Source organism: Prinia subflava, chromosome 5, assembly GCF_021018805.1.
Source record: "Prinia subflava isolate CZ2003 ecotype Zambia chromosome 5, Cam_Psub_1.2, whole genome shotgun sequence".
Taxonomy (NCBI): domain Eukaryota; kingdom Metazoa; phylum Chordata; class Aves; order Passeriformes; family Cisticolidae; genus Prinia; species Prinia subflava.
Genome location: NC_086251.1, coordinates 15,837,868 through 16,393,009, shown reverse-complemented (window position 1 = coordinate 16,393,009; position 555,142 = coordinate 15,837,868). Strand labels below are relative to the sequence as shown.

The 555,142-nt window shown below is 42.3% G+C and overlaps 6 protein-coding genes across 12 annotated transcripts; 4 read left to right on the top strand and 2 right to left on the bottom strand.

Moving 5' to 3' along the window:
• Nucleotides 1-54,827: 54,827 nt before the first annotated feature.
• ASCL2 (achaete-scute family bHLH transcription factor 2) lies at nucleotides 54,828-56,055 on the bottom strand. The gene is made up of 2 exons (XM_063397321.1): nucleotides 55,239-56,055; nucleotides 54,828-55,139 (listed from the first exon to the last, which is right to left on the bottom strand). Exon 1 carries the CDS (start codon nucleotides 55,766-55,768, stop codon nucleotides 55,250-55,252), a length of 519 nt encoding a protein of 172 aa, XP_063253391.1. The 5' UTR covers nucleotides 55,769-56,055; the 3' UTR covers nucleotides 54,828-55,139; nucleotides 55,239-55,249.
• Nucleotides 56,056-63,333: 7,278 nt separating this feature from the next.
• TSPAN32 (tetraspanin 32) lies at nucleotides 63,334-94,975 on the top strand. The gene is made up of 8 exons (XM_063398169.1): nucleotides 63,334-63,530; nucleotides 65,515-65,629; nucleotides 66,898-66,995; nucleotides 73,489-73,563; nucleotides 86,047-86,148; nucleotides 87,639-87,731; nucleotides 90,473-90,556; nucleotides 92,687-94,975. The coding sequence occupies exons 1-8, from the start codon at nucleotides 63,465-63,467 to the stop codon at nucleotides 92,780-92,782; spliced, it is 729 nt and encodes a 242-aa protein (XP_063254239.1). The 5' UTR covers nucleotides 63,334-63,464; the 3' UTR covers nucleotides 92,783-94,975.
• An 8,380-nt stretch (nucleotides 94,976-103,355) lies between these two features.
• On the top strand, nucleotides 103,356-136,540 carry CD81 (CD81 molecule). Its single transcript, XM_063398168.1, has 8 exons — nucleotides 103,356-103,515; nucleotides 113,618-113,732; nucleotides 125,666-125,763; nucleotides 128,601-128,675; nucleotides 131,291-131,398; nucleotides 131,975-132,070; nucleotides 132,403-132,492; nucleotides 133,185-136,540. The coding sequence occupies exons 1-8, from the start codon at nucleotides 103,450-103,452 to the stop codon at nucleotides 133,245-133,247; spliced, it is 711 nt and encodes a 236-aa protein (XP_063254238.1). The 5' UTR covers nucleotides 103,356-103,449; the 3' UTR covers nucleotides 133,248-136,540.
• A 5,689-nt stretch (nucleotides 136,541-142,229) lies between these two features.
• Nucleotides 142,230-147,434, top strand: TSSC4 (tumor suppressing subtransferable candidate 4). Of its 4 annotated transcripts, none has more exons than XM_063398167.1 (4): nucleotides 142,230-143,140; nucleotides 143,515-143,644; nucleotides 144,485-144,557; nucleotides 145,581-145,795. In XM_063398167.1, exons 1-4 carry the CDS (start codon nucleotides 142,489-142,491, stop codon nucleotides 145,656-145,658), a joined length of 933 nt encoding a protein of 310 aa, XP_063254237.1. In that variant the 5' UTR covers nucleotides 142,230-142,488; the 3' UTR covers nucleotides 145,659-145,795. The 4 variants fall into 4 exon arrangements, with proteins under 4 accessions (XP_063254237.1, XP_063254236.1, XP_063254234.1 ...); XM_063398166.1 differs by having other exon boundaries at nucleotides 142,374-143,164; XM_063398164.1 differs by lacking the exon at nucleotides 144,485-144,557 and having other exon boundaries at nucleotides 143,017-143,140; nucleotides 145,581-147,434.
• A 671-nt stretch (nucleotides 147,435-148,105) lies between these two features.
• Nucleotides 148,106-184,987, bottom strand: TRPM5 (transient receptor potential cation channel subfamily M member 5). Its single transcript, XM_063398163.1, has 24 exons — nucleotides 184,871-184,987; nucleotides 183,719-183,899; nucleotides 182,324-182,490; nucleotides 179,459-179,639; nucleotides 176,915-176,979; nucleotides 174,890-175,081; nucleotides 173,479-173,581; nucleotides 172,498-172,616; nucleotides 171,529-171,879; nucleotides 169,383-169,514; nucleotides 168,020-168,143; nucleotides 166,421-166,566; nucleotides 165,589-165,701; nucleotides 164,060-164,155; nucleotides 161,507-161,765; nucleotides 160,281-160,399; nucleotides 159,744-159,876; nucleotides 157,162-157,336; nucleotides 155,022-155,190; nucleotides 154,158-154,336; nucleotides 153,598-153,730; nucleotides 151,759-151,831; nucleotides 150,834-150,924; nucleotides 148,106-149,791 (listed from the first exon to the last, which is right to left on the bottom strand). Exons 1-24 carry the CDS (start codon nucleotides 184,985-184,987, stop codon nucleotides 149,691-149,693), a joined length of 3,519 nt encoding a protein of 1,172 aa, XP_063254233.1. The 3' UTR covers nucleotides 148,106-149,690.
• A 20,699-nt stretch (nucleotides 184,988-205,686) lies between these two features.
• KCNQ1 (potassium voltage-gated channel subfamily Q member 1) lies at nucleotides 205,687-538,710 on the top strand. 4 transcript variants are annotated; one of them, XM_063398160.1, is made up of 18 exons: nucleotides 205,687-206,297; nucleotides 246,424-246,514; nucleotides 284,548-284,674; nucleotides 286,390-286,468; nucleotides 287,375-287,471; nucleotides 288,021-288,161; nucleotides 294,972-295,082; nucleotides 297,562-297,657; nucleotides 299,917-300,033; nucleotides 301,046-301,187; nucleotides 302,496-302,522; nucleotides 304,889-304,954; nucleotides 307,293-307,413; nucleotides 428,387-428,462; nucleotides 435,433-435,527; nucleotides 436,200-436,246; nucleotides 437,059-437,120; nucleotides 536,630-538,710. In XM_063398160.1, exons 1-18 carry the CDS (start codon nucleotides 205,702-205,704, stop codon nucleotides 536,831-536,833), a joined length of 2,295 nt encoding a protein of 764 aa, XP_063254230.1. In that variant the 5' UTR covers nucleotides 205,687-205,701; the 3' UTR covers nucleotides 536,834-538,710. The 4 variants fall into 4 exon arrangements, with proteins under 4 accessions (XP_063254230.1, XP_063254229.1, XP_063254231.1 ...); XM_063398159.1 differs by having other exon boundaries at nucleotides 299,917-300,039; XM_063398161.1 differs by lacking the exon at nucleotides 302,496-302,522 and having other exon boundaries at nucleotides 299,917-300,039.
• The last annotated feature ends 16,432 nt before the right edge of the window (nucleotides 538,711-555,142 follow it).

The following is a 555,142-nucleotide window of genomic DNA, read 5'->3' as shown; positions in this document are numbered from 1 at the left end:
GGCAGCGTGACCAACACTCCAGCCCCACCAAGGCGGCTTGGGAAGCTCACTGGTAGCAGCTGAAGCTGAAGTAGGCAGGTGGCAGCAGCTAAAGATTGGTGCAGTATTGAGACAAAATTGATTTTAAGTCATGTGGAGTATCTTCTCTTATTGCAGGTGCTGAGGGCACTTGGCTGTTTAGCACAGTAAAAACCAGAGGAAGGAGTTAAGCAGCCATCGTGGCTCATCTATCCCCAGCCTCTGTGTCCTCCTGTGTGGTATCACCTCACACACTGAGAGCAGCCCTTGCCTTTGCTTTAATTTCATCCCTAATCCCCTCTGAGTCTCCCAAACTGTCTATTTGCTCTCTGCTAAACCCTGGATGCTCAAAACACAAATAAAACCCCACCAAATGGACCGAGGGGATTGCTGCCTGGTGTTGCAAGATTTTCTCAGAAAACGTTTTGGGAGCAGGTTCCAAGGCACTCCCCTGCCCAGAAGGCAGTCAAGGAGCAGCACTGCAGGCTCAGTCCCCTCCTGTCTGCCAGGGTGGCTTTGGGGACACTCCTACTGGGGGATACAAATTAGCACAATGCTATGGTTGATTTACTTTTGTGTTGCTGGCTGAGGTGAACCCTGGTTTCTGGACAGGCTGGGATGCTGGGAACAAGGCTCTGAAGACTATAAGGAAAAAAGAACCTGCTCCAAAAGAGGCCACAAAAATAACACTCATGTCTTTCGTGGTAGGGTGTTGCAGTGGGGATTCTGTAACACCATCAGTGTCAGTAAAGTTGGCATATAAAGAGGGCAAAGGACAGGGCTCTTCCTCACAATCTAGGATGAAGCTGCAAGGGGATTAAGGATGAAAAGCCATAGTTACGCTAGGTACTCCAGAAATATTTAGTTAAAACTATTCAGAGACTTTGCTAGTGAAATACCCTATTAGAAAGAAGCATTGTCAATTAAGGGCCTTGCCAAGATAGGACCAGCTTCACTGGGGTTTCATTTGGAAAATAAAAAAAGACCTGGGTAGGAGGATGATTACAAGGATTGCATTTGAATATATTTACCAAATCAAGTTTTAACTATGGATTAATTATTCTGACTTGCACTACCTTTTAAAACAGCATGTAGAAAATGGAATTACAACATTCTTCCTTTGAGGTTTTCAGTTCAATTTAAGAACAAAGACAAAATTGAAATTAATTGATAAATTTAGTCCATTTTTATTCATGCTGTTTTCTTACCTTAAAGTCAGAAAAAGAAATCTTTTTGCTAGACCTCTTATTTTTTGCAAACTGACTTAGTTTAAAGGTCTATTTAAAGAAGTATTTGCCAGTGATGATAAACCTAAAATCAGCCATCACAGCAGGTTCCAGTTATCCAAATCTGTAATAAATTTGCTAAGAGGATAGGTTGAAAATGTCAGTTCATATAAAGAATTGAGAAAATTGTCAAAATAATAAATAAGGGAACAGAATGAGCCACTCAGCCTTCCTGCAGGCTGTAACCTATTCAGAGATCACATATGAAAACTCTTCTGACAAGCAGAGGCTTTAAAATGTGCCTCATAACATCAGACAAGTTTTCAAGATTATTGTATGACTAGACGCAATTTCTCTGAATATATTTTCTGTTTTCCTTTTGTCTCGTTACATGATGTTACTTCCCTTGTGAAATTCAATACTTTATTCAAGATCATCAGTCCTTCTACTTAATTATCTCATCCCAAAGTCCTTGATTTTTAATCCCTTGTCTTCCTACTGTTGGCAAATTAGGCATATAAATCTCTTCTTCTTTAAGAAGAAATCTAATCTGCTAATCTGCCTGCCCTATCCCTGTCTGGTGATGAGTCCTGCATTGTATGGAAATGCTGTCCAGCATGGAGCCAAAGTTCTGCTTTCCATGCAGCCAAGGGCAAAACATCCAGATTGCCATGAGGGAATTGCCATGGTAAGAATTTCACTCTCTGATAAGAGTGGAAAATCAGGTTTGTTCTCCTGTCCTGGAGGAGCTGACAGAGGAGGGAAGCTGGGAGAAACCCTGTGGCAGCAGGTCCTCCTTTTGGGCAGCAAGGTGGGTGGATGTCCTTCAGAGCAATTATCAGCACAGCTGCAAAAGGACAGGCATTACTTTTTCCCAGATTGTCTGGGAAAAATCTATGTTTCCAGACACATATTTTCCACCTGTGTCCTTTGCAGGCAAATTCCCATCTTTTTGGAAGCCAGCCTCATCTTAGAATTTTTCATCACTTCATGTGTCTGCATCTCTATAAACCACCTCCCTGGGTCCATGTGTAAGTTCTGCTGATATCAGACATGACTTTTGGAGGGTGTAAGCCTATTTGGTTAAACCAAGACAGGTTTGTCCTGGCTTTTGTCATGTTTGACTAATTACCAGCTTTGCTAATAGGGAAGAGGAGCCTTTGGGAAGCTTTACAAAGGAAGCATGACAGATGGATGGGTCTTCATCACCGCTTTGTTTTTTATACTCCAGCCACATGACTGCCCTGGGATGTGTGTGGGTGCTGTGTGTATCCAGCTGTGTGTTTCAAGGGATCAATCTGACATAAAGCAGCCACGGCAAACACGGTTGGACACTGTTCCACTGCACTAGTCCCCGGACAGAAAAGTCCATAAACTGTGATGCTCTGACTGTGCTTCCTTCAAGGGTGAAGCAGACCCAAAACCAATCCAGGAATGGCACTAAGGTGCAAAGTACTGCTGGTCCTATGGAGGCTCGTTTCACCTGCCACTGGATGTGGGACTGGTGGTGCAGAGACAGAAACAAGATATTGATGTCTGTGGCTGGATCCCTGCAGTCAGTTTGTGCATCCTCAAGCATTGCTTGCTATCACCATACAATAATCACAGTTTCTGAGCACCTTGTGTATGGGGACCAAGGGGAAACCCCACCTGGCAAACACCCACTGCTCACGGAGGGGAGCTGGAGAGATCTCCACGAGCCAACTCTGCAAGTCCCAGGGTGAACCAGCGGCAAAGGCACTGGGCAAGGGTGGGGGTCTCTCTGCTGGGCCAGGGAGCTGCAGGGACAGGGTTTGTGCTGTGACAGTCCCCCAGCAGGGCCCAAAGAAGGGGACAGTGTGATGTGAGGGTGAGCTGCCATCTCCCATCACAACCAAGGCAAGCCTGGTAGCCACAAGGGGTACCCAGGCCCCCTCGCTGCTCTTTCTTCCACTCACCCTCTCTCTCTGCCTCTTCCCCTCCACAGCAGGAATAATTACAGTCTGCCATAATTTTGAAGCAATTATAGGGGGGTGAACCAGCTCCATCAAGAGATGTTTTTTCCTCTTCTCCCTTCACGGCTCCATTCAACATCCCCATGTGCCACAAAGGAGTTTAATAACCCATAATGACACCTCAGGCCTTCACATCATTGCATCCTCCCTAAGCCTGGGCCAACATTGGGAGGAAAAGAAAATAAAAGAGGTAATTAAAATCCTCACCTTCCTCTTAACTTTGCAGCCTCCTATTATCTAGCAAGCATGGACTTTTGTGCTCACGCTGTCTCACGAGAGATGAGCCCTGGGGAAGGGGGGCTGCAAGCAGCAGAGATGTGCTAACTCTCCAGCAGGGCAGCGAGATGCTTTGTGCCACCCTGGGAGAAAAGCTCTGCCATTCCCTCCACTGCAGAGGCAGCCTCTGGGACAGGATGTGTCTCCGTGCAGGGGTGGTCCTTCCATGGCAAAATCAAAACAGACAGCTATGTTAAAAAAACAGCAATGAAAGGCAAAACATGCACTTTTCTGGAGATGATGGAGTAGGGCTATGCAACCTCCTCCAGCGACATTTTGCCTCAGTGTGTGCCAGTACATTTTCACAGCATAGTGTACAGGAGAGATCTGCTCCACAGATGCCAACCGATGGCTTAAGGACCAAGGCCAACACCCTCAGCAGCTGAATGCAAACATCCATGCCAGAGAGTCCGCATTTCAGAAGGCCAGATTAGCCTTTAGCTAAACCTGAGAATATTCCTGCAACCCACAAAAAATGTCCTTCTGTCCCTATTTTGAAGCATGGGGCTGGCTGGTTTCATAACTCTGTTTTCATCTCCACATTCAGACACAAAATTCTGTACTCATGTTGTTCAAATCTTGCCTCAAAACCTATTGAATCTCCACTCATTGGAAAACAGTGAAAATAGAATTCCAGGGAGTTTTTGCAGCAATCCACTTTTCAGAGGAAAAGAACCTGATTTCCAGGAAAACAGTGAATTGTTTGGGGAAAGTTTTCAAAGGGACTGGAGGCTGCCTGGATAGAGGGGGAAAGCAGCCTCTTCCCAGGAACTGAGAATTTAGCCCCGAGTTTTCAGAAGCAAACCCAGCTGTCTCTTTCGACAAAAGGACCTGGAGCAGCCAAGTGAAAATTCAGAAATATTGTATTGATGATTCACCTGCCACTGCAGAATCCAAAACAACCATCTTGTCTCAGATCAATGGGGAAGCACTTAGGAGCAATTTTCTCTTTGGAAATGTGGCCAGCAAGCAGAGAGTCAGGAGCAGGTGGCGGAATACAATGCACACCTCTTGGAACATGTCATTTAGTGGTCTTGTAAAATTAATTGATGACACCTCTGGCCAACTGTATTTCAACTTGTGGACAATTTCTTTAACAAGATCATCAGGGAATGTCATATTTGTGCAGAAAGGTAATTTATGTGTATTGCAATGAATTTCCTGCACCACCAGTACTCCTGATTTTATATAAGTCTGTGATAGCAAATATTTTACTCCCAGTTCCTGGAGTTTACTTTCTTAAAAAAAAAAATTAAATGCAGCCCTTTTGAGAAGTGAGGAAAATCTTAAGAGAGTTCCATGAGCTCCCAGAGAGATGGAAAAACCTTCAAGAAACAGTAATTATCAAATGGAGGTCTGGCACAGAATTTTTGAACATTGAGTTTGACAGGGAATTTGCTTTTTTGGGAGGAAAAAAAAAAAAAGATTGTGCAGCTAAACAGCAGTCAGAAAACATCCAAAACATTATGACAAGAAGAATCAAATGTCCACAGCTAATTCTATTGCCAACCACAAACACAGAAAACAGGGACTGCCTTTCTGATAGCTCAGCTCATGGCCGTGGGCAAGTCATTTGACTCACTGCTTCGTTTCCTGCCTTCTGCCACCAGGCTGGTAATTGCTGTGACCTTCAGCTGTAAAGAACCAGTAAATGGTGGGCAAGAGATGCAGAAATCAGTAGAATTTGGCTCTCACCTCCTTTCATTCCTCTCACCTGATGTCTGATAGTCCATCACATCTTTGCATTGCTGAATACACATGGAAAAGGGACTCCTGCTACTGCTTATTTTTCTCCAGACCCTTGGAAGTCCCAGCACTAAGAGGTTTGCAGTGACCTCAATTTTTCAACTCTTCCTGTAGATGAAAAAAGAAAGTTAAGGACATGTCCCCATTTTATTGCCAAGTTCATTAAGTCCTGCTGTATTCTTTCCTGAAAGCCGGTTTTGGGGAATTTAGTCTCTTCATGGCTGGTGGTGTCTGGCATGTTTAACCCTCTTGCTTATTCACCCATGTCATGGAGATAGAATTTATGTATCTCAGAGCAGCATCAGAAAGGAGAAAGATGAGCCTTGGTGAGGTACCACAGCAAGCTCCCACCGCCCTTCGAGAAGAAAACCGTCACTGTGTGTTGGACTGGTCTGAGTGTGGCCAAAGCTGATGACATGGGGCCTGAAGAGACTGCAGCCCATGGTCACCTGTGACTTAGAACTGACTGCAAGGCTGTACAGTGTGGCTAGGATGGGTCTTGGCCCCGTATCTGCTCTTGGTCCCTTCCCCTGAGTGTTGTTTTCCCCTCAGTTTCCTGGCCTCCCATCCCTGCTGCTTCAGCTGTGGAAGCAAATGATGCTAGAAGAGGACAAGGGTTTTCCATCAGCACTTTGTCAGTGTTTGCCCAACACACTCCATCTTCATGAACATGTAAGTTCTTTGACATAGATACATCTTCCTCCCCCTCCTCTTACCCCTTTTCTCATCTTCTGTAATGACAGCTCAGGTCACCAAGGTGGACCAGCAAAATGCAGCTTGGTGCTACTTCCATGTGAACAGCAAATTGTCCACTTCTTACCCAGTCAGTTCCCTCTTTCCTCAGGCACTGGAAGATAAAAACCATCCACCTGTCAAACAAAAGGTCTGATGTGATTTTAGCATTATGTGTCACACAAAGGGTCTCAGACCTACGAAAATGTCACCATATTGACTTCATACAAACGTTTATTCATCGTTCTGTTTACACACAGAAAGATGTTTTGCATTCAGCATAGAACAGTGAGATTTATTACAAAGACACAACCAGTTCTCTACTGGAAATTATCACCGTCATTTCACAGTGAAGTCAGTGCTTTCCTACTGATTCACATCTGCTTGGGTCCTCATCTGTTATTCCTAACAGGTAGTCATTGAGTAAATAAATAGGTGAAAAAGAGCATGAGAAAATATTTTCCTCTCCTTTTCAGAGGATGAATGTAAATGCATCATCCATGGCAAGGTTCATTCCACCCAGCAGGCTTAAGGGGATGACTCATCAAAGCCCTGTGCTTCTCTTCTGGATCTTCAAGGTGTATCAACAATGTTTTATTGATTCACAGTCATGGAAAGTAAAGAAAGAAAAGAGTCTGGGATCTCTACTGGAACAATATGCCCAACTTCAGTACTTCTGCCACTAAGCTGCTGGGATGACGCCATGGAAAAGCATTTATGAGATTATTTTTCCTCTCCTCCCAAATGGTGACGCTGTTGGTTACACACATGGATCCCTACGGATCTTTAGATTCATACAGGTCTTAGTGGAGAAGAGAACAAAAAGATCAATAGTTGAAAGTTAGGCAAAGAAGAAAAGTTCAAGTCAGCAGTAGGACAGCAGTTATTAATAGTGTTGGCAAGCAAGCTAAATGGGCTTTGGGAATGCCGTGTTCCCCTTTGCCAGAGCTCTCCTAGCCAGAACAGGTACCTCACCTGAAGGTTTTGTCCAAGACAGGACAGGGTAGGGCTAATGGGAGTGGACAGCCTGCGTGCTGTGCAGGAGGAGATCCTCCTGAGATGAGCCACAAGGCACAAATCTGAGATGGGGGTCCCTACTGCCCCCAGCCAGGAAGCCCCAGGAAGGCAAGGTAGACCCCTCCCAGGACCACTAGCACTGCATGGCTGAGGTCTTTCCACCTTGCACCTGGCCAAGACTGGTCTCAGAAACCTCGTATTTTTCCTGAGAAAAGACAGGTGAGGCTACAACACCCCTGCAGAGGAAGCCTTTGGCCTTTTCCTATGTACCAGCTAGGAAAATTAATATCTCTGCATCACTTAATGTGGTAGGAATTACGTGGTTTGAGTGTTCATCCTTTCCCCTTTCCCTTTGGTGCTGTCAGTGCCTGCATCAGGAGGTTTAATAGTACTGTCACTTATTTAATTTACATCAGGGACGTGCTGGACGGCAATGAGGTGGGATGGTCCAGGAGGAAAAGCACTACAGAGAAGAGGCTAAAAACTCCCCAGATCTTCATTGTTCTGTCTCCCTTCTCATTCCTACTTCCGAAACCTCACCAAAAGCAAATAAATACCTTTATAAGAGGAGGCAGGATGTGATTTTCTCCTCTTTCTCATATTGCTTCCCTGCCTCTCCTGTGGGTTTGCTTTCCCCCACCTCCCCGTTCCCTTCCTCCCTACATCTGACCTGAACAGCAGCAGAAGCCTGAGCATAGCCTGAAGGGATTTGCCTTGTGCCTTTAGTGGGATGGAGTTTGGTTTTCCTTATCTGTCCCCGGTAGGGCCATGTGTTTTTGCTCTGCTCCCCCTCCCTGCAGATGCGTGTTGAGGGCAACAAGAGACAAGGGGTCCTTGTAAGTGCCTTATGATAATTGCAGAGCAACGACTGCTCTGAAAATCTAAATTCCTCCCTGACATTTCCAGTCTAAAGCTCCCACTGACTCAGCTGCTGCTTGTGATATTTAAACAAGGATTATCTCCCTTTTTATTCTTTTCTTTTTTGATAATGGGATGGCAGAAGGTTAGTTTAACACTTTCCTAAGGTTGGTTTGGCTGTTACAGATCCCATATTCTTCAGGACTGTAAGCAAACCTCTGCTTCCCAAGTCACTCATGTGGCATAAATAGGAGGATCAAAGGCTCCTGTCCTAAAAAACAAGGCTCTCTCTACAGATTGACATATTTTCCAATTTTTTCTCCAGAGTGAGCTTTAGCATACCTGAAAATTTACATCTTTGGGTGTAAAAGGACTTATCCCATTGGCTTCAGCACAACTGCACCTAACATCCCTCCAGGTCCCCAAGCATTCCATCTTATAGCAGTTTTCTGTCCACTAGAATAGATTTCGTTTCACAGGGATGCTGAGAAGCATCTCCACAAAAGAACCTCACAGAAAGTGCAGGGCACTTTCTGACCCCTTTGACCACTTTTGAGGCACAAGTGCAGCATCACTAGGAGAGAAAATGCACTAATGAGAGCTCTCCATCAGTTCAGGAATCACCTGGCAGGGAAGAGACAGCAAGTAAGCAATACCTCATCCAGCCCCCCATTTCCATGCTTTAAAATGGTATCCAAAATGCAGAAAGTTGGTCCCCTTCATGACAGCACAAAACACACACCCAGCCCCAACTCTTCCAAGAGTCTTCATCATCCCAAGAAAGCTCTGCATGTCCTAAAGGATGCTCTGGGGTACACAGGCTCCAGAAGGCTGTCATGGGGATCATTCTCCTGGAGCTGCAGGAGAGCTGCAGCCTTGTCTCCAGCACTCAGAAATGGGAGCAGGTTCAATATGGCTGATAACCTGTTATTAAGGCATGCATTGAATCAGTCCCCTGCCGCTAGCCAGAGGTTTATCTTGAAATTGGCAGAGAAACTGGTGAGGATGAGGTGAGGAGGAGCCAAAGGGAGCTCAGAGGGGGTCTAGACCAGGATGCAATCCCAGCACCACATGCAGGACCCTCCCTCCCCTTGTACTGGGGTTTTGCAAATAACTGAGCAAAAGAAAAGCGGTCCTTTCTGCTTTTCAAAGAGATTAAGGGGTTAGGTGGTGGGATGGGGCATCTCCATACCCCACTGTGGAGGCTAGGGTGGGCTGGACTGGACAAATTTAAGCAGTGCAGATGTGCTTGAAAGCATGGAAGAGGTGGGCACATGTCCATGGGCTGGAGAGTGAGGCTGAGAGTGAGGCTCTGCCTTTGCACACGCTGTCCACAGCAGTGGCAGGGCCGTGGGGAGTGGCAGGGCCCTGAGGTCTCTCTCACCATCTTTCCTATTGCACTGCTGCAGCCAGGCAGAGCAAATATCCCTAAATGGAGCTGTTCCCACCGTGCCAGCGATAAGCACTGCGGGCCAGGAGCAGGGACAGCCGCCTGCTTTTCCCCATGTTTCATGACCTAGGGCTGCTCTTCTGCCCTGGCAGCTTCTGGAGAAGGCCTCTTAAGCCCCTGCTTGATCAGGACCAGCACTATTGGGAATGCCTCCCTGCTGAGGGAGGATGACAGCTTGGGGCATCTTAAATGAGCAAACGGTGCAGAGCTGGTGTGGCTCCACTGTCTGTTTTGGGTCACCCCTGTCACCTCCCTCCCAAGTGCCAGACCTGTGACACGTGGACTCAGGGACATCATCCAGGGCAGGAGCAATACAGGCTGAGCCACACCTCGGGGGGCGGGGTGCAGAACACCTGGTCTCCTTCTCCTCATCTTAAGCACCTGTTTGCACTCACAGGGTGTCTCCACGGCAATTTGCAGCCGCCAGGCAATGGAGATCATGGCTGACACAAAATGCTGCTCCCTGGTTTACTCCTTGAGGATAAAATTCCAGAGAAGGAGTGCTCTTTTCTTCCAGCACAGCCTGGGAACGCAGCAGTGGGGTATAGCTGTGCACTGGCTGTGCACAAGACCTCCTCTCCTGGCACTGTTCTCTCACCTAGAGAGCAGCAAGCAGCCACCAAACCACTGTCAAAGAAGTGAAGCTTAGGCACAGAGAGATAATGGGGGCCTGAGTGCAAGGGTGAGACTGGTTATCCTTAGATTATCCTTCCTAGTTTCTTGTTTTCACAAATTAACCTCTCCATCTAGTACAGATCTGTTTTAAAGGTCTTTTGTGCAAGCAGCTCTTAGAGTGTGTTCAGGGCTAGTCAGGTGAGAAGGTGTTTAGAACTTGTCTGTCAGAGAAATCCATGCTCCAAGATGGAAAACACATTGTGGGTAGTTCCCACTGGTCTCTTTTTGGTCACCTCTATAGAGCCAAAAAGGACCTGAGGGACTCCTCATTCCCAAGAAGGGCTTAAAAACTGGAACTGAAATGAGGCTGTCCTCCGTTCCCCAGGTGACGTGTGACACACTGGATGGCCAGATGGCCATGGTGCCCTTCCAAAGGTCCTCTGCAGGCTGAAGAAGTCGTCAGCCCAGCAAGTGACACTGCAAAGCCCTGCCCCTGCAGGGGAATAATCCCCTGCCCCAGCACATACTGGGAGCCAAGGAAAGCAACTTTGCACAAAAGGCCCTAGGGGCACTGGTGGGCCCAGCTGAACCCAGCCCCACGCAGCTGCTCTGCCTAAGCAGCCAATGGAACTGGGCAATCTCGAGATCCCTTCCAACTTCAACCACTCTGCCATTCTGGGATCATCAATGGAGAGAATACAAAAGAAAAAGAATATAGCACTGCTTGAAAAAAATCCTCTTCAAAAGCCCACCTGAAACAATCCCTCCCCCAAAAATTTAAAAAACCCAGAAGCAAGCAAAATAAAAAAATGAAAAAAGAAAGTCTCCTTCCCTCCAGCTGGTCAACACACCTTTCAGTTTGCTGGGAAAATTTTTATCTAAGGACCACTTAGTGCACTTGTTAATAATATGACACCCCACCACCTTCTTCTGATTGCCACGACACATGGCAGCTACTTCCAGACCAGCCACGGGCTCTGTACTCAGCCCCATTGGGTCCCTGATGCCCACAGGGCAGTCCTGTGCTGTGGAGATGGACTCTTGGCAGGCCCAAGCAACCATGGAACAGGTGACTGGCTGCTGATTGTGACGTGCCTGCTGGCCTGTCATCCCCACTGGCACAGAGTGACTCAGTGCTCCAGGCTGGCCCTGCGCTGAGTCACAGCCAGGGAACCTTCCACCACATCTCCAGCCGTCGGAAGCACAGGTGGACCAGGACAAATGGTGGCTCACATGATGCTTCAGAAGGTGGCTGTTGTTTGTCCACCACTGTAAGGGCTTTGGAGTTCCTAGAACACGAAGATGTTGCCTTTCTGTTCAATAGTAGCATGAAAAGTCATATTCATGTCCTTTCTAAGGCTCTTCTGTAATCATGACAACCACAAACTGCTCCCTCCCCTGTCTCCCATAATGGTTGTTCTATGTGGCCTCCAACACAGGGTGAGAGAAACAGGCTGAGTTTCCCCGTGGTGCCTCAGCTCTCATGGTCCCTCTGTCATTCTCCTGTCTCACTGTAGGTGGTAGGATTGACCATGAGTAGATCAGTCCCTGGCCTTCTAATCTTGCTGGCAAGGCCTGAAAAGCAGACCAGCTTCTCCCAGAGTCCACTGCTGTGCAGGACATAAACTTCTGCTCACACCCCCATGTGCATGGCTGAAAGAAACTCATTCTTGTGTTTCTTGAGAACTGGTGGCCTGGAGAAGTCTGCAAGATGGTCCTTAACTTAGAATCTCCTTCTGAGGGCAAATTTGCCTTAAAATAGGAGGTAAAGCTGATGCAGAAACCTTCTGTGTTTGTTTTGTATGAAAATCAGATATAAAGTCCCATGGCCATCTCCACCTTGCCTTTTGGTCAGTGCTATCAAAATTCTGTTAGGTCTCAAGAAGATGTAATCAGAGACACACCCGGGAGGAATTGAAATCCAAACCATCCTCTCAGCATCCCTGACTCACCATCCACAAAAGGAATTGGTCAAAAGTGTTCCTGATGCTGCAAGTTTCTCCTCCTCACCCTTTCTCTGAAGCCTCCCTTCTGCCCCAGGTTGCTGGTGGTCAGCCAGGGGCTGAACCAGGAGGCAGAAGGTTGGAGCTGCTCCCGGGGGCCCTCATGCCAGGCAAGCTCTGCCTTGATGGGAGAGACACATCAAAGGAAGATTGCAAAACTTTGGCAGCACTCAGGCGTGCTCCTGTCCTCCTTTACACTGACAGATGCTTCTTATGAACTCAGGAGGTGTTTCTAAAGATGTGGTTTCCTGAAACAAGAGGGACTTGGAACAGCTTTCTGCCTTTCAGTAAACATTCATTTGTTTAATGGGTGGAGATGGGCATGAGGGAGCCTGAAATCTCATTCCCCTCTTGAATTTCCAGGAAGCCAAGCATACTGAGCCCAGCTGGATGCACAGCCCCAACCCACAGAAACCTCCTGTCTTCTCATGACAGTATGTTTGCTCACCCTCTTTCACCCTCATTTTCACACTTCCAGTGGGGTCCTGCTTCACCTCAGGGTGACTGTCCATAATCTCTGGGAATCTTCTCCTTCCCCATCAGCCCTACCTGCAGCCCGGGGATATATCCTGACAGCAGACAGGGAACAGCTCCAAAGATGAGCATATCTCATGGCAGAGCAGGGCTCGCCACTTCCCCTCTTCCCTTCTCCACACGCAAAACCCATGCCACCCAAAAAGGTTTCAGTTCAGACCCCTGTATTGAAGCAACTGTTCTGGGGCCAGTTTTTTGAAAAGCTGGACACTTAGGTAACCTTTGAAAGATTATCTGTCTGCTGTGAAAAATAGAGCCACAGGCTTCATCTGAAACTTTCTAAAATGCCTTACATCCCCTGTTCATTGTAATGTATTTTTTAAACCTGCCTTTTCCTTCTTTTCTCTGTTGTTACTGCTTTCCTTGTAAGTGGAGGCATGGGTCAGTTTTGCCTCGCTGCATTTCTTTTCAGCATTAAGTAGTGACCTGCTGAAGTGGCTCAGGGATGTGCTGGCATTTTTCAGCCTTTTATTAGGCAGCAGTCCACCTGCAGGTGCTGAAGAGGGCCTAACCACTGTGGCTGTCAGGAGGCAGGGAGAGGCGAGGAAGGCTAATTGAGGGTTTAGACAGCGCTTGGCTCTGTGAGACGCCTACCATCAAACCCAGGCAGGGCTATTGATCGGCCCCTCAAGTGGTCTGTCTCTCCTATTAGCACTGTCCTCAGCAAGGCACAGGTTTGAAGAAGTATAGATTTTTGGTTGTGCTCCATAGTGACACCAGAGGCAGGTGGAATTGGAGGCACGAGGAAATAGCAGGGCATGATCTCTCTATGGGGAAAAAGGCAGGGTTGTTGCCCCAATGCAAAGACAGGTCTTGGTGGCATCATCACCTTGGGGTAGCAGTGCATCCAAGCTGGTCTGGGACAGTGCCATGGTAAATCCCTCTCAAACAATGCAGTCTTAATTGAAAGCACCCCAAATTACAGACTGCAAGTTTTTCTGTTTAGGGACATGAGCAGTTAAAATGCATAGATGAGTTAGTTGTGCAGTTAAAAACCATGGAAAAATATCCCTGAAGAAAGCACCCTTGGTAAAAGAGAGGACAGCATCCTTTCTGCCCAAGGCAGCTTGATATCTTAACCACAGGTCTGAAAGAAAATGGTGGTGGATGAAAAACTTTACAGATAGGAACGACCTGGAGGTGCAGTGAATGCAGACAAATCTGTATTTTTCTGTGTAGTGTTTTAAGGTGAAAAATAGATGAAATAATTACCTGTGCAAGACAAGGATGGTCTGTGCATGTCTGAGGCGATCAGGGTAGCGTGGGCTGTGATGAACTTCCTTGCAGGGTGCAGGGTGCTGCTGCACTATGAAGGCTGCGAGGTGCGGGAGGAGGGGCCGGGATTGGAAGGTGCCATCCCAGCAGTGAGGAGACCCCCAATAAACAGTGTTTCTCCTGTGAACTGCTTCCCTGAGCGGGTATCCCCAGGCTGGTATGCGGACAAGGAGGCTGTGCAAGTAGTCCGTGATCTGCTCTGGGGCCCACCAGCACCTCACACGCTTTGCCCAGGTGATGCTGGACTAAATCAGGGGCACAGACAAAATCAGTGACAGGGCACGGCGGGAGCTGTGCCTCAATGGCAAGGAGGGCCGTGCTGCTGTGCTGCTGTGCTGCTGTGCTGCTGTGCTGCTGTTTCACCCCGGGCAAGGCGAAGGAGGGGCCGGATTTCGGGAGGTGCGGTCCCGGCAGGTGCGGGTGCGCGGCGGGGCCGGGCCGGGCCGGGCCGTGCGGGGCGGGAGCAGCAGCGCAGTGCGGCGGGAGCGCACCGGGCGGCGCTGCGGGTCCGCCGGCAGCCAGGGCGGCCTGCCCTCGCACGGCTCCCTGCTCCCCGGCATCCTGCCCTCGCACGGCTCCCTGCTCCCCGGCATCCTGCCCTCGCACGGCTCCCTGCTCCCCGGTATCCTGCCCTCGCACGGCTCCCTGCTCCCCGCCATCCCGCCTTCGCACCGCTCCCCGCTCCCCGCCATCCCGCCTTCGCACCGCTCCCCGCTCCCCAGCATCCTGCCTTCGCATTCCTCCCTGCTCCCCAGCATCCCGCCCTAGCACTGCTCCCTGCTCCCCGACATCCCGCCTTGGCACCCCTCCCTGCTCCCCAGCATCCCGCCCTCACATCCCTCCCTGCTCCCCGGCTTTGGGTCTGAGGCAGCCGCGCTGCTACCCCCGCACCCGGGCACCACGGAACGCGAGCCCCTGTGCCAAAAACGCGAGCCCCTGTGCCAAAAGAGCGGCGCAGGGGCCACGTCTGGGCCTCCCCGTGTCGGGGCTGTCGCTGTTCTCGTGTCCGTGGGAGGGCACGGCCCCAGAGCCCCTCTCCAGGCCCACAGCAGCCCGCACCAGAAGCGTTTCATGGTTTACTGCAAGATGTAAGACCTGGCCTTTGTCCTTTGAATGTGCGTGCTGCGAACGGGCAGAGAAGGTGATCGGAGGGCCGGAGTGCCTCTCAGTGGGGACAGGCTGAGAGAGCTGGGGCTGTTCAGCCGGGAGAAGGGGAAGCTCCAGGGAAACCCTAGAGCAGCCCCCAGTCCCCAAAGCAGCCTACAAGAAGGCTGGAGAGGGAGTTTTTACAAGGGCATGTAGTGAGAGGACAAGGGGGGAAATGGCTTTAGACTGAAAGAGCAGGTTTAGATTAGTAATTATTAGGAAAAAATTCCTTACTGTGAGGGTGGTGAGGCACTGGCACAGGTTGCCCAGAGAAGTTGTGGACTCCCCATCCCTGGTAGTGTTCAAGGCCAGGTTGGATGGGGCTTTAAGCTACCTCATCCAGTGGGGGTGTCCTTGCCCACGGCAGAGGGGTTGGAACTAGTTGATCTTTAGGACCCCTTCCAACCCAAACTATTCTATGATTCTGTGAAATGCCCTAGGACACGGTTTGCACTTGCAGTATTATTTTTGCAGGTAAAATAACCCAAGGAATGAGCTTCTTCCTTGAGGAGTGACAGACTTCTAAAATATAATGAAAGCTTTGGTAATCCTATGGCAGACTCCTGCTGTTGAAGTGATCTTCATTTTGTGACAATCTGCCTGAAAATCTCTGAGGAATTTTAATCTGAATTAATTTTAACCAAAATTTTGACAAAATTTAGTTTTTTTTCTTTTTGCTCCAGATCCAGCCTGCCCAGACATCTCATGCAATTGCTGAACTCTGATAGTTTCTGATCCTTGGAGACCAGCAGAGATGTGGGAGCATACAGATGACAAGATGTTCCAAAAGACCTTTGGGCAATGATTTGCAGCAGTCCTTTCCCTGGATACTTGGTGACCCCTCCATCCGCCTAGAGATAGAAGATGGGATTTTTTGCAGTCAACAGATGTCATTGCTCCCTCCTCTCTCCTGGGGCAGATGGGTTTGAGGGATTGAGCCATGACATCCAGCAGTTCAGGCCTTTAGGAGGTGGGGACCCACGGACACACCTCAGACATCCCTCACACCCCAGTAAAGCTGCTGCTGCTGCTGTTTTGCCACTGGTTGAGCACTGCCCTGAGGAGGGCCTCGTCTTTGGCTGGCCACAGGAGGGCATTCCTGACCAGGCACATCCCCAAAGGACATGTTAGTGATAGTGATGAGCCATGCCCAAGCTACCTTTCTCCTCTCTTGATGCTTCCAGCCCTTTGCAACACACCCTTCCACCCTCTGAATCCCAAGAAAAAGAAGCCTTTTCCTGGCACATGGATATTCATGGTTTCCACTCTCTTTGTGACTTTGTGGCTGCAGGAGTTCCCTTTGCCATCACCGAGGAACTGTGTGGTGCTTTCTAAACATGCTGAGCAGATGCACCTGCCCAAGAGGACACCTTGACTGCCACGATGCTGGCTTCAAAAATATTGGGGTTTTTAAAGGCATTTAAAAGTTCTCAAGGCTGTCTTAAGGGTTTGGACTTCAACCCCAGCAGTCAGACGTAGCCATGTACCCAGTCTGTCCCACACCATTGTTACCACCGCAGGATTAGAACCTTTCTCACTCACTGATGCATTTCTCAGCCCCCGTTACTGTGCTGTGCACTCCTGTTCCTTGCTGGTTGCACGGTATTCCAGTTTCAGTGCTTGAAAGACTGTAGGAATCTCACCAGGCTGTGGCAGGCGCAGGCTGCTTCTCTGTCTCTTTGCATTTCTGCTGCTGAGCTATGGGAGGAATGCAGCCCCTCTCCCGAGAAGTGACTTGCAGGTAGGTGAGGTGAGAAGGTGAAGGAAGGAGGGGAATTGAGAAAGGAAAAACCAAGTCAAGTTTGCCGCAAATGAGAAGCTGTCACAGTCTTTTTTTGGGTGTGGGTCCCTTGTCATGCAGCTGGGAGAGGGGATGAATGTTTCCCCCTTGGCATCAGCTCCAGCTGATGAATATGCATCAGTGGATGGCTGAGAGTCTCCACCACACCATCACGCCCCACTCCTTTCTTTTAGCTCTTCTGTGAGGAGCGAAGAGCTCCGGCACTGAAAAAGAAGAGGCTGAGGTCTAAAGACAGTCGTTGCCCTTGCTCTGCTCCTGTTGCATGGGTTTGCACATAGAGTGTCTCCATCCCAGCAGCACTTTCCTGGGATGACCAGGAAGAGATCAGAGTAAACAGGTTTGGAAACTGTCAGGCAAGCACTGACAAGGTCATCTTATCTGTGATTTGTGACATTCAGTGAAGTGGGAATCAGAATCTGAAAAGAGGAACACACTGTGTTCAGCAACTGTGTTACCAACCTGGCACCTGTAATCAATCAGAAGTGCAACTGGCACATCTCCGAGTCAGGGAGGATGCACGCCACTGGCTATCAAGCCTGTAGGGCAGGGCCTGTCCAATCCCACATAAGTAGCCATCATCTCCTTTAATACATCCCTCAAAGGCAGATTATTGGTAGCCTTTAATAATAGGAATAGCACTGATTATGAAAATGAGGAATAAACCGTTCACTTCAGAGTTGTAGGGCCAGGCAGAGTTTACAGGTTCACAGAGAAGATGTGGGGTACAACTCAGAGAAACTGAAAGGCAGCAGAGGCTTCAGCAGAGGCCTCAGTGATGCTCCATGGCAGGGGACTGTGACAGTGAGGGGGTCCAGGCATTTGCCCCAGCCCTGCTGCTGGCCCCAGCATGGATGAGATCCAGCTACATTTTACACAGCCAGATACATGTGCATCTTGGAGACCTAGAGGCTGAGATCTGCCACGGGGCAAATTCTTGTCTCATGAGGGAGAACATTATTAATCTAACTACCAGCCTTGCAAACCCATCCTGGATCTCACAGGAGTTCTTACAGGCAATTGCTTGTAGCAGCTCTCCCTCAGCAGCTGCACACAACCTTTCCTATCACCTCTTGCTGCTGTTTATACCTGAGTGACATGCTCGTCCTCACCATCTGTCCCTGCTTCTGGCAGTGTAAGCCCACTGCTCCATCCATGTGGTGGACTGAATCTCAAAGGTGTTGTCTTTGCAAGGCTGGGGAGCATTAAATGTCACTGCTGCCACAGCAGTGAAGGGGACTTTGACAGCCAGGTGCAGCAAGACCTCTTGTTTCAGAGGAGCCCTTTGGCAGAGACTGCTCAGCAGAGGGAAGCCACAGCTGAAAGAAGGGCAGGGTCAGAGTGGGGAGGGAGGCACAGATCCCACCAAAAGCCTCCCAGGCACTGCAGCAGCTCCCCTGGAGTCCCTGCGAGCCCTCTTTCTGCAGCACATAAATGGTGACCACAGGCATCACGGGTGTGGGAAGCTCTGCTTCCCAACAGCTCCAGATGAGCTTCTCCTGCTTCCAATCAGTCACAAGTGTCCCTGTGGATATAAAAGCAGTGGGTTCAGAGATCCTCTGATGCCTTGCCAGCCACTTACTTGCACAAAAGATGAGGGCAGCAGGGCCACCTCCTTACCTGCTTTCCATCTGTAAAGAGGCAATTCTTCCATCATTTAAAAATATCTCTTTGGTGGATTTTCCCTGGCACTTGCAAAGTTGCCGGGGCAGCTGAGTGCCACTTCTGCAGATTGCTCAAGCAGATGCTGTGTGTAAAAGTGTCTTCTACATTAGAATAGCATCCTGCTTCCTTGCCTCCAGGCTTGTTGGGAAGGGTTCAGGCTTCCAGGTGATCTGGCAGACATTTGGGCTTCAAGAATTCCTGCTGGTAATGTACAGGGTAATGTACAGCTTGCAGCAGAGCAAACCCAGCCAGAGGAGCACAGGGGTACCTGGGTTTGGGTACCTCTTCTCAGGGCTCCTGGTGAGTGCTGCCTGCCAAACAGAAAATTGCATTACTGAACCCACAGTAGCATTTTCTTCCACACCAACTTTTCAGCCCTTTGGTCCCCTTCTGAGAATAGCAAATGATTGAGAGTATTTAGTTTTTACTTCCCTTGGACCTAGATCTGAGCTGAACCAGGAGTCACAAAGGGGTTTCCTTGAGGGCTGCCATCCTTTTCTTCTCCAAGTGCTCTCCCTTCTCCTTCACGGTGTCTTACTGCAACAAAAACCCCAAAACTGTGACTGGAGCACCAGCTCCAGCAGCTGCTGAAAGGAATGTGAAAGGGGGGTTGGATTCCTCCTCCAGAAAAGAGAAAAACATCTCTGCATGTCTTTCAGGCTGTAAATGGTTAAGTGTTGGGAGAGATAGGAAGCAGCTCGGAGACTTGCCTAGAGAGCAGCACAGGCACAAAATACGATTAAAAGAGCAAAATGACAGCTTGTCACTGCAGGGCTTCAGAAGCTAGAATAAATGATTTTTCTTTTTTTTTTTTTTAATATAGTATATGGATCCATGAGGAAGTTCCCACAATGGCTTGGAGTGAAACCCTGACCCTCTGGCAGAAGGGGGGGTTCCCAACTGTTTTCATCTGCATTCCACTGCCCCCCCTTTTCCTCCCTCCTGCTGGATGCAGCGACTGCAGTGGGTGCCCTGCAAAGCACCACAGGGGACAGAGAGCTCGGCTATGCTGAGAAATGACACTCAGAAGGAGGAGGGGAAATGTCAGGGTGTCACTCTCCCAGGGTCTGGGGACCCATCAGCCATGGGGGGAGCACATGCAATGGGGGGGTTCAAGCAGCCTGGAGCCTTCCCTCTGCTTGCCCTTCCCACTGCAGTGGTGGAGGAGCAGCTGGGATGCTCAGCCACTGCTCCCTGACTCAAGGATGGCCGGGCTGAGCCAAGGGACACGCACACACAGCACCTCCTTCTCTGCCACACCATCTCTTGGTTAGGAAAGAGCATAGCAGGGGATTTCAGGGAGTTGTGCTGGAACTGGAAGGGAGCCCAGCCAATGGTCAACTTCTGGAGCTCCTGTTATGAGTCCCTGGGGGTTTTACCCCTCAGGTCCCCATGCCCTGAGCACCAAACAGCCCTGGGACAGGCACATCAGTTCCTCTCCTGATGCCACTCACCTTTGCACTGCGAGTGGGTGGACACATCTTGTTTTCCTGTAAAATGGGGTATTAAATCCTATGGCAGGGCTCCTAGCAGTTTTAAGGAAATGAAGGACAGCATGGATGCTGCTGGAGTACAACAAATATTTCTTGAGTATGCTTAGTGGTTTCTCCTGTGCCAAAAAGGTGTTTTTTCTCCTTCTCCCTCACAGGCATCATAGGCAGTTCCTGAGCCCCAGAACCTGTGCTAACACCAGCTGGCTGCTTGGACACCACTGTTCCTGGGGTGACCCTTAGAGTGTTTTGGACCCCAAAGAGGTCCTTCCCACTACAGTAACTTCAAGGTATGTTGCCCAACCTGCAGTTCAGTTAACAGCTCACAAGCAAATTTTCTAAGTCCCTCAAGGCTTTTCTCACCTTTGACAAAGTGCTTGCTTCTTTTGCAGAGTGCTCTGGGGTTGCTGGGGCAGGCACAGAGAGGGACCCTGCACTGAGGTGCTTTGACAGCCAGTTTCTGCTTGCTGACCCCACCAGGGCAGCTCTGTACGGTGATGGTGGGTGCCACAGCCTAATTTTAGGGCTTCAGCACCCACAGTGAGGAGGCAAGGGCACAACACAGGGGCTCCCCAGGCCATGGGGCAGCCAAAAAGGAGTTTTTCTTCCTTTTACCCTCCATAAAGTGCTGGTTGTGCAAGGAACTCAGGGCACGGCAGGGAAGAGATCCTATGCCCAGGGACAAGAGCTTTCCTCCCTTTCACAACAGCGCAAGTTTTCCCCTTGATCCTGTTAAAATCCCACATCTCACAGGCCTGTGGGTTGCCCACAGCATTCCCATGCCAACATGCCAGTTACAGTAATAAGCCCAAGACCCACGTGTGTCTTTTCTTCCGCCCTCACTTCCAGCATGGTGATGGGAATGGGACAGAGACCTCACCAGCAGCACCTCTGCAGGCTCGGGGTTGGAGGCTGCTGATCTTCGGGTATGGCTGGGCTGCTTCGGATTGGTGTTCAGACAGGGGAGAGCAGTTTTCCCCCTCAGCTGGTTGGCAACTGGATGCTCAGGAGTTCCACAGCCAGAGCAGGGATCCTGGCCCTGGGCTGCTCTGATCAGGGTGAGATACAGCCTTGCCTGGGGCAGTGTGTTTTTGAGCCTGCCGAGGTACAGGCTTCACAGAGCTGCTGGAGGGGAGAGTGGGAGGGGAGAGTGAGTTTGGTTTTCTTCTGAGCCAGCTCCAGTTTTGGAAAAGTTGTGTCTGCATTTCAAGCTTGCAAGCATCCCCTCCCCTTCTCCAGGGGCCTCGAGTGCCCCTGCATTAACCTCTCCCGTGGCCCCCCTAGGACTTGAAACTTTAATGTCATAACCTGTTTGTCCTGTTTAAAGCACAGGGTAGGGCTGGGGAGCTGACAGACCCTGAGCAAGCTATGCCTCCAGCTATTCTGCATCCTCGTGGCTCTGCAGGAGAGAAAGAGGGGAAGATAACCCTTAGAGCCTCCACATTTTGCTGTCTCAGGATAGGTTCTTCCCCTTCAAAAAAGCACCAATATGGCATTTGGATGGAGGTCTTGGCTTTGAGAGGGCTCAGTGGTGTACTCAGCACCCTGTTAAGCTGAGGGCTTTGCCCCCAGACCTCAGCCCAAGTGTGAAGGCTGCTTACAGGCATCCCTGAGATGAAAGGGCTCCTTCCCTGTCTCCAGAATAAGGCTGGCATCTCATGCTGACCTGTGTCAGCAACCTGTGCCCACAAAGCTGTGGGGTTGGGAGTGCTCTGGCATAGCTGCAGCCCAGCTGCCTGGCACCAGCACACCTGACTGGGCACAGGCACCGGCCAGCAGCCAGGGCTGGCTGTAGAAAATGCCCTGCCTGCTTCATTGTCTGTCTCTGCATGCCCCTGCCACTGCTCACCCTCAGACAGACCCCAATGCAGACCTTACAGCAGACAGCCACCGATGGCAGCACAGCAGGGGCACACACATTGTTGGTGAGCATTGCTGTTCATCCAAACATGCCCTGGAAACACTCTCTGTTTCCATAAACACCGTATCCACACTTTGATGCAGTCGTGGCATGGCTAACGAGGGAGGTGGGCTATGATGCTCTTGGCATCCAAAAGATTAGCAGTCAAAAGAGAGATAAACGACATTTTTCATGGCATCAGTGCTGTGTCCAGCACATCTTTTCTGGGATTTCTTTCGCTCAGGATCTCTGAGATTTTTGATGCCATTGTCACTTGAAAAAATGTTAGGGCTTCAAGACTTTCTTAATAGAGCAGAATTTTTATCTTGACATAGTCAAGACTACATTCAAATGTCCTGTATGGTTTGTAATACATTTGTAGGTCCTGTATGTTTGTAATACATTTGTAGAAATAGGGGATTTATGTTTTGTTCCATTCTTTAATGATGCAGACGGCAACTGTGTATTGTTTTGTGCCTGAATGTGATAAAGCCTGTGCCAGGCTCCAAGATTAATGCAGTGGGGAGCAGGCCAGCACTGAACCCCTGGACAGTGTCCAGGCACCCAGGCTGCAGGATTTGTTAAGGTCACAGGTAAGGTCAGGTGTAAATTCTCTGCCTGTTTGCTGGTCAAGACCCGACCCAAACCTGGTATGAGTAAGATGTCTGAGCAGCTGGCCAGACTTTAAAACCCACTTGAAATGGCAGTGGGCAGTTACCTGTTACCACACCTTGTTTTCTTCAGTGAGACCCTGTGACTCCTTTTGGAAATGTGTTTTTAGCCCAAGAACAGATATGAAAGTCCTTTGGCACAGACGCAGGCACGTAGAGACGTGAAGCCCTTGGACCTGGCACCTCCTGGGGAGGCAGCCTGTATGGCTTGGTGGCTCACCACGTGCTCCCAGTGCTGCCAAGCACCTTTGCCTTTTGGAAGCGACAAACAGAGAGCCAAGCACCGCCGCCACCTGACAGGAAACATCTGCAATCAGTGAATCATAAAGCAAGCCGGTCGTGTTTTTATCTTTTTCTTTCTTTCTTTTTAATGACAAAAACAAAGTTATAAGTTCACTTTGAAACTCCTTCTTGACTTTAGTGCCTAGGAACTTAAAACAAAGTGCTTTGTGCCCCCCCCCCCCCCCCGCCCCTCCACTCTGATATCTCTGCTTGCAGGTGGCAGAGGCAGGCTCAGCCTGATAAGATTACTGATAGGGGGGCAATGGTACAGAGCAAATGTGCTCATTAAGCAGGAATCTTAAGAAGCCAGGGATATTTGCCTAATGCCCTCCTCCCCATTGTCTCAGGGGTCCAGGCAGTAGCTGGTCGAACAGGAGGGGGAGCAGAGGGGCTGGAGGCAGAGCCAGGCTGCCCAGGCACGGCCAAAACTCAAGCAGGCACAAAGGGTAGCAGGACTCAGGCAGTCCCTTGCCATGGGGATTGCAGCCCAGGCTGGATGTGGGTCCCCAGAGGTACTCAGGGCTGCCTGGTGAGCCTAAGCTGACCAGCCACACCAGACTGGCTTTGGCACAGCACCTCTGAAGGCACCACTGCAGAGTGCCCCTGGATTTGGTGTCATCGTTTATGCAGTGCAATAACCTGCCCTGGTTTAGCACGTGATAAACGTCTTAGTCATGGGGAGCAAAGATAGGGAACAGGCCTGCAACAAGTACAGCTCTGTTCCACCTTTATTTGAAGACCAATTGTTAAGCAACCCGTTTTTGTTGGCCTTTTTAGTGGTTTAGCGGTTACACCAGACATGTTTCACTCTTGCCTTTTTCTTTTCAGGAGGGGATAAAACTGTCACAGAGAAAGGAAGTAAGTTCCTCAAACTGATTTCTCTGTTTTCTGCTTTTTTGGCCAAGCATTTCCATATGCCTGATTTCAGAACTTCCTTCTTCCTTATTTATTGTTAATTAAAATAAAAGCAACAGCTGTTTGCCATGATGGAAATAAGAGGGAGAGGCAGAAAATGATGCCCATCATGGATGGGGTGTCCTCTCCCTCCCTGCTCTGCTTCTTCCCTCCCCTGATGGAGCAGTTGAGACAGCCAGGGACACCAGGGCTCAGGGGCTGCTCCACCGTGTTCAATTTGAAGGTTTACATGTCATTGGAGAGATAAAGCCCTGTAGAGTCTAAATGTGGAGTGTTTCAGCCAAACTGAAGGCTAAAAGGATCACAGAGAGAACATATTTGAGAAACTCAGAGTCCTTCATAAAAGAGGATTTCTCACATTTCCATGAGTTTATTTGCTATCCAGCAGCAGTAACAACTCTAAGAAAGAAATACATGGAAACTCAAAGTGGGACTGCTATAGTTGGGTATATTTATAATTTGGTTTGATTGCATTTCTCAGCTAGACTCTAAACTTCCTTTGGGAATTTACCAAAAGGTAAGGATAGGTCCCAATCTCCATGGCCTCACCCCTCTCCATGCAGCGTGTCCTCTCTCTGGCACAGCCTTCTCTCCCCACATCTCATCTGTCAGCTCTATGGCAATTACTTAGGGCAAAAGATAACATGCAAACACCTAATTAGTATTCCAAGTGCCCTGCAATATCAGCTCGTGTAACCACTATATAACAAAGCACAGAGACCACAGATCACAGCCCATTGCCCAGCCCTGTGACTTGCCCAGGGAAGCGATACCAGATGTAAACATGAAAGCTGCACGCTCTCTTTTGCATGTTAACCGAGCAGGCTGGGCAATCACGGACACAGGAACACTGCCTTGGCTTCACTGAGCCTCCTGATTTGCTCCTGTGACCCATACTTGGAGATGTTTCACCTCTGACTCCTCCCGGCTTATCTTTATAGTGGTTCGGGTTCTTCTTCACCCGCACAATCAAAACCACCGAGGCTTTCCCATCCCTGATCCCTCACTGAAATGCATCGCTTGGTGCTCTGCTTTGCAAAAAATCCACCTCAGCAGCAAGACACGGCCTGGGTGGACAGGAGGGAGATTTCACAAACCTCTTACCAAAAAAGAGTGACACCTCTCTATCTGCCATGCTGAGGACTGCACAGCTGGGTTGCAAGGTGAAAAGGAAAGATGTCATCTAACACGATAAAGCACAACCCTGCAAAGGTATGAAGCAAACAGGGAGGGATGCATGGAAACCGAGAGCACAAGTGAAGGATGGGAAAAGGGGTTGGTGTGGCCCGGAGAGAGAAGGACAGGACTGAAGTGGGCAGGGAAGCACAGGGATGAGTGGGACAGACCGACTCCTTCCCTTGTTAGAACCTTGATTTCTGTGTTCACACACCGGGCTGGGGAGGGAAGAGTCTCCTGCAGCAGCACAGGTGTGGCAAAGAGCCCTGCAGAAGCAGACCCTTTTAGCTTTAAAGAGCCTTGTGTGCTGGCCATGAACAGGGTATCAGTCTGGCCCTTCTGGAAAACAAACAAAAAACCACCCCAAGTGAAACTCACTGACATTCCAGAAATAACAAATCTGCATCCCCCAGTGTCTAAATCGCACGGGCGGGAGCTCAAGCTGGAACACGCTGGCTGGTTTCTGCCCTGTGCCGCATTTTAGCCCACTCTCCAAAGCAAACCGAAAGCCTCGGCTCCTCCTCCCGGGGAGCTGAACAGCCAGCAATAAAGCAAGACACCCTAAATTACTGCCAGCAGAAGAAGTCTTGCTCAAGGCTGTGCGGTGCCTCAGCGGGGATCCGTGTAAAGCAGCCGGCGTGAGAGGACGTGACACGACCTGCCGCAGGAATTGTACTGAAACTCGGAGCATGTCAGAGCAGGAGAGCATCGGGGCAATGACTGATGAAGATTAGCCCAGATAGCGAGGAGGAATGGTATGTCAGAGAAGGAGGGGGGAAACGATATGGCTACAGGGAAGGGAAGGCAGGGTGGAGCCAGCGATTCGGGCTGGTGCCCTGCCAAGGTACATATATGTTAATTGAGCAATCCTGTTCCTCCGCTTCCCTGGCAGGCAACAAAAGGCATGCACACCTCTGTGGAAAGGGTGCACGGGAAGGCTCCACCGGCAGCACGGAGCTGGTCCCCAGCAAAGCCCTCACAGACAGGTACCCCCCGCCCTAGGGTGGGCCAGGGTTCACTGCAAGGACTGCCAAACCACACGGGAGCTACCTGGGATAAAATAAAATAAAATAAAATAAAATAAAATAAAATAAAATAAAATAAAATAAAATAAAATAAAATAAAATAAAATAAAATAAAATAAAATAAAATAAAAAAATAAAATAAAGAGCCTCTAAGGCAATGGTAGATGTGCAGGAGAAGGATTGTTAGCCACTTATGGCAGGACAAAGGTGGAAGGGCCCACAGGGGTTTCAGGGTTGCTGGGGGTCAAGAAGATGGCCAAAACCTCCTGCTGCAGCAAGGAGAAGCTGGCTGCTGCCTCAGCAAGGGCCACTGCTTCACCCAGACACCTTTACACCCAGGAAGAGCTGTGTGGCCGCTGTCCCCATCACCACTGTGCAGTAGAGCCCTGCCATCCTCTCCCTGGTGGCCTTCAGCCCATGGGCTGCTGCCTCTGCTTGTTAGTTTTGGCTCTCCAGTCTGATGTCTGCATCAAGCAATGGGAATAACTGGGATTTCCTGGCACAGAAGAGGAACCTGGGAACCTGCCCTCTCTAAAGAGCTGTGCTCTGGTGCACCAGCAGGCATAAGGAATATTGCCACTCCATTGCAGCTGAACTCACCAGCTGAGTTAACACTTGCAGTGCTCCTCTTTTGAACCCTTCTCTCTAGGTTTGCTGCTGATATGTGGAGGAAAGCAAAGGGAAGGGGAAGGTGATGGGGAAAGGGAAGGGAAGGGAAGGGAAGGGAAGGGAAGGGAAGGGAAGGGAAGGGAAGGGAAGGGAAGGGAAGGGAAGGGAAGGGAAGGGAAGGGAAGGGAAGGGAAGGGAAGGGAAGGGAAGGGAAGGGAAGGGAAGGGAAGGGAAGGGAAGGGAAGGGAAGGGAAGGGAAGGGAAGGGAAGGGAAGGGAAGGGAAGGGAAGGGAAGGGAAGGGAAGGGGGTGAGGAAGAACTTTACTGTGCAGGTGATTGCACACTGGAACAGATTACCCAGAGAATTTGTGGAGTCTTCCTCAGTGGAGATATTCAAGAACCATCTGGACACAATCCTGTGCCACGAGCTCTAGGATGGCCCTGCTTGAACAGGGAGGTCGGACCGGATGACTCCCTGTGGTCCCTTCAACCTGACCCATTCTGGGATTCTGTGAAAGCCTAGGCAAGGACAGAGACTCATGGTCTAAAATTGGGGTTTTATGAAGGCCAGCAGAAGCCACTGCAATCACTGATGCTCCCCCACTACCAATCATCTTGACAGCCACCCAGACTCATAAGTCAGCACATAAAAGACAGTGAAGGAAGCCTTCATAACTTCTGTGTTGTTCCTCAACTCTTTCTTTGAAAGTATTTTTTCCTAACTGTCATGGCTTGAGCAGGTCTTCCCATGGCCACTAAGGGTGCTGAGTGCCTGGGAGGAGAGCTTCAGAGCAGCCCAGCACCTCTCTGTCACAAAGCTGCAGTGCTGGTGCCCTTTGGTACCCAGCCTATCCTTCCAGAAGGCGGACCAGGAATGTCCCCAGAGATGGTTGGGGTCCAGGGCTGTCCTTGAGAGCTGTCATAACGCATGAACCTCGTTGTCGAGTCTCCTTTACATATGCCCTGGCTTTTGTTGCTGTTGGTATTATTAGTTTTGTTTTCTTATAGCAAATCCTGATGGCACAATTTGGATGGCAGGAAACTCTCCCTCCTCTGAGCCAGTGAAGAAAAGGGTATTAATTTTCTGTGTTGCCTGCCTGCAGCCCACGCATCACAGATGATCCTTTCTGATGGAAACCCAGGACTGGGGGCCATGGAGCAACCTGGGGCAAGACCTTCTGTTGAGAAGCACTGCTGCCTGCAGGAGGAGTGGGGCTGGGGCCAGCCAGTGGGTTGGTTAGCACAGGAATAACCCCTGGGGCCACTGCTGCTCCATCAGGGAAACATGCTGCGAAGCACGAATTAATCCCAAGTAGAAGGGGTTCGGGTGGCAGCTCCCTTTCCATCCTCCCAGGGATTTCTGCTGGTGTCTGCAAGCTGTAAACAGCTCTTAAGAGCACTTACAGAATAGGAAGCACTTGTACCTCTCCACACAAGTATATATTCCAGACAAGAGGTGCGCAGGAGTCCTGCTGCATTTCCGTGCTGCTGGGAAGGACTGGGACAGATTTCAAGGAGAGAGGCTGCACCAGACTCATTTCCAGCTCTGTTGTTTGCCCTTGCCTAAGGAGGGTAAAAATACAAATAGGGCACCCAGAAATAAGGCATCTGTAGGTTCACACTCCTCCATTCCTAGAAACCAGTGCCAGTGTTTGCTGCTGCCTGGCACTGGGAGGGTGGAATGCATAACACATGGCAGCAGAGCTGACTGAGATAAAGGGTATCCTGAGCTGGAAGCCCTCTGACTGCAGTGAAAGTGGTGGGTGTCCAGCCCTGTCTCTCTAGCTGGACAACACATGACCAAACAGTGACATTGCTGGTACCAGGCACAGGCTGCACAGGGCCTCTGGCATCTTCTCAGCCAGTCCAGGTCCACCAGAGCAATGCCAGCCATGAGCCACATGCAGGACTCCCCTGTCCTTTCCTCAAAGCACTGACATCTGTGATATCCAGGCAACCCAAAGGACACCTTGTGTGCATGCATTGCAATTTTTGGGGATGTCAGCAGGTCATCTGTTGGTCACAACACCCAGTCACAGTGATGTTTCAGTGAACACCACTACCTCGTCCTTCTCTGAAACAGCCACCATTAGACATTGCTGACACCCAGCATTTGCATGGATTTGATTATGTGGCAGAGTAGACTGGAGCCTTTCTGTTAAGAAGCCAGGGGCAGGACATCTCATTTGCCTCTCCTCTCGCTCACTTCCTGCCTATGTGCAAACTAAATTTGAGCGATGGTGCAGCAAAAGGCACCCTTGGCAAAGCACAGCCCAGGAGGGGCACAAAGCAGGGGAAATCTCAGGTTTACCATTTCTTCCCCCCAGTGTGCTGTCTTCAGGCTCCTTGGGGGTGTGCAAAGCACCAGGCAGGCCAGGTTCACAGGATCTCTGCCCAGCCACCAGCTTTTCTATACCCTCCTGCCCCAAAAGCAAAATAGTAGTGATGACTTGCCAAGAAATAATTGCATGAATTTTCATGAGCCCGGTTTTCTTTCCACTCTCGCCTATGTCCACTGTTTGACCCTTGGGGAAAAGGCATAAATGAAGATCCCTCAGACAGTTCTGTCACACTGATGGATCTATTTTGCCATTTGAATGCACAAGGGAATTGATGCTTTCACATTAATGGGGCGAAATATGCTCTGTTCCTTGAAGTCTGAGCGAGAGCAGAGCCTCTGAGCTTTCTCTTTTCAATAGCCACAAAATGCCAAGAGAAAGTGGAACTGACCCTCAATGCAAATTATGTGATACTGGCAAAAGAGGAACACTTCAACCAGAAAGGTTTTAGCTTTAAGCAGCACAGAGGCTTGTTTGCTGTGAGAAAAGCATAAATATGAGAAATCAGGTGTAGTGCTTGGGCTCCCCTAAGGTCATGCTGTGGTTTGACAGCAGCTCTGCTCTCACTGAACCTCTCATTTCACACACACACACGTCTTTTCTTGCTCTTTGGCTTTCAGCTGACATGAACAACAGCAAATGGTCTTAAACCAGCAAGATAGCAAGGGAGAAAGAGAGAGGACAGGCACACTCCTGGTGGTGAAACAGTGTTAAAAGATTTCCACCTTTCTTCATGTTACCACATGAGGGAAGGTGCAAAAGGCACCACCGCAAACCTGATAGGAGGGAACTCACATGCTGGGACCTGTTCAGGCTTAGGGAGTTGTTTGTAGCATCTGTGTCATTATTACCCCACGTGCCCCACAAACTCAGAAAGAGCATGGAGCAGAATCCTAGCAGGTCACCACTGCAGGGTGGGAGGGAACACAGCAGGACAAGTGACAATCATCTTCACGCAGGGACCAAACACACAAGTCATCCACACAGCAAGTGCAGCAAAGACACACATCAGTGAGCGAGCCATTGGATTTCTCAGTAAAATAACCTCATCAGAACTATACAAAGCTGGACTTCAAAGGATAACTTTAAGTGGTGCCAGACTTTGGGCAGTTGAAACATGTACTGTTCAAGAAACATGGGTAGTGTGTGCACAGGGCTCAGTGCTCACTGCACAGGCCTCCTTAAGGATGTGCATGTTTTGGGCCCACATTTGAGGCACCTGTTTCTGAAGACATAGCCCCAGGGCTTAATTTTATAGCTACCTTCAGTGATAACCAGTACATCCAAGCAGTCAAAGAATGCAGTTACACACGTGCCCAGCTGCAAGCAGAGCTCATGAAACCTTTCATACTTTGCAAACAGAGACCAACCTTATCATCTCTGTTGGTATATAAAAAAAAGCCAAGGCAGGGCAAGGTGGACTGAAGTTCCACAGGCTGTGCAGAAAGCAGTGGTGTGCAGTGGCACCTTGGCCGCAGCCTCTGGGTAACACCAGTAACCTGTGCACAAAAGAGGTCTCAGGAGCCACCCAGAGGACTGGATTTTTCCCTGGGCACCTGTTGTGGTTTAACCTCAGCTGGGATATCAGCACTACAGAGCTGTTCACTTACTCCCCCAGCCAGTGGGATGGGAGGAAGAGAACTGGAAGGGTAAAGTGAGAAAGCTCATGGGTTAGAATAAAAGCGGCTTAATAATTGAACCAAAATATAATTGTAATTGAATTGTAATAAAATGAAAATAGTAATAATAGAGAGAAATAAGTCAAGCATTGATGGGTACCTAAAGACACAAACAAGTCAGTTTCTAGAATTGCAGACTATAATCTGGAGTACTTCTAAAAACCTCAGTAGGTGCTTAGGTGCCTCATGGGGCTGAATCATCTACAAACCCCAGCCCTCAGCCAGCATTACTAATACAGTCTTGGCCAATATGACATGTCTGGAGAAACAGTTTAATGCATGTCACATTCAGTAAAATGTTACAGCATCAGTATAGCTCCTTTGAAGAGATCATTTAAGGACACAGGTAGCAAGGGAAGCAGAAAACATATGTGCTGTTGTAGGAAAGGGTATTGCAGAAGAAAAAAATGACAGATTATTGTTACCAGTCCTCTGCTGTGACAATGAACTGCACTTGAGGGTGAAAATTTTCTCTTTTCCTGGGTCACATTTGGCAAGATCTCAAATCAGAGAAACTAAACCACAGCCGATGGTGAGCTTCCTCCTGCTTCTTTGATTTGCTTCACTCACATGACCTTTCACAATCAAAACTTCAACTTCTGCTCAGCAATGCTCCGAAGAGGTGGGCTGGGAGAGCTGTGTGCTCTGCTTTCAAGTGTTTCTTGTGACAAAGCTTTATCACTCTGACAGTGGGGTGGAAATCATGCTTATTCTGGTCTTGTTGTAGTTTAAACTGAATAACAATTTCCCAAAGCAGCTATTAGGACAAATTTGTAAATGCAGTGAACAGAGGTGCTTTGAATGAGTAGATTATGGTATGTGTGCTGTCAATAGGGTTTTCCTCTTCCATTTCCAAAGAAAGCTCTAAAAATAGGTCCAGGTCTGGGCATTCTGGGGATTCAGCCTTTGTCTCTACTTGCAGAGGTTGGCACCAGGCTTGCACCAAGCAACATCTGTTGGCAAATGATAAACACCTTTCCTGACAATTGGTGGGACCACGGTGGCCCAGCATGACTCCAGCAGGACAAGGCTGAAGGAAGGAAGACCACTGGGATGGCAGGATAGGGTTTAGCCTTCCCACTGTGAATTGGAGCCCGTTATATGGCTCAGGGGGGACAAGTGGCACATCCCCAAGGGACAGCTTCCACTACCACATGCCAACATTGCAAACCATCCACAGGAGGAAATTCAGGGGAGCAGTGAGAGACATGGGCACACCAAAGGCCACTCCCCCTTTGCCTGGGCAGAGAGGATGGCTGGTCGGTGGGAGGGCCAGTCCAATAGGCTAAATCCACACGTGCTCTCTCCAGTCTGACTCTTGTTTCCTGGAAGAAGTTTTATTGCCACTGAAATGCTTCATGCTCTGTGAAGCCCTTGCCAGCTGGAATCGTCTCTTTGCACCTGTCTTTTTGTTTACACAAATCCCTTCTCTAATAGAGCTAATCAGTCCGCTTTGATAAATCTGCCAGGCCCCCGATACGAGCTCCCCCCATGCTAAACAAACAGACCATTGTCTCGGCAGGGCCAGCCAGCCTGTTAATGGTTAAACTGGGAGAGGGCAGCATGGGGGGAAAGAGGCAGTACCCATTGACAGCCTCTTTCTTTTTCTCCCCCCAAACCTGCAGGTTTCTCCATCTGTTCTGGGGGCTCAAAACTCTGCCTGGGTCCCTGATGTCAGCTGGGGATACCAAGCATGGTCTGACTGCTTGGGGATGTGCAATTCACTGGGAAGCATCCAGGATCTAAGGTGGGATGGCCATCCCCAAAAGAGGAGTGATGGGGCAGAGAGAGGTACTGCTAAGATGTACTGAAGAGGACATTAGGCAGGACAGAAAAAAGTTATGTCAGCCTGAGGCTGGAACAGTGAGGTTTAAGAGTGTTCCAAGTAAGGACTATCGAGAGAAGAAAGCTGGAGACAGAAAAATGAAAGCTTGGGCATCAAATAATAACACGTAGGTAAAAGCAAGGAACAGGAGATATTTGACTTCACCGGTGCTTTTCTCCAGCAGATCTCCTCCAGATTGGAGACCTGGTCAATGCCAAAACCTCGGAGTAATGCAGCACCAATGGAACACCACATTGTTCCCAGTGCTCTGCTGCACCCACATAACTCTCATTTAAAGTGGGTGATGCTATGACAAACACAATTTTGTTGCAGATTTCTCTCCCTTGAAGGAGGCACAATATGAACTGCCTCCCATCACAGAGCCTTGGCTGGACATTTTCCAGCTTGTGCTGCTGAACTGGAGTCACCTCTGGTGACACTGCTATCCAGACTCTTCTGCATGCATAAGGTGAGCAAATGCAGAAGTTTTGACATTCTGTTTCATGGCAGTTGAGCAATGCCTGCAAAATTTGGTCGTGCCATCTAGCTCCAAGGCACAGCAGCAAACAAACATTAGCAGACAGCCCTTTGCTGATATTAGCTGTATTTGTAGGAAGATGTTTGAATGCAACACCCAGGAAAGCTCTTTAGCAAGTTGTAATCAGCCTTGGGTGTTCAGATGAAACCCGTATACCCTTTACACCAGCTAACAAATCCATCAGCACCGGCGGATGATTTCTGGATTGCTTTGCTTGGGCCTGCTGTGTGCCTCAGGCAAGCATTATTTGTTTAAGCAGGGAGACAGGAGGTGCCCCGGAGGCAGCTCTGGCAGCCTCAGTTACAATCCAAGCACCAAACAAGGATTCAGCCTTGTGTCCCATCTGCATTTGCATCGTGTCCAGCCCACCCACATCCCCACCACCATCGAATAACCCTGTGTGCCTTAATGTCCTTCATGGCTATAAGGGAAGAAGCAGCTCTCAGGTCATTGCTGTTTGGAGATGCCGTGCATAATGGGTACCCTTAAGATCCCAGCCTAAAATGTGTGTACTGGTTTGTCAGCGCTTTAGGTCCTTGGAGCTGTGCTCACGAGAGGCAGAGAGCTCTTCAGCTGAGGCTGGCACAGGTTGCAGGCTGGAAAGGGGTAGAGGGAATTGGCACCAAAGCTGCCACAGCAGGATCCTGCCCTGAGCCCCTGCAAACACTGACGCTGCTTTGCGGGAGGTGCCACACACTGGAGACCCGGGGATTAACTCCCTGCTGGGAGGGGTGAGGTGGCTTACCGTGAGATTGCCAAACTGTGTGATTAGGGACTTGTTCGTGCACGGTCTAATCCTTCTCCGCTGCTTGTGTGGGTGCAGGAGCCTTCCAGCTCCTCTATACCCACCCCCAGAACAGGACAAAACTTGCGCCTGAGGAACTCGGCGGTGCAGGGGAGCTGCGAGGTCAGGAGCCTGGCAGCGCCCGGCAAGGGATTACACACGGTACAGGGAGAGAAAACAATAGCAGGAACCAAGGGTGATATAAGACACTAAGAGGTTTGAACCACCGGCAGCTTTAGCACGCCTTCGGATGCTCAGCGTCCCTCGGAATGAGGCGGCAGAGGAGGGCAGAACCGATGGGGTTTGGGTTGAGAGCCAGCTCTACTGCAGCACCCACCGCTGCCAGGCATCGCCCCCACCAGCGGGCAGCTCCACAGCGAGCACACGGGCGGCGAGAGGAGGGCTGTGCTCCCTTCTTCCCGAACTATTCATGTCAATGCGGAGAGGCAGGTGCTCCTGGCGCCCTGCCCTCCGCTCTGTTTACAGAACACTCCTTGAAGATTATTTGTCTGGAAATCTTTCAGCTTTTCTCTCTCTCCGTGTTTTTCTTTTTTTCTTTTTTCTCTTTTCCCCTCCCGCACCCTGCCCGCATTCTCCCAGCCCGTTTCGGTGCCCCGCGGGCCCGGCCCGCTGCCCCGGCGGTGGCGGCGGCAGGGCCGGCGCTCGCCCTGCCCGGGCCGGGGGAGCGGAGCGGGCTCCCGGCAGCGCCCTCCGCCTCTTTGTGCCCGCGGGGAGCGCAGCGAAGGGGCCACTGTCCGGGGGCTGCTGCTGACCCCGCCATTTCCATCTGAAAAGCCGCTGTCAAGGGAAAGGGGCAGCTCCCGTGCCCCCGCCTCGCCGCGAACCCCTCCTGCCACCTCTCCCCCTCGCTCAGGCTCAGGCTGCCCGCCCCTCCTCGCACCTCCTCTCCTTCCTCCTCTCCTCTTCTTCCTGCGCCCCCTCGCTCTGTGCCCAGCATCCTCATTCCCTCCCCTTCTCCTCCAGCGCGGGGAGCGCCCGTGCAGGCTGTCCCGGGTGAAAGAGAGGGGAAGGAGGTGCGAACAATTGCGGCAGCTCCAGCCAAAGCCCTCGGTGGGATGCAAGATGCTCGTCTCTCCTTGGAGCATGAAAAATCCCAGCTGTGGCTCTGCAGAGCCTTTTGTTACCCATCTCAGCCATAGAAATCCCTCAGCCATGTTTATAAAGAGACAGCACGGGGTCAATGGAATAAGCACGGCCTCCTTTCTTCCAGCCCTCTTGAAAGCATGCCCATTTAATGGTAAAATGCATGAAAAATTAGATGGCTGGGTGTATCACCTTCCTGAGGGATAGGTACAGCAAACCCGGGGATTTACAAACAAAGAATCACACAAGTTCCTGCATTAAACAGCTTTATTGCCTTTCAAATCCACTCACTTGGGTGCACATTTGTACCCATCAACCCTGCAAGGCTCGAGGCAGATGGAGGTGAGGCTTCAGGGGCACCCCACACTCCCATCCAGCCCTGGCTGGTCCTCACTCCAAATCCCACCCAGGGACCACAGAGCTGTGTGGCATTTTGGAGTGAGTCACCCCGTGAGACAGACAGTCCATAGGGAGCTTTATGGTCGTCTTCTCACCATTTCAAAACAGAAAGTGGCTGAAACAGGCTTGAGGCAGTGTTTGAAGGTTGCAAAAGATTGAGACAAAAGACAACAGTGCACTCATTTTTTAAATGTTTGTTTTGGTTTTTGTTTTTGTTTTTGTTTTTTTTAATGAAAACTGACACGGAAATCTGTCATAAAAATTTCCATTGATTTCATCCCCACCAAAATTTTGCTCCACATGCTGGGGATGGCTCTGCTCAGCAGCAGGCTGTGATCCTCCCTGCAGGAGTGAGGGGGGCTCCCAGCAGCTCCCCATCTGAAGGAGTCCATCACTAAATGCTGAGTGAGCATCCCCAACATACACTCAGAGGAAGAAGGTGACCTTGCATGGCATCTGCATCCACTCAGCACCTCCTCTGGGCTCCCCAGCAGCAGCGGTCAGGCTGAACTCTTGTTCTACCCAGTCACTGAGTTTTGGTAAACAATGATGAATGCTCTGGTTAAACTGTTGCAGCGATATAGCTCGGCCAAATATTTCTCTGCCTGTAAAATCAGCAAACAACCAACAGTTTAAGTTGATTTGTGGCAGGAAAAAAATGGCATATTGCAGAATAAATTCCCGAGGCATTAAGAAACCATGTGGAGAAACTGTCCAGCACAAAATGAGACATGCAAGCTTTAATGCTTTGCAGTGTACAGCCAACATGTGAATGGGACAGCTGAGTGCAGGGGCAGCAGATAAGAGATTTAACACAGACTGGTGTAGTATTTCTAGCTGGTTCTTTAGTAAGAGAGATGTTTAAATCTTCGTCTTGAAAGGACAGGCCAAATGACTTCCTGTCACTTCATTATCGTCATGTTGTTTGCTGCTGCTGGTCCTCACACAGCAGTCAGCATTTCTGCTGACAAAAATAAGTCCAGCTGTGTCGATTTTGATAGTTCTTTGTCCCATTCATCCTACTGAACTGGGATCTACATCTCTGGCAGATTTGTCATGGCAGAGATGTTCCGAGCAGCCAGGCAGTGAGGACAAATGCCCCATGAGCCCCTGGGCAGCTGCCCAGCAGCCAATGCAGCCACTAAAGAGCTGCCCAGGAAACTGCAAAGCACTCCTCTGCTTGGCTGAGGCTCTCAGCTGGGCTTGCAGGCAGTGAGGGAGCTCCAAAGCCACCATCAGGTTACTGGAGCTGCAGTTCTTCCCTGCCAACAGCACCTGCATGTGCAATTTCACGGATCAGATTATTTTCTTTATTTTTAGCTTTGTTTCATTTCCTACCCACCCTGGAGCACTGCAGGCTGTGCCTTTGTGGGGGATTGCTGCACAGCTGAGATGCTCCAAGTCACCCCAAAGGTCCCCATGGCACAGCCAAGTCCCCAGCAGCAGCACGCTGCTTGTCAGGTCGTGTTGCTCACACAAAGCACCCAGAGCTTGTCCCCTCTGCCCCCACATTTCCCCTGGCAGGAAGAGCATCGCTCCAACGCACCATGCACAGGCACAGCATCCATCCCTGTGCCAGAGCCAGGGTTGTCCACACACACACAGAGGAACACGAGACTTGGCCTCCTCCATGCCCTATGTGACAGTGCAACAGCAGCAGGGACCCTGCCCATAACATGGGATCTGCCATCCTGCATCTTCTTCAGGCACCTCCATGCCAGTGTCAGGATGGGGCAAGAGAGGTGCCCACGATGCTGTCCAAGGCAAGGCAAGCAACTGAAGTGTTCCCCAAGCGGCTTCCTTTTGAAAGCAGAATAAAAGCCAGCCAGCAGTTTCAGCTAATCCTTTCCTCATTGTGTATGTTGCTTGTGTACACGGCTGGTTGGCTCTCCACGTGTGCACAGGGCAATGTTAAACCCCCCAAAAAAGAAGAAAGCAGGTCAGAAAACCAATCCCCCAAGGAGCACTGGAAATCAGTGAATGGGGTTTAGCTGTGCATTTTGTTACCCAAGAAAGGCGGCTTTGCAAAAGGACTTTTTAGCTCATCGTCTGGGCCCAAGACTTCCTTGTAAAAGGCTGTTGGGCTTGTTGCAACATATTCCAGGTGTGTAAGTGATGCCCTGCCTTGTGCCTTTCACAGTGCAGAGCCTGGGGCCTTGAAGTGAGCAGGGAGGAGAAGGGAGGGAGAGGTGCGTGTGTTCAAATTAAATGAAGCAGAAAGAGAAAGCTGGAACCCACAGTGCCTGGGGCACCACTAATTGAACAGGTTGAACCTGATAGAAGTGCAAAGGAGGCAGCAGGAGGGATCCTCGAGCTCCTGGCTGGGGATATAGAACCAGAGCCAGCCATGGTTCAGGAAGCCATGCTTGAAAAGCTTAGGTGGTGGGAGCGGGGGGACAAGGTGATGAGGCAGCTTATTTGGGGCTGGAGGAGGAAGACTTCAAAAGAAAAAACTAATTCTTCATAAGCATGAATAAAGGGGGGCAAATGAAAGCAAGGACAGGCATACTCTTACTCTTACTCTGCTCGTTCCCGGGGTCCCCAGCTGCAGATCTCAGTGGGTGCTCCTCTCTGGGGTCAGCTCTGTCTCACAGGGGCACACGGGGACACAGAGATGTGCAATGAATGAGCACAGAGCTGCTCAGCAGCCCTGTGCCCAGGGAACCTGGGGGCTCCTCCCTGACCTCCTCCTCTGGAGATCCCAGACAACAATGCATGTTGTATCCATGCAGTCTCCATTCCATCCTCAGCAGTGCCCCAGTTGCAGGGATGATTCCAAAAGCCAGGGCACAGGGACAGCTGTATTCTCCTTCCTAATCTCAGAAGAAACAAAAAGCATCCTACTCTGCAAGGGACCCACATCACCACTTTCTTACCTGCGAGGTTCTCCTTGGTGCTCTGTCCTGCGTGGGAGGCAGTGGTGATGGGGCACTGCAGAGAGCCATGCTCACACTGCTGGGATGCCTTCACATCCATTCTCACCTTCTGCTCCTGTCTTGGCCCTGTTTGGAAAGAGAAGAGGACCCCTTGACTCCCAGACTATGCAATGATTTTAGGGCCTAGAAGATCATGCCTCTGATTTTTTTCTTTTTCTTTCTTTTTTCCTTTCTTTTTTACCTTCTTTCCTGTCTGTGGCCCCTGCATCCCAGAACAATGAAAAATAGCCTGAAGGGAGAAAACATTGCACTGTGGAGACCCTTGTTACTGACTGTAACAAAAACAGATAATTTGGCAACCCAGTGTCCTTTCTGGACCTGGTTGCCAGCCACCCTGTGAGCTCTGCAGGTCTCCCCCCACCCTGAGTTTCCCACATGGTAGATGTGGTCCAGCGTGGTCCTCAGGACACACCTCTGATCCCTGCTGCTTGAAACAGCACCGTTCAGGTGCACCTCAAGGAGAAAAGGACAGTTTTGTTGGGATGAAAATCTAGCTTGAAGTCCTGCTGTTTGTGCAGGTAAGCTTTCAGAGCCTGGCCTATGCCCACCTGGATGCTTGCTCTCTGGACAGTAGTGACTCCAGGCTCCTAATTCAGACCTGAAGTCATTACTGCAATATAAACTGCAAATAATAAGTCATAATAATAATTAATAAGCATGCTGAAACAAAAACATTCTCTATTTAATTAACATCAGTCTTCAGCAGCTTTATCTTGGGGTGAGTGGCTACTTTGTTGGCACTCTGCCTTCACACTGTGCCTTACCCTCTGTGGCTAGGGCAGGCAAGTCTTCACTGTGCAAATGGGAAATTTTCTTTTTTGCTCAAGGTCCTACCAAATGACTTTGAACCAGCATCTTGCAGACTGCCTCTCACCTGAAAATAAGGCTACAGCCAAAGAAAAAGCAGCCAGAGAAGTCCAGTAGCTATTTTTACCTCGCTGTGGAGAGTCTGAGTACATCCAGGGACAAACATTACAGCCAAAGGAAAACAAGAAGTGGAAAGGTTTTGAGTGGTCAGGCTCATAAAATAATTCATGTCTTGAAGTAAGGAGCAGGTAGCACCCTGGGACAAGGGACAATGTGGCCTGAAGGAGCACAGCACTACAAGTTCAGGAGCAGGGGGTTACCTGCAGGCTGCAAAGCCTCCTCAGCATAAACCAGACACTGGCTGTGGACATCCAAAAGACCTCAGGTACAGCTGGGGAGCCACAAGCAATAGGAGCCCCAGGTGACAGCCAGGTTTCAGATGGGTGCTGAGCAGCATCGGGGTAAAGTCTCTGCAGCAGGAGCTCTGTGACTCAGCCACCTCATCTGTTTCATCTTCTACAGCCATCCCATCTCTCCTCATCCCACATGTTTTCTCAGCCAGGGACATGGCACCAGCCACACCAAAAGCCAAGCTGAGGCAGCTGCAAGCTGGCAGTGAGCTCCAGCCTTGCTCGTGGCTCCCTCCCACCCCACTTATCATGGGGGCTGAAGGCCCAGCCCTTGACCCCTCACAGGCAGATGAGGAGGAAAGGCATCCCCACGGGCGATGTCCCTGGTGGAGCAGGGTGGGCGTTCGCCTGTCCCATGCTCCGCTCTCTGCTGCTTTGAAGAAGCACGTCTCTAATCTTTATGAGGCCTTGGAGATAGGAGCATTCCATGTGCATGTTAAACCACACTGGCCATCTGCTGCCCTCTCCCTCTGCTTTATTCCAGATCCTCCCCAGTGAACCTGCTCTGAGCTGCAACCATCATTGTCTCAGTGAAGATTTATAGGGGTGTCCCTGTCAAGAGTGAGCCAGGTAAATTCAAGGTCCTGGCCTCTGTGCCTAAGGCATTGGGAAGGAGGTAAAGGAAGGGGAGAACAGTGGAGGGATGCCTGTGCTGGGGAGCCTGGGCAGCATCAGCAGCCAAAAGTATGGCAGGACAAACAGATGAGCAAGGCTGGCACTTGGATGTCTCTTGCTTGGCTTCAGTCTGCCACCATCCTAATGCTTTGTGCCTCCAAGAAATGCCCTGCTCTGCTGCAGGGATTTTGGGGAAGTGTGAACCAGAGAGGCCATCAGAGCTGGTGCCAGGATCCAGGTGAGTGTGGAACTTCAGGGCTCTTGTTGCTGCCAGTTCTGAAATGGATGTTAAACACACAGAGCACACATCACGGAGGGCAAAACAGGGAGTACTAGGGAAAACTGAGGATCTTGACATCTGAGCTGCCTGGCCTAACTGGGCTCTTGGTCCAGGCTGGACACTGGTGGCTGCAGAGTCATGTTCCAGCAGAACTCAACCTGGGCAGCACAAACGGTTTGGGCTTGCCAAAACAGGGCCGGGACAGGGCTGCTCTGGCTGCCTGGTGTGGGCAGGCTCCACTGTGGGCCAGCCATGCCCTCTCCCTCCACTGAGATGCAGGAGATAGGGCTGGTGCCGCCTATGCACACCAGGGGTGAAGAACTACATGCAGGCTCTTGCAGGATCAGGCTTCCTGATGGGGATCTGCTGTCCTCCTGGCTTTTTAATGAGCACTCCTTGTAATCAGCCCTGTAAAACTCAGGGTGGGGAGCTGTTACTGATTAATGTCCGTGTTCTCCAGGGAAAGCGGATCTGCTGGTGAAATCAGCTTCAAAGGAGCTGCAGCACAGCACAGTGTGGCAGAGGTAAGCCCCCCACACGTGTGTGTACCTACACACCTCCTCTGGCTGGCTGGTGCGAGGAGCCATCACCAACCCACCCCTGCCACCCCGTCCTTTGGTCTCTGCGGGTTCTCAAAGCTCTTTGCAGCCGCCTGCAAAGCCAGAACGATAGCAGAGGTGCAGAAGTCCTTTCTGGTGATTAATACATCATGTGTACAAAGATGGTCTGTGGTGAACGGAGGCTGGAGCCGGGATTAATTGCATACCTTGAAGTGGAGAGATTTATGTAAGGAAACAGACTTGGCGGGCTGCCCTGCTCTGGGCTGTGTTTACCTGCCTGTGCCTCCCCACACCTGTTGTGCTGCAGCAGCAAAACATTATTTAATAACATTTGAAGGGAGATCTGAATAGTCATGTGTCCTGCCTGCCTGGTCCCACCTCCCCGAGTGCTGTGGCGAAGCTCGGCCGTGCTTTGTCAGGCTCCTGGGCAGCAGTCTGTCCACTCCCCACCGGAGCTCTCCTGCAAGGGACAGCCCCGTGGCATCCTTCAAGCACCCACAGCCTGCGATGAGGAGAGATGGGATGGCTGCAGAAGAACATGGAACAGGCTAATGCTGAAGGCCAGCCCCTGAATTGATGGCAACCTGAGTACTTCCCCACCAAATCCATGAGCAAACCAAGGTTTCTTCCTCCTGGGCTTGAAAACATTGCCTGGACATGCAAACATTTGCATGCATGCAGGACTGCATGTATATGTGTGGGTATATAAATGTATGAACAACAGAGTTCAAAATGTTCATAATGACCATTCAAATAAGAGACAAATAATGGGTAAAACCCTGTTCAGAAATGCTTGACTGAGGCTGTTTCTTTAAAGGGATTTGGCTATTAATTGAAGTTCGTTTGTTAATTTGCATCCTTATCTACAAGGGACAAGACTAAAAAGGGCCCCATGGGCCTCTAAATGGGAGCATGTGAAGCTTTATTTCTTACCAACAAAGCCTCTTGGTGATTATAAGCAAATGAGGGAGCATTAAGGACTTTTGGAGGAGCAACAGCAGAAATGTATCCCACCTGCTGGAGAATGACCTCACTCACCAGAGCTTCCCTCCTGGAATTACAAGCCCTAGACTGATCTCTAGTTGCCTCTACTTAAGGTGCTGGCTGTTCCACCTCCTCCCCTGCTGTCACAACGGGTGTGTGACCCACTGGAGGATCACCCCGAGCTGACAGCACTGCCTGCCTGAGAAATGCCAGCCCCAGCAATGAGCCGCCACCACGAGCAAACCCTCACACCCAGAGACATAAACTTTGCCCTCGAACACCTCCAAATCAAAACCAGGCAGCACACCATGGCAGTGTGTTAAGTGCAGGTGTAGTTCGGATGGTGTAGTTGGCTTTTCCTCCTCAGCCTGCTGCAATGTGCCAAACCGCAGCACGAGGTGCGCCCTGCTGCTTTGGGGAGGCCCCACTGGGGTTTGCAAGGATGTCAGTCTGCTCCAGCCAAGCCATCCCAAATATGAGCACTTGGCTGAAGCAGAAATGGGAACACCTTCCCTTTCCACTCTCCTCCAGTCCAGGGATGAATAATCCGAATCCAAGTTGAAGCCATGAAAAGGCATTACAAGAAACTAAGAAATCATTGCTGTCACTTCTTGAAAGCAAGGACTCTATTCTGTCCTGTGTTGGTACAGCACTAGCAAAGCCAGGGTTTGCCACACAGACAGGAGAGAAAACAGAGGGAGGTCAAGTGAAACCTGTGTGTTACCTGTGTGTAACCACGCCATGGTTTTACACTTTCTCTTCTCCCACAAGGCAGGCGAACCAACTCCTTTTGGCACCACTCTTGTCACTAACCCTGACTGTCCCAATCCTGATTCCCCCCTGCATTATTGAAGGAAAGCACTACTGTTTGGGTTTCTTTTTACCCTTTCGAGCAGAGTTCAAAGGAGCGGTTGAGAGCTCTCCATTTCAATTTGAAAAGAGCAGGGGGGCGGTTTTCCCGGGCCCGGCCCCCGGTACAAACTCATCCCGCCTCATTTCACCCGATAATCTCAGTGGGGGGCTCTGGAGGGGGATGGCCGGGGACAGGGGGACAAGGTTCTCCAAGGTTAATCGCAAACTGCTGCCGCATTCATCGCAGCCGTGCCTGATTGATGGGCACCATTAATCACTGCCCGGAGAGGCTGGAGTACGGCAGGAGCGGGGGAGGAGGCGGTGGCGGGCTGTGGGGACAGGGAAACGGTGCCAGGACAGGAGCGGTGACACCAGACCGACACGGGGTGGGAGACAGAGTGACCACATCTGTTCACCTCCAGAAAACACACGTGGCAGGGCTTCTTTCGGGGAGCAGAAGTGTATCTGCCCCCTTGCTTGCCGTGTCATATATAGGCGCCCTCCTGCAAAGCAAGGGGCAGGAGTGGTGGCAGAGAGGAGAAGATCCCTCCAGCCTCTTAAAAGTGCCCCTGGCTTTCAGTGGGGAGTAGGGACTGGGGATTCTGGCAAGGAGGAGGGCTCACAGCAAGGCAGGGGTGGGCTTGTCTTTCAGCCATGAGGCAATTAATAGATTTTCCGTCTTCTTTATGGACTGAAATGCCTCTGAGTTTTTTACAGAAACAATGAAGGCAGTAAAAGCCAGCCAAGTGAGGTCAGATGAGGAGCTTGTGTGGGCAAGGGACTCCATTTAGAGACAAGATAGTGGCATATGCGTTTTCTGTCGTTCCTGACAATTTAATATACTCTTTCTTTCATACTGACCCAAGCTGTTGCTCACATTTCTAGGCAGGCTGAGGGCCTGCCTGTGGTAATGTGGTGTGTAGCAGTGTTACCTACCTGGCTGCAAATGATAGCTGGGACTGGCAGCAGGGCTTGACACACTGCAGTGGGACCTGTTGCACTGCAGAAGCTTCTTTGCTTTGCACTGCAGATCTATGAGCCTGGCTTGGGCAGCTGTGCCAGGAGGCTTGGGATGATTTTCTTGTCCTGCTGCAATTGCTGCTGACATGGAACAATTATGGAACAATTCATATTACTAAATAATGTGACATTTCTCAGCTGTCTTCTTCATCCCACCTTCTGCAGCCTCTTGCTTTGGATGCAGGAGTCAGTGCCTTGAGCACATGTACACACACCAGCCCTTCTCCTAAACCTCTTGTCCAAAGCAACAAGAAGAAAAGTGTGGTTTCTAATAGGAATATCCTGCAAGTATACTTTTAATTGTTTCCCTTTAAAAGCTGGCGTGACATTTTCAGTTCTGCTCTTGCAATGTCAAAGGCAGTGTAACATTTAAAACTCCTAAGACTTCTAAGACATGAGAAATATATTGCCCAGATTTTGTTGGATGCATTTAGTGTCATTTCAAGATGTTTCAAGATGAAGGGTTGATGCCTGTGGGCTTTTTCAGTGTCCCACGCTGATCAGGTGTGGTGACCACCAGCAGGGAACTGAGGCCTGTTTCTGATACTGCCTCAGAGGGTGCAGATGTGATGCAAAGGCCACTGGCAGCTGCTGCAGCCTGGATTTCAGTGAACTTTGGGGTGCATTGATGTTATTTCCGAGATGACTTCTGGGATGGTGGGCAGTCCTTCAGCCTCCACGAGCACCCAGGTATATAGGGCAAGAGGCAACTCCTCTACCCGTGACCACCTAAAGCTGGCCACCACTGACGCATCTCCTCACCACAAACCCACTCATGGATGTTGGGAGGGCCAGGCAGCACCAGGGGCGGCTGATCCCACGTCAAGCAGTCATCCTAGGGCAAGCACAAAGAATTGCTCTCAGAAAATGCCTCTGTCTTCGTGGGCTGCTAAAGCAGATGAGTAGTCAAATGACTAACTTAAATAGACACCGCACTCCTAGATGGCCGAGGGGAGGTATTTGGGCTGGATTTTTATCCTCTCCCATTACACCCAAGAGCATCTCTTTCACCAGAGGCTGCTGACTTCCAAACAGAATTTCTGCAACATCCACCAACAAATAAGAAGAAATCATCAGAAAATGTGGTTTTATTCAATTGTACATTATTCTTTCCATAACTAAGGCTGTCAGGCTTGTGGACAGGGTCATTTTTTTAAAGTATGGCCACCTCTGATCCTTCAGCAGGGCTCTGTAAATCTGGGATTATGCTGAATTAATTTACTCTCTGACAGCTATCTCTTCCCAGCAGCACATCTTCCTTCTCTGCTTCTGGCCATGACTGCATTTAGTTCTTTCACAAAGAGCAACTCTTGGCATGAGAGTTTCCCCTCAGAGTTAATCACCAATAGCTACATTACTTTAAACGTTTATTATAATCTGAAATACATTCTCTTTGTTGACCAGCATTATAAGAGATGTAAATCCCAGCTTAAGTAAGAGCCAGCATTTCTCAGTTGCAGTGATTCTGGGCACTTCCAGCAGGGTCCACAGCTCTTGGGGACCTATGGAAAAATACAGCTCCATCAGGAACCTGAGCTTAGGTAGCCTGAGTGAACACATATACTTTGTCATCTTTACCCAGCTTTTACTTCGGGATCTTACTATTGCCTAATGAAACCTGCCTGTTGGTCTGCATAAACAGGGATGAGGGTGTGCCGGGCATCTTGGAGCGGGCGGCTTCTTTGTGTGAAAGGAGGCATGGTCCTTGGGTCTGGAAACATCTCTAAGTTGTTTTGCCATCCTTGGTGCATGTTCCAACGGCAACATTACTGTAAAACATCTTTGTGTTTACTTTGTGTACAGAAAAGATAAAATCAGCATTTATATGCAAACATGAACCAACAAGGAATTTCAAAATCCTGCCATTTCACTCTTCTGAGAAGAAGAGCCAGAGTTATTGTGTAACCAGAAACATCTGAAACCTGGGGATTTTCTGGGTCTAAATTCAATTTAGATTATAAGGGACTAATTTAAGATCTGACTGAATCACCTTGGGCAGCCAAAATAGGATCTGAAATACATGGAGACTAGTGCGTTGGGGTGGAGAGTTCTCCGTTTCGGACAACCTGGGGCACTGTGTGGATCTGAGCTTTTCCCTTTTCAAATAAAGCTGGTGAAGTAACACAAGCCAGATGCTCAGCTAGGGTGAGCCACCTGAGCCCACTCTGATATCTTTGTCTGCCCTAGGGAACAGGGGGTGTTCAGGTGTCCATCCTAGACCTGCCTTTCCAGTGTGCACAGCTGGAGCACAGGCACATCTGCTTGTATGTCAAGGCCTGCAAGCATCAGACATGCAGAATAAAGGCTTTTGCTGGGATTTCAGAGCTGGAGCACTGTATCGAGCCACAGTGCGTTTATGATTGCTCCAGAACGTGTGCCAAGCTGGGGGCACTGGAAAATACAGCAGGCAGCAGAGGGGAAGCCCCTGCTGGACCAGAGACCTGGCAGGTAACTGAGCTCTGCCAAAGCGAGCAGGGACTAATAAAGATGGATAAACCAGCAGGAACTGAAGGGAAACACGCAGAGGGGAGAAAAGCCAGGAGAGAAGTGAGGAGCCCCCAGGCACAACAGGATGGGCTGTGAGTAGGCTCGTGCTGCACAGAGCCCAGCAAATGTTTTTCTTCTCCCATATGAACATGCCCAGTGCAGGCTGTGGCTGGACATTTGCTCTTCAACGTCCCGTGTGTCCACATGCAAGTGCCCTTGGCTACCCCAACTCAAGCCTGGCTCTGCCCCTCCTATGGGACTGGCTGACATGGGCATTTAAATGAAGTGAAAATAGGGATGCACTCTCTTTTGGGGTGAAATTCACATCTCCACCTCACTGTGGGATGCTGGGCAGGCTGATCGTCCCCAGTGCTCAAGCCGCTTCCTAAAAACTCTCTCATGCTCGTTCCCCTGGTGCTAGCGGGGCTGAAAAAGGAAGCACCTGCCCCAGGACCAGCACTCTCCTCTACCCACCCCTCGCCTCGGGGTTTATTTACCCGGAGGCGCAGGGATAAATGGGGATAAGGAGGTAGGAAAGGTCATCTGGGTGGTGGCCACAAAGGGAGACATTGTGCCTCCGGGGAGGGGGTGGAAACGCCCGAGGAGTCGGAGACACGGGGGCACTTTGATGCAGTCTGGATGAAAGAGGGAAGGGATGGAAAGGGAAGAGAGGACGGGGAGCAAAACAGGGGGAGGAGACGACACCAAAACCCAAAAGGCAACAAAACCTCTCCCAGCTGGGACACAAGTCAGGAAGGTCCCTTTATTTAGATGGATAGAGCCAAGCACAATGTGGGGCAGCCGGGGGCCAGCCTGCCCCTATCCCTCACCAGCCCTTTCAACCCCTTCCTCCTCGCTCCTCCCCTCCCTCCTCAGCCTCTCACTTTCTTCCATATTTTCCGTTTTCTTTTTTTTCCCTTTGCGCCCTGTGCTCCACCTCCCACTTCCAGGTTTCTCCCATGGTGAAAGCACTGAGAAAGAAAGTGGGTTGACGTCTGATGCAAAGTTAATTTTTAGTAGACATGGGGAGGAGCGGACCAAAGGCAGTGGAGAAAAATGGGTCTGGGGAGGACCCTGTGAGGAGAATCTCTCCCTATACATAAGCCATGATGTCTGTGTCTCAGCAGAGTCTTCTGGTTCCCAAGCTGTGTGCTGCAAATCCTATGGCAGGGCTGAATCTTGGGCAGAGAGCAGTCAGGGCTGTTAATGCCCCATGGACTCTGCCTTCTGAGATGTTTTAGGAGCATATTTTGAACATCAGGGCTACCCCCATGGATGGAGGTATTTGGGGACAAGCTGTCACACACACCTGTACCTCTGCTTTTTCCAACCTGCTGTTTTTCAGCTGACCACCTGACTTTTTCTCATGCTGACTTGCTATCACTTTGTTAAGGAGAAGCAGAGCCCAGAATTTTTCTGGTAGCTCCAATGTCATCACTGCACTTTGATGTATCTGTAATCCAGAGGTACCTTAAAATGAAAATTTAAACTAATTTGACCCAGAGTGAAGTCTTTTCTTCAGCAAATGGTCTGCTGTACATTTTGACCATTCAGAAATTTGGCAATATCAATAAAATATTCAACATTTTGGAATGAAAAATCATTGCATTCAACAGCTCCCAGAATGGACCATTTTCTAATGCAAATGCTTCACTTCTGAAATCCTTCTTATTCACTGCATCTGCTTTTTTATAAAGAATGGTCCCGAATCCTGTCTTCCCAAACACAGCAGAAGAAAACCTCTTGTGGGCAGGCTGCGTGGCCTCCTGCCCCAGTCTGAGTCCCCAGAAGCCCTCTTCCTCTGCACCCTCTCCAGCTTTCTGCTCCTTCCATGATTTCTGCCATGTGCACACTGAATGCAGCCTTGTGTCCTCCACCCCAGATTCCACCAAGGAACATGACACTGCCCTTGCTTTCTCCAGCAGGTTTTACTGCACAGAGTAGGTTGGTTATGATTTCTGCTAGGCCTGAAGAAGTGCCCAGAGGTCCCTTTAACAAGTTGTGTGTTTTTCCTTAACAGCAAGGCTTGCCTGCTGGCAACCATTAGCACTCTTCAGCATCATAAACAGTCAAATTCAGCTTACAGCACTCAGAACTTGGCTTAGGCACTAGTTTTTCTGCCAGTACATCACTGTTTTGAACTCCAGTCAGCACTGTTTTGAAGTTATTACTGTCTGGTGGCTGGGGTTTTTTTGGTGATGTATGCATCCTAAACGAGCTTTGTGGTCTCCCCACTTCAAAAGCTTCTCTGCTCTCACCTCGCTTTACTGGCTGTCCTCTAGCAAGGCCAAAGACCAAAGGGTATAAACTATCTCAGCAGCACTGGGTCTATGCAGGGATGCAGCCTGTGGGACACTCCTGCTGCAGAGAGGGTTCAGGGAATCAGGCAAGGAGATGCCGCAGAGCTGTGCTGGTTCACCCAGACCGGCTCCCCATCCTTGCCTCCATTCAAATCAGGCCCAAATACAGTGTGTGCTGCAAACTTCAAGCTGCTTGAAGCACATCTACCCTCTCCATTGCCCAGTTTCCTCTGGTGTCTCCTGGGCGAGGAGAAGAAGACACAGAAGGACCCTCGGCACTGAATCACATGCAGGTGCTTCACTGAGGGGACCAGTGACACCAACTGGCTTTCCTTTGATGAAAACAAGCCCATGATGAAGTCAGGCTGCTGCCAGGAAAATGGGAGTCAGCAGCCTCTGCAGAGGGCTTTGCAGGTACTCTGCTGGTAAGGGGATGATAGTATTTACTAAGATTTCTAAGCTGGGCTTTTATTTACCCAGTGGGTTTCACCTGCTTTTTCTGTGGATGGTTCTGCTAAAGTGACTGTGGCTCCTTTGTGGAGCCTTCAAGGAATTGTACATGGGAAACAGAGTGAAAGAGAAAACGTGTTGTAGTATTGCAACACTTCCTATTAGTATTTAACATCTTGACAAAATTCATCTTTTCTCCAAAAAAAAAAAAAATCTTGAAGCGCTTCATTCAAGGGAAAGATATTTGCTGTGTTATAAAAGTGTCAACATTTCACTTACAAATTGGTCATTCTTTTGGCAGTGACTTTAACAGAAAATTCCCCTTGGGGCTATCATGCCTCTTTGTTGCTTTCTCTTCCTTAAAAAAAAAAAAAAAAAAAAAAAAAAAAAAAAAGGCCAAACCAAACAACTTAAAAAGCAAGCACAATTTACTGTGTCTGGTGACTGGATAACTGTTGTACTGCAGGCTGTAAGTGCTGGGGCTGAGGCCAGGAGATGAAAGGAAAGAACTGAGGCTTCTCCAGCAGCAAAGTGGATGCTCACAGGTCAAAGCCTGAAGCACTGCCCTGTTCCCTGCAGCCTTTCCACAAGTTTCTCCTTTTCTGATGTTTATGCTTCTGCTGTTATTAACATCTACCCATAAACAAAAGCATTTACGGAAGGGAGGGGAAAGGGTGTCACAGACAATAGTTGAAATCATTTCTCTGTGCTTCTTGCTCTGATTTAATGCACTGTGCTCTCCACTGCCGACCACTTTCTTACACTTGCTTCTCCTTTCCATTTCTGTTCCTCTGCATGACTGTTTATTCCTCCTCTCTTGTACAACAACGCTGATGGCTTTGGCAGATAACAAATGCCTGTCTAGTCCTGGGGTTTTCCTGCTCACCATGATGTGTGGATGCTGGTGTTGGAGCCTACCATCTGGCTGGGGTTTCTCTGAGGATCTCTCACCTGCCTCACCTGTAGCACAGCCATGATAGGAATTGTGAGGGTCACTTCATGTATTCTTTTGCCACCTTGTTGTGAGGTGACAGCAGGAGGAAGGGGGCAGGCTGTGACCTGCAGAAAACGAGAATTTAGTCATCCTGATCTGAACAGTGATCTCTGTCTGATTGTAGGCTCTCAAGAACTGGAGAGACTCTCAATTTAATTTACAGCAGAAATCTCAGTCTCTGATGTTTTTGCAAGACTTTCCCTAAGCTAAGGATGTTGATGTTCCCCTTCAATTTTCCCTTCTTGAAGATGGTGACAGCAGAGGCACAAACCAGCCCCTCTTACTGGGAAGGGCCTTAACCATGCTACCTCTCTCTCTTTTTGTACCAGCTTTACCATTATTCTGAGTAGATCTTTATTATGGGAAAATAATGGGTGGAAGAAAGTACTCAAATATCATAAAAAGACTGAGAATCTGTAAGTGTAAAACCCCTCCATGTTCTCAGATTCAGCCAAAGGAGCATCCACTCACTTCTCCAAAGAGCGAGCCCCAGGGACTGGCTTGAGAAGAGCTGCAGGGAGTCCCAGGGCTGCTCTGAAAGCACCTCTGTGAGCAGAGCTCCTTTGTTCCTGTGTGCCAGAGTGTGCACAGAGCTCCAAAGGAGCTGGGTGTTGATGGTGTCCCCGGAATTCTAAGTAATTTGTTATACTGCCCCATAGCCTCCTCAGGGTGTGACATTAACCTGTGATTACACCTGGTGCTGCTCTCATATTGTTAGTGCCATTGTTCCCAGGTAAGCCTTTGGCTAGTGCTTTGTTGATGGCAGTTTCTGGGAAGCAAATCGAGCCCTCCTTGGCCAAAGCCCAAGCTGGGCAAAGCCAGGCCAGCTCTGCCTGCCGTCAGCTGTGCAAGGGGCTGCCTCTCACTCCTGGCTCTGTACCCTCCCAGGCTGCTGGCCCGGATCCAATCCAGATAAGAAATGACTGAAAATTGTTGCTGTTAGCCAGCTATTCTGTGACCTGCATGAAAAGAGTGAATGACCTCGGGACTAGTCTCGGCACACAGCCGTCTGCCCACAGACCGTGGCAGCCCAGGAGCCTTGGTGCACACACCAGAGGCTGGCAGGACAAGAACTGTCTTGTCGCAGGAGCTCGCCTGGCTGCCTGCTGTCCAGTAACAAGATCTTTATGAGGTGTTAATGTACATGTGAGTTGTTTTACATTGAAACCGATCGTGGGCTGTTTTATACACGATGATCTGTGGCGAAGAGGGTATTTACTGGTGATATGTTGTGGTGGTAGGAACAGGAGAGAGCCCCTTTCCCCTGGATTCTTATCTCCTGATGTTCTTCTTTTCTGTGGTGCTGGGCTCTGCTGAGGCCACTCCCCCTGCAAGGGGGACCAGCAATGCCATTCTGCCATGGGGATGCTGCAGGGCATCCTCCTGCCTGCTCCCTCGGTCTTCCTGTGGTGTGCAAGCCTTTAAGCAGACTGCACAGGCCCTTCCTTCAAAATTATTTTTAGTAGCATGTGAAGAAATTTGGAAGGAGTGTAGCCATGGAGCCGAAGCTGAGGTTGCCCATGAGGGACAACATCACCATTTAAACACTACCAGGCAATAATGTTGGGACTATTTTTACCATGTACCAGGCTTTAAGTGCTTTGGGTAACAAGGAAACCTTTAGTCCAAGTAACAAAAAAATGCCAAGGAGGGGACCGTGGTTGAAAACTGAAGGGTTCTTTCAGCCTGGGGATAGAGGCAGCTAATCTCAACACCATTCTGCGACTTGTTTCTGCTTTATTAGCCACGTCTGTGGCCTGTGAAATGCAGCTTGGGAAAATGGGAACCCATCGATGGATGGAGATGTGAGAGGTTTACAGAAGTGTGCTTTTGCTTTGTATCTGCACATTGACAGGCGTGTGCCCCTTGGAGTCCCCAGCCTTTTAGCCTTTTTTTTTTTTTTTTTTCTTTCTCCTTAATTCTCAGAATTCCTTATCATATTTTCTTCTGCCTGAATCTATCTGACTTCCCTGCAGCCCTGTACCTTAGGGCTAGGTTTGTGTCTTGCTGGAAGCTAGGGTTCCCATTTTAGGCACTGAGTTTCTAGTTGTACATCTAAAGAGAAATGGTGTTCTCATCAGAGGCATTCCCAATTTCCATGTAGGAGTTTGGGCAGGCACCCAGGCTTCCTGGAATCCCTCAGGGCAGCTCTAGGTTGATGGCAGCTAACCCAGACACTAAGGGTCCCATCATCAAGTGTAGCTGGCTCCCCCAAGCAGGGGAAGTACCTGGATGAGACAGATCTGCTACTACTATTGTTGCTGACAGGTGACCTTCATGGTCAGAGGGCTTTCATCTCCAAGTCTTTGAACTGGCATATATTTTGCATAATGGAGCAGAGTTCTAGGTGTGAGTTTTTAGGGTCAGAAGTCTTCTCAAAGGAGTCCAAGCAGTGGTGGTGCTGAAGAAGAGTGAGCTGGGCTGGCTGAAGGTTCCTGCTGCAGCTGCCACAGAACCTACCTTGCATCCTCCCTGATGCTTCCTGTAAAGGGCAGAATGATTCAGTACCCTTCTCTCCGGTGTGGCAGAGCTCTCTTCAGCAGGTTGATCTGAGAATCTGCTAATGACTTGTCACCATGACCATGGCTGGGGAAACGAGTTCCTCTGTCCATTTTGTGTTTCTAAAACACACATACATCCTTTTTGCTGCACCTTCTTCCCCCGCAACTGTTTGGAAGACTCACGACACTGTGAGGTTTTTAAAGAAAATTGTACCTTCCTGATTTCCCTCTAGTTTTGACTGAAGCACTGACTGACAGCATTAAGGTAACTTGTGATGCTGACTAAGCTCTTTCCCCCCCCAATATTAGTATTGCTTAAGTGAAAATTGCTTACAGCTAATTTCTTGCCAATAGAGTTAAGTTGATATTGCTTCAAAGTTGCTGCAATGGTATCTTGGGTGATCAGATGAACGTGGTAACAGCGCTGGGAGTTTCTTGACTGAGAGCCAAACACTGCTTTTGGAAATACTAAAATGATCAGTGCACCTAAGGAAGGAAAACTAACACCCTGCCAAGCAGTAGCAACATGCTTCAAACAAATGCATTCTGCAATAATGGGTCATTTGTACAGACCAATGCAGCAGTCCCGATTTCTAAACTGCTGGAGAAGATGACATGATGTTGGTTTAGGCTGAGAATAAATATGTGGGAGTCCCTATAAGTTTATGTTTGGCTAATGTTTTGGAGGTCATCTGTGAGGATAAAGCCCTTAAACTCTCCCTGAGGAAAGGTACCACATTACTCCCCTATTCCACCAGCCCTCCCTGCTGCTGCCAAGCACAGCCCAGGTCAGCTCATAGCTCTTGCTCCTACCTGGGGTACTGTTGAAGAACCATAAAGGGTATAAAACTTCTGCAAGACATTTATTAAACAGTTGAATTCCACGTGCCTTTCAAAGGGACTGTTTATTAGAGCAACTTTTATTAGGCAATGAACTTGAAGCACAATAACTATTGCTCTTGATAGCAGGCTCCTAAATGCTGTGTGCTCTTAGAGCCTTCATTTTCCCATGGCTTGTTTTGGAGGATTTTTTATCCTCTTCAAATGGAATCATGTATGTGGAATACTTTTACAGATCTTGATTATAGAGTATCCAATGCAATTAGTGAATCTGGAATTGCTGAGTGACACTCCTGAAAAATGTTACCTTCCCAGTACTAAGGCGGCAGAGATTATACAGAGTCCCTGTAAAGTAGGTCAATTTTAATAACCATTTCTGCTTTCTGTTCATTCAGCGTATTCTACAGGCCAACCCGTTTTGCTCCACTCAACTCCTAACATTCACTAGAGCTCTTTAAGGGAATGAACAGTCTCTGCCATAGTTTTTCATGCCATCACCCCTGTGTTTTGTTTCACAGCATTCTTACCTTAAAGACACATAGTTTTTACCTCTGGCTCACCTTCCCTGAAGCAGGTCTTCAGCATGAGCCCAAAAGTAATGGGCAGAGCTTATGAGTCTGACTGTAGTTTCCAAGGAGCAATTCACATTTGCTTATTGCCTTTAGATGAAGACTCTGTACACGCAGCTCAAGTTAGAGTAGGACAAGGTGGGACACTGTGGGTTACATGTGGTTTTTAAAAGATAACACTGTTCTCAGAGGTGCTGCTCCCCTGAATAAAGGCACCCCAACCTACCTCCTGAGAGCTGCTGCCAGGACAGACTTCAGATACCCACTTCCTCTTTGCCTTCCCACAACTCTCCCACTATCCCAGGCAGGGGCAACACAGCTCCTGCAGTTTCCATGTTCAGGACAGGGGTTACCAGCACCGAGCCTGCCTTGTCTCCTATGCACATCTGCAGCTCTCCACACACCTCCCCTGCAGGACCTGCTCCAAAAGCTGAATTTATAAAACTCGAATGGGAGAAAAAAAGTAAGCCTGGAGATTATGCTATGCTGCTCCTTATTCCCTTCTGCACATGAAACCTGGTCCAGGGAGAACTGCCTCTCTGCTGTGTTGCTCGTTACTCCCCTCTCCCACCCCTTCAGGCCATAGTTAAGTCACCTTGGGCAATTCTGGCCAACACACATCTTACAGCCCTGAAGCCATTTATAAATAGATTTTTATTTATAAAGTCAATTTACATAAAATATGATACTCTCTTAAAAACTGCATATGTACAACTTGAAAAATCCTAGCAAGTGCATACAAAAATGCCTTCAATCTTTTTTTGTTTTAAAAACTTCAGTTTTCAGAGAAGTGGACCTTCACACCAGGCAAACTCAGACACCACGTTAAAACACAACATGACTTTATAGTCTTTTACCAAAGTGTTTGGAGAGAATAATTAAAAAAGACCCAAACGAACACCTTTTCATCTATACCGTGTATGTTCCCAAAACATTCCAGCTGGTAGTGTTCAAGAACGAGTGGATAGGATCTGCTAAAATAGAACCATCTCATCCCTTTTCTCTAAGGTTTCTTGTAGAAAAATAAGTCTTCATACACCAGTGTCCCTATAGGCAGTTCAAGTTACATATAAAATAGACTCTGACATGATAAAAAATTCCCTCCCCCTCCAGAAACAAGGAAGCATCAAGTGTTTCTAATTTTTTTTTCTTTTTTTTTTTTCCACCCCTCCAAAGCAACATAAGACAGCGGCGGCGGGGGGAAGCAGGTTCGCTCGGACATCCTCTCCGGCAGCTCCCGGCGGGCAGGCAGAGCCGCTGCCTCCGTGGAGCAGCGGGACCCCGCAGTCAGAGACCCCATTGCACTTCCCACAGCCACAAGACGACGCCTGAACCAGGCGAGAAAAGCAGCCAGCGGGGCCCCGCCGGGGTGCAGGTCGGTACTTTGGAGGGGATGCTGCTGCCGCCGAGACCGCGGGTGCCGACGTGCTGCGGGCTGAGCGCGGCTGCGGAGAGACGTGAGGAGAGCCCCGGTGGGTTCGTGCCCCGCTCCCCCGAGCGCTGGGGGAGGAAGCGGTGCCCGCTGCCCTCCGGCTGCCCCTCACCTCCCGCCGTGTCAGTAGCTCCCCAGCCAGCTGGTGAAGTCCAGCAGCTCCCGCTCCTCGGGGCTGAGCGCCGCGTCGTAGCCGCTCTCCTCGGAGGAGCAGGGCGAGCCGGGCGCCGAGGAGGCGAAGGAGGGGGAAGCTGAGGAGTAGCCGCCGCCGCCGCCAACTTCCCCGACGGCCACCCGCCCGCGGCCGTCGGGGAAAGAGGCGGCGGCGTCGTGCTCGTCGAGGAGCCGCTGCAGGGCGCGGATGTACTCGACGGCGGAGCGGAGGGTCTCCACCTTGCTCATCTTCTTGCTAGCGGCGCCGTGGGGGACGTGCTGGCGGAGGGCGGCGAAGCCCAGGTTGACGAGCCGCACTCGGTTGCGCTCCCGCTCGTTCCGACGGGCCACGGCGGCCGCGGCCGCCCCGGTGCCCGGCAGGGCGGCGAAGGCCAGGCGGCGCTTGCAGCGCAGCAGCTCGGGGGAGGCGGGCCGCCGGCGGCCGCGGGGTGCGGCGGGAGGCAGCGGCGGCAGAGCCCCGCCGTTCATCGCCGGGCGGCCACGGTGGCGGCGGGCGGAAAAAAAAAAAAAAAAGGAAACAACCCAAACTTTTAAAATAATAATAAAAAAAATCAAAACTAAATTTAAAGCGAGACAAAGGCGGCGGGGGTGGGCAGCGCGGGGCAGTTCACCCCCATGCCCGTGCTCTCCCGCCGCCGCTCCGCGCCTCTGCGGCGAGCCCCGCTGCCGGCCGGCCCCTTATCAACGCGCCGCCGCCGCCGCTCGCGGGCCCCGCCGGCCGCACGCGCCGCGCGCGCCGCGCCACGCGCGCCCGCCGCCGCCGCGCCCCCGCCCGCGCCCTCCCCCGCGCGCGCCCCCGCCCCCGCGCGCGCCCGGCGCGTGGCGCCGCCGGCACCCGCAGCCGCCCCCCCCCCCCCCCCACACACCTCACACACCTCACACCCCCTCACACACCTCACACACACACAGCGCCGGCCGCGTCCCTGCCCCCCCGCTGCAACCCTCCCCTCAAATCACTGCCTCTGCCCTGGCAGTTTTTAACATTTTATTTTAATTTAGTTCTTATTGTTGCTCGGGGGTGGGGCCCCGCTCTCGCCCCGCCTCCCCGCACCTCACAGCGGGCACTCCGGAGCAGCCGGCAGTCCCTGGATGGGGTGGAGGTCGCGGGCCCCGTCCCTTGGGATGTGTCCCCAGCCGCCCCCTCCCCAGAGCCTGGCTGGCCCGGCGGCAGCGCCGCTGCTCCCTGCGGAGCGGGCAGTGCCAGCGCTTGCCTGAGAGAGACGGGACACTCCGGGGCTCTGCTTTGTTACATCCAGCAAAAATGTATAGTAACAAGGAATTATAAGTAATGGCGTGGATCGTCTTACCAACGCCCTCTTCCACAAACTGGCTTCTTGGGCTTCAATGGAAGTTTCAAGGATAAAGGGATGGAGGCAAGAAGGATAACGCAAAGCTTTTGTAGCTCAGGGGGTTGCAGCCTGGCTTCCCTCTGCCATGCCAAGCAATCCTCCTTGTCTCTCCATCAAGCCTTTCTTCCAGCTCCGGTGGGAAGAGCAGCAGGATAAGGTACATTCAGGTAGCTGGACTGAATGGGGAGGACAAAGGAACTTCCTCTTGGAGTCCAGGGAACTTGTGGAAGAAATAACATGCATGGTATTTTGCTAAATAGACAGGATGGATGGAGGGGGAGCTACATGAACCTAGTGCCCTGGGGCTGTGTCCACTCTTGGCTTCAGCACAGCTTCAGGGTGTGCTGTCCTTGGGGCTTTGCTCCTACCCAGCCTTTAAAAAAAAAACAACAAAACAAACCAACTCCGACGGTGTGAGGCAGTTCAGTCACAGGGCTTGACTTTTTGAGGTGGAACACAACCCCATCTCAGGAAAATGCTCCAAGTTGGTGCCAACTTGGTGGCAGGGAAGTGTCATCACATTGACAGGTGCCAGCAAGGCTGTGCAGCATGATTTGGATATCAAAGGGTCTGTATTCCCGTGTTTGCCCTGAACCACTTTGCTGCTCGGCCTCAGGTGTATCTAAGCCTAAAATGATAGTTCAAAGAGCTATCCATTATTCCGTGATGTGACACAGAGGGGTTTTTTTTTAGTACCTGTATGGGGTATTTAGGGAGCAGCAAGGTTTCATTATGTTGAAAGAAAACATATTTTCTCTGGAGATCGGTTGCAATGGCAGTAGCCCCACTGCAGTGTCACAGGCAGCCGAGCTGAAATTCCTGACAGTAAGGAGCCTGTGAACACTTTGATTTACTGGTAGTCAATCATGCCGGAGCCTTAGCACCCGAATTCAGCAGCTCCTGAGACATCCTTGGCCGTGCTGTAGGCTTGGGGGTAAAGCAATGAGCAGCCTACAGCTCCTCTGAAGGACTTGACCCAAGAGGAGCAGCTCATGGCATGCAGTGCAGGTGGGACTGTCTTTCCTGGTGGATTCCCAGCAGCGCAGGGGAGCTGCTTGTGCCTTATTGGGAGTGCACTGCTTGCTCAGCTCAGCCCATGTCATGCACTTGTCTCCAGCATCTGCAAAACTGCCCCTGGCTGGAGCAGGGGGCTTCCCTTGTGCTCACTGTCAGACATAGTCAGTAGGGGCATTACTGCACTGGAGTAATACTGATGTTCTTTTATTACCTCGTCTTTAATTTCTGCTGAAAACCTTTCTCACAGGAAAGGGGAAGCTGCTGCCCTTGAAACTTTTCAAGAGAAAGCCTTCTGTATCAAAGTGCCATGCTCAAGAGTAATAACTGGATTTTTATCATATAAAAATAGCTACAGGGATTTTTTTCATTAATAACACATATCAGTAAACCCAGTCTCAAGGGAGAGCATGCAGCCTCCAGCCACAGAGATTCCATGCTCAGCTCAGGGATGAACTTGTCCAAATTGGTTTCGGGGCTGCTGATCATGTTTGTTTCCAGCCAGATGTGGCCATTGGGTCTGGGCCTGGGCACAACACGCAGCAAGTGCTTACACTTTCCTAGCAGTGCAGCTGGCTTCCCAACAGGCTGCAGGAAGGTAGGTAGGTACATCTTGTACTCAGAGAAATGCTATCTCCTTTGAAATCTCTTTATAAAGTTAATGACTATGTCAGGATCCAGTAGAACAAGACATCATTAAACACTGTCTGTGTTCACAATCAACTTCCTGATCATAATCTGGGGAGAGAGAGCATCCAGAAATGTGCTACCCATCCCCAGAGTGGGGAGAAGAAATTCCTCCTGGAGCAGGTAAGGCAAAAATGATTACTTCATGGTTGGTGTGGACACCTTGCAGCTCCATGTGGCTTCAGCCAGTGTGCTGCAAGCTGGCCAAACGATGCTCAGGGAGAAGGGAAGAGGGCCTCTGGAAAGGGCCTCTCACTACATTTTAGTTCTTGTACCTGCCAAAGGTGAGAGCAAAGCGCAGCCCCTGACTTTGCACACGTGTCAGCAGGAAGGCTGCACGTGGGGTGCTGGGTCAGCCCCTGCATTACAGCCAGCTGACAGGAGCTTTTAGGGTATTTTACCAAAACTTTCTGGACTTCAGTGGAAGCAATAGAGGTCTGGTAGCAGTAAAGCCTGAGAGGATGAATACCAGAAATAAAGGGTGATGGGCAGTTGAGCAGCCCTGTCTCGGTGAGCCCGTTTACCAGGCTGGGCTGTGCTCACGCTGGTTTTGTCAGGAGCAGGGCAGGGCTCACATTGTGTCTTCAGGGTCTATCATCTGCACAGCTGGCTCCTGAGCAGTTATGGTTTGCAATTAGATAGTCTGTGAAAAAGAAAAAATAATTTCATTTGAGTAGAGCAGTGTGCTTTAAAGCTATGAGTATGGTTCTTTCACTTTCAGAGGAGAAAGTTCATTTCACAGGGAACTCCCTGTCTTCAGCTCATGCTCTTTTCTCATGTAATGTTTCTCTGGCTTGATTAACTATTTTTAATAACTCTTCTGACATTTTATTTACTCACCTATAATAATTTCAAATTGTCTGGGAATCACTAGAGTATTTCTGAGACACACTTTGAAAATAATAAGTAAAGATGTGCTTTGGAAATGTTATGATTTCTCTCTAGTTTTGTGTCTTCCAAGACAGCCTCCAGCCAGCCTTGTTTCTATTCACAGTGGAGTTGTGTGGTGCATCTGAAGCTTGGCAAAGCCCAGGACCTCCCCATTTTCTCCTCTCTTTCCTTTCTTGAAAAGAGATGGCCCCGGGTTTAAAAGTTGATTTTTAGCTTTGATTGTGTGCATGTGCTATATGAATGCTAAGCAGCCTTTACAATGCATCCTTGTGATGCACCCGGCAAGGCAGACACAGGCTGTGAGCTCTCCCTGGCCTCCCAACATCCCTATGGCTGCCGGGTGGTTTCATATGGACATGTTTTATTTACGAGTGAGCTTTAGGGTGAATCCAGCCATGTTACGGGCAGTGGCTGAGGGATCAAATGGGGTGAGCCACTGACACTTGTAAATCTGACACTTTTGGAGCTGCTTTCTGCTTTTCTGCTGTGGAGGGGAGGTATTTTCCCCAATGGTGCTGTGGGCTGGAAAAGGAGGAGACTCCTGAGAGGCAGCAGGGACCTGGTACAGGTGTGCCCTGCCTGGATGATGGGTGTAGTTTTTGCTCCTGGGTGACATTCTGCTTCTTGCCTCCAGCCCATGCTTTCTCAGGAGTGTGAGTAGCAGTGCCCCAAAAGCAAGGGGGAAGGTTCCTGCATCGACAGCTGCATCGACAGTTCGAACAGCTGGGGGCGGGGGAGCGGGGTGTGCTGCTGTTCCATCACTGGTGGCTGAACTGATGGAGCGAGAGCCAGAAAAGTGGATATCAAGAAAACACCAGCATGAATTCATCTTCTCCTCCATTTGTGTTTAGTGTCCCAAGTTCACCCCTGCATCATTAACACATCAAATCCCCCAGCTCTTTCAGAACATGCCTCTGACAGAGTAGGCATTGTTTCCCTCCAGCTCAGAAGAGGGTTGGGAGTTTATAGCTTTGCAAAAAATACGATATGGCTTTGTTTCCTTTTTCAAATCGATCCTTCCCTTCTGGATTAGGTGGCACATCCTTCTGAGACCTGTGCAGCTGGGGATGCTGGTGTATATTTTCATAACAGAAATCTGCAAGCTGCCACAAGGCTAGAAAGAGAGCACCTGTGCTCTCTGGAGTATTTTCAGACTCACTACCATCTTCCCGTGCTCCAACTGTTAACCAGAGGCAGGAAGTCACAGAGGGGAGCTGTGGACCTGTGGGTTTTGCACTGCTTTTGGGAGTGATAAGTTGTGCTCTTGCAAAGGGGATGAGTTGATGAAACTTTCCAGGGTGGGCAAGAGGCCGAGTCTTGCTGGAAAAGTCATGTTGCCATCCAGCCCACATGCTGGCTGTAAGAGTGGTTCCCTGGCATGCCACCAGTCCTGCCTCTCTTCCCACTGGGATGAGGTTGAGGGGACACCCTGCTTCTCACCAGTGCTTTCTGGGTAGAGAGGTGGGTGCTTGCCTGCTGAGGCAGGTGTGTGCCAACAACAGGCCAGAGGAAGTTTAATCCCAGAGAAGATGAAGCGTTGCACAGATTGATGGGCACAGGTAGGACCAGCACACAGAGTCCCCTGTTCCCCTTCAGCAGTGCCCTCCCATGTGCCAAATGTGCCTGCCTTAGTCACAGCCCAGCATCTTCTTATCCCAGCTATACTGATGCTCCTGCTTTCTTTTGGGTGAGGGAGTGACTTTGGCTTTTTTGAGTGTGAGGCAGCAACTCCTTTTCCTCTTGTTATTTTTGTGATGTTAGAAATCCACATATGCTGTGACCCAAACAAGAAACTTTCAAGGCATACCTATATGGGATAGAGAGTAAGACAGAGGAAAGAGAAACAGCAGAAAACCCCTCCACTCCTGAGCCCAGCAGGCAGAGCTGTTAGTGAAGGGAGAGAGCACAAAGGCAGGGCCCCAAGCACTGCAAGTGGGGGAAGCATCAGAGGACGTCATCAAGCTAACTCAGGAATAATAATTTTCAGCCAAAATAGAGGAAGGAGCTGTTTAAACACAGCTCTTTGAAGCTACAGCTACAGCTCTGCTTTCAGAGCTCTGTGAGTCAGTGAAGGTACCCGTTTTTACAGCTGGAGACAACAGCAGGTAGGACATATTTTGTGGGAAGACTAGCAGCTCTTACAAGGTGTGGAGATGACGATTTGGGGACCTCTCAGGTGGACCTGAAGTGAGATGCGAGGCTTCTGCAGGAACTGAGGAGACTTTTATGGAACTGGGGAGGGAAATGCCCTTCAGAAAGCCCACGTCGATCATCCCGCCCTTCGGGAAAGGCTTCTGCTGGCCTGTGGGGACCTCTAGTGTGAGACTTGGCTTCGCACAGGTCTCTGCGGTGGCAGGTGTTAAGGACTGGGGAAGGAAGTGGGATCTAGGAGGAAACAGAGGTGGGTTCCATGTTTTTTTCCCTGTCCGCCGCTGTGAAACAGGCTCCGGGTGTGCTCGTGGGGCAGGTGACACGGCTGGGTGATTGTCGCTCGTGGCTGGGCTGACGTGGCTTGGTGTTACACAGAGAGCTGTGTAATACTTTCTTGCAGCCGTTCCAGATTTAACCTGTAACTCCACCAGTGGACCAGCTCTGTTGTCTTTGTACCAGGGATCCTTCCCCTTGAAAATGCAGGTGACAAGACCCCTCGTTTGTCCTCTAGTACCAGAAGAAGTGATGGGTGCCCACAGTTCTGAATTCCGATGCAATCCTAACTCTGACAGTGTTTTATAAGGCATTTTCCCTACCGGGTCTGTTCCCAGGGGTCCTGCTCCTGAACGTGGGTGGCTTGGCATCAGCTGTCTCACCACCTGTTGTCCTCTCCCCACTGCCCTCCTGCCCTGCTCTCTATCCACTGGTTTTCTTCAGATGGTCTCCAGCTGGTGGCTATAAGAGGAAGGTCTGTGTCTGCACATGACTGCCTCAGTGCTTCCTCCTGGCCATGAAGGCAGGGACCCGTGAGCCATGGAGACAGCTGTTTCAGGCACTGGCTGTGGCAGCTCTCACTGGAGTCTTGGGAGGCTGCAACCAAGATGATCTGCAGGAAAGTTTTGCAAGAAAGCCAGTGATGTAGTCAGAAAATCATGACATGCTTCTCCCCATGCTCATGGTTTTGTGGAACTCGCTATCTCTTCTCTTTGCTTTGCAAAATGCATCTTCCTTCCTTTTTTCCTTCCTCTCCTCCTCCTTCTTTGTCATCTTCCTGTTACTACAGTTACTCTTGTGGCATGGTTTTACTTTTTTACTCCCTTTGTTTGACATCTGGGGGGAGTGCAATTATTTTTCGTTAGTCTGTTTCACCTGTTTTCCACCAGTCCGGTTCCAAAAGCAAGGAGGATTAAAGCACTCAGTCATTCAGGCTCACTGTGGCCAGATCATTCTTGAGGCTTCTTTGCGATTTACTTTTAAGAAATATGTGTTCAGGAGACAGCTGGTTTTGAAGTCAGAAGTCAACTGAGTCTTCTGCAGTGATGGGTCCATGGAGTCTTCAGTGCTAAGAGAGGGGAAAGGAGGAGTTACACAATGTCCATGGACAGTGAGGGTCTCCTGAGCACGGGGTTATATGTCTATATAGCCATTTTCCTGAATAAAGTACTACCAAATGTGGTTTTTCCCCTTATCTGCAAATGCAAGTTCTAATAGAGGCTCAGCCAGAGGTTATTGCCATGTGGTGGTTTTACATGGGGAGAGAAGACTCTTACACAGATCTGTCTGGGGGGGGAGTTTAATCTCTTCTTTAAACAACAGGTTATTTTTTTTTTTTTCCTTTTTAAATATTTTTTTCCTAGACATTTTCCCAAAATATTGTTTACATAAATTATTAAAAAAAATGTTACTGACAGTGTTCATTAAGCAAAACTGCATCCCAGTGAAAGTCAAAATCAGGATATTTTTACACTGATTCTTGACTGAACAAGTTTGGGGTTTTTTGTTTTTTGGAGTTTTTTTTTAAGGAGCTTTTTTCCAAACTCCATGAAAGATTGTTTTTCTCTTCTTTCCCCCCTGGCTGTGTGGGAGCTGACAGCAGCTCACTGAGAGCCTGTACAGAAGATGACTGCCCTAAAGAGGATTTAATAATCAGGCAGGAGGAGGTGCATCAGCACGTGGTGGGGACTCCACTTCCTGAGAGGCCCCGCTGTGGCCATGCCTCTCTTTGGTGGAAACCCAGGCTTTATCAAGAGCTGGAGGGACCAACTGCCAGCTCTCTCTGGGGACAAGCTGCCATGGGACTGAGGTGCAGGATGAGGAGCACCAAGTGCCAGCTGCTGGTGACCAGCCTCTGTGTCATGGTGAGCAGGCAGGTTTGGGGGGATCTCTGCAGAACCGAGGTGAGCTGCTGCCTTTCCCATCCCCACGCTGAGAGGAGATGGTTTTCCCACGTTCTGTTTTTGGCGGGTGGAGGGCAAGCACAGCCAACTGCCTGAGTTATCATTGCACCATGGGCGGTTATCGCTGGCCACCAGCATCACCCCCCCTCTGATAGACTTCTGGTTTCTCAGGGCTGTCACACCACTGCAGCTCTTTCACAACTCAGCAGCTGCCTCCAAGGAGAAAGAAAAGGTCGCTGCTGGCAGAATGGGTGCTTTTCAGCAAAAAGATATTTGCTCCTGTCTCCTTGGAGCAAAAGAGAGAGGATGGACCTGCTGCAGTCACGCTTGCTGCTGGGAGGGTGGTCGACTGCAGGTGGGATCAGTGAGGATATGAAACCACAAGGCTTTGGTGGAAGTGTGTGTGTGAGAAACCTGTGGATCTGCACTGCAAAGCAAAAGCGATTCCAGGGACTCTTTTTATCAGCTTTTGAAGCAAATTCAAAGGGAGTTTCTGGACATCTGCTGTTAGAGCTGATGGGAATTGGTGGAAACTAGACAACACTTCTTGTGGATGCTTTGACTTGTATATTCTTGTTGCCTTTTCACTTCATCAAAACTTGCCAGCTTAATAATAATAACAACAAAAATAACGATAATCTATGTTTAGTTCAGAGAGGTTGGTGGCTTGTTAAGAGTGTAATTAAAAGGTAATACCTTATTTTTGGCCACAAATGAAGTTTCTAGTTTTTCTAAATTTCAACATTCCAAGACTGCAGTGGCTGTAAGGTGGTTCTCTCTTCCAAATGACAGAATATGGCACTTGGAGGAAATGAAAGGAGGATTGGTATCATGTTTAGAGGAGACATTAAGGCACAGCCGCTGCAGGTGGTTAGAATCATAATCTTGCTGTTGGTTGGATTTTACACTGGTGTTTCTCAGAAATCTGAGCTAACTGATGTTGCACTTAATATTTTGCTGGGTGTGGGTCAAGAAATGCAGTGATACACAGTCTGAAGGATCAGAAAGTGCCACAAATTAGATTAGACAAAATGGTATGGTTTGGATGGATTTAGTCTCTGAGACTGTAAGCCTCCAGCAAAAGCTCTTAGAAAATGTCACACAGCGGGGATTATGTTGAGAATGCACTGTCACGTTTGACACAGGTATAGCTGCCTCGTGTTTCCGTATTGTAAAGGCACAAAATTATGAAGCCTTATCTTCGGAGCTAGGGGTAGCCTTACATTTTGTATTTTCCAGGCTCATTAGACTAGATTTGGAGCTGGTTTTGCTGCTGGTACCTTTGTCCCAGCTCTGCCACCTGTCATGCTGCAAGGAGCCCAGCTCTAGTGCCATCAGAAATGTTGGTGACGTGCAAGTAGTTACCCCATGCCTTGGGCATAGTGGTACTCTCAGGGATGGGACAGAAGCAGACAGACCAGCAACACCTTGCAGAGACAGAAAACACCACAGACAGCTTAGAGCAGCACAGGACTCAGATCTTTGCGTTCTACCATTGGAAACAGAGCCAACAGCAGGCTCTGTTGACTGGTATAGCAAAGAGCAAAGCAGAGAACCTCACCCCTGCTCAAAATCCCTCTTCAAGCTGGAAGCCCTTACAGCCACTCATGCACAATTTAACAGCGTGGTGGCACTGCACAGGTGTGCTGAAAGAGCATCAATCCTTTCAGTTTTCTACATGAGATGGAAATTTAATCCATAGGCACTGGCCAAGAGACTGTGGGCTGCACAGTCTCACATGCACTCATTATGCAAGAAGAAAAACAGCTTTAGTATTTTTAAGTGTCTGAGGTTTGTCCTTTTATGTATTTTGGGGTACATGTGACGGACTAGGATGTCTGCATTTGCATGGGACTCAGGAATATCCTGATATACCTCAAACCTTTGTGTGCACCCAGCAAGAGCTGCTGCCTTGTAAATCCTTTCTGAAACCCTTCTTTTCCAGCTGCTGGGCCTCTCCATTGCCACGCTGAGCACAGTCACCCACTACGGGCTCCATTTCACCCTCATCAGCAACGTTTCCCTGGACAGCAACGCCTACAGGGTCATCCACCACACAGGTACGTTGTGGTCACATCCCAAAGTGAGACCTTTGGTGATACCCAGAGCTGCAAAATTCCTTAAAGCAATAGAAGAAAATTCAGGAGTATCTCAAGAGGAGGAAGGAGCTGGGTTTTGGAGGCTGCATTAGGACCAACACAGTCCCACAAGCACTCTCTTTCCCTGTATCAGATCTGCATGCCTGTAACCAAAGGATGCTGTGGGTGCACGGGGTGCTCAGGTGCTTCTGTGTTTGCACCTGTTCCTCTATTCGCTGGCCCCTGTGCTGTGGAAAGAGCTCAGGAGGAGCACTGGGGCTGGCAGGAGACTGGAAGCACAGAGAGAGGAACTAGGAAGAACAGGAAGCTGGAGCAGAACATGAAAAATTGAGGCTAGGAGGAGAAATGCTTGGCAGCACCTCTAGCTTTTCTGAGGAAATGTGCGGTATTTTCGCTTCCACAAGGGAGAAGTATAAACTGAGTCTCAGGTACAAGGCGGGAGCAAAGATAGCCCAGATACTAAAATACCCTGCTCACCACTGCTGCACTTGCATTTGCTGCTTCTCCTGAGCTGCACTCTGGGCTTAAACACACTCAGATCTTCTTGAGATCCTGGTTCTCAATTTCAGTTTAACAAGGCAGGTGTAAAAACTATGTTAGTCCAAGGCTAAGGTACATTCCTTCCCTGTTCCTACACATATATATTGGCATTGACTGCAGCCTTGCAGGCTCTTCCACCCCAGCCACCCATCTCCAGCAATGCTTCCACTTGCCTTGTTTGCAAGCATTACCTCTGCGTGGTTAGGCTAGCAAAGCCCTTTGCAGCGCTGTGGTCTCTGAGCCCTGCCCCTGGGTACTGGCTGTGATCCTGCCTGAGCCACAAGGAAACCAGAGGGCGAGTGTTGCACCAGATTAGCCATGCCCAGAGTCCTGATAGAGGCTGTGGGACAGCTGCTGCATGCCAGCACCCCCCGTTCGGGGGGATCCTTATCAGAATGCCGAAGTAATTGTCAGCTTCTGGTCTGTTGGGTGGACCAACACCGTTTTAGGCTGCTTCATTCTGCTGGAGCTGTGGGAACCGCTCAGAAGCTTACAGCCCTGCCAGACATACACAGCAAAGCATACAGAGACAGGGGGTATTGGATAAATTATAGAAAAATATCAGTTCTGCAACATGGTCATTTGGGTGGAGCCAGCTCCCCAAAATTTACTTTTTGGCCCCTCTCTGGGTGAAGCATCAGACTAGGCCTTTGGCACCTGACCACAATTCCCCTGTGTCTTCCTTCCAGCTTTCTACTTTGGGATCTGCCTGAGCATGACCCTGATCCTGGCAGCCCTGCTGAGCTCTGCTGCTACGGTGCGGGAATCGCAGTGCCTCACTGCCATGGTGCGTATCCATACCTGCAGGGAATGCCTGGGGGGAGCTTTCTGTCCCCTGGGCTGGCCCCCATAACGTGCAGTGCTGGGGGCTGCGTTGCCTTGTGCCTGGGAGAATGCTCACCTGGGGAAGGAGGTCCTGTTGTCCCACTTCGTGCTGCAAGAGGACATTTTTGAAAAAGCATGACCTTGCAGAGCTTTTCAGGCTGAGGATTGCATCATTCTGTGTCTAGTTTCTTTTGCCAAGGTCCTGCGTATGCAGCTTTCAGAGGGAAAGTGTTTATCTGCCAAGCAACTACGGTGATGACAATTCCCAGGGTATTTTTTTTCTCCTCATCAAGTCAACACATGGTTTGTGTGGGGAAGCCTTAGCAGTGTGATTTTGAGTCTCACATGCTTCCCCTGACTTGTGACAGCAAAATTAGCCCCTCTTTTTCGCACCTCTCTGCAAACATCCATACAAAGCGTGGCAGCAGGCATGAGGGATTTGTGCAGGACCCAGAATTTCAGCCTACAAGGAGAGGGTGGAGAAGTAGCATAGGAGTTGAAATCCACCCTTTCTCCTCTGCATCAGCCTGTTTGGGCCTGGGCCATGTTGACAGTAGTAAACTGCACTGTGAGCTAAGCCCCATTTCAAAACAGAGCCTGCATGTGGGGCTTAGCCTGCACAGAGCCTTGGAGCTGGAGGGATAAGTGGTAAAGTGCTGCTCACTTCATGTTTTCCCATGTGAAGGGCAGGAGTTAACAGGTAGGTTGTTGAGCATGAAATCTCGCTTAATATAAAATAATTGCATTGCTGTCATACACTAACTTTAAAGAGATTTATCTAATCTATGTAATTGGGGGAAATTATACTGATGGCAGAAATTAGAATCTGACACCTGAAAATTCAATGCAAAGCAGCCACTGAAATGAATGTTTTCACCTTCTTAATACACCATCTTCCTTTCTCTGAGATGCCCAAAGGGGCCTGAGATCCCATGAATTAAGCAGAACATGTGTAACTCCCTTCTCTTTTGCTGAAGTGTCTTTAATGTGTGCCTGCAATTACCACATCTAAACCAACAGATGGGTATGTACAGATCCATGGAGAATGTCATGGCTGCCTGAAGAGACAGTCAAACTTCTCTATAATGTTTATTTGTTGCCTCCCTCTCTGGTATAGTTTGGGGCATTCCTCTCCATAGGACAGGCTGTTGAAATAATCGCCATTTCTTGAAGCGATTGTTAAAGAGCACCAGAATACGCTGAGTATGAGTGTATGCTGCTGTCCAGAGCTGCTGTCAAAGAGCACTGTCCAAGGGCCACAGGGTGCTGCTCTCCCTTCCTGCCGTAACGTGGATCATCCTTTCCTCCAGCCCCCCATCATCTCCCCCAGCCCGGCTGCTTTGGGGTGTCACAGCCAAGCTTTGCTCTCCTCTGGCTGGCAGAACCCTCAGACTGGCTATTTACTTCTGTGTCTCCTAGCGCATCCTGTTGGCTTGTTTTTAGCTTCCACAGTTTGGGTCCTCTGGGGGATGTGGCTGTCCGCATGCCCTGGTGGCTCGTTAGTAGGGAAGTCACGGTATCGCTGCCACGCGAGGAGCAGAGGAGGGGTGCGAGGTGCCCTCCCCGCAGCTGTGGCTGAGGCTTCACCCCGCGCTGCTCTCGTCACGGCTGCCTCTCGGCTGCCTCTCGGCTGTCTCGGAGCTCCGTTCCCGCCGTGCCGGGCCGAGCCGTGGGGCGGAGGCGGGCGGGCCGCTGGCAGCCGCGCGGGGCCGCTCCAGCGCCGCGCTCCGGGACCCGCCGCGGAACGCGAGCAGCTCCTGACCCCTGCCGGGTGGTGGCACGTCCCCAGCCCTCGGGAATTAGCGGGAACCCCGGGAGACGCCCAAGAGTTGGCCATTAGCAAGGGGATTCTCGGCCCCAAATCGTTCAAGGAGCTCATCGGCGTCTTAAGTCACACGGGGGGGGGCTTTGCCTATTCCTATAAATCGCCCCCTCCCCTCCCAACCGTGTATTTCACCTAGGGCCAGGTCGCCGCTTGTTTTGCCCCCAGTTCCTATTGCCAAGGCACACATTTAAACTGATCTGCCGGCAAGAAGCGAGAGCAGGGAGAGCCAGCCCTGACTGCTGCAGCGAGGTGTAATCTCAGGCAGGAGTGGGGTTTGGCCCTGTGAGGCTCCAAAACTGGTCAGTGTGCTGTCCAGCCCTGCTGATCCTTGCTGTGCTGTCGCTCACAGAAACGATCAGCCCTGCTGCTTGGAGCATTTTTCCTCCTTCTGCATTAGAGAGTCTTTAATCTTTCCCCGCTATTGATTTTAAAGGACTTTTCCTCCCTGCACAGAGTGTGTCTTATTTAGAAGACCATTTAATTCACCCTTTAATCAAAGAGGGAAGACACCAGACTATTTGCCTGACTTCTGTGGCTGTCCAGGAAACCAAGCCACGGTTGGGGGATGTCTGCATCGACCACAGTGCCACTTGGTAAACCAGCCACCCTGGGGGAAAGCTGACAAGGATGCAGACTGGGTTTACAGGAGCATTTTTTTTGTCTGTTTGGATTATATATCGTCATGCTGCCTGGGTGTCTGGAGGTTTGTGTGCCTACAGAGGAGAAGTCTCTGGTCTTCGCAGGCCTTCCTGGTGCTGCTCTAATAACAGTAATGGGTGCACAGTGGTTAGAAATCAGGACAGGTCAAACTGGTTTGAGCACACATGTCTCAGGAGATTGTCTTCTAGCTGCATTAGCACATCATGAGACCAGACAGATGCTACTGTGCATCCAGTGCTGCTTGTGAGGAAGCTGGTTCCAAGAAAGTAATTGAGAACTTTAGGATAAAAAATTATGTCCTAAAATCCAGGAATATTACACCTAAACCTCCTCTTAAACAGAAAGAATAGCAACAGGCTTATTGACTGTCCTCCAGCTCAGGCAAACTCTGCTTTCCAGTGATCTATGGCCCATCATGCAGTCAATCCTGAATGTAAATATCCTGCAGCTCTCACAGCCCCTGGAGGCCACGTTGCTATTGAAGGGGAGGAAAAGGAAGGAAAACAACAGTTTTCCTAGTGCTGTTTGCACAAAGAAAAGACTCTAGTACCGGTGAGGTTTACAGCATCATGTGTTGTTACCTGGTCAGACAGAGAAAGGGAAAGAAAAGAAAAATCAGGCATCAACATGCCAACCACAATATCCCAGCTGAAATTCTCACATCTGAACTTTACAGTCTAAAACCCACTAGTATAGAGGAAAATTTGTGTTCAGGATGGAACAGATGTTCCAAAAATATTCAGTGGAAAAAACCTCAGTGAATGCCCAATATAACCCAGTTTTTCATCAAGATTGATGAGCTAATAGGGCCAGCACACAGCACTGTTTGCTTTATTATACCCAGGTGTAGGCCAGTGTGTAGAGGGTCCTTAATATCACTGCAGCACACTTCAGCATCTTCCTTTCTAATTTAATCTGCCTCTTGTGCTCTCCCTCATGGTGCAACACTTCTGAGTGAGGCATCTGTGTGCCAGTGCCAGGGACAGATTCCTCTTTCAGACTGATGTCACTGACTCGTGTTTGCTCTGTGGAAGGGCAAAATCACTGCGTGCTCGTAGATGAACTGGGTCAGGCAGGGAGGGACACAACCTGATGGATGCCATCTGAAGTTTGCCCCCCCTTTCCCTGCCCCTGAGCTCTGCAGTGGGGCAGGGAGTTGGCCTTTGCAATGACCACAGCAGCACCAAAAAGCAGCTGGAGCAGAGCAGGGCAGAGGTCAGCTCCTTCCCTGGAAGTGTAGGAGTTTACCAGAACACAGCTACAGAGCACAATATGAGCTAAAGGATCCCTCCCTCATCCAGAGCAGGCCTCCTTCACCAAAGGAGAAGTATCAGAAAGGTGAATTAAACACCAGCCAACAGGCAGGGTGCTGTTCCTGCCGATTCTGCTAAGTCTGTCAAAGAGAAATTTTTCCTTGCAGCAAGAATGGAAGCGAGGGCATTCATAAAAGAGTAATTGATGTCTGCCTGGTGACAGCCCCCTCCACGGGGCTGGTGTGGCTGTCTTGCAAAGGGAGCAGGCAGCAGCCTGTGGCTGGCTCCGAGGAGCTCCAAGGGTGTGGAAGATGGTGAACCAGCCTCAACCCTTCCACATTTTGTATGCAAACTGCACGTTGCCTTTTTCTTTTTTCCTCCAAGTGTCTTCTAATGTAATTAGAAAGTTGCTCTTCCAAAAGTCTCTTGGCTGGGAAGGGAAAAAGCAGGCTATAATTCATTTATAAGATGTTCTCGGAGACGTGTAATTGCTGTGCACAGCTGGATGGAGGGGGAGTTTCCCAAAGGGCTGCGTCTTGGTATCCCCAGAGAAGCCCAGAAGAAATAAAGGGAGAGCTGATGCTGAAGGACTGAGATGTGGGGTGGAGCTGAGGAAGGGAAGAAGAGAAGGAGGATTTTTATCTGATGGGGGTTCTGGCCCCAGAGAGATGTAAGTGCTGGAGCTGGTGGGGAAAGGAATGGAGAGCACAGAAAGCTGGGTTGTCACTGGCATCCTGTTGTTCATGGTCTCCAGGTTCATGGTGGGTCACCTGAATTATAACTTTAATGGAATGATATGCAGAAGAGTGATCACATTGCTATCATTGCTGGTTTTTCCATCTAATTTTCTTTTTTTTAAATGTTCTTGTCTTTGAACTTGAATTTGGTGAAAATGCTGTTTGTTTGGTGGGGAAGTTGTTGGAAGCAGTGCAAAATGCAGGGTGTGATCCTATTGAGGGGCAACCTGACGTGCCTGTGTAACCTCACCTCCTCTCTCCAGTTTGTGCTGTACCTGCAGGGTTGAGCCCCACACTCCAGCTGGGTTTTGGTTGAGATATCTTGCCCTGCAAGCTCTTCCACATCTTCATGACTTGTAACCACCTTGTCATATCAGTGTTTGATCAGACTTTTCCTCTCATCTTCTTTAGGATCTTGGGTAATCTCATTTTAGCTCCTAGCAAGGCAACGAGTGATCTCATCAGCTATATGGCCAGGCAGCTGCCAAAAAAATAAATGAAAGGAGAGACTGGACATACATAATTTAAGATTTTTCATAAGAGCTGTACCAAGGTTTTCCCCAGTGTCTGATGCAGAGCCTGAAACAAGGCAGCCCCCCAAAAATTGGTGAATACCAGTGGCAATCTTGTTCCAGGAGCAAAGTCCCCAGGCAGGGCAGAGAAACGCAGCAGATGGACAAGAGCCAGCAAAAGGATTTTACTGGCACATTCACTTTCATTTCCAGGATTTGAAGTAACACATTTTTCTTTCTTGTTGTTTATGCATGAGTTTGGAGCTTTTTTTTTTAACTATATCTTTTAAGCAATGTTCTTCTTCCTCTCTTAAGCTTGAATTTGGTAAAATATCATGAAAGATTTAAACTTTTTCAAGTTATTTCAACTGTATCATACAATGAAAACAGTCATAGAAAAAAATTAGAAATCAAAATAAGGTGCAGTCAGCTGGGTAAGTTTCCCACATAATGTTGTGTTGAAAGAGGCACAGCTTCATGGAAAAACTTGTATGGGCATTAATTTTCAACGAATGCTTATTCATCCTCTTTTGTTTTTCCAAGACTGAGCTGTGGATTCATATTGGATGAGTCCATTTAGCCTTCAAATGCTTTACAGGCACTTTTTTTTTTTTTTTTTTTTTTTTTTTTTTTTTTTTTTTTTTAAATGTGAACGACATCCTTTGGTCCAGCTGTCCCAGCAGGCTAGTGCCTTTTATATCAGGGTGTTTGGGTTTTTTGGTCCAGATTTGTTCAAATAAAAACACAAATAAAACCACATGTAACTTCCAGCTCTGCAAGCCTAGGGAGGAAGACAAAAGTCAAGTCATGTCCTGCATCGCTGCTGTTATTGTTTAGACACTTCAGGGGCAGTTTCTGGCCTTGATTATATTTCTGTCATCCTTTTGTCTAACTAGGATGGCTAAGGAGGGCAGCTTGGCCATGCAGCTGCCACCTTGCTCACAGATTAAGTCCAGCTCCTCTTCCAGAGCAGGTTAATTTCTATCTCTGTTCCAGTTATTTGCTTCTTTATGCACTATTCATGTGGGTTTTCTCCTCTTTGAAGCCAATAGCCAAGTTTTAAATGCATGGGATTGAATCCCGTGAGGAAAGAGATGCTATTCTGGAGCACAGTCCTGCAGCAGAAGGGAAGCATACTGTAAATATAATGTTTTATGCCTCCTTTTCTTTGTCCAGGAGGAATTTGGGCAGAGTAGATTAACTGCACTGCAGAAAGCTGCCTGTTTTTTTGGTCAAACTCTTCAATTGGCCACAGTGTAATTAGAGGGTTCCTGATGGGGAACCACATTATTGTCCATCTAATTTCTTTTAAGTAACTGACATTATGAGGGATATTAAAAGAAGGTGATGTCTAAACTTTAATGAAACTTGCTCAAACAAGCATATTAAATATGTCCTGATTATGTTTGCAAATGGATAATTTTCTCCCCAGGCTGTAACTGTTGGTATTTTTCCTCTTTATCCTCAGGGATTTTTCTGTTTTGCTCTGGCCTTTTGTGGATTGATCCCAGCTGCCTGCTGGAGATACACACACGGCGCAGAGGTAAGTGTTGGCTGCTAGGAAATACCACCAGCATCTCATCAGAGATTTTCTTTTGTAGCAACTACTTCTCCCATAGAAGGGACATCTGGTGTTAATTAAGCCATCCATATTGAGGTCTGTCAGATCCATGCTCTGTTGCATCTGTCCTTTGGAAGAACAGGGTCACCTTCATCAGCTGCCTCTTCAGTGGGATCATCTGAAGGGAGAAGCTCCTGGAAAACCTCATGCAGAGTGAATGCTTTGTTCTGAAGGCAAAACAAAATGCAAGTCTCCTTAGCTTTGGGATTTTTTTTTCCGGGTGTGTTTGCTTTGTTTTGTTTTAAATTAGATGCTTGACTTTTGAAAAGTAATTTCCAGCTGGTTCTAATTCCTGCTAACATCAATTGGGAGCCTCTATTTGAAGGCAGTGGCAGGTTGTTCTCCTGGCAGTGGCCAGGAGTGACAGCCAGGAGATGTGTTTATTGACATGCAGCAGTGGTACATGAGAAACTCAAGAGTGAAAAATGGTGTTTTGGGTCACTATTGTGCTGGACCAGAAAGAGAATATAGGAGGCTGGATTTGGAAGAAAGTTGGGTTTTGAATTGTTAACCCAGAGCTTGCTGGTGCTGTGGTAGATGGATAATGTGGGAGATCCAAGGTGCTGGGTTAGTTGGTTTTAATTCCCCTTTTTTTGCATCCCTGCACTCAAAAAATACAAAATTTGAGAGACTTGGGAGTGTAAAAAAATCATGACATCTCTCTTTTGAAAGCACAACACTGGTATTTTTGGCAAGTACCCAAATAATTCAGAGAAATGCTTGGAACTTTGATAGGTGTTTCATGCAGTAGCTCAGTCCTCGTCGCTATTTTGGTTCTCCCCAGCCCCGGGCACATGCCATAATCTGCAATGTTCTGGGCACCACTGAGGATGTAACATGAAAACATCATCCCCATGCATTAGGGATTGATGCTGCCAGCTCATCTTTTTAGGGTTACATATATTGGAGGTAATCAAAGACCAGTCTGAAGTGTCAGAAGGCTGGCCTTGAGATTTCCTTGGAGGGAATTTCCTTGGATGGAAGAGCACAACTCCATCAAAATCCTGGAGACTCCGTCCATACAAGGACTGTGGCCATTGCTTTTGCAGGCACAAGGAGCCCTGTCCTGTAATGGTTCAGTGTCCTGTGGATAAATTCAGTCCTTCTGAAAGTGGAAGTCAAGGTTAAGGTGAGGGATAAGGTTCTGCTTTTCTAGAAAATTCTCCCAGAGCTGGCCAGTGCCTACAGGAGTCGAAAATCCTGTGAAATGTGCAGGTGGCTACACTGGACCAGGCTAAAGTTGTTACCCAAGGTAGGGGCTGTTGGCCAAGGAGATTTTTGGCTGACCTGCTGTTAGCCAAGGTAGCAGCATAAAAACCCAGCAAGCACATAGCAATGGTTTTTCAGATGCCAGCAGCTTGTGGCCCAGGTCTCTGCTGGTGGCACCTGCTGGTGCCTTTGCTTTTAATGTTCTCCCTGGGTTTTTCCTCTGTGAATTTGTCCAACTGCTTTGGAAAAGTTAGGGTCAGTGCTGACGGCACAGCAGCATCTTTTATCTGTACACTTAACTGTCTGAAGTGGATTCAATCAGAGCTGAGACATCCATGAAAAAATGTCTTTCTACAGACTCTTTATTTTTTTTCTTATTGTTTCAGGCAAAACTACCAACATTTATTACATTCCCTCAAACAGTTTAATATGGAAATAATTGGGTTTTCTTGACCAACACAGAAGGGAGCACACTTTCCTCCTTCTTCTGTAGATGCTAAATTGTCGAGTGAAGCAAAGGCCGTGTCAGTAAAGAAGAAATTGCACCAGAAACTGTCTGGTTGGCATTGTGAAATTGTGTTTTCTAACTAGACTATTTAGTTTTACTGTTAATCCACATATTTAGTGTAGGACATTAAAAGACTGCAAGAAAAGGGTCGTATGTTGGGTTATGTAATACAGGGATGTGCCATGCAAAAAATATTTTGCTGAAAATATTTAGAGGAGTATTGCTTTGTATATCTCTATCACTACATCTGTTTTTACTTCAAATTATTTTCATGGGAGTTTTTTTGCTGTGAATGCCCTGCCCACAAATGAACCCATGGTTATGGTTAGCTTTGGAAATCGGTTGGGTTTCTGTAAGCAAAACAGCTTCCATGAGGCAAAATTAGGGGGTTTTGTAAAAGGTTGACTTTCTGGACAAAGAAAACCAGCAGTGTTTCTGACAACAGAAAAAAATACCATTAAAGACCATCTTGTATTTCTCTGCTTTCTAAAATCTAAGGAAAAGCAGGGAATATAAATGAGGAAGATTTAATTAGGAGTGTCACTTACAGAACATTGTAAATTTAGTTTCGACTGAAAAGTAGCCCATCTCACTAGAGAAACATGCAGATGTGAGAGAAAAATACAGATGATGGAAAGAAATGCAGACGTGCCTGCCCCTCCAGGACAGGAGCACAGTGATATAGAAAACTGAATGAAGTAAGGAGAAGACTTCTGAAGTCTCATTATAGAGCTGTTTGTTTGCTTGTCTTTCTCAGAATAAAGAACCAAATTCAAGCAGGTGTCCTCTGCTGCCTACTGCATGTCAGTACTTTCAACAATAGTTAATTGTGGTAATCTGTGGGGGCGAAATCAAACCCAGCCAAGTGGGTGGGTGTCTTGTAAGCCTGATGGGATGTACACAGCTATCGAGAAAGGAACGGAGTTGAGGATGTAAAACAGAATATGGATGGATATGGCCATTACATGTGCCTGAATCACTAAGAGCACCGAGTGGTACTGCCCCCACGTTCATGGCTAGAACAAAACTTTCAGTTTTTCCCATGAAAAGTACATTGACTTTCCAGTGGAATGCCAGACAGAAAATTAGGCTGTTCATTTTGGAAATGCCAGCTGGGAGCTGGTGTCAGTAGTCCCTGTCCTCTCCCTCCCTGCTGGCAAGGGGCCAAACACAGGCAGCTCTGAAAACAGAGTCCTCCCCTCCCTTTGCAAGCCGGGGATGGGAGGTCTCCCCTGCACTAATCCATGGCAGTTGCTCCAGTGGTTTACTCCTGTTGGTAAAAAAAAAAAAGATTAAAAAAAAATTCTACATTTTCTTCATAAAGCAGACCCCTCTTACAGAAACAGTAAAACCCAATACTCAGTTGAAAAATTGTTTCCATGGTTATTATCAAGAGACAATAGGTAGAAATGTTGTTTGAACATGATGAAAATGAGATGTCCATTTTGCCTGTGTGGCTCTTTCAGGGCCTTTTTTATAGTACTTCCTACAGAGAAGCTGGGCAGGGAGGAAAGGAAGAGTTATTTGTAAATGTTTGATACTCTCAGACCTGGGCACTGTAAACAAAATGAATCTTCTCATTTCCCATTTTTTTTCTGCTTTCATGACCTTCTGTAACTTCTGGATGAATTCTTTCAGACAGATGTTGAATGTTTTAGTTTCAAGTGATCCACATTCCAGATGGACTTGATGTCACCATAGTCTGTTCTCATAAAGTGATGTACGCCAGACATGCAGCAGTCATGAACCTCAGATTTATCACGCTTCATCCTAAAAGGCTGCATCCCAATAGTTCCTCTTCTTGGTGGGAGACGTGGTCTTGGTAGGGAAGTGTTGCAAACCTGTCTGAGGAAGGACAGTGGCGCAATCAAAGCGAACCAGACACCAACGTGCATGGGAGGGCAGAGGGGATGGGATGACCTCTACACAAGGTCTTTGCTGGAACTGCTGTGGTAACCACAGAAATCATGAGGTTTTCGGATGGTTTTCAGACACATTAGGAAGTCCTGGTTCCTGAAGCTGAAGAGATGAGTCTTGTTTTCCAAAGTTATTTTTATGGCAGTTCCTTTCCCACAAACTGCTGTCTGTTTAAGTGAGGTCCCTCTGTCATTCACAGCATGGCCAAAAAGAGCAGGGATGTGGAATGCAGAGAGGGATGTAGGAGAGACATGCCACATCTAGCACAGCTGGTGGGGAGGGCTGCTGCTTCCTCCTCCTGCTCCCCAGCTTCCTTTCTCTCCTCACCCATTAACTGCTGCTTTACAAACCTGTCTGCATAGGCTGGAGCAAAGCTGTAATTGCAGCTGCCATAGAGAAGGTTTGGTACTCTTACTAACCAACACAAAAACAGAATCATTAAGGTTGGAAAAGACTTTCAAGATCATTGAGTCCAACTTTTGACTGTCAACTAGACCAGAGCACTTAGTGCCATGTCCAGTTATTTCTTGAATACCTCCAGGGATGGTGTTCCACCACCTCCCTGGGCAGCTCATTCCAATGCCTGACCACCCCTTCAGTGAAGAAATTCTTCCTGATGTCCAACCTGAACCTGGAATAACTTGAGGCTCTTATGCTGTCACTTGTGCCCAAGAGATGAGACAAACCCCCACCATGCTACAAGCTCCTTTCAGGTAATTGCAGAGAGCAATAAGGTCCCCCCTGAGCCTTCTTTTCTCCAGGCTAAACACCCCCAGCTCCGTCTCACTGCATTTCCTCTCCAGACCCTTCCCCAGCTCTGTTGCCCTTCTCTGGACATGCTCCAGCACCTCAATGACTTTCTTGCAGTGAGGGGCCCAGAACTGGACACAGGACTCAAGGTGCAGCCTCAACAGCACCCAGTACAGAGGGACAGTCACTGCCCTAGCCCTGCTGGCCACACTATTTTTGATACAGGCCAGGATGGCCTTGGCCTTCTTGGCCACCTGGGCCCATGCTGGCTCATTGTCAGCTCTTACCCAGCACCCCCAGGTCCTTTTCCACCGGGCCCATTTCCAGGCACTGTTATCTAAGTTTGTAGTGCTGCATGAGGCTGTTGACCTAACTTGATCAAAGTGCAGGACCCAGCATTTCGCCTCCCTGAACCTGAGATTTGGGGTTATGTTCTGGGCCCTGCTGTGAAAGAGGCCAGAGGAGTTTCTATTCCACATCACCTTCTGCTGTTCCCTTTCTCTGCAGCAGCTGAGCCAGTTCTTCCAGTAACCCTGCAGCCCTGGCCCCATAAACCAGGATGGTAGGGTGGGTCTGTGACACTAGAATTGCTGCAACATAAAAGGAGTTTTGCAACAGAATGAGCATTTTAATTACAGAGATTTATTCACAGGTAAAAGCATAAAACAGATTAAATTACCATTTTCCAACACAGGAATTTGAAACTGGTGCAAGTAGTTGTCCATATTTCTGTACAGTCCTGATTCTCCATGTCCTCTGAATAAAGAGGTTGCTTGGATTTGCGCTAGCTGCAATGATATGGTGATCTCTTGATTATCAAAGGGTTTCTCAGGTTGCTGGGTATTTTCAACACAAGTTTCACCTGTGGCTTTTGGCTCCACGTGACTAGAAAGGCATTAGCCCTTCTGTGCTGCACTGCTTGTACTTCAAGAATAAACACAAGGATTTAGCTTTTTATGGGCAGGGAATGAATACAAGCCATTCCTTTATATCCTGATTCTCCTGCGGCCTTGCTCTGCTTCCTTCAGAGGAACTTGTCTGCTCTCCGCTCCTCACGCTGGGAAGTGGAAATGGAGTGTTCCATGCCTTGTTGGCAAGCAAGGTGGTGCCTTTTGAGATGGTGATTTTCTAACCTGTTAGAAAGCCTGGGGTACACGGCTGGAGTTAACAGTTGCAGCTGTTAAATAAGAAACATTGCCACACCCGGGTCTTGTTAAACAAAGCGGTTTCCCTTCTCCCTTCTCTGCATATGGAACCAGCGCTGGTCTTCTGTCTGTGGTCTCCCTCCCAAGGAGCACCTTTGCAAAGCCAGAGGCAGCATTGCCTGGGTCTGCAGGAGGGAAATCATCTTTTACTGTGCATAAAACCAGCACACGCATCTTGTTTCTGCAGGTATGTAAGGAACAGCCCATCACTGCCCAGTGAACCTCTTAAGTGGGACTGTAGAGATCCTTCCTCTGTGGATTTCCTGGGGTGTGTTTGTGTCTGCCACTGCTGCCTCTGGTGTGTGTGGGGGCAAAGTCTTGCAAGGACTGAAATGCTTAAATGCAGACTGAAATCCTAGAGATTTTAATGGGACTTAAACACAAGCTGGAGATGTGCTCAGGTGTTTTCTGAAACCAGACCTGAAGCATACAGGTAGGTTCCTTTTGGGCTTTGATTGAGGGGGGCTGGATCAGGATTGTAGCCCCTCACAGGGGTCTTCTAAGAGCATTTACAAAAATCACTGATGTTGCTGTGAAAATGCTGTGAACTATCGAAAATGCTCCTTGCTCTTGCTGTTAATCTAGGAGGCACAATTGCTTTAAAAGCACCAAGCTCTTCCCAGTCTCTGAACTCCATGGGAAAAACAAAAATGGGGGAAACCCCTCCCTCTTCCTTAACATTTTTAAATACTGTGCCTCTTTCCCAGTGTTTATGTTCTCACCACCCAGCGACAGCCCACTCCCCCCAGTGAGACACTGCTCTCCTTTGTCTGAGGCTCCACACAGGCATTTGCACTCCCGCCTTCTATAATTTATGGCTGCCCCGGCGCTGAACCCTCGCGGCCCCGTTCCTGCCGCTTTCTGTGGCAGAGCTCCCGTCTCCAGCAGCGTCAGCCCTGGCACCTGAGGCCACTCCGGTCGCTGCAGCACATCCAACTTTTATGCACCTGTAGGATGCTTAGCACAGCCACCACCCGCTCAGCGGTGACACGGCTGCCCTGGGACTGGCTCTATTGCTGGTACCACTGGCTTATAAGCTAAAACTGTTTGCAGTGTTTCACCACTGGTTTATAGGCTAAAACTGTTTGCAGTGTTGTTCAGTGCTTTCTGCTGGGAAGCAGTCTTGCCTGGTAGCGTTTTCGAGTGCTACAGGTGAAAGTAAGGGGATGGCTGAGATTATTTGACCCCAGTTTTGGGGAGGGGGTGTTCACAAATTTCTGGGTTGTGGGTTTTTTAAAGACAGGGACACAAAGGGTCAGTGTGGGCCCTTGGGAGCCTGTTGGCTTTGCAGTTCTGTTATAAAATGGACTGAATTTTTTTTTTTTAAACAAACAAAACAAAGAGCAAACATAAAAAAGCTAATCCAAAAAAACTCCAAGAGGACCTTGATATACTGGTGACATTCACAGGTCTGCAGGCACAGATCTGGAGGATTTAGAGGGGAAAAAAATCCTTGTTGATATTGATTAACTGCCTGCCTGGGTTTTCTGCACTTCCTGATAAAGCATCTGGTGCTCTGTCACAGGCACAGGACAATGCTGCATCTGAGTGCCACAGAGGTGGCCTCTGGGTTTTATGGCTTTACTGAGCATAAGGCTCTGATGTTAGCCTGCCCATGGGCTAAGGGATATATAGGACCCACACAGCTAGAACCTGCTGTTCTTTCGGGCATGTGGAGATAGGAAATGAGGAGGTGCAACAGCTCAGAACTTTCTCATGTTTTAAGTGTTTTGTGCAAGAATGGGATGGAAGTGCTGAGGCTGGAGAGAAAGAGTTTTTGCTTTTTCTGAATTTTTTTTCCGCAGCAGTTTTTAGTCTCTTTTCTTCTGTGTATAGAGCAGAAAGTAGAGGGAATTCCATATGATTTGGCTTGGGGTTTTTTAATGTGTGTATGTATAGATAGATACAATTTTGCTGATTGGCAGCACGGGCTGGATTTCTGCATCTGGGAATGACTGGCTTGAGGAATGCACTAAAGGAGAGGAGCTGATGTGCCACGAAGGAAATAAAAATGTTCAGCAAGATGTAATGACAGTGTTAGATGGGGCTTGGTCAAGCATGGATGGGGGAAGCTCCTCTTGCAGTGTGTTCTATCCGTGTGGTGGGAGCTGCTCTGCAGCCTGGCTAATGCCCCAGAGTGGCTTTCTCTCCTCTGTTTCACTGCAGTGGCATCATTGCATCGCTCCAACCCGAGCTGTTGCATCTGCCCCCACCCCTGTTTCCGACAGGCTGTGAATGCATGAGTTTCTGCACACTGGGGAGGAAAGGGGAGACGGAGACAGCAAAATGCAGAAGTGTTTTTCTTCCTGGAACAAGGAAGAGTTTTGACTGTGTTCACTGCTTTATTCCAGTTTCACTTCTTAACTGAATATCTTGCGGTTCATTGCTGAGTGTGGGAGTCTGCAGTAGCCACCTCTAGAGAGACATTTCTGAGTGAGGGTGGTGAGCACATCCTCTGTGGTGATGCTGAAAGAACACGAAGTGCTGAGGTTGAGATTTCTTCTGAGCCTGCACTGCATCTGCTCAGTTTGATTCCTCAAAGACACAAAGACCCACAGGGGAGGAGGATGCTCCTCCTGCTTCCCATGCTTGTCTTCCTCCTCTGCCGTGTCAAGAGTGTTCCTGTCTATGGGGAACGAGGAAGGTGGGTTTGTCTTTGAGACAATCCTGACATCTCCTTTCACTATAGTCTCCTTAAGCTTTCCAGAGGGATTTTTACCCAACAGCAGTGGCAAAGGTGGTTCACAACGACTCAGACCATTGTTCTTGGTACAAGTCTACATTGGTTTCCACCTAAGAGACACTTCCAGGTTGCCTAGACACACGCATTCACTGGCAGGAGGATTGGGATTCATTGGCACCTTTGGCTTGCAAAAGCATCAGGAACTGAAGGCAGACCTTGTCTCATCTTTCTGTTCCAAATCCAGTTACAGGTAAAAATTATCCTGATAAATAATAATAATAACCTAAGTCATAATGTCAGTTTTCCTCTTGAAGGAGATAAGGTGGAAATTTGCTTTAGTTTTAATAGCCAAGGGCAAGAACTCTAATAGCTTACAGTATATGGCTTCCTGCAGTCATACATTCTGCTTCTTGGGGGATAAAGGATTTAGAGGATAATAACCAATCTCAAAATTCCTTTTTTCTTTTACTTAAGGTGAAAAATGGTACTTACTGAATCAGTTGGAGTCAGCTGCATCAATTTCAGTGGTGATTTTCCATTTGTTATATCCAGCAACCCATCAATATCATTTGTAAATGAATATTCCATTAAGGAATGCAGACAGAAGTAGGAGGCAGCAATCATTTACCTGTTTTAGAACTGGAACATGTCACCCAGCTTCTTCCAGGGACAGAATTACTGTAAGGTGTGACCTCCGTATCACTCAAGCTGGAGATTTTTCTTAACCAAAGCCCAGCTGATGCTTTGTCTTCAGCTCTTGGGGTTTGTTACTGATGAGCACTGCAGGCTCAGTCTCCCTCCAAGGGAAAGCTTTGTCCAGCAGAACTCCTCCAGCAGTGGAACACAGCGTGTCACTAGGCACAGGAAAATCCACTTGACTATTATGATGCTTATGTGTGGGAGGAGTGAAAGGCCTTTCAGAAAACAGATGGACTTTCTCTTCTCCAGCTGTACCTGCCTATTGCATGCTAAGCACTGTTTAAGGGATGGGGCACAGCTCTTTATCTTAAAGCACATTATTGACAATATCAGTGTAAGCACTCAAATTCATCCACTCAGACTGGTAAGCAGTTACACTTGAGTGTACACTTGAGTACAAGCTTACACTTGAGTGTAAGCACTCAAACTGGATGACTCAAAGTCATCCAGTTGCTTAAACATGAGAGAAAGCACCCTGATTATTTTAAATATGTTTTTCCCAACAACCAGTAAGATACAGAAAAAGGAAATTGTCTTGAGACAATGGACTCAAAGTTGCCCATCAGGGGAATGTGTGATGGGAATCTGTTGAGGATGGCAATTGAGGACAAAGCAGTGCTGCAGTCTAGATCTTCACGTGTTAGGAGCTGGATCAATGGCAAATCTGGGGATGAACTTCTGCTGGATGTAGCAACATTGCAAATAAGTCCTGAAACCACCTGATGACTGCCTCACACCTTCAGGTTTTAATTTTTACATCATCAGGCATGCATGAGCAAGCACAATATTTTGGGCTGGATAGATGCTGCCGTGCATGACCCATGCTTCAGAGCTTGGCTGCAGCTCTGAGCATAAACATAACCCCATCCCAGGCAGCTTTGTGTGATGTTTTGCTCTCCTATGTCTTCTCTTATTAAACCTGACTTGTTTTATGCTCTGTGGCACAGTCTTCTGCACAGAAGGAAACAGCCAGTGATAAATACTGAGATTTCCTATTATCTACCTACCTCTGAAGTATTTAAATGAGAAAGCTGTCTGCAATAGTCTTTGAAAACAGACCACTATGTTGTATGAAAACAGCAGTTTTCCCCTCCTAAATCAAATGATCCTAGCAAAAATCAGAAAGATGATGTGGCAGAACTACAAGCAATTCACTCTTTAAAAAATAGTTTGATATTCCCTTACTGGGATCTGAATAGCCTATTCAGATAATGTCTGGCTATAAATGCTAGATATAATTGCTAGATATAAATGCTGAGAATGACTAATCAACAAATTGTACTCTTAGGCTTGCCCAGACACACATTCTAAAAGGAAATTATTGCTATTAAACATTTTCCATTTAATGACTTGTGTTTTCAGCTCTTGGAGGCTGCTTGACAAAATGAGAATAAAAAAATCAGTAGGTAACTGAGAAGTCAGCTCACAAGCAAGCTCAGAAATGGTGCAGTTGAAATCTTTAGTAATCGTTATGTACCTGGAGATTACCACCATCATTTCCATGGCTGTAGCTGAGCTGGCTGTGAAATGATGACTGCTTGTGGTTTCTTCAATTATTGTTTCCAAAAGCTGAAATAATTTTCAGCCACTGTTTTGTTATGGGCAGCTTGTTCCTTCAGTTCTTTCCAATCCACTCTTATCCTTCAAACAGCTCCCTCTCCCAGTATTTACTAGCCCAGACTTCAAGAGACCTTTAGAATGTAGTTAAACTTCTGGATTGCTTTCACCCCTTGAACCCTTGCTTGAACAGCCACTTGCTTGACTTTTTTTTCTTTCTTTCTTTTTAAGTCATCCAAATTTAGGCCTTTTGGAAGAAAGCTCATCATCCTGGCCCTCTTGGTAAATATGAAAAGACAAATATTGCACATGCAGCACTGTCTCCCTTACCAAAATACATATGTATGTTGTCATGGCACAAAATAGTTTTTATTCCTACATCTTAGACTGGGATCAGGATATTCAAAAGGTAATCATCTCTTACATTAAGAAACCTGCTGCTCTGTTGTTCCTTCCTCCACAAGAGGAGCTCAATAGATTATTCTTTTTTCATTATTCTTAATCCAATTCTTTGGTGGAAATGGACGTTCTTTTTATTGAATCGATTTATTTAATTGCTGCTTCTGGAAAGCTATTTCATGGCCCACAAGAAGTTAGAAAAACTTGGATGTTTTCCTTTTTATTGGGTTATAAGGTTTGCTGTGGGAAAGGCTGGTGCAGAAGTCGTCTAAAATCTGGTCTTACTGTTGCACCCACCCCACGTTATGCACTCTGATACACCAGGAGGACAAAAGGAGCATCCTCCTTCCTCACCTGTGGGAGACAGCTCAGTGTCACACATTTTGCTATGGAGTATTTGTTTCTTGGCCCATAATATCTGAGCTCTGTCTGTCACTGGACACTCTTATGCCATGTTGATAGCGAGAAAATCTTTCTATGTGTGCCTTCAGACTCTGTTCCTGGAGGCACAGAGCCAATATGGATACAAATAATTTTCTCAATCTCCCCCTCCCTGGTTATCACCCTCTGTTTGTTGCTTGTGTTTTGGACAGCTGGGCAGGACAGAGCAATATTCCAGTAATGGATGTAACCACCTTGACTGATCCTGGTTTCACCCCTGAGCAGAGACTGCTGGGGTTTTATCCCTTAGAGTAATTTCCAGGTGTGAACCCTTAGACTGAGCTGCAAAGCCTCGCTGAGAGATGGCTCTGATCCCAGAGACTTCCCTGTGTGGCCACCCACTCTGCCTGTCTCTCCCATCGATTTTCCCTTCTGAAGGACAAGCACTGACTGCTGGCCCACTTGGACCAGTGTGGCTGAGAAAGCAAGGGAAAATGAAAGGAAGAAATAAGGCTTTGACTCCAGGCACTGAAGGCAACTGTCATGTTTTTTTTCCTCTGACACCCGAGTAGGAGTTGGCTGGGATCTGTCAGGCTTCAGGTTCTCAGGGATTTGGTAAATATTTAGGGTCTGACTCACCACTGAATCGCTCCCATTATTTTTTTGACTCCGGTCAGAGAAATGGCTCTGCCACTTAGATAGCACCAACTCTCTGAGGTCCTCTCATCTTTGTATTTTAGCATCTCATGGTCAGATGTGCCTGTCCCCCCAGTACAGCCTTCAGGATGGGGAGATGACATCAGCCCTGGCTGGCAGAGGGACTCAGAGGCACACTGGTCACAGGCACCCAAGTTCTTCTCTGACACGAAATCCAAAACTGGCCAAAAGCTCCAGCCATCAGCTGGTGAGACCCCTGCTCCTTAGTGCATGGTGGGTCACACACCAGCTCCTGCTGCTGCCTGGGGGTCATTTCGTAGCTGCACTGCTAGTATTGCTATACCAGGGAGAGCTTCTGTGGAAATCAAGAAGACTGCAATTCCCCCCAGAGACGACTGTGATGAGTGTTTTGTGTGTACAGACCTCTGCTTTCATTGCAGGTGGAAGACAGCATGATGGATGTGTATGATTTCGTGTACGAGGAGGTGAGGAGGAACACCTCCAGCTTCAGGAGGCATGAGCTGACTGCCATCCATGAAGCAGTAAGTTGACTTTCACCTGCAGGAGAAAACCTTGCCCCAGGGTATTTTCCTGAGGGTTTTGGCAGGCTGGAGCTGGCACCTGTGCTCTGTCTCGTGAATGCCACAATGCCCTTTTTCCTCCAGAACTGAGTCCTCCATCCTGCTGTGGAGTCTGCTCCTCCCTTCCTATTCTTCCTTTATCAGCTCTGACCAACCAGATTATCAACAGGAAGAAAGGGTCACCTCTCTCAGCATCACAAAGATAGTGCAAGATCTACAAAGCTTCTGTCCTGCAGCTGCCATAGTATTTTCTGCCTCAGCAGCCCCTGTGACTTGCTCCCTATCTGAGGTACAAGAGTGTGGATATGCATCTGGTCAAATAGAGAGGAGGGGGCAGGAACAGTGCAGCAGTAGTATTTGCACATGGTTATTCCTACTTACCCTCAAGTTTGTGTCTGAGGAGTACTGGAGGCTATGCAGTCTCTTACAGAGCTGGAGACTGCTATCAGGCTCCCAAAAACCACTACTCAGGATGCACTTGGCACAGAGGACTTCTCTGTAGCTCAGCAGGCAGGCAGGGGTGGTTATCCAGAGCACAGGGAGGACACTTGCCCCCAAAGCCATAGGAGATGAGCAAGGATGTCCCCCACAGTGAGAAACTCCCGAGTCCCTGCTGAGTAAGGGAGATGCCATTCCCTCGCACAGCAGGGCTTGTTTGAGGAGTGAGTTCATGGCACACAGCAAGGCTGGATGGAGAGGTCAGCTCTGCTCAGCTGTTTCCAGACGCCTCCCACACAACTCCCTGTATCCTTCCATGTGTTCTTAAATCATCATAACAAGTGCTTTTCAAAGCTGTTTCTATCTGTGCTTCTCAAAACACAGAAGAGGGCAAATGTTCCTCTTTGCAGTGGAGGTGGCCCTCAGAGCCGTGTCCAGGCGTGGAAGTGCTTGCTCTCAGGGTTGTGGAGCAGCATTCCCAGGGTCCCGTTCAACAAGGAGAAACAGGCACAATGCCTTGCTTCACCAGCTGTTTATTTTAGTTGCCACTTGAATTGATGGAGAAGCAGCCTTTCTACTCCTGTTGGTTTTTTTTTTCTTTCTGCCAGAGCTCCAAACAGTCCAGTGCACCACAGCTAAAGGAAACCAGTTCCATGGTGGGTGTTGCTGGGGATTCCCTTAGCCTGTAACAATCACTGGAAACATGAGTCTGTGCCTCCCTGGGCTTTCTGGAGCAGCCACTGTGTGTGACCACAAAGGGAGGGCTTGGCCCCAGTCCCAGGCAGCAGTCCTGGAGGAGCAGGAGCAAGTTTAAAGACAGATCCATCCACCTCCCCTGAATTTATCCTGGATCGCTAGAGCTGTTGATTCCTACCTGCTTTGCTCCTTGCCACCGTGGTTGGGCAGCCCTGCCTGTGGCAGCAGGGGCCCATTGCTAGAATCTCCTGCTTCAGCAGCTAGTAGCAAGGGGAGAGCCTTGGCAAGCAGCTGGCAAATTTCTCCCTCTCTTCCAGTTCCTGTGCTGTGGGAAGCACTCTCCTTTTGGGGACACAACTGATGTTGAGAACAAGACGTGCCCACCGGGCCAAGTGCACGATGGAGGACAGGTAAGGGAAAGGCTTCTCCCACACCATAGTGGGGTTGTGCCTCTGCTTTCTAGCTGTCAAAACCTCACTGGTGCTAAAGTATTAATGAGAATTGTGCATTTTCATAGTTTGGTGTTGAAATGGGTTGGGATTTGTTTTGTTGGAGTTTTGTTGTTTCAATAACACGGGACACAGTATGGGAGTAATGCATTCAGCTCTGGGATCCGGTACAGGAAGGACACTGGAGGAGCAAGTCCAGAGGAGGCCACCAATATGATCATAGGGCTGGTGCATCTCTCCTATGAGGAATGGCTGAAAGCATTGCTTTTGTTCAGCCTGGAAAAGAGATGTCATGGAGGTGACCTAATTGTGTCCTTCTGGAAAAGGAGAAAGATGCAAGAAAGATGGAGAGGGACTTTTTGCAGAAGGGTGTAATGGCAGGACAAGGGGGAATGTTTTGAAACCGACAGTAGTTTTAGATTAAGTATTTGGAAAAAATCTTTACTGTGAGGATGGTGAGGCACTGGCCCAGATTGCCCAGAGAATTTATGAACTCCCATCCCTGGCAGTGTTTAAGGCCAGGCAGGATGGAGCTGTGAGCAACCTGGTCCAGGGAAAGGTGTCTCTGCCCATGGCTGGGGGTTTGGAACTGGATGGGATCTTTAAAGGTCCTTCCAACCCAAATCACTCTATGTTTCTGTGAATTAGGAGGAAGAGCCCTGGCATATCAGCAGGTCTCAGACCCACAGTGCAGTTTCCTTCACTGCTCTAGAAAGCTTTCAAAATGCTTGTGTTTGCAGCCTTTCATTTCCCTCCAGCTTCCTGCTCGTCTCCTGTGCTTGTAGAAAGTGTGAGATATCACAGGCATGTATCAGAGCACAAAAAAACTTGTTTGACTTTTCCACAGGACACTAATTTCTGACACTTAAAGTGCTTTCCCGTAACAGCAAATGTGGAATTTGGTGTAATTCCTTTTTTCCTGCGGCATTAAATAGGTATTAAAATGAGAAACTCATGAAGCAGGGTGTTGATGATGTCCAGCAGTAGCTTCATTCCAACTCTTTGAAGTGTCTCAGTGAGGCTGCTGGAGAAGCCACCAGTATTGGACCATTGCGCACTGAAGCTACAACTCCATACTCTGAGCAAAGCTATTGCAGGATTATTTTTCTCCCACCAGAGTAGCTATAGCCACCAGCACCACACATATGTGGTGTTTCTAGGAAAAGCGAAAGCACGCTGCTGCAGCGACACAAACACATTGTCAGATGAAGCAGCCAGGTGCTAACAGCACCCGCGATACACAGGCGCGGTCAGCCCGCAGGGGCGGCGTTTCAAAGCACAGCCTCCAGTGTGATAAATAACGTGCAATAATTCATGTTGTAGTGTGTATATATATTTTTGGTATAAGATATGTCTGTAAGAATAAATGAAGCAAGCAAGTCCGGGCTTGTAGCGAATGCACTGTAGGACAAACAGAAGCCGCTGCCAGAAATCCAAGGTGGAGCTGGAAATGCAAGAAACACCGACTTTAACAACAGAAAAGAGGGTGGACTAGCCCTTCTGGGCGATGGGACTGTGAAGTGCCCAGCCATCAAGAATGATATTGGTCTAGCAGGATATCAGGGAAGACGCCCCTCTATTCACCATTCCATTTCCCTATTCAGGCTTTTTGAGAAACTAAATTATTATTCATCTTTCCCTTGGAAAGCCCCATTCAGCAGGCAGGACAGCAGAAAGCAACTCATAAGGAAAAGAAAGAAGACAGAGAACTATGGGGGCCTTAGGCAAAATAAACTGTATATAAGGGGACCCCAGAAAGGGCTGAATTTGTGAACAGGGGGCACTACAGTGTGATAGACGCCGTAGTTAAGGTTCACCCAGTGCCGATCCCAGGACATTACACTGAACTTCCAATTGCTGGCTTGTCCAAAATTTCTATTTGTTGATTCTTTAATTAATAAAAGTTATTTTATTAATTGGGAATTAGCTGAGTATTTATAACACCAGGAATGTCACATCCCAGGGCAGAGTCGAACTCGGCTCAAAGAGCAGGAAGGGAGAGCAGAACAAAGCTGAGCATCGTATGGGCGACTCATTCCTCCCACTCAGTGGTCTGTGTTTCCCTCACTTGGGAGCCAGGGAAGCGAGTGGGAGGATGTGCTTTGTGTAACACAGGAAACCGCAGTTTGGTGGCCACACTACACTCACTCCTGGCTTTGAGCACTCTTTCCTCATTCTGCAAATCCCTTCATCAAGGGTGTGCTCTTGCATTTCTGAAATGGCTGTCTTGCCTAACACCTCAGGGATTTCTGAGGGGCCACTGGCATGCTTAAAGCTAATGTATGGTAATGCTTGCAGCACCTCGCAAAATTGAGCTGTTCATTAGTAACCTGGGGGAATGCATTTGGCATCACAGTGTGCTCTGCTTTTCTATCTTTCCATTTCCTTCTTTCTGTTTTTCAGTGGGTGAAAAGAAAAAAGCTTTTGCATGACCGCACTTAAGCACACATCCCCCACAGTCCACAATGCATCGCACCAATAAAACCGTAGGCGTGTTGTAGTAACAGAAAAGATACCACAGAGGTTTGTCTTCCCAAGCTGCAGCAGCAGCAGAAAAAGGGGAACTGCCCAGCTGTACTGCCCAGAACTGCACCCCTTTCTTGCCTCCTTTTCTCTCAGGCTGTGCAAGTGCTGCTTTGGGGATAAAGCCCCCCACCGAGCTGCTGCTGTGCTCCAAGGGGTATTTGTTTCTCTCTTCCCAGGACTGCCTGCAAGAGATCCAGGACCTTGTGAAGAAGCACATGGACTTTGTCTTCTCGTTCCTGGGCATCACCATTGGCTTCACGGTAACAGTGTTTGTCCTTTCACATTTTGGTCCTGAAAGGCAGAATCCAGTGAGGAAAAAATATCCTAAATTGGCCCCCAGAAGCTAGGATTTTGGGTGATTTGGGATGCTGGCAGCAGAGAAGCAAACAGTGGTGGACTCCACTATGGAAATTGGGAAAGGGTCAGGAATCCAACCATGCTGATGGGTGGAGGGGTTTTCCTGCAGGAATAAGCTCACTGTATGGTTCTTGTGCCCTAACGAGGCATGGCATGTGGGAGTGGGGAGCAGGATGCAGCAGCAGTTGCATTTCATTCACTCAGGCTTGCCTGCATGACGAGAGGCCATGTCACCTCGCTGGGGGCTTGTGGATTATGTAGGAAACCAGCAGCAATGTTAGAAAAGGAGATGCAGTAAAGCCCCCATATTTTAGAAAACTTGCTTTCTCCTAGATCAGCCTGGGAAGTTGCTTGTGCAGCTAGAGCTGGAAGGTCTTGAAGGCTACTGAGCACCAGCAGTGGAGCTGGAGAGCTGTGCAGATGAGGAAGGTCTCATCCTAATAACGACCACTAATGAACCTGGTGAGGTTCATCTTGGGCAGTGCATGAGTAAATCACAGGCTCATAAGGAGCTGCCTGCAAACAAGAGGGGAAGAGTGTGTTTTCTGGGCTCCCCTGATTCTGTCTTTGAAGGCATAACATGCAGAGGAGGGGTAAAATCATCTTCAGATGATGGCTCATGTAGAAAGGCTCTGCAGTTAATTTGGGGGAGAACAAAAGACAGAATGAAATGCTGCAAGAGGAGCCTGTCTTTCAGTGGTGAGGGGACTCAGAGGCTGCACAGGGATGGTCTCTTTGGAGCTGGAGAGGACCACTAATTAAAACCAGCCTTTTTGTTTGCCCACCCACTGCTTGGCAGAGGTGAATCACTGTAGTTACCAGTACACAAGGATTCTGAATGTGTGGTGATGCACACCAGAAAAGAGCATGTGCCAGGAGACTCCTTTCTCCACCATGAAGGCGGGTTTGATCTGCTATGATATCTCCATGCTGCTCCCCAGCCAGGATGACCTGTCTTGACTGAAAGTGTATTTGGAGATTGTTTTATGCCTTGTGTCCACCTTGGCACAATTATGGATTCGAAGATTGTTCTCCATCTAAATAAAACCGAGGAACAAATGATTTGTATTTTATACAGTAAATTAGGAAAACCATCAGGCATTGCTATGGAGCTGTAATTGTAGAGTCACGTGTGAATATTTGGTGTCACTTTCCAATTTTTCTCAAGTATAGGGAGAATTTCACTGCAGCTATATTCAGATAAAAGCAGGAGCACTGTTATAATAGATATACTTTTTTCTCAGCTTGATGCTATAGCCAGATAAGGCAGCTGTCTTTGAAGCCTGTGCTAGAGGAAATCTTACTGCAGGTTCACTATTGTGATGGCAGGATGCAAGGGAAGCGTGTAAAGAGGGCTATAGCTGCTCTGATGTCACTGTCCCTCGGCCAACAATGCACACACATCCCCAGATTAAGCTGAAAGCAAAGGCATTAGCACATTAGGGCATACTTGAGGAAGAAGCACATTGTTACAGCCCTCATCATCCTTCCCACAACAGCCTTACCTTGGATGTGTTGCCTGTGTTAATCCTGATGTGTGATACACCAGGCAGAGTATCACAATAGAGAGGAAGTACACTGTCCTCTGCATTCATAACTGTTTGGAGTTGGTTTAGGGATTTGTCTGTTTGTTTGTTTTGTTGGGTTTTTTTACTTCAAAGAAGAAATGAATATTGTGCTTTTTTCTCCCTATGGTATCTTTACAAAAGGCTACTATTATGAGAGAGATCTGTTTGTTTGCATAGAGGAGTGTTCTGTGGATAGAAGTCTGAATTTCCTGGTTTCATCTTATTTCTTGGTATTTTTAGAGCCAGGTTTGAGCTGTGCTATGCTAATTCCAATCAGATGTTTTAACCATGTGTTGCTTTTTTTTATCTCCCATATCAGAAATGGTGCTCACCACTTCACTGAAAACCAGCTCTCTTCAGAAAAGCGTGACAACAGGCAATGTTTATGACTGCTTATTTGCACAGATGGAGCATCATAATGAGTTACACACTTAATTTATGCCTGTCTCATTTATTTCCTTTTAGGTTTATGGGATGATCCTAACTTCATTCCTCTGGTTCTCCATCCACTTCAGCAGCAACCTGTGCCGGAAAGGCAAATACATCCTGCGGGAAAGGTAGAAACCTGACATCCCTACCAGGCAGAGCCAGCTCTTGGCACAGGAAGATGTCTGAAGTCCCCCACAAAATGCCCTGGGAAGGGATTGCGTGGGGTCAGGTGGTGGGATGTGTGTCACACGTTTCCCTTTCCTGCACTACTGCTGGGCTCACAGATGCAGATTCCCTCCATGGGAGGTGTACGGGCTGTGGTTCCACAAGAAGGACACAAAGAGTTCTCTACAACCAAATGGAGAGAAAAGCCCAGCAAAAATCACAGCAGTAAACCAAACTTCTGCCATGCTGTCATCTGAGCAGTTCCCTGTGACCCCCAGAGATGCAATGTTTCTAGGAAGATGTCTCTGGATTGCTGCCCAGGATCAGTGTTGCGCTATGAGTAAATAAATGACAGGAAATATGTCACCACTGATGGGAAATGCGCTCTCCCAGCCTGGACACTTGCAATGATTAACTTTGGGCATGTTTCTGATCATGCCAGGGCACATAGGCATCCAGTGACTGTCAGCTAGTTTTCCCATTTTCAAACATTGCAAGACTTATAGAGCTTTAGGTAGAGATCAGGACAAAAAGTCAGAAAGTAGTAAATGAGCTTTGAAACAACTGACCAACAGAAGGATGTATTTGTTCTTCCTCCTTGCTATTGCAATACAACTTTTTTTTTTTAATTCTTAGGATTTAGTCAGCCTCCTGAATCTTGATGCCACACTGATTTCACAGGGGCTTGTTAAGCCTCACCTTGAATGCTGTGTCTAATTCTGGGCCCCTCAGTTTAGGAAGGGTGTTGAGATGCTCAAACATGTCCCGAGAAGAGCCAGAAGGCTGGTGAGGGGTCTAGAACGCAAACCCTGCAAAGAGTGGCTGAGGGAGCTGGGGTTATTTAATCTGGAGAAAAGGAATCTCAGGGTGACCTTATCACTCTCTGCAGCTGTCTGAAAGGAGAGTGTAACCAGGTGGTGGTCGGTCTTTTCTCCTAGGCAACCGGTGACAGGATGAGAGGGCACAGTCTTAAGCTGTGCCAGGGGAAGTTTAGGCTAGACATTAGAGAAAAATTCTTCACAGAAAAAGTAATTGGGCATTGGAATGGGCTGCCCAGGAAGGTGGAGTCACCATCTCTAGAGGTCTTTAAAAAAAGACTGGACGTGGCACTCAGTGGCATGGCTTAGTTGATAAGGTGGTGTTAGGTCATAGGTTGTGCTTGGTGATCTCCAAGGTCTTTAACAACCTGGCTGATTCTGTGATTCTGTAACTTCTGGCTCCAGCTGTATATTTATGAGGCTTTACCAAGCCACTGTGCTCCTGTGGTAAAAGGACTTTGATATTACACACACAAACAGAAGTTTAAATCTATGAGAGAACAGGACTGATCTCCAGCCAGGTCAAACAATACAATGTCCAACTCCACATCCTTTTTACATCACCTTATCAATAATAAACAGAATTTGTAAAAGGCTGTCAGTCTAGCTGAAACAACAGCTCCCTGGCATGCTTTGCCCTCATGTCAAGGAGGCAGAGTCCCTTCTGAGCTGAAACCCATCGTTGCAATATATGTAGCACCTGCTGTAAATTATATGGCTGCGTGAATGTCTGTTGAACCAGCAACAGCTTTCACTCCTCTCATACGTAGTGGCTTTTAAGCACGAAAAATGGTGAGTAGCAATTGTTTACTGCGATAAACATGGATAACCCTGTGCTGATGTTCAGGACAATCCTGGTCCTCATGCAGGGGCTGTTGCATGTACAAGAACAGCAGTACAGCCTACAGCACCTGGCTGGCATTTTAACCTGGGCTGCAAATACCTTGCATTGGAAAGAGTTGTTGTGGAGGGCTGAGGGAGGGCTGTCACTTCTCATTCCATGCCCTTGGAACCAGCAGAGCTTCACTGTTGACTTCACTGGAAGCAGGATGAAGTTCAAACTATTCAGTGTAATATCCGAGCTACCTCCTGGCAGTCACCAACACACCTCAGTCTGGCAGGGCATTGGGTGTGATATGCACTTCCAAGCATATGTACTTTCTAGTGGGGAAGTATTCACTTACACGTGTATATGTAACATCACATATACTGTTCTCTGGAAAGAGACAATCGCTCCTGTGAGCTCCAGCTGCTACTGTCAGGCCACTGCTATTGTTACTCCTCAGGCCAGCTGGCAGCTCATGCGACTCATGGTTGCTTCAATAAAGATGAATTTCTTGCAAAAGGCTATCATTCCTCCTCTTTTTTGTGCCATGCATGAAGCTGCCTGCATTGCTTGGAGATTTACGTCATGGGGGGAACTCAGTAATTCTTTCAGTGCTGGGAAGAGATATTCCCCAGGCAGCCTGTCCCAGCAGTGTGCTGGAGGGAGAGGATGGCGCTGGTCCTTTGGGGGAAAAGGAGCAGCTCACCAGCCTCATTCCACCCTCAGCCAGCTGATGGGACAGCAGACAGGTACCTCTCAGGGAGTAATGCAAGCAGAGGCAGGAAAAATGCTTAAGGATGTGTGTAAGCTGAATGACCAGAGTATTTATATGGAAGAAATGTCTATGGTTTCACTTTTTTGAGGATTAGGTAGTCAGATCTTGTACACCACTCTGCATTGTCTGGTTAATTGCTGATATTCTACCATATCAAAAACATTGGTGAGGTGATGTCATTGGTGTGGGTTACCTCCTCAAGCCTCATCAAAGAGTACAGAACACCTCTGTTAAAAAAACACCACCAAGACTGCTGAAGCTTTAGGAGCTCCACCTTCCCAGGTCAGTTTTTAATGTAAAGGCATAGGGGTAGCATATACATGAGGAAGGTATCTGCTTCTGTGCTCCTGAAAATTACAGGGGGATGTCATCACAGGGCAGCAGGAGATAAAAAGAGAAGAATGTGTCCAGCCATTGGCTATCTCATGAGCTTTATTCCCATTTCACAGGCTACTGGAGTTCTGCTACAAGGAGCAGCACCTTCAACAAGGAGGTGACAGAGCCATGCCTGGTTGGACGTGCTCTTCTCCCAGAGTTTGTGTTGTGTGTAACAGCAGGGGCTCCTGCCACCCTGTGATGGCATCCTGCTGTGATTTCCAGAAGCAGGAAAGCAGATACCTTCAGCTCCTTGATTTTTAGAAACTCGCTACAGAAATGTGCAGTGTTAACATCTTGTTCACAGTTGTAGAAGTGGCAGCACCGAGGGATGGCTGGATGGAGCTCTGGAGTGGATGGGTGTTAAACAGTGTTTTTACACCTCTGCCAACAAAAAATCCCTGTCCTACAATGCATGTTTTTGCTCTTACTAGTCCCTAATTTTCTGCCAGCTAGGGACAAATTACAGCTCTTGTGCGACCAGAGCAAAACCCCAGGAACTTACTGATGTGTGGTGCCAAGATTTACACAGTGTTGAGAAGAGCATGGAGCTGAGCATTGGGGATGCCAGCCGGCAGCCAGACTAGGAAACACCTGCAGAGCAGTGAGCCTTCCTGGGGTTTGCTCTAGAGGAAGCTGTTTGTTATAAGCATGTCAACACTCACACTCTGCTAGGAAAGAAATCCTATTTATGTAGGCATATATGGGAGGAAAAAAAATTAGAATTTTCAGACCAAAGGTGCAAAGTTAAATATTTAGTTGTGAATTGGCTCCAGCCACTTGTCAATGAAGTTGCAGCAATTATCAGTTATTTCCACTAAGGTCATCTGGGCACTCGGAGTCTGCCTCTCTCTGAGCATGCCCTACCTTCTGCTCATGAGTTACCTTTTCCTTTTACTTTAGACAACCCCCAGCTCCATGTGAGGACATGGGAAGAGGGACCAGCAGAAGGCCAGGTTGCTCTGGCCTGTGTGGCCACCTTTGGGGCTACCTATAAGCCTGCAGGGCTGGGGAACATCAGATGCCCGTGGCAGCAGCGAGCACCTTTTGTGCTGCTCCTCACTGCCCACGCACTGCTCAGGCACTGCTCTGCCAGCAGGACCATTAAATTCCATAGACACCCTACAGGGGGCTCACCATATGCTCGTGGCTGGACTGTCCACAGCTTGCTTACGAGCCAGAGGAGCTTTCCCAGTGCCTGCTCTGATGGCAGTGGATGATGCTTAGAGCACTTGTGGAAAGCACAGGCTAAATAATACAGTAACTCTCTACAGGGGTTTGGTGGTGAGGAGAGTGAGACTTTTTCAGCCTTGTGGTGTGCTGTCTTGACTCCAAACTGGTTTGCTATTTCCTGCCCTTTTGACTGAGTGTTTGTGAGTTCCTACTGTCCTTGAAATACAACTTCCTTGTGCAACAACCCCTTCACTGTGCAGCTTGGACTGATGCCTGCAGTGTGCTCCTAGAGAAGACACTGCTGGGTGAGTCCTCGCAAAGCCTTAGAAGCTGGCAGATCTGGGTGGACCCTTGCAGTGCTGGAGTGTAAGGAAACCAACTCCTGCCAAGGAGTTATAAACATAACTGTGTTTATAAGCTGCAGTTTATAAACACAAAGCTGTGTTTATAAGCTGCAGACACACAAAATATTTTTGGAAGTAATAGTTGATAGGCACATGTTTTTCTAACCAGGTGCAGAAGTAATGCATTTGGAAAAGCAGCGGGCTGTAATTCTCCTCTAGAACTGCAGCCAGAGGCAGAAGATGCCCCCCACAGATCTCGGCCAGCACAGCTGAAAGCAGGTGAGGTCAGAAGCTGCTGTGAATACACAGTTAGATCACACACATCCTGCAACTTTCACATGAAGTGTCATCTCTCTGTTAGTGAAATGCAGGTGGGGCAAAAAGTGATATATTTCTTAACTGTGTAGTTCCTCTTCTGGGAAAATGAGCAACTGGCAGCAAGAGTCAAACCTGTCCACTGAGAGATGTAACAATGTTTGGGACGGCAGGGAAGAGCCTGGGAGCAAAGAGGGAGAGCTCTGGAGAGGTCTCAGAGGCTGTTTTGGAAAAACACAGGCTGTATGTGTTTTGCAGCTTTTGGCTGGAGCTGTCAAAGCCGTGACTGACTGCAGGCCTGCTGGTGAACCCACTCCACTGCCCACCATGCCATCCCTCTCACGCCCAGCACAAAGCTACTGCCACTTTCATCACCTGGCACTTGGGGATCCACCAAACAGATTTATACCTGGAGGCAAACTGCATATCCACCTCTGCTAGGAGGGTCAAGGGGAAAAAAACCCACTTCTTTATCTGGAAGAGATACATGTGGTTGTTGTTCAGCTTGCCAGGAAGTGTCACATCTTGGGAGAAATAAGTTCAGACAAGACTGGAGGTGCCCACCAACAGCCAAAGCCCTGGGTCTTCTAGTTGCCATTCCCTTAGACTCCAGCAAGCAAAAAAAGGTCCTTCCCAGCATTTCTTGGCAGGAAGATACATGTATCCCTGCATTGCTCACCCCGGAGTCACTGGCAGTCAGCTAGCTGGGTTGTTTATATTACCCCGACACAGAATCCCCCGTCTCCTCTCAGCGTCTCTAAGTGCTATTGTTTAACCCCTGCGTACAGCAGCTTGCTCACAGACGTGCTTGGTTTCTTTTTAGCCCTGTTACATCAGCAATAAGCTATTCCAGGCTTTATTCACCTACTAATGAATTATACATTGATTATACAACAAGAGTTCTCTGCATCGATGGGCTGGGCTCTTGCTCTCCCGCATGGCACCTCCCAAAGCACAGCTCAGCCCAGCTGTGGCTCAGCCTTCTCTGACGCCCTGAGAAAAACTTATGTTCACTTTCTGAGCTCATGAGCTCAGAAGAGAGAGTGTCTGCTTGGATAGGAAACCCACTCGGGTTTTTTCTTTCCCTCGGCTGGAGCTCCAGCAAGAACTGATGTTGTCCTTCCCCCGACTTATATAACCTGACCTATCACCATAGATACATTGATATAAATATTTAAGGATGACAGAGAGACAGGCCAGGCAGATGGGAACCATTTGTTGAGTTTATTAGAAACAGAAACTTCAGGCTCAGCTACAGGTCTGTGCTTGCTGCATCCCTCTCCCCTGAGGCTGCAGGGCAAGTGCAACCCCCCACACTGTCACCGTGCTTTGACTCAGCTTGCAGAGATGGGCATGGGGATTTTTGGATAAGCAGGCACCATCCACTCCTGCTGGGGCACAGAAAAGGTATTCTGAAAATGTCCCCTTAGACATGGGGGTTACATTCCTCATACTGATAGTTTTTCTATCCAAAATGAAGGTGTTGGCTGCTCCCCAGGGATGTAGATGGATCTCCTCTGGTGGAGCTCCATAGGCCATAGGCTATACACTGCAGTGTGCCCTTGCTCAAGTCTCCTCCTTGAAAAGCAGCATTATGGGGTGCTGGCTGCCAAGGAAGTTACCCCTATGTGCTCTGGGACTATTAGCCTCCCACAGAATGAATTTCTGAGTTTCTTATCATGCATCTCCCAAATGTCCTATTTAAAGATCTTTGGTGATGCTGCTTTTGTTTGATTTTTTTTTACCACTAGAGGTAAATTGGAAATTCAGGCTATTTCTGTTGCATTTTGCAATAAAAATGTGAAGTAGTGCTTAAAAGCTAACTAGGACCTCACCAGCCAGATGATGTGCATTTTATTCCCATGGTTTATCCACCAGTTTTGAGCTTGCTGAGGAGGGCAGGGGGATTGCCGTGCAAGCCCAAAGCATGCAGTCAGAGTATCACATCAGCAGGCATCCTGTGGTCCCCAGTGGATGAGGGATTCCCATCTCCTCTCCCGAATCTCCTGCAGACCCCTGTCAGTAGGTGTTTAGATTCTGCCTTGATGGTAATCAATTCACATCCCGGTTGCCAGCCCTTCAGGCCTGTGTAAGAGCTGGGGAGGATGTGTGTCTGTCGTCCCCTCATCCCCCTCCCTCACTTTTTATAAAACAAAGGGAGTTTAAGGGGGAGCTGCTGGAAGGCAGGTGGGCATCTCTGTGGGATAAAGAGCTCAAAGCCCCAGGGGCTGGGTGTGATGAGTCCTGCTGGTGAGAGATGTTCTGCTACACTCGAGCTGGCAGGCAGCATCTGCTCTAACCGACCTGGTGAGTCATACCCAGAGGGGCCAGAACCCACAGGCATGACACTGGTTTTATAAACAGGTTCACAAAAAACCCCAGCACCCAAGCCAAACAGAAACACTGCAAGCATCTCCGCTCTCAGCTGCTTCACTCTGCCTACAAACCCAATTGCAGAAGCACTTCAAACAGCCACTTGGGGATGGGTTTGTTTTTTGTAATTTGGGGTTTGGGGGCTTTTTTAAAAAACATTGTTAGAGGTTTTTGGTGGGTTTTTTTGGGATGAAAGGCTTGGAGGAGGTAGGTAGCTTCCTGCCAGCCCTGCCTGCAGCTGGCTGCTCTGTGAACGACTGCACACCCTGAGCACTTGAACCAGCTTTTCCTCCTGAAGAGGGAAGTCATCAGCCCTATTCATAGCACTCACACTCAATGCTGGCATGTGACACCCAGACACGAACTGAATTTTTGCAAATTAGCTTTACTTATTTATAAAGAGTGATAAAGTCACTGAGAGCCTTGGGAAGGTAGTTGTGGTACTTTATGGGCTGTACAGCAAATAATGCAGTGTGAGAAATGAGTACGAAACATGAGAAATGAGTACGAAACATGAGAAATGAGTATGCAACACCTGAAATCACACACAGTCCTGGGAAACAGTATCTTGTCACTGTGCTATGGTGATGGGATTTTTCTCCCTGTACCTAAAGGCCAAAGTTTTCAAATGTACCCAGCTGAGCTGCTTGAAATAACAACATGATGAAAAGACAAAGCTTGAAATACTTTTTCACTTCCAACCTTTGGAAAAGACTTTGTTGGCATGGCCATTTTAAACCCAGTAGGTTTTAGGCTGTACCTGAGTGCTTCTTGTTGTAGGAGATGTGCCCCTGCTGTCCTGCCAGGGCCACAGCTGTCCCTGAGTGACATGTGCTCCAACAGAACCTGAAGGAAGGTCCAAGAAACAGAACTCTGTTGGCTCCAAATTGTTGGCTATTACAAGTTTTGGAGGATACAAAAAGGTTTATTTCTTGTTTTCCATTTTCCTTCACTCCTCATCATAGGAGAAAAAAAGGGCAGCAAGCAAGAAAAGAAAAGCCACAGTGAGGGAGATAAAAAGAACATAAATCAAAAGCAATCCTAGGCTCCCTGGAAGCAGTTTCAACACCAGCCTTGTGGCAGTGATTGCAGCTAGGGTTGCCTGCTCTCCAGTGCACAAAAGTTGATTTGAGTCATTTTCCCCCATGAGTGGTGGAGCTGCTGCTGCTGAAGACCTTGCTGCTGCTGGTTCCTTCCTCTCCCACTCAGACTCTCCAAGCAGCATCTCTGAAAGTTTTTCTGGGAACAGCTGCCTAAGTGCACAAGAGGCTGCTTGGTTCATAAAAGTCTCCTGTTTTGAACATCTACATATTTTCCTTTTTTTCTCTTGGGCTGGGGGATTGTACTATTTATAGCTGCAAAGAACAGAGGTGCAGAAAAGAAGACATTGTGGGGCGCTGTGGTGTGGCGAGTGAGCAGCTTTGGGATCCTGCCGTTGCCACTTGGGTTGACGAGCAGGAGCCACACAGGATTACAGCTATTGCCGTAACCAGATGGGTCATGCTGATAATTCGGGACAGCAGTTACATGCATAAGTAGCCTGGTGAGCCCCTGGCTTTGTTGGTAAGTCTGGATGAGTGAATGTGGCTTAGAGACAAAGGGGTTATGAATCCATGGCAAGCCCACAATCGGGGACATACTCAGCATAAGTAATTAGGGAACAGGGCCAATTTCTATTCATTCCTGGTCCCTGCTGCCATGGAGTGCACGGGCTGTTACTGAGGGGCACAGAAAGTTTTGATGAACATGACAAAGCCCTGAACCAACTCATCCCTGAGGGCAATGGGATGATTTTGGAAGAAGCTGACTTGATTTCAACATGCGTATGTAGGAAATGTGTGATAGCCAAAGCTCATTCCTGACTATGGGATGCATGGCTGGGAAGACTCTATCAGAGTGTGAAAATTCCTGGCTCAGGAGCTGCTCCCTGAAACCCTTCACTGGAGGGAAGTGCCCATGCAGGAAGAGGGCAGGTTTCCACAAACGACGCTGCGGGCAGGTGCCAGGTTCATATTTAGCTCGGTGAGGTGCTGACCTTGGCTGGAGCTGCTCACTGATGCCTTTTCCAGGCATCCTCCTATGCTCTGGTTGTGTGACTTAGTACCCTGTCCTGGAGAAGTGAATGAGCTTCCTGGAAGCTCAACACGGGGTGAGAACAATTTCTATTTCTAAGGATGAGCGAGTGAGCCAAAGTGGGTCTCAGCCGAAAGCTTGGGAAATTTCACTGTGCTTCTGCTGTGTAGCTTTGAGAGGGGAGGGAGTTAACTAAAATTCTCAAGCCTGTTGATATGTGTGACCCTTTTTGTTTGTTTGTTTTTCTTAGGAAAAAGGGGTAAAAACAGGAAAGAGGAGTTAGGGGGAAAAAAGGAAATGGGAAAAGTGAGGAAGGAAAATTAAAAAAAAAAAGAAAAAAAGAAGAAAAAAGGGGAGGAATCTCCTTGGTGGGCAGTCCTGAAGCCCCCCTGATGCTCTTGTTACCCAGTAACCAAGGAAAAACATCCTGAGTGTTTCTACTGAACTTGATGCAACTGCTTGCAGTACCAAAGCCACAAGCCTAGACAAAACCCGTTCAGCAGAGCAGATTTAGCAATAAAATTAGAAGGGGAAATGAAGAAACGCTTCTGAGTGTCAAACTGATAGTGTTAACTTAAAAGTCGTTTGCTCTTTTTTTTTTTGAGGGAGAGGGGGAATCCCCTCATGAATTCACCCTCAAACTTTTCTGTATAGAAATACAAAACCCTCCTGCAATCTATTCACAGAGGTTTCTCCCTGCACCCCGGGCTGGTGATGTTTAGGAGATGGCAGTGAGTTTTAAGGGATGGTGGTCAGGTTTGGGAAGGAGTGTTCCTACAGCCCTCCAACACCTGCCCCCGTGGCTCCTACCTGTGGATAGGAAACTTTGTTGTGAGCTGCCCCCGGGGGGCAAGAAGAAGGGGAAAACAAATAAATGAGAGCACATATAAAAAAGGAAAAAAAAAGAAAAGGGGGGGAAGAGATGAGGAAAAAAAAATGAGTGAAGATGAAAGAAAGAAGAGAAAAAAGAAAAAGGGAGGAAAGAAAAAAAGGAAGATGGGAAGGGAAGGGAAGGGAAGGGAAGGGAAGGGAAGGGAAGGGAAGGGAAGGGAAGGGAAGGGAAGGGAAGGGAAGGGAAGGGAAGGGAAGGGAAGGGAAGGGAAGGGAAGGGAAGGGAAGAATTAAATAAGGGGGAAAGAAGGGAAGAGAAAATTAAAAGGAAGAAGAAAAAAGAAAATCAAGAGGGATAATAGAAAAAGGGGGGGAAGCAAAAAGGAAAAGAGGAGTTAGGAAAAATTAGGAAATGGGAAAAGTGGGGTAAAAAAGGAAAAAAAAAAAGAAAAAAGAAGAATAAAAGGAGGGAACAGCAGGCGGCCCCCCAGTTTTGGAAGGCGAGGGGGGCGGCTGTGGAGCCCCCGCTCCCGGGGCGTGTCCGGGGCGTGTCCGGGGCGTGTCCGGGGCGTGTCCGGGGCGTGTCCGGGGCGTGTCCGGGGCGTGTCCGGGGCGTGTCCGGGGCGTGTCCGGGGCGTGTCCGGGAGGCGTTTCCGGGGCGGGGGCGGGGCGGGGTTTGCGCGCCCGCCGCCCGCTCAGCCAGGCAGCACAGATTTGGGAGAGCCGTCGCCATGGGAGTGGAAGGCTGCACCAAGTGCATCAAATACCTGCTTTTCGTCTTCAACTTCATCTTCTGGGTGAGCACAGGGGCGGCGGGGAGCGGGGGATGAGCCCCCCCAGCCTTTAAATTAGGGGGCTGCAATATGGCTCGTCCGCCTGCGCCTGGGTTTAGCCTCCTTCTTGCCCCCCAGCATTGAGACTTGCTGTCTGGGATGTGCCTTAGAGGCTGCTTCTTTTTCAATTTTTTTTTTTTTGGAGGGCGGAGGGGCTGGTTATCCTTTGCTTTTTTTATTTTAATGCACGCGTGTGTGTGTAATTGTACATGCATATCTATTTATGTCTGTTTTTTAAATAGATGCGCAGAGGGGGAGGTAGAATCGTAGGCCGGTTTGAGGTTGGAGAGACCTTTCAGATGCTCGCATCCAGCCGCCGGAGATGTTCCCGGGCGGGAAGGCGGCGGGCAGGGCCGGGGCGGCTCCGCAGCCCCTCTCGCCGTGGGTCTGCGCTGGGGAAAGCGGCGCTCGCAGGCAGGGAGGGAGGAGGGAGGGATGCAGGATGCTGCCAGGCGGAGGGAGGGGCGGGGAGGCGCCGGCCCCGCCGCAGAGGAGGGGGCGTTCGGCACACACGGGCGATCGGGGCCCCCCGCCCGCAGCCGGGCCCGCCGCGCTGGCCCCGCGCCGGGCCCGCGGCCCCGCCGCCCGGGAAGTTATTTTAGGATGCACATTCTATCCAGGCTGGAGAGGCTGCCTTTCCTGAGAAAGTTTCTCGTGAGATAATCCATCCAGACGTGCGGCTAATTTACCCCGTTTCCCTGCAAACCGGGTTTGTCCCGGTTAGAAAGCGCCTCCGGCAGCGCGGGGTTGGCTGGCAGCAGCCCCGCCGTGCCTGCTCCTGCGCCCGGGGGCAGCGAGATGTGCCCGAGCAGGCTGCCGCTCTCGTGTTTTAGGTACTCTGGTTTCCATGCCACGGAATGCTCTTTTTGTCTTGGAACTGAGTCCAGCCCCACCCTGCCAGGCAAGGCACCGCTTGCATGCCCCTTGCCCGATGCCCTGTGCCCCTTGTCTGACATCCCGCTCTGTTGTCGAGGATTTGGGATTTTTTTTTTCCTCAGTGCTTGCTTACAGCAGCGAACGTAGCAAGGGAGGCTGGAGAAGTGGGAAGGGGCCGGTGGCTTCCAGAGCAAACCCCGCTTTGGCAGCTGGAGTGGCGCTGCCTGGCTGGAGCTCTGCCTGCTGGCTCCTCCCTGGGGGTGCTGGGGAAGCTCTTTGCGGGGTCCCCATCCTTGGGAGGTGCAGGGCTGGACCAAGTGGGTGCTCCCTTCAGGCCTGTTCGCCTTGTTTCTGGCTGTAACGCCGACCGAGGGGGAGATGACAAGCTCTGATAACAGCGGCGTTAATTGATACCCGATGTGTTGCCAGCTGCGTGAACGAGGGACAGTTCTGGGTTGTTTTTTTTTAACCTTTTCCTCCACCCTTAAAATGGCCGGATGGAGGCGGGTACGGTTGTCTGTGAAGTGTTGTTCCTTCCGAGTTACCGTGCTTATCCCAGGGGTTTTTCTTGCCTTCTGCTCCCGATTTCCTGCCATTCTTGTCGAAGAAGCTGCCGGCCGTGCTTGCGAGGGAGGAAGGGTCTCCTGGGTGGCAGGAAGGATGCTGGGGGCTCTGCACAGCCACCACTTCTCAGCAAGATCAGTTGTTCACCTCAAAGTCTTGCAAAAGAACCTATCTTTTATAAACGGGCATTTTTCTTCCACTAGGAATGGCCAATCTGGATAATTTCCCTGTTATGATTTCTGGTGCCTTTCCCTACCCTTTTGGAGGTGCTCCCTGTGAGGGGGGTAGATTCTTCAGTTCCTCCCCAGGAGGGGTGCCTGTGGGCTGGGACCCATTGGCTCCCCAAAACAGCTCCCAGTGCTGGCCTTGCTGGTGCCCTTGCACTGTCTTGTGTACAGACTGGGAGCCTGGACTTTATTAGAATCAACGATCCTTTCTGTGAGCTGGCCAGCTGAATGGTGGTTGAACACCAGATCTTGGAGTTTTCAAGCCCTTTTGTGTTGTTTTCTAAACTAGTAGTCGAGGGAAATTTTAGGTTTACCACAAGGGCAGGTTATCTGCCAGCCTGGCACCCACAGCCGAGGAGGGATTGTGTGGCTAACAGCAAAGTGCTGCGGTCCTTTTCATGGAGTGGCATTTAAGGACAGAATGTGGTGCTTACCACCCTTGCTGCAGGTTGGCTGTGTTGGGAAACCACCTCTAACCACGGGGAGGTGTGAGACGGCACCTGCAGCCCTTCAGTCCTGCCAGCTGGTTACTGTGCAGGGCTGAAGAGCTCCCCGTGCCTATTTGCTTATGATTTGCCTTGTGTGCAGCTGACGCTGGGTGCTGTTGATGAAAACAAGCCAGAGGCAGAGCTCAGAGTTTCGCAGGCACCATGCTGAGCTGAACAGGAGCTTGTTCTAGTGCCCAAGAGGAAGAAGGAAGCAATTCTCGGCTGTAGTTACTCTGATAACTTTTTTATGTAGCCCTGCTATCCTGCTGGAGTGTAAATAAACTGACACCCCTCTGGCTTCCTCCCCCTGGCAGTGCAGGGGGAATTTCGCAAAGCTGCTGTGTTGAAAAAGGAAAAGGTGACCCTGCTGCCAGCTCCTCGTTCATTGTACCTGAGGTGTTTCAGTTTTATTTGATGTTTTGGGATTGCTTTTCCTTTGTGCATGCATTCTTGGGAAGAAGATGCTAAGATTGTGCTTGGCCCAAGGTGGCTCTGGAGGGAGCAGTGGCTGCTGCATGGCCCACATGTACAAACGAGTGCCTGTCCCAGGAGAGAGGGTCCCCACGTGTTTCACAGTGGCACCCACCTGCTGAAGTGGTGGAGGAGGCTGTGGTCAGCACCTGGGGGCTTCACCTGGTTAGCAGAACATGGGGCTGGAAAGACAGAAGTTTTTCTGTGCTGCCAAGTTGTCCTGAACCCTTAGGGTGTCTGGGTGGCGAGTGGGCACTTTGCCCTGTGAGAGGCAGCAGTAGCTGCTGCTGGGCAGTTTGGCTGGTGTAATGGGCAGCCTGAGCAGGGCTGGGCATCTGGCAGGTGGAGCTGCTTCTCCATCCCATCCCTAGAAGATGGCTGGACTTAGCTCTCCTGAATTATCCAAACCCAACAGCAGAGCTCAGTACATGGGGCTGGACTGACCACCGCTGCAAAGAGTCCCTGGGGAGGCTGAAGGAAGCCAGCGAGCTATTTTAAAATATAATTAAACATAACCGAGGAGGAATTGACTTGCTTGGAGAAGGATCGCTCAGGCTTATTAGCTAATACAGCCCATGGCAGCTTTCCAGGTCGAGAGCACCGCTGGCTGCCCTAGCAGAGAGGTGTCTAATTAAAAGGAAGAGCTTGTTCCTAATGCCATTTTCCAGGCACTGTCTAACTCTTCTGTGTGTTGAGGGGATGTCGTACAGTCTGGTGCAAAGGGAAGGAAGGGCAAGAACAGGGGAAGGTGGAAGTGAGAGTCTGTCTCGACGGGTGATTGAGAGGGAAGAGGCAGAGGAGCTGCATATTTTCTTGTGCAACACCAGAATATGTGTTAACTGTACCCTGGAGTCTGCAAAGCCTGCACAGAGACACTTGGTGCTGGTGATGAGAGGTGGCAGTGTGGGGAGGTGGCAGCTCTCTCTCTGTGGCTGTTATCCCGTGGTGACACTTCTGCTGAGCGCACATGACCCTCCCATTGTGGTGAGGAGGGTGGCTGTGCACCGCTGCTCACAGCTTTAAATGAAGAATGGAAGATCTCATGGTTCCTGTAGCTCTGAAACACAGGTTTGAAATAGCCTGGCTGGCTGGGCTGCAGGTCTCCCTGGGAATTGCAGAGAGCCTGGCAAGCTGCAAATGGACCTCATGCTGGCCCAGCCTCTTCTTCCACAGATTTTGTTTGGTATCCTGGGCCAATGTACAGGCAAGCATATTTCTGTGTGTGTTTGACCCTGCTGCTACTTAATGCCTGCCTTTGAAGGGCAAGGGAGAGGTTTCCTTAGCAGGCTCAGTAGCTACACTCAAGTTTTGTTGCTGATGTCTCTCTGGGATGTTTTAGGACACTCTGTCGAGTTACCACAGCCCTTCCATCCCCTACAAAACCTCTTCTGAAGTCTCTGCGTGCAGAAGGTTTTTAAAGAGACGGGTGCCCCCTGCCCTGTGGGGTACCCAGTTTCACTCAGTGGCTGGGCTGCGGCTGCAAGGAGGGAGCGCTGCTGGCTGGAATGGGCATTGCTCTGTTTTCCTCACCTTATTCTCCTGTCAGCCACTTTAATACTTAGCTTCTGCAAGAGCATTAACAGGGAGAAACACTTTGATCCTGCACTGTGGAAATGCCTTTCACTGCACTATTAAGAAGGAAAAGCAGTTGTATCACCATTGTAGTTAAATGCTTATGTATGGGACCAAATTAATTTTAAAGCAATATCTGAAATTGTTTTCCTCTCTGCTGAGGGCAGTTAAACCCTGGGAAGTGCTACTTCTGTCTGCAGAAGGGATCAGGCTGGGAGCAGCCTGTGGGCACGGTGCTCCCTAGAGTAGGATCCTGCTCCTGGATTTTGTGCTGGATTCCCATTCCCCTCCCATCCATCAAGCTTTATTTGGCCTCTGGCATGCTGCTCCTCCGGGAGTGTTCCTCTGGAGCTTGTTTTGAAAAGCTCTGCAGTGTTGTAGGGCTGGTAACTATAGGCACCAGTGGAGAATTTGCTCTGGCTGGCAGCTCTATTAATAGCCCCTGCTGGAAGGTGTGCTGCTGGGAGCAGAGCAGGGCTGCAGGCTGCTCTCCTCCTCCTGCCTGCAGGGCACGGTGCTCTTCCCAAGTGCCTTTCCTGCAATTCCTGGGCAGGCCTTGCCTGCAGACTTTCAGCCTGACCTTTAGTGGCTGTGGAAGGCAGCAGAAAGACCTCGCCTGTGCTGTCACAGAGTCCTATCTGCCGCTCCTGCCTGTGAGTGCCTGTGCCAAGATAACCTTCTGCATTGTGTGCCTGTCAAACTGCAACTCTGTGTCTCAGTGAAGTCCGTTCCCCTGCTTACGCCCTCCGGAGGGGCCCCAGGGCGTCCCTCAGTCCACCCCAACGTGCGGCACAGCAGCGAGCTCCAGCACATCTCACCCTGAAATTTCAAGTGACTTTTTGGTGTGAAGACCTGACATTGTGACATGGAGATGGTCTCAGCACTGAACCCAAGTCCCAGGTTCCTGGGCCACCATTCAGCTGTCAGCCCTTTGCTGCACCCCACGCCCCTTCAGCAGTTCCATGGGGTGCAGCTGTTGCAGTAGAAAAGAAATTAATCTTCTGCTTTCCAGGAGGGGAGGTGCAGGCTGTGGGAAGGTGTGGGGCTACCTGGGCACATTCCATGTGTCCCTCTGCTGCCTGCCTCAGTCCTCAGGCTGCTAGTGCAGGAGCTGGAACGTGGTAGCACGGATCTTGGAAGGGCTTGTACTGCCCTTCCAAAGGTAGTTTCCATCAAGTTACGAGTCTCTGTCTCCTTGCTTTTTCTCTACTCATGCTGGTTCACCTAGAGACCCACAAATTACCTGGGACCAAAGCATTCAACCCCAAATTAGCAGTTTGTTCCTGGCCATATGAGGGAGCCTCTTGCTTGGGAAGATATATCAGCCTTGGCAAGCCGCTTTGCTTTTCTGCATCCTGGTTCCCCACAGTGAAAGGAGGAGGATTCACTGTTACTCCATCTCAGCTGCTTTGCAGGTTGTGTTGGAGAGGATTTTCTGCATCCTGGTTCCCCACAGTGAAAGGAGGAGGATTCACTGTTACTCCATCTCAGCTGCTTTGCAGGTTGTGTTGGAGAGGAGCCATGGGGAGCCCTGCTTGGGCTTCTCGGGTCAGGTCTGGGTGCTGCCTCACCAAGGGCTCTGCTTCCCGCTGGTGTGAGGGAAATGGCAAACCTCTGCAGCATGAGAACCTGTTAAAAATCTCCAGTCATCTACTGTAATCATAAACCAGCTAAAGTTCATTAAGCTTTCTTGGCAGCATCCTGCTTGTTGTTAGTAGCTGTGGTATTTCCCAAGCATCGTGGCGGGAGCTCTGCCGGCAGCGTTTTTCCAGCAGGGCGGGAGCCTCTCCGGCCCTAGGGCTCTCACAGGTTGGGAAGCACCACCTGGGGGCAGGAGCAGCTATGGCTGCATGGCTGTGGGAGCTGGCACTGCTCAAATACAGCATCGTGACACTGCTGGCACCTCCACTTCCCTCCCTCTCTGAGGTGAGACACAGGATGTCTGTCTGCTGTGCTTTGGCGTGCCCAGCAAGCTGCCCTATAGCCAGAACTTCCTTCTTCTCCTCCTCCCTTCCAGGAAATCTGTTTTACAGAAGGGTGGAGGGAAGGGAGCAGGAGGAAAAAGGCTGGGGGCAGCGGAAGGGACCAGGGAGGTGATGCACATCCTGGCATATGTGAGTTTTAGGGAGCAAAAGGTTAAGGTGGGGGCAGCTCAGAAGGGGGGGTACACCACATTAAAAGCAGAATGGGGTCATTCCTTGCACCCCTAATTCATAAGAATTTCTTGTGGAGAGGAGTGTGAAAAGCTGTGAAAAATGGGCTTGTTCCCTTGCCCTACAGCTGGATCTGGAAATTTTAGGGTGAACAGCATCTCCATTGGTGAGGCTCAGTCCAGGAAGGAGCCCCACTACATGGGGCTGCACCATGGTTTGGGCAGCAAACCAGGACTGCACACCTACTTCCATCATGGTGCTCATCTGGTGATACCTCCTCACATGGGATACCAGCCCATCTTGGGGATACAGGGCCTGCCTTTTCCCACCCCTAGGCAGCATTCAGTGGAGACTTTCCCCCACTGTGTCTACTAGGAACAGCATTCCTGAAAAAGCAAGTTTTGGGCAGGCAGGATCCAGCTGGAAAAGTCTAGCTGTCTGTGGAAGACGCAGTAAATCTCTGGAAGCTGGAAAAAAGCAGTAAAGAGGAAATTTCAGAGTCTGCAACACCACCTCTGCTGTGCCGGGAAGCTGCTCAGGGTGTGAGCTCTGGGGCCAGCCCCATCCTGGGGAGCACCACTGCTGTGCCTTCCAGCAGTGCCATGGTGCTGGCAGCAGAGCAGCAGGCTGGGGAGGTCGGCTTTTGGAGAGCGGGTCAAAGTCCGACACTGCTGCCATGGCTGAAGTTGCAGCTTTTAGATCTTTGCAGTCCCCAAAAATTTAAAGGGAGAGCTGTGCTGAGCACTTGGAGTGTCTCACAAGTGATGGCCCCAGCCTCTGCAACACTCCTGACAAGCTGGGAACACAAAGATCAGTGGGATAACCTGTGTGAGATTGCAGATACCCACGGCAGGAACAGCCAGTGATAAGTATGAGGATTGCAGCCTAGAGACGAGGGTGACACTGCTGGCAGTGACTGGAGCTCCTCAGGCTCTCGTGTTGGCAAACAGCAGTTGTGGGATGGAAGGGGGAGAAAATACCAAACTTTTATCTGGAACAAGTTGTTCTATTAAAAATGAGATTATCCCAAGCAAGGTACAGAGCAAGGCAGAGTTACTGTGGCAAGCTGACAATGTTTTCTCCCTCTTGTTTTCTTTGCTTTGGGAAGAAAGAGCCTTAATTCCGTTTTGGGCTTCTCGGTGGTGGGAGGATGTATGGTTTTCATGGAAAAAGTTACTCATCGTAGCTCAAACCCTGTTTTCATTAGTAAGTGAATGTCATTCTCTCTTAAGAAATCCAGCTGCTATTGGATTAAAGCTTCCATTCAGAGGTCTTCCATGCTCTGTTAGAAATGCAGATGGAGTCAGGCGGTGCGGGAGGGCTGTGTGACGTTCCGGGGTGCATTCAGGATGAAACCAGGAACAGCTGGAGTTGGTTCAGCTGTCTTAGGCAGACCTCACTGCTGGGGAGGCTTTGATGCATTCGAAGAGGCTCCATCCCTCTAGTTGATGTTCCCAAATGATTAAAAAATATCTTGAGGACCGCTTGCAGCTTTCAGTGCTCTCGGGCATTTTAAGGCAAATTTGTCTGGAATGGAGCTGCTGCTGTCACCCCAACCTCGCCGTAGGTGGCAGGGTGACCTGGGGTGGCACTGCTGAGAGTGGAGGGCAGCATGTCAGGGCAGAGCAATGTGTCCTTGAAGGGAGAAAATCAAAACAAAGAGGACTGCAGCCTTTTTTCTTTACCTCTTCCAACCAGCACAGAAATCCAAACCTTCCTCAGGATCTCTTCTCTCCTAGCAGCTACCAAGAGAGCTTTATTTTGAGTGGCATGGATTAATTTGGGGACACATTCTTTCCTCTGAGAGTAAAAACACACACTTTGTTATGCCCTCAGACAATGAACAAGCCACACCAGGCTGGATTTGGGTAACTTTGTGCGAAGCCACAAGCTGCCTTATTTGGAGCTGGACTTGAGCACGGGCCGGCTTTCGTGACTTTTCTCCATAGCCAGTGTTTGGAGAACCCCAGGCTGGCCCCAGTGCAGGAGGCACGAGGAGCTGTGCCAGCAGGGAAGTTGCATTGGTTCTTGTGGGAGAAGTGTTAAAAGCAGATTACTTTGGTGGCAGGCTGGGGAAAAGCAAAGATTTCCCTTCCTCTCTAGGAGCTGGGGAGGATTTTTTCGCTCTGATAGTGGAAATGCCCTGAGAGTGGTTTGTCCTGTGAGTTTGGAAATGATGTGGGTTTGCCCCAGCTTCAGCGGCGCTCACAGTGACACACTCTGGAAAAATCTTGTGGCTGGGATTTGTAGAGATGAGCAAGGAGGAAACCACCAGCTGAGCTCCCAAGGGGCAAAGCCAGGCTCCCATCGACAGCCTGTCCTGCAGATCCCTGTCCTCCTGTGTTCCTGTTGGGTTTGCACAACTGGAGACTTTGCACCTTTACTGAAAAAGCCCTGCACTTTTTTTCCGTTTTTTTTTTTTTTTTTTTTTTTTTTTTTTTTTTTATGTGACTTTCATGATGCCTATCATGCCTGTAGCTGACCTGATTCAGACTCTTTTAGGAAAACCATGTTTCCGCTTCTATATTCTTTGGTAGTTTTCTTCTCTTTTTTAAGATGAATGGCTTCAAGGATCTACAGCAGTCAAAATTAAATTGGCATTTGAACAGGTGATTTCAATATTTCACAGCAGTGAGACTGAAATTCTAAGGGTTTGGGGTTCTTCCCCAGATGTTTATATTATTTTTTCCTCTCTCTTATGCTTTTAAATGAAAGGGGTATGTCACAGAGGACAGGGTGAGTCCTGCTGGAAAAGCTCTACCTTGATTCTCTCTCAGTGACACCTTCCCTGCTATATTGCCCCATATCTGCTTCCATCTTCTGTGGCCATTCCCAACCCCTCCCTGAAAGGGAAAACAGTGAGGAAGCCAGTCACAGAACTTCCCATTGTTTGTACATAAATATCCCAGTGGCAGAGGTGATGTCCCATGTGTGGGACGTCTCCTCCCACATCTGGAGTGTGTCTCTGTCCTTGCCCTGGCCAGTCCTGCGTGTCAGGCTGCACACGTGGGTGAGGGTGTGCTGCCCTTCTGCTGTTTGACAGCATGGGGAAGGCAGCAGGCTCGGCATGGAGACCCCCAAAAGTGCTGTGGGGGTGCTTTGGCCTCACCCCAGGCCTTGCTCCACGTCAGTTCCTGTATTGGGACATTAAGGAAACTCTGTGTGCCTGAGGAACACCAGGTGTGTTCGACTGGAAGCCCGACCCTGGATGGGAAGTAGTGTGCATGCAAGACTTGGGGGCAGAGGGGAGAAATGGACAGTTTCCCCCCTTTCTGTTTGTACCTCACAGAGAAATGTAATGGGATGTCAACAGCCCACTGGGAAAAGGAAGTAACGGGCTGATTCTAACTTTTGTTGAAAAGCTCTCCTAAAAACCTTAGTGGCACATCTCCTGCTTGGGTAATGCAGAGCCTTCCACTGAAAATAATGATAAAGCATAATAAAATACCTCTAGGAAAAGAAATCTCCTGCAAGAACTGGAAAGGGCTTTGCACATCCCCAGAATGAGGAGTCTTCTCATAAAGCAGGGAAGATCACACAGCTCATGACCTGTGGGGCACAAAGCATGTTACAGGGGTGATGTCAGAAAGGACGTTCTTGTATATTGGTGGGAAGATGAAAAGCAAGTCTTCTGCTCCTGGCTGGAAACAGCCAGTGTGGCCCTGCTGTGGCTGCAGCAGTGGGTAACCCTTGCTTCCCTCTGTTTTCTCCCCAGCTGGCCGGGGGCATCATCCTGGGAGTGGCCCTGTGGCTCCGCCATGACTCGCAGACAACGAATATCCTGTACCTGCAGCTGGGGGAGAAGCCGGCCCCCAACACCTTCTACGTGGGTGAGTAGCTGTGGGGGAGCTGCTGGGTGCTGTGCCCCGGGGTGGGCAGCAGCGTGCCCAAAAGCAGGGCAGAAAGCCCCAGGTGAGCAACAAGGAGATAAAAATACCTCCTGCTGCCATTGTACGCTCCAAAATATCCCCCGCTGTGCCAGCCAGAGCCTTTGATAAATGCTGGCTGTGGCCCAAGCACAGAGTCCAAATCCACATCGGCTAAAAATTCAGAAAGACGTGTTGCGGTGTAGTGGGTTTTCTCCAGAGCACATTTGGGAAGAGGGGGGACTTCTTGGAAGCGAGTGTTGTTTCCTGTCCAAAGGGAGGTAAAAGTAGCCTGGCAGCAGAGAGCGAGGCTTGGTGAGCTGTGACTCATGTTCTCCAGGAGTGGCAGGTGGAGCCTCTGTGCACTACAGTTAAGCTTAGCATGATTTTTGTTAATTTGACAGCGTGCTGGAAGCTGAAAGCCCCTGTTCTTCCCGTTTCTCCAATATCCCTCCCAGACGAGGGGGAGAGGCTTGCAGGAGGGGCTGGCTGCCAGTCAGGAGCTGGCTTGGAGCACAAGCTGACGGGGCTGGGAACATCGTCTGATCTGATGTCCTGTTCTCACCTGTAGCTAAAATTACTTTCTGGAAAGGGTTTTCCTTTGCATTTCCCTGCTTGCCCATGAAACAGCATGCCTGGGCCCTCTCCCTGGCTGCCCCTGGTTGCAGAAGATGCTCCTGCTGTAAATAGCTGAGGGTTTTTCTCTCTTGGTGTCTGTCTTCTCCTGCCTTGCACCCAGAGCTCTACTTGCAGCATTTCCCCTTTGCAGATCACATTTTTAAAAACAGAAAAGGGAGCTCACAAGAAGTTAAACTGTCTCCTCTCCCGGAACCAATCCAAACCTCCCCTTCTTTTGAGCGGCTAACAACTGATACCTCCCTAATTAACACTTTCTCCCCAAACCTGGGGGACCTGGAGCATGTGGCAGAGTCCCTCCCTCGTGCCTGCTGAGCATCTTTTACTCTTCCACCCTCATTTTGTCTTTGTCCTCAGCCTTTGCTGTTTAGAAGGCACTGGGGAAGGTCCCACCACTGCATTGACTTTCCAACACCCGTGAGCAGCCCATGATTTGAGGCTGACTGTCTTTTTAAAGTTATATTCAGCAACAGATTGGCCTGGATTCCTTCTGGCAGCTGTAATTTCCATGCAGTAATAACAGCAGAGCATTTCTTTCAGTTGTTGCCTCTCCCAGCCAGACCTCTGGAGTCTTAAGGCTGGGATTTCTTTTTGCTTCCCCCCCACCCTTGCTCCCCCCCATTTTTCCTCTCTCCTACAACTGATACTCCCTCCTTTTTCTTCTCTGGCATGCAATATACACATGCACACAATGTTCCTGCTTTTGGGAACGGGAACCTCTTTGGGCTTGGCCTCCAGAGCTCTGTTGTTTTTTTTCTTTTCCTTTGCAAACCACTTTTTGGTGTCTGGCACAGGGCGCTGCTCCCGGGATTTGTCAGGAGGCTTTTAAAGGCCAGCCAGGCTTTGCTGCGGCGCTGCAGGACAGGGGGAAGCAATAAACACTGTCCAGGGAGGAAAACTTCCATCACAGGGTGTGTACTGAGCGAGGAGGGGAAGGAGGAAAGCAGGGATTTGCTGTCTCCTGGTTTCTTTCTGTGTCCTTTCCCCTACCCCAAAACTGGAGCTGTTTGTTAAAGGCCACTTTTCCAGGCTCTCTCTGTGTTATGGGAGAGGAAAAATAATGGATTAGAGGGCAATGAGAGAGTGGAAGAAAGAAGCTGTGGGGAGCAGTGAAGCTACAGAGTCCCAGGCATGATACTTCAGGCTGCAGCAGGAGCAGGAGGAGAGGAGCAGTCCTTGCCCTCAGCTCCCAGACCCGACCATCACAGCAGTGCCCAGGGCACAGGCAGCTGTTCCCCTGCTCCTTTTCCAGCCCCAGGGAAGGGGCACCTGTGGGCTGGGGTTTCCCACAAATGCTTCCCGTCCTCCCCGGCACTTTGGCACTGCATGCCCAAATTGTCTTGTGGGCTGGTTATTAAATAGGCCCTTGTTCGTGGACTTTTCCTGGGCTTTTCCTCAGCACGGCGTGCAAACCATCTGATCCCCTAACCACTTGTTGCAGTCCTGGCTTTTGACACTTCCATTTTGGCTCTGGATCCAGTGCTCCAGCAAATGCTTTAACTGCTTCAGTGCTGTAAAGACCAACCAGTACCAGGGATGGGGATAGCTGGAGCACCTGAGTTCCTTGCTTTCATAACTGTAAAGGAAAATACTTGTTCTTCATCTGAGCTTGGCTTGTGGTTTGATATGCATTTATTTGAAGTTCAGAAACCAAAATCCTTCTTTCTCTTGGATGACGCTGTGTCTGGAATGCTTTGTCTGTCTGGAGGCTGGGAAGATGTTGGTCACAAGGCCAAAAAGATCCTTCAGGATAGCTAGAAGTATTGATAAGTTGCTAACCTGGCTAACCACTTCTCAGATATTTACTGATGATACACATAAAGTACCATTGAAAAAAACCCAAACAACAGAACTATGATTCAGGGTGCTAGGAGAGCTTGTAGAAGGCTCAGCTTGTCCCTCTCTGCAGATACCAGTACAAATTGAAACAGTTCTGATCTCTCCACAATAAATTAGGCTGTGGTGTCACTGGTTTTTAAGAGCACCTGGGGATCTTGAAGAGGCAAGTGACCCTGGGCTTACTACATTTGCCCTTTTTTGTGGGATGACAGTGGGAGGAAACAGCCAGGTTCCCCATCCCTCAAAGATTTTGTTTTGTGATGCCTGGAGATGGCTGTTGTGGAGGCTTTGAGGAGGGCAGGAACAAAAACCTCAGCTCTTCTTTGCCTTAAACCTCCAGGATTTCCCACTTTCCCCCCTGCTGGGCTGCCTGTGTGCTGGGAGCATCGCTGGGTGCTGGGCCCTGCTGCTGCCCTTCCTGTGCTTCCCTCGAGCTGCCCGGCAAGGAACGGAGCACAGCAGCCGGATGGCCTCAGCCTCACACTCTCCTGCCAGATCCAAAATAGGAAATCTGCCTCCAGCTGCTCGCAGCGAGTGACAGGGCAACACGACCTGTGGCTCCAATTAGCTCGGCCCTGGGAGCAGGGCCAGCCACGATCAGGAGTGCAAAAGCACCCTGAGCTGGGGTGTGATTTTCCACAAAGCTTTTGGGGTGAGGAAGGGCTTGGCTTTGCCTCTGTCTAGGTTTTGTGTGTTTTGTTAGTAAATCCTGTGCTGGGCAGTGTCTCCTCCCTAGAGCATGGTGGCACAGGGGAGGAGTGTGAGGTTTTGGACAGGCGTGCAGTGGTGGTGGGGGGGTAAACTTGGCCACCAAGGGTGCTGCCACCGCTGCCTCTCCCTGTCATCCTGCTGGGTGTCACTGTCCCAAAGGAAAAGCAAAAGGGTTTTTGGTGGGGGAGTTCCCTAGGTAATGTTTATCCATCTCCCAAGCCAGTCAGGCAGCAAAGCCTGAGGGAGGCAGGTGGGGACAGCTGCGGGCAGCAATGGGACTGAGGTGGTGAATGTGCCTGCGAGCGCTGCTGAGGCATGGAAGGAAGGGACATGGGCTGATGGGAACACAGGCTTCCTGAGGAGGTGAATCAGACTGTCTTCACCATCCTCCTCAGAACAAATACAATCCAGGATAATGATTTCTGCCCTGGAAACAAGTTCAAGCTGCTTTTCACGCAGACTGGTCTGGAATAAATGGGCCAGAAAGCACAAGGAGGCTTTGAAGTCTTTCTTACAAATGAGTACATGTCTGAGTTGAACTGCAGCTGCTCACAAGATTTCATGGGTGTCTTCAGGATTTTGGAAGTCCTGTCATGAGGTTTTGCTGGGCTCAGGGAAATCTGATCCTTGCAGAGAGGAGGGACTGCTAAGTGGCAGTATAGGGCAGGGACATCTCTCTGAGCTTCCCCCAGGTTTGCCCGTTGTCCTTACAGCACATGGGGATGCCTTGGCCATGGCCATACTCTTGCCATGGGTCCCAGATGGGACCAGCAGTGCTGGGCACCCAGCCTATCACCCAGACAGACTCGTGTTGGCTGAGTGGTTGTGGAGGAACTGTTCCATCTATCCATAACTTAATTAGCCTTTTTAGCTAATTTAGCCTTATTAGGCTTTTCAGGACTGCCTTGGATGGATGAAAAGCAGTGGTTTCTGGGAGGTTTTCATTGCAGAGGGAGCTCGGTGGAGCTCCCATGTGTTGCAAAGGCTCTAGAGGTCAGCAGTGCTGCAATGGCTGTGGACCTGCCGTGAGCAAGGAGAAGGTCTTAGTTCTGTTCCCACTCCCATCCTTGTGCCCATCCCTCTGAAAATGTTAGGCATCTTCTAGAGATGGTGCCAACTTCCATACATTGTAGGGTTAGACTCAACAGCACGTCTTTTGCTAGACTTGTTGTGAAAGGGCTAGAGAAGAGCCTGAGGCTCCTGGTCTGTAGGTTCTGTAGTAAACACCAGTCTAAAAACCACCTTCAGCCTTGGCATGAGGTGCTGCAGGGATCTCTGTGAATGCACACAGCTGGTGCAGCACTGGTTTCTTCTCTCACGCATTTGTGCTCCACTTTGTCAAGGTTCCCTGTGTCGGAGATTTTCCACCAGACACATGAGCTGTGGCCAGGCTTGCGTGCTTGGCAGTGGAAACCAAGGTTTGCATTTGGCTTGAACCACACTCAGCAAAATGGATTATTTAAAAAACAATATATGTGGATTTTTAAAAATAGAAGTACAGGCATTTTTCTGCCTTGGAAATAAACTTACAGTTAAGGACAATTTCATTATTTTGTCCCTTAAAGGAAAAAAACACAAAAGCTGAGTTTTACTTGGTCTAGATTTTCCTCTAATCACTGTCAGATCAACTCCTTCAACAATACTGGAATTATTTTTAAAATAGTAGTTTAAAGGCAAACCACTTTTTTAGTACTTCCCTTTCTGGCTTACACCATGTATCTGACAGTATAGGGGTTTTTTTGTATTCTTCTTATCACAAAAATCCATTTCTATTAAGAAAGCAACATGTAATTTCATTGCATTTCCATTTAATTTCCATTTAATTGTAGTTCATTCTACCTTGGTCATGGCGAACTCCTGTGCTTCATTTACTCTGCACACTAAAACTGGTTATGTGTTTAAAAGTACATCAGTACCATCAGGTTATTTTGGGTTCAGATCTATCCAACTACAACTAATGTAGTTGTTTTTTTCTTTTGTCCTGTCCCATTGGCTTTGCTGCCCTGGACCTGTCCATGAGGTGGCTCCTTGCTCTCCAGAGCTGTTTAAACCTGTAGCTTTGACAGTTTTCCTTAGAAAACCTGTGCCATGTTTGAAGCATGCAAAACCTACAAGGAATGCCCCATGGGATTTGTGCTCTTTTCGTGGGTGGGATCCCAGGGCACACAGAAGGGCCCAGAGGTGCTGTAGGCTGGGGTGGCGTAGGATGGGCCAGCATATTCCAGCCTGGCTCTCCTGTGCTGTGTCACCACTGTCCATCCCACTCCTGGAGATGTGCCCTAGACTTCTAGGAGCTTTTGCAGGTGTGCTGAATTTACAAAACTCGAGTCTCCTTCCAGTGTTTCCTGAGTAGGCAGAGGAGAAGAAACCTGACTGGCATCTGTGTGGAGTGGATTTGGGTACAAGTGTGTGCACACGAGGACATTCTTTGGGGCTTTCCCTCCACCCCTTTGCTCTTCTGACAGAGGGGTGCTCCTGGCTTCTTCTTGCCTTGCTCTTGCAGATGAGGGCAGCATGTCCAGCCTTTCATCTCCTCGTGAGAGCTCTCCATGCTTTGTGACCCTGTTGCTCCATCTGGAAGTCATTAGCAGCTACAGAGCAGCAATGTTTTCCTTGGGAAAGGGATTGGAGAGGAATGGAGGGGCTTCCCACTTGTCATCTTCCAGAAAACCCTCTTTTTTTCCAGCTCCCCCCCTCACCGCACTTTGAAGAAAGGACTGCCAGCTCTGCTGGGCCAATTCCACCAGGCAACTGGACAAAAATGTCTGGGAGACCCTGCTTTGCTGGCTGGCTCACACAGCTATCTTTTTTCTGCCTCAACCCTGTCCTGAAGGGACTTTCCACTCTCTGCCTGTATCTTGCCCCCAAGTTGCCAGGAAGAACATCACGGTCATTTCTTTAGCTACTGGGAAGGGTGTTCTTCCACAATGGGTGCTGTGGGGTAGGAGGGAGTCTCCTGCCATTGTCGAGTGGTCCCACCCTCCCCTGCAGCAGCAGGGGTGATGAGCCCAGTGAAGTTCAGCATCTCCAGGCCAGGAGCAACAGCAGGGTGGCACTGAAGCCTCCCTCCTTTCCTCAGAGGCTTGCAAAACTCTTGGATGTGCAGAATCTCCCGCAGGAGCCTGCTGGGAGAACAAACATCTCTCTTTTGTTTGTTCTCAGCCCCTTTTTAAAGCCCATCCCATGGGGAGGGCAGGCACAGCTTGGAGAGCTGCCTGGCCTTCCCAGGAAGCATGGTGTCGTGCTGGGGGAGATTTCTTACTTGATTTCTTTTTTGTCTTTTGGAAATATTGCCGTGGTGGCCTGAGGGCAGTGACTGGCTTCCATTTAGCCTGATGAGTTAAGGATTCTGGGAGAAGATTGAAATGAGGGGAGAAGTAGGGTGCTGTCCAGGAATGCCCATGCCTGGAGCTGCACAGCATCTGCTGGGCACAGTGGGGCATGGGAGAAGAGCTAGCCAGGGCTGGCCTGCTCCCTGCTTGTTTTAGAGGGACGCTCCTGTGCTTGTTCCTTCTTTTATTTGTTTTTTCATCGTGTCCTTTTTTTAAGACTGTTTATTTCTTCTTGATTTCTTTATTTCTCAGCAGGGACAGGACATGGGTTTTACAACCCTGCAGGCACCAGCTATGCTGCTTTAATGCCAAATCAAGTACTGACACTGAATACTGCTGCCTTTTTTGCTCCCTTCCCTACTCCCAGAACTGAGCAAACTGCTTCCTACCTGGCCTGCAGCTAAAGGGCCCTCCATGGAGGCATCATCTGCTTGAGCTGGGAGCTAAGCTGGCCTCTTGGATGCTTTTTTTTCCTCTTTCCCACCTAGCATCAAACCAAGAGAAGTGCTCAACTGCTGTCAGTTCCCTGGCTCTGATGTTTGGGGGCTTTCCTAAAGCTTTACAAGATCCCTGCAGCCCAAAGCAGCACATGCCCTGGTTGTACTAGGGAGAGAGGGATGGTGTTTGGTCCACTGCTGCTCCTGCTTTTTTTTTTGTCATTATGTGCTGATGATCATCATGTCCTGATCATCCTCAAGAGGGAGGAGATCATATCATGGTTCCTGTGCTCCTGCTCTGAATTCAGATGAGGAGGTGAAGCTAGGAGTAGCTGGTCTCTCTCCTAAAGCTTTCTGCTCTAACACTCCATCACAAAAGGCACAAAAGGAGACAGAGGACTCCAGGCAGTATTGGCACCACTCCTCTGCCTTCTCCCACTCCAAGATACAGGTCCTGAGGCTCAAGATTGCTTGGGTGTGTGGCTGGTTATGTCTGGCCGTTGTAGCAATCTTTCCTGCTGCTGCCTTATCAGAGAACCATGCCATAGGGTTAGAAATCACACTGTGGTGCTGCTTGGGGATGTGGAGGTGCCTTGGTGCCATGAATGCCTGTACATGAGTTGCTCACTGTACCTGCTGCTGCAGCTCCAGCTGTTCTCTTAAGTACTGCTGCTGTGTGAGGGGGCAGCATGGCTTGCAGTTTATTCCTCTCTCATTTTACTCTTTGTTTACAGCAAACAGCGCTGCTTGTTGTAAAACCCCAGAGAAAGCTGCAATAAAAATGAGCTGGTAAGTGGCATGTGAAAGGCAGATGGAGCCTTGCTCATGCCAAATTGTGCCAGTTCAGGTGGAGCCCTGAAGGAGCAAATACTATTTTAGCCAAGAGCTCCTCACCCAGGAGAGTATTTTAGGGGTTAACCAGTCTCTGGTGCTTACACAGAGGAGGGGGAGGCTTGTGAGGAGTCTCCTCTGACTTTGAGAAGGATAGTGTGCCATTCAGGAGGGGGGTGACAGGTGCCTTGCTCACAGACACGGAGCCCGAAACCACACTGGGCGTCATCGTCCCTGTGAGCCAGGAATGAAAGCTAAGATGTGTCAGGCTGCTTTCTGGGAAAAGGGCTTGGTCGTTCCAGTCTGCACCACGATTGCTGTGAAATAGTCCCCCAGCTGCCTGGCACCCAGTCTGAAAGCAGAGACTGCCCCACCAGCCCCATTCCTTGGGGGGAAGGATGGGTGTGGGAAAACAAACACCATTCAAAGCATGCGGTTGAGCACTTGGATTGCCTTCCTTTGCTTTCCCAGTCTTCAGCATGGCATTTCTGTGGAGAAACACCGCTGGCATTCCTCATACAAGATGCTATTGTTGCAGTAAATATTTTGTGCCTGTTTTTAAATAAACTCCGGTGCAGAGTCCTGCTCTGCTGCCTCCCGGGAGAGGCTGTCGTGCTCTGGCCCTCGGTAACAAAAGGCGACTCCATAACAGCCGCTTGTTTGTGCCTGGGAATGAAGCTGGCCTTTATTCCAAAACCCTTCCAGGGTTTTTTTGTGGTTTGCCAAGCTCAGGCCAGCGATCACTGCCCTCTCCCCTGCCTGGCTGAGCATTCCTGCTGCTCCCTGTGCACCGGCCGCATCCGCTGCGCTCCGCTCAGGAAGCTGCACGTGGTGCACACCTTCTTCCCTCCCCTCCTTCCCTTCTCGCTGTTTCCTCGCTCAATAGCGGTGCTGGCTCTGATCAGGGGCTGCTGAAGTGACAGCAGGGAGAGGAGCGGGAAGCCAGGACCTCGCTTGACAGTCCAAGGTCTGCACAGCCTGCCTGGGGTGGGAGTTCAGCAGGTCAGCATTGGTTTTGGTTTTTTTTGAAGCTGCCAGAAATCCCAGCAAGAAGCAAGTACAGAGGTCACTGGAAAACCTCTCTGAAACAGCAAATGTCTGTGTTTCCTCTTAGTCTCCTCCATCAGTTGAGGGTCTCACTGGGCTTTAATTTCCTAGTTTTCAGAGCAAAACTTTCCTAGCCACCAGTGGGTCCTTTGTTTTCCTGATGATCTCAATATCAGAAAACATCTTTTACAGTGAGAGCAGTCATTCACTGGAAAAACCTCCCCAGGGACACAATAGAGTCCCTGTCACTGGAGGTTTTCTAGATATAATTGAGTAGAGTTCTGCATAGTCTCTCCTAAGGTTCTCAGTCTCATGAAAGGTTCGACCAGGTGATCGTTTGAGGTCCCTTCAACCTGGGCTGCCCTATGATTGCAATCTCCTGGCAGTATTTGTTCAGCCCAGAAGGTGCCTTCAATGTTTATTTTAAAATAATTGAGAACAAAACCTTCTGTCTGTGGTGACCTGGTTGTTGGGGTCCCAGCATCATGCTGCTTGGTCTTCAAATGGGCTGCATCTGCTTGTTGCCCATATACTGGGTGGTTAGCATGAACAGTGACAGATGGGGAAATGGCTTGCCCCTAGCACAGCTTTGTCTTCTCTCTGCTGTTCTAATGGAAAAAGAAATCAGGAACTGCTGCACTCAGGGATGAGACAAGTTGATTTTCTGACTTGTGATGAAGACTTGTCATTTGAACTACCCAGCGCTTAAAAGAGAAAAATCTGCCTTGGTCTGGGTTGCAAAGCTGAGCCAGGAGTTTCACTGGTACAAGCTGGAGTGGCGAGGGCTGGTGCTTGGGCATTAGCAGGTTCTGGTGACAGTGAGCAGATCGTTTTTTGGGACATCACTGCTGGCATGTTGTTCTTCGTGAGACAGCAGTTATGCAGCGTCTGACAGTCTCCGTCAGTCTCTCTGGGGTTTGGCAGCTGTCCAGCAGACAGCCTTCATTGCACAGGGTTTATTAATGCCTTCCACCACCTCCAAGCCCTTTGGGGCCCCTCTGTCCTGCACACAGCCCAGCCCACTGTTTGCCATGCTATCTCCCTGCCCAGCTGCTCCATCTCATTTTATCTCCAGCCATTGGGACAAAACTACCTCCTTCCACTTCAGGCAGCCTACAAAACTTAATCTGCTGGCCTGTCTTTTCCAAGAAGCTCTCCTGGGAGGTTTCTTCTGCGTGTTTTTCCTTTCTTTGCACACCTTCACCTAAGGAGGTGTCTCATGCCCGCTTGGGGAGCTTTGTGCCTGTTGGGTTTCCGTGGCTCCTGGGCGCTGCTGAAACCCTTCAGCACACATCAGGAACCCCCGGCCCCCATTGCTGACGGTGCCGCCGCAAGGATGTTGGTGTCTGCAGCCACGGCTCCCCCCAGGTTTTGTGAAGAGGGGCTTCCTGCGGGGTCAGCGTGCTCCATTGTGGCACTTCCCCTGCAGCTGGCTTCCTCCCTCCTGCAGTGCCTAAAAATAGAGTGAGCACGGTGCTGCTGAGAAACACCGGAGGGTCCCAGCGCCGGAGCCGCTGGGGCGGCGTTTCCGCCGCCGCCGCTCGCCAAGTCAGCCCTTGCATCGGCGCTTGTGCCTTTGGCATGCTGGTGGGTTTTGTTTCAAAGAGGGAAAGGGCTGGAGCCAAAGTCCAGCCTTTCCCAAGTCTGAAGAATCTGTAAGGGAATGTTTAAAAAGTGGAGATCATTATTGTGTGTCTAGTGTTTTTAGAGAAGGGTTTACTTGACTTCACTCTGCTCTCAGTGCGTGGCCTTTAGACTTTGCACTTTAATTATCAGGAGATTGTTTAAAAACTGCGGAGATAGGAAAAACCCTAAACATCACAAGCATGTACAAACAGTTTTAATCTTGAGCCCTGTTTATATGTTAAGGCTGTTCCTGAAGGAGAGATGACAGTCTGATTAATAACTATAAAACATTTTCACTCATAGCAGTAGAAAATATTTCATTGAAGGGATGTGTCTCCCAAACACTAGCAACATTCACTGTGTTGCTGTTACCTTTGGGATACCCCATGTTCTTTTATCCTCATTGTGATTCTTTTCTTTTTTCTTCACTGTCCATTAGAAATAGTGGCTGCAATTTTACCTGATTTGTAATTTTTTTGCATGTATCAAATTGCTTTTCAATGGGAAATAAGATTCACTTAGAGAGCAGCAGAACCACAATACTTGAGAATATTAGTTAACCAAAAATGCACTAAATATAAGGGATACACCAGCAGAAAGCTGTGTCAAATTTAACTGAGCTGGTAGTGTTTGGCTGAGTAATCACTATGGCTTCACCAGTCTCGTGGTCGGTGAGACCATGGTGATTACTCACGGCAGCAGACTTGAGCCTTCAGCTAAGCTCTTGTTTCCTGAATGAATAAACTTTTATTCCTCTGTTTTCTGAGCCACTCCCGGTGCCTCATTTCAAGCTTTGAACTAGTTACGGTGCAAGTTGTGTGTGCAAATTCAATAAGTTAAAGTAAAAAATGTTGTACTCTCTGTGGAAGAACCTGTAATAAAAAAAGCACCAGATTTTAAGTGACATGCTTAAGCAGCACTTTCCCCTTGGTTTTGTGGTTCATTTGCCTTTAAAATGTTAGCCAGATAAATATTTGTATGATGTTTAATATAAATAAACCATGTGCCTTACTGTTTATTTTACAAGATATGCTAACTAATAATTTTCATCTCTGCTTAAATATTTAAAACAGCATGCCAGGAGAACTCCACGCTACAGCTCCGAGGATGCTGTAGAGCCCTTGTCTTGCCTCCTCCATCCTCTGCCTAGTGCTACTCTCAGTGTTTCCTCTCATTTTGGAGGTGATGGAGTTATTAAAGCTCTAGTGTTGGCAGCTTCAAACACTTTGAGACCCAAGTCATGTAGGCTGTATTCTATTATGTCTGCTGCCACCTCTCCTCACACCTCCTCAGCCTTAATTCTGCACACCATAGTGTCTGCCCCAGGAGCCAGAGTGTCCGGCCAGGCACGAGGGTGCTGCCTTGGTGTCTCTGCTTGGTTGGTTACTGCTGGACAAAGCTGTGCACTAACGCGTCTGCCTGGGGCTCTGCCTTGCAGGAATCTACATCCTGATTGCAGTGGGAGCTGTCATGATGTTCGTGGGATTCCTGGGATGCTACGGGGCCATTCAGGAGTCTCAGTGTCTGCTGGGGACGGTAAGGAACGCGAAGCTTTGGAAATCACTTGGCTCCCTGATTTCCCTGCTGGATGGCTGTGCTTCCCTTGCGGGGGTCTTTTCCAGCAGGCGGGCGGGGGGATGTGTGAGCCCGGAGGTGGGAACTAGGTGAGCTCTGCAAGGAGCAAGGCAGTGCTGTGTGGCTGAGGGCATCTCTGTGCGGCCTGTGGAGCTCTGGCTGAGCTGCAGTGTCCTGCCTGTGCCTGGCTGCAGGGCAGCAGTGACATCAGCAGGATTCTTAAAGACTCTTTCTCTGTTATATGTGAATCCCCACCTTGCTTTTATCCCCCCATGGTCTGGCTGTTTTGCCAAGCACCCACTAAACTCTCTTTCTTACCTGTTGTTCCCTACAGTATCCCCTCTCCTCTATTTCAAGACTGCCTGTAACAATTCTAGTTCTTTTAAGGAATCATCTACTATTTTTATCTGTTTGGACAAGAAAACAGCAAAGACTTTCCATAATTTCTTAGTGAGAACATCTAGGTACATCCTGGAAAATCCATTACTGAAGTGCTACAGGCGTCCTTGATGTGAGGCAGTAGCTCAGGATTCCTGGCACAGGATGAGTTTAATTGGATAAACTGTAGCCACACCAAAAGCCTTTACCTTGGGAGCAAGGGAGACCCATGTATTTAAAACAAGTTCTCACATGTGGTTCAGTTTAAACTTGATGTATAAAAAATAAAACTGTAAGGGTAAAACTTTTTTTTTTTTTTTAATTCGAATGACTTTCCAGCACTTGGCTTCATTGAGCTGGAGGGGATTCTTGGTGGCAGTGTAGCAACGCATGGGTGTGGGCTCAGCTGGGACAGAGGGAAATGGAGCTGCTTTCTCTCACCCTTGCAGATGACTTCATCTCTGGTTGCTGCTGATTCCCAATAATATGGGGAGGCTTTTCCCCAGAGTTGATAAAATGCTTCTGAACGTAGTGGATGGGACCTCCAGTAGGAGTTTGTAGGTATTATCCTGGCTGCTGGGAATACAAGGAGCCTGCACGCAAATCTGACAGGGCTTGTTGAAGCAGTTAGGCAGCTTTGGATTTTTATTTTGTTTTTTAATGCAAGTGATTACAGACCCTGAACTACCCCTCACTCCCTCCTGAAGTTAGAGGATTAGAAGGGCAGATGGTACAACGTACCCGAGGTCCAACAGGGAAACAGGCTGCTCTGGCTGAAATTAGCAACTCTAGCTGCTGTGCACTGCCTGTTTGCTCACACCTTGGCTTGCCAAGAAAAGTCTGGAGATGCCCCATGATGACGCTTTCCACTGGCCAAGGCTCCCACTGTGTTCCAAGGACATTTCCAGGCAGCATCCTCAGGGTGTTTTAGGGAAGCAGCCACACTCCCCTCTCCTCCACCTAGCTGAGGGAGTGACTCTGGGCTTCCTGGAAAAGGGAAAAGTACCAGGAAGCTCCATGCTATTAAAATCCTGTGCCAAAGGTGGCATGGAAGCTGAGCAGCAAGACCTAAGGAAGACAGGAGGGAGTCACTTTGCATGGAGCAGGCTCTGCTCCCTGCAAAGGGGCTGGGACACAGCCACCTGCCTGGCCTGGAACACCACTATGTTCCCATAGCATCAAGCTGCATCTCCTGGTGTTCTGCAGCCAACTTACAGAAGAACTGAATCTGCAGGAAGTTGTCCCTCCAAATCTGAGATAAATGAACCATCCTTCCCTGAAGGGTAACCACTGCAAGAGTGAGCCCTGGTGCTTAACCGGACTTACACTGGCATTGCACCCACAGTTCAGGGTGATGTGAGCCCTGGGGGGGTGTGGGACCTAGTCCTTCAAAGATGTTCCTACAAAATCAGGGATAGACAGGTGTTCACATAGGAGTTGATTGTTCAGGAACTGGGCAAGTTGGGAGTCCTTTCCTGCTGTCGGATTAACAGTCTTGTTTCTGTTTTGCTGATAACCCTTTACTTTTGCATGTGGGAGTCAGCTTGTGGCATCATTCTGGAAACTCCTGTTTCCTCTGTTGTTGGAGAAAATGTCCTGAATATGTTTTGAACAGAGACTGCTCAGGAGCCAGGGGCTGTTTTCCCACCCTGTACTGTAATTTTGTCTTTCCTTGACTGCATTCACCTCTTTTGCTTCTTGACTTCCATGGCAACTTTTCTCACTTTGGGGCTTTTCCCAGGAAGAAGTCACTGAGTGATGTTGTCACAGAGGTGATGTTGGCTGCATATGGAGCATTCCTCTCTGTGCCTTCTCATGTGACCCTGATGTATGAGTTTAGAGCTTCAATCTCCCAGTCCAGCTGACCAGCCATCACAACGTGTTCCCGTGATCTGAACAAAAAGGGGGAATGGCAGGGAGGACTGCTGGAACTGCACAAACAGGGTGGGACTGTGGGAAAACGCCAGTGTTAGTATTTATGCAAAAAACTGCAGTAGCCTTGCAGGGCTGTGGATGCCAGAGAGCTGGCCATAAATCACACCCTGACACCCCCAGCTCCTCAGCAGCTGAAATGCTTTTAACCCTGCACTGGCAATTCCAGTCCTCAGAGCATTTGTGACAGAGCAGAAACCATGTCTGGATGGTCCTGCAGGTGCATGAAGCGGAGCAATGTATCTTGTGGTACACAGGGCATCTTCATCCCTGCCAGTCCCTTTGTGGGAAAGGCTCAACAATCTGGGCATGGGGTGGTGTATGAGTTACAGGAAAATCTGTTTGGGTTCAGTGCATGTATGGGAGAGAAAATGGTTTGAAGTCAGATGACACCTTGCTGATTTGTCAGTGGGAGTGCCCCTCCACACCTCTCCCCACCTAGATACTGCAAATCTGTTAAGGATGCCTCTCTTGATTTGTCTTTGCAGTTCTTCACTTGCCTGGTGATCCTGTTTGCCTGCGAAGTTGCGGCTGGAATTTGGGGTTTTGTCAACAAAGACCAAGTAAGACTCTAAAGCCTGTGTTTGTGGGACTGGGAGGCTGGGGCAGAAGCACAGCACATTCCAGCATGTGAGCTGTTTTGCTCCCAGACTGCTTCCAGACTGAGTAACGGGGACTTGGATTAGAGTGTGACCTGGGCAGGCCACCCCACTCCTCTTGGCCGGGCTGATGAACTTTAAATGCGAGCACTTGACGGCAGCAGCTGCCCCTTAGGGTATGGAGTGCAAAAATAGCCTGTCTCACTCGGGTCTCCTGGGTGCTGCCAGGCTGTCAGTCACTGAGGGGGCCGATTCCTGCACGAAGCTGTGAAGGAAAGCCATCTGCACGTCCTCGGTGCCAGGGAACAAAGAGCGGCCCCAGCCGCGGGCGCCGAAGGGCGGGAATGCCGTGCAGGGAGGGCCCGCGGTCACGGGACGGCTTGGTGCTTCCTGCTCTTCTCCACTGTCTCATAACCTGCTTCAGGCCGTTTGTCTGCCAGCACTGGGCTTGCTGTGATCCATATGCTGTGCACACATGTGGGCTGCAAGTCCTGTGTCTGTCCCAGGCACCCTGCTAGGGACTGCTTGGATAAGGTTTCCTGGCTGGAGGAGGTGGACTGAAGGGTAGAACTGAAATCGCAGCTTTTCACTTTCTGTTTCTGCTCACCTTCCCTTCACTGTGGTCACGTGCTCACACACACACAGGTTTGGTCTCGAAATGCTAAAGTGCCCTGTATGGGAACTACAGCTGTGCTGCAGCGAGCAGCGGGCTGGGTGTTATCACTGGGCCTCAGGGGTTTGCAGGAGAGAAGGGGACTGCTTGTGCTCAAAGCCAAGGTTAAACTCTCTGGCAGAGTAGGAAATGTGTTGGCTTTCCTAGGAGACGTAAGCCAGCTGTGTCAGTAGGTGCTGGCCTGCTCAGCGTTCTCATGCATGTGGGCAGTGGCTCACAGGCTCGGCCTGAATGTGAACACCCTTGTAGTCATTCAGCAGAGAGCACAACTTCACTGGAATAAACTCTTCTGTGGCTCAGCATAATAATATGCAGGCAGGGTGCTGTTTCCTAGCAACTTTAAGGAACTAATTAACCTTCGCAGAGGGGCTGTGCCTCCTGCAGATGTTAGTTTGTGAATCCTGAAGAGTCCAAGATGTGCAACTGCAACCAACAGCAAAAAAAAGTGAAGGCTGAGTAAGGAGGGACCCCACGGCTGTTGTGTCCCATCCTGGGGAGAAAGCACTTGGCCACTAGAGCATAAAGCTGAGAAATGCAGGATTTTGCAATACAGAAGTGATGACCTCAGCCCCTAAAATGAATTTTGCAGTTTAAAATGAAGGGTGGCAGTCTGTTGGCATCAGCTAGTTTTGCAGCCTGGATGATGAATGGGTTATTTTGAAGTCCCTCCCAACCAAGGCAGACTTGCTTCTCTCTGCCTTGGTTGAGAGGGAAGCACTGAATGATCTCAGCCACCTAGAGAGGCTTTCAAAAGGGACACTTTTTCACAAAGCTGAAGGCAGTCTCTCCCTCAGCCTGCCTTCTCGCAGATGCTGTAGATTCAGAATGAGGAGGCAATAAATAGTATTTTTTAAAACTTTTTATGTACCAGAATGAAGTGGTTTGGTTGGAGAATATCATCCTCCAAAGCAAACTTTTTTGAGTAGTGATGAAGGAGTTTTGCAATAATGGATTGAAATCATGCATCATCTTGCTGCAGTTTCTTTTTTGGTATGCTAATCCAGCCTGTGCTGCCAAGAGCAGATGTTCTAGAAAGCATTTTCCCTTTCTTGCTTTAATGTTTTTCTTTTGCTTCTCTTGCATGGCCTTCTTTCATCTCTCTCTCTCAAATTATTGAAGGGTGTTAGAGGAGAAGCGAAAAGGCCAGTTCCCCTAAAAGTCAGGAGATTTTTGCACTGTGGAGCAGGCCCTCATGGGTGGCTGCAGTTCACCAGCCAGGTGGCAGGGTTAGAGTATGGATAAGGTGTCTCACATAGTCACTTACAGGACAGCAGTGTCCACAGGGACCCAGCTGGTGTTTTAAATCTATCTAAATGCACCTAAGCTTCCTGACCCAAATGAGCTGTGTCTCGGGGCTTTAGTGTGCAATCTCTCCCAAATTCTTGCCATCCCCTCTGATCCATTCAGTCAGCTGAGGTGCCTGTATTTACAGACAGCCTTGCCTGTGCACCCCACCTCCTCCTGACTTTTCCAGCGTGTCCAGCCTCTGCAGCCTGAGTGGGAAATGTGCTTTGTCTATGTGTGGTTCACAATGAGCCGTGTCTGCATTCCAGAGCCCAGCAGCACATCCACATGGGCTGAAGGCTGTCTCAACTTGTGGCTCACCCTCCAGGCCTTGGCTGTCCTTTATCTCCTAGACAGAGCCTGTGGAGCCCTCAGATAGTGTTGGCTGGAATCTGCTGGCTGGTGGATGGGGTTCTTAATATTTGTGACAGCTGGAAGGGCTGGAGCCCTATGAAGGACAGGCCATTCTTCATGTGCAAACAAATGAAGTCCAAATCTATTCAAAGACTGCTCATCTTACTCCAAGTCCTATTAGAGGGAACCTGTCCTTCAGGCACATCTGCTGGATAGGTTTCCTCCTCGTCCTGTGACTGAAAGGGAGTTTTTCCTGTGTCTTTCCTAGATAGCCAAAGACGTGAAGCAGTTCTATGATCAAGCGCTTCAACAGGCGCTCATGGGAGAATCGGATGCAAACAATGCCAAAACTGTAGTGAAGAGCTTCCATGAAACGGTAAGGATGGTGGTGGTTGTTGGAGAAATAATAATGGAGGTCAGGAAAAGGGATGGGAAAAGCAGAGTCTAAAGCAAATGATGCTAAGTGCAGATATTTGCCTATCAAGTTTGCTGTTCCTACATGTTAAACAGCAGAATTGTGCTCTCTTCAGTATTCTCTCCATCACACAGTGCTGGAAAGTCTGGACCAAACTCTGATTAAGTTGCCTTTAATTTACCTCAGTACCCGTGATTTAAGTAAAATTCAATGGAAGAAGAATGTAGCTCTGAGGAATTAATCCTGATATTTGGTCCATTCAGCAGGAAAAAAAAATCTCTGGAGAGAGTTGGGTTCACTCTCTTCCAGCATATCTATGGCAGATCTGTCTGGGACTATTGTAGGAAGCAGCTGCATTGCATGGAAAGAAAAAAGTTCGTTTGGTGACTTATTCCCCACCCTTGTTTCCCACTCCAAGATGCCTCCTCAATCTTGGGTGGCTTCAAGAATGTGCAAAGGTGGGGAAAGCATTGCATAAGTGTTTGCTGTCTGCTAATGTTGGCTTTCCATTGTTTCCTTTTTCCTCTCTCCATGTAGCTGGACTGCTGTGGTTCCGACATTGTAACAGCGACTTTCACTCCTGTGTGGAGGGAAGACCTCTGCCGAAAGGACTCCCTGAAAAGCTTCTTTGAGGTAGGCACAGCTGCTCTTCAGTCAGCACAGCTGCTTCAGGAAACCTTGGCTGCCAAGGAAATTTGGGGATTTATTGGGAAATAGCTAAAGGATAGAGATTTCATTTATTTGGGGATGGTGTAGAAGGATGTTAAAGGTTCCCATTTGGTTCTTCCTTTGCTGTTCCTGCTTGAGGGGACTGACAGGTGCAGAGGGGTAAAGTCTGGTTGGAAGCCCTGGGGCCAGGACCTGGGGGCATAAGTGGGACCAGGGGGAAGCTGAGCTGCCTTTCTCAGTGCTGGGGTGGGTGAGGGGAAAGCAGGCTGTCTGACTGGTGTGCTTCTCTGCCTCAGAACACAAGCTGCCACAAAAAAATTGATGAGCTCTTCTCCGGGAAACTCTACCTGATCGGTATCGCTGCCGTCGTGGTTGCTGTGATCATGGTAAGTGTGACAGCCTGGTGGGACAGGGAAAAGCCACCTCAGGGCACCCTGGTCCTCTTCCAGCTGGGCTGCATCTATCCCTCTCCTCTGGATGCCCCTGCAACTCTCCATGCAGCAGCAGCCCTATGCACCACAGAGCTCTGGAACATGATGAGACCAAGGGCTTCATCATCCCTCTGGGGAGTCAGGATGTTAGGGGAGGGACCTGGCAAGCTCAGTAGAGCAGGAGCACCTGGAATCCCAGCTGAAAGGGCAGAGCATCACTGAAACCTCCTCCAAAATGACTCCTTGTACGGGCTGCCATGTTTTGTTGCTGGGGTCTGTGGTGGGAAGGGATTTGCTTGCTTTGCCACACTGGGTTTGCTCCCTAATGAGGGCTGGGTGTTGTGGAGGCGTAGCATGGCATCTGTGCAAAGGCTGGGCTGTAGTACTGGAGGGATCTTGAGGCATTTGCTGTGTAGTTGGCAGCCAAAATGCTTGTCAGGTACCAGCATTGCTTCCAGTGAGAGACAGGAGGACAGCGCCTTATCTCAAAGTGGCCAGCTCCATATGAAAACAGCTACAAAGACGTAGCATCCCTGCCCTTACCTCTGGCATGAGAGTGTTAATGTGGAGTGGGGGACCTTGGGATGGGGGGAGCTCCTGCATCGCACTGGTTGTTGCCTCACTGGTGGCCCTGTGTCTCTCCACAGATCTTTGAGATGATCCTGAGCATGGTGCTGTGCTGTGGCATAAGGAACAGCTCCGTCTACTGAGCCGTGAGAGCTGGGCAGGGGAAGGGGGGAGCAGAGGGGACCCCAAGTGCCACCGAGTGACCAGGAGACATTTCAACAACAGACAAAGAAAATTATGTATATAAATGCTTCCAATATTACCATACAGTACTTATCATTTTTATTTTGAAGTACTTTTTTTTTTTTAATAAATAAAACTTTCCCGTATCTTTGTGGCTGAGTTAGTTACACATCAGTTTTGTGTGATGGGAAAGCTGCTGTAGTAGGAGATCACGTCCTTCCTCCCCCTTCCCCACCCCCAGTAACTCAGAAGTAACATTGGTGGAAGATGTGTGGAGGAGAAGCGTGCAGCCTGGTCTCAGAAAACTTTGCCTTGGTTTTACCAACTTTTTTAATTGGATGCTGAAGCAGAATCGAGTATTTTTGTTAATTTCTACTCATCTTTTCCAACCATCAGCCCAGCTCCCTGGTGTTTCCAGGCTGTCAGTGGGGAAGCCTGGCTGACTGTCCAAATCCTGGGAGAGAGGAGGGGAAAGGATACATTTCCCTTGCAATGTATCCCAGGGGAAACACAGGCACTGTTCCTCTCCAGCCTGCTCCCATTGGTAGGTCAGTCCTTAACAGAAGTCATGCTGGAACTTTTTCACTCTTTAATAAGTAAAAATGTTTTTTAGTTTTGTGATTTTTTTTTTACTTGAGGCTATAACTTTATAAATTGGCTCAGTTCCATTGATTCATTGCATTAAAAGGTCAGCGGCTGGGGGTGAATTTTAGTCCCAGTTTTTCAAATATAACAAACTGATAATTACATTACTTTTTTATGTCCTTCAGTGTTTCATTATATGTTTCAAGGAGAATCTAGTTCTATATCAAGTTTCCACTGTTAAGCTAATGCCTACATAGAAATGATATTGGAAAAAGAAGAAAACACACAAAAAAAGTCCTTGACTTTAGAAATCCTGCTTTTATGTACTGCAGGATGATGCTTGGGTGTTCCCAACCATATGCGTACATGCTTAAAATTTCATCTTTGCATGACTCTCTTGTTCAGTGAAATTATTCTTAATTATAGCATATTGTCACACACTGTAATATTGCTGAGAAATTGTCACAATCTGATTATAGAAAAAAAGAAGGTTCTTTTTAAGACCTTCCAGTTATATTAACAGCAGATCAGCTTATAAAATCAAGGTAATTTAGCATGTTAGGTCGCACCAGTTGAAACACATTCTTGTGATCTGGTAACTTTGGTTATCACTTTGATGTCTGTGGCTTCTTTTATATGCCACTCTGTCACCATGTAGATAGAGGAGGAGAGTGACCCAGGAGCTATGTAATAAATTCAGAATGTCACTAAAAAGATGATCTATATGTATAGTTCTATAGATATATATTTTTAAGCAAAGCCTTTTCCTTAGCCGTATAGGCACTTGAGCTGGAAATTATAGTATCTCTCAGCTCTTTTGCCACCTTGAAGCAGGTGAGGGGAGGAGTTTAAATTGGCGATCACTTTCCCCATTTCAGGAGTATTTCTGTTGCTTAAAGTATTTCACTCTCCCCCTTTGTCACAACAAAGAGCTTCAGATCTGATAGGGAGGGAGACCTGTGATCATCAATCATTTTAAACTAGTACCTTGTCCACTGCACGTGGCTGTCATGGCTGTTGCCACCACAGGATAGAAGATTCCTGCACTGGGGCAAATTGATCCATTCAGAAGTTTTTCTTCCCTTCTACTCCCCCCTTTCCTGTTCCTGCCTTTTAGTATATAGGGCCTTTAAAAAGTATATAGATAAATATATATAGATATATATATATATATCAAGTTGTGCTGGGTGAAGAGGAGGAAGTGCTTCAACAGATCTTCATATTGAGGGCTTGGACAAGAAAAGATTCAGCCTTAGAAATAGCCTTAAAGCAACACTGCCCTGAATGTCCATGTTGTGCACATTGAGAATGAGACGAGGATTTGCAGTAGGCAACCCCTTCCCCTGCTCCCCAGCGTAGCTCCTTCAGGTCATCTACTCTGCTATGTGGCCATGTGTATATGCATCATCCAAGCATGTGTGTTTACATCTGTGTGCATCAGGATTGTCAGCATACAGAATGGATGTGTAACCTGCCACCTTTTTTGTTGACTGTTGGTAAATGTGTATAGATATGCCATTAAGCATTTCAATTCTGTTTTCTTTTCCTTATACCGTATTTTTGATATTGTTCAGTATTCAGTTGATGCTGTGTACATAGCTGGAGCTCTGTTTGAAGACAGACTGAGTCTCAGTGCAGGTCAGGTGTGTCCTCAGACATTGTACTTAAGGGTTTGGGTTGTCCCAGGCAGGAGCAATTGGGAGAAAGTGGTACTTGGAGAGGGAATTTGAGGGCTGTGAGAGGAGGAGGAGCAGGAAGTTTGCTCAGACTGTGTCCCACGGGGATTGCAGTTCACCCTCTAGCTCATTCCAGAGGTGGCTTGCCACTGTGAAGAATTCCAGAGGCAGCTTCCTGGGCCATCTCCCGTTTCTGTAGCACCTTCTGCAGGAAAGGGGAAGAGAAGGGTTGTGGGACCAGGGACAGAAGGATGTTTGCAGAGAGGGCAATGCTTTCTTTAGTTACCAGCTGAGTCCCCACACGTGATGGAATGGTCCTCAGCTGGAGGAGTCAGCCCTGGGAGAACAGGGACAGTGAGGAACTGTCATGCTTGAGAGCAATGAAGTAGTTGAGAAACCCTCTCTGAAAAAAACTTTGGTCTCCTGTGAAGCTGGACCTGAATTAACACAAACTAGAAAGGGAGCTGTGAAGGGCTGAGGGGACTCGCCCCATTGCAAGCCCTCAGGATCCAAAAGCCACAAACAGGGCTCTTCTGCCAATTGGTCAGTCCTAAAGCTGGCTAAGGTGAAGGGGGAAAACCAACTAGGCAGGATCCCTGCTCTGGCCCAGCGCCTCTCCTGCATACCTGCACCTTTGTGTGTGCAACATGGCACCTGTACTGCTCTTCTCCACACCCCAGGGAAGAAAAGGATGGAATTACAAGCTGTAAATACAAAGCCCTCCCTCTCCATGGAAGCATCCCTCCTGGAGCTAGTGGCAGCTGAGAAAATGGCTGTGAGCTGAGGTGGGGATGAGGAGTATCAACTGTCCAGGTCTGAGTTCAAAGACCGCATGGGAAGGTCAAACAGAGCCTCTGACAGCTTAACTGAATACTTGGAATTTTTTCATACTGTGGAGCATGCCACAAAGCAGTGTGTTTAACTTCTTTCTGCCTTTTTTTTTTTAAAGAAATGAAACAAAAATCAATTTAATAAACATTTCTCATAGTGTGCATAGTGTGATGAACTGCTGCAATTTTACAACCAGTTAACCTTAACGCCAGGATGCTTTGTGAACCAGGCTTCAACAGCATGGGTTTTACAGCCTCTGGGAGGGGGGCCTGCAGGCAGGTTGAGTATGCATCCGGACTGGTGCTGAGGGAAGGCAAAAAGGTTGCTTGCCAGAAGTGGTGGCTGCTGCAGTTGTGCCCCCTCTCAAGGGCAGAGGGGCACAGCTGTAGAGAAGCTAATGTGGATTGCAAAAAACAGTGACTATGCTGAAATTCGGTGGGGGGGAAGGGGTGTGTGGTGGCAGTCCTGTCACAGTCAAGCGGCTCCTCCTAAAGTGACCAAAAATGGCCCAAAATGCCCTGTGCTGCCATCAAGGCCTGGGCTGGTCTGCTGTCTGTGGATGCTCTGGTAATGCCACCGTTGCTGTCCCGCCTGCCCTGCGCACCATCGGGGGAAAGCCTGGCTGGGAGCGAGGTGGGAGGCCAGGTGCCGTGGTCCTCATCTGCCTGCCTGCTGCCGCCACGGCTTGGACTTTGCACTGTGTTTGAAGCAGGAATGTCCTGCTGGCTGCCACGCCGTGCTGGTGCAGAGAGGGAGGGGGTGGGGGCTGAGGGACAGCAAGGAGGGAACACAGCGTTGAGCTGCTGTAAAGAGAGGCAAGCCCTGCTCCCAGCGGCTGTGCCTGTGCTGCGAGATCATGCCCATCTGTTGTTCTTTCACTTGTTTACCTGAATGTTAATGGAGTCGGACATAATGACTTCTGGAAAGAAAAAAAAAAGTGGTATTTAAAAACAATAAACAAAAAAAGAAACAAAGCAATTCCCCCTTGTTAGTGGATTTTTAATGATGTGTTGTCAGATCTTGTTTCCTTCCATCGCGTACTGATTTCTGCCACATCTTCCAAGGGATCAGGCTTGTCTCATTCTTGTATTAAAGCAAAATTTGGGCTGCAGGGAAGACTGTCCTCAGCTGACCCTCTAGGTGGTTTCCCATGAATGTGATGCTCTTTGCTTCATGTCTTAAAATGTTTGGATTGTGACACTGCATCGTTGCTCCAGATGGGGATAAAATTATTCCAGCCTCTGGAGCTAGGATTAAGCTGATATGAGTCACTGTCAAAGCCAGGCTGGTGTTCGAGGGGGAGAAACAATAGTGGAGACTAACTGGCAAAGCACAGCATGTATTTGGCATCCATGGTGTGTGCCTTGGGACCTCAGACTGGAATTGTAGCTGGGCTCTTAAACCTTCCCCAGCTAAATGCAGTCCCCTTTGTTTCCATGTCAGGTCTGAGTATGAGCATTGATGTGCTTGAAACGGAGGAGCTGAATATGCTACTGGGAGAGGACTGAGTAAAACAGGCCCCTTTAAGGTTGTGTGGAGATATGGGTTATCCTTGGAACACAGCAGTCCTGCCCTGTCGGAGCATGTGAGGCCATGTGGATAACCGACTGTGAGGGGAAGGGTGGATGGAGTGCTTGCAGCTTGTTTGTGCTCTGACAACCCTGGCTTATGCTCCTCTTTAACATTTTTCTCCAGAGGTCAGAAGGACCTGGAAAGTCACTGGAGACCTTACTGTGGAATTCCGCTGCCTAGGAATGTGACTGTGGAATCTCTTTTTTTTTTTTTTTTTTTTTTTTTTTTTTTTTTTTTTTTTCCTTGTGAAACAAGATTTTTCAGGAATTAAAAATACAAGCGTGTATTTTTCTAAACTAGACCATGCCAGGATTTTTTCCAGTGGAAATTCTTTTCCTCCTGCCTTCCCAAACTGGTTTATTTTTTCTTTTAAAATCCTCCTAGAGTTTTGGAGGTATTTTTTTGCTTTGGCAAGCTCTGTTTCGTAAGGTTCTTCTGGGCTGTTTGTTTTCTAAGTGGCAATGAGCCTAATTGTCTTGTACTAAGATAGCTGTGATTAACATGCATAAATTGCTTATGCCATTCCCTAATCAGAGGTTTCGAAGCTGCAACCAAGAGTTGCAGTATTCTCACAGGAGGGAGTACATCCAGCCAGCTCTCCCATGCCACAGCTGTCTGTGGCGGAGGTTTCTGCAAAGCGCCCTCGCTGCTGGATGTGGCCGCACCCTCCTCTGCCTGCCAGCTCCGCTTGCCGGGCTCAGGGATGAAGGATGTGTCAGTGCTCACATTCCTGCTCTGAACCACTGTTTCCTTTGCTGGGCATGACAGCACAGCCCTTCCAGTTAGGGCAGGAAAAAAGGTGACTATTTTAACAATCTCATTCTCCATCGGGGCTGTGGTAGGGCTGGGGAGCTGCACCAGGGCGTCGGCAACAGTGGAATTACAACCCTGGGAGAGGATACATCTGCCACCATGGGTGCTGAAGGGGAGAGGGAAGCAATTACCTCCCTGACCAGCTCTTAAATATGTAGTTGACACAGGCTAGGAACGCCAAGTCCCGTAAATACCTGAACATGCTGTGCACCTGAACTGGATATAGGCTGCAATTTTTTCCAGACCACTCCTCAGTTTCAGCCTGGGGAGCATCACATTGCCGTGTACAGGGCACAAGCGAAGCAATGGGACGCAGAAGTGCGGTTCAGTGCAGCCCCTTCAGCTGACCTCTGGCGGTCTGATGGTTCACTTCAGTGCTCAGGGACCCGGAGCAAACAGAAAACACCTCCCAGGTGCTAAAACTGCTGCAAACTGAAACCCACATTGTTTTCACACTTGCAGACGCATTAGAGCGTATATAAACTTTCAATTACTGCGGACTGCCTGGTGTTTCTCACTGGATTTAGATGACCCAGCTCAAGTGCCAGTGGCTGCAAGTAACACTTCTAATTACAGTCTAATCACACTTTTTTTTTTCCTTTTTTTTTTTTTTTCCTGGAAAAAGTGTTTCTTGGCCCTGCATTGCTAGGGCATTCCCTCCCGCCAGAACACAGCTTTGCCGAGTACTGAGAGGTGTTGGTGTTGGGCCAGGCGAGGTGGCATGCACACAACACCCTGCCTGCTGGCTGCAAGCAAACTGCTGAGATTTCCTCCAGGAAGGATTCATGCTCTTAATGCAAGGCTCAGTGTTGGCTGATGGAGCTCCCACAGGTCTTGTTGGAACAAGAGGTGTGGGGAGTTTTAGGGTTCTGTGGGGTTTTTTTGTTAATGTTAACTTCAAGGCCCCTCAGCTGGTTCCAGTGACCCTTTTCAGCCCTTCATTACACATTAGTATCGCGCACTTTGGGGCAGGGATAGGAAAAAGGAAAAAGCAGAAAGATTGGGAGAGGTGTTTTCTTAGTGCAAATATTCTGTAGTTAAATCAAAATGAACAGACACCCCCAACTGTTTTTGTTTCTTTTAAAAAATTGGAGTAATTGCAGAGAGTACTAATTTTGCTCATAAAGGACTTCAGTTCCCTCCCACACATGCAATGTGTCTAACAAAAAAGGGGTTGGGGTGTCTCCCTGCAGGTCCTCTATAGGCTGGCAATAACATTGTTATTGTGAAGAATAGAGTTGATGAAGACCTTCATAGCCTGCCTGTATTAAAACTCACTCCACAGGAACTAATTTTATGTAGTTACCTTAGGGGAAAATAGCACCAACATGGGTAAACAGCACTGGAATAAATCTAATCCACTTGCAGGACCAAATGAAAGTACAAAGTAAAAGGTAAGCAAAGCTCAGTGTAGAAGCGCAGTAGTTTTCCCTGCAAACCCACCCCACAGGGGATTTCAAGGCCATTTGTAGGATTTCATTCTGGCAAATAAGAGATGATAACCCATTTATTTCCTTCAGGCTGTATCATCTGGCTTGGTGTGACTGCCTTCTCCCAGCAGAAGAGGTTGTGGTGGTCATGACTCCACTTTTCCTTTTTGCCTGCAGGAAAACATTGCTTTCCCATCCCACCTCCCTTCAAGAGCTCCAGCATCAGCCGCATGTGGCCACATCTGAGTAACTCCCACACTCCTTGCAGGAGTGCATGTTAAAATGTGCATCTTATTGCACCATCTGGCTTGCAGGATCTGGGTGGCTGCTGGGGAATGGCCTGCTGTTTTCCTAGAGCTGTGAGGGGAGGGACCAGCTGTCCCTGCCCCAGGCACCCACCCCAGGCTCCGAGGGCAGGAGCAGCAGCAGGAGACTGCCAGGGAGCAGCAGAAACACTTACTGGATGGGGCCAGAGGACAGATTTATTTGCAGGAAAGGAGCATGAGGCGCCTGTGCATTTTCACATGTCACCCCCACACACAGGGACGTGCTGCCTTCCTGCAGACACACGGAGCCATCCCTACAAACGAGCGGCCCCTCGGAGCCTGCACGCTGGATACAGCCCGCTCATTTGGACGATGGCCTGTGCTGCAGCTCAGTTCCACCTTCCAGCCCCCTCTTCAAGCCACCTTAGTTCAGGCCAAGGGGAAAACACTTTACCATCTGTCGGTCTTCAGACTCTGACTCATTATTTTTATTTCAGCTGTCACCAAGCAATAGCGAAAGTCCCAACACACCAGCATTTCCACTGCTGCAAGCTGCCTTGTCCTCAGCCACCAGAGGATGAGCAGCTCAGCCTCAGTTCTCTGCTGCGTGAGATACTAAATATCACAGATTCTATCACAGAATAGGCTGAGTTGGAAGGGATCCACAAGGATCATCAAGTCCAACTATTAAGTAGGGATCCACAAGGATCATCATGTCCAACTCTTAAGTAAATGGCCTGTAGAGTGAGCAAACCCACAGCCTTAGGTTTTATTAGCACCATGCTCTAAACAGCTGAGCTAATTTCATGAATAAATAAAACAGGAAAGAGGAAAAGAGTACATTCAGGTTCCTTTTTCATCAATGCACACAGCATCCAGGCAAAAAGTGAGGACTTGTAGCATCTAGAAATGGAGACATGGCCTTGCCCCTGAAGGCACCCACATCCACAGGTGACAGAGACACTGGAGGTGGTGTTGCACTCTCCTACCTACCCTCTCCTACCCTCTCCTCTCCTACCCCTTTAAGCCCCTAACAAAGAACCAAGGTTCAAAACATTGGCTGCACCAGTCTGTTGCCCTGCCTGATATAGGGTTAAACAGACTATAGTTTGCTGTGTCACTGCCTGTCTCCACTCTTACAGAAATGGGACATGCCACTCCACATCCTTTTTAATGCCTGCTCCCTATTAAGCTCAGAGACTCTCTCCTGCTGTCTCCCCAACACCCTAGACCGTGTTACACAGCACTGGCAGCCTTTACTCAGGTTTACTCTTCCTTTTGTTTGCCTGTTTACTGCTCTCCTCCTTTCCATTCCTGCTCACCTGCTACAAGATCCATGTTCTCCTTTCCTCCCTCTGTCTGGATACCCATTTGAATGCCTGTGACTGTACTACCATATGCATATACATAAAAAAATAATAGGATCACCAAGTGGGAAAACACCTTTAGAGCTGTTCTAAAACTACAGCACGACTCCAGCTAGATGGAAGACATTTTGCAATAACCTCATCACTGCTGCCAAGTGCATTCCAAACACAGACCTTGTGTCATAAATTACCGTAATTAGCAACACTCCAGCAAGCAAAAGTATGTCTTTAAAAACTGAGGATGCATACGAAGTGGCTGCAGTTTATATTACGGATGAGTCACGGTGAGGCCCAGCTTGAAGGGAGACGGTGAAGCCTCTGCAGCCACAACATTGCTTGGCACAACCCCCCGGCACGACAAACCCTTTTTCCTAAACAGAGGGAAAACAAGCTGAATAGTGGAGCCTCTTGGGAAATGTATTTGCAGTGAAATTTTGAACTTTTTGCTGAAATAAGGGGAAAAACAAAAATCAAGCCTCTTTGGCCACTGCCAATAAAACATTTTCAGACAGAGCTCCACTTCTTGACACACGCACCAAAAATGTTCTTCTAGGCCAGAGAATGGAAACTTTTTTTTTTTTGGATGGACAGTAGTTTTAATGCCTCAAGTGACTTGGGGTTTTCTGGTTTAAGAATAAACACGTAAGAGAGAAAAAAAATAATGAAAATAAATAAAACAAAACAAAAAACTTCGGATGTGTTCGTGGTGGCCAAGCCCTGCTTTTCGATGAGAACAAAAGCTGTGACACGGGGCTTTTTTCCAGACTGCGACTGCGGAAGGCGGCGGCGGTGCCGTGCCTGCCCCTCAGGGCGCCGGGCAGCGCCGGGGCGGCACCGCGGCTCTCCGGAGTGCACGGGCGAGCCCCGCACCGGGCCCAGCCCCGAGCACGGCCCCGCACCGAGCCCCGCACCGAGCCCCGAGCATGGCCCGCACCGAGCCCCGCACCGAGCCCCGCACCGAGCCCCGAGCACGGCCCCGCACAGGCTGCGAAATGTCGGCGCTGCGGTGCGCCCTGGGAGCTGTAGTCCCTCCGCTCAGCACCGCTTGGCCCCGCTCCCCGGCTCGCAAAATGTCCCCCGCCGAGGGAAGGCGGCCGCCTACAACTCCCAGGAGGCCCGAGAGAGGCGGAGCGGGAAGGGGAGGGAAGCTCCGGCCCCTTCCGTGCCTCTGTCCCCGCCGGGAGTTGTGGTCCTGGCGCCGTCGTGGCCGCTCCGTGGAGCCTGGCAGGGACTCGGTGTCCCGGCGCGCCGCGGGCCGTGGGCGGAGGGGCAGAGGCGGGCAAGGCGGGCAAGGCGGGCGGCTGCTGTGGAAGGTGTTGGGGCCGTGCGGTGTCGGGGTACGGGGCCTCCCCATTCCATGTTCTCCCCTCCGTTCCCCGGCGGTTCGCGCTGTGTGCCCGGCGGGTGGCGGTGCCCGGGGTGCAGGGCCGGCGAGGGCCGCGTGTGGTGCGGGCGGTTCGCACCCAGCAGCTTCCCGGGCCGCGAAGGGCGCCGGGGCCGGGGCAGCACAGCCGGGGTGGCACCGTGACCCTCCCCTCCGCGGGGCGAGTGTTCCTTTCCCTGTTCCTCTTCCCTGTTCCCTGGCGTGGGGCCCGAGGGGCTGTGTGGGCGCTGGTGCGGTGCTCTGCGCTGTGAGAGCAGGCCCGTGCCCGGGTTTGCGGTGACTGAGGTCTCCGTCCCCCCGCAGGAGGCAGCAGGAGGACGCACAGAGCCTGTCTGAGCAGCACCAGCATGGAGCAGCCCACTGGGAACCTTCCCGTGCAGAGAGAAGTCATCCTTGCCCAGTCGTGCTATGGTCATGACACCATAACAAACCTGTGAGTGAGTCCGGTGTGCTGTAAGGGCCAGCATGTTTGGCCACTACCTTTGTTAAGGCTAAAATGTCTCCGTAGGAGCAGAATTTCTCCTGTGTAAGTGCCCTCAGACAAGAGATGCCCATGATGAACGCTTCTATTGCCGTCTGAAAACAGCTATTTTATTTAATTATGCACTTCAAGGCCTTCTCTGAGTTGTAGTCGTTTCTTTTCATTTCATTTAGTTTCTGTTCTGAAACTAAGCAGAACTCTATCATTTTAAGAAGATTACTTCCTGCTAGGGGTTACATGGAGGGCAGTGTTTTCAAAAGCAGCCGTCAGATCCTTTCTGTCAAAGACAGCCAGCCTTGACATGGCACACAGCACTGCTCTGAAGGTTCTCTGTGGTTTTTCTTCATGAAAATCTGGCCTTAACTTTGAATATGACGTTTCTTTGAAAACAGAAGTTTGTGTTACCCGTGGTCTTAATACTTAGCAGCACTTAATGTTTACAATGTATAACTATTATTTTTGTGACTTCTTAGCTGCATTTAATAGTGTTTATTTAGTACTGGGTTTCCACATGTGCAAATTACAGCTTGAATTTTTTTAAAACCTCTCTGCCGTTCTACAGGATAAAGTTGGCAGTGTGAATGTGGAGACTAGGTAAATATAGTGGTGCCTGCCTTACTAGGCTGTGTACTGTTCTTCTGCCAAAAATTCAATAATATCTGCAGATATTTATACCACCATGAGTTTGTGTCAGATTTAGAACCCAGTTCTGCAGCTTTGGATGATTCAGGGGGACGGAATTATTTTTAAAACTACATTTCCAGTATCATGATGGAAATGTTTGTTTTCTAGGCTGGAAGTGCTGAGATCTTTGGTGGCTTTAACTGACCCTCAGGAGGGGAAGCTGACTCAGTCTCAAGAGAAAGTGAGTGACTGACAGACTTTCCATGTCTGTTTACTGCATCGGTTCAGAAGAGCCCATAATTAGGTAGTCAAGCTTATTCTAAGAATATGTTAGAACTGTTTCCATAATTCACGTGAGCTGAACCAAAATGTGTGTCTGCACCAGCTCTATTTCTAATTGCCCAGCAAGGGGTAGCTTGATCATTGACCACCTGAATTCAGCGAGTTTCCCTTCAAGCAGGTGGCACTGTCAGGTATCCAGCTGCTCCTGAAAGTCAGGCTTTAAGTCACGCTGTCATTTACTGACTGAAGGGCCAGCTCTTGCAGGCCTGAGGTTGCCACCTCTCCTAGTTTCCATGTGTGATTAGTTTTCTTGATCCAGTGGGGTTGATTTCTTGACCTGGCTTGTTTTCTGATTCCTGGAATCTAGTAATGACTTGAGACCTTAAAGCCAAAGGAGTGGAGCTTTGACTTTATGCCACGTTAAAGCAGACTTGAAACAGTGGCCCTGATATTTTTGTGGGTTTTCTGTCACTGATGGGGATCAGTGATAGTGACCTTTGTAATAGGCAATTGGGACAGCAGGTTCAGTGCTAATGCAATGAGGATTGTACTGGCCAATTCAAAGTGAGAAATCGGATGTGTTTTTGTGGATTTTTACAGTGTGAATAAACACGTGGTATAATATGCAGAAATCATTGCTGTCTCTTGGAAGATGTATAAAGACAGCTTCGGGGGATTCAGATTAACTCAAGAGCTTTGTGTTCATCTTTTAGTAATTGGACCTGATGTAACCTGTAATGAAATTTGGTAGCATTACTTTTACTTACTTCATATTCTTGTATTCAATCTTGTGTAAATCTTCAATTTTAATGTGCATTCATTCCTTAAATAATGTTTTCATTTGAAGCAAAATTGCTTAGGAATCCCTAAAGCACAGCTAACTGTTATATTGCAGTTATAATTACTTTGCATGACACAGAGTGATGGTCTCATTCTTGGTTCTCATTTCACAGTTAAGTTTTTATGCTCTTTTGTATTCTAGGCACTAAACTCGCTGGGCATTTGGAAAACTGTATTTAGAGTTGTTCCTGGGCCTACATCAAAGACCTCAGTGGAGTAGCAGCTCAAAGATGGGAGACCAGGAGGCAGGTGAACCTTTTCTGGGGATAGTGGCCGATGGTGCCCGGGACTACGAAGGAGCTCTGCCCTCAGACACGGTGTCGCTCAGCGATTCTGACTCTGATGACCTGGGGCTGGCGGGTGAAGCAGAAGTTGATACAATATCTCCCGAGGAGCCATCTGTAGATGAGGGGGATTTCACATCAGGAGAGACACCCGACTCTTCAAACAGCGGTCACAGGTCTCCTGTCCAGCCGTTCCATCTGAAGGGCATGAGTTCTACCTTCTCTCTCCGTAGCCAGAGCATTTTTGATTGCCTGGAAGAGGCAGCCAAGCTGTCTGTGCCCTCCATGCCTGAAGATAATGTTGTTGACGGGAGGTTTAAGCGTCCATTGCCTCCAACCACAGTTTCAGGTAGCGTGGTCCCAGAAAACATGGGAAGGCAAGCCAGACCCGTGCAGGCTCCCAAAACCTCTCCTGCAGTGCCTGACTATGTGGCACACCCAGAGCGCTGGACCAAGTACAGCCTAGAGGGAGTTTCAGAGTCCAGTGACAGGACTAACAGGGCCGTGGCCATGGAATTTCTGTGTGGCTTGAAGAAAAGAGGGGAGCAACAGAGCTCGGCTACCCAAGATAGCTACACCCAGTCCTTCAACCAGGACCCTTCCAGCTGTGGAGCTGGGAGGATTGTCTTCACCAAACCGACTAAAAGAGGTGTTGATGGACTGGAAAAGAAAACATCATCAGGGGAGGATGATAAGAAACAGATGAAGACAGATCTGAAAGGAAAATCTCTTAAGAAGACTGATGACGTGAGGGAAGAAGATAAGGTTGAGCTGGGGCACTTAGAGAGTGGCAGTGGAAAGGCAGCAGAGGAGGAGGAGTCTATGATGGAGGGGGACCAGAACACAGAATATAAACCTGATGCAAGGCTTAGTGATGCAGGTGAAGAGCCATCGCTGGGACCAGTTGGATTCCACTGCAGTAAGAAGAAGAGCAGGAAAAATTTCCGACCTAAAGTGGAGGATGAAGGGGAGGAGGAAGAATCCTGAAGGATGAAGCACATTGGAGACATCCCAGGACTTGTCTTGTTCATTTTTTTCTCTTTTTTTTTTTTTTTTTTCTGGTCTGAAAACCACGTGATAGCTTTTTGTCCAACAATTTGCATCATAGCTACCAAGAATGTTTTATATTGTTAGGAATTAAGCTACCTGAAATAAACTCCAGACTTTTTGCTTATGAGAAGTCCATGGGCACAGGGTAATTGCATCCTGGCAGGAGAGAATCAAGTGTGCTTTGTTTGCTCAGACAGCTCCCTGGTCTTGCTCTGGAGCTGAAGTATCCAAAGAAACAGAAGTGTTAGCTAAAAGGCTGCAGGACTTCCTAGTATCTCCCAGTTTTGGAATAGTTCCCAAATCCTGTGGAATCCTGGAGAAAAGGTGATAAGCTCATTATGTAGAGATTTTTAAACAATGAAAATAAAACCTAGTCTTCCGCTGGATGTGATTTCTTCTGGCCCTGTCCCAGGAAGGAAAACCCTTTAACTTCCTTGTTTAAAAACATCCATCTCTCATTGCTGTTAAGGGTGAAAGCAGAACAGTGGTTTCATAGTTATATGATGTGATGGTCTGCACCTTTGCATGTCCTTTCCAGGAAGTGCTACTTCCATATTGATTCTGTATGTGGATTGGGGTATTTGTGGGAATGAGGTATTTATACCACAGCTGGACATTTTTTTTGTTCTATGTGATACAATAAACTTTTGGTTGTAACTTGATTTCATCTCCAAACCATGCTGAGTAATGCAGCTGTAGGAGTTTTACTAAACATTTTATTTGATTTCAAAACTGTCTTGAAAACTTTTTAAAGTGTTACTCTAACTTTGCCATCTTGTTAACTTCTTCAAGTCTTATAGATGCTAAACCTCACATTTTTAATGTTTTCAATCATTTCACAATGTATAATCCCCTCATGGGATGAGTCATCTCATACAATGAATCACATTGTAAGGAATGTCAAATATAGTGGGTTTTTCCACAGTGTTAGCAAATTTAATAAATAAGGTTGAAAGATTAAATTCTTTGAAATGTTACGTGATTTGAAACTCAAATTAGTTCAGGTCAGTTTGAACTGACTTTTTTTTTGTCAGTATTCTAAATGAACCAATCCTAAGGGTAGTATTTATAACTGTGTAGTGAAAGATTAATTCTTAAGAGTTTGTGATATTTCTTGGTATATTGTGCTTGCTCAGACTCTGAAGGGTGTTTGAGGGGTGACTTCCTCCGGGGAGGAGTCCATCTTAACAATAATTAACTGTGAGGCCCAGATCACTTGGGCTTTGTGTTTAAACAGAGGCATCATTTGGCAGAAGCAGCAGAAAACAGTGTAAAAGGAGCAGTTGTGCTCTGTTTTTCTATACTCACCTTTTAGCTTTCAGAGCAGAATGTATTTTCTCATGAGTGTGCAGTTGGATGCACATTATTTAGTGGGTCGTTGGGAAATACATTGCTTGTTCCAATGAACACACAGTAAGTCCAAATGGGTAGATTTTGGGTTCCAGTGGATAATTTGTGTGCTGGTCACAATGAAAACAGTAGCCATTTCAAAGTGGAAGCTGCTGCCAAGAGCAGCGAACGCTGGTTGGGAGATACCTATTATTTCTTAACAAAAAATGCAGCTCAGTAGTAAAAACCTACTGGGTTTATGAGTTCTGCTTGCCCAGGGTGAGGAACAGGTAGGACTATCAAAATTCTATGGCTGCTAATGGAGTCACGAGCCTGGGGCACAGCTGAATAAACTGGACAAATGCCTGTTTCATGAAGCCATCATAACAAGATTAGTATCTGTTAATAAAAGACTCATTTTTGTCAGAGCTGAGATTTATTGGTTTTTTCCTACCTCTGGTAACAGAAAGCTTTTGTGCAATCTACAATTACATTGCATAGAGACAATATTATATGTGTGAGGAAATGCAGTTGAAGCTTATCAGAGTCAGACACAGCCCAATACTTCCCCCTTCTGATGCTGTTTATATTATTCCAAAGAAATTTCCCCTTAGAGGATGGTATTGATATTTTAGTGGTATATCTTGCAAAATCCTAATAAAGCCAGTGAGCATTTGTATGCTAAAAATGTACAAGCCAGTTTAAGTAATGGAAAAAGCCACAAACAGCCTAAATTCCTAGGCTGCAGGATAATTCTTGGTACCCAGTCTTGTTTTAAAGTCTCTTAAGTGGTTTCTTTTTTCCCCCTGACCCTTGAGAAAGAAAAGTAAACTGAAATCAGATGCTTAGATGTAGAGGAGGCATTCCATGTGGTGTGATAGGTGGAGGCAAAGGCTCCTTTCCAGCAGGAAACTGGCAGCAGCTGTGGTGGGACATGGGCACAACAAAAGCCAGGTGATGCTGGCCTCTGAGTTGTGAGGAGCCCCTCAGAAGGAATACCAGCAAAGGAACACCTCACAGGAGCCAGCGTGGGAAGAGAAGCTGGTGAGTGCAAGTGTTTGAGAGCTGTAGGAAATCCAGGAACCGTGGGGATTGTAATGCTTCAGTGTTCGGGCCCTTTCCTTGGAAACTATTTCGTGATTTCCTTTTCTAAGCGGCTCAGGAGTACGAGCTTGATTTCTTGGCCAAGGAAGGAGCTTGTTTTTAAGTGCGTAAATGATTGTCCTTCCAAAGGGAGGCTCCCTTGAACAGAGAAGTGTGGAATTTGGCAGCGATGATGGTGGATTGAGGGTGTGGTACCTAGAGAACAAATGGTATTTAGAAAATAAGGTGGTAGAGTCACCCTGGAGGAGAAAGCTTTAGCGCTGTTTGTGGCATGGTTTTGGAGGAAGGGCCCAGTGCTATGGGAGCAGCAGGAAAGCAAGCCCACGAACTTGAAGCAGAAAGGCCCAAGAAATCCTCAGTAATGTCAAGCACTGATAGTGCTTAGCACAGAGAGCTTGTTGCCCTTAGGCCTGCAAGAGATGATGATTTGACTTCTAGAGTAGTTCAGTAGGACAAAAGTTTAATGTGGAGAAATAGAATAAAACTTAATTATCAATGTATTCGATGTCAGTCTCAAACTGATCTGCACGCTCTTCTCTTTCACTTCTTTGCAGCAAAGGCACTTCTGTGTTGGCACTCTTCACACCTAATAGGATTGGAAAAGTCATGTGCTCGTTTAAAAGCCTTAGGACAAGGGGCACATAGTAGTGATTGCTTAAGAAACTTTAAAATATTGAAAAAATGATGCTGTAGATTGAATTACTTTGCATTTGCTCAGTAAATGATAAACACAGGCTTATTTTTCAGCTATTTAAATTTCTGATTTTTATGCAGTTACAGTATTAAAGTGTCTGGGAAGCCTGCTATGGGTTGGAGTTTTTTATTGGAATACTGATAATGAAGCAACTCACATAAGTATTTTATAAACTTCTGACAGAATTAAGTAGAGCTTGAGGTTAGCTCAAATCTGAGTGACTTGAGATCTTGTCATGACTTTGTTGAGTTTACCAGCTACTTCTTTTTTCCAGATAGTATATGCTCAGTTTATGGATTTTGGAAGCTATTTTGTGTAATAGATAGCAATAGGTAGGTATTGAAATAGATCATTAAGAAGGATATCCAAAATCTTTATTGAGTTGGCTATCCTGCAGTGGCTGAGAAACAGTTCTTGTCTCTAATAATTTAAGCTCCATACAGTGAGGAGCCCTGGGACACAGGACATGATTCTTAACTGACAGAAATAGGTACAGCTCTAAAGGCAAATGAATTCTGAATTAAAAAAAAAAAAGCTAGGAGACTTGCTCAGTTTTTATTTTTAATTATTATTGTTATGCATTTATTGAAGTATTACTGTTGTAATACTTCAGAAGGATTATCTTGAACTGAAGAAACTCCCATGGCAATCCTCTGTTGCAAATAGATGTTTGTTTCTGTGCTTGAACTGGATGAGAATTATTCTAACTCACCCAAAGTGACAGTACTTGCCCCAGAGCTTTTAAATGTATTTTACAAAAGGTAATTTTTTTAATTCTGAAGTAAGAATATTCTATTCCCTGTTTATATTCCCATTGCCTCTAGGAATCTCCTTATGGGGTTATTTTACAATAATTTTTTCCCACCTTGAATTTTTAAAATTATGTTGTTCAGCTGTATTAATTAGCTTTTCTGTGATTGTTTTCAGTACTTACATGTGTAGTTTGGAGCTGGTTGAGTGCACAAGAGGTTGGTTTTGTTTAAAGACTCTGCCATGGAGGAGATAACAGTTGTACAGTAGCAAACCTACAAAATAGGTAGTGATTAAATACCTGCCCTTTTCTGTGAGTATATTGCCTTACCTCAAGCTGGCCCAAACTTACTAAAGCATTCCTTGTGTGTTTCTGTTGGACCTGGATAGCCTGATATTTTTCAGGAAGCCATAAAAGGGATAAGAAGGGAGCAGGAAACTGTAGCAGCAGTATTAAGATAAAGAACTTTCAGTGAGGCCAAAATTATACAGGAGAGCCATAGAGATAAAGAAAACAATAAGAGTTGTGCTACATAGCAGGTGGTTTAACATTTTCAGACTGGGTAAGAAATGTTGTTTGTTTATATTGCAAGGGTTTGTCATCAAAAGCGCAGGACAGAATTTCCTGTGATTATTTGGATTTCATAATTGTATGCTGGACACTTCCCTTTTGAGGTGTTGGTACCTGGTATCTTAAGAAAATTAGAAAAACCGATGTACAAGAAGATTAGGTCAGATCAGACAGAAGGTGTGTATTTTCCAAGCTGACATTAAAAAAGAAAAAAAGAAAAGATTAGAAGAAAGACAAGAATGGAGGGGGGGAAGATGAAGTGCTCTATTCCAGAAGCATCCTTAACAAAGGAAATAAACACGCTCAAGTAAACTACCAAAGAGAGCAAGAAATGTTGTATTCCCTTTTCTCCTTTTCACAGGAGGAGTTTTTCTTTACATATATTTATCACCAGAAAGCAATAAGGAAAGTGAAACCATAATACAGATCCTTTTTACCATCTCTTTATCCCTAAGTAGGGTCTGCCAGACCACTATTAAATGAGAGAAAGATGGTGAAATCCTAAAGCTGATAGAAATGCCTAGAAAATATTACTTACCTGGGCTTCCAGAGCTTTAAATCGTTTTTCTTGTTCTTTCAACCCACTAAAATACTTAGACAAATTATCCACCCTGTGGAAACAAAGCAAACACCTTCAGCAAAAAGGACACAAACCACGTGTAAGTTTACTGCACCCATGGCCCTTCTGTGCTGCTTAGACATCCCACAGCCCCCTAAAAGTTTTGTCCTTTTGAGGTGTTCACAGAAGTATTTTCTGGGCAGAGCAGCATCTCTGGAACACTCTCATGCACCTGTTGTCCAGGGACTCACAAATGACAGATCCAATTCCAGTGGAAACTAATCCTGGTGTGACAACTGAGGCTACAACAGAAATAAGCCACTTAAAATTTATGCAAGCATTCATTTCTGGAAACTGGCTTGACAGTCAAATGCCTTTTTTCATGCAGTCCAAAGGGATTGCTTAAGGAACTTCCATATAGTGCCTCCAAATAAATCACTGACTTATCCCCATGCCTTCTGCATCTTTCACCTGTTCTCCCATCAGTTCCTTATTCTTAGCATCTGATTCCTCATAGGCTTGGCAAATCCCTCTCTGGTTTCTTCTAGCTACTCTTTCAAGGTTTCCCTCTCACAGGCTATGTTCTAATCCCATCTGTGTGAAAAAACCTGCTGCTGGGTGGGTCTAAAGCTTTTTGAGATTGGTTCAGTGCAAGCAAAGTTCAAAGAATCACTTCCTGAGGCTTTCCTAAGATTTCAAAATCACACTGCTGCCAGGTAAGAGGAGAAAAAAAAAAAAAAAAAAGAAAAACCAAGGGGGTAGTGGTGTTCATTTGAATCTCTTCCAGTTTTTCTCTGGCTCTGCTATACCTGAAATATTGTGAAGCCAGGTGGAGTCTCACTTTTCCCCTCCAGTAACTTCACCTACAATGTACCATCTTAGTTATTTATTACATAAAGGACTCTTTATTTGGAAGCAATTGTACATATATTTATTGCATTATCTCAGCAATTAAGCTCTCACTCCTAGGGTTTGTCATTGATCTGCTTAAGAGAATAAAATTTAAACCTATATAATCATTCTAAATTATTATGAATTAAGGGTCCATGTGAATTAGAGGCAGAGGAGTATTTTCCAAGAACATAAGTATGCTGTTGTGGTCTCCAGCTGTTCTGTGAGTTGGAGAGATGGAGGTTTATTTTGAAAGAAAGCAGACAGCACAGGAACACTTCCATGGAACTTTCTTATTATGGTAACTATCACACCCATTGCACCTCTATTTGAAGTCTGTTTTATTGTAAGAGAAAACAGCTGAAATAGGTGTTAAAAACCTTTTTTAAGGAGTGCTTTTGAGTTTTAGATGTTTCTGTTCTCCCTGCATATAACTACTTTGTGTCTCACTTAAAGGTTTAAACATCTGAAAAATAATTTAAGACTTCTATTTTATCAGACTAAACCAATTCCAGTGATATTCCTAGTGGGGAAATATAGAGAAGTACATAAATGGAGACTCAGTCGCATGCCATAAAGGCATAAGTATTTGTTCTTCTGCATCTGTGGCTAATTCAAGTTATCTTCCATTCAAAAGTCTAGCACACAAACTGGTTTTCCATAATTTTCTTCATGAATAAGATTTTTTATTGAGCTTGGCCACAGATTTGGCTGGAACTTGCAGGTCTATAATTGCACATACTTCAGGAGTGACAAACACTCTAACATTGTAGTGATGCTGGCCTCTCACATGTTTGCATGGACTGTGTATTTCCTAACTGCATTCCAGCTGGACCCTTTATAGAAGCTTCACATGAACTTCAATGCTGAGCTCATTGAAAGCTGAAGGCTTGCAAGTTACTCTCACTGTGAGTCAGAACAACTTACTTATTAGCTGTGGCCTTCAGCCTTTCCTCATTGCTTGCTTTCTTTTCTTGCTCAAGGTTTACAAGATAATGTTCTTTTTGCACCAGCTCCCATGTTATGATTTTTTGATCGAGGCCCACTGGAAGATCTCTTTCTGTAGGAAAAATAAGAATTATATTTTACCCCTTTTTCTCTGATACTAGTAGTAAAAAGTTGATATGCTAAAAGAAGGTTGTTTTTAGGGTTCATAATTGCTAAAACTCAGAAGCAAATGAAGTAACTATTCCTTAAACCTGTCAATTGTTAAATCTTCAGAAATCATATACTTATAACCCACTTTATATTGCTACCTTTGTTGTAATAACTATATTGCATCAAGAAATGCGCTGTGGGAAACTGTTTATAGTTTAAATTATAATGAATTTAATTTTTTTTTGTACTCTCCTGGCACTCTTTATTAAAAATAAAGTGTGACTCTTGGCTTGAGGAAATCCAGCTTGCTCTGCTGTTTTGTGTGTGCACCATGTCCTTGGAGAGAGCTGGGCTCTACAGTTGCTTGATCCCATTTGTTAACAACTCACCCAGGTGTTTTTTCTTGCGTTCCATTTTGTTGAAGAGTCTTCTGAGAACCAGAGTAACGTGGTTGATGATGATAAATGGTGGTGCTAAGGCAGGCCGGCCGTGGTATTCCACGATCAGGTTGTAGCGCTGCACTTTCCAGAAGATGTCTGTATTGCCCTGGACAACTTGAAAAGTGTAACTGTAATTTGAGGGGAGGGAAAAAAAAGCATGTAACTTTTCACCACAACAAGCTGAAGATGAATATAACAAAATTTAGTCCTGTATTTACTTTAAAAAAGGAACAGCAAAGTCAGCAAGTAGTGTTAACTCATCTAAAGTTTGTGCAAATTCTTAGATACTACAATAATTGCAGTTGCAGTCTTCAAATGTTAAAAGATACATTTGTTTTATTTGGCTTGTTGTTGTTGTTGTTGTTTTTTAAGAAAGATAACCCTGCTTTGCTCAGGAAAGATCAGTAAACATGCCACATCAGTTCTGCAGCCAAATGAATCATTATTAGCTGTGTTGACAACAAGCATTTCCCTGATGTGCAAATCATCCACTGTAAAGTCTGCCAAGTTTATGGCTGCTGTGCACCTGCAGATTTGATTCCACACAGCCAAGGACTCAGACCCTTCTGTGCATGTTTAATTGAATTTTTAGCAGTAAAAGAGGCAGGCTTCTTTTCACCTTGTCTCCAAAGTGGCTAGAGTAAGGATGATGAGAACTTAAGAGCTATCTGATCACAGGATTCTGCCAAGTAATATTCATGAGGAAAATGACAAGTGTATTCCAAAAGGAATAGCCAGCAGTGGGGTAGTAAATGTGGGCATCACTTAAAGCTTTGCAGCCTCTGTCCTGACACTTGGTGAAATCCCTCTTGCCTGAACATAGCAATCAGGAGGTTCATGAGGAGGACGTTTGTGACGAGTAGGAAGATGACCAGCAGGAGGATGACGAGCCAGTTGGCGTAGCTGTTAGGGCAGGATGGTGTGTTCTCCTGCAGAACCTGCAGGGGGTTAAACGTGCAGTTCCTGGGATATGTTCGTGATGCTGCAAAGGAAGATGGAGAAAAAAAATAGCTATGACAAATCCTAATGCCATGTTTCTTTCTTTGATTTTGTGGAAGTATAATCATGTTGTGTACATGAAAAGGCATTGCATTGTTGTGCAAGACATTTGCAGCCCTAGGACACTGCAGACCTCCACAACTTGGCTGCTCATTTAGTCTGTCACAGCTGGCTTTGTAGTAGTGTTCATCAAAAAGGGATTGTATTGAAAGGCCTGTATCCTTTTTAGACTAGTTTTGAGTTTCCAAGTCAAACCACCTCTGAGTTTGTGTTCTCCCACATTGTTGTATCCTCATGCCTGGCACGTGGGTAAGAGGAAAAAACTCAGTAAAAGCTGTGAATGGGGTTCCTCATTCTAAATTTAAAGTGCTTTGTGTATCTGAGCTTGCAGTAGAGGTTAGGAAGAAAGTCTGAATTCTACTGCATTGGACCAGAGGTCTAGTGCTGCATTTTGTCTCTAGCTATGACTTAAACCCACAAGTTTAGAGTTGCATAATGATATTTACTTTTCCCCCCTCTATTTCTTTTTCTAGTAATCCTTTTCCCTGGTGCCACAGATAACCCCCTGGTTGCATTCATTAGAGCACGTGGTTATATCAAAGCTCACCAAGCTGGGATTTCTTTCACCAAGGGCACTACCTTATACTTATCTACACTGAATTTTATTTGATGATTCAGCACCCGTGAGGCTCCTCTGCCTCTCTTAGGTGTCCGTTTTTGTCTTTGCTACCCAGTGATGTATTTTTGTCAGCAGATTTTGTCCTCCTCATTACCCCTCTCCCTTTCCATATATTTCATAAAGATATTAAACAGAATAAGACCCAGTGGGCCCTAGGACAAATTAATCCCTTCTGGAAGTTGCCCATGTAATTAGTTCTTTTTTTCTCTGTTACTCTTAACCAATTATTTACCCAGATAGAGACACCCACTGGAATTTCAGTGGAGAGAAACACACCTTTCTAGGCAGTGCTACATCTGACTTTTTGGTACATGAGTTGAATTATATTCCAGAAATTTGTTTCTTTCCAATTACTTTTATGGAAATAAGGATGACTGATTGTGCTGTGCCTGCTTACACCATAGGTATTTGAAATGGGCATGAATCACAATCCTCTCTTGTGTCATTCAGGTTTTTTAGCTTTTCTAAGACATGCTTTTTCTTACTAAGCAGAGGGAACATGAGTGCATGTTTACTGATTTGCTTCTGTCTGTGGCCCTTTTTTTTGTTGTTTTACATTACTCCAAGTTTGAATCCCACTTCATTATCGCCAGTGACACTTAGCACTGGCTAAATGCTGTGATGTTAACTGCAGACTTCTTTGGAAGGTGACCTATTCCGTATTTTACCTGTTTACCTATCAGAAATGTTGCCTTTGAACTTTTATGTCTAATTATTTCAGCCTCTTATGATTACTTTTATGTTGTTTTGTTCACAATGCTGCACATAAGCAATTACTAGCCTTATTTGATTTGGGCAGCTTTATCTCCAGAGTAAATAAACGCTCTAGAGTAATTTTATTCAAAAGCATGTGTTTGCTTATGGGCAGGGCAGTACTGCTTATGCACTGTTACATTAAACTACTGCCAAAATGTGTAGAGGTGCTGTTATTTATTATTTGAGTTTACACAGGGTTATCTGGGTCTAGGTTAAACTGAAAGGAAATGGATTGAAGTGAAAGCAGGTATGCCAGCCTTTAAAACTGCAAATCCTTGTGTATTTCTGAGAGCTTATCTAAATAGGGCCAGCCCTTATGCTCTAATGTAACTCCACAATGGCCATTATCTCTTTGCAAATACACTATTTGTGTGACAGCCATGTGTAAGCTTTGGCCCCTAGGACAAAGATTCAAGAAAGCAAAATTAAAAAAGGGCAGTACTTGGAAGGAATTCCATGCTCTAATCCAGAAGTGTGCATTCAAAAATGGCCAGGTTAGGGGGAAAGAAATTTCCTCACTGTCTATTTCATCCAGTGGAATCTGGCCAAATATCTGCAGGTAGGGCCGATAAAGAACCCTTCTGAATATCCATTCCACTCGGCTGTCATCGGGATGGAGCAGAGCTTGAGTTGTCACACCATAGGCAATGAGCCACACGCTCAGGAAAAACAGAAAGAAGAAAACGTCCTTCATCTACAAAAGAGAGGGGGAGGGGAGAAAAGGAGGGGCAGTGACTGTGATAGCGTAGTCAAGGAACAGTGGTCTTTCTGTATGGATGTGGCTCAAATGATTCTGTTTCTTTACAAGCTTGTTCAGGTTAAAGGAGGTGGAATAGGATACAGTTCCATGCATGGAATTCCTCATCTGACCTTGCTATTGCCATATTGTCCTTGGCCTCTGGTAAGCATTCCACTTTGATAGCTCATTTAGATAAAGGCACATTTAAAATTAAAATCTTGCTTTCCAATCCTCAAACACTTAAAAATGAAACACATTTTATCTTTTACGTTACTGTCACATTTTATCTTTTAAGTGCATATTTTCTGTGAGATATCTCAGTGCTGTGGACTGCTTTGCTGTGAATTACAAGAGTTCTGCTGCAGCAGAGACTCCTGATAGCAGTCAGTGCTCATTGATGAATATTGAGCCTGATACAGCAGGCACTGAAGGCTGCAAGGATCAGGTTCCTTCTGTCTTCAGTTTTCAAGCTAAGTGATGCATCCAAAAGATTCTTTTCAGGGCTTCCTGCTTTTAAACATTGTGTTTCTCTACAGAAGTAGAAGTAATTGAATCCTAAAACACTTACTTTAAAAAAAAAAATCTAATATACATTTCAAGTGCAGTAATTTTTCCCTGGTGGAAGAGGAACACTTCATCCTCTCCCCATCTGATCTGACAGAGTTCATTAGGGACTGTAGATTCATTTCAATGAGATTATTGGATTGTACAGTTACCCAAAAGCATAGGCATTTCAGAGCTCCAGGATATTACCTGGAGTTCTGTTTAGAAACATCTTCTCTAAGCCTGGCAAGACAGAGTTGGTGTGTGACTTCCATCAATCTGTTTTGTTTTCTGGATGGTCTAAAATTTAGGAATGCTGCAGGGCTGTAATGGCATCATGGAGGTGGGGGAGCAGTGACAAGTCTGGAACTAATTTTTTCCAATCTGAAGTCTCTCTGGAAATGAGCATTGTTCTGGAATGAGCATTGTTCTGGCGTTTTAGCAATAACCAGACCTGTTTCAGCAAATCTATATGTATACAAGGAGAAAGACAGAGAGAGAGACCATCTGGGATTGCCTCTCTCTTAAGTAAGGGAGATGGTCTTGCTTGAACCCCCTCGAACCCTTCAAGCAGGTTTCATTTTCTGAAATGTTTCTTCCTTTGATGTACGGTTCAACACTGAAATACCAAAGCTGAGGCATCATGCTGGCTTGGGTGGGGTGAAGATGAAAGGTCCCTGTTGAGGTTTTGGCTAGGCTGCTGGTTTTGTTCTTGTTTGTATCTTCCCAGTCCCAGTGTTACCTTGCAGGACTTCAGGTGCCAGCAGAGTAGACACAGGCAGGACTTGTTCCAGGCCCTGGTTTAGCTTGGCAGGCAGCAAAAGAAGGGTTAGGAGCTGTACATCTGACTTGTTCTCTTACAATAGAGGTCTGCTAATGCCACAAGCTAGATAACTAACAAGAACAAATATTTATTTGCCATTTACCCTTTTGCTAGTCCAACCAAATGTCATGTTAGAGTTCCAGTTATTGCATTTGTACACAAATCCAAATAGCTTGGTAGTTATGTTTATTCAATGTATAGGCTTGTTTAGACTGTAGAGCTTTTACTGAGTTCTGCTGTGAGTCACGAATCAAATATTTGTAGATTCTGTAATGGTACTTACAATTGTATGAACACTATTAATCAGTTAGCATGAGCTAATTGACCTGGAGGATTAACATACCTAAATAAAAAGCTATTTCAACATACCAATGCATACCCAAGCACAGTAACTGTAATCCCAATGTCTCATTTCCTGCAGGACAGGGGTAATACATAGAAATAGTTTATCAACACCTTCCAACATCTGCTCACAAATTACTAATATGTTTTCATTGTAATGAGGAGCTAAAAAGTACAAGTAAGAGTAACTCACATAGGAAACTTGTAACTATCCTTTTTCAATGCTTTTTTTCCTGCACTTGCTGCAAAAAACATATAATTTGCTTCCCCAAGTCATTCCCTAGAAGCCCTGCCCTTCTGCACATGGCCTGTCATCTGCCTGAGGCCTCTGCCCTGGATGCACACAGCTTAGGCTGTAGGAGGAATAGCAGTAAGGCAAAGACTGCTCTTTGTTTGCCAGGTCTGAGGATAAATGTACTTCATGAGGTGAGGTACAAGGATTAGTAAATTGGGACCAGCTTACTGCACTACAGAGCTCTTTGAAAGGATCTGTTTCAAACATTGCATCTTGCAATAAAATACCTGCAAAATGACAGGCCTTGAAGATGTAAAAATAAAGACATTATAAAGTTATTTCTTTCCTAAAGACAAGATTTCCTACTCTCCATTTCTTAGAAGGCACAAGAATTTATCTGAGACAGACTGCACACTTACCATCCTTTCCACAATTATGATCTTTGGTCCAAGTTGCTTGTGAATTGCAAAAATATGGATAAGTCTGAGTGTAAACACCATAAAATCAATGGCGAGTATCGTACGGCCAGCTTGAAAAGTTGAGTTCAGCATCCTGCAGAACACACAGAGTGAAATGTCAGCTCTCAGCAAGTACTGCTGATGTCTGTACAGTGATGAGAAATAACCAAAGCATGGAGGAACACTCTTTTCTCTCTCTTGGCTTCAATGAGATTTATTAACAAATCAAAAAAGGTACCTTGAGTAAAGCGGATTTTCAAAAACAAACAAAAGCTGAGCTTTTCGGTACATTTGTTTGAATATACCAATATATCTTTTTGTTATCTCTGGAGAAACTTCCATGCTTTCCACAGAATTTTAGAGGCACCTACTGTGGAAACGTGTCTCAAAGCTTATAAAAATGAGTGTTAGAGCCTGTCCTCTCATGCATAGGAGAGTCAGCTGATGTACATAGCCCTTGTACTGATGCTTGCCACCTCACGTGGAGCAAATACATACCTGCAGGTTACCCCAATTATGAAGAGAAAGATGGTCACCATGTCACATTTATTCCAGTTATCCTCCACATACAGTTTAAATTTTTTCATTAAATTTGTGTCTTCATCTGTATAGAAACTCTGAAAAGGAGAAATAAGTGTTGGTATCAATCTCTTTCCAGTTTCACTATTTCCTTTTGAGTTTTAACATAATTGCCTTTTTCTTTCATTGCAAAGAGCAAAACCAAATTCCGAGTGTAATAAGAAAAAAAAAAAAAAAGCTGTTAAACAATGCAGCTTCCAGTCAGAGTTCAGTTTCTAGGCATTGCTGTCTAAACAGCATGAACAGATTTGGCATTTGTGTACTGGAATTGTCAGTAAAGGCACATTTGATTATCTAGGCGAGGAGTTGGCTTTCTTAATTGGGTTTTAGCCTGGCAGGCTTCATGTTTTACAGGTTTATAATGAAATGTTCTTTGATCCAGATATTTTCCATGTCCTCCTCTGGTTATAGCCTTGCTGCATAATTTCAAATAAATTGTGACAAACTTTTCTGTCTCTTTTGCTTAAATAATGAATACCTATTGGTTCTTCCAGAGTAAATGATTGTAACTGGGGTTTTTTGTGTGTGTCTAAAGAGAAGAGCTTTATGCACCCACAGTTAGCAACACACTTGCATCTCTATTGTTATTTCAGTTTTTAAACTGAGGACATTCCAAAACCAGTAATAGGAGACTAATGGAGAAGGGCTTTTGGTTTTGTTTTGTTTTTAAGAAAATCAAGCCCAAAAGAGATCTGCTAATATTTTGAGTTGAAAAATATTTGAGGAAAAGCCACAAATAATCTGAATTCATTTACTTGTGATTTTTTTAAACAGTCCCAGGCAGGGAAGAATCTCCTAAAAGGATGTAGAGCTGTCTACCGTGTTTCCAGCTGTAGAATATAACTTCCAACTTATGTTATTTGTGGTGAGAGGACCTAGTTCTGGGGAGTGAAATCAGAGAGGGACCTGACAAAGCGAAGAATACCTGAATGCTGGCAGCCTGCTTGGCTTGGCTAAGGCTGGAGTAGGATGGAAAAACAGCTAGAGCTGTCTGTTTATATGGTGGAGGAAGAGCTTGTTCTGGCAGAGAGAGGTGAGATGTTTAGGATGAGGTAAGTTCTGTACAGTCATACAGACTGTAAATCTGCTGGAAATGCTGCTGCAGGTTTTACTGTGTTGTTGCTAAGGTGATGCAGGTTACTCACCTGTCGGATCTCTTCCAAGACAAGGGTAAACACCCAGAAGTAGAGTACAATTTCTTTAACAGATGGACCCTGAGGTGGGGGTGGCTTAAAGTCCAGTAAAAGGACATAAGTAAATAGAAAGAGAAAAGCAAAGTACATTATAACATTCCCCATAAACACAGTTACAGGGGCACTCCAGAATTTTCTCCACTGGGTAAACACGAATGTCGCCCATGCTGTGTTTGCAGAAGGGTTCTGTTTTTCCAGTGTGTCATTTCCTCTGCAAACCAAAAAGAATACATGCTTGGTGACAATCTCCTAAAATTAGTTCATGGGAATAGGCTCAATACTAGTCTATATAAAGCTTCTTGTAAGATAGTAACAGGCAGATGCTGGGGCTGGCCAAGGGGGAAGGCTGTAGGAGTCAGAGCAATCTCATTACCATAGCAGAAATATTTGAAATCCAAAAGAAGGTTTTGAAAAACAAAGTCACATCAGAAGTATGTGCACATTTTTGTTATTTCAGTTTAGCTGTATTATTTTTATTTGTTAACTTCCTTGTGTTCCTGCATGGAGTGCAAATGCACAAGGAGAGGGGGAAGAGCAATTGCTCTTTATAAACCTAAATAACAGGAAAGAAAAGAAAATGGCCAATGAATTTTTGTGAGTCAGCTCTTAATTATTTTGGCTCTAGAATTTTCTTGTATTTTTTGCCTGCAGAAGTTCTTGTTGTTGCTGTGACTTTAAACTTCTGACGCAGTCTCTAAGTGCTGGATCATACTAAGCCCGTGTTTCTTGCCTATCCTTGCTGGAATCTCATAGACCTACTGAAGAATGCCTTGCCCCTTTGCAGAACTGGCATCTTGCCCTTTGTGATTAAATTAGAGTAAGTTGCAAAAAAAAAAAAGTGATATAGAAGACTTTTAGCAAAAAGAGTTTGCCTCATAAATTATGTATTAAGGTTGTCTTTGAGTGTGGTGGAATGACGCAAGTATTTTGGTAACTGAAGGGAAATTTGACCTGTACATCTCCAGCTGTTTTGCTGTGTTTTGGAACATGAAGTGGTATCTATTGGCAATGGAAATTATCCTGCGCAGAAAATGCAAGTTTGATAGCAATTTGATCTTTGTGTGAGGATTTGTTTCCACATAAAATGCTCTCCTGTGTAAGCTAGGAATGTTATTGGACCTTTAATTTTGTGATTCTTACTCTGAGAAGTTTGATCTCCAACAAAGGATGTGCACACTAGGGTATGTTTTCAATTTCACCTCACAGAAAATAAACAATGACTCTTCACTGGTTTTTAATTTCCTCTGACGATCTTGCTAATTATTAAATACATTTGTTACAAGCAAAAAGTTCTCTTTGTGGCCAATCTGTTCTATATACCTGATTCTGTACTACCTCTCAATTTATGACATCATGAGATAAATTCCCATGGTAACAGGCTAATATCATAAACAGATAATTGCAGCTTTACTGTAAGATGCTGAAATAGATCTGGGAGGGAGAGAGCCTCTTTGTTAAAATAAATTGCTAGGATAATAGCAATTGGAATGTGGAATGTAATGACCAAACCATGCTGCACTCAGGATATGGAAGTGCTTTATGATATTGTTTGCAAATAGCTCCCAAGAGGCAGATGTTTTTACACCTATTTTATAGGTTAGGGAGGGAGAGAGAAGAACTAATGATTTTCTCCAATATACCAGCAGTTAAATGCCAGAGGTAAAAATAGAGCCTAATAACTCTGACTCGGTCCAGGACTTCATACTGCAGCTGATGCTTCCTCTCTACCACTGTTCACATATTTCTGGAGTTCTCTTCAAATCATGGAAAAACTAAGTGGCAATTTAGCACTATGTAGCTGGTAAGAGGACTTTGTGCTAATCAAGTGTCTTTATCTTGACTTATTCTGACTTAAGTCCTCGTGGTCTCCCAGGTTTTGGTGATGAGTGTGTGGTAGAGGTGTAGGGGGGGATTCTGTTCTGAATCAAAGATTTATGACTGACCACAAGCAACTGACAAAACCTTTCTGCTCAGTTACCCACTCGTGTGATGCTCCCTCTAACTCATAAGGTTCCTCAGGGCTCATCTGTTAAAATATAAATTAAGATCATGAGAAGCTGACTCAAAGTCAAATTCCCTGGTACTGAGGGGTGCAAGGACACCTTTGTAAGAAAGTACGCAGTGATGTAAGGTTTTGCTGAGTACCTTCTTTCTGCTCAGCTCAGTAATCTGGTAACTTCCTAAAATGCATTGTGTATTGCTCACCATGAGCTGATGGGACTGTCAGGAAATGCAAGTAAATTCCTTGTTCTGTAGAAATTAGCCACTCAGAACAGGTAAACTGGTGTCTCCTTAAAGCACTGCTACATCCCTGTTTATTTTCTGAATTCCTTTTAGAGAGCACCAACAGCAGTAATCAAAGGGCACAGCACTTCCTGAGGAGTAATGACTTTCTTGGCCCTTCAGCTGCTCCTTAGATCATTAACTGGTCACTAATCCACAAGAATTGTCTTGTTCTTTGACTGGTGTCATAGAAGTTATATTAGCTGAAGGTTTTACACTTACCTATTTTCTTCCTTGGAGAAAAACGGAGTCCTCTCTGAATCCAAACTGTCCAGCTCTCTAAATGGCTCTGGCTCATCCTTTGATTGTTTTTCCTCGCTGTAAGGAAATAAACTCATTAATTAAAAGATGAAGCTTAGCCATTTTTCACTCCTGAATTGGCATTGATACAGAACTGCTACCACGGACTTACCTTGGATCTGCTCTGCTGGGGAGCTATTAAATAGGGCATAAACCTCATCTTTACAAATTCTGTTTATTTTTATGGAGGAGGCCTGAAGCCACCCACGAGATTCAGAGAAGTGATAATTGGTGTGCTTCACAAAAATGGAACAGGATGCTCAATTTCCTCAAACTAGTTATGATTTGAGCAGAAATAAACCCCTCAGTCAGTCTTGGAAGAGAATTGCTCACTGCTCCATTCCTAGTTACCCTTGGTAGCAATTAAGAAGGGAAATGCCAGAAGCAGTAGGGGACATGTGACAGTTTTTGCTATTCCAGGGAAAGGAGGCAAAAAAAAATGGAAATTTGGAAAGGATTGCTTTGATTACACATAATTTTTTAAACCTTCCAATGAAAATTTTGCCAAAATATCACATTAAATGAATTTGTGAATCTGGCAGCCAGGAGATCATCTTTAGTGACACTGGCAGAAGGCAAATCTTACATCAGCATTGCCAAACAAGTTTTCTTCTTGCTTTTTATGTAGTTTAAGAGTTAAGAAACATGTATTTCATAACAGCATGTCATTTCATATTGCCAGTTCTTTTGATTTGTGCATAATTCTCTGGATGTTATGAGGTTTTCTTTAAGTTTCAGATCCCAGTTTTTATGACCATATGAGCAGTTTGGCTGCTCTTTTTTTTTTTTTTTTTTTTTTTTTTTTTTTTTTTTTTTTTTTTTTCCCCCTCCTTTTTTTGTTTATTTTACTTTATTTAGCTGGCTGGTTTTTGTGGTGTGGGGTTTTTTGTTTTGCTTTGTTGGGGTTTATAGTGCACGGACTTTTTTTCAAGAAAACATAAGATTGTAAGGCACTGAATTTGGAAATCTTAATTGATTTTGATTGACTGAAAATTTAATGTCAGTCCTGTGTTTTTAAGCTTGAATTATGGTTATCAAGGCTTGTGGCTGATAACATTGCTTTGTGATGGCTGTTTTCCTTGGATAAGATATTGAGGTTTGAGCCAGGCATCTCCAAATCTATAAACAAATGGGGTTACAGCTGCAGATATTCTACACATTGCTGTGTAGAACCTGGAGCTGACGGAATTCCAACAGGCTTTCCTGTGGGCTGTGCAAAATAGAGTGATCTCTGTGAAACCGTGGCATTGGTCTGTTAAGTATGGCAACAGGCACTAGCACAGGACACACAAATCACTCAGCCCTTTAGAAAACTGATTTGGTTAGGTGATACTAGGTGATGTTACTCTTTTAATCACTTCAGGGAGAAATTTTGAGTCTGGATATTTTTTATGGCTTATTTTTCATCACTTACTTATTTATCTCCTGCACCCAAATAGTTAAGTTTGTACCTGAATGATATTAAATTTGTGTAGATTAGGAAAGGACACCAGAATGCACAGATTAACTTGAGGATCTGTGTGCTTGTAGACATGTCTCCCCACCATATTTTTGTCAGGAAGGCCTGGAAGTCAAGAAGAGAAGAGATGGCTTTAATATCAGATTGCAGATGAAGTGCATCTATGTTCAGTGTCTCCTAAGACAGTGAGGGCTCTGAAAACCTCACAGCTTCAGAGCAAACAGGTTCTCTGTGTGTCCTTCTGCAGATGTTGAGTATGCAAAGAGTTATTTGGAGACCAGTGGAAAGAACAGCAAGCCAAATGGAATTAAGCATCTGTAGTACTAAGGAAACCCAAGTCAGGCACTGGGAGATAAAAGCAGCATCACTCTTAATTCAGCTTTGTGTATGCAGAGAGGAGTCAGGTCGAGAGAGCAAAGCTGAACAGTAATTCAATTTAACTTTTATCAGTGAGCTCTCTCTTGAATCTGAACAAGGAGTTACCTCACATCTTGGAGCAGCTTCATTATGCCCCAGGCAGATTTACAGCGCTTTTCTGATGCTCCTCTGTGAGCAAGGAAGGAATAAAAAGCACACGATGGATTAAGGGCTAAAGCTTCTCCTCAGCACACTGGTCTGTGTGCCAGCTGGATGAGAGGGTGGGGAAAGGGGGAATTTTGCGTTTTGGCAAGGACATGCTATAATGTCCTCTCTGTCTGTTGCTAGGGGGGCAGAAGAGTCCTTTCTCCGAAGAATGGTTCATAGGGGAATACATTGGGGTTATTCAGTTCCTGTGCTATCCTCTCCTGTGTCCAACTCAAGGCCCTGGAGCACATAAAACTTACCTGGACACCGTCATGTGCAAAGAAAGACTTTGCATCTGCTTCTGTGGCCAGCTGAAGGCATGTGGTTTTGCTCCAGTACTGGTTTTTCCTCACCAACAGAGCAAACGCTCTCTCCTCACTGTTGTGGTAGCATTCACTAAACAGTTCTGCCATGTGAGGGAAACACAGACAAAAAATGTATCTCTTGGGTGATCCTCTTACACTTTGAAGGATGAGTTGTCATGCTGCCCTCATTCTCCTGAACAGACTAAAGAAGACAAGCAGCTCAGCTTTGTCTTGTAGACAACAGATCCTTCATTTTAAGACAGAGCTACTCGACATAAAGTAATATTAGGCTTGGTGGGATGTTATGGCATAGTTGTTTCCAGAGAAACTGGTCCTGGAGCTTAGAAACCAGGATAAATTTAAACAGTCCAAAAAAAAAAAAAAAAATCAAGATCATCTTATTAGAAAAGATCTGACTTCTTGTGTCTGTTCCATTTTACTGACTAACTTGATTATCTCATTACCTTTCCTAAGCCACCCTACACCTTGTTACACTGTGAGGCTGGGCAAAAAGATCAAGGGCACTTATTATGATATACAGACATCTTTTCTAGTTGATGTGGTATTTATCATTCTTAAAGAAAGTTTGCTTTGCATAATCCAGGCCAGAAATGAAAACTGAGGATCTGATTTAATACTTAGCAAAGCCAAGAAGCAGAAGTTCTGTGTACTGGATTAGGCCCCATAATTTCATGACTAAACTACTGGAGCCCTGTGATTATACAAGAACTTGATTTTTAATTTTTGTAAGTAACAATGGCCCTGTGAGAAGATGGAAAATGTGATCTGTGTGCCAATAACGTAGCAATGCCTGCGTGAGCCTTCAGCTGCTTGATGAACTATCTCAAAGGGAGAGGAGCCTCTGTGTTGTTTCCATGTGGGATGTATTTTAAAGCCCTCTCCTCACCGCAGCGAAGGTGTGGATTGGACTGAAGTCAGATCAGCAGAGAAGCTTGTGTGCACACATCTGTTTCTGAAGCAAGCAAAGGGGAGAGGGCTCAGCATTCCAGCATTGCGGATTCCTGGATCCGACTGCTGTAGGGAGGGGCATCTTGTCTGCTGCGAAACCAGCCTGAGCCTCACTGCAGTGTGCAGTGCACTTGGCCCTCTTCTGGGTGAGGTAATCTTAAATTATTTTTAGCTGCAATGACAAAACTTAAAACTTGTTGCTCTAGTGGCCCTTACAGAGCAAGCTTGATATTGCAGGAAGAGCAGACTGCTGTGAGCCTGGAAGTGTTTTGGTTATTCTGCCTTCCACATCACTCTAACAGACCTTGTACTAAGATCAGACAATTAAAATACCAACAAGCAGCAGGAGAGTATCCGTGCATCCCAGGGGGCCTGTCTTGGAACAGAGATTTTTCCAAAATGAGTGGGTTTTAAGTCTTTCCTCTGTATCTGAATGTTTGGGACTGCCTGTGCTGCAAGGCTGTTAAATTATTCATGACAGTTGACCTTTTACAACTGAAACAGTATATTTTTTTCACTTGCTTGCCTTCCAGTGGCAGTTCCCTCTTAAATTTCCAATGCCATTCAGCAAGTGCCATTACTTACCGACAGCGAGCTGCTCGTACTTGGCCTCTTTCATTGTGCAGGCTGCTTTGGTCTCTGTCTCCAGGCGGGACATCTCTTTAAGGATCTTGCAGGCTGCCAGAGCTGAGGCTACGCCCTCCTGGCCCTGTGGAATTGAAAGGGGTGCTGCTGTCACCCTCCAGCCGAGGGCATTTCTGGACGGGGAAGAGTCCACTGTGCTACACATCGAACAGCAACAGCAACAAGTTCGTGCCTTTCTAGAAAAATCTTCCCTCCAATACAGATTTGAAAGTGGAAAATGCTGACCGAAATGAGAGTTTTGATGATATTTGAGCATTAAAACCACATATTGCGGATGCCCCATCCCTGGCAGTGTTCGAGGCCAGGCTGGATGGGGGCATTGAGCAAACCTGTCCTAGTGGAAGGTGTCCCTGCCCTTTGCTGCGGGGTTGGAGGTGCATGATCTTTAAGGTCACTTCCAACCCAAACTATTCCACGGTACTTTATTGGTATTTTCTTTCTTTTATCGTTATTTCTTCTTGTGCCTTGTAAGGCTGGAGACTTCTGGCTCTAAGCTCTTAGAGGGACCTGATTTTTGCGATAGCAATCAAAGACTGAAAGGCGAACAATGTGCTCTGCAAATGGAGCACCACATTCCCACTGTGTGGAGCTCCCTCCGGCAGGGCTGTGCTGCGGCAGAGCTGGAGGAGAAAGGAGGGAGCCCCGCTGGCGGCGGCACCAGTCCGGGGCGCTGGCACACAGCCCCGGAGCCAGATGCGCTCCCATGGCAGCGGTGGAGCCTCAGCGCTCCCCCTCTGCCTCCGTGCGGGCAGGGAGGCTCCCAGATGCGGGGACAGGGCTGCCTTGTCAAACAGGAGCCGATTATGCCGGCTCGAAGCTCAGCCTCGGAGAGCGCAGCGCTGCTCCCTAGGCATGGAGCACGTACGCTGAAGCTGCCTCGTTGCTCCGTGTGCCCTCCCGTCACGATGGGAGCCGAACAATCGCCGATTGTCGGAGGCGCCAGTCCTGCCTGGGAGCGGGGGGGAGCCCTCGGGAGCGGGGGAGAGCCCTCGGGAGCGGGGGAGAGCCCTCGGGAGCGGGGGGAGCCCTCGGGAGCCCGGGGGAGCCCTCGGGAGCGGGGGGAGAGCCCTCGGGAGCGGGGGAGAGCCCTCGGGAGCGGAGCTGCACCAGCGCCGATTTCCACCTGCTCCCCTCTCCCCGCGGGCAGGAGCCACGCAGAGATGAAAGGCCCTATAAATGCCGCCTCTGGTGTTTTGGAAACAAACCTATCTGTCATCTGAGCTGCGAGGCTGAGCAAAAAAACATCTCGTAAACTTGAAATATGCCAGTGCTTCACCTGAAGCGGCCACAGCTCGGTGCTTACCATAGCCCAGAAGTAGTTTGCCATCTTGTGCCGGTTTTGAAGTACTGCCCATACAAACAAATCCCTCCAAGGATTTTCGCTTTTCTGGTTCATATCCAAGGGCCCAGGTAATCGCTTTGTGTTCGTTTTGTCCTGAAATAGGGTTCGCAGAATTTGAAAGCTGATTTGCACCCCATGCAAACGACACGATCTAAGATGCTCTCAGCCTCGCTGGCCACTTTATATTTCTTTGACTTTTCAGTAGGACTAAAAGCTCATTCTGCACTGAGTTAAAGGATCCTTCTGTCTGCAGTATAACCCAATATGTGTGAGAACATTCTAGATGAAATGGTGACTCTTTTGAAGCCAATGCTGAAGTTTTCATTGACTTTATTAAGGCTGGGGTTTCACCACTGGTGTGTAATATCAGACAAGACAAACCTGTGATTAACTAATCTGAGCTTCTTGCCTTCAATTATATCAGACTCTGCTCGGCTGCCTCAGAGGACACAGCTTCAGAGAAAAGGGAACAAAAGGCATTTTATTTCATCAGAAATAAATCTTGCCAAGGCCCTGTATTGGACAAGAATAGAGTACATCAATACCCCTTTTTAGTCCTTCCTTTGAGAAATCTTTCCCTCATGCAGAGAGCAGTTTAAGTAGAACACTGCTTATTCCTTTAGCACTTGATAAAAAAATTGTCTAGAGGAAGTGCAGCCACTTAGGTCAAGTTGTGAGTTTTATGTATATTTAAAAACTACCTTTTTATCTATTGTGTTGGTTAGAAGCAGACAGGGTGTATTTATGTTTAATTAAACTGGGTTTTGTGAGAATACATTTTTTAATAATTTAAATTATGGGATTCTGTTCAAATTAATTTTAATGGCACTTTTGGGGGATGTTTCTTCAGTTTGTAGTGAGCTATTGAAACAACTAAATTGCACTGAAAGCTTTGCAAGAGACAAAGATGTCCTAAAAGTCTCACCTGCCTTTGTGACCACTAGTTCCTGACTTGAAAAAAGACAGAAAATTTGGCAGCAGTGACGCTGGCATCCCAGCACTGCAATGCTCCTTCTATTGCCCATGAAAATGGGACTCAGCCATGGGAAGAAGGTTTAAAAGGGAAAAAGTAGGAGGCAGCAGGAGCTGATCTCTGACTTGGGCCTTATCTACAGCACTGGGCTTTAGCTCACTTGCTGCCAAATGCCAGAAAGGTTAAGAGGTTTTGGGGGCAACTTTGAAAGTCCGGAGTATGCTTAGTGACTTCAGAGGAATTGTCTCAAGTTGTTCATCCTTGGGAATGAAGACACCCTGAGCAGATTCAAACTTAACTTTTCATACTACTAATTAATTAAGCTAAGCTTTATCAAAGGAAAAGTGAATTAAGGTCTCAAGTAAGATTTTTTTAAAATAGTTTCTAGTTTTAACTATTTTTTAGGTGTAATTAGAACTTGGCAAATACCAAAAGGCTTATTTACTTTGTCTGAAATAGAACCCTAATGAAATTTCTTTATACATCTTTGTTTTGAAACCTTGCACCCAAACTTATTTTCAAAGCTTTTGCAAGCACTTTGGTACTTAGGCATTTTAATGTTAAATACACTGTTGAAATGCAAAAATGATGATGTATGTATTGCACCACTGTGGATTATAGACATTCCCCATCACATATTATCCTTGTGATATGTTGGCCAGCACGCTTCCCAGGGCCACATCACAGAGTTGTTCCTATTTCTTGCTCTGTGTTCTGGCACTCTATAAAAAGACTAAAATGATCTAAAGGCAAATACCAAATACTGGATATCACTGAACATCAATATCTGAGTATGGTCTATTCGTACTGAGTATAAATCTAAAAATAGTTTCAGGTACAAAGATGACAATTTTCAGACATGGGATTGAAAATCTCCATTGACTGTTTTTCTTTCTTCTAGAAAAAAAAAAAAAAAAAAGCCTTTCCAGTACTACTTCTTGAAGTTCTGTATGAGAAAAGCAGGCCACTATTTTTATGTCTAATTGCTCCTTAGTAAATGCAAATCTTATTTGTGTTCCCCATACCTCTTTAACTAAATCTGTTCCCTGCTCCCCCCACAGGCTAGACCTAGTTAAAATACTACAAATACTGAATTGGAGGGGAGCAGAACTACGATGCAAAGCTGTGACTCACAGATTTCTTCTTGCCTCCATGTCTGAGGTCTTGATAGAAACCTTTGCATGCATCATGCAGAAAATCCTTGAGCACTCTGGAGACCTCACTGAGGGTGAAGAGGGGGCAGATCTCCTTCTGCTCGTTTTGCTGCTGCCCAGTGAGCCCTGCCAAGGTCAGTTTGCTTTCTTCGTGTTTCTTCAGGAGAAGTTCATAGAGGAGACATTTGCGAGAAATGGAGCAGTAGAGTCTCTGCAGACGACTGTAGGTCAGGAATTCATAGATGTTAGCCCCATTGTCAATAAATAACTTCACGAATTCTGGTTTGTTGTTCACCAGAGCATCCATCATCACTTCCTCCAAGTCACAGGACTAGATTGATGAAAAGGAAACAAAAACAAACCAAAAAAAGAAATGTTGGGGGGTAATCATGGATGGATGATGAGAGAGGTAAGATTTAACATGAGGACATGCACATTTTGTCTTCCATCAGTCAACAGTGAGTACAGTGAGAAAGAGATGGGCACTCTCTTCATTTTTCTCTGACAAAATATCTGTGCCAGCATTAATATTAAAACATCAACATAAATTGCATGCTGTAGGACTCAGTGTGAGGTACCCACCACACTGGGTATTTACACAGCAGTTGAAAACAGTGACATTCTTCATGCCACCTTCTAACAGTAATATCTGCCTGCTTCTTATGCTGTGTAAACTTTGGTTTGTTTGCTTTAAAGGCCTATACAGAAGGGGAGAATGATTGTTAGTCTCAAATAGCTCAAGAAAGAGATGATGACCACTGAGTTATTTCTGTCTTTAGCCATTATCATGTAGGGAGGCAGAAAGACAAACAGACTCGGGAAGCATTATACCCCTACCCAGTCTCTCAGTAGAGTGTGCAGATAGTGTTAAAAACTGAAGCCATCTTCTGAGATGTTCCAGTACCCTCTAAGTGGACTGAGTGTCCTCTAAGGCAAAAAATCCTGGTACCTTCCACTCCACGTCACCATTGAATATTTCACTTTTAGCAATGTCGACCCTACTCCAGGCCACTGCCAGTTTCAGTTCATCCAGATATTCCTTAGCCTCCTGACTCTGACTTTTACAGGCTGGAAAAAAATAGGAAATGCAAATACAGTCAGTACTTTACAGTTATGTTTAATTTACTACAATATTGGTACTTTGATTAGCAATGCAAGTTTGCCTTCAGCTATCACAGATTTATGGGTTGCTTAACCAGAAACCCTTCACAGCAATGTTTTCCTAAATTAAGAAACATTAATATTAAAAAATGGTGTTTTTTCCTAAATTAACTCTCTATTAAAACCATTAAGTTTAAATGCCTGTTGGATAGGCAGGGACATTGGCCTGCAGAAAGCTGGGGACAGCACTGGCTGTTGGTTTTGCCTCGTGTCAATTAGCACATCAGGAACAGAATGTCTTTTTTTTCTCCCATGCTAAGTTTAATCTAACACAACCCATAAAGTTAACAGAAACTGAAACAGATGGCAGCAGAAGTAATGTCTTCTTTCAGAAGATATAGTGGAGGTTTCTTATAGGAGAAATTGATTATTTCTGAAACAAAGGCAATTTTGGTCTACTTGTGGGTTTTGGTTTTGTTTTCATGGAGTTTTTTTAAATTGTTTAATTGGAATAATATACTGCTCTACTATATTTTAGTTCTTTTACAGCCTCTGTTATAAAGAGAAGCAAATAATGAAATAAAGGAGTGACTAAAATAGTACCATACAATAGCATGAGATTGAAAAGCAAACACTAGCTTAAAGGAGGCTTACAAGAGCTACAGTAACTGCCACAGTTAATTTGTCAATAAACAAACAAAGGAACAGTGCATCAAAAATGAAATCTGATCCAACAGTCAACTGAACTTGCACTGGGAAAAGAGGAAATATATTTATGGCATGGAAGTCAAATAAGACAAAATTATGATGTTCATTTGTTGTATCTTACCTTTTACTAAAGCTTTTAAAATGACTGTGTCTAGTTCTTCTGAACCATCTTGTTCGAAATTGTGCAGAGTTAGAAGATGCTGGTGTGAAATAATGTTCTGAATCTATTTGGAGTCAAAACAAAAGTAAATTTACACATTGTCCTTTGGATGTACATTGGTGCCCAAATGCCCAGTGGAGACCATCCATACAGTAATTCCCAAAAACTTATGTTCTAATTGTAAAGCTGAGATTTGACAAGAAGGCCAATATTATTAGTTTCCCAGATATAAATAAGTCCTAAGGCAAAGAGAGAGCTACTGCCTTTTCCAAGTGACCTACCAGGACAGGAGAAACAGAACTTGGATACCCTGAGAAGCAGAGAAGTGCTTTAATTAAAAGATCCTGCCTTAACTTACATTCTTATTTGAGTCAAAGTCACGTTCTAGCCAGGACACCGCTAGTTTCATTTTACCTCATCCTGCTTTGACATTTAAGTTCTGCTCTCTGAGTTGTTTATTTAAAAGCATAGTCTCTAACTCTTCTCTGAGTAAAAGTCCTCAAATATTGATATATGTACCACACTTCTTCCTTCTGCTTCTCTATTTATTGAGTTTTGTTTCTTGCAGTGCAGCTGCACTGAGACTTTGTGAGCCTCTGGCAATATTACTTCTCGATGCCTTTCATCCCCTTTTGTAAGTGATCTGGTAAAGTTCTTCCTAGTGGAATTAGTATGTGGAACTTTTAAAGCTGAGGATTACGGTGTGGAATGCAAAGAATAAGTAGTGGGCCAGGTCAGATGGACTTGGTTTATCTCAGAGGCACCCAGTGCTCTTCAGTGTTCACACAAGGACAAGCTCAAAGTGGGTATTTGTTTCTAAAAGGCAAGTGTTCCCCAAGACAAAGAGTAAAGATCTCTGAATCTGTTTTGTCTTTCTGTTTTAAGAACAATAATACTTAAAGAACAAGTATTTGACAATAGGATAATTTCTAAACATGTTTCGTTCTACTTAATTTATTCATGCTTATCCACAACTGGGTTTCCATTTAACAGCTGTAGATCATGAATTAGGTCTCTTCTGTCACAGCTGCACAGGCTCTGCAGCTGTGGATATAAATAATGCTTCGTGTCCTACAGAAGGACTGTGGGGTTCCTGGGTGCTGGTGTTACTTGAGGATGTAATTGAGGAAGGACAGAGCCCTAAGTGTTCAGCTGAATTACTGGGGCAACAAAGTAGTTTGCATGATCAAATGACCACTTGATTTTTAATGCTAGAGAGGCATTCTATGACACCAGTGTCAAAGCACTGCAGTTCCCAAAACTTCTGAGCAGCTTCTTGCCATACCTATACTGAAGGGGCTGCCAAAGCTACAAGTGCCAGGAGACAGCTTTGTGAAAGCTGTGTCACAACTTATCAAACACATGAACTCACTGTCACTGTCCACTGGAGAACGTCCTTCCACGAGAAGCTCTCTGCAGGGAATTTCTCCTTAAATTGCTTTTCAACAGCTTCTGGCAGGATAAGCTGTGGGTCATTCATGAATGCAGCTAAGATGTCAGCTGTACCTCCAGACCCTGCTAAGATAAGCCAGGGAGCAGAATTTTCCAGCCCGCTGCAAATTCTCTGTAGTGTAAAATAGGACATTTTTAGAATTCATAAGTGGAAAGAAAATGTTATTCAAAGGAAGGACTTCTAGCAGACCAGGAATAAATGTGTACCTAAGTCAGATTCACTATGGAATCAGTCCAGGCTCCTCTAAGCTATTAGGATGTTTTTAAATTCTGTAGCAGGTCATCCATGTGTAGGCCTCTGACTATGCTTCTTTTCATGACACATCTGCTGAGTAGCTAAGCAACTTGATTTAGACAAACAATGCATAAAATTTCTTTGACCCTGACATTTTTTTCCCTGAAGTCTCTGTTTTAGCATAGTCAAGTGCAAGAGTAACACAGTACAGAAATTATCAGCAGGCTTTTTTGTATAGGCTTTTTTTTCCCTGTCTGCTAAACATGGGAATATGTTCTGAAAATCAGGGATTTGCCTGTGGGAATACAACATTGGGCTACAGGAAAAAAAACCACTGAATCATAGCAACTACAAAAGTTAAAGGCTACTAATTCTATTACTTGTGCAATTAGAATGAGTCAGGCAGGTTGTTGAGAGGGGAAAGCAGAGGCCATGGCATCATAATTACAAAATGTCTATTTGCTGCCAGTCTGTTTCTCCCTCTGGAGTTATACAAGACCACATTGATTCAGCTGTGGTGCAGGGTTTGTTGTTTTTTTTTCTTTAGTTTATGTATTGAGGTTTTTGAAACTGTTCATAGTCTCTGGTGTGTATTATCCATTTTAAGAAGTCCATTTAAGAAATTGATATTCTGAAAAAGTGTGGCCAGTTATCCATTCCAAGTACATGTCAGTTTAGAGCAACTTCAGCCAGTCACTTTTTGTCTTCCAGTCACACTGTTCTGCAAACTTTGAAATGAGGATTTACATGTCATAACATGAGATTTTTCTGAACCAGAGATATAGGAAACACTGCAATATTTAGCTTCTCATGAAAGAAAGCAAGTGAGCTCATGAGGTGGCATAATCTTTGTTTAAACAGTGAGATTTCTGATAGAAGTGTGTGTTTTAGTCCAGGTGACAAAAGTTATGACAAGATACAAGAAACTGAAACTGGAAAACATCCCCAGAAAGGAGTCATTATTCTGGAAAGAGGTTACCAGCTCGCATGTCAGTCTCAGCACTCAGAAACTTTAAACTGTAGTTAAATTCTGTCTCTCTAAAGGTTTTCTAGACAGAGAGTATTATGAAAAAGAAAAGTAAAATAGTATAAAAATCAAAGACTATCTCCTTGTTAACAGGTTCTTTAAGTTGTAGAACCACTCAGGGAAAAAAAAAAAAATCAAATCTGATCCTTTGCTGAAGAAGATTGGGGGTTATTATCAGACAACACTCCAGCCTTCAATCCTACAATGTGCTTTCACTCAGTAGAACCAGGACACTCCCATTTTAAATGGCATTTTAGCAGCAAACCTGGTCCTGTGCTTCCTCTGAGCTCTGGGACAGGCAACTGTCGTTGTTGCTGAACAGCACTGAAAGATTCCTCTCCTTTTTTTGTGTATGTTCTCAAGTAATAACACAATATTTCTGTTTCCCCAGATCTGGAGCTGGTTTCTGTGAGTTGGTTTTGGGTTTGGATTCTTTCTTCCCACTGGATAAGCTGGCAGTGGAAGTTTTAATAATCAGTTGGTGCCTAATTAAAAGTAAATATTTCTCCCAAACAAATACTGTCAAATTTAGTATTAACAGAACTCAGTTGTTAATGGTGTATAGATGTGAAATTTGACTTTATGTGAAGTGCCAATAAATGTGTTTGTCGTACAGCCAAATTTTCCATTAATTATTTGGCACCAGTTAATTTATTTTTCTACAGCTGAAAACAGGTTCTTACCTCAAGTGTGCCTGGTCCTCCATGTACCAGTAAGCAAAGCACAGGGATCTCGATGCTACCCGTTCCTGTGAAATAGATGATGTAATTTTAAAAAGAAACAGCTTTCACAAACCTATTGCTGTTTTGCTGACCCCTTGAAAATATTTCTCCTCTCATGTGCTGTTTTGGTCCCTACATGAACCTGCAGAAGGCAGGCAATTGCAGAAGGATGTGGCAAAGGAAGGGAATAACACCAACCTAACACAGGTGTCCTGGGCTAGGATTCAGGACAACGGCACCTTTGCCCTGGAAATTTTGAGTGACCCCAGGCAAGCAGTCCAGGCTGTTCTGACCTCAGCTGCAAAATCTGGATGTTGGCCCCTCTGTGTGTCATGCCACTGCTGGCTTTTAAAGTTATTTATTATAGTATATATAATATATTTAATTTATATATTTAATATATTATATATTATATTTAAGTTATTATTAAGTTATTTTCAGGGCTGTCAGGTTGGGGAACAATGCTGCATTAGGGTGCAGCGCGAGGTTGGTGGGTTTGCAGAGAGGCATCCTCCAGTGTTTATAGTAAGACACATCTGGAGATGGAAAGCTCTCAGTTTGTCCTGGGTGTTATGCATGTGCCCAGTGTGTGCTGGAAGGGGGACTGGAGTCCAGGACAAAAGCCTTGTGAAAGGAGGATTGAAGAATATGAAGAGGCTGACTGGGTAGACTGGGTAGGATGAGATGTGTCACATACAAGTTGATAGGAACCATATATTTATTACTCTGCTTAAAGTTTAATTCAGCACAGCCTGGTGTGGTGATTAATAATAGCACAGTCTGATACTTTTAAAAGAAATGCTAATGAAATATTTAACATGTCATGGTACTGGAGGAAGAAATGAGGTCTGGATCCCTGTCCTAAGCCATCCTCCCACAGGGACCCACAGAGTTTTGGATGGTTTTTACTGTAAATGCTGAACTCTGTAATGCAAAGGTGACTATAGATTGGCCTGAAGGGCACAGTCAAAACAGTAATATCATGAGATGAATGCCTCTTTCAGCTGGAAGATAAAAGGCATTTGGTTCAAACAATTTTTTGATGTTTCCCTTTGTACATGTCCCAAAACTCAGTACAGATCTCTCCTTGCAATTTGTTGTCTGTCTTTTGGGATGACTACAGAGATAAGGCTGGACTGAGCTGTAGCCAGGATACAGTTGGCAAGAAACTTAATTTGCTTTAGTGAATGGTGTAGTGTTGTCACACTCTCTAATGTGGTGCTCTTTGAAGAGTGACCTCTGTGACTGCAGGTTCCTCAAGGTATGATTAATGCTACAAATATTCTTCATTTACCATAGATTTAGGTAAAATTTAGCCAGAGGAGGGTCAGGTGCATTCTGACTTTACGCTGCGAATCTGGAAAGTCCTCAGTTGCAAAGAATATTCAATATTTTAAAAATTTCCTCTAAAAGACTTTTAGGTGTTTTTTTAAAAAACTGGGAAATTCCGCATGACCTTATTAAAGTGTTTCACTTCAGTAAAGCCACATAGCTTTGCTAAGCTTGTTTATAAATGATCTTAAATGAATTACAATAGCTTTGTTTATAGAAGATAACACTGAATTCAGTATGCTCCAGCAAAATATTTGTCATATGAATCAGCATTCTTTGTCAGAATTATGTTCCCCTGAGATTTGTTCAATCAGATTTGGTTTGTGAGCAGAGAGAGGCTGCTCTGTAATGCTCAGCACTGCAGCCTCAGGCCACCCTTACAGCCTGCCTGTGGTCCCCTGTCTGAGTCACCAGGGCAGGATTCCTCAGGTGCATTTGTGCTCTCAGGTACCTCTGTGCTACCTCCCTGTGGGCTGTGTAAGTGGATATCTCACTGATGCACAGCTGTGAGCAAGTGAGCTCTGCCTCCTGTTTCAGCTGTGCTAGCCCTGCATGCATGGCACAAACACAGCAAAGGCAAAAGTAACTGTATTATCTTGACAGCTGAGCTCTTCCCACAATTAGCAGTAGGAGACCTGCCCAATAGTTAGTTCTCATTATTAAAAAAGGTCCCAGAGGTTCAGATAGACATTATATACTACGGTGTTTACCCAGGATAAGATTTTAACCCGAAACAAATAGGGCTTAAAATGTTTCAGAGGGCTTTGGAACAAGTCCTTTCTTCCAGTGTGGGAGCAATTCAAGACCCTGTGTGTGAGAGGGGATAAAAGTATACAACAGTGACTATCAATCTCTTAGAACCACTGGTAAAGGCACTTGAAGCTGGATTTATTTTCCATATGTTGTCTTTTAAGGCAATTTGAGCTGCGCTTTGAAGATGAGCTTTGAGCTACATTTAAGGAGATGCAATAAAAGCCCAGATCCTTGGTTCAAAGAGCAGCTTTCTCAGCTTCAGCAGCCACCATCCTCCTGCCTCTCACGCCATGACAACTGTGTTGACTTGGTCTTGCCCACGAGGCCACTGTTGGATTTGAGACTGGAGTTTCCCTTGGTGAGGCCAGGGCCCGCAGTGCTGGCAGGATTGTTGGTGTTGCTGCTCTCAGATCTGCTTACCCCCGTATCCCGTGCGCTGCTCCGAGATGTACTTCTCCAGGGCGAGGCGGAGCGTGGTGGTTCCATCCAGCTCCTCTGGAGTGGCGTGCTCCACCAGAATAAAATGGGAATGGTTGTGATCCAAGGAATATGGTGGGCCTTGGATATTGTCGTCTGAATGGTAGTGTACAAGACTTTCACCCTAGAGAGAGGAAGGGAGATGTCAGAGCTCTCTGCAAAGCCCAGCCCGTGTTTTAATATCCTTCATTTCTGTGCTGTGTGTGCCCTGATACTGCTCACCACCTGTGAGACACTTGGATGGACTCTTAAAAAAGGGCAAAGAGGGAAAATCTGTTCCTTCTAGAAGCTGCCAGGTTTGGCAGGACAGAGAGCTGGAGTTTCCCTCTTGGCCTTTGAAAAACACAGTGAGATCAACCATCATCTCTGGAATGCAGGTTTTGGAATTGATTATTGGACAAATGGAAAGGGGCCACGAGGCCTGATAATTGTATATGGAGATGTGAAGCCTCAGCTGGTGTAAAGAGGGGTAAACGATTCATCTCAGTAGTGTTTTGTCCATGTGGATGAGTGAGCCTGTTCCATGGTCCTGTCAATTTATATACAGCTTTACTTAATTGACAGGGTTATATGAAATCTGATGGTTATTCTCAGTTTGGAAATTGCATTCTAAAAGCCAGACTGGCAGATTTTAGAAAGGGGAATCCTCTTTTATTTTGGGTGAGTGGTGTTATACCTTGAAATTATTTATTAATGTGGGTTTTTGGGTTTCTTTTTTGCATAAACTCATCTTCTAGGTAAAACAGAACCCCTGCTACAGTCTTTTGTTCTAAATATTGCACTACGCATAGGCTTCTATATGTACACTTTTTCAAACTCCCCTTTCTTTCTTAATGCATCTTTCTTTCTCTCTGTTGCCCATCTACTTTGATACATCATTCCAGGCTGTAAATGTCTGATTATTCTTTTTCATTTTCGTAATCATTGTCCTCTTGCAAGCAAGTAGATTAACACAACTGTTTAAAAATCTGTATTTCCTTCTATCATGCCTCTTTTCCAATTCCTGCAGTGTTGCTGGGCTAAACTCAGACTGTCAGCTTGGCAGTTGTCACTGTGTATTGCATTTTCCTCACACTAAAAAGCAATAAATTTGCATGTTTCTTATGAACAGCGAGTGCCACAAATTTCTTTCACTTTCTTCTCTCTGTCTCTCATTCCTTGGGGAAAGCTTCTTGACATAGTTGATTTCCTTCAGATTTTGCTTTGACAGAGGGCGTTCCTCTATTCTGCTGCCATGTAACATTAGGCCTCCTCACCAGAGATCTGGCCTTTGATTAGGACCCAGAGGCACAACAACCAGTTGAAAAAGGCCTTTGGGGATTTTCCTCTTTTTTTCTCTGAAAATGTGGAAGTGATCTTTCAATGATGTTTAAAGCATACTATTAACACAGAAGGGATGGGAGGGATCCATTGATTTCAGGGCTTGTTTTTCTCCTTGCTAGTGTGGGTTGTTAGCTCCATTTTACACAACAAGCTGCTTGTGTTAGTGCCAAGTATAAAGAGAGTTGGGATTAGATCAGCATCCCTGTCTGTAGTTCCTTTATCTTAAAGTTACTGACTAAAATCCAAAATATCTCTGGGGGGAACCTGCACCAGAAGTCACAGGGTCAGGACCCCTCTTTGCAAAATATCCCTTGATAAAGAATTTGGGCTTTAGTTGAGGTGGAGAAAATAAAAAGAGCGCACTTGCTTTGTAGCTGCTGATGGGGAAAGATCCAGATGCATTTTGATCACTTAGCCTAGAAGGGAGGTGAAATAGTTTGCATTTGCAAACTTTCCTGGGCAAAATTCAAAATACAATGAACCAAATTCTTTCCCTTGAGGCTCTTTTGGCCCACTTGCAACACAAAGAGTTAAAGTCTTCCAGCTGGTAGAACACACAGGTGACTGTCATTGGCAAAAAAGGAAAAAAAGAAAAAAAAGGAAAGACCAATGACAATAAATTGCTGGTATGGTCTGGCAGCCTTTCAGCTTCTAGATGCTACTTCCAGGCTTGTGTGAGAGAACAACTAGGTGTAAATTCAAAAGGCTGTCTTTGTCATTTATTTCTTGGCTTCCTCAGGGAAGTAAAATATTACAGGGAAACTGTCATTCATTGTCACTAAACACCTGTTTTATTGTTATAATATTCCACTTAGGACAGACTGTATATCCAGGGACAGGAAGGGAATGCTATTTTTTTTTTCTCATGCCACTTCTATGTCTATTCAGCAGCAACACTATCAGCAACACTTTCGTTGGGTGAGGTTTTTTATTTGCTGCTGTATTGTTTTTGTCGTCTTCCCAAGAACTTTAATTCCCTTGACACAATTTGAGAATTCCATAGAGCTCCCCACAACTAGGTGAAATCCTGCACGGCTGGTATTTTTGACCTGTGGTTTTGAGCAAGTTTTTGTGTATTAAATACCAATTCAGTGGCTACCTAAAGCAAAATTTGTCCTGGAATATATATGTCTGGTGTCCCATAATATGAAATACTCTTTTTGCAGTGTTTAAGTGATAGCTAGGAGTAAGTGTTTTTGCAGTGAGTGGGCAAGGGAGGAATCCATGAGAAGTCCCCTTTTGCGGGGTGTTTTCTTGGCGTTCCACGCTGTGCTGATGCCTGATGCTGCCACCCGCTGGGCGCAGAGGGCACAGAATCATCCAACAGCCCTTGACCCCTGCTCCCTCCCAAAACACAGCTTAAACCCCATTCAGTTTCTTTGTTTGTTTGTTTGTTTAAAGTTGTATCAGAGCTGTTCTGCCAACTGCTTACAAATTTTCTAAGGGTGCGGCTTATATCCGAACAATAGACTAAGAGAAAAATACCTTTGTGTTATCCAGCATTTCCCTGTGCTGGATTTTCCTGAGTGAAGTTATTCCTATGGCAATCACGCTTCGTGTGGATGAGGTACTGGCCAGGGCAAGATCTCGCACTGCTTGCACCAAGTGTCTTGTTACTCCTGCACGCAAGGCACTGGTGAAAATCCAGGCACCTGGAATTGTTTTCAAAAGCAGCTAGGTCATTTCTTTGTACTGCAATGTGTTTGTGTGTCAAGTAGTATTACTTACAGTACTGGATTTAAGGGGTTTTTTTAAAATAAATAAAGTGAAGACAGGTCTTGATGGACTATAACTTTTAGAATTAAAATACATGCCAGGAACATAAGACTTTAATAAGGAAAGCAAGAAGAAATTATGAGCTCAAGCAAGCGTTCTTCACATATCACAGGATGCAACATTGCCATTGTACTCTGATGTTAATATGCTCATCCAGAATGCTGTGTCCACTCTGGAGTTACTCTACATATGAGCAGAAACATCCCTGCACGTGGCAGGTGTGAGTATTTCACAGGGAAGAGGAAAGGGACACAGGCAGGGAAGTTGTTGACTTGAACAGAGGCCCAAACAGTCCCGTGCAATCACTTCTCTGCAGAAGAGCTCAGGTACAACCTGCCTAATCTGGAGTTCTTTCTCCTGTTCTTCTGGGGGTGTGGAGAGTGAATTCTTCAGGATAACAGAATTTACAGCAGTGTTGTTACAGTGACAAGGAATTTGGAGAACCCTAGCTAAACAGCAAGCTGGCCTTTTTCAAATATGTACCATAAAGAAACTGGTATCTTGATACTGCTCACTCTGAAGTGCAGAAGGCAGATGGAGAATATCTGTTTGGCACAAAAGTACCAAAACCAGCTCTGGTACTGGGCTGTCTCATTACAAAAAGCAAAACTTTTTGCTTTTTGTAATCTTGTCTGGAACAGTGAAGCTAAACCAAGAGCTTGCTGTGAAATGCTTGCAGATATTTTCATGTTATTTTGCAGGTGGGAATGCAGAAATTCTTATTTTTAACCTAAATTCACTCTTGTTGGAGTCAAACTGCTCTGCTCTCTGCAGAATTATTTTGTTATGGCACAAAAGAGGGGCATTGTATTTGGTCTCATTTTGATGCTTTCCAGTGTCACCTCTGAAGGAGTAATATCAGGTAATTTCATACTTCAGAAATGGTTACCTAGAGTAATTTACTTTGAAAGAACTTCCTTTTGCTACTATAATGCAATCTCGTGTATTCTCAAAAGTATTTACATGTAGGTTACATTCAGCAAAGTCTTGAATTTTCAAAAATAATCGTGTGAGCCGGCCCACTGTCATTACCAGATCACTGGGGGCTAGGTGTGAGACTCCACCAGGAATACAAATTCCTTCTTTAAAGCCTAAAGCACTCACCTGTGCTTTCAGCTGCCTTTATCAATCCTTTCTTTAAGGTGTCCCTTAGCCAAGGCTTCATCTGAAAATTTTCTTCTCCCCCCACTAAAGAGATAACCAAATTGGGAGCAGGTAGCTTCCATTTGTTGAGCATAACTTCAAATATAATTCCAGGGTGAATGGTGCTCCGGACCTTCATAAACTTCAACAAACACAAGAAAAGCACAATGAATAACAACAGGGCAGAAAGATACAGTGAAGAGTCTGTTCATGGAAAGTGCAGAGGGAAATTATCATCAACTTGGATATTTAAGAAAAAAATTGTTTGAGCAAGGTTTGACAGAGAACTCAATACTCATTAATTTATCAGACTTCTGTAAATTGCCATCTCACTAACTGGGTCAGTTCCGTGGGTTAGTTCTGTGTTGCAGACTGACAAATCACACTCTTCCTTAGAGCTTTCTCTTGAACTTCAGTTTCATGGTAGCCTAGAAAGGCAACAAATTTTGTAGGTGTTTTTTGTTTCTGCAAAAGCTGAAATATTTGCCTGATTTCATATCTGTTTTTTGAGGATATATTACATGAATCTATTGCTTCTTCCAGTTTTGTATATATTTTGGTTTTCTGCTTAAGACTTTATGATGAAACAAAACCTTGAAGCAGATTTCAGGAATTCCTAGGAATTCCTTCTGCTCTAGTACTAACTTGTGCATGGGACTAGTGAGGAGATGGGTTAGTGCATATACATCCCTCTCTGCATATCAGCAGAACAGAGAGTGAACTTTAGGGAAAACCGTGAAACAGCTCAAAAGTATGTTTAAAATGTAAAAATCCATAATGATTTATTTTTGGTGGGTTAAACCAGGGAAAGGATACAAAATGAAGGAAGCAGGGCACACAACTGACTTTTCTTTTAAAGGGAAAAGTGATCACCTGTACTTGTATCATGTAATTGTGAATCAAGTGATTGAATTCTGAATATTAAATGTTTTAGGCCACATTCATGTTCAGGAAGGCATGGTTCCTGCGTGGGGTATAATGTGGTGCCTTGCTCTGGCACATTGACCCTCACTGCTGCAGATTCTGTGTTTACTGCTAAGAAACAGCTGAACAGAAGTAACAGCTGAACAACAGCAATACTGTAAAAGGGTTAAAACCCCTCAGTGCCCATACCTTTCCATGTTTCTTCCCAGAAGCTGTGAAGTCTATTTCTCCGGTGCAGTACGGTAATTCTCTTTTGAAAGCTTCCTCTTTGTCGCTGCTGCAGAGCTTGGTTTCCATTTCCTCCATTGAATCTGGAAGGTGACTGGGCACCAGTGGACCAAGATGTTCACTGGCATGACAGAAAGTTGGCAAATAAGAAGCCATTTAAACTGGAGAGGCCACAGAAACCATTAAAATATATCTAGATGAGCTTTTAGTCGAACGTTTTGCTTTTTTTACTATGATGCGTGTAATGTTTAGCTAAAACTGGAGGTCTTTGTACCACATGTCAGATGTATACAGAAGGCAGATTCCACACCAACACTGTGTAACCTAAGGTATAAAAAGGCATGAAGAAATAAGGCTTCCTGAACTCTCGTTCAGCAGTCAGAAAGCTGAGTTGCAAAGTGCAAGATCCTGCAATCTCAGAGCCCAAAGGTGACCCTGATTCTACAAAAGAGGAATCTCAGCCACCAACTCTTTCAAGCAAGAGTGGAGCAGTGTCAGTGAGTGTCTGAGTCATGGTTTCCTGCTGTCACTGTGCCTCGTGCTGCTCCGACCTCTCTTACCTGACTAAAGAATGCCAAATAACCAAGTGGTGATGCTGTGTTTGTCTGGAGATGCTTTAGGAGAGGTTTACTCTCAGCTTCCTGCAGGAGTAGGCTATTTATCTGTGAGCCCAAGTATTTAAGGCCAGGCTGTCCTAGAGCAAAGGTCATGCAGCAAGAGTTGCTCTTCTGCATTACACGAGACACTGGAAAGGTCTGCCTGCTTTTCCTGTGTTCCAGTTTGTCTGAACTGACAGAATTGTGATCTGAAAAATCCAGATTTGAACTTGTGTGCCTTATTTTGATTCTCTTCAAAACAAAAGCAATAAAATACCTCTCTCCCCTCTGCTTTCACCTGCATGTTGAACTACATATTCTTTAAAAAAAATCCTCACGACACTAAGCCAGCAAGGGTAATCAACACTGCATTAGTTTTTATTTCCTAGTCTGAGAGCTTTGCTGTGGGATTGAGAGCCGGTCAAACCAGCAAGTCTCCTGTGGGTCTATTAGGATGCTCCAGTAGAGGGAGCAACCCCTCCAGGCGTTCCCTTGGGCTGGGAAGTCTTTTGGGAGCGGTATCCCGGCTGCTTCACCACACCTGCCTCGGTATTTTCTTCTCTTCTTTCCTGTTTGCTGTGAAAACGTTGTTTTTTCCTACGAGTTGCCTTTTTCCCTATGATCTGCCTCTGAAGAGTGGCTGTGGACCCTCCCATGATTTGCTTCCCTTTCAGCTATGTCACAGTTCTGTAGCCACCCCAAACTCCTGTCAGAGATCACTGCTTTAAAGATTCTTGTTCTCATTCCCCCTGCCTGCATGCTGCTCCCTTCTGGAGAGAACAGAGTGATTACTGTGAACACCGAGATGACAGAATAGTCTGTAAGAGTCTTACCTAAGAGAACTTGGATCTTCAGTGGTGGCAGTCACAGCAAAGCCCACCTTTTTGTCTGTGTCCAGTTTCCCACAGGAGAACAAGCTTTATCTGATAAGAGCACTGAAAAGAATACTCTGGGAAAAATAGTTAATATAGAGTAATAACAACACATTATTTATTGGTTATTATTATTTACAAAGAAATCACTTTCTGGAACTTCATGACAGAATAAAGGATTTGATTAGAAAAAAAACATTCAGGACTGAATTTTCATAGTACTGTAGTCACTGTGCATCCCTGTCCTAGATAGTACACATTTATTTATAGCTACACACAAGCAATGAACTTGAAATAGACAGCAATTTACAGAATAATCCAACGGTTAATTTGTCCTCAAGTGGTTCATTTTAAGTCCAGTTATCCGTGACTTCTCTTTTGGAATAAAGATGCCAGGCTGCTGAGATTTATAGGGAACATTCTTGCATTTGGGGTGTTGGGTTTTTTTTGTTTTGTTTTGTCTTTTTTTATGTATGTATGTTGTTTTGTTTTGGGGTTTTTTGTTTGCTTGTTTTGGGTTTTGTTGTTGTTTGGTTGGGTTTTTTCCCTGAAATAGGACATTATTTTATTTTCAGTTTAGGAAATCTGGTTCTCAATGGTGATGAAAAACAGTGTAGGAGGCCAGAATGGGTAAGATGCAGAAACAGAAGCTTTGTTCACAAGCTTTTATAAGACTGGAAAGTGAGGAAGACACCTGTTAACTGGCAGTTACATGAGGAAGAACAACTTTACTGTGCAGGTGACCGAGCACTGGACAGACTGTCCAGAGAGGGTGTGGAGCCTCCCTCACAGGAGATATTCCAGAACCATCTGGACACCCTCCTGTGCCCTGTGCTCTGGGATGGCCCTGCTGGAGCAGGGAGGTTGGACCAGTTGTCCCACCGTGCTCCCTTCCAACCTGTTCTGTGATTCTGTTTTGTTCTGAACCCTGCAGAATCACCAGAAGAATCCTGGTGCATCAGGTGTGTGCATGTGGTTCTAAAGCACAGACTGACCACACCTGGGGTCAGTCCTCCCTCCCTCCATGAGCTGTCTCAGCTGCTGCAGTGTAGCCCCTCCCTGTTAGGGGCAGGATCACCAAACACTGCATGGATCTGCTCAGGGGCTGCTCCTCCCTGGCCACCGCTGGGCCCTGCAGTGCAGCGTCACTGCACACCCATCAGGCAGCACAGGGATTGCGTGATGGCCCTGATGTGTGCTCCCAGCAGGGTATAATCAGCCCCGTCATTTCCTCCGGGACTGTCAACACTCCTGTTCTTAAAAAGCATGTGGGTATCTCACCCAAAGTCCCCTAGCAGGCAAGGAAGCGAGTATCAACAAACTATGTGATATAACTATGGGTTTTCAGAACACCTTATTTGGCTTGTTTTCTTTCAGCTTTCACATGCGTGTCTGGTGGTTTCAGGGTCCATTGCTCTGAGACTTGGGACTGTACTAGATTGCAAGTGTGTCAGGTCACAGTAATTGGGTCGAATCTCTGTGCTGAGGCCATGACACACTCTGCAGCCAGCTCAGCTGTGGCCAGCTCGTGTCACTGTCACGTCACAGAGTGTGGTTTAATTGCAGGGGTCTGAGACAAGCCTTGGGAAAGGATCGACAGGCTGCCAGAAAGAGGAAGAGATCCAAGCACTTTTAGGATGAAAACCAATGGGGAATGATATTTCATCATTTTCTCCCTTTGTGTATACTATTTTGGCTAAACATTTTAGAAATTTCTGACATTTCTTTTGTCCTATTATTTAAAGGTTTTCTGGTGCGTTATCTAAGAGACTGTCTTTGCATTAAACTTAATGAAAATACTATTTAAAGGTAAGAATTCTGAAAAACTTCAGGAGTAAGGGGAAAAAACCCACAAAAATCTTGTCTGCCACAACATGTGCATTCATATTTTAAATTATGTGTATATATCAAGAAATTTTTCTTTAGTTCTGGTTCAGACTTAAGTACATATATTTCTATCTAGGTTGCTGCTACTTATCTAAGTTTGTAGGTCAAATTCTGTCCTAGATGTTCCATCGACTACAAATACAAACATCTATGGAAAGAATGTACCTCTGATGATTACCAGATTTGAAATATAACCTAGAAAACTATTTCTAACTAGCAAAGCAAGTTAAGACAGTTGAGGAAAAGACAACTGGCAGTTCCACCTACATCTGGAAATGTGAGTCACTGTCATTTACATTAGGGATGGCCTGGTTAAATCAGTCCAGGTGTCAGCCAGTCTTATGAATCATTATTTCTTTAACCTCATGAATAGGAGTTGTAAGAGTTGCACCATTGTATAAACCAGTGGTGGTGGAGCTTGCAGGTCCTAATGCTCTTTATTCCTTCCTTTTGGATGGTCCTAACTTCTGATTTCAGCACTCAAGATTTTTGGAATGTAGGAAATTGTTAGGGAGCAATCACTTCAGGAGGCAGTTGTGATTGCTCTAGGGAAGCTCCACAAGGAGAATCCTCGCAGAGACTCCTTTCTGAAGAATTTATTCAGAAAAAGTGTTAGATCAGAACCACAGGGAAACATTTTGACTCCTGTGTTCCCTCTTTGCGGGAGTTTTCTCCCTCCTGTCTCTGCTTTCTGTCCCCTCCCCACCCCATGCCTTTTATCCCACAGCTTCTCTGGCTGTGTCCCCCAGCTTTCCACTGTCTCTTTCCACCCATTGTCACTGCCACCTAGTCCACTGTGGATGTGCATCTCTGCTTCCTTGTGTGGTAACACAGGACAGATTGCTCACCTCCAGAGGGGTGAGAGGAATGTGGGTCTGCTTCACCCTTCCTTTAGATTTGGACCGGTATTAGGCTGTGTCCATGGAAGGGAGGTCAGATTTGAGGCTTTCAAACATGTCATTTGAAAACGTCCCAGCCAAAGGGTGGTTTGACCTCAGCTGTTGTCTTTAAGGGCAATGGTTCCATTAAGAGAGTAGGCGTGTGGCAGTCACCAGCTCTCATGACTTAGGAGTAGTAAGAATTCTGCTTCATGCTTGGCCGCTGATCAGCAGGCTGGGACACACCCTGACTCTGAATCACGTCAGATTCCTTCACCCACTCAAGGTGTACATTTGAATCTATAGGTGAAATGATTAAATATAGTAAGGCAGTATTGTTGATGTTAAACCAGTCACAAAATCCCCCCTCCCTTCAGCTTCAGTGGCAGATGAGGCAAACCTATTGATTTATAAACTTTCAAGTGTGCTTTCATGTGGAGCAAAAGAGAACTACACCATTCCCATGTCCTTACTGGTGCAGGGTGAGCTAGCAATCCTAGCAAAAAAGAAGCCTCAAATATTGGTCAGAAAAAAAGAGGGCTCACACTAATTGAAGTGAATGGTAAGGGGGAAAACTCAGAGCAGACGTGAGTAATGCTTTGCTGTTCTTACAAAAGAGAAATGACACCTAGGACAGCATAAACAGCCTGTTGTGAAGTCACTCAGCTGTTCATCAGAACAGCTTTAGCTGCAGTATCATGTTTGGATTTGGGTGCCAGGCTTCAGGGGAATTACAGACCAGCTGGACAAGGTTCGAGCTGCAGCAACAAAAACAACAGAGACCTTGTGCTGAAAGAGAAGGAAAGCTTGGACAAATTAGAATTGTGCTACCAAAAGCAGGGAAAAAGGCAGAGAGGAAAAAAGATAATTTAATAGTCTACCAGTGCAAAAGGATGATAGGAAAGATTTGTTTGTATTTGTGGTTAGGACAGCAAGGAACAGGCTCAAGGCAAGAATGGTGTCAGGGCTGTGCAGGGGTACAGTGGTGACCACACTCTGAGAAAGACTTCCCTGGAAAGATGAAACCTGTTGTCTGCTGGGTGGGGAACAAGGAAAGCAACCAGACAGCAGCTCTTGATTGCAATGGCATCTCGATGGTGTGACCCAAAGGACTTGACCTTAAACCCTAAGAGCTGGGTATGCAACTGCAGCTCTGATCTTTGAGATACACATACCCTTATGTAACTTTTCCAGTGGGAACGCTCCTGCTGACTTTAGTGCAAGTACTCACTCCAGGAAAACTGCATCAGTGAGTTTACTGGGCCAGTGCCAGCAACAGTGTAATGGAATTATTTGCTTCCAACAGTAGCAGCATTTTCATTGCTGATTTGAATTCAAACCTGCTAAATATGAAGAACAAAGCTGATGCAGAGGATCAGAATAAAGAATACGAGTGAAATGAAGGACAGAGTAAGGACTGCAAATTTCATATTCAGTTTCAGCATGTGCTTGAAAAGTGAATTGGATGGACTTTAACTGGTGTGCACATTTAAGGGTGAAGAAACAAAACCAGTACTTAAATCAGGATTAAATGCAGTGCAGAAAGGGAGGTATAGGAAGGCATTAACTAGAATCCAGGAAGGGAAAAATATCTAATTGTTGTGGGAATATAAAAATATAATGTGAAACAAAAAAACGTATTTGCTATGGAAAATAAATGCATTTATATCTGTGTGAAAAACATATGTGCATCTGTGTGCAATTACAAATATTGTCTTACTTATATTTATGTTGCAGCTTTCGAAAATGTTTGTCATAAATTAGCACATTCAAATTCTGGTAAGAATGCACAAAACATTTCTGCATCACAGCCTAATGACAAAGCAGAATCATCTGCCATGATTGCCAAGGAATTGCTGAATAAAGCATAAAGACCTAGGGGTGGTGAAACACACCAGCAGAAATCATGGCCAGCTGTCCTGCACATGGCTTTGTCATGCCTGTAGCAAATCAGTCTCTGAGAATGGCATAAATGGAAAAAGGGAACGACAGAAAAACTACCGTCAAGACAAGTCCAGCTTGAATTATGCTGTGCTACACTTCTCTCACGTGCAGACAGGAGGGCTAAGGAAAGCCATTAACTGCCAGAGATGAGACCTGGAGGGATGCAAAAATAACCTGTGGGAAGGTCTCCAGAGTTTGGCTAGGACAGAGACAGAGGCTAGTTCAGGTTGATAACCTTGGGAGTGTGTAGAGTAACCAGAGGTTTTGCAGACACAGGGCCAGACTGGAAATCAGGAACTTGAATGAAAATCGTGGGGAGAAGTGAAGCATAGAAGTGTCCTAGTAAAATAGAAGGGGGTTAGGTTTCCAGGTATATTTATGGGAATTGGCCCCACTAGAAGCTTTTAAAAGCATCAGGGTTGACAGTTTCCCTTCTAGAACAGCAATTGCTAAAGAACATTCTATCAAGCAATTCCTCTTTACTGTGTCTGGCATAGTCAAAAATCAGAACAACTGAATGAAGAAGGGAAAAATTATTTCAAAATTCTCATCAACAAAAACAAGCTATAAATGATGTGTGGGAAGAGAGTCTTGTTACTGAGCTTCTGTAGGCTTTGTTTGAACATTTCGAGGTTATAGGTCTGGAGCTGGATCCTTCCTGCAATTGCCAGGACTCGAGGATTCGAAGCAAACCCACTGTTCAAAGGAGACTTCCCACTGTTTTCTAGGAGAATGGGTAGTGCTTTGGTTTTGGGTTAGCATCGAGTCTTTAACAAATGAACAGTGCAAAACGCTAATGCAAATATAGGTACTTGGGGTTTTTTGTTCCTGTCTTCATTTGCTTAACAAAGTAAAGAGGACCAGAGGCTATTCGAATAATGTACTTTTAGTGAATCTGCAGAAATTTGCATATGGATGTCAGCCAGAGTTTCGCAGGAGTGGATTTATTCTGGGGAGAAAACCTGAGAAGGTGGAGAGGTGATAAAAGGGAAACGTAGAGTTGGGGGAAGTAAACGATGCAAGGAGCAGATGGATCTGATGAGAGACAACACACAGCAAGGCTGTTGGATGAAAATAAAGGAATTGGCAGGGCTTGCATAGCATGTTGTGTATGGGGTATGGGGGAAGGTTGACACCTGCTTCAAATCCTCCTGGACCTTCCCTGCTCTGCTCTGCTCCCACAGCGTGGCACGTTACTCTGAGGCTGTGCCAGCACAGCTCCTTGTGTGACCTCACAGTGAATCAGGCTGAGCTCACATAAAAAGAGCTCGTTTTTGCCAGGTCATTTTTCAGCAAAATCAGTTCACTGAGGTGGTGTGCAGGATGCTACACAACTCTCTGGAAATCGTGTGTTGAGAAACCACAGCCATAGTCCATACTGAAAGAAAATACAAGAAATTTGGGGTAGTTCCAATTCAAAACAAGTGCTTTAGGAAGGGCAGTGTACAGACAAGGCTGACAAAAACGTAACTGAAAACTTTAGTTGAAACTAGATTGTGCGTGGACAGGGGCAAATAAGTACTGTTAAAAGCAAAAGACACAAAAATACAACCAAAAGCCAAAATGTTAGAAAATAAAAGGGACTGCCACTTGGGAAATGGAAAGACTTGAAATAATTTAGAGTTATTCCCAGATCAGCTTGTTAGGATCTTAATACATCATACTTGTAGAATCTGCAAAAGTTCACAAATGTTTCTCTTTGTGCCAACAGCTGACTTCACAAAATTAACTCCTAGCATTAAGCTCAAGCCAATGTTTACAAGCTATGCTAAAAATAAGCTTTACTTCTTTTCCCATTTGTCATCTGTCCAATTTTTTTTTCAATTTCATGCCTATAGACATGCATTCCTTTATGGAAAAGAGCAGTTTTTACAGTGGAAAAAAAGCCTTTTCTGTGTTTCCTTGTGTGGCTACTTTGAAGGTCTCATGTTTACAATAGCTTGCTCAGCGCTTCAGGCAAATTCTGTGAGCTCGAAGAGGAAGTATATTCAAAACCAAGAACCTCTTTTGCATAAGCCATATACAAAATATACTTTGAAAATTCAAAACCTTAGGAAAATAACTTACTTTGCTTTTTCTCTTAAATGTAACAAAACTGCAGACACAGTTCTGAACTCAGTGCATTGTGCAAAAATGGTATTGGCAAAATGGTTCATCAACAGTTCTAGGTTTTTCCTTTATTAGACACAAATCTCTCTCTGTCTTTTCTGTTAACTGCAGAACTGAAGTTGCATTTGGATGTGTCTGGACTTGCAGGAAACCTTGAGCCTAAGCACCTGAGTTCACTGGGCTGTGCTACACCTTTAGAAATCAGACCCACTGAATGCCCTATGATGTATTTTTTTGGTCTTTTTTTCCCCCAGAAATTTGGGGTTCCTCCATATTGCAAGCCTGCCAACCTTAGATTTTAAGTGTATGCCTGTTGCCCAGTACAAGGAAGCCTGCTCTTTCTTTTTTCTTCAGGATAGTACTGATGTTTAACCCAGCGCTGCAGCGAATCACAGTGAATTTGCTCTTTGGCTGTCTGTTAAAAAGAAAAAAAGGAGCAAAATCCACAAGGATGAACATGTAGCTTCTAGCTAAGGACAGAATGCAAGACAAGAAAAAATTAACAAGTCACTTTCTCACTTGCCACACCTCTCATAAAACAACTAAAAACTACAACTCTGTGGAATTATGCAAAGTTAATGCCAATTAATACAAGGTGAAAATGTAGCTATAGAAATGTGTCATTTCTACTATGGCTGTCAATATCCTGCTTCCTATTCCACACTGACTATTATTCTAATATTGATGAAACTAAAACAGATGTAGCTGCATAATAGTAAATATAAAACTGAAATAGGTTACATACTCATCTGGGATGGTACTAATTGCCAGATATTGTTTACTTTTATGAAGATCTCAAAAAACCTATTTTTAGGCTTTTAGACAATAGACTTAGTACTCTGAGAATGCATATACCTAATTCTACTGAGGAGAATTCCAGCAGTTCCCTTTCAGCTGCCCCTTAGAACCAAAAACAAAAAGCAAAGTTGCAGGATGATTGTCACCTTTATCATTTATTGACTTTATTTTTCAAAATTCACTGGGAGAAGAGGCTTCCCCGGATGAAGGTGAAGAGTTAATGAAGAATTAATTTAGCCAAACTCTGGTTTATTAGCATTTCTGGCTGTGTTCCCTGTGATCCCTCTCTGAATATAGAATCTTTACAGACTGCCTTTTATCAGAAACCATCAAATAAAGGAGGCTTTTTCTACCTTAATTCTCTCATCCAGCAGTTGGATAATCTGCTGTTCTGAATGCAATCTTGAAAAATAAAAGCTGCTAGAAAAATTTAGAAAAACAAATATTAGAACAGACACTAAACTGCAGGCCCAAATAGCATGCAAGGATCAGCTAAATACCTGAGTCTATGAAGATTATTCCTTGTGCAAGCTAAAAAGTTGTCTAAACAGTGGAGAGTGCACTAGTGGAATGCTGCTGATGTCTGATTGAAGAGCAGGGCAAATGCAGTAAGTCCTACAATTTATCTAAGGAAACCAACTTTCTGAAAAGAAAAAAAACACTGCTGAACGTGAATGTGGACAAAGGATAGCAACAACTAACTTGTGAAATTACTGACAGGAATTCTTAAAGTTTTATATATACTTCATTGTTCAGGGGGAAGAGAGAGTGACAATGATTTCTGCATCCTGCTGATGATTGCTGAAAAATGATAAAGAAGAAAGAAAATGCGGACTAAGCAATGACCCCTTCTTGGGTGAATCACAAGCATCTCTTAACATCCATAGAATATCCTGTGATCCTACCTGCTGGCTGTCCTCTGCAGCAAGCGTGGCCATCCATCTGCAGGGCTGGAGGGGCACCGAGGTGGCTTTTATTTGCTGCTGTTCCCTTTTCCTGCTTGGGAAGGTGAAGATGTTGCCCTTTACTTGTCACACTGGTCCCTATGACAATGAAAGTAAACATTGCTGGTGTAGAATGGGATCAACAGCTCTTGGGGATGGAAATAAGCTCTGTGAAATGGATGGAGATGCAAATAACCAGCTGTTCTCTCCAGCAGTAGAGGAGCACAGAGGTATTAGGAGCAAACAAGCAGGAGTGGACTTAACTGTGAATGTATTTTCTGAATTACCTTCCCAGATTTTTGCAGCAACTTGGATGTTGAGTAAATGCATCAGTAACTAATCCTTCATCCCCTTTGAGAAGAGTCATGTGCTTTCCTGAGCTACAGAAATCTTTAACAAATTTCCCAAAGCACAGGTTTGTAGTCAAGGTGCTCTCTTAATGATTTAGGTTTCCAAAGCCACTGTCCGCTTGTCCTCACTGATAACTTCAAATTTTGGTGCACAGCATCTCAGCCTTAAAAGTGAATTTGTTTAAGGATTAAGTTCCGAATTTAGAGTACAAAACTGCATCACAATGCTTCCTTAGGTAACTTGCTTGTGGGCCTTTCTTGAGATGTAACAGACAACATTTGGTATAAATTATTGCAGCTCAGTTGACTGCTGTGAATAAAAGCTACTTTGAAGAAATCAAAGATATGCCCAACTCTTTCATGATTACAGTAATGTGTTTCTTCAAATACTTTTGTCCTTTACTATTAAAATGAGCAGTATGAGTCCTATATGTTTGTACTGGGGCTTTGGGTTTTTTTACATGAGCTGATATATCCCATAAATATTCTTTCCTTAAAACAGATTTTGCTATTTTCATAGGCTTTAAATTCACCTTTCTTCTGTGAGTGTGCATTCCTTTGTGCTTTCATTTCTAAAACATTTAGAAAATGTATTTCTGATGCATCCCTTTGATTAGATTATAAAATGACATAAACCAGTCAGATATCCAAATTCTACCTATTCAAGAGAGCAGCGGATTTTGGTTCTCTCAGAATGAGCCATGTAATAAGTCTGAATTGCTTAAAAAAATCCTTCATACACCTATATGTCAGTATTTTTTAACTATCCATGTTTCTGTTAATGCTTATATTTCTAGGAATGTAATTGTGTTCAATTCCATAACATCACAGTCATAAAAATTCTTTGATCTTTGTTACAGCAGTGACAGTTGCTTGAAGTCTAAAACCCTGAAATGAAGCAGGACTTTAACCAAGAAATGTTCTTTGAAAGTGTTGAGGTTAGTGGCTATTTTTGTCCAGGCTTGAGCAAAGGTTTGTCAGAAAGCAGTAGGTGCTGGCACTGTGAAAGTCACAGCCCAAGCAGAAGTTTCCCTCCAATTCAGATGTGTGTGGTTTGCTTTGTTTAATCTACAATTAATGAGCAATACTGGGTCTGAGGCTAAACTTTACCAGATCCTGATTAAGACCATCTCAGTCCCTCCTGGTCTATTACTCTGCAAGTGTCTCTGTTGAAATCCTACATGATTTTATCTTTCTAAGTATTATTTAAACATCAGGATTCTGTCAGTTTAGCTTTTATTTGCATGTTCTCCCTTCTGCTCAAAACAGGTGTGTTTATTATTAACCCATTCCCTAGACAGTTCCATTAACTTTTCTGGAGAATCCTAGTGAGGCTTGCTGCCCACCCTGGCCCACCATCACACCTGTACATCTATCTCCCTTCCTGCTAGCCTTCCAGACTTAATGCCAATCTGCTAAGAGGGAAATAATTCTTGAGTATGATGATTCATAATTGATTACTGTCTTACAGGTGCTTGAGAGTAAAAATTTTGTAAGCTGCAAAATACACCTGCAAATTCACAACACTGTTTATTCACCTCTTTCCATTGCCGTGCTCACCCTGCCAGTGTATGTGCAATGAATTATTACTAACATTCCTTTATCTTATAGGGTGGGACTTTCATTGGAATGTTCATTGCATTAAACTGTGTCTTCTACCGTAAAATTTGAGGGTTTGCATCCTCAGTAGATTCCCATTTCTCCCCCTCTGATTATTAAAACCAGCCACTTATGTGGTGATGGGCTGTTTGGAGGGGGGGTATGTGCAATGGCTGGCCTCTAACTTAAAAAATCAGGGATAACAGTGACACTGAAGTGTTTTGCTGTGTAACTGATAAGCCAGGTAATGTCCCTTTCCAAGCCTGTCCATGTGGTGAAGTTTCACCCAGAGCAAAAGCAAGAAAGGATCTCTGTATGACATCTAGCAACAGTTAAAGCGTTCATTCAAGTTTGTGTTTCCATTCCAAATGCAATGTCTCGATTAAGAATTCCCATGTAGCTCTATCTGCACACCAGAATGTTGTGCAGTGTTCCAAAGCATCCCTACCTTTACAGTGGCTATTCCTGCTTCTCTTCTTCCCCAGCAAATCCGAGTGCTTAACCTGCAACCACATTCATCATCACACCACTACAAAGGAGGACAGTGCTATTATCCCATCCACAAACTGACAACCCGAGGCACAAATACGGCACAGTGACACACCACAGGTCACACAGGAAGTCTGTGGGAGGCCTGGGTGCTGAACTCTGGTCATTCAAGTCCGAGGTTAGAGACTGGGACTTTCCTCTTTGATGGGGGACTGAAAATACTTTCTCAAATTCAATGTATTTACAGGAATTTGATCCTCTCTTTGCCAGCTTCCTATTATTCAGATATGGATAATGTATCAAGTTAGTTCAATTAGTCTCCATTTTTTTTGTAATGTGAAAAATATTTTTATTTAATTTGACATTTATTTAGTAGGAGCAATTATAGATGTTACTAAAATCTTTATGTCTATTATGAGAAATATCTACCCAAGAAAATGTGGCAAAACATCTGAAGCCTTTTAAGCCAGACCAGATAAACTTGACACTGTAGCCACTAGAGGGACCTCCAGGAACAGAATATATAAAAAGAGACGACACAAAAACATTTGAAGTATTAGGTGCCTTTAAAGAAAAACCAAAAAGCTTTGCGGACGGAAGCGTTTGCTTATAGTGAGGTCTGGAATAACAGCAAACATGAATTAACTGATTATCTTTTAAATTTTGTCAAGAAAAAGCAACTTTTCTGCTGGTAGGATATGACTTTGGTGGGTTGTTTCCTCTTCACTGACTTAATGAGGTGAGCACATCTGCTTTGAAGAGGCCTCTAATTTACCTCTAATTTACCAGTAAGGTTATGGATCGTTCTTTTGAGCAGTACAAAGCAAATGCAGTCATTCATTTTCCAGAGTTTCTGAGGAGAATGTGATTTGGATGTGGTGCAGACAGTCTAAAATCAGTAACTTCATTTTCCCACTGAGTGGTACTTTAGCAGAGCCCTCAAGTGGTGTCACCTTTTAACAGCAGTTTAATTGCCCAATTAACAAATGTTATGCCTTGCTATGCACACAAATGGTCTCTAAAAAGTAGTTATGCTACGGCCTGGGTCACTGGGTTTGTAATTGGCCATCAATCAGGGTGATGATGAGGGTGCTGTAATGTTCCCTTTTTCACTTCCACAGAAGGATGGAGCCGTGGTGTTCTTCACACACGAAATTTTGGGGCTCAGCTTCAGCTTTAGCATTCGCACTGTACAACACAAAATGTTGTGGGGTAATTGTGCTTTTGAGACACTGGAGATGAGGACACTGAGATAAGAATTGCAATTAACCCAATTAGAAAAAGGTCAGGCATGTATCTGGAATTTGGCATTAAATCACAATTATGAAACAGGTTAAAAGAATTTTTGCAAGACTTTAAGTTACATTGCGTTGTTTAGCTTTACCTGTTAGGATGGTCCTAGCGAAGTGAAAACCCTTATTTTGTGAGGTGAAAGCAACCTGAAATTCCAGTTTGGCAGAGCTGATTGTTGCACAGGTCTCCTGCGGTCTATCCACTGGGTTTTACAGTTCCAAATTTGTTTGCCTTGAGAGGTTACTCTTTTAAGAAAAGGTGTAGTGGGAGGGGAGGAGACATTGCTAGTAATTTTTCTATTACTCTTGATTGTGTGGTTGGGTTTTTTTAGGCATTAGAAAGCTTTTTGATGGATGATTGTTTGAAAAACCTTTGATTCTCCCACAGAGTTAGCATTAAATTCTTTGCATTGCCCATGTATAACCTCCCACTGAAGTTTGCCCGTGAACTACCTGCAATTAAAAGATATTTAACATCAGGCTTAACTGTCAGACTGATGATGCTTGACACCAAAAGTGGGTTGCCAAGTGGGTCCTGCTGAAGAGGAATGATTATCTGTCCCATGCCATTCCTTACACGTGAAGTAGGATATTAAATGTTACAGATTAACGTGGTCACCGGCAGGAAGTGTTCCTGGACCAGGAAGAGATTTGGCGATAGCTAGTGATTTCTTTCTCAGCTGCTAAGAGTGAAACCCTTCCTGAAATACCAGGACATCCTTTCATTAAGAGTAGTCCTCTCCATAAGCAACCATGGGGCAAAAATCTGGGGGGTATTTCAGGATTTCAGCTAATTTATTTGGAGCTTACTCAGCGGTGTTATTTGGTACTGATTTCAGCCTAGCAAAGAGAAGGTTTGTGACTGATGTGAGGAGGAGAGTTTGGTTTTGATGCAAGAAAATGATGTAACAATCTCTTCATTTGGAGAATGCTGTTAGTCACTCTGCCCTCAGACGTGCTGGCCTGTGTAAGAACGTGAACTCTGAATCCTGTGTGGCATTGTGTGAGCAAGAAAATTCCTGCCGAGTCTCACATGCTCCTGAGATTGAAATACACAACATCTGCCATAATGATGAAAATGAATGTTGCAGGATGTTGTCAGCCTCTTTAGTTTTCTCTTTTGGAGTAATACCTAAAAGAATCCTTTTCAGTTACCAAAATTGCTGAAAAATTAACTACAATAAAGAACTCAGGAGGACAGGACACCACGGGCAGCTGCTGAAACAGACTGGAGAGCTTACCCATGCACAGGTCTACAAGTGTGTGTGGAGCAACATCTCCTAAAGGTATCGCCTCTTAGTTTTGTAAGGCTTTCACAAGCTCTAGATTTTTATTTTTCCTACTGCCACTTTGTTGAAGATTGCAAATAGGTTGGCAACAGGAAGAAAACGTTGAGAGGGACATTTACAAGGTGTGATGCACCAAAGCAGTTCACTTACAATTCTAGCACTTTCTTTCTTTTTTTTTCTTAATGCCTGTGAGCCCTTCAAGGGCTCTGCCCTGAAGTCCTGTTCCTAAACAAGTAAACATTTAGGGCCTGAATTGTTCAGACTCACACATGGAAGATTTTGGTCACCCAGAGAGCAAATAGAAGAAATGTTAGTTTTCTAACATTGTAGAAAAAATTTTGATCTTTACTGACAGAAACCAAAATTCCAGTTGGCTGGTACTAGTCTTTTGTATAAATTAATTTTCCTTAACAAGAAAAATGAAGAGTCTACCAAAATTTTTGCCTCAATCTTTAATCCAGCCTCAGTTCTCTCAGCTCTTGAGTGGATAGACAGCAGGATGGGGACTGGGGGAGCAAAGTCACTGTAATAAAGATCAGGTTCATGACCACCTGAGGAGCCTGAATGTACAGAAACCCATGGGACCCTATGAGATGCATCCCAGTAGTCCTGAGAGAATTGTCTGACACAGTTGCTAAGCCACTTTCTGTGACACTCAAATAGTCCTGGCTGCCAGGTGAATGTCTTGTGGCTGGGGAAAGGGAAATATTGCACCCATCTTTAAAAAGAGTAGAAAGAAGGACCCTGGGAGGGCCTGTTCTCCTCACCTTTGTGCTTGGGAAGATCTGGAACAGTCCTCATAAAAGCTCTGCTAAGGCACATGGAGAAGAGGGAGGTGATTTGAGGCAGCCAGCACGGCTTCACCCAGGGCTGATCCTGCCTCATGGGCCTCTGTGAGGGAGTGCCTGGTCAGCAGACCAGGCAGGGGATACAGGGATGTCATTGGACATGAAGGAATGCCATTTCTCTGGATTTCTGTAAAGCCTTTGGCACGGTCCCCCCCAACATCCTTCTCCCAATTGGAGACTGATTCAGTGGGTAGACTGTGAGGTGAATAAGGAATTGTCTGGATAGCTGCATCTGGAGAATAGAGATCAATGGCTCAGAGTCCCCAAAGTGTTTGAAAACAAAACAGAAAAACTGTTTGTGAGGCATAAGCCTAAATATATTCGCAGAATTTTTATTTTTCCTTTCTTTGCCTTAGGACTTCAAACCTGAGCCTTGTTGGACAGTAACATTCTTTCCCAGAGAGCACCAACATGCTTTAAAATCCTGTGAGACAATGCAAACCCATAATATAAATGTAGCCATGAGCAGCACTCAGATAGCACTCAAGCAGATAATGCTAATCAGGGATGTCAGCAGGACTGCAGGGCCTCCCCGCCCAGCTGTCGGTGCGTGCCACTCGCTATCTTCTGCAGGGCTGCTTCTCTCTGCTGCCCAGATTCCTCAGCACACTGCACCCACTGTTAAAAATAACCCCACAGCAAAGAAGGGAGCGAATTAAAGGACATTTCAAACTTTCTGAATAGAATGCTGTCTGCTGTTTTCTGTCTGCTCCATTTGTCTTGAGAGTGACCGACAGAAAAGCGGGCTGCATAAACACCTGTGGAAAGTGTGTCTTTTTGACAGTGATTACTAAGGAAGTGATTAATTAATTAATGTGACCTCTGACTTATGAAAAGTTGATGGTCAGTACTTTGGGACGTACTGCAGTTTTAAACACCTCTCTGTATCTGGAGTGTCTGCTGGTGTGCCAAGCTGTTTGACTAGCAATGCCTGGCAACAGGGAAAACCTGCTGGATTTACACTTGGGATGCATGGATGTATTCAGGAGCCTGTAGCAAGGGTTGTGCTTAAATTTAAAACCTGCAGTTAATTTGCATAAAAGCACACAAGTTGTACATTAATATATTTCGATTAATTAAAATAATGGTAAATGAGATTATCAAGGTGTCCAATGGAAAATGTCTACACAGAAAACTGTTCTTAATTGAAATTTGATGAATGAATGAAAATCAACATATATTTCCCCATCTCCCTACTGCATTGGCTAAGCTGTAGTCTTCCCAGGATTTAGAAAGCAAAGCAAACCCTTGTGTCTTTCCCCTTGCTTTTGTTTTGGATCTTAAGGTTGAGGTCTATTTGTCTAATATGTTATTGTTGTGTTTTCAAACTGTTCTTTTTGTCTGAGGTCTAAGTACTTAGTTGTTTTGTAGCTTTTATAGGAATGTTTTTAAAGTAATGACAAGTCTGTGAGAAGAATTTTTTAATTAATAGAGAATATTTCAAAAGTTTTTGTCATACCTTGCTATATGATTATATAATAACAATCTAGGGCTTCATTCTTAGTTCAGTACTGAATAACATTTACCTTCCTCATTGACTGTGTTTCTATAATGATCTACTCACTCAATTCAAATGTGGATTCTCCAGGAAACAGAACACAACAAAATATTTACTCTAAATCCAAGAGAAAGAGTTCAAAAATTGAGACAACACAACTCTCGCTTTCTTCTCCTTGAAAACTGTTATTCAACATGTCCCCTACTGTAACTGGGCAGAAATGGAAATGGCATTCAAAAAAAAAACCCCAAACCTAATTCAAACAAAAACCATCCCACAAAGTAATCTAACAGCAAACAAGAGGATTTCCATGCCAGAGGAGAACTGGTGCAACCTGTAATTGCAACGTGTTAAAGTGTTAAAGGCTTTCAGAAGACAGAGAACATTCAGATACAAACTGTTTGTTTGAGTCTTAGCTTCCACAGGGAAGTCATCAGGGAAAAGATCAAGGTGTCTTCCTGCCTGTAAACATGCATCAGTGATTCAGCAGTATGATCTTGCTTTGGCAGGCACAAAGTGAAAATACAGCATGTCGTGAGCGTATCTGATGCTGCAGGCATAATACTGATCATAACTCGGTACAGGATCACAGAAACACAGGCCCAGGACGGTACAAACAATTTTGATTTACTGTAGCTCAAAAAAGCCTTTAACTAATAATTTACTAGTCTTGTTCCAAATAAATTTCTAGAATTGGGAGTTTTGCCATCAGCTTCATTGTATTATCATCATACTACAGTGACTTATGATAGCTCATGTTTAGAATCATAGTCCTCTTGAAGACATAAAGATTTAAAACAATTCTTGCAAACTGTGAATTAAAATATACTGGGTGTTACTTATTTTGCTGCAGTTCTGTAAATACTCAGATTATTATTATTCTAAGAAATAATTCAGCATAGTAGTTCCACCTTAATATTTAAAACCCACGTCCTCTTAATTCAACCTATCTTCCTACCCTCTTCACTATCAAAGCCTGGATACCCAGCTCCATAAATATATTTGAACACTCATCTCCCTTCTCCTCCCATTTTTAACTCTTTCATGTATACACCACATTATCGGTTTTCTTTTCTCTTCTACCACCTATGTAATCCTGTTGTTTTGTAAAATAAACATGATTAAGATCAAGATATGGCTACTTAAGAAGGGAAAAAAATGGGAATTTCCATAGTCATGTTAGAATATGCATATTGAAAATGCTGCAAAATAATATACAATTTTGGTAACTTAATATACATTAAAAATAATTATATGTGGGGTTCTCATCACTAAGTAGTCATTTATTTGACACTTTTATTTAAGTATTTTCTTGCTCTCACTTGTGCCAGACATGTTTTACCATTCAATACCTTGAAATAGCTGGCAATCATCTAACACTATGACTTTTGTTACATTAAAGAAATGTTATCATTTATCAGTAACACTCTTAAAATGTAGATTTTGATTAATTCCTTGACTCTGGGAAAAGGTCTTTAGATATTACCTAAATACTAATTTTAAATGCATTAAAATTTCTTAATTTGTGATGATTCTTTGAAAGATTTATCCAACATTGAAATTCCAACCTAAAACCTTATGAAACTATTTCTGTCCTGAAAAACAACTTAATATATTAAGGCTGTGGAATATATTTGAGACTTTTTTTTGTTTTGCAGTAAAAAAACTATTGAAACCAACTTTGGTTATTTGGAACAGTTTCTCACTAAACACTGAAGATCAAATTCAGATCTTACCAATTTTTTTCCCTGTTTAGCCATTAAGTATGTCATACCCCCAATCTTTTCTTTTGCAAGGAGGCTGCATAAGTAACACAGAAATTCCATTTTCCTAAGTTCAGATAGAGTGAAGTTTCTGTTCTCTGTTTGGTTAATCGATGGAGAAATAACAACATCATGCCACAATATGTTTTAAAGGTTTTGAAAAGTTTTATGGAGAACAACATCGTTTACTTATGAACATACAGCCTCTTGTTTGGCTGAACTCTGTATGTTTTGCAGCTGGCTCCAGGATAAGGCTCTGTTATAACCCAGACAATGTTATGTTGGTCTATAAAGCAAAGTGGAACACTTACATAAAGAAACACATTTGTTAACTTTAATATCAAGACTTTATCAGGCTGGCCCTCAAACAGTGAGTGTTCAAGGGTAGCGATGACATTCTTTCTTCCACTTGCCATTTTTCTTCCAGGCTTGTTTCAAGAAAGAACAGTTTCTCAAAATAGAGAAACCAGGCTCTATTTTGACCTCATACAGGAAAATTTCCTTTGAAATGCTGTTTTTAGTAAGCTGGTTTGTTCTTCATGCTCCACTGGAGGGGGAAAATCCTAGTTAGGATGTTGTTGGTTTAGAAACAAGATTTGTGAAGTCTCATTTTAACACTTCTGTTTTTGTATTCCTAAGATGGAGCTAGATCCTTCACAGGTGTAAATCAGTACAAGAGCCCACCTGTCTTTCTTGTTTACACTGGCAGAGGATCTTGCCGGGTTCCCCTACAATTCGTGCAGCCTGACATTTGAATGGGACTGCAATTAGCAGGGTTGTTTTCGTTTAACTTTATTTAGCACCTTATCTCCCTGTAACATTCTTGTCCGGGTACCAGTATCAACCATGAACTCACTCTTACTAGTGCTGTTCTATTTTGAGCTGGAAGAAAAAACCCATCAGGCCAGATCAAAGAGCACCTTCCCCTTCACTCTGGGAACAGAAATTGTTAACGAACTAATTGGTGCAAAAAGCCTTGACAAATCGATTCACACCAGTTACTGAAGTCATAGCTAACTCCACCACACGGGAAAGTTATCCAGGCCCTCAAAATGACCAGTTCTCAATGGCCAAACATGTGCAACTTTCCACAAGAACCAAAATGCTGCTGCTGAGGGACCCAACTTGCAGAGGATGCAGTTCTGCAGGACTGTGTTTGCTGTGTTCTACAGTTTTCCCAGTTCTTCAGCTATTCACTCCCTTTGGTTACAAAAACACAAAGGACTGCAAGACCCGTTGTTTGGGCTTATGGTTCTTGTTACTCATTTTAAAAAGAGCCTTCTGGAGGGTTCCAACTCTGGCAGAGGTCTGCTGCTCCCAGGTGCTGAAATCCTGCAAAAGGAGTGGAGCAGCAGGTCCAGCAGCCTTTGGAGGTCCGAAATCGGAAGTAAGAGGTTGTACCGCAGAATCTCAAGACACCCAGTGCCACAGTTCTGGGAAACACCGGAGTGGCTGAGAAGGCAGGGAAGTCTGCTGGGCTTCAGGGCTGCTGGAAGGCTGCTCCCTCCTCTCTGCCCCGGCAGCTCCTCACAGAGGTGAGAGGCCACCTCCACGCAGCCATAGCGGTGCCGAGGGCACAGGTGACACAGGCGAAGGCCGGCAGTGAGGACAGCGGCATTGTGAGCGCGGCACGGAGATGCTCCGGGCTCCCGCCGGCGCCGGGCAGGGGCAGCGCCTCCCGCCGGGCGCCTCCGGGACTGCGGCCGGGCGCGCCCCGCCTGCCCGCACCTTTCCCGGCCGGGGCCGCCCCGCGGGGGCCGGGCCAGCGGTATCGGCGGCGGGACGGGGCGCCCGGCGCTGCCCGCAGCTCCCGGGCACCGCCGGCCGCCCAGCCATGTCCTCCAGCTCCCCGCCGGGCGAGCCCAAGAGCCGCAGCCTGGGTCGGCTGTCGCTGCCCAGGAGAGGCAGCATGACGCCCGGCAAGAAGGCGGCGGCGCTGGAGCTGGCCGAGAGCGCCCCGAACGCCCACTACGCCCCGCTGGCGGCCGCGCAGGGCGGGCAGGCGCCCGCGGGCTGCGGCCCCGCGCCGGAGCGGGAGCGGGCGCCGCGGCTGCGGAGCGAGGTGGTGGTGGTGAGCGCCGACTGCCCGCGGCCCCCCGTCAGCCTGGACCCCCGCGTCTCCATCTACAGCCTCCGCAAGCCCCTCCTGAGCCGCAGCAGCGTCCAGGGCAGGGTCTACAACTTCTTGGAGCGGCCCACGGGATGGAAGTGCTTCGTGTACCACTTCACCGTGTGAGTACCGCCCCGCCACCCGGGCACCTGCTCCGCGCTCCCGTTACCGGGGCCGGGGCTCCGGGCCGCCCTCATCCGCACCCTCGGGGCCGCTGCTGCCAGCGCCCTCCCCGGAGGCTCCTCAGGCACGGAGCCTTCCAGACCAGCCCGGTGCTCCGGGCTTGAGCATCGTGCAGATACGGTCCTTTAGGCTGTGGGTGATTTGGGATTTTTTTTGTGTGTTTTTCCCACCGCAGGTGTGAAGTGAAACAGAAGTCACCCTCCGGGGGAAAGCTTGCCTTTTTAGTTTAGAGAAATGCCCTGTCTCAGTTCAGGAGCGTTTAGGTGTGGCTACCAGATAGTGCAGGCGCTGATTTCAGGCAGTTTTCTCCATTAGGCTACCCAGAGAGTTGGAATAAATTGTTCATACTGAAATTAGGTAGGTAGCAGTGTCACCCATTCTTTGTTAAGTTTTGCCGCATGGCTCCTGATTTCCAGCGGTGACACCTGCGTGATACCGATGCTCCCTGCATAGCAGCAGTTTCTAATTGAACAGGTGCTATCGGTTATCAGTGCTGCAGTCTTGTCAGGGGAGGATGAGAAACAGGTGATGCTTCCTTGCCTCTTTTATTGCCCCTGGCTCTAACTCCTCGTGCTATCCATTAGGACAGGAAGGAGGTGGTGTTTGGAGGGTGTTGTTTAACTGCAGGCAGGTCAAAAATTGCTTTGTCTAGAGGACTGTTTGAAGAGCACAGTGTCAAACCCAAGCCGGCAAGTGGTAGGTGTGTGGTGTATCCCAGCAGGTGCCTCCGTAAGGAGTCAGTGCTTCTCTGTTGCGGTGTTGCTGAAGGCTTCTGTGACCCTTGGGCAATTGGCATGTGTTAAATGTAGGTAAGAAGGTCAGATGGGAATGTGGTGCGTGTTTATTGTATTCATGAACGAACATGTGTGTATAGATATCTGTTACACGTATACATGCTTATTCCAACAGCTAGAGGGAAGCGTGTTTTCTAGTCAAAATCCTAAGACAAAAAACACCAAAGTCAGTTTTTATGACATTGTTATTGTATTCTGATTTAAAGTTCTAAGTAACTGTTATCTAAAGTTAGTTCAGGATTTTGTGCTTCTGTTCCACACTTGAGGATTCTGGAGTGTTTAGGTCAACAGGTTAAGTGGTACCAACTTTATTTTAGTGGAGGGGAAGCAGCTGTCATCTGAGTGTATGTAATTGGGAGATGACTGGGTACAACTGCTGAGATAATTGTGGGCTGCATTCTCTTTAGCATTATGATAATGCCATGAGATGAGAAAATGAGTAATGGCCGTAATTATGAAGTGCCTAACAGTTGTGGTTGAACAATGTAAAACACTTTTGGGAATTGGAGCTCCTTTTTTTGTGTGTTTGTTGGTTTGTTTGTTTTGCTTTTTCCCTAAAAATGAATTTTAAGTAGCCCTCTTTTATGGGTTCTGACCTTTCAGGTGTCTCAAATTAGGCTTAGATGGTGCAGTAAACTGTGTTCAATATCTTAACTAATCTTTTCAAAATGTTAACAGCCTGGGAAAACTCTGAAAAACAAAAACCAAGGTTACATTCCTTTGTCTACCTAAGGTTCTAGCCCGAAATTTCACTTACTTTTCTTTTTTTTTTTTTTTTCCTTTTGCAAGTATTAGCAGCGTGGATTAATCCTGTCTGTGCAAGAATTAGGATTCTGTAGTATGTGTAAGTCATTACCTGTCTCCCCCTGCAGCACACACCCATGGTGTAAACATTAGCCCCGGCATTTCCCCTCTTTCCAGAACTCTTCTGATGCAATGACGAATGACAGTGACAGTAAATATTCTCAAGCCTCTTACCAAGCCTTCTTCAAATTCCTTCGGGCACTGAAGAGACAGAAGAGGGTACCGGCACCCTTGTCTGTTTCTCGCAAGGCAATCTGCAAGTACCATTTGGGCAGCCTCGCTGATTCCCACCAGCAGAGGGAATTGAGGCTTTACTGTTCTCAGCGCATCTCAGCTCCCAAAGCAGCTGTGCCAAGGAATGCCCTGTTTGGAGTGCTATCCCTGCCAGCCAGGTGCTGCTGCAGAGCAGAAGTGTCTTGCTAAAGTTCACTGCCGAGGCAGATCTGTCGATTCAGAGAAGCTGCTGTGTCCCAGCGTCTCCTCGGGAGGAGGCACAGGACCTGCTTTGTGCAGACAGGTGGATACAGGGGATGAGGTGCAGAGCTGGAAAAGGCTCGGTGTCATCACACACACACACAGAGGCGTGCATGTGCTCCTTTCCCAGTGGAGGAAGTACTTGATTGTTCTATTGTCAGCGTAAAAAGAGTCATTCACAGAATGCTGAGCTGGGTTTTACCTTGGGATGTACAAGGACCCTGGTGTTTGTCTCTCCTGCACAGACGAGTTTAAGAAACTGAACTCATTTGGCCTGTTGTCTTTTTGACTCCCTCTGCAGTCTGCCTCCTGCCACATTCTGGGGGCTTTCACCTGCCTGGGAGCTCTTGGTCACTGTCCTAAGTGTTTAGAGGGGAAGGAAAGGAAACAGGAGTGGTGTTAAATCAGGGCATAAAGCTAAGCAGCTAAGCTGAGTAGAGAGCCCTGGCCAAGATCTAGCCCAGTGATGGGAGCAACAAGCACTGGAGGCTTAATTTTCTGTCTTCTGCATGGTGTGGAGTGTGTGGCTGTGTTCTTAATTATATACTGTAGTTATTACAGTTAGAAACAACTCCTGGAACAGTGCATGTAACTTGCTCTGGACCTGTATCTCTGGCTGGTTGTTAAAACACTGTTTATCGAGCGATAAGAGCTACGTCTACTGATTGCCTGTCACACCCTTTTCCTGCTCAGGAATCTTAGTCAGTGGTATGTAGAATACTAATAGCTAAGAACTGATACTCAGGATTGATTTCCCTCGGTTTTATATTATATTGTTTAGAAAAAGGAAGTTGAACACCAAGCTTTAATCCACAGATTCTAGGTTGGTATGTTTGTGTCATATTGTTTTGATTGATGCATGTTCTGGTGAGCAGCAAAGGCCCCCGGGTACCCTTGACTTAAAGAATGGAATCTGGCTGTCTTGCACAGGACAGGCCAATGACCTGTTTTGTTCTGAATTATTTATTTCATAAGGTGTCTGAAATACCTGTTTTTCAATATGCAAAATGTATGTTCTCTCTTGCTGATGTTTTCAGCCTCCAGGGTAATTTGTCACCCCAGTCTATGATTAAATCAATTTAATTCTAGTCTTTTCTAAGAGTTTTTTTCTTATTTGCTTAGACCAAAGAGGAGAAACATCTCAAGTGAGCAGAACAGGGAATGAATTATCGTGCCTCATTTATACTCGATTTTTGAAGGCTGAGGAAATAGTCTCTGTGGGAAGAAGGACTGGCTATTCAGCTATTAATTTAGCACTCAAAAATCCTGCTTAAAATCCTGCTTAGTGGAGATGATAGAATCTTTTAGTTCAGGTACTTGACTTGGTTTGATTTTGTAATAAATTTCATTTAAATAGATGAAGCATACTGTATATGTACACCTAGTTTTACCAGGACTAGTAAATTGTGCTCGATGTGCTTGAAGATTTACATGCATGGCTTCTGCAAGCACAGTTGGTGGTTGCTTGGAGACTCAGACTTTGCAAGCAGGAGCTTGCCCTGTGGCCACCAAATCTGCCTTGGCTGTGACTGAGCGCCACTGTTCCCAGTGACCTTCCAGGCTAGGGCATCTTATCACACTTATCACAGCAGAGCACCTTGAGAGAGCAGCTTTGAGAGCTGGAATGTTCTGCAGCCTGAACAAACCAAGTTTTCAGCCCCTGTGAGGAGAGGTGGAAAAAGAAACTCTGCCCTCATAGTTGCCAGCTGAAACCCTTGGGTTGGAAACCCGTGGGCTGTCCCATGGTTGGAATGGACTGTACAGAATAAATGAAGTTGCCAGATAATATATTATCTATTATAGATTTAAGTGCTCAAGGGAAGAGGTTCTTCTCACCCTCTTAATTTTAAAATAAACATCCTAAGAAACTGAAGTTATGAACTGATTTCTCTTGTTCTTGGTGTGGCAAATAATGATTTCTGGCAGTGTTGACTCCCTGTGTTCTTTGAAGCCTTGGCTGTAACCAGAGGGAGCAATTTGGAAACTGATGGACCCTTGGTTTGTTCTACTGTGGCAGCTCTCCTTTGTTGCCATGTAAGATAATCAGCTTCTGTCTTATCTTTGCATACCTGTACCTGGTTCAATTTGCTTTGCCTTTGTATAAGCTTGGTTTAATCAGCAATGGTTGTCATTGAGTTTGTTCGAATCCCAAGTTGTTTACATAAGCTTGGAGTGGCCAGTGGCTGGGATTTGGAAAACTGCTCTCTGGAAACAGGCAAACTCTTAGAAGCATGGCTGCATGCGTGTGCACACAGAGATAGGAAGTGAGGGTACGTAGAATATTCCAGTTGCCTGAATCAGGACTCACAGTAATCAGTTATTAAAGACAATGCAGTGTTTACACCATGCTCTTTACATACGTTAGATTGTGAGGAAAAAGCATAACTCCAACTTAAAATCCCATTTTTGCCATGTCTCCAAACATTGTTCCAAACCCACTGGTTCATACTTATGTGAAATGCTGAGGAAAAAAGATACATAAAACAATTGTTGTGTGCACCTGCTCACACATGACTTTTCCTCCTGACTGAGAAATGTTGCAAACTGGAGTGCTGTGGTTTTGACGTGAGCATTTGTATGTTAAGAGATTTTTGTGGCTTGCAGTCAGACTCCCAGATTATCACTTCCATTTTTTTTAAAAAAGGAGACATCAATTCTCCAAAGTAAGCACAGCTTTTCCAAGTGTAAAGAAAGAAATATGACTGGATCATGGTCATGTTCTTTTTTCTGCTGTCAATATCAGGAGGACCCAGGTTTAGCTTTTTTTGTCTCATCAAGACTCTGAAGCAGTTTAGTTGAGACCAAGTTGTAGCAGAGCAACATAACTCTATCAGTGAGCTTGGTAGCAGTTTTGTCAGAGAGGAGAAGGGCTTGGAAAGCTGACTTCAGGTATTCCTGGGGAGGAGGGAAGGCCATTTGCCTGCCTCAAGGCAGTGTGCTTGTGTTTAGCAGTTGCTGCTGCAGGGGCACCCTTGTTTGCTGATCAGCCAGATATGGATGCTTGGGCTCTTGGCAGACTTTTGGATGCAGGGGAGACTGAGAAGTGGCTTAAGGGTTTTGTTGTTCCTTCCTTATTGCATGCATACTTGCCGTGCAGCCCCTTAGCTACTGTATTGCACGAAGGTGCTTCTTTGGGACCATGTAATTGAAATAGTAATTTTTGGGTTGGCCAGTACAGAGCTTCACACTCTTGCCCTGTTTCCCAATGTGTAACTTGTCAGAAGTTTCATTTTTGCTGTGGGCTGTCTTGTCTTGTGGCTGAGACCAATCCAAGTTTGTGCCATGAAGAGCTCAAGTGTCAGTTGAGTTACACATCAGAAGGAGTCCCCATTTCTCTCTCGCAGTGGGACAGTAGAAGTTCTTAGGTTAAGAAATACAGATACTGTGTAATTGACTACAAAAATAATATTTAAAAGAATCCATGTTTACTTAGTAATTTACTGTCATCGGAAAGAAAAGCAATATGAGAAACCAGATCCTCTCAATCCCAACACTAATAGGGAACACCCTGAAGCCACTTTGATGAAACCACCATCTTTGCATTATTTGTTGTGTTCAGTGATTACTGCCTGAAAATTGTTGTGGAAATATATTTTGATTGTTGAAGGGGAAGGAAGGTGAAAAGCTAGGTATCTTCAGTTAAAATGCCTTTTGAAGACACCTCTAGCAATAACTGGGAAAATCCAATTTCTCTTCTGAAATGCATAGTCAGATATGGTTGGCTACTTGAAAAAAAATTAATTGGGTCAAGGAAGTTTTGTGGGGAGGAAAAAAAGACTTTATAATTGTACTGATGTTTAGGTTTTCTAAAAACCAATGGAAGAAGAAGACTGTAAACTGGCAAACACTAATGCTCAGTGAAGACAGGTTGTGTACAGTGGGGAAATAAAGAACTGTGAAATGCAGAGATAGAAGTTACGCATTTTTCAGTTTGGGCAGGGTTTCCTGGGATTTGCCTTCTCTCTTTTCCCATCATCCTTCCAGAATGACATTTCAAGTCCTTCTCTCATGTTTGCTTTCCTCCAGGAAAAGAATTATCCTACCTTTGAAAGTTGCACATGAATGATCTTAAAAAAACAGTAAGTGCAGTATTCACATTGCTGTGTCTCTGTCAAATGGTTGGTTGGGCAATTCTGGCACACTTCCTTGCCCTGGCTCCTCAAGTGCCAGGGGAAAAAATGTGCAAGGCTGTGTAGATAGGCCTCTTTCAAAACTTCCATTGCAGCTGAATCAAGGCTAGAGTTGAGATTCAATTGCAGTGAACTAATTAGGCTGGGCTCCAAATGCCTGAGCGCTGGATGTGTTACAGACAAGGGTGCCAACATATGCTGCAGGGAGCTCTGCGCAGGCACGGCGCTTAGCTGCCTTTAAACTTGGCACTACCTCATTAATTTGGCGTGTTAATAGATTGTTTAATGTGCATTAGCGGCTGAGCACAAAAGCTGTGAACGCTTGCTCATTCAGTTCCAGATGGAAAACAGTGTCTTGTTGGGGGCAAGGTGTTTTCTGCCTGCCAACAAGAGGTCCAACACGTTTCAAATGTCTTGGAGAGCTGCCAGATGCAAATAAACCTGGTGGGAAGGCTGAGTTACAGCAGAATGCCAGACTGGGGAGTTTTCAGGTGGGGTACTAAGCTTTCTCCTGCAGTCACGCTTCATCTGGCACAATGGCCTGGGAGAACCATTATAATACCAGGCACAGTAATGGGAGAGAACAGGCATTTGCAAGACTCTGCTACAGGAGTAGGGGATGTATTTCTACCTCCTACCAGGAAGAGATGTACGCGAGAGTATATTTATCTTGCTTATTATACATCTAATAAGTAGGAGTATTCAATCCTTTAGTGATCAAATTTAATATTAATTTTACTGTTTGTTTTTAGACAGTGGTTTGTTTTGATTTTTTTAAAATTTTTTTTAAATAGAAAATCCTAAAGCTGCTCTAAATGAAGAGTTTTCTTGGCTTCCAGGCTATGCTCACCTGGAGAACTGGAGAGGTGCTTGGTGTGAGCTTTTCCCTTGTCTGACGTGACCAATTTTTGAGGCTATATGGACTTTCTTCTTCTTTTTTTCCCTACTTACAGAGTAATAAAATAACAGCTCTTTTCTATGTTCAAGGAGCTGTAAGAAATTGCACGCAGTGCAAAGCAGGGCCTGAGTAAGTGTGTAACTATAGTGTAAGTAGTTTAAAATAACAAAAAACCAAAGCCAAAACCCAATCAAAACCCCCAAAACAAGAACAAAACTCTACAAAACCCCAAAATACTGTCCCACATTTCCTCAATGGTAGTTTCCTTCCTTAGCAACCACATTTTGCAACAGAAAATATGAGACTTGGAAACATTACAAGAAAATATAGACAGAGGAGAAGCCAGTGTTTTATTAAAGCTACCATGACAAAAGCCAGGTTTTTTTCTCTGAACTGCTTTAGTGTCAGAACTTCCAGTTCTGTGAGATAATGAACACAGATTTGCTCAAAACTGAATAAATCCTTTTTGAGTTTAAGAAAAAAAATGTCTGGTACCTTTTGCAAGGAATACATCAAGCACCAAGTCTGTAGCCTTGGAATTTTATCATTTCAAAAGTGATAAACTGCCAGAAATAGGAAATTATACTGCAGGTTTTTAAGTGGCCTTTACATATTCCTAGCAAAGTGCCCAGTGTAAGTATTCTTTTATCTCATATGTTCTTCCCAATCACTGTGATGATTTAATATCTTACAAAAAATGTTCACCAAAGTCAAAATAAACCTAGGACAGGGCCTCTGGATCCTTTTAAGTTTCTTCTGTTTCTGCAAATATTGATGTGGATCTTTGAATTTTATATTAAAGCTCTCATCAGGAACATACATCTCACATATGTTTTGCTAATGCCAGTGGACTTATGAGACCTCATTTGACAACACAGTTTTGTCCCATTTGTAATAGAAAATGGAATTTTTTACTCTTAACTATAAAATCCCTCTCTGTGTTCTGCTGAGGTTATTTAAAAAGTAAATGCTTTGTTACATAACTACACTAGTATTTACTTCAAATGAGAAATATACTGTTTTTAGTGAACTAAGATCGTGGAATAGTAGAAAATATTTTTGTTTATCCTAACAAATTGTGCTCTTGATCATAATCTATTAATTTTACTCCTACCCCAAAAATAGAGCATGCATTTTCTTTTACAACCATAGGAAATAGAATACATTTGTTGGAGTAATATTTGGTTTGATTCTTAAAAAGTTATCATCATGTGTTTAACTTAAGTATTTGAACAGCTATTTGCTTCCTAGTGGGAGCAATTAGTAAAGGTAAAAGGTAAGTACCAACTAGTAAGGAGAAAAACTTGCATATACTCATCTCCAAAATTAGGGCAATTAAAACTCCTTGCTAGGCATTGTGCACTACATGTGTCGAAATAATTTGAAATTATTTTATTTATAATAAGGCTTTTTTTTTTTTTAAGACTAAGCATCTTACGGTGCTAATTCTGTATGAACTTTTGTCCAGGTGACTGTTGTCTCTTGTCTGTAGTAAATATGTTAAATGCATTTGTATGCAGGTTTTTTACCACCTCACCAGTAGTTTTGTTGTAGATTTCTAACAATTAGTGCTCTTCCCTCTGTCCCTCCCTATGTGTTTTAGACTGGGCAAGAACATGAGCTTATCCCCTCTGTTTAGACCAGAATGTGGCCACTCTTGCAATAAGCTGCTCACTGTCAGCTGGAACTGACACACGGAGTCTGGGCAGGCTTGGATGTGTGGGAATTCAGTGCTCAGAAGTTGTTGGTTTCCTCCATAAACCTACATTGAATTCTTGAAACCTGAGGGATGCTTTTAAATTATTTTGGGTTTTTACAGTATTTTCTCATTGCAGTGCTAATATTGCATACTTTTCTATATATGAGTTGGATAGTACAGAAAAATATGGGTCATGGTTTGTGGACAGAAGTAAATCTGTCCAGGTAACTTCTTGGATTCTCTCTGAAGACACCAGTTTAATAGCAAAGGCAAGGATTACAGAGCTCTTGCTCGTTCATGTCCTTGTACAACGAAGGCTGAGGTCCTTGTAGTGAATGTATTTTCTTTCTGCAGAGTAAGGAATTGCTTTCAAAGAGTGTTTGTTTCCTGCAGCAGCTGTCCCCTCCCCTGTGTCATCTAAGAATGAGCTGGAATTGTCTAGAGTCTTCTTTTTCACAGTAAGCTGCAGGGCACCACAGCTGAAGTAAAGGTGCCTCGTCTCTTGTACGGATGTTGACAAGTAGAGCAAAGGAGAATGGATGCAGGAAATGGTTGCTGCTGCTAATCTCATTCTTACACCCTTCCAATGCCTTTGCCCAATTATTTGTGCAGGGCAGTGGAGACAGGGGAAGAGACAAGAGCAAAGATCTTCCATCCCGTGGCTTTAAGAAGTAGAGAATGTCCTGTGCTGACCCTGTTAAGAATCAGTAGTGTTTGTGTTCTGTACAATGGCTTTATCTGATCTTTACAAACTTCAGCAAATAAGGCCCTATTTTTTTCCCCTAATATTCATCCTACATAGATGTAGTAGAGGCTGTTTGTTTTTCAGCCCTGCCTTGGAAGACACTAAAATGTGGTCAAACCTGACAATGAGTAAATAACTAAACATGTGTTGCTTTAGTGTAGTGTGTGTAAACTTCATGTGATTGTGTGCTGTTATCTTAGCCGTGACCCAGAACATATTGGTACTTGGTTATCTCAGCACTTCACACAAAATAAACCTGCTCACTTACCCCGTGTGTCAGCAGGTCATCCAGCACCCTAAAGCTGTCTGAGCATCCTGTTTCAACAGCATGTAAAGTATGACAGGCACAGGTACCTAAGTGTTACCCAGTCATGTCGGTTGTGTGCCTTTGTAGATCTTATTTAATTTTATGACATGATCTTGCTTGGTCAGCTACATGTTTGAACCACAGAACTGAGAAAAAAGCTACAAGAGTGAGGGAGAAAACAGACCTTTGAAGTCCTGCAGGTTTTACAGTGCGTGCAAGGCTGTATGTGTACTGTGTTAATGCTGACCCTTCTTGGGTGTCTGAATTGCTTATTGAGCTCTGGTTTTCAAGCACTGAGGTTATCTCTTGATGACTTCTGTGGCATTCTTTTGTTGTGTGGCTTTAACAGGAAACGTTATGCATCCCTCAAGCCTCACTGTGAAGTGAAATAGAGAAATTGAATTGACTGTGAAAGTGTGATGTACTGTGAGAAGAGCCTAATCTCTAGAAATTTTCAGTGGACTGGATCTGCAGGAGTAAAGGGCCATGTGCTTATACCTCTTACATGAAAGAGTGGAAATAACATTCAAGTAGGCTTTGACAGCAGCTGTTAGCCTCTGCTGAGATTGTCTGCTTTTTCTGAGGGAAGTTTTCTGTCAGGTGCCTTTCTCTTGAAAGAAACAGAGCTTGTTTCAGGAAACCTGTATATGGTCTGTTTGTTGTTACTGAAATAATATATTCAAAATGCCATGAGATTCTTTTCTTGAGGAATTCTGCTGGAAATGACTTGGTTAGTAATCAAACTGTCTCTAAGTGCTTTGAGGAAATCAGTGTGTTTATACAGTGTGTGCTAGCAGTCAGTGTGAACTGGTCAAACCCCACAGCCATGTGTATCTTTAGTTTCCTCCTCCTCCCTGTAACAAATGCAATCTGATGATGCTTCTGTCTGATTGCTAAAGTGAAGTGCTGTGTTTTCATTAGAATTGCAGCCTCTCGCCATCCCCTTCAAACACCACATCTGTTAATTTGAGGCAGACTTCATTGTCACTCTTTTTTTCATAAGGTCTCTTTTGCCTGCTCCCCACCCTCACTGTCTCAGGCATTTTGATGTGTAGAAGAGACTGTGTTCTGTTGAATTTTAGTGGCTGTGAAATGCCACAGCCATGGGAAACTTGTGCAAGTTTCAGACAGGAACTGAAGGCAGAAATCAACTCAGTTGGGGTGAAGCGTCCCTTAGGCAGTAATTGATTAACCAGAATAAAATTTGGATTCACCACTGAGATTAGCACCTACCTTGGTAAAATAAAACTGGTATTACAGAGCATGTCTTTAAAAGGTATTTAGAAGTTGAACTCTGGTTTGAGTAAGTGGTTTTCCTGTATAGTTGGGATGTGGCGTGGCAATGAAAGTATTTTCTTCACTTTTCCATATCTTGTGATAAATGTAGGGAAGAATGAAATGGTTTTTAGAGGATAGCTGTAGGAGCAACACTGCTATTGCAAAGCTAGGGAGATAAATAGTCATGGGAAAGCCAGGCAATGTGCATTTTCTTTCTCAGAGTGTAAAGTGACTGCTTTACAGTAATGAGCTGAAATAAGTTTAAATTCATGGAATGAAATGGAGGAAAAAGCCTGGACAGTAAGGAAGAAGGACCACTGTACATTTACTTTTTCCTCACAACTCCTCCAGATCAGTGTTCCTGGCTGCCTTGTATCATTTTATAGAGAAGAGTGGACCAGACTAGCTCCATCAACATCCCATGGACCCGAATGAAGCCCTGAGATTTACTGGCTGTGACCTTCTCTGCACTTCGTATCTCTACTAGATTTGATTCCAATCCAGATAGTTTTTAAGGATGGGTCTCCACTGCTCTCCTAGGCCTAGATGTGGAGTACATACACATAGCATGGTCTTCCTGGAGCAGGGATCCTCATGCCTTGAGTGTCCTTGCATCATCCAGTGCTCTGGGAGTATTTATGGCCTCTAGGATGAAGTGACAATACACACAGGTAGCCAGTCTGTGCTTCTGAGTTTACTCCTGGTCCTGCTCCGGTGCCTCAGAGCGCTCTGCTTGCAGCACCCTTGCATGTGTGTGAGTGCAGTGGCATCAGGGACTGGCTGACAGCTCTATCATCCAGAAGGTTTTTAGCCTTCTTACCCCCTGAGTCACAAGTTCAGTGGAATTGGAGGCTGTTTGTTCTAGACGTGGTAAGTAACACAATCTGACTGCTTCTCCTCTGGCACTTGTCTAAAGCTGTTATCAGCAGTTGCTGTGGCATGTTTGATTTAGGGGCAAATTGGCACCTCTCTGACGAGTGCTGGAATGTCCCAGGCTGTCCTTGGGGTGTTGTTGGCATCTTTCTCACCAGTAAATCCCAACAACAGTCGTGATCGTGGGCAAACACCAGCCAAGTGCACAAAAGCACTTATCAGCTGCTGGGCTGTGCGTTCATAAAAAGCAAAGCCATAAAACCCTCCAGTGGCTGGCAATCCCCAGCTTTCTGTTAGACATGAAAAGAAGTCCTGAAGAACACAGGCTTCTTATCAGTTTTAATTGCTGGGCAGTGGAGGGTTGGTTAACGTCATTTGGTGTTAGCAACTCTGACACTGTTGCAGAGATGTTTCTGGCCAGCAGCATTCTGCTGAGTGCAAATTTGGATTCAGCAGAAGTCCTTTGTGTTCAGGAAGAACTCAGGTTGAACAACTGAGTCCCACAGGTAAAGAAATGCAAAATGGAATGTTGACAACAGATTGACTGGAGATGCATAGGGCAATGTGAAGATGTTAAAGTTTATAAAGTTGAGGTTTAAAAGGATAGGTGCTGCTATATTGTGATTGCTTTTCATTGCTGTTGAAACTATGTTCTGTGTTACCTAATCCTTTGAGATTGCCTTTTTAAATGTTGCAGTGGTGCTTATGCGTTTATACTGAAAATAGAAAAACTTCAGGGTTAATGTTCACTGAAGGGCCCTGTATTCCTGGCACACACTATTAGCCAAAGTTCATGCCACCTTTAGGGAACTGGGCCAGACACAAAATCACTTTGAACAGTTGCATCAACGCTTGTATATGGCTTTGCCTGTGAGATTTTGGTTTTGAAGTTTTCTTGCTGGATTTGAGCAGTTGTCAGATTCCATGAGGGCCTACACCTGGATCAGTAGAAACTGGTAGATGTGCAGGTTTTGGAAATGCTAAGCAAGCATTTTAAATGTGATTAAAAGTGCATCTGAAACACTGAACCATTTAAACAAAAGAGCAGTAAGAAAACTCCTTGAAAATCACTTGAAAACCACAACTTTAAACCAAGAAGCTGATATGAAAAAAAAGTGTATTTCATGGCAGCTGACATGGAGCAGATTGACAGCAGTTAGTTAATCTGGAGCAGCTGCAATGCAAAATGCTTCTCTGACCACAGGTCTGCTCCTTAAGTAGCAGATGTATCCCATCTATCTCTGCTGTGTTTTTCACACGTGGCTATGGAAGATACATTGGAATGTCCCTAGCTGACTTGGAATGAGACCTGATTTCACTTGCTTCCTGTAGCAACTTTCAAAGTCTTTAAATGAGACTTGACCAGAAATAACCAATTCTAGGATTGTGACTGCGGCTGTTTGCATTTAATGCTTCATCCTTTTGTTGAGATGGTCAAAGGAGCCCTTTGTTTTGATGAGTAGTTTGTTGGCAGCTGTCTATTCCCAAAGAAATTGGGAAGGGGAACAAAAATAATAGTAGAACAGTCCTGATGACTGATAATGAGGACATCCTTATTTTGGTGCCCCCCAAGAACAGGTAGAGAACAGATACCATTGCCTCTCCTACAAACTCCTGTACTTCTGGTTGGTGAAGTAGCAAAGAAATAACAGTGTCTTAACTTTTGTTATTGTTGGATATGTATCTGTCTTTATTTCAAATTCTTCTCTTTCCTTCAGCATTTTTGTTTCTCTTTTTTTGGGAGGTGTGTATGTTTCTGAACTTCTTTGGACTCTTGGGAGAGCAGTTGTGTATTAGATTAGGAAAAGAAGCAATGAGAAGCTGGAGCAGTTGTTTACTTTCTGTGTTAAAGTCTGTCCACACTTGAAGTGGAAGGAAACTGCTTTTCCTTCTTGCCAGTTGCCAGGATTTGTGTTGGTTTTGATTTTTTTTTTCATTTTTTTTCTTCTTCCTCTTGCATGAGGAATTCCACAGTTGAAACTGCTTTGGCTTATGAAATGCTGAGCTATTGATGTGTCTGTAGTTGATTTATGGAGAGGAACACTCCTGCTGGAGTAGTGCATAGCCAAGCTATTACTGGCTGGCTGCTTCTGTGTGATGAAACAGAAGCAATAGCTGAAATCAGCTGGTTTTTCAAGTGGTCACCAGTTGAAGTCTTTTAATTCAGAGTGTCCTGGCAGTGTTACTGTGCTGCTGCCTTTTGCTTAGATGGATGGGAGGTGTGGATTTTTCACTTCTCACCTTGATGTATCTTGATGCTTCCTCATAATTGTTAGCTTTGATTTTTCTCATGAAATAGGAAATGTTTACCTTTCAAGAAAGAATTCTTTCTAAGCATTCACACTTCCAGCCAGGGAATGGATTTGCAGTTTTGTCTGTAGCAAGCAGTTCCTGTTACTCATTAAATGGGAGTGGCTTTTTAATAAAGGCTCCGGATCTCAGCTACGCAATTACCATAAAATAACCAATGCAGTAATTCTGTATTGTGAGCAGCTTGACAACCAAAATGCTTTTTCAATTGCTTGTAAGCTCTGGTGAGGAAATAAATTAGTTTGCAATAAAGAGCAAACTTTAGTGCTTAACGCATGCCCTGTTTCTAGACTGGAAAATCTCCTTAACCCAGTGTGTAATACAAATGCATCTCCATACTCAGCCTTGTTAGCCAGGAGACTTGTTGGGAGTTACAAGAGATGGGAACTCTGCAGAAGGTATGGTGCACATAGCTGTGAATACCTGTTTTGGATAATTGGGTGGATGTTGGCACCTATTGAGAGGCACTGGCTCTTTCAGGCCTGCAGTGATATTAAATGTTCTGGAATCTGCTTTGAGCACAGCTGACCTTTTAAACAGTTTTACTGTCAGGTTGCCTTTTTGTGTGCGTGTGTGTGGTGCTTAACCAAAGGACCCACACTGCTACGTGGTGGAGGTTGCTAGGTACTGGGGCTATGCAAACAGTAAATAAGAGGGATCGTGCTGGAGTCTTCTCATGAAGTGTAACATGAGACAGCCTCCACAGTAATTGCTCTTTTTTTGCTAGCCTCAAGCAGAACTATCTTCAAGGCTGGGACACATCCTTTTAAAATAGAAGGCAGTGCCTGCAATGAAAGGTGTTGTAAGTAGCTAAAAGACATTGGTGGTGGATGGTCATGAAAGGACCTTTGTTGGGAGCCAGCCCAGTGAGTTGCAGCCTGTGTCCTGGGGAATGTGGAGCCCTGCAGCCCAGCCACCAGGATGCAGCTTCTGAGAAACCCAGTTTCTGAGCTCTTCCAGGGAGTTATGCTCCTGTTTTGCTTTTAGAGGTTTTTTTTTTTCTTTTTGAGTAAATTTGTATTTTGGTTTCAATTCTTCTCTGTAGGTGGAAATCTTGCCGATTTTAGTGTAATACAGTATTTGAAATGCTGCGTATTTAAGAAAAGAGTAATAAAAAACTTGCTAAGTGTTCATTCAGAGAGTACTCAAGCGTACTTTATTCTCCGATGAGATGCACTCTCATTTGTTTTTCGTCATCTTGACCTGTGAGTCAAGGGCCTGCCAAGTGCATGTTTGCTTTGATTGTTAGAAAAAACAGGAGGAGATAGAAAGCTGAGGAGAAATACAGAGTGAAGAAGGGGCAGAGGTTTATGTAGTACCAGCTAAAGCAGTGAAGTTAAACAGATAAGTCATCAGTGTGGTGGTGAAATTAACCCCGCAGGTAGGTTGTTAATGAAGAGCACTCCAAGCTCTCAGAACACTGTTGGCCAGATAACTGCAGTAACACACGGGGAAGCACTGGTTGATCATTCTTCCTGTACCATCCATGTACATGTTTCCACAGCATGAAATGTCTCCAGCGTGTGGTCAGAGGCTGAGACAGGGGTGTAAAAGCTTGGAAAGCCTCCTCAGTGTTTGCTGAATGGGGCTACCAGACCTAAAGACTGCTCTCTGCATTCTTTTATAATCCTTTGGCTCCTGAGCCATTTAAAAGCTGTGATTTCAGGTGTGTGAAGAAGGCTTTTATGAATCTATTGCTATGCAGTTTTCAGGCACCTGGCAGGAACTATCTCTCTGGTAAGCCTAAAGTTTCAGTAAATAAGAGGCCCCAAAAATCAAACTAACTCCTCCTCCCAGAAAAACAGTCTGCCAAGGTTGACCTTAAAGAAGCTCAGAACCCATCATTAATTTTTGCCTGTACATTTTCTCACATCTCTTTAAAACATCCCTGCCCCTATTTATTTGCTGGTGACTGGGTCCTGTGTGTGGCCTGGGTGCTCAGAATGGCACTTGGCTAACTTTTTACCAGCTGGCAGAGGGTTTTCTTAACTCAGCTTGAATTCAGTGCTGTAAATTTCTGTGCTACTCAGCAGATAGATTTGCATATGCATGAAATTGCAGTGAAACTCTTAATTATGTGGATCATCACCTCCCATTACAGAAAGCATCCAGAGCTGAAGTTTGCTGTCTGCATCACTGTGCCTTAGCTCCTCCTGTCTGTAGACATTGAGTCCCTGTGTGAACCTGTTCTTTGCTTTGCTTGAAAGAAAGGGCCCAGAAAGAGAGGAAAGCAATGCTTTTTATTGGTTTGGAACCCAATGTATATGTGAAGTACTATTAAATCAGGGATATTTTCCAATTTTTTTACTTGAGAATACATCAGCTGAGGCAAAGATCAAATCCTTTGTGGTGCCTCAAAGAATGGCCAGGGGTTTGCTTTTTGGTGAGCTTTTGGGTCAGCAAAGCTTCAGGTGGTGATAATTAATTTAAAGTAGTAATTAGATTTTTGTATCTAGACTATAGACTATAGACTTTGTGTGTACTGGAGAGGTTTTCTAATTGATTTTTATGAACTGTGGGTGACATTTTCTTTGCTGCTTAGACAACGCAGTTCTGCTAGCAATTAAAGATACCCGTGCACTTAGGAGTCTGGGAAAAAACCCCATCCTGAACAACCTGAAGCCAAAATATTAAAGAAGAAAAAAAAAAAAGGCATGAAACAAGTCAAACCCCTAAATTCCTCACCTTAGTATTCACTGCTCAGCATTAAAGCTAATGCAGGAAAGTAACTAAATGTTTTAATTTTTAATGGTTTCTCTAGTGCATAGACTAAATATCTAGAAGGTCCTAATTTTGCTGCAGTGATTTTTCTTAACAAGCTGCACTGAGAATGAAATCATTAATGTTGCTGACTTAAATCTTGACAGTTAAAACATTGAAGGTTACCTGTCACTGCATAATCTTCAGGTATAATTTATTTTTCCCATTTGTTTGGGATGATGAGAAACACTTAAGTTTAAATCTAGTTTCAGGGTGTACAGTAGCTCAGGTGACCAAGTTGGAGGGAGGAAAAAACCCCTTATATTAAAATAACCTAGGCTAAGTGGATCTGGTTTGGTATTCCTCAGGGATTTAGAACCAGAACACCCTATTGAGGCTCTTGTAAAGACAGTCTTGCTGATGCTGGAAACAGACTCAAAATTTTATATTTTTAAAAATTATTTTTCCAGAATAACATAAAGCCACAGCCGGAAAAACGAAATCCTGTTTTGCCTACCTTTTAAAATCTATTTTCAGCATCTGTTTTTCCTTTAGGGGAGGGTACATTGGAAGAGAAAAGGAAAAGCGAGGAGAAATTCTAGCAGCCTTCATGTCGTGATGAGACCCTCTAGAACAATCTGTTCCATTTAAGCAGTTGGTAATTGAAATCATCCTTAGGTAGCTTGTACATACTTGTGTTCATTGAAGAGTTTTGGGTATGCATTCAAGTTCAACCTTTGTATCTTTCAGATCATGAACAACAACAAAAAATAAACCAACAAAGTCTATTCCTCAAGAAGGACAAAAAACTATAGGAAGACTTTTTCTAGTTTTTTAAAAAATATATTTGGAACGTTTTTGAGGGGAGGTCACAGATAATAAATTCTTCTTGAGATGAGTGGGATGTTAAATGTTTTCTTCCCAAGGCTGTCTTAGTGTTCAAGTTCTTTGTTATGTATTTTTGCTCTGTGATGCCTGAAAGATGACCTGATGACACATAGAAATCCCACCAATACCCAGCAAATGATACGGTCTTGCTTTGCAATCCCCTGTCTCCTTCTCTTTTGTGGTTGTTTCTTTTCTTAGGCTCCTGCGTTCCTCAAAGGAGAGCATGTCTTTGCCATAATAATTTATCATAATTTGTGTCTCTTCAAATGACAGCAACAATGAGAAGGTGTTTTGGGAAAACAGCTGCATGAGAAATGGGTGAACCGTGCTTCAGAGATGCTCTGCTTTTCTCTGCTTGGTTTGGCACACCTGTTGTTCAGAATACCCTCTTGGTAACACCTTTTGTTTAACAAGTGTTAGGCAGAAATGACAACAAAGAGTAGCCTTCATTATGCATCTGTTGTTGGGTTAAACAAACTATTCCAGGAATGAGTAAAGAATACAGGTAGCAGTCACACACTGAAAATAATTGCAGATGTCTTTTTTTTCTGCGTTTTGCTGTGGTGGCTTCTAGGAACACTGATTGCACCCCTGGAGCACTTAAAAAGCCCACCAAAAAGCAAAGCAAAACTACCAAAGATAAACAAAAAGAGGCAAAAGGTGTTTAGGAACACTGAGAGCTAGCTGCCGTTTGTGGCAAAGCATTAATGAGCTTGGCACTCATCATTTTATGGGTGTATTTTATTGTTTCTACATGTGCATTTGATTACCCAGAAGACCTCTAGCTTCCTGCCCTCGCAAGGTGGAAAACTACAACAGTTATAACCATCAGTGTAATCGGACATACAAACAGTGACCTTGAATGTGTTGGACTTGCTTCCTTGCTTAATTTGGGAGCCGCTGGTAAAAAGCCATTCAAATAAAACTCAAGTCTGAGAGCGCTGTGGGGATCTGGGGGAAGCAGCATTACGAGCTGCACTTCAGTTATTTACAGTTAATGAGTTAATATTGCAAGTGCTGTGACGAAGGAACGAAGGCTGTTTGCGTCAAGAGCTCCCATGTTGTGTGTTTAAAGCCAGTGGGGAAGAAGCCCCGTGTGTGAACAACAGCACGTGGAGATGGGACAGGCTGTTCTCATGGTGTGTGCTCATCAGACTGCATTGTTACTGAGTGCTGTCAACACACCTGGGAGGAAAAGATGGGTGCCATTCTGCAAATGGACATGCTCCTGTCAGCTTGGAGGGAGTTCTTTTATATCTTTTGCTCCTTGAAAGTGCACTGAGCCCTTAGCTCTGTGCCCTTTCATCTGCAAACCTCAGAGCCCACTGCACCCGCCAGTGTGCTGTGGTGATCCGTGGATGCTGTCTTTGCCCGTTTGTGACCATGGTGGGCCTGTGGGTACCTGAGCCCACCCTTTGAGCCACTGTGTGCACAGTGTCTTTGCAGCTGATAAATTGTGGGGAAGAGGAACTCACTGAGCCAAGGGGGTCTTTGATCTTGAGTCCAAAACTGCAATGAAGAGAGCTTGAGAGACTGAATAAACAACAGTGCATCAAAGAGACAAAACGAGACGGATTATTTTTGATTGCCCAAAAGTTGCATTAATTCCCCAGATATACTGGATATTGTTTCCAGAGATACCAAACGATGATCATTTGTGGGCACCACCTTAGACTTTGTCTGCATTTATTTAACACTTATTGAAGACTACCTAACTCTAAAATATTCTGTTAGAGAGCAAATTAAAATTCAAGACAGACTGAAAACCTCCAAATATCCCCCTGTTGAATATTCTCTTCTTGAAAAATTCTGCTTCTCTCTTACTATTTTTTTTTTTAAATTTTCATGGGCCACAAAAAATATTTTGAATTGGACATATTTACACATTCCCTTGATCCTTTTGCAACAATAACACATCAGGAGGAAAAAGAGGAAAAAAGTGAGTTTAGAAGACTAGAAAACAGGTGAGGGAGAAAAGAACATTATCACCAACCTTTTCCCCCTAAAGTCATGGCAGAGAGAGAATTTAAATTCCACATCTTTTTGGGGAAAGCTGCAAGTCTCTTGGGTAGGATTTGATCACAGTGTGTGGTGGAATATCTCAAAACATGACAGAGGCAGTCCCTGGAAGCCTGGAAACTGAGCTACTCTTCAAGACCTTTAGGTAGCATCTGCTGCCAAAGGAGTGTGTGTTGGAATGTTTGTGACCTGACAGTAACCAGGCTGATCTTCTCTGGAGGAATAACTTGTAATTAGGAAATTCTTGATGCAATTTTTTTAACCCCTGCAAGTTACCTGACAAGTCTGTCTGTTTACTCGCAGGCACTTAGTGAGGCCTGTTGGTTAAAGCACATTCTTGACTCTCTTTTCTTTAGTCTAAAGTAAGGTCTTGTTTTTAAGTGTGGTTTTTCTTTTTTTACTTCCCTCCCCCTTTAAACTTCAGTGTAGCGGCTATTTGTGATGGGTTATCAACAAATGATGTCTTTCTTAAGAAAAAAAGCCCTTTAAGGCATATTTTTTTCTTTTCTAGTCCCTATGAGGACTGGCAAAGTCTGTTTCACACAGGAAGGACAAGGGACTGTCACTTCCACACTATGTTTTTGTTGGGTTTGTGGACAGAAATAAAAAAGAACAGTGACTTTTTTCTCATACTATATCTAATGGACTCATTCATGCAGAGATTTCTTTCCTGGTGGAAATAAATTTCCTTTACCAATTCCCAAAATCTGTGGGGAAAAAACTGTTAGGATTCTGTGGGACTTGACTGACGTCATCAGTCTGGTATCCTGAATCTTCCACATCTTTCATGATAAAAAATTCCCATCAGAAATTGCAAAATGCCAACAGGGCTCTTTCAGGCAGGCAGCTTTCTGAATTGCGTGGTGACTGATAAGTCACTCACAGGATTCCTCCAAATGTGTCATTTGAAGAGAGCAGCTGTTGTATCTTCCTCCCTGAGTTTTGGATGCATAAATTCTGTACAATTAGGATGGACTATTCTGTACCATGTCACCCCAAAGATACAAGACAACAGGATTTCATTCTTTTAGAAATGAGAAGTTTAAGTGGGACTAGTTGGAAAAGGATGAGGAAGGGGCTGTCTGTCTTAGCATGGAAAATTTTTACCTCTCACTTAAATCTTCCTCTGAACTATATAGAACCAGATAAGGATGTTCGAGTCTATTCTGGGTCAAAGCCCAGGAAACTTGTGAATCTTTTTTGCTTGCATTTCTTTAGAAAGTGTGCTGTGAACTTTATATCCTGAAGAGTCAATTTCCAGATGGTTTCAGACAGATGAATTTTGTGATGCAAGGGATTTCCTTTTTCCTGATTGCTCCATTGTTGGCTTCTTGCCCTCATGTCTGTGGCTTGGTGGATGTAGATTTTGCGGGTGAACTTCCAGTGAAGCTGAATGAGCGCAGTCTGTGGCAGTCTTAACTACAGCAGGATACTGGAAATAGGGATGTAGACTGTGACTTTTTCAGCTGTAGCATAGAGAAATGTCTCTGCTCTATTCTTTTGTTTTGGCAATTTTGAAGATGGATTGTCTTGTTCAGCTGTCAGGGGGACCATTTACCTGAGTGACGATTCAGTCACATAGACCATATAGACCATCTCTCTCAGGACCCTCAGACACAGAATGTCTGGTCCCATGGCCTGGTGTAGGAGGAGTTCTCTCAAGTCATACCTAACTCAATCTGGTTTTCCTCCTGGTAGTGTATCTCCTCCCTGAACCTTGCATCCAAGCACAGAAGTCAGGGAAACGCTGCTGGTGGAGCCTGAGGCAAAGAGGGTGTTGGGTGCATTGGCTTCTCTGTCTCTATGCCATCAAATACCCCACTCCACTAAGCAATAAGCCTGTGTTTCCCTTTTTTAGTCTTTTGCTGCGTACGTAGCAGCAGCAGGGGTGCCCTTGGCATTGCATCCAGGTGCCAGCTGTATTCCAGCTTTGGGAGCCTGTGGCCCCTGGTGTTCACAAGCTGTCTCCCGTCCCAACTGTAACCAGCCCGACCCTGTCGAGTTGCCAAGACTGCTGATGTCTAGGATTCTGTGGGACTTGACTGACATCATCAGTCTTGCATCCTGAATCTTCCATATCTTTCACGATAAAAAAAACCCATCAGAAACTGCAAAACGCCAACAGGTGGAGTCATGAGGTGGATAATGGACCACAAGAGGTAAGACTGGAAGAATGTTACGTGATTTCAGAGAATAAAGCAATCCCACAGCTTCTAAAGGAAGTGTGTGCCTGCATGTAGCTGTGCTGTGGTTTCCCATTCAGGCTCTGTGCAGTTCCACAAAGCAAAGTGTCTTTCATCTTCTAAGACCAGAGGTGTGTAGCTGAGAAAAGATAAATTTTGACTTGGGACACTGATCTGTAAGTTTTAACATAAATTTAGAGGTACACAATAATTTCATATAGAGCTTAATCTTTGATGGAACAAATGGTATGGATAAAGTTTGTAATTCTGCTTTTCTTCTGTCCTTAAACATGTAACAAATTTCGCTTTAAACTTCATTCTGAGTGATGAGAAGGCAGTGGATAATTGTTCTGTATTGGTGCTATGTGATATGGTAACAACTTAGCATGCTGTTTTATCTTACCTTGAAGTCACTCCTCTTTCTCTTTGTATGGTGTGCAGTAATACCTGTGAATCTGTATTTGTACTGCTTTGGGTTAAAGATTGTTTTGTTGCTGATTTGGGTAAAATACCTGCACTGGAGTCACAGCTTTAGATTTTCTCCTTTGTTCCCCTTCTCCCAGTATAAAATTGGAAACCCTAATCTTCCTGTCCTTTACTAGAAGTAAGACCTTTGATATTTCACGCTCACACTTGATTTCTTGTGTACCTGATACAGCTTTGAAGGTCTTGGCACTCTGGATGTTTTTGGGCCTGATCACTGCTTGAATGCTCATTTCCTCATTGCCGAGTTCCACAACTTGTTCAGTGTTAACAGGGCCAGAAAGAAATACTGATTTGCCCATCATAACATTTGAAAGGTCACACAGGTTTATAAGAAGCAAATGAAGCCTCAGCAGAGGTTAGCTGCCTTATAATAAATAAGAATTAATTTACCTCAGTCCAGAGTGCTCCTGTGAGGACGTGCCTTGCTGCAGAGGCTGAGTGGTGCAAAGGGATCAGTGTCTCTGCCCACTGCAGTGGTGTGAGTCCTCCTCTGGGTGTAAGCAGAGATCTCTGCTTACACAAAATCCTGATTCAAACAATGGGCTTGTGTGCAAAACCGTGGCATAATTAATACATCCTTGGTATTTGGGAAGTGAATGGAGTAGAAACAGCTTCTTCAAAGAACAGTGCATTTCAACCCTTTGTTAGCTAAATCTGCATTTATAAAGGAAAAAAAAAATCACCTGGCAACAGTGCTACACACTTGTCTCTGATAGGAAATGCTATCTTCCCTAATGCTCTAGATTGTTACACGGGGTTTTATCTTGCATCTTACAAGATGCAAGGAGCGGTAGAGGATTTGGGTCCCTTTTGGCACGTAAAACTTAGACAAATTATTGCCATCTTGTATTTGAATTACTACTTTGTTTTATCTTTGATAAATGCAGCCTTGCTCTGCTTGTAAACGTACACCTACTGCTGCAAAGCACTTTTTTCCTTGTTTTGTTGGTTTTTGGGGTTTTTGTTTGGTTGTTTGTTGTTTGTTTTTTGTTGTTGTGTTTTTTTTTTTTAAATTGGCTGATTTTACCCTTTTTCTATTCTGTTACCATTACCAGTGGTCTCCCCCTTTCAGCTGGTCTCAGGTATAAACTAGATGACTTCAGTTTTTAAGGCCTTCAGCTTACCCACTCTGTATACAATTTTCTCAATGTCATAAGGCCAACTTTAAGGGACTCTTACCAACTTCTGCTTTTTGCTTTCACTCCTTTGAATGAAATTATCAACCAAATACGTTCTCCCCATGCTTAGAAGTGACTCTTCTGTAAGCCTTCTCAAGATGCAAATTTCTTACTATTTAAGCTGCTGCATAGCTTGTCATGACAGGAAATGTGGATGTCAAAAATGAGGGTGAGAACCTTTGGCATGGCAGTCTCAGTGTTTGTCCCACATCCTCCATGCCCCTGCCCCTCAGGTGCGGGGACACACAGGGGTTGCTCTCCCCACATGGAGCCCTTCCTCAGAAGACAAGAGAGCACCAGGGATGCCTGTGGATTGGGTCAGGGTCTTTCTTGAGTGTCGCTGTTGGACACTTAATAAAACACTTGACTGCAGTTAGCAGGTAGAATAAAATCAGAAGGCTTTATTTACAATTCATCATGCCTTTTTATAACATGCTGTGCTAAAAAGGCACATTATTGGTCCATAGGATGGACCCCTCTCTCCATTGGTTAAGTAACGCAAACATCACCTGGGAGGGAGGTTGTTATGGGAGAAGAATATTGTTTACTTAGAAGTGGTATGGGAAGAATAGTTATTTCCACAAAGCTGCTTGGGAAATGAGAAACTGCTGTAAAGTTTCTCTTGGGAAAGCTAGCAACCCTCAGGCTTCAGAAAATAGGGCCCACACTTGAGGGTGCTCTTCCTTCCCCCTTGAGCTGGCTGACCAGCAGGGTGCTCAGCATTGGGCACCAGGGAAGGTGGGCAGCAAGCTGGTGGGTGTGCTGGATGTGTTGGGATGCAGCAGCTTGGTCCCTTCTGCTCTGACATCATCTGCAGTGTCTATCCTGAGGCTTGGTAGTGGCTTTACTGGAACTGGGAGCTGGCTCAGAGGTGCTGATGTCTGTCTTTGCCCAGTGTGACTTACATGAGGCTGCCCTGCCCTTGCTTGCTGGCTTCTTCAGTGCAAAGGACTGGCCCAGCTGTGGGAAATTCACTCTTGGAAGCCAGTTCCTTTGGGATCTATCTTCAGCTCTGTATCACATGTGCTACATGACCTTGTACAAGTCACTTAATCTCCCCGCTGTTCAATTTTCTTTGCTGGCAAATGAAGGTGGTAATTGCTCCATGGGTCACTGCAGTGGAAATCTGCATGCACTTAGGAGGTAGAGAGGAGCTGGCATCCACTTCCTTTTTTCTTTTTCAGTGTTAACCTGACCAAAGCGTGTGCTCTGTGCCTGCAGACTGGCAGAACATAGCATGCAGTATGCTTTCAGTAAAGGTCAGCCTGGAATAGCAAGGGGGCTGTGTGAGATCAGAAGGAATATTGGGGTAGAAGTTATGCAGAACTTTAATGTCTTGGTTCGTAAGGTAGTTTTGAAGTCTCATACTTTATGCATGACAAGGTCATAGTGGGCGAATAAGAAGGTGGTGGAATTTAAGGAAAAAGCAGATTAAGAGAACTAGATACTACTGGATTTCTTTAAAACCTGTTCCCAGAGAAGTTATGGATGTCCCATCCCTGGGACATCAAGGTCAGGTTAGATGGGGCTCTGAGCAACCTGGTCTAGTGGAAGTTCTCCCTGCCTATGGCAGGGGTTTGGAAGTGGTTGATCTTTAAGGGATCAAACCAACCCAAACCACTCTATGCTTCTGTGATCTGATACTCTTTATCCCGTTGTTTCACTTAAAAAAAATTAAAATTGAAAAGTTAGAATCTTATTTCTTTTTTATCTCTTTATTAAGTTGGACAGCAAGTTCATTTCTCAGCACACCTCCTTGGGTCCAAGCATACCTTCCTGCCTATGAAGGACAGTTTGGTGGCTCAGCTGTGAGCAGTGAAACATTTTGTGAAGGGATGGGTTTAAGGCAGACACTCACATGTGAGGCCTGAAAGTGCCATTTCAGAATGCAGTGATGTTGAACCAGAATGCATTGCTTTTTGAGCAGCATGTGCTTTTTAAATGGCCTTGTATGGGAAACCATACCTATGTTTCTTGAAAGGGCTTTGACACAACTAACTTTGGAAGTGAGTAATGACATGGAATGAAATATGTGCTCTACCCTAATTCTATCCTTCTATTAATGGGAAATGTCTTCCTAAAATACACTGGAAATGTCTGCCTAAAACACGTTCTACAATGATTTGAAGGTTTTTTTAATCACAATGGAAGAAGCTTTTGGAAAGCACAGTCACAGAGTGTAACTCTGTAACCATGAAAATTAGAAATACTGTCTTGGAAAAAATTTAACTTTAGAAAGTAAATGTCTGTTTAAGTGATCACACCTTTTGACCAGATTTAGCATTGTGTGTTGGTTTATGTTCTTAACTAACTGACAAAATTAAGTAAAGCTTTTACTCACTTTAATAAAACAACTGTGCATTTTTAAATGCTTCGGTCCCAGCAGACCTCAGTGGAGCTGGGGTTGTGTTTGCCTTTGCTGGGTGTACAGAAAGCTGCTGGGAATGGCACTTGCTGCATGAGCTGTGCTGAGCCTTGCTGCTGCTTTGGGGCCATCTGCTGGAGTCTTCCTCAGGAGCCTCCGTTCTCCCACATCTGTGTTTCTCCAGGGAATCTTTTTTTTTTTTTTCTCCCCTGACTCTTCTGAATGCTTGACTCGAGGCAGTTTCCATCCCCAGATTGTTCCTGGGTTCCTGACTCTTAACCGTGGTAGGGAGCAGCAGCAATTTATCTGACAATTTACTGGTAGGAGTCAGTCCTTTACCTTTAGGTAAAGGAGTCAGTCTCAGAAAAAAAACCTCTCAAAAAACCAACAAAACCTTTCAAACAGGGGGTTTTAATTGGTTAAAAGGGAGCCTGTTTCTGGAACTGTCTACTGTGGGTATGATAAAACAACTTATGCTTAAGTGGCTGGGGTGAGTGAGAAACATCTCTGCCACCTTGAGCAAAGAACAAAAGCTCCATAGATCACTTCTAAAAGTGAAGGGATTATTGTTTCAGATAAAGAAGCTTCTCACTGTTCAAACAATTGTGGGAATTTTTTTTTTGTTTGGTTTCTTTTGGTTTTGATTTTTGTGTTGAAGTCTATATTGTGAGGGAGTTCAGTGCTCAAATACAAACATTGTTTTTGGTGGTGTGACCCACTTTTTATAGTTCTGCAGTTCTAGGTTTTTCAGAGCTAAAATGTAGGTCTGCAGCCACAGTCATACTAAAAATAAGAATTAGTTTTATTACAAATACTGTTCTCCCAGAATTCTGTGTCAGAGATGGATGATGTGAAACTGATCCTTCTTCCCAATTAGTAATTGATTAGGATATCTCAGAGTAGCATGACTTTATTTTTGTATTTGTTGAGCAGTGAGAAACAATATATAAAAGGAAATATGGAAAACATTAGGTTTATAAATTAGTTGTCCTTAGATCCATTTTTAAAATTTTATTTGAGACCAGTAGTGCTAACTACCTTTTCAAAAACTGATTGTTTATGGGAAAGACACCTTGATGATTCTTTTTTTTCCCTTTTTTTTTTTTTTTTTTTTTTTTTTTTTTTTTTGTAGTTGTGGCCTTTTGAGCAGCAGACAGTCAAAATGTGTGTCACCATCTACTGTATTTATCTAAGAAACATTAAAAAATATAAACAATATCTAAGAAACATAAAAGCAAGAGGATTTCACTGGTTCTGGGTTTCTGACATTCAGGGTTGTTTCAGGTGAAAGTCAGACGCAGACTGCTTGGAGCAGGAGTCTGCCCAGCAATTCCTTGGAGAAGGAAAAAGGGAGTACACAGATTAAGAAAGCTCCCTTCCACACTTTTTTCCCCCCCTTTAATTAAGCATATCCTGTCAGCTGCTCAAGAAATTAATTTGCTCCATCAGATTATGAAACAAATGTTATGTGCTGTGCACATCAGAGATACTTTGTTATTTTCCCCATTCTGCTGCCAAAGACTTTCCAAGCAGAACAATGCTTTTGTTTGTACTGACGAAGGTGGAACTGCGGAGAGAGGCGTTCTCCAGTGGCACAGGTGCCCTTTCAGGAGTGGCTGTAATCAAACTGTGCCCTTCAGGCTTGCACTGCACTGCTGGCTCTGGTGCTCCTCAGCCTCCTGCAGCTTTTGGAGTGCTCTGCATCTTTAAAAACAATGTTGGTCATTTTAATTTAAAAATGAAATGTTGGTCATTGCAGATCTGGTTTTAACATTGATAAACAGAGTGACCCCTCTGACCCCCTCTGTCTCTAGTTAGTCCTGAGGACTACAAGGAAATCAAGCTTTTTTTTAAATAAAAAGTCTTAATGTTAGGCCTGAAATTCTGAACTCCAGAGAACATAGGCTGTTCTGAAAAAAACACTTTGAATAAAAATGATGTTGTGTTTTATTCTGTGCAAGCCTGTTTCTAGAATAATTTGGAAATAAGAAGTAAACATTTCTTTAAAGCTGCAGTTTCAAATGGGAGATAAACTACTTTTATCTCTTGTAATTTTCTTTCTTTTGTCCTGTGACTTGCAGGGTGGCTAGTACATCCTCCATATCATAATTCTTGCCTGTTTTTAGTTATTGTGGAATTTGTCAGTTAACATAGAATAAGGATCCTGAATCTTCCACTTGACTAACTTTGTAGTTTATAGATTCACTAGGGATTGATTGGTCAGAAACAATTAGTATCTGTAACTTGAACTACATGTTCAAGAGGGATCAATGCTTAAGTTAAAAATTTATTCAGAAGAATAATGGCTGTGTTCCTGGATGAAGAACACACCTGCAAATCGGTTCCTTACATTGAAGGATTTTATGGATGATTTGATGCATGGGAAGTGTAATGATTTAATTATGATGCACTGTCAGAAGTGCCTTCAAAATTTTAGGCAACTTTTAATAGCTTTAGTTATAACTGTAGAAATCCTTGTTTTTCAAAAAGCAAAGCAGGAAGTTCAGTGTTCTTGATGGGTGATTCTGTGGTGTTTCTCTCCGCATCTTTCAGATCTGCCTTTTCTCCCTCTCTGTCTGGTGCCACCAGAATCTACAGGATTCTAAACAATAAACTCCCACGACTGAAAAGTCAGCTGGTGGAATGAGCAGACCCCAAGGAACAGCTGCCTGCCAGGGAGTTTCCCATTGCACGTCATGGTTGGCAGCCAGCTGTGTGTGCAGTGTCCCACATCAGTGCAGTGTCCCACATCAGTGCAGTGTCCCACATCAGTGCAGTGTCCCACATCAGTGCAGTGTCCCACATCAGTGCAGTGTCACACATCAGTGCAGTGTCACACATCAGTGCAGTGTCCCACATCAGTGCAGTGCCACGGCGGTGGCTGAGATTGACCCTGTGGCTCCCCAAGGGTTTTGGATGCCTCTGGAGTGCTGTTGATACTCCTTGAACATGACTGGTGCTTCAGGGCCAAGAGCAGTATCTTGGGGCATAATTTTGCCATGAGGTCATGTGTTACAGGAATGGATGTTGTTAACATGTTGGCAGATCATATCAATACGTTTTAGGCACGTTCTGAACATACACTTGAAATGGCAGCTTAATCTCACGGGCACTGAACTTCAACAAAAACTCAGAGTTTGATATTTCCTGGTACTTAGCCATGAAATGATGACTTCCAGAAGAGACCCCTTCCAGGTCTGCTTCTCATCAAGTCTTGCCCCCTTGTACTTAGCTTTATATGTTCCAAATTTGTGTTTATTAATATTCATTGTAGAGCATCACATATAAAACTAAATACAAACATAGAAATATTGGCATTTTGGAAAGGGATATGCAGAAAATATATGTATTATGGCTTAATGCCCTATTTTTTTCTGCTGTTTATAAAGCCTAAAGGAGGTAGGATTCTGGAATTCTTTTGAGTTCTAAATTTGTGTAATTTAAGATTTTTGATATCTCAATATGTTGTAGATGTACTGCATGCTTTCATCCATGCAATTGACACTATTTAATATTCAGGCTTTTACATATAATATTGGTCCTTGCAGTGTTAACAATTAACTGGAATTTCATTTATTACTCCAGTCAATGTGCGAAACAATTGTTTTGTCTCTTTCTGACTTCCGTTACTGTTTTCAGAAATGTATTGCATGCTGATAGCAAGCCCTTGCTATGGATAGTTTGAATGCCCCAGTAAGAGCTGTAGGATAAATAATTTTATATCTGTAGTAACACTGGGATAGCCACTGGACTTCGGCTTCCTCATGCTGTCCTACAATGATATATCAGAATTATGGTGCTGTGGTAACTTTCCCCTCCCAAGGCTGTGGCTTTTAGATGTGCCACAAAAGGCTACCATCCCTCAAGTCTTTTTCACCAGTGAATTTTGATAAGTCCTTGTTCTGGAAGTTACCTGACAGAATCTGAGATTTCACTATAAGATAAATAGGGTTTGTTTTTCCTGCAGCATCAAAATACTATTCTCAGAAATGTTTTAATGCCTCATGACTTTTAGAATTGGAAGCAAGTGGACAGGTGAAAAGTAAAGCACATGTCTGGAAGCTGGGGGCTGTTACCCACAGCAGGGTTGGTTGTCCAGTTAATAGTTGATTTAATTTTTTTTTTAATGTTACATAGAGCCACTGTATTCCTGATTAGGAGCCCTTCCTGTAAGGTTTGGTGTATGAAGCATCTAACATCTTCTATTACTTCATCTTAACTTCTCTTACAAGGACCCTCTTTACTCGTTGAGTGTTCAAGTTTGAAGTCCCATTTTGAAACACGAGTGTTTTGGACACTAAACCACTTTGAAATGCCTCTTGGATGCAGGCCTCAGAATTGATTACAACTTTCTTGAACCATTTTCTCTTAATGTTACCTTGTTTAATTCTGGGCAGGTGAGTTCAGATGATACAGCAGAACTTTTATCCTTGTGATAGACAGTTAGAATTTCCACTAACAGCCAAATCAACAGGTGGAAAAATAGAAAGAATTATCCTCATAACTTTCAGCCTGTATCAACTCTATTGTGGGTGAGGGGACAAAGCTAAAGCTCTTTAGGAAATTTAATCTGTATAGACTTTCTTGAGGAAATGGAGTATTGAGCATTCCTGTATTTCAAGGCATGTATTTGTAGAGATTTTTGTATTTACAGAAAGACTCTCTCGCCATAAAATTAAAAGCTGCCTGTGGCTTTCTAGACTCTCTTAATTCTTTTCTTCCAGGGGCACTTGAACTTTCCACCATGCTTAAGGCAAACTGAGAAGTCAAGTTGCTGTAGCTTTCAAGCATCACATCTTTGCCTCAGCAAATACTTTCCCTCCCCTGGAAATGGAAATACTTGCTGAATTCAGTCTGCTTCTGAATTCCTCTCCTTTCACCTCAGGCACGTTAACCTGTCGTGTAGTTTGTCTTGTTTCTAAGCTATGGCACATGAAGAGTTTCTCCCCCCGGTGCCCCTAGAAAAGTGCAGCTGAGAGCTGAATGTGGAACAGCTCAAAAGACGATGACAAGACTGATTTCTGTGAAAGCATCTGTCAACTATACCTTCAGATAATTAAGGCCGAGGGTCATAATGGAAACCCTGGAGAGAGCACTTATCCCAGCTTCAGATCTTTCTCACGGTCTTCATCTCACTTGGCAGCACTGATGAAAGTGCCTTTCAGACACTCTGATTTGAGCAGAAGGGAGCTCTAAGAGTCATTTGGGGGGATCAGGTGAGGAGGTAGGCCAGTTGCTCAGGTCTGGTGTCACTTTTGTGGCATTTGCAATACATCACATTAAGTATCTGTCCAGGTCAGTAGCTCAAGGTACGATTGGGTCTTCCCCATTTGTATATTTATCTGTCTGTTGGATTTTAGTCCCTTTCACTGTTTCACTCTACTCACAACTGAGAACAAAGGATGCTGTAAAAAATACCAATATTGCTTCCCTGTCATGGAGAGGTTTTTAGAGAGCTTGAAACATGGATATTCCTTAATGGAACATTTAGAACCATAGCCCTGATTGGTCCTGCTGTACAATTAGCCTTCAACTGTTTGTGCACTAGTACATCAGCTGTACAAGACTGGGGCATAGTGCCTTTCTCCTTTGGTGTGGAGGCACTGTTTCCTTTCTTCTGCCTTGTTTTGTTTCTTTGGGGTGGGATACTTACTTAGCTACCTGCAGTATCCAGAAGCTGCTCCCTAAGCAAGAAGCCTGTGAGTGAAAAGTCGACCAAGTCCAGTTTTCTGCATCATTATAAGATGCTCTAGAAGGTGTGAGACAGTGTTCTCTGATCTTTAATGGGGGAGGCAAATGATCTGTAGCAGTGCTGCTGAGAAAAAAGTAAATAAAAGGGGACAAAAAAAACCCCCAAACCAAAAAAGCAGGTAATTCGTAGAGCTCTTGAATTGCTTTGTCACATGAAGCTACAAAATAGTGTTCAGCCAGCCCAAACGAGAGAAACCACTGGAAGTAAATATTGTTACTTGTTGAAAGAAATATAGTGTATTAAGGGAAAGTAATTATTAAAAGTATTTTTAAAAAGAGTATTTTATTTAGAAATATTTATTTAATTTAGGTTTGATAACAGTGAAGCAGCGGAATAGTCTAGTCTTGGCAATTTTTCAGAAGCTCGTTTTATAGTCTGAGAACATTTAGTAATTTTCTTTTAATGTTTAGATACTAAATAATTTAAACTCTGCTGTCTTAAGTCTGCTATTACAAGAAAAGTGGGATAGTGGTGTACTCAGGCAATTGTATAAAAATCCAACTACAAACCAAGTTTTACTTGTATTGGGGCACTCAGTTTCTAGAACGTTTTTCTTCTCCCCTGTTGAAAGAACACAGGGAAGAAGAACTCCCAGAACTGGCTGATAAAAAATTACATGTTTTCACCAAATTAAGCCTGATGTAAAGGAAACTGAAAAAATTCTCTTGATTTCTAGTGTTAGGTGATGACCTTACTGTACATGTGGAGTCATCCCTTCCATGGCTCTCTTGTGGCTGTGCTGGGGTTTCACGTTAATGATGAGGCACACTGAAAGCTTGTTGTGAACCAGCTGGGGAGGGCTGATAAATTTTCTGCAGTCCAGTGGTTCACACCTTTTGGTCATGAACTTGTTTTAAAAGCAGATATTCCCTTTCCACTTATTTACTCAGTACCTGTCATCTTTTCAAAGGAGTCAATACCTCATTGGAAGATGCAATAGCATTGCTTTTTGTGAGTAGTTAACCTTTCCTCTTGAAGCATCTTGACGTCTGGTTTGCACTTGTACTGCAATCATAACCTTTGCCAAGACCTTACAGGCCTTTCCTGCAATAATTCTGGTGCTGTATCCTAAATGACTTTTGATTCATTGTGTGCTTTGTGCTTTGGTACACTGCCCGTAATTTAAATCATTTTTACAGACTTTAACTCCCAGAAGAGCCAGGTAAGTGTGATAGAAGCCTTGCTGTTTCGCTGTATAGTTAACCTGTTTTTCATAGTGTCAGACTACCCTGCAGTGTATGTGATCTTCCTCATGCAATAAATCTGCTTTCCTGCACAGGAGCCAGAAAACAGCATTTCTTTGACAAGGAGTCATGGAGCTGGTTAAAAATTATGCCATTGTTTCCTTCAGGAAGCACCAACTCTACTTTGCCTTAGGAGTTGGAACAAATACGTCTTAACAGGAAGCTCCATCTGATAGAGCTAAGCTAAGACAAACAGAGCATTTGCACTTTGTCTGTTGGAGGGCTTGTGATGGTAAATGACAGCTGAGAGCAGTGAGCTGTCTGCAGGCCTGCCCTGTGTTGGACATGACGGAGAGGAAGCATGTGTTGGACAGGAAAGTAGTGTAGCCAGCTCCTGGAGGGAGTCATGCTTCTCTGCAGGAATGCCAGTGTACTTCTCCTTCTGCTGGGCATCCTCCTGCCACAGAGAAGCTGGGAGATGGGGAGGGGCTGTACCCCTCCTTCCTTCCCCTGCCTCAGAAACAAAGCAGAAGAAGAGATGACAAATTCTTAGACGAAAACGTGCAAAGAACCTGCATGGTCAGAGACTTAAACACCCCTCCCTCCCACCCTTTTTTTTTTTTTAATTGGCACTAAAGTACTTCTCTATGTATTTATTATTTTTTAGACTTGTTTCATATTCAGGTATGGTTTGTGTAGGTTGCTGGTTTTAACTCCTTGCTACAGTGATTTTTTTCTTTTTCAATGCTAATGTGTGAACAGCTACTGTAGTTAATAAAATGAATGCATTATTAGGAGTGTTAAAGTTGGCTTAAGGTAAAGTTGGCAAAGAGGAACTGAGTACAGGGCTCCTTCTTTCTAACCATGTACCATCACCAGACTATTCTATTACAAACAAACTTTTTTATTTTTAATGGAGTAAGTGATGGAGAACCTCTGGGGTCCACCAGCTGGATAATTAAATGCTTATTTAGCTCTCTGTCAGTAGCCTGGCACTGTGTTCTGGTATTCCATAGTCATGACAGTGTTCTTTAAGCATTTAGTTCAGACTTGCTAAAGGGTTCAGCATAAGACCTACACATCCAGGGTGTTTACTTGTGTGAATTTCATTAGGGATGAAAGTTTTCTCTGCCTTGTGAAATCCTGCTTCTTTTTTAAAAATAACCCCGAGTTTCTCATCTTCAGAAGCACTGGTTGGTATTTGTATTTGACACTATGCCTTGATGATCCCATAAAATAAATTGCCATCCTGTATTAGATTCCTAGCAATGCTGTTTATGTTCATAGATTTCCTTCTTCTCTTATTATTATCTGTCCTTTATTTTACAAGTTCTACCTGTTTCTGTTCTTTTACCTTTTCTTAGTTTTGCAGTCCCAAAATAATGTTGAGTGAAAGAACAAGAACCTGGTGCCTGGCTGCAGTAAGAAATTACTTGATATGGGTTAGTTCTGAATGTTTTCTTTCTTGTGTTGTGGAAATACTTGTTTGTCATGTGGTACTGTGTGAGTTGGTCAGGGATTTATGTTGACTTGCAGTAGTAAAATCCTGTTGAAGGTTTTCATGAGGATTTTCCTGATGTAAATTAAGTAAGGAGTTACTTTGCTGGCATGGAATGCGCAGAATGCATGATAAAATGAAAGAGGTTTCAGTGTGTCTCTTACCTGAAGCTGTCTAAATCCTCATTGCAATACCATTATTTGTTACAGGAAATACAAATATTCGTGTTATTTGTAACCTGGAAAGCTGCATGAAAATGTCCTTTTCTGACACTGCTGACCTTTGAGTTCACAGTCTGAAAAGTGTCAGCAAGTATAAGCCATGGGGATGAAAGATGAACTAATGATGCTGTCATATGTTTTAATGAACCAATGTGAACTGGATATGCAGCAGCATTATAGTTTGCAAATTATGATGATCGAGATAAGAATCTGCCCCAGTTTAATCTGCACACTCGTGTTGTTCATTCTCAATGTCATCCTTCCAGTTCTTGTAAAGTTCTGTACTTAAAGGAAGTTAAATGACTTTGTTTGCTTAAGAAACCTGTCACAGTTAGAAGGGCACCAGTAGTTGGATATTTCCGAGACTGATAGCTGTTATGAATAAAAATGGTTAGAAAAACCAGACTTAAGGCAGCTTGCAACATTGAACAAGGAAAAACTGTCTGTCTTCCTGCATGGTTAGAGCTCAAGTTGATATAAATTGAGCTGAACTTTGCATGTCCCTTCTCATCTATTAAATGTATTTAAGGTCTCAGCTCAGTTTGTAGCCTAGTGGCAACCTTTTCCTGGTTTATAGGACTCCCACTGGGAGTGTGTAAGAAACACTGCAAGAAGGAATGAAATCTACCCCCACTGTAGCACTGGTTTTGATGATAACAGCTGCATGTGCATGAGACTGCATTGATCTGGTGAGTAAGTACTTCCACCATGTCTCGTGCACTGTTTTTTTAAATGTTCCTGGTCATATCTCTGGACATATTTTACAAACCTTTATCAGTTCTCCTACCTGTGACATTCACTAAATGAGCATTGTTATCTCTCAGTAAGTGGTTTATTGTTCCTTTGATCATTCCACATATTGTTTCAAGCCACAAAAAAGACATGCTAACGTTCAAAAATCATAGTTAAATATAGAAAAAACCTCAGCAGCTCAGGGCTGAAGGCTGCACAGTACTGATAGCTACCTATAGTGTGTTAAGTTCCTGCAGCTGACACTGAGGTCAGGGAAAAAGCCATAGGTCTGTCTGTAAGTCAAAATATATCCTGAAATAGTCAGAAAACATTAAATCTACTTTTAGCTCTTAATATATTTCCTATCTGTTGCTAAATACAGCACATATGCTGGCTGGCCATATTCCCTTTGTTGAATCATTCTTTTGTGGCAATGCTCTAGCTCCTCAAACCTGTTCAAGACGAAAAATTACCTAAATTGTCTGACGCAATGAAGCAAGACAAAATGTATTATTTATTAAATGTTGGCCCACACACACACCTGTGCAGACACTGCCTCATGTAATTCTCTATATAGCAGTGTCTGTGCTCGTGCTTTTCCTTTTGTTGGGTGTGTAGCACAGACACACATCCGAGCCCAGCTGCAGGCTGGGAATGTGTGTGAGCTCAGAGTGGGGCTGGGGTGCTGCTCCCTGGTGCCACCGAGAGCTCCACTGCTGGGGCTGGCTCCACCAGGTGTGCACTGCCTGGGAAAGCTGGGTGGAAAGGACAGCCAGAGAAACTGGCTTCGAGTAAAATAGTGCTGGCTGAGGGGACACAGGTCTCCTTGTACCAGTCTACCAAAAACTGAGCCCATGAAAGAAAACGCTTTGTAATGTCCACGCTGCTTTAACAGTGGTGTTGTGGTTTCACATCAAGAAGCACAGAGATGATCAGCCACTTGCAAAATTCTTGGTTTAAAAGAACACGTAACACTTGTAAGATATGACTTAACCACAAAGCTAGGTATTTTTGAATGCATCTGCTGATGGAGTAGATGTGACATCTACATGGAAGCAGATGCTACTTTGTAACCTGGGAGAGACAGCATGAAAAACTTCACAGGCTATCTCTTCATCTCTAACGCTTGCTTGGCCCCACAATCATAGAGTGAGATCAGAGCTGACAAGAGCCTGAACTCATCACTCTGCTTCCTTTCTTGAAGATGGTCACATTGTGCATAGAGAGTGAACAGGCAATGGGTTTCAGGAGATAAAAGACTTGTGGCTTGCAAGAGATGAAGCTCTGACTGCTAAGAGTTTAGGAAATCCATCAGTGTTTGCTGACTATCTCTCCTTTAGAGGAAAAATGTATATTAAAAAAATTATACCAGAGTGGAGTCAGTTGCCTATTAGTTTGTCTGATATTTACTGTTTGGATTAAGAGTGTACATGCTTAGCATCTATATCAAGACAAGTTTTTGCTTTGTTTGGGGTTGGGTGTTTTTTTGGGGGGGTTGGTTGGGTTTTGTTTTGTTTTGTTTTTTTAATCTAGTAATAGCAATCACAGTAAAGTGTTAGTAAGTGTGATAAGGTTATTTGTGAAAATTGTAATGTTTGCTTTTCTGAGGCAGGCCAGTTAAATTGCCCCAGGATGATTTTTGCATAAGCAAATTCAAGCTTGAGGCAGAGTTTGTGCCTGCAGCTGTTGTTTGTAATGCACTCCTGTGGACTTGTCTGCTGCTTAGGCAGTAACTGAGAATCTGTGTTCCACTTCTGGCTGAAGAAGGAGGAGATAACTGTCAAAAAGAAAAAGGGGAGGAAAAAAATATGCCAGACTTCCTGTTTTCTATTTTACTGGTGCCTCAGTCCCTTCTTACACTTTGAAGGTGGAGAAGGGAGCCACTGCACTAATAACAAAATGAAAACAAAGAGTTTTTGGAAGACAACGAAGAGTAGGCTCGTGCCAGAGGATGATGGCACCATTTGTATTTATTTACTGTCTTAATTTTGCACCTTCTGCTCCTTATGTGCAGTTAATCTAAGCGAAAGAGCAGTGCCACTGTAACAGGGGGAGTAGCTCAGCTGCGGTGCTGCACTGGCACCTTGTGGGTGTCAAACCTCTCATGCCAAGGAAACACACGTGAAGCAGCACTGCCTGACCAAACATCTTTGTTTTGCATGGTATAATGTGTATTTTTGGTTATGAACGTGTCTCATACATCAGCCTGGAAAGAGCACAACAGTGAATTGTAAGAGCTTTTCTAGGGGTGAAAAAAAAATAGTAAGACTGAAATGGGTCCATGTGCATGAAAACCCATAAAAGTAGGTAGGGAGTGGGGCGACTGGCACTTGAGGCAGTTCTTACCTCAGCCATCAATTTTTCTAATAGGAACAAGCAAAGAGATTTGGCAAAGGACTGACCCTAAATTAATGTTTTTGGCACTTCGGCACATGAACTTTCAACTTCCATGCTTACTAGGTTTTTGTGTTTGTTTAGGAAAAGGACAGAAACGGGATCGTCTTTGCTTTGCTGCCCCCTTGTGGTTCCATGTGTTGGCCGAGTTAAACATCCCAGTGTCTCCTGCCAGTAAGGGATGCAGTAAATTTGAACTGGTGCTGCTCATCCCGTGCAGCTCATTGTTTGCTTTGAACTGGTAACCTTATCTGTGTTGGACTCTGAATCCAGAAACCTCGGCTGTCTCTGTGCTACTGACCCCATTTCTGTTCACACTGTCGTGTGTATTGTTCTTATGCTGTGGTGAGAATACTGCAGACAGAAGGGCTGGATGCTTATGGGACATTTATGTTGTGTTTCAAATATCTGGCTCACCTTTGCATTCTCCTGCCTTGTCTGCACGACTCACTTCTGCTTAGGAATGCCCAAAGTAGAGGTACAGGGTAAAATGAGAAGACTTTAGAGGGGAATCAAACTCCCACATACTTATATTTTGCTTAGGTAAAGTATATTTTTATATGGGTACTTGTGTTGATATATGGTAATCTCTCTCCTATTAATTTCATTATCTATTCGATTTTTGTGCCTATTTACCTACAAACGTTCTCTCCGCTGTTTGGTAGCACACTCTCAAAGGCTGCACTCGATAATCTCAAAGCTCAGACTTGGTCTGAGAGGTCTTTTCTACCCTTAATGATTCCATCATTCTGGCATCATTTTTCTCTGTGTGCTTTGGACTTGCCTACGCTGTATCTTGAAGCAATTGTTGAGGAGTGTAGCTTATGTCAACCTTAACACAGTTTTGTTTTCTTGGTCTTTCAAAAGATTTACCCAAAGCAGTGCTCACTTCCATGAATAAAAGTAGAGGCTGTGATTGACTTCAGCTGAGCCATGCCACTCCAATGTCCTGGTTTAATACTTTTCTTGAGTTCAGTTTTATTCACTGTGTCGATTCTTTTTTATTGTGTTTTGGGTTTTTTTTTAAGTTAAAAAAATGGTTAACTGTTTTAGAGATGTGTAATAGGATGGGTGATTTAGTTAGTGGATTTTGCACCAAGTTTCAGTTGAGTACAAAGGATTGGTGTTGCCTGTTTCAGCAGAATTGTGAGAAATAGCCCTAACAACTAATTTGGTGTTTAAGAAGTGGATGTTTTCATTTTTGCTGATTGTGTATGTTGTGTTTTTAAAAGAAACATGCAGTTCTTTGGGCAGTGGAAGCTGCCTGTGGCTAGTGTGTGGTGGATAGCATCCACTTTGGGTGTTGAATGGTTCTCTTCCCAAATGTGTTACGTTCCCTCAGGGGAAGCAGCATCCTGTGGGATGGTGAGCAGAGCTGCTCAGGGAAGGGGTCTGAAGGCAGAGGCTGCAGGGCTGCAGGGCTGCCTTGCTCCCCAGGTGGGGGAAGAGGATTTCTGGGAGGTTACAGTCAGCTGGGCTGGCTCCCTGGCTGTCCCAAATCTTATGTTGGAAACCAGGACCCCTTCCCTAAGGACAGATGTGTCAGCCCCATCCATGGAAGTGTTCCAGGCCAGGCTGGGTGGGGCTCCAATCAATCTGTTTCGGGGATAGGTGACTCTGCCCATGGCAGGGGTTAGGAACTAGGTGGAATCACACCTAGGCTGTGTTTCAAATGCCAAATGTCAGACCTTTTTTATTTGGGGCCTTTTAGGGATACATTATAAAAGACAGTACAGTACAGCCTATTAAACTTTGGCTTAGCTGTGATTTTTTTTTTTTTCAATTTATTGGGCTTTGGATCAGCAAAAAGACAAATATTTGAAACAAGTTTGAGGGTTGTGTGGTGATTCAGCCAAAGTAGTCCTTAAAATGGGAAAGAGCAAGGAATGCTCTTTTCATGAAAGGCCAGAAAACAGCAAATCTTAGAGGTAGGCTGAAGCTAGTGTTACCATATGGCTTCATTTGATAATGTCCAACCCAAAACCTCAGTGTCTGAAGAGAAATAAACTATCCAAAAGGAAGCAGGATCATGCAGAATTTCCCAGCTGTGTTTTAGGATAGTACAAACCAATGACATTTCAGTGTAAACAGATGATTTGCGATTGCATAATTACCTGTTCTTCCCTAAAAGTTTATTTTATTTTTTTTTTCAGCTTCCTTATTGTGCTGATATGCCTTATCTTCAGTGTGCTTTCTACAATTGAGCAGTATGCAGCTCTTGCTACAGGGACATTATTTTGGATGGTATGTATGTGGACATTAATGTGATTGATGTGTGTTTGTTTCTAATGTGCAATTTCTGATCCCCTGAGCTAACACCATATCGAAAAAAATGTTCCTTATGGTTTGATATACAAGAGAGTTTTCTGCTTTTCCCTATCGAGTCTGTAAAGCTACAGAAATTACAGAAGTCATGGTAATGCAAAAATGAAGTGGTACCCTCTGTGGCCTATACTGAGGACATCTGTGGTGTGTCCAACACATGCAGTTATTCTAATTCAGCTTGAATCCCTCCTATTGCTTGGGTCAATACTTTTTTCAGCTGTACTGAAGACCAGACACCTGGCCATAGCAGGGGAAAAAAGTAAGTGTAAGTCGTTTCATGTAGTTGATGTCATATCCAGCTTTGTTTCAGAAGTGGAAAGCTCATGTCCATTGCCATTAATTCAACTTGTTCTACCTGTCTCATGCTCTTTCCCTCCGGCAGAGAAAACACAGTCACCGTGTTTATAGTACACCCCTGCTGCAGCACAAATGTGCCAACCAATGCTGCAGGAGTATTTGTGTCCTGCCTGCCTAGATTTCATCAAACAGCCTTCGTTTTGAGGTTGGAGAGGCATGATTTTAAACATCCAAGCTTTTATTTGTTGTACCTCACTAGTGGGATACCCCCTGCTAAATCATTAATTTGTTTGTATTTATAAATAAATTACCATTATTTAACTTGTGGAGACACTGTCACTGTATTGAGAAAATGCTAACTAGCAATTTAAATATTCGTTCAAAACAGGTATTGTAGCAATGCTTCAGTAATATCATTAGGTGTATTACCACTATTCACATGAAAAAGTTCACTTTAAGACCCCCATCAATTCTAATAAATTTTGGCTATTTATCTCTGAAATATGCTGAGGTTCTATACCCAATATGTACGCTGTAAGAATAAGAATATAGTGTATTAAATTTAATGTCAATCATACTATTTCTGTATGAAGTACCTTCATTCCTGTATAGTACTTTTAACTAACGTGTAAGATGTTTGAACTCCTAGGTGTAACATAATTAGTTACATCTAAGAGCATCCATGCATTTGTGTATGCTTTTGGTGGTTTGGTTTTTTTGGTTGTGTTTGAGGTTTGTTGTTGTTTGTGGGGGGGTTTTTTTGTTTGTTTTGTTTTTGGTCTTGGGTTTTTTTTGTTGTTGGTTTTGGTTTGGTTTTCTTTTTGTGTGTTGTGTGTGTTATTTGACATTTCCTTTTTGTACAGATGTAATTTGTTTTGGGTATTTTACTCCATAACTGGTGGGGTTTTTATTCATAATTTCTGCCAGTGTCTGTGATGACTCTAACTCCTGGTAATGTCTCACTCATCTTTGCAATATGTCATAGTATTTTACATGTGTGTTGTCTTGGTGAAACAAGTTCCAGTGACAACATAACTCGAAAGGTTTCCCTGCCTGCCCCCACCCTGAGAAATCATGGAGCTTGTGTTTGGTTTGTTCATGCTGTGTGCAGCGTGTGTATCTGGGCAATGCAGGCAGTGTAAGGGCGTGCAAAGCACTCAGGATTACACACAGTGCGTGTAAGATCCAGTATGGGTTGTGGATTTCTACTATTCTGTATTATCTTCCTCTCTAAGCAGTGAGGGAACCGGTGAAGGATGTGTCAGTGTTCCTGTTCTACCTAGTGAGAAAAACTGTGGTTAATTCTAAAACTGAAATCCTCCTGTCATGGGTTTTATGGGAAATAAGCAGTTGTCTGTCTGTTCAGTATTGGCACAGTCTGATATTGTTTTCTTAAAGGATTAACTGTGGTAATTTTGATGAAACCTGTGGGGATTATGGGGAGCCATCCATCCAAAGCAGTAGATGGGCCAACCTGTTCTCTGCTCTATTCAGTTTCAGTGGGACTTTCCAAGGAGTTGTGGCATCTTGGAACACAAACATAAATGTCAGAATCTCACTCCTGTTGGCATCTACCCAGTGGCATTTCTTCTTCTCTTATTTCTTAAGAGATTTTTCTTTGACTTTAAGGTAACATTACAAGTCGTCAAAAAATAGATGTAATTCTCCCCTGAATTCTGAGGGAGAGATTTAACCACAGAGGGCTGGTTGAAGAGAGACTGCAAAATGGAAAGAAGGAAGTAAAATAAAGTGTAATAGCAAGCAGGGATTATGGCACAAAACAGGAAAAGACAGAGTGCAAACCTCAAAATCAAATGGTGCTGTAAGGAGAAATGAAAGCTTAGGAGAGCACTCTTTCTACGGCTCTGCAGTAGGAGTTAATATCTTTTTTTGTTTCTATAGAAGGATTTTTAATTATTTGACTGTAATGATTTTTATTTGGAGCCAGAAAATTCAAGTAGGTAACATTCTCATTGTAGGTGAGCAAAGGAGGGCAAGCAATTTGATTGACAAATTAATACTAAATGAGAGAGTGCTCAAAGGAGCAGCAGGGTACCAGCGACCTATAGGAGTATGAGAATCCTGAAGATGGCTTTTGCCTGGGCTTAACTGGGCAGGGCAGTGAGAATGGAGGAACTTTGGCCACGCAGAGTTTGTGGTTTCAGACCTCAAGTAATCGCATGAAACTTGATTTAAATGGCACTGAAGATATGCATTGGGAGAAGAACAAAATCTGTTCCTCCTGGAAAACTAATTAAACATGGCCATTAAAAGCACTTACAATTAATAGCCATACTGCTTTATTTTCTCCAAATAGCCAAAGTATTTGGCTCTGACTCTGTAAAAGATCTGAGCACCTGCATAAATTCAGCAGGTAGTCTTTTTGAAAGCAGGGAGCCTGGTCACATTGAAATTACAGATAAAAGCTGAGTCTGCCCTTTTTCATAAAAAAAGAATTTCACACTCATTACTAATATAGTCATACAAGATACTACAGTAACATGAAAATAAAAGCTAAAAAAGTTGTTGAGATTATATGTATATTTTATTTTGATTTTATTCTGGAGCTGCTTGTCCTAAAATATCACCTCCCACTTGCACAGCATGAAACAGAAGATGTTACGCTATCAGTAATTTTAAAGCATTAAAAACCGCTTCTATTTCTCATAAAAGCAAGAAAAACACAAGCTTAGCATTGGAGAGATAAACAGGGGCAAGTTTTATATGTGTTCCAAGTGGTGTTCCAGATTCAGACAAAAAGCCTACAATTAGCTGCTGAATCTTTCTCTACTTGTCACCACACTTCACGAGGCAAAGAGCCCCGATGAAAGCTATACCTAAACGCAGTTGTAATGGGAGATTAGGGGAGAATTGGCCTTTTGTTCGTTTCTCGAATGCAGTGAAAACTGTTTAAATTTGCATGTGTTTATTTTCTCTTTTTTTTTCACTAGATGGTGCTGTCGTAGGGGGTTTGACTCCGGTTGCTCGTTGGCACTTGCCCAGCGTGAGCTGGAGCCTGAGCCAAGGCTGTGAAAGCATCATCATCTTCTGAAGAGCCCTGTGAAATAGTGGGGCCATGACTCATACAGAGAACGTGGTATAGCAGAGTAAAAATTGATTTTGAGGCTGCAGTGTCCAAACTGTGGAAAAAAGTAGTGCAGAGACGTATGTTCCCAGAGAGGCCATATTTTTCTTTTATTTTCATAAGCAAGGATTTTATGATGCCAGAACACAGCAGAATGCTGTTATCTCAGCATGATCTAAGAAAATCCAAGTGCCTGATCCAAGGGGATTAAATATTCTGCTGAACCAAGGGATATTTGGTGTGCCTGAAAAAGCTATTTTCTGGTAGGAATCTCATTTCAATATTGATTCCCGCCAAATAAAAAATAAAGAAGAAAAAGGCTGGTTTTATGACGAAAGTATAAACTCGTTCCAGTTTTCTGTTTTAAGTTCCTTTTCTACTTTAGCATACTTCTTACTGAAGAGATTAAACAATACTTAAACTTTAAAAAATACAAATTAAGATTGAAAGGCAATAGTTGTTGTTTATTAACATTTACTTTATTAGCATTGAAATTATTCCTGCAATTATGAGAAACTGGCACTGAGTCTAGGCCCATAGGAAATCTAGTTTATATTGCTTTTTTAATATAATGTTTTGAGTATAAACCTTGGCTTTTGTTTGCTGGAGTGTTTTGTGTGTCTTTTGGGAAAGAGGAAAACACCTACAGCTTTTGCTTCTGAAGGTGGTCTTCACAGAGAATACTCATTTCAAAGGGGTTCCAGCAGTTTTCTTTCCTGATAATGTTCCTTGCTTAAGAAGGCCCAAAATGCAGAATCACCATCTGCATTGGTGCATTTTCATCCTTTTGCAAAAGTAAATGAATTTAATATCTGTAAAAGATGCCTGGTGACAGCTCTGCAGATTAATCTAGTTTACAGACTCTGAAGAACAACTGTAGCTGAGAAAGTGAAAAATCTGTTTTTGCAGCCTCAACAGTGTCCCCTGGGCTGACCCAAGGTGAGGTAGAAGATGTGTCCAGTGCATTAATGGTCTCTAATCTTTTTCCTTTGTTGGACCTGCAGACAGACCTGTCCAGGGAGTCACTCTCTGCAGCCTTTCCTTTCTGTCACTCCACTGACAGCTGAAGGGGAGAATCCCAGCTTTCAGTCAAAGTTGGCTTCTTTGCATTCTAGTTTTCAGGAACAATGCCAGCTGTGAGAGATTTGAAGGCTCAGAAAACATGATTAGAAATTAAAATTGCCCTCCCTCCTTTTAACGAGGTAACAGTGTGAGAAGTAGCTGGCACAGGGATCTTCCCCTGATCTGCACCCAGGTGTTTCTGGCTGTATTTTAGCCCTGCTTGTGATGTTTATGGCTGAGCTGTGCTGGCAGATAACGTGAGTGCTTCTGATCCGCCTCCCTGCGAAATCAGCTGCCTTGGTTTGAAGTGTTGCTGGTAGTAAGATCTTAACTTGTTCCAGCTGTTCTCAAAGCAATCCCTTGTCAACTGCCCCGGCCTGCAGAAGAGAGTTATGTGTTTCATGTAAATGTGATGTTAAAAGGATTTAATTCATTTGGTTCAGAAGGCTGCATGGACATGCTTAAATTCTGCCTTATGTCCATTCTGAGAAGGTCAAAGGGAGCCAAATCAGATGGTTCCAAAGTGGAAGTAAGGCTGTCTGTTAGGGACAGCTGAACCAATCTCATGAAATAAGTGCATTTTTATTACAAAAAAAGTATTTAAAAATAATTTTAAAAAATTACAGACGAGCCTCTTGCTCTGGTTTTATGTAGATAAAATCTGAGTTTAGGAGGAATGAAGAGGTGATACGGAATGAAAGCATGCTAAGACCAGTAAGGCAGAGATGAGCTAGTTTTGTTTTGACATGTGCTAAAAATCAAAGCCTTGTAGAAGGGCGCGGGAGTTTCCTTTAAAATCTGCAGAGGGCAGCATTGGACCGCGCTGTGTTCTCCAGGGGTGGCGGCTTCTGACCTTGGATGGTGTCCTGAACTAGATAAAAATATATTTTGGAAGAAGTGAACTCTTAATAAAGAAATGTTTTTCCACATGGGCTTGGGGAATTTTATATGAGTAATTAGCAATCATAATTTGTGGAGAGAGAGATGGGAGAAAAGGGCAGTGTGAACATTGGTGCCAGAGAAAACTCTGGCAACTTTGTGGTGGAGCCAGAAAATTCATGCCATTTGGTCTACTTTATTGCTCATCGTGTGGATGGCTTTAAAAAAAAAAAAAAAAAAAAAAAAAAAAAAAAAAAAAAGAAGAACAATTAATGCTTTCTGTGAAATGAATTGGGCAAGTGTTTGCATGGAGGAGAAAGAAAAAAAAAATTAAACTTGTTAAAACACAGAAAGACTTCCAATATGTTATGCCCTGCCAGGTACACTCATGGTATTATTAGATGTTTCCTATTCTGTTGGGATAAAAGAAAGGTTTATTTTTCTAAATTTCTCTAAAATTACCACCCAGAATGGCCTTTAGATGTCAATGATAAGAACAAGCAGCAGTTTTTATAGAAAAAGCCCACACCTCTTTTTACATATATCCACACATTTTATCTAGAGTGTCCAAAAATTGTGGGTTTGAATTTTTATTTTAGTCTGCTACAATGGAAAGGCTTGGATGTAGAAAATGGATTACTCCTTTTCTATGAACTTTGGAAAGAAAAATCCCTTCTCTGGGATTTCTGTGCCTGGAGTTGTGTGGTGGCATAACTGAACACTGTCATTCAAAATAAAATCTGCAACTACATCGCTGTGCAAGAAGGAATCAGAATTTGGCATTTCTCCCCTTTGGGATGAGGTGGCTGTGAAGCACCAGGCAATTTTTGGGATTCATCTGGAGACTAGGACTGTGGCAGGAGCGACCTTCCTGGGGCTGAGGGTGGGGCTGGTGACAGATTGTGGGCCAGCACACGCCTCTGGTGATGGATTGGTGCCGTCTGCTGCTGCTTGGTGGCCCCCATGATCTGACACGGTGATCCCCCGCCCTGGCAGCACGGGGGCCTGTGCCACACCAAAATGAGCAGGGTGCCACCTTGTCCTTGTGCGCACAGCGAGCATCCCATATATGAGCTGCAGGAAGGTGAAAGCTTTCAGGAAACACTGCTTCTAAATTGTATGCAGGGTTTTGATAGATAGGGGATACATTCTGTGGAATTACTAGTTTTTCACCTGTTCCCAAGAGCTCGTGTTTGCCTTCCTAAGTCACACAGTAGACCAGTGTCTTTTTTCTTCATGTTTAAGAATGGTACGTTCCAATAAATTGTGTTCAAAGGTGCAGCTAAGAAAATGCCATCACTGAAAATGGCATGTTTCATTCACAGTTACATTTATTATTCACTTTGTCAAGCTTCCTACTTACAAGTTAAAGTTTGACTAAACTTTTCTGGGGTGTAAATCCATGTCAAACTTGGAACGTTCACTTGCAAAACTCCAAAAAAACCATAGTAAACATATTTTCTTTGAAATTATACATATTTTTCACTATTTATTATTTTAGTAAACAAGCAGAGTAATACAAATTTCCATCTTAGGAAAAAAAATTTAAAACTGTGGAATACTGGTGCATGCTGTAACCAAGCAGTGAAAAGAAAGATTTTTAAATTTAGGGTTTATCTGGATTAGTGCGTAATGTTTGCAGTGACAGGTGTTTCCTTTATGCTTTGCCCAAATGTCTGGAAAGTAGTCTGTCATTAAGTGCTACATTCAGTGTGTATCTCAATTTCGGTGTAACTGGAGGGTCTCTGGCTTTGTTAGGTCCTTGTTTTCACATCTGACCTCAGCCAGCTGGAGTCTATTGTTTTAAGCGTAATGTAACAGCTGACATAACATAACGGATATCACGCCGAGGGAGGGCAAAGGGAGAGCCTGGAGGAGAGGCAGGGGCAAAACTAGCTTCATGATTCAGAGTGCAAGCTTGCTGGCTTGTTTTCCCAGGGGGAATTAGCTAGGAAATAATGGGATGAGTCTGTTGAAGTTCTATTTGCAATTGATTACATATGATAGACTACTGAGACAGGTTTGAATTTGCCAGCTGTCACTAGCTGGTGGCTCTTGAATGGCTTTAAGTGGCCCTTGGTAGGCAAAACTGGAATCAACTCTGCAGGTGTACTGTAACTACAGTGCAGAAAACAGCAAGTGCCAGTGCCTAAGAAGAAAGGAGGTTCCAGAAGTTAGCAGAGAGAAAATAACTTAAATTGAATATATCAAGAACTTTATTTTGCAATGTTGGGTTAAGTGGGTTCAATTAACTGGCTAAAAACCCAAAATCAACTGGACTTCTTGGTGGCTTTCTTTTTCTTTTCAGTTTCTAAAGTAAACTTGTATGAGTTTGTTTTCCGAAAAGCTTCGTTATTTTGTTTCTTGACTTCTGTGTTTGACAGGAGCAGAGTGCATCTCAGCACTGAGAGCTGACTGCTCTTGGAAGGGGGCTGAATAAGTGTTAGCAGTTTGCCAGGCCATGAAAAAAGTGACAGATATCTGACTTTGTGCACAGATAGAGAACAACAACATGGGAGAATACTCCTATTTCCTCATATGTTTTTATGTATATGCTTCTTTACATATGCATTTATGTATAGAATGTTTATTTCTTCGTTAATAACTCAAAGAAAGATGTACTTATAGCTGAATTTAATTTGTATTGAGTAGAACCTCTGGCAGTTCTGCCCTATTGAGAGTTTATTCCATGGCTTTAGACGAGGGGGGTAAAAAAGGCAAGACTGTATGCTGGTTGTTTTTTTCTCAAATGTCTATGTGCAGAGGCAACTAAATAACATTCTACATTTATAAGTGAAGTTTTTATGGCATGAGGCTTGCAATTGTGCAGTGTGTTTAACTTTGTGTGTATGAGTCGTCATCATGACTTCAGTGGAGCTTCCTGTGTGCATAAATATTAACAGGATCAGGATGTAGTAGGAAAGATTTCTTCAACAGAGTCTGCTTGTACTTAGGGGCAACCTAGGAAGCATGAGTTTGATTTATGTAACTGCAAACTGTATTTATCTCACATTTAGTGTTTTAAATGTATTTTTATCTAATTTACTTTTATTTTGGTAGTATAAAAAATGTCGTGACTGAAGCGTGCTTTGTGTTAAACTTGTCTTGCACAAAGAGTTTCTAGGATCGCTCCTGTTGTACTATGAGGCCCAATTCTACCTTATCTCAGTAATCAAAAAGGCCTTGTGGAAGTTTATGAGAGCTGTTGGTTCAGTGGCTAGCAGTATTTAGCATGGGCATTTACGCTTTATCTCAGCTTATAAAATAAATGAATTTAATTGTGGAGCTCAGAACATGGTGTTTGTACTGAGCTGCTGGAGAGGTCTTGGTAGCCCGGAGAGCTGCCACGTACTGCCTTTTCTTTTCCGTGTTGGTGGCGTGCCCTGTGCCTTGGGAGCAAACAAGGATGGGCGCCCCTGTGCCCTGGTAGCCACAGCAGTCAGAGGCTCTGCAGCAGAGAAAGTTCTGTTGGCTTCTCAGTTCTCTCTGGGGACCAAATTCTGGGATAAATGTCCCAAAACCTCTGTACTGCTCAGCTATCCCCACTGATTGCTGATTTCAGGGACCTGTACCCTAGTGCTTACATCAGGTATTTCCTCCTGACCCATTGACCAGGAGCATACTTTAAGGATGTTGGGGAACCAAGAGCAGTTATTGGTGCTCAGAAACAGCCGGACTTTGAAGTACTAACAAAATAACCAAAATGCCTGTTTTCACACCCAGACTGTGAAAGCCAGCTATGTGCTGCCTCACTTTGATGGTTTCCCCTATGCTAATGACACTGAGGCTGGCCTCTTTTTTCCTCCAGCATGTTGTTAACATCCTTATTAAGGTACCTTTCAGAAACTCTCCTTTTCGTTGTTGTTTCTGTCAGCTCGACGGGATGTGTTTACACGTGGAATGCATGCAAAAGTTGATTTCCTTGTCCTTTATTCCTCTGCAGCTGTTCCCCAGGCCAAGGTGAGAAAGGGTGTCTGCTGTAGAGGTGATTTGTCTGTCTATGGCTCCCTGCAGCACGTGTGGGTACAATGCATTTAGATGCTGTTTTGGCTGCAGCATTGCAGTCCAGTTTTAAATGGGATTGTGTGTGTCTGATGAGTGACCTCCCTCAGGCCCACAGGCAGGGAGCTCGGAATGAGCTACCTTCTAGGAGCTGCTCCAAGGCATTGATTTAGTACAGGGAGCTTGGAATGAGCTGTACTTAGTGGCCAAGGCTGGGGGAAAGGGAGGAGAGAAAATTAAATATTTACTAATCTTACTTCTGTCATGCCTTACAAACATGAGTGTGCTTAACCTCCCAGCATTCTTGAGAGGTGAATATTAGCAGTTTTATGTGTAAAATCGGGTGATCCATAGCTTTTTCACTCTAAGTTGGCTTTGTGAGATAAATCCTTCAGAGAACCCAGGCTGCACTTTCAAGAGAGGGTTTCAGCCTACATAAACTGGCACTGCCACCTGAAGGAATGATCCTGCTGCTCCATTCCTTCTGCCAACACAAGCATTTATACAGCTCTGTTGTCAATTGCGTTGGAGAACCCAGATGGGTTCAAATTAACCTTTTTTTTGGCCAGATGAGATTGCTTCTTTTGGCAACCGTTCTGGCTTAAACTGTTTGTGGAACTGTAGAGTAAGACTTGTTAGCTTTTGATAGTTAAAAGTGTGATGGAAACTTTATCTGCAACACAATTTACAAGCAGACTCATGTGTTATTCTTCTGAGAAAGGACATTATTGTTGTTTCCATTACAGCCCTGCCTGTATGATCGAGTACAACACCTAGCAGAGTGTGGAGCCGTGCTCTAAAAGATAGCTCCTACCCCCATAGGCCTCGCAGACTAAACAAACAAAGTGGTTGAAAAGGTAAGGGGAAGGAAGTTCTGAGTGGGCTCTTGCACAGTGAGGCACTGAGGCAGAGAAAACACGACTTCCAGAAGTCCCATCTTTGGCCTGCTCCAAGCATTCTGGTTCAGTGATGGGCCTCAGCAGTCAAAACACTGAGAAGGAAAATGTATTTAATTTCTTGTCTCCTTTCTTAACTTAGACCTGTGAAGGTTTGGGGTTTGGTTTCTTTTTTTTGCCTGAGATTTTGGCCCTTATTTTACACACTGAAGCTTGTGCCTCTCATGTATTGATTTGACTGAATAATGAATTAAGTAGCATTTTATGTTTACTTTTCATCTGTTTTGCTGCAGGACAGCAGGATTGCAGCCTGACAGCTGATTGAGGCCAGCTTGGCTGAGATTAAGTTTATCCTGCAGGTCTAGGCCAGCCTACCATAATCCAGAGCTGGTTATTGAACCCGAGTTGGCAGCTAGGCCATCTCTACAAACAAAAGCTGTATTGTTGAAACTCAGCTAGGACAGGCAGGGTGTAGGTAGGTTTGCAGGAGCATGACTCTCTGGAAATCTTAAGGAGCAGTCATCTGCTGGCTCTCTGCTGCAGCTCGTCCATGGGATTTACCACTGCCCGGAATTGCGTTGTGCCATGTTCACTTTCACAGTCTGCTGCATGGCCCAGCTGCCCAGAAAGCCTCTTTTAGTTTTGCCACCAAAGATGGTTAAACCTAATGTGGTTGTAAGAAAGAGGGCAAAGAGCACTTCCACAGCAGGTTACCGCTGTTCAGCTTTGTGGGTGGTAATCTCCAAGTGCAGGAATGAGGAGCAGGGTGGGGCAGTATCTTCCATCTCCCTCTGTCTTTGAAGTGATCGTGGGCACGTGGATGCACATGTCAGTGTAGCCCAGTCCCACGGGGTATAATTGTACTGTTAAGTCATCGTCATTATTAATACAATAGCAGGCACATTTGGGGTGAATTACTGCAATTGTTTTGATAAAAAGGGAAAAGAAACCCCCACACAACCAAGCCTCAACTCCTGTGTAGAATAGTCTCGAAACGGCAATTTATCTTATAGATTCCCAATGTGTGCTTCTGTATGTATTTATATATACAAAAATTTTAAAAAGCTCCTTGGATATGGTGCAATGCAGGATTTTTAGATGCAATGACACGTGTTTGCATACTCACATGTTAGGATTCAGCTCATTAGTGAAACAGTTAAATATTTAACCACCATGAGTCATACACCTTTTTAAAACAAACAGAGTTTAAAAGGATGTAAAGAAATAATTCTTCCTTTACCCCTAATTCTGAACTAGCTTTGGGAGTTGCTGTCTCACCCACAAGGAAAAAAAATACAAGAAAATTAGGGGCAGTGTTCTGACCGTACAAGTCAACTTTATGATGGTATGTGCTTACAAATACATTTGTGATACAGTGAGTGAGGTGGAGGGAATTGATCTGGGATCTTGTAGGCCTTTCGAGCAGCAGAAGTTTGCAGCAGTAATTGAAATTAATAACTTTGTAAGCAGAGACCTGTATTTCTATTTTGGCAACAGAACTGGGGAACTCCATACTACAATGCAGAAAAAGTGCTTTCAAGTAGTATAGCAATAATGTGAAATTTCCTTTCCTCTTCTTAATTGATTATGTCAGTTAATGGCCGATGAGAGTCAGAGGTGAGAAGCTCAGCCATGCATCAAGTCACATAAAAATGCACACTGTGTCCATTCTGTTGAACAATTCCCAAAACAAACACGCAGTCTGTCAATCTTTACTTTGTCAAGGTCAACAAACCATGGTACTGAAATGCTAGTGAAGACATTAAGAGAAATTCTGATTAAGAGAATCTCCTGTTTCGTGACTTGATTTGACTTTTGGAAAGCGGCTGAACTCTGGTTTCTAAGTGTTCAGACACAAGGGACTGTTAGCTTTCAAGTCCCAGGCAGTTTCATTTATTTTGTAGCTTACGTGCAGGGGTGTTTCTGTCTTTAAACCAAGTCATATCTCCATGGATATGTAATGAGCACTCGCAGCCCAGAAGGCCAGCTGTGCTCTGGGCTGCATCCAGGGCAGCCTGGGCAGCAGGTCGAGGGATGGATTCTACCCCTCTGCTCTGCTCTGGTGGGAGCTCACCTGCAGTGCTGCACCCAGCTCTGGGGTCCAGCACAGGAAGGACATGGAGCTGTTGGAAGGAGTCCAAGAAGATGATCAGAGGGATGAGCACCTTCCCTGTAAGGAAAAGCTGAGAATTAGCTTTTTTCAGCCCTAAAGAGAAGGCTTTGGGGTGACCTAATTGTGGCCTTCCAGTTACCTGAAGGAGCCCACAGGAAGGATGGAGAGAGACTTTCCACAAGTGCATGTAGTGACTAGACAGTGGGGAATGGCCTCAAACTGAAAAAGAGGGCAGGTTTAGATTGGATATTAGGAGGAAATTCTTCACTGTGAGGGTGGTGAGGCCCTGGCACAGGTTGCCCAGAGAAGCTGTGGATGCCCTATCCCTGGCAGTGTTCAAAGCCAGGCTGGATGGGGCTCTGAGCAGCCTGGTCTAGTGAAAGGTCTCCCTGCCCATGGCAGGCAGGTTGGAAAAAGATGATCCTTAAGGCCCATCCAACCCAAACCACTCTGTGATTTATGATCTGTGCCCTAACTGCTGATTTCTGATTTTGTGTCTAATTAGCTTTCACTTGCAAAGAAGAGACTAGTGTTTGTAAATGTAGAGGGTAAGAAGTTTCTTTCAGTCATTTTCTCCCTGTAGCGTTGCTGCTGCTTTTTGTTAGGAACAGGGAATCAATGATTATCCAGAAAAATATCCTCTGGCACTTCCAATCTCTATTAAATAGAGTCAGGTAGCAGGGTCTCTTTAATGTAACAACTCCTCAGCTCTGTAGTTCCTCTAGATTTCCCACAAATGTGTGGATTATTGCTACTCGCATCTGGTAGGGTGAACATCTGGAAAACAGCATGTGAGAAGTGGGATATTCTGCTGCCATGCTTCTTGGAACATAAAAGAGAATAAAAGTGCAGGAGGGCATCACAAATAGTCTTGGTGTTAGGTGACTGTTCATTATGGGGAAAGCAAGGAGGCAAGCAGGGAAGCATCTTTGTGATGACAGTTACCTGCAGAACCTGAGGTTTCTGTTCCTTGAAACAGCTGTTTCTTGCTCCTTGTTCCCTAATTTGGTCAGGCATTGACAAAGTTGCTAGCAGGTATTTAATTCTTCCTACTATTTAGGGGAGACGTTGAGTTAGAGCTTTTTCACTTAGCAGAACTATCTGCTTTAAAGAGTTGGTGGAAGGTGGTGGATGTGTCAGTGAAACCTTTTATGAGAAGGTGTAAGAAGTGGAGGAAGAAATGTCAGGTGGCTTGGACGAGGGAGGAAATGTCACTTCTGTTTATCCACTATCTCCTGGAATAGAGACTTCTCGGGTATTAGAATTTCTTAATGAATCACAAATTCCATCCTGGAACTGCATCTTCTGTCATTCTTTCCCTAGCTTGAACTTAAAAATTGTTACTGACTGAAGCAGTCTACAAGGCATGGAGAAGTCAAATATGCAGAAAGCCAGTATCAATTAAAATTTGAAGGAGCTTTTATTGCCTTTCTGAATGTGAATCTAGGGTCTCATGCACAGTAAAACTTAGCTAGCCTGTTAGCTTTTAAAAATTAAAATGTCTTTTATTCACTTCTATATAAATATTAATCCCAACTCTTATCTTAAAAGGCTCCAGGACCCAAGGTATTATGAACATTTTTAAACAAAAATGGAAATTGAACCAGTATGGGGATCTCTTTAGAACTATAACTGTTCTCCTTACTTATTATTAGTCCTGGATATAAGGCTGAAAACCATCAGCCTTATAAATCCTGGTAAATATTTTTGTTTTGTATCTCTTAATTTGTTTTATTTCCTAGTAAGATACTCTTCATGTGCTGTAGGAGCAGGAGGACAAACAATGGCATCTGACTGACCAGCAAAATGGAAGTGATACACAGAACAAAGAAGGCTTCTTATTTGTAATCTCTTAGGTCTTTATTCATCTCAATTCATAACAGAGGAAATCAATAATATTCAGTTGCTTTGGTAAAGTAGTATTAGGTCAAAATCAAGCAGTTCTTTTAACAAATGAGCTTACTGTAATGTTCCTGGCTGTAAGGCTAAAGTTTCAAAGCAGTGTGCTTTTTACTTTGATTTATTTATTGTCAGTAGCTTATCAGGCCTTTGTTTGAATTAGGAGCCATTGTGGGCAGGCAGAAATGGAACTTTATGTAACATAATCTATCTGTCACTTAGTATCAGTTCCCTAACAGTGATGCTAACACATTCAGACTTTAGCATCTGGACCTCGCACTTGAGTTTTCAGCCACGAGGTAGGGTCTGATGTCTCAGTGCTTCCATGTAGTCCCTTCCTGGCTATTTCCCATCTGTGTGTGACTGTCCCACTTCCCCAGGGGTCAGTCACTAGTGCAGCCAATGTCACCAGACAAGCCTTTTCCCAAGAGAAATTTTGTTTAAACTGTGCCACATGTTAAACTGTGCCAGACTACTGGATTCATTGTCTTCGCCTCAAAACTCAGGAAAATGATAATACAGCAGAAAGTTGTGGGATTGTGCTTGAGCATATCTCTAAGATGAATATATAGCTTTTTATTTCATGGGCCAATTCCAAAAAAAGCAGTTCTCCAGTCTCCTTTAATGATTTAAAGAAGAAAGGCCAAAGTATGGAAAGATAAGATGTGTTGCAGGAAAGACAAAAAACAAGCATTAAGAGTCTACAGCTGGGTTCTCACCCTCCCTGACAAAGTCAGTTCTTGAGAGAAAAGTCTGTAATAGTTAATGTACTAAGTGTTATTAAAAGTTGCAGTCTGCCTTCTACCTCCTGTAGAGCCTTTATGGTTCTCAGGCCTTTCTGGGAAAGTGCCTGTACTTATTTCATGCTTTCCCAGCTGGAGAAGACCTTGGAAGAAAGCAGGCAAGCCTGTCCTTGAGCAAGAGAAAAATTCACACATCTCCGCCCTGGGCTTCCTGTGAGCTTCCAGGATCGTGCTGCTGTGATTGCTGCACCTATTTCATGTGCTCCTGGGGGTGCTGGGAGCTGCCTGTAAGTGAGGGCCCCTTTGTGCTTTGGGCACAAACACAACGTGGACACTTCAGCACTGGAGGATAAAAGCAGTAGGTGGCTGGGCTGACTGAAGGACACCTCCCCAGACCTGTGCTCACTTTGTACATCACAAATTACCTGTTGGCACTAATGACAGAAGTCCAAACCATCAAATAAACAGGATATCTCTTCTTATACACCCTGCCTCTGTTTTCTTCTGTGAATTGGCTTCTTAGTTTAGGTATTAGTTCAGAAGGTGGAAAGCTCAGCTCGAGCCAATGAGCGGGAAGCTTAGCCTGGAGCAATACCTCCTCTGTCTCTTGAGCAAGTAGCAGCGAGGGAATGAAGCTTCCCTCAAAACATCTGGCAGGGCTGAGCTGTGCCAGTACACCCTTCCTGCCCCAGGGAAGATGACTGACTCCTAAGGAGGGGCAGATCAAAAGGAAGGTGCAGGGAAACGGAAACAGGGGTGAAAAGGGATGCCAGGATGTTTAAAACATAGCTGCTGCATCTGTCTAGTGGTCTAGCTCCTGTTGGTGGAATAAATTTCATGAAAGATGCACTTATTTATGTTAGCCTGTGATATCTAGGTCTAGACCAACTGGCATGTTTTAAGAGTTTGGGAAAGAAAAGGAGACCAAGGTATTTTGCTTGCACTTTTTGCTTTAAGGTAATTTAGTCTGAAAATCTTTGAAGTAAAATAAACATTGTGTTTTAAGTAGCCAAAGGCATTTACTATGTTTGCAAAGACCTTTGCTCTTTGCAGTCTGGTTTGAGGAGATTTTTTTTTTGTCTAGAAGACACAAAAATATTTGTGAGCTTGCTTTTGACTCCTGGACTGCCACTTCTGTGTGTGAGGTGGAATTGTACAAAACTTCATTTTAATATTACTCCAAAGGAGAGATACACTGCTAGTGAAGGGGTCTGGAAAAGCTACATGAAACTCTTTCTTTCAGGATTTGCTTTGAAGAATGGTGGGTTGTTTGGATTTCCCTCCCTGCAGTACCACTGCTTGGGTTGGCACTAAGAGTGGGCTTGATGCAGGTTTAGAGAGGTGGCCCTCGTGAGCCTAACAGGTGACTGCCTCTGTGGGTCCAGAACTGTCCCTGAAAGTCTCATATGTGATGTGATGGTGACCACCTGCATTTGGAGCACCTTTCAGACCTCCGAAACATTCAGTGGTCCTGCAGGGACAAGTCTGTGTTCATCTTGTTCATGGTGTAATTAACTCTGCTGGCAGGGACAGATTTGTTATTGGCAATGGAAACCCCGTGATGTTGGGAAGGATGAAGTAGAGAGGCCTTGTAAATATGATGGTTTAGATTCTGGGAGTACGAGATCAACAAGTGAGATGGAAATGAGGGCAGGGTGTGGGGTACCAAGCCATCAGCTAGTGAACAATAGTGTGCCTAGCTGAGGGCTATCTCCCTTGATTAAACAATACCCTCCTGCTTGCCAAAGGTAATGGGACAGTTCTATTGGCTGTATGTAAATGTTGTGAGATTGGAATCTTGTATTAGACTGGTTGGTCCAACTCATACTATTCAACTTGGAAATGTCAACAAGACATTTATTGTACGGTATTCAGAACCTCAGTCTCTTTTCCCCCCTTTTTCCCCCCCTTTTTCCCCCCCCCCCTTTTTCCCCCCCCCTTTTTCCCCCCCCCTTTTTCCCCCCCCCTTTTTCCCCCCCCCTTTTTCCCTCCCCCTTTTCCCCCCCCCTTCCCCCCCCCCTTTTTTCCCCCCCTTTTTCCCTCCCTTATCCTCGACCCATGAGCTTTTTATTTTTTCTCCCCTGACCAGCTGAGGAAGGGAGTGATAGAGTGGCTTTGGTGGGCACCTGGTGTCCAGCCAGGTCAAATCATCCCTATAGGTTATGTAATAAAGTCAGAAAACACCTTGAAGTGTGAGAATGTGATTCTGGTAAACAGATAAACACACCAGATTAAACACCAAACCAACCCCTCTTAAAAGACTAGGCCTCAAGTAAACAAGCCACACAGAAGCCAGCAAAACCTACACTGATGTGAAACGCTTAATTTTCTGGTAATAAAATAGTAAAGTAAAAATTTAAAATGCATTCAAGTAGCTTTTGCCAAATAGCAACAACCATGCATGAGTTTTTCTACTGTCTTCTGAATTATTTATAAGGGAAAATACTTAGATCCTGGTTTTGCCACCACATCCTTCAAAAAAGAAAAAAAAAAGTCACACAGGAAAGGTTTGTGTACATGAGAGAATTTTGCTTGCTTATGTTGTTAGAGCTTGATTTTGCTCTTTGAATGTAAGGTTATGTTTAAAAGCTACATTCTGGCATCTACTGAGGTTATGTTCCTCAGAACTCTTTATATGGGCTAAAATAAGCAGTAGTAGTTAAACAAATATGGCACAGTCAAAGCAAATGCTTTGATCAAGTATTGTTGACAAATGTACTGTTACAGAAAGCTTTAAATAGCATGTTTTATTTCTGTCTTGGTGTAGTGCATGGCATTAGATGAATCAAAACAGGTGGATTTTAAGATATATGCTTGTTTTAGAAACTGGTGATTAATCAAGAATCATAGTAGTGAGATGTGTATGTCTTTTAGTAAGTGCATTTAAAAACACATTTGGCAATAAATATATCATTTAGGTCCATAACCAAACACTCAGATTAAGGAAAAGTTCAAGAGAAATGATGACGTTGCCTAACTTTTTATAAGTATCTTGTACCTGGCTACTTATTCCTGTTTGGACGGGGATTTCAGCTTTGGGTGGTGTTTCTGGTGTCTGCACCACCTGTGCACTGCAACCCTCTGCAGGGGAAGAGTAAAGACTTCAGCTACGAGAGCCTCAGACTGCAGGCTGTCCTGCTAATGTTTGTGAGATACTGTCATGTTCTTGTCACTTCCACTGCAGTTGTAAGGTCTGCAGTGATTGTTATTCAAAACAGGGTGCCTTTTGGACAGAGAAAGACATAACTGTTGATTTTAAACATTAAAGACCTTTGCTGTCATATAAATACGTTAAGGAGCTTTCCTGTGCCAAAAACTTTGAGCTATGATCTGCTAGATACAAAGTACTTTAAGAATTGGCTCAAAAAGTGACAAGTTAGTAGTAGCAGCTTTTAAATATGTGTTGCACCACAAAACATAATGCCTAAAAATGAAGAATCTCTCAGAATTTTTGGGGTGTTTGAGATCTGAGCTGTATAAATGTGAGAAGGGATTGTAAGGTGCTGATTTGCACTGTGGGTTGTTTTTTTTTCTGCAAAAGAAACTGTTGAACCAGAATCTGTGAGATGTTTCTGTGGAATATCAGTGAATTCACGTGCTCACCCCCTGGTTTGTTCCCATAGGAGATGGGAGACAGTCACCTGCAGTACCTCCTTGGCTTCTGCAGCTGTTCACAGTCTGAACCTTTGGCTTGAACATTTGTTGGGCTCAGATGAACTTCATGCAGTAGAATGAGAATTCTGTGGCCTGTGAAGTGTTGGCATACACTCTTTTCTTTTATCTCTGCTGTTGGACCTGGCAGAAATCAGTGCATTTACCTCACAGTAGTATGGCAAAACTCTTTCTTGGGGTGACTTGTTTTTCTTTTCATGTTTGCACTTCATAGCTTTCAGGAACCTGAGAGCTGCTTTTTCTTGGAGCTCAAGTATGAGCACACGTCATCCAACCTGAGGCTGAGGTGTCAAAGGTGGGGCCTCAGTGTGTTTTTTGCAGATGCCCCTCTCCTGCACAGATTTATGGATGGAGCCATGGGGGTTCCAGCTGAGAGGAGAAGGTGAAGTGGAACAAATGCAGGCCCTAATTGTATTTCTGAAATGAAACACAAGCTTCTAAAATCTCTAAAAAGCATGGGTGAATCTTTCTGATGTATGTCAGTTGACATATGTCTTGCCACTGCCATCTCTCAGTTTATGCTTAAAAGAATCCAGCTTTTTTCACAGGTGTGTAAATTCTGCTCATAGTGCCTATCAGTTTGGAAGATAGGATAAGACTTCGTAAATCCCTGAAATATTTCAAAGTGGAGACTTTTTCTCAGAAAAAAAGGCTTATTTATAGCTGTTGTGTAATTATATCAGTAAAATACTAATAAAAAATGTAGAGCCTTGTTTTGCACCCCCTGATTTCAGGGTCCTAAACGTCTTAAGGAGATGAAATTGCTTGTTTTTCTGATTTAAATGAACTATGGTGCTTTCAAAGCATGATGAAGCATGACACCCCATTCTCCTTCATTGGATGCAGATGTATTTTATTAAATATACACAGTTCTGTACTGCCACTGCAGTATAATGTCTGTGTTGTACACTTTGAAAGCAGGATAGGCATGGTTATGATGTAGTGACTGAATATCATTTCAACATGTGATTTTTCTAGCTTGGAAATAGAACAAAAAAAGATATCCCTTTGCTTCTGTAGAATATAAGTGCCGTGATCGTCTCTGAAAAGATGAGCCTTTGGAGTTTAAGGGAAAACCCCTCCCAAAAAGGGAAGCCAGCTTCAAGGTTTAGTGGCAGCAGTGGTGTGCTCAGGGGTTCATTGAAAGCCTTTTTTAGTGTCATGCAGACTGACTGCTTTCCCTTCTTTATTGCTTTATGTTTAGTCAGAGCTTAAGTGATCTTTAGTCTCAAGCATCCGTAATCCTTTGCTATGGCAGGGCTGTGGGGGCAGCTACCTGAATGTAATGAACAAACTCACCATGACGTGGAAATTGCTGTGTAGATAAGGTCTGGGGAAATGGGGTTTAAATGAAGAAGGCAATAAGATGTAATCTCCCAGGAGATCGGAAAGGAAATCTGATTGCACCACCTGATTTAGGGAGGAAACACTGATTTTTCCTGATGTAGTTTTTCTCCTTTTACTTATCCTACGTGTCACCATGCAGTCATTGTGTCTGGAACTGCAGCACTAAGGAAAAAAGATGTGTAAATGGTTTTTGTTGATAAAGCCCCACATGTAAGTCCCTATGTGCCTTCAAGTTCTTCCCTACAGCCCTGTCCCTCAGCACAAGACACAGGGTTGCTTGTTACACTGATGGGTTAAACTTCTGAAATGTTCTTCTTGGAGTGCCCAGCACTACGAACTGGCCACAGCAAAAAGGAGAGACACTTTCCTCACTTGTAATTTAAAATAGGAAACATGTCCAGCCCTGTTCTTCAGTGGAATGCAAAGGAAAATGTTGGTAGGGATCTTGTGGGTAGCCTGAGATTTTGGAGGTTTTTTTTCTAATCTTGGAGGACCAGGAATGGCTGCCCCCTCATCTGTAATTTCTTTCTTATCCTAACTCTTTGCTTAACCTTTAAGGCAGGTTAATGCCTTTCAGCTTCACCCTTGTGTGATACCTGAGTTGGGGACACAAAAAGCCCTCTGCAGAATGTACCTGGTGATGCTGTCTGGCAGGGCTGCTGTGACAGCAGGGCGAGGAGGAGGCTGGCTGCTCTCCCTGTCCTGCTGTAGGCTGAGCATGCCCTTATTGTTATTTCTGGACGTGCTGATTCAGCATGGCAGTGTAATGTATACAAAATATGAGTGGCTACATATGTCAGATTGAAAAGTAAACGGGTCAGAGTGCGTCCTCTGATGTGTATTTTTAGCACACTGACATCAGCAGGAGCTGTGTACATCTGAAGGCAGATTCAGCCCGTGCAGCAAGTGGAGAGAAGTGTGCCTCAAGCCAAGGCAGCAGAGGCTGCATATCGAATGTTTCAGTGGATATCCCTTCTTACTGTCCTTGTGTATGCCCTCCTTACGCTGTGTATCCAGCCTCAGCGATTAGCGCCCGTGAGGCAGAAATGTGGTGACAAGCTGTACCTTTCTGGAGTTGCTTAAGAGTTACAAATAGGCATGACTGAGTGGTTGAAGGACATTGAATTAAACATGCTTGAATTAATGGGGTAATGATTGGTGCTGCTCAGAGCTATAAAATAAACACTAGCTGGAGCCCTGTGCTATGTGGCAACCGGATCGAGCCATGGGGTTGCTGAAGTATTCTGAAATGACTCAACTTTGTTAAGTGAGAGAGATAATCCTAAGAAAGCTCTCTGGTAGGCTCCCTGCACAGTTAACGTTTTAAACCCCCCTTTGGCTTGTTGTTATGACTTCAAAGATACTCTAAAGCCTTTGTTAAATTGATCATTAACTCTGCAATGTTATAATTAGACATTTGAACTTGGCTGCATTCAAAAAGAAAACGCAAGAATGAAAATCCTGACCAGCGTTGTTTCTCTGCAGCTCATCAGCATGGTCAGAGAAGGATTAAAGTTCCACAGGAGTTAAAAAGCAATGGGGATTGAAGGCATTAGCCAGCCTTGCAGGATGGATAGGGAGCCATTAATCCACAAAGTTTTTCTTTGAAAGTATGGAGCGAGAATAATGTCAGGAACCCGAAATGGGTTTTCTGCTGGAGATTTAAGTTTAAGCTCATAAACCATTCTGATGGGAATGTGGGGCTGGGAGCGTGTGTTGGGGAATCCCTAAGTCTGCAGCCCAGCAATTGAGCTCGCTGCAGCCCTCGGCTGTGGCTGCCGCTGGCCCACGGCAGGGCTGCCGGGCCAGCAGAGGAGCCCCGGGGCGGCTCTGAACCATGGCAACCAGCCCAGGCAGGGCTGGGAAGAGCGAGGGTGGCTGCAGGCTGCGGTTAAAGTTTATGAGGGCTGGGGTGGGAGAAGCTCAGCCCTACGGCTCCCACTTTCTTCCGTCAGTCTCTCCTGATGGAGTACAAGTCGAGACAACAGCTGGTAGCTACTATGAGCCCGGCTGCAGAGTGGATGGGAAAACCTGTCTCCATAGAAACAGAGCAGGCATCGCATGTGCTGCTCCTGCGAGATCTGCGGAGTAGCTGGCTACAGACATCTGGTCAGTGTAGGCAATTCTCTGGGGAAATTAGCTCATTTCATCTGATAGTAACCACAGAAACTTCTGACTTGGTTTAATAGTATGATGCTGAACATGAGATAGAACCAACTGGTTCAGCAGTTTTGAAAGTCAAAGATTATCTAACTACTTTAACATAAATATTTTGGTAAGGCTGTTGCTTGTGCTCATTACCCTACCTCCTGCTCTACCCTGTGGTGATGCTTCTGTCTAATATGAGGTGATTATTCAGTGTGGGGTGGGTTTTATGAATTCAAAGATAGTTTTCTCTTTCTAAATATTTATTTCTTCTGCTTACAAGAGCTCTTTTTATTATACAGTGAGCCCTCTGAGCCTTTCATCTTAGGGAAGCTCTATATAGTGTGAGATAATGTCTGTGTTAACATACTATGGCCTGTACTCTAAAAAAAGTTCACTCCCCACCCACAAAATTTTGGGTCAATTAACTCTTACATATTTTCAAAAGGAATATTCTGAACAGTTATGAAACTACAAATAAACCTCAAAATAACCGTTAAATATGTGTCAAAGTCTTGAACTATTTAGCATCAATTAAACCAATTACACATCATAATCTTGCGTACACAACAGGAAAATCCCCAATTGATTTTTGTGGAACAAATTCTGCATCCAATAGGCAGAGACTAAACTGAGGATATGGTGGTTGGATATGTTGGCTGTTGTTTTTTTCATGTTTACCATAAAATTCATCAGTTCACACTATCTCTGTAACACTCAGAAATTTGGAGGAAATTGAAGAATGGAAACTTTTTTTCCATTTGCACGTTAGAACATCATTGCAAATTCTTCATAGGCCAATAAATTATTGTAGTGGATGATAGCTTTTCTGAAAGAATAATGCATGCAGCAAAGTCTCTTTCAAGTGGCTCAAGAGGAACATCCTAACTGTATGGGGCACAAAGAAATGCTTGATCTTCCACCACCCATACCCACTACTGACACCTACCCCTGGTTACAAATATTTGAGCTCAGTGGGTTGTTGTGACCATCATGATCTGGAAAATGAAAGTGTGTGGACAGGCACGAGCCCAAACCGTATGTCTGTGTTCGTGAAAGACCAGCAGAGCTGTCAGTCTTTGAGAAGCCCTGCCCGTGATTTCTGTTTGAGCATGTGGGGTTGAATGAAAGAAGTGTGTTCAGCTCTGCTGGGCAACAGCAATAAATGATTTTATAGAGAATAAGAGCTGCTAGTTGCCATAGTTCTTAAGAAAGATCTAAAGGCCTTAATAGAAATCTGGGAAATGAATATTATAGAGGAAGGGGCCTGAGCTTCTCTAATCAGACAAGTGCAGCAGATGTTCAAGGGCCCCAGGTGGGTTATATAGATGTTAATAAACCAGATGAGCTGGAATCAGTTAATGAAAGAAGTTTAATCCATCTGAGTTGATTCAAGAGGTGACCTGACTACCTGATGAATGCACATCCCTTACTGAATGAAGATTGTTTGGTTTTCTTTGTCTGTTCAGCTTATGCTCTGATGAACCAAGAGTTACATCTCTCTGTGGAGTTAAACTGTTGTAAGTGGGTGTCAGATTTTTTTTTTTTCTCTAAATGCTTTTATTTCCTACCTGGAAACAGCCATGTAACAATGTGAAGTAGCATGTGAGTGAGTGGTGCTAAAGATGGCATGAAGAAGCCTTTCTTTTTCCACTTCATACTGAGTTTCATGGCAAATGAACTGTCCTTGAAACTGAGAAACAAACCTCTTGGTTTAATAGTTTTAAATTTCTGGCTACAGGAATCAATAAGAAAAAAATCTACTTAATCAGAGAAATATTATGATATTATTATTGAAAGACTTAAGGTGTGAGGGTGCTTTGAGGGTCTTGAGGTCGGTGGTTGTTTGCTTTTCTGCATTTTGTTTGCTTGTTCTTATGAAGCCAAATGGCTTTGGTTGAAACTTGCAGTAAGTCTTCCTGAAGCTGGATGTTGGTAAAAATTAGCAAATTACAGTCAGTGCAGTTATTAACGTGAATTCTTTCCTCTCAGGGTATAGAGAGGGTATTTCTTTTCCACTGGGCTCCTTATTTTCACAACATTTTCAGGAAGTTTAAATATCCTCTGACATGCCTAGTCTTCTGATCTGACTAGATCAAGTCATGGATTTGGGAGTTTTGAGAGGGAAACCGGAGGTAGACGAGGTAATCACGTGGACTTCTCTAGGGAGACCAGCCCAAAAATAGAGACCCCACACAAACATCTCTCTCAAGCCAGAACTGATAGTAAATTTCCTCAGTAAATTTCCTCTGCTTTTTATGTTGTTGCTCCAAGCTGAGTTCAAAGCCGTTCTTCTAGGATGGCTGGGCTTTTTTGCAGCTTTTAGCTATTAGTTATGTTAGGTAGTAAAAGACAGTCATATATGCTGTCCCTTCATAGAAAAGGGCAGGTACTCCTGAAATCAGAGCTGCTTACATCTCAATGTGCCTAGGGCGCTTGACATGGATTTCCCTTTCTATCTCCCTGTTTCTCTCCCTCAGCTGGAGAAAAAGGCATGCATTTTTACCTTGTTCAAGTACTTGGAGTTTGCAGTCCCCCTAGGGTCACTTTCTAGCCTGGCAGCTAATGCTAATTTAGTTAATCACTATAAATATTAATGTTGCTTGTATAATTGTTTTGTAGTTATGAACATGCTTGAAAACACATCCCATGTGGTTGCAGAGGTTTTTAAGAGTTTAGCTGGTAGTTGGAATATGGTACAACTGCATTTCTGATGCCTGGCTACATGCTGGCGGTTTATTCTGTGTTTTTTCCTTTCAGGAAGCACAATTATGGATTATAGTCCACAATGTGGACTATGTGGCTCAGTACTCAGATGTAAGTGGTGTAAGGGTGTAATCTTCCCTTTCCAACAGATAGGTTCAACTGTGCTTGTCTGTTATGGAATGCAGCTTGCTTCCCTGGTCATCCTGTTGGCTTGGATGGGGATATTCAAGAATAAATAGTTACAGAGTGAAGAGGTGTCAGAAATCAGATCTGTGTATGTACCATGGGCAGCTTAGTGTTAAAGCCTCAAGACTGAAGTCTAATCCCAAAACAAAATGCCAGAAGTATTCTTCCTGCCAAAACCTGAATGGCTTCTTTTATCATTGGGTCCTATGATTGTGTTGGCTGACAGGCAGAGTTGCACAATGTGCTGAGCAGCAGTAAAGAGGTACAACCTAGCAAAAGAAGAGCTTCTCAGCTCCCCAGGGGGAATAAATACTTCAGTGGGGTTCCTTTGAGCTGGAGTTCTGACTGGATTATCTTTGTATTTATTTTAACAGTAAAACAAGTTGAAGGTTGAAAAAAACACCTTGCTTTAAAGAGTAGAAAGAAGCACAGAACATGAAGTTAAAAGAAACTCCTTGAATGTTGTTAAGGATTTCAGAAGTACTCTTTAATTGCTGCCAAAGCTAATGTGGCTGGAATTTCTGTGGAAAACATCAATGCAGTAGCCAGTTAGTACACAAATACCTCCAGTTTGCAATAGATTCCCCCTCCCCAAGCTTATTCACCCTGTTCTCTGTGTTAAAAAAATACGGACCCATGTTTAATGTTACTCCTAACATTGAAACAGTCAAAGATGGTTTCTCATAGCAGTGCTTGGAATTGTACAGTGGTAACTGCTTGGTGTTGCTCTGAGAACTGATTGCTCATTCTACCACCACCATTGTTTGCTGTCATTTTAAAGCTAAAAAGTAATTGAATTCAATTCCATGAGCCTGCAATTAATTCACAAAGTGTCTAAATAGAGGGCTTTCTTATTGTTTTTCAGAGTGATTTAGCACCCAAGATGAACACAGTCCATGTCTTCATAGCATGAAATACCCATTACTATTACTCAAAGGGTGTGAAACCACATAAAGGATTACCAGAGAGTTTCTACCGCATTTAGAGCACCATAAAGATTGATGTTTAAATAGGCACAATATTTCTGACTTTATCAGTGTGCCATTTGGGACAAATAATGTGGTATGTGATAGGAGAATTCTCTGATAGATCATGCTAACTGCAGATTTCTAATGAGGAACGCATTATTGTTGGGCTTGCCAAAAACAGGCACTCATGCCATCAGCTTTGCTATCCCAAGTGCAATAGCTTATAAATGTTCAAATACCCAGTTATGGGACACAGCTGTAAAGTACTTTACATATCTAGTAGGTTTCCTTTGGCCAGGCAGCTGATGAGGAAATGCACATTGTACAGAAGGCAGTCTCTTTCTAGTGTAATCTAATTATTATGAATTAAACCCTGAACAAGTACTAGCAATTGACAAAGTTAAACGTGAGTGTGCTATGTGTTAGGGAGAGGGGAAACACGAGGTTGTCATTAAAGTCATTTTTAGCAGAGCTGTTTTAGCTTTACGTGCACTGTTCGTGTGTCAGTGTTTGGTGGCTGTGCATCAGGACGCCCACTCTTTTTCCTCTCACTTCGTCTTAGAAAATAGCTTTGCCTGTAATTATTTATTTTGCATACTGAGAAAATATTGCTATAAAAGAATTTTTTACGGTGGAAAAAACATTATCACCTCTCAGTAATGGTGTGATGTGAAGAATGTCACGTGTTTCAGTTACCACTCACTCAGAGGGGTGGTTTGCATCGTGAGTTAGTAAATATTGAGGCTGGGTGTGATTAAAGCAAAGACTCACCTTTCTTTAGTATAACCTCTTGCTTCACTTCTGTAAGACAACTGCCACAAGTGTGAGTTTTCAGTAGCTCCATTGTTGCTGAACATATATTTTTGTGAGAGATGGGCATTTTTGTTCCAGTGGGTAATCTTGGCTCCCTGATTTGTCAGTAAGGCCTTTGGTGTCCGGATTAGATTTAAAGTTTATTTTGTTGATATCACATCTGACATTTGATGGGATTGATGCCTTAAGTTTTAGCTTTCATACTTTCAGATTCTGTGCTGCCTAGGGGTGCCCTCACATTAAGTGCTAGTGAGCTCTCCACCGAGTAGGGAGACAAGACAAAGCCTTTTCCTGCTGAAGACCAAGGACAACTTACAGCCCAAAAGCACAAACAACATTGGGCTGGAGGAAGAAACAAGGATGAGACCTCACAACCTGAAACTGTAATTGGACAATTAAACCCCAATATGCAAATGGACCAAAACTTACAAAAGTGTAAGACCTTGTGACTGGTGGTCCATTTTTTGTGGCCATTTTTAGTCCACCTTGGGTGTAGCCCTGGTCAGGCCCTGTCCTGCCCAAGGTGTGTCCTAGAGGCCTTTCAATCAATACCTACTTTATTCTCTAGCTCTGCCCAGTCTCTGTTTCAGGTCAGCCCTCCAAGGCATCAGGATCTTGAGAGGCTTAAGCAGGAAAAACATACGAGAAGCAGCTTTTTCAAAGAGTAAGCATTGAAAACTGCAGCAAAGATGTAAAGCATAGGCTAAAACATTGGATGATCTTTTGACATTAAAGGAAATGCTAACCACAGAACAAGAAAGGTTTTATAATTATTGACAGAATTCATCCAGCTATGGAGTAAGACTGACATGTCCTTTATCACTTACTTGGGAAAAATTCTTTGGAAAATGTGGATTTACAGAGATATGTTTATTTTAATTACTAATTTAAGCAACAGTAGATCTCAGATCAAGGAGAAGGGCCAAGAAAATTCTGCTATTCCTCAAAAAAATCCTTCAGTGAATCACCTGGAAGTATAGTTCACATGAAGAGCAGCTATACTTCAAGCTTTAGAAAAATGAATGCAGTAATATGAAGTTCTGTTCTACTGCCACCAGTTGGACGTTCTGATATGTTAATGCCTTTATAGTGCATAACCAACGCTTTGGTTCTTCTGACAATGTGTATTTTAAAGTGTGCTCTAAGTCTGACCTTCATTGCCCAACATTCCAGCACCGAAGAGGCTCCTCTGTCTCAAACCGTGCTCCTTGTGCCAGTTACTTCAAGTTGCAATTGTTTTAAACTCTTCAACTACTGCTCTGCAGAGGGGATTCTTTTCCTCAGGTGACTTTTGCTTGGTATTGTGCAGAGTCTTGAGTTTATTCTTGGCATGTCCAAGGCATTGCTTTTACAAGGTCTCTCCTTTTTCAAAGAGCTTTGGAGTACAGTGTTGCTGAATGCTACCAAATGCCAGCTTGATGGTTTGTTTGTTTTGGTTTTTTGTTTTGTTTTTTTTTTTTTTTTTTTAATTCATTCCATGTAATGCCCATTAGTTTCCTGAGGTATTTGATGTCTTGAAGCTCAGACCAGCTGCTACTGAGAAGGCCGTGGCTTTTTAAAGAATTTTTTTCTTCCAGCAATGAATAGTGCACTTGTCCTTTATTTGTAAAGGGAGCAGAGGAAAGGTGATAGTGAGTGAAGGGAGTTTCACAGAGCTGCAGTTCTCCTTTGGTAACTTTGAATTCTGCAAAGAGCTGCCTCTGCACCATTTATTTATGTTGGACCCAAAACTGATAGAAACATGAATTCATGTAAAAATATAAGTCTTTGCACATAACGGTAGCTTGGTTAATGGGGTATGTGACTTCAGAGGGGTCTGGCTTATATCTTCATTTTGCAAATGTAAGTTTAGTTTGGTGTCTTTGGAAGGCTATCAAAGCTTTGGAGAGGGTTTGCACAGCGCTGGTCATGTGCTTTGGTTGGTGTGAATGAGGCTCCCATTTCGGGACGCTCTGATCCTGATGGGCTGAATGACAGCCACAACTGTGCAGCGCTCGCTGGCTGCAGCGCGCGCAGGAAATGGGCACCCGCAGGAAGATACTCGCCTTCCGTGCGTGAAACCTGTTTGCCACTTCGCTGAAAATGCTGACTTTGTTGCCTTCAGTTACGTTTATTTTGCATGTCAAATAACTCTCCTCTCGTCCTTCACAAATTTTAGAGGCAACTGTAAAATGCTGACTGGATGGGCTGTGTACATATGGCATCTGGGAGGGTTTTTATTAGCTTAAACTAGCACGTGTGTTTTCATGTGAGGAGTATTAAGTGCCTGGACTGCAGGTTTAGTGTGTGCCTGTTTTTGCAGCTGTGTGGAAGAGCATGATGTGTATTCCCTGGAGCAGGCCTGGGAGAGAGCTCAAATACATTGAGGCAAAAGCAGGTTGTGTTTATGGGAATGTCAAACAGAAATATGGCACTTGAACCCTTATCGGTGCTGAGCCTGACACTGGTAACTGAGTGATGGTCGCCCAGGTGTGCAAAAGGATTCTGTTTCAGAACCTGATGTCTTTATACTGGAACTTTGTCCTGCCAGACCAGACAAAAATAATTAAGTTTTCTTTTTTTTCTGGGGTTTTTTTTGGGTTTTGGTTTTCTTGGTTTTTTGGGGTTTTTTTTTTGGGTTTTGTTGGTTTTTTTGTTTTTTGGGGTTTTTTTGGGGGCGGGGTTGGTGTTTTTTTGGGTTTGGTTTTGGTTTTGTTTGTTTGTGTTTTGGGTTTTTTTTCATTTTATTTTTGGTTTTTTGTTTGGTTTTTTGGGTTTTTTTTTTTTTTCTGGAAGAAGTTGAAACCGGTGTTAGTCACTTAAAATATAATTTCTTTTTAAACTCTATTTGAAGAGCATGTTCACTGCTCAAGCCAGAAATCCTAGTTTTGGAGGATGAATTCTGAAAATATGCTGCTTCTAGAAGAAGAGGATATCATGAGTAAATATAGAATTAATGTCCTGCATTTGGTGACATCTCACTCTTCTTATTTGTGGAAATTACATCACATCCCAGAAAACCAAAAACCACATGGAGGAGAGCGGCAAGGCCAGAGCTGAGAATCGTGAAGCAAGGCTAGCACACAGGACCATTCCATAACTCACTTCTTGGAGGGAGGGCTGGGCCCTGGGGAGATGTTTCTGCTCAAGAGAGGTTAGAACTTAGAACTTCAGAAAGAGCTGCTCTTCAGCATACTCTGTATCTGCTTTTGCAGGCACAAGTTGTTGCAATAGGCCATAAATAAATAGCTCATGGGATCTAGATGTGGGAGCCTCATGATGTCTCTGTGCATATCCAGATGTACCTCCATCCACAGTGCTTCTTGTCTTGAAGCATCGTGTGAGTGGCGAGTAGTGGGTTTTCAAAATATTTTTTATTAATGCTCCTTCTAATTTCTGGTTGAAAATGTATTGGTGCTTCCTGGATGCTATTACAATACAGCCTTAAACAACAAAAACAGTACATTTCAAGATGTACCCCACTAGATTTCAAGTGTTGCTGTTATCAAATTTTATAGCAGGTGACCAGAACTTGACCAGTATGTCTTAAAAATGCCATCTGCCCTTATATTCCCTTTTAACTGTACCAAGTGGAGCTACTGCAAGTTAAGCCAGGCAGATCATGGCCAAATTCTTCCTTTTGTATGACTTTGCTTACAGATAAAAGATGCTGTGCAATATTTATTTTCTGATAGAATGGAATAGTATTCTTAAGTGATAGTCTTAAGGCTATAAAGGAAATATGCTTTGCTGGGAGACACAGTGGCTTTTATTGCCCTGTCATTTGTAGCTTGAAAACAACAGGGATACAGTCTCTTCCTGAGGTCCCTCAAAAAATTCCATGTTGACTTTGGAGCAAAGGCAAGACTTACAAGCTGCTTGGTGTAGGGCATGGTGGGTATGAAGTAGCTTTTTTAAAAAGGAGTGAGAAAGGTTGTTTAATAAAAAGCATGCAACAAGATACTTGACGGGATGAAAATACTCAGATCAAAGAAAGTAGCCGCTGTGTAAGTAGTGTTATTATGACAGTTCTCTGTGACACAGAAATACAGAACTGCTTGGCTTACACTGTTGGGGTTTTTTTCAGTAGTCTGTAGCAGTTCCTTCTGCTCGTATCAGCATATTGGATGTACTAATGAATGAGCTTGCGTATTTGTGAACTCTGTGTGTGTGTGCTTCATCTGAAGTGTAGGTGAATAGTTCCTTTGAATTCAGTAAGATATAAAATTAAGTATATGCTGCACTGGGTAGAAGCCAGAGCATTTTTCACTTTGATAGAGAGGGTCCTGAATGAATTCCTTCTAGAGACTTTTATGAAGCCCTGTGTAAGAGGTTCATGAAATAAACAGAAGGGAGTGGGGATTTTTAATCATTTTTGCGTCAGGGCTAGCATGTTGACACTTTCTCTCTCTTGCCAAGCACTTTGGGTTTGAAGTCTACTTCTTGAGCATACTTTGTGATGGGGGAGAGCTCCAGATTAAAACGAGTGCCATAAAATAAATGTGCAAGCCCAGCTTAATTCGCGTCTGCAAATTCCTGGTGGATATCATCAGCAGCCACGTTCAAAAGCTAAAGACAACTGCATTATGAAGAGACTTGTGAGGGGTGACGGTGTGGAAAGCTGTTGTAAGGCTGCCGTGCTCCCAGACCGTGCCTTCACGTGCAGAGTCACACCACTGACATCTGAGGCCTTTGGGGTGGAAAAATTCCAGCTGCCTGCGTTTGGGTTTGGCTGAAACCTCTAGTGAGGAGAGGGCGAAGGAAATCAGCGAAAGGCTTTTTAAATACACCTAAAGGAGTTAGGTGCCTGACTCCTATTGAAATTCAATAGGATTTAGTTGCTTGGAGCCTTTGGAAAAAATTCAACCCAAAACTGCAGGCCTGAAGTATTCTTTAATGGTCCCAGTGCTGTTGTTCTGTGCTCTCAGCACCGATTAAGGGAAAATAAAAAAGCTTTGTCACAATCAACTGTTCTAGCTCTGTCTTCTAGTAAGCATCCTTTTTTTCAGAACATGAACACTAATGGAAACATTATTTCATCTTAATTCAAAACATTAATAAGGGAGCTTTAATGATGTCCAGTAACTTGGGATTAATTATGGGCCTCTGAAGGTAGAAATCTAATCCTGATATAGTGTTTTTGTTTTTCTGTAGCCACTTTAATCATTTGGTGCCCAATTTGCTAAATAAAGAATTTTAGCAAAGGAAACCAGTCTTTTGGAAGAAAGGAACACACAAGCACATTGGCTTTAACCATTTTTTAAAAACATAGCATTATTTGTTTTCCTCTGAAAAGATGTAATTTTCAAGCTCTTTGGAAGTGAGGAGGTTAAGTAGCGGGGGGGAAAACATCTCCAGTCCTAAATAGTGTTTTTGAGACTTTTTGTTGCTCAGTAAGTGTTTATATATATCTGAGAAACCATTTGTCTTTCTATTTTTGCTCTTTGTACTTCATCAAGTTGGGATTTTTACTTTACTGAGTTTTTGTGTGCTTGCCTAGGCCATCTGATTTTGTTCTATGTATCTTAGAAAGCACAGTACAGCTTTCAGGAAAAAATCCTGCCTTTCTCAATAGAACAAAGAGGGGCCTCTCTATACAAAGTGGGCGAGATTAGAAGAAACAGTTGCCTTTGCTGCTGCTAATTTGCATGCCCTGCTTGGGCTGTACAGAAGTGCTGTCTGAAGCATGGTTCTGCAAGCCCTGATGTGTCAGGTGAACAGTGTGCTGAGAAGTGGACTCCAGCCCCTCTGAATTAGCACGTAGCCTGTGGTGTTTGGGGTTTGTGTGCTGCCCTTCTGTCAGTGTAAATGCAACCTATTGCCACAAAGATGGTCAGAGGGGGGGAGCACCTCTCCTGTGAAGGCAGGACTGAGAGCTGGGACTGTTCAGCCTGGAGAAGAGAAAGCTCTGGGAAGACCTTACAGCACCTTCCAGTATGTAAGGGAGGCTACAAGATAGCTGGAGAGGACTTTCTACAAGAGGACAGGAAAAGGGGGAATGGCTTCAAACTGAAAGGCACAGGTTTACATCAGATATTAGGAATAAATTCTTTACTGTGAGGGTGGTGAGGCACTGGAACGGTTTGCCCAGAGTTGCGTGTTCCCCATTCCTGGAAGTGTCCAATGCCAGGTTAGATGGGGCTTTGAGCAATCTGATCTAGTGGAAAGTTCCCTGCCCATGGCAGGGGGTTGGAGCTAGGTGATCTTTAAGGTTCATTCCACCTCACACTCTTCTAAAGAGTCTGTGATGGCTCTATATGAGAAACATGCTCCTGCTTTTTTTTCACCTCTGACGAGTAGAGAGATGCTGTATCTCTGCTTGTTGAGATGCTTAGCCTGTTTGTTGTCCAATCCAGCTACACAGCCCTTGACTGATGGCAAGTGTCCCCTTTGTCACGTTACTTTAACCTCAGCAGATCTGTTGTCCTCTCTCTTGCCTCCTTCAGAGACCTGCTTGTCATGATTCTGAAAAAGCTTGTGGCAGTGTCCTCGCTCCACTACTGCTGCCTGAGACTCTGAGGAGGTTCCACCTTACTGCTCTGTAGCAGCAATATCCCATTGCCTTGGCTAAAAAATAGATTTCAGTGCAAGTAGTACCACAGGAATCTTACAGCTGAGGTAATCGTTGTTGGCATTCAATCCCTCTATAAGCTACATGAGGGATTGTTTCATTGTTTAAAGAAATTCATGGGAACTTTATCATCCTTGAAGCCAGATTTGATAGAACTGTGGGAATAATGTGATTTATGTCTCCTATGAGGGTAATGTAATAGAACCTGTGATACAGCAGACGTGGGTAAAAATTGTTCTCCCAGTGAAATGTTAACATGGGAGGAAATTCTTCAGTACAAGAAATGTGTGTACTAATGAGTCTTAAGCTGTCCCCCTCACCAATGCCTCTTGTCTCCCTGTGCCTGTCGTCTCTCCTTCCTCTTAGGGCAGACACCTCTATGGGAGATGCAATAAGCTGTATGTAGTCTTCAGTTTTGGGTATTCTGTAGCCAGTCAGAAGAACATAATGGTATGCTTTACCTCCTTCCTCCTAAAACATGTGCTTTACCTCTCTTACATTTATGAAGTGTATTGAAAAAAGCCTAGAGTCCAAGTAAAGTCATTTTTGTTCATAATAGATTTCAGATGACCTATTTAGCCCTCCCACATCAAATGGTTGCCTGAATGTCTGTGATGCTTCATGACCAGTTACAGTTTTGAGGTCTACAGGCAGAGTCTCAGGCAATATATTCTCTATACAGATGCATTCTTAGCCTCCAGAGACAATTTCTGTATCTGTTAAATAGCTGTTGTTTTGGTGTCATGATCCACTTTTTGTCAGTTTTTTGTGAGTTTTTCCCCCAAGTTATTAATCTAATAGTTTAAAAACATCTCTTTCAGTTAAGTTTTAGGACCCTGTCATTCCTTTTGGAGTTACTACTGTAATGTATTTCACAATGCAGGTATTGGATGCCTCCCAGCAGAGGACTGTACTCTTTCAGTCCAGTAGGGATCAAGAAGTAAAGGAAGGGCTTTTCAAGATGCATTTATTAGTAAAATACCTGGGATCTCTGGGGGTATGGACTGTACTAGCAGATAGTATGGGTATATTTGTCAGGCAACTATGTTTTTATTGATCCTGCCTAAGCTGCTTCATTGGATTGTGAGAGCTGTACTGTAACCAGATGATTAAATATGCCATATTTTACTTGGCTGTGGTGGGATTATATGGCTGAGAAGGCATGAAAATAGCACAATCCATACACCTGGGCCGAAAGGAAGGATGGCAGAAGTGAGGGTACTGTGTAGAAATCAACAATTAAAAGGGAAAAAGTATTTTTTCTTGAGACAGCCCCTGTGTGCCTGTAGTGTGAATGTACGTGACTGTCACATCTTAGAGGGCTCTTTATGCCATGTAAGTTTTTAACCTCAATGCTGTATTTCTGTTTTCACCTTGTAGAAAGGAAATTGCTATTAAGTTACATTGGGTTGAATGGGTCCTTGCACAGTGTAGTTCTTGTGTGTATGTAATTTTAACTAAGAAAACTCCTCGACTGAGCTTTAATTCCCATGCTCACTCGTGATTTTCAGGCAGTTATTTTCTTCTGGTGCATGTAAATTTCATGTTAAGCTGTTAATCAGAAAAATACAGGGAATGTTTTAGTAGTCCAGGAGAACACAATTTTCTAATGTACTTTTTTTTTTATTGTCTGCAAACTTCTGGCCACTAATATAAGAGCACACAGACAGAAATTCATCAGCCTCCCCCACCCCCAGGAGGCTACTTATTAGATTTATGCAACACAAGATATTAAAAACACTTTTGTCTGTCACACAGCCACGGGCAGGGGAGGGGGAATTTGCCAGTTGCTAATGGATACCTGGCGTTTTTGTGTATGACCATGAAGAACAGCTTGTGCACTTTCACCCCCGATGTTCCCTGAATAACTTGGGTCTCATTTAGGTCAATAAGCCTTTATCCAAACGTCAGGAGTGAAAAATGTGTCTTGGTGTAAGCCGACTGGTCGTTCCCTGCAGTCAGCGGAGTCTATAGGGCAGTCAGTGTTCTCGGGGCTTGTCTGCGTGTCAGGCAAGGAGCTGGGTGACAGTAACCATTGAGTGCGTGTCTGTCGCATTGTCCTGGGATATTGCATTTGCATCCAGCCCGGTGTGCCTGTGAGCCAGTGAACCGTGGAGGGCTTGGGCAGCGAGCGCGCACGGCTCCCATGCAGATCCCCTGCGTGGGCAGCGCTCGCTCCTTGGCGCACAGTCCGCGCTTTCTCTTCCTGCCTTCCTCCTGGAGAACAAGAGCTGTCATCCTGGCAGGGCCAAGGCGCCTGGTCACGGTGCTGTTCGTGGTGCCATGCTGCTAAAACAGTAACTTTTCCCCTGGGTTTTTCTTACTCACCGAAGTAACTTTTTTTCCTTCTTTTGCTTTTAGTAATTGCTTTTGGGCATGTCTGAACAGTACTGTCTGTGCTAGCACGCAGGATGGGAAGCCATATATCCCTTCCTCAGATGAGCTATTTTCAGTGAAGTACAGGTTCTGCTCCCTGTGTGGTTGGAATTGCCTTTTGTAAAGGGAATTTCCTCCATGGTACTAGTGATGGGAGATGTGCTAGTCCTCTGCATAAGGAATAACACTTGGATATTAGGGTTTATTGACTGTGTCTGTGAAAGGAATAAAGTCACCTGATCAGAGAAGATCTCCTCTGGTGCTCTATTTTATGTGACAATTCCACAGCACCTCGTGTCAAGCAGAGCTCATGATTTTCCCATTCAGTTTTGGTTCACAAGTGACATTAGGCAGGACAAAGTTAAAGTTTCATTGCATTTGAAGCTTCTGTCATAAGATATAGGCTTTCCTTTAAGCATCTGGTGCAGATGCTGTTTCTTTCAATTTATGATGTTCATTATGTCTTTAATTTATTGGAAATATTTAATAATAGTTCAGTTTAAAAGAAGAAGAAATGGTGGAGAGTTCTGGTGGATCCTTTCAGGAGAAGCTCTAGAAGAGATTGTTGGCTGGGTCTGAGCTTTATGTTTATTACAACCAATGCTCCGGATAGTTCTATTATATCTTAAAAATCTACCTTGAATACAGGTGACTCTAAGCAATTGTGATAGCTGTTCTACTGAATCTGGCATCTTGTATAGGTTAAGAGAAGTCAAAATTAAGGGAAAGGGTCCCGGCTCATGTTCCACCAGCTTTGCTAGAAATGTCACAAAGTTGAACTTGAACACTTTCTTATCCTGAGATAAACAGGTTTCTTATGCCATCAAGATGTTTCAGAGCCACACAAATATTATAGCAAACTCAACTGGTGCCTAACCCTTTCCCATTATTTTACTGTATACAGCCATATTATTTTGCTCCATATTCAGGGCAGTGTCCCATGCGTTTTTGAAGGTGATAATGATTCCCATTCATCTTGACTAAACTAGGTCTGTGTCTTGGCTATTTCAGTTAACTAAGAAAATAATCATAGGTACCATCTTGAGTCCCACTTGCCAGTTTGTTATGCAGAACAGCAGTGAACCCTGCAGACTTGACAGGGCTGGATAGAATGTTCAACAGTATGTTGTGTTCTCTGCAGTTGCTCTTTATGTGAAATCACACTTTGAAATAAGGAGCTCATTCTCTTTATCTGCACTAACCTGTGTAACCCTGGCATCTTGGGACTGGTTTCTCAGCTTCACTCTTACTTTATGCTGTGTGTTGTGTTTTCAATGACAAGCCACCCTTACCATTTCAATAAGTAGATTTTGTTGATGGCTCTGATGGAGAATGTGGCCATTTATTAATTGAGTTGGCCAATAAGGAAGGATTGCAGCACCCTGATACTCAAGAAAACCATGCTGGGTATGCCATGCTTATCTAGTCTGTAGAAAACCAAGGTTTATCTGCACATAGATGCTGTTACAAATAGGACCTAGCTGTACCTCTGTTCAATCAGCAAGAATTTCAGGTGTCTTTGACATCTGTCACCTTGGAGACGTTTCCAAAGTCATGCCTTAGTACAGATGAGTAGCTCATAAGGAGCTTGGTACCAGCAGTGCAGCAGGACTGGATCTCTGTTTCTGCCAAAGTCCCTAAATGCTGACAAGAGGATGGGAAAGGTGTGTTAGGGAGTTCAGTTTGTCTTCAGTGTACCTGGAGATTGACATGTTGGTGATGGATACTAGAAGCATTTTTTCAATCCGTGTCAGCTTAAAGGGAAGACTGGAAGAGTATAAATAAGGGGGAAGTTAAGCTGATCTGGTAAATGGTACATGAAGCACACCTCTTCCTGAAATGAAATAAGCTAGCAAAATGCTCATCTTCTAAATACAGACTCTGCTTGTTTTCTTTGGCTCAGTCAAGAAACTGACTGAAAATTCTAGCACTTTGTTTGAATTAGACCAAGTGAATTGCCCAGAATGGTTTTCAGTTTTCGTACGTAGACAAGCCAAACTGCATGCAATCAAAGTATTTCAATTTTCTCCTAATATTTTCTTTCTTTACTCTTACAGGTTTTTCTGTTTTACTTCAGATCATTTTTGATACAGTTGATATATTTGTCACCTTCCTAATTTTGCATTTTATTTATCGCTTTCTAATCCATTCTGAAAGATGACATACGTATACAGTGTGGAGAGCTAACCCAGTTCCCCGTGTGTTTCTTTTAGGAAATTGTACTAGTGGTCTTCTTTGGAACAGAGTATGTGGTTCGGCTGTGGTCGGCAGGGTGCCGCAGTAAATACGTTGGAATATGGGGAAGGCTGCGCTTTGCTAGGAAGCCCATTTCAATCATTGGTGAGTATGCAAAGCTTGCAAAGTTGATGTAAGCAATGAGTAACACTTACCCTAAAGGTTTTTAGAAGTTGAATTTCTACAGTAGTTGCAGCCAAGTTAGAGCGAGAGCTCTTGTCATTACTGTGAATGTAGATTTGAATTTCCTTTCAGGAATTCACGGCACTGTCACTTGAGAACAAATGTAGCTTGGTTTGTTTTTCCAGAAGAGCAGAGTGTTTTCTTTTCAGAAGTGATCTTAAGCCTTGCCAGGAATAAGTCTTGGCTGTAGTGCTGTCTCCTGTGACCTGAGGATCCCAGACACTCTACAAGAGCTACAATTATATTTTTTCAAAGATACTGAAGAGCCTTTTTTTCTCCCCTCAGCAGCCATTTGAGTAGTTCAGTATGAGTTTGTTTTGCACTCTAATTGAGCTGTGTGTTGCATGGTAGAGCACAATAGATACACTGTGATTGCTTTGTGTATCAATTGAATTAAAATATGGTTTTCAGTGATGCATTTGGAGCTGGACACCTCAATTCCCTTGGGATTCCATTTGCTTCCTAGAATGACTCAAAGGTTCTTGAAAATTACGTCCAAATATTCCATATATGTCACTATTGTTTTTTTAGAATGCTTGTCATTAACAGTTTCACCAAAAGAAACTTAATACAAAATCAATCTGTGTTTTGTTAGCCAGCATTGAAAGAACTGTGTAATGACCCTTGCCCTGTACTTAAATACTTGGAATATAAATGGACGAAATAAATCAGACATTGGAAGAGGAGTATTGTTATGGAAGAATAGTAATTCTTGTTCTGTGACATATATTTTTCCACTACTCAGAAACATTATATGTTGTTGAGTACAAGACATCAGTTTCCATAAACTAGTTTTGCTGAATGTAAATGCCAAAAATTTGTACCTGAGTATTTTACAATTATAAAAGAGTTTGATGTAGCTCCTTTGTGCTATATATCTATATCTATATCTATATACACATATATGTAAAAATAGCAACTGCATTTCAGGTATGACTGCAGCTATAAAAAGACTTTGACTGCATCTTTATACTCTATCTTTATCCACTTCTCTTGAGTGCTAGAACACTAAGCATTCTGAAACATCATCCAAATTAATTCAGTTTGGAAAGCAAAATGCAGTTCTGCTCTCCCAGATATGGATCAAGAACTACTTAGTACTCCAAAGTACAGAGTTCCTTTCCAAAATTTACTAGGCCTGAGGCACATAGATTTAGAGTACACTACTGACTGACTTAAACTAAATTAGACTCATACCCTAATTTCAATTTTCTGTGCCTTTTAGACCTGGACAGATGAAATGATAGCAAGGCAGTTTTCTTATACATGAAATAAACCTCAAAATCTCTGTCAATTAAAATCCTGTCTAAGCGCAGAAGAGAAAATAAGAATTGGAGAAGAGAGAATAGATGGAATCTGCTGAAATTCCTCCTGGGTTAAAGCTAATAAGGATTCTAGGATATTTGAGAGTAACTCCTCATTCATCTAGACTGTGGCCAGCTTGGACCCGTTTCAGTATAACCTGATGAATTTTTTTTACATGCCACAATTGAGATCTCTTGTTGTAGAAACAAAAATAATGATTAGGAGTGACTGTTCAACTTGTTAAAGTAATATGGTTTTTGGTTCTAGTTGTCTTGCCAAAGTATTGTAAGATGCTGTTAATTAATTTTCTTCAATATACTTTTATTTTCCAGATTTAATTGTAGTTGTTGCCTCCATGATAGTTCTTTGTGTGGGCTCTAAAGGTCAAGTCTTTGCAACCTCTGCTATCAGGTAATTATATGCAGTTAAAAAAAACGTAGTGCTATCTGAGCAAGGTGGCATTTCTTCTTTAAATTTACCTCCTGTTTCAATTCTTGTAGGAGAAAATGAGTCACTGTCCAGTGTCGTCTAATAGAGCAGATCACTGATCATGTATTGGTGATCCCATAAAGTCATAATGCTTTTATAGCTAGTGGGGATAGAGAAGCTCATTCTCCTTCCTGCTTTCCACAGCTAGGTGGGTTCTACCCAAATCCTGGTTTAGTTTCTTAGCTCAGTTTTATAGCAACTCTTTGATGCTTCATACCTTGACATCTTCAAGCTGCCTGTTCATAAAATGTCTGTGGTTGTGAATTCCTGATGGACTGAATGCACCTTGTGCTCAGGAAGGTCACAACACTTGGTTTTCCTGGATGCATGGGTGACCGTGTGCTTTGCTATTCACACTAAGCTGCAGCCATGCTCCAGCATTGCAGTGACTCCCATAAGAAGAATATTTTAAAATATTATTGGACTGTCTGGTTCAAATTGCCTATGAAATTCCTCAAAGATAAGGAAATCAGATCTTCAGCAAACCAGTTCTATATTTTTTTTCCCATCCTGGTGAGCAGGTCAAATATGAGTTGATGAATTTTAGAGCATTTGCAGTTTGTGCCCAAAATTCCTGAATCCTTGAGTTATCCCTACTAGCCATGTGTACAAAGGTAATTTCTTCCCTTGGACAAGCACCTCAGACTGTCTTCATAACAAACAAGGAGAAAGATGGGTTAGTGGAGTGAAAAGACAAACACTGCTAGGTCTAACATAAAATACGCTGTGTCTCTTAAACAGTGCTTTAGGAGGCAGAATTCCCATTTCCACCTCTGTTTCTTCTCTTGTGTGTTTGGTCTCTTCACTGATTTGACAATGGTGTTCCAGGGGCATCCGTTTCCTGCAGATTTTGCGGATGCTGCACGTTGACCGTCAGGGCGGTACCTGGAGGCTGCTGGGCTCCGTGGTGTTCATACACAGACAGGTAAGCCTGGGCAGCCTGAGGAGTGGCACAGCTGATGCCAAAGCCTTTATTGTCAGAGCAGCATGCAGTCAGCCCTGCTGTTGATATCACTTACATTGGGTGTGGAAGCAGGCAGTCATCTGTTTAATCCAAGTGTGGTTGTTCTGCCTTATATTCACTGCCACTTTGGCAAATTTTGACTTGCAGTTGGACTCAACAACAAGAAATTTTCAACAACAGAAAATGAGACTTTTGAAAACTAGTCCAAATATTTGCTAAAATGTGTATCTAAATTCCAGAGTTGAGTCTGGCACTGTTTGAAAAAGTTACCCAACTACTTTTTGGTGGCCAGGTGGTTAATGAAGCCTGTGATGAGGTTGTTTTGACTCAGTGTTCTCTGTGGAGCTCAGTGGATTTTTGTTAGTTTGCACAGCCAACAGTCAATGTCAGTATTTTTTAATTTCTGAAATTGCATCCTTCTCTTCCAGTTATCCTTTATAACCCGTCAGTGTTAGGAAATTTACGTGTCTCAATGAGATCATAATGCCATTGTTTTGATTCTCTTTGCAGGAACTGATAACTACACTCTACATTGGATTTCTGGGGTTGATTTTTTCCTCTTATTTTGTGTACCTGGCTGAGAAAGATGCTGTAAATGATTCTGGAGAAACAGAGTTTGGCAGCTATGCAGATGCCCTGTGGTGGGGAGTAGTAAGTACAGCAATTTCACATGTTAGCACTGTCCAATGTGGAGTAAAATTCAAGCAATGGAGTAAGAAAGCACTTTGAAACAGCTTCTTACTGCTTCGATTCACTTTCTGGTTTTGTAATTCTGTGACACTATAAAAATACTATACATAATCAGTAATATTATTTGGTGTTTACAGTCTTATGTGATCTAAAATGATCACATTATATAAATGTAGAAACACATGTTCTGTTTCTCTATCCTGTCTTCCCTACTGGTGCAGTGATTATTTCTTGCTACCTTTGTCATTGTTCAGCTGTCTGAGATGGTAAGATTCCTGCTAAATCAGGGCTGGTTTTTTTGAGAAGGGGTGGTGTCTAGGTTTTCTTTGTCCATCTTTTTGTCAGGTTGGAGTTTTTTCCTTAAAATAGTTACCTGTGTTTTGCAATTTGACTTGTGACTGTAATTCCCAGTTTATTCAGAATGGACTCATTCTGGAGCAAGAAGCATCTCAGATAGACAGAAAATCCAGGCACAGGACTCTTGAAAGGTGGTTATATTGCTTGGAGAGCCCCTTAGTGTCTTTACATAGCATTTGTCTGTGCTATATTGTAACCATCTTCTTTAGAGATTTTTCAGCTTTTTTTTGAGGTACTACAGCTTTGGTGTAGGTGTATCTTTAGTTCTGGTAGTAAAGTTCTCCTTTATTGGTATTACAAGTGACAGTTGTCTCTTTGTTTATTATATGCACTTACTAGTGTGGCAGCTCTAGTCTGGGATTACATTTTCATAAACATTTTAATTTTGTTGCTTCTGCTAGTAACTATTCCCTCTTTCGTTCTCACGTGGTACAAATACTAGATTGGCAGTTTTATTCTGGGATTTCCCATCTGTAATTGTTCTCATTTCTGTTTCTTGTTGCAGTTCAAAGAAAGGTATTTTTGGAAGCTATTTTTCCTTGTCATTAGCACTCAAGCAGCGGCTTTTTTATCTCCTTTAATTCTATTAGCTTAATCAAACTAACTGTCATCAGATCTTTGAAATGCATAGACATCACTGATGACATACTTGCACTTTCAAAATGTGCTGATCTGCTAGAGCTTTCTCTTTGCCGCTTTAAATCAAAAGGCATTGCTTTTTTTTTTTTTTTGGTTAAAATAATACTAACTAGTAAGTCTTCTGTATAGCAGTGATAGGACTAACACCTACATTTCCCTAATAAAATGTATTTAAGAATATATATAAAAAAAATATTTTTAATGAACCTGTGCTTGTGTGTGCCTATATATCTTCTCTTTACAAACTATCACTTGCTGCTTCAGGAAGGAAGGATCTATTGATAAGCAAATCCACTGCAGGTCTGCTGGTGCCCAAATGCATATGTAGCCCTTTTTGAATACAACAGGTTTTGGTTTGTTGTATTGTTTTGGTACTATGATCTGCCATAGACTTCTTTCTTCTTGCTGTCTGCCATGGTTAAATACAGGCTTTCTTAGGACCAGAAGACTTACTGTGTAGCACAAGAAAGTGGCTTTCTGTCAAATAGCTTTTTTTCAATGCATTCATGTCATTATGGCATTTTTATTTTCCACTACAGTGGTCAGATGACTCAGTAATTAACAGTGGCAGATGTAGCTGCATTTAAAAACACATGCTGTCATTGGCGTTGCCATTAAAAACTGAGTTTGTGGCAGAGCAGATTGGCTTACTGAAAATACAGTAAAGCCTCCCGTAGCAGCAACACGATCTGTCAGGATATTGAAATATTCTCCTTTCAGGGAATTATTGTTCAGTTAATAGGCGTGCCAGTTATTTTGTCTTCCTAATTACAATAAACTTACTTAATCAATACATTTAATTATGATAATATTTTTTGTCTGTTATAGCTTCTATTGTGATGCAGCATGCAACATGAAGTGTGAGACTGCATTCAACAAACACATAATAATGTAATTCCTTTAATAGTAAAGGTAGAATTAGGTGTCCTTGTTCACCTCTAACACACTTCCACTAACTGCTAAAAAGATTTGACAGAACAAAAATGGGATGGATTCAGGCCCATTAATTTCTGATTTCTTGATAGTGTAACATTCTTCATTCTTTCTGCTAGGAAAAAGCCCCATAAAGTTAGGACAGAGGAGTTAGCCCAGAGAAGCTGTGGGTGCCCCATCCCTGGCAGTGTTCAAGGCCAGGTTGGTTGGGGCTCTGAGCAGCCTGGGATAGTGGAAGGTGTCCCTGCCCATGGCACGGGGGTTGGAACTGGGTGGTCTTTTAAGGTTTCTTCCAACCCAAACCATTCTATGATTCTATGTCACAAGGATTATCTTCATAAAGGTCTCAAACCCATACAAAAACCTTCCCAAGTGTTAGATCTTGAAAGATTTGGTTATATTTAGCCAGAATTTTCTGAATCGGTTAAACACCACAAATTCTGGTCAGTGAAAACCTGTTTTGAGCTGAACCTGCAGAAGAGGATAATTCACAGGTCCTGTCTCAGATAGCACCATAAATAAGTTCTCTCTCTTCTCTGAAAGTGCACTTACCTGACACAGTAGAGAGTGCTTCAAAAAGTCCTTGACAGTGTTTTCCCACCCCTTTTCTCACTCTCCAGCACTGTGCTTTTTCGTTAGCTCAGTCTATGTGTACACTGCTAAGCAAGTTCTTTGGGCAGCAGTAACAGAATATGTAATACAGCTGAAGTAAACCTTATAAAGGTCTGTGTTACCACAACTGAACTGCATCTGGAGTTGGGAACTTTCATATTGCTGTGCTTTGCTGACTATAGGCACACCCCTAGGGTGCATAACTTCTAATTAGATGTTCTTCATTGTCATTGTTGTTATTTATAAGTCTGTATTGCTTTTCCATTTTCATCTGTAAATTGGCCTCCTGGGCTTTATTTGAATTTCCTTGAGTACTCTAGACTGTAGCTATTTGCTATGTCATTTATGGGCTTCTTGAAGAAACCTAAAATTACCTTATGGCATAAAGAGTTGTCTGTTTTTGAATGCAGTGCAAGCTGTGTAAGTTCTGCCAGTGGCAAGATATCTGCATGTCTTTCAAAAACAGGTTTAGTGTTAGCAAGTAAAATAAATGTAATGTGGTTCATCTTTCAGTTCCTCAGTTCCAGTATTCAAAATTTGTCTTCTTTTATTGTCTGTCGTGTCCAGACTGACAGTTTTAAAGACCTAATATAGATTCAAGACCAAGGAAATCAGGAAAATATTAAAAATAAATTTTAAAAAAACCAGATGCTTAAAAAAATAAGATAAATGTTCTCATTGAATCTGTCAGAGATTACCACCTTCAGAAAGAGTTACGTGCTCACTGTCTCTGAGGGTTTTGAAGGTTTTAGTGTTTGCTTGTGGGTTTTTGTTTTGTTGTTGTTTTTTTCTCCCCCTCCCTCTTTCCTTCAGCATTCATTTCAATCCCATCTCAGAGAGCAGCTGGGAGGAGCTCTTCTTTTGATACCCACTGAATTAATACACAGTTTCCAGCCTTCACTGGAACAAACATGCCTCAGAAAAACTGTGCTAACAGTCTCTTTGATCATGAACACTATTTTCAAAAGCAATTATTGAATATACCTATGCATGGATATTTCTCTGTGCCTTTTGCTTTGAATTGAAGCAAGCAGTTTTCTGCAAATAACAGGTCTACTTGAGGATTTCTTGTTCCTTTAATTATTACAGCTTAGAAGACAGGCTTTTTCACTAAGGACAAAATTCAGCAAAACATTTACAAATTTGCTTACTCCTAAGCATACACAAGACAATGTCCTGTTTAGCAAAACCCATCAGAATGTGCTAAATGTAAATTGAGTTGGGGGAAAGCTTTGCTGAAAAATTACAGGAAATTCCACTCAAAACTGCATATGCATTAAACTTTTTCTAAATTAAAAGTAATCTCACTTAATTTATAAAATTAAGTTGCACATAAATTTTTAAAAACAGCTTCATGAAGAGTGCTCTTGTGGATCTTATTCAGAACCATTTCCCCCCCCTCTTCTCAATTAAAAAAAGCTGATGAGAACTGTACCACGGACTTCAATGTTTGACAGAAGGGGACATGTCATTTTTAGTTTCTATGTGGTTTACAAGTCAAGTGTACCAACTATACACCTGTGACATCCTTTCATTAAAAGAATTCTGATTTTGGGGATCATGTTTGGACTTCTTGTGGGTGAGTTGTTTAGTGTAGGAGTGGTTGGAGCAGGGTTGAAAGAAGAAGATATTTTTAAATGCATTTTGTAGGCATCTCTTCTTTTTGCAGCTGCCTGAGCTTTTTCTCCACTCTGAGCTTTGACCCCATGAGAGGTTCCAACTACATTTTGTTCTCATGCAATGAGCTCTCATGGAGTAGATGTGCATAAACCTTTTAAAATGGTTACTTGCAAAGTACAGATGTAGATATTGTTTCATCTAGAGGTTCTAGTGTTTTGCAGCTGTTTATCCAAATTTTCCCAGGTACACACCAGGGATTTCAGAGACAGAAGATCCTTACTTACCTGATTAGTTTCCTGTGCTGTGCTGACTTTAGTCTGATATAACCTAAAATAAAATCCTTTCCCTACTCAGTGCTGATGAACATTACTATTTCTTCTTTCTGGGTGGGGTTTTGCTTCATATTTGCTTCATAGTCCTTCAGACTTTTGATGCATATTTAGTAGGAACAACATTAGTCTTAATGCCTAAATCTGTGGTGATGTGCATCAAAGTTCTAAAATAGGGGTGGATATGGATGAATATGATTTTGTTCCTAATTAAAGCAATTGTTTTACAGGCTGCTTTTCAATGGAATTCAATGTGTGAGCTCTTGTATCAATTTAATTTCATTATGCCAACATGTTTACTATGCTAGAGTAGAAGCTGAGTCAGTATTTCCATTATAATATCCTCTTTTACAACTGTAAAATTAGTATTGTGCTCTTTAGGGAGTTTTAATCCAGCTGTAAAGAATTACTTAGGGCAGAAACTTGGCATAAAAGCTTTCAACAGCATATATTTTGGGGAAAAAAGAAAATGTAATTTCGGAATACAATGCATTTGTAGATGGTTTAGAGTTATGAGGGCAGAGGAAAAAGTTAACTGCACGCTTTGATTTGCAACCCAATTTCCAAAATGTTTTTTTTAAAATACCCTCCCAGACAGCCATCACAGGAAATACTTTTTTTGTGTTACTGATGATTCATATAAGCCAATTCAGAAGGAAGGAGCAGGGACGTGGTGGGAAAGGGGAGACAAATACTTAGATGTATATGAATTCTTCTTCAGTTGTATTTTGGTTAGCTGAGAAGCACCTTTTTCTTTTCATATTTTTAGTTAATGTGTATATTTCAACATTCATTTACAAGGATTTATAATTTTTTCAGAAACTGAAGCATAAACCTTTTTTTTTCTCATAATCTTTTTAAGAAGGCATTGGAGACCATAACTTTCCCCATAATTGTATTTTCTTTTTTATTCCATATTTTTGAAAGTGAAATTGTAATTAGGCTTTAGGATTTTTTTCAAGTCACCCTCCTATGTAGGTAAGGAGATAACGTTACTCTTCCGTCCCTCATCAGGTCCTGAATTAAGGTGGAATTTTAATAATAATTTCAGGAATACAGGCAAAGGTGTTTGGGTAGTTAACCCTTACAATGCTTCTGTGAGGTGGGAAACAGTTTTGGAAAAAGGCCACATTTTAGAAACTTGCATTAAAAATGAAAAACTAATACTTGAATGTTTTGACTGTTGCAAGAAACTTGCAGCAAACATCACCACCTGAAGCTGCCCCTCTTTTTTTTTGTGTTTGACTGGCACACCATGACTTTGCTTAGAGGGTGGACAAGGTGGGGATGGCCTTGTGTGGGACCAACCTGTGTGTCCTGGGCAGCTGAAGCCCACAGGGTCAGAAGAGAGCCTGGCCAGCCAACAACTGAGCTGTGCCTCAGCTGCTTCAGGGCTCCGCGTGGTTTCCCACGCTCTGGTTAGCCTTCCTCGAAGTCACAGATAAAAATCTCTCTAATTTACAAATACAGAAATAGCTGGTGACATAGGTGAATTTAAATTGCTCTCAGATGCTGAATGTATCCTTCTGCTTCAAACAAATACATTCTTTCCTTGAGCTCATGCAAATAATGGCTTATTAAGCCTTGTTATGCTACATCACTGTGGTGGTAATCTTGATTTCAGTGTTCTGAAAGGCAAACTCAACAGATGTTTCCTGCATGTGTGCTTTAAATTATCTGTTCCTGCTCTTAGTGTTTTATATGAGTTGGTGATTCATTAGACCGGTTTCAGGGTCTTTACTTCATGGAAAAATTTCAGCTTCTCTTGCTGTTTATGCCAGTGTTATCTGCAGGACCCCTCATGCCTGGCTGCACTCGCAGTGCCTGGGTACAGTGTGTGTGTGCTCCTTCCACGCTGCAGCCCTGCAGCCTTCTCAGCAAACATCTCCTGCCCATAAACCAAATCACCAGTGCAGAACTGTTGGCAGCCTTTCCCTAAGGAAAGTGTGTGACATGGACAGGCAATCCCTATCCCAGTAACTTCACGTGCTCTACAGTTGGCTCAGTCACGAAGACTTAAATTAATGGATTTACTTTGCGAGATTTTAAATGCATATTTTGTTGTAATTCAGTGTCCTGTATGTTTTTCCATTCATTATTCGGTGGGGAAGCAAACCTGGAAGGAAGAGTTAACCTTCATTAGTGTCACACAGGCTGATAGTGGGAGAGTTAGGAATGCAGCTCATGCTTCTTTGAAATAAATTAAAAAGGAAGAGAGAGAAACAAGCCCAAAGTGCCATGTTAATACTTGCTGTAATGCCCTCCTTATTTCTCTTTGCAGGTGACTGTTACAACTATTGGCTATGGAGATAAAGTGCCACAGACCTGGATAGGAAAGACAATTGCATCTTGTTTTTCAGTATTTGCAATCTCATTTTTTGCACTGCCTGCGGTAGGTGATCTTGTATTTTTACGACAATTCGATTCATTAGTTATCAGAGGGAAATTTAAGTTATTGATTCTTTTACTTTTCATTTAACCTGGTGTTCTGTAAGCTTTGTATTAAGCTTCTATATTGTGGCTGAAATGTATGTAGCTTGTAGAAACAAAAGAGCTTCTAGAACTAGCTAAATAAATATGCAGTGGTTTTTGTATGAAACACTAGATTTGAGAAGGATTTGTATTTGAGAGAGATGTTTAATTCCAAGTAATTTTCCTAGCCTATCTCAGAAGTGTAAAGGAAATTATTTCAAATTACTTCTTGTGATGAGTTAGTGATGTTTTCGTTTTTTTAAGACATAAAAATCCCGTAGTTTACTCAACTGATTAGGTCCAAGGTGAAGTGGAGAATTCTCACATACATCATTCTTGTAAAAAAACTTCCAAAAATATGTCACTGGCAGAAGGACAGCAATCAGCAGCCAGAGACACTCATGCAGTTCTTCACAAAATTAATATCTGTCCCTGGCCAAAGTCCTGTTTTCAAAGGTGACCTGGAGCTGACATCTTAAAGCTGTTATGGCACTTTGTTTGCACTGAAAACAGGTTCCTGAGTGCTTTCAAACAAGAAGCAAGGCACTTGAGTACCAAGGGTAAATCCAAAATCAGCGAGACTTGGACTGCGGCTTGAAAACCCAAATATTCAGTGCCAGGGTAGTTAAGGGTTTGTTTTCCACAAATTTGGCAATGCTCTTGAATTGTGCTGTTAAAATGTTTGTGCCACCTGAAGGGTTCTGTTTACATGTTTATTTTTTCAGTTCAGGGACACAGGCAGTTTTGTTAGCAGATGTTTGTGTAGTTCTAATGAAGAAGTGGTGGGGATGATACAGAATAGATCAGAATACTTTTATGCCAGTACCATCACAGAAGTTCTTCACAGCATGAAATAGTAGCTGCTAAAACTCCAGTGACCTTCTAAAATTAGTTGCCTACTTTAAATCTTTTACAGGCGAGGATAATCAGGTTTTTTAAATTCTCCAGCGTCAGTTTGCCTTTAAAGCACATGTTTCTCCCCTTCCTCATTCTGATTTCTCCCACTTTTATTTTAGAAGAGAAATCAGATAAGTGAAACAATTGGTATGGAAAATGCCCAAACCTACTTTTTTGATTGGAGAGTGTTGGTGATGGGGTGTTTGTGTAGATTTTGCTTTGTTGGCTGGTTTTTTAAAATCAGTCTAAAATGCCACAAAAATGTTTTGTAAATGATTGTGTAGCAGCAGTGCCTTCACAGCCATGTTTTATGTTTACCTGTTGGGTTTCCCTAATCTTTGTTGAAGTAGAAAAACACCAATCACCCCTTTATTAGTGGGATTTTCCTTGCTGAGTGAAGTAGTTCCCGTGAGTTGGCCCAAGGGGGAATTTGGGGTTTGAAGCTCTATTGCAGGCTTTCTTGTTGGTGTTTTAAGTAGGAGGATCTGGCTGAGATCACAGTCAAAAGTGTTTGTAGTGGCTAAATGCAACTGGTGTGAGTCTTGGATCGGGCAATGATCCCTCATTTCCCAAATATGTGGTGTTTGAGCAGCATCATCTCTTTGATCTTTACTAATGAACATAATAGGAAGGGCATTTTGCGTTCCTTTCAAAATATTTCATGATTAATAGAGTTCTTAGAGGCTGAGCCAAGATCCCTGGCTGCTCTGATGCCTTCTAGTTTGTATGGAAAAAGAATTGTGCTTTCTTTGAGTAGGTGTGATCATGTAAGCAGATTTATAAAAGATTTCATTTTCACCTGTTACTAAAACTTGTGATAAATATGCCTATACCTGTGCAAATGACCACATAAATGGCTTGCTCTTGACTTAAATTTGGACTTCATATCTCTACAATATTTAGAGCCTAGTTCCAGTTTCACACCATCCAGTGCTATTAGTTCATGTCCCTTGTCCTGAGAGTGAATTAGATGGCTTTGTGTTCAACTCAGTTGACCATTTTGAAATATGTCTTTTTCTCTTCTTTGTCCTCTTTCCTCACTCTGACCATGGATTAACATATGGAAATAGAAATTACCATACCACAGTTAAAAGTTCTAGTGGCTTACATCATGCCCTGCCACAGCTTTATTTCTCATAAAAATTTATTAAAGTCCATGGGGTTGATTTTTCCCCCCTATTCTGTCATTCCCCTGCACAAGCCTCTGTGAGACTTTTAGAGGGTATGAAATGTAATTTCTATTTCCTTTTTCAGGTCTGAGTCCCGCAGGCTTTACATCAGGGCAGGATAGCATTCACAGTTTGCTTCAGCGAGTAATAATAATTAAGACTAAAAAATTCACTGTATTAAGTCATTTCCTCTAAACAATTAGTTGGGGTTTATGATGCTGAATAGAAGTTTATTAACACAACATAATTTGGCAATTGTATGTGTGATTCTTTCCCTACACTCTTACCGAAAAAAGAAAAAAGAAAAAAAAAGGTATTGTTTTCTTTCCACAGGGAATTCTTGGTTCAGGCTTTGCCCTCAAGGTACAACAGAAACAAAGACAGAAGCATTTCAACCGTCAGATTCCAGCTGCTGCCTCACTCATACAGGTACTGAGTTCTTGCATATTGCATACTGTAATTTCTTTCCATTTATAGTAGGTTGTTTGTATGGTGTTTTGGGTTTTTTGTTTGGTTTTTTGTTGTGGTGGGGTTTTTTGGGTTTTTCTTTGTGTGTGGGTGGGGGTGGTGGTGTTTCCCCCCAAGCTGTTGGCAGTTTTCCCCACCCTGATTCCCATTAAAAACTGTACAGGAGTTACAGATCCAAAATTTGGAAATCCAATCTGTAACATAAACTAATGAGTAGAAAAGTACACTCCTAAATCGGTGTAAACTGTTTAATTCAGCTGGTTAAAATCAAATCTAAAAGTTATCCTGTAATTATTAAGCAGTTTACCTGGGGAAAATGTTATGAAATGTTATGCTTGTAGTAATGAAAAATGTAGGTGGCTTCATGTAGAGTTGTGCTTTTTAAAAAATACTTGCTTAAAAAAATTGTTGCTTGTAAACACTAATCTCAAATATACTTAAGTTAGGACAACTAAATTCTTAAAGATCTCAAATTTAGGAAAAATAAGTCAGAATCTTAAATATGAAAATGTTGTTTTGCCTTTTCAGCTCCAGAATAGGTGGCTGGGAACCAGTGGGATTCTGTGAAATCAGTCTTTCCGTGTAGGATAACTGACAGACAGGAAAATATTGATCCCCTCGTTAAAAATGCAGTTCAGTATTGGTTAAGGAGATTTTATCCTTTACTTCACTGGAGCCAGCATTGCACCCTGGAGAAGTATTAATATGGTTTCATTCTAGGTTTTCCCAGCTTTTCTTCCCTCTACTCAGTACCTGCTCATAGCTTTAGAAGCACAGAATTTGAAAGGGAACTTGATGTACACCGTATCATTTTTTTCATTCTCATATGACTTATTTCTCTAGCTTCATGAGTGAATGTGGGTTTCCAGGTCAGAATCTTTATGGAAACAGTAGCTAACTGTAAAGTTTATGCTTGAAACTAAACAGTCCCAGAGTTAATGTGAAAAAGACCCTGGTTATAGCCAGAGATTAGCTAAAAATCTTGAGATTTGTATGGTACGGTTTTGTAAGAATGGATTTTTTCAATGTTCCCACTGATTCTTTTGGGAAATGAACACCAAATTATTGGGCAGCCTGAGACTGCATGTCTAGAATGTTGTACTTGGCTCCATCAGAATTGTTAAGGAGGAGTTGAGACTAGACAATGAGTTTCTGAGTACCTAATAGTTGTAATTATGATTTACTAATAGGCTCAGACTTCTGAAAGCCCAATTCAGTAAGTGCTCTACAAATTACTTATAAAAAATTGTTCTTAAACCAAGATGTTTACAAAATAGGTACAAGACAAGAGAACAGCCCAGATGAGTAATTCTCTTTCTTTACATTCCTTCCTGGTTTCTTCTAGAGGTAATTTGTTTCTTTCACTGTTCTATTAATCATGGAGGGATTTATATGATGATTGTCTTTTCCTTTACTTTCCAACCACTGTCTGTTTCCTCTCTCATTCTACCTTACTTTGTTTCTTTCATCTAGGGTATTCTTGCCTTCTTGTAGTAAGTGAGGATCTGCCTTTATAATTCAGAGACTAATTTTTAATTAATTATTTTATATATTTATATATTTAATTAATCAATTTATTAACACAGTTAAGAGAGAATGGAGTAGTGTTTTCTTGTTGGTCTTGTTTCCTAGTCCTGCTTTTCCTCCCTTTTGCCTTAGAACATGAGACTTTATTCATTGGTGGTTGGTAAGAGGGAGGACTGGGTTTGGGTTTTGGTTCCTGGTTAACCACTGGTACTGTTCTGTCGTGCCCTCAGTTTCATTTCTTTGTATGAATATGGGCCTACTGACCACATCACAATTCCATTTTTTTTTTCCTGGTGATATTTCTGTGAGGCATGAAAGAACAATTTTTGTCTTTTTCTGAGTAGGGGCCTGTAGGCAAATGCCTAAAGTCAGGTAGGAAATTCGAGCATAACATGAAATTTCAACCTTCTTTTGAGTCCAGTCTGGAGTTCTCTCTCATTATTTGTTTGTTCCCACTGAGAATAAAAGTTGCACTTGAAAGGATTGATGTTTCTGTATGGTTTCCCCAGTTCTAACTATGTGGTTTCTATTTACTAAGTAAGGGTTCTAAACCATGCTGAGTTTGTTTCCAGAGGGCAAATTCAAGACTACCTTTAAAGAGTGACTGACATGCTGCTTGGAAGTTACTGTGTTGTACAGTGAGCCACTAATCTGATTGATTAATTATTCTGTTGCTTAAAATATTTGTTCCAGACTGCATGGAGATGCTATGCTGCAGAAAACCCAGACTCTTCTACATGGAAAATATACATTCGAAGACCTGCCAGGAATTATCATTTGCTGTCTCCCAGCCCAAAACCAAAGAAATCGGTGATGGTATCAATAAGTAACGTTTTGCATTAGAGTAATTTAAGAATTTTAAATTAGATTGAGTTTTTGTACTCTCTAGATGTTATTTGTTCGCTTGTTTTACAGATTATTACTTGGTTTCAAATTTTGATTTACATTTCAGTTTTGATTGTTCCAGTAATAAACATTACAAACTAGAAGTTGATTTGCTGAATTTCCCCAAGCTTGACAATTTTGGTGGATCTAAGGATTTGGAAAAGAGTAATAATGACCTCAGGCACATCAGTCAGTTACCATTGCTGTTTAGAAAACTACAAGGAAAGGTGAAAAAAAAAAGAAAATTGCCTTTTCCAAAATAGTAATTTTAATTGATTAAAACAAACAAACAAACAAAAGCCAACAAAACTTCTGTTTCTCTCAGCTGTTGATTTTAGGATTTTCTAAGCTTTCATGCTCAAGACTTCTTGTACCTACATACAATAATATTGTCATATCAACAGATTCCATAAGTTCCATTTTTTTTTTGTTTTAAATAGAGCAATGAAAATCCTTTGAGAGACTCTTTAGATTATGTAGTACACCATCCTCTGTACTGTGAGAGTATTGCACAACAGTCTCAAACTAGAAGGAGAGGATGTTGTGCAAAAATCTTTTTTATCTCTGAGGTTCATCTGAGTTCAGTAGCAATATATCCATTGGCTTTGTGCTGAGGTGTGATTTATTGCATCCATGATAAAGATATTCCAGAATAGTTTGATTTATATAAGCTGCTGCATTATTAGCAGATTTTCTTGTTTTACGGCAGGCAAGGGATTTGGAAATGACAATGTGCAGAAATCTAGTGATTAGCCAGTTTTGGCAGGATGAGGGGGCAACATAATGAGAAACACAGTGCAGGATCATGAAAATGTAATTCAAGCACTCTTTTAATTGGTTATAGCTCATTGGGGACTGCATTGTTATTGAAGAAGTCATTGAAGAGACAACTCCATGTGACTTGGTTTGAGTAATTTAATTTATGCGGGTTTTCCAGGTTAAAAAGAAGAAATTTAAGTTAGACAAGGACAATGGCCCTTCTTCTCCAGACAGGATGTTGGCTATACCACACATCACTTACGACCATGTGGCGGAGGACAGGAAACCTGATTTCAGTTTTGAACCATTTGAAAATTCTGGTAAGAAGCTCCATTATGAAATACCAGTAACTGTGATGAGTTCTGTGCTTAGATTTGCATACAGTTCCTTTTTAGTATCTGTAGTAAAGAAAGAAAGAACAAGCTCTTGTCATTCTATCATGAGAATACTTTTCTTTTTTGCCTTTGGTTGCTGGCTTGTCTGGGTGAGATCTAACCATTGCTTTAATGAGCATGCTCCACTGCAGACAAATCATTTCTCATTTCTGCCTTGTGGAAGACCTAGTGACTCTTAGGCTGGTGCATACATTCCCCAGTTCTGCAACTGATTGAAATTACAGGGATTAGCTGTCAGCTTTTCCATGTGAAATTTACTCAGGATGTGTTACTATTGTGCTTGTACCTGAACCAAAAAGGATCGGTGTGCCTTGGCTGCACCAAACATCGTCTGCTACATGAAAAACCATCGTGTGCTCTTGACATCTGCTCACTGCAATAGGCTGTGAATCAAGTTTTGAAAGCAGAAGTACTTAAGATAAATGTGGGTCCATCTGTATTAAATGTCACTGCACAAAATGGTACAGTATGAGGAAAAAGAAGACAGTACATTGATAATCACCTTATGATTAATAGCTTATTTATATTTGCTTTTGCTGTACTGAACTCCTAAAATAACTCTGAATTTACAATGTGGCATTTTTACAAATGTACTTTTATTGGAAGTGTTTAATGTATTGCTCAAATTTTGGCAACAAGAGCAAGGTTTAATTTTTAAGGTGTGCTTTATTGATTATAGATACCTTAAGTACTTGTGTTTTTTCTCCTCAAAAATTTGGCTGACATGAATAAATTTAATGGGCTTTAAAATAAGACAGCAACGTGGACTGGCACGGGGCATATTTTGATTCAAGCAGAAAGTCTTGCCTTTCGTGTACTTCTTTGGTGTGCTTGTGTTGTGTTGTTCTGCATCATCCATGCTTTCCCACTCTTTCTTGGCCACTTCTAGGAATGGTTGCAAATTGCATCTGGTGGTAGAAATGACATAGCTGCTAAAAGGTGGACAAGTACTGAGCTATATGTGTGTGTCTCAAAATTTGAGTGTAGACACCTTTCTTCAAAACAATCAAAAATGACAGAACCTTACAAATGCTTAGCGCTGTCAAGTCCAACCTTTTACCACTAAATTTCTGAGTTGATTAAGGACAATACAATTTGGTGGTAGCGTACTACTGCCATTTCAAAAATCAGCTCTATAGCTTTCAGTAAAAGGTTTTTCTCTAATTTCTTCTGACACTTATCTTTTTTCTTTTTTATCTGTGTTCTCCTCTATAAACTGTTACAAGTATACAGGACAAACAGGAATGTTAAAATTGCTTGGTAAGTTGAGGAAAATAATTCTATTTATGGCATGCCAGCTTATGACAGTGTAATGTTTGCAGTGCTTTTCATGTGTGTCTAGTGCCGTATAATTTCTAAGAAATATTTGGCAGCCAAGGAGATCTAGACAGACAAAAAAATGTACATTCTCACACTTGTAATCACAACTGCACCCAGTCTCATTACAAAGAGAAAAGTGAGCTCTCATTTGTATAAGGAGATGACCTCTAATGGTTTTTTATACCATTATTGAGAAAAATTGCTCATGTATATAACCAGTAGAAAAAGATAATTGTCTAATAAATAAAATACAATTCATATAGTAGTTATGTAAGCATATGATGTGAATTACTTTCTAAATAACTATATTAGGATGGGAGAAAATTTTCAGATTTGACCCCCCAGTCTGCAGTGCATGCATCTGTTCCTGTAAAAATGTGCTGTAGATATTTATGAACAGATGGGGACCCATGAATTAAATAATTTATTTTACTGTTTGTCTGGATTCTGTGATCACTTAAGCAGCCATGTAGTCTTGTGATGTTTCTAATGTGCTTGCTTAGGCACTTTTCTTCACAATTGAGTGTTCCCCAAAGACAGTAGGATTAGAGCTAGGTCGGGGCAAAAGACTTTTGTGATTTAGTGAGAGTGCTGTGAGCCACTTTCAAGTTTTCTGCTCTGAAACTACTCTAGACAACAGAGGCTTCCTTCCAGTGATCGAGTGTGAGGATGCTCAGGCTTGGATTAAATTGACTGAAATGGCAAGGTTCAGTTTGACCCCTGAACCCACATGGGACACAGGTGAAATTGAGGTGTTAAAACAGCAAAACCAAGCTGAATCTTCTTGACTCCTCTGATCAATCCTTGATTTTTCCAGTTTCCACCATTCCAAGAGCTGCATCTCTGTTAGGGATGGACATGGTGGAACAAGTTCAGGAGGGCCATGAGAGCCACCGAACAAATCACCTGTTTTATATGAACAGGAAATTCCTTCATCTTGGGGAAATATCAGAGGAGCTTTACCAGCTGTCATAGGTTCACTTTCTATGTCCCAGGCAGGCAGCCAGAGCTCAGTGGACCTGGGGTTATCTAACACTGTTCTCACAGCAGCTCAAAGAAAGAGGAGAGAACTGTGAAAAAGATTACCTACACAGAAAACTGGAGCTGCCAAGTCGAAAGCTCAGAAGGAAGAAACTAGAGAGTACAAGGATAAAGGATACTCATCCAGCTTTAATTTGCTCTTCAGAAAGGCTCTAGTAACATATCCATATGCTGCTTTCTCACATTCAGTAAATTTTTTGGGCTGCCCACTTACACTTCAGTCTTCACACTCCTGGATCCCTCATCTGGCTTCCGTGCAACCAGATTTTGTGCAACCAGAGATTTCCAGCTTTTTCTCCCTCCTTTCTTTCTCCTGGCATCATCAGTTCAGCAAAAACCAAAGGAGCCATGGCCCATCCTGGCTACTGCAAAAATTAACCCTGTCCTGGCAGGAACCAGGACATGTGCAGTGTACTGAGACAACACTTGCAAATGAGGGATTTTTTTCTGATTTTTCTTTTACTCCAATACATTTTTTATTTTAAGAGTTTTTCTCATTGCATAAGAGTAAGGCACCATTCCTGAAAAATATCAGTCTGTCCAAGTGAATTCAGAGGCAGTTCTTCATGAAATAGTTATGAATAGCATAATGCTATTCAAAACAACTAAACGTAATGTAAAGATTGTGTTTTGCTGAGACTCTTTCTCATCACTGACTCCTCTTGCTGGCCTGAAATATTTCCCCAAGAGATTCAGCTTGAGGCAGGAACTTGGTTTATGTGATTGAAGTGGACAGCTTCAAAAACATTTTATGGAATGTGTTTGGAAGCTTCAAATGTGGGTGTCCAAACTGCCCTGTTCACCTGGCAGCACTGAAATCTGGCCAGGAGAGAGCTGCTCTGTGAACAGTGTGAACCAGAGCAGGAGGGGTCTGACCCATGGGAGCTTGGACACTTAGGAAAGGGAGAGGCTTGAGAGACTCTGAAGTCTGGAGGGCAAACAGAGACTGGCCTGTAGGAAGGAATATCTTGCAGCAGTTGACACTGCCATGAAAAATGGGCTTGGAGAAGCAATGATGCCTCCACAGTGGCAACTGACCATTCTGCCAACGTGTAATGCACTCTTGCACAGTTCATACACTGTTTTACACAGTATTTTTAATTTTGTGTCAGGTAAAACATAAGAAATTTTAGGTATGTCTGCATCTCCTCAGCTGTCTGTCTGCAGCTTCTTTCTTTTTTTTTTTTTTTTTTTTTGTTTTTCTTTTGTGTTTTTTTTTTCTCCTCTCCTGTCTCTGTTTCATGTACATCTTCACTCTGACTCAGATTGTCAGCGCTCCTGGCCATCCTTTTCCACAGACCAGCAGTCTTCCAGCGCTCCTTCCTCTCCAGGTAAAGCTCATAATATTTCATTGTTCCATCATGTTTCATCACCTCTGTTAATTACTACATCTTTGCAATGCTCTGTCTGGAGCTCTCTGCTGTGGCAGAAAAAATTATAGGGCTGGTTTCTAAAAAGAGATGTTCTAGTAGAATTTTGAGTTTGGAGATTGTTCAGGTTGTAAATTACAAATGTTTGAATTCACCCATTATTATCCACTGAAAACTAGTGTCTAAAGTGTCATTTTTTTGTTCTCTATAACCTTCATACTTGGAAATTGTGTCTTTTTTTAGTATTTTTTTAACACTGCTTTCTAAGAAAGACTTATCCAAAGTTCAATGACTATGAATTTTTTTTTATAAGAAAAAAGTGAGCTGCCTGGTGTTCTGCTTGAGCCCTGTTTCAAGGCACTTTGAGGCAGAGAAACTCTCATTAAGGCCATGCTTTTTTCTTAGTAATGATAATCTCAGAAATTTTTAAAACAGAGGGAAGGAGATACACGTTTGTCTCATATTAATCAGCTCTTGCTCTCTGTGTGCTCACACAAGAAATCTTTCAAATAGGCTGAGGCCCAGTCTTGACTTCTGGTTCCTTTTCATTGTGCCAGTCCTTTCCCCCCCATGAAACTGAAAAGCCACAGCTGTGACTGATCCAAGAATCCCTGTTCCTGCAGATCCCCCTGGGTGTGGAGCGTGCTGTGTCTCTCATGAGCACAGTCCAGAGAGTGTTCAGCAAACCCTTCACATGGCTTTAGCTGCAGCAGTTTTTGTCACTTAGCATCAGGAAAACAAAAATATTTGTGAGTCCTTATTTGCTAGAAACTAGGAAAGCTTCATTTATGTCTCGTAGAAATGAAAACAGTGAAAATTAATTTAGTGAAAGTCTGCTTGAAAGACATTTCACTGCACATCTTTATCTGGAATTATTTTGCTGGTTTCACAGCCTTTTTTTTTTTTTTTTTTTTAATGGGCTACAGCAAAGTGATTAAACAGTATGCTGGTATAATATTAATATGATACTAAAAGCAAAAATGGAAATTATTGGTTGCTAAAACTTACTACAGAATTTTCATTTTTAATTGCTACAAGGGCCTCCTGTTTTTAATGAATGTATCTCCTAGCAGTTGTCTTATTTATTTATTTATTTGTTTGTTTTAAACTGTGTGAGAGTCGGGGCCCGAGGGTCCCTGGTTTTGGTGATTTCAGTGGTCATCCTTTCCTATTACAACTTCTGGAGTATGGAGACCTTCCTTTTGTAGTTTTGGACAGCCATGTTCTTAATGATGAAATAATACTTTCTGTTTGTTTTGTGGTTTGTTTTTTTTTTTAATTCAAATCTATTTCTGTCATATGAAAATACCCAATTACCTGAATAAAATGGTTGCATTAAAAGAAAATCATTGTTTCCTGATATTGCACTTCTATTCTCAGAAAATATCAGCTACATTTAGTTTATCTATTTCTGTTGTATTCCCTTAGGTTTAGTGTGGGTTTTTGGCAGGGCATTATTTACTGCTATATTATAAAATATATCATAAAAATAGTAGTGTTTTTATAAATGACTATATTATAATTGTTTCATTGAATATTCCAGCCAGTTGAACAGACAGAGGTTTCTGTGGACTTGTAACAATTACCTATGATTTATATGGAATGTTACCAAATTTTATTTTCTGTAAATTCATTTACAATCATGTAAACCACACCAGTGGTTTTATTTATATGCAAATGTTGTGGCTTCTCTAACAAATGCTAGGGCCATGTTGGAAAAAGCACTTGGTGTTCTTAATGTTAGTATGTGTTGGAATTTCAGAGCCTGAGTTTAAAAATGAAAGCTGTAACACTCTCCTTGATTCCTTGGATCGGTGAAAGTGATGATCTGCAAGTAACTCTACCAGTAAAATTGTCAGTATCCGAAATTTCGTGAATCAACCCTCTCATTAAGAACCTCATCCGGGATGAACTGGAGATCTTGCCATCTGTCCTGATTTTGATCCCTAGGATGATGTGGCCTTGTGCCTTAGTGTGAGAGGGAACCAGCAAATTGTCTCTTAATAATGCATGAAGCCCTCCGTTACACAGATTCTGAACACTCTGGTGTATCAGGAGTATGAGCAAAAGAAAAAAAAAAAAAGGAATAAAATAATAATTTTAATCTTCACCAGAAGTTCAAGTGCTTTGGGCAGAGAAAGAGTTAAAATTTTGCTTTTTGTGAACTCTGCAGTACGCGCAATTTTGGTAGCAGCTTTTGTTTTCAATATTCTTTTAAAATGTACAGTATTTCAGAGGTCCACATGAGCAGCAGTCAAATGGTGTTGCTTGAACTGCTGTCTACATGTTTTTTCCACAGTGAAAAAGAGCCCGGCGTTTCTAGATGTGAGCACAGGACCCTTCATCAGGACCAGCAGCTTTGCCGATGAGCTTGACCTGGAGGGCGAGACTCTGCTGACCCCAATAACTCACATCTCACAGTAAGTCCAGGCTGTTGAGCTGTGCATGGGCTGACTTGGACAAGAGAGGCAGTTCAGGTGGGAGGAGCTGATAGGGCTCAAATATCTCAGATATTTGCGTCAAACACTTCTCACCTTGACGTCGGTGCATCCTGTTCTGAGCGCCAGTAAATCTTCATGCTGACCTTAAGATGAGTTCACTTGGCTGTGACACAAGGCTTTAGATTTTAGGTAATGTCTCTGGGCAGCTGGTGGCTGCTAGCCTCAGGATTTTTACATGGAGACAATATGTGGGAGTGCTTGCCTGGTAAAGGTCATCTTACTCCCTCCACCATTTTCCAGAGAAATAGTTGTAAAGTACAAATTTTAAATACTACTTACATGAAATACAAGTCTCTCCATTTCAGCAGCACTTTCTCTAATGGTCAAGTTATGTTCAACACTGGAAGAAAAGCTCTGTTTGATAATTGTTATTGCTTTGCTGTATATGGTAAAAAAAGATCTGAAATAGGCCTGTAGATTGGGTGTGGGTGTAGGAGTTTGGTATTTTCCCTTTTGGAAGAAGATTTTCCACTTGTCTTTTATGTTAGAATGTTACCTTCAAGTTCTCAGATTATTCTAAAAAAAAAAAAGGATGTTGCAGGAGATTTTCTTCTAATGCCTTTAGAAATAAATCTTCTGTCATTTAATTCAAAATCCTGAAAAATGTTTATTGTTTGCAATAGTAGATGTCTGGCAGTATATCCTCTAGCAGAGGAGTGAAACAAATTTTTCCCCTCTGGAAATCTGAGGATTTATGCAGTGAAACCACAGATGAAAATTCTTGGCATGCTTGTATTTCTGTGGTACAAAACCTGCGAAATGCTTGCTGCCAATTTCCAGGCCTTCTTCCTATAATATATTATAATTAGCAGGGAAGCACAGACATGCTTTTCAGAGCCATTTTGGAAGGGCATGTATTAAAGAAAAAGAAAATGTTTGGGTGGAGCCTTCCTTGTCCCCAAACAGAGGTATTTGCATTTTCATCTGATTCTCCCAAGTGTACATCTGTTTGAAGGCAGGGGATTCAGAAGACTTGTATTCTGGATGATTTCTTAGTGGTACAACCAGGAGGAGGAAGTAATTAATTTCCTCAAGCCTTAGACAAGAACAATGAGCAACAAAACCAGATCTAGATGTTTTCTCTGTGTAGCTTTTTTAATACTTTATCTTGCCTCCACATTGCAGGCTTTTTGCTTTTTTAATATGTATGGGTGCTAAGAGTTTCCATGGCCCTTTCTGGGTTTGGGAATTATTTAGTTATTTCTTATTAATGCATTTCAAATAATAAGGCACTCCATCATCTTTAACTCCAACCTGTGTAGCGGCTGAGAGGGTTTTTTTCTATTAGTTACTTTTGGCAAACTTTAGAATATTGGCAGTGTGTTTCAGATGGAAAACCTCACCAAATGAGCACCCTAGACTTTCAGTAACTTACATAGTTCTCTTTTACTCCCTTAATTTTTTGGTTGTAACCTTTGAAGGTGGTTGAAGGTGGGATACACATTTGCACTTGTGACTGGATTGCTCTAAGTAACGAGTGAAAATGTGTACCCCACAGATGGAACTGAGTCTCTGTTAGGATGGAAGAAAATAGAATTAATTGGTTATTTTAAGACTTTTGGTTTAGATTCAAAACTGAATAAATTGGATGAAATGTAAAACTGGATAAAATACTAATTTAAACATGTCTCTTTGAAACATGAGTGCCCAAATCTAGATCCTGAGAACTGTTCCGTTGGAAGTTCATGTACTTTGAGGTTAATTAAAAGGCCTTAAACAGTGCCAGACCAGCACTGTTTGATATGAGGGTTAGTCAAAAAGTTAGTGAAAACCCTGTGTTTTTTAATGCAAACCCAAGTACTTAACAAAATTATACCACCAGCTATAGTATAGACAAGTCAAATTAGGTGTGAATATATTTAGTTTCAGGTCTTAAAAGCAACACAGACTCTGTCGGAGAAATAGAAATACAAAGACATTTTCAGAATTGGAAGCATAATGTAAAACACTTGACCTGAGAATCCATGGATTTGGGATTCATGGAATTATTTCCTGGCCAATTATATATTTATGTGCATTAACTTACCCATTAATCACAGAAAGGTGACTCCAGAATTGACATTAATTTTTGAAACTCATTAATACATGAGTAAATTTTACATAGTTAATTTGAGACACACAACTAGAAAGTGACTTTTGGCTGACAGTATGGAAAATATTTCCTTTTGATAGGTATCATAAATATGTCAGAAGAGCGGGGCACCTGCTGTGGTACTGAAAAGCAAACACTTGGCATCCTTGTGGTTTAGAAACCAATGAGGCCGTGTTTTTTTCCCCTCACTTGTCCAGGAAAGTAAATGCCAACTTTCAACCCTTGTGATAAAGGGCTTAAGGCTTCTAGGCCTAAAGTATCCTTTAAGTTAAATTTCAGAGCCCTGCTTGTTTATGCAAAAAGTGTTCTCTTTTGGTAAATGTAGGTACATATTCTCACTGAATATAATATGACTGGTTCCGCGTCCAATAATAAAAGTCCAGTTATAGGGTTGTTTTTTTTTTTTTGCAGGACATATGTCTGACTCTATTTTAAATCTATCTTGAAATAAATGTTGTATTTAATGTATCCCTGCTTCTGCGGAATTGCTGATGGGAAATCTTTCTTTAAGAAGATTACTGTAGTGTTAACCACTATCAGTACTCCTCTGGGAAACAAAAATAATAACTAAAGGACATTGAGGCCTATGTTCAAACAGGACAACATATAAATGATCTGTAACAGCTTAAAAAATTCAGTACATGGTGTGTTGTTTGAGGTAGAACTTGGCCCTTCAGTTAATTCTTGCTGTGGTCTGTTGTGTTGTAAAAGTGAAGTAGAAAACTGGACTGCAGCAATACCACCCCTCCCCTCTGGACTTCCCACTGGTTTATTTCTCCCAGTGTTCCCAGAGTGTCTCGTGCTCTGTTTCACTGTTTTGGCTCTTTTGTTTTATTTACATTTTAAAGCAGTGGAAAACCAATGCTACTTGTAGCTGAGCCTCAGTTACCAAGAGGCTCTTGCCCTGTGTTTGTATAATTGCTTAATTTCAGCATTAGTGTGGATCCAGCTGGCTGTGTGTATTTCTGGCTGTAAACATTAGCTAACATGGCATATTTGTGATCCTGTTACACTCTGTATCAAAATAACAATAATTCTTGATGTTTTAATGACTCTTCCCCAGATGTTTCATGTACCTCATAACTGGGGTGATGAAAATGCATTTAATTACTTAAGCATTTGATTTGTCTATTTACATACAGAATAATTTTTTTCCTGCAGTGACATACTGATGTGATCTTAGATTTTATACAGTGGGTTTACTCTTAAAGGAAAGCTTTACATTAAAAACAAGAAGCACTTAATTTTTGTTATTAAGTGTATTTCCATCCTGAAAATATTCTGTGTCATGACAGTTTAAAGATAAACTCTTCCTTGTTGCATTTGGCAGCGTAAGAGATGTAATAATTAAGCAAACAGATTTGGGGATTTTTAATAATTTCCAGATTGAAAGGACATGATAACAGATTGATGTTTCTGAATGATTGAAATGGATGTTTTTGATCCATTTGAAATATTTGAGATAAAGTGTGCTAGTAAACACTAGGTGCAGTGTCCATGCTGCTGCAGTTACCACTGGCTTTTGTTGGAAATAATGATTTCTTTCTCTTTTCTTTTATATTTTTATGAAGTGGTCTATGTTTTGATTGCCAGTATATAGGTTGTTGGCAAGAGATGCAACCACATTGCCTAGAACAAACAGTGATGTATTTGTCTTATTATTGTCTCTTTTCTTTTGGGTTATCAGTGAGTGGAATCCCTATTTGCTTTGATTTGCTAGGTCATATTGTAAAAGATTCCTGCTTTTATCTTCTTCTTCTATACCAAAATGAACCTCTGAAGCCTGAGCAAATATTTCAGTTTCCCTCTCAAATGGGCCAGATGGAAGAGCTGACTTCTGCTGTCACAAAATTCCCTCTGGAATGCTGTTAACAACATTTAAACCATGACTTCCATGGAGTCCATTTTATCATTAATGACAGGGCACGTTAGAAGAGCAGCAGTGATATCAGCTATGTAAGAACATCCTTGAGTTAGGACCAGAGCTAAATGTTCACTCATCGCTGGTTACTGTCACGTGCCATTATTCCAGTCATTTACTTGACTTGCACTGGGCAGCACCCTTTTTCATTCTGCATGTTTCAGTGTGTCATCAAGCTCCCTTAGGAATTCTGGTTACAATCTGCTGATTTAATAGTTTACTGAAAAGGGAAGGACTGTTTCCCTCAGTTATTCCTTTTGGTATGGAATAGCATTATTATATCCTGTATTTCTTGTTATAAGTTTACAATAAGCTTGGCAACAGAAATTAACCGTAGAACTCTGGATGTATCAGGAATCTGACACTTGAGGATATAAAGTGTCCCTAAATCTGCTTTAACAAGAAGTCTTCTTTTTTCTTCTTCAAAAGAAAAGGTTCCTTTTTCAGCCAAAGACTCCAGGATCACTGTAAATCAAGCCGCTCTAATGATTTTGGTGTCATCATCCCATTCTGATTCCTTGTTGCTGCTTGTATAGGAGAGCAAAAGAGCTGTGGCAGTCCAGTCCTAAAATGGCTAATTTCTTATATGAGCAGTGTTCAATGCTGTGTAGTTATCAGAGAGGGCTCAAAGAATCTCTGATCCAAGAAATTATTAGTTTGCTGTTAGCCCCAGATGTAGGGGGCTGCAGAGCTTGTCTGCAGCTCAAGAGCTGGGTGGCTATAGCAGAGCAGAACATCAGCAAACTTCTCTCTTAAATGTTGAAAGTCAGATGGATATTTTAGTATGTTTGTCATGGTTTGTAAGAGCTTTATTTCTGGCTTGTGAGTATTGATACCAGCTAGGGGCACTGCCAAAATAGCTACAGCACACTCACTGTAGCAACGAGCTAATAGTCTGGACGTGGTGCATTTCTGTGTGCACCTACCCAGATTAAACTTTTCCCTGCTCCTGGAAAGTACCCTAGCTGTGCTGAGACAAATGTGGCATCAGCAGGTGCTGTTGCATCTGGAAGTATTTATTTGGCCACCCTAAGCCTCGCCCGGCAGCCCTTTGAGCTGGGGCCTGTTCTGTGTTTGTACGATATTGAATAGGGGGATCCCAGTACACAAACTGTTCCCGTGTTCTGGATCCGAGGTCTGCAGCAAAGTTGGCTGAAGTTGATTGACTGTGTCTTTGTAGGACAGGCAGTTATTTACAGTATTAATTCTTGTATGTGGATTAACCTGCAATGTGCTGAAGACTCGGGCAGTTCCTCATGGTGTCTTATTTCACCCTTGACACTGCAGCAACTGAGCAGCTTCTGACAGTGCAAGGGGTGCTGTGGTGAACATCTGCCCCATGGGGGGGGGTTTGCCTCTTTTATCTTTAGGGAGAAGTTCTTGTGGACTGTGGTGGGTGGTTGCTTTTTTCATAGATTAGATAGAGTGTGCAGTTTATGTCTATAGCTCTGAAGACCAGAAGAGATAATCAGGTCCCCTTTGATCCTGAAAAAGGCTGTAGCACTCTGTCAAGCTGCAGCATTACTGTGCTTAATACTGTGCTTACTGTTCTTAATATGAGCATAATCACATAGAAGACTTGTATCAAAGCCTTAACAAGATGAAAAAAAAATCAGGCAGGAACCAAAAGTTTTCAATTTCACGTCCCCTCTTTTTTATTATGTTAACTTTCTATCTATTTGTTATTGGAAATAGGACTGCTGTCATACACTGGTGCTACTATTTGTCAGAAGTCAGTACTGGACAAACATTTTCTGTGTTAGATGTTGCAAACCTGTGTGAAATAAGACTCTCGTGGTCTTTCCTCCCTTAGTGCAAATTGTCACTGGTGCATTCAAGTGCAGTGCAAAATTACTGTTCGGCTATTTTATGTTACTGACATGGTATAAAAGTAATGTGTTGACTTTTTCTAGTGTACAAACCGTGTAGGCAGAAGCTAAGATAGCTTAGCTATTTCTTTTGTGTTGCAGATGAATGTTGCATTCCTTGGTCTCCAAGAGCTGGTTTACATTTTCAGTGATGTTGAGTAATTAAACCAGACTGCAGCTGCTTAATGATTCAGAAGTACAGGGCTCCTATGCTGTAAAAACAACAAGCAACTCCTCACTTACTTTTTTCATAGTTTACTTTGGGCATCATGCAGAATGATAAGTGCAAAACCTTTTTTTTTCTTTTAATTTTTATTGGATGGGGGAGGCAATAAAAATATCTCACTTTTATCTAACATAAAAAAGAATAATTTTTTAATCATTGTCTTGAGTTAATTCCAGAATTAAAATTCAAGACAGCAATAAAGTTTTTCTGTTTTGAGGATGGAGAATGGCCTTACTTGTTGTTTAGATTTGTTGGATATACCAAAAGAAGGTAAAAACTTGATTAATTTATAATGTGTGCACTTTCAATGGGAGTTATTTTATCCAATAAAAAGGATATGTTAATTATGTTTAGTATTTTATTAATGATACAAAAAGTAATAGTTTTTTACCAATGCGGTAACAAAGTTATGAGGTTGCAAAATTTAGTACTTGTAAGCAGCACTTAGGTTGGAATACTCTAAAATCTATGGACAACATTGTGCCCATGGATGCTGCATAGACTGTGCTAAATCTGTGCAGTATTTTTTGTACTGGATCTAACATCACAGCTTTCCAGCAGGAAAACCTGGTGTCAGTATGAGGTTGTAGGAATGCCTGTCAAGGTCGGTGTGTGCCAGCCAAGAGACATAGTTGACCACTGAGATTTGTTCCATGTGCAGATGCAAACGAGTAAATGAGCATTTTTAGCAAAATTTTTATTCTCATATTGGTCAAAATGGTATTGTTTGTAAAAATAAAAAATGCTTTAGTGAGACGATGGCTGTGGATGTGAGTGTAGTCACAGATATCTGTGTCTGTGCTTGGGGCAGAGTTGGAAACCAACCCTGCCTAAGAAGGAAATAGTTCATCTGATGTATTTTTGACCTAGTCATCTAGTTCCAGGCTCAGCTATCAAGTCCAGGTATGGAACACTATGGTATTTAAAACCAATAGCACATGTGACCTTTGTGCTTTAATACTTGGATCACTTTAATAAGGTCTTGTTAGAGCATCTTTTGTCATAAAGTACACTTGACTGGAAAAACATCAACAGCTGGTTTAAATATTGCTGAATAGTGCACCAGAACAGCAATGCTAAAGGAAAATACCTTTCTGTAAATTGTTAATGCACAGGGAAACAATTCCAAGAGGTGTAAATGGGTTAGTTTACCTGGCGTAATACTGTAATTGTACAGGAAATTGCATGATGTATATTCTGTGAGTAAAAGTGACCTGAAAATTGCTTGAATATATTATCAATCCATTTTTCTTATTAACTTCATTCACAGTATTTTACCAAGAAATTGTTGCAGGTTTTTTTCATAAACAAATGCTGCTCCCACTATGACCAGTACCCAATTCAGACTAAATGTGGCATTTTCCTCTTGCTTTACTTCTCTGGACATTCAATTACAACATTGACACATTAAACACTTTCTTCTACAGCTGCTCTTTCTGATCACTATTGATGATTTTTTTTTCCAAAGTTAAAAACATGGCCAAGTGTGATTAACACCCTCCTGGTGTAGCAAGGCTTACTGCAGTGGAAAGTTTTGGTTTAAACGTTTGCCAAATCCATAGCAGAGCTGTAAAGTGAGGAACTCTCTTCATCACCTTGGATGCTGGATGTGTGAAGTGCAGCATGCGTGGCCTTGGCACTTGCTCTGGGTAAAAAGCTCGTAAGAGATCATGGAACTCTTGATTGAAATTTGGTGTTGTGTGACTGCAAGGACTGAATATAGTTGTGGTTGCACTCAGGGTCTGGAGGACTTTGTCATCCCCATGTGTAGAACTGTATGTTTTGTTTTACTTTCAGCAGGAAGTTCAGCTGGGAAAAGCTAAAGTGTTTTCACTGTCATGCAAACAAAATACCTTAAATATCTTACACTACTTGTCAGTCTGTTAGCAAACTAAAGCTGAGCATTTGCCTGTGGTTGTGTTTCAGTCTAGGTTTTTCTCAGGTTACTGTATCCCACTCAGTTCTGTGGTTATTGAGAGTTTTTTGGGATAAAAATAAATAGAGGCTTGCTATTGCTACGTCCAGTTACTCCTTCATGTCTGTCTTTCCCAAGGAAAATTGATGTGTTTGTGTTCATTTTTTCCCTTTTTTCATCCTGTGTAAAATGCAGAGTATGATGTCAAAAGGGAAATAGATCAAAAAGTGGTAACTGGTGGTGGTGGTGGTCTGTCCCCATGTCCTTTTGATCAGGGCCTGCCCAAGAGCCAGGCCCCATCTCCTGTGCAGCCAAGTGTTATTGCTACAGAAATGTGACTGCTCCTGAAAAGGGGACTCGTTGAGTGGTGTGGCTCCCAGGGACTTGATCTTTCAGGAATTTTGGGCCCCTAAAAATGACAGCCCTGCAAACAAAGGCAGAGAATGTTCAGCATGACACAACATCCTGCAGAGAGCTGGTGAAATGAGCAGAGCACAGCAGAGACCTGACACTCATTACATCTTGGCTAATGAGAGGTTGTGAGGAGGATGCGTTTTGTAGGTGCAGTGGTTTTCTTGGAGGGATGGCACTTTCAAGGAGGCCAATTCCATAATCCAGACTGTGCATGATTGGAAAACACCAGGTGATGCCAGAAAGGTTTTGTGGTCATTACAGAACAAATATGAAGGGCAGTGAACAGAAAACTGGATTACTTGAAATTACTTATTTGTCTGCATCTTACAGTAAGTTCACTTTGTTGAAATCTTTAACATGTAGGCAGTGAAATATACTTGAACTATCCTCATGACTTGATCTTTTTTCCATATAGTTCAGCTTAATTGAAAAAGCAGTTGAGCCCTTGTATCTACTTTTTTTTCCCTAATCAATACCTACGTAGGCACTGTTTATAACTTGACAACAGCTCGTAGATATCAGTCATACCAGGGCTGCTGAAAATTTGACACCAGTATGTATGTAATTTGATTTTTTTTAATAAAAGCAAACAAAAAAATCATGAACTAGCAACTTAATTTTTTCAAGGGTATGATTTTTACAGAAATATCAAGTATTTAAAAAAATATTTCCCGTTTTTATTTGATGATAGAACTCCAAAATGTCACAACATAGTGTAAAAGAAAAAGTATTTATTGTCTCTTTCCACCCTATACTCTTTGTTGTTTTTAAAACTGGGCAACATTGAATGGTTCTTGTTGTTACCCATCCCATAAAATAAATGGAAAATGCAGCAGGAATGGGAAGTCAGGTACCTAATTAAACAGATGTTAAAAAATTCATCTGTGTCCTAACTGTGATAAATACACCAAAAAGTTGACATGCCACTCGTTATTCTTGTTTTTTAATTTCTTAGAACATCAAAAATTTTAGGCTTTGTGAGAATTGTCTTTATCTTGAAGGAAAGGTAAAGATTTGCACTGTGCTTTGTCTTAGAGGATTTTCACTGTGGTTGGTGTATATGGAGCCTGTGCCAAGAACCAGAAGGTAGTAGACCAGAAATAGCTGTGTTTGAGTCCTAAATTGGCTGCTGGATAATAAATAATGGGGGTAGATGCAACCATAGTATTTATTCTTCAGTGAATTTAGAAAGTGTTCTCAGTCCATCTGCTTTTTATTTCAGAAATGTAACCCAGTTTTGCCTATGTAAAAATTTCAGATGCTATTTTTGAATTTTGTGGGGGGTTTGGGGGTGGTTAGTTTTCTGGTTTGTTTTGTTTTTTTTTTTTAGACCACCCACATTGGGGCACCTGCCAGATTTTCTGGGGTACTTCCTTTACTCTGTAGAACTCTGAGGTTTTCTGTGAGTGTATGTGCTGGGTCTCATCCATTCATCATTATTACATCTTAATGTAGGTTTCAGGTTTGCTAAATTATGTTAAATCACTTCCATATTGAAACACATGAATAATTTTAAATGACTGCAAACAGCAGGATCAGATTATTAGAGCTCTTAATTGTTTCTGTCTTTTTGTCTGAAAGCTTGAAAGGTTTCAGACTTCTGCTGTGAGTTATGAACTGACAAATAATGTATACTATAGACCTTACAGTATTTCCACCAACAGCACATCTGAGACATGGTACAACTAGGAACCCTTTTTTTGAAGGAAGCACAGTTTAAAAGTATGAACCTTTCACAAAACCAGTTCAATATAAATCATACCTAGTGGAGTTGTAGTCAGTATAGTTTGCAGATCAACTGATAAAGAGTGTATTATTAAAAATATTTGAATGGCAGGAGTCTCTTGTTTGTTAATAACTTTTTATGCATACAAGATGTCCCTATGTCAAAAAGATCTAAAGATAAACAAAACAAAACAAAAAAAAGGGAGGAAAGGATAAAAACAAACCAGGAGTCCAAAGCCTGAGAATATTCACATCTGACTTGCAAGTTTTGTGTCCAGTTCCTACCTGATTAGGCAAGGCATTTCTGTAGACTGCAGAACATATAAAACATGCAGTAGAGAAGGATTGATTGCTCTGCTTTGATGGAGAAAACATTCAAAGTGCACATGAGAATAGTAACAGGTCTAGTACGGAGACTGAAAAAAGAGAAGGAGAGAGTTTGGGTAGTAGGAAAACAAAATGAGTCAGAAAGCTATACCTTAGTTCCTGGGTTACCCTTGTCCAATCTGTGCTCCCTTTGGTCAGCTCACTGAAAGGCTGGAATGAATTGGGTTTGGGGAGGGTTAGAGAGGAAGGGGCCAAGTCTTGGGAATGCTGGGGAGAAGCAGATGGGTTGTAGGAGAATGAGAGAGGAGGAAAGAGAGTAATTGAAGGATGTAAGCTTCGGTGAACAGGAATAGCCATATCAGCAGTGACAGAAGGAGGAAATGAGCTGAGGATATGAGAGGAAAGTCAGCTGATCTTGGTGATACCACTGGATGTGTTTATGTTTGGAATGTGGTGCCTGTAATTCTGTTGGTAAATTGGTGCTTCAGACTCAAATCATTACAGTTGGCTTAATGGCTGCTTCTTTTTCTAGTATTAAATTGGTGATGCTGCAATCTAGACACCTTGGTTCTCCTCTAGGAACTATGTGGCTGTATATTCAGAAGTAGTAACTCCCAGGAAATTAACTTGGCCGTTTCTTAGCTCCTAGGTTTCCATCCAAATAATTTGAAAGTGAGTGTTCATCGTGTATAAGTCTACGTGCCCACTGGGACCGCCGAGGTCCTTTGGGAATTTTCCCTTGGCAGTACCGTCTGTTTCACCTGTTGAACCCGGGCTTCTGTGTTCAGAGCTGCCAGCGAGTCACACTGAGTGTGTGACCCAGCGAGCTCAGCTCACAGTCCTGCTGCTTGACTTCACTGAATTCATTCCATAACTGAACTACTGGGCCACAAAGGTGATTAGAGGGGTGGAGCACCTCTCCCACGAGGAAAGGCTGACAGAATTTGAATTATTCACCCTGGAAAGCAAAAGGCTTTGGGGTGACCTAATTGCAGCCCTCCAGTACCTGAAGGGAGCCTGCAGGAAAGATGGAGAGAGACTCTTTACAAGGATATATAATGACAGGACTCAGGAGAATGGCTTCAAACTGGAAGAGGACAGGTTTAGATCAGATATTAGGAAAGAATTCTTTACTGTGAGGGTGGTGATACACTGACACAGGCTACTCAGAGAAGCTGTGGATGCCCCATCTCTGGAAGCGTTCAAGGCCAGATTGGATGGGGATCTGAGCAACCCAGTTCAGTGAAAGGTGTCCCTGCCCACGGCAAGGTGGAACTAGATGACTTTTAAAATCTCTTCAACCCAAGTCATTCTGTGAACAAAGAGACTGTAAAAAAACCCCAGCCTTTGAGATGGAAAAAGCTGTTTTCTTTGTTACTTTTTTTTCTCTTGTATTGTAAGTAAACCTGACAGTGATTTAAGATCCGATCACTTTGGAATTGTGCAATGCTGTTTTCCAATTGCTTTCTATCATCCCTACCTTACATTTTGTTTTGTCACAGTTTTAAGAACTGTATAGCCCTAGTTTCATACTTAAGAAACTAGCTTAATTATTTGTTTTAGTGGGATTTTTTCGTATTAAGACACGAGAAATAAGCTAGAGATGTGAGAAATCACACTTCTAATGGAAGAGGATCTAATTCGGCACAAGGGGGCAGTCATGCTATATATGAAATTTTCCCTACTTTGGAGTTATTCAACTATGGGTTAATAGGCATTTAGGTGACTAAAAGTAGCATTGTAGGGTGGCATGAGTGCAATCTTACACTTCAACAGGTTTCACTGATGCTCCAAGTAGTGTTTGCTAGAATTTTAGGAAAGATTTATTTGTAATCCTTATTTTGAAGGGTAAAAAAAATCTGAGTGTGTATGATAAATTGTTTCAGTCTTAAAGGTTAAAAATACATGCATATGTATGTGTATGATAATGTAAGTGTTAGATGAGTTGACTACGGTACTTTCCACACTTGTCACTTACAGACTTAAGGGTTAATATCACCTCAGGATTGTGAAGTAAGAGGAAATCTAAACATAATACATCTTTTAAAAACTCTAGATACAAAGGATTTTAGTTGGAAAGTGTACTTGGTTTAAAAGACAGATTGAGTAGGAGATCTCTCCAAATTTGTTTTGGACATGAGATAGGACAGTGCTCAGGAAGCCTTATTTCCATCCTTCTGGGGCCTGCTCCTTGCATTCCTAAAGACCAGCTGGGTGATGTTCAATGCAATCACTGAAGACTCAGTGCAATTACTGTGATCAGGGCTTGTTGGGAAGCATTAAAACCTAAAGTTGGCCAGATAACTGACAGTATTTTCCCTCAGTCATTCTGCTTTCTGTTTGAATGATCCAGCTACTCCTAATACGAATTTGAAACTGTTTGGTTGCCTTGCAGGTGAAGTTGCATGAGCACAGGGTTCCAGAACTATACTTTTAAAGTAAGGTGATTTTATTCTTAATGGGTCACGACACATCATGAAAAAGTCCTGCAGCATAGGTCATGAGCACAGCTTTGCACACAAGTTTCGAACACAGGTCCATGGTGAGAATAGGCCTCAGAAGAGAATGCAGGGTGGAAAAGAAGTTAATAACTTAACATGTTATCTAACTCTAAGTTTGGAATCTGTTTCCTGTTGAGAGAACACGTATTTAAAATCTGCTAGACCTTTAGTATTCTGCTGCTGAACAAGATTACCTATAGCATTCTGTCACTTTAGCATGTCAGAATCTTCCTGGTTTCTGGAAACTATTAAAAGAAAAAGGAAAAACCCTTGAAAGATGAGACAAAATGTTATAAATTGTGCTGGAACCACTGAGTCTTCAACTGGATATAGACAGGGTGTTAGTGACTCAGAGGGGTGATAATCTTGAAGTTTATGTTGCCATCTCCTAGTGTGTCTCACTCGAGGTCATTATTGTAGAAAGTGGCTTTTTCTCTGGAAAATGATGATACTTGGGAAGTTGCACTTTTTAAATGTTTCCTTACGTGGCTGACAGCATTTTGCTGTGTTTATTATTGGGGGCTGAATAATAGTTTCATCAGATACAGCATACTTTGCTGTCATGAAAGAATAAAAAGATTCAGATGATTTATCTGTCATGACTTCCCTTGTTTTAACCCCCTTAGCCAGGTTGGATCAACAAGAAAAAATTGGGCAGATGTGCACACACTGCTGCATAGGGTTATGTGATACTGTTATCTTCATGTCACTCATCCCCAGATGAGTTTTGAACTTCTTGTCTGGCCTTACGTTAATTTCATAGGAGTTAAGTCTAAATGATATTCCATTTCATTAACTAAGCAGTTGTGTAGGATAGGAGAGAAGAGGGAAAGCTCACAGGTGGTGCTTCCACTGAAGTTAAAATTTTTCAACCCACAAAGGGAGCTAAACAACCAGGTTTTGTAAATTCTCCTGTGCATAAAACTATTTCTTTTATTAGAGAGAGGATGAGATGTTACCAAAGTTGAGAGCTGGGAAATGCCTATAATGTGAAGTGAAGGCCTACATAAGTAAAGATACAGGTAAACTCCACATGAGCAATGAAACTGTGAGGGAGATGGCCGTGACAGGCTTGTTTGCACTTCTTGTAGTAAGCCAGTATCTTACAGCCATTGAATGACTAACACTAGGAGACAACCCCTGTCCTCCTGATAATTTTTCTCTTCTTCTTGACTGGTAGGTTCAGATTGATTTAATGTGACTGTTTGATGGATGTTTCAGTTCAGGGAATGAGTATTTCACTCTCACTCATGGCCCAGCTAGTGAGATTACTCTAATCTTGAACTAGGCATTTCCTCTTCCAGCATCTGTCTGCTGCCAATGTGAAATTTTGTATTTTCTACTCCAGGTTATAGAGGGAAAAAGTAGATACAGCAGCTCTGTTTGGGACAGATGGGGAGAAAGGTACTGCAGCAGTTCTTTGACAATGTAAGGTTTAGAGTATTGACCAAAGTAATAATTTTTTTTCTGACAGCAGTCAGTATATTTTACTTATCTCTATTAAAGGACAAAACAAATGAGGTATACAAGAGGCCTGAGCAATTTTTTTTAAATTGAAATTACATCTTATAATAATTTTCTAGGAATCCATCATTGACTCTTCTCCAATACTTGTTCCTCTAAGCTGTTGTATCTGAACTGGTTTTGGTGCATTCATGAGAGGGAAAGTGCTGCTGCCTTATGGGCAGGGTAGTAAGCTGCTGAGTTGCTAATTAGTCTTGGTTTATTGAAGATAGTTGATATGTTGTTCGGAGCCTTCCTCTAAGGTTGTTAAACTACATTTTCCATTAAATGGAAATAGTTAAAGGATTTTTCATCGTCTTGTCATGAGGCTTGGCAAGTCCTTGAATAAATTGGTGGCTGGATTCCTTTATCCCTTTGGTCTCTTCTTTTCACCAGAAAGACAAAGTATATAATTTCATCATCTGTTTTGTATTTTTAAAAATAATTTACATATACCTTTTTCGCTTGTGAATCTTTGCTATAGGATAAAAGTTGTCAAAGTCTGAAAGGTGAAATTCAAAGTGGTAGCATGTATGTTTTCAGAAGTTCAGTTTTAACTTTGGGCAGAGGCTCATTTATAATCCCCATTGGACAATGCGTTTGTTCTCTTCGACAGTTGAATAAGGGGAAAAGACATCTTGAAAAATGTGTTCCTGTCCTCTTTTTCTGTGTGCTTTTCTCTGCATCTGTGCTTAGCAGAATCCCTCAGGGTATCCTGGATTGTATTTACCAGGAAGAAAGAATACCTGATTAGACTAGCATTACTCCTCCTGATTATGGTGTCATCAATTAACTTATATGACTCAAAAGTGAAGCTTGCCAGTCATTTTAAAGCTCTGGATAATGAAACTCAGGAAGTTTGTTCCTACGGCACATTTCTTCAACCTTTGTTTAAAATAGTATAAAATAACTTCCTTTAATTGGGGAAATATACTGTTGGCAAAAGGCAAGGGCAAACTCTTTAAACATTAGAAAACATGAGTCCATCATATCTGACAAGTTAGAACTGGTTTCTCCGCACATCCAATAGTAGAAAAATGGCATCAGTGTAATAATTAAAGCTTTATCCATGTAGTCATAAGCTATTATAAGTAATTGAGACTATTGCAGCCTATGAGTTCTGCTTTTCTTATCTTTCCGAGTGGGTTTTTTTTTTTGCCCTTCTTAAAGGAGGGGAAATGCCTCAGTGCTTTTGAAGGGCTGGTAGGACAGCTTGACAGTTATGTAAGCAGCTGTCTGCAGAAATTCATTAAATGTCTGATTGTACATAGCCATGTCTGACCCTCGGTGTGCTCATGCTGAGCATTCCCCCCCTGCCAGCTACCTTCTCATCTCTGGCTCATATTGTGGATATTCATTTCCAGGGCTGCAGACTTCACTGGTCCTCCTCATAGCAAAGTATGCCATGATCCCTTTAACTTTATGGGCAGAGGTTCACATTTTTCTGTGAAATTCAAAAGGAATTTGGTGTCTAAATGGTGTGGCCTCACGGAAGAATGAATATGGTCCCATACACATATTTGCTGCTTGCTACTTTTCTGTTTAAGGCTCTTCCATTTTCTTAGGTGGTGTTCTAAGAGATCCAGAAAGTAGGGGCTTTTTAATGTCCAACTTTACCTGATTCTGTGTTTGGAAGTACTGAAGTTTACCTGGCAATTCTAACACAAAGGAAAGCTGCAGATTTTTGGTATTGCAAGGGGTATTCAACAACTCATATACTTGGAACTGGTGACTTCACATCTTGTGCATATTCTATTCTATGTTATATCCCTCTGTCCATTCTCTGTATTCAGATTTTTTGTGTTTCCACATCATTGTTCCATTTAGTTTTCTTCTTTAAATGAAATTTCATCAAGACTTCTGAAGTAGATCTCACAGCTCATGTGTTTCTTTACCTGTGTGATGATGCCATTTATAGCCAGAAGAGTCTTAAGAACAATGTGAGGTTCCTTCTGGCTTCTGTTAATGTTTTTAACAGTTTGTTTTCATGGTTTGTTTTGGGTTTCTTTCTCAAAAAAAAAAAAATCCCCACACTTGTTTTAGCTGAGAGGGTACAGGACTAAATCATGCAAAGACTGGAGACACCAGACTTAACAGGGTTTGTCAGTAATCTAAAGATACAACTGAAAGTTTTGGGAAACATTTTCTGAGACAAGGTATGGTGGAGCCAAAAGAGGTTTTCTACAGTTTCGGAAAGCTGCCTGGCTGTACTTTCTGCTTCTTCTGCCCTTATAGCTGCACTGGTAGTTCTGTTTATTGCTTCAACTGAATATTGTCTCATGCATTTTACTGGACAGTAATTCTGGTCTTAACCATCCCATGCTTCCCACAAAACAGCAGACACTCTCAGCTGAGTAGCCAATTAAGCCAAAGGAAGAATACACCACTTTTGGGAGTAGCTGTCTTCTGAACATGTAGCCCCCAGTTTAGGTAATTGGTTAAATTGCACTTTGAGTGCTGAGTGTTAATAGCTTCAGTGGAGGTAAGGTTTTGTTTAACATACAGCATGTGCCTGCATGTGTTGCTGAATCAGATCCAGCTGAATCCCTGTAAATGATCAGGGATTAGAACCGAGATTCTCCAATTCTCTTGTTTGGACTATGTCTGCCAACTATGAGCCAGGTTGAGTAATCATAGCATTGCCAGCCTCGAAAAGGTCATAAATTGTGAGTTAGGCCCTGCTGAATCACAAGACTTCAGGACGTATCAGCATCTCCGTTTAACCATTTGCTTTCTTAGCCCTTTGACTACACATAGTTTTAAGCCCTTCTGTAAAGGCAGAAGTACACTTAAAATTTTGAAGGTGTTCTCATAAATCCATTAAGTTTCAATCCTTCAAGTTTTTTCTTGAATCCTTTGTCTTGATCTGTATGTAATCTCTCTCACACACACACAGCCCATATCTTTGTTTACTTCTGTCACTCGGAGAGAAAATACCAGATCAGGTGATGGCTTTGGAGAGGGAGAAGAGTTCTGGTATCCTGGGGTGTTCTCATCTGTGCAGGAAACATTTATCATTTCACCATTTAAAACCACTTTTACTATAATTTTGTGTCTGCTTTGGCTGGTACATATCTCGAATTTTAAATCTATAATGTCTGTGAGGTTATGTCATTAGAAATGTGTCAAGAATCAACAGTGGTTGTTTTATTGCCTGGGAAATTCAGGCAAAAACCTTCCATTTCTGCAGTGGTGTAGCAGGAAGTATGCAGCAGAAGTCAAGGGGAAAACCATCAGCTTGGCCCTTTGCATTGGGGTATAAACTGGAGGACATCCGAGCCCAGGGTCAATCAGACCCCTCAGCCTGGTCTGTGTCCACTCAGGACGCTTTACCCTGACGTCGTGGAAGGCTGTGGGTGTGTGTATGGATAAATGTGTGTGTATGTTAATTTACAAACTCATTAATTCAAGTGAGCACTTCCCTTTTTCTACACCATTTATGCGTCTCTGCTTTTAAGCTGATTTGTGCTCCTTAATTGCTCTTGTACTTTTGGCAGCTGAGGTGCCTTTTGTGCAGGGAAACCTGATTCTATTTTCTATCTAATCTATGATTTGGTTTGTTGAATTGAATTGAATTGTTGATATTATGAAGAAATTTTTTGCAGTGACCTATGATGACCTCCTCCCCCCAGAATTTTATATCTTTGAAATTTTATGCCAATATCTATTTTATTTAATCTGGAAAAAGTGTGTCTCTTAGGTTTGTCCTTCCTTTCTACTTGGCTGCAACAGGAGGTGTGTATTTTGTACTGCTGTCATAAATTGTGGTTCATTTACTGATAACTTCTACTTAAAACCTCTCTGCCTTGCGTGCATGCTCTCAAACACGCTCACTTATTTCCCACTGGGAAGTATAAAAAGCATTTCTGAAAGCCAGAGCAGAAGTGTTTGTGGACTCAGCCCAAAGATAGGCAGCGGGCAGCTCGTTTCCCGCCCAAATCCCGAGGTTTGCTCTGCATTCCAGTGCTGTGCCGTGTGTTTGTCGTCCGAGTGCAGACACATGTTCAGTCTAGCAGCTCCTCTTTCAGCCAGTGTTTGAGCAGCGGTTAAAAGAAGATGCACTCATGTGGAAAATCCTGGCAGCAGGCACCCTGGATTGTGTTACAGCAGCTGTCCTCAATGGGAAGGCATTGATGTTTACAGTGTGTGTTTTTCCATGGAATTTTGTTTGTCTGCCGTATATATACAACACAGGCTATTCTTCTCTGTGATGTGTTTTTCAGTGCTTTATACACAGTGGTAATATTTATATATTAAAGGGGAATGCAGATGTAAGGCAGACATGAGCTTGAAAACAGTCACAATTAAAACGTCTGATATGTAGTAACTTAGATTAATCACCATCTTTGAAACAGACAGAAGTAAAAAGCCTTACTGATCTGAAACAGGCAGTCTTCAGCATAATATTGAAAAATCTTCGTAAAAATAGTAACTTTTTTTTTTAAGAATCTACTAGCCAACAAATTAATTAGTAAATTCTTTTTAATCAATAAGAGATTATTTTTTTGGCATGGAGCCTCAAGGTGGTGGTGTAATCAGAATTGCAAATGGTTTAACTGACAGTAACAATGTTAGGTGTCTTGATACAGGATGAAAAACCCTCTTTGCATTCTTTTTAAAAAAATACAAATGTAATGTGGTATCACTTTTTCATAGATATTTTTAGTGGATTTGTCATTTCAGCACCTAGGCCATAACTGGCACAAGTATAAGATGATGTCACTTCTGCTTCTGTCATACTTCTATTTATTTTTAGGGGAGAAAATATTTTCTGGATCTTTTTCACATATTGAGGTCATGGAATCCTTAAGGTTGGAAAAGATGTCCAAGATCATTAAGCCCAACCTTAGACCAATAATCACCATGCCAACTAAACCACAGCACTAAGTGCCATGTCCAGTTGTTTCTTGAACACCTCCAGGGACGGTGACTCCCCCACTTCCCTGGGCAGCCCCTTCCACTGCTTAACCCCCTTTCAGTGAAGAAATTGTTGCTGGTGGCCAACCTGAACCTCCCCTGGCACAGCTTGAGGCCATGTCCTCTCTCCCGGTCATCTGGTACCTGGGAGAAAAGGCCAACCCCCACCTAGTTACACTCTCCTTTCAGACAGTTGTGGAGAGTGATAAGGTCCTGCCTCAGCCTCCTTTTTTCCAGGCTAAATATCCCCATCTCCCTCTACCGCTCTTGCAGGATGTCTTCTAAACTCTTCCCCAGCTCCCATTTCCCTTCTCTGGACTCGCTCCAGCCCCTCAATGTCTTTCTTGCAGTGAGGGGCCCAAAGCTGGACACAGCACTCACGACGTGGCCTCACCAGTACGGGTGGACAATCACGGCCGGCCCTGCTGGCCACACCATTGCTGATCCCGGCCAGGATGCCCCTGGCCCTCTTGGCCACCTGGGCACGCTCTTGTCTGGTGTTCATCTGCTGTTAAAGAGCAGCCCCAGGTCCTTTCCACTTGCCCTGTGCCCCAGCCTGTGGCACTGTCTGGGGTTGTTGTGACCCAAGGACAGCCCTGGCCCTTGGCCTGGCTGACCCTCACACAAGCGGCCTCAGCCATCGATCCGGCCTGTCCAGATCCCTCTGCAGAGCCTTCCTGCCCTCCAGGGATCAGCACTGCCCCCCAGCCTGGAGTGTCTGCAAAGTGACTGAGGGTGCCCTCGATCCCCCATCCAGAGCCCTGATAAAGGGATTAAACAGGACTGGGCCCGGCTCCGAGCCCTGGGGAACACTGCTGGTACCAGCTGGATTTAACTCCATTTCACAACCACTCTCTGGGCCTGATCATCCAGCCAGTTTTTAATTCAGCAAAGAGTGCACCTGTCCAAGCCATGGGATCCCAGCTTCTCCAGGAGAATGCCATGGGAGATGTACCAAAGGCCTTCCTGAAATCCAGGTAGACAAGATTCACAGTGGGCCTTGCATTGTTTTCCAAAGCCATGGTTCAGCAAAATGTTTTGATGTGCTTGCTTGAAGTTAGGCAGCTGTTTGCTTGCATAGGATTTAAGCACTAGCTTAATTCGGATTTAGAGTATTGAATGATGTGTAGCTTATGGACAAGAGAACACTATTTTTTTTCCTCTGGGCTCACACCCATAACAAGTTGGACGTGATTTAAGTTGAAAGCCATTTCCACATCTGTTTGACACCCTTGGATCATTCCAAGACCTAACAGCACCATTGTGCAATGCAGTGAGTGAGGTGTGTAAAAGGAAGAGCACCTCAAGACAGTCAGACCCTAATCATTTTGGATACTTCAATAAAAAGGACCAGCGTAAGGCTTGTATGAAATTGAATAGGCACCATGAACACCATGTAGTTTGTCTGAAATACATTTCTCTAAACTGAAGAAACATCTGCCTCTGGGTTGCATCACTTGCTGTTTTGCTGTTGTGATAGGACATAGATAGAAATCTGAAGTCAAGTACTCTAGGTGCTCTTTGGCAATAGATGCTCTGAAAAAATTGCACAACGGTATTTTAAGTAGCATTTGGAGAACCATGTTCAGTACTAGATGTACAATTGTCTTAGCTTGACAGAAAGAAATAATGTCTTTGTGTACAGGTCAGCCAGCCTCCAGAGTCTTGCCAGAGACAAAATCACACCCAGAGGCTTGCAGTCTGGCATAATTAATGAACATCATAAAAAAATCCCATGCAAATGAAACACAGATTTCGCTTTAGCTTTTTATAAGAAGTCAGTATTCAGTACTTGGACCTTAGTCCAGATGCTGAGGTGGTTCATCTGAACAAATGACTGTGTTCCACAGTGAGATGGTCTCTACCTGTACTTCAAGGAGCTTGAGTTTCAATCACTCCCTAGCTTTCTGCTGTAAAAAAAAAAAAAAAAAAAAAAAAAAAAGCCTCAAATTTTAGTTGAACAAAACCTATATTTTCAAGTAAAAGACCATGCAAGTGTAGCCAAACCTTCACATCTATTCCAAGCATTTATCAAAGACATGTATTGTCAGCAGGAGACTCTTACTGCACTTTGGCTGTAACAGAGCCCAAAGAAGTGGAAGGTGTACAGGGCTGAAGTTCAGACAGTCTTCCTTAGGCATAAAAAATAATTTATTTTTACTAGTACCTCACACAGTCAAGCAGTCATAGTTAGTTTCAGCCGAGTCTTCCTTCTCTTTGATCCCTGTGCTGCCTGCTATTATAAGATACTGAATTATCACCACCTCCCTCAGGCTCTCAGAAGTTTACAGATGCAAACTTTCAAATCAGTTTATGTTCAGCTGGTTTCCCCTTACTCCCTAACATGGCAAACCAGCCAAAGCAGAGCTCAAAAAAGAGAAAAATAGTAGTGCAAAACACTTAATATATAATCACCCATTTCTTTTTAAAATCTTTCCCAAAGAAATATTGTTTACCCTTTCATACTAAACTATGATGAAAGCAAAGTCCCTTTGCAGCTTGCATTTATGGTAGGACATTTATATATAGGCACTGCTAACAGTGATGGTAGTTTCTAAAGTGTTCAAGGTAATTGATTCGTGTGTTTGTTTTTGTTTGTGTAGCTGTACCTTGTGCCATCAGCTTTGGCTGAAGCACTAGCTCAGCAAGAGGAGCAATGTGTGGAAAATCAAACCTGTGTGGAATTGCATGTTGACATTTTCACCAAATTGCTTCCCCCCCTTTTTTTTTTCTTTCTTTCACTAGAATTATTAAAGATGTAACCACAGAACCTCTTTTACAAAGTGCAGATCTATACTGCTGTCAGTTTTCATTGCATTTCTCATATGTGTTGTGGCCTTGAAAGTAATTGGACTATAAATAATGCAACTTAACCAAACTCCGCTTAGGGAGTTTGGTTAAAAAAAGAGAAGTAAGAATCTGTAATTTTATTTTCAGAGAGAAAAGTTGCTGCCTTTTCCATTCCTTACTCTGAGATTTGAAACAAACTAAAGAAATAGCTCAAAAGCTTTTCAATTTCCCGAATGTGTCTTTCATTACCAAGGACACTTCTAAATTCTGTTGCTAAATCTTTAAGGTTCTGTGAGTGTAGGCAACTGTGAGGGAAGCTGCATAATTCAGTGGTGAAGTCATGCCTGATTCGTTGATCATTATTTATTATACAATAATTTCTGTAGTTCCTAAAGATGATAATCCTAGCAATAAGCACTGATGGGAAGTCAGCAATATTGGACCAGCAATATCAGCATTACATGCCAGAGTAAAATCTGGTAGAAGATATTCCATTGAGAAATACGGTATTTAACACAGACTGCTTTTTTAAGAAATAGGCCTAAAAACCTTTTAGAACTTATTTTTACCAAGTCATTCTAAAAAAAAAAGTTAAAAATGGTAATTAATTTTTCTTTCTTTACTATTGGTAGGTATGTTTTTTTGACAGTCTTCTCTTTTTTTCCTCCCTGCTTTCCTCACCTTTTCTTATTTTGGTTCATTAATGTAATTTAACTAAAACATGCTCCGGAAATTCCAAGTGTGGTGCAGGTGGCTGATACAGGCTTCCCATACTCAGCTTTTCTGTATCTCAGTAGTGTAACCTGTGTATTCCTGTCCTTCAACTCGTCTTAGCTGGAAATCTTTGGCTCCAAGTAGTGACAACCTGTATTGTGTCGTGGAGAAGATGACAAACGGCAGCTGGAGACTGGTTTGGGAACAACTGCATTTATTTTCATTCGAAACATAATCTGTGCCTCCTCCCCCTCTCCTTTCCCCCTGTGTTTTGAATAGAGCACTCAGGGAAGGGAAGGAGAAAAGAAAAGTTTGGCTGACACTTGTTTGCCTTGGGTTTAGTTCAGCAGCATCTGTGGCCTCAGCAGCCCTGGGAGTTGGTAGCTCGCTGCTGCGAAGCAGTGAGGTGTGTTTTGTGTGCTGCAGTGCAGGCAACATTTAAATCCATATTCAGTGGTAGCATTCCTTTGTTCTGAGAGAGGAGGTGGGTAGTTCCTGACTTCATGGAAGTCAGAGGGAGTTTTGCCAGAAGTTTGAGAAGGCCTTAGATTTTATGCAGAGTTTTCAGCATTGTTTTGTTTCCAGGGTTTGTCCTGAGCTGTAACCTTGTGCCAGCACTGTTTTTAGTTGCTGTTTTGCTGTGTGTGTGATGGCATGGTTAGAACCTGGTGCTTGAGTGGAAATGGTTCTAGTCTAAACAGGATCTGTGTGCTTGGGATTATGTGTTTGGAACTGACCTGAAAGCAGTGCGCTGTGAATTCCTTCAGTACCAAAGCTGGGATTGAAATTGAACGTGCCAGAAAACAACCCAACAGCTGTCACTAGATAATAAATGGTGCTGCAGGAAGGGGGGGTTGGTTGGTGGGCTAGAAGGGCAGGTACTCATGATGGGTGCCCTTCTTGGAAAACCAGCCTGCAGCAAGCTGGATATAAAGACAGAGACCAAAATAAAAAGCTTCATATACCCTCCTTAGGGACATGAGAAACATCTGACACATCCCGTTTTCTGAGTCAGGACTTGGCATGGTGTACTTCCATGCAAGGCAGGCACATGCTTTGGAGTGCTTAGAAGCCTCAGAACAGGGCAGTTCAAAGATATGTCTCTATTCAACAGAGCATCAATAAAGTAAGGACTTGATGCTAAATTAGGAACATATATGATCTAAGTAAGGGTTTTAGTAACTCTTCCAGTACCAGTTTGCCACAACGTAAAATTTACAGCAACTACAGTTTCATTTGTTCTCATGATACCTAAATGGTATTCTAAGCTAACAATAATTTTAAATTTGCACATTTTAAAAAAAATTAAAAATCTTCTTGATTGAATTGAGATACTTGGTAAATTATACATGCCAGTAAACACGAAGCTACATGAAAAGTTTGCAATGCAGTACTGACCATGTGCAGAGTGTTCATTCCAGTTGCTTAGCAGTGCAGAGATTTCTAGCACTTGCAAATAAAGATATAAAATTAAACTTGGATTGAAAAAATTTAATATAACCATTCATTTGAAATGTGAAAAAAATTATCTAGATAATGATGAAAAGGAGCTTGTTTTTAACCTTTTAGTCCAAATCTTAATTTAGCAAATATAAAGTAAGCTTTTAAACAAAATTTGATTGAAATTTTCCTTAAAAAACTGTAGAAAGAAAGTCTCAGGATAGGAAGTTGTGAATTATTGTTTAATTTTAAGGAGATTATCTGTTTTTACTAAACTGTTACATTCTGCTAGTGGAAAACTATTGTAGAGGTTATCAAAATACATTAAACCCTGAGAAAGAGTTGACAGCAATGCCAAAAACTGTCCTGGACTACTTTACTGTGCATTTTGATGAACAATGATGTTTACAGTTTGTTTTGTAGTAGAATTGTATATTGTGGCCTCAGGCAGAGAACTGTACCTGAGCTATTTTACTGCTTCTCACTCTTTCCTCTATTAGAGAATTGTTGAGTCACCTGTGCCTGCTCCAGTGCTTGAACCTTTTCAGCACATGCAAGAGCTTTTCAAAACAGCATCCTAAAGTAGGAATGGATTTTATTTTGAAAATCTTATTTCCACGATTTTTTCTCTGTGGCACTTTTACATACTTTTTGCTAGTATTTACCTCCATCATTCTTTCTGGGTTAATTTCTGAAGTAGTATGTACATTTTGTAGGGTATATAGCTCTATGCTTAAGATTAAGCACATTACAAATCACATCATTACTGAGCAAACAACCTACGCATCTCCTTAAATCTAATTAAAGTTAATGGGATTGTTGACCTGCTTAGAATTAAATTCATTCTTGAATATTTTTCTGAACTGAGACTACTGCTTTGACCTAGTATTTTAGTCAGTTCTGGAAGCAGAATGGAATAAATAATTAGCTGCTGTAAGTGGCTCGTAATTGTGGTTAACTCTTCCCCTTGAAGGAGACAGTGTGATGTACAGTATGTACCTAGTTTAGTAGAGATTAAGAATGCTTTTATTGCAAAGGAGAAACCAAGTTTGTTGGGTTTTTGCTTTCTTGTTGTTTTAAAAAGATGAAAATTCAGGTTTAACGAAAATGCTGACTTAAAACCAATCAAAAAACATCTGTGATGTTTACAAAATAATTAACTTTTGCAAGTTATTCTGAACTAGAGCTCTGCTAGTTCACAGTCTGAGCAGTTCAGAACTGGTGCACTGACCGTTGAATTGAAGACAAGCAAATCAAAGCTGCTTTTCCTGTCACACATACTTGTGTTAATCCTACTACAAGAGACCAAGCAGAGACACAGTAGGTGTTAAGAATTGCTGAAAAGTTCAAAGTGTGCGTTCCCGGTAGGATGCAGTGACTCCAGGGTGCACTGCCTTTCAAAGGGTGACGTCGCAGCCTCGCTGAAAGGCTCTGCCCCACTCGGGCTGCTTAAAAGGTATTCTTATATTTGGTAGGAAGAAGGCTGTGGAAAGCTGAAAGGGAACAACTAATAGCCACTGTGGCTACTGTGGCTCCTGAATATTTTATTCTAACATATTCCACTGCAGTCACGTTATGAGCAGGTCACACTTAACCGAAACCAAAGAAGGAAAAAAACTCCTTAGATCATCTTGGTTGATACTCTTGCCAATGCAGGATTGTGTCCTACTGTGTCCATTTTCATCTGACTCCAGTGATAATTCTTTCCCTAAGAGACCGATTCACAGTCTAGTTTTTTTTACCATTAGGAAATTTTCTGATGCTCTGTAAACTAAATTTAACTTTGCTTAAATTCAAACTATTACTGTGAGACAAATCTCTAGGAACTTAAGCTAAGTAATTCCTATTGCTGTCCTTGGTAGTTTACACAATTCAGGTACCTGTAAGTGTTATAATTGTGCTATTAAAGAAACAGTGTTACTGCATACATTTTTTTCACAAAAAAACCCCAAACAATGCATCAACAGATAGACAAAAAAAACCAAAACAAAACCAAAACAAAAAAACACCCCAAAAAACAAAACAAAACAAACCCCCAAAAAACCACAAAACCATTCCACAAACAACAAAAAAAACCCCTTCCAAAACCAATTGAGTGTACATCAATCTGGAGTTTTTCCATTGTAACTGTGTAAAAGTTTGTGGTGAAATCCAACCCTATGTTTATAACAGCTTCTGGCTCAGCTATGTAGCCTGTGCTGTTTATTTATTTTAAAGGTAACGGTGTACACTGAAATACAGAAGACACATGAAGCTGCAGGCGGGGGTGGTTTGATTTGTGGTGGTTTTGTTCTTCGGGGTTTTTTTGAATCACACATTGGACTGTTTAGTTTTGTTCCAGATGTTAGAAGGGATTGCAGACACTTTACTATAGCGTGGTAACTCTAAAGAGCTGTAAAACTGACTGGCACATTCCCAGTTTTTGGAGATTTACATAGACTCTGCAGCTTCTCTGACCTGAGGTATGGAAGAATTGAAGAAAGAAGGGGTAAAACAAACATTTGTTGACACTGCTATTAACTCAGTGGGAATCCAGCAGATACCCTCAAACCATCAGCCATGCCATCTCACTGTGTCTAGGACACAGGGATACAGGGACAAAGAGACCCAAGTGCAGTTACAAAACTGTGTTATGTTCAACCCCCAGCTGCAGGAGAATGCAACGTGGGAGATGATTCTGTGTAGTCTGATAGATCTCTAACACAGATCTAAAGTAACAGACACAGGCACAGGATTCACAGTGCTTGCCTTAGCCCCCATGGATGCCTCTTGCCTGTGCAAATTGCGTGGATGCACGGCTGGCCCTGGTCTGGCAGCTCAGCCTTTGGAGGTACCCTTTTGCATCCTGTGGCGTGGCTGTGAATAGATAAAGATGTGTGCAGTTGTATTTTGTAGCTGCTTTATAGGAGAACTCCTTTAAAATACTCTTGAAACCACAGTTCTGGCTTCCTTAGGCTGTGATTGGTCTTTGTAAAATACACACCAGGACAACACCTCTGTGCCTAATACAGACCCAGCATTGTGTTTCTTTGATAGATAAGGAGTTAGGAAGGGAGAATTGTGGAGTCCTAAGAGAGAATGAGGGGCTGATAAGAGCCCTGGAGTTGGAAGGCTGATGTGGATAGTGTGTCCCTGCTGCCTCTCCTCCAATTACTGGCTGAAATGGCTCATCTTAATTAGAAACTTCCTGGCAGCTGTGGATAACCTTCAAGGTTGTAGTGCCTCATTTTTATTACCTTTGTCTCTCTAGTCTGCTATTAACAATGTGTCTCATTACAAAATGAAAAGCTTTGTCTTCCAAAGTTAGACTTATACAAAGTGTTACACTCCATATTCTGAAATATCTTTGAATAAACCTTTCCCTTTCCTTTTTGTTGCTATGTGTTTATCCAGTACATCTAGTGGAATCATTGTGCTTAATTTAGATAGCTGGCTTTACAAGAGCACATTTATACCCATGTATGTTTTACATACATTATCTTTTTGTGGAAAAAGCTTGGTACAGAAAGCTTCTTGCAGCTGCTGTGTAAGTAGAACATTGCAGAATTGCTGGAATGTGTTCTGAGATGCCAGAGCTGATAGCCCTGATATCTTTGGGAAGATAAATGTTGAATCAGCATTGCAATTAAACGCAGTGAATGGACTGTGGGCCTTGTCTTTTCAAGGTAGCATTTGTTTCAGGAGTCTCTGAAAGCGCTGTTGGAGTTAAGCATCTGTAAGTACTTTTATTATAAACCCGTATTTTTATAGCCTTATGGCTTGACCATAGAAATTTGCCCTTGGCAAGAATTTGGCACACACAGGCCGCTGTCACCACAGGAGTCAAAGTTATATATTTAATATTGTCTCCTTCTTAAATCTAATTCATTTTAATTAGAGATGGGCTTGTGCTGCAGAATTTGGATCCAAATCTTAAAGTCTTCTTTCCCAGGCTGCGAGGATGTATAGAGTTGACACTTATTTTTGGGCCCTTCTTTTGCTTAAATTCAGTTGCCAACAGTTAGGCTGTGAGTTAGTGTTATTTTTACTATTCTCTTTCAAAGAACAACCTTCTTCTTGTCAGTGTGCTTTCTTCCATTTAGAATGATGTCTTCAGAAATTTTTGATTTCTTTTTTAGTATTGTATTTTGCAAAAAATCAAATGGCTTCTAGCTTTTGTTTTGTTTGGAAGAGAATGAAAAGTTAGAAGACTGATGTTGCAACTTTGATTTGACTTTCTGGGTAAAGACTAGTGTGTACAGTTCATATGAATAGCTCTGTAACTCCTGGGTCTGGGTAATGACTTTTAGCTGTTGCTATCTCTGGAAGTGAGGTCAGGCTTCTCAGGAGTGTTACAGAGCTGTGGTTTGTCTATGCAGGGAGAAGACACCAAGGACCAGAGTTCAATTACAATAGAAACTGGCCAGTGCTGTTTCAGATAACAGGAAAGGCTTTTTGAAATACATTAATAGCAGGGGAGGCATAAAGAAAACGTTAGGCTGATCCTTGTTGAAGATGGTCACCTGCCTAATAGTGATGAAGAAAAAGCAGAGGCGTTCCATGTGTATTTTGCCTCTGTTTTTGGTGGTACTGACAGACTTTGGTGTGCCCGACCCCCAGAGCTGGAGGCCCCTGAGTGCTGGGACAGTGGCTTTCCCCTTGTGGACACTGAAAGTGTGAGGGACCACCTGAATCAGCTGAATGTTCACAAGTCCATGGGGCTGTTGGGATTCACCCCTGAGTACAGAAGGATCTCACTGGTGTTACAGCAGGACCCCTCTCCATCAGCTACCAAAGGCCTTGGGAGCCCGGGGAGGTCTCTGACAGCCATGCTTACTCCTTTTTGCCAGGAGGGTGGGAGGAAAGACCCAGGATCCTGCAGGCCTGTTAGATCAAGCTCAGTTCCTGGAAAAACTATGGAGAAGATTGCACTGAGTACTGTTGAAAGGTGTTTAAAGAACAGTGCAGTCATCAGGTGCCATTGACACGGGTCACAAGGGCAAGTCCCATTTAAATAATTCTGTCTTTCTATGGAAAGGTAACTCACCTGCTGGGGAAGGGAAGGTGGTGAGTGTAGTTTTTCTGCATTTTAGTGAGATTTTTGGTACTGTCCCTCACAGCATCCTTCTGGACAAGTTGTCTAGCTGTGGGATGAGGGGTTCACGGTGTGCTGGGTGAGGAGCTTGCTGCAGGGCAGGGCTCCCAGGGCAGGGTTCTGGTGAGTAGTGGAGTTGTGTCTGGGTGGTGAGCAGTCACCAGTGCTGTCCTCAGGGCTCAATCCTAGGGCTGCTCAACAGGTATCAAAGGTATGGATGCAGAAGTTGAATGCATTAACATAAACCATTAACAAGTTTGATGGTGACAAGAAACTGGAAGGTGCTGTTGACTGTCTTGAGGGACAGGAAGCCTTGCAGAGGGATCTAGATAGATTGGAGCATTTTGCAACAATTAATTACATAGTGATTTTGCAGTAATTAATGGGATGAAATTCCACAAATCAAATGCCATGTTTTGCACCTGGTATGGGGTACCACTGAGCGTAAGTATCAGTTGGGAAAGGGGTAGCTGGGGAGTAGCTGTGCAGAAAGGGATCTGGTGGTACTCTGTAGTAGTCAGCAGTGTGTGCCTTCGTAGCCAAGAGGGGAAAGCCCCTCCTAGGGTGCATGGAATATAGTAGAACATAAAAATCCCCTGCAAATATTAACCTGGGGACAGAGATACTTGCTCATAAAGTGTGACAAAGAGGATCTTGCATTTGGAACAGCTGATTAGTCATTCTCAGATATCCAATTGCTAGATCCTTTGTTTTGCCTTTGACATTTTAAAAATAAAAAGTATTTCAGAAAATATAAAAAGAATCCCTTTTGTGTATATTTTTCAAATATTGGAAAAAAACCCAGTGCATCATCAGTGGCATTATTACTTTTCCTATGTAACTTGTTTCAGCTGCTCAAAAAGTGTCTTGTTTATCTTAGTACTTTAAGTTACAGGAGGATTAAAACCCCTGTTTAAGCTATGGCAAGTAGCCTGTATATTGCAGCACTTCACCTACTGCCTCCATCAAGGTTCATTTTGTTTGCTTGCCTTGCCCATGCTCTAGAGCTCCACAAAGCTCACTGCTCATCAAGGCATTCATTATCCCCTTCCTTCCCTGTGCATTGACCATACTGAGTTTAGATGGTGTAGTATTAGAAGACTTTAATTGCAGTTGGTACCACAGAGGGGTTTCTTTTGCCTGCTAAGCAATTCTAGAAGTACTTTGTCCATGGAATATTTCAGTGCTGTTCTTATCCAGGAGGCTGAAAACAGTGGTTTAAATCCTGGCATAAATCAGCTGTGTGCTTCTTCAATACTCTCTCACTGACTTCTGATCCTGTGCTTTTCCGATTATGCATTCATGTGTCATCATTTTATAGTTTTCATTCTGTGCACTAAGTCTCCATCCTTATTTCACATTAATTAGCAACTGGAGATAAGGAAATAAATTTTCACTTAGATAATCCTGGTGATAAAGTCTGTGTTTGTTCTCTTGTTCCTGCCTTTTTTTCCTGTTGGTGCAAATTCTGTTAGGACTTTGTACAAAACAAAAGCAGACAAAAATTACTAATATTCTATGTATTGAATAGGTCTTACATCTTTAATTACTGTGTAATTTCTTAATTGCTGTATAAAGGACAGTCTTCTATAAATGTACTGGCCTGTTTTCAGGTTGTGGCAGTTGGTTGCTGTGGTTATGTGACTGGGATGTTGTACAACAATGGGTTCTGGTGTGGCCAAGCATTTCAGAGTAGAGAAATCTGAAGAAATTAAGAGATCGCTTTCCCCCCATGATTCATGTTAAAGAAGAAAAGATTACAAGCGCATACAGAGCCAAGCATCTCCTAAATACTTTGGGCTTGTGTTATCGGGTTTTTTTGCTGAAGGGGGTTAGATTAATATTGCAGAATTATCACTTTGATATGAGTGGTTACTCTCAAAGTCACATTCCAAACCTGTTTACTCATGCATAGTACAAGCATAGGGTTTTTTCTGTTGAACATTCTCTTCAATACATACTCGGTCCAATGGGACAAAAAAATGAATCTGACCCTTTGTGTATAGGCATAGAGCAGCAGAACCACTAATACTGTGCTTGCAACATACACTTAAAATAATCAATTGTGAAATGTGTTATTTTTGGGACATAAGGTAGATGAAAACAGGTAATGTGTTATTATTATTATAGCTCTTGTTTCTCTTGCTTCAAGAATACCATCAAAGGGGTAATAACATTCTCTTTGTGCAGTACTGTACTCATGTCCATAGTTAATATGTATTTTCATGAACACTACAAGCAGCTTTTCTGCTGGGGCTGTAAGTCATGTTGTTTCATTGATGGTTTGGATGTCAATAGCTGAGAGGCATAAAAAAACTTACCCCCTGTTTGTTCATTGCTTTGACTTTTGTTCATGTATCCATTGACCCACCAGGTACGTTTGAGTGGTGTCTAGCTGAGGTTACAGAAGGGAACAAGAATTTCCTAAACACTGATCAATAGGCAGGTAGTGTTGGTTGGTGAAAGAGCAAAAAAGATTTGCCAAGAGTTATATTGGCTCCTGAGTTACAGGGATGTGCTCTGTCAACTTCTCCTTTTCAGGTGCTCTGCTTGGGTTAGTAAGTACCTGGTTTCACCTGGTGGTGAAGTGAGCTTCTGCCTACTGGCTTTTCTGGTGTACTGCTTCTGTTTTGCACACAGATCAAGCTTATCGTAATGTAACGGGAATAGTCTTCCTGCAATCAATAGCTGAGTAAATTTAGATTAAGGTCTGGATCACACTTTCATGTCAAACCAGCACCTTCTCCTTCTGTACTGAGCACTTTCATAGGGCTGTGGAATTCCCGTTGTATGTCTAAGTGTAGAGCTTAAAAAAATAAATAACCCTATCCTATCAAGTGTAGAAAAATGAGTAACTAAAAGAAAAAACAGCTAACTTAGAAAAAGTGCAAATTTGAGTCGGTATTTCACACGTTACTGTCGCATGGAAGAATTGGATCGTTCTTGGAGGAGATTAGACAAGAGGTAAATAGTTCCAATGATCAGCAAGGAGAGCTATCCTTATGACAACCCATATGAAGAGTTTTTCCCAGGTTTAGTAACAGGTGCCAGTTTTGACATGCTCACAATATCACCATGCTGCATAAAGTGTCTGTATATTTGAACTTGATAGGTTTCTGCAATAGTGACAGTTGAGTCAAACTGTGTAAACCAAATACTGCAACCAATGTGTGTGTGATCAAAGATGACTGGTCTTGAATAATGTAGCACTGGGTTAATGCTGAGTTGTTTTGTGGTACTGTTCTTGTCATTTTCTCTTCTAAGAGAATGAATGTTGCTCTTCTATATATTCCTCGCTACCCTGATGGTAATATGTAATATTTTTATCTCTGGTTTCAAAATGCAATGTCAAGTGCACTTTGACTTGAATACCTTACACATATTTCCTAGTTGAATTAAGTCTTCCTGTGCATGAAGAATCAACATTTTTGCATTTGTAGGGACAGTCCAAAAGCCTGAAACTGTAGGTAAAGCTAGTCAAAAAAGAAGCACATGGAGCTGTGGTGCACAAAGTAGTCCAAAACACAAAAACCACTCTACAGTATTTTCTTTAGCTGAACAACAGAGACCAGTTTGTAGGTGGTGTTCAGTGTCTTAACAGCTAATTGTGCTTGAATCTCACTGGATAGCAACAGCTTACATTAAAATACTTCTTTTCCTTTTAAAGGCCAATCTTTCTTCTCCTCCAAGCAGGGAAGTAATAGAGTTCCTTACGGTGAATGTTGCCTTAAAACAATGTGTACTAAAACATCTATTACCAGGCTAAATTTGGTAATCAAAACGTTATTAATAAATATTGTTCTAAGAACTTCAGTTTAAAGCATCATCGTTCCCAAAATATTTGTGCTTTTCTCAGAGTGAGCTGTTTACCAGCTAACTCTCCGTCTTTTTCATGTTGCCTAACATTGAGTGAAAGTTGACTTCAAATATTATAGAGAAAAGCAAAAAGCCACACTGGAGACTTGCAATTTTGTTTCAAGTGCAACTTCACCATCAAGGACAGCCTCTTCTTAGGCTGTACTTTTCATGGGAGATCTCTGAAATGCTGACAAAGATGTTTAGGGAGTTTTAAAGCCATTGTGAGCCTGAGTGAGCAGTACAGGGCCTTCATTTTACAGAAAGGAACGTAAAATAAATCTGTATTGCATGTTGAGTTTACCTCCTCCAGATTGTAACTAGATGTGATCCGTGCTGGTGTTACTTTTCAGTCAGCTGATCTTGATGTACAGCCAAAGAGCACAATCTCATGTTCATTACCAGCTGGACAGAGAGGGGACAACGTACACAGAGCAATGTTTGCTTCACATGCACAGAGCCATGACATTTTTGACAGTACCTTGTTCTACTGTACTTGAATGTTGCAAAGATTCTTTTATCTGTTGTTATACTGAGGAGATTACTTACTCCCTGGGGACACGAGTTTATGATGGTGGCTAGAAAAGCAGACTTAAATGCAGTGCATTTTGGGTTTGTTGCGAGGTTCCTCTGTGCTTTAGTGACTTTTGCATAGCCTCTCTTCCCCATTTGAGTGAAAACTGCTAAATTATATATGGAAATGAAATAGCAATGGTGAACCATTTACCTATGTCCTATCAAGGCAATTTTCCTTCCTCTTCATTAGCACTGCATGCACATTTAAAATCCTGGAAAATAAAAAACGCAGATCTGCTTTTCAGAAGAACAAATTAAATGACACAATTTTCTTCAGATTTTCCCAGTGAAGGACCATAAAATTAATTAAAATTTATTTTCATTCTAATAGTCATGAATTTGCATTCAAATAAACGGAAATGACCCTCTGTGCTGTGCTTTTCATTTTGCATAAAAGAGATGCCAACTAGACGCTACTGGGAATATTTTTATCCCCAAGGTCTATGTTAATCCCTTCTTGCTAAAAGACACATTTCTAAAATATTTATCATAAACCTGCCATGCTGTTGTCACATTGTTCCTTTCGTGGTGTGAGCAGTTCTGGGACTTCTGCCAGCATTGTTCCTTCCATTCAAATAGGAAATTTGCTACAAAGTGTCTGGTTCTCAGATGAACAACACGGTGCTTGTTCATCAACCTGACTCTGGTGATTCATAACCTAAATGTGTGATGCCATGCAAAGTAGGAGTAGCCAGTATATGGCCTGTCAGGTTTACTGACATTATATTTGCAAGTATAATTTTAATTGTATGTGCACTTGGAGAGGGGGGAAGGGTTGATAATTTTAAGCAGAAATTATTTCTTTGAAATACTAAGTTTGTGTTGCAAAATCACTTTTACAAATAATAATGGAAAAAACTGCATGAGACTGACACTTTGATTTATGTTTTTCTTTTTTTATCAGAAAGTGTTACAGCATTAGTTCTGCTGTCCTTGTTTTTGGGACTGCACAAGTGAAAAATATTTGTACATACTGAGAGAGGGTCTTGAATCTCTTGAACTTGCAGTGTGTTCAAAATACATTGGAACTCCTCCCTTAGAAGAGCCTCATTCTTGGAAGTTTCATTTATGAAATATTTGTTTCAATTGGTAAGCTAAAAATAGTGTTCCTTCAAACATTTCATTTGTGTGCGGCAGTTTTCAGATTTTTAGTTTCTTACATGCTTTGTAATTTTAATTAGATTTTTTTTTTATATAAAAATGGTTTGAATACACTACTCATGACTCTGGTTGTATTTAAAATGGAGTTCTATTTTAGCTCTGAGCATTCTGAGAATAGCAAGAATAATTTGATAATGCCATTTTCTTATGAAATCATTTAAACTAGAAGAAGTGTTTACATTTCAGGATTGTGGAGTACTGTCTGGTTAAACTAGATGTTGCACTTGAATGCATAATTAATAAAATTCTTGAACCAAACTTTGACAGCTATTCTAAAATTATGACAAATTTGGGATTATTTTTTAATGTGTGCTAGAATCTACCTGCAGCATAAGTGCACACTCCTTAAGAAATGATTGTGTAGCATTTGTAAAATTAAATTGTTTCAAATCATTGAAGGAGGCAAGTTCAAATTACATAAATAAGGATATTTCTAATAGTGACTAAATCTTATATACATCAACATGAAGTTCAGCACAACTCACAGAGAAAATTAGAATCCTTTTAACTTTCAGTCCATGGAGCAATTGAAGTTTTTGTGGTCAAGGTGCAGTTGTTTGTTTACAGACCTAGGATACATCTGCATCAGGCCACCATATTCCCTAATTCAAAGCAGGACACAAAATCTATGTGTTGGGAGAGGCAGCACTTTTGTTTGGGCAGTAGCTCAAACCTCCCTTAATCTAAACCTCCTTCCACTGCAGAGCTCCTGTCCTCCTGTGTGTTGTCCTAAAGAATCTACAAGCCTCAAACTGTACTCTTTCATCTGTCTTGCTACAAATTTAGTTATTGTCTCATTTCTCACGAAATCATTCTGGCACCTCTGGTCAGCCTCAAATCCCTGGAGTTCTCCTGTCTCTCTGCCCCATGCTTCTTATGATAGAATTGGTTGCTGTTAATGCCACTCCTGTGCTGTCCCCATAGCACTGATTTGTACAGGACCTCTTAAAAAATATTTCCCCTTCATTTGTCTGTTTCTCATTTGCTATTAATATGATAACAGAAAATACTTATGGGCCGTTTTTTTAAAGTGACTGATATAAATAAAAATTATGTAAAGGGCATCACCACCTGTTGTAAGTTTTGATTTCTAAACTGTATACTGTCAGTAGGCATACTGTCAATATTGTAGGCCTATGTAGTTGTTTCTTTTACTCCTGTGTTGTTGTTGGTGATAAATAAGAAATAACCAGGATGTGATATTAATACAAAAATAAAGTTCCAGATGGCCTACAATAGCATGGCTCGGAGTTATGCTAAATAAAACCTATCATGGTGTAATTACTACTACAAGCTTGTATTTACCAAGTTACAGTGTTGGCAGTGGATCTTTAACATCATCTTAAGGAATGTAACAGTATGGCCCCATTGTAACTCTTCTCTGTGTGTTGCTTTAGGAGTCAGTCTTTTGTTCTTGGTTTGGAACAGCTTTCCTCAAAATTCCTTACTTAGTGGGTATCACCTCCTGGTAATGCTATAGGAAAAGCTCAGGTCATACTTAGGCCATTGCTAGAACTGAGCTAGTGTTTTCCAAGAAAAACACTGTAAGCTGTATTTTAAAGGGGAAATGTTATTAGATACAGTTAATTAAATCGGATTAGGTATGCATCAGCTCTTCAGTCAGAGAGATTCACTTTCCTATATGTCTTCTGGATAGAGAGAAACCAGTGTTTGATTCCAGTCTTAGCTGGACTGATATATTTTTATATCAACAGCAGCAAGGTACAACATTGCATCTGAGCATGGTGATCCTGATTTTGGTAGTCTTGGTTGCATTTCACTTCAGAGGTGAATGGTTGCATTCCACTTCCTTTCACCAGAAATTGTTAAGTTTGTGATGTTGCTGGAAGTATAACTGCAATCAGTTATCTACTGCCATTAGGGTTACACTTAGGGTAGCTGCTTAACTCTGGTGTGTGTTCACAGAGATTGAAAATACCCTGCTGGATGTACCAGCAGCTCTAGTTCAGTAAAGCTTAAAAATCTTCTTAAACAATGGTGAAGGAGCTACTGTATCACTGAAATGAAGCGCAAGCTTAAATACTTTGCTGAATGAGCAAGGGTCTCAGAAACATATGTGGTAGGTCAGCTACTGCAGGATGTTACAGGATGCTCTCGGGTACAAGACTTTTGTTTCAAGCATGTTCAAGGTGTCCTCATAAACTAGGAGTTATGCCATTGACTAAACAATAAATCATTTTTGAGAGCCAGTAGATGGCATGGAACACATTGGTTATATCATAAGAACAAAATATAATGTGGTAAGATTTGTGCTTAAAAGTATTTAGATACCGGAAAGAAAATTCTTGACACACAAATCATTTGCTGTTCTCTTAAGTGTTTGTTTCACTTTATAACTTAGGATAACCAATTTCCATGTTAGATATTATGTTTTAGTATTAATTTTTTTAATTGTTCTATGAATTAAAGTCACTTTTAATATTCACTTAAGGTAGACAGCTTGGTCTCTTCATTATGCAGCCAGCCATATTTTCAGATCAGTATTTTGATCATTTAGTGAAATCATTTGTATGAAAACAATTGGAGGGTTCCAGAGTTTAACACTCTAGCAGATTCCTGTGAAATTAACCAAAATTAAAACACATTTTTCTGACACGCTGCATTATCCGCCTATTCAGAAAGAAGAAATTATCAGAGTAAATACCTAAAGCTAAAATGGTTTAGCCTTTATTTCCCAGCTTCTTGCTTTCAAGAGGAAAAAAAAGGTCTTATTTCTATCTTTAAATTTGCTGGAGTTGTCATTCTATTTAGAGTCAGACAAGCCTGAGGTCTAAAGTTACATGAATTTGGTCAAAGTGACCCTGAATTCTTGACTGTAAACACCATAAATCTTCCCTGCAATAATTAGTTTCACATTGTAAAGGCCATGCTGTGAAGGGTAATCCCTCATGCAACAAGTTAAGTTTCTAATTTGTTTTCCATAGCACAATGAATTCCAAAAGCTTTCACCATGTTTCTAGCGAGTCATTTATCAGCTTCATAATAAAGCTTAGAAGGGACATCACAGATCATCTGCAGCAGAAACCAAGTTGTGTATTTCCCTATAGCAAGAGTAGGTAAGAGTGCCCTAGGGCTACAGTGTTTAATATTACTTATTTTTTGCTTTCAGGATTTGCTTTGTTTTATAAAATTTTAAACTTAAAAAGCTTTCTGAAAAGTAATCAAAATCTATAAGCTGAACCCAGAGATTCAGTTTCCCAAATTTGCATACAGGAATTATATCAAACAGGCTTTATTAATATGCCATACATACTTCTGTATTGAATTATGACTTCACACTGTTGCAAAAGGCTTTCCCAACACAGGGAAACACCAACACCCATGACCCAGCTAACACACAAGTACAGAGGATGCTGTCTTTGTTCTATCATGGATTTTTCAGAAATGGTCTGTTACAGTTTTTCCTATTTCAGAGCACAGAGTTTTTCCTATTTCAGAGTAAAGAATTTTGCATATTGATGCTTTATAGAGTAATAAAATACTTAGCATAAGTGCTCTCCAAGCAGGTTTTTAGTAATTGCTTTGACAGCAGTAGCATATATCCCTAGAGTAGGCATTTGAAGTGCAGCTTTTAAAACACTGCTAAACTCAGTAATATTTTCATCCCGTCTTGATTCCAGTGAGACCCTTTTATAGTTTTTTTCAGGTTCATTTGGGTTGTAGATTTTTTTGGGGTGGTGTTTGTGGAATATTTTTTTTTTAATAAGTGTTGATGTTTTTAAGAACATTGGTTTTGGAGAAAGTGTACCAGGTACTTTTGACTTCATTAAGTGTCCCTTTAAACATCATATTGCTTCTGTAGTGAAGCAAAATTCATTCAGCCAAGTAATTAAAAAAAGTCATCAAATTCCAGCATTCATTATGATGTACCTTTTTAAAGGACAGTTTGGTTAGGTAAAAAAATATCTACCTGTTACCCTGAGAGTTTAGCTTAGCATACAAAAGCATGTCAAAAATGTTTATAGGCAATCCCGTTGAATGCCAGCCAGGCCACACAACCACATGGATCATCTCTGCAGTGAATGGTGACTTGTTCTCTTCCAAATTTCATTCAGGCACAAAGACCATCTCTTAAACATGTGCCTCTGTTCCAGATGCTCTGCTAAAAAAATACACTGTCCTGAGGTAACTCATGTTGGGGATTATTAAACCCATAAAATAAATGGGTTATTAAGGGTTATGCTTCAGCTGGTTCCTTCTTTCCCTGCACTTTTCAAAGAAAAGGTGCAACTAAACCTGTACCATGAAACTGTAATGTTAGACAAGGCAAAGTACCCAAAGACAGTATACTTGAGAAATGCTTTGTAGGTTTTTGCAAGGGTTCTGTGAGCAGGCTGTTCCCTAGAGTAACAGGCCTTTCTCTGGTGGCATTCTAGCTCAAGAGGTTTTTTTTATTGCTCAGGTGATTTGGTTGAGAAAAGAAAATATGTTCTGCCTAACAGTTACCCACTGTCAGTGACCATTATTTTCTTACCAGTTGTATTTTCAAAACAGATGCAAATGTGTAGAAATGGTGCTGCCTGGTGTGGCACTGTTGAGGAAGGTGTTGGCTCATGACCTGGAGCTGAACAGGCAGAAATCTTTGTGACACCCAAAGGGTGTTGTATTTTCTGTGGCTGTGTAGGGGCAGATGGAAGAGCTGGAGTTGGGTGCAAAAGCCCCTCTAAGGCTGAGCACCGATGATGAGAAATTTGATGCACACTGCTTTTGATTTTAGTGCTTTTGAGAATCAGGACTTCATTAGGAGGGACAGCTGCTTAATGTTGGTTATCAAGAGCATTTCAGTGAACACTGAATCCAGAGCACATACCCTCATTCTGTGTTGTAGGCCTTGTCACTCTCTATGTATTACCAGTTTTATCTCCATTAATATTGTCACCCCAGCAGGAAGAAATAACAAAGTGCATCAGAAATAACAGTATTTCAGAAATAACAAAGTGTATCAAACAAATGCAGACTTTATTTTCAAGATCTTTTAAAGTCCACTTCCCCTAAGTTACACTTTCTTACTGCAAGAGTTAAACACTTAGAAGTCCTGCTGGCTTCCACTTGGAGGTCTGTAGTAGATCCCAGGTGTCTCAGTTTGTGCAGCCACAATTTAAGGCTGTAACCCAAAAATTGTATCAAAACGTTTTGCTCAGTGTTGTGGAGATAAAGAGGAAATTGAGTTTTCTCGGATAAATATATACCCTTGCCTCAAAGGTATATATTCTGATGAATGTAATTAGACTTTCCCTTCTGTAATTGTCTGCCTCGTTCAGTAGATAACAAGTAATTACCAAATAATGGTCACTGAAGTCTGGTGAGTTCCTGCATGGTCAAGGGTGTTCATCCCTGCTGCAAGGGTTTTGTTGGATGGGCCAGTATAACTGCTACCTGTTGAACCCCTAATCCCTGAGATAATATGAGTCAAAATATTCTTCTTAGCTCACAGTAAGCAGTGCTGTACACTTATCTACTTGTACAGGGACTTTCTTTCTAGTGAGGTTATTTAGCTTATTATGCGTATAGGCCCTGCTGAATATTGGGCTGTTGCTTTCAAGCTTATCTAATGTCCCTACATTTTTCATAACAGCATCAGATGGGTTTTTAGCTTAGGTGCAGAATAGTTGCTCTCATCCTCTTATGATCTAAAACACCAACTTGTTATCTCCTGTTCTTCCTTGTGTTCCATGAGGACTGCTCTCAACTCGGGTCTCATCCTGCACCCTCAGCTTCCTTCCTCAGTAGTGTGAAAGCCTAGAGATGTTATCCCTTAGCACGTGTGTGTGTGTTCTTCAGAAGCTTTCCAATTTGGGGATGGATTGTTTGAAACACTACCTGAATAATTTTAAATCATACATTGCATGTTGAAAAAGTCCCAACAAAGACAATCCCATCAACTTCATTTGAGGTCTAGACTTCTAAGTACAAAGGTCTCATAAGAAACTTGGTCAGGACTTTCCAGGAAAGAACATGTCTTTTCCTCCTGGCAATGATGATAATCCCCTACTGCTCACAGAATGTCATTTAAATTACTCAGAGGCTTTTGGCTTGCTTGTGGATGCCTCTTGATGAAGATTAGCTCCAGCTATAGATTTGGGGAAATTTTCACAGGAAAGTTCAATCATTAGACTAGTCAGCAATTTGTTGTGAATTTCTGAGGGGAGAGCTGTCACAAAAGAAACTGGCTCTTCTTCAAAAAAGCTTTTACAACACAGTCTGTTTTGATCTATGGCTGCACTAAAAAAAAAGTGAGGAAAAAAAGATCTGAGTTAGTTAAAAAGTCCCTGTTGAGATGATTTTTTTTTTTTTTAATAAAGAGACCTTTCATGTTCAGGCAACACTTTGTAATGAAGTACAAGCAAACCTGTCTTGGAATTTTCAAACCAGCTTTTAAAGTGCTTTGATTGACCAAAACTGGAGCTTTGTTACATTTTTATTTGAAAATCTTCTTTTGATTCTTTTTCCTCCCCCAACTCCCTCTTCTGGGATGGGAATGATTTCTGAAATCATATATGTTTTCACAGAACAAAAAGATTATCTTTCACTCAGCTCTTGAATCTTTTCACTAGCTGAAGATCTGCCCCGTGCACTTCCACGAGCCCCTTGAAGTGTGAACCTGATATTCTGTTGAAGTGTGGGTTAGCTATATCACTTTCAAAGACAGCAGAGATCTGGGGTCACTTTCTGCTGTCCGTGCTCACGCTCAAATAGTGCCTTGTGCTGCCCGAAAAAATTCACAAAAACTATTCATGGAAGAAAGTCTTCTTCAGTGTAAATAGACACTGAGATTTTTTTTAAAACCTTGCATACAAATGATACTCACCATGAGTTTGGACGCAATGCAGAAGTCACTGATACTATGCTGCTTTATTTTAAGGATCAAAAGCTGCAGAAAATGCAGTCTTTCTCTACCTGCTCAGCCATACATGCTTGTTTATTTCATGTTATTAGTTTGGTAAGAGAACATTAGAAAGGTAGATTTCAGATGGAGTTTAACATCATATTGACTGTCAAATCATATTGCAAAATGGAGCTTACTGTCTCTTGGCTTCAGTGGCAAAAGTATGTGTTCTGACACCTTAGAGAATGTTTTCAAAAGAGCTTTGGAGCTGCAGTGGATCTGTTTCAGGAGTGCTTTTCCCAAAGGCTGGTCCTTTAGGGAGCAGTCCTCTTCGGAGGAGAGGACAGTGAGCAAAGTAGAGCCTTACCTCTGGTACTTCTGTGTATGTGTCACAAATCTTGCTGGGCACGTAATTTAAAGAAAGCTGGTGTAACTGAACTTGCTTTGGAAATCTTGTGATTAACTTTTTGCATATTGAGCTTTTTTTATGCAATGGTATATTTTGGTTTCTTAAAATCAGCTGGTCTTTGATTTGCTAAAATTGCACACAAAGCCTGTGTTTATAGTATGACTTAAATCAACCTATGCTATGAATGTAGTATTTTTTTTGGAAGTATGGCTGGAAAAATTGAATATACTGTTGTATGTCAGCTGTTTATAATCAAAGAAATATGTTTAAAAGAGTTCTAGGACTTTTATAAACTATGCATGCAAATTACTTTTGGAATTGCTTTATTACATTCAGTTGTGACTGCCATTGCTTTGGGTAACTATTCAAATCCATTGTTATAAATTAATTACAACCATAATATACCCTTTTCATACATTTAACTTCACTTACATCAGCTAATCAAAGGTGCATGCATGTTATGGTGCCACAGAACATGGCATAATTAATTTTTAATGTTTTGTTTATTTCTCTAGTGTGTATTATTTTTCTAAAAATAGAAACCAGACTTAAAAAACTGAAGATATTTGATTGGACATTAAATACACGTGTGCCCTTTGCAACAAGAACATCTAGTGAAATATTTAAAATAAATTGGCAAGGAATTGAACTTCTGGTCCATGTAGTTTAACTCCCTCGGGAGTGTGCTGTTCGTTTGTTAATACAGACAACACATTGTTTGTGTGGGAGATGCCAATTCCTGCTGTGTTTCTCTATTTTTCTTTCATATGCATGCAAACATGCAACACTTGGGTTCTACAAATTTAACCACTGTGATCCATGGGCAAATTTGCTACATTTGCATGCATGAATATGTAGGATTTCTAACAGGAAAAATCGTATAAAAATATACTTGTATGTACACCCATATCTACTCATTTAATGTAAATATGTACATTAAAAAGAAAAAAGCCAGTGTGAACATAACGTGCATTTCTTACATACCTATTGCTTATCCCTGATGTGTGTACTCTGTGGCTAAACAGGGATGGAAAACTGGTTTGAAACAGACTCAAACATTCTGCTGCTGCTATTTTTATCCAAACATCTATCACATTTTTTGGGGGGCTGTTTTTCTAACAGAGCAGTAATCAGTCCCCTGTGATTTATACAGTGAACTGAACTGTACACATCTCTTGCCTGATTTTTCAGCCAGAAACAGAAGAGGTGTTTTTAGGACTTCAACCTGAAAAACATGTCAAAAATATCAACCAATAGCTGTGTCCTGTTAATAATAGGTAGGCAAAGCAACCAAAAGCTAAGAGGCTTGTAGAGGGAACTGCTAGCAAAAACTCAAATGGGTGTCAGCTAGCCACAAATTATTGAGGCTGGAAAGGGGGGGGCGGGAATCTAACCACAAGAAAGTGAGGTTCTGGAGCTGCCTTCCAATGGGAATTTGAGCAGCAGGAACCAGACTAATACTTGCATAACTCTTGAGGCAGTTGATGGGATGGTTGTGTGTTGTGGTTGCTGAAATCCCTAGAAATGCAGGTGGTCCTTCAACCTGGGGTGGGCTTTATCAGATTCAGGGACACTGTGCTATGTGTATCACCTGTGCTTCCCCAAAAGCTTCAGCTGGGAGCAGAAATCAAGACGAGCTCTCCTGTTGGTAACGTGTTGTGGGATTAGGACTGCTTAAATCAAAGTGGCAAGATGGGAAAAAAAGGGTTTAAATGAATAATTTTTGTTCCTTTTAAATGTATGCATCCTCCTTACATAAGGCTTACTATCCTCTCACAGAATTGCAGGGTTAATTCCAGCCACCACAGCAGAAAGCTACAAGTCTGCTCCTATCCAATTTTGCTCTGTCCTCACCTTCCTTACCTCACAGTTCTTTTTAAAATGGCAATCATTGCTTTCTTTTTGAATGCAAAATATACCAAAATCCAGAGCCATATCAGGTTATTACTGTTAGTCCCATTGTATGGTTATTAATCCTGACATTAAGGTTGACATAGACTAATAAAAATGACTGCAGAATGGCTCCAGGTCTACCCTCTCAGTATCTTTAAAAATCTAGAAAAGTATTAAGCAAATAGATAAAAACCTAGTAGTTTTAGTGTGAGTCCACCAATTTAAGCTTTTATAGCAGAGTATTATTTTAAAGGCATGAAAACTCTTTTAAAAAAAATAATTTCAACATTTTTTAGAGTATTTAGAATTTTTCTATTCTAGAACACTTCATGGTGAGGTTTTTTTTTTTGGCTAACCTTTATGTGTTTACATTCCTACCCCAATATTGCTATCAGGTTATGAAAATGTGATATTTCTTTGTCCTTAGCTGCTTATCCTAATTATCAATCTACTTTCTCAGCTATACAACCAGTTTACATGATGCATATAACAAAGTTGGTCAGTTGAAACTATAAAAGGAAAAAGAAAATATCTGAAAGCAAAATACATTTCCCTTCCACAGTCTCTCAGTGAATGCTGGTGTACCACCCAGGCTTCAAGAGCTGCCTTGCTTATGAAAGCAAAGGCAACACAGAATCAAACAATGGTTCAATTTCATGCCTCATTTCAGACTTCATTAAACATATTTGGTTTCACCTCATCTTCATCAAGGTTCCAAAAAGAGATAGGAGCCAATGTACAATGATTAATGTACATTGCAGGAAAAGAGAAAGAAAGGACACTTCATAAATCTTTTTAAAATCTGATTTCTTTGCTTCTTTGCCTGCTGTTGTGCAGCTTTTTATTCCTTAATATTTTTTTGAGATTTTTCTTTCCTCATGTTTAAAGCTCTCATTGCTGCAGAAGACACAGCACAGTTATTAAACCCCTGGCAAAAATCAGCTTGCCCTTGCAAAACTGCCCATGGTTGTTTCTTCTACCAGTTACTGTTCTCAGGAGAATTTCTGAACTGCTTGGCCAACAGCTTGGCACTATTCCTCTTTGCTTTGTTTTACAAAAGCGTCAAAGACCCCAAACAGGGTAACTGTTTAATTTTGTTTACTTTATTCTCCAGGATAGAAGAAAATAGTAGCACCCTGCTTTATGAGTTCATTTTATTGTTCTTCCCTTGTACGTGTTTACAGCCAGCAGCCAAGGATATGAAAACCTTTTTACACTACTCTGGCACTATTGAACTCATGGGGAAATGTCTGCTGGCCATGATGGAGAGAGAATTTCCACTCTGTAGGTATTAAATGTGAGAAAGCCAGAATCCCGATTTTTCCTATTACCCTTTGTTCAAGAAAGCTGAATTCTGCTGGATTCGTTTCTGCTTCAGGACCTGCCATGTTCAAGAGATCTTGTTGTCCATTGAAACCTCATTCATATACACTTTAAATGAAATTTTGGAAGTCTGTGGTGCTGGCACACAGAACAATGGAATACTAACCTAGATGAAGTTTTGACCTTTCTTATTTAAAGGAGATACAACAAATTCAGTATCATGTGTACCTGTGTTTTTTTCCAATACAATGTTTTTATGTGGAGCTTTTTTGACTGCTGAATTTTGAAACTTTTGGAGGAGCTTTAATTTTAATCTGGTCACATGACAGCAAGCTATTGAACTGAACTTAGCTTTTGTTTATGGAAAATCCAGAGGAATGAGAGAGACAAGGACTTCTCTAGGGGACATTGTATCAAGTATCAAAAACATAAGCTAACCTTGATGATTTACATAAATGCTACAATATGTGATTTAACTGAAAGTTAGGATTTCATATTTTAAGTGCAACCTCTTGCCTCTATCATGTGGAGATTTGAAGCAAGTCTTGCAAAAATTCCTCAGCTCAGCAAGCTTGCTCTTAAGCTAACAGCTAATACAGTGCAGAGATCAAAAGGGTTGGTTCAGTTTTTTTTGGAACCTGCACATTGTGATAAGATCTACATGAGACCAAGCTGAATATTTTTCATGTTACATCTGTGGTTTACCAGAAGTGACAGTATCATATAATTAGTGATGTAACGTTTGAAACATTTAGTAAAGTTGCATGTGGATCTAATCTTTATGCCTAGTGGAGTTATTATATATTTGTGTAGACTGTAACTTCTTTCTGTAATGTCTTTATAGCTGATTGCTATAGCTCATAGTTGATTGGAATGATGTCTATTATAATAATTCTGTGCCTAAGGGTAAAACTTATGGGACATCAATGAACTAATATCTCTTGAATTCTGGTTGATTTTACAGCAATAAAAAACCTTTGTGACCTGCTAAATCTCCAACATACCTAATTCAAGTAGTCAATTTCTTATTCACTTAATATTTAAATAGCAATATGTGGGGTTTTATTTGTAATAATAGTTATGAGACATAATAACTATCATTAGGATAATTAACTAGCAAAAAGCTGGAGAGTCATGAAGAGCGGAATTTAAAACTAATTAATTACATTTGTAATTGGTTTTCCTTATTTTAGACTCATGCTCTAGATACCCTGTGGCACATTCTGAAGTGCCTGGCTTTGTATTGAGAACAGAATTTTTGTGCATGCCTTTCTGGGCGATTTTGGGGTTTCACTTCATGGCCAAAGTGGGTTATGACTCACCAGAAGGACAGATTCCTCTCTACTGTGGTACAGGAGAGACATCTCTTCTGCATGCTAGGGCCACCTTCCCATGCTTTAAAATCATTGAAGCACTGTGGCAACAAGAGTGGTATTTCTTTGTGTATGCTCTTCTAGAAAATACATCCTTCCTAAACGGAAAGAGTATTTGTTTCCTGAACTCTCTCTGGGTCTTCTGACAGCGACAGAGGGCTTATTTAGAGTGCCCGTATCTCAGACATGACAGACTGCAGGTGCACTGACTCTTAGTTCAGCGTTGGCAACAAACAGTGTTTTGGGTTTGATTTCTTCTTGTTTGTTGGTTGTTTTTTGGGGGAGGTTGTTCAAATGTTTTTAGGTCTTTTCTTTCCAGTTCCATCTTTAGTAGCTGGATGCCTTATTTCTTTGGCAATATTCACTATTTTTGTTGGTTCCAGTTAGTATAAGATTTTGTCAGTTGTAATACAAGTTTTGCACATTATTGCCATTAAGAAATACTGGTAGGCAACTTTCATCTGGATAAGACACTTAGTGCTGTGGTATAGTTGACAAGATGGTGATCAGTCAAAGATTGGACTTGGTGATCTTGGAGGTTTTTTCCAACCTTAATGATTCAATGAATTCATTTATCACTGTGTGTATGTGTGTGTAAAATCAAAGAAAGGGCTATAACAAACTCTCCTTTATTTCCTCATTGCAATAAACATTTAAAATATTAGGGAGAAGTCGCATCAATAGGGTTTGCTATTTGAAGCTGTCTGTGACATGAAACATGTGAACAACTTTCAAGGCTGGATTTGAGAGAAGGCCATGATTGTCTTAGTTCTGTCAACCATAGTTATGTAAATATTTGTTTGACTTTTATTGTAGGTGTTTGTTGAAAGTGCTGGCAGGTTCCTTGCCCTTATTTTCTCTATTTTCCCCCCTAAGCAGTGTGGTGATATACCATGTACAATTGATTTTTAGTCATTTTTAGAACAATTGAAAACATTTTAAGATTTTTCTGCATGGTATAAATTGTCATATATGTATATGCATATATATATATATATATACACAATAACAAAAGATTGCTGAAGACTTACTTGTTCAAAGACCAGAGCTTTTCCAGTGACTTCTTGCTGCAAATGAACATTGTCAAAGTGGCTGCATTGTTCACTAATGTGGAAATTTCTTTTAAAATTAATATTATGGATTGTGACATTCAATGGGAGTCCTTAAATACAAGCTGTGATAATAAACACTTGTGATTCTGTGGAATAGAAGCTTGCATGCTCTGCTACTTACAGTTTCTTGCATCAGATAATGAGAGTATTTTATATGTGCAAGTGTCAGAGAAATTTAACCATACTCTGTGACTAATACTTAATAATAAGTTTAGATATAATCAGTAAAATATCAGCAGAGTTACGTGCAAGCAAGTGTGGGTTAAATAACCCTTTTATTTTTAATTTATTGTAGCTACATGGATACAGTCCAGGGCATACATACTCCAAGTTTTGATCCACTGAGATGTGCATGATAAAAATTAATGGGCTTTTTTTTTGTAGTTTGGGACTTCAGAGGGGCTTTTACATAAGGGCACTTAGCCTATGGAATCATCTCCCCAGAGCAGTCTTTGAGATCACTGTGCTTAGAAGCTTTTAAAGTTCAATGCTATAAAATGTTCATGGGAAATATATGTTAAATATTGGCTGAGAGGCAACAAAGAGGCCAGGTTTAGATTATATATTAGAAATTCCTTACTGTGAGGGTGGTGAGGCACTTGCACAGGTTGCCCAGAGAAGCTGTGGATGCCCCATCCCTGGCAGTGTTCAAGGCCAGGCTGGATAGGGCTCTGAGCAACCTGGGACAGTGGAAGGTGTCCCTGCCCATGGCAGAGGGATGGAACAAGATGATCTTAAGGTCCCTTCCAACCCAAGCTGTTCTGTGATTTGCTTAATTCCCCTCTCCTTATTTTTTCAGCAAGTTGCTGCCTTTCTCTGTCTGTCCCTGTGTAAAGTATCTGGACTCACTGAATCCTTCTCTGCTTGCATAAAAGGCTAACATTAGGCAACAAGTTCTAGTATATTGGAGGGGAAAAACATCCTGATAGGGTACTTTGAATCCTTCTACAGCCTCTGATTCCAGGCCACCATGTTCAGAGAGAGAGAAAAGAGAAGCAGGTAGAGGCTTAGGGTGATACAGCAGCATTAGGGTATGGCTGAGGAAGATTGCTTTGTGCCGTGATGTATAAGCAAGTCATGTTTCCACGCTCTTTAATTAAGAAGAGTAACAGCCTGGTGGCTCTTACTGTGGTTTCCAGCTCTGGTTTCAGTTATCTGTGGCTTTATGATCTTCTCTCTGTGCAATTCATCCAAACAATAAAATGTCCTATTTTGAGCAGCAGCATGGAGCTGCAAGTGGAGGCTGAGTTTGTTTTGCGCCTCCGGGATGGGGCAGCTGTGCGAGGCCTCACTCAAGGACACTGGCAGGGACATTTTTCATTCCCAGCAAGTGCCAGAGATGGAGTGTTACTAGGCTTGTCACATTCTCTAGCATGCTGAGTTACATGCGAAGAGCAGATATTTCTAAAGTACTGCATTCATGGTTCATTTGGATGAGCAGGCATTTCTAATTTGGCACCAGCCTAATGAAAAGATGCATTCCATTCCAGATTCCAGCAGCTGCAGACTTCATTGACTCCAAAGATAATGCCTTTAGTTTTGGCTGTGGAACTTGAGTGATACTTCAGCTAACTGCTTCTAAATCCAGTGGTTGCTACACTTAGAGGGAAAATAATGAAATAAAATAGTTGCACTTTAAATTCACCCTCATGTTAGTTTTTGTTTGAACTGTTGGTAAATCATGGATACACTCTAGTAGATTAACTAAGAATTTATGGCATGTTTTATATGCTAAAAAGTCCACCCTAGCAGACCCAAAACATATCTGACAGAAGAGGTAATGCAGAGGACTTTGATTTAATATATACATGCTAAGCAGTTTTGCTAGCAGTGGGGGTGAGTCATGTGCTTTCATTCTGCATTTCTTTGAATTCTGAAGGGGAGCTTGAAGGGTAGCAGCTGAGGTGGAAATCTGATTTTATTATATGTTTGAAGGTAACCAGAGTGGATGGTGTATGTCACCTTGTATGTTTGGAAAAAAAGGTGAAATATGGACATTGTATTAGATTCAAATCTTTTTAAAGTGCTTAATGTATACATTTCTCTCTGACATTCTTTCTCTTTCAATGTTCTTTATAAATAATATACCTTGTCTGCTTCCAAACTGATAGAAGCAGCCCATTGCTGAGATAAGTGTTGTTCTCCTAATTTAAGTACAGAGCAGATGAGTTCCCACTTGTGCAATCTGACAGAAGCATTTACCTGGTGATTCTTTTGATTCTCTTTATTTTAACCTAAAAATTGGTTATTTACTTGAATTTACTTGAGTAGATTAAGTTGAGGGATAACCCATATTCTGTTGATATCTTAAAATTAACCACTTAACACCTAATTTTTAGACCTAATGTTTAGTCCTTGCCATTAATTTCAGTTAATTGTAAGTTAATTGTTACGAGCAAGACCTGTAACTCTTCCAAGAAAGGTATGCCTGCTTACCAGAAAAAAAAGGCTTTGAAAAAGGAGGAAGAGTGACATGACACTGTTAACTTTTAAAGCCAGTTTTTACAGATCTGGCTTTCCTGCACATGTAACTTCAGCTTTGAAAGTTCGGTATTTTAACAAGGTTGTGTTTCTTTCTGTGTTTTTGCATTTTTCTAAGGAAAGTAGAAGTTTTTAACCTTTGTTTTTTAAATACTGTTTGAGAAAAATATAAAGAACTTCATACATTATAAAGTTGAGAGCAATATGTTGATATATGGACACACTGCACAAAGTTTTCATGGCTGAAAGTTACAGAATAAGACGTGGTGGTGTTGGAAATGGAAAGGGAAGAAGGGGTGTGTTTTGGTGAGGTGGAGTGTTCAGAACAGGCCAAATTTTCCATGCAACAAACTAACAATGAGAAGAGTTTTTTTATGGATTTAGTAGGGTGAGAGGTGGGGTGGTAAGATGGTCTTAGTCTAATTGGAGAAGAGTCATAAAAAGAACAGAGTAAACAATATAAGAAGCATTGATGTTGCCATTTGTTGCAATAAGATGACCTGTTCAGGCATTCAAATAGTAAAACTTGGAAATACTACCTAGAACTGCCCAGGAAATAAATGAGAGTCAGCGATTTCTAACTTGAAATGGAGAGTCAGATAGGTAAGCTTTTGTATCGATACTAAAAAAAACAATCTGACTGATGAAAGTTGTGTTTTCCTGACCATTTAGGATTCATATATGCTTAGCTCTTAAATCAAGTTACTTGGGCTTTTTAAAACCCAACCTGCAATTATGGGGATGTCACTACCAACACCTAGATTTGAGATACTTACCTGAAAAACTTGACTGTGGGATTTTTTTCTCCTTTTCCTTTTAGGTGGTTGGATTTATCTTTTTTGATTGTATTCCATTTGTAAAATAAGTGTGCTTTATTTCATGATGAGCCAGGATTCTGTGATAGATGAGCTTTCACCAGTAGAATGGGTATATCTATATATGTCTATGGGTATATCTATATATATAGTCCTGAAAATTCTTCTTTGTGTGGTTTGAGGTTTAGTTCTGATTTCATTCAAGATACCAAAGTGGGGAGACTTAAGACTCACTTTTCTTATTTTTTCCCCCCTTGGGTTTAGCAAAGCCCTTTTTCTTGAGCTCTTCTGTGCCACAGTGGCCTCTGGAAATTTTTAAGTCAAAATTGTCCATCACTAACTTTTTTTCTGAACGCTGCCATAAGAAAATCTTGGCAGTTTATTCAAATATTATCTCTTGGAATTTACTCAAAGTTTAAGCTGAGGAGGTAGTTCTGATTTATAACTGAGGTGGATAATGTAAATTCATTTTTGTTTTTATAGGCATCTATTCAGAGTAAGTGCTCTGGACTGGAGGAAAAAAAAAAAAGAAACCTTAACAAATAATAAATGTAAAATCCAGATCTCCAAAGTGGAGAGCCAAATGCACTTTTTTAACACCTAAATGGCAGTTCTACTAAAGAACAGGTTAAGCAAGTCTGATGTGACTAGATTTCATTAAACTGTGAAAGATTGCAAAAGCATTTCATTTTAAAAAGCCTTGTAAGTCACTAAACTGGATCCTTTTTGGGTTCAGTGGCAATAATGACAAAGTAAAAGAGCTGATGTATGTTTTACACTAAGCACAGATCTAACAGAGGGTTTAAATTAGCAATGTATTAATGGCACATAGCACTGTAGAAGTCTTTTTTAAATGAATACCTCGATTGAATAGGTCAATACAGACTTGCATTTTGTGGAAATCCCCCCAGTTACTTCTTTATCTTATGTTTGCTCAGCTTTTAGAAAGTGTGTATTAAGTCACAGTGCTAGCTGGAAAAAAATTAGCTCTGTACTTGTTATCTGACTATTTCTTTACATGATTCCTCCAAAAATAGTGCTTATAATGCCATCACATTTTTCCTGATATCTTCTTGTGTAAGCTTAATTAACCTTTTGGAAACACCACCACTGTTATCAGATTTCATAACAAAATAATGTACATGTGGTTTTTATAACATTTTTACACTCATTTTTTGGTGCTAGGGTAATGCTAAGGTAAAAAGTTAAACACTGATATTCCAGTTCCTCAGGGGAGCACTCACTGTTTTTTATCTTGTCTCTATTACTGAATTCTTTTGTGATCTGAACTCTTTCAAATGTAAAACACTCCCATTTTCTGGAGCGTGAATATGAGATCTAAAGATCTGAACTTGAGAAAAGTTGAAATTAATGTGAGCTGGACTTGACTCTATCAAGTGCCATGTGATGCTAACTGCAGTAATTCTTCATTTTCACTACCAAAACCACAGATATTCTGTCAGCTGACACTAAATAAGACAAGCTGAGGGTCTCAGCAGAGATGTTTAGTTCTGACTCCAGTACAATTATCTGAAGTATCTGCAGTTGCCCTCAGGTCAATCAGAGCATGGAAAATGAAAGGGACATTCATTTTGAAAAATCCAACTTTTTCACATGTGAAGTTAGTTACTGGTTTTGGCCATGGCAACACTGCCTTTCTAGTTTTGATCTGCAAAGTGAGAGTCTTGCCATACCAGCCAGCTGCCAGCAGTGGTTTGAAGCTAAATGTATTGATATTTCTAAAGTACTTACAGTCACTTGTGAAAGGGCCTTGAAGTAATTAATCATTCTCTGTTCATCACAAGGGTTGAGGAGTGTGAAGCACATACAGAAAGGATGTTACAATTCCTGAGTCGGAGAAAGCAAATTGCTTATAAGATGAGTGGTCTCCTCTGTGAACTCAGTTTCCAGGGCTGTGGCACAAAAGCTGGAGGTGAACATTTAGTTAAAGTCCAGATGATAACACTAAAGGAAGGAGGACTCATACTATGGGCTTTTCAGTTTCTGAGCATGTCTCAGCAATAAGGGATTATATGTAATAAACCCACCAGGCATGTGCTTTTTTAGTACTTTGTTTGCCTGTAATAAACCTTCTCAGTGAAATAAACTAGTAGTTGATTTCAAGTTCAGATAAAAATTATAAAAATGACAGTATTTGGGGGATTTTACCTTCTGTAAAGTCTTTATCTCCTTCTGAGATTTGCTTTTACTACTAGTATATTTAGGGCAAATCGCAGGCACACATTCATCCTCAGCTATAAACCCACGCTTTTACACAAAATCAGAACAAGTTATGAGGGATTTTAGGAACAGGCATTTTTTAGCTGATTAAAAGCAGTGATCCAGTTAGATGAAACACTAACGCTATCACACTGGGTTTATTACAAAGAACATTATAGGGAATATAATTGATATAATTTTGTAGTCTACCTCTTTGCACGTTTAAGGAAAATGTCACTAAAAACAATGGTCAGAGTCAAGCACAGTTTGCAGGAGTTTTCAGGGATGCATTGAAGGGCATCTGCTCTACCTCTGATATTCCAGCAAGGGGTTTTTCCTCACCACAGGCTCCCAACAACACCCGTCTGGGGTGTGATTTTGGGATTTGGTCTATTGGGGGCTGTAGGATTATCAAAATCCTTTTTCACTTCTTATCACTTTGGGTTTAAACTTTGGAACTAGAGGCAACTGCCATATTGCAGCCAGGCTTAACATGCTATTAAGTCCAATAATTATAGGGATTTGTGAAAATTTTTCAGTAATAATTACACCCTTTGACAGATTTGTGCCTTGCTGAAAATGATTTTTTTTAGTGTGTGCTGTGATTGATTACTCACTAGTTAGTCTCTTTAACAAGATGAACAAATCCTTTGTTTTATTACCTGAAACAAAACAGAGCATCTATCTAAATGTCAATTCAGCAGTTGACCATATTAGTGCCATATCAGGAAAACCAAATCCCAATTACTTTCAATTCCTACTACTTCATAAAGAGGTGTCATTTTTGTGAACAATCACTTTACAAGAACAAATGCCAATATAAACACTGGTTTGTTCAGAAAAGTAAATATACCGAGGTTTACCTAATCTCTAGAAAAATTGTATTTGAATGGCTGTATCATTGTATTTGCTTAGCTCGCATTCAACAAAGAACACTGAATTTTAAAATACTTTTTTTTAGTTGAACAAAAATAAGAAAAGCAGCAGAATGAACAGCTGTACGTGTGCCACAAAGTGCCATGTGTTCATTGTGAGAGCAGAGATAACATGGCTGGGGATAACAGAGCTGAACCTCAGCTCACAAGCACTTGTCCACATGTGGAATTTTTTAGGAGCAGCGAGTCTTGAATAACTCCATGTGCTGACAGTCTTGTTTCTGTTTAGTTTAACACACTTTGATGGGGTGAATTAGACCAAAATATGGCAACTTTATTCTGGAATAAGTGTGTCTACATTTGGAATTATTCGGGAATAGCTGTTCTTGAGCAGTCATTACTAAATAATTCCATGTGTAGACAGTCCTTTAATCTAGCAAGTTCTTAAGTCATTTCTGAAAACATGACTTAGTTTCCTGTGTTATTAAGGGACAATCTATATATTTTTATCAAAAGTATTGTTCTGAAAAAAAAGCAGCATTGAAGTCCCAGCTGGCCTTGAAAGTTGTATGCTAGGTATGGGGGAAGGGGTACCTATTGTTTTTTTTCAGATATGATTCAAAACAAGACAAATGTATGGCAAAATAGCAATTTTCAATACAATTCAAAAATACTAGTTTTTAAAAACATTTCTAGAGTATCTTTACTTGGAAAGTATCTTGAAAGAGATGATTATTGCTTTCAGGTCTTTTTGCCCACCAGTTTTTCATCTAGTTGTGTTTAAAAGTATAAGCAAGAAATTCTAAGTGACAGAATAATATTGGCCATTACACTGCCTTACAGTGAAAACTTGAGTTTTATAATGAGATAATTTTTTCCCCCTGTGTCAAATAGGTAATTGATTGGAAATTCATTACAACCAGGAGTTTCAGGCCAGTGCAACTGAGTGCTTATATTCTACTTACCTGTAAACTGTCTCAGTGCATTTATCCAATTCACTTGTGTAAGTTACCAGTGGAAATCTATTGGACAGCTTAGCTATTTGAAAATACATGTTACTGCCTTGAAAACAGATTGCATAAGAAGATTCAGAATTTAAAACATACTCTAAACCATTAGATTATCTGTTCTTACTAGAAACAAATGAGCTTCAGTAAAAAAATATTCAGAATTTCTCTGTGAAGAGATTTTTTTTGTAAAGAATGAAAGGCCCTATAGTGATTGTTAAGTATTTTGGACAGTCTTGGGTTTTTTTAAAAAGCTGCATTCTGAGTCAGTGTTATTTTTGTGTTCACACATGTAAACACACAGCTCAGTGTACTATTGTTAATTCAGAGCAGCGAAACAAACGTGCAGGGTTCAGATGGTGGAGAGATGTTTAAACAAGGACTAAATGCGTGTGGCACGTGAATACTCAGATGGGCCTACTGCTGTATGAATGCTGGTGGTTCTGCTGGGACAAGCTGTTGCTTCCTGTAGCCAATTTCCTTACAGTGTAAGGCAGCAAAATATGTATGCTCTATTTTTGACTTTTTTCTGTGGTGTACAAATCCCCTATTTTCCGTGTGTATACAAAAATGTGGATTTTGCTGCATTGTTGTCTCCCACTCACATGAATCACATTCTTAACTAAAGGCAGCCAAAATAGCCTTCAATGTAAGCCTTTCTCCTAAACACCAACATTAAAAAATTATCCTGCCGTGAGATCATAGCTGACTTAATTAAAACAAAGCTGATGTGGAGCAGCATTGTACCTGTTCTGCCTATCAATGTCCTATTCTTTTCTCTCTTTGTCATAATGGAGCAGACAAGGTATTATTGGACGGCAGTTTTCTTCCTGTAAACACAAGTGAACTTTGGCAAGATCAAGACATACAGACAGCATTATTGCGAGGTCATAAATGGGATTTCTGTGGATGCTTTGAATACCTTTCTGCAGACTACCAATAGGCTCCTTACTGGGCTAAGGTAATTCAATGTGGAGGGCTTGCTGAATAAACACTGAGGCTGTTGCTGTGCTGACATTCAGGTGCAGTTGTTCTGTGTATTACTGTGTAACCACAAGCTATTGAATGAGCAGTGGGAAAGGGACTTCCAAAAAAACACCTGGCACTTTCCGTGTGACACTCTGTGTGTACAGCATTGGGCAGCAGAACTCCTGAGACCCAGCTCTTGTTCAGCAGCCTTTGGATTGTTTAAAATCATGGTAGGGTTAGTTTACCACACAAAGAAGCCTGCAAATCACATAAAACTGGAATTTTGATTAATAAAAGTTTGCATTAGGAATTTCTCATTTGTAGCTCTGATAAATGTGTGTTGATCACAACAGTGCTACTGCAGGCTAGTTTTGGATTACCAGACAGGCTTGTAAGAGTGCTGCAGACACATGGATAGAGCTATCAATCAGATTGCTTCTAGTCTCTGTGTAAAAAAAAGGACAATTCTGTCAGGAAAATGAATGAAAAAACATTCTGTTTTTCGAATAAAAAGGCAGTGCTACCTTTCTACTTTACAGGGAAAGTTGCTTCTCTGCTTGGGGAGCTGCTTTGTATCCTTTTTTTTTCATGGTGCTTCCTGAGAGGTAGACCTCTGAATTTTAACCCTCTCTCAAGCCACAAGTGTTAAGATCTGCAATTTAAAGTCTGTTTAGACCTGAGATGCATCTCTTTCTGTTTGTGCACAGTTCTCTCATCAGATGTCCACGAAGCTCTTCCAGACCCAGTGGAAGGCACCAACCAAGTGCCCTTATAATAAACAGGATTACATGTGGTGCAGTACAGCCCATGAGGGAGAAATCTCTTTTTAAGTCAGGGGTTTGCTTGAGGTTATCTCAGGCTTTCACACTTGTATTAAATGAGAGATGTTCAAAACAAGTGGTCCAGATTCGTCCACCAGTACTGGTTTAGGAGCATTAAACTTGAAAATGGCTGCAGCATCCCATTTCTGCCCCAGGTAAACCAGCAAATCACAGCTCAGTGTTTACTTTGGGATTGTATTGGTCTTTGGATTTAACACTGTGCTCAAAGGCCCCCTTGGATGAGGTGGTGTTTTGGTCCACATGTAGCTGCCATTCTGTTAGAGTAACATGCTGCTCCTCAAAAACCTTAGAGAGGAAGGAACCAAGTATTAGTGAAAAGTTTCTTGTGGATTTGTCCTTCTTGCTTAGTGCTCTCTGTAAAACTAAGTACTGTGTTTGCTAGATTTTTTTTTTTTTTTAATATGAAGTGAGGAGTAAAATCCCCATACGCCCCATACACGTTTGGGGTTTCTAGTTGGAAAGTTTGTTAAGAAGAAACTGACGTGTATATATGTGTATGTGCAGATAGAGGTGCACTTTGTTAGCATGTCAGACTGACCCAACTTTTCTGTGTAAATAGGGTTAATGAACCTTGCAAGGCACAGGATTAACAAAAGGAAAAAGGAGCTCAGGAGTAGTGAAAATGGCGTCAGCATTAACTGGGGAAATGGATTGCCCTTCAAGTTTGTCCATTTGGCAGCACTTGTGGGCAAGCAACATGACATTTCCTCTCTCTTTTCTTCTTCATTTCATTCCTTGTCCCTTTCTTTGCACTCTGCCAGCTATTCAAGAAATGGACTTTATTCATCTGTGCACAAGGCACAGTTTACAGATGCCTCCTGATCCTTTAAGGTTGTTCATTCCAGGGCAATCCAAAACTAAAATACACATTGTGAATTTAGCATCTTGTGATGTCACATCTGTGAGAGTGTATGATGACTATAATTAGAATGGGTAAAAACAGGCTGAGGCTGCTACTGGTGTTAAATTATTTTTCTTGTGAAACTCTTGTGAGCACCCTGTGTGACAAGTTGTTGTATGAACGTAGAAAAAGCCAGAATTAAGCCATGACTGTAATCTTAAATAATAATTAATAGAAGTACATGTTTATGAATAGTGGTGCTGTGGGATAATGTATTAAATAAAAAATTAAAATGCATTATTATTTTAAAAGAACACCATTATCCTGTCCCTACCCCTTTTCTCCCTGCCCCCTATGTTTTACATTTTCTTTCCTCTAAAAGAAACGCTTTCTGATTAAGGATCATGTTGAAAACTCAGCAGTTTTTAATCCAGCTCTCTGCAGGCTGCACTTCATGCTTCATTTAACTGATCAGTTCCACTGCTACATTACTAGAAAAAATCACCAGTTTGAAGGGAGAAGCAATTATAGTAAGTCATAAAAATGGAAGACCCCACATTTTAAGAAATAAAATGAATTTTTGAAACTGTCCACTTCTCATACAAATGATTTGGAGGGTGTTTCTGTACATGACTAAATGAATAGCACAATTTTCAGTGTTTTGCTTCACTTTGTACAAGGAATCCAGATCAGAACATCAAGTGTATGCTCAGCTGTTCAACAGAGACTGTTAAAAAGATTTTTCTGTGTGCTTTGAAGTAACAGTATGGATGCATGTGAAAAAGTATCAGCAAAGTAACGAAGAAACGCTTCTGTAAAATATGAGTGTCAGACTCGATCAGTAATCATTGCTATAAACCTTGAGGTTAGCATAAATAGGGTTTCTAATCAGCAAAACTGATCCTTAATTTTTTTGTGTAGCTGCTGAAAAATAACTGTGAACAGATGTGTTGACTGGACAAGAAATCAGACACTGAGAGGAGATGTTGCTGGAAAACAAATTTCATACCCTGCTAGCAAAATCCAAAAGGTGTGGGGCCAGCTATGTAACCTGAAATACTCCCATGGACTATTGCATGGGATTTATTTGACCTGTTCATTTTCGTGTGCCACTATCTCAGAGTCCTTTCTAGTGGGTGTTCTTCAATTAAATGCTTATGTGTCCAATGCGACTTGTGCCTTGAAGGTTCAGTAAATAGTATCTCTTTTTTATTTTTGATTTTTTGCTTATTCATTTTTTTCATATGAATGGTTGTGATGAAAAGTTCATATTCGCTCTTCCTCTAGCACGATAGTTTTTAAATGTGAAACAATGCTTGCGAGTGAGGGTTTTCTTTTTTTCATTGTCCCCTCATTCACATTTTTCTGCACTGTTTCAATTTCTGTTCTTCAGCAGGCCTTCTTCTAAGAGTGCTGACAAAACTCAAACTCAACCACCTTATTACAGTGAAAGCGTGGCAATTCAGGGTGTCTCTTGCAACAGACACCTCAAAGTTGGACAGCTGAAATATTCTAGAATTTCAGTACTGTTATTGAAATTTGGAATTTGTTATTAAAATATAAATTCACTGTATGTTTGCTCAGTGCTTAAACATTTATGCTCCTCTTTTGAGTAAGAAAAGCTTGTCTTGAGCTAGAACTCGTCTTGATACCTGAGATGTTATGGGCTTTGAGCAGTGGGTTAGTTACTTGAATCCAGTAGTTGCTAATCATGTGGAAAAAATCTACATTGATTTATTTCCACAGTTATCATTTGTACATGCGCTGGCATGCCGTAAAAACAGGAGTGTGATGGAAGTTGGAAAGTTCATCAGATAGCCCTGCATGTGAAGGTTTTTAATTGTGTCAGATTATTTTTTTGTTGCATGTCAGCGCCATGAGAATCTATTGTGACAATGCAAAAAAACCAGGTTGTTTTGAGATGTTTAGTTGGTGCCCTACCGTCGAAAAACTTGTTCTGGTATTATAGGGATTTATTGCAAATATTCCTAAAGGAATGTGGCACCTCATGTAGGGCAGAGACACAGGATCATGAAATTTGTCTTGTGAGAGCAGTTTCAAGCTCTTTATATGATCATTATGTTGCAGCTTAGTAATGTGGATTTTCTTTGCCCTCTAACATGCAAATTTGTTTTCCACAGCAGTAAATGTATTTTTCCATGTGGTGTGGGCCAAAGTCTGCTTGGAGCACCACCTGCTTAGACAAAGCAAATTCACTCCTGAAATACACTACTTTATAAGGTATATCCATTTCTTATGGGAGCAAAAAAAGAAAAGATGAAAAAATATATTCATTATTTTTGCTCTGAACTGATGCTCAACTTAGCTCACTGCTTTTTTTCAAAGAATCCTACAGTAAGAAAATAATACAACATAACAGCTGATACAATTTAGCTGTGTGTTAGTCATCAGAGTAAGAGACCTAAGGATGAGATATTTTCTGGAAGACACCATTTGGCACATCAGAAGAAAATTCTCTTCAGTAAGCAGCACCAGACAGCCAAAGTAAGGCAGCATAATTTTCCCAAGTTCTTCTTAGATTGCTTGAAAAATAATTGACTATTCAATAATTGGCAAGATTGCAATAATTGGAGCTGAATTGGATATACTGATGCACTGACTGCTGCCCAATGCATTTTACTATTGATAATGTTTCAGGCTCAATGACTTAGAGGTCTCTGAAAACACAAGGGGGTTCTGGAATTTTTTACACTTTTGTGCTGTAGGTAGGTGGCACCATGATGTAGTTGATTATGCAGATTCTCTGTTAGCATGTAGCATTTCCTTTAAAAGTAGCTCTGACAGTGGATGAGAGATTACTACAAAGTCCAGGAAATATCATTTGGTTATCTAACTAATCCCCATTTTTCTGAGGCAGAAGGAGAAAATGGTATGTGGATTTTTTTTATTTATTGTTATTAGTTATGAAAAGATACCTTAGGTTAATCCATTTTGAATGTCAAGAGGATAAATCTGACAGGAGTCAGAAGAGCTCCAGTGGGACTAGCACTACAAGTTACAAAACAGCTAACATCATCCAAGACTAATTTCTTTCCCCTGTTTGTCCTACTGTGGAGGGAGAGTTAAAAGGCAATTCTTGGAGAGTTGAAAGGCTCCATAATAGGGCTCCTCTCTCTAAGGGAGTAAAACTGCTTTGTGGCCTTTGTCTTCAGGCTGCTAATAAACCATCCCATGCTGAGAGGCTTTGAGTTCACTCTTAATTCAACTTCAGTTCAGCTTCCATCAGCTTTGGTTTCCCTGTCTTTGTGAGTTGTTTTTTCCTTAAATACACGGTGTATCTAACTCACATTTGAGTTTTCTTATTCATTGCCTGAATTTATAAATGCACCAGCTTCATAACACCCTGCTTGGCAATTTTTGTCAAAGGATAGAAGTTGCCAGAAGCATTTTGCTAGCTGAGAGTTTTAATGGTTACTGCTGTCTTTCTGTCTATCTCTCGGAGTGGGTGTCTTTTTCTGTCTTAAAGCAATGTACAAGTGTAAGGATACATTTATCTGTGTGGATCTCTGTCAGATCTTCTGGGCCATTCAAGAAGGCACATTATTCTGTACAGTTGTGGTTTGGCTGATCCTACTCCTTCCCCCCCAGTCCCCAATTATCAGACCAATTTAGTAACGCTTGCCTATTGTTCCTGCTCCTGCTTTTCCAGATAAGACCAAAATACAGTGTTTGGACTTGTAAATGCCAAGGAATTTGCACCTGGCAAATTACAGATTTAGCAAGAGATGGCATGGGGGGGGTATGCTCAGTTAATTTTGCAATCCATGAAGTCTGACACTGGGAGAGCAGCTGCAAAGGGCCCGTCCTAGCCCTGCCAGCCCAGCAAGGTTCTGTTTACTGCCTTTGTACCTAGGCAGAGCTTAGAAGATGACGGGGGAAGAAGGGGGATCTCCCGCCTTCTGGTGGCAAACAGGGACGTGCCTGTGATGGTGGCTGGGCTGGTAGCACTGCCCTCTCCATGCAGGGATCTTTCATAGCTCAGAGATGGAGCTGGTGTTCTGTGCCCTCTGATGCTTAACCCTTAAACTGCCACTTTCATAGAATGGACAATGCAGGGTCATTTGGGAGCAGGGTACAGGCACAGCCAGTGCACCTTGGCATCAGAACAGCTCTCCTGGAAAGTATTGGTGTGACTGTGTCCAGAGCCAGAGGGAGCTCTTAAAGGTACCCCAATATTTGTTTTATTTTGCACTGAACATTTGCTTAATGAGTTAAATGTCCCTGCAAATCACACCTTTGCAAATGAGCATAAAATATTTGCAATCTCAGTTAGAAATAATTTGAAATTATGTGGTGGTGCTGCTGCATCTCACTGAGCATTGCTTGCATTTGTGTGGGCACACTTCCAGCATTAACAACACAGTTAATGAGGGTGAGGGTAGTCTGGGGTAGCTCATTACTTTGGGAGCAGGGGAAGAGTTTCATGCCGGACCAATGCTGGATGAAGTACCATCAATTTAGTACTGACCTGAGGCAAAACCCTGTACTTAAAGAGTTGGGCATTTTTTACTAAAAGGACAGAAAACTGGTAGATTGATCTCAGACATCTAATTTGTGACCTTTAAAGAAGTTTACAGGGAGGGAATAGAAGCTGGGTAATCAAGGAGTTTCACTCTGTCTTCTCATCTACTTTTCAAGAAGAACATTTATTTCTCTGGTTTGGGTTTGATGTGTTTTATGAACCTATAAATACTCTATGGCTTTCTGTTTTGGTAAGATGATATATGATTGGGTCTTGCCAAGTAAAAAAATTGGGAGTCTGATGGACATCTGCTACTGTCTTCTCAAAAATTTTATATTATTATAGAACTATTATGAGAAATCAAAACAGCACAAAAATTAAGCATACAATTGGAAGTTAGAAGTTCTGTGTTTAGTATGAACAACAGTATTTCTTACTATTAATTTTAAGGCAAATAAACTAGTCTTATTCTAGTTCTATTGGAGAACTTAGTCACACAAATTTCATTTTGGTTTTTTTTGAATACTGCATTTGAGTCTATAGATACTTAGATGTGGAACTAGCACACACATTTAGCTTGAAAGATGCACTCTCTGCTGTGTCACAAATATGCGAGGAATTTAGGATTTGTTATTTCCAGAGTGCTGTGTGTACAGTTATCTGCAGAGTGGTTCATGGCTTTCTTTTGTGGGTTTTTTGGTTCCTGTTTTAAAGCTGAATTCTTATACAGGATGTAGAAAATCAAAATACTCAGTTCCAATTCAAGTGGTGAGAATCAGGTGAAGTATGTTGTGCTGTTAAAGAATGGAAAAAATCTCACTACTCCAAATCGGAAAGGGTAGTAGAGAACTCAAGGATTGGGAAAGGCAGGTAAGACAAAAAAGCAAGATCAAAGAAGGAGGAAAGGAAAGCAGGGATAGAAAACATAACAGATGGAGATTATATTGAGAATTTTTTATGCTTAGAGATAATTTAGCTGCAGGAAGGGAAACAGCATCCAAAAAAGCAGAGGAAGAGATGTTACAAGAAAGCATCACATAAGCCTGAAACTAAATTCTGATATTTTACATCAGTTTGTGAGATTTTTGAAAATGGTAGTGTAAAAGAGTAATTCTGTGTGGTATCAGCTTTCTTTGGTTGCTGTTTTGGGGTGGGGTTTTTTTGTGTTTTGAAAAACCTGAGCCTATTTATTACTGAGGGATATTTCTATTTTTTTCCCTGCAAATCCTAATTAATAAAACCCACATGTAGCTGGAGGGAGAGAAAGTGTTTTATTTTAAAATTTTATTATCTGCCATATTCCTACTGTCATTCTTTGCTTTTAGGACTGAAAATCAAACTGACCTTCGCCAGCTACTCAAATGCAGCTGAGAACACATGTTGAGAGGGCAAAGGCTTGCACACGTAAATGTGATTTTGTACCCTCAGTTCATGCCGAAAGAAAATACAATTATTCCCTACTCAAAAGTCTCAGTGGGAACCCTGGCCATTGTCAGATGGGTGCTTTGTGCACATCTGCTGCATTGCCCAATGCTTGACTTGACTGCTCACCCTTTCATTGAGGATAAACAAGGAAATAGAAACTCCTGCTTGTGTAACTAAAAGGATATGAAAGGATACGTCCTCATTCGAAGCATTTGGAGCACAGAGTGGCCTGGAACAAGTGCAGAGGAACAAAATCTATCCGCGTTTTACCAGGTCACGCTGCCACATCCAGTGTACCATGGACAAATAACTATTCCTCAGACTTTTAAAAATATGCATAGCCAAGCTCTGAGGTATACAAGTAGGTCTCTAAACAAACATGTCAAGTGTGATTAGTGTTGTGTGCAAACGGACTGGTGTACAGTCCTTTCTGTCCCTTTCTGGCTCCTTTTTAAGTTGATGCTGTCAAATATCAGGCAAACAATTTTCCAAGTTTCAGTTTCTTCAGGCTAAATGGGATATAGCCAACATCTGCAAAAGCACTTAGAATTTGTTGTTATTATGAGAACTTTTTTTTCCTCCCAGAAAGTGGCATTCCAGCAGATGCAAGTGATGTCACTTAGATGTCTATCTGTTGTGTGGCTCTATTCCTGGAGTAATATTTCCACTGAGAATTGTTTGTTATGAAATGGTTTTGACCCAAGAGCAATTGTAAGCATGAAATTGGTGTAATTGTTTCTGCCTTCAAGAGTGCTCACAGAAAAAGGACAAAGCCAAAACTAGCAAGTGAAAAAAATCCATGACCAGGTACAGTAGCAGGAAATTCAGGTAAGGTTGTGACAGCTGCTGTTTTGACAGGCTTGTGCAATCATTCCAAAGTGGTTCAAAGCTGTAGGAGCCTCTTAAACTTCAGATTTAGGCACAAACTTTCTCTTCCAGTTGAAGATCTTGAATAGGCTTATCACACCTCCAAAAAAGTGCCTGTAACAGAGGGAATTTTATATACTGTGTGAAATGAGCCATTATCTTCAGAAAAACTCGGTTTCTTAACTTTGGTCTCAAAGGGAGTGCAGTGCCCAAGCAGGAAGCCAGGGCACCTCAAACCAAGCTCAGCTAGGATTTTGCAAGATGAAAGGTAAGCAGATACCCTGCCAAGTACTTGTGTCAGGGTAGAGCTGGCCTGTGTACACACACACTGTCAGCAGGCTCCCTTCATGTTTCACAGTGTTGCTACAGCTTTTCCCTTACACCTCCCTACTTTCCCTCAGGACAGCTCCCACCACTCTCTGATATGGTCATTTCTTACCTGGACTATACATTTTCCCTGTTTCAAGAGATCTTCCCTCTTTCTGGGCAGCTAGTGTCCTGTAATCTCCTCCCAAAGAGGAGGAACTGAGAAGTTTTGAACTTAGTTTTTTTGGTCACATTAAAATGCGGGGCTTTGAGCCTTTCATGTGGGTATACTGATGCTAATGTGGAACTTGGCATGGTGCAGAAAGCATGGATGCTTTGTGAATAAAGCATGTGTGCTGCTTTCCCTTAAGAATAAACTTTGTTCCATATTTTTCATACACTGCTGCTTAAGTTTCTTCAAAATGAAGGAAGCCACCTTACTCCCACTGCTGCCAGCATCCTTTAGCTTCCCTTGGGGGTCAGACTCATTACAAAGTATTCTCTGCTTCAGCCCCTGTTCCCCCTTTCCCCTGCTGCTACTAAGAAGACGACTGTATGATTGTCCAGTGTTACACTAATGCCTTCCAATTTAGGCCAGCAGCAAGCCCAAGTACTTTTATAAAGGCAGCTCTTTAAGAGCTACATTTAACAGTATCCCTGCAGAAAACAGCAAGGCATGTAGAGCTAGAGCAAGCTGTCCTTCTGCCTCCCAGGCACTGGCAAAATACTTGCAAAACTGATATCTTATTTTAGCCCATAAGTAGGTTCAGCAACCTTCCTCTGAGCAGCAGCCAATCATCCTCATGGAAATCTCTTCACATTTAAAGGCAAAACTCAAATCAAGATTTGCACTTCAGAGAATTTAATAGTGGTCTCAGTGGGTTTGTAGAAGCAGACTCCACTGGAACAGATTGAATTGTCAACACCTAGTGCCATTTTTGGTGACTTAACTTTTCTTGTTTGATCTACAGACGCCTCTCCAGAAGGGCATGGGTCTGATGTTATATCTGCATAACCCCATGCAGGTGTCTTGGATACTAAAGAAGTGCCTAAAATAGCAGTGCATGCCTCTCTGCTTGCCTCTAAATCCCATGCTGCTTAAGCCTCGGCTCTGATGTGTAGGAAAAGGCACTATGTTTCTTCAAGTCTCATTATTGGGTGAAGCATTAGGTGAAATTGTGACAGCTTACAAGGTTTATAAATGTCAGAGGTGGTTTTCAACAGAGGCGGAGCTAAATGCCATGTCTGGTGTTTCAACATTAAAAAATCACCTTAAGTCATCCCTTCGCTCAGAATGTTCCTTCTGTAAGGTTTTAATCCTCTTACCCTCTTTGCTCCAGTAACAGGTACTGTGTGAATCATCAAGTGTTCTCAAATGTTTGGACTATCTTCACATGCATGTGTAAATGCAGTTAAGGTTTATACAATACCTGTAGTGGTGATTTAGTAGTATAAAAAATGGTCCTTGTTGTGAAAGGTTGCAGTCTGTACTTCTTGGTGCATCACCCCAAACATGGGTCACCTTTAGCTTCCATTGCATAGCTGAAACTTGGAACACACCTTCTGCTGTAAGTTTAGACAATGAGACAACAATAAATAGTTGCCATTTTACCTGGCTGTGGACAACTTGATCTGCCTTAATCCCAAAACTATTGGCATTCCTTCTTTCAACTTTCTTCTGCGATAAATGGGCTTGCTTGGCAGTTCCAGAGCTGGAAACTCATTCCATGATCTTAGAGACATGTGTCCCTAATAGTCAGTTTCTCACAGTTGAGAGAAGCCTGAGGAGAATGGGAGAAAAATAGTTGATTACTTTAAATCATATTCAAGCATGTTTGGCTGCAAGGTGCATCTTGATGGATTTGCTGCCATGCAGCTCCAAGCTTCTCCAGCAGCAATATGTGTTCGTTTCTGTCAACTTTCCGAGCAAAATATTTCTTGGCTGCTGAGGAGAAATGAAAACAAACATAAAGAACTCATTGCCATCATGGGAGCTGGGCGATATGGTGTCTTTTGAATGAGGTTTTTACTTAAAATCTTGCTGGATTTAGTGACTGACTGAGGCAAATATTTCCATACAAACATAGTAGTAATGTTTGTATCCAAGTATCTTGAGTCCAGGCTCTGAGGGAGCAGGACTGCTGATTTTTAATGCTCATTTTTATGTGGGCAATAGGTAGTAGATAACAAAAAAGATGTTTCTGAAGATAGAGAATGACATCTCAAAAAAGAAAAGAACACTTTACTAAGTCATTGGCACAGCAATGTGGTGTATGCATAAGGATATGAAGGAGCTAGTGAGAAATTTCAGAGCTCCAAGTGCCCTTATTTACTATCTTAACTACACGAGGCATATGGTGGGTTTGTTTTGTTCTAAACATTAGTCTGACTTAGCTACAGGAGGCAACTGACACTTCTTTCTGGAGACTGAATTCATTTTCAGTTTTGTTTGACACATTTGGACTAATCAACCCAAATGACATCATGGACATCAAATTGTGCTGGCATACATCCTAAAAATGATCCTCTTGGAAAGTTCCAGATAAATTTTCGTCAGTGGAAAATATACTTTCAGCAAAAGCAAAACTTTATGTGACATCATTATAAAGTTAAGAGTTTTTCTGTCAGAAAACTTAAGAAATTCTGCATGGCCTCCTATCCTACCTTAGAGCTTTTTAGATTGCATAGTTTGTTATGTGTTTTGTCCAGTGTTTTGCTGACCCACAGCACTTCCATCCTCATGCTTCTGAAGGAGGAGAAAGCCAAGACTTGTAAAATGATAGGAGACTCCTGGATCATTGTATCAGTATTACAGCCCATCCTGTGAAGGAGAAACTTTACCTCAGCTTGTTTGGTGGATTCTCTAAAGGATCCCAGCCAACTTCCAGCTGGACGGCTGCTATGACCTCACACAGTTTTCTGAGGCACAAATGAAAGATTAGCAAGAAACTGATAGACCTGGGACTGGAGGCTCTCATGTGAATGTGGGATGGAGAGGAATTTTCTTTTTAAAATTTAGACAGCTTTAAAAGTTTAAGGCAGCTTCTAAATAAGCACTTGTGTCCCATTGAGCTGTTCTTTCTGTTAGCCAAAACAAAATACAAAATCTGCCTAAACTTGAAGTGTGACAATTTGTTCATAAAGGCTGCTCATTTTTCATGTGCACAGTACATTGGTCAGGTTGATAAAACTGAAAAAACCAGGTGAATCTCAAAAGTAACTTCTGGAGAGAAAACTCAGGAGGATTACAGTCCTAGTCAGGCCACCCCTCTGTGGAGTCTGCTGAACCATGGGGAAATAAGGAATTGTGGCTAACCTGAGTAGTAGCATAAGCCCCTTAAATAAGTTTGTCTTTCAGGTGCATAAAAATGTTAATTTCTAAGCATATATTACATGTTGCAGAAATTAAATACTTTTTAAGCTTCTAGAAAGTTTGTTCTTCTCTGGCTTAAACATCATTATACTTATAGCTTCGAGAATTTTTCAAAATATTTTATTTCCATATGTGAGGGACTACAGTTATGTTGCATTCAGTTGCTACAAGCAGGGGGACTGAATATTTGTTGAAGGGATTTTGCTACTGTTACCTCAGGAAAAGATATTTCTGAAAGAAGACTGAGTGATTTTTTGTGCAGTTGGTGTCCAGGTACCTTCAGACATTAAAAAAAACCCTAGGCAAAAAAAAAAAAAAAAAACAGGGGAGTTACCTGAGGATTATTGCTGTATAGAAACTGTTCAAGAAGAAAATTCAGCAAAATCAAGATAGCTGGATTTTACTGTGATAGAATGGAACTTGTAACTATCCTAATTGCCTTGGGTCAGTTTGAAGTATGTCCTTGGAATGATGTTAAATTAATTTTTAATTCTATTCTCTCCTCTTTATGCAAGATTGGAGTGCTAAAGCCTGCAGCATTCCTTGTGCAAAGGGTGGCTGACAGGAGGAATCTCTCCTGGTGCTGACTTTGGGTTATACCCGAGAGCTGAGCAGGGCTGTTTGGAAGTCGGCCTCTTGTGCCCTGTCCTGCTGTGACCTGTGTGCTTCAGGGTGCCCTGGTGACCAGCCAGGGCAGCTGCTATCTTTTATAGGAGGTGAGAGACTTCTAACACAGTGGGGGGCAGAGTGGGTCACTCTCTAATACATGTCAGCTGCCTACCGCCTCAAGGATAGTAGTGAAGCCAGCATTAATGGAATATACCCCTTTACCTGTAGCAAAACTCATCATTTTTTTTGACTCAGATTGTTAAAAGTAACAGGATTGGATTAGACTTGGAGTAGGTATTTTATCTCTGCAAGATGATGCAGCTGTTATAAATACAGACTTTTTCTTTCCTACTAAGTTTGTATAGCATCAAATGTAAAAAAAAAAAACCAAAAGCAAAAACAAACAACTCAGTGCAAATAATGAAAGACAGAGGAACAAAATTATTACTTCTAAAAATAACTGTTTGGAAGTACTTGTCAGTAACCTTCATGTGATCCCAATGAGGCCTTCAGAAAAAAACCCTTGTAGATGAAAGCAGTATTACACCAACAACTACTTTAAGGGATAAATCCAAGCACCACTATATGTGCAATAGAAATTTTTGTGTGGAGGTTACAGAAGCTGTAAATTATATGCAACGTGATCAAATTACTTTCAAGCTTTGCATTGCATACAAGAGAGTAACTTATACTTTTAGAAGAATAGAGCACTGTACCATCTGAGAAGTGTGTTGAGCTGAATTGGAAATGTATATCAATAAAAAGGGCTTGGAATTACAGAGTCAGTATTTTAAAAATATCTCGAGACTCTAAATACTTGTGCTTTAAAACCAGTTTGCAGACAACTGTTTATTCTTGGAGTATTTGAGCTTTTGAGAATTGTTTTGTCAAAACTGCCTAGAAGCCAGATTTCTTCCTTTGGAGTGTCTAGTTGTAGCCACAACCCTGCATACTAAATTTCTCTATAATCCCATTCCTCCTTCTAAAAGTAAAATAGGATTCAAACATATTTATAAATATATTAAAATTAAAATCTCTTGGTATATGTATAAAATAGTAGTGTTAGTTGCTAATACTGTTAGTCAAAGCAAATCTAAAAATCTTACCAAATGGAAGTGAGATTATGGTTCCATATGACAGATGTTAACAAACTACTTTGCCTAACACAGAATTTTGGTGGCTGGATTTTTTTTTTTTTTTCCACATTTACTCACAATCTTTCTAAACCTTTTCAGGTAGCCTTACGTAGCGTATAATGACTAAAATAAGATTCATTGAATAAGGACGTAGTTGCTGATATTTAAATCTAATCTGTTATTACACAGAAAGTTTTCTGAAGTCAAAGTTTGAGTTCTCAAGAAGTGTTTGTTTGATCTTGGAGAAGATATCCCAGTGATTAATGTTAACGATAAGGTGTTGATTGGTGCTCGGGAGAACCTATTCATAGAAACAATAGCCCATTATACTCCACTTTAACTACCATATAACAATATTGAAGTTTTATTCCGTAGAAACAATAGCCTTATTTATACATCCCTGTCTGCCTCTAAACCAGCATTGCAGTTTCTGCCTTCCTATGAGGTCCAAAGTGCCCATTAACAATTTCGGGGCTTGAAGAGTTCAGTGCTACTAAAGTGCAGCAAAAAGCGAGTGGAATTGCTCAGTCTGACACTCCTCTGAAGCTTCTGGAAAAGAAGCTGAAACTTCTGGAGCTGCTAGCTGGATTTTGTAGTTCATCTGAGAGGTGCACTAAGATTTGAGAAAACCATGCTTAACTCCCTTTTTCTTTGAGTAAGACTAAACAAATCCCCTCAAAGTGTTTCATGCTGTTGCCAAGGGTAAGGGGCACCAGGTGCCCCCGATTTCTTACCAACACCAAAATTATCCAGGACCATCCAATTTAACAGAAAAATAACTACAGTATCTGCTCTTCTCAAAGGTGGATATTTGGTCCCAGAGGCCTAACAGAATTTTTGGTGCAGTGACTTTACTTTATTGTTGTTAGGCTATTTTGAGTTGTTTCAGAGCACCGAAACACTTGCAGATTGGGGCATACTCAGGTACAGAATGTATGAACTGAACAGAGCAAAGATTTATCTTATTCGTGCTTCTTTGATTTAAGAATGAAGAAGCAATCCTGAAACCATTCCCTCTCCTGCTAGGGTGTCAGTGGTTGCAATTTAACGTAACAGATTTTCAAGAAGTGAAATCTGTGCAAGAAGTCGGGGGAAAAGATAAATTACCACAGAACCTACACCAGAAACTCTACTACCTCAGGTGTTCGTATTTAGTTCTGGAAATAGAGAACTTTTCTAATTGAACTGATATTGTGCTTATTTTCTTATGCATAATAAATTACTATTAATAATATTTTAAGTCAAACACAGAGCTACTACAATATGCTGTGTTAGCAAACTTAAATTGATACAGAAAAATACACAATTGATACACAAGAAAAATTATTGATCATAGTGTCATTTCATTCATAAAGAATTTTTGCACACTGAGATTCCTTGACATGATATTAAAGTTAGACATGAGTATGGAAGAATGTCTTTAAATGGCCCATGCACTTACTTCTCTCTTGATCTTGTCTTTGCACAGAGGTACAGCATTGGAGGGAGGAAAGAGGATTCTTTATGCTGTGTAAAAAATGCACATACAAATTAAATGGTCTGAGTGATTTAGAATAGAGCAATATCTTGCATTATGTAACCTTAATGTTTTTCATCTGTTACTAGTCATCCTAAAATGACAATAATGTGGTGTAGCAACCGCAGCAGTTGTTTAGTTTTTATTTCCTTACAATTCCCATACCAGCCTATAGAGGGTTTATCTGGGACCACCTTCTGTACTTTGGAGGTTGAGCTGCATCCTGCTCATTTTTACTTAAATGGCTTCTAAATAGCCCTCGTCTGGTTATTAGTACGGCTCATCTTTTAAAACAGACCCTCCAGAGAGAAGGAAGGAATTTGTCTCTCTGGTCTGGAAGAGAACCCTTCAGTTTGGAGAACAGGCACAGGAGATTCTGGTAGCTACCAAGACCTTTGATTTTGGTTGTTACCAAGGCTTGCTGAAAACAGTGAGCTCAAGGAACTTGAAAATGAGGGTCTGGGATAAATACTATCCTGTTTAAGGAGCGCTTTTAGTTCTCATGCAAGACTGAAACTCAGATCTAGGGTCAGAATGATAGACTGTAGCCAATTGCAGGAGCTGTAGAAGTAAAGACCATGTAACCACAGACCTACTGAAGGTGGATAGGGAAACAAGGGATGGGAATTGTCATGATAATGGGAATAGGGAAGTCCAGGGAATTTACATGTATTTTCTTCTTTGAAGCAATTGATTGGGGTTTTGGGGGGAAAAAATAGCGTGAACTCTCTATTTTCTTAAGAGTGAAAAAAGCAGAAAACAAGCCTCAAGTGTGTTAGCTCAAGTGTAGATTGATTTTTGAGTAGCTTTGTATCATGATTTGTGGGTGTAGGGTGAGAGGGAGGACTACCAATAAAGAGCATTGTTACAGTGGAATCCAACTTGAAAAAAGAGGATTGTTTTCTATAGGCCAAAAAATGGCAGCTGAACAAAAAAGAAAGGAAAATGTAAATAAGGGCAGACCTTTATATATGTATATATTTGAATTTATTAGCTGCCAACATTCTCAAACAGAAATGGAATTTAATACATTTTATTCTTAGTTTTATGCATTTCACTCCTACTAAAATTCCTCTGAAAGATGGTTTGTTTGAATGTTGGTCTCATTTAATGTTTGCTTGATTTCAAAATGCAGAGCATACAGTAAAAGAGCAGACAAGATATTTCTTCAAACTGAGAGAGCAAGCATCCTGAGAGTATCCCTAACCAAAGTTACATTAACCCTTGCTAGAGCCTCAGGAAGGCACCAGCCAGTACGTGTACAAACTTCCTGAGGGAATGGCTTGAAGCCATGGTAGGGGAGGCTAAGGTTGGATATTAGGAAAAGGTTTTTCACCCAGAGGGGTGGTTGGTCACTGAAACAGGCTCCCAGGGCAGTGGTCACAGCTCTGACAGAGCTCAGGAAGCATTTGGACATTGGCATCATGGTGTGACTCCTGGGGATGGTCCTGTGCAGGGACAGGAGTTGGGCTTTGATGATCCTAGTGGATTCCTTCCAACACAGAATATTCTGTGAAGCTGTCACATTTTTGTATTTTATATATATTAGTTTATTGTAAATATATTTTATATTGTCATTATTTTAAAGTAAATTTTGGAAATAACGTAGATTTTTACATTTCGAGAATAGTCAAAATCCTGTCCTACTGTCACAATATTACAGAAGGCAATCAGTCGCTGCTGTTTCTTTCCATGTGCATCTGGATCATCTTGGACCTTTTTAATAATAACTCTGTTAAATCCATACTTCTGCAGTCTCAGGCAGGCTTCATGAAGTTATGATATGACGGTTCCCTCTCAGGGCTTTTCTTTTTTCTCCTTCCCCTGGGAAAGCGCCTTTGGAGTTGAGGAAATTATGATGTCCTTCTCTCAGATCCCAATTCCTCAAAGACAAGACATACCAGCCCTCACACACAGGAGCTTTCACAACCAGAAAGGAACTTGTTTAATGTCTCATTGAGCTCAGTCTAATATCAACTTTAGTATTTTCTGAGTCACTTTATGCATTCTTCATCTAGGAGTGTATTTTATTGTGTGCTTACTCATTCCACTTCTTCCTCACGTCTATGTTTTCATGTGTTTAGAATGGTGATTAATTAACTGATGGTTTCAGGTGCAGTAATTCTGCACCACAAGATTCTCATCTCAAAGATAATTTTTCTCTAACCAAAGAACTGCACTGCATTCAAACTCATTATTGCACATTCCAGTGTATTGAAACAATATGGAACTGTCTCCTCAAATCCACACAGGTGTACTCTATTCAGGTTTCACTGAAATCAAATTATTCCTTGCCTATCTGATCTATTATTGCTTGGCACTTGAAAGAGAGATCACATCCATTGCCTTGTTTAGTTTTATTTTAGTTTGTTTGCTTGTATGGCTAGATGCTATAATGTCCCTTGTTTAATGACTGTTTAGATATTGCAAATCTTTTTTTGACTTTTAACACATGCATCCTGTTGGTCATTTTTGCTGCATATGACCCATCACAGTCTTTTTCTTAGAATCCATTTCAAAGTTGTTGGAGTGATGTGCTCATTTCCTGTCTTTTTAAGTTCAAGCCTATTCTTTTTTTATCTTGGGAACTTCATTTAGTAACCCAGGGTCTCTTAAGATCAGCAATGAAAGGCTCCACCACATTTTCTTGCTAAAGAGGTGGTGTGAGTGTGACATCATTCATCTGTGCTAGACACTGACTCATAGGCATTTGACCCGAGGGTGGAACCCAGGAACAGGGGTTAACATGAAGTCAGCTGCGGTTGCACAATGCCTTTCACAGTTGTTCTCCCTCGCTTTTTTTTAAACCGTCTAAATAATTGCAGAGTGCAGAACATAACGGAGTACAGCAATCAGGGCAAACATTGCTTTTGGGGCTCTTCCAGGGTGCTTTGTAGACCACAATGAAAAAGAGCAGGAAAAAAAATTTTGGTAGTTTATTGGGTTTTACCTTCAGATATAGAAATAGCTTTGTTCAGTAGCCATAAAATGAAAATCAAGTTTGTCTTAAAACTGTAATGTTGTCCAGCTTGTTGCATGTGAAATACTAGGCCTAGTTTAGAATATTTAGAGCAGTATCATATTTTTAAAGGATACCACTGAGGCATTGTTGACATATTAGTATCAAAGGTATGTTTTGGTTTGTTCTTTGTTGTGGATTTTGTTTCTCTTGCAACGTTTTGACTATATTTTCAGATTATCCACAAATTTTCAGATTACCTTTTTAGAATTCATACTCTGGCTCAGGGTCTGGTCTCCTCCTTGTGAAATACAGCCTGAGCACGCATTTAAGGGCTGAAAGTCACCAGTGGTGGAACTTGAAAGAGCATCTGTAATATTAAGAGCTCTAGAAAGAAAATTACCTGTTAGCCTCTAGTTTCTTACGCTGTTCGAAACCTGGCAGAATTTGTCATTGAGTATTATTTTCCCCACCTGTAAGTGATACGGGGAGCCCAGCTGGCCTGCCTGGAGGTAATGCCATCAAGGGGAACGTTGCTCGTGACTAACTTTCCCTGGATGTCCCTGTCAGCAAGAACTGGGTTGATGTAGGCCCTCTTCATCCTTTTACGACATGAGAAACAAGCTTTTCCCTGCTTCAAAAGCTGTGAGAGCAGCAAGCACACAGTTTGTTTATTTTTGCTTACTGGTGAGTGCTGTGTAAGTATTATAATCAAAAGAGAAACAGTTGGAAAAAAACACTAACTTCAAGGTTCTGGAAGTCTTCTGAGTCTTTTAAGCAACTTTACATAAGAGTTTAACATGGTTTAATGTAATACTTCAAATATGTTTTTGTGTGGTGTGTAATTATGTAGCATTTTTCATTTCAAGTCCTTGAAAATCAGCATATAAATGGGCCAGATGAGGAGGGATTTGTGTTTGGAAATAGGAATTCTGTTACAGAACATTCTGTAAAAACAAATGATTAAATATAGGATTGTTAATGAGGAAGGGTGATAACCTAGGTCTAATTTTGAAAGGTACTCTTTTTTCTGAAAATAATCCAATTGTGCGTACAACATATGAGGCCCCTCTCCCCAAATTTTTAAACTTGTAGATCACTCCTGTTTTTAATTAGAAAGTGCATTAAGTATTTTCCTTCATGGCTCATATGGGTAAATATATTTTAGTAAACTTGAGTAAATGAGAAATGTAGGTCTTGTTCTTAGGAAAGTTCTTGCTGTGTAAATGTAGTGTCTCCTGCTTGTGTCCACACAGCTGGTTCAGCAAAAGGTTTAAGCACACACTTGCTTTTGTATCAATGGTAGGACTTTAAGAGATTTCTTAACTGGAGGCCTTTGTCCCTAACGGCTGATTTCTGGTTGAGTAAAAGACAGAAAATCTGGTTCTTGAAAAAGATATGAATAGATGGAATGTGATTCTGCCCCTGACTTCTTACCAAATGCTGACGTGAAGCCTTGGAGTTTGTGAGACAGTTTCTTGCTGCATGGTGCATAAGCAGCTTCCTATAAAATCAACAGAAGCCTTATCTGGAACAGGATGTTGTAAAATTTCATTGGCTCAACTTGGAAAAAATATTGTATGTATTGGAACTTCATCATAAAATAGGGAAAAAGCAGTCTCTTTTTGCCACAAGCATTGTTGAGTTCTGATGCAAATTCCATGCAAATTACTGACCTTGGAAACACTATGGGGGCAATCTTTACGTAGGCATGAACAATTTCTCCAATGTATGAGGCGTAAATAAAGTTTTGGTTTTGGCATCAGACCAGCAAGAGTGGGTTTTTTTCAGGTTATAGGTTTCTGAAGAAAATGCATTTATTAAAGTCAATGCCCAAAACTCTGCTTTGGAGTTATTCTTCACTAACCTTTTCCCAACAGATTGTCTATCATTTTTCCAAAGTAGCTGGTTATTTTCTGAGTTAACTTTAGCATTAGTGCTAGAGGATGCAACCTCTGTATGATTTGGTTAAGGTGGCTTTGAAAACAACAGGGCAGATGGGTGTGTGATGGTGCCCTGAAAGGAGAAACATCTATACCAATAGGCATGCAGACACCTGCTAAACATTCCTTGTCCTTCTCCACCTTAGATTAAGTACTTAGCATCCTGCTTTTGCTCGTAGAAATATGCATTTGGAAATTACTATAATTAACCAAATAGTTATTCAGAATCTTCAATTTTAAAGTGGTTGTGTGCTATGATTTTATTTTTACACTTGTACACACACCCCATCCCCCATCAATTTAAGTATATTCATAAGCACTATTTTGGTTGGTTGATTGAATTGCTTATCTCACCTGATCTAGTGAAGTGCAGAGACATTAAACATTTGCTTTTTGAATTACAGGGAATTGTAGTCACACTTACCTGCAAGGTCTTCTGTGAAGGAAGCACAGCAACCGCCAAGCTTTTGTTTATGGCAGATGGTAAATTTGCTGAGTTTCGCTGATGGCAGTGGGAGGGAGGAGAGGACCAAATAGTTCTTTTTTTTTTTTTCCCTCAAATCCAGCAACTGGAAATCTAATCTGCAAAGAAAATGTATCTCAGAATAAGGGCAGAAATTTTGTTCCCATTGCTTTTCTTCTGTATGATGAAAACACAAATTGTAGCCTGTGTCCTCCAAATGTTTGGGGTTTGGTTTGGTAGTTTTTTCATATTTCATCTTGGAATTCTGTATGATTAAAATATAAGTTTATAAAGGAGAGTCTGTCAGAATCTGAACTGCAGTGGTGCTCCTGGTGCTACTGCAATTTTATATGTGTTTCATTATAGGTTGTACATAATTTCAGTATATGATATACACATTCCTAAACATTAAGTATATCCTATGAAATAACAGCACCTCATAAAAAGGGATCATTTTCATACTAATGCATTTAAGTTTTTCAGAAACTAACTGAACTCGTAACTTATTTCCTGAGGCAGGATTTGGGGATATATTTAATTTAAATGGGGCAGTCATAGTGAGTTAGGAATTGTGAAATGACCACTACGTTTACCGCATAAGAGGTGCAAAATTGTTAACTGATACATGCAGTCTTCCTTGCCAAATAAATTATTGCATTCTCAACAGTTAGATCCAAAAAGTGATCTGCATCTGTATTTAGAAACTGAACTTCCAGTTCTTCTTATTCTATTGATAATTTTCACCTTCTTTTTCTTCCCCACGCTCCCTCCCAAAGACCTAATTCTGAAACGAGGGTCATAGAGATATTTTAGTGGGGATTTATTTATTTATAATTAAAAACTTTTCACTTCACCAAGCCTAGAGGAAGGTCAGAAGATGAGTGTGAGTTGCCAGGTTTCTCATCTCATCACTATCAAGGTTTAAAAACTCTTGCAAGTGTCGTCACACTTACGTAAAGAATAAAAACTGGGATTTCCTCTTCTGAGAGTTTTCCATCAACTTTGATTTACAGAATTTGTGATGACTGGAGGTGAATGAGCTTGGTGTGAGAGCAAATCATTTGTTTGACCTTCTGCAGGCATGTGAAGCAATTTTTATCATGACTGCCATGTAATTTTTGAAATTGTGAAAGAGTTGTGACATAATCTGTTTCTCTGTGATTGTGCATATTGAAGGACTTCTGTCTTTGTGTGAGACGATAATGGTTGAGAAATTATATTTATAATGTTGCATCCTTGAGATACTATAATGAAATTTGAAATAAATGAAATAATGTTAAATCAAAAGAAATTTTCAGTGAGAGTCAAACCTTGAACCAGTAGTCAGGTGTACTTTAGTGATTAATTTAGATATGATTTATGTTCATCAGAATCTGAATTTCCTGCACGTTTTTGTTGCTTTTTTGGGGGAAATTAACACTCTTCAAGAAGATGCATTTCTTGAACTCCACTTCCATGAGACTGAGGTGCATACATGGTTGATAGACCTTTTATTTTAAGAGGGTAAGGGTGATTTCTCAATATCTCTCCATCCCTGTGTTTTAAGGGTTCCAGGACATGGTGAGAAGCGTGTTCTCGTGTGCATAGCAGGATTCCTGCCTGCCTCACATGACAGCTTTAAATTAGTGCCTCTGCTTTCACTTCTCTGTGCTCCTTTCCATCATCCATTTCATCAGTGAAACTTGACTTGGTGTGTATTGCAGTCTAATAATGACTTGCCTTAGGAGCTGTCTGGCCTTGTGCCATGAGCAATCAAAGTGTCATTACTCGATTGTAATGTGAAAGTTGCTGTATCTCATTGCAGTGATAAGGAAACTTCAGAGGGAGAGGAAGGAGGAGGAGGAACAGGATCATACCTCAATAGAGAGGATGTTTCGTAGAAGAGAAGTAACTGTGCAGGGTTTGGAATCCAGCAGATTTTCCTCATGTGGACAAAAATAGCCCATAATAGTTCAGACAGTTTAGCAATATACATTTTTAGTTTATCAAGCAGAATTGAGATAGTTAGGAAAGGAAGCTTTTGTTTTCAAAAGTGTTGCTTGCCCCTCACAGCCCAAATCTTTGGGCAAAGCAGGTCCAGCTCCAGATCTGAGTTCCTGTACTAACAAGTTGCTGCCTTCTTTAGCCTGAGTGTTACAGTCACAAAATACAAGGTAAGACCAAACTATCATGCAGAGTCACTCTGAAGTTGATTGTATCTGGGAAATACCAGAGGAAACTTAGGAACCTGGCTTGCTTAAGTGGTTTTGTAAATCCTCTCCAGCTGTCTAGTTCTGTGTCTGTAAGCATGCAAGTGCTCTTATGTTTAATCTGGCTGTCAGAATAGCAGTTTATTTCACAAACCATCACATAACATGTCTCTTTCACACTTTAAGAAGAAATATATGGGTAAGTAAATCTCTGTAACTAATACAAACATTGTTTTTGTGTTTTGCTTCAGCAAAAGGGCTTTGCACAGCAGTAGATTAGGATACAGGGTTAGGAGCACGCAATAAGATTTCTGAGAGACTCAGGAAAACTAGCATCGTGCACATTGAGTTAATGGAGTCTTGTCATCACCTGTAAAATTTCTGTCAGCAAAACATCTGTGTTAGATTGGGCTTCCCAATAAACTGTGTTAAAATTGACAGGGCACAAAAGGGTTTCTATGTGAAATACAAAGACAAGAGCACCAAGAATCATGGTGTTTCCAAACTGTCATCTCAGAGGACTGAATATCCTCAGGAGGGAGATGGGCAGTTTCTGTAGAACTGGACTTGATTTTGGCAATTCTGCGTGCTAAAAAAAGAAATCTAAATAAAATCAAATCACTGCAAATGCATCAAACTCTTGACTTTGGCACAAAGGAAAGGATCTTTGTTTTCCATTTCCATGAGCATCTACAGCCTGCTGAATATAACTTGCAAAAAGAGCTGTGTCATTGAGAGTGGATGCCTAGAATAAAAAGCAGTTTAGCTGTTTCGGCTTTTTCTGTGCTATAAACTGCTCACTAACACAGAAGTTGTGAGTGAATTGTTGGTTCCAGGCTGAAGTAACATGTCAGCACTGCAGTTAAAGTCAGGGCATAGACCTGTAGATAAATAACAAGGGGTTGTTTTTTTCACATGGAACAAGTGCCCTGCTCTGCTATATTTTGTTCTATTTTTATGGTCATAAATATTGTCAAGAAAGACAGGAAATTATAGTGAAACATAAGCAAAAAACACTTACTTGCTCAAACACAAAGTGGTTACTTGGACTGGTTGTGGAGTCTTCCTCCTTAGAGCTATTCAAAACCATGTGCAATGTCCTTCAGTTGACCCTGCTTGGTGCAGCAAGGTTGGACAAAAAAATTCTCCAAAGATCTCTTCCAGCCTCAACTATTCTGTGGTTGTGTGAAAAAGCATGCTTCACACTTAATTTTTTGTGCTTTTTCTTTTAGCACCTCTATGCTATGAAGTTATTTGAATGTCTTCACTTTTAAACCTATGTATTTTCTGTGTCACTGTTTTTATCATGTAGTCTTCCTAGGGATTAAGAAGTAGCTGTCTGTCTGCCTCCCATCATTATTGATCTGGAGACTGGGGGATTGGGAATGGCACTGGGGTTTATGAGTCTCTGGAAAGGTCTAGGGTGTGGCACTGGAATGATACTGAAACATCAAGTGGATATGAGTTGCTAATCCAATGCCTGGGTGAAAATTGCTTGTAAAATTAAAAGAATCAAGTTTCACTGAAGTAAAACCCAGTGTTTAAACGTTAGTGAAGTTTTGCTCAGGAAAACACTTTATATCAGCAAAGAAGGGATGTAGTGAATGTGGTGCAAGGTCTTGTAGAGAGTGAATGAGGTATAAGGGGCTTTTCTGATTAAAATGGGTACATTTCACAGCCTTAAAAATAAGCCTCTGGTTATCTTTTTTTTTCCCTACTTGAGGTGATTATGTGCTCTAAATTAATTTTTGAAAAATTTTAAAGCATTGATATGAGATGTGCAATTTGTTGACAGAGGAAAGAGACAAAAGGTTTTGGTGTTTTAGGGATGCAAAGTCCTGATATGGTGAAAATCTGGTTTCCTTCTTTATTTCACTGAAATGAACAGACTGTTCTTTAGGCAGGGGCCCTTCTTTTGTCTAAGGCCATGAATCCCTTTTTCTCCCCAAAATTTGACTGTTGGGACAGATGTGTTACAGTGACTGTACACAGAAAATCAAGCTCTGCTACTTTGTGGGTCTTATATTAATTTTCAAAATCATGATGGGTTTCACAATCATTGATTTCCACATTCTGTTGCCTTGTTCCAGCTTGCTAGGCTTCATTTTTAACTAATTTTTGTGCCACAGTACTTCTGGTTTTCTGTCTGACTCCTAAGTTTCTCCATGGGGTGTTCACTGCACTCCTGCAGCAGTGGTCCCTGGCTCTTATCCCACTGAGGTAAGAGGAGGTGAGAATTAATTACTCACCACGTTTGATGGGAAGTCTTTGTCCTTGCCATCCAACTTGCCTCAAAATAGCTTTCTTTACATTAAATCCTAATGGTGAGTTTGAGAAATGCATTTCTAATGCTTTTAGAACTGTTGCTTCTGTAAGCAAGAAGGTGCCAGGTGACAAGTGAATATCAATAAAGCTTTCTTCAAAATGCTTTTTGTTGGATGGGATGTGAGCACCTTCCGTCTCACCATTCGCTCTAAAGTAGAAAAAGTGTTTTATTCTGTCTGGGGCATATGTCCCAAACAGGAGCAGTATCCTCACAGAACAATGCGATTGCTTTGGAGACCAAACCTTCAGAGCCTGCTGTGCCCTTTCTCAAAGCAAAAAACAATACTAAAATGCAAAATAAAAAACCAAACCAAAAAAATGAAACACCCCAAAGACGACAGGCATTGTGCTAACCTTAAAAGGCTGAGAGCAAAGCAGGAAAATGACACAGAACCTCCTGTACAAGCTTTTAGGCTGAGTATTTTGCCACCTTGATGATTTTCTAGGGTTTGAGTGCTGTTCTCAGAGATGAGGTAGGGACCAGGCTGTTTTCTACCTGCTGCAGCCCTTCTCTTTCATTCCTCCCCAGTGTTTACTTAGGTTTTCTCTTTAGTAAGCCAGTATTGAAAACTCACTGTAGTTGTATTTTATTTTTCCAATAGCAGCTTAGACCAAGAAGGCCAGAAATGAAAGCAGCAGCAGCTGGCTGTTGTAGGACCAGGAGATACAAACTCACTTGTGGATACAGCCCTGCAAGTCGCTTTTGCCTTTCACCCCCCCAGCACCTCCCCACACATACACACACTTTTTTTCAGCTCGTTGAATGTCATTTGTGCCTGTGCATGGAACAGGTGTCTCTTGTGAACTCCTTAAATAAACTGTATTTAGAAAAAAGATAGTGATGTCAGTTTACACAGGTGCAGACATCATTCAGGAGAATGCTATTTGCACACAAACACACTACTGTTTACTGTCTGCGCTGCAGGCAGAGCAGTGCCAGAAGGGCACTGAAGCAAGATGGAGCATGGTTTGCTTTGCTGCTGCTGCTGTCGATTGATGTGAACTTTCATAAAGTTTCCTCTCGGTGGGGCAGAGTCTTTTTTGTTCTGTGAAGCATTAAAAAGTGCCTCTCACTCTCAAAGAGTGACTCAGAGGAAAGCAGGAGCTGTTACTAGCCACGATATGTGACATGGAATAGAAAATATGCCTGTGTGACCCTTTCTGGTTTTGCTTGGGAGCTTAGCAGGAACTTTGTATTTGATTTTGTTTATTGCCCTTCAACCCATATTATCAGGGGGAATATGCTAGGAGCAGTTTTCTTAGATTATATCTCTCACTGTGTGAAAATGCCCAATGGTTGTCTTTGAGACAGCCTTGCCCACACCAAGAAAACCCCATCAAATTGCAGATGACCCATGAGCAAAGGAGCTCTGGACATCACCCAGCAGTGTGCATTTACCTCCCAGAATCCAGGCATCCTGGCTGCATCCAAAGCCCTGTGAGCAGCCGGTCTAGGGAGGGGATTCTGCCCCTCTGCTCTGCTCTGGTGAGACCTCACCTGGGGCACTGCATCCAGCTCTGGGGTTCCAGCACAGGAAGGGCATGGGCCTGTTGGAGTGAGTCCAGAAGAGGCCCACCAGGCTGATGGGAGGGATGGAGCACCTCTCCTGTGAGGAAAGGCTAAGAGAGTTGTCATTGTTCTGCTTGGAGAAGAGGCTTCAGGGTGACCTAATGGCAGCCTGAAGGAAGCCTACAGGAAAGATGGAGAGGGACTTTCACAAGAGCATGTAGTGACAGGACAAGGGGAAATGGCTTCAAACTGAAAGAGGAGGTTTAGTTTTAGAGTAGATATTAGGAAAAAATTCTTTACTTGTGGATGTGGTGAGGCACTGGCACAGGTTGCCCAGAGAATTTGTGGATGCCCCATCCCTGGAAGTGTTCAAGGCCAAGTTGGATGGGGGTCTGAGCAACCCAGTTTGGTGGAAGGTGTCCTTGCTCGTAGCAGGAGGGTCGAAACAAGATCTTCCTTAAGGTCCCTTCCAACCCAGGCCCTTCTAGGATTCACAGCCCTCTTGAGCTGGTCAGACTTGTCCAGTCCCCAAGGCAGTGATGAGCACATCTTGTGTGTCAAAAGAACAAGTAGGAGCAAAGCTGCTTCATATAAACCACACTCAGGGATATCACAGCACAGGATAGTTTTATTGATGCAGCTTCAGAGAAATTAATTTTCCTCAGATTTTCCAGCATTGCTCATGTCCTGTGTAGCTGCCCAAAGCCCACAGTGGTTGGAGCTGCAGGATCCCTACCTGCCCTGGTATCTGAGCAGTATGGGGCCTGTCTGCCACATGCTGTCTGTGGTATGTGTGGAAGGAAAATGAGCTGGATGTGTCCAAGATATCTTGTTCATCACATACTTAAAGAAAAGCAATGGTGGGATTCCCAGCAGGAGCCTTTCCTTTGTGTGTGTGTATATATATTTCAAATTTTGAGTGAAGGATGTCCCCAAAAGTTACAGATTTTTCTGTGGCAAGAAAGCCCACAAGCTCTAAATATCAGCCAGTGCCCATTAATTCAGCTTTCTGATAAAAGGTATGCTCGCTACACCCTCCTACATACTATGTAATTTTTTCCCTAAGTAGAGCCTTTAAATATATTTCTTCTATTGGAAATAATGCATTTGGAAAAAAACAGAAAAAAAGAAGAAGAAGAAACTTTTGCAAAATCAAATTAAGAACAGATGTAGCTAAGCAATACTTTTTAACCCAGGAGTAATAAATGTTTGGAATGGACTGCTGTGAAGGTTATTAAGACTGAAACACTGGGGTCATTCAAATAAGAGCTGAGAACATCCAAGGGGATGGAATTGGAGTAGAAAAGAAGTGGATAACTGAATATTATCCACTGTGTTCTTGATGATGCATAACACCCTGTGCACTTGCTTTATGTTGTATGACTTGAAAATCTATCTGCACTGGTTAAACATATACTAGGGATTATGCCTTGGTAAAAGCTATGGAAAGTTGGTTATAATAACAAATGCCAACAAGCTGATCTCTGGACTGCATCACTTGGGAAAAGTTGCCTGAGGAGAAGAGCTGTTTGATTTTGTTCCTTCTCCAATCTCATGGAGGACAAAGATGTGACAGCTTGAAACATTTATAAACATTTAAATTTTATACTGACTGTGGTTACTGAGGTGAGATTTAATACGCTGTGAGGAACATCAAGTTTTGTGGGAAAAGTAATATTCTATGTGCAGTTTAAGTCCATATTGAATAGATCATTGTAAAGATGGGAAGTAGAGGCTTGTCATGGTCGCAATTGATGCAAATAAACAACAAGAAAAGCCCTACACTCTGTACTTGTGTCTGCTATTCCAGGATTGTTATCAGATGTTTGCCTAATTAAACAGCTGGAAAAGCTACTGCATATAAACTCTGGAGTCAGCTCACACTGTCACACCTGCATTTTTCTTGACTTTGCCAATGTGTTTTGTTTTTTTTCTCTCAGTCAGTTCTGTCAAACAGGTGCTTATTTAGTATTACTTCTATAAATACACATTTGTTTGCATGTGTGGAACCTTAGAGAGACTTGTCAGGCACCCATTTCAAAATGCCAGTGCTTAGCATGTTGATATTAAGTGTTTTGTGGCATGCACTGGCTCTCCTTCCTAGAGAGCAGGCAACGGACGGGTAGGAAATCTTTTCAGGATTTTTAAATGAGCAAACTACTGTTTGATTTTGAGGACATCAAAGATACCCAGAAGAACCTCAAGTTTTGAAACAGAAGTGAGAAACTTTGTGCACAAAAAATGGCAGGCTGTCAATTGACATCTACAAAGCTGAAGCTGGAAACAGAAGTTTAGGGTTCATATTTTCTGGGTACATGGTATCTTGTAAGATGTGTTTTAATCTGGATAAGTAATGCATCGTAGTGTGCAGATTCATGTCTAGAGTTACTGCCTGTAGCTTTATGAACCAAAAGAGGATAACAAAATAAGAAACACCATGGCTTAGTTAGTTAATCCTCAGCTATGCCACTTTCAGTTTTTAGGTTTTTTTTTTTATGGACTTGATTGAATATTTTGGAAGATAGAAGAAAAATGGAGAAAACTTCCCTGTTGTACAGAGTTCTCAGAAGTAACAAATGCCAGTAGACTCATCCAGGAGTTTCAGTTATCCACCTTATAAATAGCATTCTGAGCATTAATTAAGCCTCACAGCTCTATGAGATAGATACCTCTTTCATTCCACTTTTAAAGACCGTGTGGCACTGAGAACCCAAAGATTATGTTCTGTTCTCCTCTTACCTACTCATCCTCCGAGAAATTAGGAAATACTTCTTTGAGCCTGAACAGTGGTTACTTGAGAAAAATGATAATTGCTTTCTAAGCTGTGCGCTCTTCCGTACATCCCTGTTGAGTACCTGACATGGATCTAAATGCTCACAATGCTCAGAAACCCTAAACAGCTTTTCCACTGCAAACATCATTTATCAAAGCTGTAATAAGGGCAACTTGCACAAATGACTGAATACAATGGAAAGTCTGTAAGCTTCCACCGCCTCGGTGAAGTTGTTTCCAAAGTTGTTATAAAACAAAGGGTAGCTTTCCCTTTTATTGTCTTGCAAGGATCTCGTTGACTACTACAGACCTGAACTTTGACCTTGTAGGCTATTGTTCTTACCAAATTATAAAATATTTATGAGTGGCTAAAAGACACAGCCTTTTTTGTTTTCTTATAAGATTCTTACAGCAGAGTGATCAAATTTTTTTCCTAAATCGTGAGGGTTTATGATGTGAGGCATTCTGCAGCTAATGGTTGCACTTGTAAAAATAACAAAAGAAAAGCAGTAAAGAGCAAGATCTGCAAATCACATGAAGCCTTGTCCAGTAGCAAATATCTTCAGAGGTGACTTCTAGTAATGAGATAAGTCAGAGTGCCTTGACAACTTGCTGCCTTTGTTGCTGTTACAAGACAGTCCAATGCCCCTATATCAGACCTTTGTTAGCCCAGCTCTCTCTCTAAGGGGTACCTTCCACATGTGCCTTAGCCCTGGTAAAAACAAAGGCTACTTGACACGACCTCTTTTCCTGTGCACATTTTAGCCTGGAGCCATTGGTCCAGTCTGTCTTAACTGATGACAGTCTTCCAGGTGCTGTTCTGATCTTAATCTTCTGGCTGAACCACGGGCCTAGCATGGTAAGCTATAAATCTCCCCAGGTCACCAAGAAGTCTGCTGGTGTCATTTCTAATTGACCTCAGGGTAAAGAGACCAGCTTAGTTCTTAATTTCCTCGGTTTACAGATTCACAGGCTGGCCTTTCCAAAGTGGTGCTCATGACTTTTCAGTAATAAATTACACTGAAAAGCCTACAGCAACAATAATTTAGGATCTTTCTGCTGGTCTTATAACACATGTTAATTGGAGGAAAAAATTATTTATAGAAAGTTTCAATGGAGTATTGGGAGAAAAAAAATAGCATTGGAAAGCCAGTGTTTCCTACTGAACAAATTCTTTTGTGTAAACATATTTAGAATTTTCTCAGGCTATAGTAAGAAGAAATAGACTGGGGAATTGCAGAGAAAAGCCAGTGGTTGCATAGTGGGACACTTCACTGTGTATTTCATGATGATGATTGCTGAATAGCTCAGCATTTTTGTGCTGGGAGTTGAGCACTGGGGCTGGGTCTTTAGTTGCACCCACCTGCTCCGCTCTGACAGTTCTTTTAAGTTGTGGTAGAACTTGCAGGTCATTCTCTAGGTGTAATATCATTAAAGGATATGAGGAAATACTTAAACATCCAGTAGAATAAAAGTTCTTGGTCAGTTTTACATGGACTGGTCTTTTGATAGAATAACAAAAGGTTTTGCTCAATCCAGTACCATATTTGAAATATAATCAGGAGTTAGGAACTGATTCAAAGCTTCTTGAGTGATTTCTGGTAACCTTACTGTCAGCAAAACCAAGAGATTTTTAATTTTTAAAGGTGTTTTTAGATGCATCAATCAGAATTTTTTGCAAAAAGAGAGAACTAATCTAGAAAGGAGAAAACTAATCTCAATTAAGGCACAGTTTGTTAGCACAGACTTGCTATTAAAATCCTTTAATAATTAAGTCTTTAATATTTTTTTCTTTCTACCAGCCTTCTGAATATGTCTGAATTTCAAATAAGTTAAATGTTACTTTGATGTGGGATAAGCCAATACTGAAGTCCTCTAAGTCTGAACAATTTCATACTTAGTCACAATTCCTAGAATTCCTGGAAAGTTTCAAAATTATTAGGTCTGATTCTTATCAAACTACATTTTTAACTAACACTGCATAACAAGTATCTTACTTTTTGCCCATTTTCCAGTGCTGTTCTGGGCTTAGTTACTGCTTCTGAACTAATCCTGAATAACATTATTTTATAATCTTTCCCAAAACCTTTGGAAACTTTTCCAGAAGGCTTTTTGGGAAAGCTGTGCTGTGTAAACATTTCAAAATTGAAACAAAAGAATTTTCTACCCATTTGTGAAGAATGAAATAGTAAGCACAGACATGATATTTTTACCTATTAAGTAAGAGAAGCATTTTGGAAAGCTGCTTTTTAACTGTTCTGGTTTTCAATATCAGCTTTATGATATCTCTAAAAGGTAATTTAGCACCTTTCAAAAATACAGCACTAATTTCCTGATAGACAAATGAACTTTACTATTAGGTTTGTTTTGGGAAGAATGACTCATTTATTCAGTTCACTGCTACTGACTGGTTTTAATTTGTTATTGATTCCTTATGGATTGTCCAAGTCACAAGTTATTTCTTAAGAGTTGTGCCACTATTTAATTTGGCATTTCTGACCCAAGCTTAGCTCATACATGAAGCTGTGGATTTAAGACACTTAAATTAATCAGCACTAAGTCTAGTCTCATACTTGTGGATTACATTTATATTCCAACAACATTACTGGAATGGTCTAACCAAGGCAAAAAAATAAGCACACTGAGCCAGGAAAAAATAAAATTCATCTTTCAACCCTCTTTCTGCTCTGTATAATCACTTTTCTTTTAATCAGTTAATTATGTAAGAAACTTTTTTTAGAGAAATGTGTAGCAAGGTCAAGTCGTGATGTCCCCTGGGGCAGGGAGCGTGGTGTGGAACCAGCACATATGTGAGAATGCAGATCCATGTTCTGAAGTAAACGTCTGGTTCCTTCCCAGTTCTTCTCAGAGGGTTTGTCATAACCTTACCACACAATTTCAGTTTTTCCAAGTTAATTTCCTACAGTGATTCCTGCAAATACCTGCTCAATGTTCATACGGTTACAGTGTGCTTTTGTCTGAGACACGCAGGAGCATATCCAAGATATTTTGTATCCCGTATGATGTCCTTGGTTGTATCTACTCCAACTGTTTTCCTATTATGTTTTCTGACAGCTGGAATATTGAATATTAAGTATCAGCGCAGGAAACAATCAGGAAGATTGCAGCCACTCATTGCTATAACTGTCCCTTCATTTAAAATTTAGTAAGGAGATTTTGCAAATTAGCACAAAGAAAAGAAAACATAGTCTGGTCACATGCTGAAGCACTAATACTAATACTAATATGAATTTTAAATAGCAAAATAAAGTTACCTTCATATATAGAAAAAGAAAAATATTCTAGAAGTCAAGTGGGTTTCTTACAGCTATTTTCCAGCTAAGAAAATTCTTCCCCATTCCTTGATGTTTGAAGATTCTCATATATGTGTATGCAGAAATGACACAAACATCCTTACCATCACCAGCTCAGCTCTCTCTAGTAATCTCTGCTTCTGCTTCTTCTGAATTTAGATCATGTCAAGGGCATTAAGGCAACAAAGTAAGTGCATATTTAATTGGGTTATCAAAAATACTGAGTCTAATTAGGTTTTCAGCTTGCTTAGAAACAGGTTATTGTAGGCAACTTTGTGCACTATGCCACAAGCTGGAATCTAGCTTTTGGAGATAAACATGCTGTGAATTCCAAGAGCCTCATCTGACTGCACAGCTTTATGTTGCTTGCTCTAATTTCCAGTTACAAAGAAAAAGGTGTTTTCATCTGTGAAATGTAGATGAGTGGGGGTTAAATGATAGATGCTACTTTTTAGTGCTGTCAAAGAATGCTCCAGGAAGGACCTGAGTTTCTGTATAATGTTCTGATGCTGAGATAATTTACTTTTAGTTAAAAAGGAGGAGAGTTGCAAGCAATCTCCTCAGTTTGCATTTCTTATCACCCAAACCCACTTGAGTGATGTGCTCTGAATTCAGGCAGAAATTCATGGAGCTTTGCCTCATCCTCGTCCGTGTGTAGCTGTACTGAGGAAAACACCTATGTTGGCCCATGAGCACACACAATCACAGCCTGCCAGAGGTCTGATCTCTCCTCTTGCAAGATTGAAACTTGGAGGAGAAAATTCCCTCTAAGGAGTGAACGTAATGACATTTTGATCCCTTGAGAAATGCTGTTGTAACTCTGCCTGGATTCTCACACTGTTTGGATTTTATTTTTAGCTTTGGCATTCTTGGGGATTAATAATCATAATGTTGCTGAAATTACTCTTCCAGTGTAATGTTACCTGAATAAAGTGTTAGGCAGTTGAGTAATGAAGCTGAAATGATAGCTTAGGGAAAACCACATGCTACAAATGGCACCAATTTGTAGAAAAGGTCCTGTTTTGGTTTTGTTCTGCCAGTGGGCTTTTGGCTTGTTGTTTCAGAACGCTTGCTAGCTAGTGAGGCACAGAAAAGTGTGTAACAAAAATTGATGGAGTGTTTCCTTGTAGTGGGACTCAAAGGGAAAGTACAATATGGAGGTAAATTTTAAATGTACTTTTCTGTTACTCTGGACTTATACTATTGGAGCAGTGTAAAAGACTTTTACCTGTAATGTCTGCTGCATAAGCCAGAGAACATCCATTCCTAGGTGTTTGGGTTGGTTTTTTTTTTTTAGTATTTAATAGCACTTGAAAAATGTGAAAAATATCTTTCCACACATAATCTCTGATTTGGTTAAATTTTATATTTGTTCCTATCTACTGGTTTTTATGATACAAAACCCCCTCAATTTTCTGATACTTTTATTCTTAATAAATAAGTCACGTGAGATTTTTTTGTTGTTACTGTATTATAGGTACACCTTAGAAAAAGGAAGAAGAAGAAGAAAACGTAGTGGTGTAAAACTGAACCTGCCAATTATTTCTGAGAAACTTAACACAAGAGACTTGTTTGTAAATGTTATGAATGGTACTCAATGAAAACTTTGTTTGATTTCACTTATGTTTAGTATAATTTGTTCTGCTCTAGGGCATCCTGAGAATAGGAGATTGTACGCAAATGAATACTGAGTGAAGCAAAGATCATTAAGAGAGGAACTGGGGGGGAACCACACATGCTGGACACAATTATGTGTGTGTGTTATATTATGCTATCTTGGACACATCAGCACTGACTGCTTTGTTCCTTAGAATGACCTTTGATCAAGAGAGACTGCATGTGTCTTTGGTCATTCCCACATCCTAGGCTACTGTAGATGAAGGGAATTTCTGTGGTGTCTTAACTATAATCTCACTGGGAGCTGCCTCATTGTGTGCAAACACTCTGGTAGATGTCTGCCTTGTTGGGAGTTTACAATTGGAGGAAAGGATGGTGGCATTACCTCAAGCATACTAGGCATTGTGCCAGTGTAACTGAGCAGATGGTGACCCGTGGGTCATGGGACTATATTTCTGAGATAGATGGGAAAGGAAATTCTACAGTTTGCAGACCAGATGGAGAGTTCTCACAGCGCTGGCTATAAGGAGTATATCTACAAGTGCGTGTGTGTAAGAGAATGTCAAAATTGAGTAAATTAGCAAGTGGATATTATTAAGTGTAGGAAGAAAAACTTATCAGTGGTTTTTATCCAAGAGGACATCAAGTAATAAAGGTATTTCACGTGGCTGTTAAATGCATCATTCACAAATTTCCTGCTAGTTTATTATGCAGCATTTTAATTAATTCTATATAAAATATCTGTAATTAAAGAGCCCTATTGTTCTTATTATAAAAAAGTGATTTACTTTCTCTCTAGTGTTCACTTTATCCAGTTTTTTCTTTCAAAGTGGTGTTCGGTTCCAAATAAATTACTTTTTTTTTTTTTTTAAACAAAGACAGCACCAGGTGCAAAGTTTCTTTACCTAAAAGGATATTCTCTGTCTGCCAGAATTGCCTTCTTTCCTCTATTATTATTTCTTGGACGTTTTTAGGTGCTCTCAGTCGTGTCACTTGATGGGTGCTTACGAAGCAAAACAGATATTCTTCAAGCAGTAAGGAGAGTTCAACTTTCAAATATCAACATCTTTATAGGTTTTATTTACACTGAAAATATTCTTCCTCCATTGATCTGAAAATATAGAAATATTGAATCTCTGGGAGCAGAGTATGTACTTCACTAGATGGACTAATAGGTGTCTGACAGATTTTGTGTATCACAAAATAATATGTAGTAATACACACAGGGAAGAGAGGGGTTTCTTTTTCTGAAAATTTTCCTTTGATTCTTATTTAATTAGTCCATTTCTTAGTACATAATCCATAAGCCATTCCAGGAAGAAAAAATCAGTTGTAGGGTCTCTTTCTCAAGATGGAAATTACATAGAAATCAATTAAAAAAAACCCTCCTTCTGGTCTCCTGCAATAATTGTGACCACAGGAAAAGGCAGTTATTGTGCATTGTTAAAAGTTTTTAAAGAAAGTCAAGTCTTAAGCTCTTTTTGCTTAGTGCTTTGTTTTCCACCTGGAATTAACTTTTAAAGATAACAGTTCAAGAGGAACCTAAGGAATCCTTTAAAGAATGAAGAGCATAAAATTAATAAATATTCAGAAACATAAACTATAAGGTAGGGCATACAGTTCTGGTCGCTCTTATGTTTCATGCTCGCTCTAAAGAAGTAGGTAAGTGGAGATAGTAGTAGCTGTGCTCTCCAGTCACTTAAAAGTGTATACAATAAAGGAACTACATGAACAGTATTTGCCATGGAAATTTCTGAAATATATTGTCTAGAGAATATTTTTCCTTCAGTTTCCTTAAAGAGCAGTATTCACTCAGAACTGAATATGCTGAAATCTTTTATTTTAAAAACTTGAGAATAATTTTCACCATTGTTTTCATTTTTCCTCTGAATTTTATTGGCATTTAACCCTGTCCCTCAAAGGTAGTTTAAAAGGCACTCTGTGCCTTTTAAACTCAGAGTGGTAAAAGCTTTAAGGGCAGTTATAGAATTGGAATCATCTCCGTGCAGTTTTGTTTGTGCTATGCAGAGTTGAGAAAAGGAAGAGGGAAATTCAGCTTGAAATACTCATCAAGTGGTAGGAGTCAATAGTAGAATTTCAGAGCCAAGGTCTGGACAAGGTTTCATCAAGTAGTCATGTCCTTAACACCAGGCACCTTTGGAGAGATCTGTAGATGCCTACCTGTGGGACAATATCAGGACATGCTGGCTCATCCATGTGGTAAACTTTTAGGTGTATAAGTCACATTTATGGGCAGAGACTTTTACCTAGCCAGTTACCTGCTTCTGAGATAACACGTTACTCTCTGAGGTCAAGATGCCTAAAGAGGTGGTAACTGTCTCTTTGTGTCTGTTTCTCTAATCCCATGGCCACAGGTAGTGGAACACATGCCTAAATTTTGAGCAGGAATGATCTCATTAACTGAAATGGGACTACTCATGTGCTTGTAAGTCAGACACATGTTAAAATGCTTGGTTGAACTGCAGCTCAGATTTCTGTTTTTATGGAAAATTCACATGTGCAAACAGTAATAACATAATTAATCTCTTTTCATGAAATGTTGGTTTTAATAATTTCACTCAGGACTTATTGTGCACACTACTTTTCATCTTCAAGGCTTTTTATGAACATCAGTGTAGGGATTTAAATTGGGTGTACGATTGTGAAAATTGCTCAGTCTTATATCTGACTTTGCAATTCTGTACCTTCACGTTCTTGGCAGGAGACTCCTGCCATACAGCTGGGTTGGCTGAACCAGGAACTTTGGCTCTGAATCCACTTAGCACCTTGGCAAATTATCTCCCAGGTGGAATTTTGGAGGTTGTAAGTGGTTTCAAACTTCTTCCAACTCCAGATTTTCAAGTTAATGACTTTATTCACCTCTGAGTGAAGCAGAGGTGGTGATGTAGACTGTGTTTGGCATGCTTGGCTCTTATCCCTTCCTTCTCTTCACTGCAAGAAACTCAGAAACTGGAGAAGGACCAGAAAAGTACATTTAAGGTACGGGCGTAATTCTTGTTGGCTTCAGAATGGCTCGAAGTACGTACTCAGATCTCAGTGTTACCTGTATATTAATTCAGCACTGCATTTATGTGAATATATAGGACCTCATCTGAGGAGGGAGGACTAATTCCAAACACATTTCCAAGGCATGAGAAGCATTTGAGGTACAGTGATATTGACCATTGGTTCCACTCATGATGCTGCCATGCTGAGTATTTTTACTCGCGTAAGGCCTGGATTGCAGAGATCTTTACATTTTCTTCAGGGACTTGAGAAAGCTCAATTATTCTCCAGTTGGGTTAGCTGACCTGCTAGAATTGAGGTTGCTCATTCCTCCAGGGTGTAGCCAACCTCACACAGCTGCTCCCTCATGCCCTTCATGGTGCGATGGGGGAGAGAATCAGAAGGATAGAAGTGGGAAAGCTTGTTGGTTGAGGTAAGGGCAGTTTAACATTGTGAAGCAAAAGCCACAGGTGCAAGCAAAGCAAGGAATTGATTCCCCCCTCCCAAGGGCAGGCAGGTGTTCAGCCAGGCTCCATCACACATAACAGTGACCAGGGAAGGCAAACACCATCACTGCAAACATCTCCTTCCACCTTCTTGCCCAGCTTTGTAACTGAGCCTGATGCCAAATGGTGAGGAATGTCCCTCTGGGCAGCTGGGGTCAGCTGTCCTGACTGTGTCCCTCCCAACTTCTTGTGCTCTCCCAGCCTCCCCCGTGATGGGGTTGAGAGGCAGAAAAGGCCTTGGCTTTGTGCAAGCCCTGCTCAGCAATAATGAAAACATCCCTGTATCACCAGCACTGTTTCCAGCACAAATCCAAAACGCAGTCCATGTTGGCTACTATGAAGAAAATTAACTCTACACCAGCCAAGACCAGCATCATGTGACCTTGGTTTTTTCTCTGTAAATCTCAGGAGTAGCAGCTAGGTGAGGGAATTTAGAATTTTAATTTGTTTTTACCTGCCCCTCCCCCCCTCAGGAAAAAATGTCCTTAAAAGATATTTAGTTTATGCAGTTGTTTTCAGCAAGAGGGCGCCTCCTACTGTTGCAATTTCCTTTTTAAAGGAAAATGCTCAAGTTATTCACTTCTGTCCCTTTCAGAGTAAAAGTTCACATCAGTTCACATTGCAGAAGAGAAATTACTGTCTTTCCTTATTTTCCTGTTCCTGGCAGGAGAGAGGTTCAGTTGTGTTTTACAGAGAAGGCACCTTTTTCATGTAGGTGACTATGAAATACTCAGGATTGCTGTCTGTGACGTGGCTTCCTTATTGAATTTTGTGTTTCTTGATGGTACCCTTGGAAGATATGGCAGCTGAAATATGGGGAAAGCCCTCTTTTCTGTCCCAAAGTCATCCTGAGTGATGACATTGCCCAGTCCCACTTTTCTCTTCACCTCTGCTGGAGGCAAAGAAGATGTTTTAACTCGTGCCACAGTCGAGCACATTACAAATGCATGAAACGAATCAAAATATCATATGAGAGAAGGGAGTAATTAAAGTGCTGCAGTTGCAAACAGGCTGATCCTGTAAAAGGATGAACTCCAGGTTATAGGAGGTCCTGGATTTAATGGTGTGCTAGCGTTCATGGCTAATGTGCATGCCGCTGTGCTGTGCTTAAGCGATATACGTGGGAACTCCTGAAAGATCCTCTTCACATAACTAATAAGCCACTAGAAATTCTTTAAAGGATCACACCCTTTAAATAAAAGTATTGCCTCATTAGGAATATCAGAAAATAGAGAGTCTGAACAGAGATGAAAATGGAGCTTGTGACTTAACAGTGTAAATGCAAACCTAATTAGTCTGGTATTTTAAAGTATTAACAGGGAGCCATAAAATAAGATGGATTGGAATGAAGAAATTTGTTGTAAAGAAATTACTGGATAGTGACAAAAGCCCAATTTATTAACACTCCATGATGTGGAAACAATGAAAAGGGCATTAATTACTTTACTAGTACTGATTTTGCACCGTTGCCCAAAGTAATTGGTTTATTGACCTCTCTTTAATCGTGAATAGTTCAAAAAATTAATTTCAATAGCAAAAATTAAGTTATGTGCAGGTATGAATTCCGTGAAGGAGATAGTTACTCATAAATAGTACACAGTGAAAAAAAAATCTTTTATAAATAATATATACATATAATACCCTCAGAAGGAAAGATTGTACTATTTACAAAAGAAACCCCAACATATAAAACAATTAATTACAAACACAGGTGTTTTCAAAGTGATGGAAATACTGCCTTGCAGAAGTCAGGAGAGTTAGAGGGGAGCTTTTAAAGAAACTAAAAATAAGGAACTTCCTTTTAGGAATAAATTGTCAGGACTATGTACTTAGAGATAATTGAAATTAAACTGAAACTAGAAAAGCATACTACGTACATCTCCTTATAGCCACTGTTCTTAAAATGTTTATCTGGCACTGATTGAAAACTAAAGCCTGCATATACAGTTCTAGGATACAGAGAATATTACAGATATAGAGTCAGGTGTGTTTGAAGCAATGTGTCATTTATAGTCAGTGTCAGATAAAGAATTGATTAGCAGTTTATGACTGAATGAGACCTTTTGTAAAACTAATTTTACCATTGAATCTTATTTGTTTCTTTGTCGTGGTCATACTTGACAAGGATGAGGAATTTAAAGATTATATCTTTGGGTAGTCAGTCTTGATATGCACCCAAAAAACTGAGAGCAAACAAGTAATTTTGGCTTTTGTTTGGTTTGATGTACATTAAGAACAAAAAAGTTCATGGATAACAGTTGGAAGTGGGTGAAACCTCTGTGGAAATCAATGTAATTACAGTAGACAAGTGGTCAAAACCTGTTAATATGTCCAAGTAGGAAAGCATAAGATACAATGCAGTGTGTGGTGCTGGTGTATGTAAGGTTATATTTTGATTGATAAAATTCAGTATACTGTCACTTTCAGCTATGCAAAAAAACAGCAACTATTGAAGCAGCAATATTTCTTCTTTGAATGTTGTTATTTCTGGAGTATCTTGCACTCAAATTAGGACACTCTATTCAGGCTGTTTTAAATTTGTTTCCTCCAAGAAATGAACTATATAACCAAGGCTCTACCTAGTAAGTCTTTTCACGTGCTCAAATACCTTAGAACCACAGAATCATTGTTTTGCCTTGGCACAAGCAATCAGTTGTCGTTGAATTGTAAAATAGTTTGGGTTGGAAGGGATCTTTAAAGGTCACCTAGTCCAACCCCCCTGCTGTGAACAGGGACACCTTCTACTTGACCAGGTTGCTCAGAGCCCCATCCAGCCTGGCCTTCAACACTTCCAAGAATGGGGCATCCTCTGTTTCTCTGGGCAACCTGTGCCAGTGCCTCACCACCCTCATAGTGAAGAGTTGTCTTTCTCTGCTCCTTCCTTTCTGGCCCTGATTTTACTCTTTACCTTCATTAGGAGACTCCTGCCTTCAGGCATCAGTTTACATTTTCTGGCTTATAGTACTCATATAAAACAGTGATGTAACTTTATCATGAGAAATATGAGTGGTCCTTACTCCTGTCAAGGTTTATAACATTCAGTTGGTTAGGCAATTTGCCTGTGTTTAATGTTTAATCTGTAAGGGTTCAAAAGAGTTCAGTTAAAAGGTGTGATTGACTAGACTGCAAAATCTGTAATGTTCCTAGGTTTGGAGAACCCTCTCATTTATGTCTTATCTCATTTAACTTAGGTGTCTAGAAAAGAATATCAGAAGGTACTTAGTGCTTCAAGTCTCTTGGGGTAGATTTGCTGACCAGGATTCTGTCTACACTACTTGGATATATTAATGAGATACTTGATTATAAATCTGTAGTGCATAAAGCATATAATCTTGTAATGGGAGAAAATTAAGTCTACTTACATGTTTTGAAAGTTGCAAGTGAAAAAATGCTTTTCTGCCTTATTAAAAGAGATAGTAGGAGAAACTGCCTGTTTGTATTTGCTTGCAGTTTTATTACTTAGTTGTTTAAGTATTATATTGACATTTAACATTTAATTGAAACTGTGGTCAGTCATTCTTCTCTTCTTTGTGTGTGGGAAAGAAAAAGAGTTAAAACTGTTCCAAAGTAGATTTTTTGGATAGGTGAGTTTTGGTCTTTATGATGGTAGTTGTTATTTCCATATGCCTCCTCCTTGGCCTCTGTGTTTAGAAAAGAAAGGTGCTTAGAAAAGGAAGAGTCAACTTAGTTTTGTATTCAAGCAGAACACTTGGATAAACTGTTTAGCTCTGATTTTCATTTATCCTTTCATAAAGGATGGAGAGGACTTCATGCAGCAATGCTGGTATTCTGTTACAGAGTAGCTTAGTAACCTAAGTTTTCCTAGTGAGTGTTCCTGCAGAAACATTCACATGCTGAATTTTATTGTCTAGAGGAGGTAAGCTACTCTTGAGCAGTATTAAAAATAAGAAGTGATTTCAGGCTGGTGGCTATTTTGGAGTAGGGGAGAGTGTGAGTAAGTGTTAGATGCTGAATTTCTACCCACTGTGTGAGGGATGCAGTGAATTAAGTGTGCCTAACCCTTCAAACTGGCCCTGCAACATCAGAACATGGCTGGTGTTCCTACATACTGGTATTCCTCTTTGAGATCCCTGATGAAAGCAGTGTGTGTTACCACATAAATGTTTTCTAGGGTTTTTTTTGTTGTTGCTTTATACATTTAGCTCAGCTGGTTGTTGGAGGCAGTCTTTTCTGTGCAGAACTTTTTAGAGCATAATAAAGCTTTCATTCATAGGGAGGGAACCTGATGTTTACTTTCTTTGGCAGAATTCAGTGGTCACTCACCAGTAAATCTAAAGTAAAAGCAGGCGCGTGCAGATACCGAAGTGCCTCTGTACCCACCATGCCTGTGTGCCTGGGGAAATCGGCCGCGTCACAAGCGAAGGTGGTCGGATTCAGAAGTGAATGTCCCTCCAGGGCAGTGCTGACCAGGGATCTACGTGATGCTAATCCAGCTTGCAGGGTGACAGGTGTTCTTACCAAACTCGCTCACGGGCAGCCTGCGCCGACCGCTTGACAAAGAAGCTGAGGCCAAAATACACCCAGAAACCGGCCTCATTTTCCTTTAAAATGTTCCAGAGAAACAATTTTTTTTAAAAAAGTGCTGTGAGTCAGCACCTGTTTCCAAAATTTAACCACAGAAGAATGGAAAAATACCCAGTCAACTTCAACTCAGATAAGTAAATTGATAGAACCAGTTCCTGGCCATAGCGATACTTGAAATCTCAAACTTCACAGAACTCAGAATCTAAGTAAACCCCAGAATTTGGGTTTATTGGTATAAATTCAGAGGATAATCTGATCTTTAGTTCACCACTTAGGATGGTTTACCATTTAGAAATTTGAGAGAAGAAATATGTAAGAAATGTAAATGTAAGAAAATGCAGATCTCATTGTCCCAAGAGAAATTCCTCTCTCTCTGTCTCTCTCTCTCTCTCACACACACACACACATTCTTCCACATTTTGTCTTTTTTGATGGCTCAGGAAACCAGCATCTCCCAGGTCTACTGATTTCTACTCCATGCCCTCTGTGGGTACTGTCCTTCTGCTGTCCTGGCTCTGAAAACATGCCACAGTAATTCAGGCTAAAATAATATAATACTTTTATACTAATATATTATTGCATCACAGCACATTGCCACCTCACACTGAGGCACTGGTTCAGAGCATCTTTTAAAGAGATTCAAAGGCTCAACAAAGAGAAGAATTTTCTCTCCGTTAATGAGTTCAGTGGTAGCTAAGCTTGTTACGAAGACTTTCAGATGATTTTGTAAATAGTAAGGCTTTAAAAGGAAAATGTCTACAAAGCTGTTCTAGATTCCATGCAACAAAGAGACTGTATCATTCGTTTCAAAATGTTAATGTTTTTTTGTCTCTTCGACTTCATTTTGGTCAAGCAATCCCATATAAGTCATCTCAGTGCAGCCATTATTTATAGCTAATAATCTCCTTTAGCTGCCAAACCGAAACTAGATCTCCTTCACTCTTGAGCTGAAAGCGCTTTTCTTTCTACAATGTGCTGGAAATGTGCCAATTTACCAGTTCCATTAACTTAATGAGGTCTGACAGCCTGCAGCAAATTTTCTCATAATCTCTCTTGGATTTAAATTTGGTGCTGCACAAACAACTGAGTATGACCAAGTAGTTGCTTTTTAACTCTATGTATTCTAAACAAAATTCTTTACTCAGCTTAAATACAAAGCAAGCTGGAGTCTTTCCTTTTTTTTTTGGTGGGCATTTTTTTATTCATGCAACCATGCTTATATTTACCTTTTAATAAACCTTTTAATCTTAACAGTAATCTGAATGTTGTATTTGTGTTGATCTGTTAAACATCAGTATTAAAACTTCAAGTGCAAGTGATTTCAAGTGTAGTTCTGTTAGTTGTGAGAGAAGGATGGTATTTATTTATTTTTATAATACACCTGAATAGTTATATGAGCTGTGAGGCTATGTCATGATTTTCACAGACTAATAAATAATCACTCTTATAAGGTCAACAGTAGTTTTAATGCAAGGTTAATCCTTAGCTTCTGTTTCCTAATACTTCCAATGATTACTGTTCACTGAAGGCTGTAATATGTTACTAAATCCACCAGAAACAGAATTGCTTGGCAAATTAAATGGGACAAAAGTAAGGTCTTGCTTTCTCTTGCTTGAATTCTACTTTCCTACCAGTAGCAGCCATATGCTGAAGGCAAAGCTGAAAATATGGTTAATTACTCATTGCAAGAATAATGGGATTTTATTTGTCTCTTCTAAGTGCATCAGGTTTCTCTGAATCTGGTAACTTTAACAACATGGCATTGCAATAGCAATTTGCTACATTACACTTTAAAAGTGAGCTTGCAACAAAAGTTTGATCTGAATTTAGAATGGTCAGGGTTCTTTCACTTCTCTGTATTAATGCTTGCACTGTGCCATTGTTTCTCACCCCAGCATCTCCCAGGAAGCTGAAAATTTTGTCTTGAAGTGCTTTGGAAATTACAAGACCTCAGTACTTGTGGTAGGAAGTATATTGGAGAAACACTAAATTTTAAAAGTAGCTGAAGTAAAAATATGCCATCTTGGGCTGCCTCTTTATCTGGAGGGTCTCCTTGCATAGACTTTGTGTGTTTTGTATTTTATCACTGTATTTGTAAGTATTAACTTCACTCTATAAATATTACCAGGCTGGAAGTGTGTACCTCAGCCCAGGCCACAGACTTTTGGTTAACATCAAATTATGCAAAATTAATGTGTTAGTCCTCTGTTTAATATCTTTTTTCCTGAAACAGTCTTTTGGTGATCTCTTTCTGGTTTACGAGAAGTAAAAAATCTCTGGCCTCATCCCTGCAGAATCTTTCAAGGATGTTTTACCCTATGTGAGGTATTGCTCACTGCACTCAGTGGAAGTTCCATACACTTATAGCAGCAAGGAATTGTAAGGCAGCTCTTTTTAGTTAAATTAGAATACTTTCTGTTTCTGACTCCTGGAGAGACTCATTCTCATTTAAACATCGATTTTTCATGCGTGGGAACTTTGAACAACTGTTCCTATTTAGGTAACAAAGGATTTCAAATAAGTTGAAGTTAAAAATTCAATGTACATGTACAATATTATATGAAATTAATACTAACATCTTGCTCTTCATACTGGGAGCCATGGTTTAATGCTGAGAGCAGGGAAGTCACCTGGATGTGCCTTTTTTTACATATCTGATTCCAACATACTGACAGTATGACCATCTACAAAAAGTTTTAATTTTATGTTCCTCAGCCTTCCCAGAAACTTTTTCTTGAGGCCTTGAATGTACTTGGTTGACCTTAAAGTCAGAGTTTTAAACACGACTGTCTATTTTATTGCTGTTGTGATGTCTTGTGCTGACTCGAGCAAACACCTTGCACTGTCTAGGGAAAAGGGTATTTCGGAGGTGTGGAGGGAGATGGAAGGGCTTTGTTCCCTGCATTAAACTGTCTTGGAGCAAGGCTGGATGTTTCTTGCTGTATTTCTGAAAACTTTCTGTCAAACTACTCATATTACCTTAATGCAAGTTGTTTGAAGTGGTTGGAGATAGGGTGAAATATTAAAAGAATAAAAACTTCTTTCAGGACATGCACCCTTGAGACAGGCAGGTACTGTTAAGCCTCCCTCAACATCAACATAGCAAGAACATGTAAACAGTGTTTAATGCCATCTATATGTCAGGCAATTGTGCTTTGGACTAATGAACTTAGACTGTACCATTAATTTTTTTTTTAACATCAGTGAGCCTGGTGAGACTGGGTTCCTGCCAATGACCCTGCTTTTATGAAAACAGTCATTTTTAGAGAATGCATTTGTTTTTTCCACATAATAACAATTTAAAAGGAAATCTGTATAATTGGAAAGCTTAGTTAGGAAGACTACATTAAATACAAAAAGTGAGAGACAAATGAAGTGTGAGAAGAGTTGTTAATACTTAGCAGCTGTAGTGAGATCTCTCTAAACTCTTTTCTGTTTTAATATAGTTTTTGTGTTCTTCTTGTCACTGTTCTATAAATGGTCACATAAATATTGCCATTCAAAGGCAGACCCTTGCTTTTTCCATTTGTCTTTATAAGCAGAGATACACAAATATTTTGATCTATGCATATATGATCATGAATTGAGAAATAACCTGGCTTATGTTTGTGCCTTGCACTTTGATTCATTGTGCTTCTAGGAAATGTTGAGCTTGAAACATGTTAGTTCACCAGTATAAACCTTCCTCATTTTTTTCCTTATATTCTTGTTCTTGATTAGTACTTCTAAAAAACAGAACAAAACAAAACACACAAACCCCCCCCCCCCCCCCCAAAAAAAAGCAAAACCAAAGAATAATAGAGAAATACATTGAAACAATTTCACGGGACTCTGAATTTTTAGCTTTGCCACAGACTTCCTGTGTATCCTTGGAAAAATGGTTTACTACACCATGTTTTGATGGGGGTCTGGAAAAATGTGGTTCTGAGGAGCAAGAAAGTATTTGATTATGCTTTCTCAAGTGAGATGGCTCCATAATAAATCTACCAAAAAAGTCAGGCACAACGACTTCTAATGAACCCTAATTTGTAAGTACTTTTTAATGGGATGAAATTGTCCCCACCAGTGGATCAGAGTATTTGTAAGAAACTGCACTTTGACTTTTTAGAGACAACCTCAGCAGATGTTCAGGCATCTGGCCAGGTGTCTAAAGAAAATAGAAGGAATTCCAACCCAATGACATCAATAGCAAAACTTCTATTGACTTCAGCAGGCCAAGATTTTACCCTGTCAGATCTGTGATAACCCTTGTGAAAGGACAGCTCTTCACAAATCGATAAAGATGAGAAACAATTTTAGGGCACATCCTTTTGTATTATATCATGTCTGGCATTTATGTTCTCTTCAAGAACTGGTGTGAATGCATATTTGAACATTTACCTTTAGTAAATATGTGAGAGAAACACACATGTGTGAGAAACACAAAGCATAAATGGCATTTCCTTGACATTCTCTTGGTTCTTTTTCACTGACAAGTAATTATACATGTGATACTTCCAGAATATTGATTTAAGTGCTATCAATGCCAGCATCTATGTTGTAATTTTTCCTGTTTCAAGACAGATACCACTATGTTGGATATCTTCCCTCAGTTTCCAAGAACTATTCAATCTTCTCTAAGCACATCTTTTAAATAAAAAAAAATCATGAGCATTGTAAATTGTTTTAAGTGTTGAGAGAACAGAGAGCATGTTCTTGTTGAATTCAGGAAAAAAAAAGATTTCAGGTTAAAAGTTCTCATGTTCAGTCCTCATTGCCAATTATCTACTTAGGTGAGGGTACATTACAAAAACTAAACAATTATATGTTATTATATAATCCACATGTTTTTATTTAAGGCTGTCTTAGTAACCAAGTAACACACATGCCTGACACACAATAGGGCAGATTTTTGATTCCAGTGGATTCATACCAGTTATTTATTCTCACGAAAGTTCTCTGAATTGCCACTGACTTGAAGAGGATTCTTGGACCTCTGGCCTTTAGGCCTTCAAGTTATGTTCAGATCTGCATGTTTTAAAGTGGAAAGGTATCTTGAAGCTTATATATTGTATATCAAATCCTTGCAAAAACCAACAAACTTGAAAGGGCCTGACCTCATTTAGGGGATACAGTATTCTTCCATTTTGTATTCCATTTTTTTTTCTTCCCACCAACTACTCTTAATATTCTTCTTACCTGAAAGAGAACTAACTCTTTGGTTCAGTGGAAGCATTCCAATAATAAGCAAGGGAATATATATTTATTCATATATACACACAGGCAGAAATTAAAGCTGAGTTTTTTTCAATTAAAACAGTGAGAATTGTGCTATTGCTACTGATACAACGTTTTGCGTTATGCTGATTAATGTGAAGTAAAATAAGATTCTATTTTTTTATCTAGAAGTTCATATCAATGAAATTCAAAATAGTAAAAAACCTGTCTTTTGGAAACCAGATAGGGGGTTTGGGCCTTGTTATATATACTTACCTTGTAAGGAGACAGTAAGGTAAAGGAATGTCCAGATATAGTTTGTACATAGCTTATTTTGTGATGCAGCCATAACTATAAAAGAAAAACTTATTACTGCATTTGAAGATGAACTTTATAGTGCTTGACTTAAATAATTTTCAGTATCAGAATAAAAACAAGCTTCGGGACAGCACTGTGTACTAGAAAATACTGTCTGTAGCCAGTTAGCACTTTAATTTTATTGGAATGCGAATCTTAAGCTGGCAGAGCTGTTCAGAAATTCTGCAATTGCTGTTCACTAAAATACATTGTAACTGCATTCACTTCAGCCCACATTCAGGAAACCATTCTGATGTGAAAAATCATTTAGGATTTTATTTGGCCTGTATTTTAGACTTGACTGCAAACAAATAATAGTCCTAATAGCTTGGCCTCAGTGTATCCCTGGAAAAAAGCTACAGGTATCAGCTACAGGTAGTTGTCTGGGATAAAACATTTCAGGACGTTACATATCTCTGGAGAAAAAAAGGAACTGAGTGGAAAAAAATCACAAATTCAATTTAATCACCTAATTACACAAATAAAAATAATTTTTATTTGTTGTTGCTTTATTTTGTCTAGTTTGTGCATATATACACACAGACAACACGTGTAAATACTGTTCTAAAGAGGATCACCTTTAAACTTATAAAATAGAAAGTATTTTAGATGTATTTAGACTTGCATTTAAACATAGGCAGAGGTCATCTGGTTAAAGCACAAGTAAGACAAATTTGATAATCTGTTCAGAGAGCAATGTCATCTTAGTTATCTCAATAAAGTAGCAGTGGATAAACATTCAGAGAATTGAGCAAAAGTTGCCTCATGTGGAGCCTTTCAGACCAAATCTCTTGGGTTTTCCAACTATGTCATGAAAGTCTTGAGCAAAAAGATTTTGAGCTATGTTTGTTTGTTTGTTTTTCGTGCTTCCAATTCAGACTGGAAATCCTACAAAAGCGTTCCTTATTGTAGCATTTTATCATTAATGCTTTATGTCTTGACTGGCAAACAGAAATAATTAGTGTGAAGAAAATATATTTAAGCCTTATGAAATGTAAAATTCCAAGAGATTTCCAAAGACCAAACCATTTGTTTTCGATTTGGTCTGAGATTAAGTGAATATTATTTTTGTTTCAATTAAAGACCAGACTTTTATCAGTATAAGGCAACTCTGAGGTAGATGAGTAATTGGTAGGGTTTGCCTGAGTGTTTTTGGTTGTCTACATCTTTAAGAATTTATTTAGTGTGTTTAAAAAAACCCAGTACTACCAAGAAGTGCTAGAGGCTGAAACTCAGTTATGTGCAAAAAGCACATTTGCCTTGTGCGTTAAGCTCCGCTGTTCTTAAGAGATGTGACTTTTCATAGACCATAACTTTCCACAGGCCATGACTTTTCATAGGCCTCTCCCTGGCATGGCTACAGGGATAAATTGCCCAGGGGATGAGCTGCAGTCACAGCTCCAGAGCTGCTCCCCAAGAGACATCTGCCCTGGCTTGAAAAAGTCATCACTGAGTCCCTGGCCACTGAAATGCGCAAGAGTCTCCATGTCGTGTGCGGTCATCAGGCGTTTTCTGCCCACAAGGAGCTGACGTGCCTGGCTCAGCATTTTTGCATAAACCAGCAAACAAACACAGATTTTTAAGAGCTTCCCATTACAGCACTCCAGGATGGAGTCTCTCTAGCTGTAGTCATTCAAATTTGTTTGCAATTTGTCTGGGTTTGGTTGAATTTTAAGCAGTTTATCAGCTTGGTTTTCCTTATATTCTGACCAGACTGTTATTTCATTTAAAACATGATCAGTGAATCATTTAGGCTGGAAAAGACCATTAAATTTATAAAGTTCAACCATTAACCCAACACTGCAAGCCCACCATCAATGGTAAGAAAATATCCTATTGATGATAAGAAAATAATAACAAGCAATGAGTAATTAATGCATTTTATATTTGCCTGTGGAAAAGTTGTAAATCTGTCCAGTTCTTACACAAAACATCTGTAAACTGATTGCTGACATTACAATTCAAATTCAGGCTATAAATACCACCAAACTTCCAAGTTTTTTCCTGATGCAAATATCTTACACACAAAATCCCCCAAAAAAAGGCTATATCTTTATAAGCCAAGCTACTCTAAGGACCTGCAAAGAAAGATAAAATATACAACTATATTAATTATTTGATTATCTCATCAAGCCACAACTTTTTGCAGGATCAGATACTTCAAGGCCAAAAAGGGACCTTGCAGACCTGCAGGCCAATAAATACCGGGTTGCCACACTTGTAGCATATTTTAATGTGACATTTACTCTTGTAACCTGGTATTTGCTTACTATAGGATATTTAATAGGATTTTAAAGTGGAATTCAGGATACATGATTTGTTTATCAGCAAATTCCAAGAAAATTAATATTAATTCAAAAGTACTGGGTGAAAAGGCAACTTTAATTTTCTTCTAGTGGAAGTTCTTTCTTCTGTATTCTAAAAGCCATGCAAAAATTGAGAATAACAAAATTATGTAGGGGAAAAGAAAGAGGGGAGGAGGGAGAATATCACCTGCACTTTTGAATGTGGAAAAGCCTAGATAAGTACCTATTGCACAAATACCTGTGGTGTTGTTCAGGCTCTCATTAAGGTCTCAGTAGATTGACCTGGTGAGAGCATGCTTTCATAAACTGGAAGGAGAGGAAAATAATATGAATAAAATGGGCATGTGAGGGGGAAGAGAAAATACAGCCCCAGAGCCTGGTTTAGCTGAAACCAGGCCATCCACAGACGGAATACCTTTGCCTGGCTTTCTCATACCATCCTAGCCAGGGAGGAAAGCAGCATTAAACCCAAACAAAAAGCTCTTCCAGGGGTGTGATAAGGCTATGCCTGCTCTTTTTGATATTGTTTCAAAGCCCAAAACTGTTTTTCAGTCCCCAAAGTGAGCAGGGCTTAATGATGAAAACTGAAATTATTGACCTGAACAATCTGAACTGTGAAAACAACTCTTTGTTCTTAATATGAGGGTGGCATTGTGCATTAGTACCTTCAGTGCTGATAAATGCTCTGTGAAGCTCGAGACCACAAATGAACCTAGTTTTGTTTCAGTGTTCCTGCATATGCTTAACCTGCTCTCCTCTCTGCTCTTGGACTGTGAAGAACTCATGGATATAAAGGCAAGGTGTAAAAGTAGCTGGTAGGAAAGTACTGCTGATTTTCAGTGCACTTTTCCCATTTCACACTTCCCCACTTTCTCACTGAGGCATCACTGAGGTATCTATTGAAAGTCCCCTCACCTTCCTTATGTCTTTAAAATACTCTCTCAATTTTGGTGTTTTCAAAATCAAATTTTACTGCTTTATTCTCCAGTTCTCGTTTGCAATTTGCTTTCATAGGCATATAATGTATGTTAATTACTATGTATGTTAGCTTATATAAATAGATACTTTTATGAAATAATCAGTCAGAAATTGAGTAATTTATGGTCTTGTACTTCAATGTATCTGCAAAGTGCTTACTAGGAAGGGCTAATTAGGTTTGGTAAGTCCTTTTTCTTTCAAAACAACTCTGGTCTTTCAAAAGTTTGAAATAACAAGCTTTTGCTTGGTTTTAAGGCTTCTATATCATTTGTTTAGCACAGAAAGCATGGTTGCAAAACCAACAGCTACAATGAATGCCTAATTTTACTATGTTCCTCTTCAGCATTTGTGCTCTTCAAGATATGGGGAATATATTCTCCAAATTATGTTCAATTGTGAAGAAAAAGATGTGGAACCAGAGTAAGGAGAAATAGGAAAAGGTTCTGCTGCAGAATTGGTTGGTAAAAGGCAACAAGAAAGGAAATGTGGAAAGACATTTGCATGATTATAGAGTGGTGGCACACAGAGTGAAGACCACCCTGAGATTTGATGGCTGAAGTCACAGTAAGCTATGAAGGGCTGTGAAAATGGGGACAAATAACTTGGACTGATACAAGAGAGAGGAGAAGCCACAGGACAGATCCAGAAAACATAAAAGGAGAAAAATCTGAGTGTAGGAAAGTCTGAGGAGGAGAGAGAGGCCAAAGGCTAATGTGAAGGAAGGTGGGTAGGGAAGGGAGCTGGCTCACAGGGATATGGAGAAAAAAGTGGAGAGGAGAGCCTTATGCAGTGCTCTTCTAAGTAAGACTTTCAGAATTGCCTGATTAAATCAGTGGAGCTCTGATTTGAACCAGCTGAGGGTTTGGGTAACTCCTTCTGATTCTACCTCTTTAGTTGGAAATACACTCAAGAGTGTGTATCTGTTTTACAAACAAAAAGGGGAATTCTAGTATTTCTAGAATAAATAAAGCCCATCTAAAACTTGCCAACATCAAGGCCTTTCTGTTCCCTACACTGAGGAGCTGATGCTCAACTCTTAGGGAGGAATTATTGCTTTGCAAAAATGTGTGTTGCAAGGCTGTGAAGTTACAAATAATCTGATATTTCTAACAAAGTATTCAATTGTTAATCGTTTTGTGCACATCATCACATATTTACCGAAAGAAATAGGAATACTAAGAAAAATATTTTTTTCTATGTAACAGAAATTAAATTGAAATATACAGATGGGCTTGTTAACAGTTTCTTAATTAAGAGGGGAAAAATAATTAAAACACATTCTGCTTTCCATATGTAACTTACCAGAGGATAATTCTAGTAAAAAATACATTGTTGAGTGGTGCTTGTGCTTTGAAGCCATAGAAAGAAATGGAGTTCACATAACAGAGCAGTCAATCTCAACCAATTTCTGTCTCCAGCATATCAGCTCATAAAATTCCCTGCCTTTTTGCAGTAGTAATAACGCAGTGTATTCTTTAACTATTAGATTGAACAAGAGAAATTGGATGTTTCAGGTCAGATTTTTCCACACAAAAGACATGAACCGAATTAATAAGTGTGTATCTAGAATCCTCCACAATATGTAATCTACATTTGCTGTCTTAAATGTCTTCTTGTATGCACAATTTTTCTGAGTTTCTGCTGATCCCTTGGCATGCCAGCCAGTGTGTACCTTCAGGCCTGTGTTCTCCCCTTGACTTCATGCACATAGTCCTGCACCCACTGTGGCAAGATGGGGACTTCAGTGCAACTTTTTACATTTAGGCAGGAGCTTTTGCCCTGGATGTGCTTTAAAGAAGGGTTTATCCATCTGGTTGGATTACATAATCAGTAAATGTGATGCAGTCTCTGTTTCTAGTGGCTTTCAAGATGCAAAGTGCCTCTTCCTTCTTACTCACAGAATTTGTACATGTGGCATAAGCCAGGGTATCACAGTAATTTAAATAGTCTCATGAGATTTTTCAGAACCCTGTATCCATCCCAACCTAGCGGATGGTCTGATGCACATAGTTGGAAATCCCAATGGCATTTCTATGCCGGTATCATCATGGGATCACAAGACAAAGGTGATGTCTGGATCTGAGCACCTGCAGGAATAAAGCAGAGCATTGGGTAGTCTACTTGACTGTAGAATAGACCAAGTAGGCTGAATCTACCTGGACTGTAGCTTGAAAAAGCTTTAGTGATAAAAGGATGAAGGTGGAGCTGTTGATGGTCTAATCTTAAGTATTCCACAAAGTATGTATTTGTGAAAAAACAGTCTTTGGTTTGAAATGGTTTAAAAATAAAAGACATTACTCTTGTGGGTTTGGAGACCTGCTGACACACCATTTGACATACCAAATGTTGGTCATCAGACAGAATTGGACTAGTAGCATGATTTTTTGTCTTACACTCTCTGTTTTCCCAAAATCTCTTTTTGCAACTACAGTTACATAAAAGAGCTTTAGCAAGATTTTTCAAAAGAGCTCTGATTTTTTTAGATTACCCCTCTGATTATTGCAGCACAAAGTCTAGCCATGATTGTATTTTTTGGGTGTTCCACAACATGCCCATTGATTAAGGTTAATTTCTTTTTCATGATGCAGTTTTCTAGTGTTTTTAGATAGCTATTTCTTCACTTGGAAAAGATTCAGGAGCCCATCATTGCCACTTTAGAGATATTTTTTCCATCAGTTGCAACCTTTTCAGTGAAGTCTAGAGACACCCTAGCCTTTCATTAGGAGACATGGACAAAGGTACCACTTCACTGAACTGCAGCCAATAAAGGGACAGAGCTTGAATTACCTCAGGCAAATACTGTGTCTGCAGATGAGTGATCTTGCAGTAAGCTTAAAATTATTTTTCCTGTCCTGGGATGGTTGGTTTAGGGTTTTCTCTAAAATACTACACAGGGTAGAGATTTAACATGACATACCATCATACTTCATTTCAATCTAAACCCATTTCTGGTTTTAATCACACCGTTGTGTTACGTATGTGAGTACATTTCTGGAAGTACTGGAACTCTGACTCTGACAAGGTATAGACTAATGCATCTTGGCAATGCTGATATTCCAGTCTGTTCTTTTACACTGTGTTTTTTAATTTACATTTAAAAAATAAAAATCAAAAAGAAGCCTGTGTCTTAGGATTCAAGTTTGAACAGACTTTGCTGGATTTTGGTTTTTTGTCCAGTGAGCCATAGGAGAGGCCGAACTGATATAAAAATTATTTGGGATCTTAAGGAACAATAAATAAACAACATGTCATCTTAATGCTCTTACATATTTTTGAAGAGAAATTATTACTAATGTGTAAGTATTAGTTCTCCTATTGCCTGATTAAGGAGTTTATAACATTATAGTGAGATGACAGGCTGCTAGTTACTTCATTCCCAGTGAAATATAGCCTGATATTCAAAACCAGAGGCCTGTGTTTGCCAGGTCTTGCTCTATAGGAGAGATCCTAATCTCAGTAAGATAAACTGCTTAAATAAAAGTTGATGAAAGAACAGTCCAAAGACTGGATTATGCTCTAACAGTTTTACAGTGCTTTGCTTTAGCACAATTCTGTGCTTGTGTCCTTAGGGAAGTCTAAACTATTCAGTGTTTACAGAATTGTATTAATCTTGATTTTTGCCAAGTTAATTTCTATTCAGTATTTGTATATTCATTTTTTATTTTGTACTGGGAAGGAATTATGGGGAAAGGGTTAAGAGCATGCTTGCTCTTCATCTGTTTTAAATCCATAAATGTGAGCCCCTGTGCTGTTTCTAGGTTTCAGATTACACTCCGTGATTTATAGGGAAAGGCTGTTCTCCACAAGTTGAAATCCCATGTGTTTCCCCACCATTGTAAAATAACAAATCCTGGAGAATGCTTCCAGTTGCAAAAATTGCAGTTTTGAGCTACATTTGTAACTGCTTTCTTTCCCTGGAGTGATGGCTTTGACAAGGGAAGTGAAGTTCCCTTGTCCTAATGCCATCTTTCACCGTTTGCCGTGCTTTTCATTGCAGCTTGCACAAACCACAGCAACACCCTCGCGTTTGCAGTCTTCTATCAGTTTATTTTTGGAGGCTACACCCACTAAAAAGTGCAGCTGTGCGAACACACGTATACCACTGTGCATAAGTAACATCCAGAGCCCCTACAGAGATGGCAGGCCAGGAGCCAAGGTGACCTAACAGTCCATCAGCTCCCAGTCCCTTCCGTTGTCCCATGGTGAAAACAAGAGCAGTTTGGCTTCATGTTTTGCAGTGGATTTCTGTGGGAATGGTGGAGGGTGTGGATACAGTTTGATTTCAGAATTCAGTGCTTAGAAGGAGCTTCACAGCAGCAACCTCTACCTTCTCCTTTTCATTACTGAGGAGCAGGAGAATTTGCCAGTCACCTCTGTATTATGAAAAACACTTGGAAAGTGTTAGGACTTCTGAAATAGTGTCATCACTGATTTTGGTAATTATTTAAATATTGCTGTTCACATCAATGGCCTTTTCCTCTCATGTATTTTTCCTGCTGTAATTCCTGTCTCAGCAACAGGAGACCTGCTTCATTTTTTCAGTCACAACCATGCAATGACTTTCACGTGTGTTGAACAGCTGAGATACTCTCTCAACTTCACCTTGGTAGAGTAGTTGAATTTGTGAAGATGTATGTGACTGTAACCTCTTGCCTGTGATTGGTTTTACAAATAAGACATGATGTTTTTACCTCTAATTCACCATTATTGAAAATACACATATCACTGAGATGTGGGAAAAAAGTGAAGGGGGGTTCTGGCTAAAGTCATTGTGTGAGGTTTAAATAACACAATATTGCTTTGACCTTTCATGGATCCCTATGAACTGCCTCAGTAGCTGACCCAATGAAAGCTTATTTCTTTTGTCTCAAAACAAAAGGTTAAATGGGATGGCAGCAGTAGTACCATAAGATGAGTACTAATTAAGATGTGAGATACTGCATATGTTCAATTAACATATGTTATGTCGAGTAGAAGCAAATAATTGAGCATAGAAACAAATAGTTGAGAAATCTCAATGGGTTGCATCATTTTGATGCTTTTACATCTCACATTCAGCATTAGATATTTTTGTGTACAGGTTTTATCTGAGGTGCATTCTGAGCAATGTAATTTTAGCCAAATAGAAAAGTCAAACTCAGCCTTGAGTTTGCAGGGGCCTCGTAGTTCCCTACAATGAGCACAGCAAAAAGCTACTGTGTAGTGTGAGCAACTTCTCGAGCATAATGAAGTAGTGTAACATCACCCAGTTAAATATTCAAACATTATTGTAAATTTATTAGGCAAACAATAGAGAGGCAAATAGCCAGAGGAAATACAGTTATTTCTTCCTAGTGCCTCTGAGTGTAGCCCTGCATTTCCTTATATAATTCAGAGTTATAAATGAAAAGCTCTGCAAAAGAATATTATTTTTAATCTGAAAAGATGGCTTTTAACCAGAGCAGGCAAAATAATAATGCCCATGGCTTCCTGTGTGCACTTAACAAAAACCTGTTGTTTTCTGAATTCAGCTTCTTTAGAAAAGGAGTTTAATGTGTCAGACTGCATCTGTAAGAGTACTGTACGTTATTATTTACTTATCTGTGATCTCGCTGTGTCTCACTACTTTCAAATTGCTTGGCCTTGAAACCGTGTGAAAAAGCAACAGCTTTTTCTAACTTCTAACTCAATAAAATGCAGACTGAAGAGCTGAATAAAGGCTCTCTGTGATTTGATATGGACATCAATATCAACTGGTATTTGATAATGATATCACCAAAGCTGCAAAACAATAATTGATCTGACAAAATGGGAACTGGCTTGTACATTTTTCTTGCTTTCTTTATGTGACTTTTTGGTCTCATCCAAAGATAATTCTGTCTTGCTATTTTTTTCCCATGCTCTTCAAGCAGCTCTTCATGTCCTAGTAACAGGCATAAGTTAAAATAGACTTGTGAAAATACACAGCAAAGACAATTGAGGATGTACAAGAAATCTCTTGCTATTGCCTGATTTCCATACAAACTACCCTTGTAAGGGTGTGTTCTTAGCTACCATCCCTGTGGGCAGACCACAGAGGAAATATGTTGCTACATCTGTTTGCCCCAGCATGCCATTAGTTCTGAAAACCTGCACCTGATCTTCAATCTAGCTGCAGCAATTTCTCTTGGTTCTAGACATAGTTGGACCATTTCCCCCAAGGAAAGTTGAACAAATTTAAGTGTGATGCTCCAAAATCCTATGCTGCTTAGCTATTCTGGATCTTCTTAGGTCTAGTTGGAAAGTATTTCTTGTTTGTTTTTGTTTAAAAGATCAAAATCCCTCCCAGAGGAGATCTTATTTCTTGAACTTGTCTTTCTTTTTATGTCTGTTAAAAATCTGCAAGCCAAATCAAGCTAAGTCAGACTATCTGTAGAGAAAAGAGGATTGCCCTAACTACATGAAAGGATTTCTCAGTTAAACCCCATGACTTTTGAGAAGGGAGACATGAAAGCTGCTGTAGAATAAAATACAAATCCATTAAAAGATGACTGTGGTTTTAAAATTACATATTTTAAATAAAAAAGACCAACAACATATAGTTGGGAAATTACATAGCGGGGGAAGAAGAGTAGAAATGTTAATTCAACTTAAGCTATTTCCCTGTGGGCTAATGTTCACAATTAGTAAATAATCAGATTGTTTACTGGCTGATGGGTTCACCAAAAACCTGAATTTGACATTACTCCTGCAGAGCAATTTTTTAATTTAGAATCACTGATACTCCTATGGAAGTCAGCCTCTGCATTCCCCTAGGTTGGGAAGAGAAATTACAAGATATGCATTTAAGTAAAAAATCTTTTATTTTTGATATTAAACCCTTGAAACATACTGTTCTGTAGAAATTATTCATCAAATGTCTTCATAGAAATAATCCACTATTGTTGAATTGTTCAGTGCTTAGATGAACAAATTCATTTGATGAAACCTTACCTGTTCATAACTAATTTACAAGCAAGAACAGGAGTTCAGCAGATGTAAACCTTTCACAAACAGATTGTTTGCCAGTAATTACTAAAATGCCTGTGAACGCTGAGACCAAAGAAATTTTTAAAATCTAGCTTACCTTCTATTTGTGATTCTTCTTGTTCTATGTGTATCCATTATTTCTGTAGTTCTGTTGCATTTAAACCTGTGAATATGCCAATGGTGAGAACCGGGTGGGGGGATAGATGAATTCCAAATTTGATTTGTCTTGTCACTAGTTTCTAACTTTGTTTACACTGAAAATGTTTGGGAGCACTTAGTAAATTCCAGTACCTGAAGGGAGCCAACAGGAAAGATGCAGAGACTGTTTACAAAGGCAAATAATGACAGAACAAGGGCAAATGGCTGCAGACTAAGAGAGTGGGTTTAAATGAGGTGTCAGGAAGAAATTCTTTTCTGTGAGGGTGATGAGGCACTGGAGCAGGTTGCCCAGAGAAGCTCTGGATGCCATATCCCTGGCAGTGGTCAAGGCCAGGTTGGAAGGAGCTCTGAGCAAGCTGGTCCAGAGGAAGGTGTCCCTGCCCACAGCAAGGAGTTGTAATCTTTAATGTCTCTTCCAACCCAAACCATTCTGTGATTCTGTGCAAACTAAGCCCATTTAATTAAACTTCAGATTTGTAACTGTTTTTCTCTTCAAATGTCATCATACTTTTTTAACACTTCTGGGCAGCTTTTACTAGTTTATCCTTCAGATAATTTCTGCAAATCATTTGTGGGCCAGGCTATGTGTAGAGAACCCCCACTAAACTTATCATAATGATGGCAAACAACAGTTGCTAAACTAGCAACAAACAAAAGGAGAAACTGGGTATTCAACAATATTGGAAATAATCAGTGATTCTGATTTTATCCCTGGGTATGGTGATCAAGTATTTCCTGTTTCAGAATACACAGCAACCTAATCTCTTCCGATTTTTGGCATCTAAAATGTAGCTCAGTGCAGAGGGATTCCCATCAACTGGGAATAGGCAGGGAATGACCGAATAAGCTTGAGCCACAGCAAATTCTATGCCTAAAGTGCCTGGAGGACCTAGGATGGAAGATTTCATTAGACTTAAATGCACTAATGAAATGGCTTAATGTAGTTACTCTGAATCTCATCCACCAGATTCTGTGACAAGGAATGTTTTTCAGTGCCTGAATGGAAAAAAAGACTTCAGTTCACATGTACAACATACGAATAAAAACTGATGCATCAAAGATAAAGCTCAAATCTAAACAATGGTTACTGCCAAAAGCTTCAAGCCAACCAACTTCAGTATTCTTTCTTAATACTTACCCTGTCCCAAGTCAGAAATTTAAGATGACTGCAGAGAATTTAAATAGGTTTTAAAAACTGAGCCTGGCTTCAAATTAGTGTTAGGTTTACCAAGAAATGAGCATTTTGTAAAAGATATTATAAATCTGTGGCTCTCTCCAACTGAGTTTTCATTCGTGTTAAACTCATTCTGAATAGACAGCACTGACCTTTCAGCTCCGATAACATCAGCGTCCATGTACATTGAGAGGTCTGTGCCAGACATTACAGTCCTGATAATGAAATGTTCTGCACATGAACAAAAAGGCAAGTGTTATAAATAGGAAATTAGCACCACCTTTCCTTTGCCCAGTTGCTTTAATATTTCTGTTAACACTAAACCAATATGTAGAACACCTTCCTGAGATGAAAAGAGAAACAAACTTCTAATGGAATTACTAAGGCTTTGATGTAAAATTTATCAGCTTTGTAAGGACAATAAATTTTTCTGATTAATAATTCCTTTTCCTTTCTGATTCTTTAGCAGAATAACTTTACTTCAGAATGGGGATTAATCTTGTAAAGCTTAATTTTAAAAAAAAGGTTTTATTTTTCTTGAATCATAGAGCACCTGAATCATACACCTGCTTAGTTCCTTTTTCATAAAGCTGCACCGTTTTTGCAACTATAAAGTTTTAGCCTTTGTCCCAGAGCATTCTTCTGGAGTGGCCCTGCATGTCCCCTGGCAGGAAGAAGGTAGGTGGGTGCTGACTGAACAGTGACATTCACTGTGGCTGTCAGTGAGTGTGGGACTGGGGAATGAGCCACAGCTTTGGAAACCTATTGAGGTTTTGGCTGATTGTGTTGGAGAAAATGAACAATATGTAGTCAAATGTATGAAAGTCTGAATTGTAACAGTTCATTTAATAATGTATAACAATTTTCCAACCAAATGGGAATGTTGGTTGAATTACATAAAGTACTTCATCATGCTTGGTTTGCAGTTTAAGTGAAATTCCAATTCAGATTTCTGATGGACTGATGAAGAGATCAGGTTTCTCCCAAGTGACTGGTTGTAGTCACTTGGACTACATATTAAAAACTAAAGGAGGCAAGAAAAACTAAGGCTTTCTAGTCATTTAATTCTGCCAGGCCTTCTTCTTTTATGTGGGTGCCCAATCCATTGTATTTTGTTGCCAGGTTTGTCTGTCCTCATTTCTTATGCTTTGAATAGCGTCTGCATCCACAACAGGTTGTTTTTCGGTTCATGTATAAAGCAGACCTAGTTTATACCTGCAAATAATTTAGGTTTGTATAAATCTGTTGGTCCTATTACAACTAGGATGGTCTTCTGTTGTGAAAACGTTACATCCTTCTTCATCCTTCTGGATTCCTAAGGGTTATAAGAATGTTGTAGATTCCTTAGTGGCTTCAGGACCTAATTCTGTGAGTTTAAGTCCATGAGAAGTGTTACATAGCATGTGCTGCATTCAAGGTGATCTTGATGTCCTGTTCATATTGAGAAAGAAAATTACTGGTAGCCAGTGAAAGCTATTGGCAGTTTTTCTTCAGAAGGCTGCAGGCTGAGAAGTTGTCCAGTAACAGAAATAATAACCTTTAGCTTGATTTTAAAGGCATTCTGCATGTATTACTTTTTAAGGTAACGTGCCACTGGTTGTTAGGATCAAACGATGTTTGGCAAGTTCCTTCAGCTGTGAGTTATGATATTAATGGGTATGGTGACAATGGGGCTCAAAGCCTGATGAATGCTCAGGAGAGGAAAATAGCTTTGATGCCAAAAGGGCAAAAGGCCTGCTGACCCTGTTGCTAATGCACTTATCCAACAAGTCCCAAGCTTTGCCCCAAAGTCAGGCAAAACTAAACATCTGAAAATGAGGGATTGCAATTGCGGGAGAGCTTAGCTCACACAGCTACACAGCTGCAGAAGGGTTCTCTGGAGTACCCCAGCAGTCCCTGAAAACCCCTTTGCTGCCATCAGAGACTCACTGTGCAGAGCAGTGCCTCTCCAAAGGGTGTCTCCCCCGGGCTGTGAGGGTGGACACACCGGGAGGGTGAGGTGCTGTGCTCTGGCAGCACACTCAGGTGAGGTCATTTCCAGCCACACTCCTTATAAAAAAATAAAGTATTCACAGAAGTGAGGGCAGTAATGCACTGAGTACCTATCTCACATCTAAGCGTGCTCTGTGTGCCCAGAGGCTGCAGACAGCCCCTCTGTAACCAAAATTCAGAGATGTCACAAGTGGCTGAACAAACAAATATCACCAGTTAATGGTTAAGCTCTCAATTTACTAAAGCGTTTGTTACCAGTTTGCCAAAGAGATCAAACAACCATGAATCATAACCTTGGCTACTAATTAAATCCTTTATTCCCTTCTCTCATCGCAGAAGCATTTAATCTTGGGGAATCAGGACAGCCTGTTGTGCAGAATTCCATTTTACAGCATAAGCAGAAACAAGCTTACTGTAAGGCTTCCTACTGGAGCTGGAAATGGGAAGGATTAAAATGAGAATATTAACTTTCCCTCCTGGCATGGGTAGTTCATGTCAGCACTGAAAAATGATTGATGGTGAATAGCTGCGTTGGAAAATCATTTTGGTCGTGTAGCTTTGTTATTTCACTGAATGGCCAATACCTTCTTTATTATCCTCCTGCCTTGCTTATAGATGGGACTTGTCCTCTACATAGAGAATGAGGGATTTGGTGTGCTCTACTGGTGACTGGCTGTCCCAAAGAAAAATGTTTTACTCAGAAATAATGGACTGTGAAGAACACCCCAGAGGAAATGAGGCATAAACCAAAACACTACAAGCAGTTTTATGGCAATTCAAATATATTTCGATTTGTCAAAAGATGTTTTTGTGTGCTTTTATGTATAGGATGTATAACTGCGTGATATTATACCTTTGATATTTACTAGAAAATTAAACAGTGTTTACCTTTTTGGCTCCCATCTCTGTGAAGCAGAACTTAAAAGCCCAAACACTTTATTTGCTTGGGTTTGGAGGAGGTCATCCAAGTCCTTAGCAGCCGAATGATGCAGCACAGGCTGACAGAACAGGGGTACCCTGAACTAGCATTAATCTAACTCTGTCCACTGGGAACTGATCCAAACACACAGCCATTCCAGTCAGGAGTGGCAAATTTCCATTTCTGTAACTCGAACCGTGATGTTGCAGTCAGATCTGTGGGAGCAGAGGCTTGGAGACAGTGTCTCTAAGACACCTCAGGAAGGTGTTAAGAGGGAAAAAGCTTCCTGTGCAGATACAGCTGCAGGTTTGGTGCATAATTATTGAGGTACAGATGATTTATATAAATACACTTGGAGGTGACCATCTGTAGACCTGTGGTGAAAAGATGTGTGTTATTAGCTTGAAAAGCAATGCATTTTATGCTATTTCTGAAGAAAATAATCTTTTCTGTCTTGCTAAATCTGAACAATTTCTGTAACAGAAAGAGCCCACCTGAGAGGCAATAGCTAAAAGTAGGAAATTACAGCTTTTTTTTTTTTGTTCTGCTTTGGCTTTGCAAAATGCTGTTTTCCAACTAAAAAGTGTGAGTGTTCAGAAGGGGGAACACCCCAGCTACACTTCAGAGGACAGACATCCACCACTTGCACATGCAGAACTTTTATTTGCTGAGGGAGATCTATCTTGAGGAAACACCTGAATACTCACTAGAATTCTGGGTTATATTTAGCTGAAGAGGCTTGGGTGATACCATGCTGTAACATACTAAAGACCCACATTTGCACAAACTTTTATAGAACTTAAGTATGACTTCTCCATCCCTTAGTGAGTATGAGTGCTGTCATGTTCAGTATGTGCAGAAAGCACTGCAAGGTGACATCTCAATAAGCCGGTCTATCTCTATTACTAATAATAGGTTTATAAAGATAAAGCATATAGAAAATCTAACTGCTTTTACAGCTGCTCCCCAAAGCCATCACTAGAAGTCTGGGATGAGAGTTAGAAACACTAGATGTTCCTGAAGTTTAAAAGGAAATAAAGATGGTGCTGTAATGTCATTCAAGTGCATCTTGGTGAGAGTAATAGAATGAGCAATCTGAACAATTGGCTTAATGTCTGATACTGTATTTTAATGTTAAGAAGGAAAATGCATCTTTTTTGTAAGCTTTGAAAATTTTGAAATAACTGTTGGTTTTAAGGCACTGTTTGAAAAATAATGTCAGATTCTATGAAAAACTGTCATTTAAAAGCTCAGTGAGCAAATTATTTTCTTTTTTATTGTGTTGTCAGATCATATGCATATGCACAAAGAGGGGCATATATTTTTTAAAGACCTGTCAGATTATTTTGTCATTATATTAAGTTACTGTTCAGTTTGGGGATAAATATGTATGTAGATGTTACATCCAGCAAGATTATTTGGATTGTTCAACAAATCAAAAATTTTTCAGGTGTTTTTATTTAGATAATTCTTTGGGAAAAAAAATCAAGTGAAAAAATATCAAGAATGTTGTAGAGAAATTGTGAGGTGAACACCTCAAAAAACCAAAAAAATCCTAAAAACTGGAGTGACTGTATAAAAGTTATTCATGACTGGATATGATAGAACTTGAGAGTTTAGGGATCTTTTGTGGAAATGAAACTGGGAGGGATGTGTGGAGGTTTGCTTAGACACAGAAGGAGGTTATGTGGACACCTCATTTAGCTGTGAAATGGGTGCAAACCTAGCATGGGTCAGATAAATCCCAGGATTTTCAGAGCCTTCTTGAAAGGTGAGGAAGGTCAGCAGAATGGTGTGTTGTGCTGCCAGGCTGGATCACAGCTCCTTACACTGCACGTGGATGTGTTGGTGAAGGACTTTCTGCAGCCTGCTGCAGTTGCTGTGTGGATGGAGAAGCTCCTTCCTCCCCTCACCCTCCTCTTTTTTCCCCCCAGGCTGCGGGAACACCACCGCGCTGCCATCAAGGTGATTCGGAGGATGCAGTATTTTGTGGCAAAAAAAAAGTTTCAGGTGAGTTGTGAATAGAGAGCTCCTTTTCTAAATAAACCCTTTTATTCTCCTAATTCATTGTCTCTTTTAGAAACTTAAGAGAGACTAACACAATTCATTTCAGTAATGGTGATCTACACCCACTATTGTCTCCCTCCTTCAATAGGGTGGTTGTTTCGGAGCAGGTTAGTCAACTATGGATGCACTGGAAACAGGCTAAACTCCTGAAATGCAGTCTGAATTAAAATGTTATTTTCTGCTAATGGACTTGACCCTTAGCCCTCTGTTATCGCTGTCTCTTTCTGGCAGTGCAAACATTCTCGTATGTCTCCATTAATTCTGAGCTGTGTGCTGCTTTCATGCCGAGTCAGTAGGATTAGAGATTAAAATACTACCTCAGCCTTGTTTCTGTCCCTTACTCAATGATAATGAAGTCCTGATAAGAAACCAAGGTGGAAATTTGTTAGTGTATTGGAAGGTTTCTCATTTCTTCTCCTTTCTCCCCTCTGCATTGCAGGAGACCTCCTTCCCAGTTAGTGAGATACTGATTCTCTTTCCTCCTCTGGCCCTCACTTACACATTTCCTGTGTGCAACTCCACTTGCTGTGGTCTTGTGATGCTATAAGCATTTAACAGTAGCTAATTAACCTTGTTTCCTGGTCTGAATAAAAAAATCTGACTGCAAACTTTCTAAAAATCAATTTCATTAATACAGTAAAAACACATGTCAACAGCCTCCAGTTTGATTTAAACCAGGTGAATATATATATAGGTAATAAATATATTACCTTACTTAATATTATTATTAAGGGATAATCTCCAGAGAACAGGCTTCACAACTGAAAATGCAAAGGATAAGAGGAGCTTAGCTGCCTGCATCCATTTTCATACATGACCTAGCTACTGCTGCTTCCAATAAACTAGAAAGCTATCCCACCTATAATCTAGACCCTCCAAAAAGAGTGTGTCTTTTCTCCTTCAGATTTGAAGGCTAAAAGATTTAAGAGCAAAAATATGTTGATGATGATGATTATGACGACGATGGTGACTAACAGTCCAGAATATCTGTAAGGCAAAGTTTGCTGCTACTACAAACCCACAATTCTGTTTCCTTATAAATTCAGAAGCACTGCTTGGATTCTTTAGCAAATTTCTACTATGAACATTTCCCTTTTTACTAAAATTCTTGAGCTAATTTATGGCTAAGGTTGCCTGAGCTTGTCAGAAAATTGCTTTAGTTGTGTATAATGTATTCAGATCGTCACCATTATGGCTGAAATGTCCCGTGTCCAGAGTTAAGAGAGTGCTTTCAAAAAGGTTCTGCCAGCACATTTCACCTTTTATTATCATGATTAGACTAAAATGAAGAAAGGCACAGTGTCTCAACTACTTGAAGGTAATATTTATAGTCATTCTGTTGAGAAGTTTCTTAGCACTTGCTGGTCAGCACTTGAAACTTGGCAAGGGATGTGACCCATTCCAGTGATGTGTCCGGTGCTGCTGTGTGAATAATTGCCTAAATTTGGTCAGTTCCATTAAAATCTAATTTATTTTAATTCTAAAACTTGATTGTGATCCTTTGCTCTGTGGTAATTACTGAATCATTGCTCTCATAAATTTAGATCATAAAATATTTTGGTATTAACTAAACTGCTTAGTAACAAGAAATGCACACGCTGTAGATCTACCTCCCAAGTGGTATTTGTCAGAAACAGATTTTGAAAATGCCTGAACACTGTGTGCAACATTATCCACCTGGCAAATAAACGAAACTCCCCTGCGGCAGATGATTTGATAGAAGCTGAAAAAGCATTTGAGTGAATAGAATGGGACTATTCAGTTCATGTTTGAAACTTGTTTGTGCTCAGTATCTCGGTTGCTAATCTGGCTTCTCAGTTGTACTTTCACATCTGCAAAAGGCCCAGTCCTGGCCATCTACAAAGTCCCTTGATGGGGTTGTCTCTCATCTCTCTTTAGCTGTCTTCTTTCTTCCTGAATGATCAATATTAGCTGCTGCTAAGGAACTAAAACTGTCATTTGGCTGAAGTGGGATCTTGGGTCTCTGCTCCTGTGTAAAGCTGAGATGCTGCTGTTTCTTCAGAAGCAGAATCTCCAATAGCAAAGTAGCGGAATATCTGATACTTCTCCATCATTTCTGAATATAAAGTTAAGATCAAGCTTAAAAATTTGCAGAGCGCCAAGGGTACAGTTTTCCAAGGCACCCAATTAGTGCACAAAGTCACCTTGAAATTCAAGCCACAAGGTGCTTTTGAAAATCTCTCCTAATTAAGCAATAACCACTGTCATTATTCTTTCATCAGAAGTATGTTGTAAAGCTGTTCTATGCACATAAAATAATCATCAGGAATTAAATTGTTTTAACATGTGCCAAGTAATGACTGTATTGTTCCTAATAAGCTCATGTAATGTCTGAGAATAAGGTAAAGCAGAAGATGCATCTTAAAAATGTACCTTTTAGCATTTAAGAGGTCTGTACTGCTGGTTTTCAGTAGGTGTTTTCTTTCTAAGCTTCACGTTTATGTAAAATATATGTTCCAAAAAAAAGAAAATTCAGGTATTTTCTTCCTGTAACTGTTGAAAAAACCCACAACAAACCCACAATTGCCCACAGATGCAATTTCATCTGAAGTCCACTTGGCTATTCATGTGTAAAATTAGCTGCAACCCTAAGGAAGGCCCTCACTTTAAAGGAATATTTTTTAGAGATGCCTCTAAACCTTTCGAGTAGGGCAGCATAGGAACAAGGAGAGGAAGAGGAAAATTTTGCAAAATAGGTCCCAGCATGAACCCAGCATGGTTCTTAAATTATACCAACTGTTTGCAGGACACACCTGTAGTCCTAAATTTGACTAGATATATTCTTTGAAGGGCTCAGTTAATAACAGGGGGATGATGGCATCAGAAGGACAAAAGCCAGTTAGAAAGCAAAGCCTTCCTGTTTAAAACTAACTAACCAAATAAAACAAATAAAGAAAATGTAAACAGGGAGACAAAGATTTTCAAAGGACATGAAAAGCAAGTCTTTGTGAAGTATCATTTCCTCTTTAAAAAGGAGAGAAATTTAGGCTGTATTTTTAAGTCTAGATTTAAATATAGTCCTTATCAGGATGCCCATGTATAACCCATGAACCCAACATAATATTATAAAGAATTAATACCTTTTTTATGGATGTGTTTATGTTCTCGTAAAGCCTGTAGGACTGTTTCAAATTCTATACAACGATCACATTCAACACAAGTCCTGTGCATCAGTGAAGGTGAACGACTTCTGGTTAAGGAAGGATTTTGTAGATTATAAGGAAAGCAGACTTAGAAATGAATGCTTTTCTAGGCTTTGTTCACCCTACCTACTAAAAATGAATTTTATGTGTTAGTTGTGAAGCAGATGTTTTTGACACAATCTAATATTACAACTGAGTTTCAGGGGAAAAAAATCGCCATACTCAGTTATTCCATTAGCTTGATTTATGAGTAAATAACCTTTGTTTTCCCATTATGAAAGTTTCCAGGAGTCTTAAAACTCATGTACATTCATACAACTGTAATATCCATCGCAGATACACAGACCAGGAATTTGTTCTGATTTCGCATTTTCATTTTGAAAACTTTTTACATTTCCTTTCCATGTAAATTCTTCCAATTGAGTAAATTAATTTCCTTCTAAAATAGCTTTTTAATCTGTGGTACAATTTTTTTACCATGGCAAATATTCTATACATAGCATAAATTAAAAATACAGGTTGCAGTTCTACCGATGACATAACTGTTGCCTGATTTGTTACAATTTCCCTGGAAAATCTTACATTTACAGTCTTGTAGTTTATCATATTACGTGATTCATGTGAATTTTGTGTGTAATCTTTTCTAATCTCCATACTGGGCTGTACTAAACCATGTATTTCAGTGTCCTGTGCTTCACAGGGTGTCCTGCCCATTTTATTTGCTATTACCTGGTTGCTTTTCCCAGAAATTCCCTTTTCCTGGATTCCCCTTTCCCAGGTCTGCTTCCCTGCCCATGCAGTTACTAGGGAACAACAACAGCCACAGCCAGTGGTGCGCATTTAATATTTGGCATTGAGGTTTGTGCCTTTTAAAACTTTGATTTATGATGGGGGAAATTCTAATGTATTTAAGAAGAGTTTTGCCATGAGTTTTGCTTAGTTAGCAGAGGACCAAAAGTAAGGAAGAGAAGCAGTTAAGGAAAATGTGGGCCTGGCTTCTACTTCTGTCTATTCCATACTAATTTGTTGCTTGCTGCAGGTTTTTATATGGTCAACATCAGGAGTATTTTCTCACAGAAGATCAGCTTTTAATATGAAGCATTTACAGAAAAATCAGTACTGACTTAAATACCCAGTCAGACTCAGAAGTTTAGCCTCATTCATAAAATATATTTACTCCAGGTTTTCAATTCTTGTTTCAAAGAGAGAGAAACAGCCCCGTAAATGTAAAAGAGGCAGGGAAATACTTACACTACTGTCAGACTCCTGTGTCATACTATGAGGATGGCAGGAGAAAGCTCTGCATCTTTATTCTTAGTGAACACCTTTTCTAAACCTGCAGTTTTCAAACTCACAGATTTCTCTTTTGCTTATTTATACTACCAGAAGAATCCAAGAATTCTTTTTCTCTTTTTAATATTATCATGTTTACAGTACTAGTCCATGAAAAGATTTACAGGCTTATGCTGTCGCAGCATCATATTTCTGTCTTTGTGGATGTTAGTTATGATTTAGGTGTGTGTAAGGTGTTGGGATGCTCAGGAATTCTTCTGTGCTCCCTGGTTAGATTGAAGCCATTCCCAGTCCTGCTTAGCCTTCCACTAGAGAGTATCTTACATTCACCCAAGGCTTGCAGTTGATTTGGGGAATCTGTGAGACTGAAATACAGTTTGTTTGATGAGGTGATGTTATTAAAGAAATCATTACTGAAATGGGGGAGCTACTTCCCAGGCAGGTGCAGGAGACTGCATGAAGGCACCACAGTCTCCACAGCCTGTTTTTTGTATGGTATCCCAGTTTCCTTTGGCTTAGAAAAAAATGCTATCTATGGCATGGAATTGAGGAAATCTTGAAGTTTGGGAAATAAGATAAAGCAGTGCAGAGACATCTGCTTTTGAAGTACAGGTGACAAAATACTTCTGAGACTTCAAAAGGGATCCAAATTCTGGTATCTTAGAAGCTACCACTGGAAACTTTTCCTTGTTCTCAAAAGATGCAAGAAAGGAGAAGTTGTAACTCAGTGTTACCAAGGTTTTTACAAGACCTTGAAAATTATCTGCGGAGTTTCTATAAACAGCATAACAAATGAGTCAGAAATCATGGATTAGTTTGGGTTGGGAGGGACCTTTAAAGGTCATCTAGTGCAAACTCCCTGCCATGAGCAAGGACATCTTCACCCAATTAGGTTGCTCAGTGCCCCTCCCAACCTGACCTTGAGTGTTTCCAGTGACAGGGCATCCACAATTCCTCTGGGCAACCCATTTAAGTGTCTCACCACCCTCACACTAAATAATTTCTTCCTAATAATATTCCTAAATAATATTCTTCCTGCCCTCTTTCAGCTTGAAGCCTTTTCCTCCTTGTCCTATCACTACATGCCCTTGTAAAAATCTGTCCCCATCTTTTTTAAAAGCCCCTTCAAATACTGAAAGGCTCCAATGAAGTGTCCCTGGAGCCTTCTCTTCTCTTCTCTTCTCTTCTCTTCTCTTCTCTTCTCTTCTCTTCTCTTCTCTTCTCTTCTCTTCTCTTCTCTTCTCTTCTCTTCTCTTCTCTTCTCTTCTCTTCTCTTCTCTTCTCTTCTCTTCTCTTCTCTTCTCTTCTCTTCGAATCTCTTCGAATCTCTTCGAATCTCTTCGAATCTCTTCTCTTCGAATCTCTTCTCTTCGAATCTCTTCTCTTCGAATCTCTTCTCTTCGAATCTCTTCGAATCTCTTCTCTTCGAATCTCTTCTCTTCGAATCTCTTCTCTTCTCTTCGAATCTCTTCTCTTCTCTTCGAATCTCTTCTCTTCGAATCTCTTCGAATCTCTTCGAATCTCTTCTCTTCGAATCTCTTCGAATCTCTTCGAATCTCCTCGAATCTCCTCTCCGTTGAACAATACAGCTCTCTCACCCCATCTACAGCAGAGGTGCTCCAGCCCTCTGATTATCTTTGTGGCCTCCTTTGGACTTGTTATAACAGGTCCATGTCTTTCCTGTGCTGGGAACACCAGTTCTGGCACTGATTGGACTCTAGATTCAAGATGTAGGATTAAGATACCTTTAATTTGTTGCTACCTTTCAGCATGTTTGTTCACTTGCTTTCTGGTTAGTCTTAAGTGTCTTACAGGTTGATACTATTACCTTTATCTTGACACTATTGCCTCTATACTACACAAAAGCTGTTTTATTCATAATAGCTCAGATGAAGTTTTTCACATGTGTGAGGTGCAAATTAGACATGGGGCATTTCTTGCACCAGTGTTTCCCAGCAGTTTTAAAAGCTCAGCCAGCCTTTCTGGAGGAGGAAGTCAGTCATGCACCTTCCTCTAGGACTGTGTTTTAACTTCCCACGGTAAGACCTGAACAGTGAGCCTCAGCTGCTAACCGAGAACAGGGATTTGTGCATGTGCAAGACCTCTTTATTTTTCAGTGGCTGAGGAGTATGAACCTTATTTCCAGAAGGAACTAGAGTGTGCACAGACTTCTGAACAAAGTGCCAGATAAACTTTTGGCTCCAAGTTCTTTTGAGCTCCAGTTCAGTGGATTATCTCTTGAAAGGCATACAGACCTGCAGTAACAAAAAGGTGGATGAAATGAGAACTGTCAGAATTATTCCACCAAAAATGTGTGATCATGGCAACAATCAAAATAACTCATGTGTTTACACAGTGCTAGAAGAACTTACTGTTTACTCTTCAAAAGCATCTACATTGGTACAGACCATTCCTCCATCCTAGTGACTGAAGGTTTTTTGTCTCTTATTTTACAGCAAGCCAGAAAGCCCTATGATGTCCGAGATGTCATTGAGCAGTATTCACAGGGCCACCTCAACCTGATGGTGAGAATCAAGGAGCTGCAGAGGAGGTACGTCAGTGAAGCCCAGTCTTGGTACCCCTGAAAGCAGCAGAAGGATGTTTGTAAATTAGGCAGTGATGGGGGCCCACGGGTGAAAAACTGCCAGGGTTAAAGGTGCCATAGTGGCAGGACTGTGCAAAATTAGGGAATGTAAAATGGCATTTGCATAAAATTTTCTTTTCACACACAGAGGAGAAGGCAAAAAGCTTAAAAATCTGATGATTGGGACTTGGATGTATTACCTCAGTCCCTGCTAGTCCTGTGACTATAGACTGCAGTCCCATTATCATAGGGGCTGTTTTACACCTGGAGAGTGCAATACTGTTACCTGCTCTGGTAGAATTGCATGTAAGAGCCTACTAAGAGATGACAGATGCAACAAGAAAGCTGCAGAAGAACAAGGAAAAGACAATGCTGAGCACATGGAAAAGTAATGGCCATGGTAAAACTTTACTGTGGTTAAAAAAGCAGAGAAATCTAAGTCAAATCCCATTTTACTACTATATTTTTCATTTCAAGCTACTTTAGTATGCTAAGCAACTGCTTCACTCACAGGACAAACCAGAATTATTTGAACTTCACTTTGCTTGTTTGTGAAAAGGTCTCCCTGCTCCAGCTAGAGAGAGTGAAGGTGCTGGTTCAGTCTGATAAAGAACAAAAATATTTCTTTTTGTTATATAGGTTGGACCAGTCCATAGGAAAGCCATCTCTTTTTATCTCCGTCTCAGGTAAGTCAATAGAAAGGATGTATCTAAAATTAATCTGATGAACATATAATTAATGGAAAATACTTGCTAAAATACTTTTCATTTTATTGCCAAATTTTTAAGCTGTGCCAACTGGTTGTGCTCTAAAGATTAAGTATTGGCAATAATATTTAGTCATCAACACTTTTAAATTAGGGTTGTTTTTATTTAGATTCTTAAAGCACCTACTTTCACTGAACTTTTCAAAATGTTGGCTCTAGTCTTTTAGAGACTCACAATATAGTCAATAAATTGGTGTGCTAAGATTACAGAGTTCCTGTGAAATTTGTAATATTCACATAGATCTTTGATAGCTTTGAAAAGACACTGGAAAAGGAGCACAAATGACTACGTTTGTTTGAGACAAATCTGGGTAATGAAAACTTTCTGTTTATGTCATTTGAAAACTCATCTTTCTATACTGTTTGTAGTGGGAGAAAAAAGATTAAATATTACCAAATGTGTTAAGTTGCCTGTAGAGTCCTTTGCGAAGTGGCAGTTTGCTTTTAAGTGGCAATTAAAACATTAACTCAATTTGGAGCATTTTTGCTGTCCGTGGTTAAAGCATAAGACTAAGATTAAAAATGCCTTAAACTCAGGGCTATTAAAAGCCCTGGCGTGGGTCAATGCTATAAAAAGAAACAGAAAACTACTTTTAAGAAATGGATCTATCAGCCTGGTAAGGGTGTTCAGTTACACAGTGTTGGTGGGCTAGTTAAACACACCCTGTTGTGGTTTGCTGCTATTTTGTTATACCACCATATATTAATTTGAATATGTTTCTTGTTCCACAGAGAAAAGCAAAGATCGAGGAAATAACACGATTGGTGCCAGGCTGAACAGAGTGGAGGACAAGGTAAGCCTCAGTGGAACTGGCACTGAATGAGGACGTGGTTTGTGATCGAACAGTGCTTGTTTCATAGGATGTGAAGGAAAATTCAACTTAAAATAGAGTTGAATGCCTGGCTTTTCCAGGGGATGGAGTCTAATTTTTTTGTCACAGATTGCATTTTTGGTTCTCGTCATTTTAACAGAATACAAAAAAAACCCCAGAATTTAATTGATTTCAGTCTCTTTTGGGACTCACTTGGGTTTTTTATTTTTAATTGCATATATTACATATGTCTCAATGCTTTACTTCCTTCCTCCACAACAGATAAAAGGCTCTGTTCCTTTAATAACTCAGTATATTATGGTCCCTAAGATTTGCCTTTGATCTTTGCTCTGTTGTTTACATAAGTCCACCTACAATTCCTCAGAGAGGGAAATAGCAAACCTTGTTCCGTCCTGGTTTTCATTCCTTATGATAAGTGGAGTTTTTCCTTCCAAGTGACGTGGATCCAAAAAAATCAGACTTGTTCTATAATCACAAATTAACCGTTAAGTGCTTTGTTTAAGCCTTTATTTCAATGCCGGCTGTGCTTGAGAAAATAGACGACAGATAGAGGTTGTGTCATTGTTAAAAAATATAGGTTTGCCTATGCTGGTATTTAGGAAAGAAAGGAAGAGTTAAGAAGAATAGTTTGAATCTTTTAGTGATCTCTTGGAGTGATTTGGTGAGGGAGTGAAAGCATTTCTTTACTTTGGAGTTATTTCACTCATGTATCTGACCTGTTCATTAGTTATTAAGACTAAAGCTTTTTCCTGAGGAGAAGAGCTATGTGGTAACCTCATGAAGGTTTTATTCTGAGGAAATATCGAGCAAATTTTCTGCAAAATAAAGGAGGTGTGAACAGTACATCCCAAGGACTACAAACTAGCGCCTTGATCTGCATTGATTTCACTTGTGACATGCCCTTTCCTTACACATTTCTCCTGAATTACTTTAATAAACTTGAATGATAGTACTCAAGACTGCACTTGTCTCTCCTGGAAATAATGGTGTTTTAAAGGAAACAGGTTTCTTTTGGTCTATGGGGGGACACACAGGAAGAGTGAAGTAGAAGAGAGGAAAGTAGAGTGCATTTAGCACTAAAAAGAATCACTGCAGTGCTCCCTCACATCTGTGGTTAATACGTGTTCTTACACATGGAAGCCCTTTCCAGAAAGTTTGGATTACATTTATTTATTTTCTCTCCATAATGTCAACTAAAAGTGTGGAACACTAAGAAATGTCTTGTGACTTGTGACAAAGAGCAATGACTTTTCAGTGTGGACAAATAATTCTCAAATGGCAGCTAAAGCAGCTTCTCAGTGTTATTTGTAAAATCTCCAGCGAGCCTGGGAAAGCCTTGCTGTTGTACTGGCTCAGAGATAAGCTGTTTGGGGGTTATTAATTACTCTTTTTTACATCCTTACAAATAAGTACACCGTGAATTTATAGTGACTGGGTTTTTATGTCTTGTAATGGGACTGTAAAACACTCCCTGTATAATTTTAGTATAGCTGGGTTAAATTTTAGCCTTGTTTTAAGTAACAGACCCTTCTTTCTTTGCAGTTGCATGAGGTCATCTGTGGTTTCAGAGTTGTATGTTATCTGCCCTATACAGCTAGTCCTATCTGCAGGAATTTTATCTGAAAGTAGCTGAAAGGCTAAAAATAGAGAATTTCAGTTGGACTCAGCAAACAGTGGTTAACATAAAAACACACTGGCAGTGCTAGAATCACATTTTTGCTGCAGCTGTAGATGGTGGTCAAAGCTAATTTTTTGGTATTTTTGCTCTCAGAGACTGGTCTTCTCTTTCCCATGAAGTACATGGTGCTTGGTATGCTTTCAACATACAGTTAAATCCTTCCTGAGTTGAACACTATATTAAGGAAACCAGGTGGTTTTAAAGGTGACAAAATATTTTAAACAATGTCATCCCATTTGGTTTGTGAATTAGTTTCAAGTCTTGGAGTTCAGGAGGAGATATTTTCAGTGCTGCAGGCTAGTGTCAGCATCTAAACATTTCTTGTGCATTTGAAAAATCTCCTGTAAGTCAGTGGAGTCAGTCAGCCAGCAGTACAGAAGGGATGGCACCTAAAAGGGACAGTTTAAAATAAAAAGCTTAAACAGCAGTGTACTGACAGACATTATGATACTTTATGTCAAAAGCCTGAATTTTCAAGTATTGCCATCAGCACAATGTTGTGTTTTCTCCTGCAAATTGAGGGACATGCTCATTTAAGGGAGAGTCCTCTAATCTGTTCATCTTGTGCACTGAGAGAAACTTTGACCTTGTGATATACGCAGTTTGTAATCCTGAACCTAAGGATTGTTTCCTAACATAAAAAAGCCAGAGGGATGAATCACACTTGCAAGAACTTTCCTGCAGATTCCTTCCCGCTGAATGCTGTAATTTTGGCAGGGCACTGGAAAGGTGGGTTTGTGAATGTGACTAGAGACTGCACAGCCTCTAGGCCTTCATGAAAAGAAATCCAGCACGTAATCACGATATATTTTGACTGTTGCTTACAAAGCTGAGGGTGGCAAATGCTGTGCTCTCCTAAAGGTGTCCTGCCATTCAGGGAGCTGCCCACAGCCGGATCAGCTGTGGTCCAGCGGGAATGTAACAGCAGGGGTGCAACACCCAGGCGGGGCTCACACACCCTGCCAAGTGCCAGTGGTCCAAGAGCGTGCATGTAGAGACCTCAGGGAATGTTGTTGAGCGGGATTACAGCAGCATATCAATTTATTTGCGGTGACCAGCCTTCTCTTTTCATCCTTGAAACATCTGTGAGTGACTATTCAGCCGACTCCCAAGGAACCTGGCCACAGCTGGCTTGCTACCAAGCTCAAAATCAAAAACAGTTTTTCCAGATGGGCCCAGCTGTGTGCACAGTGCCCTTCCTCCTCACACAGCACTCTTCATCCTCACACCGCAAGTGCTGCCTGCCAGGGCCTTAATGTTGGGTGTGCCCAGCAGCTCCAGCCAGGAGCAAGCCCACAGCACACTTGGGAAATTCTGTGCCCTGCAGCTCCTATTTTCCTTTCACGGCACTAATTTTAGCTTGGCTATAAATGATCGCAGTGCTAGCTTTTTAATTTTCACGTTAATCTGTTCTTTTTCAGCCTTTTGCCAACCATTAATTTAGCTATAACAGGAGCAGTTTGCACTTCTCAGGTAATCAGCTAGGCTTGCTGCTTTGGCTGCCCTAAGGAAATTCAGTCTTAAATATGGTCACTGCACAAAATCATCTAGAATATGCAGTGAAGGCTAAAAGAGGCCAGTCCCAGGACTCTCCCTGTTGTCCCTACAAACCAGACTGCCCCAGATGTCTGTAGGTCCTGCCTGTGGACCTCCCAGAGTAGAACAACACAACCCAGATTTACAAAAAATGTTTAAAACCATTCTGAGCAGTAGATAGTATGCTCTCTTTCTCTTAATTTGTTTTAAAAATAGAACTTAATCTTCTGCAATGATTTGAATACTTTAAAGTTTGCCTTTCAAGAATGTTTCTAGCAATCCAAAGCAGTTTTCGGGGCATCCCTTCTTATATATTCAGAATTGTTCCTGTATCTGACAGTAAGTACAGTATTAATATCAGGATTGTCAAGGTCATAATTAAAATCTTATAATAGACTTTTTCAGTTACAGGAAACATTAGAAGCTATGTTATCTGTTGCAAAATTTTGTATTGTAGCGATTTAAGTGGAGTTTTCTATTTGTACATGAGGTGGTGAGACATGACACCTTTTAATGTGAATCAAAGAGTTCTGCAATTCCAAGCTTATACACATTTTGCATGCTTCTAGCTGAGAAGGTTAACCCTTATGTTCTAACCAGACCTAACCCAAAGAGCAATACAGAGATCATTGCATTTTTTCAGATTTACTTGGGAAGTAGATAGCAGCACTTCTAAAATCAATAAAAACAGATCTATCACATGAAAACATCTACCGTAAAATACATCCTTCTGTGCTTGTTGAGTTGACTAGTGGAAATCTGAACTGATCTTGGAAACTAAAGCTGGAAGGCAGTGTACTTCTCACAGGCCTTATGAGTGCTAGTTTGGTTTCCTGTCTTCCATCTACCATGTCTGTGATTGCTAAATATATAAATATACATTTAGCAATATATAAATATATAAATACATTTTTATTAAAAAAATATATAAATATAACTGTGTGTTTGTGTATAAATATATAATTAATATATTTATACACAAATACATAAATACAGAGGTCAGTAAAATTGTAAGGATTTGATAAATATTTGATAGATTCTTTGCAGCAAGTGCTGACTATAACTTTTATAGAGAAATAAGTGCAAAGACTTGTTTGAGGTGACTTTCAAAAAGTGATGAAGACTGTATCTTACAACATTTATGTAAATGATATGACATTTTCTTCTAGCTAAATAATTTTCTGTATTTGTTTCACTGGAGTATTGATTTTATCCATACATGTGTTAGAAACCAGCTTGACTGGGACCATGATGAGGACAGCTCCAAGGAACAGAATGACAATTGAGAAATCTTGGTCCAGTTTCTGACTTGATTCTTGCTCTTGTCCACCTTTGCTCTCTAATCAACTAACAGTTCCCCATTACAAAAGGTTTCATATCTTATTTATATATTTTGTTGATTTGCTTAAAAATGTGTGAGCTTGAGTTATACATTGCAGAGGAATCTTACTGTAATGTGAATAAATCTGCTATTTTAGTGTATCATAAGGCAGTTTGTAATCATGCCATTTCTAATAATGAACTCTCAGCCAGTTCAATGCAGAAAAGTTTAGGACATGCCACAGAGACCATTAAAGGTCTTTTCTTTGACCTGAGGAGCCAACATTGTAGTTTTCCCTCATCACAGTAGGCAGGAGCATTAAGCTTTAGTAAAGTTGTATGCCTTTGAGAGGACTTCCTCTTTTGGTTGTTGTGACAGTTTTGCTCAGCACCATGGATATTGTACTTTTATGATGACATTTCTGTCATAAATTAAAATATAGATCTGTATTTATTTATGTCTCATTATTTTATGCTCCATATTTACAATCCAATGAGCACACATCAGATAGTTAACCTTTTACTTAGAAAAGTATTATACATCTACATCTACATCATCCTGAGTTCAAAAATACCAAGTTTCATCTCGACAGCATGTTCACCTAAAAGAATTCTTCATGTGTGGCCAGGTTTTCAATTTCATGTGAAACTACTGCATTATCTAACATAGGATCAAACCTTGGTGGGCTTTTCCTCTATTTTTAATGTCATTCTGTAGCCTGGGAACAGTTACTGTGCTTCCTAGAGTAGCAGAGCAATTAGTGTGAACTTCAAAAAAGCTTTGACTGATGATGCCCTTGTTGCACGTTTGGCTTTTTTTTTAATTGGATAGAAATGGGTCAGTTGAATTTAGTTGAATAGATATTGGTGGTAAAAGACTGACAAACAACCCAACTTTGTGGCCAGTGCTGGAAAGCGAGGTTAAAACCATCACTTGGAGAGATGGTTTCAGAAAGTGTCTGGCGTGGAAATATTCAGCGCTTTGCAGGCTGAATGTGCACTAGGTATTTCAGGTATTAAATATTGGCAGCTTCTCCAATAGGTCTGTGAGGATTTGCCTTCCCAATACTGAGAAGCAGAACTAAAAACTGTGGGTTTGGCCAGAAGTTTTAAAAGATATGTGAAATCAATAAAAATCAAAACACCACCAAGCAGTTACTCATCTTGTATGTAGTTCTTTCAATAATGCAGAAGTAATAACCTGAGGGATGTGGAGGAATATCGAGGCATATGGAAGATTAAGTATCCCTATTAATTTAATCCTTAGTCTTTTTCCAGATGCTGAAGTACAAGCATACGGAAGCAATTTCCGAGCTGAACTTTGTGATGGAGAATGCCCATTTTCTATAAATTGGACTACAACTAAGCACATCCTTCAACAGTCTAGATCATTAGGCAGCCTTACAGTTTTAATAGATTTTCTCTTAGCGATCTGATAGTATTTCACTAGATAAACAATGAAAAGCTACGTATTTCTGCGTCCAGTGTCCTGTACTTCCCATCTTGCCAGCTACAGTAAAATAAAATTATCAAGCTGTGCTGGTTTTGCATTGATTGAATACACACAGGCATACACGATAAAAAATGAAAACAAAAAATAATTGCTTGTTGGATTTACTGCTGCCAGAAGCTTCAGTAGCTAGAATAGAAACAAACGGAGAGAGAGATTAGGCGAAGCCATGGAGAAAGACTCACTTGAGGATTATTAAACAGGATGTCTGTATGTAAACTCCAGTTCAGCAAGTACTTTAAACAGTAGTCAGGGATGAGTTGGTTAAAAAAAAAAAAGAAGGAAAACCATGATTTTATGCATGTGTACTTTCTTAAGGGTTTTTTTAAAGACTCTGCTACAAGCCTGGCACTAGAAACAAGACTGGGGCAGAGAAATTTGTTCAAGATACCCTTTTTATCCTAGGATTCCTACACAGCTGCTTGCTGCTGGATTTGGTCACCCACATAGCCTCATGGACCATTGCTGTGCCATGGCTTGGGTCTGATCTGTTTACAAAGGCTGTGTAAGCAGCATCTCGTTCCTGTCTAGGAGCCATACCTTGAGGACCGCAAGGTCTTTGGAGTGTCCTTCACTTGCATCTGTTTGTTAGCACCATTTTATCTCTTTGAAGATTATGAGATCCTATCACTGCACAAATGAAAACCAGAGAATTTTTGTGTAAAATTTGAAACAGTTTAATATAAACTATGTGAAGTGCTATCTGTAACCTACAGGAGAGTTGCTAGGTGTAGTAGCTGAGGTATAGTTACCTGGCCTGCAGAGCACTGTTACAAGAAGTAATGGTGTTTTGTGGTCTGTTCCTAAAGTGTCAGCTCTTTGATTAGAGTAAATGTGATTTTATATATATATATATATATATGTATTTAGTATTGAGGATAGCTGCAGATAGTGAGAGTACTGCACCTTATCAGCTTCTTTGCTGGAAATGAGAGTGTACACTTCCTCAGCACTGAAAAGTGAAGTTAAGCAATACAAAATATGATCCTTATTCTCAAGAAGACTGGCTGAAGGTAGTTCATGCTAGCACACAGAGGCTATGCTAGTACTCAAAAGCAATGACTAATTAAGTTTTGGTGACTCATTTGCATGAGTTGTCTGTGATACTCCTCTACAGATTTTATGAAGAGTAAAAAGGCAAAAAAATAATACTCCTAAGGAGAATAATTCCTTTTTAAGTGAGTTTTGATAGATTTTACTGCAAATTTCTAGTGCTCATGGATGCAGACAGCAGTTGGGAAGCATAATGCTAATGACAGAGTGTAAACCTTTACAAATACAAAGTGTTACAGATATACATACATATATATATATAATTCTTAACACTGGCAGTGGCTGTGTGCTTATGATCCACACAGATGTCTGCTTGCTTATTAAAAGCAGAAATCCCAGAGGATTTTTAGCTAACATGCAATATATCTTATAAAATCTAGGAATTTGGGGAGGGGGAGAAATTGGAGGAATTAAATAATGCCTTGCCAGTTAATAATCTTTTAAACAATCTTCAGATGAGTTGCTGGTTTGGGAATCTGCTGGTGGTGTTTATATTTGAGTAGGTATGCAAGTGGATATAAGGTCTGCAAATGGGGATGACTCAATCTTTTATCAAACCACATAAAGACTGTTTTGTCTGGCATTCGAAGATAAACCCAAGCAAGATTTGAAACGCAGCCTCCATCATTCTTGTGCAGAGAGTGTTTACATTTGATGTGGAATGGAAATGCATGGTGCATATGCCGAGAGAGAATGTGGAACAGTTGTATGGACTAAATACCCTGTAGAGCTGATTAGAGAAAAGGGATTTAAGTGAACAACACATGTGCACAGCATGCTGCACAGACAACTTTTATTTGTCGTTCTTATAGGTGAAAGGAAAAGAAGTGACCATCAGATTATCTCTGCTTTTTCGGGGGGGCGGGGCGGGTTATATGTGTTGAAGATGAGCGACCAAAAAACAATCCAACATAAATGGGAAATTTTGGGTTTGATTCACTAGGATGAACCTTTAATAAAATTGGGTGCATCAAAGTTGAAATTGTTCCTTGTCAAAGATGTGTTTTTAGAGTCATCTTTCTGGAATTAAAATACTTTATTTTCATTTGCAGTTGAGTATCAGGGAGGGAAAGTGGACAGAGCTGAAAAGACTCTATTCAGGCTGCAGTCTTTTCAGGGTTGGAATCTATTCAGCTCTTGGAAAAGATTCAGAGAAAAGGGAGGTATACTCCTTTTCTTACACAATGTCCATGCCTTCTGACACCCTATCTGCTCCTCCTGTTCCCCCCACCCCTCCCCACCCTCGGCCAAAAATTGCAAACCAAAACTTGTCCAGGAAGAGAAATAGGAGAAGAAACCTTTGCTGTCTGACTCCTACTTAGGGCTAGGGGAGTCAGAGGAAAGATAAGAAAAATAGGCAGTCATTTAAAGTAGACTATGAGCACATGGTTCAAAATATACCCACCACTCCTGGAGCTCAGGCAGCCAAGAGGGCAAATATAGTTTCCTCAAATCCATCTCTGTTCTTGTGTCCCACCCACTGGGGTTGTCATAAAACTACAATTCACCTTTCAACAAGAAAATTAAGATTTGCATGATTAAAAAATCTATTAAAATGTAGAGCAAATATGATTACAACAACAATTTACTTGTTTATTAAGTATCCCACTGTTTCAGCAGTTAGCACAGAGCTGTGAACCCACTTCAAAGGCTCTCTTTCTGTCCCAAACTAAGTGATGCTCCACTTGGTGGTTCCATCCAGCAGCCCCACCTGGCACAGTGTGATTGACCTTGTATGCCATGGGTGTAACTGCCTGATCAGCTGCCTCCCTTTGGATGGACCTCTGTGGCAGCTTTGTTATTTCCATCATGGCATGAAAGCTCCTGCTCTGACAGGTTAAGCACACAAAACAGAGAAGGGAAGGGAGAAAGAAAAATATTTCTTCCTTCTTTTACAGCTAAGGTGCAGGAAGTGACTTGCCTGAGGTATCACAGTGGCATCTGTGGCACAGCCAGGAATTCAACTTAAGCCATGTCTGGGACTTAACCAAAAATCATCATTCCTTTTTTGTTGTTGTTGTGTTTAAACACCCCTCTAGTTTTGAATAGTTATATTGGCCAGTGCAGGGTTCAACATAATCATATCCCATTAATACTAAAACCATCCAGTACTTGAGAACAGCATATATAAACACATAAACCACACCAACCCAGCCAATATAAATGTACTGGGACTATTTTAGACACTGCATTTTAAATCATCTAGAAATTAATCTACTAACATCATTTTGTAGCCCAGGAACCTAGGGGTGGAGATGACTGAACATGCTTAAATGACACAGAAACTGTCATACATATAGATAATTATGCATGTAGTTTTGAAGGCTAAACAAATTATATTAAATGCAGTATTTTCACAGTCAAGCAGAGAGCAATATTCAATGGAGTTCAAATATTCATGTAAGTTTCTATTTTAAAAGCCCTGGATCCAACACTGCTCGCCATTGACCCTTCTGTGACATCTGTTAATCTTGGGTTTATTTCAATTTTTTTCTCTCTATTTTTAAACAGATGACTCCACTTAAATCAACACTTGGTTTCCATTAAACAGATAGAAGGTGATTCACTTAGTAACATGTGCATCTTTATCTAGTTAAGTCCTAATAGCCTTAATATATCAAGGAAGCTGGTGTGATTAACAGCAGTAAAGGCTTTGTCAGGCACTTCACCTAATAAATATTGCCCTTTGTCCAGTCATAGAAAAAGAGTGAACTAATAGATTGTGTTTCCAAACTGAAAATGTGTACAGCCTTGTTAAGTATTCTAAAATTATCCCTATAAAAATATATGTTGACAATAGGAGTTAGATCTACATCTCTGTCTGTGTTTGTACATGTCTGCCAATCCCAGTGTGCTTTGGCTCTTTGCCCTGCCTGGGCTGTCCTTTTCCTGCTTTATCATTTCATGATGCATCCACCACTCGTGTATGATTCTCCTCCTGTTCACTTGCACGTGGGGCAGATTCTTTTGACAGTTCTTTGTCTCTGGTTATCATAGCTTATCTGTCCTGGGGTAGAGGGATGTGTGAGCATCAGTTTTGCCACTCCAGTTAGTGATGGCAACAGAGACATCTGACTTGGCTTGACCATCGTGTAGGATAATCCTGCCAAATGAGGCAATCAAAACAAAAACCCCAAGAGTAAAATATATTCAAAATGTCAGCTTGGATGGAGATGGGATCCTTGCTGAAGTTGTCTGGAAACTTTCCAGTTGTGCCACCAGTGTCTGTGAGTGCATGCTGCGATTGTTGAAGGAAGCCTTTATTCTGCTTCTGTCCCAAGTTTCTAGAGAGCTTCAGCCAGAGGAGTTTTACAGCAGAACACCTTAGAAAAGAGATGGTCAAGGGGAAGTTTTGCTTCTTCTCAAAAAGAGCCTGGCTGAGCCCTAATCACAGACCCTCTTCCTCTTTGTTTGCTCCATGTTACAGAAAGGAATTTTGGCCAAGCTTTGAGGTCAACAAGCCAATCCCACAGAGATTTTGCCATAATCTCTCAGCAGAATTTTGGTATCAGAAGTGGGTGGGGAGGAACACAGTGTCTTTTTATCATTCAAAAGAGCTGTGGTTTCTGCTATAGCCCAGAGTTCATACTCTTTTGGATAACACAGTGCCCTGCAGGCACATTGGCCTGGGGCCCAGGGATCCATCAAGCAGCATTTGGGTGGCACTGCATCCATGCGTGGCTTATTGGTGTGGGATTGATGGTCTGCAAACATCCAGCTGTTTCTGGGCTTAGCATGGGCAGAACTTGTCCTGCTGTCTTTGCAGCACAGCTTTGACTGTAGCTGACTTGACACAATGCCCACAATGAATGGGTCATTCAAAAGCTGTTCCAAGGTAGCAGTCGGCAAAACTGGTTTTGAATCTGAGCCTTCTGAATCTCTGTGCAGAGAATTTATGAATCTCATGGCAGCTAGAAAAAAAGTCAGTGGAAAGTAATTTCCTTTGAATAGAGAAAGGTGAGGAGGAGGATTATTAGTGAGTGGTGCTACACTTGAGAATGAAAAGAACAGTGGTTCCTGCAAACAAGTCACCTTCATTTTGTTTTCTGCACACTGGCTGTACAATTTCAGTGAAGAATCAGTTAAAGAACATCACACCAGACCTGAAACAAAATGAGAACTACTTTTGTTGGTGGTTTGGAGTGAGTTTTTTGGTCATGAGTAGTTGTGGTAAATGAAGAGAGCCCAGACTGATGCAGAGTCTTTTGTCTAAGACCAAACAAATAATTCCATTTCTTCCTCCAATTTTTGTCCCTGTTCAGTCCTGAGATGGCTGCTGTGATAAAAACCGACCAAGTGTATCAGTGATTTTGGTGGCTCCTTTTTTTCCACTGCCAGTGGAAGGGCTGTGAGGTAAGGGTAGGAAAGGCACAGCCTTTAGATGGTCAATACTTCTGTATGGCATATCTGAAGGTATAATTAAATTAGGACACAAGTAAATTCATTAGATCCATCAGTGACTGCTACATTTATATTATTCAAAGAGCTGCATTTTAGAGGAGTGTAAATTATACTGTGTAACAAAGCCCTAAAAACAACTGACCTAGATTTTCATGCAGTGAAGTTCCTCATCTGCACCTTCTGCACAGCCTTCCTGAAAGAGGCTTGTGCTGATTAATAACTGTGAAGCAAATAAGGGTTAACTTCATAAGTGCAGCCAAAAACATAAGAAAAAAATGAATTGTTCTGTCTTCAGAGACACAGAGATGCACTCAGGGAGTTGAAGTCTTTAGGATCTACAGCCTCTTTGCAGTGCAGAGTCATCATAATGTAGCGGAATAAATCAGCCCTCACTTGATAATAATTCAAGTTAATTTTTCTCTCCAGCTGCCCTGTGTTTCCCCCCAAGCTTTGACCTGTATTGTAACCTTGAAAAGACATCTTCAAACATCTCAGCTCCAGCTCCTGAGTAAAACCTGGGACACTCATCTAGGCTGAAAGCTCTCAGAGCTCCAGCCTTTTCATGTGTGTGTGTGGGATTATTCTGATTTCCAGTGGTGCTGGAATTTTGGATATTATTGATGACCAGCGGGGAAACTGTAGGGCAGAAGATTTGTGTGCTATAGATTCCTAGGCCTTTAAACATAAAATAAAAACAATGTAAATACAGCAGTAATGAAACAGAAATTTTCTGTGCTAGATAAATTACTAGTAGATAGCTAGGAGAATGCTAAAAAACAGTAGAGAACGTCAGAAACCATTGTAGAAAAATGTAGATTCATTCATTTTCTAGTATGATTGTAGTGAGGGAGGGGAAAAAAAAGGAAACCAGTGTACCAAGATGAATTATTAGATGTAAATTGGATTAAATGTAAGTCCAGAAGAATACAATCTCTACATATACAGTACTATTTCGAACATTTTGTGTGATGTTTTGATTACTGTTTCTTCTGGAGGAAGCTATTGCTAACCTTGGAAAAGACAGGTGGGGTAACTTTAAATTGAGATTCCTTCTAGTTAAAAAATCCTTAAGTCTATTATTAATTCACAATAAAAGTGTGTATTTTGAATAACTTAAGGAGTGCTGTGGAGTAGGTACATACTGATCACACTTAGAAATGTTCTTCTTTTAGGACATGGGTGGAAAAGTGTAGGAACAGGACTGATATTTTAGTCAACAAAGCATCAAGGGAGCTCCTGGAAGAATATGGTATACATTAGTGTAAGGGACAGCTAGATATCTCTTTGAAATTATCTAAGAAAGTTAACACAAAGGTGGTATGAAGGTAAGGGCAGAGTTTGGTTTAATTAGAGATTTAATTAAGGATGAAATTGTATTAGTTGAGCTGAGCTGGCAATTATCAGTCAATAATTTATGGAATGGGAATCTTCCCTCCTTCAGCCTCACATGAGGCTGAGGGAGCTGGGGCCAGAGTGTGTCTCCTGGCTGTGCTGGGGAACACGTGTATCGGACCCTGTGACATCCGTGAACTTGCAGCAGCTTGATTCCAACCTGGATACCAGAGCACCTGGAGGGCATTGTAAAAAACCCAACAACTGATGCCAACAAATAAAAAAAATCCTTTCCAATTTCAAAAAAATTTGTCAGGGTAAGTGTCAGAGCACATCCATAATCTCTCTGGGCGTTGTCCTGATTCTTAGTGATGCAGAAGGGAGAAGGTAACATGGAAAGCATTTGAGAGGGCTCTCTCTGCAGGATGATGCATGTCCATGTACGTACAGACTCCTGCTTGCCTCTAGCAAACTTTGAGCTCAGGGAATTGTAAGCTTTTGTGACCCATTTTATACCCGAAAGAAGAAGAAGTCCCTTTACAATGAGAAACACCATGAGAAACACCATTTTCTTCTCCTTTGCTGTAGAAAATCTCCCTCTCAATTGAACCCAAGAAATTTGCACTCCGTAGTAAATAATAATGAGGTTTAGTGTAAAAGGCTCGGTTTATTTCCTCCCCCCTCCCAAGCTTCCTTTCATTTCTTCGGAGGTTTGTTTTGTACTCAAATGAAGCTGCGAGATACACATTGAACAGGAATCAAAGTGGTGCTTTCATGGCAATGCTGAAGCTAATCACTTGGCTTGCTGCTACAGGCATCTGCAGGCACCTTGAGCTGTGCTACAGTAGTGTGCTGGCTCTGGAGGCCCAGCTATTTTAAATCATAATAGTGACACAGTGTGCATGCCTTCTTTCAAAGAGCCTGGGCAAGCCACGCTGAGTTGATTTTCTTGGCACACTGTGTACCTATAATTTTGTCTTATGTTTTGTAATGTCGGTGTCTGGGCACAGAATCAAAAAGCTCCACTGAATATATAAGAATTTTTTTTTTTTCAAAAGAAAAACACAACAACAAACACATTCTTTGTTTTTAGATTGATAATATTCCTTCCAACAGCTATAGATGTTTAAGAACAAAGAAAGTTACTGGGGAAAGAAAAAAAAAGGAAAAGAAACTTTGTGATTGTGGGAAATGTTTTGAGGTTTTTTTGGCAAAGCTGTCCAGGTGTTTTCTTAGTGATTTTTTCTACCATGATTTTGGTTCTCTGGTAGTATTGTGAAGTGACTGGGTTACTCCAGACAGTGAGAAATAAATTATAACCTTCTATGAAACACCTGAAAAGCCATGCATGTCCTCTGATAGCTGACTTAGTCTAAAAGAATTGTCTAATGGTCACAGTTTATTCTGTGTTGATTTCCATTTTTTGTACTGTTCAAGGAAGTAAAAGCAAGACAGGAAGATATAGTTCTTTTACTCCCCAGTTCGTGTCCCAGCAGCCTGGTTTTTAAAGGTGGTGGCAGACACTGTGGGGGCTCAGCATCACTGAAAAGTCAGCCCCTGCTCTGGAAAGGAATTTGATGCTGGCTTGCCTGTACAGGGCTGAAGAGGCAGCTGCTTTTCACAGGGAGGACACTGAGCACCTGAAAAGTTAAACCTACCCTTGCTAATCTCTATGAAAACAGGAAGAGTAGAGTTCAACAAGGTTCTCAAACAATCTGTAATTAAGGATAATGGTGTAATTAACCTCATGATAATACCATGAAACGGATAAGCGTGGATGGGGCTCCATTCAAGTACAAACAGAAGACCCAACTTCAACTGCAAAGTTAACAAGAGGGACCTTTCTGTTCCTATTTTATATTCGTTGTATAAAATTGGTAAATGCCACCACCTATTAGGGATGAGGCTGAGGAAGAACAACTTCTGAATACAAAGTAAAAAAAGAGAATGAGTGAGCTGTTATTGGAATTTTTTTGCTAGAGATCCACCACAGTAGTATTGGAGTATTACAAATGGGAAATTTTTGTGCATGGTTTTTTGGCCATCTAACTATTTTCTGTGCATCAGTAAACAACTGCTCTTAAACACAATATTGAAAAACTGCTGTGATTAAAAGTGTCCCTATTTTCTCAGTGATTTTTTATTTCTCAACTCTGAGAAATCTGAGGAAAGGGCTTTTCTCTACCATAGGAATGTTACAATGGTATGTTGCACCCTTTTTGTCTCTTCTTCTTTTTTACCTTAGATTTGTCCATTTCCTGTGACTGCTCATACTGATGCTTTCTCTAAGCATTCAGGTTTGACTGCTTCTGTCAAAGGCTTTCTGAAGTTATCCTTGGTTTCCAGAGGCAAGAAGAGGAGGATAGCTTGGGTTTGGTTCATGGTAGTCAGTAGACCCAAAGCTGTTCCAAAAATGTGTTTTGTTTCCAGGCAAGAGGATTTGATTTCAGAAAATTAGTCTCTCTAGCTAGTTGTAGGGAGGCAGATTGGTTAAAGTTTACAACCTCTTTTTGTTTAGCCCCTGGAACAGGGCCATGGAGTCTCAAGTTTCCCATATAAAGAGAGATCTGTACTCGGTCAGAAGGTAACCAGGCAAGGTACATGAAGGCTGCAGGGTGAATGGCTCTTTCAACAATGAAATCAGTTTGGGGTCTTTAAGATCCCAGTAGTGAGTTGTCTCAAGACAGTGTTGAGCAGGCAAAATTCATAAAACCCTCAGAGGGCCAAAATAACCACCCTTGAGAAAACAAAACAAAACTTCAGAAAATGCTAAACAGCAAAAAAATCCCTACAAATCTGATAATCCTTATGAAGTTCTCTGGCTCTCGGGAAATCAGAGGAGGTGAGAGGTATTCATGTCTTCATTTCCTTCCCAGTGAGTCCTGTGTGCTTTGGCTGTTCGCATGCATGCCCGTGGTGTATGGTGCCTTATGAAAAATATCTTGATGCACTGTTGTTCTGGGAGCAAATGCACGAATGCACCTTGAGTTTGAGGATTAAAGATCTTAAATAACCATTCCTGCAAACAGAGGATTCATCTTGCTCCCTTTCTTCCTGACGCTGAAGGTGTCACTATACAATTAGTAAATCATATTCATACATTACTCCAGAACTCTCAGGCAGAAAAAAAATGACAGGAAGAAAAGAAACAGACTCTTAGAAATATTGAGTTCAAGTAACAGCAGACTTGACAGCATTATGAGAGATGCAGTAGTGAAGCTTTGTGTTCTTATAATCTCGTTTTCCTGATTTCATTCAAATTAGTGAGGAAACGATCACTTCTTTGCTTTGCTCATTTATCTGTCAGTGCACTGTTGCCTGTCCAGTAGCATGCTATTTGATTCTTTTCTTTTACAGTAATTTACAGAATAAATTCCATCAAGAAAAACAATGTTAGGCATCTGATTTTGACCATCTTTCCTCATGGTTTAGGGAAGTTTGCAAATTGTCTCGATGTAAGTCCATCCTTGAGTATCAGCAAGTTAACTTCCCCAACAGAGCAGTCTCAACTTATCCACTTTCAGTATGTAACTTTAAAACATTTGAAAACTTCATGTTGAGTAACATGATAAAAAAACATTAGAAAACTGTACCTGAGCAGAAATGTCACCAAAGCAATGACAGCTTATGTAGAAAACCTATGAAAGCCCCAAATTTCTGGAGTATTTGTTGAACCTTGTTTTTGATGAAACCATGAGGCTGAGGCCTGAATTAATTTCATGTAATCTCAGGCATGTTGAGATACATCACTAACATCCCTTTCCACGCAGATGAGGAAGCCTTTTTCCTCAAGACATCATCTGCAGAGAAGATGGGGTGAACCCAAAGCTGCTGCAATGTGCACTGGGGAGCAGCAATAGCCAGGTGTCTCTGTGAGGTCCTGGCAATTTTCTGCTTTTGCTCATGCTACAAGAGGGTCCATTGTGAGCTGGATTTTTGCAGGGATCTCCATAGATGGTTGTTCCTGCAATGAAACTTTTCCAGAAGTAAGCATTTCTTGTGCTCTTTCCCCTCTCAGTTTCTGGTTTTCTAAAGGTACATCTGATACAAAGCTGTTCAAATATTTGTCTTTAAACAAATGGGCTGGACAAGTGCTCAACATCAGGGAGAGGGTGCTGGGTTTTCCTGATATTGACTGGTGCCTGTTTTGTTGTGATTTTTATGGAATCTAATTACTTTTTTTTTTTTGTTCTCTGCATAAGCTAAGCAAGAAATAGGTATAAAGTCTGGTTCACTAAGTGTGTGAGGTGGTGCCAAGCGGTGTCAAAGAGTCCTTTCCTGGCAACAATGGGCTGTTGTTCAGTATCCTCACGCAGGTTAACCACAGAGCTGCTCCTGAGAATCCTTCTGATTTATGATGACATTGTTGGCAGCAGCAGAAAGCCCTCTAGCAGTGCTTTCCACAGTGCTGCGTCAGCAGTTTCTTAGATATACACACTCTTAATATACGTATTTATAGCAGGGAATGCTGGCCCAGTTCTAGAATTCGTCCTGTTTTTCTTTGCACTTGAGTGATGTTTATTCAGCCGTAATGTATCTACCTATGTCTCTGGTTGCAAATTTAGTGTCTATACAAATATCAAAACTGTTCTAGTCAGAATAGCCCTGGGAAACGAATGAAATTAATTATATTGATCCTCTGTTGCAAATGCCTTGCTAGGAGGAGTTCCCTGGGAGGGAAAGAGGCAAGGAATTCTGGTTCTGCAATGATACAACTTGTCTCAATAAAGCACATATAATGGCATTAGAGAAGCAGCTCTGAATTCACATATGCAATAACTATAATGCAATTGTTATTTCTCATCAGAACAGAGCTTCTGCTATCTTTGAAAGACATGACTTTTCCAAATTGAAGAAAAAAAGGCCTTTGATCTGTATTTAGCGGAATTTGCATTAAAATGTTGATTTCCTGTAGTATCATTCTTGGTACACTCTTTCTACCTTTCCCTCTGTCCTCCACAGATCAAAGAAGCTCTGCCCTGCCTTGGCTTATATATAATTTGTCCTTCATCTGTTTCTTGTTGCTGTTCTCTTCTTGGGCAAAAATCCAGATAAAAACTAAATGAATGTAGAACTCATGAGATTTGTATCTTCAACCTTTATCTCAATGGTTTTAAGGCTGGGGTTTTTGTTTGTTTGTTTTTGGAGGCCTTTCCCCAGTCTTTGATTTGTCTAGAACAAGCTACAGTTTTTTCTGTTCTGAGGCAGTAACAAAGTGAAATGTTTTGCCAGTATTGAGCTATACACTCTATAACACCAATTCCTAGAAGGCAGGCTGTGGACTATGCTCAGGTCCAGTCGAGAGCAGGAACAGTCACACAATTCAGGCTCTTAATCTTTTCTTCTAGTTTGTGAATGCATAGGTAAAGAGAAGTGAAAGCACAAAACAGCTTCTTTATTATTATATTGGTATTTTATTGCATCTTGTAGGCAGTCGGTGCAAAGTAACCGGGTTAAGGATAAATGATGACCAACAGGAGGGATAAATGCACATGATCACAAGTGGGATGGAAAGTACTGGTGAGGCATTCCTCCTGATGACAGATGTTTGGGAATAGCCAGGCTGTATCCAGACTATACCATGTTTAGCTCCAAATTCTTCCTTTGGGGACAAGTCCCACAGCATATCACGTGCAGGCACCACAGGCCTGACCTTTTCTTCCGTTACGTCACTTCCTATTATGATGTTATCCAGGATCTTAATAGACTTCTCAAGGAAATAATTTAATACCACCCGTTGAAGAAGCATTTCCTTCTTAATTTTGCAAAGCCTATTGCATTTAATATCTGGACATGCCTAGATTTGGGGTTCTCTGTTTTTTCCTAAAGAAATTCTTACAGGATATAAGTGACTAATAAAATTCTTTTGTTGGATAAAGAAAGTCCTTGATCGATTATTGTTCTGCATTTCTAAGTGTTTATTTTCAATAACTTGTTTGACACAGTAGGATTTCAAAAACCACTCAGTTCTTTCATACTGTGGAATAATTTCTGGTCACAAAGTGCATTCAGGAGAGGGACTACAGTAACATTCAGAGATCTCCGTTGAAATGTTTTGCCAGTATTGAGCTACACATCTCTGATGCAGTTCTCAAGCCCACCTCAGCCATAACGTTTTTTTTCCAGGTGCTTCCCACTCGTCTTTTTTCTCTTGTTTTTCTCTTGTTTACATTTGAATGGGAGGGTTTTTTCTGCGTTGTCTGGGCTCAGACAGGATTAATTGGCAGTGCTGGGAAAGACTCCTGCACTCACTTGTGTTGATCTCAGTCTTGGCATCACCCCCACCAGGCCTGAATATCACACAAAGTGAAAGTCCTGGGGTTTTGCTGCTTGGGAGCATGGACTAAATGACTGCTAAGAGATAAATCACATCCTTTGCCCAGAATCTTGTCTTATCAGAATTAAGTTTTCTGCTTCAGAAGATGGAAGGTTACAGCTTTTCCTAAAAAGTTTTTTTTCTTTTTTTTCTTTTTTTTTTTTTGGACAAAAATTCATTTTTTTGTTGACATTGCTCTTAGAAAAGGCAATTAATTTGTCTGAGGTTTCAAAAATCTTTGATATTCAGCATTAAGGAAATCAGGCCCAAGGGCTGTACTTTGGCAGAACTACTTAAGAGTTATCATTTCACAGGAAGCATGGGATAGACTATACAACTCCTAATGTCTTTGTTACAACTTTTCTTATTATCTGAGAGTACATCTGATCCATTCTGCAATTTTAAATATACATTTTGATGGTGATTATAAAAACTTCTACAATTAAGCACATGTCAAATGCTAACTAAATGAGGAAACACAATGCCTTCTTAAGGCTTTTGGTTTGTGAGTGTAGAAAGTGAATTTTCTTGTCTGTCTTTTAAATCCTGTAATAATTTCTGCTTCCTTAAATGCACTGTTGGTGAGGTGATATTATTTATTGAACAAGCAGTTTGCTGCATTGGGTAAATAGGAATGTAATTCCAGGAAAGCTCACAAATTAGGAAGTTTTAGTGAAATGAAAAAACAGCTCTCTACTAAGAGAGTGTGTGTGTGCATATATATGTCTAGCTAAGTGTGAATTTGGTTTGGGTAGGAAAAATAAATAAATAAGTAAATAAATATAGTTGAGAGTCCCTTGAATCTGTCCTGGTTCTCTTGGACTGTGTCAGACAGAATATCCCTGTCCTAAGCACAACAAAATGTCTGCCAGGGTCCCTGTGCCTGCTTGTAATCAGCCAGACAGCATCTGCAGGGGAGGGTGAGGTACAGTGCAAATTAAAAAGCAAAAGGGAAGCCAGGATATAAAAGAGATAAAAGCAAACTTGCCGTGAGCTACTGTTGTGGGTATTTTTACAACAGTTCAGCTGAGTAAAAGTGCCAGGCTCTTTCCTCAGTATTCACAGAATCCCAGAATGGGTAAGGTTGGAAGGGACCAAAGTGAGTGACCTGGTCCAACCCCCCTGCTCAAGCAGGGCCGTCCCAGAATACATGGCACAGGATTGTGTCCAGACAATTCTTGATTATCACCAGTGAGGCAGAATCCACAACGTCTCTGGGCAACCTGTTCCAGGGCTCAGTCAGCTGTCCCTTCATCCAGGTCATTGATGAATAAGTTAAACAAGACTGGACCCACTATTGAACCTTGGAAGACACCACTAGTGACAGGCCTCCAACTAGACCCTGTGCCATTGATTCCACTCCTCTGGAATTAAGGATGATGCAATGCAGTGGTGCTTAAGAATCAGTTAGCTGTTTTCAAGATTGTTTTCACTCCAACTTCTTGTGTGTAAAACTCATTAATCTCAATATGACTACAACCAGGCTCAAGAAAAAGGCAGTACCTTTCTGGAACTGGCTCTGAAAAGCACCAAGAACTGAGCAGAAAGAGCTGTATTTAACCCTTAATCTAATGGAGACATGCTTTTCTTTACACACTGCCCTGAAACGTGAAAAAAATAAACTGCACATGAATGGCAAAATTTAACAAAGGTAGAGAGTGGACATCAGTGTAGTACAGAATTGCTTGGCTTTTGCTTACAAGTTTGGCTGAAGCACAAGTGAACAATTACACATCTGTTCACTTAGGCTGCTTTAACCCACCAGACTCCGCTGACCTTCCCTGCAGCAGGTTGCTTTCTCCAACAGGTGTAGTACACTGAAGTTTAAGGTGTAGAACGTTTAAGGTATAGTACATTTCAAGGTTATTTGTTCATTTTTTAAAAATTTTGTTTGAAAGAGACTATTCCCAAATATAATGTTGCACACACGGCTTTCATTCATCAAGGAACTTAAGTATGTGCCATGTGGAAGTATAAATGATTACTGACCACTTCAGTTGGAAGTACTGTTTCTTTAGATTTATGTTCTGCTTGAGTAGCTTGTTGAACAAAGGTCCTCATTTGTAGTTAGTTTTCTTTCTTTTTTTTTCCCAACTCTGACTTCACTGTTTTTAAAAAGCTTCCAGCTTTTACAAGGAGAGTGGAATCAAAACTGTTGTGGCCTTTTGTCCCTGTGTGTATAAATCCTACTTAGTGTGTGAAAGCAGAAGACCTTAACTACATGACCAAAAATCCATGTATGTCTAGAAATTTTTAACTTTCTTATCTCTGGTGATAAGGACCAGACAATTTGCCAGGACAAAAACTTCAAATTCCCAAAGACCAGGTCACTGCAATGAAACCAGGGCTAAACAGCTTCACTTTATGTGCCAATAAGTTACCTCTTGAGGTGCTGACTGGTGAAAAGCAGCAGTCTCCTGTGTCCCATTCATTTATACAGGACTCGTGGGATTTCCTTCCAGTCCTTTACTCACCAATCAGCACCGTTATTTAGGATTTAGGAAGTCACTGATAAATCTCACATGGCAGTACAGATTGATGAGAATGGGGTATGATTAAAGCTGGAACTGCTTTTGAAGTGTCTGCAAGTGTGATTTTTCTCTTACTTTATTTAATGAAAAAGTTTTGTCACATTTTAGTCTTGGGACCAGATCCCTCATGATGAAGATAATTGTGAAGCTCCACTTTGAAAAAATCCATAACAAAAGTAAGAAAGTCACTCTTCTGGAGTGTGCAAGTTTTAGACTAAGATGAGTTTTAGGCATCAGGATGGTGCTGTAAGGTTCTCCTGGAGCCTTTTCTTCTCCAGGATGAACAAACCCAGCTCTCTCAGCCTGTCTTCACAGGGGAGGTGCCTCAGACCTCTGAACAATTCAGTGGCTTCCTTCTGGACCTGCTCCAACAGGCCCGCATCATTTTTGTGTTGAGACCCCAGAGCTCCAGATGGGGTCCCAGAAAAACAAAGTAGAGGGGCAGAATCAGCTCCCCTGACCTGCTGGCTGCAATTCTTTGGATACAGCCCAGGATATAGTTGGCATTCTGGACTGGAAGCATGCACTGCTGGGTCATATTGAGCTTTTCACCCACAAACAGCCCCAAGTCTTTTTCTGCAGAGTTTGTCTTGATCCATTCTCCACCCAGCCTGTATTTGAGCTTGAGATTAGCCCAGCCCAGGTGCAGGTGCATCAAATTCATGGAAATGTTGTAGAATTCAGTTGTGTGGTTATATGCAATCGGCATAAGTTCACAGTGGAGGGAAAAGCCCCATGAGCTAAATTATTGTGAACTTCATGTTTGAACACCAAAAGTCTTTAATTTAAAATGAAATCTCTGTTTTACTGAAAATAAAATACTGTTCCTTCATCAGCTTCTTCCTAAAGATACAACCCACAAAGGCTTGAAATACTGAAAATTGAAAACAATAATAATTAAAGCTATGAAATGGGAAATTCTGCATTTAATGTGATTATATCAGTATCTGTCATTTCTTTCCAAGCCAACTGTGACATGTCTTTCCATAGTTTTCCAATGAAAGCACTCATCTGTGTGCTGGTACATAATCTGGCATTTCTCCCATCTGTTCTCTGGATAATGAGTTGGGGTTTTTTGTCTAAATGTAGTAATTCCTTGTCCATCAAATATAGTTGTGTTAAATACATACTGAGTTGGAGCTTAGATGCTCAGTATTTTTCAATGAATAGTATTACATGAACATTTTCATAGCTCAACCTGTGATCTTTTATAGCTGTCTTAGAGTCAAAAGAAAAAGATGGGAGAAAAAGTACAGTTAATTTACTAGCTGCTGACAAAGTCTCCAGATATGCAGAGAATGGGAGTCGCTTCAGGAAGGGAGAATTTCCATTTTTACAGGGGGTTTCCAAGGGCACTGCTTCTGCTGTCTTGCCCTTCCCGTAGTCACTTTGATTTAAAGGAGCTTAAGTATATCCATGATTGCTTTGAGCCCTACTTCAGCTCACATCAAAGTGTGTAGAAAAACTGGCAATTAACTTTAAGGTTGTAGGATCATGACCTTGCTTCTAAGATCAGAAATAGGATCACAAGTAGCAAGTTGGGCAATGTTACACTTCAGGACATTAGCACCTATAAAGCCAGTATATTTCAGTGTTTGTATTCAGCTCTGAGGGAAACTGGTCACTGACTTCAAATGTCTCAGTATATTTTTCAGATTTTAAGTTATTTTTACATTTTTTTCTAAAGCTATTTGAGAATTTTGTGCCAGGAAGTTTTAATATGGTACTTTTCCCATCAGAAAAACCAAAAAGTGAAATTCCATTTTGCAATGTGTATTTCATATTGGTAAAAGTACATTTTTGTTAGAACACTTAAATTTCATTTGAGGGACCAGTCTAAAATTCTGTTGACCAACTGTGGCTGCTATTTAAGTGCCATTTAGAATGTATCCCGAGGTCAGCTAAGTCTGTGAAGGCATGTGCATGTGAGCTGCTGCCTTATTTAATTGCAGTAGGAAGGCACATCTTCATTCTCCCAGCCCATCAGGTTGACTCTATGAATTTTTGTGCTGTAGGGCTGGTTGGTGAGGTGCATTAAGGTGAATATTTCAGCTGAAGAGCATGGTCTGTCTAAGATGATGGAGGGGAGCTGACCATCGGAACTGCTTTTGCCAAGGACAGCTCTGCTGCTCCAGGTGCACATTGTGTAAGGTCTTGCCAATCCCAGAAGTAGTATCCTGACAGTGTCTATTTTACTCATCCAAAAAGGAGTTTTCCAAGATGACACTGTGGCACTTTGTGTTTGGGAGTGGTGCCTATTTTGCCTGCAAGATAAATGCAGTGAGAGTCTCTTCCCATGGGAACTGTCATGAGTGGATTTGTGACCATTTCTGTGCAAGCGTGAGAACTGCAAGAGTTAGATGCTGCATTTTCAAACACACTGCTGTCTTGAGGACAAGCTTCTTTTACTGGAGGAGGTGCAACACCACTTGAAAAGTATTGGTTTCTTTAGGGACGTGCAGTGCTAACATCAAAAAGTCCCTCACTTGGGCTTGATGTGCTTTTCATTAAAGCTCCTTGGAGGTCAAATGGTGCCAGACAGGGTCCCAGAGGCACAGAGCAGAGAACAGAAGAACTCTATGAAGTTTACATGACACAGAAACACTTTCTGCATATGGCATTGCACAGAATACTCACTTTGAAATATTTTTCCTTTACATAAAAATCACTGGGTTTTTTGGGGCTTTTTTTCAAAGCGCAATCACTTCTAAGGAGCTATGTGATTTATTGTTTGTCCTTTACATTTTCTTTGCTTTATAGAATATTTAATTAGCAGAGGTCCTTCTGTTTCTGAGCCTTTTGAAATAAGTTCAGGATGTCTCTGACAGCTGCCATTTTTTATACTCTGATACCATTACCTGCAGCAAATATCTGCTGCTCAAGCTTGCTTTTCTCTGATCCTACTCAGTCACGAAAGGCAATGGTCTCCCTGCTTATTCCTTGCCTTGTTGGTTTTGGGTTTTTTTTTTTTTTTTTTGAAGCCAGATGGTGCATGACACATGTAATTTGTGTCAAAACCAGTTAATACTGAACTGCTGCAGCACTTTTTTTGTATATGGTGGATCTCATCTCATAACAGTTGATAGATTTCACTACTGGTTTTGTGTAGGACAGTAAGTGCAGTCTGAAAGAAGCAGGTACTCCATCACAGAGACTCAATATGATAAGACAGCTCTGTCTTACACTATCACTATAAAAATGGTGTTTACCTCAGTATAGTTAACATTACTTTCTTCCTGTAATCCCAACACGGAATGTCTTTGTGACAGCTGGAGGGAGGTGCTAATTCTCTCCCCTTCTGGCACCTCAGTAGATGTTGAGAATCTGCATTGTCATCTGGTTAGCTACAGCACCAGCATAAAACAGATTTGTTTCCACTGGGCCAAATCTATAAAATTAGACTTTGTTTTCATTAAATCTGTTATTTGGGTTTGCAGCATGATGGATGACGACTAACTCCAGTGCAGCTGAAAAGATGATTTTTAAAAGACAGTGAACCACAACAAAGGCAAAAGCTTGTGTGGAAGACATGGTTGGCTTTGTGGCAGGAGTTGCGTAAAGGAACAGTATATTCATGTATGACAACATCCTTTTCAGAGGGAAAAGGCAGGAAGATTAAATAGAGTGGATGTTACAACATGTGTTTAAAGTACTAAAGTAGGCTCCTTGCCTCAGTAACGTATACTTTGATGAGAAGAATTTGAGATCATTACAGACGATAGAAGGTGAAATGTTCATGGCAGAGACTACAAAGCAGCGACATTTCTTTTGCAGGTGCTTGAGCGTCAGTGTTTATTAGTCATACATCACAGGAAAATCCATTTTGGTAATGTAAATAACTGGTTGTACATTCACAAAAGCAGAGTAAAGTTATAGAATCAAGATGTTAGTTGTAGCATTGTGCTGTGCTACATCTAACGTGTTTTCCAGTCTGAATGGAGGTACTGGCATTTTTTTTAGTTTCAGTCTTGCATTAGTTAATTAGATGAAACACGTTACAGTTCTTTGTGCAGTTGCATCATCTCAATTCGATAAAAAATTAAGAACCCTAAGATTTGTATTGATGTTTAAAACCATTTTTCTACTAGTATATGTGTAATAGATGAGTATGGTACATTAAATTAATTGTTCTTGCAAGGTGTTAATAATTTCTTCTCTCTGATTATCAGAAAAGTGCCTTTCCTGCCTAATCTGTTTGCAGAAAAAAAAAAACAATGTATCCAGTTGTATCTCTTCTGTTCAGTTGGCCACAGAAGTTGTAACAGGATTAAAAAACCCAACATAGGTGACCCAATGTGTGTCACTGGTGGAATAGACTGGAATCCTTCAGGACAATATGGCAGGCTCTGATAGCCTTCTAAAACTTATTACCCAAAAAGGTGTGTTATCAGCCTGAAAGAGGAAAAGAAATTCACAGTACTCATTGGTCATCAATGTTTATGAAAATAGGACCTTGAACAGTCAGTGTGTGTTTGACCTTTTGACTTCCAGAGAATTCCTGGCAGCTTTGTACAACCAAAGGATTGTTTACGCTGGGTGTACGAGGCATTCTGAGATTGAGCTGTGATACTGAGAAATACCAGGAGTTTCTACGTAGATGATTCAGATTAAATAAAAGAACAAAATGCCAAAATAGACTTCAATGTCTGCACAAAATTTGTAGCACACTCCTTCAGGTATCTACATCTGCATCCAACTGGCAGAACTTATGGGTACCTTTCGCAGATAGCTACATTTACCTGCATATATTTTTAGAAAGTAAATCTATAAAAAAACATATATTTATATATAGATACATATATATTTATTTCAGTAATTGAATTGAGAACATTTGTGAGGGATGAAATTAGATCTTGCTTCCAAAAAAATCTGTTTTTAAATCTTACAGCTTTGTTATGGTAGTATGTTTTATGTTACATGAATTACGCTCTTTAATGTGAATATCTGGAAGATACATTCACCATTGGATTTAACTTGCATTTTGGAATGTCCACAGAAAAAGGATCAGCAGAGCAGTAATAAAAAACAGGCATTTAGTAAATTTTTTTCTGACACATCTGTGAGCAGTAAAGAGACACAGGGTTTTACCAGCCCTGAACATTCAATCACAAGTGAAACTTTACAACTGCAGTAACAACAGCGCTGTGAAAACATTCACTGGATTGCCACAAACTCTCTACTTACTACTGAAATCCTTAGATAAATATTGAATGAAATTTCTTATTGCAAGGCATGGCAAAGGAAAACAAACACACTTTCATATCCACTTTTTTCGCCTCCAAGGTACATCAGGTGGCACAGAGGCACGTTAATTGAAGTTGATTCCAGGCTCTGAGTTGCTACAGGTGTATCTCTCTTATGGTTACTAGGAGTGAAGGACTGAGGTTGTCAACAGAGCAAAAGAAAACATCATGAATACACAAAATCTGTGTATGCGGCCACATACAACTTCTGTATTTTTCTCTTTAGCTTAGCATCTCACAAACATTGACAAGTTAATTTAAAAATTGGAGTCTGTTTTGTGTTTTGACAGTATTAGAAAAGGATGTTTATAAGAGAGGCTTTAAAACATGCAGACATTCCCTCAGTTTGTAAAGCTTCAGCTCTGCATGTCTAGGTAAACAAGGTTTTTGCTTCATAGAACCACAGGATCATTTAGGGCTGGAAAAGACCTTTAAGATCATCAAATCCAATCATTAACCCAGCACAGCCAAGTCTACCGTGAGGAATGCTGTTTTATTTATCTTGCTGTGGATTTTATTTTCTGTTTGGTTTGGGGTTTTTTCTGTTTAATCACATCTTGTGAAAATATTTTCAGCATTTCAGAATTGCAGGAAACTTTTGTCTGACATGGGATGAAAATAACGCTACAAAAAGAAAAGCATGTACTGAAATACAGATATGAAAGGATTTCCTGTTTTAATAGTTGTGTTAATACCCACTGAACCTGCAGAACTGAATCCAAAGTGGCTATCCATGAAACAGTTTCTGTATTCTTCTACTTTTGTTCTTAAGAAAGCCAAAGTATAAGAAAATTGCCAGAACATTGATGCTGTGCCCAGAACACTTGAATTTACTTAATGCCAGGAAAATCAGGTACGTGCATCAGCAATTGGTCAGATGGTAGCACAGTTCACTGTTTTTACTAGTGAGACACACTGCAGTGAGTGTCTTTTATGAAAAGACCTTTGGACAATATCCACAGCATACGGAGCTCACCATAGTGTGTGAATTCTGGGGTGAACAGGATGTTAACACAGTACTGCTAGGCTGGAAACAAGTCACAGAATGGCAGAAAATACAGTCAAAAATAGACAATAAATGTCATTCTGTGCACTAGGGCCTGGATATCCAAAGTCTAAAGGGCTTGGTTTGTTAATGGCCTCTGAGAGCAGCAGTGTATATGAGAGACAGGAATCTGGGCATCAGCTCACTGGCTATGATGAGATCTGTGCTTTGCATTGGAAGTGCCACTTCAAAATGAAACACTGGCCACACCATTCACCCTTCCCTAGCACTCAGCAGAGAGCCTCTGGCACACATCCATCTTGGGCAAGCCTGGGCAGGTTGCAGAGAGAACTCTGTGTTCTGGCCCCAGCAGCTGATACCTGCAGTTTGAAGGGGTCGCATTTGTTCCAGGGCCACCATCATGGAGCCCATGTGGTACATCAGGTCCATCTGCTGCTTGCTTTCTGGAGTGATGTTGCTTGTAGGAGAGTTAAAACTTGAAGAGAGTTGTGAGTGGGAATGCTGAAAAATGTCAGCCTGCTTTCTGAGGGAAGACTACCTCAAAAAGGGGTTCTTCAGTATCTCTGGGTACTTCTCAAGCTCCAAGCTTGGGACATCAGCCTTGCATACCTTGACATCAGCATTGTTTACTTCAGGAAGAGACAAGTAATGTGCATGCTAGAAACTGAATTAAGCTACATGTTTTCTGCATTTAGCAGCAAGTGCTGCAAAGTGGGCCAGAACCTATACATGTGCTTGTGGGCAGTGCATTCTCAAAAACCATTCTCAAAAACAAGTATAGATTTTTGTGAGTGCATTGCCCACGGGTGTCTGTCATTCACAAAACCATTCACAATAATGGGCTTGGAATTTGTCATAACAACAAGAGCAAAGACCAGAGGAAGTAAGGGTTGATACTGACCCAGATGTCACCAATGAATGAGTAAGGCCCAGTGAACAGATAGGCCTTGTTGTGATCTTCTCACCCAAGGGTGTGCTTTTGTTCTTTGATTCTGCTCTCTTTGCCTTCCCTATGAGCCACTAGTTTTCACAGTCTTGCCTGCCATAGAAAATGTGATTTTTCAGGGCTGTGGAATAAGTGAATTGCAGAGCCTGTAGTTTCTTTGGCATCCTGCCTATCTGCAGTGTATAGTTACCAGCCCCTAGATCAGGTTCCCAGTGCGGGATCACCTGCCTCCTGGATTGTTCCTGCTCATCCTGAACTCAAAAATACAGCAGTCAATTGGATAAAATCCTGTTTTGAAAAGCGATTTTGCATTAAGGGAATATGAAGACCCTAAAGTGAGGTTATGGTTCATAAAGTCTGGATGAAGATAGTATTTTTGTTAACAAGTTTGTCAGTGTATCAGGCTAATTTTGAAGATTTGTAAGTAATTAGGTGGTGATGATAGTATAAGTAAAATGTGTGACTGAACTTGTCTGGTCAATAAAAGGGAGGGATGAACCTTTCTGTTTGGTTTCCAGGTAGGTCAGAGAGAAGTAATTGCTGTGTTGCTGAAATTAGAAACCAGAAGAGTTGTTTTGGTGTGTTTAACCTCAGCCACACGCAGCACATCCTCACAGTAACCTCCCCATTTGCTTATGAATAATACCTCATCAAAGAGCCAACTGGCCACCATTTTATTCTGAATTCTAAAACACAGCATAAAATTAGTAACATCAAAGAGACCACTCAAGAAACTAAGGCTGGCCTTACCTACCACATGCAGAGGTTGTGTTTCTGTTAAATCTAGCTTCAGGTGGCGATGCTGAGGTTGCTTCAGAGAGGCTGCCACAGCTCACAGTTTCTCTGACCAGAATCATCCTTAGTTCTGAAAGATTTTTCATTTACCTGAGTGATTTTTGCATGTTATTGAAAAAAAAAATCGCTGATATTTTAGCTTGATGCAGTTCATTTTCTTGTTTCAAATGGGAAAAATGAACATTATTCTGCACTTTTAGCACTGTTATTTTATCTTCTTATAGAAGAGCCCTGCTATGCAGTGTGCCAAGCATGTCTTGACTCTCTAGAATGATGACCACCCTTTTCTTCATTATGCCTGTCTGCAACCAAGAAAACAACACTTTCCTTACTAAAACTAAAGCTAAATGCTTGCTGCCATTCATTCTTTTTAATCTAGCTTTAAAATTATACCACTACATTCAGCAGCAGCAGCTAGCTCAGAGTTTCTGAAGGCAAAGGCATTTTACATCATGATAATAGTGAAGAATAGTTTCATTGTGTGTGAATGAGTTTTATTTTTAGATTAAATCAGTGCTGGCCTCTATTAGATGAACATAAAAATGAAAGAGACTAAATATTTTGTAGCACTGCACCTACATTTGGCAATAGCAAGACACAAAGAAACTTCCCAGCTGGTGTGTAACTCTCATGGAGACCTGGCTGGTTTTAGACTTCCCCATAGACAGATATTTGTCAGTCAGAGCTCTAGGAAGGTTCAGAGATACTCAGTACATATTCTCCAAAAATTTTAGAAAAACAGGAAATTATTAGAAGTCAGTGTCAAAAATAAATAGAGTGACAGTACAAGGGAGCTCCTTTTGGCTACATGAATATTGAAAGGCACAAGAAATCATATTTTAGAAACTTGGACTTTAATAATGTGTGACCAAGCTATGGTCAAGCCCTAGTCAGTCAGATGTCACTGGCAAAACTCCTGTTTAATTCAACTGCTTAAAATAGATCTCAAAGCTGAGCATATAAAAATTCAGGCATATCTTGGAAAAGCAGTATAACATACTTTATATTAAGTGCTATGTATTTACTGATCCATCAGTATTTCAAATTCTCCCAAAACAAGTATTTTGTTGTATTTGGTGTCCCAAGGAACAAGAAAATCATAAAACCAACTGGTAAGTGTGTTAAAGTCACATCTTTTTTTCCCTGGAGTGGTCATTTCTAGATTCCTTTGCCAACTCACTTTGCTACTTGGTTTTGGTATTTCTCCATGACCTAGATTTTTGGGTTCAGCAAACACAAAAAAGGATGAAATCTCTGTCAAAGTATACAGCTACACCAGCTTTACCCCCTCATCTCTGGAACATTCTTCTAGCCCAGCTGGTAACTTGGGAAAGAAAAGGCTCCAAGGAGAAGGTTCAGACCCAGTGGTCTTCCAGCCTTTGGTGTGGACCTGAGATCTAAACCCCTGTGATACAAGTTCTGCTACTTTTCTGAAAATTTGAATTTAAAGGGGGATTTTTATAGAAGGGAACTTTGTTGCTTTTTTACCTGGAAATCCTTTTAGCTTCCCCTACTAAAACTTTAAGGTAGGATGAAGTGCCAGAAGACTATGCCAGACACCAAACCAGTGCTTTTAAGTCTATGAAGGAAAAAATTAAAGGATTCTGGCTTGAATGGAGAGGACTGTGGGGGGAAAAAGGGAGGTGATAAATTTACTATGTAAATGCAGCCCTGTATAAGTGACCTAAATATAGACAAGCATTTCATATTTCCTTTTATAAACCCTGTGAAATTTTGAAAGTAGTGAAGTATTGAAGTGGTTTGGGTTTTTTTAAACTTCCACGGGCCTGAGTTTAGCCCATCCCTTTTTGTATGCCAAGCCTGCGTAGAGGAGAGCTGCCACCTTGAAGAGGATGCTTGGCCAACCCAGTCCCCACCCTATTACTGGGAGCTGTCATTTCACCCAGAGGCCATAACTGCAGGAAATAAAATCAACAGGAATGTTACACGGGAGTGTGTGTACATACCAATCCTATAAGTGACTTATTTATAGTCTGAGCCATAATGTCTATTCATTCAAATCTCACAGAAGTCATCGTCCCCTGGCCCTTAAGCTGTAGAATTCTGTTTAATACCCTCCCGCTCAGAAGCCAGCAGCTCTCCAGACCCCGCTATACAATGCAAGTTATGACAAAAACTCAGCCTCAAGCTCCCATCACTTGAGCTTTGGCGTTACGAGTTTCGCCAGCATCGCTGCTGGGGATCGGGGCACAGCTCGGGGGCACTGTTTGTTTTCCATGTAAGAAAATCCCCTAGCATTCCCTGCAGCAGGCTCAGCCAGGGCAGTGGCGGGTGTTGGCAGAGCTGGGGCATCGTCAGCCAAGGCACATCATACATCACTGTCCTCGTTCACAGCCAGGGAACGTGAGCGGCAAAGGGGAAGGCATTTGCAAAAGCTGCGCTTGATTTTTGGTAGCTGTGCTCTGAAAAAAGTGAAAGATCAGGATTTTGGAATGGCTGTGAAGACAGAAAGGCGTAAATGGTGCTTGGTATTGGGTTTTAAATTTTCCAAGCAAGTAGCTGTCATTCATGTCAGGGAGGTACTGAGAGACATTTAAATGCTGTTGTAGTCGGTGGGAGTGGAACACTTAAATACCTTTCAGAGGTTAACGTCAGAGTTCAAGAGGAGGATTTCAGAGACACTGAACTTCACCTCTATAGAACAAATGAGATGGAAGCTTTTGTCTCAGGGTCAAATTGAGTGAGTTTCCTCTTCAGTCAGGCATTCAGCCCCACACCTGTACCTGGCACCTGCCAAATCTGCACAGTCAGCTAGTTGCTAATGGCCACTGGGCTGGTGCTCCCTCTTGGAATCCCAAACTGGGAGGTTCCCTCAGGAATTTGCAGATGGGACATGTGACACCATGAAATACTATCCCCTGCTATTTGCCTTTCCCTGAAAGAGCAGCATATACAAAATGTTGTAGGGAGAGAGACTGGTTTTGGTTTTGTGAGTTTTTTGTGAAACCAAGCCAGAAGTTTATGTGTAGGGAGAGGTTTTCTATGACTCTCAGTTTATTAATAAAATCTTTCTTAGTTTTTCGGTACCAGTGACAGGTCCTACATTTCAAGTAGGACAAAAATATCTCTAATGTTATCTCTGTGTTTGCCTTTTCTTATAGTTTAGAGGATTCTTCCAAGGTTTTTCAAGCTTCTAAATGCCCACAAGAGTTGCTATTAACTTACCACAATGCTCTGCCAGCCATCTGTTGTGGTTTATATCATTAAATATCAGTAGGGGCTATGTATTACCGAGCAGGGAGAAAAGCTCTGACATAATAGAAGTTGTCTCCCAGAGGAAACGATGGAGAGCCAGAGGCTACATCATTTTGGACATCTAAAGCAGCTCAGACTGAAGTGTAGGAGCTTGTACTGCGGGGCATTTTTGCAATCCTATCTGTGTAACCACAGAGGTCTAAAGTCTTCCTGGTTCTTAGAGGGCAGAAATCAGGATAAAGTCTGGAGACTTTTAAGAGTAAGTTACCTCTTTCTAACTGTAAGGCACAATATTTTCCCATAATAAATTTGCATTGCAAATGAAACTGCTTGAAATATGTGTCTCTGGGAGAAGTAGAAAGAATATACCTTATATGTATTTGCATTTCAATAGCACCTGAAATGTGTTGCAGGTCTTCTGTTTGCATCTGGCTGTCTTGGATAATCAGAAACCCAATACCCAGAGGAATTGCTTTTTAAGGGAACAGTTCACAGCAGGGTCATGAGATTATAGCAGATTTCACAGAGACTGACTGATGGAAGAATTACAGCCAGTTTGGGCTCGTGGAGTAGCTCTGCATGTTTAAATCTCTGCATGGTCTGGTTTTACCTGCTTTACCCAAAGGAAGAACGTGCTGAAGGTTTTCTCCTAAATAGCCTTAGCATCTAACTTTGCAAATGCCACTTTATTTCTTCCACTGCAGTACATACGCAGCTTCTCTGGTGTCTGTCTTGTCTTTCCCAACTTCTCCTGCTGGAACAGGCATGGCAGGTATAAAACAATTAACAGCAAAGCAGTGTACAAAACACCCTAAGCAATGTGCAGTTAACCCCCAGGTATTCACCAGTCCAGACTTCTGAATTCAGCAGTGACAGTGTCCTGTGGGAACAAAGGAATAACTGAGCATACAAGAAAGAATGATTAAGGTGATAGCCTAGAAAATTATACTTCTCCAATTCGTTGCAATTCCTAAGGATGTGTTGAGACAAGGAACCATGGATTGCCAGTGGGCATGTTCATATACAAAGATACCAAGTATTTTGCTCAGACATGCCTAAGCTCATACGGACATATTGAAATCCAGTGAGTGTGGTCTATGTCCAATACACATGGTATTTCATTTTCAGAAATATTTTACTTTGCTTATTGTTGGTATGGCTTCTTTTTTTTTTGTTTATAAAAGTAACCAGAAAGAGGAGACAGTCCAGATCTTCAGTCCAAGTACTCTGTGTCTCATTGCAAATCATGTCATGGCTTGTTTTTTGTGAAGGGAGTGTTTCTAGAAGAAATAGCCAAAATGTCAATTTCACTTACTAAAATACATAAAAGTCCTTTAAAAAGATAAAATAATTTTAAATATTAGCCTTCTACACATTGATTTTAACAACTGACATTCAATTATTTGGTGCCCAGTGTACTCAAAAATACTCCAGAATACCAATTTCTAAGACTTTCCTCAATATGGCAGGAAAAATTATACAGTGCACTGATAAACTCAAAAAATGCTGCACTTCATTTGTGGGTGTAATCCATTACTACTTATCTGTCTTTATTTTGTTCCTATACTTGGTTACTTCACAGATTACTTCACTTTGTCCCCATTAGTGTCCAGAAACACATCCTTCATGAATGTCACCAGTGTTCTTTGTTATCAAACACAGATGTGAAGAAACCACTGAGATTTTCTTGATATTTTTCAGTCATTGGAAATTTCTCTGTTGTTCTCTTTGGTCCTGCTTCAACCCTGCAGGAGTCAGTGATTCTCTTTCCACCAACTTCAATGGGATTTTGACCTTGCCTTTAATAGTTCCACTAAATTCATTTTATTTTCAACCTTCAAGTATGTCTCAAGTTTATTTTATTTTAAAATTAATTATGTTTTGCTATTTGACCTTCAAGGATTTTATGTATTTTTGAATACTGTCTTTATTCCATCAGTTGCTTCATGTAAAATTCAAACCCTGTTGCAGTCCTTTACTCATACACTAACTCTCCTGCTCTCTCACACTCTTTTTCAGAATTCTGTTTTTACTCAGCTAACAATAAAGCACTCACAGTCTCTTCTTATTAGTTTTAGGTTTCACTCTCCAAAAGTATCTATGTTCCTCCCAGGCCGACTCCAGCACCTCTTTCAGCTTCAACAAAACTTGTCTGCTGTGCCTCTTTGTCAGTACACATTGCAAATTTCTCTCATGAAAATAGATTTTTATTTAATCAAATCAGGCTGTGTATTCACAGCCATTTCTGACAGTGACCTTTTCCTAGAATCACAGAAGTATAGAATGGCCAGGGTTGAAAGGGACCTTAAAGATCACCCAGTTCCAACCCCCTGCCATGAGCAGGGGCACATTCCACTAGACCAGGCTGCTCAGAGCCCCATCCAACCTGGCCTTGGACACTTCCAGGGATGAGGCATCCACAGCTTCTCTGGGCAACCTGTGCCAGTGCCTCACAGTAAACAGTTTCTCCCTAATATCTCATCTAAACCTGCTCTTTCAGTTTGAAGCATTCTCCCTTGTCTTGTCACTACATGTCCTTATAAATAGTCCCTCTCCATAGGGACTTTCCTGTAGGCTCCCTTCAGGTACTGGAAGGCCCCAATTAGGTCTTCCCAAAGCCTTTTCTCCTCCAGGCTGAACAACTCCAGCTCTCTCAGCCTTTTGTCACAGGAAAGGTTCTCCATCCCTCTAATCATCTTGGTGGACCTGCTGTGGACTCATTCCAACAGGTCCATGTCCTTCCCATGTTGTGACCCCAGAGCTGGATGCAGTGCTGCAGGTGGGGTCTCACAAGGACAGAGCAGAACAGGATCACCTCCCTTGACCTGCTGGCCTGCTGCTTTATAGATGCACCTCTCTGTTGTTCAAAAGCCAGATCTTAGTAGTGCCCAAGACCAAGTACAGAACAAGTGCAGAAGGACTCCCTGCTGCTAAGAGCAGGAAAAGGTTATCCCTCCAACTCATGTCATATAATGTCACTTGTTCATGTTAGGAAGGGTTGGCAAATATATTACTTTTGTTAGTTTTGTTTGGATTTTGTTTTTTCTTTTAAGAACTTGAAGAAAAACTGTGATGTTACGCAAGACCTGAAAGTATAGGCACTGCCAGTAGTGTGGCGGGATGTAGAAAAATAGGAGGCAAAGCCAGGTATGAGATAGCCAGCATTTCCCTAAAAACTTGCACCTAAAGGAGAAATGACAGTCAGCAGCTTGGCATTAGAGGAAAAAATAAATTGTTCCCAATTCTAGTAGACACAGCACAAAAACACTGTGATTTTTGCAGGTTTTTGTACTGCCCTTCACAAAGGGAAAGGCCATGGCAAAGGAAGTATCCATTCACTCTTCCATGCCGTGGTTAGGATGAATCAGTGAAGCCCTAAGAGGGGATCTGGCTGCTGTTACCCAGGTTTTCTCTTTCCTGTGTAGAAAGAGGGAAAATTATTTCATTCTGCACTGCTTTAGATCCTGTATCTGCCTTGAGCAGGAAATTAATACAAAAATGGAAAGTAGTTCGCCATTAACATGGCAGTGATTATCTCACGACCAGACTCGGCATCTATTGAAGTCAATGGGGAAAAAAAAAGCATCAGCTTCCAAGGGCTTTGGCTCAAGGCCTAGGAGAACCTCTTCAAATTTCTGAGGATTGCTAGGCTACTGAAAAATAATGTACATACAGTGCTTCAGTGTACATATGTTGCTTTGATTATTTCATGGATATCACGTGCTTTGATGTTGGAGGCTACATAAAGACCGCCAAAAAAAGATCTGTTAACTAATGACTGTTTATGCTGTAGTAGGCAAGTGCTGAAACTGAATTTGGCCTTTTTCCCCTGGGACGGAATCCAAATAAATGTCATGAAGTAACTGCACAAACAGCACTCACTGGAAAAAAAGGTCTTTGTTTCACTAATAAGCTCTTTTAAGGAACAATGGATACAGTTTCTCAGTTTTCTTTGCATCTGACAAAATAAAGCAGGCAAGAATTCTATTTTAAGGCGGTTTGAATGAAAGCAATGAAAATTGGTTTGCTTAACAAAGGTAACTTGACTAACTGTTTGTTGTCGTTAGGAAGATGTGAGAACCCCTATGAATGTTTCTTAATTCCTGAAAGAATTGCGTGGCCGAGGAGGTTTGCTTGTTTGCTTGTCTGGTGAGGGCAGTTGGGTTCCAGCACATCAGGCAGATTTCACGGGCCAAAATACACGCAAGAGTTGTAAAGTAGTCAGAGGATGCTGATGCTCAGGAATTTACAAGAATGTGTTTTTTGTAGGGAAGTTACACTGTCATTAATTTACATGTGATTCTTATTGAACTGCAGCTTGAGTTGCTGTTTCCTGTAGTTTCTAGTAGCTTTCAGTGTCTGTGATACCACTTTTGGGACAAATGCTCTTCTAGTTGAACGTCTTGGAGCCAGATTCATTCTGATGTCTGCATCCATTACATACTGGAGAAACTGCTAGTCTCGGCCATGGACAGACTTCTCCAAATCCAGCCATTTCACCAGAATAAGTTCCAGTCTTTAGCTACTTGCTATACTTCCCCTGCCAAAGACTGGTGCCCTCTCCATCCACTCGCACCACTTGTGCAGGAGCTCCCTCATTTGTTTTAAGCAAAAGTCAGCTCCATTTGTTTTGCTCATCGCTGGTCTGTACCAAGATAACAGGCTCAGCCTGAAGCTGGGCCATGTAGGAAGTGTTCATACAAACTGTTCAATGAACACATCAGTGGGGGTGATCCTTAATGAGGAGAGCATGGAATGGTGCTGAGCAGCTGAGAGTAGTAACCCCTTCCAACTCACAGCAGGGCCCTGAAGAGGACATCTGTTCATGGCTTCTGTCTGCAGCTCCTTTGTAGGTCTGACCAAAGTGCTGCTGGCAAAAAAAGTGATTCCTGCTGGGGGGGGGGGGAAATTTAAAAAAAAAAAAAAAAGGGGGGGGGGGAGGAGGGGGAAGGAAAGAGTTGGTTTAAATATTTTGTATAAGGAAATGTTAATTTGGAAGAAATTCTAGTGAAGGAACTGATGTTTTATCCACTGAATTCAGTGAAGCTGGGACTTTACACAAAAACATCTGGTTCGAGATTTCTCACAGAAAACTCCTCTTGAACTGAGATTTCAGTTTGTAGATTTACATGTTTTTCATGACAAAAGAAAATTGGTTTCTTCACTTCTAACACCTACCATTCTACTGCTAAAAAAAAAGAAAAAAAAAGAAACACCAACAGGAGCACACTCTACTCCCACTCAGCCTACAAAGACTCAACGACTTCAGCACCAGATCCTTACTATAGATTTTGGCCCTAGCTATTGAAATGGTAAACAGCGTAAAAATGGATGGGTATGACTGTAGCCTGCAATCTGTAGTGGTGGAAAACCTCATTTCCACATGGCTCTTCTGCTGTAAAGTGCGAAGAACAAGATGTTTACTGCCTGCTTTTTGCAGCACAGGTGACTTGCCCTTGCCATCAAGTCAGACACTCAGTTTGCTGCCCACTCCAGCTCCCACTAAGTGCTTCAGAACCCAGCTGTAATGTTCATGCACATCACTGATTTGCTAAAGGATTTATATTTCTTAAAATAAACACATTACAGTGGGGGAAAATTAAAGTTTTGCTGTTTGTGTTTAGCTCAGAGCATTGTAACTTCTAATTTGTTTACCCTGTAAATAAGTATTAAAACCCCCTAACTTGCAGAATACATACTCTTAGTTACCACATTTCAATAAATATCTCTCAGCAGATTTTCTATCTCAAATAATTTGACAGTCTGTTAGTGTAAGACTTTATCACGGGAGTCTCAAACAGCATGGAGTAAATCCCCCCAAACTGCAGAGCTTCTCCACAATTACCCCTGTGTGTTGCTTAAAAAACATTTTCAGAACAAACTGCATAGTCCGTCTTTAAATCACACCATCTCTTATTTCTTCAAAACATGGACCTTAATGAAGGCATAAATCCTTGGTGCTTAATCTTTCTAAAGAAATGCAGTAGTGTTTGCACAGAGAGGAAATTATGAAAAAAATCAGTAACTACTGAAAAAGCACAGAGTATCTCAATATCACCATTTATATAAACATCAGAAGCTGTTTGCTTTATAGTAAAGAATACAAGAAACTGACTTTTATCTCCTCCCCCACAGATTTCAGTAAATAGTAGTCTCAGAATGAAATTATCTTCAGTGCCAACTGTGAAACCATGCTATGATGCTGTAGTCGTAAGGATGATTCCAGCTTCAGTATACCTCTGCAGGATAAGCAAAAAATATCTTATAAGTAGGGCGTGTTAAAAGAGGAAAGGGCATAATTTAAGGATCAGTATATAAATAAGTTGTAACTCTTTTTTTGAATCTATACTGCTTTTCCTAAATGTACTAAAACTGTAAAGTAATATCAGTGGAAAATTGCAGCAGAATTATTTGTTTTTATAGTTCATTTATAGTTAATTTCCTGTACTAGTAGTACAGGGAAAATGATTTAGTAGTGAGTCTAGTGTGAATTCCTTACAAGAAACCAAAAGATAAATAGCTTACTCCCCACTGCCTAAAGGTTTGAGAGTGCGGATGAATTGAATTAATAAAGTCTTTGGGGCCTTTGTGTGCTCCAGTATGGAAGGCATGAAAGGTATTCCTCCACTGTGCAGTTTATTTTCTGTACATGTTCTCAAAGAAGGCAACCTACAGATAATACACGACAAATTACCTTCAGCTTTGAAAATCACAGTCTGCGTTTAAGTTCTCTTCAGGTGCAGTAGAAAGCTGTGGGCTTCTTACCCTCTGCCTGGGGAAAAACCAAATGTGCCCCCACACAACTAAGGCACTTGGCAATCAGATGAGTGCAGAAAGGGCTTTTGCTATGCTCTTTCCATTCCTGCAGAGATATGTGGTGGTGTCCTCCATGTGCATGAGCTCAGCTGTGCTAGCTCGTCCTCCTAATTTCTTCTCTGGAAGCCAGAAGGGTATTTACTGTGGGGGTCACTCCCGTGTCCGAGTGCTTGACTGCTGTTGCACGGAGGTCGTTTTGCACTTTCTTTGTCCGCCTCTCAGCTGTTGCTCTGCACTAACGTGCTGGCAGTGTCCATTCAAGGGAAGGAGGAGGAGCAGGAAGGGGGAGGACTTCTCATCAGAACTTGGCAAGAATTTTATTTTGGTGTAATTTGTCCCTTTCTTAAAACATGTATACGTACAGTAAGGTGTGTATAATTACTCTACTAAAATATATGTGGGTAAAGAGTAAGAGACACAACATATCCCACTCTTTTCTCATCGGTAAACTAATCAGATTAGCAAGTAGATATTAGTGGTTCGTGGCTGCTTCCCACTTTTCTTGCCCTCCAGCTGTCTGCTTTTGAATAACAATTTACATTTCCTCCCAAACCTCTCCCAGTAAAAGATCTCAATCTGACTGGTCCTGAGCTACTTTGACTAGAGAAGACTGGACTGAACCTGCTGACCAGCTGCTGTTGAAGCTCTGAAAAACAAATAAATTCACCTCCCACACATTTACTCCTACACATTTTCTTTCATCAGTGACATATGAGATACAGTACAAATGGGATGGTCTCAGTTATGAAGATCAGAGGCATTACATGATTAAGGCTGCTTCTCCATTTCATTAATATCCAAAAGTAAAATACACATTATGCTTTCTTACCTAATTCACAAAGCTTTTCTATACTGGAATATATAAATCTAAGTTTAGACTCAAATTAAAACATGAAGCAATTAAATGCATCACTGTAATAAGCTACTAAAACTTTGGTGTTCATTTTGTAGAGGATAACTTTGGCTCTTCAATATTGTGTATTAAACCACAGGTTCATATTCTTGACTAATAAAGTGCGGTTGAAGTTATTGATAAACCAAAATGTGAACTGATAACATTTTTCATTGGGTCTGTTCTACTTTATCTACCTGGAAAATAAGGATCAACCAATCTGTTATCAGAGTTGGAAAGTAACAATGCTGGCAGCTCATTTTAAAAGGATGTTTAATGATAAGTACATTAAGGGATGTTATTTGTTATCTTGCTGTGGTGGATATTGACCATCAATCTAAGACAGGAGCTCAGTGCTCACCATGTGATCATAATGTTGTGGAAGGAAAAGGCTGAATGTGGAGCTAAGCTAGGTAGCAATTAACTGTGTTTCTTTTTAATCTTTTCAGATATGGCAATTTGAATTATTAGCATACAGGTTCATTGCATGACTGATGTTGGCTTAACTCTGAAACGTGCTGAGAGTTGTAGCTGAGCAGCTGACTCTGAAACTTCACAGTACTACATTTATACTTCTGTAATGCTGCTGAAAACACTACCCTTGAATTGAATAGAGTAGGATCAGGTCCAAGTTTGGATGTTATCACAGTCTTCACAGCAGACATATGAGAAAGTCAGTGAGACTTGGTGTGTGGTGGGATGGGGATAGCAGTCAAGTGAGGAACCTGCTTGCATACCTGCTTGGATGACCTGCTGTAAGTATTTAGTGTATTCAGCCACATATATACAACATTATTGAAATTAAGCAAGTAATTAGACTGTGAGGATAAAGAGATTTGCAGTGAATGTACAAATAAAAACCACCGGCTGCTTCCTACAAAAACAGATGGCACTAATATTTGTAAATTAATTGAAGTAAGTTGACGATGACTTCCTAGTGAAGGTCATGGAAACTTAGGCAGGTTTGGATTATCCAGCAGCTGGAGAAGGTTATCTTATTTGCACTGTTCCTACACATAACTGTAAAATAACTACTGCTGAAATCCATAGCAGCCCTGTTTATTTATTTTAGAAGTGTTAAACTGACATTTATATTATAGTAGGAAACAATATTTTAATGACTTCCCAGTCAGGGAATAGTGTAATTTTTGGACATAGAGGAGCCACCACTCACATGGACAAGAGTGACCTATTTGAAATGCTGGGTATGGATTGCTAGAGGAGCTTGACAAGTTCCCTGCTAAAGGACTCTTAAACCCTCTCAGAACAGTCTCATGGATCCCCCGCAGATTTGAAAATGGGAAGCAGTGGCTGTGAGTAAATGGCTAGGAAGGTAGTGATGCATTCCCACAGGGATCTGGCCTGGAGCTTGAGCTGTTCAACATATTCATGAATGATCTGCACAGTGGTGAGATGACAGTATTTGCTAGTGATCCAAGATTGTTTTAGCTAATGGCATTTAAAATTAGTTGTGTGCATGACACTGAATGGCAGATGAACTTCAGTGTCAGTAAATGAGAAGTGACACATACAGAGGGAAACCTTTCACCATACAAGGCTTGCACTGAAATAGCTGTTACCACTCAGGGAAGAGGTGAGGAGTCCCTGTAGACTAAAGCTTCCATTCATTCCCCAGATGTTGTGTGGAGGAGAATAAGGAATAGCACAGAGAATGAAACAAACATCTTATACGTGATAAATATTTTATTAATATAATACAGAACAAATGTAGATTTCCAAAGCAGTGGCATGGTGCAAGGGTGGAAGCCATGCTTAATCAAGTATTTGAGAATCTGCCCTGAAGAAACATCAGGGCTTTGAGCCGTGGTGCCTGTACTGACAGGCAAATATCCCTGGAGTGGCACAGTGCTCTGTTCTGCCTATTTTGCCTTAAGTCCAGCAGCATCACTGAAGGGGGAAGTTAGGGGTAGTATCTTCTTCAACACCACAGCAAGACTTTTTTGCAGCCTCTGTCCAAAAGTTTTTTCATGAGATGTAGAATTTGCAGTTCTTGAGCCCATTTAGTTAATGGTACGTGGGTTCCTGAGCATCTCCTGTTATTTTACATTACACATCATATGAGTTTACCTTTCAGATACCAGTTTTATTTTAAGATATACATTATTTTACAAATACATTTTACAAGTGCACCACAAACATTTCCATTATTTGTGTATTGAACAGCTGGTAGACTGAGCAGCTCTGTCCCAAGAGCCCAGGCAGCAATCCAAGGCCCTGCACTATACTCAGTAGTATTCTGTCTTGTCCTGGAACACCACTTACTTGGAAAACGTTTGTCTCAGCAAAAATTCTCAATTGCTTCTATTTAAGTGCTTTGGGTTTTGGTTTTTTTGTAGTAACCAAGTGTCCAACCTGCCTTTCTGTATAATATCATTCTGTGCCAGCTAACCACTCCCTTGCAGCCCCACCTAACTCAGCTTTCCCCTCCTCTCCTCGTTGGTGCTTTTCTAAGCACTGATTAGAACCCTCTATTAACACCAAGGTTGGTGAGCACTGAGAAGGATATCTTCTCTGTGTGAGCACATGTAGGTGTGGAGGGGAAAGGGGCACAGGTTTATTCACTTAACAAGCAGCATTTGAGCTCAGTTTTATCTTGAGTACTCAGGAGAGCAAGTAGCTGCAGGAGTTCATCAAATTGCTGGTATGTTTATAGTATAGCATGGAAGGTGCTATGGAAGTGCCAATTACTCTATTAATACTAGTAATTAGGTTTTTATACCCTACATTCATTTTATGCTCTTCATAAGAAAATGGAATCAGTGCAGACTACCTTAACTTTCAAGTGTCTAAATGTGGTTCATTCCAAGGGTTAACCATACTTGTAGTTTACTGTATTAGTCCCAGTTGTATTTGACATAAAAATGTTTTTATAGCACAACCAAATACCAGCATATTTGTGGTTGCAGTCAGATGTTTTTAACTATATTGGATATAACCCACAATGGTTTCAGAAGATATTTCCATTGTTTTAGCCAGATTTAGAGAGGCTGGATTAAGCTATGGCCCAGTGGTGTTTACATATGTGAGTATCAGTCTTAAAGGGCAAAGAATATGATGTTCCATAAACCTTTATACAGAAATAAATACCTCGCAGCAAAAATGTTTTTGTAAGATCAGTTACTATTTCAACTATAATGACCTGCTTGGAGAAGGTCAGGGGCCAAATTCTTCTCTCATTTACACTGGCGTAAATCCACAGTAATGTAAGTGCAGGATTTGGGCTTGGGAGTTTAAAACTTTGGAATTAATTTTCCCTTGACCCATAACTTATAATGCAATCTATTCTGCTTGAGCTGTTAATTTAGCAAACTATTCCATGGATAAGATCCTGATAAACTGCATAACATGAGATATCAATTCAGTCAGAGCTTCAGGGCAGAATGTAGTACTGGGCAGCCCTTGTTTTAATTCTCTCTTTCTAAAAACAAAACCCTCCCAGTGTTGATCTGCCAAAAGGCTTGCTCAGATTGGAGATGTTACTGTTTAGACAGAATATGTATATGTATGTGTATCTATTCATACATGTCAGTAATTTACTGAAGTTCTGATCCAACTTTACAAATGTACCAGTCCACAGAAATCCTCAACTCATAATTGCCAATGCAAACACCCCTCAGTCTTTATCAATCTTCTGGTTGAAGCAAAGCTCAGTTCATGTATGTTCCTAATTTTTGCAGTTCAGTTTCAGTTTTAAACTTTATGGACTTTCCCCAAATCATCTGTAACTTCCCACTGCAATTAGGATTTCTGTTCTTTACTGCTTGCAGTGAACAGCTTGTTAATGAAAGGTAATTTAGTACCAATTTGAACATCAAAAAACTGTTAATATTATGTAAATATAAAGGGGTTTTTTTTTAATCGTATACTTGACTTCTGTGAGTGCAGTGCAAATCCAGTGTGTGTACACAAGGCAGTCCACATTGCTCTTGGAAAAAGTAGCAAATGTTTTGTAGGTTAAAACAGTCAGTTGTTTAACATAGCTGAACTCAAAACCGGATTAACAGATCCTATGTTAGAAGCGTCCCTTGTAACAACCAGCTGTGTGGGACTCAAAACATGCACCCTCAAATTGTATTTACTCACTCACCCCCCATCCCCAGTGGGGTGGGGGAAAACATTGGGGAAAAAAGGTGAAATCCATGAGCTGAGATAAAGATGAGTGATGCAGAGTGCAGTTGCTCACCACCTGCTGATCGCTGTCCAGCCAGTTCCCAAGCAGTGAGTGACTCCTCCCAGCCAACTTCCCCCGGGTTATTTACTGGGCAAGGTGTTCTGTGGTATGGAGTATCCCTTTGGCCAGTTGGGTCAGCTGTCCTGGCTGTGTCTTCTCTCAGCTTCTTATGCTTCCCAGCCCACTCTCTGGTGGAGTGGTGCAGGAAGCTGAAAAGTGTTTGGCTTAGTGTAAACACTGCTTAGCAACAACTAAATCCTTACTGTGTCAATGTTATTCTCCTAAATCCCAAACACAGCACTATAGCAGCTACTAGGAAGAAAGTTTACTCTATCTGAACTGAAACTAGCAAAGCACCTATCCCTTATTCTATACCATTTATGTCATGCCCAGGCCCCACATTTTCCAATGCATCCTTTCCTGTCTTTGGATATCCCTTTGTCTATGGGCCATCCCTTTAAAATTTCTGTTGAGTTTATTTAGTCAATGATTTTGGGATCCATCTGTCATAGCAATCCAAAGGGCAGGAGAAACAGTCTGTGGTGTTGGATAGTTGCACACCAAAGCCAGTTCTGGTTCCATCGCCGTTGTGCTTGTCTGGTTCTATTATTGCCAGAGTTTCTTCACATTTCATTCTTCATTAATCTGGGCAATTGTTACTGTAATGCTGTTGATACTGCATATAGCAACCATGGTAGGGATTACATAGAGTATTATATAGAATTAGCATCATACAATTCAAATCATTGGCTATTCTCACCCAGAATCAAATCCCCTGGAGGAACATATCAGACTTCCTCATTGTCCTGTATCACCCATGATGTGTCTCCGGGTCCCTGAGAAAAACCAATCCCATGCATGGGTTTGCCTTTGCCTGACAGGAATAACCCAGCCTGTCCTCCCCATCATATTTTTATGTGCACTATAGGGCCTTTATGCCTTTCTTTAGTATGTAATAAATTGGATTGGGCATGGCCAGCTCAACTGGCAGATCCTCTAGCGATGACTGAGCAGGTGGCTTTCCCTAAATGGGTACCCCAATGTTAAAATGTCCCCACACCCATTGCTCTCAGTGTAGTCTTTACAGTCCATCATATCATTCCACTTTCCCAGAGGCTGGTGCATGGTAGGGGTTCAATGGACCCACCCAGAGCCATGCCCTTTGGCCCAATGGGCAGCAATTTTCATGGAAGAACCCCCGGTTTCGAGGTTGTTTTTCCTTGCAACTCACATATCCATGCCTCTAGGGTCAAGGTAGATTTGCCATTCCACTTCCTTATGAAAGATGAAAGGTAATTTAGTACCAATTGAAACATCAAAAACTGTTGTAATAGATATTATAAATATGAAGGATAAATTTTTAACTCTGCATACCTGACTTTTGTGAGTGCAGTGCAAATCCTTTATGTGTGCACGAGGTAATCCACACTGGTCTTGGAAAAAATGTAGCAAATCCTTTTTTTAGCTTAAAATAGTAAATTGATTAACAGATCCTGTGTTAGGAGCATCTCTTGGAGCAACCAGTTTGGACATGGTAGTCTGCAAATCATCCAAATTATATAGGCCAGGCTACACATACACAGAAAATGAAGGGCTAAAATATTTCAAGAGGCCTAAAAACTCCTCTTCCTATCTTCTGCCCATGGCTCTTTCACAGGTCAGGAACTTGAAACAGGATCCTCATTTTTCTAGTGACACATGTGTAGCTCTTGTGTAGCCCAGCAACCTCCCAACATTTCGCTTCTCAGGTGCCAGGAATTTCCATTGGGAATGTAAAGACAGCAAATGATTGTTTGAGGCACAAAATCATGTTAAGCTATCATCCTACCAAGAAGATTTTAACACTTTCCTGAGTTCTTGTTGTTGTGCTCAGCAGCGGGGGATTGATAAGTCAGAAGTGCCATTTCTGCCTTTGACATTGAGCAACACAGACCTGGCTGAATTTCCCCACTTGACCATGCAGTGTGTTAGTAGATAGCTGCTATTTATTAAAACCTGATGTGGTTTTGGATGTGCATTTGATTAGTTTCTCTCAAATAACTCTTCCCATCTAATTTGAGTGTTACACAAATACAGTAACAAGTGAGAGGATTTTTATTGTAGTTTTAATTCAACACAGAGCACAATATATATAACTACTGAAAACAGAACCAGAACTTGACAGACTCAGAGCTGGTGCGCTTCCCTAATCCTGTGGGCTCTGTGCAAACCCTAATGGAAAAATACCCAGGAAGGGACAGAATGGCGTGGCGTGGCGTGGCGTGGCGTGGCGTGGCGTGGCGTGGCGTGGCGTGGCGTGGCGTGGCGTGGCGTGGCGTGGCGTGGCGTGGCGTGGCATGAACTCAAGCTCTCTACAGTTCTTCAGAGATGCTGCCATCTTTGGGGAGTCAAAAGTTTGTCCCTGAGAATTTTGAAGGGAGTCAGGAGTTTTTCTGAAGCTCCATGTTGAAAAACCTTTCTTCTTTTCATACTTCTCCACCTCCCATTCTGGAAGCAAAACTTACTTCTGAGCCCCACTGTTGTTTCATGTTCATGTAACTGTGCAAAGGAAGGGGACTCTGAAAATTTATGGTGGTGTTTGCTATTCTAAGTACCAGATGGATTTCTATCCAGATGTCCTAACAGCTGCTGAAAAGGCATGCACTAGAAAATTACTACTTCCCAGTTACACATGCAGTTCCTACATGCAGAAAAGACATGCAAAGGCACTGGTAGAGCTAGGGGTAAAAGGAAGCACAGGTTTTACTTCCCCTCTTTCCCATCTACTATGGGAAACTCGGGGCTTTTATTCTTATTCTTCTTTAGGTCTATATGGATTATATAGTTCCTTACTTCTTGTTTTCCAATCCCATATTCTGAAGGTCAGGTTTGAGCTCAGACACGTCAGGGAATGATGCTTGTGGAACCACTTCTGTGTTTCAGTCAGACTCATTTACATGCACTGTTCAGCAAGATGTCAGTCACACTTCCACCCTTTGGTTTCTCTAACTCCATTTTGTAACCGGGAGATCCAAATGTAAGTAAATTAACTTACAGAAAAAATTCCTTTAACTTCAGTTAGACCAGGGTTTTACTCTTGCCCCTTTCTCAGAATAAATTATTACAGGACTATGCAGGTGTAAGCACCTACCACCAAAGGCCCACAGCTACCAAGCACTTGGCAGGCATCCCAACATGCTGAGCAGTACCAGTAGTTTTCCTCTCTAGTGGGAAAGATGGCTCACAGAATACAGTATTTGAGGTGGAATTAGAAGCTCTGGGAAAGGCTGCTTCACTATGGTATGGGCAAAAGAAAGCTGATGCTGGAGATGTCTTCCTTCTGGAAAGGAAAATATTTAAGGAATGTGCTATTAGCTGCTAACTATATGCAAGCTGTATGTGAAATGGGCAGGACTTGGTTCCTTTTTGCAGGGTGTGTTTTTGAAGTAGTTTCTTGTAATCAAATAGATTCAGATCTATAGACATAGATAGATAGATATAGATATATAGATAAAGATATGGATATATAGGGGTTTTTTTTAATGAGGGGAGGATGGGAGGCTGTGTAGTTTCTTTTTTCTAAGATTCAGTCGGCATCAGGAGCCCATTAGGGGTTACTCAAAGGCACAGAAGGCAGTTACCTTGCCTGAAGAAGCCCACAGCAGACAGAAAGCTGTTGTACTGGTAACAGAAGAAGTCTGCTCTCTTAGAACCATGGCTTTTTGCTTTCAGACTGATCACTTATTTTTGAATGTAGTCTGAACAAAAAAATCAGTTGCTTCCATTAATCAAATACTCAGGTATAATCATTAACTAGGCTAAAAAAACCCATTTATTTTGGGGTTTTTTGTCCCCTCAAAATAAGTGATTTTTACCCTCAAAATGAGTAAGAGCTAGCAGCTATACTTAAAAAGTATTCTGTTCAATGTATGCTGTAATTGCTTTTGTTCTCATTGCATCAAGTATTTTTTAAAAAAACAACCATTCCAGTGAAAGTTCAGCCTCTTTAATAGTTGATATATTTATCTCTTGCTCCATTAGGAAGCTGATCCAGCTTCAGTTTCTGAATATCCTCGTAGTGTCAGTGCACACGTCTTCTGTCAAGTTCAATTAAGAATAGCTCAGATAGCAGTTGAGTATTTTTCCATTGCAAATCATAACTTCTTGACCTTTTCAAAATTTCTTCTGCAGATGTTCCTGTGACGGAGTGTCAGACTCCACTTGGGCATCATTCCCTCATTAATGTGAAGGAGTGTGACTGTCTTCTCTTACACAAGCAGCTTTGTTTTGTTTTCTCTGCTGTTATTTGAGTTTCATTTTGGAGTGTGCATATGCTCAGATTTCCCCTCTAGCAGCACAGCTGGCTATACCCAAGAGTGTGCAGTCTCGAGTTCAGAGCTAGCACTGCTGGGGTGGGGGCAGTGCACTGGTGAGGAAAAGGGAAAGGAGGCAGTAGCACAGCCTTAGCAATGTGAAGATCATGGATTTATTCTGTTTAGATGTATATATCTCAATAGCTTGGTCAGACTGATAAGGGGATGGTAATGCTGTGTTGTAGTTAAGGTGTAACTGTGCTGTTTCCAGTGGATAATTACAGCTTATTTATGAACTGCCAAATCTGGCCAATTTGCTCACTGAGACCCCTTGGCAGAAGTAGCCTCATGTGTGCTATAGGCCAGGTATATTAACTCCTGCTGTACAATGGAATTATTCTGAGCCCTGTACTATTTTTCCTGATTGAAGCTGTCAATAAGTATTGATGTAAAAAGACAAGCCTTCACTGTGGCTGAGCTGAGCCTAGGACCAGCTCTGTGCGGGACAACATCAACAACTGGCAAATCACAAAGTGCCTGCTGAATTCTTACATCTTAGAAATGACCCAATGCATCTTGTTTGGCATGATCTACTTCCTGGTGTGCACAGCTTGCACATGCCTTCTGCTTCTGGGAAGGGCTGCCCAAGCCCAGCTCAGATGGGAGGCTTCTCTGGATCCCCAGGGGCCAAATCCTGGGGGCTCCCCTTGTCCCCAGCCTAATGAGTCTGATCCACTTAGGATGTGGAAGCAAACAAGGCCTTTTGCAGAAAGACTAGTGATAGACAGGATGATTTTGAGGAGCAAGCAAATTGCCATGTGGGGCCTCATCCTTGTGGAAACCTGTGGAAGTGCTTTTCTTACATATACAAAAAATATTCTGTGAGGTGTAGCTCTCTCAAATTTTAGAAACAAGACCAAAAAGACAAACCCCAAAATCTTGTTTGTATGTTCTGGCAACAGCCCATTTACAAGGCATTTGACCATTTAGTTAAGACCTCTTTGAAGGCACTGTATAAGTTTGCATTGCCTGGATTTTCTCTGAGTCCTCAGTCTCAGCTGTTGATGGAAGATATGGTAAATAATACTGGACACTTGAAAAACACAGATTAATTGTATGAAAATGTCACACAGGTCAAGGGGGATTGTGTTTCATCTTGTTTACTGATACAGGGCAGCATCACCACTGGAATTTGTACATCCTATACTCTAACATGCTCATTTATTTGGCACTCCTTAATGGAAAACATGGAGCAATTATATGCAGACAATGCTGTAATGGAAAATAATTGAAGACAGACATAGTTTGGGGTTTTGTTTTGTTTTTTGGGGTTTTTTTCAAACAATGCATGCCAGATCCTGCATGCAACAATCCTTTTTATTCTCCCAGCATAAATGCAGCCAATGCTTGAACCACATATGAAACCACAGTTCTGAGGCTCTAACTTCACAGCCAGCTAGAAATGACCAAAACAACATCTGCTACGGTTAGAATTTGAAAGTGCTTTTTTACTTTGTGGAGTTCCTTTCTCTGCTGAAGTCACCCTCAGCAGAGTTACTGTTTTGTAACTGTTTTATTTGAGTAAACAGAAAACGCAATGGTTTTCTGAACTTCAGCAAAGGATTTCTGTGAAAATCATTCACACAAAAATGGATTAAATACATGTGTGCATAAATCTGTATGTATGTAGTATCTGAAGCATTTCTTGTTATGTCTTCCAAAATGCTGTAACAGTTAAAGATTCTTTCAAGGCAGTGTACACTTTGACATTCCCTTGCTTTTTATGTTTTTAAACATCAGTGTTTACCTCTGCATAAGTGAAGCTGTCAATACAGCACTTCTAATGTTAATGTGACATATATGCCTATTCTTGTTGCTCTTGTTGTTATTAATAGTAATCATAATATTTGAGTTATGGTAGTACCTCAAGGCCCAGCCCTCTTCTTACTAAGTTTTTACAAAATAAAGTAAGGGGAATGTCCTTTCCTAGACAGAAGATCAGTTGAAAATCAGGCATGGAGGGGGAGAACAGTGAGCTGGAACAGGTCAGAAGAAGAGCTGAAGTAATGGTGATGATGCCACATGTGTCAGAGGAATCAGAAACACCATCAAGTTTAATTGATGGTCATTTAGATAGTCAAATACATTTCAGTGCTCTTGCACAGGTTGGAGCATTAAATTATGATTATGGGAGTGGTGTGGAAAGCAAATAGCAGAAAACTGATGCTGAGGCATAATAGATTTTCTTGTCCTAAGTTATTCATTGCCATGTTGCAAAGTTGTCATATTGGGAAAAAAAAAGTCTTTTTCTTTATTGATAAAATATGAGTATTTCCACGGTGAGGTCAGAAATCATGAAAAAGGTACAATATGAAAGGCTTTGCTGTTTGATCACTATGCCTTACTGCTGGCTGAGCCTTTTTTTAGGGATGTAAAGAATAATTGTATGGCGATGTTTTAATTATTTGCCTATTATTGATAGTGTTGTGAAACAAATCTCTCTGCTCTTCGTTGTCACAAGGTTGCAGGAATTGTGGGCGAGCAGGCATTAAGAAAACTTTAAGTTTTCTACTTGCACTGCTATGTATTGGTGGAGTGGAAGGCAGGAAATCCAGCCTCCTAAAATTACATATTAATAAACTACAGCAGAGTTTTGAGCTGGTGAATTTATGGGTTGTATTTTTTCCCTTCAAAATCTGACTTGCACACAACTGCTGAAGGGGAAAATACAGCTTTGTCCTGACTAACTGGCACAGATCCAACGTGCTAATGGTACAGTTTTAAATCCTGCATGAGTCAAAGATGCAAAGAAGTAAAGATGGGCTATGTTAGAAGCTTTTAGAAATAGTTGTATGTGAAAGAGGCCACAGTTTGCTGATGACTCAGGAGTGCTGCCTCCATCTGTCTGCCTTGCTGGCGTGATAATGGAGGCGATTAGTGAATTGCCAACATGGCCAGGAACAGCTTCCCTGGTGGCATTGGCTTTGATTGATTTTATGCAGCAGTGAGAGGCTCCATGTTTCATTCCCAGAGACTTCACATCCCAGATCAGAGGTTATAGGGATGGGAGGGCAGAAGCAGTATGATGTCTTCATTACCCAGAAGAAAAAAGCCAATTATGCTGAACACCAGTGCTGTTCCCCCAACTGCCATTGGCATCAGCTCCTGAGACACGGGGCTGCCAAGTCTCTTGGCCAATATCTGCTGTTCTGGCAACTGAAGCCATCAAGAAAAATGAAAAGAAAAAAAAAAAAAAAAAGGAAGAAGATTAAAGAACTTGTAGGAGTGATGAAGGAGGACAATTTTAGGGTCTGGTTCTCCAGCTAGTATCAACTCCCTGTGAACAGCAAAGACTTCAACACTTTAACAAGATTATTTATGGACTGGACTCTTACAGGATAGCTTGGGAATACATCAGATATATATGTGTATATTTGTATTTGTGTGTAGCCAAATTACCTGGGAGTGCATGGGATTACCCAAACATAGAGAATAGGAAATCCCTCTGCAGTTATCATGATCTTATAGCTGCACACAGCAGTGCCTCTGTGGTGTCAAGGTGCATTTCTGTGCTCATTAGGGGAAGGACAGCATCTCACTTCAGCTTTCTCTGCCAGCTCTTCCCACATGCAAAGCAATGTCTCTAGCCTACAGATGTCATTTTTTCTCTGTCATTATTCAGCCCTTCTCAAGGTTTTTGAGGATATATATGATGGTTGAAACCTGAAGGAATTAAGGGTTTTCAGAGCCTGTGATAACCATATCCCTTCCTCCAAGAAACAGTGACCCTGAATCTGCCTGGTTGTCACTGAAATATCTTCCCATAACAACCACTGAAAAGAGACCATGCTCTCACTCCCTGAAAAGAAAGCATTAGCACTTCTGAAGGTCTCTTTAGCAGCATAATAAGCTTAGTACATTTTAGGCCTGGGAATTATTTACAGAATTTTTATGAGAAGCCAAATACATCAATAAGCACATTGAAAATATCTACTGGGACAGTGGATTATAGGAAAACTGAGAGTGCCAAGTTTCAGAATTATAAAAATATTTTGAACTGTGCAAACGATGAATGTGATGCCCTATTATGCAGTTTGAGGGAAGGCATCCATTTACATGAGCTCACTTAATAAGGTATCTTTTAATACAGTATGGTGAAAATAACCAAGTAATTTTCTCTTGTATCATGAAAGTGCTCTTTTTTCTTTTCACAATCATGCTATCAGAGAACATTTTATGTTGTTGTTTAAACTTTTAAAATAAACTTTAAAACAAAGGGGGAAAATTTTGAAGAGACTCAAATGCTAGAGGTATCTTTGTAAATTGTCATTTTAACTTAAAAGGAAAATATTTCTTATTTTTCTGGTTCAAATTTTCCCCTTTATTAAAAAGAAATTAAAATAAGATAGCTTCTCCTTCACTTCTTTCCTTTTTCCTTTACCTTTGTTTTGATGTAAGGGAAAATGGAGCGGAGAATAAGCAGCTTTCTCAGTTTTTAGCCCCCACCCCTTTCAAATAGTCAGCCTTAGCTGATTGCTCTTTTTTTCTCTCCATGCTGAAAAGTGAAAGTGTGTTCTTTCAGCACCCAGCCCTGATTGGGAAGAGGGCTGGTTTTGTCTGGGAGAGTTTTCTTCTTGACTCGCCCGTAGCATGATCCAGCTGCTGTCTCCGGGGAGTCTCGTGCAGGGGAGCTTGGAGGACAGACTGTGTCCCCCAGGAGACACGTCAGGCTGAGCTCACCCTGACCCACCTCAGCCAGGACTGAAGGCAGCCAAGAGCAGGGTTAGAGCCAGGCAGCTCCTCAGGGATATCTCAGACCACTGCAAGATGTTTACCATCTCCTCTGCAAGTGGGGAGATACTGTGTTTTTAAAGATCTGAAGTGCCCGGCGTCACAACGAGAGCAGGAGCATCCAGGCAAACCAGAGCTGGTTTTGTGGCTGGTGCTGTTTTCAAATTAGAAAAACAGTCAAGGGCTTTTGGATAAGACGTGCATGTCAAAAGGCAATAAAGAAAACAACTGGTCTTAAAAGCTAATCGCCATGCACCGTTGAGATTGGGACCAAAAAATGTTAGCTAATATTTTAAATGTGAGTGAAGGGTCAACAGATGAACCATATTGTAAACATACATGTCAGCAGCAGGGCAGGGTTGAAGATAAAATTGGAACCATGTGCTTTTCCATTTCTCATAAGGCACAGAGGTCATGACCCCAATGGCTTAAAAGTCCCTCAACAGGGAAAAATATAATAATGTCATATGTCACGCAGGGAGATGCTGTGCTTATTAATTTTGTAAGGTACATACAATTGCTAAGAATAATGTTTTGTACTGTGAAGGAGAGAGTCTCTTTTAAGAACATCTGGTTTTTATCAAATAAAACTACTCTTGAATCAGGTCTTAACACAATACATGGAAATACAGTTAAAACTTACAATGAACTGTAACTAATCCCACAAACTGACGAATCAGCACAAATCACTAAATATGATATTTAGAGCAAATGAATGCAGTCATCTGATAAACCTTGGAACTGCCTCATTACTGCCATTTATTCAGTCATTAAAGAGCTGCACCCAAGTTAGCATCCACCCCATTTCCACCCTAATACCTGAGGAAGCTGTGAGCTTTTTCTTTCATTTTTCTTTCCGCATTAATAAATTCTACCCATTTCTTTCCATGGTGCAGTTAGGTGGTCATTGTGCTGGGTTTTAAGTTAGAAAGGGAAGCACAGAAAGGATCAACCATTGCATCCAACCCAATTCCCCACAAAAAAGACAAGGATGGCAAGGTGGTGCTCTGAAGGCAGAAGGCACTGCTGTATTTTTGGCAGCCCCATGGATGGCTTAGTGATGGCAATGGCAATGTGCTGTCACAGAGAGGAAAATGCTCATAGTGCCTGCCCAGAGCTTCAAGTCCTCATCCCCAAAAAACCATACATATGTTCTGCAGAAATTGTTCAAGAGTGATACTTTCCTGGAATACAGATGTTCATGGGTCTTGCCTCTTAAATATATATATATGTGTGTGTGTGTGTATAAAAGGTGTTTTTTAGCATTTACTGTGCATCTGCTCTTCTTAAATAGTGTCCACTAGAGGAGTAAATATGAGATTGAGAGAAAAAGGTTCCGAGCTCTGATCTTTGCTTTGAATAGAAAATTTCTCTGTTGCTTTCTCCTAACACTTAAATGAGCATACCTGTAGCCTATCTCTGAATGTAACTAGTTGCAGCTTCTCTGTTTTTTTGAAGATTCAAAAACGGTATTTTTGTATTAGAGTTACATCACAAAATGCCAGGCCCCTCCTGGCTTTTCCATTCCTCTAGGTACTGCAGTTCCAACATCATTTTTTTCTCTTCCCAAACCAGACTTCTTTTTCCCTTTTCTACTTCCTATCACTGTTCCATTTGTATTTCTTGCCTGCCAAGATAGCTGTCTGTTTTATCTCCCTTTATATGCATTTCAAAACTGAGGCTCTGAAATGTCTGGGATGAAAATTGACCTCCAAGAGGCCAAAGTGAGGAAGGAACTGAATGTTCTACTTAATTCAGATCAATCCATGCTAAACCTGTTTTCAACCGTTTTCTCAAATGCAATTACCAAATGCTACCCAAGCCAAAAAGAACTTGTCTGTCAACTCTTTTTCCAGTTCCTATGCTCATGAGCATGCAGGTCTTTTATAGTAAGTTGTATTCAGGAACATCAGGTTAGAAAGAACCACCTTCTGCCTTTGAGACTGATCTCCCACAGTTGCAACCATGAGGCAGATGCCCAGTTCAGGAGTGCACAGATCTTTTTGCAGATCGTTCCTGCAATCACAGCACACAGAACACTACTTATCAGCCTTCAAAAATACATCTTTATAGTGGAAGGTCAAAAGTCATGCTGTAATGTGCCATAGGAATATAACAGGAGAGATCAAGGGTATTGCAAAATGAGATTGTGTGTGGAATACAGCTCCCAGGTGGGAAAGAAAGCTGACTTATAACCATTGCCTCTGAGGAAATCGGGAAACCCAGTAAAGTACCTGCCAGTATGACCTGAAGGAAAAATGTATGCTGTTCCATTGAGTGCCAGTGGGATGTGCCAACTAGATGCTGAAGGGAATGTAATGCCTTGAGACATGCGTGTGTCTGCATCTTATTTCAGTATCCAGTTGTTCAGCAGAGGGAGGAAAATATCAGAAACAAGGGCAGCAGCGTGATTAATTCTTCACAATGAAATCTTGGAAGTAAATTCTGTATAACTGCACTACAAACAGAGATACAAACCCCTTTCAAACACCCTTGTATGTATCAATACACTGGATACCTACAGGTCTGCTTCAGAAGCCACTTTCTGGGAATTTCTCTCTATAAATTAATCATTCCTTCCTTAATCCTCTCAAAATCCATCTGAAAGCCATTTAGGCAACCTGTCACCATGAGCCTCATGTGTAAGCAGCTTACAGAATTTCACTCTCCAGACAGCTAGAAACCTTTTTCTCTCTTTAACTACATTTATTCATGACCAGTTTATTGAAATTTGATCTTATACTCTATGGCCACAGTTATACAGGGACATGATATCTTTTCTTTGTCTTTCCTTTATGAGGCCAAACAAGCCAAGTTCTTCTGTTTTCCTATCACAGCAAGCATTCTCTCTCCCTTAATATATTCTGTGGCCCTTCTTTGAAACTTGGTTTCAATGCTGTGGTTGTCCTTCAGTATTTAGAAAAAGGGTATCTGGGAAACTTGAGACCATGAACATTCAGTAAGTTGTTTGTGTGCATGTGTTAAAACATATAAATGATGCACTCTCACATGTATCTCTACACATGTATTTTGAAACAAAAAAAAGTATCAAGGTTCAGGTTCTCAGCAAACTCTTCCCCTTGTGCTTGAGCTCAAAAGACCTCTTGGAGTCCTTCTCAAGTTAAGTAGCAATATGGAAGAAGATGCAGCACAAGGGCAATCAAAGCAGATCTAAATAAAATTAAAAATAGCTACCTCTTCTCTTCTTCTGAGAATCGTGTCATCTGGCCTAATTATGTTTTTAGAAAGTTGGTATGTGCCCCTACATGTATGGCTACCAGCATAAAGAAACCCTAGAACCAGGCATGTTGTTATCATGTCACTTTTCTTACTCCAGTCATCTTAAGGGATGTCATAAATCATCAAAATCTTATTCATATTTAAAACATTGTCAAAAGCTGTTAACTCTGTTACTCCATTCTAATTTTAATTTTCATTATTTAAGCCTCTTATAAATGCATACAGCTTAAATGCTCATATAGCTGTCAGTATTCCCCCCTGATTTCATTACCTGCAAATTCTTGATAGAAAACTGCACTGAAACCACTGTGTTGTGGAAGGGTAAAAGGTATTTTGAAAGACTTCTCCTGGGTCACCTTGTTAATGCAGTCACCACTTGAGATACCAGTCTTGTGTTTTAGTAAATATCACTATACTCTGTTCTATACTTAAAGGCTATCCAAATTCTGGGCCTGATTCTGCAGTGACATCTGCACAAACCTAGGTGTGTACATCTGCAGAGCATCTTTGACTCTAGCAGTGCCTTGAGCAAATGGCAGTTCTATAATGTTGATTAAATTTAATAGCCAAAAGAAGAGGCTAACCACAAATCAGTGATGGTGAAACATAAGCCTTGCCCACCTCACAGAAATAAGAGGGTTGTGTGTTCTTATACCCTACCCCAATCATATTTAGATCTGTTTGAAAGCCAAACCAAATTGTAAATGAATCCAAAACCAAACCACAAATTGGCTTCTGGCATTTAAAATGCTTTTATTTAGGTGCCACCCAGCTATGGAGGCTCCACAAAACCAAATTGGTTTTATTATCATCCTTTATTCTACTTCTATGGCTGCTTCTGGCACCATCTAGGGTAATTTAAAGCATAATTAACAGAGTGAAAGGCAATGAAATTTTGACTGAAAATGGTGTATTACAATGATCCCATAACTTTTCTTTCCTGAATACTGTGTCAAACTTTTTCATTAGAAAGCCATTTTTTCTTCTTGTAACTCTCCTTAGGTTTTTCCTTAGACTTCAGTCTTCACAAATTTCTTACACTAAATCTCATCCACAAAAGCTTTGATAATGAAATTTGGGGAGAATAATAATAGATATTTTGATTGGAGAAAAATTAGTCTGTCTTCATGGTTTTTTGGAAAGCTGTCACAAAAATGGCTGTCCTTTGAAAGTCCACATTTGTCTGGTGCATTTAATCTGCTTCAGTTAAAGAACTACCAAAAGCTAGATTCTTGGAGATATTAGAAAGTATTGTTGGTGAGTATTCCTGTAACGGAGAAGAAAAAGGTGAGCACTGTAAGCTTCTTCAGTTTCAGCTGAGATGTAAAGGTTTGGATTATTGTTTTTCAGAGCTGTGATGTTTTAGCCTTGGCATTGAGCTCCTATTGTTGCCTCCCTTTGAGGTCCAGCTCTGTAGGAACCACTGCCTTAGCCACAGCAAGTTATTACTGCTAGCAGCTGATCCTTGTTCTCATCCAGGTTAGGATAACATGCTTATCTTCCCAAATGGAAAAGCACAGCCTCAAAGGTTGTTGACTCTTGGTCTGGTGGCTGTGATGTGGCACGGTGTGGCAGCATGGCTGAAATGGAGACAGAGTAATGAGAAGTGTGATTCTGGTTTTGTAATGAAGTCAGTGGCAGAACCTCATTCACTGCAGCAGGGCAGTGGGTTCAAGCCAGAGGGAAGGTGACTCATCTTGGCTCTTTGGGTATTTTACTTTAAGTGTTGATGTCTGATCTTCCCAGTCGAGACTCAATGTTTTTGGGAGGGGGCAGGAGAAAAGTCATATCTAGAGCATGATGCATCTCATCCTAAAACAGAATCTAAAATAAATCCTGTGGACTACAATGTAGCTGCCCGTTTCTCTCCACTGGCTATAAAAAGCATCAGTATGACTGGCTCCAAAACACACATCTGTGTTGACACTTACAGAAAGGTCATTTGCTGCAGAGGACTGAAATGACATGGAAAAAAAATCCATTGTATTAGGGTGGAAATCCACCTTACTGGTGTTGTTACCTTATGGACAACTATTCAGTACATATAACAATATTCTGCCATACTTCTCTGTGAGACCCAGGAGTGACTCAGAGATCAGGAGTGGGTTTTTGTGCCTCCTAACCCCTCTGTTTGCAATCTCCCCTGTGCTGGTAAAACAGGAGGGACGGGAAGGAGAAAGGCATTGAATTGGTCTTACTGCTTCCTCCTCCTTCCTTGCTTTCATTTAACTCTTAGTGTTGTGTTTCCGTGTTTCCAAATGTTTAGAATTTAACATTGCAGTTTCCAATGAAGAGTGCCATTCTCTCCCTCATTTCTGAATAAAATAATGGAAACACTTTAATTAATTAATAATTATAATGCAGAGGGCAGCTGATAAGTTGTACTGGAATATCTATTTAGATATTCACTTTCAAGAGTTTTTAAGCAATTGCTTTTAGGTATCATGGTTTTACAGTGACAGACTTTTGTACAAAATTAAAATAGTGCTTTATTGAGAGGTGCTTTCCTACAGTGCTTTATACAATTCTAATTCTGTTTTCTCAAGCTTTCAGAAACTGGGGTTTTTTTGGTTTTTTTTCTGAGAGAGATGGAAAGTTGATACTTGTTTACCATCCCCAAAGCTTTAGAAGACATCAGGATATTTCAGTGATGTGATGCCTGTGGATGCAGGGGCACCTTGTGATTCTCTAGCTGCTACTGTCAGTTTCTGAGACTTTCTGGTTCACAAGAAGTGCTTGCCATAGCACCAGCAGGTGCTATCAGCAGTTTACTTTCTGATGTCTCTTTATGTGAAGCATCTCCAATTAAAAAAAAAAACAAAAAAACAAAACAAAACAAAAAAAAAAAAAAAAAAAACACCACTTTTATTTTTCAGATCTCTTATGGCACAAGGGAGGAAGATGCCTGTTGTTCTGTCTGCTCAGCATAGCCTAATTTGGGGGCATACTGCCAGATCCAGCATGCTTAAGGCCTATGCACAGCAATGGGGCTGCTAAAATTTACTCTGAATTTAGAGGGAGAATATCTGCAAAAGCAGTTTGACATAAAAGAATTTTTGTAAGTAAATAAAGAAATTATTTAGATTTTACCATGCATAGGGAAGTATAGTTTGCAACAGAATTTTTTCTTGCTCTGCATTTTGAAATGCTCACAGCTGCTGTATTGCTACTGCTCAATGCCCAGGCTTCTTTGCTAGTAAGCACAGGGGTTATTTTCTGGGTTTCATTTTCAAACCATAATGAAACTGAAAAAGCAACAAGGGCTGGATATAAGTGCAAATTATGAAGGCCATAAAATACTCCCAGCAGACAGAACTCTCTGTGGCAGAACTGACAGTTCAAATCACTTGGTAAATACTTAGCACTACTACTACAAAACAAACACTGGGATTAATCACAAGAAAAGTCTGCAGGTTGAAAACCTTGAATGGGCAACTGTAGAAGGATTTTCAGAACTGCTTCAGTCTGTTGATGTATCTCACCATAAAATCTTTCCATATTCATATTTGTATTTTGGCTGAAGAAGTTAAACAGTGGTCTGGCTGCTAGTACAAAGTGTTCTGTCTCCCTTCCCCTCCTGCCTTCCTGTATTGCCATGACTCCAAAGTGAGGGGAGGAGTCCGGAGACTGAGCAGAATCAAATGCAGGTGGGGATTGAGTGCTAACCAGCCAAGACAAACAGCGCTCCTGCTGTCTTCTATCTTTTTTTTTTCTTTTCTTTTCTCTTTTTTTCCCCTTCTGCTGAGCTCTGCTACATTTGAAGCTCCCACCCTGTTTGTAGCTGCTTGTGTGTGCAGTGATACCGATTGCTGTAGTGCTGCATCTCCCTCTTGCAGGCAAACACACACTCTTGTTTCTTTTACATTCTCTCCTCCCCCTGCACAAACCTTTTTTCCCTAATGGTTCAGTTTTGAAAGAAAAAAAAATAATGCAGACAATAATAGATCTGTGCAAAAAGCCCGGTAACAAAGCCAGGAGAAACTTGGCCAGCTTTCAGCTTTGTTACAGTCTCAAAGCTCAGTCCAGGTGTGTGGAAAATTTTGCAACTGTTCTCCAGGCTGCTCAGCAAAACTGGGCCCTCTTGCACTCAGACTGGAGCTGATTTCTGGATTCACATGGCAACATGAGGAAAATCCAGGTCCTACGTGATTTGTGGGTCCAAATCTCAAACTGAAACAAGGGACAACCAGCCCTCAGCCCACAAACCCAACCAAAGCAGATTTACACAAAGGCTATGTCCCTCAGTGCTGAACTTGACAGAGCTAAATTTCCCTGTAAGCATCAATTTTTAATTACAACAATTGATTTTTTTGGTCAGAAAATTATACTAAAATTTTTGTACCTGAAATGCAGTTAATGTCTTACATCATCCATAAACATATGGTAAAATCATTAAACTGTAGCAGAAGAAACTAAAACTAATCTCATCTTCTGTTGGCTAATTTATTCCTTTAGGCAGCATTTTGCCACATGATCTTTCTCTTGGGCCCAGCTCTGCCCCTGCAAGGTCTGTCTTTCTGGTTATTGAGTTTAATCACACATTGCAGAAAGTAGTTTCACTGGGTCCCAACAGCAGTGGACACAGAAGCACAGTTCTCAGCATAGTATGTGTGTGCATGTATCAAATTCAACCCTGCAGTCACTTTTTATATCTTCTAATGTAAATATCAGGTAGTCTGCCAGGTATTCTCTAAGCCAACTCAGGGTGACTGCTCTTGGAGAGACTTGCCATGCTTTATTACAAAGGATGGTTCTCCATCTCTTTGTTACCTCCCTAAACTTAAAATGCATGTCATAAATTCTGAAAACACAAAATCCATACTTGCACTTTCCTTGTTTCAGCGGCACAGGATGGAAGAGAAGTCATTGGGGCATGGTCTATGAGTGGTGCCTCCCATCTGACATCCTGCCCACCCATCCTCTCCCTGCTCCCACTCAAGGAGCTCTGCATAGCTCCCTGCCAGCTCACCGTGGTATCCCGGCCACTCCCCAAACAAGATTAAGTGGAGCTGAGGATCACCTTAGAGAAACAGAAGGCATTACCAGGTTGTGTTTTTTTAACTCTGATCCTCAAAAAGCCTCACAGGCTTCCTTGTCAACAGCTAGATTAAAAAAAGCCTTCTGCCATCATAACGTACTTGTTGAGAGGTGATAGAGGATTTAACTTCTGTGGGTGCAGAGGAAAGCTTTTGCCAGCACTGAATCAACACCCAGCTTCCATGCCAGCAAGAAAATGCTCCCCATAGCCAGCACCCACAATCTGCTCAACATTTCTTTCTAAGACTCAGATGCCAGCTGCCTTTTGGGCTGCAGGCAATTATGGAATATGGTCGTTCCTCCCCTTTTTCTCCTGGCTGCATATCAATTTATAGATTAAAATCTGTATCTTTAATGTTTCGCTCTGTGGAAAGCTGTTCAATGCACAACCAGTCATTTTCTGCATTACTAGAGGTACCCAGAAGCTTTAAAAGTACACCCAAGGTGGAGCTCAGGGTGAATGCCCAGCCTGAAAGCTGCACTACGTTTGTGGCAGTGTCCTTACATGAAGAGAAGGGTCTTGCTGCCTTCTAGCAAGTGCCAAGAATAGCCCTTTTTAAAAGAATTCAGGAATGTCTAGTGATAGGCTAATACGCTGCAAGGATTGCAACACTAACTGGCAAAATGTAGAAGAAATAAAATGCAGTTAACTGAGAGCCAAAGATCTTTTGTAAACTCTTGCTGTTGCTTTTGACACGCTGAGTGGAACGTTAGGATGGGCAGTCCGGTGTATAGTGACACGGAGACATAAACTTCCCAGCAAGGCACACTACCAGGACCCGTAACTGTCTTGGGTTTTTTTTTCCTTGTCATATCCTGGGTTAATACAGTTGTTTTAAATCTTAAGTTTTTCTGCTTGCTTAGTTTAGGAGAATTTAACTTGTCAGGCTTTATTATAGTGAAGATCCTCTTTCTCGCTTCACAATTTACTGCAGTGGGATTGCAAAAGCCCTAGGGAGAAAGTCAATTAAATGAGCAATGAAAACACTCCTAAGGATATTAAGAATTTGGATTTTGTTTGCCTTCTGCTTTTAACAAAAACCTACTGTCAATTTGAGTGCTAAATTACTTGATATTGTTTGGTTTTTAAAAATTAATGGTTCTAGTGCAGTGTAGGTCTTGCTGGTTGCCTTGGTGCTTTAGCTCAGAGCAGGAATGCACTTTTGGAACAATCATCTGACAATTCCTGTTTATTAGGGTTTTGTTTTTGTTGAGAGCAGTCTTGGAACATGGGAGACTTATGAATGAAATCAAACTGTGCATATATGCTACAGGAGTACACTTTGCACACTCCTGCCCCTAAGTGACATTCCCTCCTTGGGTCTGGAATTGAGCTGGTGGGCAGCAAACCCAGCTCCAGAGGGACGTGGGGATGGGTGATGGTGGCTCTGCCTCACCAGCAGCTCCCCTGCAGAGATCTTCTTCACCTGCACTCCTCACTTGCTGAGGCAGAGACAACCCCTGGTTCTCAGATTCAGGAAACTCACTCTGAAGGGTCAGAGAGGGTGAGCGTGTCTGTGTGTTGTTTTGTCAGGTCACTGACCACTCTGGGCATCTAAACCAGCTCCACTTCTGGGTAGGATGAGTCCAGGCCTTGGCACCATCATTCCTCAGGTCCCTGTTTACCCTGAGACATGAGAGTGGATGGATTGATCAGAAAGGAAATCCATTAGTCTGACAGTCCTGCCTGCAGCAGGAGCAGCATGGAGCAGAGCAAGCCTACAGTGAAATGTATGAACTGTATTTGAATTAATTAGAATAAATGTAAGTTTTCATGAGTTTCTGGAAAAGCAGTTGTTAAATGACCTCTGCTAAAATTCTGATGTAAAAAAAAAAACTTATCAGCCTGAGTAGAACACATGTATCGTGAAATACAATGGACATCCTTGCAGTTTGCATTTTTGTGGCTTCACATCAGATTACAGCTCAGTTATTCCACATGAAAAATAATGCCTTAATTGTAAAACAATTCTTTTAACCTCTAAAAGATGGAGCCTTTTGTGCACACGTTTCTGCATCTGGTGAGTATTTTTATGAATGCATGATATAGAAAGGGTTAAAGTGCATTTGGCCTTTCCAGTGAACCTGGTATATGAGCAAGAAGGAAGAGTGTGCCTCAGCCTTTGGCCAGATGAATTTATACAGTATTTGGGGTCCACTGGAAGTAGGCATTTTCTGTTGTGCTCAGTGTCAAGTGTATTTTAATGTAACTTTCTATGCAAAGCTGTTCTGATGTGAAGAAAAAAAAAAGAAAAAAAACCCTTGGCACAGCATTTTGCTGCTGCCCTGGGACTGATTATGTCCTTGGTGAGTACAGCAGCAGTGACACCCATCTGTGAACTCCTCCTGGGATCTTTGTAGGAAACGTGCACAGAGTAGGTATGAAGCAGTGAGTTGCACTGAAGTTGTTGGAGGCTCAGCAAGTGATTTAATGGTCACAGCTGTTTGTTTGCAGACAGGATTTGGACAAGTGGAAATATACTGACCTGTGATGTGAGACCTACTCCGAGCTCTGCAAGTTCTTCCTGTGTGACCTTGGGCAAATCACTTCTCTTCTTTTTCTCCCTCCTTTATCTGTCTTGTCTATTTAGTCTCTCAGGAAGCTCCCAAGAGCAGAGACTGTATCTTACTCTCTGTTTGTGCAGTGCCTAGCATAACAGGGCCCCAGGCTTCCTGAGGTCCCAAAGATGCTGTTGCAATGCAAGTTGTAAATGTTAAAGAGGTGTAAGAATCTGGCCCCGTGCACCATCATCACCATCTGTTTTCCTATGACAAATTAGTAGTATGAAAGCACACAGCTGAGTGATTAGAGCTGTGACCATTCCTAGGTCCTGCTCCTGGCTTTGGCATCGCCATGCTTTGTAACAAGAGCTGTTTAAAATTTTTCCAGCAACATACTGTTGATTTTTCTTCCTTAGGCAGTGTCACATTAGTTAAAACTGAAAATAAGAAAAAAAAAAAAGCCTAAGAGCATGCCAGTTTTGACAAAGCTTTACTGGGAAGATGATTCAGGGGCTGAGATTGGAATTCCTGGAAAAACAGAAAGCAAGTGACCTCCTTTTCTCACCTCTTCTAGAAGAGCCAGTGCTGTTCTCATGCACTGGAGGAGGCTGTGTTTGAAATCTCTGCTCCAGCAAAAGTTTTGCATAAAGACAAGCTTGTGCCACTAGGGATTGTCACGACGACTGGGGCCATCACCTGGGATGCCAAAAGGTTGGTTCTTTGTCAGGACTGCACAGAACACAGATGGAGGCCTGGCTTCCCCACTCTTGATCATTTCCTCACCAGTAGACTCAGCTGTCCCAGGGAGAAGGGAATTGAGATTCTCTCTGTGGCTTTACATTCACAGATTTGCAAGGTTTTGTGGTTGTTCGTAGCAGAAAGGAAAACAGAAAAAATATTTTATGTCCTGAAACAGACAGGAAAGCCATTTGCTGCCCAGCTCTTTCTCAACGTGGTGTCATTTCTTATTGTCTTTGTGTGTCCTCTAATAAGTGAGTACTCTGTTGCTTTTTAATAACTCCATCTTTTGTGATGTTTAACCAATTATCACTTCTCCTTTGAGGCTGGTGCTTCCTCTGATCTGACTGGAAGTGTGGAAAGGCAGCTGTATGAAGGTGCTTTGTGCCCTGGGGCGGGGGCAGCACACAGAGCAGCCATCAGGCAGCTTCCTCCAACCTCAGCTGCAGTAACAGCTATGGAGCTCCACAGATAATAATTAGATTTTGGTTGTGCATCCTCCACACAGCACTTCCCTGTAGTGATATAATCAGCTATGCCAACTTTCTGCACCTCCCAGGAGTCTCCTGGAGAAAGAGAGTCCTCCAGCTGGACAGGGAATGCAAGCAGCAAGCAAGCATACACTGCTGCTCCAAAATTTAATTCTGTCAGGATAGAATATTCTGAAATCTTATGAATTTGATTATTTCTTTACACTGGAAATTTTAAAATACACCCTGCTATAAGTCAAATTGTTCTTGGCTTCTCTTTAGTAATTCCCCATTATTTGATGGAAATTATATCATATAAAGGACTGAAACAATTGATCGTGGGAAGTCTACATTTAATCATAAACCTACCATGTTTGAGCTTTTGTCTGACATACCAGGTGGGGCAATGACTGGTGGTGGTGATTGTTGTGTTAATCAAACCACCGAATTACTAAATTATTTCTATGCTTTTATTCCACTTTTCTTGGAAGAGGTTTCTTTGACAAGCAGGTGTTTCTTTTCAAGATCATAATCAGTGCGGAAACATAGGGTGGCTTGGAGCTGCCACATTTCCACCAAAAGTATTTCATTACTACTATGTTTATGTCTATGTCCACTTAATGAGATTTCTATAGATCATGAGACCCACTTAGTATGTCCTTAACCCCATAATGATAGGAAATGGTGCTCTCAACTGCCAGACTGATTTCCCTCACGAGGATCATAATGTTAAAATTTCCTTTCCAAAACCAAGAGCCATATGTTGCCAAGTGGAACTGCCATTGGTTGCTTGAATGAGTCAGTGCCCTGAATTTTATGACAACTGGAATGGCTACTATGGTTGAAATGAAACTTTTCAGCTTCAGGGGTTGCAGTCACAAAGGAGGTTAGTGTCTGGACTGACATGGAGCGTGCCGGTGCAGAACTGAGCTTATTTCCTAGCTCCAATCTGGCTTTTCTTCAGGACCTGAAGGAAGAGGATTTCACATCTGTTCCTTCTTGCCTAGAGGAAAGCATGCTTATTAACTGTATTTTTTCACTGGAAGGCTTGTCAAGGGTTGGAACATGCTGCCGAGGGAAGTGGCGGAGTCACCATCCCTGGAAATGTTCAAGAAATGACTGGATGTGAGTGCCATAGTTTGGTTGATACAATGGTGTTCATCAAAAGTCAGATTTAATGATCTTGAGGGTCTTGGTCAAAATTTAGATTCAGTGATCTTGAGGGCTTTTTCCAACCTTTCTGATTCTCCGAAAAGACTCAAAACCTTGAGCTGCAATTATGCCCAAGTCACTTAGTTCACTGAACCTTGTAAGACACAGTTTAATAGAATCTGTCACTACTGCCAATATTTGCACAGAGAGAAAAGAAAAAATGTATTCATGGGAGAGATTTATCTCCCTTTATTTGCTTTATTATCAAACTGAGATATTTCAGGATGAGGCAAAGATAGGGGAGTTGTTTGTTTTGGGGTTTGATTTTTTGATTTTTATCTCTCCAGGCTCAGGCAATTTTGTGAGCCTGAAGCTGTAACTCCAGGAAGAAACAGGTGAAATAAAAAGTAAATTGTCAAGTAATGTAAAGATAACAGAGCACTGTTTTTCAGTCCAAAGCAGGAGTCTTGAGAGACAGACAAACAGGAATGAAATCCTCCAAAATAAGTTATAGTGCCTGTCTGTTGTGGTGTAATTGACTGTTGTTATATAGTCATACGAGGGGTAGGAAAGCATTTAGTATGCTTTTGCCATTGAAAGAATTAATGATTCAGATCCCCATTTCCCAGTAATTAATTGCAATTCTTTCTTCTCTGAAATGTTTATAAGGCTTAACAGACATTCCAAGAAAGAAGGAGAAACTTAGCACAAAATGTGACTGAATAAAAATCAGTTTTAACCAAGGATTTTCTTTGGATTTTGGTTTGTGACACGTAATGTGACAGATTTGGTAATGGTTTATTGCATAAAGATGGTGCAGTACTGACACAGCCTATTTGACTTTAGAAACTCAATTCACTTGTATTGACTGACTGATTGTCAAATCCAGCTTTCCACAGCTTCAAAAGAGAACCAGGTTTTGTTTAATCCCTTTAAATACATAACCTTTACACTTTTCCGCCATGACTAGACAGTAACTTTCAGAGCCCACTGTAATATTGTATTTCTTCATGTATTTCAGGCCATTGGAGGGGTTTTTTCCTCTCTCCTTCTCCCACTCCCAACCTCTCTCACAGTCTAACATTCAAAGTGTCTACAATACCAGAAGTAAATATACTGTTGTTTTGTGCATGTCATAGCTCTTACTCTGAGGGCTGTGAACTCACTAATGTGTTTCTCTTCTAAGATAAAAGGATGGAAAAAGGTAAGAACTTGTATCATCTCTGAGGTGAGCTTTGTGGAGCCACGCCAGTGCTCTGCTAAACAGACGCCTGTAATGCAAAAATGTATTCCTGCGGGTAATTTTGTGATTAGGGGGAAGACCAGAGATTGATGGATTATAGGTCTGACTCAAAATTCGTTGAAGTCAAAGGAGAGATTTTCAGTGAATCTGATAAAGGTCCTTTCTTTAAGTATGAATTGGTGACCAGCGAAACTTGGGCTTGAACACTCTCAGAATTTGGGAATCAGTTGAGATATGATGTTGTTAAGAGCCATGAGTAACATGTGACTCTAGAGCCCTGAATTCAAATCTCTCTGTTACTCAGCTCTAAAGTTTGCTTTAGAGTCTCTGTTGTTAAGACCTGTGATATTTTACAGTGCTAAGTCCTAATTTTACAGTAGGAATTTGAAGGATGCATCACTATCAATTTCTTTCAGATGATAAAGGGGTAGAAACTCAAACTGTCAGTAGGTTGGATTTCTTGAGTAGATAATTATGTGACTTGTCTATAAGAATAGGCAGGTATTGTAAATAAGGCATGTAAAGTAGCCTTCCAACTATGATGCTTTGCCCTGTAAATAGTCACACAGATTTTCAAATCTATCATTTACTGTTCCAGTGCTGATTTTCCATGTGAACTATAGTAGCCAATGTGGCTGGAAACATGATCTTGTGAAAGGAACAGAGGTTACTTCAAGGCAATCTCCATTTTAAAACAAGTTCCACCATGCAAGAAGTTGCATAGCTTGTGCTGTAAGTCATAATATCAACCTTTTTTTTAGATGAATTTGGGGTTACTGAGGGCACAGCTTTACCCTCTCGAATGCTGGGTCATTCGGAAGCAGGTTGTTCTCCAATTTGGTCTTGGCAAATCGTTCACTCTTGTTTATACAACTTTGCCAGCAATCTAGACAAGTTCATATAGCCCTTCCCTAAAGGTGCTGAATTCTGTCAGATTCAGAAGAAATTCATAATGTATCAAGTAGAATCCACCACATTTTTATCTGATGGATGAATCTTTCAGTGCCCTCAAAAGTATGGGGACAAAATAATTTCCTAAAGCATGCTCTGTGCAATGTTCAGAACTGTAGATTTGTTACTACATCTTTAACATATGCAGTACTTATTAATATATACAAAATTAAGACATGCAACATCTCTGGGTGTTTTTGTTAAGAATTTGAGTATGTGGGACGAGAAGTGTGTCTTAGATTTGAAAAGCGGGGCTTTATGTGACAAGTCTCCATAATTTATTTGCTAGTGTGTGAAGTTTGGATGGATGAAATTTGTTCTACATTTCAAAAACTTAATGTTTGGGTGTTTTAATAGCTGTTTCATCTGTGGAGCTTTCTCAGTTAATTTGATTTGACTGTTGATGTTTCCTAAGTATTAAAAAGGATACATTTTGTAAGTTTTTAAAGTCAAATAGGTATTTCTTAAAACATGAAATACTTGCATATGGACAAATATTTGTTGGCCTTTAAAGGCCAATACTAATTCACTGTAATGTATTGAATCCAGTGTTTCTTATGCAGTGTATTGTCCTGAGACACATGTATAGATGACTTTAAAGACTGTAGTTAACCTGTCACAAAGAAGATGGTGAAATCTTCTTCAGATCTTCAAACCTTTTACAATTGAGCTTTCAGCTTTACTAGACAGTACCTGTGCCATTTCCTATTAAAATCCAATTCATAATGAAGAATCCATGGATGGTTCTTTCATGCTTTCATCTCCCTTACTAATGGCCATCACAAACTGGATAAAGTAATGATGAAAATTTTATTTTTCTTTCTTCATCTTACTGTCAGTGCTAACATAAATCAGTTTCACTGTAAGGAGAAAAAAAAGATAAAAAGTAAATACAGCTGTAATTGTAAACATTTGTAATGTCAGTTATGGACATAGGATGCCAGAATTTGTAATCTTTCAAGAGTGTGTTTTTATAGTACAGAACTTAATACTGCAAAACTTAATAACAGCATGGAAACTCATATGACTTCTCTTCCACAATGTTAAAAACATACTCAGCCTGTTCACTTCCAAGCAAGACAGAGTAACTTCTTCAAAAGCTTGATACCTTTACTGAAATGTTCTTATTTTGTTGAATTGTGAGGACATGAGGACACAGGTTATCACTTTTAGACCATTTACTCAGTGGAAAACGTGTTTTAGAAATGGCATTTTGTTTTCACTTGGGCAAACCATATTAATTATTGTTCTTAACTAACATAACTTGTTAGGCTGTTGCTGCCAAAATTTCCATTATTGCAACATTATTTTATCTGATGGTAAATGCAATAATTTCACCCTGTCTTCAGTGAGGTATCTGTTGCTGTTTCCAAGTTCCCAAGCCCTCAGCTTTGAAGTTTCATCATTCTCTTTGCATCCTTCTAACACTTTTGCCATCATACCGAGTGTATGGCCCTTAGATTAATTTTAAAGATCTTTCATGATCCTTCCTGTCTGTCACCTTGTTGGCTCATGGCTTACGCCAGCTTGTATCCCCTGCTTTCTAGAGAAGCTCATTTGTACTTCATCCCATACACTATTTTATATATATATATATATATGTACAAACGTGTATCGGCTCAGAGTGAGCAGATACAAATATCTTGAAAGTTTTCTGCTTTTTCAGATCCTTCTGTAAAGCTCATGCCAGGATAAAGTACCCATCATGCTGCCTATTGTGTCCTTCTTGTCCCCCATGTGTTGTCACTCTATACTACTTGGACTAGAAGACACCTGAAGCAGGGTCTCTCTTTTCCCTTGTTCTCTTTCCCTTTTTAGTATGGAGTCTAGCATGCATTAAATCCTGATCAATTAGTCTTTCCTGAAACTGTAATAATGAATACATAATCCAAGCAGTTATAATGATTGTTGTTGCTCATGCATGTGGTACAAGTGTGTAAAGGACTCCTTCAGTGTACATTCACACCACATTTCCATACAACACTTTTTCTGTGGCTTCTTCAGCTTCTCCAGGTTTACTGTTGTTGAGAACAGGCCTGCTAAAAGAAGAGGTCATTGCAGTCACAAGAAACTAAGTTCAAAAGAGAGCTAGATTAGACATTGACATGACATACTTGTGAAATTAACACTTAGGGAAGTATTTGAAATCTAAAATATTTGTCACTGACAACATCTTGTAATGCACTTATGATTAAGAAGGGGTTTTCCTCTGCGTCTTTTAACTAAGATCAAAGTAAATGTACCTTTGGTTTGAGCTATCATGTGGAATCAGAACAACTTCGGAACCTGTCTCTCTGCCCTTTAGAAATTATATATCCTGTTGCATGTGCTTGTTATGTTGCTTAATGTAAGTACTCACTGCCAAGTTTTCTTCCTATGTGGGGTTTTCAATTATTAATTTTAATTTCCTACTCTTAGTGTGGGGCTACAATCTAATTTCCATTTATTTCACTGGTAGCTGGATTAGACCCTAGGAAATGGTCAGTCAGGAGTGCTTTGATTAAAGGAAAAATAAATTTACTCTCAGGTGAGTTGAAGATCTAAGTGGAAGGGACAGCATGCTCGGGCTTGTACGAGGTTATTGCCTTTTGTATGGTTTAAGGAAAAGATTGGCTGGAGGCTATTGCTTATCTGCATAACTCCCTTCATAATGTCTAGCCATTAGCTATGTGAGCAGGGAACTTACAGTGTTATTTCCTGCTCTCCTGTTTAGTTAATGCAGAAATTTACAAAGTGGCTTGTTCATGACAAGTATGTCGAAGGCAGTATTTGGTGTGAAATACATGGGCATTATTTGGGGTGTACAGTCTATAAGCCTCAGGACTCTGTCACTTCTCTGCTCCTGGAGTCGCAGTATTTTCTGACTCTCTTGGCCTGTGCTATGATTAAACAGGAATCTGTTTGCTGATGGATTTCTACAGTCGTAAAATGAAGCAGGACACATCTCCAGAGAAGTGAACAGCATGTCATAAATAAAGAACAGTTTATTCACAATCTCTCCAGCAGCTGATGAACCTATCAGGCATAGGAGGTCTTTCAGAACAGGAAACTTCTGTGAAGGACAGAAGCTAGTTTGGGATCAGTGATTTATCATTGCATGTTGTGTAAAAACAGCAGCATGCTGACACATCTGCAGAGCCCAATATACAAAGCTGTTGAACAATTTTTCCCAGAAAACCTAAGAATAAGAAAATATTGATCTCTAGTTGAGTTCTGCTTGCCTCTGACTCATATCTAGGTAAGCAAAGAATCTGCTGGCCCAAGAGATGTCACAGTAGGGAGGTCTGGTCAGAAGCCAGGATCCTGGGCTTGGTGTGGAAACAAAAGCAATCTTCCCCGCCCTCAAGGAATGTTTGTCAGCTGCATAGTGTCTTATCTGCTCGTTGGATCGGCATAAAGGGATAGGGACATTAATCCTCTCCCATATTCTTTACAGAAGTTGTGAACAGGAAGCTGCTATCAGCAGCAGTACAAACTGATGCATTCCTTTGGCTCCAGCTAAACATGAGCCAGCCATGTACACTCCCAGCCCAAAAAGCCAGTTGTATCCTGGGCTGCATCCAAAACACTGTGGGCAGCAGGGCAAGGGAAGGGATTCTGCCCCTCTACTCTCTTCTGCTCAGACCCCCCTGGAGCACTGCATCCAGTTCTGGGGCCCCAGCCCAGAAAGGACATCAACCTCCTGCAGCAACTGCAGAGGAGACTACCAAAATGATTAAAAGGATAGAGCATCTCTCCCATGAGGAAAACCTGAAAGAGTTGGGATTTCTCAGCCTGGAAAAGAGAAGGCTCCAGGGAGACCTAATTATGGCCTTCCAGTACCTGAAGGGAGCCTACAAGATAGGGAGGGACTATTTATAAGGACACGCAGTGACAAAACAAGGGGGAATGCTTCAAACTGAAAGAGGAGGTTTAGATCAGATATTAGGGAGAAATTGTTTACTGAGAGATGCTAGCACGGGTTGCCCAGAGAAGCTGTGGGTGCCCCATCCCTGGCAGTGTCCAAGGCCAGGCTGGATGGGGCTCTGAGCAGCCTGGGATAGTGCAAGGTTCTCTGCCCAAGGCAAGGGGCTGGAACTGGATGACCTTTACTGTCACTTCCAACCCAAACCATTCCATGATTCTGTGATCAGTGCCAAAAGTCCTTGTTATTGTCACTGTCTCTGTTGGTGCAGAAAGGTCTGTGTGCATCAGATGTCCAAAAAAAGCCCCTGAAGTTTTATGTGGATGTTCCTTAAAGCCATGATTTTTTTTCTGGGGTTTGGATGGGTTTTTTAATAGGTTGGGAAAGGAAAAAAAATTGTTAGTCATTTTGAAGAAAATGAAAGTAAAAGCTTTTCAAAAGGAGTGTGTGAATTTCCAGATGGTCCCACACTATTGGGACATAATTTGTAAAGGAAGAATATGTGAAGTTTCTTCATTATGTGGTAGGTAATTTTGTCTGTGAGGCCCTATCTCAGCCTGTCTGCTTTTCCTTAAATCACTAATCCACAAAAGTAACAGATTAATTTGATTAGGATTGGTGAGAGATGTATTTTCTAGGTATATTTTCCTCTCTACCGCATGAGGAATGCTGAAGATTACCTCTTACCTGGTTTTAACCATGTAGAAGTACAAACCTCTGTCCTTGAGATAAATGGCAGAGAGGATCTGAACATGTTCTTATTTCACCTCACCAGAGAGACAGAGTAGCACACACACACACAGAGTAAATTTCGATTTTAGATCATTAGAGCAACCTGGCAGAGGCACAGTAAAATGATGAAGCTCATTGCATAAACAGCTTATGCATATTATTGGCTGCACATCCATTTAAACTGGAAAATTCCCTTTTACCCCAAGCTAACTGTAGTTTTCCTCTGATTGTTGATTTTTTTTTTCTCTCTTCTGGTATGTCTTAAAGAAAAAAGAAACCTGATGTAACAGAGTAGCCTAACATAGCAGAATCCAGATTAGCAGCATGGGTAGCTTGGAGATTAGGTATGTATTTTTTTCCTTGGAAAATGTCTAAAGTAGTGTAGAAACAGATTCATGGATTGTTATTGAAAGGATTAAGTCCAGCTTGTTTCTAGAACAAACTTGAACAAAGACCAATCTATTTTGTTCATCTTTCATAAAAAGATTAAGCAGACTGCTTTATTCTGCATTACAGTAGTCACACATTAAAAAATTCTTTCCAAAGCAAAGGCACCTTTTTTTATTCTATTAAAATTGAAAAATTTGTAAGCAGGAATGGACAGGAACTGCTACGTTCCTGGGCTAATCCAGTGTGAACACGTTGCTCTGCAGTCTGAAGGCGGTTGGCAACTTTTTGGCAGGAATGTTATTTATTTAATTAATTAGTATGAAAAGAACAGTTTGGCTTGTTTTCCCGCTCTCTTTACAATCAAGAGCTTTTCCCTGCTGGGTGCTCCATTGCTTCTTGCATACCACTTTTGCAACCTACTTTAAGCTAATGCACGATGTCTTTCCTTCAATTTTGTGAACCAAGTTAAATCATGAGTAAACTAACTCTCTCTGACTGTCAGATGCTCTAGCAGATCCCATGGTTTTATTGTTAAGCCATTAAGAGACTTTTTTTTTTTTTACTTAAACCTTCCCTGGACTGAGTTCTGGCCAGAGGCAGTTTCCCCAGCTCATAAGTTTCATACTTTGCATGGAAGAGAGCCTCCAAATAAGCACTGGCCCTCCCCTCTGGGAGCCCCACAGTCCATCAGTTTCGAACACAACAGCCTGACCAGCAGAGATTGTCAGCTACACTGGGACACTCCATCAATTTAATGTGGAGACAGAAGCCCCGTTGGGAGTACCTGGTGGTGGTGTGGGGGAGAATTACTGAGACCAGATTTCTGTTGGACTCGATGATCTTGGAGGTCATCTTCCAACCCAAATGGTTCTATGATTCTATGAAACCTAGTGGGAAAAAAAATAGTGTAGTGAATGTATTCCTGCAGGCAGGGTCTTTTCTTCAAGGGTTATCTTGTTCCTAATGGGCACCAGAAGCAGAGGGGAGTGCTCAGAGGGTAGGCACAGCAAGCAGAAGGAAATCATTATGTTGGATTTTTTTTTCTTATCAGTTCTGCAACTTGAAACTACCCTGAAGAGACCTGTTTCGACAGAGCTCTTCACACTTCCAAACAAAAGAGCTTTTCTCTCTTCCTGCCCCCCCCACCCTCCCCCTAGTTTGGATGTACGGCTGGAGAAAAATGATTGCAGGCATTGTCTGGCAACAACAACCGCAGAGGCTCTTCTGGAAACGTGTTGGGTCAGGTTCATGAGCGCATACAGAAGGAGAAAGGGGGGAAAATCTCCCTGGCCAGATAAATAACTTACTTTTGGAAGATGCTTCACCAGTGTTCCTGCTGTTCTGTAGCAGCCTCAGCCAAGATCCAGCTATGTCAGTTGTTTAGTCATTGGTACTGGGAGAGGTGATATGCTAACAAAAGTATGCAGCAACAAACATTTAAAATGTGATGTTTTATTAGTTTTTCAGTAAATACAGCAAGACACTAATGACTAATTTCTGGTCTTAATGTAATTCCTGTTGTGAACATGAAAATGAGCAGAGGAATAATTTCTCAGAGTCTGGATCTTTTCACTGACCCTGTGCATGTTTGCATTTAAACAAAAGAAACTAAATTTCTGCCTTTGCATGGCTGAAAAAAAAATATCTGTAGTCTTGTCTGGGTAATGTGACAAGAGGGTTTAATGTAACCTAAGGAAATAATTTGAGTATAAAATGGGGAGCTGATTAGAGCAGTAAAATAATCAGATGTTAAAAGGAGCAAATACAGGAGAGTGTAACGGCTAAAAGCCCAGGAGTGGGAATCAGGCCAGCTGGGGTTCTGCTTCCATTCAAGCATGCTGTGCAACTCTGAGTAAGTCAATAAACCTTGCAGTGCTTCAGCTCGACCATCTGTAGAATGGAAATAATAAAAATATTATTCCCTGTCTCCCCAAACTGCAGTGAGGCATTGAGATGAGTATTGAGTCAGAGTGCTGCGAGTTGAGAAAAGACAGATTTAAACTTTCCCAAAGTTTAGAAGTTTGCATCCCCTTCATTTCTATTTGGGCGGCTCAACTCCACTTCTGCAATTGTGAATCTGTTCTCGCAGCTCTGGAGCTGCTTGGGGTCTGTTTGCCTTGTGTGAAGACGCATTTGTGTCCACGACAGTGTCACTGTGAGTCAGAGAGGTGTTACGCTTTGGGAGCTGTGGCAACAGGAAAAACGTGCACAGTTAGGGATGAAAAATGGAACAGAAACCCTGGGACTAGTAGTTAAATTCTTTACATACTTCAGAGCTCTCTCTCTCAAACAATCCACTCAAGACCCAAATCTCATGAGTCCATGCTGTATACTTTTAATTATGACAGCATCTTTCTTCTTTGGGTTGTTTTGCAGCTGTGAGATGGAGTGTGCTCTGGAGCCCAGGCATCACCAAGATGTATCTTTGTGCTTGTCCCGCTGCTCCCTGAGAAAGGGGATGAGGAATGTTCTCAGTGCACGTATTTGCTCGCAGCCATAAGTCTTGGTTAGGGCTTAGGCGTGTGCAGCAAAGGGACAGTTGGGACACATGAAATACTATACAAGTGAGCCTTGCTAAATTAGCTTTGAGTTGTTTCTAGCTATAAATTGTTTTTCCTCTTAAATTTCATCTCTGATTCTGGGTCGTAGCTGGAAACAGAAGTGCTGAAATACAAATCCAGGCTTCCTGGTGTATTTAGCTCAACGTTGGAGTCTCCAGAGGTTGAGATAAGTTCCAGAGATTATTCCAATGGTTTGTTTGCTCATTGAAAGCAATGTCCAGATCTCTGAGTAGTTCGGAAGGTGAAACAATCAATTAAATACACTCATGTGCATACTCACATGCACAGAATATCCCCAAGATGGTTAATGGGGTGAAATGTTTAAAAGGTATCAGGAGTCCAGTTCAGGAAAGCTGCAAAACCCACAGCAGTTTGGACATCCAATCCAGTCTCTTCAGAGGCTGCAATTGGAATGTCTCATGTCTTTTGTGTGTTACATGCAAGCCAAATAACAAGCAAAAGAGCAGCACAATTACTTCGTCAGAGTAAGATGTACATTTTCTGTAATATAAATTCATTCATTTTGCACTCCAAAGTAATTTTAAAAATAAATATACACATGCAAAATATTTTCCTTTTTCCTGTGTTCGGTTGGCAGTGTTGGTTTTTTTTTCCACATAAACCTCACTAAAAGTCAGCCATATGGGGAGGGCTTACAGTGTGTTGTAAACATCAGGTTCAAATCAAGGCTAAACCAGTGCTCTTGCTCCAGCCAAAGCCACAGGGTGCTTCAAACTCCCATCTATTGCAATATTGGAAACAAACTACTGTGCAGTAAATTGTGAAGACTCTTTTTTCATGTTGCTGCTCTTATATGAATTCATTTTCTTTCAGCAATGAACTCGGGTGAAAAATGTAACACAAAACAAAAGGAGGAAGGAAAAGCTTTTTCAGTTGCAGAATAAACTTTTTCATGTTCTTAAGTTCACATGGCAAACTAATAACTTGAGAAGATCGTTTATTTACATGCCCTAAAATTCTTTACTTCTTCATATATATTTTATTTATATTTGGCAGGATGGCAACTGATTCCTGAAAATCAGCTTGGCTTAGGTACTTAAATGCAATTTTATAGTTCTGAAGTGACCTTGAAAAAAAATTCTGCCTTTTTGCTAATTCTTTGAGTTTTAATCCTGGTCTGTACATGCAGATTCTGTAACAGTCAGTAGAACTTTTGGGCATTCTCTCTGTATTTAGTTTCCCATGAAGTTCTGAAAGCAGAGTTTTGCCTTTCTTATCTTATTGTCAAATGATTAAATATCCTTCTCTAAGTTTTTAAGGCAGTTGGAGTTTTAACACCTAATGATCTGTGTGCCAGTGAAGCTGGGAAATATTAAGGCTCATGGTTTGCTCAAAGACATTATCTTTTCTGCTTTAGATTGACAAGACTTAACTATCATGTCATTGACTGTTTTTCAGTGTATGTCTCTGTCACTGACAGAGCTCTGTGCATCCTGTGTATTACAGTGGCAGGACTCCAAGGCAGTATTTGGCTATCAGTTTATTCACTAGATTTTTCATTTAAAATCCCTCTTGAGCTTTTCAGTATGGCTCAAATAAATTATTAGTTGGCTTAGAGTGCTGGCTGTAAATGTTTGGGCCTTTATTTGAGCATTAAAAAAGGCCTGGGAACTATTTCAGGGAAAGTATTATTAACAAATTCTGCATGATAAAAATCTACTATTTGTTTTGGTTTCCAACCAGGATTTTTCATTTTGGGGAAAAGGCGGGGAGGAGGTTGGTGGCAAGGAGAGCCATTCTTATCAGAAGTAGTGTCATAATTACACAGAGTAGAGGGCCTGTCTAGAAAACAAGATTTTTAAAATGATACAGAAATCTTTTTAGCCCAAGAGGGAGATTGCTATGGATGGCTGAGGAGGGTGTCCAGCAGCCAGGTCAGCAGCCTGGTACAAGAGTCCTGCTGGAAGCAGAGTTAAGGTTTCATTAAGAAAGCATTTCAGACAGTTAGAAGACACACCCTGACTTCCAGGAAATAGGTATTATCCTTATTTACTCTTTGAATACAAGTCAAGGTACAAGCATTCCTGGGAAGCACCCAGAACATGCTGGAACACAAGCAAGGTTCCTTCAAAGGGTGATGCTCCTCCATGTTTCCCAGAATTACACTGTGCAAGTGGATTTTCCATGTGGTGGTCCTCAACACCTTCCTTGCCTGTGTTAAATTCCTTTTGTATGCTGTTTCTGGTGCTACATTGGTCTTGTCAGGAGCGGTTGAGATTCTCCACTGGTATTGCCAGGTGTGTCATGGAACGTGGAGTTTCCCTGTGCAGCCTGCAGATCTCTCTGCATTCTGTCTCTAGCAGGGATGTCCTTCATAAACCCAAGTTTCTTACCATCCTCAAGAGACAACTAGGGCTAAGATTTTTGATCCATGTCCCATAAAACCACATGACCAGCTCTTACTGTTTTCTTTTCCCTCTGTATTTTTCCTGGTAATCAGATCAATGTGTACAAGAACTGGCTTAACAAATTGGGCTACAGGGTCAAGATGGTTTCTTGTATCACTGAAACTGAGTAAGAACAGAGATTAATGGAAAATTTTCATCTCTGATCACTGGATAGATTTATATTTTCCATCCCTTTCTACAACTAAAAATCTTGGAGAGACTTTTTTTAGTCAAAATTTGAGAGACTAGCACTGACACTAATTGACTGTGCAGACTGAAGCACCTCCAGGGCCAGCCCTGACCCTGAATGCTCCTGGGAGTAATCCTAAAGTGTGTTGTTGATAAAAATTAATTATTCTTGACTGTGTTTCTGCTGCTTTTAAATTCAGTGGCAAATGTCTGGCTAGCTTTAGAGGACTTCCATCTCATTGTATTTTCACACAGTAATCCCAAAACACAGTCTGCATGTCAGACTCCCAGGTAAAACATCCTACCTATTCACCTTGAGCAAAGCTAGAGATCGAAAGGTGCACTTCAACCATCCGAAAACCATTCAAGGCTTTTTGGCAATCTTATTACTCTGCAGCAGGAGCAGTTGCAGTTCTGTACAGGGAAAACCAATTTGTCTCCCCAGAGATATCTGCTGGAAAGAGCTAGTTAGAGCCACTTAGAGAACCAGGAAATTCTGCAGTTTTGTAAATTATTCTCAAATTGATAGCCCTTGTGGCAGGTGGCTCTTCAGAAGCCTCTCTGAAGTGCTTCCCCAGTGTGCAGGTACTTGGGGCAACATCTCAGGAGGACAAGCTGGTGGCAAGTAAGGACTGAGAAATGGACAGGCTGGCATCAGAATGGACGGTATTCAAACAGTAAGAAGTCCTAAACACCTTATTTTAGTTAGAGGTTGCAAAAATCAGCCTTTTCGGGAAAAGAAGTTCCATTAGAAACCTCTGTGTTGTCTTATGTGGAGAAGACTACTTGAATAACGTTTTCCATCAAACCTTCTTGGAATCATTGACTTAGACTTTTTCATTGTGGTCAGCATTTTAATCCAAGGACATTGAAAGGCTGTACTTAATCTGCTTTGTTGTCTTTTTATTCCTTTCAGGCTCTTTGGAATAGGGAAAGAGTTTTTACTTTTTTAATGAAACGTTTCAGTACTGTCAACATTCATTATTAAGCTAAAGTCATTTTTGTGTTTCTAAATTAAAATAGTTTGCCAGCTCCACTCCTTGAAATACTCAATTTTTTTTTTGAGGTTAAAAAAACTGTGATATGCCATAATTTCCCATACAAAAGAAAATCAATTTTCTGACCAAGGGATGTAGTGGCAGCCCTTTTTTCTGTAAAAGTAACCAAAAATGGGGTACTGAAGCCCATTTCAGTGAAGCAGTTTGTCTTCTATTAACTGTATTTTGGGGTTTATTATGCATACATACTACTTGGTTTTGGCCATCAGGCGTGCTTCAGATCCTTACCAAAACATTGTAAGACATTGCCCACTATAAGACTTTGTTTTAATTGTGTGCATATTTAACCACCTGACCTGAAGTTTTCCATTTTGGGCATCTCAGACGAAAAATTATAGGAATGTTTCAGCTGAAAGCTTCAGCTATTCCAAGCAAAAAGATAGGAAGAGACACATCATTTTCTGCATATTATTGAGGTTATTTTAAACCTAGTGTTTTGTGATGCTCTCCTATATCTGTATTTTGGAATGAAGATCTGAAACTCATCTGGAAGTTAAATTTTCTATTTATTTTTCTATTAAAAAATACCCCCCCAAAAAAGTAACCAACAACAAAACAAAACCCTGACTTTTTATTTGACCAAAGTAAGAGCATCTAAAATCACACATTCTTAGGCTAAGGGGGCAGCAGATGAGGAGGTGCTGATCACCTCTCTCTGGCCACCAGTGTCAAACACAAGGAAATGGAATGAAGCTACATCAGGGGAAGTTCAAATGGGACATCAGGAAAAGGTTTTTCACCCAAGGGTTGGTTGGGCACTGGCACAGGTTCCCCAGCTAAATGGTCACAGCACTAAACCTGACAAAACTCTTCTGAAGACAATACTGGAACATGCATAAACACTCCTTCTTTCCTTTCTTTTTTTTTTTTTTAGTAAAAATGTGTGAGCTGCAGGTCAGATGTTTAGAGAAATCACTTAAGTGATTATTTACTTTTTCCCTGAAGCATGACACAGTTTGTTGTTTCTGTGGCTGCTTGCACAGAGGACTCTGCAGAGAAACAGCAGAATCCAGACTTCCTTCACCAAATAAGAAATTAAAATATGGGACTTCATTTCCTAAGCTGGATTTTTCTAAAGCTTCAAGGGATAAGTTCCTGAGTAGCTACTGCTATATGAGCATATATATTCTTGCAAGAGGTTAGAGTGGTGCCGTTCCCCTCCTGTGCTTGGAGCCTGTGTGCCCAAAGGCTGAAGGCAGCTCTGAGATCTCAGCAGAGAAACACAGGTTGGAGTAGGCTTGTAGTTAGTAAGTAAAGGGTTAATGAAAGGAGATGAAGTTGATTTGAACTGAAAAACATTGGTTCAGTTCATAGGTTTAGCCCCAGATATTTTATGTGTGAGCACAGGAAAGACATTTAATCCTTCCATATCTCAGTTGCATATGTATAAAACAGGAATGAAAATCTGATCTTTGTCTCACCCCTGGTTTTTATCTCATCTCTTTAGATCATGCATTTTTCAAGGCAAGGGCTGTTTCTCTGTGTGTGTGGACCTCAGACAAGGCTCCTAAAGTGCTATTAGTGTGTAGTAGGAATAGTAATAATAACAATAACAACAACAACAACAATGTATGGAGTTCAAATTCTGACAGACAGCTCAGAGCCATTACACATTCAGCAGAATGAAACACAGTTAAGCCCAGGACAACAATTTTCATCCAAGACCAAGTTTAACAGTTTGGCAGGGCAACCAAATTTGGTGTTATGTAAGCTGGGCTTTGCAACTTCAGACCCTGGGTTTATTTATGTTTTGGGGATTTTTCCTTCCATTTCCATATGGTTCAGTCTGCAACTGGCACTGTTTTAGGGCTGGCTCACTGTGGGTTCTACCCTGCTGCAAACGATATTTGGAAATCTGAAAAGAAGGTTTCTTTAATTAACTGAAAACCAGAGCCCATAGTCTACTTGATATGAAAAATAGACCAAATTATAGTGGTATTCATAGCCTGCTGGAATGGTTGGTTGTTTTGGAAAAAAGTTGTTTTTAAAGGAGGCTTGCCAAGAAACTGTTCTGTCAGGAAATGATAAATGGCAGTTCGGAGACTTGAGTGGCTTGTGCTGTAAGTATGTGCCTTGGTAACTGCTGACTCAATCCTGTGTGCTCCTGATGGCTCCCACATTCACAGCAAGGGAATTTACAGGCCTGATTCACAAACTCATTACTGTCCTCAGTTCAGGACTTTTACACATGGCCTCGGGATTGTTTCATCTGAAAAACAATGCAAACACATTTCTTTAAATTACACTTCAGATAACCTTTTGGTTTTCATTACTTTTACAGTGTATGCTAGTGTTCTTTTCCAAAACTACAGTTCGTCTGAATATTCCCTGCCAAGTTTGGTGTTTTCTGTTCAAGTTGGATTTTTTGTTTTTTTGATAGTATGTTTTCTATGAAGCTGTGAAGTTTTAAGAAATTTAAATAACAGAACAGTGAAGGCTTGGCTAGAATTTGCATGACAGGGTTGGGTTTTAAAAAATAAAAGAAAAGACTGTCTCTGTGCACTGAGGAAAGGTCTGCTTTACACAATGCACCATTTAGTCACAGGAGTTCTTTGCAGTGACATGTGTCATTTACTACATTCTATTACTGTAGGGGATATGTTGCGTGCAAGTGGACAAACCTTTGGAGTGTGCTCTTCTGAGTGCTAACTGTGATCCATCTTTTCAGGGCATTTATATTACCTTAATCCCATTGACATCAATAAGTTTACTCCTCATTTACTCTGGAATGAAAGAGGAGTGACCTGGGACTATTGTATATTTAGGCGACATTGTTGCAAAACATGTCCCATTCCTGAGTCGGCGGAGGGAGAGAGAGAGGTTCATGCAGTACACAGAGCTCAAGGCATTATTGTTTTTCGAACGTTGCCTAATGAATCTGGCTGAAAAGGGTCACACAAATGGTAGAAAAAATTTGCATCTACATGTCCGTGAAAATTTATGTTGTGTGCTTGCAAAGGTGAAGTACAGATTAAAGAGATAATTTGATAGAAAATATATCGATTCATTACCTTTAGCTTGAATGTTCTAGGCACCTTAGAAAGAATTTGTGTATTTGGTCATTTGCATCCTTGAAAACCTTTTTAGCATTCACATAGGAGGCAGTTGTGAAAATGCCAGATACTTGAAGGATCCCTTCTATGCCCTGGCTCCATTATTTTTCTGCCCTGGCTCCTGTTCTTTGCTATTTCTGAACAAATCCTGCCTCTGCTTCCCTTTCATTTGCCCCATATATGGCACTGGGGTGTAGAGCAGCTGCAAAAAGCAGGATGGAGAGCTCTGCCCACACCTCAGTGCTCCTTGCCTTTGGCAGATGCTGTTACTTGTATACTGAGGGCAGCATGACACCTTGGGGTGAGTTTAACTGAAGGCAGTACCTACCTAAAGTAACCTTCTGCTCTGTGATTTCCCAGTGACAAACCTGCTGACAGCTTTTACTTGCAGTGATTAGGAGAAGAGCAATGTGAAATGCAGATATCTCTGCCCCCTACAGCCACTTAGACGCTGGTTTTCACATAATATGCCATTGATTCTGCACGTTTTGCATATTGAGCTGAGGGAAGTACCGGTGCTGATTAGCATCAGTGTGAACAGGGGCTCTGGGAAGAACTGAACATGACTCCATGGGGAACTAAATTAGTGAAAAAAATGAATGCCGGCCTTGGCATTTGAGTGCCAGCAGAACTGTAGGTGCATAAATAGAACATGCAAGTCATAAAGTGAGTAAAATTAAGTTATTTGACATTTCCCACATGCTTACAAGTTTTGCTGGGTCAGGTATTTGTACACAATGAGAGATGGGAAAAAATGTTACTAACATGAAAGTCAGAAAAATCACAGAATCACTAAAAATAGTGCTGAACTTGAGATTTCAACATCAGTTTCTGATTACTCTCTTCATTTTCTCCATTCATTGCAATATTCTGTGTCCAGCAATGGGGTATCCCGGTCTTTCACCTTTGGAAACTTCAGAGTGTGAATCTGTTTCCAGGGTTGCCTAGTTTTGCAGCACTGGAATGACTGCTCCAGAAATATAATGATGTCTGTCTCCTGGGGTGGCTGATTTAAAACCTTTGCCATGAGCAGTGACCCCCGAGTGAGTGAAGTGCGTAATTAGTACAGGTGTTCACTGTATGAACAAAAGCATTTGTAGGCTCGGGGACAGTCTGCAAAGATTGAGTTAATGTCATTTTCCACACAGGGCAAGCTGCTTTGTTCAGCGGGGACATACAAGCCCTAAATTAACTGTAGAATTATAAACAGACCATAATTACAATACATAAGGAGAGAAACCTCATTTTGACCTCTTGTATTGTGCTTTCACTTGTATTGTGCAAAGTTACAGACTATGTGTTTCACTTCTATCCAAATACATGGATCTTCCTCAGTGAAAAGCTCACCAGGAGTCGAGGGCACTCAGAGAGTAAGGGAAGTGTGGAGCATTTTGCAGCAATGCATTGCAAACAAGTTTGACAGCATTTCCTCTGTGTGAAATATTCCTCTAGAAATGGTCCCCTGGAAAATGGCACTTAGTTCTATGTGTCAGTTGCATTGGAGAAACACTGTGATTTAAGAAAGCTTACGCTTTAGCCAGAGGCTTATTTTGCTATTGTACTAGATGCTCTGTTGTGCAGCAGCAGGGGAAAAAAACACAAAGAATCAAGATAAAATTGTATTTGTGATGATGTGTTTGTGTGTCTGCACATCATCTGCAGGCTGTGGATTTATTAGTTTTTAAGTCAGTAGAACTGTTTTATAAATAATGCATATCAGAGCTGGTCACGTGTGGTCTACTCACTTGCACGTGTACATTGGGAGTGTTCCCTGAGCCAGAGAGGAGTAAGTGCAACCAGACCTCCTCTGTCCTCTCTGAAAATCAGCTTTTAAAAGGCAGTGTCAGACACTTGTGTCATCGTGACAGTCCATGTCCCTTCTAGAAAGATGCACTGGTGTGATTATTGTGGGGGTTTCAGGCAGTGTGGGTGCCGTTCCTGGCTCAGACATTGTTTTCTGCAGAACCTGAGGCAAGTCATTTCACTTTCTGTTGTCTCCATTTCCTCAGCCATGAGTACTGTGTATGATAAACATTTTGAGGCTTGGAGGTCAAAAATGAAAACAGAAGCACTTGGTCACATTTATAATTTTTGTTATTCCCACTGCTGTTCCAGATTTATCCTAAAACTTAGATATAACTTGAAAAGTTTATTTCTTGATGGCCCTGCTATTTTTCAAGTCCAGGCTTGATGGGGTTCTGAGCAACCTGGTCTAGTGGAAGATATCTCTGCCCATGGCAGGAGTGTTGGAACTATAAGATGATATTTAGGGTCCCTTCCAACCCAAGACATTCTATGATTCCATGGAAATATAAATCAACAGTTCAGGTACTATGAGCAGAAGACTCTTACACCCTAAAGGACCTGTGATGTTTGAGCCTGAAGCCTTTCACATTTCAGAGCAGATGTGTCAGGGCTAAAGCTGTTAGTCAAATCACATAAAGCCATCCGTAAAAATGGATGACAAAATCTTTATTAATTCTGAATTATGTTAGCCTTTTAATCTGTAAAGTCCTTAGTAGGTACTACGTGACAATCTTTTTCCAAAGGCTGCATGATTAGGGGTGAATGAATATCTGCTGAGTAGCTGATTACTCTCTCTATTGGACTGGGGCAAAAATACTACTTAACAAAAGAGATTAGCAGAAAAAACAAATTACTCCAGAGTAACCTCTTTCACTCTCTCAAGGAAAATATGCAAAGAGAAAATAGGAAATGCCTACAACTAAACCAGTTTGTGTGGTCATACCCAGACCTTCCACGTAAAGCATGGTCTGGCCCCTGTGAACACCAGTGACCAATCTCCAGGATGAGCAGGCTGCAGCTTGCTTCAGACACAGGCTGCTGATTCTCACTCCCTTCCTGGAGTGCCACTGTCAATGAAGTCTCCCTGGCAGATGCCCAAGACAAACTTGGTCCCTCTGTGAAGGACCATCCTTTATGTGACAATTAAAGTGGTGTCTCTCGTGACTTGCAGCTACTGAAATCCTGTAGAGCTCTTTGGCTGTCTCAGACAGGATTCAGTTCTTTCTTTCTTGCCACCGTGATGCTTTTCCTACTTCCATTGTATTGCTGCTTTTTGTTCCTATCTGTAAACACTGAGGAGTTGTTACCCTTACTGTGAAACAGATGCTGCCTCCCATCACTGAGAAGCTACATTTTGTTATTGATTTAACTGGGGTTAGTGCAGCTCTCAATGACAGGGACTGGAAGGGAGAGAGCCAGCCACGTGTTCATGCTCTGCCTTTGTGCAATTGATAACAGTTCCGGTTGGAGGTGGAAATGGAGAAGGGAAATGTCACAAAGCTTTATGTTCAAGACTGTCACCACCTCTGCCTGAAGAGCTTCCAGCATTTCATCATGTCTAGACTATATGTGCTGTGTCATCTTGTGTAGTAGCCTCCTCTATCATAATATAATATTACAAAGCCCGAAGCCCTTTTTAGTTTTGAACAGTAAATGGTCATTGTTATCTTCAGAATGAACAATTCAGACTACTGCCTAAGAACCAGAAGAATAAAAGGTGTATCTAACATCTGGAGCTGGGCAGATCATTTAGTCTTCAAGCCTCTCATAATGATTATTCAGCTAGGAAAGACTGTGAGCCTTTTGCTTCCACCACGGAGCAGTTGCTTATGCTGCCAAGAGTTCCACTTTTGAGTGGTGGTTTACCAGTCCAAACAAATGCCCAGCCTGGCTGTATTCCTAGAAGAAGTTACTGACAAAGAGATGCTCTAAGGATTTTTTGTTATCTTTGTCATCCATTAAATTTTTCAAGCATGTTATTTTATCAGGAATATTTGCTTTCTTCTGAAGGCATTATAGCTTAAAATGTTAGGGGAAAGAGCCTTGATATTTTAATTGACTCAAAACCAGAGGGAAATCTGCAATGGGAATAATTGGGAAAGTTAACCCATGCAGAACTTGTTACCAGTAGCAGCCAAATCATCTGTCTCTTAGTTTTCAAAATGTATGAAGCCTCCAAAGTGTTGGGAAATTTGCTTAACACCATAAGGTCATATTTAAGCAGTTGGGAAAAAAGGGAACAGATATGAGTCTTTAAAATCTAGTTTTTGAGACGTTGGTGTACCTGTTTTCAGGGTTTCCTCTGCAAGAAAGTTGGTCAGAAGCTAACTCTGGAAGTTGAAGTTGATATTCTTGCATAGCTGGTTGGCTTCAGAGTTTGAAATTTTAAGCAATAATGTCTAAAACTACAAAATGCGTAACAAAATAATCACTTCATTCCCCCCGAATTCAACTGGCAGAGCTGTTGAACTCCTGCAGGCATGGTAATGACTTTGTATGACCCATGAAATTTGACTGAAAACCCTTCTTCATTAGCAGTTGGTTGCCTTTGTTGTAGTTTTGCTCCTGGTATCCATAAGATCTCCTAGTTTCCTTTATGAATAACACCATGACAGCCAAGAAGCAGTTTCTTTTCCTTGTAAACGTGGGTTTCCACTGGTAAATATATTACATTCTAGTTCACTCCTTGGTTATTTGCTGGCTTGTGATTGATTGCATCTGCCTCCACTTTTTGCAGTGCTCAGTAAACAAATGAAATGTGCATTTGGGATGTCCATTGATTTTAGAGGGGGCAGAGCACCTGCATCTTCTCTGGATTTCAGTGGGGTTTTGCTGGATGCTTAAATTTCTACAAAATGCAAGTGGTTTTATTTTTGGAGGACTCTGAAGGAGATATTTCCAGGGATATGATTTCATCAGAGTTGAATGATGGTTAGAAAGGCTGGGGGAGTAGAGTGGGCTCACAGACTTTTTATCACCACTGAATTTCACCTCTGATCTCTGTGCAGCTCCTGGGAATGAAAAGTGCCTTTGGAATTGTGTGTGGTTTTCTTTCGTTCCACTGAGCTTTCCCACTGAAATTTTCTGTCTTGCATCTGTGTCTTTGTAAAGCTTAATGCAATGGCAAAACAAGAGGCCGCCTCCTTTCTGAGGAGCAGGCTCAAGCAAACAGGAACACAGCCCTGGTTTTGTGTGCTCAAAATGGGTGCAAACTTGCCACCTTATTTATCACCAGGATTTCTAACCTTCAGATGCCATGGCCCATAAATGACTTCTCCATAATAATATTTATCAAAGTATTTCTGGTCTAATTATTCATGCTGAGCTTGGTCTCTAAAAATTTCTCTTGAAAGAATCTTTTTAAAGATTTTTCTTTTGAAAACAAATTCATGACCACATCAAACAGAGATTCATGTTGCCGTTAGTTTAATTACCAGCAGCCCTCAGGGAAAACTCACTCAAAACTCACTGTTGTTGTAATTGCTTCTCTCCCTTTCTCTCCCCCACTCTTTTTACCTTTCCATTTTTGATTGCTGCAGAAGTCACCATATGGTTATTAATTTTTTAAGCTCATTTTAGATACTAAGGGGTTTTTTGTCTGTATAGTAATTTATATATTTTTGTCTATTTCTGTCTATATATGCCCTTTTTTGCCTGTATAGTAACTATCAAATTATAAATAATTAGTAGATTATGAATGCTGAAAAAGGACCTGGAAAAAAAGCCTGACTTTTTTTGAGATAACAGTTGAAGTTATCTTTGTTTTTAACTTTTTAAGCAAAAAGGCAGATAGTGGTGTCCTCCCCAGTGCCATGCCATGAGATCAGATCCATAACCTGTGGATCTATTCCAGCCATAAAAGCCACTGCACCTAGTCTGGCTTTATTCCCTTTGAAAAGCTTCATGGATGCCTCATTTGGATGAAGTGCAAAACATAACATAAGCAGTGCTGACCTAACACGACATGATACATGGCAGATTTGCTTTAAAAAGAGCAGCAGTCTCAAATCTGTTTTGAATTAGAAAAAGTGTTTGAAGGAAAGAAAGGGAAAAGGGAACCATTTCGTAGCAGGCATCTGAAAAATAACAGTTTGGAGGATGGAGGAAAAATTGTCAGGCAAAACCTTACAGTTAAAGCTGAAAAATGTATTCCTAACACTGGGGATTATGAGTGTATATCTTATTCTTTGGGGTTTTTTAAAATAAAATGTTGGCAACTTAAGTGCATACTGTGATGGTCCAGAATGAGAACAGCTACTCAATGGTGAAATTTTCAGCAGTACTCTGGCAAGAGGTTATTAGTCATAGTCCCAGTATCATACAGAGCCAGAGCCAAGGATTCAAGAAGCAAAACATTCCCCTTTGGAGAGAGGTCAAGATTAGTCACTTTTGGGTTTTTTGATGGGGGAGGGGAACAGCAGGGTTTGTGTTGATCTGGGGTTTGTTTTGTTGTGGAGAAGAGTTTTGGGCATATTTTTATGCCAGTTGGGTCTTGTACTTTTTGGTTTTTAACCCTAAAGTGCTGTAAATATGCCACTGTTCCACACCAGGAACGGGAATCTACAGCTAGGGGAAAGCTGTTGTCTGACAGCCAAACTTCTGACAAGGAAAATATGGAGTGATATTCAGAGGCTGTACTGCTGCAGTTAAGCCAGCAGAAAGGGCTCCAGAGGCAAGAACCACGGGGAGTTTTCTTCACATCTGTGGAACTGAAGCATCTGAAATACAAGTGCCTGTTGGCTAAACAGAGAGCCTTTCTTTGCTCTGCAGATAGGTACCGGGGTGCTCCACCAGAAGGACCCCGTGGAGAAACATTTCACTGAACAAGAACGTGATTGAGAATGAGAATGCAACCTGGTTTTCAACCTCCTGTCTCAATAATAAAAACCAGAAAGGTGCTGTGAAGTTTTCCTTGAGACTGGAGGGTGTGCCCAGGTCAGGGAGAGTATATTTAAGGTTTTGTTAGAGCCAATTATTCAGGCTGATCTTAAGAATGTTTATTGTATCTGAAGGTGGGCCACTGACTGTGCTGCCTCAGTTTCCCCCACATTGTGCTGACAATAACAGGACTTACCTGCTGTGCTTAGGTACACCCAGGTTTGCACAGTGCTGTAGATGCACTAAACATGGAATCATAGAATATCCTGAGTGGGAAGGGACCCACCAGGGTCATCAAAGTCCAGCTCCTGGCCCTGCAGATGACCATCATTTATTCTAGAGCTCTATTCAAACTGTTACACACAGATAAGGGTCTTTTTTCCCTGGTCTCTTTGATCAATATTTCCACTATATTTCTTGTTATCTCAAGCCTGTTTCCCATCCTCCATAGGGTTGGATTTCAATTTTGGGAAGCTGTTTATGATTATGGTGCTGGATGGATACCCAGTGATTTTTGCAGATACAATAACTTCTTATACTTCTGGTATCATTGATTCACTTGTAAAGAAAGAATCCCTATCTTCTTGCCAACTTGCCCAAGAGGGAGGAAAGTTTCATCTGGTCAAAGAGATACTGCTTCCTGAAGGTGGGACTATAGTTAATGAAGATAAGCTAATTCTTGAAAATATCAGAGTATTCAGCTAATAGGATAGGGGGATTTGATCATCTTTGGTCGTTTCTGATAAAAGTTATATTTAGAGACAAGACCTTCACCTTCACTTTCCTGTCTTCATACAAGGAGGGAAAAATATTCCAAACTCCCTTGTTTATCTACTGATACACTGTTAATTTAGAAGAAAGGGTTAAAAAATTAAATATCTGACCTTTGTAATATTTTAAAGAAAAATAAATGCTGTATCCTGAGGCAGCACTGGGCCAAAGACTGTAGATTTTGGATGCTGTTCTAATTTGAAAATTTCCATGTGTTTTAAGTCTTGTCTGATTTATCTAAAACAAGAGTCAACCACAAATTTTAATTGCTTGGCTGTAGCCTTCTGGATGCCAGATAGATCTGTGAGCGTTGCACACATCTGGGCATGGACTGAGAGATGGGAGGCCAGCAGGACTGGCCTGGGAGCCTGGGGAGCGGTGAGCCAGCAGACAGGCCTCGTGGCCCAAGAATACATCTAGAACTAAAGAAAGGCTCTCAGGAAAAGCTGATTTCCAACCGTTTGGGTGCTTTAGAGAAGCCAGATATTTTTGCAAGTTGTTAATAACGGCAACAAAAGCATGAACCAAGACCACAGTTCTCTGCTCTCTCTTCTTCAGTGACAGCTGTTTCCAGTCTTGCTTCTGACCATTTCCTGCAGCCACATCCATCATGGTCCTCATTTCTGTCTTGACTTACCAGCATTTTAGGCCATCCCTTTCCAACATTTTTACCCTCAAGCCTTTCTGAATCCTCTCTACTTCTGAAAGAATCATAGAATCATCATAGAATGGCCTGGGTTTGAAGGGACATTAAAGATCATCCAGTTCCAACCCCCTGCCATGGGGACACCTTCTACTAGACCAGGCTACTCAGAGCCCCATCCAACCTGGCCTCAGACACTTCCAGGGATGGGGCATCCATAACTTCTCTATGCATCTTTTTCCAGTGCCTCACCAGCCTCACGGCAAAGAATTTCTTCCTTACACTAACCTGAATTTTCCCTCTTCCAGTTTGAACCCAGAAAAAAAATATTAAAATAAGTGCTGTTCCAAAATCTTGCCACCCTCCGAGATCTTATACTCCCCAACAGTCCATGACCAAATGTATTTCACTCTCCTGCCATTTAATTGTCCCAGTTGCCAGCATCCTACCAACCTCTTTGTTAGAAGGAGTAGTTTGTATTCACCTTACCTTGCTTCTGTTGGTCAAGCAACAAGTTATAGACAAATAATCTTATGAAGGTGACCTGTAAAAAACCAAACCAACTTGTTTATAACTTTTGATTTCTAATTATTCCTCAAAATTTTTAAGACCTTAAAGGAATTGCTCTCTTACATAAACACAACATCTGTTGTTGCTTCTTGTTTCTTTGTAGGGAAAAGTGGCAGTATCATAGGAAGGAGTTTTGATAACATGCAGCTAATATTCTGTATTTGGCCTGCTATATTTTATATTATTTATTTCATCACATATTACTGAAGTGGCTTTTTAATATCAGTTTTTTAACCTTTGACGCATCAGAGCATATCTCTTACTACCATTGGTTTCAAATAATAATAACTCAGGAGAGACATCTAAGCTGAAAAATGACATTATAGTTGTAACCTACACTCTTCTAAGAATCATGAAAGAAATGGAGCTGAGTGAATAATTAACCAGAGATGTCATATTTCCAGAAACTTTGAGGAAGCTTGTAGAAAAACTTGCTTTTCTTTGAGAAAAAGATCATTTGCAAAAGAAAAATAATTGTCTGCAGTTTAGTTACTTGCTAATCAAAATTGCTCTCCCAATCCTAAAGGAAAGAACAGATGCATAAATCAACCATGTAATTTCTCCCGTTTCCTATAGTTTGAGCATTTGCTGCCCTAGATCTTGTGCTGCACAACCAGAACAAAATTCTTCAAACAAACAAAAATTACTTCTAAGTGCCACAAGTGTTACAGTCAGTAACCAAACAGCTACATGCTGGTGTTGCCAGATCATTTTAATTCCCAAAACAATTTTTAAAAAACATGTGACAAAACTGAGTTTCTTTACAGTGCATTAGGAATTTACTGTAGAAGTTAAGCCCTTTGTAATAGTTCACTGATATCAAGATAACTTCTGGAGAATCAGAGCCAGCAACTGGTTTAGAAATCCTGGTCATTGCTGAGCTCCGATTCTGACTCAGCGGCTCCGAATTTTCTCCTCGGGGTCGTCACCCTCTGTTGACTGCACAAGCCGCGTTCCCTGATCAATGGTGAATTCTCAGCAGCTGTTCAAGGGCTCTTACTGCAAAAAATAAGTGGTTTCTTACGCTTTTGAGAAGTGTAAGATAAATATTTTCCTATAAAAATACACAGCAAGACAAGAGCAGCAACAGTCTCAGTTTATTGAAAAAACAGAACAATTTTTAGTATCTCAAAGCAGAGATTGTCACTGATAGCTTTGTGCAACAGAGCTGATTTTAGAATTCAGGGTATAGCAAGTGCCTTTCTTTCCAAAGATGCTTTTCATCTGAAAATTATCCATTTTATGTGTCAGTTAAGACAGTGGTTACAGTGTTCATATAATGTTTTCATTGACTGGAAAGAGACTTGTCCATGTAACCCTCAAAACCTGTCAACTTTGATCCTCAGAAGCTGAGAACTGCTGTTTTTTCCAATGTAAAATTTGTTTTTTCCAATGTAACTGCAATGATCAGTCTTATAGCAGAGTGTTTTTTTCACTGGCTCCACTTCTTCTGTCCTTCCCCTGGACACCACACACATACTTTCTTCTTTGTCCAACTCTCAAGAGAAAGAGAGAGAGTATGGAGAGCAAATCTTCCTTCATGCACATTACATTCTCCTTTAAACACCTCAGTGGTGGGAATATAACCTTCAGCAAAACTGCTGCCTTATCTCGGGCAACAAAACAAACACAGCAAAGCCAGAAGTTCTGATAGAGGGTTTTGCAGGAATCTGGGATCTTGGATATTGCAGATGGAAGGAAGGCACATGATTTTTGAAGAATCATGCACCTGAGGAAAGAAGTGTTCTTTAATAATACTGAAACCATTGGTCTCTCCTGACACTATTATAGAGAAATCTTTAAAATAAATTCTGTGGGAAGATTCCCATACCTATCCCTGAGCTTCTCTAGAAAGCCACTCCTAACATTGTACCTGTTCCTGTTCTCAGAGTCTTCCAGGATAAAGCATTAACTTTTAGAAATGCTGAGATACCAACATGTGAGAGGACTTAGCAAGAAGAGGAGCCAGGGGAGCTTCTCTCTGAAGCTTCCTCAAATGTTCTGAGGAACTTAAACTAGGAAGAATCCCACCAAAGACAAACACGTTTTCTTCCAGAACAGACTCACTATTGTTAAGTACCACTGGATACTGATGCATTCCTTCATAGCATTGCCATTAACAGGTATCATAAGTTCTGCAATATTTTTTGCCTTTCATCTTCTCTCCAGCTGAGTCATTGCTGCCTGGTGATTATTTTGTTAGCAGAAAGGACCTTTTTGTGTGTTTTTATGAAAGATAAAGCTAGCTTATTACTGAGTGTGCCATTGAACACCAGACACATTAGAGATTTGATACTACATGGAGAGATGCTCAAAGAAAGCATCATTTTTTATTCCTATAGAAGTTTGGTACACTGCAGGGCAATAGGGTCTTCCTTACCTCCAAGCCACCAGAAGTGATAAATACATGAAGGTCTCCCCAGTCCTCTTTGGTTATTTAGAAAAAGTGCCTTAAAGAGTTACTTCACTTTGAGCTGAAAAGCTGTACCCACAGGAAAGAATGATACTTAAGTCAGGGCAGCAGACTTGGGAGTTTAATTTTGTAAAAAGCAGCTGAAATCTTCCTTTATCACATTTTCATTCAGCCAAGTGTTGCTTTCATCCTGGTTTCCCTCTTCTCCTTTAGCAGCTTCATGCTTGGCTTTCTTTACTGAGAACAAGGACAGCCCCCCTTAACCCACTGAGTGAGCAATGAGCTGGTAAAAATTCTCTTCATTATGGACAAAATCTGTTTAATCAGTCAACCATGTTAAGAACATAGGTAGTTATGAAACACCATTCTGTTCAAAGGGGCTATGATTTTTACCCTTAATATTTATTTTTAAAATCTCTGAGGATGAGAATGACAGGCAGATGACACAGCTTTAATCAACAGTATTAATGAAGCTTGATCTCTCCAGATCATGGAGCAATACTTGGAATAAACTATTAAGAATTTGTGGTCTTCGTGGCCAAAATCATGCCAAACTCAAAATTTTGTCCTTCAGCTTCCCATGGCTGAAAATACTGTTCCACTCAACTCTGTAATTGTGTCTGTCATTGCCTGTTCCTGGTAAATTCCTATAATTAGTTTTGGGAGTAGGTCTCCAAAGTGCTAGCCTTTAGTTCTCCATTAGAGAGGAGCTTAAAAGAGACTGTTCTGTCCCTGGAGCCAGCCAGGCTTCTGTGTTCTGTTTTGTTTGTTGGTTTTGTTTTTAAAAGTAAGGAAATAAATTCGTATTATGTACCATGAACTTTTTATGAAAGCTTAAAATTACAAAGTGTTGCAAGTTAATATAGCGTGAAGATGTGCAGAATTTTAATAGATAAAAATAATAGACAATTTTAATTGAAAATTATTTTGTTCTTTCAGAAGAACAGTCTCTGTCTTGTTCAGTAGCACCTCCTGGAGTGCTTTTGATCCCTTTACAAGTATTATTACCTTTATAAATGCATGTCACTACGACTATGAGAATTGAGATTGTTCAAGCTAGAAAAGAAAAGGTTTTGAATTGACCTACTTGTGGCCTTCCAGTACCTGAAGGGAGCCTACAGGAAAGATGGAGAGAGACTATTATAACTGCATGTTATAACTTCTCCTCATCATGTGCCATTTAAGATTTGAGTGCTAACCTTTCAGCCTTCATGAAGAACTATTTGGGTTTGGGTTAGTCTTTTCTCAGGGCACTGCATGGATGGGATTTTATTCGTTTCTAAGAGATAGATTCAAAACTTGTTTAAATCTTCTTCTCTCCATCTGTGCTCAGTCTATGATCCTTGGATTTTTTTTAAAGGATGGAAAAATTTTGTATTCATACAATATTTCAGTAAGACTTAGGAATAACTGTGGTGTGTAATTTCTGAACTTTCAAACACTGCTTCCTCTTCCCAACAACTGTGAAATACAAAGGAAATTATTTGCATATAAAGAATCTGATCATCCAAACATCATGCTTCTAATGAAACATAAATCAGCTACAAAGAGCTTACTTAGTTTTTCTTAAAGGAAACAAATCAGTCTGAGTTATTTTTCTATGTAATTAACAATGTTTGCTGTTCTAAGTAGAGAGATCAGAGTTGTTCAAAGCGGTTAAGATTAGAGCAACATCAGCAGTTTTTCTGTTTGCTTTACTTTTACTCGTTCTGGCATCAGAGCTAATTTCTAATCAAGTAAATGTGTTTGAAAGTATGATTCAGGGGAGATGATACATTTCCCCATGCTAACTGCGTAAAGCTGGCTTAATAAAAAGGATATTGCACACAATGACATTTTTCTGATGGGTATAATTATCTCTGCAGCAAGCAGTGAATGATGTATTTCAGGATGTGTGTTTGGATGATGACAGGCAGATGGGGCACGATAATAAACCAGGCTGTTCGCCAGCAAACCTCTTTTTCTGGTACATCAGAGGCCTGGGATGACAGTAGAAGTTGCCTTCTGGTGGCTTTTATTTCTCCTTTTAAAATATCTCATACTTCAAGCAGACACTCCTTTGGCAGAATCAAGAATGGGGGGGCCCATGTCCCACTGCTGCCTCGTTTGCCAATGACATATTTTCTGATAGAGCCCCAAGAAGCAGAAGATCCATGAACAGAAATCCAGACTGCTCCTTCTCTTGTAATATCCAAAGAACATGTTAGTATTAGGGACTGATGATTCAGTCCAAGATTGGTACAGAGCGCACTGAAGCCACTGGGAGTCTGTGCCTGCCAAAATCTACCACTGAGTTCAGTGTGTCTTGGAGCAAGCCCTTCACAGGCACAGAACCTCCTGGGAAATGGAAAGCAAAACTGATTAAACAACATCTAAACACAACCAGCTTTCTGGACCTCCCTCCACAAAAGCTTTGTGGCTTTAGAGCCCTACCCCAAAAAACAGGAGCATGGACAACGAAGGTCTCTACTTTTAATCTCATATGGCTCAGCTCAATAGCAATTAGCTCCTGCCTCTGCTTCTGTGGGCCTCCTGCACTCCACAGCTGCAGCAGCCAGACACTGTTGCCTAGAAGAAATTAGACAATTATCTCTGGGAATTTATTTCCCAGCAAGAATATTCACTTCTCACTTCTCCCCAGTACTTCATCACCAAGATGCACAGCTGTTGAAGGACTATCCAGATCTCAGTCCAACCTACTGTCATGTTCAATAGTTCATCGCTGCAAGAGTTTCATGAATGCACATTTTCCAGATATATCTCCAGTCTGTGTTTCCTCTGGTAATCCCTGCCTGGAATCACAAATTAAGCAACATATACCTATAAAAATCCCCCAGTTCATTTAGAATAGTTAGCAAAAAGACATTTCTTGTAGAAGGAAAAGTTGCCTTTTGGATTCTGAAGATAGCTGTTTGTCTGGAGGCTTTCACTGCAGTCTTTCTAGCACAGGTGTCTCAGAAAACAAAAAATACCTGGGCAGTGGGGGATGCAGGAATGAGGTATTTCTGTAGGTTTCACTACCACTGATTTGTACTGTGACACTTGGAGCATCATGAGTTTGCCATTTGTAATGGGCATCATTTGGGCAAAATGTGCCTTTTTTTAGGGAGGGAACAAATAGTGATGGAATTAGAACCTGATGGTCTGCTCAGTTTTCCATCTGTATTTTCTTCTAGAAATCTTGAACTTATCTGTTCTTCAGCTTCCTCATTTCATAGAATCTCCTCTTTCAACAGCCATTTCCATCCAGAATTACTAGTGTTTCATGTACCATCTAGGGTGCTTTGCCTAATGTTTTCAAAACCAGCTGCAAAGTATAAATCTCTGGCACCTCATATTTTTAAATCACTGTATCTGCTTCCCTACCAGTTGTACAAAGTGTTTGAAAAAACCCAGCATTTTCTCTATGGTGGAAAAACATTTTAGTCTCTGCTGAAATCTTCCAGGTTTGTTGATGTTCTGCTCAGCCTTACTGTCTTTTACTATCCTGTGTGATACTTGGATGACAGCCAGGCGCATATAAATTGCTCCTACTCATGCTCTCTCTGGCAGTTTTATGTGTCTTTCACTACTTTCTAGCAGATATTTTAGGCAACAATTTATTCCTATCACGGGGGGTTTTTTCTGCTAGCTTTCTTTTTCCTTTCTAAAAAGTATTACATCTTTTTGCCTAGAATTTACTCAGTGTTTTAGGATCCCTGTAGATTAATGGGCCAGAGACTGCAAAGACAAAATTGAGGCTTTCTTATTATGCTTGAAGAAGGGAGTAGGAGGCCATTAGCCAGAGTCTTACTGCCTGATTTCAATGCTTTTACCACAACAAAGATTAGAGAGTGGGCAGGACTTTGAAGCTGAAAGTGCCCATCTTCCCTTTGGGATATCTTGTTCAGTACTTTGGATTCAGCACAGAGAGGAGGCTCCCAGTGCCAGATAAAAGGGGTGACATCAGTTACTTCTTGACTGGGAGAGGCAAGAAACCAGATGCTGCCTCTGTGGTGCCCCTAGAAACACCTAGTGCTCAATTTTCCTCTGAGTACCACAAATATATGCCAAAAACCATCTATAACCTAACCTCTCTTAGGTATCATTTTCTCCTAAACATTAGAAGAAAGAGCAGAAAAAGGGTGGGGGGAAGAGAAATTAAACAATTTAAGGAGCCTCTGTCTAAAGAAGAAAATTAATTATGGATATGGGCTGAACACCTGGAGTGCCCCAGTCAAGAAATTAATTTTCAGCCATCTTGAAATTTTTAGTTTCTGTCTTGCTGGGGATCATGTAGTTCAGATAGCAATCCTAGGGAGTGCCATGCCATTGGGTTTTGAGAGCATAAAACTCATGTCCCACTCCCAGCTGCTATTCACTCCTAGCAGCAAAAAAACTATGGACATTTTGTGGCCTGAGTTGTTAATTGAGCCCAAATGTAGCAAAGAGCATCACTCAGTCTCAGCTGAAGTGTTGGTTAGGTCACTGCAAGTCAAGCAGTTATTTCTGAGAGCATACTGGTATTATTAGTGCATAGAAGCTTGCTAGAAGTTTATCTTTTTTTTAATGAACACAATAATAACTAAACAAACAAACAAACAAAAAAAAACCCCACAGAAATCCAGTTCTGGGACTTAGTTCTCTATTCCAGCAGATCTATTTAAAATCCCATTTGTCATGTGTTCACCCAGATATAAAATGCCAAAGCACCAGAGGTGAGTATTCACAGGCTTGTCTCCATCCAACCCTGACCTATTGTGTTACATTTCCAATGATCTGTTTGATGAACTGTGAGTCTGTGGTATCTTCACAGAGGTTGTTGTGATCCTAATTAATATTACACATATGTCACCCGGTTTGTTGCAATTTTCTCGCATGCTGCTGCTCAACAACCCTCCCCTTTGCCTTTGTAGGTCACTCAAATGGACCAGAAGCTGAACCTCATCACGGACATGCTGCATCGTCTGGTTTCCCGTCAGCAGGGGGATCAGGGGAACAATAGATCTTCTCAGAGAGGCAACAGCAGCGTCAGTTCGGAGCTTTTCCTCCCCAACAACACCCTGCCCACCTACGAGCAGCTGACAGTACCGGGAGGAAACGAAGATGACATATCCTGACGTGGTGCAAGTCCCGGTTGGGTTGTTCCTACTTTTCTCCTCTCAACGGGACCGAGTGTTGAGAACCTGGGAGAAATGAAGTTCATCAGCCAACCAAAAAATCGTGCAACTGCTGTATGTACACCACTAGTCTCAAACATGCTCTTCTAAAGTCACCCACGGTAGCCACAGGATTGCCAGGGTGTCCTCCACCAGGAAAAACTTCGAGAACCTCCACAATGATTTTGTTCCTGATCAAGTGATCGCAACTCGTTATTTCTAAGAAGACCAAAATGGCAAGGATTTAGGGCTCCTGTAATAATAATAATAATAATAGTAATAATAATATTCTAATAATACTTGAACTTAGATGGAAAAAATGCATTTTGTTTATGAATCTGCAGATAGCAATTTATTTCTACTACTAAGGTTTTTAAAACAAACTAGGATAACTTATGTTGTTTTTATTGTATAAACATACACTAACATTCTAGACAATAACAAACCACATACTGAATGATTTTCTCTTTCTGTTTTATTTTAGTGTTACTACATAAACAGTTATCAGATAATGACCAGATTTTTAAAATCTGTTATTCTTCAGGGAGGAACTAATCCTTAATCTGGAACAATACTATTTATAGTGGAAAGTCCTATAGATTTTCTAAGATATCAGTTTTTCATGGGGAGACAATAAACTATTATATAGCAAAAATTCATTCTGCTTTCTAGAAAATTGTTGCCAAAGAATTTATATATAAATAGAAAACACAGTGGTCTGAATGTGCTTGTCCGGAGCATTTTAAAAGAAAGGCTTTCTACTTCTTAAATCTACAGGGTTTTAGGTTACAGATGCCAAGAATAATACAAGAGGCTGAAGTGGCTAGACTTCACTGGTCAAGTGTTTGAGCTGGCCACTCACAGAACATCCATAATCCTTGCAGGAATCGAGGCTTCAGTCCAGGAAAGCATCTCTAATCCGCACAGCACATATGACAATTTTAATGTTTTCATTAATAATATCTTGAGAAACTCAACTCCCTACAAGAGTCAGTTGGTATGACAAGTGCCAGCTCTTTATTTAGAGAACTGAGGGCCTCAGCTCTAACCCATGGGGCTGAACCACACTGCCCCACATGATGACTGCAGTGAAACCAACAGTGTTGGTTCAGTGTGAGTTCTCACACACACAACACGAACAGGAGTTGGGCTTTGATTACAAAGGCTAAAATTACTAAGCCCTTGCAGAGACTCAGCACCTGAATCATACCAGTCTTTAAAGCTGACAGCCTCAGGAAAAGCTCTGTAGTCCAACGTGGTGGTAGTGGTAGCTCAGACTGCTGGGGAAACAAGAGATGTAGGCAGATTGATCAGCTCTTGCACTTTGAGCATCCTACACATGCAGTGCACCCTGTTCCCCTCACTGCAGAGCCTGTGCCCCACAGTGGTCACCCTCTCCTGAGGGATGCCCTGAAGCCTCATACCTCAGCACAGCAGTTCATATTACCAGTCTTTTGACCAATACTACCAGTCTGAAATACTGATGAGTAAGGAATGGGATCACAGGGAACCTTCTCATAGGGAACTCTCAGATTCTGGGCTTTCTTTCAAACATTTCATCTCTTTCACTTGGACTGCAGAGAAAGTCTTGTATTAAATATCTTGTATTTAACTTCCCAGATTCTGTTACAGTTATCCAGCCTCTCTGTTGTACAGTAGATAAATGTTAAGGGTGTAGAAATTTACAGGCATAAAGAAGAATTGTATCAGGGCATTATGTTTTCTTAGAAATCAAAATTATTCTCACGATTTTGAACATTTTTTTTAAATGAGATTCACTCTGTAATTTCAGGTTATCAATCAGCCTGTTCATTTCCTAATAAAATACAGGACAAGAATGCCATGTCTTTTGCTTATTCTAAAATCCAGACACTTGATATACACAAGAAAGCGGATGGCTTTTCTTCTCCTTTCTCTCTTAGCCCACTGAGCAGTGGAAATATGCCTTATTTGCAATGCATGACTGTAAGTCTTATGCTGATTCTTCACCAGAGAAGTAAAAGAAAATGCAGACTTTATCAGCTGGGATGACTGGAGAGAAAGGTGTGCTACGTAGCCCTGGCTGAAAGCAGACAGGTCTGTGCATTTCTAGGGGCTTTGCTTTAAACAGGAAATGTGTCCATTCTTGAGTGTTTGTTCCCAAGACCATACCTCCATTCCCTGTTTTACACCTAATCTTGGTGATAACAGTCTGGCACAGCGAACACTTAAGGCAAAACATAATTTCCCTTTCTTGTCAGTTGGTCTATAACCATCTGAAAGTCTCCATTGGAATCACTGGATTTTACATGGTTTTAAGGCTGGTGGCCAGTTGTGAGTCCAGCTGATCCTTTCAGAAAGTACAAAGCTCTGAGATCTGCTACTTCAAACCTTATAAGCCACCTCGCCCTAAGGAAAAGAAGACAATCCATTTTCCCTGTTGAAGAGGAATGTTTTAAAGTGAGCCATCCAAATTTGCCGTGCAGCTCCCTGGAGCCAGCCATCCCCAAGGGCTCACCAGAGACAGATCTGACCTTCCTGCTTGGAGGACTGACTGGAATTATCTGCCCTGCTGGGGCTTCATATCTCAGTGACTTCTCCTGAAAGCAGGTGCCTCAGCATCTTTCTTGCACAGAGCACTGTAGAACAGCAGCAATAGGAAGATGAGCTGAGCAGTCCAACACTGGAGCAGCCTGAAGTAACCAGCATGCAGTGAGTATGTGTTTCTGTTAAAAACTTTCCTACTGGTGTCTCCTGTTCAGACAAACTGTCCAGAGTGTGGGTTTTTTTTAAGTAGGTAGGAAATGTTTGTAAGTATCTTGAAGGGGAGCAAAGGAAGCTGCAAGGTAGACCAAACCTTGACTGTATAACTTTCTGCCCCATTTTTGTGAGATGTGTTTAAATAAATGCATCTGAGGCTGCAAAAGAAGCCTGTTTCTTAGAGCAGCTCAATAGCAGTTTGCATTTCAAGACTGGTGTAAGTTAGGCCTAGACTCACATCCCTGCTGAAAAAAATAAAGGTCAGTTAAAAAACAGTCATCTAAAAAAATGTTAGCTGGCTTAGCTTCCCCAGCCTGCCAGGGGGATGCCAGATGGGTGCCAGGTCTGGAAGGTGGGAAGCCAAGGAATAGGGGAGGAGGCAAAGCATGGGGCTGCCCAGCTGAAGGTGGTGATGAAAGCTTACCCTGCCTCAGCCTGCAGCAGGTGCAGATGTTGTGCAAGTCTGCAAAAAGGAAGATCCACAGGAGCTGGAGAGGATTTGTGCAGGGGATGACTTTTAGTCCATGAGCAAAAGTCTGGGCTCCTGGTGAGGGGACTGTATTGGGATTCAAAAGACAGAAGCACTGCCTGGCATCAGCATTAATCTGCAGTGTGACCTCAGGGCGAGTGATTTCACCTGCTTGGCCACATCTGCTGCCCCCTCTCCTGCACTCAGCCCACTTGTTTGTTTAGACCACAAATTCCTCAGGAAGGGAGGGCCCCTTTCTGTGTGTTTGCTCAGTGCCTACACAAAGGGACCTGCCCTCTGGGGACTGGAGGTACCACTCTCAGATAAATAATTACCCACCCTGAAGTCCTGCTACAGGCAAACCCTTAATTATTCCGAGCCCAAGGAGTTTCAGTTGGAAGTGCCTGCTGCCAAGCCAGCAGCTAGAGGAGGCTGCATTTAGGTCCCCTCCATCCTAGTATCTTACAAAAGAAGATCAGGAGCCTGGCCAGTATTCATTTTCACTCCTCTGCTTTAAAGCAGGTTCATTTCAAATAACACAATGGGCTACTGCTTGCTCAAATACTAGCTAAGGCAGAAATCTTCAGATGTCACTGGACTAAACAGACATTTTACTACAGCAATTAAGGTTTGTTGTTAGATACCTCTGGGCTGATTTAGCACCCCTCAGTTCTGAGGAAGCTGGAAATATTCCAGGCTGGTGAGCTTTAAAGGTCTGGGCAAGAAACAAGCTGCTTTTTTGAAAAATGGAAAAGTAAAACACAGGAATATCTTCTTTTCTGGGAGTTTAAAGGAGAAAATGTTAAAACAGTTTTAATCTAATCCTCATGTACCTTGCTGAGATGATGGCTTAGGAAAAGGAGAGGCATTGAGAAGAAAAGGAAAAAGATTGAAGCTGTGATGCAGCTCCCATGAAAATGTACTTGTGCACTTGATTTATGTTGGCTTGGAGCTGGGTATTGCCTGCAGTGGGACTGCCCAGTCCATGCAGCTCAGTGTAAGCCTTCGGAAGTTGAAAATGTGTAGCAAAGATGCCTTTCCATGGCCTTTCAGTGGAAGCTGGGCTCAGCTCTGTAGGCAGCATTGCTTTCTTCATGGTCACAGAGCCACAGAACCATGTGAATTCACAAGTTTCTGCTTCCCATTTCTGTTTTCAAATTATTGGTTTCTAATATTCCTGCATGCCACTTGTGTTTTCAAGCCACAACGATTAGAGAGGTATTTCCTTCCACTTCAGTCATACAAATCCTGCTGCACACACACAACACAGAACAGCCTTTAAAATGCCCTCCAATTTCATTTATAATAGTTTCTGTAATGTTTTGCATCTTGGATCTCCTGAGCAGCAGCAGCAGCTGTGATGAAGGCAGCAGGTTGTTAGCCAGTACGATTTGGAGGTGACACTTAGCTACATCCCCAGATGTAGCTATGGAATTGCCAGAAGGTGTTCAGTTTAGTAAGTAGCAAGGATTTCTGTGAACACTGGCTTTTTTTGGTCTTGTCTGTGGTCTGACTTTAATGTCTAAGAAGTGTGAATTTCAGCTGAAGCTTTTCTTTTGTGGTTGCAGGTTTGTTTTCTGTCTTGTTCCTGTGATGTCCAACAAGACGCGTGTTCATGTTCAGCCTTTCCTCAGTGAGGATGTTGACAACACCAGGACCCTCTGTCTTCTACATCAGTGCTGATTTTCAGAAAACTTATGAAAACTTAATTGTTTTGTAGACCTCTATCCTTCTGTCAAGTTGAATTGAACAAGGCCAACAGGTTCAAAAGTTATTAGGGGGAGGCAAAACAAACACAGCATGAGTGCATTAACCTTGTTTTCACAAGAACTGGGCTGAAAGTCCTCTCTCTCCCTACCCAAACACAGAGGTCTGGAAGAAATATAGCCCCTCACTTTGGAGAAGAAGACCACTTCTAACTCCTGGGGTGAGGAGGACACATGCAGGAGACATGTTCCTGGGAGTTGTTGGCTCCTGCAAGGCTTGATGCACCTTGCCTTTGGATCAGCTGTTGAAAGATGCTGGAAAATAGCTTTTCCCTCACATTGCTTCCAATGACAGTGATTTAAATCATCAAAATGCTTGGTGCTACAACAAAGAGCACACAGGTGCTGGATGGGCACATTGTGAACCATGCCCATGTGTGTTACTGTAACACAGCTCAGTGTCCAAAGAGGGATTGTCTGCATGGCTGGCAGGGCAGCACTGCTGGGGAAGGGCATTGTCCGAGTTCACATCGCTCCCACAGGAACTGGCAACTGCTGCCTCTGGGAGAGACTTCCCAGGGATCTGACGTGAGGCATTGTGCTCTCTGCCTGTGGATTTGCACCTAAGAAGAGCTGATCTATAAACCCAGTCCTGAAACCATCTTGGAGCTACGTTTGCTTCAGAGCTAGCATTGCTCTGGCAGGCTGCCCAGGGATTTAGGCTCAGTTAATCCAAGCTTGGCTCTCCGTGGCAGACACCCATGGAACAAAGGGAATAAAGCTTCCACGACCCCATCGGGTTGCTGGTCAATCTCTCAGCCAGGTGCAGAAAGTGGGCTAGGGAGCCCTCAGTGAACTGTCTTGGATCAGAGAGGGCCGAATTCCCAGCAGGGGTGTGCAGACAAATCTGAGATTTGTTTAATAGAGATTTTCTTGCCATAATTTCCCAAGTCTGGGAGCCTGACACACTGAGCCCCCGATGCCTGTGCATTTCACACAGTTTTTAAAGCCAGCTGTGCTGAAATTTATCACTGCTGCTTTCTGTGCAGGCAGTCTTACAGGGAAATAAAAAACAAGAAGGCAAGGAGGAAAATAAATTCAGTTTTCAGTTCTGCTATATGTTACATCCTTAGGATTATATTGATCATTAATTTTTAAACATCAATATGTTAGAGTTGATTCAAGCAGTACCAGTTCTGTAAGAATGATAATCATGTGTGAAGGATTAGGGTTACAAGCAGTTTGTGAGATGCTATCATCTGTTGTTTAAGCATTGCTTAATAATTTGTTAGTCCTAATGGTCGCTTAATTGGATTTTTAACTGGGCTGTCTAACATGGAACCTAAACATAAATGTGATTCAGCTTTTATTCCTTTTACATCTTTGGCTGTTATGCTGCTTATAAATTTGCTTTGCTTCCATCCCTTTTCCTAATTCCTGCATACTGTTTGCAGGTTTGATTGGCAGAGGGATTCATGCCCTTCAGGTCACTTTGGGAATGATCTGGTAAGAGTTACCCCGTGAGGACTGGTCACAACTGCACCAGGGAGCCTTCTGCAAGCCACAATGTCTTTTTAATCATAATTTGTCTTGTAAAGCTTGACTGAATCCCTCCTCTGCCTGTGCTGCAGGAGCTGCAGACTCGCAGCCACCACCACGTGTGCTCACTCGCAGCCATTATGGAGCAGATTTGAAACAGTGTCTTTGCTTAAACAGTTGCAAATGTTTCCCGGTTATTTCAGTTGGCCATCGAGCCAGTACTTTATTTTCCATTTATTTTCTCTCCTGTGCTGAGAAATGGGAGAGTACTCTGCAGCTGCAAGACAGAAACCAGGAGCTGGGGAGCAGAAAGGTGCACCAAAAGACAGGTTTTGTCATTAACCAAAAGGTACTGCCCCAAGCACACACGTTTCCGTCCCTGTTTCTTGCAGCTTGAGCATCACTTTTACTCCCCTGGCTTGATCTTCTTACACACAAACGTATTGAGTGCCTTCATACACCTTTGAGGTACCCTGAAGTGTCCCAAACCTTAATTCCCATCTGGTTCTCCCTCTTCCACAACTTGACTCGGGTGTCAATCCGAATCCAGCAGGAGGCAGGAGGGCTTTGGGCTGGCTCTGGTGATGTTTGCCGGTGCCTGCCCCTCTCAGGCACGTCAGTCGCTGCTCCTTGGCACGGCACAGCCCGTGATTAGCATTTCCTTCCTATGCCAGTCCTTCATGCCGCCGCTTCAGCTCTGACTTTTTGTTTTCCTCCTTCCCCCCTTCCCAGCCAAAGGGGAGAACAATTCCTGGAAAAGAAAAATGCTCTTTCCCCTGCACTGCTGAAACCTTTGCAGGGAGCTTTGGGGAGGAGAGAGTAGACTTTGGAGAACATATGGCTAAAAGCATTTGGGGGTTTTCAGATGGTAAATGACCGATGAGGTCTCAAAGGGGTTTTATTTATAAATGATAGACTCCTGAGAGAGAAATAATTGCTGCTCTCCCAGGCGTAAAAAAGCAATTCACCTGACATAAAACCCAGGGATAAAATTAGCTAAATGAAAGCAAGATATGGCAACTGTATTAAGCCGCTTTTTTTTTTCCTCTCTCTCTCCCTTCCCTGCTGAATGGTGAATCATTTTAATTTTGTTTTCCCCTCCTTTCTTGGAAGGAGAAAAAAAAAAAAAGAGCCAACGCCAAAGCAGTGCCTTGGGTCTGAAAGAACAGATGGTGCCCTGGGCGGCCCTCCGGAGCACTCGGCAGCGTGCATTCCTCCACTCCAGCACTCAGATAACTGAGTTATACAGCACACGACCATCTGGTGTATGACACATCTTGTGTCCCCCGGACAATGCCCCAGCAAACCTCTTCAGGGGAGAGGTTAGTTTCTAGGGTAACAGCAGCATGTGCAGCTCCAGGCCTTATTGAGATTCAGGGCTCCTCACTTGTCCCTATTCTTCTCCTCCCTATTGTTGTCACTTGAGCTTTTGCTGCTTGGTTACACCGAGACTGACAATATCCATCAGTATTTTGTCCCCGGCCCAGAAACCATTGTCTCCAAATTTTGTTTCATTATTTATGTTTTCAATATCCAATGGTTGACTGAAGCATCTGCTGTAGAGTGATAAGGCAAGTGCCTATTGAGCAGAGCTGTGCTGCTGCCTGACAACGATGGTTTGAATTATTTAGGTTGTGGTTGGACAAGCATTTGCAAAAGGCAGGGTATCCGTGAAGCACTGAGGTGACTTTATTTATTTCTCTGTTTCTGGGGTTTTTTAGGTGCTCACATCTTTAAATCCAGATCCCCAAAAAGCTTAAAGCCTCCTTCTCTTGAAGAGAAGTCAGCACTGAAGAAGTAGCTCTGTTCATTGACTGGAGGTCTCTGGATGTCTCCTTGTGAGAAACTATTTGGGATTGAAAAAAAAAAAAAGGGGGGAGGGGGGTTCACCTTCCTTGTAATTTTCTGTGGGGTTTGTGTTGAGGTGACTTTGGAATTTGAGCATTCATTTTCTCCGCTTATTTAAAGAGCCAAGGTCTGGCTTAAAACCAGGACCAAGCACTATGCACAATACTCTAAAATTCTGTTTCAACAAGCTAAACTTAATCAGCAAAAAGAAGTAGTAGGTGTTTTCTCCACCAATAAAATACATGTGCCCCACTGAAGCATTTACTCCCTTACAGAACAATTACACCAGCAGTGTTACGTTCCTCATGTATCTGTAATTGTCACAGCCAGCCAAAATCCCCCAAAATTCTTCTTACACCTGCATGAAGTAGACTGATCATTCAATGGAGTGGAAGATACCTGTGCAAAAATGTAGAACATCAAGCATGAGGTCTAAGCATTGAAAACACACAACTGAGAAAGTACAACTGATGCCTAAGCAAAATTTGCTTAACTGCAGGCCTCAGTCAAGGTATGAGTAACTTTAAAATACTGCATTGCATGTCAGGTTCAGGTCAAGCATTAAAGAACCAGCAATAACAGCTAAGAGATCTATAATAATAACTATATATTTTGATATTGTGATAAATTTGCCATAACATCGTCTCATACATTATTTTCACAGATTTATAAATGGAGATTTTACTTTCTAAGTAACATTTGTAAAACACAGATAGATGACCTTAAAGGCAATTTTTAAGTCATTTGCCTAAAATGTTTCAGAGCTACAATGAGGAAAAGAAGAAAAAAAATTGGGGGTTTCCCCTCATGAAACAACATGTCTTTTGTAGCCTGGTGGCAGGAAATAACAGTGAGGTGCAATCCTGCACCTTGTTTTAAATATTCTAATGAAATTCAGTTTTGAGTTGCAGCATGTTCTGCCCCTGACCTGCTCGTGAGGTGTGCCAGGGTAAGTGCATTTGCTTCATCACATGCTTGAGCTGGCATCTGATCATAAAAGAGAGACCTCACTAGGGTGCACATGCAAGAGGAGGAGGAGCTGATCGCGGGCAAGCCTGGCTTAGCCGTGTTTTGCTTGGCAGCTTTCAACAGTGAGGAGGAAGGGACAGAGTTCCTATTTTCCTGTCTAAGTGTTGAAAGTTGTCAGCAATTTGCTCCATCGAAGTGCCTCTGCATTCCCTGTGTAGGTGCAAACCCCTCCACTTAGCCAACGGGGCAGGGCCAGCTGGGAAGGTGCAGGAGAAGCACCCGGGCTTTGGGTGTTTGGGGGTGCTCAGGGAAGGTCCAAACACGCAGGTCTGTCACATGGGCTGCAAAAGGGGGCTCAGCTGTGCAGCTTTTCCACTTCTCACAGCCCTCCTACCTCCACTCTCCCAACTTCAGGGATGGGGTCTGCAGCCCTGAGGTGCCTCAGCATCTCTCCAGAACATGAGAAGAGCTGAAAGGGAGCCATGGCAGGCCGCCCCTCTGCAGAAGGTGCTCTGCTCTCCCTGCGGTACCAGGTGAGCTGCTGCTTTCAGAATTGAGGAAGCTGCACCCTTTGTTGAGCCTTCAGCTAGAGCAGTGTCTAGCAGTCTGGTTACTGGAGCTGGGTGAGTTTCCTGAACGTGGCATGGAGCAGAAGAAGGGTAACAAGGGTGGTCATAGGAATTAAAGGCCTGTGTTAGGAGTTTCTTTGTCTAATCCAGTGAAACGAAAGGCTAAGATTGGTTTCCATAAACATACAGGAAGGAGAATTGCTGTTACAACCAAAGGGCAATGTTGGCATGAGAAGAAATATGTAAGTTGTCCACAAATAGATTTTTGAAGGTTTCTAAATCTCAGAGAAGGAGCTTTCTGCAACAGCACTCTGGTGAATATATGGGGAACCAAACCTCCAACCTTTAACGTGCCACTTGATCAATTAGTGAAAGAGGTGATAGGTTGTGATTGCCTGCAAAGGCAGGGAACTGGTTCTTGTGACTCAAGACATCTCTCCCTCTCCAGTATTTCATCAGTTTTAAAGCCAGAGGAGCCTATTAGATCATGTGACCTGAATTTCTGTATGATACAGGCCAAGATCTCACCCAGTTACCCTTTGCTGAGCCCAGCAATTTGTCTGACTTGGGCATTATCTTACCATCACCTGATAAGATCATGTTTTTCTTCACCAGAAAGAAACATTATATATCCTCTATAGTTAAATAAATACAATTTTTGATCACTATTTAAAGAAAAGTGAAGGCACACAGAGGCACAAGTGATACATGCAGTATGGAGGCAGATGAGAGAATTCACCTCACTTCTAGAAGAAGCTCTTGCCTGCAGACTCCAGCCTAGAAGGGTTTGTCTAAAGGAGCTGGCTTTATTTCCCTTGAGGAAAAGAGGAGCTGCCATTTCCTTGCCTCTGATCAATCCAGAGTGAGAAAGGTGAGCCAGGCAGATACTGCATATTACAATATCCCTGCCTTTACTCTCTTGTCACCTCAGGGGAGCTAATTAGGAGCAAATAGGGAGTGAAAAGAAAGCCAAGGGGTCTCCATCCCTGGAAGCAAAGGCTGCTTACAGGAAAAATCTCAGCTCAACCAGGAGGGAACCTTTATCTTTCCCATTTTACATAGAGGAAGGACAAGCCACAGAGTATAAAACTTTGCTCAATTACATGAAGAAGTGAGCATTTTTCTAGGATTGTACTAAGATATCTGTGTCGTGTTTGAGGGACACACTTGACCATGCTGCTCTGCCTTTGTCCAAATCTCTGAGAGCCAGATGAAGCCAACCAGTTTTTCATATAATCTGTTCCATTGACAGCATAGCAAATGGCCTCTTAGCAGAGAGGCTCCTCTTTGGAAAGGATCACTGAAGAGTCAGAAAAGCAAATTAAATTAAGAAGCATAACGCAGAGTGCCATGGGCAGAGGGCAGAAGAATATACTGCTGTTTGTGTGTGATCTAAGAAGTCAAAGGAACTCAGGTTTTCCAGGAATATCTGAATATTTTCATACTTTAAAAAAGAATCATGGAACAGACTGTTTAGAGAAAAAAGCAAAACAAAACAAGTGGGGCCATGAGACATGATGCGATTTGCATCTAAATACCTTTTAGAGATAAGAACGTGTTCAGAGGAAAACACAGTATTGCCAGTTCACGAGACTTACTTTCTGGTATCTTTGTGGGAACCAAATGAATTGCAAAACATCTGCAAGGTCCAAAGTGTCAATTATGCCTTTATGTACGTGGAGGAAATGTCACATGATGGAGGCAGTCATTGGACATGGTCAATTGTAGGGTTTTATCCTTTGCTTAGCCTTAAAGCCTCGCTCAACAGTCAGGTTAGACAATGGCTCTGTCAGAGCGGGAGATGGATCAGTTTGGCCACTCAGAGGAGGTGCTTATCAGCACAGAAAGTGTCCCCAGCCTCGGACAGCGCTGACATTTTGCTTGCAAAGCCTGCCTCAGGGCTGCTTCGAACAAGTAGGCTTCCAGATTTGCACATCTAGAAGCAGCCAAACGAAAAACCGAGCACAAAGCACAGATAGCAGCTAGGATTTGCAAAAGTAATCATGCAAATGAAGTAATTTTCCAAAGTTTCCCTTAAATCAGATCTGTGTTTCTTGGTAAGATTTCTCCTCCACAATTTATTTTAAAAAATGCCAACTTTGCAGAAGCATCTTACAGGAACACATAAAGGAGGTTGTGCATCATTCAAGGACCGTAGGAGCTGCCAAATGAGAAGAATGGTTTTGAAAGGCCCATATGTGTGACTCTGAATGCCAAATATCCTCGTTTTAATGGCTTGTGTGTTACAGATTATATTGAGTACTTCAGCAAGCCCCAGTAATATTCTTTCCTGATTTGCAAACTTGCACTGCTTCTCCAGGAAACTTTTAAATCCAGCAACATTTGTAATACAGAGTTTGTGTGTGTTTTACTAGAGACAATATCTGCACAAAACAGCATCTACAGTCTGTAAAATAGCACAGAAATGCCACTGGCACCGTTTCCAGCTGTGCTCCAGGCCAGGCTAGTTTACACCGTGGTTGATCACTCTCCAGTCCATGCTAGCCATGTGTCAGCTGACATGTTTAGGTCCTTCAAAGCCCACACAGATGCTGTCAGAACCTCTGTGCAACACTCATCTGCAAGAGGGGATCTGCAGGGGACATTTTTATGGTAGTTAATGGAGGACATTTCTGCAGAACCACCAGAGAATCCTGCAAAATGGGACAGTTTCTCCAAAGTCCCATTTCTATGTTTGTGGAAAGAAAATCAACAGCCTGAACTGCATCAGCCTTGTCAACTCCACAGCTGCAACCATCATCCTTTTACTCTTTAATTACACATTGTCACATGCTGATTATTGGCATCAGCTGCCCTCCCATCATGGAAGCTTTAGACTGAGCTTGTAAACATTATTTTTAATTATTATATTATTGCATCACTATGGATGCTTTTGTAAAGCCTGCGTGACTGGGCAAACGTGTCTGGCTTCCCTCCGAGTGTGTGTCCCACCAAATGGGATGCCATTTGCAAGATATGAGCCAGGCTGGATAAGAAAATGAGCAGCAGATGGGAGGGAGGAGGAGGCAGGGAGAGGAAATGTTTGGTAAGAAGTAACTAACTCTTTATGGCACGTGTGTTTCTGCTGCCAGACTGTGGTGTTGCTGGTGCTGACACTGTAACACCACCGTGTAACCTACAAGAAAAAACCAGGAGCCCAGATTAGGTACCTTGTAAAAAGCCTTTTTAAGGTCATGGTAGGAATCTGGGCCAAGGGATTCTAGATCTGTGTGATCCAGGCGAGGAGATAAATGAGCAGAAAGGGAGACATGCAGAACAAGTGTTTCCTATTGCTTTAGAAAGCGTGCAGCCAAAACTGGAAATTAAACATCAAGAATGAAATCTATTCTGAATTGGAAGAGCTGTCACACTGTTTTAACTTGGATTTTCGTATTTAGTGTAGCTGTGTTTGCCAGTGCAGTGTGAGATAGAGTTTGGGAGAAATTTTACCTGCAGGAGAAGTTCAGCCCCCTGCTGAATTCCTAATCTCCCCATCCTCCTGCCCTTGGCCTACAGAAGCTGTTCAGTGCTTGTTCTGTCTAAAGTACTGGTCAAAAGCCTGGCTTAAATTAATATACCCAAGAGAAGAATTATGGTTTTGCTCTGGTTGTGACGAGCTGTCAGTAACTAAACAAGTTATGACAAGGTAACCCATACACCTAAAGAAGAAAAACAACCAGAAAAGGGATGGAATTTGCTCTGCTGGGGAGGAGTAAGTTGCCTAGTAATCAAAATGACAGCATTTATTTAAAGTTTGTTGGATAAGCATACCAAGACAGGTATTGCAGGAAAGGGTGGAGTTCATATCCCAGTTCCAGGAATGGAAAGGGTTTCTCTGAAGGGAGCAGACACAGATCACGTGCACTGTGAGATAAGCCCACTGCACAGGTCTGAAGTGCATCACCATTTGGGATGGACCATGGCAGCCCGAGTTTGGCTTCCATTTGTAAGGCAGCGTGGGGGAAGACTGCTGTACAAGACAGTTCTAGCAGCAAAATTACTTGAAGGGATGATTCCTGGAAACTGTTCTTAGTTTTAAATGTCTGGCAACAGCTTCCCTGTGCCAATGAAGCTTATGTAAGCAATATCTCTGCAAAAGAAAGCATTTAATACAGTATAAAATCCAGCATCTGATGGTGAATGGATCAGGCTCCAGCCTTCAAAACCTCTCTGAAGGAAAACAGTAAATGCCAGGAGGGGTCAGGCTGTTGTCCATCATCTCTGTGGGAGAAAATGGCTTATACTTAGTGGGAGGAAATCATACAAAACCATACAATTTCTACCCGGAGAAAGCTATGTTAGCATTTATTACTTCTGTGTTTGTTAATGTCCTTTCACGTGTTTAGAAGAATTATCTACCAACTGAACTGAACTCAAAAGTTAGTGTCCAGACCCTCCTCTTCTAAGATCTTGTCATCAAGAAACAGCACAAGAAAGTGTTTAATGGACTCATACTGGTTTGGGTTCTTGAGAAGTTGCTGAGTAACCAGCTGATAGGGGTGGATTCCTTCAAAGCCAGTTGTGCATGGAGAAAGGCAGGTTTATCAGGAGAGAAACTTGGATTTCTTCAAAACTTTATGTGGCAGGGTCAGTGACTGCATCACTCCTGTCCTCCACAAAGGGGGAGGTGATCCAATGGCTCCTCTCAGGAGCTCTTTTCTCACCTGAAAAGACTCCAATTCACATATTTTACAAATCAGAGATTTGTATATCAGAGATGGATTTTTTGTCACACACTTATCTCAAACATAGGCAAAAAGTGTTGGCATTTACCAAGCATGCTGAGAAAACACCAGATGGGGACTATCCCGCTGGTAGCTGGATTACCTATGGACTACTGGTGGCACTTCCAGCTTTACCCTGCCTTGAAGGTTAGGAGAGAAAGTTAGGAACCACCAACATGTTTGTTGTGCAAAACCAGGACTGTTTTTCCTCCAGCTGCCTTGTGCCTTCTCTCTGGCAGATTCACTGCTCACAGGTCAAATAAAAAGGCAATTTTTGCCATCATCGAAATGAGGATTCATTGAGATTGCATAAATCCAGGCCTGAATACCTCCTGTTGGAGCTGGAGAAAATACTGTTAGGAGATGCAGTGGTATCTGAGCCAGGCTTAGCACTCTCCTGCTTACACAGACCATAGGATGAAGGTGGGTGTCTCCCAGGAAACCCAGCTGCCACAGCAATTTGCTGCTAGGTACCACACTGTGGCTTGAAATGGATGGTATTTAGGCTATGAACAAGGAAGGCAGTGGCTTAAAACAGCAGCTTTGCCATTACTTCACCAATGGTGATCTGTTTTCTGAGTTGCAGCTTCTGAACACATAGGATTACCCAGAAGTTTTTGGGTTTCTTTGTCACAAAAAGGAGCTTCTTTAGCCTTTTATTTGAGCAGGTGGGGTGGAGGTGGGAAGAGTGATCAGATTGCAAAGCGTCCAGAAAGTGGACAAAACCTGGTTTGTGTGCACCTGGCACATAATTGACTTCAGCTTGCAGCCTCTGAGCAGTGTTGTGCCCTTCACCAGATCCACGATGTTCACAGGTGTGGGGCAGGCAAGCAGGAATACCCCCATGAATGAAACTCCTCCCTGCTGGCTCTTTGCTACTCTCCTTCCCTAATTCCTTCTGCAGAGAGCCTTGGAAAAGACCCTGTCCTGGGTGAGTAGCACTACCAGTGTGTTCTCAAGGAGGATGGAGGGGCACCTATCTAGGGGTGATGTTTTAATATTTCTGCATTTATCTGTAGAGGAGTCAACAAAATGCTTCATCATCTCCTTTCTCTGTTAAACACAAGTAAGGAAAGCTTAGGTTAGTATTTTTCTTGTGGTGTATTTTGGAGTTGTTAGCTAAGTAGGTTTGCCTCTAGTAGAGAAACCTGCTCTGTGCTGTTTATCAGGAGAAGATCAAGAGCAGACAATGTGCACTGAGCTGCCAAAAAAGCCCCATGATCTGCCATGTTGCCCTCAGGTACGCAGGCAGGGTTTAAGCAGGTGTACTCTACAGGGCAGAGTCCCCTTTGGCAGGTGTGTAAATGCTACTGACAGAACAAGGTCAGCTCTTGGGGTCTCAGCAGTTGCTCAGCTCAGGTCCTCTAGGGAGGAGCCGAGGCAGATCAGACTGGGACAGGGTTTTGGCATATCCTTCTTCACAGTGCAATGTCTTAATCCCAAATCTGTCCACCTGTGTGCTCCTTCTCCATCTCAGGGCTCCCCACTTACCCTGGGAATGCTTCCCCTCTCACAGACCCATTCACTACAATTCCATTTGCTTCGTTTTCCTCCCTGTCCATGTTAAGGCAATGTCAGGTCCCTGTGTTTCAGTGAACCCAGCCTGAACCCCCCTGAAGATGGAATCTGGCAAGAACAAAGCACCAGCCAGCCCAATCTATGGAGCAGTTCAAATCCCAACCATAAGGAAACATTTTCCAAGTACAGTCAGAATCCTATCCTTTAGTTCTGCAATATTTTGATTAAACTTTTTCGCGTTACACGCTTACTGTTGGCCTCAATAGTTGTCCTATATTTTTTTATGACCTCTAATGTGTTAATTCAAATAACATTTGTTAAGATTTGAGCCTTATCTCCTCTGTTAGAACACTAGTCCTGTCCCTTTTTTGTTCACTTGTCCCTCTAGGATTCTGTATGTTTTGGTATCTCTTCTTTTTACTAAATACTCCCCTTAAAAATACTGCATTTGATTTTGCATAATGGTAGATTTTGCTCCTGGAACAACTCTGCCACCTTTCTTTGGCCAAATTACACGTACATCAATTATTAATGAAACATTATCTAACATGACACTTGGAGTTTTTAAAATCTATCCAAAAATCAACATTTAAGTACTTTAATTTTGCTATCACTCACCTGGCTATTGTGAAAAAGCATTATCCTCATTTTAAAATTACTTCAGGTATTTTTGTGTAATAAAATTAAAACTGTACATGCTTGTCCTAAAAATCATCAGGGTTACTCATGTTATTTTCTGTCTTATCATTGGAGATTTAAATGCGCCGTGTGCTCTGTGGCCAATTAAAACACTTGCTCTGTGATTTCTACTCTAATTGCTGCAGTCAGATTGAGTCTGAGTCTGGAGGAGTTTGGGAAGAATGGAGTAGGTGGGAAGCAGGATGGCAACAAGGGTCAAAGTCTGTTAATTCACAGATGAAATACAGGAATATGTTTCAGTGAAATAGTAATTAAGCTTTAAGAAATCAAACCTTCTAGCTCAACCATATGGATAAATATCAAATGAGTCAGAACTTTATTATTGCCTTCATTGGTCTAAAAAAGCAGACAGAACTGTCAAGGTTTTGGAAGTGCACCTGATGATCTCAACTAATGATTTTAAAGTCCATGCAATTTGCTCCCTGTGTCTCAAAACTGGCGTAGTTCTGAAGTGCTGATTAGAGAGGTGTCCGATCAAAGTGTTCCGGTGACAACCACCTTGTTTGAGAAGTGCAGCTGCTGTGAGAACAGGAGCAGTTCCAAGATCTCTGTTTTCTCACTCCAGCACGGTTAGCTGCCCCACACACACCTCCCTCAGCGCCTTGCAGGTACTGTAAAACCGGCTGCACTAAGCATCGCATGAGTTGTACCTCACGGGGTTGAACAAGTGACCTTAGCTCCTGGTGGGTGGCTTTGGACAGGTGTCTCCCTCCCTAAATAGACTTGTTTATTCATTGCCCTTTTCCACCTGTAGCTCTCCCCTTGCCACCAGAGACAGCACAGGTTATCTCCACACCCCTGTTTAACGAGTCTGGAGTAGCAGCTTCATTTCTTGCTCAAGGTTAAGGTCTTCACGACAGGAGCATAGGTGGGACTCCCCACGCAGCTCTTCACCCAGAAACACAGCACCATGCAAGAAAATCTTGTCAGTGCCTCTCTCCGTCCTCCTCTCACTGCCTTTGGGTTTATCCCCCAAAAGTGGGAGGTGAAATTATAGTGAGATGGTGCGACCTTACACGTTTGTTCTTCTGCTCTCTTTTTCCAGGTGGACATTCAGCAGTTTTGGGCGGCAACGTGCCTGTGTGAGTCCATTCCAATGTAGATTTTTGGAAAGTGGTGCAAACTACTTTTTTCCTAGAATGCCTGGGTGCGGGGGACGCAGGGAGTGCGTCCCCACGGCTCCCATCCTCCTCCGCCTTGGGCTGTCGCGCTCTCCGCTCCAGCCGCAGCTGGCGGTGCTCGCCCTTGCCGGCGGAGCTGCCCGGGCGCTCGCTGCGCTCGGGGCGGGTCGGCCCCGCCCGGCGTGCGGGGCGCGGCGGGGCCAGCAGAGGGAGCGCACACGACGCGGCGCTGCTGCGGCCCCGCTCTCCGCGGGGGCTGGGGGTCTCGGAGGAAAGGAAGGAATTTCCCAAAGCTCGCCCTTTCCCCAGCCCGGCCGCAGCCCGCGCCAATGTGATTTTCCCATTGTTTCAAGGAGGTCTGGGCAGTTC

Bases quoted from the DNA above. Each gene is read 5' to 3' on its own strand.
- ASCL2 (XM_063397321.1), bottom strand. From the start codon at position 55,768: ATGAACGGCGGGGCTCTGCCGCCGCTGCCTCCCGCCGCACCCCGCGGC.
- TSPAN32 (XM_063398169.1), top strand. From the start codon at position 63,465: ATGGGACTGAGGTGCAGGATGAGGAGCACCAAGTGCCAGCTGCTGGTG. The intron at 66,996-73,488 runs GTGCGTATCCAT...CTTTATCCTCAG, and splicing joins CGCAGTGCCTCACTGCCATG to GGATTTTTCTGTTTTGCTCT. The intron at 73,564-86,046 runs GTAAGTGTTGGC...CTTTCATTGCAG, and splicing joins GATACACACACGGCGCAGAG to GTGGAAGACAGCATGATGGA.
- CD81 (XM_063398168.1), top strand. From the start codon at position 103,450: ATGGGAGTGGAAGGCTGCACCAAGTGCATCAAATACCTGCTTTTCGTC. The intron at 125,764-128,600 runs GTAAGGAACGCG...TTGTCTTTGCAG, and splicing joins CTCAGTGTCTGCTGGGGACG to TTCTTCACTTGCCTGGTGAT. The intron at 131,399-131,974 runs GTAAGGATGGTG...CTCTCCATGTAG, and splicing joins TGAAGAGCTTCCATGAAACG to CTGGACTGCTGTGGTTCCGA.
- TSSC4 (XM_063398164.1), top strand. From the start codon at position 145,669: ATGGGAGACCAGGAGGCAGGTGAACCTTTTCTGGGGATAGTGGCCGAT.
- TRPM5 (XM_063398163.1), bottom strand. From the start codon at position 184,987: ATGGAGGAAATGGAAACCAAGCTCTGCAGCAGCGACAAAGAGGAAGCT. The intron at 172,617-173,478 runs GTAAGATACAAC...ATTTTTTTCCAG, and splicing joins TTTAAAAGCTTTAGTAAAAG to CCTGTAAAAGTCAGAGTCAG. The intron at 150,925-151,758 runs GTAAGTAATATT...CCTATTTTGTAG, and splicing joins TTAAAGCTCTGGAAGCCCAG to GTTTGCTACTGTACAACTGT.
- KCNQ1 (XM_063398159.1), top strand. From the start codon at position 205,702: ATGCTCCGGGCTCCCGCCGGCGCCGGGCAGGGGCAGCGCCTCCCGCCG. The intron at 246,515-284,547 runs GTATGTATGTGG...TGTTTCTTTTAG, and splicing joins CAGGGACATTATTTTGGATG to GAAATTGTACTAGTGGTCTT. The intron at 304,955-307,292 runs GTAAAGCTCATA...TTTTTTCCACAG, and splicing joins CAGCGCTCCTTCCTCTCCAG to TGAAAAAGAGCCCGGCGTTT.